The 576716-nt window shown below is 39.4% G+C and overlaps 3 protein-coding genes across 9 annotated transcripts; 2 read left to right on the top strand and 1 right to left on the bottom strand.

Moving 5' to 3' along the window:
- Positions 1-175565: 175565 nt before the first annotated feature.
- On the bottom strand, positions 175566-476421 carry DYNC2H1 (dynein cytoplasmic 2 heavy chain 1). 3 transcript variants are annotated; one of them, XM_036324416.1, is made up of 90 exons: positions 475827-476107; positions 475004-475174; positions 474505-474640; positions 473461-473579; positions 472118-472262; positions 471161-471393; positions 468711-468839; positions 468494-468607; positions 468264-468375; positions 467921-468045; positions 466696-466871; positions 458028-458223; positions 455509-455604; positions 450649-450801; positions 449931-450029; positions 448504-448643; positions 448191-448419; positions 446503-446630; positions 443942-444057; positions 443154-443281; positions 440568-440717; positions 439688-439893; positions 438590-438745; positions 438386-438500; positions 438065-438235; positions 436783-437165; positions 433752-433884; positions 433535-433652; positions 425367-425479; positions 423257-423376; positions 421391-421541; positions 419500-419705; positions 418180-418362; positions 417419-417601; positions 415844-416067; positions 414773-414888; positions 401898-402097; positions 400698-400962; positions 398529-398736; positions 397961-398090; positions 395676-395831; positions 394280-394539; positions 393064-393310; positions 391329-391480; positions 388897-389041; positions 387186-387288; positions 386467-386634; positions 380574-380704; positions 379203-379451; positions 376562-376670; positions 373975-374088; positions 372756-372898; positions 368192-368276; positions 364238-364392; positions 362716-362853; positions 358833-358946; positions 358113-358273; positions 356774-356897; positions 355859-355980; positions 353386-353472; positions 346885-347011; positions 345242-345383; positions 344557-344666; positions 339815-339835; positions 337818-337916; positions 336170-336293; positions 325318-325481; positions 323348-323467; positions 322165-322299; positions 320409-320552; positions 315315-315404; positions 306843-306908; positions 304839-304889; positions 303338-303415; positions 294977-295108; positions 293900-293972; positions 280372-280532; positions 276996-277121; positions 273900-274010; positions 271315-271470; positions 264338-264413; positions 260369-260577; positions 256415-256519; positions 248861-248977; positions 231755-231964; positions 217842-217931; positions 190558-190667; positions 189550-189631; positions 182122-182238; positions 175566-175796 (listed from the first exon to the last, which is right to left on the bottom strand). In XM_036324416.1, the coding sequence occupies exons 1-90, from the start codon at positions 476019-476021 to the stop codon at positions 175638-175640; spliced, it is 12939 nt and encodes a 4312-aa protein (XP_036180309.1). In that variant the 5' UTR covers positions 476022-476107; the 3' UTR covers positions 175566-175637. The 3 variants fall into 3 exon arrangements, with proteins under 3 accessions (XP_036180309.1, XP_036180311.1, XP_036180310.1); XM_036324418.1 differs by having other exon boundaries at positions 175638-175796; positions 386467-386613; positions 475827-476421; XM_036324417.1 differs by lacking the exon at positions 339815-339835 and having other exon boundaries at positions 175638-175796; positions 475827-476021.
- Positions 476422-495708: 19287 nt separating this feature from the next.
- ZW10 (zw10 kinetochore protein) lies at positions 495709-547023 on the top strand. Of its 5 annotated transcripts, none has more exons than XM_036324415.1 (16): positions 495709-495908; positions 499340-499474; positions 505726-505827; positions 505986-506063; positions 506969-507128; positions 508407-508559; positions 508982-509173; positions 514588-514751; positions 515341-515523; positions 518777-519015; positions 521676-521747; positions 524280-524329; positions 525299-525429; positions 525969-526100; positions 526860-527062; positions 546397-547023. In XM_036324415.1, the coding sequence occupies exons 1-16, from the start codon at positions 495804-495806 to the stop codon at positions 546635-546637; spliced, it is 2340 nt and encodes a 779-aa protein (XP_036180308.1). In that variant the 5' UTR covers positions 495709-495803; the 3' UTR covers positions 546638-547023. The 5 variants fall into 5 exon arrangements, with proteins under 5 accessions (XP_036180308.1, XP_036180304.1, XP_036180305.1 ...); XM_036324411.1 differs by having other exon boundaries at positions 524280-524449; positions 546397-547019; XM_036324412.1 differs by lacking the exon at positions 546397-547023 and adding an exon at positions 529572-529977 and having other exon boundaries at positions 495710-495908; positions 524280-524449.
- Positions 547024-547092: 69 nt separating this feature from the next.
- TMPRSS5 (transmembrane serine protease 5) lies at positions 547093-556566 on the top strand. The gene is given in 13 exon segments (XM_036323978.1): positions 547093-547109; positions 547770-547819; positions 547822-547845; positions 548078-548176; positions 548603-548635; positions 548638-548727; positions 551075-551176; positions 551179-551209; positions 551518-551628; positions 552671-552834; positions 554631-554773; positions 555027-555173; positions 556474-556566. Coding segments are annotated over 13 exon segments (1104 nt in total).
- Positions 556567-576716: the final 20150 nt, after the last annotated feature.

The following is a 576716-nucleotide window of genomic DNA, read 5'->3' as shown; positions in this document are numbered from 1 at the left end:
ATTCCAGCAACAGCTCCCTGGAGATGAATGCAAACTAGAAACAACCAATAATATAACGATGAAAATAGAATGGAGAACACTAATCCCAAAATAAAATAAAGAGAAAATAAAATGGCACTTTAAAAAATGGTAAAATGGTAGCAGTAATAATACTGGTTAAAAATAAGAAGGTAGTAATTAAAAGGGTAAAATCAGGTGATGGAAAAAGAAGAAAAAAAAGAAAAGAAAGGAAAAAAAAGAAGAAAGAAAAAAAAAGAAAGAAAATTGGTTTCTTAGTTAAAAGGTGAAAAAAGAAAAGAAAAAAAAATGCAGTAGTGAAGGTCCTTCGGTTCTTCTATTCTTCAGTGTGGCTCGCCTTAGACCTGCCAGGTATTCAGGAGAGTGTTGAGTTTCCCTGTGATACACTGTACCTCTGTGTTGTAAACCACAGTCCTTATTTTAAAGCAGGCCATATTTGTTTCCCAGACTGCCTTATTTTGTGTTTAGCAAAGAGTCAGTTTGTGGGTCAGCCTCTGGGTGGCAGTGTTCTGGGGTTGGCCTCTGAGGCTATAGGGCCTCTCTGTCCAGTGGAAGTTCACTGCCCAGAGCTGGCTGCGTAATAGTTAGTTACTGGCGCTGTGTTGTTGCTGGGATTGAAAATCCCTCTATAGGCCAGACCCTGTTAACTCCCAGGGACTGATCAGGTTATTTTAATCCTTGATCTCCTACAGGGTGGAATCTGGGTTTGGCTGTGCTCCTTGCCTGGGGGCTGGGGGGAGGAGTCTCACTCTCCGGAGAGAATGGCTGCCCCAGTCCTGGGCTCAGGGGTGTCTCAGCGCTCAATTCACTGCCACCTCTCCCGGCCCCCCTTCTCTCCTCAGTCTCTCCCCAGATTCCACTCCTCCGCACACTCTCCCTCTCTTCAGCACAGGTGAGTGTCTGTATCTGAAATGTCCCATGAACAGGATTCAGTGAAAACAAACAAACAAACGCCGGCCGTGGAAACAGGAAAGGCTTGGTTTCTGTAAGCTTCTTCTCTTACCGGGACTGCATGGTCTGGTCAGCTCTTCAGGCTGCCCCCTTTAGGCTCAGTCCTCTGTGATCACAGAACCCAGCTCTCAATTCCCCCGGCGGTGCCAGGAATCCCGCAGTTCTCCTTTCCCCTGTCAGGGGCTGTGCCTGTCTGCCACGCGGTCTCCCTCCGACTCTCTGGGCTCAGAGGTCTGGCAAACTTTCCTGCCCAAGTCCCTGTTTTTTTTTTTTTTTTACCTTTCCAGGGGAGTTCTGCTCTTACCGGCTGCAAACCTTCTCACCAGCTGAGCATTTCGCCAATTCAGGGTGGGTGTTATTAGTTTCAGCTGCTCACTCCATTTGCTCCGGGACACGACCTGGGATGCGTCTGCCTACATCGCCGCCATCTTCTGTCCTCGAAAATACATTTTTTAATGTATACATGTACACTGATAGTCTGAAAGAAAACTTTATGATATTTGCTGCTGCATCACTGATGACAGAGATTTTACATCAGGTTTATATTTTGTGACCTTCAGAGATATGCACGAGCTACTATTTTCATCCGTCAGGCTACTCTTATTATGAGACTTAACAAAATTCATCACTGAGAACAAAGATTCACAAGCGTATGTGGATGAAACCAAAACACTGGTCAGGTCTAGGAAGGCAGGGAGAGTTAAGGCAGAGGCATAGAAATTGCTCTTCCCCCTCTCTCGTCAATCCATGTCTATGGTCTTTAAGATAACTTGTTATATAAAATTATTTATTTATCTAAGATGCACCTACACTGAACTTATCTGAAAAATAAAAAAGTCTATATTAAGAAAAAAATTGTAAATGGAAGATTATAAGAGAGGGTTTCGTGTGCCAGCAAATGTTACTGGCGTGCCATGTTTGGCACGCGTGTCAGGTGTTGCCCACCCCTGTTCTAGACAGTGCTTAGACTTTTTTGTTATGATAATTTAGTGTCTCTAGTGGTAGGAGATTCAGTGGTGGTAAGCTGATAAGAAGGTGCTCTGGAGTTAGCAGGATTTATTAATGCTCCTCAAATTACATTGTGTAATAGGACATCTCTATGATTATGAGTAAAACCTGTCCAGCTCTGTATTATTGTGAGCAGTATAAAAGAAACTCTTTCTGATCCTCCCCCAGAAGCAAAATAAAGCATTCAAAATTACATTTGTAAAGTGAATGTTTGGAACTCAGAATAATATTTTCAATGAAGTTTAAAAATTAAGTGGGGCCCTGGCCAGTGTGTCTCAGTTGATTGGGCATTGTCCCATGAACTGAAGGAATCCTGGTCAGGGCACATGCCCACATTGCAGGCTTGATTTCGAATCAGAGTGCATGTGGGAGTCAGCTGATAGGTGTGTCTCTCTCTCCCTCTTCCTTCCTCTGTCTCTAAAAAATCAATAAAAACATATTTTTAAAGTTAAAATGGGAATAATATCAGGAAAAATGGTAGAATAAGGACCTTAAGAATTCTCTTCCATAAAAGAAATGAGGAAACTGATAAAAAATTTTAAGAATCTATGTTTTCATAACTCTAGAAATTAACAGAAGGCTTTCCTCAATCCACAGAGTTTTAATTGAAGAAATATAGCAAACTATTAGCAGAAAACAGCAATCTTTGTGAAGTTTTAACTTATCATATTGCATCTTTCTTTCTCCAGCTTCACAGAAGCCTTAAATGTCACCAAGAACAATACAGTAAATCAGGTGTACTTTTATAATTAGCAATGAACAACCTGAAAATGAAATCAAGAAAATAATTCCAGTTATAATAGCATCAAAAGGAATAAAATACTTAAAATAAATACAACAAAAGAAGTCTAAGAGTAGTATATTAAAGACTACAAATAATTAAAGTAGTATATACTAAAGAATGGAAAGATATCTCATGTTCATGGATTGAAAGACTTAGTATTGTTAAGATATCAAAATTACCTAAATTGATATATAAATTTGAAGTAATACTTGTTGAAATCCCAGATGACTTTTTTGCAGAAATTGACAAGCTGATCCTAGGTGGTGAAAGAGACCTAAATAGCAAAAAAATCTTGAAAAAAAAATTAGATGATACACTTTTCAATCTTAAACTTATCACAAAGTTGCAATTATAAAAATTGTGTAGCACTGGCATAAGGATAAACATATAGATCAATGGAACTGAATTAAGAGTCCAGAAATAAACCCATAAATGTAGAGACAATTGATTTTCAACAACAGTGTCAAGACAATTCAATAGGTAAAAAATGGTCTTTTAAACAGACAGTGCTGGAATAAATGGATATTCACATACAAAATAATGAAGTTGGACCGCTCACATTATCTTTAAAAATTAACTCAAAATGGATAAAATATCTAAATGTAAGAGCAAAAACAAAGAACAAAGGTACAAATCTTTGTGGCCTTAGATTAAGCAATGGTTTCTCTACCTAAAGCACAAGCCACAAAAATAATAATAATAATAATAATAATAATAATAATAATAATAAATTGAACTTCATCAAAACTAAAAATTATTTGCTTCAAAGCATAATCTCAACAAAGTAAAAATACAATCTTCAGAATGGAAGGAAATATTGTAAATCATATATCTGATAAAGGTATAGTATCCATAATATGTAAACAACTCTTACAACTTGACAATTAAAAGGCAAGTAATCCAACAATGAAAGTGGGCAAAGGATTTAAATAGACATTCTTCAAAGGTACTATGTCAAAATCATGTGCAAGAAGGTTCATTGCAGCATTGTTTGTAATAACAAAAAGCTGGAAACCAGCTAGATACCCATCAACATGAGATCCATTAAATATACCCATGTAATGGAAAAATTATATGGTTTAAAACATGAGGTTGAATGTTATATGCTGCTATGAAAAGATCTTTAAGATATGTTAAAAATGAGTACAATGCTATGATCTCATTTGTGTTAAATAGAATATAAATAGAAAAATTAATATTAAGTAATTATTAGTTTATCAGCTTGGCATACAACACACAATGAGTTTATACATTATTAGAGGTGCAGTTGAACAAAAATAATCCTGGAAACAAACAGACTTGGGGTAGAATTTTCATTATACAACTTACTAACTAAATTTAGGCAAGTTGCATAACCTTTCTGAGAATTCACTTCATCTAAAACTGGAGCTAAAACTTCACCACAGAGTCATTATGGAGATACTATGAGATATCCTATATAATAAAGAGCTAATATGCAAATAGTCATCACGCCCTTACGCCCCCTCGCCTTCGTGCCCTCGCGCTGGGGCCAGAGGACCTGAGGCCAGGCTGGGGGACCTGAGGCCACTCCCCCACCCAGCAGAGCTTGATGGGAGACCTGAGGCTGCGCCCCCCACCCTGTGGGGCTTGACAGGGGTGGGGCCAGCCGGGTCTGGGTCTCGTGCAATTTCAAGGCTCGCATGGGTGGGCGGGGACTTGACTCTGGGTCCCACAGCGCGCTCCAGACTCTGACAGGAGGGAGATTTTCATATACATTTTACTGATTTTCTTTCATCTCTGACACTTCTATTATAGAGAAAGGGCAAATAGCAATACAGTGGGGCCTTGACTTACGAGTGTCCCGACTAATGAGTTTTTTGAGATACCAGCTGTCTCTCGGCCAATTTTTTGTATTGAGTTGATAAAGTGATTTGAGTTAACAAGCTCCTTAACAAGCTCCTTAACTAGCTCGGTCTCGGAACGAATTAAACTTGTAAGTCAAGGCCCCACTGTATTAAAATATTTCCTCTAATTAATACCCTTTTCATGTGCACGAATTTTATGCACCAGGCCACTAGTGTACATATAAAAACTTTAAATCTCTTTAATAAGTAGTCATACATAACATTACTTTAATGTGAGTGAAATAGTTCTCATGGCAATTCTAAATCCAGAGACCACTCGAAAATTCTTGATTTTTAAGTGGATCAAAGATGTATCATCTGAGAAGCTCTAATGCTTGGGCCTAAATCTTCCCCCTACAGTTCCTTACTTTTCTGAACACTCATCTCCAGCACCCTCAAATTCTGAACCCTTAGATTAGGCAATGGTTTCTCTACCTAAAGCACAAGCCACTAAAAATCTGTTCAGCCCAGAGCATTGAGGAAGTTGTGAAGAGTTAGCAGCAGCAGGGAAGCTCCTGCAGAGGAGGATTCCAGCCTCAGGGAGATGAGGACATCAAAAGGCATCAGCAGCAGTGGACGGCTCTGTGTACAGAGGACCTGTGCCAGCATTGTGGTTGTGGTGGCTGAAAAGGTGGGTGAACACATCTATCAGTGCATGTTGACCTTGTGTAGTGAATGTCCAGATATCATAGCCCATCCAGACAATGAGAAGGGTTAGAGTGAATAGGTTATAGTGTCTTCTTGTACGTTGCTTTTTGGTTTTCATATTTGTTTGATTTACTTTGGATTATTTTTATTGGGATGGCCGAGTGGCATTGTAAAAAAAGAAAACAGAAAAGAAATCTGGAGACTAAGGGAACAGGGTTTAATTGTAGCTCCCTGACTCTCTAGCAGAACAAACTTAGGCAAGTCTCTTAACCCATCTGAGCCTCCATGTATTTGGCGATAATAAATACATAAGCACATGCACCATACCTCAGAGATGAAAATTCTCAATCATTACTTCTCTTCCCCTTCTCTTCCCCATCCTCTTAGTTCCTCCCTTCCTTTCTTTGTGATATTATTTGCCATTTTGGTCTTGGTTAAAGATGCTTTTTCTTCTTTGCACAAAAAACCTAATGGTGTTGGCTATGTCTGTGGATATGAACCATGTTTGCCCAACATAGTTTTTTCAGGTTTCTGAAGACATGTTTCAATGATCATGTTGCAAAGAACTTAAGTAATAGGACTCCTACAGAGCACTAGAGAGAGTGCCACTTTTATTTCTGCTTTTAAAATGTGACTTGTAAAAGCTAGAAATGGGAGGATAATGGGGAACTGTAATAACTTGCATAGGTAGTCTCCACATGAAAGTAGAAATCACTGCTGGCAGAATCTTCCCCATCTTCATCAGCACCTTGGTTCATGATGCATTTTCCAATATGGTCAGGCCTGGCTCTCCCTGTGGGGAGAAGGAGCCGAGGGGTATTTATTCGCCAGTTGACTTCACTGGGTTGAAACAAAAATTCCCCTCCCAGGATTCCTTTCTCTACGTGTTCTCAATATGCACTAAAAGGGCAAAAGGAGATTTCCTTATGGGGACTGCTTTGCAGAAATCAAATTCATTCATTTAGAGAAACATGTAAGAAATCTTAAAAATTAGAGTGACCTCAGTCTCTTTCCTTTGGAAATCAGTATCTTTGTTTTTATTCCAAAATTTACTACCAGACCTCAGCATATCTTTACTGCACCAATTTCTAAAATATGTTCATGACTAGCTTATACCTTGGTAATTTCTATGGCTTTTTGTTCCCTCATGTGTGTGGTTGTTTTTGTTTTCAACATCTAAATCCATTACATCGTTTCAGCTCAAATACACCTAATAAAGACAAGAGCTCCCTGAAATGGAGTGGTGAAAAACTGCTTTACAATTTTGATTTTCAGAGGGAGCAACATTTTGATCTCCTCAAATCATAATTGGACAAAGCGGTGTCCTCTCTTAGACGCCTCTTCACTAATTCCCTTTGTTCTTTCCTGATAGAATGGAGGGCAGACATAATGAGAGGATGGAGATAGTCCCCATAGATTTTTTCTAATCCTTTCACTCTCCAAAGTAGGGAATAGAATTTTTTTCATTATTATTTTACTCTTTCTTTTGACCTCTGGCATAATTCTGTCTGAAGAAAATATTCTCCTCAGGAGTCAAATTACAAAAGGGCAAGCTGTTTGGCTCCAAACATATGGGCTGTTTTCTTTTTTAAAAATAAAGTCTGTTAACATTTTCACGGCCTAAAAAGATCTCACTCTCTGTTCTAACCCTGTTGTTTGTGAAATAACAGCAAAGCAAAAGGAATTATATTAATCCAGCTATCTAGTTTTTTTCTACCATCTCTGGCTGTTCTACATAGCAGAAAAATATTATCAGAGTCAAAGGGAAAATAGACTTTATTTCAATAGCTTCCTCCTTTTTACAATGGTTCCAACCTTGGCTGTGCATTGAAATCACCTGAGGAGTTTTCAAATACACTAATGTCTCTGCCTGCTCCCAGATATTCAGCTTTTATTGGTCTGTCAATAATTTTAAAAGGCCAGCAATTAGAGTTTTTGAAATTGCCTGGTGACTACAATGTACAACCAAGGTTAAGAACTACAGGTAGGCAGAATTGTGGAACAAAGGCTAAGGTGCAAGGCCACAGCTCCAGGCCCCCACAACCTCCCCTTCATTATAACTTCAAACTGAGTAGCTTTGCATGTCTATGTTTTATATCTGGGGGGCCTATTTGTTGCTTTTTTTTTTTTTTAAGAAAAAAAATTTTTTCTATTCTGTTTTAGTGCAGAAGGCTAACATCTCACTTCTCTTCTCCAGGCTGGCTTCATGTCTTTGACCAAAAAAAAAAAAAAAATGGTTTTCAGTTAATTTTGTTTGTTTGTTCTATCTCTAACATATCACAAAGATAAATACATGGGTAAAAGTTGAGTGATGGTTCTCTTATTCTGATGGCCTTGGAGAAAGCAGAACTCTACTGCCCTATGCTCAATCACTGCAGAATAATTTAAGGGGGAAAAAGTCTTTGAAGAAGGAACAAAGAAGTCTGCTTAGGAATATTTAAGATTTCTTGGCCTTCTAAAAAAGCTGGATGACTACAGATGTAAATGAAGACCAATGGTTGAAGTCTTCATTAGGTAATGAAATGTATTAAGGAACCTTGAAGTCGTGTAGTTAATGGATATTACCTCTGCTGACTGCAAGTCTTCATCAAAATGAGAAATTGCAAGGGTCCAGCACAAAGCCCACTAGATATGTCACATATTAACTTAAATAGGACATTTGAAAATTACAGCGCTGGGTGCTGTTGAATAACAATGGTGACAATTTCTCTTTCACTTCCAGCTTTTTATTTTAGAATCAAAGAGTTGAGGGGTAGTAAACCACAGTACTAAAGTCCCATGGGTCTTGAGCTCACAGAGGGCATCTTTTTAAACCAGTTTTGCTTAAAGGTTAAAAAAAGTTTTGTCATAATAATTGTAGTGATTTTTGTTTTGTTTTTTTATTTGGGAAAATATTAAGTCTTTTCCTCTTTCTTTTTTTGAGCTCAAAAATTTATTTAAACCCACCATGAAAGTTATAAGGCAGAGAGAAAACAAACAGTAAAATGGCAGAAATAAGTCCTCTGTTATCAGTAATCACTTCAAATGTAAATGGATTAAACTCCCCAATAAAAAGGCAGAGATTAGAAAATGGATTTTTTTTTTAATGATCCAACTATGTGATGTCTACAAGAGACTCACTTTAGTTCTAAAGACACAAAAAGCTTAAAAGTAAAAATAAATAAATAAATAAATAAATAAGTATAAAGTATATTCCATACAAAGTCAACCTACAGAAAAAAGAGAAAGTATTTGAAAACCATGTTTTATAATGTGCTAATTTTCAGAATATATAAAGAACTCCTACAACTTAAAAAGACAAGCAGCCCAAATGAAAAATGGGTAACAAATTTAAACATACATTTCTCCAAAGAATTTATATAAATGGCCAGTAAGCACATGAAAAATGCTCAGTATCATTAGTTAAGTAAGTGTAAATCAAAACCACAATAATATACCACTTCACACCCAATGAGATGGTTATAACCTGAAAGAGAAAAGAGAAAAATAACAAAGGTTGGTGAGGATGTGGAGAAATTGGAACCTCATACAATGGGAATGCAAAGCAGTGCAGCTGCTGCGGAAAACAGTTTGGCTGTTACTAAATATAGAAGTACCCTATGACCTAGAAATTCTACTTCTAGATATATACCTAAAAGAGTTTAAAACAGGCATACAAACAAATGAATGAATAAACAAAATGTGGTATATACATACTATGGAATATTACTCAGCTATAAGGAATGTAGTTCTGATATAGGTACAACATAGATGAACTTAAAAATAGTATGCCAAGTAAAATAAGCCAGATAAAAAAGAATAAATATTGTATTTACCACTTATGTAAAAAATCTAATATAGACAAATGCATAGGGGAAAAAAGTAGATTGGAGGTTCCTAAGGGATGGAGTGAGAAGAAAATAGTAAGCTATTCATCACTCCACATAGAAACTCTGGAACTAGATTGCACAACTTTGTGAATGTAATCAATGCCATTGAATCATACATGTTAAAATGGTGAAAATTACTATATTATATTATACTAGAAGCCTGTTGCACGAAGATTCGCGCAATAGGCCTTCCTTCTCCTGAATGCTGGCACCGGTTTTCCTCCGGCACCCAGGACCCAGGCCTTTGGTCCGGCCGCAGCGGAGAAGCCAAGCCTCGAGGCTAGGCTTTTCCCCTCTGACCACAGAGAGGCTTGGCTTCTCCCCTCTGGCCACAGCGGAGAAGCCAAGCCTCTTCAGTCTTCAGTCTTCAATCTTCACTCTGGCCGGAGCCTTCAGTCTTCGCTCTGTGCCTGCATATGCAAATTAACTGCCATCTTTGTTGGGTTAATTTGCATAGTCACTCTGATTGGCGGGTGGGTGTAGCAGAGTGACACCAATTTGCATGTTTCTCTTTTATTAGTATAGATATTACCACAATAAAATAGCAGATATTATCAGTAAAGGATAGATACTGATATTCTTTTTTAATTCTCAGTTATTTGATAACTATCCCCAATTTACTTAGAAAAAAAGCAGCACAATGAAATAGTGGTTTTTAAATACATATGTTGCCTCCCAAGGGGGCTACTTGGAGGGCTCACACTCTTTTAGCTGCCCTGGTCTTCTGGAAAAAATCATCACGTCTCCATGTGCTACCCTAGTCATTCGTGGGAATGAAATGTGCAATCATGGCTGACAGTTTCTGACACACCACCACTGCCTTCCTGGAATGACAAGTGTTATTTTAAAATAGGCTCTGCTACAGGCCCCGCCACAGACACATTTTCAAGTGGATGCTTCTCTTTGGTGAGTCACTCAGCTGAATTTCCAAGTAGCTCACAAGAAATGTAAAAGTTCTTAAAAAGAAATCAACATCTTGTAGATTTGATTCCTTCACCTTTTCTTCACTTATAAACCTTGGAGAGATCCTGGACTCCGTCTCCAGTGATGTACCCCTCTCTGCCTGTTTTCACTGTCCACATGACCTCATTAGTCAGATGACCTGAAATAGCACCTATGCTTTGACTCCAGATTTCTACCTTCTATCCTGCACTGAAAACTCATATATGTGCCTATTCAATATTTTTATTTGACATATTATCACATAGTGTCTAATTTGTGCTGTGCACTATATCAGGAATCATACATGTATTAATTCACTGAATCCTCATAAGAACTTCTGATTGTGCCCTCAAACATATGAGGAAACTTAGGACAGTCAGGTAAAAAGTATACCGAGGTCACACAGCAAGGAAGTGGCAAAGCTGGAATTTGAACCAGGAAATTAGGCTCTAGAATACACTATTTTGTTCTCTGCTGTGATGAATAACAGACATTACAAACTTTATATGCAAAATTCAACACTTGCTTTATCGCAAAAAATCTCTTCCTTCTCTAACCTTCCCCCTATTAGTAAACAACATCTTTAGTCTTCTAGTTACTTAGTCCAAAAATCATTGGCTAATCCTTGAGTCTTTCCTTTCTCTTGTAGCCCACATCCAATCCATGGGCACATCCTTCTGGATATACTCAACATTTTCTCTCCACCTCCACTGCTACTTGAGCCAAACACCACTTCTCCCCGGGCCTCCTACCTGGATTTCATTCTTGCTTCTCTGCCTGTTTTCCATCTAACAGCCAGAATGAGCCTCTTAAAACATAATTCAGATCATATTTCTCCTCTGCTCAAGACTCTTTCTCTCTAAGTAAAATCCAAAGTTCATACTATGTCCCTACAAAACCCAGTGCAATCTTGCCCTTGTTGCTTTAGTGATGAGAAAAATAATCTACTCTCATTCTTCTTGGTCCTCCATTCTTGCCTCACTGACCTTGCTGCCATTCCTGGAGCACATGAAAGGCTCCTATTTTTTTTTTTTTTTTTTGCCTGTCTGCTCCTTTTTGAGAATACCCTATTACTAGCTCCCTTACTCACTTTATAAGTCTTTGCTCAAAAATGCTCTTATCGAGATACCAAGTGCTGAAGAAGATGTGGAAAAGGGGGAATCTTGGTGCACTGTGTGTAGGAATGCAAATTGGCACAACCGTTACAAAAAAATGGTATGGAGTTTTCTCAAAAATTAAAAATAGAACAATTATATAATACAGCTATCCCACTTCTGGTTATATATCCAAAGAAGATGAGATCACTATCTCTTTGAGTTAGTGATCTCATCTTCTTTGGATATATAACCAGAAGATGAGATCACTAACTCAAAGAGATAATCATACTCCCATGTTTATTGAAATTCTATTTACAACAACCAATACATGGAAACAACCAAAGTGTCCATGAATAAATAAATTAATAAGGAAATGTGAGATATATATATATATATATATACACACAGTGGAATATTATTTGGCCATAAAAATGAGGAAAATCTGACATTTGCAACATGGAAGGAACTTACTAAGAGAAATAAGCCAGACAAAGACAAATACTATACACATACTATACGATACAACTTATATGTAGAATCTAAAAAATCCAAACTAATAGAAACAGAATAGAATGGTTGATTCCAGGCTGAGAGGTGGGGCTGAGGAGGCAAATGGGGAGATGCTGGTCAAAGTATATAAACTTCCGAATAAGTTCTGCAGATTTAATGTATAGCATGGTGACTATATATATTGTATTATATACTTGCAAATTGCTAAGAGAGTGAAGTCTTAAGTGATTTCTCACTAAAAAGGGGGAATTATGTGAGGCAATTGATGTATTATTTAACCTTGTTATGGTAATCATTTTTTAATATATGTGTATAATAGCATCATGGTGTACCCCTTAAACTTACACAATATCATATGTCGATTATATCTCAAGCTGGGAAAATGCTCTTATTAGAAAGGACTTTCTGATATTTTATAGAAATTAGTACCACCCCCATCACTCCCTATCCTCTTTATCCTGCATTCTGTTTTTTAAACCCTGTATTTTCCCCATGTCATTATTGACAGTGGTATTTCTTAGTGACCCAATTCCTTGTCCCTGGAATATAAGCTCCTTAAAGGCAGGAACTTTGACTTTGTCACTACTATTTCTCTACCCCCAGGAAAGCACTTCCCATAGTGTCACTCAGTGAGTATGTGGAAATAATTCCTGGTAGTAGACCTGAGTTAGTGAAAGCCCCCTCTGTCTATATAATGTGTCTTAGATCTTCTCAGAAAGGAAATAGTGATCGTACAAGAACTCAGAGATCTATCACAGAGGGTGTGGATCCGGCTCCTAGACAGTCTTTCATTCACCTGACCCTCTAATGTTTCATGATTGCACTGATGTATGGTCATCTATGTGGGGTCGTCCCTTATTAGAAATGTGAGTAGGGAAGCAATGTGCCAGATGTGCATATTACCTAGAAATAGGTATTATTTATTGAACTATAACATAAGTACTCAATACGGTTTTCATAAAAATGTAAGTACTATACCCCTATTTTATAAATGAGCAAGTAGACACTATTAGAGATGGAAGTAAATTACTCGAGGTCACAGAGCAAGAAAAAGTCAAATTTATTAATTTTATTGACTTAGTTTGGATTCTCTCAAAATTAGACCCAGCATCAAAGTTTTGGGTGCAAATAGTTTTTTGAGATGGTGACCCCAGGAAGAACTGTAAGGAAGCCTGGAGGAGAGACTGGAAAGAAAGGAGAGTCAGAAAAGGATGCATTAGGAACGGGTCACTGCTGTGGGAAACCGAGGCTCAAGCCCCTTGAAGACTGCTGGGAAACTGTAGAGCACATCTCAGAACTTCCCACTAATCGTCCAGGAAGCAGGGTATTTCTCCAACAGCAACAACCCTCATTGGTCAAGGATTGCTCCTGAAGTTTTAACTTCCCCACACTTCTGTCCTGACCCACTTGTGGATTGAAACACTCAGCTGTCCAGAAAATGCCCCAAAGCAGAGAGACACAGGAAGTGTTTCAGCCTGAAAGGGAACTGACCGTGGGTGACCTCCAGGGTAGCCTGAGGGAATATTGACAGAAAAATAAGAATGTCTGCCACGCATATGCAGGTGTCATCAGAGAGCAAAACCCACTGCTGCCCAGATGTTATTCTACCTCTAGCCCAATTAGCTCTAATTTGAACCTCAAATTATACAGAATTCCTGGACCCACCTTTCCCCACATCCCACAATCCAGTTAGTCTTCCCCAGGGGTTTATTTTCATTTGCCCAGCTTGACTCACTCATTTCTTCAGCAAATATTTGTGAAGTCTCTTATTTGCGTCTGGTCCAGGGATAGGAACACAATGATGACTAAAGCAGTGTTGTCCTCAGGAACTCTGCTCACAGGTTTGTAGGAGAGACATGAGGAAACCAACAGTTTGGGGGAGGCTGCAATGGAAATGGGTAAAGAAGGAAGCAACTGTAAACATTTGTCAAAACCCATTGACTAACACATTAAAAATGGGAGAGTAAATTACAAAATTGTAAAAATTGATTGTAAATTATACTTCAATATAACTGACAAATACTTAAGTTACCAAAAGGTTAGGGGGGAAGATAAGGAATTAAACCTTAGCACCACTATTCTAATGTAACACTTTATACCCCAGTATACATAGAACGCTGTTATAACACTACTCTAAGGCTAAAAACAAGATGCTGAGCTAGAAAAAAGTTTCTAAAACTTTAGCATGTGTCTGCATCACTTCATGGAAGGCATGGGAAAACACAGATGGTAGAGCCTGCTCCAGAGTTTCTGATTCAGTAGGTTAGGGGTGAAGTTGAGAATTCGCATTCCTGACAGATTCCCTGAAACCTGTCAGAGTGATGCTGCTGATCACTTTGAGAACCACCACTCTCGAAAGAACATGTTGCTAAGGAAATTCATTCCAGCCACAGTATGAGATAGACTGTAGAAGGCAACATGTGCACATACATTTTAAGAGAATGCTTAATTTATTGAGAAAATAACCCTGCTGCATAAGAAGGCTGCTGGGTTGCTAGTCTGCTTCTTGATATGGGTGATGGTTACATGGATGTTCCCTCTATGAAATTTCACTGAGATACACACTTAGGATTTATGCACATTTCAGTATCTGCCAAACTGAATAAAAAATTTACTTAAAAAAAAAGAGAAAATAAGGAGTATGTGGTCCATTTTCATCCAAGCATCACCCCCTGGTTGAGGGCTTTGGGAGACATATGTTTGTACAGTTTATTTAGGGGCTCTGGTGGAAGAAGAAATCAACTTTCATGAACTTTCGCTAAAGAAGTTTAGCCCCATGTCCTTGCCTCAAACACACCTATGTGATCCAAGAAGACGTGATGTTCTTGATGCTTGGCAGTCAAAGGGGAAACAGAACATTAGCTAGCTACATTTTCTTCAGACTCTCAGAGTAGTAGGTGGAGACTGGTGTTCGCTAATGGAAAGATGCAGCCCGAAGGAACGTTCACATGCATCTCGACATTAGAAGGCAATCACAAGCAAAGCTATGTGCAGCCACAGAGCCGTTTTTGGAGACTTGCACTGAATGTCTTCCTTTCCCATTACTTTCAAGAGGATTTTGCCATCAGAGCATGTCCAAAAACCGGAGAATCGCAATGGTCACAAATACTGTTGGCCTGAAGGATTTTGGGCACTGAGTTGCCTTAGGGCAGTGATGGCGAACCTATGGCACGCGTGTCAGAGGTGACAAGCGAACTCATTTTTTTGGTTGATTTTTCTTTGTTAAATGGCATTTAAATATATAAAATAAATATCAAAAATATAAATCTTTGTTTTACTATGGTTGCAAATATCAAAAAATTTCTGTATGTGACACGGCACCAGAGTTAAGTTAGGGTTTTTCAAAATGCTGACAAGCCAAGCTCAAAAGGTTCGCCATCACTGCCCTAGGGATTAGTACATTGGAGGACACATGAGTCAGTGTGCAAGGCTGTTTGTTGCCAGGAAAGGAAAATTGGGTCCCAATGGCACCTGTAAATTCCCGGACACTGTGTGGCATCAGGCAGAACTATCCGTCTTCTGCTTGCTACGCAATTGTTATAGCCATGAGATGCCATTATTTTTCTCTCTCGGCATTGAACAGCAGTTCCACCGAGGTTATCATAATGGTACTGAGCACTTGTGCGTACACCTGTACAGTGCAGAGCATGGCAAATGCTCTTGATATGCTGTTATATTGCCCAGAATCTGAGCCCAGCTCCTCCACTGCTTCCTGTTACAGCTGTTTGGTCATTAGAGTGATGTGCTTTGATCACCCCCTGGTGTTGGGCCTGTGGAATAACAATAACCTCTGACCTTGCTGTCTCTCTAGAGAAGCACTCTGCTTTAAGCCATCCTACTATCTGAAATTGCAAACCGGCCCATTGAGTGGCATGTATAAATCCACATGGCTAAAAGCATTGACAGAATTCACAATTGCAAGTTTTAGAAATGGAATCCATTTCTTTTTCTGCGAAAAGCATCCAAATTAATAAAACCAGCTATGAACTAGCAGATAATAAACTCTGCATCGCTGATAACAAAGCCTGTTGGTTGCAAATGCAACACCCTGCTATTTTATAGCCCCTCTAATGGATAAAGTTAGTACTTTCTTTCAAACATTGTGTGCAGAGACCAATTCAGGGATTTAAGTCACTCATGCCACAAAGCTATTTTCTATTCTTACTTGCTTAAAACTGCACAAGAGAATAATTGGTGTTTCTTTCCTCTTGTGATTAAACATAACCCTGCTAGAAATTAATAAATGTGCAGATACCTCATTCATATTCAGGAGGCAGGTGCAGCAGAGCAGCTCCTGCTACCATGACCACAGTCTCAGTAAGTCAGCCTAATATCAAATATGTATCACTGGAGTGGCTTACACGAAGCATCTGGCCAGAACTGTAAACTGCTAACTAGTAGCAGTCACTGAAAAGGCAAAAAAAGACTTAAGTTTGACATTCTCAGATCAGCAAACAAAGAAACCAGGCAACGAAAGAGTGCTAAAAGATTCCAAAAGACGTTTGGTGAAGAAACTCTTCATGTTGTTTTTTTTATTATTCAAGGACAGAATAAAATTATTTGACAGTTTTACACATTCATTTACTCAACAATATTTCTTAAATACCTATAGTATGCTGAGCACAGTGCTAGGGACGGGCATGCAGAGGAACCAGTTAACACAAGGTTTCTTCCTGCCTACAAGCTATATTTAATCTGGATAAATGAGCAAAGTACATAAGAAACCTGGTTCTTTAAAAAAAAATTTATTTTCAAAGATCCTTTGGAGATTTGATTGACCCAATCATGGGGACAGACTGAGTGAGTCTGGATCCAGGAGGAGTGGATGGGGAGGTAAGAGTTGGATGAGATTATCATAATCTAGATGTGAAGGAGGGAGTAATCAAATGGGCCAAATGCTGCTGAGAGTTTCAAGGAAGACATAATTCACATTGAATTGACAACGTGCTGGTCATTCAGGGAAAGGTGAAGCCAACAGTTTTGACATGTTTGGGAACTAAAAAAAAAATACATGCAGTAATAAGTAAAGGAAAAGGTGAATAAAGTAGTATGAACAGAGAAATTAGTTTGAAGAAGAGAAATGTTGTAGTATGTTTGCATGCTGGAAAATTAACACAAAGGACAGTGGATAAATACAAAGCACTTACGGTGAGCTCTCTGTCTCCATTGACGGAAAAGGGTGAACAAGTGAGTGAATGAAGCCCACAGATTCCCCTTCTCTCTTACCAAACTTGTGAAAGAGCTGCCCATCAGTCACAGTCCTGTCCAACAAAGCTTGAACTCTGTAGCATCCTCGCCTTCTCCCACCACCAGCAGGAACTAAGCAGGAAGTGCCTGTATTTAGGACCATACCCACATTTTTCTGTGCCTGTTGCAGTGTCAGCCTCCAATCAAAGACTGATAGAGTGGGGTAGGGAAGCATCAGGGTCTCTTTAAAACCACATGAACTGCTATTGCCAGGCAATTCACACTTTCAACATGAATCCCCTTCTCTCCTCACAGACAGAAGCCCACAGAGCAACCTGGACAGACTAGTTCTCTCATTCTGACTGATTTTCCATAAGAAATCCTCATGGAGAATTTATGATAAATGAAAATCTCTACCTCATCACACATTCAATCATTCATGTATACTTCTCTCCATTCATATGATATGAGGAAAATAAAAGTTAGTTAAGAAACCAAAACAGATTTCTTTGTGAAGGAAAAGCGAACTGTCTTTGTTTAGGAAAATGCAGTAGGTGGATGGGGAAGAGAAAATAGTCCTCGATAGGGCAGGATTTAGACACAAGAAATGATGCATTGCTTTGCACAATGAAGGGCAGATTTTGATTTCTGCCTGTCATCCTCACATGGAGGAAAGAAACAATTCTGTAGTCTCCCCTTATCTGTAGTTTTGCTTTCTGCAGTTTCAGATACCCACAGTCACCATGGTCTGAAAATACTAAATTTCCTCAACCATTCACATCTGCTGCTCCTGACAGTTCAACCATCCATATTCTCATATCTTGATGATCTAGAATCACCTGTGGCAGGTGACCTTCCTTCTGACGTGTTGGCAGTCAATAGTAGTCTAACACTAGGTCATAATGGCAACATCATTCACCTCACTTCACCTCATTACGTAGGCATGTAACATCTCACATCACCACAAGAAGAAATGGTGAGTACAGTATAATAAGATATTCTCTCTCTCTCTCTCTCTCTCTCTCTCTCTCTCTCTCTCTCTCTCTCTCTCTCTCTCTCTCTCTCTCTCCTTTCCTCTTTTTGTAAGTAGCAGGTTAATAAGCAAAGAAACTTATGAGACTTGTCATGGGAAGCTGCAAGACAAGCACTTCTGCCTGGCAAATGATCAAAGTTTATGGGGAAATTCTGAGTTCAGTCACATATCCTGGAGGCCTAAAATACCCAATACAGATAGTCTCATCTTCACACTTTTATCTCAAGACTATATACCCTTGAAGCAGCTCTGAGAGCAGGGAAGGGAAGCAGAGCATTCTAAAGCACAGGGAAAGAGGGGAGGAGGAGAGGAGGGGAGGGAGGAAGGAAGAAGGGGAGGAGGGGAGAAGGGGAGGAGGGGAGGAGGGGAGGAGGGGAGGAGCCTCCTATTGCCCAGGACATAGTAATACATTTTGAAGGATATAGAAATTGCACATTCACATAAATTTTTATTGCAGTACCTATATTTTTCTATTTATTATTAGTTACTGTTGTTCATCTCTCACTGTGTCTAATTTATAAATTAAACTTTATCATAGGTATGTATAGGAAAAAAACATTGTATGTTTGGGTGTGTACTATTCATAGTTTCAGGCATCTACTAGGGGTACTGGAATGTATACCCTTGGGCCAGGTGGGAATACTGTATTTACTGGTAGAGTGCAGTAGGGAGAGCCAAAGAGTATTGTCTTAGCTCTGTGTGGAGGATACACTGGTTCAGGAATGGCCAAAACACTTTTAAGAACACCACCCCTACAAACACAGATATCCCTTCATGGTCCCAAACCTTCTATGAATCTTTCTATGCTCATAGTCTTGGGTTGGTGATATTTGGGGAAGTGGATTGACTGTGCACAAAGGAGCAAAGGCCAGACACAGGGGGTCATCAGCCTTCCCGGAGGATCAGCCTTCCTGTGCTGGATCTTCAAAGATGAAGTGCCTTAAAAACAGAGAAAGCCAGGAGGAAGGAAAAATGGTGGCCGAATAGGTAGCCATGTTGTGCACCTCATCCTGGGGGCAGACTGAAAATACAACTAAATCTGAGAAAATCCACCCAGAATTAACAAATCAACCACAGCTGAGGAGACAACTTACAACAAGGAAAGGCAGAAAACATCTGGAGTCTGGTAGGAATGGGCATGTGGGATTGTGAGGAGCAGCAGGCCAGCAGGCCGAGAGGGAGAGAAGAAAGCTGGGTTGCACCAAAGCCACATCCCTTGGTAGTAGGCATACCATCCAAGTGTGAAAACGAAAAGCCACAAGGCTGCTGGCAGCCAGGGAGTCTGGACCCAAGACCACAGGCATGAAAGTCTCTTATCTACCTACTTCATAGACATTTGGTTAAAGTATAAAATGTTTGAACCTGGCTATAAAGCAAGTAATGTTCCTGGGCTGAAGAAACTCCAAGAAGGCTAGTTGCTAGGGAGAGGAGGCCGGGTATTGCTACAGGATGTCATTACCTTGTGCCCACAGCCACTGTTTCCTGGCGGCTGCATTTTGCACAATGGGGCAGCATTGGCTGCGATTTGGTGGACTGTTGCTCCAGGGTGGAGGTGGGGCCTGTGTCCTACTTTGGGGGAAGCTGAGTGTTGCTTGGTGGGCCCCAGGTCCGCCGGTGCCATTTCTTTATAAATGGCCAGTGCATGTCATGGCAGCTCCTGCATTGTCCGTCTGCCCTCTGGTGGTCAGTGTGCATCATAGCGACCTGTAGGATGGTCGGACACTTAGCATATTAGCCTTTTATATATATACTAGAGGCCCGGTGCACAAAAATTTGTGCACTCGGGGGTAGGGGGTCCCTTAGTCTGGCCTGTGTCCTCTCGCAGTCTGGGACCCCTCAGGGGTGACCGCTTGCTGGCTTAGGCCTGCTCCCCTGGGGATTGGGCCTAAGCTGGCAATCAGACATCCCTCTGGCAGCCTGGCAGCCCTCGGGGGATGCCCACTTGCCAGCAGGGAGTAGACCTAAGCTGCAGTCAGACATCCTTAGCGCTGCTGAGGAGGCAAGAGAGGCTCCCACCACCACCACTGTACTGGCAGCCATCAGCCTGGCTTGTGGCTGAGCAGAGCTCCCTGCTGTGAGAGCGACTGACCACCAGAGGGCAGCTCCTGCATTGAGTGTCTGCCCCCTGGTGGTTAGTGTGTGTCATAGTGACCAGTCATTCCCAGTCTTTCTGCTGTTAAGGGTCAGTTTGCATATTACCCTTTTACTATATAGGATAGAGGCCTGGTGCATGGGTGGGGACTGGCTGGTTTGCCCTGAAGGGTGATCCGGATCAAGGTGGGGGTCCCGCTTGGGTGCCTAGCCAGCCTGGATGATGGGCTGATGGCTGTTTGCAGCTGGTCACACCCCCTTAAGGGTGGGGGTCCCCACTGGGGTGCCTGGCCAGTCTGGGTGAGGGGCTGAGGGCCGTTTTCAGGCTGGCGGGTGACTGAAGCTCCCAGCCTCTTTTTTTTTTTTATTCTGGGATTTATTTACCTTATATAGCTGTCACTGGAACTGAGAGCCGGCTCTAGCTCTGAGGCCATGGCTGGCTGAAAGCAGGTTTCTGGGTTTGTTTAGCTTCTATAATTGCAACATTGTTGCATCTGGAGCTCAGAGCTGGGCTGCAGCAGGTGGGGAACCTTGGCTTCCTCCGTAACTAGAGCAAGCAAGCCTCATGTTCGCTTCAGCTGCGTGGCTTCCAGCCGCCATCTTGGTTGGCAGTTAATTTGCATATCTCGCTGATTAGCCAATGGGAAGGGTAGCGAAGTTATGGTTAATTACCATGTTTCTCTATTATTAGATAGGATATAGATAATAGAAATGGGAAAATGACTATTGGTGCAAGTTCCTCAGCCAGGGACTTGATACCTCTGGTTGCAGGAAACTGGAAAAAGACATGGATAACAGCAGGTAAGTGGGACATGCTTTATTATGAACCAAGCAGCCAAAAACTGGCTGGTTGGTGTCAATTTATATATATGCTTAAACAAAAGAGGCCTCAGGCCAATTGTGATGCTGGGTCTACATTAACATGTGCTTACTCAGTATGTACAGTGCTACTGCTGAGTCATTGCCCTCAGGCACAGGTAGGGCAAAGGGGCCTTTCAACTAATAATACCGCTGTGTCCTTGCCTGCACGCATGTGCATGCGTATGGCAAGTAGGCCTTGAACCTCTGGCGTACTCTGGTCATGGCCCCCATAGTGACTATTACCTACCTTTCTATCTTTATCACCTGCCACTCTATTTACCAAACCAGAATTCTTTAAAACAGAAACAAACAAAACACAACTTATGAATATTCTCTTACAGTGGTCAGCAAACTGCAGTTAGGCAAACCGCAGCTCGCAAGCCACATGCAGCTCTTGGGCCCCTTGATTGTGGCTCTTCCACAAAATACCGACTTCTGCTCATGGGCCACGAAGTTTCAATCGCACTGTAAGTGCATGCCCACATGTGGTATTTTGTGGAAGAGCCACACTCAAGGGGCCAAAGAGCCTCATGTGGCTTGCGAGCCGCGGTTGGCCGACCACGGTCTTGGCAGAAAAAGCACTCTTCTAAGGTGGTTTTAGCAGGGTATAAATAATAAGTGCACTCCAGCTGTCCTCACTCGATTTCACCAATTTTCCTAAGCACAGCTGAGGATGAGAATGTGTTGATGAGAAAAACTTCTAAAATATAAAAACCAGGTTTTGATGTGAACTGCAGCCATCTATAGGGCCATGTAATACCATGAAGGGATTGAATGGTCACGAGTTACACAGTCTGGTTTAGCTGGAATGTGTTTCTGTGGAGAGACACTTATCAGGGGCCTCCTTACTCACACAGAAAGTGATAGGACTAGCTCTTCCTCTATGCTATTTAAGAAAAGAAATATCTATTGTTTTTCAGGTGGAATAAGGCACTGTCACTATTTATTGCACTTATTTTCTTTACTATTAGATCTAAATTTCTAGCTAATTTCTGACAATTGAAATTTTCTATTCTTATGAATCCTGATAATGTTAGAGGGTGAATTAGCATACTGTATTTACAGGTAAACACAATCAGGGGTTGAGGGGGAAGGGAGGGTCTCTCCATTTAGAAAACATCAACACCAGTTTTTAGTTGCAACTCTTTTTCTGGCTCAATAGGTCCAGAAGCTCACTGGCTCCAGCCAATCAGGGCCTCAACTCCTACCAATTCCATTCCCTCACCTTACTCCAACAGCCTGTTGGGTCTTTAAGCTGCTGTGAAGTCAGGGTTGGGCCTGATAGTTGGATAGACAATGGGAAATATCATTTCTTTTCTTTCAGGTTCTGTTTCTTTCTACTTTTCTGCTTCCATCTCCTTAAAGAGACAAGGAATTGCCTGCTTCTTGGCTGTGGGAAAGACCAGCAACATGAATAAGGCAGCTAGATGGCGACCCCTTTCCTTTCCTCTTACTGATAATCAGAAAATATACCCAAGAAATCAAAACCTGGGCAATAAACTCATCCCTTTCTTTCACTATGAAAAAGGAAACACTTCGGGCTGATGAAATGCCAGAAGCTACCCTTCAGATGAAGCTCATTTCTCCTCTCCTCCCTTCCTTTACTTGGCTTGTGGTTTCTAGGAAAATCTGGAGCTGGAGAAGCTCTCAGAGAACTTCAGCTGAGGTCCTGGGATGAGAGTATTGACCCTGAATTTGTCGGGAGAGACACTTCTATTTACTCTGTGGATTTAGTGTCCTTTAGAACGGGAGACTGCAAGAAGGGTCTTCTTGGGTTGACTCAGCTTCAGTTCTAACTTCAGCATAATCTCTTCTTAGAACTAGCCTCGCCATGCTTGACAGGAGGGGTTATGGGCTACTTTCTTCCCTATTCTGGCTGGAGAGATCCCATATCAGAAGAAAACTATTTATTGTCCTCCAGGTCCCTACACTAGGCTACCTTTGCCGGGGTCCAACCCCAGCAGGTCCAGGGGTCCCCAAAGGTGTGGATGGAGTCGGCGAAGAAGGAATGACACGGAGACGGAGTTCAGTTGATCAGCAGCCTAGCCAGGATCTCTAGCCAGGATCTCCAGCCAAGTTCTGGTCTGGATCTCCAGAGAGGTTCTGCTTAGGATCTCTAGCTAGGTTCTGTGTCCATGTTCTCTTGCTAGGTTCTCCCGGTTCTCCAGCCAGGTTCTGTAGCCATGTTCCCTCGCTAGGTTCTCCAGCCAGGTTCTGTCCAGGTTCTCCAGCCAGGTTCAGATACCAGGTTCTAGTCAGGTTCTCTTGCCAATTTCTGTAGTCAGGTTCAGTCCAGGATCTTTTGCCATGTTCTCTCCAGCGAAGTTCTTCTGTCTCTAGAGAACATTCTGTGTAGGTTCTGTGCCTAGGTTCCGTCTCTCCTCGTTCTGTCTTCTTACATCTGTATTTATACCAGTTGATTCCAATCCTATCAATCTCTATTTCAAAGGTTAGGGCGTTTCTTATCTCCATTCCAGGGAGTAAAGATTATGTAGCTTAAGCATGATTGTTCGTAGTTAAAGTGATTAATTACCCACCTGGCACTTAGTTAAGAGGTTTTATTCCCTCCCTAACTTCAGGGGAAAATCCCTACCTGGGGAAAAAACCTTTCTCAGAGACCTTGGTTAAAACACATAGTGCCAAGAAGGTGAGCAAACATATTAAGAACAGTATGCCATATATGCCAGGTCCTTTGAAACAGCAAGGATGGACCGGCTCCCGGCATACCTTCTTCCCCAAAGCCACCAAATTTCCTTTCTGGAGCGACTCCGCATGTCTCATGTATTTGTAGGGAGGACACTTTGCCTTGTCTGAAATTTATTTGTTACAAAGCAGATTTTCAGGGTACAAGGGCCAAGGTTTAAGTTAACTTTTCTGGTTTTTGTTGTTGATTTTTTTTGCATGTGTGTTGTTGTTGTTTGGTGGTTTGTTTTGTTTTGTTCTTGATATTCAACTTCTCTTTTGTGTCTTGAAATCAGGGAGACACAGTGCGTTCACTCAAGCTCTGATTCCATTTGTCTTTCTAGGATTTGAGAGGGACCCCCAAGGCTAGGGCATGATTTCACTGGAGTATTGAATATAGTATCCCCTAAGTCATCATGTCTCTGCTTTTCAGCTCTCCCTCCCTCTTCATTTACCTTTTGAGCTCACAACTTGATGGTGATTTTGTCCTCTCAGAAAAGCATGTGTTGTCCCTCTTATTATATATTTTCTGGGCTCCTGGATGTTCCAATTTTTGAGACCACACCCCCCCCAAAAAAAGAATGAGTTAATAAATGAAGTTAGCTATTTCAAATCAAAGGAACAACTTTACAATTTAGCTACACCGAAGGTCAGCTTTATGGATGAGCACCCTGTGAAGCCCCACAGTCTCTGTGGGTAGTTCAGTGCTCTGTCTTAAAATTCCTAATTTTTGAACAGGAAGCCTTCATTTTCATTTGCACTGGACCCTGCAAATTATGCAGCCAGTTCTAAATTGCTTGTCAAAACAAGAGATGTAACATTAATAACCCTGACCCCACAAGAGCCACATTGTGAACTCTTTTTTATTTGTTGTTTGATTTTTTATTTTCATTGATTTCAGAGAGGAAGGGAACTGGAGAGAGAGAGAGAAACATCAATGATGAGAATCACTGATTGGCAGCCTCCTGCATGCCCCCACTGGGGATTGAGCCTGCAACCTGGGCATGTGCCCTTGAACTGAATCGAACACAGAACCCTTCAGTCCACAGGCCAATGCTCTATTAACTGAATCAAACTGGCTAGGGCCACATTGTGGACTTTTACCTGCTGTAACAGGGTGGAATCCATTTCCAAACTGACTAGGCAAGCAACTCAGTACAAGTATTAGGTGATCACTGTGTACTAATAAGTCATATAAACGTCTGACTGCTATGCTCTACACCTGAAACTAATATATTACATGTCAACTGTAATTGAAAAATTTAAAAAAATGTTAAATGGTGGAGCACATAGGTGGGTCCTGGCTTAGGAGATGGAGGGAATATGTTAGAACGTAGACATACAAGAGTCGGGAGGAAGGGGTAGTTATCAGAGATCTTTCCTGAGTTCCTAACTTAAGTCTGTGTCTCCCAGACTAAAATATGTTGAAAGTACATCTATCCATTCGTCTGCTTTCTTTTATATAGACAGATCTACCTCTTGCCACTGCTGTGAGTGTTCCACAAACTAGAGCTATTATGGTTACCTCAGGGGGTTTGTGAAGCTGATTTAGATAATAAAATAATAGCCAAATATAAATAATAAAACCAAGATATGCTTCCACTTCTAGAGTCAGGGGGTTTGCTAAGCATTTAAATGTATCCTGCTGTTTAATCCTCACTACAACCAAAAAGTAAGCCTAATCACATGTGAATATTACTACTGAGAAAAATGAGTCTCAGCGAGGTTAATCTAGTCTATGTAAATAGATAGAGGTAGTAGACCTGAAATGCAAGCTGCGCCTCTGCCTTCAAACTCATGTTCTTAACCACTGTAATATGATGATTAACTTCAAATCACTATCATATTTATATGTAGATCTTATAGCTACTGCTGGGAGGGGACAGAAATCCTACTATGTTAATCACCCCATAGAAAAAAATGAGATTGGACTGAGCAATCAAACATGGCAGGAGCTTCTTGCAGAAAAGTGTCATTATGCTGTTGTGGAGGGTGCGGACAGACTCCCCCAGGAGGTGTCTGCACAAACAGCCCTGTAGCAGCCAGGAAAGAGGAAAGAATGGTGGCCTGGCATTCAATTAACTCTTGCCTGGGTTGCAGGCTCACAGTGCTAATCTTGTCACAACACTCCCCCAACAATGTCCATGCCTCACCTGATGGTGAGACTTTCCTTGTCAGCCATAACAATGGTGATAGCTTCAGTGTTCAAATGCCCTGTGTCCTGGGGCCTATCCTCCTGTAATCTCACTGTGACTTCAAACTACTGCCTCCCACAATCCTTCACCCTCACACCCCCTTTCAAGATCAACCAATGATATCCATCCTCATTCTTGTTCCAAGACCCCTGTTGAGCCCCACATGCACTCAGTACCTTGTTGGCTCAGTCTTTCTCTCCATCTTCTTATATAACATCAGTCTTCAACTGGATGAGCTCAGTGATACCCAAATTCCTGCTTATAAACTGTAAATGTATGAGGTGCATAAGACTCACCCAGGAAAGCTGTTAAAACTAAAAAATCTTTGATCTACCCAAAACACCCTGAAAATATCTCCTGGTATAGAAATATAAAAGGGGTTTCCCAGATAATTCTGATTCACAGACAGGTTTGGGAGCTAGTGGACTAGACTAAGGTCTTCCTGGGATGGAGCAAGACCTTACTCACCTTCCTATCTTTGAGGGCACAGCACAATTATTTGTGCAGCAGGAACTCTTCAAATTTGTATTGTATTCCGCTGAGATAAGTAAAAGAATAATGATACCAGAGGAACCGTAGGCTTACAATTCACTAGTTTTATTTTTGCCCTTCTCTCTTAAGAAACCTTGTACCATGACCATAGCCTGTATCTTTTCATCCCTTGGGAATATTCTACCTTGAAATTCTTCAATAACAAAATTCTACTTATTAGATCTTTCTCCCTCGCTCTGCTCAACAGTCATTTTTGAGGCCCTTAAACTGTAGTTGGTTTAGACTCACTCATTCCGTATCTAATCCTGATCTGTGCATGGAGTTAGCTCTGTTGTGCTGGACCCAAGATTCTGCATGCTTAAAGACAGGCCCATGGAGTTGAACATGTTTCAAAAAAAGAAACATGGCAGATCATGTGATATTTATCTTTCTCTGACTGGCTTATTTCGCTTAGCATAATGCTCTCCAGTTCCATCCATGCTGTTACAAATGGTAAGAATTCCTTCTTTTTTCTCACTTATTTGTGGAATATAATAAACAACATAAACTGATGAACAAAAATAGATCCAGAGACAGAGAAGCATCAATCAGACCATCAAGCCTCAGAGGGAAGGTAGTGGAGGGTGGGGGTAAGGGTGAGAGATCAACCAAAGGACTTGTATGCATGCATATAAGCCTAACCAATGGACACAGACACCAGGAGGGTGAGGGCATGAGTGGGGGGTGGGGGGGCAATGAGGGGATATGAACACATTTGTAATACCTTAATCAATAAAGAAAAAAAAGTAAACAGAAAAAAAAGAAACATGGCAGATATACCTGAGATCAATATAAAATAAAGTAAACTGTAATTGAAAAACTAAAATTTTAATAAAAATATACATGGCAAATACCAACCACTAATAAAGCAGGCTTTCCAATTCATATGTCCTATTTCCAATTCATGGGTCCTATTTGTATGTAATACCTGCCTCATTTTCCCCTTTTGATAAATAAAACTTGTTCTAGATCTGTGCCTACCCTTATGGGTATTTTTGCCTCATGTCCCAGAGCCAGTCTATGCCACAGATTTAGTTTATAGAAATAATAGAATTATTTCTGAAGGCAAACATAAGCCCAGTGTATAGAAATTATAAAAAATAATATTTTAATTTAGAATAGGTTAAAACTTTATAGCAACTGTATCTATTCAACCATGAAATGGAGTATAGCAAGGAACAGCATTTTTATGCACAATGGACAGTTTTAAAACTTAATAAATTGAGCCCTAAGCAGTTTTCTCAGTGGTTAGAGCATTGATCTGTGGACTACAGGGTCCCAGGTTCGATTCCTGTTAAGGGCACATAAATTGGTTGCAACCTCGGTTGCAGGCTCGATTCCCAGCCCCAGTTGGGGTACCTATGAGGTGTATCTCTCACATCCATGTTTCCCTCCCTCTGTCTCTTACCCCTCTCTTCCACTCTTTAAAAATCAATATCCTCGGGTAAGGATTAACAAACAAACAAATAAATAAATAAATCACTATTAATCAAAATTAAAGTTTTCAGCAGTATTGTTTACTATAGGAGGATTAAAAGTACATATATGCTCGTTCATGTGCATGCATATATGGTGTATGTATACCTCTTACCATTTAGATATCTATTTTGTGAATAGAAGACATAAGTGAAAAAATTAGCAATGCTTTTTAGCCATTAAATGTTAATATCTGAAGACATCTAGTTCAATTTGCTAAGCAGATCTATAATTCTCTTTCAGCTTTACAACCCAGAAATGTAATAATTAAGGAAGATGGGACCCCTAGCTCCTGGTCTTCACATCCTAACTTCATAGGATAAGTACTAAGTAGCAAACACGGATAGCCTACTCACATTGACCAGTAATTTCCTCCAGTAATTTTATGCTAGGTGACCCTGCTTAAAAACACTCTCACCTTTTATCTCAGTGGAGTTGAGTTCACTCTTTCACCTCTATTGCAACAGTCTTGATCTCTATTGCAAAAGTCTTCCTTGTCTAATTTCATCCAGTGCAAACTTTTCTTTCTGGAAAAAAAAATATATTAACTACCACCTCCTGTGGTTATGAGGTACTGGATCATAACAGGGAAATTAGTCACTGATTTAGCCTTCAGCTTCCCAGGAAAGTTTTCTTCCTGAGCCATACTGTGCTACCAGGGCTGTCTGTATTCCCGCAGGTCGCCTGCCTGTCACGTCATTGGCTCTTGCCCTCCATTGTGGAATCCAGTCTTGGCGTGGCACTCATCTGCCCATTCAAATCCTGCCTGCCTCTGAATTAAGAATTCTAGAAAGGCCCCTCTCTACATCTTAGTGATTGTCCCAGATGCTCATTTGCCTTCATCTGTGCACTTGCATGTACTGAGAGGCTGTGTTTGAAATTAGAGTTAATCATATAGCAACATTAGTATGGCTATCTCCCTTAAAGTAGAAGATGCATGTTGTAGAAGAGATTCTTTCACTACGCAGGAGGCTGGCCTAGGGTCAAGTTAGAATCATCCCCTATCTTAGGTTAGCATAGCACAATGCTTAGTGTTAGTTTTCATCATTGGAAATGGGTTATTTGACAGAAATGGAAATGTTTAAAAGATTATAGAGTTGAAGGTATGGTGTCACCATGAATACTAAGCTTATTGAGGGGGGATCACTTTTTAAGTTATATAAATGTCTAACCACTATGCTGTACACCTGAAACTAATATAATTTTGACCATCAACTATAATTTAAAAATAAATTTTCAAAAATAAAGACCTGTAATTCTCCCCTTTAAAAAAAAGAATATTTAATGGAGTTGAGATTGCTAGCTGATGGATGTTAATTAACTTGATGGGAAAATCCCTTCCCAACATAATATGTTTATCAAGTTATAACTTTATACATTTTAAATATCTGACATTTGGATTTCTCAATTATACTTGATAAAAATAAATACAAATCAAAACAACATCATGAGGAATAATATATGGCTGTATCTCCCATCTTGGGAACTCAGCCCCTTCCTCACTATCTACTCCTTTAAGTCTAGAAAATGTGTATTTGAAGTGAGAAATCTGTCAACTCTTGGCTTTTCATAACACAACCAAATGGTTTGTCTGATTTCCCCATCTTCACCCTCAAATTAAGTTGAAATGGGTTGTAGCTACAAAGTAAATTTTCCATCAATATAGTTAATAGTTGCACAAATGGTGTTCTGATGGATGTTTGGAAAGGTTTTGCCCAAATGCTCATATCAACCAGCCTATGGTATATGAAAGGCATTCTACATTGCTCTTTGAATTAATCAGATGTTCTTTGAAAGCAAGACACATTAAACTTTAGCAATGGTCATCACTGGTGCTCTTTAAAATGGGATTGTTGATTGACACAAATGAAGCTGGTCAATATGAATGGAAGAGTAATGAGAAACTTAGTGGGCCAGTTCTCAGACAGGCCTGAGTGAGGTGAACTCGGGATGGTGAAATGGGATCAAAGGTTTCATTAGAACCCAAGACTGATCAAAACACAGCCCTTGCCCTCAAGAAATTTAGCTTCCTGGAATGATATAGTTCTCACTGTAACAGTAAACTGAATGTTATGATCTCCATAAACTAAATTTATCTTTGACCCTCTCTCTAATCAACTCACTCTAAAGATCATGAAGTCTCACCTAGAGGATGTTCTAACTAGTAACACCAACACACATACCTCACCCCCTACTCCAACACACACACACACACACACACACCCTTCTGAAGTTGCCCTAGGAGGAACCTCTACTCCCTATTGCTTTGTATGCAATGATTTTACTGCAGCCATTTTTACTTTTTTTTATTGATTTCAGAGAGTAAGGGAGAAGGAGATAGAAACATCAATGATGAGAGAGAATCATTGATTGGCTGTGTCCTGCATGCCCTACACTGGGGATTGAGCCTTCAAACCTGGTATGTGCCTTGACCTGGAATTGAACCGGGACCTCTTGGTTCATAGTTCAGTGCTCAACTACTGAGCCATGACCGCCAGGCCATTTTCATTTATTTCTGGTGATATCAGGACAGCTAGAACAATGAAAGCTCCTCTTGATCATAAGGTTTTAAAAGATTGTGGCTCCCAGATTTTACCTAATCCCTTATTTTATAACAAAGACACCTGAAGCCCTGAGAAGTTACATGGCTCTCTCTTTATAGTCACACAGTTAGTTACTGTAAAAACCCGGCTTTGAACCCAGCTTCACCTACCAGGCCAGTGCTCTTTCTAATGGGTTACATTGGGGAAAAATCTGACTTGTTTTCGTCAAAGCAATGTACCCCTGCTTTCGGGAAATGGCACAGATCGACAGCTACATTACTTTCCTAATAGCCAATGCAGTTTCTCGTGAAAGTATATTCTTCTCTCTCAAAGTAAATTAAATGGCATAATATTCCCATAAGCTGGATTTAGTAACATATTCTCCATGATAAACAACATATTCTCCATGAGTCAAATCGGATTCACCTCCTCTGCAATGTGAAATTGAAGTTTATGTGCTATCTGTTGATGACGATTGACTATAAATGTAAGACCATTTAGTAAGCAAATAAACTACTCAGTTACGAGGTAACATAATACACAGCAATTTTTATAAATCTCTTTTCATCTTGCCTTTCCACTGGTTTGAAAGAATTAAAGAGGACACTGAGATGCATTAGGTAAATTGTGATATTAACACTGCCATTTATGTGATTGCCATGATTTGTAAAAATATGAAGAATAAAAACATACCTTGGGACTGAAAATATAAGTTCAAAAATGTGGTTTTCTAATAGAATTTTCTGTAGAATGAACATCTCAAGGATCAATTGTGGGAGGGCAGGAGTGGGGGAAGTCTTGCCAGCCCCCTATCCACACTGAACAGATTTATTTATAATGTCTGCATTTTATGTTTGAATTCTATAGATTTAATTTAAGGAAAGGGTTCCAAGGCAGACAGGCAGGAATGAAGGGAGGGAGAAAAGAAGGAAGGGAAAGATTGAAAAGCTGTGTCATTGCCTTTGCTTATTTTGAGTAGAACTGCATACTATTTGTCAAACCTCAGCCCAATTCCCATCTTTATTTTATTATAACATAAATATTTTTAACTGATTTGGACAAATACTACTAAAATACTACACATTTATAAAGTGACCAGCATTAAAATAATATGCACTGATAAAGTATAACTAGACACAAATTAATGAAATAGAATATAAATCAAATCAAATTAAAAGATGACTTTCATAATTTTCATGGAATTGGGGATCCTTACTGTTGCATCAGATGATTCTCCAGTAAAACAGGACCTATGTGTATATTAAATATATATAAAATATCCTATTGGTATATAAAATACCATATTGGTATATATACATATAGAAAGATAGATATAGACGCATAAAGAGATACTTATTACAAGATTTATTATAAGAAATTAGCTCACACAATTATGTAGGATAACAAGTTCCAAGATCTGCAGGTGGCAAGCTGGCAACCCAGTGACTTGAGAACTGGAAGAGCCAATGTTTTATTGAAGTTCAAAGGCAAGAAAAAACTGATGTCCCAGCTCAAAGCAGTCAGGCAGGAGGAATTCCCTTTTCTTGGAGGAAAGGTCAGTCTTTCTGTTCTACTTGGGTCTTCAACTGATTGGATGAGGCACACACACACACCAGGAAAGGCAATCAACTTTACTGTCTATCTATTTCAATGTTAAACTCATATAACAATGTCTTCACAGAAACACGCAGAATAATGTTTGACCAAATATCTGGGCACCCCCGTGGCCTCATCAAGTTGATACATAAAATTAACAGCTGTCAAAATTCCAGGTTAAAATTTTAAAGAAAACACAAAACAACTAATGTAGATGAATATTGCTCTTTCTTGGTATAGAGGAGGTCTTCTGAGTTTATGGAAAAATATAAAAGCCTATAAAAAATAAGGACATTTACTTACATAAATGTTTTACTATGGCAATAATTTGCATCTTTTGTTTTGCTTTATTTGTATTCAAACTTTTTTTAAAACCAAGGAATTGGGGAGAAGGAAGAATGACATTTAGCTTCTAGGAATTATTTCTTCAACTTTTCTATGAAGCATAAGCCAACCAATTCCAATGCCTTGTTCCTGTTTTGTTTTGTTTTGTTGTTATTGTTATTTAAAGACTGGATTGGGAAGGATTTACTTAAGGTGTCAAAAAATTATTCATACTGTTAGGTAAATAATCAACTCCTTAGTTAAGTTTATCGGAACAAAGAACAATATTGAATTTTCTAGAACTTGCCCTAAGCTATACTCATTTTTTTTTCATATTTGTTTTCTCCAGCAAATGGTATATAATTGTTTCCTATTATGCATGTAAATTTTAAGGTCATCATAAAGTCTACAATTTCCAGGAAGTTAATTTATAAACAAGGTGTTATTTAGCATGCAAATTGAGTCATAAAGTTGTAGGCAGTTGTAAAGACAGACTTCCTTTGCTTGCTCCTAATGCTGAAACATAATTTGTTTAATATTTCAAATGAGGTGACTATTTTTGCAAGCAAATGAGTGATATTTTGGACTTGATCCATAGAAATTTATTTTATTGAGCATTTATATACAGTGATATAATCTCCAATGTGCTGTAGTGGTCATTTTAGTAGCCATGTAAATTAAACTGCCATCAAGATAGGCAACAATGAAACCTAGATTTGAAGGGCATTCCTCTTCATTTTGGAAGCTATTACTTCATGAAGAAAGAAAACTTTTTTATTTCCCCACTTTGTGGTATTTGATCAAATATCACTGTTGTACATTAGGGCTGCCCCGCTGTGCAGACTGTGGCCTGAGTCACCTGGAATAAGTGGCACAGTAGCTCCGACCTGTGCAGAGCTCTGCCTTCGTAACTGATTTTGGCAAACCTCTTCATAGAGAGTAAACTGTAAAACGTGGCAGGTTTAACCCAAATCTCTCTTCAGTGCATCTGAAGTAGGAAGGGACTGCTTTGTGGGATGCTGGACCATCTTTACCTGGCTTATGAGAACTGAATGTCACAGTTCTTCCCAACTCTATATTCCATGACAACATGTTGGTAGCATGAAATAGACCATAAAGGAAATATTTACACCATAGAAATCTAAAAAATACATATCAAGGCTTAATTTTTTCCCCAGAAAGCTATTTGTTAGACACCACTGGACTCTGCAATGGAGAAGTAGACAGGCTTTCTAGTTCAAATGCTTTGTTTGGAAAGACAGGATTTAAATGCTGCTCTTACCTACTTAACAGAGGGACTCGCTAGAAAAATATGTAAGAGTCACTTTACTACCCTAAGCTTAATCAAGGGGCCAATCATAAGGAAAGGCAAAATACCTGAAGCATTCCAAAAGCCTTTATGAAAAACTGACAATCTCTGAAGGGAAGGAAACAAAATAGGTATAATCTTCTCAGTCCCTGGCATAGATACACCTTAGCTCTTTCACCAGAAAATACACTGTATTTATGAATCCCATCAATGAAATTTTAGATTTTCAATTTGCACCATATAATCCATATTGACTTTAGCTGTCCTCTATTCACCACTGTTATACTCCAGTACATGCCCCAATTTCTACCTAAGGCATTGATGTATCATGAAGTTGCAAGAAAATCATCAAATATAAGTAGAGAGCTTCAGAATTCACAAAAGTATCAAAAATAAACACTTTTCATTATATAATAAAAACTAGAAGTCTGGCGCACGTAATTCATGCACTCAGGGGGTTCCTCAGCCTGGCATGCACCCTCTCATAGTCCTGGAAGGGAGCAGGCATACGCCATTAGTCAGACATCCTTAGCACGGCCACAGAGGCGGGAGAGGCTCCTACCACCACTACTGTGCTTGCCAGCCATGAGCCCAGCTTCCAGCTGAGCAGTGCTCCCCCTATGGGAGAGCACTGACCACTAGGGGCAGCTCCTGCATTGAATGTCTGCCCCCTGGTGATCAGTTCACGTTATGGCAACTGGTTATTCTGCCATTTGGTCAATTTGCATATTAGCCTTTTGTTATATAGGATAAAGCCCTGGCTGGGTGGCTCAGTTGGTTAGAGCATCATCCTGAACACCATAAGGTTGTGGGTTTTATTCTCAGGCAGGGCACGTACCTAGGTTTTGGGTTTGATCCCTAATTGGGATGCATAAAAGAGGCAACCAATTTCTCTCTCTCTCTCTCTCTCTCTCTCTCTCTCTCTCTCTCTCTCTTTCTCTGTCCCTCTCTAAAAATCTAAAAATAAATAAACATATCCTTGGGTAAGGATAAAAACTTTTTAAAAATAGAAACACATATTGTCTGTAATATGCTTTTAGATGTTTTAGCATGAATTTAATGCTATATACATAATCTGTGTGTTTAATTTTAATCCTCACATAGAAATGAATAGTTAATATCTAAAGTATTCTAATCTGAAGTCTACACTTGACGCATGGTTAGTTAGCATTTGAAAAAACCCATCCCAATATGCAGCATTATTTATAATAGCCAAGATATTGAAGCAACCAAAGTGTCCATTGTAGAGAAATGAATAAAGGAAATATGATACATATATACAATGGAATATTACTCAACCATGAAAAGAATCAAATCTTAAGATTTGTGACATGAATGGACTTAGAGATTATTATGCTAAGTAAAATAAGTCAGAGAAAAAATACTATATGATTTTATTTATATATAGAATCTAAAAACAAAGGAACAAACCAAACAAACAAACTCATAGATACAGAGTACAAACTGATGTTTGACAGAGAGGCGGGGTGTTGGGAGGTTGGGTGAAAAGGTAAAAGGACTAAAAAGTACAAGTTGGCAGTTACAAAACAATCATGGGGATATAAATTCCAGCATAGATAATATAGTCAGTAATCTATATATATAAAAGCCTAAGTGACTATTATGACCAGACAACTGGCCAGTAGCTATGATGCGCACTGACCACCAGGAAACAGATGCTCAATGCAGGAGCTGCCCCCAGTGGTCAGTGCACTCCCACAGCCGGCCAACTCCCGTAGTCCCTACCCCCAGCTGGCCGGCCCCGATTGGCCCTGATCAGGACTGGGTGAGACAGCCCAAATCAGCCCTGATCACCAGTCAGGCCAAGTGACCCCACCCATGCACAAATTTGTGCACCAGGCCTCTAGTATTATAATAACTATGTATGGTGTTAGATGGGTACTAGATTTGTGAGGGGAATGCTTTGTAAGTTGCATGAGCATCTAACCACTGTTGTACAACTAAAACTAATATAATATTGAATGTCAAACTATAATCTACACTAATAAAAGAGAAACATGCAAATTGGTATCACTCCGCTATGCCCACCAACCAATCGGATGAGTATGCAAATTAACCCAACAAAGATGGCGGTTAATTTGCATACACAGGCACGGAGAGAAGACTGAAGGCTCCAGCTGGACTGAAGACTGAAGACTGAAGACTGAAGACTGAAGAGGCTTGGCTTCTCTGCTGTGGCTGGATCGAAGGCCTGGGTCCAGGGTGCCGGAGGAAAACTGGTACCGGCAGCCAGGGGAAGGAAGGTCTATTGCATGAATCTTCGTGCAATGGGCTTCTAGTCTATACTAATAAAAGGGCAATATGCTAATTAGACCGGATTGACTGGATGTCTTCCAGATGTCATTCCAGAGGTCCTTCCTGACAAAGCCGGGGGTATGGCTGGCCTGTAAACTGCCTGCAGCCCCTTTCCCAGGCTGGCCCCACCCCCAGTGGGGACCCCCACCCCAATAAGGGTTTAGATGGCCTTTAAACTGCCTGAGGCCCCTCGCCCAGGCCAGCCCCACCCCCAGCAGGAACCCCCATCCTGATCAGGGGTGGGGCCAGCCTGCAAACCCCACAGCCCCTTGCCCAGGCCAGCCCCAACCCCCAGAGGAGACCCCCTACCCTGATCCGGGGCCTCCTTCAGGGCAGGCCAGTTGGCCCACACCCATGCACCAGGCCTCTATCCTATATAATAAAAGGGTAATATGCAAATTGACCCTAATGGCAGAATGACCAGAATGACCACTGGACCAGTCACTATGAGGCGCATGGACCACCTCTTGATCCCTTTCCCTGGCTGGCAGGCTCTGATCACCTGATGGCCACCTGCAGGGCCCACGAGCGGTCAGGAAAAGCTCACCTCTCGGTCCCTTCCCCCGACCATCAGGCACCAATCACCCGATGGTGAATGGGGAAACAAGGGTGGGTGGTGGCAGGAGGTTGGGCCAGCTGAGGGCAGCTGGGGAAGATAGCCCTGATCATAGGCCAGGCCTCAGGACCATACCTGTGCATGAATTTCGTGTGCCAGGCCTCTAGTTAAAAATTATAAAAAGAAAATCCCAATCCACATTCTGGAAGAAGCTACTCTAAGAACTTCAAATCATCTAATCAATACTAGAGTGATTATTAATTAACATAAGGGAAGTTAAACATAATTTTCATTGGAGAAATGAATAGTGTTAAAGATATGATTGGTTGAAAAAATTATATAGGCTCCTCCATCATTTTATGAAAAAGTAAAAGACTACAAGCCCAGAAACTAATTCTTTCATGTTCATACCATAAGTCTAGAGCCCCATGTGGTCTGGTGTCTCTCACTCAAAGAGGGGACTGTGCCTCCAAATCCAAATATAAGACTAGATGAGGCTGCCATAAGAATATCCCATTCGCCTTGCGATTCTATTCCACGGGAAAACCATACTCTTTCTTCTCCTGGTCACCCAACCCACCCTACATTTACCAAACTTCTCTATAATTAGGTGAAGCCATGTCAGTTACTTCTGCCCAAAGCAATGTGGGCAGAACCACTAGGTGGGAGAAGGTTCGGTCTTTGTATGACTGCATGGAGCAAATCTACCACCTCCAGAGACCTGTGATCTGAATGAGATATAAACAATATTACATTTAGCCACAGAAGCTTGAAGATTACATTACATTACAGCAATTAGCTTACTTGCACTAATGCTGTGAGTAACTACATTATTCAATATTGAAAAAGGAAGTTTGGGGGGAAAACAACAAATGCAATTCATGTCTGCAATAAGGATACAAAGATTTTCCTACTCTAAGTGTCTAGACTCAATGCCTTAGGAAAGAAAGAGCATTTAGTATTGAATGGGGCTAAATCAAAGTTATAAAGCTCAATAATCCCTATTAAGCTGTCTGGAGGGCCCTTAGGATGCCATTTAATAGAAAGTCTAGGTATGGTAAGATAGTTTGATGTTCTTCTATCCCACAACCAACTCTTCCCTGTCCTCCTCCTAGAAAAATGCAATAGGAATTCAGCACACATTTTATAATGAGTAATATTCAGATGAAATCAAAACTAAGATGAAAATTAGTACCTGTTATTTTGAGTTCAAAAATCACAGGTACTTTTTTGGAATAACATATCATTGGTTATTTACTTTTACTGATCTCTCAAAAGATATTCTGGAAAATATCAACATGATTTATTTGATCCCTTTTATTAAAATACTGATGAAAAATAAGCAACTTTACTTAATAAAATGTCTCTCTTATGTAAAATCTGACATGCAATAGTCTTTAAACTACAATCCATAATGCTGAGGAGAAATTCCATCTCAAAGGATTACTGTTTTAGGTCTCAACACACAAGAACAAGACCAATTTAGATATATTATCCATTACTATCTGACACTTTCAATTATATTATTTTAATTGCATTTAGTATATTTCTCTATGGCTCATGCAACTATTATATTTTTTCAATTTTTTAAAAATATCAGAATAGTTTTAGATTTACAGAAAACTTGCAGAGCCAGTCAGCATGGCTCAGTGGTTGAGCAGCATGAACCTATGAACCAGGAAGCCACAGTTTGATTCCCAGTCAGGGCACGTACCTAGTTTGTGGGCTTGGTTCCCAGTGTGAGCCATGTAGGAGGCAGCTGATCAATGATTCTGTCTCATTGTTGGTGTTCCTCTCTCTCTCTTCCTCTCTGAAATCAATAAAAATATATTAAAAAATAATACTTGCAGAGTTAGTCCAAATATTCCTATATAAGTTTCCCCTATTGTTGTCCTAAACCACCATGGTCCATATATTATAACTAAAACCAAGACTGGCACATAATTGATAATGAGCTCAACAGTTTATTCAGATTTCATGAGTTTTTCCTCAATGTCATTTTCCTGTTTCAGGATCTCACTCAGGGTACAACTTTACATTATCATTATGTCTCCCTCCTCTTCTCTAGTCTGTTACAGTTTCTCAGACTTTTCTTGTCATTGATAAAATGAAATTTTTGAAGAGCTCTAGTCAGAGTTTTTGCAGAAACTCAGTTTGGTTTCATTCAATGTTTTCTCGTGTTTATACTGGAATCATGGGTTTCGGGGAGAAAGACTATAGGTATAAGGTGCCAGCTCATCATTTATATCAAGATGATATGCTATTGACATGACTTATTATGGATGATATGAGCCTTGATCACCTGAATGAGATAGTTCTTGCCAGGTCTCTCTATAATAAAGTTACCACCACTCCTTAACCCTTTCCAAACTCTACTCTTTGGAAGCAAGTTGTTAAGTGCAATGTGGCTGGCTCACATGAGGAAGGTGAGGAGGTAGGCAGGGGTGTGGGGGAGCAAGAGAAGATGAAGAGGAACTAAGCCCTACTTCTTGGAGGTGAGGCATGCCTACATAGATTACCTGAAATTCTTTTGTAAGGAAGAATAATCTCTTCCATTTATGCATTTATTCAACCATTTACTTTTATTTACTATGGACTCATGAATATTTTAGACCTTAAATTATAGTCCAACATACCTTATTGCTAAAATTATTCTAGCTTTGGCCTTTGGGACTACTCATTTTATTTTTGAAAATGTATATTTCTGTAAACATAGATTTTTGAAGGCTGAAGAAGTTTCAAAGTTTTATTTTTAGAAGTAAGAAGAGATGAAAACTTTGTTTTATAGGAAATGCAAGTTCATGGAATCAGTATGAGCAGTTGATAAAATTAGAAGGATGATTTTTTTAACTTTGTGTATTTATATTTAATAAGAAGGGACAAATAAATCCTTGAATATTTTATCTCTGGTAATTTTCCAATTGGGAGAAAGTATATTAAAACTTCTGATATTATATATCAACTGTAATTAAAAAATTACCAAATAAAAACTTCTAAGAATAAGTTGCATACTGCCACAAAAAATATTTTTTTAGAGTAAGTATATCCAAAAATGTTGGATATAGTGTTTTGTGTCATTAAGACAAGAATGCAACAAAGTTTAGGAGAGGAAAATATTTAGTACAATATTTAAATGGAAAGGCATTGTTTTTCAGTGGTTTTCACACTGCAGGTCACAACCTATTAGTTGGTTATGAAACCAATTTAGTGGGTCTCAATCAGCATTTTTTCCCCCAAAATTCAAAAAATTCTAATAGATATTAGAATAGAAAATATCAAAGTACATTTATTAGGTTTCTACAGAGAAATAGACCAATAGGAGAAACACATACCATATGTGTGCATATATATTTATATGTATACTAGAGGCCTGTTGCAGGAAGATTCCTGCAAGAATAGGGCTTCCTGAGACCACAGCGAAGACCGAGGAGGGCTTCACTCCCTTCTCCGCTGCCTAGCTCTCTCCCTTCTCCACTTAGCCCTCGGCTCCCTCCCTTCTCTGCCACCTGGGCTCTCTCCCTTCTCCGCCACTTTGCTCCCTCACCAGGTCATGGATCCAAGGCCTTGATCCCCTGGGCAGCGTCAGGCGCTGCCAGCCCCGCCTCACCGGGTCAGGAGTCCGGGTCCTGGGTCCCGAGGGCAGGGTCGCACTCTGCCAGCCCCACCTGCAGTATGCAAATCTTTGTTGGCAGTTAATTTGCATATTGCACTGATTAGGCAATGGGAGGCGTAGCGAAAGTACGGTCAGTTATCATGTTTGTCTATTATTAGATAGGATATATATGTAATGATATCAATATAGATCTATATGCATCTACTTACAGAGATGTATTTACTGTAAGGAATGGCTCTCATGACTAGAGGCTATTAAGTTCAAAACCCACAGGGTGGGCCACTGGCTGAGAGACCCATCGGTTCAAGTTGCAGTTTGAGGCCAAAGGCATTCTGCGGGCAGATTTCCCTCTTCCTCAGCAGAGGTCAGTCTTTTTTTTTTTTTTTTTTTTTTCATTAAGGTCTTCAACTTATTAGATGAGACCCACAACATTATGGATGGTAATCTGCTTTACTCAGAGTTATCAATTTAAATATTAATCTCATTCAGAAATATCAGAAGAATATTTAGGCAATTAGAAGAATATTTGTTTTTAATCCTCACCCAAGGATAACTTTTCTATTGGTTTTTAGAGATAGTGGAAGGCAGAGAGGGATGGAGAGAGAGAGAGAGAGAGAGAGAGAGAGAGAGAGAGAGCGAAACATTGATGTGAGAGAGACAAAACTTTTTCTTTCCTAAGCATGGATTGTTTTATCTTGATGTTACTAGCTTCAGTGCCTAGCCAGGTGCCTTGTACAAGTAAACATCCAATGAATATTGGTTAAACTAAATTACTTTCATTGACAGGAGTACTGTAATAAAATGAGTTATTTTGAGTGACTCTTACTGGTGACATTTTATGTACATTTTTTCATATTCTCCCAATGACTATAAAACAAAAATTATTTTATAAACCAGAAACTGATGCTTAGAAGTTACAAAACTAGCCTATGGTTATACAGTTGAGAAACTACAGAAATTTGAACTCAAGACTGTATATCTTCTAAGCAAATTTTCTTCCCTTTAAAGAAGGGGTATCAAACAGGTCCTGACTCTGTGCTTGCTTCAGGCAATTTTGTTGAGAAGTAAGCATTTCCATGAGGCCTCAGCAGAGAGAGAAGTCTTGTCAAGGGAGCAGAATAAAGTATGCACATTTGACATCTTGGCTCCCCATTATATTGTTACAAAAATGGCATGAAAGATGGAGTGAGCAATTTACTCAAGGTCAATGTTCAATCTGATAAAGAGAGAATATTAAATTCACCAATATTCAGGACTGAATATAAAATTGCATTGTTTATTTCTTTCGGGATCTCATTAGCACTTCAGGCAAGTCGTTCAGTTGGGTGTGGGCAGACAAGATTGAGAAATATAACCTTGTCTGGCAAAAAAAAAAAAAAAAAAAAGGAAAGGAAAGGGAAATAACTTTTATGATATTTGTTTGTTTTTTCCTTTAAAGCTATCACAGTGTCTTTTGCACAAACGCTGTATACATGAGAGCTTAACTCTAAGGCTCTCTTTGGAGTCTATGTTTCAAGATCAACTTACAAAAAGATTATTTTAATAGTTCAGCAGAAAAAAAATAATGCCTATACGTGAGATCTATGCCGTACTCACATTATCTCAAGTTCAATTCCACAATAAGTTACTAGATATTTCTTTCAAGCCCTAGGATATCTTTTTCCCTCTCCCTGTGTTAGACCATAAGAATTGCTATTTCATCCTGCATATATTTTCCTAATAAATGGCTTATAAATGCGAGAGAACCACTGCAGTTTCCCAGGAGAAAGATTACCTGCAGCCACATTTTATATCTTTTTCTTGCACATTTCTATTCTGTGCTATTAAAGAGTTTGTAGCCCTGGCCAGTTTGGCTCAATGGATAGAGCGTCGGCCTGCAGACCGAAGGGTGCCAGGTTCGATTCTGGTCAAAGTACATGCCCAGGTTGCAGGCTCGATCTCCAGGAGTGGGCATGCAGGAAGCAGCCGATCAATGATTCTCTCTCATCACTGATGTTTCTTTCTCTCTCTCCCTCTCCCTTCCTCTCTGAAATAAATAAAAATATATTTTAAAAAGGAGTTTGTAAGTTTCTTTTAAACTGTGAGGCTGACTTTAGGTGTGTGCATGGCAGCACTGCATGTCTTCATTGATAATCACAGAACTTTACAGGCAAACTCATTCACCTCCTTGAAATACATGAAGGTGAAATTTTCAAAATATATTAAAATCCATGTCATACATTATTATTCCTACAGTGAAAGCCAAGCAAATAATTAATTGAATTTTCCAAATATGCCCGTTAGGAGTTTATCAAATGAGGCCTCTAGTTTAACAATCCATCTCAGGTGAATGATGAGGATGGTGCTTTTATACAAAGAATAGTATTTTACTTCTCCATCAGTATTCACTTATGAGGTGAAATGTGAAAACATCATTGAAATTAATATAATTATCACTTATAAAGCTTACCTCACTATTTTCCATTTCATTTCCTTTAGGAAGTCTTACCTAAAAAAACAAATAGATTCAGTAGACAACCAAGAAAAGAGAGTTGGATGCCAGCTTAGCCAGTAAGAGTGTTGTTATTGGCACAGAACGGGCACTGCTTGCCCATGCCTGTCTGCTTACACAGGTTTCTACATAAGCTATCTGCTCATAGGACCTAGAGGTTATTGTCCTAGCTCCTGTGTGCTCTCTTTTACAAACATGTAAAAGGAAAATGGAGAACATTGTCAACTACAAAAGGTTTATTAATAAAATAAAAATATGAATAAAAGTAGTGTCCTTGCTCAGGCAGTTAATACACATCTGAGATGGCTTACACCCACAAGTGATGGAGGGATTATCATCTGAGATATTGGAAACAAGACTGGCCAGAGCTCTTGGGAAATACTTTATAATAAGGCCAAACAGGTAGAGAGGAATATATAGAGTGATTTTTTTTCTTTTGTTTATTGGTGGCTAAGACCCATTTTGTAATTCCCATTCATCCCTCCTAAATCAAGATCTGAGAAAAGTCATTCTGATAAGGAATAGCTCTTTAAAGTTATTTTTAAAAATTTAAACTAAGGAGCTGTGGGGACCTGTCTAGAATACACTGTATGCTCAAGGCCAATTAGAGTGCGATGACTTGTCCAGGGTACACCGGATGTTCAAGGCCACTCTGAGCATAGAACTCCTAATCAAAGTGTTCAAGGCTGAGATGCTATACACAGGTGCAAGGACACAGCAATCTCACAGTACACTGCCCAAGCATGCCCTTCTGTAACCCAAATGATTGATGTCACTATTTGACGGAAACCCACAGAGCACATCACAATTTATGAATAAGTAAATGAGCAGTGTGATTTAAATAAGTAATTAATTTATATTTATCACCCATTACAGGGGTCACAATAGTTCTTAAACAATACCTCTATGAAAAATGAATAAGAAAAAGCTTGTAGAAATATTGGTATTATACACAGAATACCATAAGAGCTCAATAAATCTCAGTTTGTGTGTCTTCTTAAATGGTACAAGTGTTTAAGTTCAAGGCAGGGCTCAATGTGAACTGATAAAATTGCCACTCAGAATAGAAGCCAACATGGAAAACTTGGTAGGAAGCCATGAGTTTCCTCTGATCCTTCTTTCCATCTTTATAACCTTGGAAGATGTCTGTACATCTTTTTAGCATAAATAGAAAATCAAATAAGAGACCAGACACAAGCTGTCATCTGACCTCTTGATACACTATGCCCAGATCAGTAATGAAGAGAAGTTTTAGCTCTGTAAGAATATTCAATAGTGAAAGCGAGTAAGAGGGATTTATTCCCTCTTCTGTAGAAAAAAATTACATTACTTAGTATTCATCTATGCATGGGTGGAAAGTACTTTATTAATGCTGAAAGTAAAAAATACATATATATTTATTTTTAAGTTTTAAAACCTAAGCTAGTCAGAATCCCAAGCTAATAAGAAATGAGCCTTGATGAAAATAAAATATATTCATTTTATTTTGAACTTCTATATTATTCACTGAGTTTGTTTCTATGGGACATATAAAGATATAATTGTATTAATATTAATAGCTCACATTTATTGAGTTTTTACTATGTCATTATTTCATTTGATCTTCATAATAATGCTATGAATAAGGAGACCTAGAATCCAGTGATTAAATTATTTGCTCAAGGTTACACAGTTAGAAAGTTGCAGGCTAGGATTTAAGCCGAGCTCTGTTTTATTCTAAACCTAGTATTTATTTTAATATTTTTATTTATTTCAGAGAGGAATGGAGAGGGAGAGAGAGATAGAAACATCAATGGTGAAAGAGAATCATTGATTGGCTGCCTCCTGCATGCCCCCTACTAGGGATTGAGCTGCAACCCAGGTATGTGCCCTTGACCTGAATTGAACCTGGGACCCTTCAGTCCACAGGCTGATGCTAGGACATAAACCTAGTACTTTTAATCACTACATTCTACTAGTGAAACTACCAATGAATGAATAAATAAGCAAATAAATGAATAATTCTGACAATTGATTGTTTCATTGACATTATTCTTTCTTCCCCTTTACTGATTAAGATATTACAAATGTGTCCTTATCACCCCAATGTCCTCTCATCCCCCCAATCCTGCCCTCACCCTCACCCCCTGTTGTCCACATCCATCGCTTATGCTTATATGCATGCATATAAGTCCTTTGGTTGATCTCTCCCCCTCACTCCCTGGATATCATATTTCTTATTGCAAAGGTAGCTGCATAAGGCTGTTCCTTCAATAGGATTGTGATGTAGCAGGCATGATATGGTCAGCACATCCTCAAAAACATTGACTCTAATTAAACCAGCATAGCTGGGCATAGTTTCAAGGGTCCCAAAGATTAAAGGTAAGATGCCCTTCTTATTTTTGTGCAGAAGCCAGTCATAAATACTCCTCTTGACAAAAGTACAATCATTTCAACACTCTAGGAATCCTGTTATTAATCACCTCTCCTTCAACCTAAATGCCCTTTGTATGCTAATTTAAAATTTCTATGATCTGTGCCCATAGCCCATTCTCTACGCTGCAGAGAGAAGGGTCTGTGGTCTTCTAAGGGTTGACCTTGCAACTGAGACCAATATTTCAATGGGAAAAGGTGTCAAAATGAACCTAGAGTTTGTTCACATCTTTCAGATATCCTATATTACAGAAAGAAAGAAGGGTCGGGGATTCTTTCTGCCAGTGGATCTGAAACTATTGGGATTGTGTGTGTCATTTTGCATTTGTACAAAAAACCTTTCTTGAACAAATTTAGAATACTTTTTCTCCTCTATTAAGCATATGAAAACTTTCTCTTTGTGGATGTTGATTTCCACTTCCCACTTCCTACCTCCACCTCAAATTTAGAGTAGATTTGGTCTCATCTCAGCAGAGAAAAGCGTAAGGGGTCTAGGGAGGTAGGGTGAAGATGCTGTCCCTCTTACTTTGCCAGAGCCCCGAGTGCCATGTTTGACAGCAGCTCCGGAGCATGCCATTCACATGGCACTTTGTGTGAATAATGCCCCTTGCGGATGTGCAATGTAGTTGCCCTGCCGTGAACTGTCTTAAACCAAACTGTGAAACATGAAGTTTTCCAAAGGCCCATCTTACCTCTTATTCTGTTTCCTTCTTGCAATCGGTGATGGTCTCTCTCATTCCCCATCCATCCTTAGCAGTCAGCATGTGTAGTTGGCCCTGGCTTCATTCGTTGAGCTGTGATCTTAGGTAAGTTACTTCATTTCTCTTTGCTTCAGGTCCTTGGCTGTAAACTGAGGTCAAGAATAGCATCTACCTCATAGGGTTGTTGTGAGTACTAAAATGGTAAAAGTAGTACAGCTAGTGTGGTTCAACAGTTGAGCATGGACCTATGAACCAGGGATTTACAGTTTGGGCACATACCAGATTGTGGGCTCAGTCCCCAGTAGATGGCATGCAGCAGCCAGCTGATCAGTGATTCTCTCATCATTGACATTTTTCTCTCTCTCTCCCTCTCTGAAATCAATAAAAAATATATTTTTAAACAAGGGGGGTGGGTAAGGTATGTGAAGTATCTAGTTCACTGCCTGGCCTTCAAAAGAGTCCATGAATGCTAGCTAATTTTACTGCTATTATCATGGTCATAACAACCATTCAGTTGCCCAACACCACGTACTCAAAACACAAGGAGGTCTTGGCATCCTCTAATGAAGATAAATGTGCCAGAAGCTGGTCCATCCTTGCTGCTTGACACAGTCGTTGCAGGGAAGAAACATCTGCACAGCATATGTTTCAAGGGACCTGGTGTATATGGCATACTGTTCTTAATATGTTTGCTTCCCTTCTTGGCACTATGTGTTTCAACCAAGGTCACCTCTCTGAGAAAGGTTGTTTCCCCAGGTAGGGATTTTTCCCTGAAGTTGGGGAGGGAATAAAACCTCTTAACTTAGTGCCAGGTGGGTAGTTAATCACTTTAACTATGAATAGTCACGCTTAAGCTACATAATCTTTACTCCCTGGAATGAAGATAAGAAACGCCCTAACATTTGGAATAGAAATTGATAGGATTAAAACCAACTGGTATAAATACAGATGTAACGAAACAATAAAACACAGAACCTGGCTGGAGAACCTAGTGAGAGAACTTGGCTGGGGAACCTAGACAGAACTTGGCTGGAGTTCCTGGCTAGAGATCCTGGCTAGGCTGCTGATCAACTGAACGCTGTTTCTGTGTCATTCCTTCTTCGCCGACTCCGTCCACACCTTTGGGGACCTCTGGACCTGCTGGGGTTGGACCCCAGAAGAAATGGAAAAGTTAGTCAGCTCTAAGGGTTCTAATAGATTATGCAGCCCCATCCCTTTACTTATTTTAAGTAATCTGAAGCACAGAGATGACAAGAAATGCTCTAAAATATATAGCTGGTTATAGGACTGGAGACAAGAACTGAGGTCCTCTGCCTCACAATCTAGTACATTTTTCACTGAATCAAACATTTGGTGATATTTCCATGTGGCCAGCAGGCTTCAGTTATCCAGCCTTCAATCAAGAACAATTTCAATTAGGCATATGTATTAGGCTGATTATAATCAGCTGCTAGGAAACAAAATTCTGATTGATCAACTCATTTTCATCTTCTTCTCCCTAAAATGGGATTAATGAGACACACTTTGACTTATAAATTCATAGCAGTGAAAGGCAAGGGAGGTTAGTTCTGGCCGACTCTCCCAGGTCCCTGAAATGCAGGGCTCACTCTTAGCTGTACCCCCAATTCTCCTGAAGCCAGAGAAAGGGAAACAAACCTGTTAACCTGGGGGTTGTCACATTCAGAGTTGTGTAGTAAGATTCTCTTTGTCTCAATTAATCTCACTTGCTCTTGAGAACTCAGTTTAAAATCTATTTCTTCAGAAATTTTTCTCCAACCTCTAGACTAAGTTAGTTCCCCCCTCCCCACCACTACCACTTACATTCCACAGCCTCCGGGGTAAATAAATAAGTAGTGCTATCTACACTGTTATTACTGGGAGATATTTTTGAATGGGATCATATTATCACTCATCATTTACTAGTATTATCTGGGGCTGATAATGGTGCCTAACTCATAGGGTAGTGTAGGGATTAAATGAGCCAATATGCATCCAACTTTGGTGGCATGTCTCCAAATCTTTCTGTCTTATTTTCTGACTACAGGCTTCTTTGACTTTATTTCTGTGTTGGTGGGAGCTGGAAGATGACTAGTGACAAAGAGTAGAGATGGAGAGAGATTGCACTCTAAGGCAGAAAACTCAAGAGTGAAGAATTTGGTATGCAACCTTGCCGTGAATGAATACATGAGTGAAATGAAGCAACCATCTAATAAACGCAGGTTCCAGCCAGTCCTAAGAAAAAAAAATCATCCACAGGGATGGAGACTTGGGCAGGGCTGCGTGGTTACCAGAGGAAGGGTGTGACTGAATATCCACGTTGAACACTGGGCAGGACTGAGATCCCGTGGCTGGAGGGTGTGTGGAAGAATTCCACAGTAGGCTGCAAAAAAGGTAAAGAGAATGGGTCTACATTCTCCCTGTTCCAAGAAACAAACAAAAAATGGTGGTGTCTGTGGTCAGGGATAGGACAATGAAATGCTGAGAATCCACCTCACCATTAGCTTCTCTGTGACATTCAGGTAAGTCACAAGCTCTCCCTCCCTTCCTCTTTCCTCAACCTGCTACCTTCTCCAGTCTGCCAGGCTGGTGGCCTTTATTCTTGCTGACTGAGCACTGCTCCTTCGTCTTGCTAATGATTGCTACCCTTGTATAAGGTTTTCAGCAAGCTCTCTTCCAAGACAATTTAAATTAATTTTGCAAATAAGATTTCACAGAGCATGCATAATATGCTTCGATGGGATCGAAACATATTACATTTACTCTATAGCAAATTAGCAAATTAGCTTTTGCACAGATTAGAAGTTATTATTTTACTTATGCATTTCATTACTTTTCTCTCTTTTTTTTAAACTATAAAAGCTGCCTGAATGATAGCAAGTGTCTTGAATAATACAACATCTTATCATGTTACAGCTCAGTAGAAATTTTTCAGACACATGCCACATGGGTAATACTGAACTATGCAGTTGTACAGAAGTTCATTAAAGGCAAACTTTTAGAAAAAAGGCAGAAAAGAAAATCATATTTTATGAAATAGACTTGTAGAGTTCTGGGCTCAGAGTCTAGGAAGAAAAAAAATGAATCTTAGGCTTGTAAGAGTTTTCCAGGGATCTTTAACTCGTTTTGGCATTTATGACAGCCACATAACTAAGAAAAAACTGTTTGGTGTCTTATTCTGTTTCAAATAAAATTATTTTAGTACTTGAAACTAGAATGTGAGCTACAAAGGTACACAATGATACACAACAGAGCTGGTGCTTGCTATTAGGCCTGTCAAGTTGCCCTCACCACAGCAGATACAAAACATAAGCTTCCAAGAGAAGGCAGCTTCCATTCCTGTGATGTCTGCTCCGTGTGAGCATTGGTAGAGCTCGTGAGCATGGTAAATGAGGGCAGCTATTGACTTCCGGTCGTTGTGTTGCTGTGATTTTGGTGCAGTCCTAGTTAGGTATCGCTCTAACTTGGCAAGTAGATGTGATCTATGGCCTCCAGGGAATGGCAGTAGGGTTTCTTTCTGAGTACTGGCTTTGAAGAACTCAACTGTAACCTAGAAAAAAAAGGTGGGTTATGAAAGGCAGGCGGAATGAGAAGTAATGGGTTTTTTTTAAGTTCTTTTTATTTTGGTACAGGTGTCTATTAACATTCCAAACATGGGCACAGCTGCTTCTGCTAGCACTCCCTACAGGAAAACATTTTTGTGCCTATGATCTCTTCAGGTTTTGAAAGGTGCTCATCCTCAATCTACTAATATAAGATGTCTCAAAATAACACTGGTAGCAGAACAATTTTTTCCCTAAGAAAAAATTGCTCATGAAAACTGGGAGTTGTGTGGTATTGGGTATTCAGAAAGAAAGAAATTTTACTCTACCTTTCTAGGTTCTTCTGGCTGGTGTGAGAATTAAATAGACATGAGACAGATTGTGAGAGAATAACCAAATTTAATTACTTACGTTTATACATACAGGGGTTCCATAGGATATGGGACCTAAGGGCAAGGTGGGCAGTTGATGCTTCTATGCCATCTTGAGCTTAGGAGAAGAGGGTAGTGGTTTGGGACTTGACAGGGAAGACAATTGACATGGAGATGGAAAAGCAAATGTTTGGCCACACAGAGACAATGGGTCACACAGTGGACTCCGATCTCTAGGCCTCGCCAAGTCTCCCTAACACACCTATTTCATATTATACTTTAGTTATCTGTGGTGACAGCTTCCTTCCTGGAATAAGCCCTCTATCTAAAATATTTTAGGGTCAGAGAACAGAAATAAATAAATAAATAAATAAATAAATAAATAAATAAATAAATAAAACTTTTAGGCAGTAAATGGAAGGTCAATTTCTTTCTGAGTCTTTTGTTTCTTAAAAATAAAAAAATAAAAAACTTCATGCCAGAAATACACATGATGGGGTGGCAAATTTTGCCTCCCTACAAGTGGGAACAAAGCCCCCCATACCCCATCCCTCTAACTTCTTAAAAAAAAATCTTGGATTTATTTCTTAGCTATGAGACCTTCGGCAAGTTACTTAAACTTTACGAGCCTCAGTTTCCAATCTGTAAATGGGAATAAAATAATGTGTCAACCTATGTTGTTGGCACCAATTCAATGCCCATAGGAATCCCTAATTTGGTGTGCACTGAAGAAGGAAACTTTATTTGGTACGAACAGCTCCACAGTGATACAGCCCAGCTGTGAAAACAGCACCACTATGGAACAGTTTAATTTGAGGGCTAAACCTCTCTTCAGGAGGCAGTTCTACTCTGTTCCACAATGGTCTGCTCCCATGAGACACCTTCAGCAGTTCAGGTATATACACACTGAGTGGCCAGATTATTATGACTGGCCAGATTATTATGACCACCCCATCAGTACTTCATTGACACTTCCAAAAATACTGAATATTAAAAACTTCCTAAGCAAATACTCTCAAGGTTTTATTATTATTATTATTATTTGCATAACTAATTCACTTCATTGTACTGATGGGGTGGTCATAATAATCTGGCTGGTCATAATAATCTGGCCACTCAGATTATATATACTAATATATATACATGTATATATTATATATTATAATATATATACATATGTATACATGTATATATGTATATATTATATATTATAGTATATATATATACTAATATATATACATGTATATATTATATATTAGTATATATAATCTTCATACAAGAGAATTCTGGGTGAAATTCTTGGACTCTGTCATCCTCTGGGTCCTAGGTACTCCAGAAGCACTCAGGAATGAGCCTTCCCATCCCTGCCAAGCTATAATTAATAATAATGGGAACATAAATACATCATTGTAGAATTTTTCTCTTTTAAATGTGAGAATAGGAAAAGAAAATAAAGTAAATAATTACTACCTCTCTTTTCTCTCTTTTTTGGTTTAATGTTCACATGCCTCTGTTAGAAAAATTCTAGAAATCATTAGACTCAGCATTGGTACTCTTGACTATAGGTACAGTCTACCAATGCTATCCAATATAATTTTTTGCAGTGAAGGAATGATCCAGTATTTGCTCTCCAAAATGTTAGCTATTAGCCACATGTGGCCATTGATGACTTAAAATGAGGTTAGTATAACTAAAGAATTGAATTTTGAATTTTATTTAAATTAAAGCTTAAATTTAAATAGCCACATATAGCTGGTGTCTCTTGGGCACCAGATTAGTTTTGCCTTAGTGACTGAAAACCTAAAGCAAAGAAAGACTGGCATTAGGAGGGAATCCATATATTGCTTCTACTTTGTTTAACTTTATTTTTTTAAGTATGTTTTTATTGATTTTTAGAGATAGAGGAAGGGAAAGGGATAGAAAGATAGAAACATTGATTGGCTGCCTCCTGCACGCCCCCTACAAGGGATTGAGCCTGCAACCTAGGCATGTGCCCTGACCAGGAATCGAACCAGTGACCTCTTGGTTCATGGGTCAATGCTCAACCACTAAGCACACCGGCCAGACTATTACTTCTACTTTTATCTGTTAAATTGGTCTGGCCCTCAGGATTTATAGACAAAATAAGATTATTGTTTGCTACAATTGTCACATTTCTAAGCAGTGATATTCCAAACAGGATCACATCATTGTACCATTTTTACAAGATTTGACATCAATATTTCAAAACCCAACTTATTAGAATTGCTTGATTATAGTCACTTCCATATGAGAATGTTTACCAATAGGACTAACTTATATTCGAATTATCGGGTCAAGGTACTTAATTGGAGAGATGTTTATACCGGTGTATTCTCACCCTTCCTCCTTTCCTTGACACACCAAAACTTCCATTGTCTATTCCTAAAACACAACTCACTATCTTAAAGTGTTTTTAAGCTGCTGAGACCTATGTAATACTTACTAGGTCACGCCCTATTTTAGGACAAATGTCTTGCCTACCCATCTTCACACTGTAAAAGAGAAGATACAAGAGTACACTGAGATTTGTATTGATATGTAAAACTTATTTTGCTAAAAGTGAGGAAACTTGCTATTGAGGTGACGTCTGTGAGCTGGCGCATTAGACGGTCTCATGCCATGCAGGTGTGGAGCAAAGTGTACCCTGGCAGGAATAGGGTATTAGAGATGCGGCACTGTGTCAGGCTGGCACCAAAATGGTCTATCTGAAGCATGTAAAAAGTATATACTAGAGCATGCTCACGGCAGTAAACAATTGTCCTCATTCACATGGTGCGAAAAGGCCATTCAGTGACTAGCAGGTTTACTATAGATGCTTTTGGAAGAGACACTGCTACGCTGTTGCATAGTTGTGATTATTTATGTTACTTGTATTTTATTGGAGCACTTTAATATTTTGTTCTTTTGAGCATACACACCAAAGTTCTAGAATTCAAAAATGTGTGTACAAAAAAAAGATGCAAACCATTATATATAATAGCTATATTCTCCCCCAAAGAATCATTCTCTGAACCGAATCCATTCTTTTCATCCTTTCTTACAGAAACACTCAACCTCAACTCCCTGCAATTTATTCCCAGAACTTTACCTCTCTCATCTCTCCCCGCAAAACAAGGCCTCCAACAGATGGGCCAGTAGCCAATCTCTCAGCAATCCTGAGCAAAAAAAAAAGGCATAATAGAGGCTTTCTTAGTAGAAAGTAAAAGAATTCTGTATCCCAGTCATAACTCTTACCAGAGTGTAGGCAAAACAGGATGAGCCAGTGGATCTGGGAGCACCTTTGAATACACACCATTTCCCTATGAAGATATATGGACCCAGATGCTTCAAAGGGAGTATATCATAAATATCTGTGCATATTAAGATAACTGTGTATATCACCCTGTAATAGGAGAGGGAGGAGCAAAGGTTGCAGGGTAACTGTTCCCAGAAAGACTTCCCCTTCCCCACCTCCCAGTGACCTCCTTCCCCGAATAGGAGGGGAACCTGTCCTCTCAGAACTACATAGAAAGAGTCCAAGGAGCACTTGTCAGGCATGGAATTGGGGGTTTTGAGGACAACAGAGTCCAGGGGCCACTCAATTGTATTCTCATTTTTTTATATTTATTAAATTATTGCCTCCTTTTCCTAGTTCACCCTTAAATACTTTTTTTTATGATGCTGGAGCTGGGACTCAGAACACTACATTTCTGTTTTGTCAACGGGCCCCCTATTAGACTCTGCCAGTAGGGGGCAGTAGCTGAGGAAGACTGGCCTGCAGGAAAAGGGACAAACACAGGCAGTTTTCTCTTTGCTTCCTGTGGGTTCCTGTAGCCTCCCTGTTACCAGAAGAGTCACCTCAGGAATGTTCTTCCAAGAAGCAGAGGTTCCTAGTAGCAGATGAACCCATTTGGGGATTTTCCAACATTTGCAGGAACTGCTTCATCATGCCTACCCCCTGCCTAGAGACAACAGCATCAGGCGAGCTGTGGCCTCTCCCTGGAGACCTGGGGCTCAAGTCCACAGGGCCTCTCCTTAAAGTTTCCAATAATCCCAACCCTTTATCTTTGTTCCTTCAGCCCTAGGGGTCATATCTGCCTCCTGCAGTTGCCATTCTCTGAGTTTTGTATTTACCCATTTGGTTACCTCTTTATATCTACTTAACCAATTGTTGTATTCAAGTCTCTCTGATCAAGTAACAGGAGTAGTTTCTGTCTCCTGACATTTCAATGAATTCATAGAAGCACAGATAAACTAAAAGTTAATGACTCCTTTTCTAGAGTGACAAGCTGAGTGAGTAGGCTAAGCCATGTGGTGACTGTGAGTCAGCCGCAGTGGTTGAAGAAGTCCGTGATGACATTCAGTGACATGGAGAAGTCACATGAAAGTGTCCTGAGTTATATGATACTAGAGGCCCAATGCACGAAAATTCGTGCAAGAGTAGGCCTTCCTTACCCCAGTTGCCAGCACCGGCTTCCCTCCAGCACCTGGCTTTGTCCGGAAGGACGTCCAGAATGACACCTGGAAGGACGTTCGGTCTAATTAGCATATTACCCTTTTATTATTATAGATTTGGGTTGTCTGTTTACTTGTCTGTCTTCTGAACTACAGGCTCTGCAAGGGGAGCGGTAGTATCCATCCATTGTAGGCTCTATCCCAGTGCTCTTTTATATTCGTTGAATAAATGAGTGAAAAAAATTAAACAGTGACATTTTGGGTGATAACTAATTTAACAATATAGCCAAGGATCTCCCTCTACAATAAAAGTCTGAAAATCAGGCTAAATGAAATATTAAATACTTAGTGCAATTTTAGATGACAGCATTTTAACATGTCTAAGGATCTCCCTCTAAATGAAAGTCTAGACTAAATGGAAAAGAATCACTTTAAATATTTAAAGGTGGACACTCCATGTTCCCTTTTTGTGTTTCCAGCATGTCTGCCTTCTCCGTTTCCAGGCATAGTCAGCTGTCTGGGGCCAGTCTTGTAGCATTATTAATTACCTTCCAACATCATTCAACTGTAGCAGTCTTGGCAATCTTATTATCTCAGAGGGACAAGGAGCAAAGATTAGTTGTTTTATCATTTAAGTAATGAGAATTTTACACTTCTCTAAAGAGATTTATGAGAGTAATTAGTCTAAGCAGGAGTCCCTAGCATGAGTGTTATTAGGTGTAATAATTAACCCTAGTGGGGTGAGTTGCTAACAACTTAACAATCATTGAGGATGGCATGAAATGTCAGTTTCAGGCATTTGCAAATACATATAAATGTGCCTTACTAATAATTGTTTATTAAAACACTAAATATAATTATAAAATGATCAATAAAAATGAGGGGTCAGCAAACTTTATATTTTTATATCGAATCATTCTCTTAGTTTTTCATGTTAAAATACAATTATTTGTCAAAGAAACTGGAGGATGTATTAGCTTGAGTGCTGGTCTTGAATTTAGATCCCAGCTCTGTCAATTATTGAATCTGTGACTCTGGGTAAGTCCTTCAGCCTTCTGAACCTCGCGATTCTTCGGCTGTAAAACAAGGAACTGAACTAGATATCAAAGGCCCTTTCCAGCTCTGGCCATCAGTAACTATAGACGACACAGACATTGCTTAAATCAGGCACTCGGAGTTAGTGCCTAGGCCATCCAGGTTATGAACTGAGTTCTTGACCCCTAAAGAGAAAATAAAATTAGGATTTACATGCCTGCAATCTTTATATATACATGATCTTATTTACACTCCTTCTACTAGGAATTATGTCCCTATTATATAAACAAGGACACTGAAGAAGCTTGAGGAACTTGCAGATAGGTAAAAGTTTGAGTTAAATAAAATATGTTTAAATATCAGTTCCATTACTTTGTGGATGACATCTGTGAATGGGGATAATCATGTTTTTGCCTTGAGATCCCTAAAAAAATGAGATAATGCATGTGAAGTTCTTAGAAAAATATGTCTCAGAATAAACATTCTATAAGTGTTAGCTATTATTATGATTATTTTTAAGGTTATAACTACAAAATACCAGTCAAGTTTTGAACCAATGTCATTTTGGTTACAAACCCCATTATACCATCTTGATAAACTGAGAGCTTGGAAAAGTTTTGTGTGTGTTTTTAAATTACTATGCATCTCTCTCTCCTGTTTTGAAACATAACTAATAGGTGAATAAATTAACAAGCATTGGATTTATTGTTAGTTTTAAAACACAAGCAAACATCTCCATGATACTTCATATTTCATTAAATCAGATTCTGTAGTTGATAAAAGGATAGCACTTTTAAGGGCATGTTTAAACAAATTAATCTAAATGTAAAACAACTAAAATACTAAAATTTAATTTTAGTTGTTTGGTTTAATTTAACAAGGCCCTTAGTAACACCATAGAAATTACTGGACTTAATTGGTAGGGGAGGAGTCTATTGCTTGCTTGCTGAGTAGTAGGCATCGTGTTATCACTTTTAAACAATGTACAAGTCATTTGCCTGGTCTTTCCCAATTTTGGTCTTTTTCTGAGCCACAAAATGCAGAAAATTATTGGACTGCTTATCTCTCCATCTTCCTAAAGGTGGTATGTATATAACTAGTACTTCAGCAAATTTCATTTTTGGTATTTTTTCAAAAATGGAAAATCTATTCCATCCCACATGCTGTTCTTACAATGTGATAGTGATAGTCCTCCATTGAGACATGGGATCTACATTTTCTCCTCTTGAATCCGAGCAGGTCTGTGTCTACAGCAGAAATGATGCTATGAGACTTCCAAGGCTAAGTCACAAAAGTTTTTCAACCTTCTTCATCTTGCTTCCTGGTCCTCATGGAAGCTTATCCTTGGAACTCAACCATCATGCTCTGAGCACACCAGGCAGTCATGTAAAGCTCATATATAGGTATTCTGGCAACAACCAGCTGAAATCCCAGCCAGACCTGTGAGGCTTTAAGATGACTCCAGCCTTCAACCTTTGAGACACTCCAGCTGACTCTGAGAGGAGAGGGACACGTTGTTTACACTGAGTACTGCACAAATGCAGCTTTGTGAGTGAAATATGTAACAATGATAAGAATAAGTATCATTCAAGATGCATTGTATTATATACAATTGGTACCTTAAGGCAGTACAGCTCATTTTTTACTCAAAATCAGTTGAGTAAGCATTAGACAAATGATTATTCTTCTCGAACACATTATTTTCTTCTACAGTGGTCTTATTCTTCATGTAGAAGGACAAATAATTTTTGTTCTACCCTTCTAAGTTCTTCTGGCTTGTCTAATAACCAAATTGGCATGAGACAGATTAACAGGTGAAAAATCACCAAAATGATTATGTACATATGGGTAGTCTGTAAGAATATGAAACCTGCAGGCAAATCAGGCAGTTGAGGCTTATACGCCATTTTGATCTAAGAAGAAAGGAGGGTAGTGATTTGGGGCTTTAAAGAGCAGGAAGAAAATTCACATGAATGCCGGGAGCAGGTCCATGCTTGCTGTTTCAAGGGAACTGGCATATATGGCATACTGTTCTTAATATGTTTTCTCACCTTCTTGGCACTGTGTGTTTTAACCAAGGTCTCTGAGAAAGGTTGTTTCCCCAGGTATGTATTTTCCCCTGAAGTTAGGGAGGGAATAAAACCTCTTAACTAAGTGCCAGGCGGGTAATTAATCACTTTAACTATGAACAATCATGCTTAAGCTACATAATCTTTACTTCCTGGAATGGAGATAAGAAACGCCCTAACCTTTGGAATAGAGATTGATAGGATTGGAATCAACTGGTATAAATACAGATGTAACAAGACAGAACTTAGAAGACAGAACCTACACAGAACCTAGAGACAGAAGAACTTCGCTGGAGAGAACATGGCAAAAGATCCTGGACAGAAACTGGCCACAGAACCTAGAGACAGAACCTAGCGAGAGAACCTGGCTGAAGAACCTAGAGACAGAACCTGGCTACAGAGCCTGGATAGAACATGGCAAGAGAACCTCACTAGAACCTGGTGACTGAACCTGGCTGGAGAACCTGGCTACAGAACCTGGCTGGAGAACCTAGCAAGAGAACATGGACACAGAACCTGGCAGGAGATTCTAAGCAGAACTTCGCTGGAGATCCAGACCAGAACTTGGCTGGAGATCCTGGCTAGAGATCCTGGCTAGGCTGCTGATCAACTGAACGCTGTCTCCGTGTCATTCCTTCTTCGCCGACTCCGTCCACACCTTTGGGGACCCCTGGACCTGCTGGGGTTGGACCCCAGCACATGAAGATGGAAAAGCAAATGCTGGGTAAACAAATATTTGCTGGACCATCTTTAACAATGGGATACAGAGAGGACTTTGATCAAACTGTCTTTGCTTTGTTCCTCCCTGTCAAACACTAGTTCATAGTGAACCATAGTTATTTATAACTAGAGGCCCGGTGCACAAAAATTTGTGCACTCGGGGGTGGGGGGGCGGGATGGGGAGCTCAGCCCGGCCTGTGCCCTCTCGCAGTCTGGGACCCTTCGGGGGATGTCCACCTGCTGGCTTAGGCCCGCTCCCTGGGGGATCAGGCCTAAGCGGGCAGTCAGACATCCCTCTGGCAGCCTGGGAGCCCTCAGGGGATGTCCACTCGCCAGTGAGGAGCAGGCCTAAGCTGCAGTCGGACACCCTTAGCTCTGCTAAGGAGGCAGGAGAGGCTCCTGCCACCACCACTCTGCTGGCAGCCGTCAGCCTGGCTTGTGGCTGAGCAGAGGTCCCCCTATGGGAGCACACTGACCACCAGGGGGCAGCTCTTCCATTGAGCGTCTGCCCCCTGGTGGTCAGTGTGTATCATAATGACCAGTCATTCCCAGTCATTCTGCTGTTAGGGTCAATTTGCATATTACCCTTTTATTATATAGGATGATAGCTCCCTTCCTAGAGCAAGAACACTATCAAAATTCTTTAAGGCAGTTAGGCAGAAGGTCAAAGGTTCTTTCTGGGTCTTTCATGCCTTAAAAATAACCGACTTAACATAATCAATATTTTTTTAAAAGACATATTTTGGGGTAACAAACTCTGCATCCCCTCAGTATTCATATAGCTATATATGTAAAAGATGTAAGCTAATGCTTTGACAGGAAAAGAAATTCTGAGATTGATTTTAACTTTAAAAACTTTAGAAGATATTAGATTTTTAAAAATACCAGCTTCAGCATTTTTGTGGTCTTCTAAAAAAAAAACAAAGAAATAGACTGGTATGATATGAAGTAACCCAAAAGACTTAAATGACCCTTGTAGTGGTCAGAGGCCAATGAGAAATGATCTCTGCTCCTATCTGATAATGATCTTCTTTACTAACACTGCACTATGAATTTTCAACAAACTAACCCTCGTTCAGGTAATTCCATTTATTTGTTAGTCCTGTTGATGGTTTCTTTCATTGTGCAGAGGCTTTTTATTTTGATGTTGTCTCGTTTGTTTATTTTTTCCTTAGTTTCTATTGCCCTAGGAGATGTATTGGTAAAGATATTGCTACAACAAATGCCTGTTATTTTGCTGCCTATGGCTTCTTCTAAGATTTTTATGGTTTCCCATCTTAAATTTAAGTCCTCTATCCATTTTGAGTTTACTGTTGTGTATGGTGTAATTTGGTGGTCTCGTTTCATTTTTTTTGCATGTATCTGTCCAATTTTCCCAACACCATTTATTGAAGAAACTGTCTTGACTCCACTGTATGCTCTTCCTTCCTTTGTCAAATATTAATTGAGCACAATGGCTTGGGTGGATTTCTGGGTTCTCTGTTCTATTCCATTGGTTCATATGTCTGTCCTTGTGCAGTGCCAGGCTGTTTTGAGAACAGTGCCTTTGTAATATAGCTTGATATCTTGTATTTTGATCCCTCCAACTTTATTCTTCTTTCTCAGGATTGCTGTGACTATTCATGGCTGTTTTTAATTCCATATAAATTTTTGGAGATGTGTGGAATATGCCATTGGTATTTAATGGGGATTGCATTAAATCTATAGATTGCTTTGGGTAGTATGGACATTGTAATGATGTTGATTCTACTACTCCATGAACACAGTATATTATTCCACTTGTTTATATCTTCCTCTATCTCTTTTTCAACGTCCTGTGGTTTTCTGATTACAGGTCTTATACCTCCTTAGTTGAGTATATTCCTAGGTATCTTAATTTTTTGTTGTTGTAATTGTAAATGGGATTGTTTTTTTAGTTTCTCTTTCTGTGAGTTCATTATTGGTATATTAAAAAGCCATAGATTTCTGGGTGTTAATTTTGTATCCTGTTACATTGCTGAATTTATTTAGTAAATCTAGTAGTTTTTTGATGGAGTCTTTAGGATTTTCTGTGTATATTATCATGCTATCTGTGAATAATGACAGTTTTACTTCAGAATATTGACTTTAAATGCTAAAGTCAGACAATATTAATACATAATTCCATCCATAAAATTATTGCCCAGTATCAATCAAGACCTCTTAGCTCACCATTGTGTGTGAATTTAATTTTATCAAGAAAGGGTGTTGAATTTTGTCAAATGCTTTTTCTGCATCGATCAATATTATTATGTGATTTTTGTCTCTCAATTTGTTTATGTGATGTATAACGTTTATTGATTTGCAGCTTATTGTACCAGCCTTGCATCCCAGAAATAAATCCCATTTGGTCATGGCATATGATTTTTCTAATGTAATGCTGGATCCAATTTGCTAGAATTTTGTTGAGTATTTTAGCATCTATGTTCATCAGGGATATTAGCCTGTAATTCTCTTTCTTTCTAGTGTCTTTATCTGAATTTGAAATTAGGACAATGCTGGCTTCATAAAAAGAGCTTGGAAGGGTGCCTTCCTCTTGAATTTTGTGGAGTAGTCTAAGAAGGATAGGTTTTAATTATTCTTTTAATGTTTGGTAAACTCCCCTGTGAAGATGCCTGAACTAGGGCTTTTGTTTGCTGGAAGTTTTTTGATCACTGCTTCAATATCATTGGTAGTTATCGGCCTATTCAGGTTTTTTTATTCTTCCTGATTGAGTTTTGGAAGCTTGTATTTTTCTAGGAATATGTCCATTTTGCCTAGTTGCCCAGTTTGTTCGAGTAGAGTTGTTCATAGTATTTTTATACAATCCTTTGTATGTCTGCGGGTCGGTTGTTACTTCACCTCTTTCATTTCAGATTTTGTTTATTTGGGTCTGAATTTAATTTTAATAGAGTGCCGGAAGCCGGTCCATCCTTGCTGCTTGACATGGTTGCTGAAGGGAAGAAACATCTGTACAGCATATGTCTTGATGTATTTGCTCCCCTCTTGGCGCTATGTGTTTTAGCCAAGGTCACCTCTCTGAGAAAGGTTGTTTCCCCAGGTAGGGATTTTTCCCTGAAGTTAGGGAGGGAATAAAATCCCTTAACTAAGTGCCAGGCGGGTAGTTAATCACTTTAACTACGAACAATCACGCTTAAGCTACATAATCTTTACTCCCTGGAATGGAGATGAGAAACTCCCTAACCTTTGGAATAGAAACTGACAGGATTAAAATCAACTGGTATAAATACCGATGTAACAAGACAATAAAACACAGAACCTGGCGACCGACCCTGGCTGGAGATCCTAGACCAACCATCGGCAAACTACGGCCCGCGGGCCGGATTCGTCCCGTTGGGCTGTTCTATCCGGCCCGCGGAGCCGAAAGAGCAGAGGGTTCTCTTGCTCTCCCCTCCGCTCCTTCACCAGCAGCAGTGTAACATGGCAACGTCGGGAAACACGGCCACAGCTCCTTCTTCTGAGTCCAGTTTAAGAACCCATTGTGGCCCTCGAGTCAAAAAGTTTGCCCACCCCTGTCCTAGACAGAACCTAGCTGGAGAACCTAGCAAGAGAACATGGCAAGAGAACCTAGACAGAACTTGGCTGGAGATCCTGGCTAGAGGAACCTGGCTATGACGATCACCTGAACGCTGCCTCCGAGTCCTTCCTTCTTCTCCGTCCACACCTTGGGGAACCCCTGGACCTGTTGGGGCCGGACCCCAACAATAGTCACATGGCAATGAAGGATTTGTCCTGAAGTAAAATGGCATTTGACAAAATATAAGAAAGGAGTTTGTAAAAGCAAAGGATAGTCCCTGTCTGGGTGTTTCAGTTGATTAGAGTGTCATCCGGTACATTAAAAGGCTGTGGGTTTGATTCCAGGGCAGGGCACATTCTTAGGTTGTGGGTTCATCCCTGGTCAGAATGCAACCAATCAATGTTTCTCTCTCACATCAATGTTTCTCTTTCTCTCTCTCTAAAAAAATAAAAAAATCAATAAACATACCCTCAGGCAAGTATTAAAAGCTAGACATGGCTTATAAATGTAACAAACATGTGAATAGGTCACCTTAATTTGGTTGATTTGCATGTCCATGGCAGATGACAAAGTTTCCAAGGCACTGAGTTCTTTTCCTTTCTCAGTTATCCAGATGGACAGCACCCTTCTTAGCATAGTACTCAGGCAGCCACGATCAACTGCCTAGAAAGACAAGGAAAGAAGAAACCTATTTGTCAACTCAAACAGGTAGTAACTAATAAGTCATTAGTTCGTTCTCCTGGGATGAGAACATTGTTATAGGGTTGTGCATTTTTGGTCCAAGGTCTTCTCTTTCTGTTACCCAGTTTTTAAGTGGTGATGGTTTTCCCCAGAATTCCCAGCACTCATTCCAAACTGAGTGCTACTCTTCCATATTTCTTTGCAAGTAAAACAGGTGTAACTTCTACCATATGTATCAATAGGCTGGGCTCTAACAAGTTAATACCAACCACGTGTTGCCAGAGATATTGAAGGGCAAGATTTCTCTGTCACTAGTGAGGTTCTTGGGGTACTGACTAGACAAGCATTTTCAGAAGCCCCACAGGAAAGTGAGATGTGGAAAAAGACTTTATTTGCATGGAGTTACATTTCTCAGGTTCCAAAGCCCGTATCCCTTAGTCTAGTCCTGAAAGAGGTACAGCTGGGGGTCCAGCAGGGCCAAAAGGAGGGCCAGTATCCAGAGCTTCTGTTCCATGTTGCAGCCGGGCTCAATCCAGCATTCAGGCTAATTGAAGTCCATCAGCCCATTGTGTGGGTCCCACATGGCCGTGAGCCACATGGACGGATGCAAGGGAGTGTGCCCCCTATATCAGAAGTCCCAAGAGAGCTAAAGGGCTGTGAGCTAAAAGCCAAGAGAGTAAAGTGCAATTCTTTGTCTAGGAGTTTAAATATTCATGTTTAGTGCCCTTGCAGTGGCCACACCTATTCTGGCCAACTACCTACTCCCAGGTGTGACTGACAGTCAGGTAAGCACCTTCTTTGCTTTGAAGTTTGAATTGCCTTTATCCAGTCAATTGAGCGGGGAACAAACTTGGAGAGTGTTAAATTAGCAAAGCTGTACTAAAAAGGAAAATGGGAGGGCTTGCAACCTAGTTCAGTATCTGGTTAAAACTGTCGTCTTACTTCCCCACTCTGACTGAACTTGGGAGGAGCTATAGAGTCTAACCCCAAGGCCCCACCACAGCTGACTTGGGCAGAGCTGTGGGAACCCTCAGGGGCTGCCACAGGAGGAGATATATAGGTCAGAGCCTCCCCACGAGTTCAGTTCAGGTTTTGGATCCAGAATTCCTCTGGACTAGCCTATATTATCTAATCTCCCCTTTACTTCTTTCCTGTTAAATAATAACCATACTATTACAATGGTATAAACAAGGAGCCAGTCACATACTACTTACACTTTCTTTGGTGTCTTTTATTGCTAGGTGATGATATTGTACAATATATTGCAACCAGAAAGAGGAAGAAAGTCAACTATGATATTAAAATTGGAAGGAAAAACAAAAAACATCATACATTACCAATTGTCTGAGCATTAGGTTACTTCTTTAAGGGCAAGGTGAAAAAATTTGAGTTTTAAAACCATCATATACTGTATACTAGTTGTCAACTTAAAAAAAGTTCAAACCTGTAAGAATTTTTTATGAGTTTATTTGAGCCAAATGGATGATAATTGCCAGAAAGCAAAATCTCAAGAGATTGAGAAAATGCTCCAGAAAATGGCAGTTTTACCACTTATTTTATACATCAGAATCAAAGGGGAAGACTTAAAGGGGTTGCATGAAATGCATTGGTGATAGCTTAGGGAGGCAGGAGAAAGCAAAGCAGAAAAATCTCTGGGATTGGATAAAAAGTGAAACAATAAATAGACACATACTTCTTTTACATGGATGGAGAAAGGAGAGTTAACAGTTAAAAATAAAGATGATTAGAACAACGGGGGAATTTGTGGTCTCTGAGCTGGTGCAGTGGGTATGCTTTGAGGAGCAGTGGGTGGGGAAAGGAAAGCACTTTTATGTTATCAGGTATGTTATCTTAGATGCAAAAAGACAATAGACAGGCTCTGTTAGGATGAAGATTGACTTTTGTTAGGGATAAATACCACCCTAGAACATGACTACTTACCATGAACTGCTTTTTGTTAGGAAGTTTTAATTTCAGAGCATCCTATGTGATTATTTTAAAAGGTCTCTGAATTTGTAAATAAAATGCAGGTCTTCCCTGAGCTTGTCAGGTTTAGTATGTGGCCCCTCTTTCATCCACACAGTGCTTCTCCATCAATAACAATTTCAATTTTGGAATGACACAGACAACCCAATAAAAATAGCAAAATTGTTGGTGTTTCCTTTTTAAAAAAATATTTTTATTGATTTCAAAGAGGGAGAGGGAGAGAGAGTAGAAACATCAATGATGAGAGAGATTCATTGATCGGCTTGCTCCTGCACACACCAAACTGGGGATCGAGCCAGCAACGGGGCATGTGCCCTGACTGGGAATCGAACCATGGCCCGTTTCCTAGGTTGACGCTCAACCACTGAGCCACACCAGTTGTGCATTGGTGTTTCTTTTCAATATCCTTATCTTGCTTTTTTCATTGTTTATTGATCCCCACATGCTCAGAGTTCTTCTACCACTAGTATCCATGAAACCCCAAAGCAAGGTCCTATAAAAAAATGGGGAAGGGAAGCAAAGAAGAAAAAAAATCATCATTTAATCTCTATAACTTTGTTATAATTCCATAAAATAACATTTTCATGTACATTTTTAAATTAACTTAAGAAAATATGGTTGAACCTCTGACATCTTGTTAAAACCCTGGATGATGATAGAGTACAATGATGGTTAGGGGAGTTTATTGGTGTGGAAAGGGGAAATGCTCTCTGAATCTTGATTCTGATTGTTTCTGAATAACAGTCTTACTTAAACATGTCTGAATAAGAAATATTACTATGGAGTTTTATCCCTCTCCATGACTTTATATCTGCTTGCCTTTATTTTTAATAAATTTTATTAAAAAGAATATTCTTATAAGGATTGTTGTCTAAAATGTAGTTTACAATCCCTTTTTAAAAAAAAAAAATATTTTATTGATTTTTTTACAGAGAGGAAGGGAGAGGGATAGAGAGTTAGAAACATCGATGAGAGAGAAACACCGATCAGCTGCCTCCTGCACACTCTCCACTGGGGATGTGCCCGCAACCAAGGCACATGCCCTTGACCAGAATCGAACCTGGGACCCTTGGGTCCATAGGCTGACGCTCTATCCACTGAGCCAAACAGGTTAGGGCTACAATCCCTTTTAAGAGAGCTGCTTGTCCTTAGTGACTTTCAGTAGCAAATCAGCAATCTATTTCATAGGCATGTGTGTAGCTGCTTTTAGTTTGGATGTTTTGAATCAGGTAGAATTGCCAAGCATTCATATCCCTGTGTCTGGTTAAAGTCATTCCATGGAAAAGAAAGAGAATCTGTAATGTGAACAATACCATCAGGCGTTGATCTACCATTACCTAGAGCCAGTGGGCTCTGAATGACCACACCTGGAAAACACAGTTATGACGGGTTAGAAGGGCCATTCTGAGAGTAAAATGATAAAATTTCTAAGACACCTCTTGTATGTGTTCTCATCTTAATTAGCTAGTTATTAATCCTATATAATAAAACCCTAATATGCAAATCGACCAAACAGCAGAATGACTGGTTGCTATGATGCACACTGACCACCAAGGGGCAGATGCTCAATGCAGGAGCTTCCCCCAGCCTGCAGGCTCCAGGCCAGCCAAAGCAGGTGCCAACAGGGCCCCCCTAATTGCCCCACCGGTCACCCTACTGAGGGAGGCAACCAGCTGCAACAGTGGAGGACAGGGCCGGCAAGTGGGCAGTGCCAGACTGGCCAAGGCAGGTGCCAGCGGGGGCCCCCCAATTGCCCCGCTGGTCACCCCACAGATTGGCCATGATCACTGGCCAGGACTAGGGCTCCTACCCATGCATGAATTTCATGCATCAGGCCTCTAGTCTTAATAATAGAAAGAGAGCAAAGGGGAGGCCAGACATTATAAGCATGGTTACAGCTTCATGCTCCCCAGGAACCCACCAGTCCATTCCCTGCAGATCACTAGGGGAAGGGACCAACATAGGGGAGATGGGCACATGCGCAGTGATGTCGGGGTGGCATAAGGAAGGTGCTGGCCTGTCAGCCTAGCCCGGGGGAAATATCATTGGCTAGAAGAGTGGAGCTGCTGCAAGCACATGAAATCTTGGAAGATTAAAATCCCCAGGCAGTTCCCTCTCTCTGGCTTGTTCCCTCTCATTCTCACTTGCTCCATGACCCACACTCATCCTTGCACTTGCCGCCATAGCCATTGGCCTTAAGCGGCCGCATAGCCATAAAACCCCACATGCAATGGACTGCAGCTGGGAACACAAGCTAAGCTAGCCAGATGCTGGACTGGATTGTACTTTGATATGGAGCAGAAATACTGGGCAGTGGCCTTAATTCTAGCCCTGATGAAGATACAGCTGGACTTTTTCTGGGACAGATGGAGAGGAGACCCTGGAAGGGAGCCCCCTTAATTTTACATCAATAATAAAGCTCTCCATGAAACCCCTCGTCCCTGGGGGCCGCAGGGAATTCTTTCTCTGAAAACACCCTAAGAACTCTACTCCCACAGATAAAAGATAGAAACCAGCTCCATCAATTGCAAAGTAAGCAGTTTCATCTGCTCTAATTAATTTGGGAACAAAAGGTAGACGGCACATCCCAAATGATAATAGTCAGAACAAATTCAGCAGCTGCCTTTGTTTACAGGCTGTGTACACAGAGTCAGATGGAAAGATATTTAAAAGAACAGTAAATGGCAAGCAACATGGATAATGAACTGGATTAATGTAGCAATTAAAGTTTATTAAAATGAAGTATTACCCTTAGACAGAACCTGACAGTGATATAAAAGCTGAGGATCTGCTTTTCAAAACTGAGGTTGAGCAAAGACAATTTAAATTCCCAGGAGGCTGTAAGATCCATTGTGAACATGTATGGCCATGTTGAGACAGTTTAGGTTTAAGAAGTAATCTTAGAAGAGTGAAGGATTGAGAGCAAAGATAATTAAATATTTCTCATCCGGGGAGGTAGGTGTCCCTTAGACAAAGGGTGCCAGGTGTTATGCTGATAAGAGTCTTCTGGGAGATAATGCTTTGTTCTCCTCATGAGAAAGAAACTTGTAAGTTATAAATACTTTACCTGAAATGCAAAAACCAAGGAAGTTGGAAGTGTAACAAGAAAGGTAGATGATGTATAAATTATTTAACAAATGTAAAATGAGGCATCTAGATGTTAAGAGGGACTTAAGCAAAATTAATGAACCCATTATTAGAAGGTAGTTAAAATTATCATCTATATATATAAAAGCCCAGTAACAAGAATGGCAGAACAACTGGTCTCTGTGACATGCATTGCAGCGGCCAACCGGCAGATATGGGCCCAAATCAGCCCCCCAACCTCCCGCAGCCCCTACCCCTGGCCGGCCCTGCCCCCAACCAGGCCCCCCCCCCACTGCCAGCCAATCTCCCATGGCCCTTCCACTCCCTACCCCTCACGCTGGCAAAATGGAACTTAGGCCTTGAAGTTTTTTCTATTACTCATTGTAATATTGGGGGTCAGGAGGAATTTGGTGATGGGGAGGAATTGGGTGGGGATGGGAGGAAGTTATGACAGAGAAACTAGCATATAAATTTCATCAAATTGTAGTATTACAGTTTGTCAGAGTTTTATTATGAGATCTTCCTTTCTGTTAGATGTTTTGCTATTGTACTTGGTTTGCTATCAGTGGTATACAAACATGAATCAGTTTTATTTTTCTTTAATCACTATCCCCACAAGTGCTGTGTTGACTGCCTTTCCTTGGTGTGGTAGGAGATAAAATTCCTTATGCAGAGAACCTGGACTTCCAATTTACTTTAGGTTCAGTTAAAAATTCCATGGATTCAAACCTTCCCCAACATGGCCAAACTCATGGTTTGAGGAACCTGACCTGGTAAAGACGTGTGTTCTAGATTTTGACTCCTCCTTCCTTAACCTTACCTTGAAGTGGAGAGAAGGCTTTAGTCTGCTCCTGAAACCTCTTTCATCCCCTTTCATAGGATTTTGGAAGCTCACAACTCTAGCTATTCATTAGCATCTCCAGGGACCTTTTAAAAAAACATCTATAGCAAGTTCCTCCTCATCCTCATATAAAATTTTAAAGGTAAGAGAACAAGGGAAGGTGTTTGTTATTTTAAAAGCTACTGGAATTGTCCTCTATATTAGTTTTGACTGGTTTTCCTGGTACCATTGATTGGTCATTGATATCCTGTAGGTGGCAGGAATCCAACTGGGGTGGCTGGAGAAAGACCTGTGTTGAGTCTTCAGCTGACCTCCCCATTATGTAAAAAGCAGTAGAAGATTTGGCTCCAGCCTGACCTCTCCAAAGCTCCTTAATTCCCTCTTCTGACACCACCAGAGTGCAATCATTGTCCTCTTGGTGCTGAGGTCTTCTTGCCCCAAGTCTGCCTCTCTTAAATGGTAAAAAGGCTCTTCATCACCCATATTCTATAGTGTCCAGCTGAGCCACAAGACACTCGAGAATCCTATGTACACACAAAGTGGTGAGTGGGTAAGCAGAGAGCCCCCTTCTGCCCTTTCTCCTTACTCTGCCAACTTTCTCTGAGTGCTTTTCCTCCGCTCAAGAGGGTACATTCAACATAGCCTCTGTGTAAGTAGGTGAACCAGTGATGGGATACCATGCTCTGCTTTCTGGGGTATCCCAACCTTTCCAACTGATTTGACCAATACTATCTTCCACTGGTGGAGTGGGGAGTTCATGATGTTCTGATTCCAAAGCCCAAGATCTTTCCACTAGGCAGTAATGGAGGCACAAGGAAAATCAGAGCACAGAACACAGAAGGGGGACTGTTCAACTGCATGTCAGAAGCTAATTCCAGACAAAGCCTGCCCATGATATAATCTGAGGGGTTCGGCATTTCTGTACCATTTGCCTTGAGCAATTCTATTCTCTTGGCAGTATTTCTCAAGCATAGATACAATCATTAGTTTAGTTATAACACAAAAGTAAAAACAAAAATCTACTCCCTACACAATTACAAAATACTTGAAAAAGTAAAAAAAAAAACAAAAAAACGCATAGTTCCCTTCTCAGATGTACAGGCAGTGTAATGGGCTTGTCCTTTGGGGAAATTTAAGATATATAATAATTTTTAATGCTTCACAAAGCAATTATTTATAATGTCACTGTGACAGATTTACCCAAATTTATTTTGCAATAGAAGAATATTTTAATAAGTTAATTATTAGAAGTTTGATTTACACTGACAGGAAAATTTTACCTGTGCAGCCTGGCACTAAATCCTAAAATGTGTCCAGACCTGGAAAAGACTTCCAACCAACATCTCCTCAGGTACACAGCAGTGCTTCTAACTCAGGTAGGCACCTGGAAGAACTGATGACCTATGAGAAGTGGGCAATTTCGCTGTGGGGATAGCACAGATATAAGCAATCAAAAATTTAACTTTAAGAAGTAGGTATCACACCTATAGGTAGAATCTCACAAATTATAATAATTTCTATTTTAACAATTAGTGAGGGCACTTCTGCTTTTAGTAACAGTAGGCTAGACCATTTAGACCAATTCTCCTAGAAAAAAAAAAAAACCTGGAAAACATAAAGAAAGCATTTTAAAATCATTGATACACTGGGAATAACAAAGCAGACAGAAAAGGACAGTGGCAAGGTTTAGGAAAGGGAGGAAACATGGGGGGAAGACCCCTGCAGTAGTGGCTGTCTTCCCCACAAAGGTGTCATATCATTTCTGGACGAAGTGACTGGGAGGTTGAGAAACCAATACTTGTGATGGTCAAGCAGGACTTGGGGAAAATTTGTAACATAGGTCCACCAGGCAGGAAGGACTCTGGCAAATTCCTCAGCTTTAAGTTGGGACCCAGACCGACACCACCTGAAGCCTGTTTTGAATCAAACTGTGTTAAGGTGATCCACATTCATATCTGCTCCTATTGACCACGCCAAAGCAAATGTAAATCCTATATGGAGAAAGACGACAGCAATTCTAGAATCTCAAATTATTTCTTCAAATTTTCATGGTGGAAAAACACACCAAGACACAGGTTAAAACTGCTAAAACTAAAAAATGGAAAGATAATTTTCAAAGCAGCTGTGGGAAAATATAAATTAGTATCAAAGAAGCAAACATCCCATCCTTAGGAAACTATATTAAAGATACACTGTCAGGTCCTGGCCACTGATTCTCAGTGGTTTGAGCATTAGACAACCCATGGCAGGGTCTCGGGTTCGATTCCCAGTCAAGAGCACGTACCTGGTCCTGGTTGGGTCATGTTCAGGAGGCAACCAATCAATGTATTTCTCTCACTTCAATGTTGTTCCTCTCTCTCTCTCTCTCTCTCTCTCTCTCTCTCTCTCTCTCTCTCTCTCTCTCTCTCTCTCTCTCTCTCCTCCCTCCACCTTCCTTCCACTCTCTCTAAAAATAAATGGGGAAAAAAATATATCTCCAGGAGGAGATTAACAACAACAACAACAAAATGAAGATACACTGTCAGAAAGTATATCTTATGCACAAGGTTTTTCATTGTGGCATTGTTTGTGATAGCAAATAACTGGAAAAGGAACAAATATCTACTAATGGAGGACTTGTTGAATAAAGCATGGTGCCTGCACAAAATCCTGCTCTGGGACATTCAGACACTGTGTTTCCCAATATGAAGTAACACAACGTACACTGCAGCCCTTGTGAAATATTCTTGTCAGAAACAGTTGACCCTGAATCTTATTGGGCCCTTAGAGTTGACTTCTAATTTATAGGATATATGGGACTACAGGAACAAATAAATGACACTCTAAGGAAACAGACAAATCCAGAATATGGGGAATTCTCCAGGGCAATACATTCAGTTCTTCAACAAAACAATGGTATGAAACAAAAAATGTGGTAGGAAGGAGTTTAGAACATAACAACCAAATGATGTTGTGCAACTTTTTTTTTCTAACTGAAGTAAGTCAAAGCCATTTTAAAGACAATCAAGGAAGTTCAAATAATGACTAAGCAATAGATTACATAAGGGAATTGTTGATTGTGTAGGTAAGATAATGGCATTGTGGTTAAGTAAGAAAATGATTATGTTTTTAGAGATGCATCCTAAAATATTTGAGGGCAAAATGACATGAGATCTGGGATTTGTAAGAAAACTACAAATGAGAAAAGATGAAGCAAATATGGCAAAATATTGATCTTGATAATTGTTGGATCTGCATTATGGTTATATGGGTTTCATTATACTCATTTTGTATATATTTTTAAAGTTTCACAGTAAATTTTTTAAGTGAATATGTTTTCCAGAGATAGAACCTCAGAGTGCCAAAAACATTAGCTATTTATGCAGGCATGTATTCCTACTTCAGATACTTGCATATCATACAAGCTGGCTCTAGGGTACAGTGGTCACAGGCTGGCCAGGCCCTTGACCTTACAAGTTTACAGTTTTGTGAACATGAGTGGGAAGGCAGGAGCAGGAAGTGAAGGAGTGCAATAACAGTGCACAGGATGTGTTGGGATAACACAGAGAATGCCCAGCCTGGAACTACAGTGGGCAAGGGGTCAGGATAAACTTCTCAGGGTGTTATCTATGCTGAGAAGTGAAAGATTAGTAGAAATTAGGGAGGTAAACAGTTCTACCTCATCACAGGCCAATGTTTGGCAAGAGAAACTAAGTCCAGACACAAGGGACAGAAGAAGGCTATATCTGGTCTTTGGTCACCAAGACCACTTGGAAGAACAAAAGATGGATCTTCCCTCTATTCCCTCTGCACAGCCATTTGAGTTGTTCGTGTGCAACTGAATGCCTATCATCCTGCAAAGTGGACCACTATTTGATGCCACCTATTTTCCTGTGTCTACTCTGCTTAAATATACACACAGCACCTTTCACTGTACCTCAGTTTTAGCTACTTGGAAAAGAAAACCATGCCTCCAAGGTGACCTCCTTAGGGCCCTCAATGTGAATTTTGCACAACTCATAGTTAGTACTTTGAGTATATGTTTCTGGAACATAATCCCCTTTAGTTATACTCTACCCACACAATTATGCATCATGTGGTAACAAATCAACCAGCACAAGCTTTATTTTCTTTATGCAGTTTTGATTCTAACAACAATCCCATGGTAAAAGCACTAACAGACATATTATAGAGGTGAGGAAATGATAGTTCAGGAAAATTAAGCAACTTGTCCCAAGTAATGACCTAAGACTTTTGTAAATGAAATCCTTTACCAACACCTGCAAATACATGCCCACAGCCTAGGTTCATACTTGAAAGGGCAGTTGAAGCAGAAATGTTGTTGGTAGTTTCCAATACTAGGTATGGGGCTGTGATAAGGGGCTGGTAATTCTCAGCTAGTTGGAGACTGACCTTTGCTACGAGTCTGGAGTGTTTGAATAAAATGTCATATGGTCAGGTACAGGACAGCTTCAGAGAAATCTGTTGAACAAATTAGCAACTTCTATTGAATTCATGTTTATCTTCCTCACAAAAACATGCCCTGAATTCATAATCTTACTTTTTAGGAATTGTGTATGTGAGAATGTCACCTTCCCTTCTATTTCAGTTTGGGTCAGCCCTTATGTTCATCTTGCCACTGGTCTTTGATTGGACTTGACTCTCCTGTGTGGTTCATGAATACATGGCATACTAACCTGGATAAATAGAGACACATTCAATTCCCAGAAGCAGAGAGAATGGCAACAATGACTATGTAGTTTAAATAAATATAGCGACAGTAATGCCAACATAATCTAGTCCCATGGTGAAAGTAATTTAACATCCCTGTTCAGACATCTCCTGCTCTCCATCAATTACCAGATCAGCAAGAAATCACAAATTCAACTGAGACATCTGGATAATTATAGAAGGTGTCCACGCTTGTGTAACCCAGCAATGCTGGGCAGAAGGCAGGGCTGAGAAAATTCCATTGCTGCAAAACAAACTTTCTCCTGTTTTTCTTTAGCAGCCCCATCCTGATGCAGGGAAACCTGGAATATGTGGCATTTTCATTTTATTTAACACTAGAGGCCCGGTGCACAGATTCATGCACGAGTGGGATCCCTCAGCCAATCAGGGTCATTGGGGCTGTCTTACCCAGTCAGGGGGGCAGGACTGTGGGAGGGTAGGGGCTGGTTGGCCAGGGGTAGAAAATGCAGAAGGTTGGCCAGCTGGGGGGGAGTGGGGTGGGGGTGACCACAGGAGGTTGGCTGTGGAAGTTCACTGACCACCAACGGGCAGCTCCTGCATTGATCATCTGCCCCCTGGTGGTCAGTGTGTGTCATAGTGACTGGTTGACCAGTCATTTGGTCAACCAGTTATAACAGTTGCTTAGGCTTTTATATATATACTAGAGGCCCAGTACATGAAATTCGTGCATGGGTGTGGTCCCTAGGCCTGGCTGGCGATTGAAGCATGGGCATCTGGTATGGAAGAGCAGGTGCCAGCTGACCTCTGGGCCCTGGGCAGCACCTGGGCCCTTGGACCCCACATGCCCCCCTCCACCTGAGTCATTGGGCCCCCACCCAGATCCCTCAGCTCCTGGGAGCCGGGTGGTGGCCCTACCCCCTGCTGCTGCTGCTGGCCACCATCTGTAGGGTGATCGGTGGGACAATCAGGCCCCGCTCATGCCTGCCTTGACCTGGCGCTGCCCACTCACCTGCTCCACCATCCCGCCGCAGTCCCACTCTCATCAGGGCCCATCAGGGTCAGCAGCACCTCCACTGCTGCCCGCTGCCAGTGCCACGTCACCGATGCCTGCCATGTACCGCGCCGCCCCCTGGTGGTCAGCACACACGTAGTGAGTGGTCAAACTCCCAGTTGAACTCCTGGTTGAGGGGACAATTTGCATATTGGGCTTTTATTATATAGGATAGATAGATGTAGCAGCACTCACCAAACCTGAATGCAGGTATGCTACACTAACTACAGCTTCGACTCTGGGTGACTTATCAATGAGGTAATAGTGAAAAGCTGTAAATGTATATCAAATGCTTACTGCACGTACATTATCTCAAGGCACACAGCAATCTTATTATTTCCATTTTAACAAACCAATACACTGAGGCTTAAGATGGCTCAGTAACTTCTTTAAGCTACTAGGTGGCAGAATATGGCTTCAAATTCAGGTATTTCTTTGAGTCAAGAACCTGTGCGCCAAACAAATAAGTCATGCAGGCCCTGCACACCGTATTTAAGTAGGCTTTGTCTCTCTCACTGGTCTAGGAAGCCCAATGCTGCAAGTAACAGGAAGCCCAGTAGTGGCTTAAACACCGGGCATTTATTATCTCACTAGAGGCCTGGTGCACAAAAATTTGTGCACTCGGGGGGAAGGGGGGGCCCTCAGCCTGGCCTGTGCCCTCTTGCAGTCTGGCACCCCTCGGGAGATAACGCCCTGCTGGCTTAGGCCTGCTCCCGGGTGGCAGAGAGCAGGCCCAATCCCTAGGTGCAGCCCCTGGTCGGGCTCAGAGCAGGGCCGATTGGGGAGTTGGGGCGCCGCCCCCTGTCATGCACAGAGCAGGGTGGATCGGGAGGTTGCGATGCCACTCCCAGTCATGCTCAGGGTAGGGCCAATTGGGGAGTTGGGGCACCGCCCCCTGTCACACTCAAGGCAGGGTCGATGGGGAGGTTGCAGCACCACCCCCTGTCACGCACAGAGCAGGGCCAATCCGGGGGTTGGAGCACTGCCCCCTGTCATGCACAGAGCAGGGCCCATCAGGGGGTTGAGGAGCTCCCCCCCTGTCACTCAGAGAGTAGGGCCGATAGGGGAGTTGGGGCACCACCCCCTGTCACACACAGAGCAGGGCCAATCCGGGGGTTGGGGCGAAGCCCTCTATCACCCACAGAGCAGGGCCGATCAGGGGGTTGGGCGCTGCCACTCTCACACTCAGGGCAGGGCCGATGGGGAGGTTATGGCTCTACCCTGTCACACACAGAGCCGCAGGGCGATCAGAGGTTGGGGAGCTCCCCCATATCAGGCACAGAGCAGAGCTGATCAGGAGTTTGGGGCGCCTTCCCCTGTCATGAACAGAGCAGGGTGGATAGGGAGGTTGTGGCCTCACCTCCTGTCACACACAGAGCTGCAGGGCGATCAGGGGGTTTGGGTGCTGCCCCCTATCACGCTGATCCCGGTGCCGGGAGGCCTCTCGGCTTTGCTGATCCTGGTGCTGGGAGGCATATTACCTTTTTACTATATAGGATAGAGGCCTGGTGCATGGGTGGGGCTGGCTGGTTTGCCCTGAAGGGTGTTCTGGATCAGTGTGGGGGTCCCCACTGGGGTGCCTGGCCAGCCTGTGTGAGGGGATGATGGCTGTTTGCAGCTGGTCACACACCCTTCAGGATTGGGGTCCCCACTGGGGTGCCTGGCCAGCCTGGGTGAGGGGCTGAGGGCTGTTTGCAGCTGGTCACACACCCTTCAGGGTTGGGGTCCCCACTGGGGTGCCTGGCCAGTCTGGGTGAGGGGCTGAGGGCTGTTTTCAGGCTGGCGGGTGATGGAAGCTCCCAACTGCTCCTTTTTTTTCTTTTTTTTTTTTTAATTCTGGGCCAACTTTAGCTCTGAGGCTCCAGCTCTTAGGCCTCTGCTGCTGAAAGTAGGTAATCGAAACAATGTATAACTCCAGCTCTGACTCCAGCTCTGAGATCCCAGCTCGCTGAAAGCTGGTTTCTGGGTTTTTTTTTTAGCTTCTATATTTGTTAAAATGTTTCAAACTGCAGGTTCAGAGGCCTGCAAGGCAGGCGGGAACGTTGGTTTCCTCCGTCACTGAAGCAAGCAAGCCTCATGTTAGTTTCAAGCTGCCTGGCTGCCGGCCGCCATCTTGGCTGGCAGTTAATTTGCATATCTCCCTGATTAGCCAATGGGAAGGGTAGCGGTCGTACGCCAATTACCATGTTTCTCTTTTATTAGATTCCACAAGACGTCAGATGCTGGAATAATGCAAATCTTATTCTGAGGCTCCCCAGCATCATCTCACTCACATTTCTCCCTGTCATTACGGGTGAGCAGTTCCAGCATAGCTGCCAGTGGAGCTCTCCTCCCACAGCATCTTCCAGAGGTTAGGGAGGGCTTCTCCACATGCCTCTCAGTTTTACAGGAAGGAACATCATTTCCAGAAGTCTCTCTGCAGTTATCTTGCTGTGCAATTTGCCAGGGTGTAGCCCCAGCCCACACTTAAACTAACGGGCTGCCCCTGATAACGACTTTGCCACTACTGGTTTAGTCTTACTGAAATTTATCGCCCCAACTCCAAAGGCTAGGGAGAAGCCCCATGAAACATATGCATTCCTAATACCAGAAGAAAGTGGAAATCTTTAAACAAGGCAGTCCACAGTGATAGGAGGCGGAGAGAATTGTTGAATCATCAACAATAGTTGACCACCTTCTCCAACTTCGGCTACCAATACCCATCCGTGGCATTCTTTATGCTAAAAATAATAGCCTCACACTTAACACTCATTCTTCCATTTCCTAGAGGGAGAACTTCTCCAGTCTCATCCAATTTTGCATCTGGCTCCAGGTTCTGAACATCTGGGCGATGCTCGGTTTTCTTTATTGGTTCCATATGTTCAATTCTAGGGCTAAAAGACAAGTTCTCTCCCTGCAACACAAGTGCACACTTGGAGAAATGGAAGATAACTGGCACCAAACGTACATTTGAACGGGGGCATGATGAGAGGCGATGCCGAGAGCCTGGTGCAAACATCACTGCTCATCGGGCAGGAATAGTGAGGACTCTGCCTCAGTAGCACAGTCAGCTCCCAGGACTGCCGTGTGGAGGCCTGGGTCTGCCCCCTGGGAGGACCTCCCTGTCCTCCATAAAACTGGTTCTGCTCTCTAGGAGGCTCATCCTCCTGACCACATTTGAGATGAGCCACGAGAAACAGATTTCCTGAAGGAGGCACGGATTTAGCTACTCACCTCCTGTTGGTTCAGGTTTTAGAAGCCTGCAATTTGCCTTAGAGGTTGATCCTTCAAGCTGTTCTCCATCGGTATCAGGTTTTCTTCAGAAACAACGATCTTAGCAGACACTTCCAGTCATTGACATGGGTTAGTAACCACAGGTAAAAGTTTTGATTTGATATGGTCGCTACTTTTGAAAGCTGTGTTTCCCATCCATTGTCTGTCCTTTAACCTCTGCACCCCAACCTTCTTCCTCTCTTTTGATTGCATGGCCTCTGCCTTAAAACCTCTGTCTTTGTTGGAGAAGCTTCCGCCTTTATTCGATCTTTGAAGGCAGACTTACCTCTCGCCCACTAAGAAATAATTAACAGTGTAGCATAGTTGCAAGAGGCCTGAGGCACCAACCTAATTAATTTTATCTTCTGATAAATTTCCCGTGTTCCTGCTGCTTCCTAAACTAGCTTTAGCTCGGAGGACTGGGGTGGGCAGAAACTAACACTTTTCCAACACTGCAAGACTTCAAAATAAAAGACTCCGCCTGCTCATGCCCGCCTACATGCATAAAATGTGCAAAGCCTGCTCTCTTTCTTTTTGTTTGTGAAGGGGCCACTTTCAGACAATTTGTCTTTCTTGTAGAACCTTATTGAAGGAGCAAAAAAACAAACAAACAAAAAACACAAACAGCCAAAAAATCCCCATACATTGAATTTCCTTACATTTCTTCTAAGCTACAGCCAGGTCAGAATGCAATCTGCATCCCCAGAAACAACTGGCAGTTGGGCCAAATATTTTGCAACCACATAACAAGTATTTCCAACTTCACAGACTGGCATAGTGCAGTTATCACTGTCCTCCATTCTATCTGCTTCATTTAGCAAATTCTATATTTTATGGTTTGTTCCTTACAGCTTTCTGGAACAAAATGTATAGCATACTGATGCTATAAACTTCAAATAACAGGGAGTCTAATGAAAACTAGTTGAAATTATATGAGGCTTATTATCTCAAAAAGTCATCCAGTAACAAGACATTTCAAAGGTTATTTTCATCATCAATAAGGTTATCAAGAACATTCCCTCCCTCTTTCTTCTCCACCACCTTCAGGGCGTTTGCAACTCAGCTTACACTAGAATCTGGCTTTAATAGCTCCAGGTATTATCTCCCCACAGAGTTTCATCCAGAGGCAAAAAATAAAATAAAATTAATAGCAGTGGCTCAGTGCATTTCTGCCTTCTATCAGAGTAGAAAACTTACCCCAAAGAGTCACCATTTTATCATATGGACCAGAACGATATTCTATGCCTATGCCTATGCCTGTCAAGTGAATGGAATTCTAGTTACTGGTTTGATCAAATCAATATCCATCCCTTTTAACTAGAAAAGGGCCCATAATACCCAAGAATAATTTTTGTTCCCTAGCTGGTTTGGCTTAGTGGATAGAGCATCAGCCTGCAGACTGAGGGGTCCTGGGTTCGATTTTGATCAAGGGCACGTGCCCAGGTTTTGGGCTCCATCCTCAGTGTGGGGTGTGCAGGATGTGGCCAATCAATGATTCTCTCTCATCATTGATGTTTCTATCTCTCTCTCCCTCTCCCTTCTTCTCCGAAATCAATAAAAATATATATATTTTTAAAAAGAATCTTTTTTGTTAAAAACGCAGGAGGAGCAGTTGTTGGGTAGTAACCACATTGTCTAATCACCTAAACTTTTATTTTAGAACAGTGTTTCTTAAAATCCATGGAACTAGTGTTCTGATTAATACAAACATATACCTGCGCCCCGCTCAGACTTAAAATAACAGATACTCCAGCATAAGGTGCATTTAACAAGCTCCCAGGTGATTCTTTAGCACATTAAAGATTGAGAACCACTGCAGAAATCTTTGGGATCTCATGACTCCAATTTATATCCTCAGGTCATCTATATAGAACACTGTCCTGGGTAGATGCTCACTGGAGTGTAATTACTGTCCTATCTGGAAATAGATGAACTCTCTTTTCTCTTCGTTTGCTTTACATTTTCTTTCCAGAAAATTTGTCTAATTTCTTTATTGCTTCCTATGGAACAAATTACTTTAGAAACCAAATAAATGCCATTTTAAAGGGTTATGTTAGACTTTCTTCTACTAATCTTATTCCCAAAAAAGGGGCTAAGTGAAAATATGATTTTAAAAAACTAAAAAAATAAAAATAAAAGTAAAATAATTCAGTTTTACCCTAGCCTGTTTGGCTCAGTGGATAGAGTGTAGGCCTTCAGACTGAAAGGTCCCAGGTTCAGTTCTGGTCAAGGGCACATGCCCAGGGTGCAGGCTTGATCCCCAGTAGGGATCATTATTGATGTTTCTATCTCTCCCTTTCCCTTCCTCTCTGAAATCAATAAAAATATTTTTTAATCATTTTTTATTTTATTTTTTTAGCTCCCTTTGATGAAAATGGAGGTAGAATCTAGGCTTGCAGTAAAATGGAGGTAATAACATCATTAAAGTTGATAATTTTTTTAATGTTAGTCATTTGATGGCTTCATAGAACATTCTTCTCCAAGGACAGCTTATTTCCTACTCCACTTGTCATGAAGATCTATGTAAGCTCCTCATCCATTATAAATTCCATTTCATGGGGCAGATGACTGTTTTAAGTGCTAACATAGAGCTTACCATATTCTGGGCACTGTTCAAGTGCTTTATTTATACTAATTTAATCCTCATATTAATTATTTGAGGCATGTATCCTCATTATGTCATAAGCCCCATTTTACTGACAAGAGGACAGAGGCAAAGCATGTTAATGACTTAATCATAAGGATGAGGTGGGCATTTGAACTTGAAGTCTGGCTGTAGAGACTATTCTTGCAACCATGATGCTATTAATGCCTCTCAGCTAACACCACAAACTGTTGTCCTATTAACCACTGATGGCATGTGTTGAGTTGTTAAAATTTTGTAACTAGTTTGAAGCATCTAAAAACCAATAGAATACTTCTTAAAATTATGAATTCTGGCCTTTATTGAAAAATCAGAAGATTCATGCTGACAATATTAGGCCAGGAACATCCCATGGTGACCCATAGTTTGATCTGAGTAGAAAATGTCCCCTTCAAAGGTTCCTTCTCCTGTTTGCTAGAGTTTCTCTCACCTCCTGTTACCTCCTGACACTGAGGCTGAGGACTTATGCTCTTTCTTTTATTATTGTAAAGGCAAGAAACCACAGCTCTAGGTAAGAAAAACCATGTAATATAGTGACTCATTGATTCTGGAGCCAGACCACTTGACTTAAACTCCAGATCCAACGTTTATTATTGTATGGTCCTGAGAAGCTACTTAACCTCTCTATACCTCACATTCCTCATCTGTAAAATTGGGACAATAGTAACATCCACTCAGACATTTTTATATGAGTTAACATATGTGAAGTGTGGGAAAGTGAAAGATGGACTAAGAGCACCTTTGCTTCAAGGAAATGGAAGAGAGTGTATCACTTTGGAAACCTGAAGAATCTTCTGAGGTATAGAAAATAAGGCTCTGTGGTCCATCTTTAGTGTAGTTAGCTTTCAGTAAAATACCCTAGCAGCACGCTTACCAGGCAGTTACTGAACCGCAAGGCTTACGCAGTAAGGTAATAAGGACAAAGAAATGTGTACATGACCAACAGCACGTATTCCAGGAAGACCTTCCCAACACAACTAGACAGAGAGATGGAGACAGCTAGAAAGGTCCCCAGCCCACTTTTTGAATAACCCAATAGGAAACAATAAGACCTAGGTGACGCTTGGTAAGAATGTTAACCGCATAGTACTCAACCAATGAAGAACCGGGAGAGGGACTCTCGTGCACTGGGGGTAAATTGCTTGAGGTAACCACCCCAGGTGTGCCTGTTTAGCCAGACACCCCATCTGGCTAGAAAGCCATTAGAAGTTTCACTTTCACCGCCTTGTGTCTCTGAGTCCGTTATTTGAATTCAGACAGGTGAGCATGTTTCTCACCCTAGATGATATTCAGTATGCAAACAAGTGTGTGACTTGGCAAAGGCAGATTGAGTTGCATCCCACTGAGTGATCCCAGCTCAACTACTAAAAGCAGGGAGGAGGGGGAAAGTCTCCTTCATCATTCTCCAAGAGTTCCCTGTTGAAGAAGCGTTATGTCAGCGCCACCTAACATAACCCAGGCCTACCACAGCGGAGCCAGGAACTCACAGCCAGTCACTCATGCCAAAAGCCTGGGTACCTTCCCCCAGGCCTCCCCATCTCAAATCCTACCACCACCTTGGTATTTATTATAAAATGAATTTATTGCACTTAAAATCATGTTTGAGCCACCCAGTTCACTTGTAAGTGGAAGAGCCATGTTCCTTTCTGACTCCTGGGTCCATTTTTATATCAGCAATTAAAGATTCATTGATTTGTTTGAGGGGATAAACTTTACTCTGTTTCCACATGTTATGCATTTTTTTCAACTTTATCCATAAGTTTGAAAGGTCTCTGATTGGGCCAGTTTCCAGGTGAGGATGCTATAGGCAGTGATGTCAAGGAAGGTCCCAGCTCCTCCTCCTCAGTCACAGCTTCCACACAAAATGACTACAACGGCATGTCTTTTAGTGGTTTTAGTAGTGTCCGTAATGAGCATACTTTAACTTGTTCCTTTGTCCCAAATCATCTTACTTAAAACATTATCATCCCCAGTTATTTTATTATACTGAGAAACCAATCATTAGAAGAAATGTCAGGATGTCTAATGCATCCTCATGCCATTTATATTTTCCAAGAAAAGTGTTGGATGAATAAACTCACAGAGCAAATAGCAAAGTCCTAACTTCATAGCTTGACATTTAAGACTCTCCAGAATCCAGTACCACTATATGTCACTCTAATCCTCACATACACCTCAGAGAACCTGGCAGGAGGGGTTTTCTGACCCCATCACTATTATTGCTTCTTCCAACTTATTCTCAGACATTATTGACTCTAGGGAATATTTCTGGATATTTTCTCTTCACCCTCAAAGGGTTTATCATACCCTTTTTTGTTCTAGCTTTCATTAATTACATTTAAAGTATGTAGCCATAGCCTGGCCCATGTGGCTCACAGAGGTGATGATTTGATTCCCAGTTAAGGCACATGCCTGGGTTGCAGGCTCAATCCCCAGTAGGGGGCATGCAGGAAGCAGCCAATTGATGTTTCTCTCTCATCAATGTTTCTATCTCTCTCTCCCTCTCCCTTCCCCTCTCTCTCTCTCCCTCTCTCTCTCTCTCATCAATAAAAAATATCTAAAAAATTTTTAATTAAAAAGTAAAATGTGTAGCCATAATTCTGTCCCCCCCGCCCCCCCTCCCCCCCACCAAACCAAGAGGTTCCTGATAGCAGAGACTGTATCTTAGGTTTCTGATTAAAATAGATCTTATTTAATAATTTTAGTTTTTCTTTTATAATCTATACTTATCACACAAGCATTTTTTCAAAAGGAGTCAAGAGATAGATCCCTTCAAATTCTCCTGTAAAATAATCATTGGCTTATTTCCTATTGGCCATTCTAGCTTCACTCCAAGTATGCACATAATTTCACAATGATCGGGTGCAGCATAGACACCACAATAAAAATGGTGTATATTGAATTTCAACTATGAGCCATGTGTTCTCTGATGCACGTTATATACGGTATTTTATTAATAATGAGATATGAGCCATGTATCATCATCATTCCCAGGTCAAAGATGAGAGAGCTAGAGCCAGGTAGGCTACGTAATGGCCCAAGGCAAGTGGTGGGATAAACATTCAGGCTCCACGCTCTGCTTTCTCATCCACTGCTCTATACAGCCACTCCAAACAATCTTTGTAATCTTCCCATTTTACACTTGACATTGCATCATCAATATTTGCCGTATAATTTAGCTTTTAAGGAGTACTTATATCTTAGCAATCTAAATCATCTCAGAATCCAAAAGACTGTTACAAAAAAAAAAAGGGAAAGAAAACACTAACAAGGAATGTCTTATTCATTTACTTCTTCTTAGAACCTAACACAAAACCTTGAATTGTTGAATCTGTTGATTTGATGTGATCAACTTCCTTGCATCTCTGTAGGAAAGCGTATAATTCTTGTCTAAGAAGAAGTGTTTCTCCAGGGAGACACACACTTCTTAGAAGAGCTGAAGCATGGTTAGCACAGCCTGTATTCCTCCTTTGTGCAGCCACTGCAGGGCATGACACATAACGGGTGTTTAATGTGTGTTCTCCCTCTAATTCACTTCTCTCTCACTGAATCAGTCTTGGCAAAAACCCTGAAATTTTGGACTGATCAAATAAAACTATTTTTACTGTAAACACATACATTGTACCACTCTTATAAATTCTTTGAAATCACACGTATTTGTGATGTTGGTGAAGTCTTACAAACCATCTTCCCACTGTCTCTTGCCACCTCTTCCCTCTTCCTTAAAGCCACTTGAGGTGACAAGGAGACATGCTAGGGGCCTCTGGTTTGCTGACAGTGCTTTCAGTCATGAGCGTGTTGCTAAAATCCAGCTTTATGAAGTTGCAAGTAATAAGAAATTACCATGCAGCACATCACCTGGAGTGCCATTATGCAAATTTACAGATGGCTCAGCTGCACAGTTTAGACAAATATTTATCATCGCCCTAAAGCCTGCCTTGTGAAGAGAAAACAGGCCAAGTGGTATTCTATCATTGCACATTCCCTGTTTTTCAAACCTGGAATGAACTAGGCCATGTTTATCTAGGATGCTGAAACTTTCTGCATGAAGTATCCTATTAGCCTTTCATAGAGGAAGCTAGTTTTAAGGAAACTTTGATTAACCTTAAGAAGAAAGGAAAATAAGAGAGCTGTCGTATTCTCTTGTTCTGAAAGGCACGTTGGAACACATGGGTCAGGATCAGAATTACAAAGAGACAGCTTTCAAGCCATCTAAGGTTCTAGGGGGCTTTTCCCAGAGGGGCTATTCTGGGAAAGTTGGACTTCTTTTTACTGCTTATGTACAAAATGTTGCCATACTTTAAATTTGTGGATTTTGGGGGTTGTTGTTACCAAATGAATCAAACATACAGTTGAATATGTTAATTTCAGAACTGTTACCTTGGAAGGTTATGAAGTTATTCCGAAGAGGCTGCCTCGGTCAGGAGAGTTTGAGAGCCCTCCTTGGAGAAGAGCCTTTACAACCTGTGCACTGTTCTCTCCAGAAATGTCTCTGCCATCGCAGTGCCTCAGTATTTGATTTCTGAATCAGTCAAACAGAATCCAGACCCAACTCTCTCTTATGAATAAAGTGACTAATGGAGCTGGATCACACTTTTCAAAAATCAGAAAGTCAAAATCAAAATAAGGGTGGTGCTGTCAGAGCTATTTCAGCGATTTCTAAAAGTAATTCTTGCTCAGAGGCCCCCAAAGACGCCCCTAACCCTGGAAAAAGAGGGTCAGTTCTTTATCTTAGCAGGAAAAAAATTTGGTGTGTTTTTCTCCCATGACTCAAACCAAAGATAGAACAAAAGAACACCGTGTCACATGCCAGAGATGCTCTCTGAGCTCCCAGGAGTAGAGATAGGTGGAATGTAACAACCAGACCTGGGTTCAAACCGTGGCTCTGCGACCACCAGCTGGGTTACAGGAGACATGAAATAACCTGAGTGTCTGTGTCCTCACCCATAGAATCAGCTTGATAACAAATACCTCAAAGGATGGTTCTGAGAATTTAAATGTGTAAATAAGTGATGGGCACATATTAATCTCTCAACGCACCTTAGCTGCTATAATTATTATTTCCATAATCAGTTACTTATTTTCAATGGAGTCACTGTTCTCATTGCACTTCCTCACTTAATCCATTCTGTTTTACCTAACTTTAAAATTATTTTGCATAAGTACATCTTAATCACCCTTTAATCCTCTTTAAGGGACTTTGTCACATTACATGATAGCAGTTTTATACACAATGTGAAGATTAGAAAACAACGTTGTTTTTAAAAGAGGTTCTACCACCCTCTACACACAAACTACATTCAGGTCTTCAATACTGTCACAGTGTACAAGCTAGTAAAAATTTCTAAATAAATTATTTTAAGATTTTGGACAAGATTGATTGGTTTGCTATGATCACAAGAACAAAAGTGTGGACACTGGACCAGACTGCTGGGACAAAATACTCATAATCGCCCTCTAAAACTGGTCATTAAATTGAGTATAAAATAGGACCTACCTTACAGCGCCAGTGTGAAGACGGGGTGAGTAAAAACACTTTACTTATAAGTAAAGAGCTAGTGGTTGGCCTATAGTGAGAGCTTAATGCGGGCTGGCTCTGATTACTATTGTTAGTGGTCCATGGTAGCAGAGACAATGGGATCAAATTTATGGAAAAAATAGAAAGAGAAATAGAAATAGCGAGTGAAGATATAATTTTACAAAAAATAGATCTAATTTTGGTATCAAACATAGTTTGTGAAAGTTCTCTTCCCTTGATTAACTGTGGAATACAATGCAGTTGAAACAGGAATTTTTAGGGGTGAAAAGACAGGTTTTAGGAAATTTTAGAAATCAAGGGGACCATGGAAGAAGCACAGGGCTGCAGACCAGCAGAAGGTCTATTTCCATAGAATAAGGAAGCTGAAAAGCTGCAGCAGGTACATTTCCATAGAACGAGGGAGCTGGGAACAGCAAAAAGTCTATATTTACAAAATAAAGGGAAGGAATCCCTTCATCCAGAAGAAGAAAGCCCAAAGGGAATAGGAAAACAATAAGGAGGGGGGGGGGGGGGACGGACTCACATGTCCCATGACCTTTGGGCCCAGGAGTTACTATAGTAACCAGTCTAGGGAATAGTGACCAATCAGAGGGGATATCAAGGCACTAGTATCTGTAGCCTTTATAAGCCATAGGAAAAAGGAACTCAGTGGGACCCTTTCCCCCTCCCCACATGGGAGTCTATACTTGTTCTTTAATAAACTCCACCTTTGCTATACCACTTTCTGTCTGTGAATTCATTCTTTGACTCCTGACTCTGGCGGACAAAGAATCCCGGTTCCAGTCCAAAAAATTCTGTATCACAGTGAGTGACAGGCATAATTTGGAGGGTTACACATGCTACAGACATGATGGGGCTGCCTATTGATAGACTCTCAGACTTTACAGCCAAGTCCAACATGCTCACTTTCAAAATCACTCTCAGTATTCATTAGATATCATGTTAAACATTCCCCCCAAATTACGTTTATATCTGATGCATAATAATTAAATGAATGGTTTAGCAGTAAAAAATAAAAATTAATTTGTGGATACAGAAAAAAAAAAAAAAAATATTACACATTTGTGGAAAAGGAGATGGGGAGTTCTGCATCCTGAGTGTAAGCCCCAAGTCTACTAGGAATTAGCTGTGTGGCTCTGGTTTAGTCACTTGTCTTCTGGGCCTCGTTTCCCTAGCTATTGAAAGACAAAAAAGGATGCCAGTGTGTCCCAAACTTTAGTCATCCATAAGGACTTTACAAGTATTGCCGTATTCATCCTATACAATGATATCCTTAAAACCATGGTTTTCTTGCATTATTTAAATTTTTATAATACATATTAAAGTAATTACTTATTAAATTTTTTAAAATAATTCCTTCTTATACAATCTAGAAGCATACCTGGTACAATCTAGAATGCACTCATTGGGAAACATGAGATGATCAGTGAAGTCCCTTACAAATTCACAAACTCAGCTGTGCTATACCTGGTGAAAAAAAAAAAGATAAGATAAAAAGAATAGTGTAGAAAAAATAATCTTTAGTTTTGCAATAACTGCATGAGTTTTTTTAATTTTTCAGTTAGAGGAGCTAGAACCAAGCAAATTATTTCTCTCTCTTTTAATTAAATCTTTATTATTGAAAATATTATATATGTCCCTTTTTTCCCTCATTGACCTTTTCTAACGTGTGTCTCCATACCCATCCCCCACCCCAGGCCTTCACCACCCTATTGTCTGTGTCCAGGGGTTATGCATATACCCATACCAGTTCTTTGGTTGATCTCTTTTCATCTACCCTCCCTCCCCCGCCTTCCCTCTGAGATTCCACAGCAAATTATCTCTTAATGTGGAAGTTTTCATCTAATCTCAAAGTCAATACTTTGACCAGCATATAACAGATACTGTTAGATGCAGAAAGAAAACGGAAAACCCAAACCACAAGATTGTCCAGGGAAGTGACTCACACCCCTCAGCACAAATGGAGGGTGAGATGGCATGACTCCATTTCAACCTGGAGAAGCGAGGAGGCATATGTGATAGGAAAGGGAGGTTTTCCACAGTAAGAAATGAGGAAGGAGTAAGGACAGGGGAAAACAAAATGTTTGCTCCCTGCATTCTCCCACTTCCTGTTCCTCAATTGTCATCTTTGTCATATAAAATTTACTGTCTCAAGTGAATCAGAACATCCTAGTAGGTTGTTAATGACCTTCATAAATCAGGTAAATTAGTTATTTTTTCTTACCATTTTTCTTCTTCATTAATTTTATGATTAATTTATGCTGCTTCCCATGCAAGAGCAAAAATAAGGGCCCTCCCTTTTCTACGTAAGGAAAGGCAAATGGAAACCAAATACCTGACCGCACCTGGTATCTGCTTCTATCCTTCCTGGGCCTCAAGGCTCCGTCTCTGTCCAAGTTGAGAATTGTCCACAGGACGGTGGAACTAAAACAGGAATTTTAGGGGTAAAATAGGACAGGTTTAGGAAATTAAGGGGACCATGGAAGAAGCACAGGGCTGCAGAGCAGCAGAAGGCATATTTCCATAGAATAAGGAAGCTGAAAAGCTGCAACAGGTACATTTCCATAGAATGAGGGAGCTGGGAACAGCAAAAGGTCTATATTTACAAAATAAAGAGAAGGAAGCCCTTCATCCAGAAGAAGAAGAAGAAAGCCCAAAGGGAATAGGAAAACAATAAAGAAGGAGGGGTTTTCCATGTGAGGTTTGACCTTTAAGCCTAGGAGTTACTATCGTAACCAGTCTAAGGGAATAGTGACCAGTCAGAGGATATCAAGGCACCAGGATCTGCAGCCTTTATAAGCCAGAGGGAAAAGGAACTCAGTGGGACCCTTTTCCCCCTCCCATACGTGGGAGTCTGTATTTTTTCTTCAATAAATCTTCACCTTTGCTATACTACCCTCTGTCCGTGGATTCATTCTTCGACTCTGGTGGACAAAGAATCCGGGTTCCAGTCCGGAAATTCCATTTCAGAACCAGAGGAAGAGTGGAATTTCCCCTCTGAGTCTGAGGTGGTCATTTTGTAGAAATGCAAAACTCAGCACTTTGGGATGGAGAAGAAGCAGGTGAGAGGGAGGGCTCTTTGCTGTCTTGTCTGCTGGTTTACTGAAGGGGCCTCAAGATCTCTGCTGCCTTATAGCCTGTGCCACAGAGCATTGTTGAAGAGGACCTGGGGTCCTCCATAAGTTACCTTGTTAGAGCTATGGAAATACTTAATTTACTTAACTAAGTATTTAATTTACCAAGGATGGCAAGGAGAACATGCAGAAAAAATGTCAGCCTCTACATCAGTATCGAAGAAAATCCAGCAAAAAGCTAAACCCACAGATGAACCCTAAGAAAGATTTCCCAGTTCCACTCTCTCTACTCAGCTTCCTTCTCTTCCACTGTGCCAATGTCCCTCTAGAGCAGTGGTTCTCAACCTTGGCTGCACATTAGAATCACCTGGGAATCTTTTTAAAATCCTGATTTCTGGGCCTCATCCTCCGGAAATTCTGTTTCTTTGTGATGGGGTGGGGCCACAACATTAGTAACAAAGAAACAGAATTTCTGGAGGATGAGGCCCAGAAATCAGGATTTTAAAAAGATTCCCAGGTGATTCTAATGTGCAGCCAAGGTTGAGAGCCACTGCTCTAGAGAATTGTTCTTATTTTTGAACATAAACTTTGTTCACTCTAGCTTGTGGTTCATCCATTAGAGAGACACTGAAGATATGTGGGTATATTTTTCCGATGGGTTTCTTTTCTAAAATTAGTCCCCTCCCATCCTGAGAGTACACAGAAAGGGACAAGTTACATAGTCTAGGTTTCCAAGGGATTCCAAGCATTTTCTATTTGTGGGGGTTCCCACATTTTTTGTGAGAGGTACATTTTCCTTTCCCAAAACCTTGAAGTACCCACGTGAGTGCACATTCTAAAGTGCACAGAGATGGTCAGGGCTGTGCATCTCAGAGAGGCCAAGGTGGTAACACCCAATCACCTCTCTCTGCCTTCCCCTCCCTCAGAAACATTCATGAGCCTCAGATGGGGGGGGGGGATTAATCCACTGACTGTGGACCTTTGTCATGTTTCACTCATTTATTACCTAAAGGTAGAGGTCAGTTGATGCCTTCATTTTATAAGTGGGGAAATGAGGCACAGAACAGGGATAGAATTCTTCTTCAAACTCAAACCTCGTGTGGAAGTCATTTCTTGCTCTTCATAAGCCTCAGAGCTCCCTCTGTCCTAGTGCTCACCCTGCCGTAACACCTGTGGCTATTGTTAGGGTTTAAAGGACATATCAAATCCCATATCACTCAGGAAACAAAAAGCTCCAACTGTGAAGAGAATAACATAACAAAGATGCTTGCTGTATTTACAGCAACCAAGTCATCACCATTTTCCAAGCAGCACTTGCTCCTCCAAAATTTTCCATATGCCATCTATACTGCCCAAAATGTCTTTTTCCCTCCTTTCTCTTCGCTTGTTAAGCTCCTACTTATCCTTAAAAACCCAACTCAAGTGATCCTCTTCTCAGTGAAGCTTCCATTGGCTTTGACCTGGTTTCCACCGCCCTATGTTGGTAAATTTACTGAAGTAGTTATGACAGTGAATTATAATCATCTGTTCCGATGTGTGAGAACCCCACAGTGCAGAGAGTGTTCAAATTTCATCATCATCAGAGGCACACAGCAGACCCAAGACCTTACCGAGTAAACATAATTCCATACTGACAGGCCTTTTAACTCACAATAACCTATCAGGCATAGGAAGCAGATTGTACAAACATCCCCAATTAGAAAACCAAATTAGACATCACTTGCGATTTGTTGTCAATCACTGTTTCTCTTATATGAGATGCTAATAAATGCATCCACGGCCCAGAAGTGCTGGGGGGTTATCATGTAGAATGAAGCATTGATATTAACCAGGAAAAAGCTGGTAGTGTGCAGGGATTTTACACCTGAAGTTGATTTTAGAGGCCACTTTCACCTCTTTTACAGGAAGACCTCTCCACTGCTTTGATAACTGAACACAAACAGGCACCATTTTCTACCTGTGAATACTAACGAGTCACTTCATTATGTTTTTTTCAAATCTCTGCACATAGTGGTTTGTGAAGCCCATTATCTTCTAGCCGTTGCTTTGGCTGGCGTGAGCTTACGTTAGGAAAGAGCAGGCTATCTTTCCCCCGGTGTTGCTGTGTGTGGAATCACTAAGTAGGTAAGCAGCATCCAGTAAAAGAGATAAAGGTTTTATGTGCCTTCAGAGAAGCAATGTAATGTGAGTTCAGGTAGCAGTCCTGAGTTCTGAATGGGCATAATCAATGCCACCCCTGATGGATGACTGCTCTGTGAGACCTTTAAGAAACACAGCAGGACTATGAGAAAAACCATGGAGATGGGAGCAGCAAAATGAAAGATGTAGCTTTCTCTCTCCAGCTCTCAGCATTAGGTCCTGCTGTGCCAATGCTGAGGCCATAAAACCCTGGCTCTCACCACTGTGGGGAGGATGGTTTTCAGCAGTCATCACTCATACATAGGTAATTACCTCTCCTCACCCTCCATGTCCCGCTTCTGTGCGAGCTCAGGGCGGGGGCGGGTCACTTGCTTCCAACCGTGATATACTGTGTTGTCCACTTTCCTCTCTGTGTGCTGCCAAAGGCCACCCTCACTGTTCCAGATGAAAGATCTTTCTATAATCATGGTAATTGGTGAAGCAATATGGTCATTAGCCAGCACATAATCCTAGACAAATACACTTAATGACATGCGTAGTCACAAAAATTGTGGGCTCTTTAGATCACAATAGAAGAAGCTATTGTTATGTTTCTTTGAAAGGCTTTTAAGATCATTTTCAAACAGCATGGCAAATAGTTTTCAAAAACAAGTAGGCTGCCAACATCCTTTTGGACACAACTGTGTACCCAGCATGGAATAGTGGAAAAAATGGAAAGTCGGGGATCCAAACGCAGCCCCTTATTAAGCCTGTGACTTTTAGTCATGTTATTAACAACTCAGGCCCTGGTTTCCTCAACTGTAATACAGAGCTACTAGTATTTACTTTCTAAGGCTATCATGGAGATGATATACGTATATACATAATCAGAACACAATAAATAGTACCTTTTAACATGATTAGTTATATTATGATTTTTACTTCATTTTCCCCTAAAGTTTACACCTACATCTAACAAACCATGTCCTCTTTCCCTCCATCATCACTGAGTATGTTTGTAGAAGCACTTCTGGGAACTCTAAACAACTTTTAGTTAAATCTTTAAAATAATACCAAACTTCACACACCTTGTAATTTATAATATTAAGGTACTGTCCTACTTTCCTAACAACTTAGATGGTGAGCAATAAACCTATAGGTTGTGGGTAGAAGACAGGCTCTGCCAATAGCTCACTGGAAGACATGAGACAGTTCTGCCAGCAGCATCAAGCAGACAGACCCAAGCAGGGGCTAGGAGCAAAAGCCATGCTGGAAAGCTCTTGGGCTCTTATTTGTGATGCAGTAAGTACAATAGAGACATTATATCACCAAACATTTGTGGTGCATTCTCTATGTGCCAGGTGTCATTCTAGGCACTGGGATTAAAATAACAGAATCAAGTTCGTACTCTTCTAGAACTTTCCTTCTAGTTGAGGGAAAGACAATGAATAAATACACACATAAATACACTTATCTGCGAAGATAAGTGCTACAAAGAGAAGTCAAGCAGTAAACTGGAGCAAGGAATTGCAATTGTGGGTGGGGAAGGGGATGCCATTTTAAGATAACCATTAAAATAGTTGGAAAAACCTCACTAAAAGGCAATATTTGAGCAGAAACTCAAAGGAAATGAGGAAAAATTCAGGCGGATATCTGGGGAGAGTGTGTCTTGCATAGGAAATAGCAAATGCCTTTGGAAATTTTTGAGCAGAAGAACAACCGAATATGGCATACATTTTTTTAAAAATCCTCTGGATGCTATATTGAAGGTAGATTTTATATCAACATCAGAAACAAGGAGACCAGTTATGAATTTAATCCAGTAAAGGAGATAGGCCATGCCGAAGGTAACAGTGGGAGACATGTTAAGAACTATAAAGTTTGAATGTACTTTGGATAGCCAAAAGGATTTCCCAATGAATTGGATGCAGGGCATGAGAAAGACATGGACAATGTGAACATATTATGCTGAGTAGCTGAGAGGGGGAAGGTGTTGTTTACTGAGTTGAGGAAGATTGAAAAAAGAGTAGGTGTGGGGAGAAGATAAAAGGTTCCATTTTAGACATGTCAGTTCAGAAGACCTATTGGACAACCTCAGGTGGCTATTGAACAAGCAGTTGGTTATTCAAGTCTAGAGTCTAAGGGAAAGGTCCAGGATGAAGATGTGGGTTTGGGAGCCATTAGTGTATACATGATATTTAAACCCATGGTGCAAAATGGGATCACCTAGGGAGCGAACAAAGAATGGCAACAGAAGAAATTTGAGAACTCAAACTTTGTTAAGTAGCCAAAGCAGAATAAAACAGAAGCATGATATGATTAGAATCTCCTCAAATCCTATGCAATATATAAGGGGTTCCAGAATTTCTGCATGCTCTGTGATAGACAAGGAGAGGAGTTGGTAATGCTGGATGGTGAACCTGTAAGAAAAGGTGTCTGTACTGAAGGGTGTCCCAAAATTCACGCAAGAAGTAATTTTGATAGAAAACACAAGTTTATAATTGAAAATTGAAAATTTTTTATTGATTAATAAATTATATAGGATAGGGTTATGTATGGAATAGCATGTCGGGTAAATGGCCTCCACAGCTTTGCTGGCACATATTGCCTGAACAGCCGCATTTTTGAAGAATGGTCCGATGATGCTTCCAGCCCAAAATCCGCACCAAACGGTGACATGTTGTGGATGCATTTGTTTCTCAACAATCACTCATGGATTTTCTGAACCCCAAGTGTGACAATTTTGTCAATTAACCAAGCCATCAAGATGAAAATGAGCCTCATCGAAATTCAGCCACATTTATGCAAAACGGTCATGGAAAATTTCAACAAAAGAGTGCGTATGTGCCAGCAAAGCCATGGATGACATTTACCTGATATGCATTCCCTACATAACCCTATACTGTATAATTTATGAATCAATAAAAAATTTACAATTTTTAATTATAAACCTGTGTTTCCTGTCAAAATTACTTCTTGCGTGAATTTTGGGACACCCTTTAGGAACAAGCAGTCCCCAGGTGAGAGCAACAACAAGATACTAGTACTAGGGAGACACTCAGCCCCAACCAGCACCAGGTGGGGGACTGAATCCTTAGGCTATGACTCCAGCAGGACCTGACTCAACCAAGAAGGAAAATCTCGCGAATTCATGAGCCACAAATTTAACCATGAGATGCCGGCCGGACACCACTGACCAGAGGAAAGGTGGTACTGTCTGGGCCTAGAAGATGCTCTGAGGGCCTAAGCGCTTAGCTCTGGGACAGCACTTCCCCTCCCCCATGTAGTCACAGAAGCCTCTCTCCATAATCCCAGATCCATATTGAAGAGAAGCAGAAATGGGGAAAGCATAAACACAGATTTATCTAAAAGACTGAATTACATATCAGGTACTATTTAAATTAGCAACTGAGTTTAATGAATTACACTACATTTAGTATCCCTCCTGCCTGCTACCCAATAAAGGAGGGCTTCTTAACATGATTAGATGAATTATGAAAAATACAGGAGCTGTACTTTCTTTGCATATTTAAAGGTGGTATGTAAATTTACAATCAAAGAAATTTATAAAAGCGTCTTGTCAGCTGTGAAGTATTGAGTCTGAGAGGGTAGGAGTGTGAAAAGCCCTGAAGTGTCATCAGTTTGGGACCCAGAAAACATATTTGGAAGTTAGCATAAGCCTGTGGTTAGTTAGGTAAAACTACTAACAGATGAATTAAACTTCAGTACCTGGGAAGATAACAGAATTGAAGAGGAAATAGTAAATAACTCAGGGAATTAAGAGTCACATCAAATATTATGTTACTAGAGGCCCAGTGCACGAGATTCTTGTGGGGAGGAGGGGGGGGTCCCTCAGCCCTGCCTGCAATGAGGCCAGCATCCCTCACCCCAGCCACTATGGGCACTGCCATATTAGTTGCAGAATGACAGTTAATTTACATATTACTCTTTTATTAGATAGGATATGATGTGGTTAGGGCTTTAAAAGGCAACCATTGTTATTTTCCATGTCTGTAATCAAATTCAAACCAGTCAATGCCTAATAAGCCACATTAGCAGAAAAGCCAAGGTTTATCCAGTCTTAGGAATTACCCATGAACCATGGGAACTTAGTCAAAGGAGTGGTACACCCTGCCTGTCACCCAATCTGCAGACAGCAGCTCAGAAGACCTAGATGTCAGAATACCTGACCAGGCATCTCAGGTGCATGGCAGAGGTAACTGGATCCCATTCCAAAGGTGTGTGTTCCACAGGTGGGGCCGAATGCTCCTCTTCTCAGCTGAACACCTGATGTTCAAGTCCAACTAATGTCGTACAATCAGCAACACTCAGAGCCTTTTCGAGTTTCTCTAAAGTGAGATTTATAATGGTAAACTGGTTGACAGAATGTGTAACCTAGATCTCCTCCTTCTGGACCAAAGGCACTGATTTCTCCAGCCACCCAGAGGGTTGCCCACTGATGGCTCACAACAGAGTCCCTGCCCAGGAAGAGTTTCCTCTGTCTAGTGTATGCACCTTTCTCGGAGGTGCCTCACACTCAAGGACTGACTAGGGTGGGACATAGAGACCCAGCCCCCTGGTCTAAATTTGGGTGACCTCTGAGGAGCATCTCAGCTTCGGAGCTGCTCACAGTGAACTACATCCCAGTTCACCTGATCCCCTGGCCAGTCCTGCTGGGCCTGCTCCTTTACATGTGTTGTTCCTGAGAGTTCTCCCAGGAACCAACCTGAACACAAATCTCCATCTCAGTCTGTTTCCTGGAAAAACCATCCCTGACAGGTGGTTGGAGAACTTTTTATTTTAAAAGTCTTACCCAGTTTTTTCCTCAACTGCATCTTCCATTGTCCAGATTCTGTGTTGGATTAGGCTCCCTCTTCAGAAATAAAACCGTTTCCATTCAGTGCTTAATTTTTGGTCTCTTGATCTTCATCAGGAGGCTGTTCTATCTCCCAGTGCTTCAGGGATATAGAATAAAGAATCTAATAAGCCCTGATCAGTTTTTCTCACTGGTTAGAGCATCATTTGGAAGACTGAGGGTCTCAAGCTTGATCCCTGGCCCTGGTTGGTTGTCTCTCTCACATTAATGTCTCTCTCTCTCTCTCTCTCTCTCTCTCTCTCTCTCTCTCTCTCTCTCTTTCTCTCTCTCTCTCTCTCCCTCCCCCCATCCCCTTCTCCCCTTCCCTCCCCCTCTCCCCTTCCTTCTCCCCTTCCCTCTCACTCTCTCTAAAAAATCAATGGAAAAAATATCCTTGGGTGAGGATTTTTTTTTTAAAAAAAGAAGAATCTAACCAGTTTGCTAATTACAGGTGATTTTACTTCTGCCACTTTCATATCTTGTCTCTGTTCAAACCAAATTATTGAACCTTTAGTAATTCCACTGTGGGACTGAGGCATTTGATGGTTCTCCATTTCAGCTTTTTAAGTTACTCTTACAGATTCAGATAAGCTCATAAAGGGAGCCTCAGAGCTGGAGCCCAAAGAGCTTTCCAGTACAGACACCAATCGCCAAAAACAAGCCCCCTCAGGTTACAATCCCAGCCCAGACACTGAGGCCAAGACTGCCCCACTTGCCAGGGGAGTTCTCTCTTCGGTTTTTTTCTTTCTTTCTTTCAACCTCATTAGGAGCCAGGAGCTTCTAAAACAACAGAGAGTTTTTTATAACATTCATTTCAAACATTTCCCAAGTAAAGGATTTGAAAATCTTAAATGCGTGTCTCCCAGGAGGTTTCAAGGATTAAATCAATTTGCTTATTCCCTACCCAGAACTTAGAAGAGTATTATTATTCTAGGGGGAGAAGAGCCTATTTGTCGTCTCTGCCCTGCCCATGACTCGAGAAACAGTGCCCAGAAGGTGAGACCACCAGCAACTTTTGAATGAAAGCTTCTTTACTTAAAAATAATTAAGTCCTTCAAATTAAGGGGCCCAGTAAATTACTAAATATCGAATTCTGGCTGATAACCAACCTTTAAATGGCAAATCATAAATCCCTTAATCTACTGCTTATGCTTAATTTCAATTTTAATTTGTTTAAGTTATTCTGCAAGTTTTCTTAGGGAATTTCAGTAGAAAATATGGGCTGAACTTCTTTCCTGTGGGGAAAAATTAAAGATTTACAGAATACAAACACAATTTAACTGAATAAATTATTATGAGGTTTCACAATGGTAATTAAAACTAATGGCATAAAATAAACTCATAATCTTTCTGCTAATAATTACCTTGATTGTTTGACTTGTAAATAGCAGTTCATGAATGTTTATTATTGTTCCCTGCAGTGAATACTAACCTACCCTTGGACTTTGCCTGAGTTGTCCATTTTAGCTCACTAAATAGAAACATAGAAAACACTAAATAAATAAGTAGGGAGGGAAGAAATATATGGTAATATATGATTTTTGTTGCAGTTTCCCTTAGGAAGCAAGAGACTGAATTTCATAGCCTACCCCAATCCCATAAATGTGAACTTTCTTGCTTTCTCCACCTTGGTAAACAGCACCATTTATCCCAAGCAAGAGATGCAGAGATTGTCCCAGCCGTCTCTCCCACACACCAAATCTTCCACCAGCCCAGCATATGCCACTTTCTATAGAGCTCTTCATCCTTGCCCTCCTCCCAAGTCCCACTTTATTTCCTTCCTCAGGCCCTCTCTCTTCCGGAGTCTCTTACATTCTCACAATTATTTCCAAACTGGCCTCCTGGCTGCTAATATAATCCACTTCTAATTGATCTTTCTAAAATGCAAGCTTGATCAAATCACCTCTTCCCTTCCCTCTGTACAATCTTTCAGAGGTTCCACATTGACCGGAATAAAATCCTCTCCTTCTCTATACTGTCCTCACCTGGTACTTACATCTCTGGTGTCGACTCTTGAAAATGTACTTGAAAATGTACGTGTGATGCTCGCCCCACTGAGCTCCTTATGGTTCTCTGAATACCCTGCCCCCTCTTTCACTCAGTGTCTGTGACACTCCTCCACCCCTGATTGAATGTTTAAGCACTGTCCCCTTTATAGTGACCTGCAATCTCTAACCCTGTGGTACAAATACTCTACTTCTGTGTATTACCAAAGTATCCTATTATACGCCTTTGGCTACATTAGCTACATTACACAGCTATTAGCTAGTTGTACTTCCGTCTGTGTCTTTAGGTTCTAAATCCTTAAAGATAGGGGCAAAGGCTTTGATCCACAGTGATTTGACAGGACCTGGTACTTAACAATTTCTCAGTAAAATTCTGTAGAATGAATGAATAAATGCAACAGGATATAATAAGTGGTAGCAAAGGTTTATATTACTCATTGCCATCTGATATAATTGCCATTTCATTCAGCAGAAAACTTAGCACAAAAGTGAAAAAGGTGTTGCTATAAAATGTTTCACCAGGAAGGTATCCTATCTAATAAAACAGAAACATAGTAATTAGCCGTACATCCGCTACCATTCCCATTGGCTAATCAGGGCGATATACAAATTAATTGCCAGCCAAGATGACGGCCGGCAGCCAGGCAGCTTGAAGCTAACATGAGGCTTGCTTGCTTCAGTGACGGAGGAAACCAACGTTCCCCGCATGCCTTGCCGGCCTCTGAGCTTGCAGTTTGAAACATTGTTACAAATATAGAAGCTAACCAAAACCCCAGGAACCTGCTTTCAGCCAGCCAGGATCTCAGAGCTGGAGTTGAAACAGTGTTTCCATTATAGAACCCAAACAAACCAGATACCTGTTTTCAGCAGCAGAGGCCTCAGAGCTGCAGTCAGAGCTAAAGCTGGCCCAGAATAAAAAAAAAAAAAATTAAAAAAGAAAAAAAGGAGCGCTTGGGAGCTTAAGTCACCGCCAGCCTGAAAACAGCCCTTAGCCCCTCACCCAGACTGGCCAGGCATCCCAGTGGGGACCCCCACCCTGAAGGGTGTGTGACTAGCTGCAAACAGCCATCATCCCCTCACCCAGGTTTGCCTGGCATCCCAGTAGGGACCCCCACCCTGATCCAGGACACACTTCAGGGCAAACCAGCTGGCCCCCACCCGTGCACCAGGCCTCTATCCTATATAGTAAAAGGGTAATATGCCTCCCAGCACAGGGGTCAGCGGAGCTGTGAGACCTCCCGGCACCGGGATCAGCGTGACAGGGGGCAGCGCCCAAACCCCCTGATCGCCCTGCGGCTCTGTGTGTGACAGGGTGCGGAGCCCCAACACCCCACCCCCACCCCCACGGGCCCTGCCCTGTGTGTGACGGGGTAGAGCCATAACCTCCCCATTGGCCCTGCCCTGAGTGTGACAGTGGCGGTGCCCCAACCCCCTGATGGTCCCTGCTCTGTGCATGACAGGGGGCAGCGCCCCAACCCCCTGATTGGCCCTGCTCTGTGCGTGACAGGGGGCGGTGCTCCAACTCCCCAATCAGCCCTGTCCTGAGCCCGACCAGCGGCTGCACTTAGGGATTGGGCCTGCCCTCTGCCACCCGGGAGCAGGCCTAAGCCAGCAGGTCGTTATCTCCCAAGGGGTCCCAGACTGTGAGAGGGCACAGGCTGGGCTGAGTGACCCCCCCTCCCCCCTGAGTGCACAAATTTTTGTGCACCGGGCCTCTAGTCTATATATATAAAAGCCTAAGCCACCAGCTGACTGGCCAGTAGCTATGACATACACTGACCAACAGGAGGCAGATGCTCAATTCAGGAGCTGCCAAGCTTCAGTCATTTGGCAGCGGTAGTTCTTGGCTGATGCACCTGGAACCAGAAAGGAGGGAGCCCAATTCAGGGGTGCATCACCAGAGAACTGCCCTCTCTCAATCCAAGACGCCTCAGGGATGTCAGAGAGCCGGTTTCAGTCCAATCCCCAAAGGCCAGGCCGAGGGACTCCACCAGTGCACGAATCTGTGCACTGGGCCTCTAGTACATATATAAACCCATCTACAATAAACTCCCAACTGGAAAACATAAGTTAAACAGGCTATCAGAGGTCTAACTTCTCTTACTTTCTGCTCCCTCATGCATGACTTCCAGTCGCCACTTCTGCCCATGAATGAGACAACAGCTAGAGCTGCATCCATTGCATCCACATTGTAGGCAGCAGAAGTTAGTTTGCCTCCTTCTTTTAAAAACATCTTCCCAAATATCTCACTCAACATTTCAACTATCTATAATAATAAAACCATAATATGCTAATTAGACCAGACATCCTTCCAGACGACCTTCCGGATGAAGCCAGGGCTGAGAGGGAAGCCTGGGTTCTGGGTGCCTGCCAGTGGCCAAAGGCAGCCCGGGTCCTGGGTGCCAAAGGGAAGCTCTGGCAGCTGGGTGAAGGAAGGCCTACTCTTGCACAAATTTCATGCATCGGGCCTCTAGTCATCTCATAACAACATCTCATAACAACATAACTCTATTTGGTTACAAGGAAAGAGGGAAAACGTAGTTTGTCATTTAGATATTTTGTCCTGGGTATCTATCCTGGGTCACTTTTAGTAGGAAATCTTCATTAATTTAATTCATTAATTTACTTATATTACCCATTTAATACTCACAGCAATCTTATGAGATAGTCTCTGATTACCTCCATTTTCATAGATGAGCTTAGATACAGAAAGTGAAATAATTTTCCAGGTCACACAGCTGACATGTGGAGGTGGGTGTGTACCTAGAAAAGGCATATAAGAAATGTTAGTCCATTGGCTTTAGGGATCCTTATTTCTTATTTAAAGACTGTGATTATTAATTGAATAAATATTTACTGAGCATTTACTATTTTCCAGATAATATGTTAAGTTCTGGGGAATATATCAGTGAACAAGAAAGATAAGCCCCCATGTACACATAGAGGTTACATTTTAAGAGCAGAGAACAAAGATTAAATAAACACATAAAGAGATGATAGATTATGAACAGTACTATAAATAATTTAAATGATTTGATGTGAAGTGTATCAGTCAGGATAGGCTAGGAGAGTAAGCTACAGTAACAAACTACCTTTACTTGCACAATGAGGGTCAGCAGGAGACCTCTGCTCAGCCGGAGGCAGGCTGAGAGAGGCACTATCTCCACATGCTACAGTCACCTAGGCAAGAGAGGAATGTTGCATGTTTCGCAATGATAATTAAAACTTCCTACCAGAGATTTGAACATGGCAGCCAACCAGGATGGCAGGGAGGGAGACAGTGTGACAAAGTAAAGGAGTAAGAGGGGAGTGTGTGGACATGTATGGTGTATGTGTGGGTGAGTGAGGGAAAGATACATATCTCAGGAGTCCTGGGGACTGGCAGATCGAACTCTCCTAGACAGGGAGCCCCTGTTACTGCTACAGGCACCCATAGGCTGGCGTGGCTTTGGTGCAGAACACACACCATCTTGTAGAGGGGGAGCAATGGGGGCCAGGAATGCAGCCACACCAGCATCCAGACTGACCTCAGACATCACCCCTGGACCTGTGCAGGAAGCTGCTTGCCAGCCATAACCCATGTGGAACCATAGCTGTGCCATGGCAGTGAGCAGCAGAGTACCACACCGTGGGTCCAAGACATCTGCAGTGAGTGTGAGCCAGAGAGACCTCCCAAGCTGCACCTCCTCGCTGGAGCCCAAACCCAGTGTCCCAGGATTCTGTGCTTCAGGACCATGAGCTATGAGTGCAGCCAGGGTTACCCCACACCCTGCTTCATCCCTGGTCCCAAATCAGAGCTGCAGCCTGGTGCACGCTACACTCCTGCCCAAACAGAGTCCTAACCTGGTGCACACCACCCCCGGCACAGACAGAGCCATAGCCCAATGCACTCCTCCCTGGCACAGACAGAGCTATTGCCCAGTGTGCCCTACCACCATCCCAGGACAATGCAGCCAGAGCAACCTGGTGTACCCAGCCACAGGTCAAGGAGCACACTGCAAATGCGCTGCCAGAGAGACCTAGGGTGCCATCCTGCCTTGGGTGCTGGGGCTGCCCGGTAAATTGAATGCCAGAGGGCTCTGCGTCCTTATAGGGAGTCATACATCAGAGAAACTGTGCATGCACCCCACTGACCCCTAGAATAAGAAGTAGACAACTGAGGGACAAGAGCTATGGGGGAAGGGGGTACGACTCAGAGCAGAGAAAATAAAGGTGTGAATCTCAAGGCAGACCCAGCCTGTGGGCTAGAGAGTCCCAGATCATTGGACCACTAGGGGCTTTAACCACTCAGACTCCAAGCAGGGAGCCCAAGGCCAAGAAGAGACAGCAAAAATGGGAGAAAAAGAAACAACCCCAAGGAAAGAAAAGGAGGAAGCACCAGAAAAGTAACTAAATGAAATGGAGACAAACAATATGTGAGAGAAAGAATTTAGACTAAGGATCATAGAGTTCCTAAACCTGGATGAAAAAAAATCAACAACAGCCCTAACCAGTTTGGCTCAGTGGATAGAGTGTCAGCCTGCGGACTGAAGGGTCCCAGGTTCAATTTCAGTCAAGGCATGTACCTTGGTTGCGGGCACATCCCCAGTAAGGGGTGTGCAGGAGGCAGCTGATCGATGTTTCTAACTCTCTATCCCTCTCCCTTCCTCTTTGTAAAAAATCAATAAAATATATTTTTAAATAAATAAATAAATCAACAACATTTGTAAGAATAAATAGGAAATGAAGAATGATATAGCTGAAATAAAGAGCACAATGAAAGGTTTGAACAGTAGACTAAAAGAAGCAGAGGACTGAATCAGCAAGTTAGAAGACAGGGTAGAAAAACACACCCAATCTGAACAGCAATTGCAGAAAAATATTAGAAAGCAGGAGGGGAGCTTAAGGGAGCTTTGGGAAAACGTAAAATGAAGCAACATTCATACAATAGGGGTGCCAGAAGGACAGGAAGAGGAGCAAAGATAATAAAACCTATTTGAAGAAATAATGACAGAAAACTTCCCTGATTAGGGGAAGAAAAATCACACAAGCACAGAGAGTCCCAAACATGATGAACCCAAAAAGATCCACACCAAGACACGTTATAATTACAATGGCAAATGTTAACGACAAAGAGAGAATCTTAAGGACTGCAAAAGAGAGACAGAAAGTTAGCTACAATGGATCTCCCATTAGATTATAGATTATCAAATGATTTCTTAACAGAAACACATCAGGCCAGAGGAGAATGGAATGAAGTCTACGAAGTGATGCAAAGCAAGAGACTGAATCCAAGAATACTCTATCCAATTAGGCTACATTCAAAATTCAAGGGGAAATTAGGAGCTTCTCAGATTAAAAAAAAAAAAAAAAAAGACTAAGGGATTTTATTACCACCAAGCCAGCAATGCAAGAAATGCTAAAGGGACTGTTGTAAAAAGAAGAAATAAAAAGGGAAGAAGTAACAAAGGCATAAAGAATAAAAATGGCTACAAACAAGTATTATTTTCAATAATAATCTTAAATGTAAATGGATTAAATGCTCCAATCAAAAGACATTGGGTGGCTGAATGGATAAGAAAACATGACCCATATATATGATGTCTACAAGAGACCCACCTCAGAATAAGGGACTCACACAGACTGAAAGTGAAGGGATAGAAAAAATTTTTCAGGCAAACAGAAATAAAAAAAAAGCTGTGGTAGCAATACTTATATTTGATAAAATAGACCTCAAAGTGAAGGCTATAACAAGAGATAAGGAAGGCCACTTCATAATACTGAAGGGATCGATACAATGAGAGGATATAACTCTGGTAAACATATATGCACCCAACGCAGGAGCATCCAAATACATAAGAAAACTTCTGGGAGCTATCAAGAAGTTTGAGACAATACAATCATAGTAGGGCTTTAATAACCCATTTACATCACTGGATAAAACTTCTAGACAAAAAATCAACAAAGAAACAGGAATTCTAAATGACTTACTATATCAGATGGAACTAATTGGCATCTTCAGAACATTTCACCCCAAAGCTACCGAATGTACATTCTTCTCAAGTGCACATGGGACATTTTCAAAGACCACATATTAGGACACAGGCCAAATCTCTTCAAATTCAAGATGATTGGAATCATATCAAGCATTTTCTCAGATCACAATGGCATAAAATTAGAAAACAACTACAGTAAAAATAAATTTTAAAAAATCAAGCACTTGGAGACTAAATAGCATGCTATTCAAAAAAATGATAGGGTTGTCAAAGATATAAAAAAAGAAATAAAAATATTCTGGAAACAAATTAAAATGAAAACACAACAATCCAAAATCTATGGGACACAGTGAAAGCAGTCCTGAGATGAAAGTTCATAGCACTACAGGCCTACCTCAAAAAACAAGAAAAATGGGTAATAAATTATCTAACCCTACAACTTAAATAATTAGAAAGAGAGAAACAAGAAAATCCCAGAGTAAACAGAAGGAATGAAATAATAAAGATCAGAGCAGAGAAAACAAAAAGATCAGAGTAAAAAAAAATGACATAGAGACCAAAAACACAATACAAAAGATCAAAAGAAACAAGAGCTGGTTCTTTGAAAGGATAAACAAGATTGATGAACCTCTAGCCAGGCTCACAAAGAAGAAAAGAGAGAGGACCCAAATAAACAAAATCAGAAATGAAAGGGGTGAAGTAATAACTGACCCACCAGAAATACAAAGGATTGTAAAGATAATACTATGAACAACTCTAGTCCAACAAACTGGACAACCTAGATGAAATGGACATATTTCTAGAAAAATACAAGCTCCCAAAACTCAACCAGGAAGAATCAAAAAACCTAAATAGGCTGACAACTATGGAAGAAATTGAAGCAGTGATTTAAAAAACTTCCAGTAAACAAAACTCTGAGCCAGATGGCTTCACAGGGGAGTTTTACTGAGCATTCAAAGAAGAACTAAAACCTACCCCTTCTCAGACTATTCTAATAAATTCAAGAGGAAGGAACACTTCCAAGCTCATTCTATGAAGCCAGCATTACCCTAATACCAAAACCAGATAAAGACAACACAATGAAAGAGAATTACAGGCCAATATCCCTCATGAACATAGATGCCAAAATCCTCAACAAAATCTTAGCAAATCGGATCCAGCATTACATCAGAAAGATTATACACCATGACCAAGTAGGATTTATCCCAGGGATGCAAGGATGGTACAATATCCGCAAATCAATAAACGTGATACATCACATAAACAAAATGAGAGACAAAAATCACATAATCATATCAACTGATGCAGAAAAAGCATTCAATAAAATCCAACACCCTTTCTTGATAAAAACTCTTAGCAAAGTGCGATTAGAGGGATCATACATCAACATAATAAAAGCCTTACAAACCTACAGCTAAGACAGGGATGCCCACTTTCACTACTCCTGTTCGACATAGTACTGGAAGTGCTAGCCATAGTGATCAGACAAGAAGAATAAAAGGCATCTGAATTAGAAAAGAAGATGTAAAACTGTCATTATTAGCTGATGACATGATATTATACATAGAAAACCCTAAAGACTCCATCAAAAAATTAATTGATCTAATAAATGAATTTGGCAATGTAGCAGGATACAAAGTTAACACCCAGAAATTTATGGCATTTTTATACATGAACAATGAACTCACAGAAAGAGAAACTAAAAAACAATCCCATTTACCATTGCAACAAAAATATTAAGATACCTAGAAATAAACTTAACCAAGTAGGTAACAGACCTGTACTCCCAAAACTACAGGACATTGAAAAAAGAGATAGAGGAAAATATAAACAAGTGGAAGAATATACTGTGTTCATGGATTGGTATAATCAACATCATTACAATGCCCATACTACCTAAGACATCTATAGACTCAACACAATTTTCATTAAAATACCAACAGCATATTTCATAGTCCTAGAACAAACTCTCCTAAAACCTATATGGAATAAATAAATAAATAAATAAAAAATCCTGAATAGCTGCAGCAATCTTGAGAAAAAAGAACAAAGTTGGAGGGATCACAATACCAGACATCAAGTTATATTACAAAGCCACTCCTCTCAAAACAGCATGGTACTGGCATAAGAACAGACACATAGACCAATGGATCAGAACAGAGAACCCAGAAATTGACCCAAACTAGTATGCTCAATTAATATTTGACCAAGGAGGGAAGAGCATACAATGGAGTCAAGACAGCCTCATCAATAAATGGTGCTGAGGAAATTGGACAGATACATGCAAAAAAAAATGAAACTTAACCACCAACTTACATCATACACAAACATAAACTCAAAATGGATAAAAGACTTAAACATAAGACAGGAAACCATAAAAATCCTAGAAGAGTGCATAGGCAGCAAAATATTAGATATAGCTAGTAGAAATATGTTTACTGGCACATCTCCTAGGACAGGGGAAACTAAGGAGAAAATAAACAAATGGGACTACATCAAAATAAAAAGCTTCTGCACAGCAAAGAAACCACCAACAAAACAACAAGAGAGCCCACTGCATGGGTGAACGTATTTGTCAATGTTATATCCGATAAGGGTTTAATCTCCCAAATTGATTAGGAACTCATACAACTTAACAAAAGTAAGATAAACAATCCAAACTAAAAATGGGCAAAGGACCTAAATAGACACTTTTTGAAAGTGGACATGCAGAAGTCCAAGAGACATATGAAAACATGCTCTAAGTCACTAATCATCCAAGAGACGCAAATCCAAACAACAATGAGGTACTATCTCACACCTGTGAGAATGGTTATCATCAACAAATCAACAAATGACAAGTGCAGGCGAGGGTTTGGAGAAAAAGTAACCCTGGTACACTGCTGGTGGGAATGCAGACTGGTGCAGCCACTGTGGAAGACAGTATGGAGGCTCCTCAAAAAATTAGAAATGGAACTCCCATTTGACCCAGTAATCACACTCTAAGAATATATTCCTAAAATTGGAAACACCATTCAGAAACAACATATGCATCCCTATGTTCCTAGCAGCACAATTTACAATAGCTAAGATCTGGAAACAGCCTAAGTGCCAATCAGCAGATGAGTGGATTAAAAACCTGTGGTACATCTACACAATGGAATATTTTGCTGCTGTAAAAAAGAATGAGCTTTTACTATTTGCAACAGCATGGATGGACATGGAGAGCATTATGCTAAGTGAAATAAGCCAGAGAAAGATAAGTATCACATGACCCCACTCATTTGTGGAATATAATGAACATAAACTGGTGAGCAAAAACAGATTCAATGACACAGAATCATTAACCATCAAACTTCAGAGGGAAGGCAGGGGAGAGGGGTGAAGGAACCAGGAAGAGATAAGAGATCAACCAAAGAACTTGGGGGCGAGGGCAGGCTGGGAGAGAACAATGGGGAGGATAAGGGAACCTATGTAATACTTTGAATAATTAAGAATTAATTAAAAAAAAACTTCCTACCAGAAAGAATAGATGGACCCGTGTCACTTCTGCTGACATTTGAAGTTAGTGAGTCACATGTTGAGAGGACCCTGTCCATGCACAGGGGACAGAGTAGGAGAACGAAGACCTGAAGAGGCAGAAGTGCATCCTCTTCTGCAGCTGGAGAGACTGGCAGCTTCACCTTCCAGGGCACTTCCCTGAAGATACTCTTTGTCCCCCAGTTGTATCCCCTACTTAGGGTTTTGTTGGGATATTTTCCTATAAACACAGAAAGAGGCGATCATGCCTCGAGTTCCATCTGGTGTACACTCTTCTCTTTACCGTGAGGGGCTTTGATTATACCCTATGAATCTGTCAATACTATCACCATAATCTCGGCACCACTGGTCACTTCTTCCCCTAAAGCTACCCACGAAACTCCAAAAAAAGCAACTTGTCATTGTCAAACACTTTTCCTAAAAGTCCGGCGATTGTCTGCCATCACAGTGACTTTAATGTTTCCTAACACTATAATGTCAAGAAAGGTTGTTTCATGGTATGAAACTTTAATCAGGCTCAGCACTCCACTCTGGAGAATGTTTTATAACCACCAATCCATGTTTTTACTGGCAGAAAGTGTCTATGTTCCTTCTGCTTTCTTTGGGTTCAGTAAGAATGAATTGATCATCTCATTTCTTATGGGGCATAATTGGTCTATATCACTAATTTCACTAAATGGTTTCACTACCTGTGTATTACTGTAATTTTTTTGGAAACTGATAAAATTTGTGGAGCCATTAATCTTCTCATGGAATCTTTCTGCTCTTTGAGTCTCTAATGGCTTTCATTATTTTTTTCTTGTGGTATACTTCTCTAATTTTTCTTTATTGCTCTGTGGTTGCTGGTGCATTGCTGTTTTTGTAAATAACTTTTGAATCTTGGTATACCCTACAGGTTTTGTCCTGATTTATATTCATATTTATGAAATGTTACTAAACAGAATTAATTTAAAGTTGCCCAATTTGAAATATTCTAAGACCTACTTTTTAAAACTGGAATTGTGCCAAGCACTTTATGTCAAACAACAGGAAAAAGAAAACAATAATCTCCATGTTTCGTTAATAAAGTGCCAATGCATCAATTTTGTCCTAAAAAGAACTATTTTAGTATTCAGTGTTTGCACTTTGAGATACTTGAGCTGATGTTCTTTTTTTTTTATATTTTATTGATTTTTTACAGAGAGGAAGGGAGAAGGATAGAGTGTTAGAAACATCAATGAGAGAGAAACATCGATGAGCTGCCTCCTGCACACCCCCTACTGGGGATGTGCCTGCAACCAAGATACATGCCCTTGACCGGAATCAAACCTGGGACCCTTCAGTCCGCAGGCCGACGCTCTATCCACTGAGCCAAACTGGTTAGAGCTCAGCTGATGTTCTTGGCTCAGTGACGTGATTCAGCCTGAATTAAATATTTGTACTGCACACTAGTATTTGCTCATCCAATAGCTATTCTCCCTCTCCTTTTTGTTTTCTATAAGCATAACAATGTTTATATATTTAAGGAATCTTAACCTATTCAAATGCACTAGAAGTATTTTTTGTTGAATGTATTGGGGTGGCACTGGTTCACAAAACCATGCAGGTTTCAAGTGTACAACTCAATAAAACATCATCTGCCACTGCATCATGTGCCATTTCCCAAATAAGTCTCTTTCTGTCCCCATTTTCTCCCCTTTGCCCACTTCCACCTACACCCATCCCCGTTCTGTCTGGCTAACACCACATTGTTGTATGTGTCTCTGTCATATATATATATATAAAAAAATTTTTTCTTAATCCCTTCTCCTTCTTTCATCCAGCCCACCAACCCTCCTCCCTTCCGACAGCTGTCAGTCTGTATCCAGACTGTATCCATGCCTCTGTCTCTATTTTGTTTGTCAGTGATGCACTTGCACAGTGGAATACTACGCTGCTGTAGAAAAGAAGGAAATCTTACTTTTTGCAAAAGCATGGATGGACCTGGAGATTATTATGCTAAGTCAGAGAAATAAGCCAGTCAGAGAAAGACAAGTCCTGTATGATTTCACTTGAATGTGGAATCTATTCTCCCTTTTCTTCATAACAGAATGCAGTTAGATTCTGGTGAGCAACGTACCTTTCTAAGAACTACATTTCCCAGCTTCCTTTGTTGCTAGAATAGCCGTATAACCCAATTTTGGGCCAATGGGGAATAAACAGGAGTCATTGGACAAGGCTTCTAGGTAAGCTACTTAAAGAATAGGCTGACTTAGATGCCTTGCTTACACATTTGCCCTTGATCTTTCCCCTCTTCTTTTATGGGTTGCAAACATAAAACAGTTGTCTTGGGTTCATAAAATTATGTCAAACACTAAATTTTCTTAAAGGCAAAGATGTGACAATGTGTATATGTGTGTTAAATTTCCAATATTTCTCTAGTTTTTCCTTTTTATAAAGTTCTATAACAATTTTATGATGAAATATCCTGTTGCAATCTTCTAGGTAGAATTTTTAACTTTTCTTACCTGCATTAACTTTGTTTCCTTGGGGTTTTTGTCTTTTAGTTAATCCATTTGTCGTCTGTTATTCATACTGAGCACTGCTGTCTCTTCCAGTGGCGTTAATACTAGTACCTCACTCTATCCTCAAGGAAAAGATCTTGCTCTGCACTTACACATTCTTCCCAGAGCACGGCAATAGCTACATATGATTTATTCTGAAAGCCTTAGTACAAGGACTGATCAGACTATCACTGAAGAGTTCCTTGCGTAGGTCGATATTCATGTGGCAAAGAACAGTTATCCAGCAACTTCCGGGATCTCTGGGCATCTCCATTTCTCCCAAGTATAAGTACAATTAGGAGATAAAAGTTTTAAAACTGCATAATTGAAAGGAAGCAAGGTGGTAAGTAATTTCCAGAATAAATGAAATAGTCCATCTTCAGAAGCAGAAATTCTTATACCATTTTAAAAGCTTTTATAGCTTCAAAAAATACTTTGATTAAATCAATTTTGGGTATGATATCATATGTTTGTGACCCATTTTTTAATGGAATGTTTTGGGGGTATTTCATGAAACTAGTATTCTGTGAAATACCTTTTGAAAAAAGATACATGCAATATGTAGATACTATATTAATGGTATAAAGAATATTACCAACCAATAAACTAGTACTCTTATTCTCAAAGCTAACAAACTATTCACCTCAAAAAGAAAAGAAAAAAGACTGTGGTTTGAGGGAAAAAAATGTGTACTACAATAATATTAAAATTGACTTGCAGTTATGAATTCAAATGTAAACTTTAGGCATAAAAGAATTAGGCCATCTTGAGTATTAATTTCTCTATGAAGACAAGAAAGCAATTTATACGTTTCCATGACAAAGGTATATTCTGAAGATGCCTAGTAAAATGACTAACAACTAGGATGTTTCCTAGTCAATGATTTAAATTATTCCTTCATGCTTGTTTCATTATTCCAGAATTCCAGGGGGAAATAAAACTCAATTTCAAAAATAAACTTTGCAGTTTAAAATGAAAGCAGGCGAGCTTTTCCCTTGTGTAGAAAGGGCTGTTTCTAAGCGGCAGTGAAATTACTCAGCCTGTCAAAAGGAAGCATTAACAGTCAATGCAGGGCGTTTGCTGAACAAATATCTATAGAAGCCTCTTCTCAAGCATCTAGTGAACTTACTGGAAAGTTGCAAGAAAAAAAAAATCAAAGTGGTGGTAAATGCCTTATGAACCAGAGGAGTTCGGGGTAGATAGCAAGAGCATTTAACTGGAATGAGTAGGAAGATCTTCCTCGCACAGAAGATTGGAACTGGACTTCGAATCATGGCATCAAAGAAGCAGAGACTCTTAGGTTTGGGGATCCAGAGGTGGTAAACTCAGACTTCAGCTGGTAGAATACACAAAGGAAGTGAGCTGAAGCCAGAGCAGCTGGGAGTCTGGGAACTGTGGATAAGTATAAAGTGTTTGCTCTGTCTCAGGAAAGCAACCTGCTCTTCGCAAACCAGTTGTTGCCCAGTGGGAATGCTGAACCGCTGTCACATATTTTCTGAGTCCCCTCCCCCACCTCCCCCAGAAATCTAAAATTTCAAATTTTTATGTGAACCTGGACATTAATCTTGAATCTTAAATACTGACAAATAAATCCATCTGCTTTGCAGCCTGATGTAGGCCAGATTTAGCTGTGAGCAACTACTGATTTGCTATGTCCACTTTAAGGTTATCAGGTCCAACACTTGCTCACTTCAGAATCCTTGGTTCTCCTTTGGGCTTTTCCACCAAGTGGGCCTCCTCCCTCCGACATAATCCCTTCTGCAATGGGAATCTCCATGCCTGGCAAGGCTAATTGACTCCCAGAACTTTCTTCCTTACATTTGTCCCCAGCATTGTCCTGCTTGTACCTATGTGCTGCAGAGTTCTTCTACACAGGTGCTTACAGGAGTTGAGACAGTCATTATGTTCTTTATAAATAGTGTCTGGTGCCTTCAACTTCTATTCACCTGGCCTGGTTTCAAATTTCTACCACTGTAGATACCTTCATCTGGGTGGATTCAGTGATCTGATTTCCTCACTACATAGCACCCAGAACTAAATGAAGTGGTCTATATGAAGAAAGAATGCTATCACCCATGCTTTTGGTTTTATAGGTTACATCAGTCACATATCAGTGCATGGAACTAAAACACCTCAAATATTTTAACAGAAAGGGGTTTACATAATACAAAATCATTACATTTGTTGAAGGAGACCACCAGCTTCACTAGTGGGAGGAAACGCCAGAGGAACACCAGCGGCTTCACTGGTGGGAGGAAATGCCAAACTTTCCAAAGCAACGGCACCATTTGACATGATGGCCTCACATGACAATGAATGAGGTCTCCGGTTTCTGCACATCCTCAACAACACTTGACACAGTCCATCTTGAGTTTCAAATGCTATGTGTTTAAAAATATTGAAATATGCTTCATGTACATTATACCATAGGAAGAGAGATGAATACCACTGTTTCTCTACTAATATGTCCTTATTGAATTGATGACTTCATTGTTATTACAAAACAAAATAACAGTAATTTTTTTCCCTTTCAACCTCAGGGAGCTACCTCATCTGCGGTTTTGTCCCATCCAAGTCCCATCCATAAACTGAATTATCCACAGGTATCAGGTTTAGCCCCCTTCACTTAATTTGGTACAATCTGTTGTCACCCAACAATGGTGCTCCCCATGTATAGGATGACACTGAAGGTTAGCTCTTGCTCAGCCCAATTAGGTTCTAATTCCTCAGGGATGTATCTCCTGAGAGTACTCACTCATAAACCTGCACAAGATTTTACATCCTGGAGTTTGTCTTCAAGAACCATAAGACAAGAGTTAGCTTCTCTGGATCTGAGTCCCATGATCCTTTAAAATGAGGATAATATGACTTTCCTTCCAGAATCACACTGAGTGGATATTTGACATTCACCTGAACCTTTGTTTCTGGGTTTAATGAATTGGTAGGAAATAAAAACTGTCTCCTCAGGTAAAGAGCCAAACAATGCGAGGTAGCTTATTTTTCTAAATATCTTTGATGTCAGCTCTCCGAAGTCTTTCCATTTTCTCAAGGACTGGCAATGCAACAATAGCAGCTGCAGCTAAGGTGTTATAAAGCAGAAATGGCCCCAACTTTAATGGTGCAAGCATCTGCTGTAAAGTTAATTTCTAGCATAGAAGTCGATAATGATCAAAATCTAGTTTTTGATAGCAGAGCTGTGGGTTTTTCTCTTCAGAAGTTATGTGGGATGAGTACTGTTCCAGGTAGCTTAGTGTTGAGCCTGTTTCTCCTGCCCTCCAAATGGCTCTGTTGTATTAAAAAGGCAGACCCTATCTGTAAAACTTTCAACAATAAAGCTTTAAGAAAAAAAAGTAGCCCTCTTTAACAATATCCTTTTTCTATTAAGTCAACCAGAGTTAGCATCTGTTGTTTGCAATTAAATATGATTGAGGATTAAATGGGGTAATCTGTGTAAAACATGCGGCATCATGGTAGCTGCTGAGTACACGTTAGGAATTATGATTTTATGGCCCTTCTACTGTCTGTATGGTTTTCAAATCTTGGCTTTGGCCACTAGGAGGAGTACTTGAGTTAGTAAGTAGAAAGCATCTAGAACTGTGGCCTATCCTTAATAATCATTCAGTATATGTTGCCCTTTAATCATAGGACCATCCCTATGGTTCAGTCCAAGCCACAAACTCCCAGAGCCAACCTGAGTGAACAATGCTAAATTGCTCACTCAGATTGGCTCTGGGAGTTTGGGGCTTGGACTGAACCAAGAGGCCTTTGTCTTGCCAGGTATAGGTATTGATATGGGATCTGAACCCAGCTCTCCTTAGGGAGACCTGATTCCCAAATGTGCAGTGTTCTCTGGTTAACGCGCATTCTGGTGCCAAGTCCTGCCATCAGTCTCTGCCCCAGGCATCGGAAGCTGAATGCTTCATAAATAAGAAAATCGATTTCTCTGTTTACTCTCCTGTCACATCTGCATTTGAGTTGGAAATTTTAACATTATTTATCACAAGGAAACATTTAAAAACTTTACTACAACTAGTAAAGTTTGTAAATCAAAGATTTGGAAGTTGTCTGACGGCTGATTTCCCAGATTTCATTAGGCAAAACCTTTGTTTCCTAAAAAGCCGGACATGTTTATCTTCACTTCATTGAGACCAATGCAAGCTTTTCCAAGATCAGGGCAACAATCTCTGATGTGGGTCTTCATTGAAGACACGATTCATCCATCTTTACTTTCAATTATGTGAACAGGAAAAATATCCTCTATTAAACTGGAGAAAGAGAATCTCTCCAAGTTTAATCTGCTTGTTTTTCACTCTCAAGCAGAGGGTATACAGAAAGAAGTGACTCTGAGGGTGTTTACCCTGTTTAGAAGTGGAGATTTTAATAGTCAGATGTGTTTCAGAAAGTAAAATTTTCAATTACACTTTTAAGTGTAAGTGTTGCATATGCTTTGAGTAAGGTCTGATTTTCTCCAAGTAAATTAATTTTTGAAATTACAAAATATTATAGTGGGACATTCTGCTCTGCTTCCTCTTTTTGTGAAGTGACTTATACTCCCTCCCACCACCTTCCCCCACCTCCTGGGGCAATGACCTGGGCTTGTCCAGTGAATGGTAGTAAGGCTGTTTGATCTATGTCCATTACTATGAAACTCATGATAGTCTCTCATCAAAGACACATTAAGCATCACTATAGATGTGAAAGCTGAAAGTTGTCTCCATTTGTCCTATCCCCAAGTATATATTAATTAAAAACTCAAGGAGTAGCCCTGGCCAGTGTTACTAAGTGATTAGATCAGGCAGGGGTCCTCAAACTTTTTAAACAGGGGGCCAGTTCACTGTCCCTCAGACCGTTGGAGGGCCAGACTATAGTTTAAAAAAAAAAAACTATGAACAAATTCCTATGCACACTACACATATCTTATTTTGAAGTAAAAAAAACAAAACAGGAACAAATACAATATTTGTATTTGCATGTGGCCTGCAGGCCATAGTTTGAGGACCCCTGGATTAGAGCATTGGCCCAAGCACCAAAGGATTGAGGGTTTGACTCCCAGTTAAGGGCATGTACCTTGGTTGCAGGTTCCATCCCCAGCCTGGCCTGGGTGGGTGTGAGAGGCAACCAATCAATGTGTCTCTCTCACATTGATGTTTCGCTCTCTTCCTTCTTTCTCCCTCTCCTTACCTCCCTCCCTTTTACTCTCTCTTAAAAAAAAAATCAACAGAAAAATATCCTCAAGTGAGGATTAACAACATGAACAACAACAACAACAAAAAAAACCTGACAGTGTAATTTTTGTTTTGGCAACAAACCCCAACACCAAGGTCCCTGATGACATCATTGAACTTATGAATTAATCAGCCTTAGGTTTATCCCACCTCTGGACTCTGTCATGTGAGAATAGTAAGTTCTGCACTTGAAGCTAAAAGAAATGAACTGATCCACATAGCATTTTTCTCCACCTCCTTTCAACCCTTCCTCACTGTCCTGGTTTTAAATACCCAACACAGACTTCTACCTTTCCTACTTTGTTTATCCATTTAAATATTTATTGAGCATTTTGTCTGTTTCAGGCATTCTGCCTTCCATGGGCAGCCATTGCATCAGTAATGCTGTCTTTCTTCTTTATCTTCAGCCTTTCCTTCTCCATTTTTTCCTTACCTTCAAGTCTTACCCTGCCCAACCCCTCAAAACAATTAAAGTCTAAATTATACTATAGCTAATAACTACCTCTCCCTTTTTCTTTAAACTCAGACTTATTTTAAGAGCTACATATGGCTCACTAGATACATTCTGACTTTTCATTTGTTCATCAATGTATTACATCTGAAAAGACCTCAATATGCTCCAATGTTTACTCTTTCAAAGTCACCAATGGCTCTAAAGTTGAAAAAAATTATTATTTCTTCTTCCCCCTGTCAGCATTTGGCCGCATTGACCCCGGTGTGTGCAAAGCCTCTCCTGATATGCCACATGGCCACTGGCTGATGGCTCTTCTCCCACCCCATGAACTTCCCCTTCAGTCACCCTCACAGGATCCTCCTCTCATCCTCTAAATGTTAGCTTTACCTCTTTTCCATTCTCCAAGTTTGCTCACTCTGCAGGCCTCCCCCTTTTCATTTCCATTCAGATGGAATTTTTTAAATCACCCAATTTCCTTTGTCATATTAAAAAAGTAATGGTTTTGAAAGTGCTTTCAAATAAGAAAAGTTCTTTATAGCTTATCCTGTAAACAACCAAGGATCTTCATCCATGTAGAGGTTCTTTTTTTTAATATTTATATAATATATATATATTTTATTTCAGAGAGGAAGGGAGAGGGAGAGAGAGATAGAAACATCAATGATGAGAGAGAATCATTGATCAGCTGCCTCCAGCAAGCCGCAACCTGGGCATGTGCCCTGACCAGGAATTGAACCATGACCTCCTGGTTCATAGGATGATGCTCAACCACTGAGCCACCCGGCTGGGCCACATGCAGGTTCTTTAGGTTATGTTTTCCCAGCTGACAAGTGGGAGCACATTTTTGAAAGGAGTGTCTATGGAGTGACTCCTTAAGTAAAGGCATGTAGAGAATACAGGTGGTCATCAAACTCACTTTGAATTTTTCAGTATCGAAGGATTATATCATCAGAGGACATTTGGGACCATTTGGGAAGCTACAATAATGTTCAAACATGTAATAATTCTGAATAAAATATAATTCCCTGCCTAATTAAATATAGTACTGAGGTCAAAATCAAGAAAGGGAAGTTTCCAGATACCAGAAATGAAGATAAAACAGAAAGCCCGAGACGTAAGTGGTATCAAAACTGAGATAATAATGGGATTTAAGCCTGAACTATAATGCCCATCCGAGCCGGGGCATGCGTCTCTTGCTCGCTGGCACCATGAAAGTGAGCTACCTGTGTAAACTCAGCGGTCCTGTCAGGCTGGTCTGTGTGTAAATTGGATTCTAGAAGATTTCTGTTTGCCACCCAAGAAGAGAACTTGCACATTCTCTATCAAATCAGGGCCCTGATTTTTAAAAATAACCCTGAGATATTGTAAGATACATGTCTTAAAAAGTAAGCTTACTAATTTAAGTTTTCTGCTAAGGCCTGACCTTTACAGCATCAGTACTCATGGATAAATCTTTAGCTTCTGGTACAAAATTACATAAAGCCTGGTGCAGGCCAGGGGCTGTTCATAGGCCCCAGGCTGAGCAAACACAAAACATTTTGTGAGCGCACTCCCACGAATCTCCAACTCCAGAGAAGATAATTAACTGGAACTGGAGATGACATTTAATAAAAAGTTACAAAGCACAAAAATAAATGAACTATCATGACAGGAGATTTTGTGTCCTTAGACCTGAAGAATAAAATTATATAAAGGGTTTTTAAAATAAGCATGCTGAAATGTTCAAAGAGACAAAGGAAAAAATAAAAATCCTATGAAAGGACAGAACAGGAAGGAAAACAGAACAGGCAGTTTGGGAAATAACAAAATATAAATTTTATAAGTAAAAATTCAAAATAAGACTCAAATGGTGATTACAGTAATACAATTTAGGAGAGTCAATGAATTGAAAGGAAAATATGAAATAGAGATAAAACTATGAAAAAGCAGTGAACAAATTGAGAAAATGTAATGAAAAGTTAAAGGTGTGTGCGTGTGTGCGTGCGCATACTTGTACCAGGACATACACACATGTGTATTGAAGTTCCTGAAGAAGTAAATAGAGAAAATGCAAGAGAGGTAATATTCAAAGAGATAATTAAACTAAGAAATTTCCAAGACTTATGGGAAACATGAATCCCTAGGTTGAAGGCTATGCTAAGATTTAAACAGAAAAAAACCCCCAAAAAACGCACACTTGGATACATAGTGATAAAACAGGAAACACTCAAAATAATGAAATAAACTTTCAAATGCTGATTTTTATTGCTCAAGAAAACAATGCAAGCCACTGGATTATTAAAAAATCCTTCTTCATAGGTGGGAGTTATATCTAGAATTACATTATACTAGAGGCCCAGTGCACGGATCCATGCACCAGGCCTCTAGTATGCATATAAGGATATGCATTAAACTTTGGTTAATCTCTTCCCGCCCTCCCCTCTCCCCACTTCCCTCTGAGATTCATCAGTCTGTTCCATGTTTCAATGCCTGTGCATTGAGCATCTGTCCCCTGGTGGTCAGTGTGCATCATAGCTACCGGTCAAATGGTCAAACAGTCAGACTGTCACTTAGGCTTTTATAAATATACTAGAGGCCTGGTGCACAAAAATTTGTGCACTCGGGGGGGAGCGGGAGTCCCTCAGCCTGGCCTGTGCCCTCTCGCAGTCTGGGACCCCTCGAGAGATAATGACCACTGGCTTAGGCCTGATCCCGGGTGGCAGAGGACAGGCCCAATCCCTAGGTGCAGCCCCTGGTCGGGCTCAGAGCAGGGCTGATTGGGGAGTTGGGGCACCGCCCCCTGTCATGCACAGAGCAGGGCGGATTGGGAGGTTGTGATGCCACCCCGTCACACACAGAGCAGGGCCAATCAGGGGGTTGGGGCGCTGCCCCCTGTCACTCACAGAGCAGGTCTGATCAGGGGGTTGGGGAGCTCTCCCCTGTCACGCACAGAGCAGGGCCCAACAGGGGGTTGGGGAGCTCCCCCCTGTCACGCACAGAGCAGGGCCAATCAGGGGGTTGAGGAGCTCCCCCCTGTTACTCACAGAATAGGGCCGATAGGGGAGTTGGGGCACCGCCCCCTGTCACACACAGAGCAAGGCGGATCAGGGGGTTGGGGCGCTGCACCCTGTCACACTCAGGGCAGGGCCGATGGGGAGGTTATGGCTCTACCCCATCACACACAGAGAAGGGCCCATGGGGGACGGTTGGGATGCCACACCCTGTCACACACAGAGCAGGGCCGATCAGGGGGGTGGGGCGCCGCACCCTGTCACACACAGAGCCGCAGGGCGATCAGGGGGTTGGGGAGCTCCCCCCTATCAGGCACAGAGCAGGGCTGATCAGGGGGTTGGGGCGCTGCCCCCTGTCACTCACAGAGCAGGTCTGATCAGGGGGTTGGGGAGCTCTCCCCTGTCACACACAGAGCAGGGCCCATCAGGGGGTTGGGGAGCTCCCCCCTATCAGGCACAGAGCAGGGCCAATCAGGGGGTTGGGGCGCTGCCCCCTGTCACTCACAGAGCAGGTCTGATCAGGGGGTTGGGGAGCTCTCCCCTGTCACACACAGAGCAGGGCCCATCAGGGGGTTGGGGAGCTCCCCCCTGTCACGCACAGAGCAGGGCCCATCAGGGGGTTGGGGAGCTCCCCCCTGTCACGCACAGAGCAGGGCCCATCAGGGGGTTGGGGAGCTCTCCCCTGTCACACACAGAGCAGGGCCCATCAGGGGGTTGGGGAGCTCCCCCCTGTCACGCACAGAGCAGGGCCCATCAGGGGGTTGGGGGGCTCCCCCCTGTCACGCACAGAGCAGGGCCAATCAGGGGGTTGAGGAGCTCCCCCCTGTTACTCACAGAATAGGGCCGATAGGGGAGTTGGGGCACTGCCCCCTGTCACACACAGAGCAAGGCGGATCAGGGGGTTGGGGCGCCGCACGCTGTCACACTCAGGGCAGGGCCGATGGGGAGGTTATGGCTCTATCCCATCACACACAGAGAAGGGCCCATGGGGGACGGTTGGGATGCCACACCCTGTCACGAACAGAGCCGCAGGGCGATCAGGGGGTTGGGGAGCTCCCCCCTGTCAGGCACAGAGCAGGACTGATCAGGGGTTGGGGCGCCTTCCCCTGTCACGAACAGAGCAGGGCGGATAGGGAGGTTGTGGCCCCGCTCCCTGTCACACACAGAGCCGCAGGGCGATCAGGGGGTTTGGGCGCTGCCCCCTGTCATGCTGATTCTGTTGCCGGGAGGCCTCGTGGCTCCGCTGATCCCAGTGCTGGCAATATATAGCCTATATATATTACGCTTTTACTATATAGGATAGAGGCCTGGTGCACGGGTGGGGGCCGGCTGGTTTGCCATGAAGGGTGTCCTGGATCAGGGTGGGGGTCCCGCTTGGGTGCCTGGCCAGCCTGGGTGAGGGGCTGATGGCTGTTTGCAGCTGGTCACACACCCTTCAGGGTGGGGGTCCCCACTGGGGTGCCTGGCCAGTCTGGGTGAGGGGCTGAGGACTGTTTTCAGGCTGGCGGGTGACTGAAGCTCCCAACCACCCCTTTTTTTCTTTTTTTTTTTTATTCTGGGCCAGCTTTAGCTCTGAGGCTTGGCTCCAGCTCTTAGGCCTTGGCTGCTGAAAGCAGGTATCTGGTTTGTTTGGGTTCTATAATTGAAACACTGTTTCAACTCCAGCTCTGAGATCCCGCCTGGCTGAAAGCAGGTTTCTGGGGTTTGTTTAGATTCTATATTTGTAACAATGTTTCAAACTGCAAGCTCAGAGGCTGGCAGCAGCAGGTGGGGAACGTTAGCTTCCTCCGTCACTGAAGCAAGCAAGGCTCATGTTCGCTTCAAGCTGTCTGGCTGCTGGCCGCCATCTTGGCTGGCAGTTAATTTGCATATAGCCCTGATCAGCCAATGGGAAGGGTAGCGGAGGTATGGCTAATTACGATGTTTTTCTTTTATTAGATAGGACATTATTTCTAATAAATGGGGAATTTAAAGTAACTGAAGTTTTACCATGGGTTTACTAATTTGTAACCAGATTTTAGTTTAGTTGCCACATCATGACTCACTATTTAATGAAGCTCTCTTTGGCCCTGAAACCCATGCTGCCCTGTGGCTTTATATACAAGTCATCTTTAAGCCATGTTACCTGTAGCTGTCCCAGTCTCAACTTATTTGAACTTTGACTAAAAGCTTTTTGAGGGAGGGTGAGTCAATTCCCTAATTGTATTTACAAAAAGGGATATTAAAATTTCCTTTAAGGACCAACACTTGTGCATTTTAGGATCCAACACCCTACACAAGACTCTACCTGCTTTGCTCTCAATGGGCCTCTCCTTAATATTTAGCACAAAGGATCACTCTCTCCCTTGGTTCCTTTCTCTTTCCAACTGCTGTTTCTTTCTCTTTCCCTTCAGAGACTCCACCTGTGACCATATTACTTTAGTGGCATAGTAATGGGACATCAGAAAGTATTTGTGGAAGAAAAGATAGATGTGAAGGTGAAAAGAAAGATTTTATCTACATTCCAAATTTCTCAGCATAGCATATGTGATTCTGCCTCATCTTAAATCTCATTTCCTAGCTACCGTCTTCCTCCATGAAGGTCAAAATTATTGTTTCCCCCTAAATTAATGATGCTGGCACAAAATAAATGTTGGTTGAATGAAGTTTGTTAAATAAATAGCTGCCTGAAACACTATACTCTTGCAACAAAAATTTTTTATATAAAAGATGTCCCATAGAAAGTCTTCCCACGGGCTGACCTGGCTCACCCCTTAGCACTGTGGGTCCTGCTCTGTGGTGCCAGGGGAATAGGCGAGCCTCACACCAGCACAATGCAATTATGTGTTGACTGTGGTAGGAAGTTGAGAAATTCAACTTCATTTTTTAGAGAGATGATTATACTTAGAGGAACTGTGGTTCCTAAATTCTGATTGGGCTTTTGTGTAGCGATGTTGGGGGAGACTGTGATATTTTCCATCCAGGAGCTAGAAACAAACAAACAAAAGCTGGTTTTCCTCTTTTCCTCTTCTTTCCTTTCCCCTCCCTCCCTCCCTCCCTCCCTCCCTCCCTCCCTCCCTCCCTCCCTCCCTCCCTCCTTTTCTTCCCTCTTCTAAGCTCTTATTTTGGGGTTGGCAGGTTAGAGTTCATCATTTCTGAACCCCCAGATGTTTCTGAAGAACACTGCATAGGTTATAAATCCCTGGACATGCCAATGCTTCGTTCTCCTTTTGCATGTTGCTCCTTGGTCATTAGTACTCCAAACAGATGTTCTGTAATTTTATATTCTTGGCCATAGCCAATCCCCGTGCCCACCCCACACCTGCCCCCATTGGTACATAAAATGCAGAGAGGAAAGCCATGCAATTATGTTCTCGTTTGAAAACAAAAGAGCACTGATTTGGGGACTGACTTTTATGTTATCCTATAACACTGCTATAAGACAAACTAGAAATGACCAGACTGGGATGAACCCCATTACCTCAGCAGGGATCCAGAAGGCTGGAGGTGGCTGTCCCAGGGCAGAAACAGGCTGCAGGCCAAGAGCCCTTTCTCTGTCCTAAGTTACCATGAATCAGACAGTTTCTAACCTGTTTTCTTTCTAACCCGTGACCTTTTTCTAAGAAAAACAGAGTCACCTTCTTTCCATGAGCCTGACCAACATGCCCTGAATCTTGGATCACACAGGGAAGAGGGGGTGTGCTCTTCACCTCTCCTCCACCCTCACCTCTCAAGTCTCTTGTCACCAAAGACTCAGAGAAAGAGGACAAGTCAGCTGTCCCTGATGGCATGGACCTGCAGCAGATGTCCTGTGATCTCTGGGGGCTGACTCTATATTCTTAAGGTGGCTTATTTCTAACAACCACTCCCCACCACCACCACCACACACCCTTCCCAACCTAGTCTCCGCTGCTTTCTGCTTCCCTGGTATCTTCCTCCTGGTTTTTCATTAGAAGGCTTCCTCTCAACTTTAGAAAGTGTTACCTTGATTTTGTAATCAAGGCCTTCTTCTTATGGTTGAGGTTTAAGGAGAAAGAGGAGGAGGGAATGGTTTAGACACAGTTTTCTGGGTAACTTCAAGAATCTGCAAATTGTGTTTAACATACGGAATATAAGATTCTTGTCAGAGGAATATTGAAGAACAGGAGGCTTAATGCTTCCCAATATGGACTTCTTTGTGGCAGAGTTGTGTTTGGAGAAATGTGTTATTTAAATGGCTTCTCAGAAAGATTTGCTGAAACCCCAAGATTTCCTGGCACAACTGATAATCTGCTATAATCAGTGAGAACAGAGTGGAGGCCAGATGAGAGCAGAAGCAAGAAACATACTAATGAAATTGCTTTTCGGAACAATACCACCTAAGTGAAAACCCTTATCTTTTGCAGTAATGCTTCTGCCTCCAGACCCCATAAATATAGCCAGATTCTCTGCTGATGCAGAAATGTGTGACTTCCTCCCAACAGCTCGGCGGGCACTCGGCTGTCGCTGCCAGCGCCTGGAAACCTGTTTTGACATTGCAGTTCCTGCTTTACAGTCTACGAGCTGTTCTTTTCAGCTGGGAGGGAATCGTGCTCCAAATGCAATCTCGTTCTTTCATGGAAACACAGTGTTAAAGCCTTTTTTGCCTCCTGAGAAAGGAGGGGAAAACCTCCCATAGTAAGGACACCCGGTGGAAGATGCAACTGCGAGGTGTATGCTTCAGGGAAATACAAAGGAAGAAAGAGAGTCCGGGCTGTCTTCCTAAAGAAGTTGTAGCTCCAACCAGGGTACCTGGAACTGGCAGTGAGCAGGCATTGTCCACCCCCAAACGCTGAAAGGCCTCACCCAGCACCCCCACTTCCTCAGCCACCAGACTCCTCTGCAACCCAGATGGGTTTTGTTTTAACCTCTATTATGACTGTATCCTTGCCTCCCCACTTTTCCTCTTTTACCTAATTTATCCTCATCAGTGCTGCTCATTTGACTCTGAAACAAATTGTTTTATTATTTTGGCATTCCGTTTTTTCCCCAGTAAGTAATAGTCATCCCAAAGCTGGACCATAATGTTTCCAAAGGCTGGACTGTTTTGTGTTGCTTCCCTGTAGGTCCTCAGCCAATAGTTAGGCTGACCTAGGGCAGTGTGTGGTGGGAAACTCATTCTCTGGAGAGAAAACATTTGGTGAAGCTGCCTGTGTGAAGTCACTGAATGCAGAACAGGGTAACACTAGCTGGCTGGAGCACGCCCTGTCTCACCCATACCCCACTTACAGTGAGCTGAGATTAAATTACTGTATTGTAGAAATGTAAACTCAAATTTTAGGTGTTTTCCCAAACTTAATTAAACAATTCCGCCCTTGCTTCATCCAAACCCTCTTTGAGTGGAATGGAAAGTAGTCCAACATGAAGTCCAGCTGATTTTATTTTGCTGATTTTTTTTTCTATTAGGAATACACTTTCTTGGGGTAGATCTGAATCTATAGAGTGATGGAGTACCCTTCCCTCACTCCCCTACCCTGCCCCCACTAATCCTATCTCACTTTCCTATTTTAAACTCCAATGAGATCAACTGTGGCATACTAAAGATAGCCATGAGTTTGCAACATTCCTACCACTGAGAGATAAGATCTTTGTCCCTCTTCCACTGTCACTGCTTAACCATCTATAATAATAAAAGCATAATATGCTAATTAGACAGGACATCCTTCCCACATGTCCTTCTGGGATGAAGCTGGGGCTGCAGCTGCTGGATTGAGGCAGCCGCCACGGCTGTGAGGGAGGGATCTAGGCAGCCGCCTATGGCTGAGATGGAGTGATTCAAGCAGTTGCCCACAGCTGCAAGGGAGGATTGAGGCAGCCATGGCTTCAAAGGCCTACTCTAGCATGAATTTCGTGCATTGGGCCTCTAGTAGGTTATGGTAGAATTGGCGCTGTGTCAGTCTGAGTCTGAGCCTCAGGAGAATGGCAGCTACCATTTCCTGGTTCTTGGAAATGCTTGCTTTTAAACCCACCTGCCATGCCATGAGGAGACCCAAGCAGCCCCGTGGTTAGATTTGTGTGAGTGAACCAAGGGCCCTGCCTAGCTGATAGCCTCTATTGACTGAACTCCCATGTGGTAGCCAGTGCCTCCTTGCTAGCAGGTAAGTGAATCCTCTTGGAAGCAGATTCTCCAGCCCCGGTTGAACTGCTCCAGCTAATGCACATGAAGTGGAGATGCGCTAGCCCCAACACATCTTGACCAGTTTGAACATTTATGAGCAAAGTGAATGATCACTGTTGTTTTGAGTCACTAAATGGTAGGATGGATAATCAGAATATTGATCAACTTACCTCTCTCCCACCCCTTTACCACAATTAGCACATAGAATATTATCCGTCTGGAAGGAACCTCTTCCCCTTCCCACTCTTCCTCTTCTTTCCCAGCCCTCCCCTCCCGTCCCCCAACCCCACTCCATCTGGGTTAAGGGTCCCTCTTCTCTGTTCTGTAACACTGTGTGAATCACTTACCATGTCGTTCAGATCTATACATCTTATCTGAAAACTTTGGGAGTAGATGTGTCTTGAAACTTACAATTTTTCATACTTTAGAAAGGTAATGTGGTACATGTAATGGATCTTCTATAAAGTTTGCAGTTGGGTTTACAGCAGCACCTTATAATTCAAAACAGTAATAGGCCCAGGCTGGTGTGGCTCAGTTGGTTGTGCATTATTCCTAGAGGGTGTGCAGGAGGCAGCTGATTGATGTTTGTCTCTCTACGTCTCCCTTCCTCTCTCTCTAAGAATCAAAAGAAAAAATTAAAAAAAAAACAATAATAGTTCATTAGTGAAATATAAAAAGGTTCATATTAAGTGGACTAAATAAAAAATATAAATAGAAAAAATAAATAGGCTTTAGGAATTTCAGATAAGACATTGTGGACCAGTATTCTAGATTCCAGGTCAATTATCTCTCTCTGGGCATTAAATCATTCAAAGACAGGATATGTGCCGGGGTCCAACCCCAGCAGGTCCAGGGGTTCCCAAAGGTGTAGATGGAGTCAGCGAAGAAGGAATGACACGGAGACAGCGTTCAGTTGATCAGCAGCCTACCAGGATCTCCAGCCAGGATCTCCAGCCAAGTTCTGGTCTGGATCTCCAGAGAGGTTCTGCTGTTTATTGTCTTGTTACATCCGTATTTATACCAGTTGATTTTAATCCTGTCAATTTCTATTACAAAGGTTAGGGCGTTTCTTATCTCCATTCCAGGAAGTAAAAGATTATGTAGCTTAAGCATGATTGTTTGTAGTTAAAGTGATTAACTACCCGCCTGGCACTTAGTTAAGGAGTTTCATCCCCTCCCTAACTTCAGGGAAAAATCCCTACCTGGGGAAACAACCTTTCTCGGAGAGGTGACCTTGGTTAAAACACACAGCGCTAAGGGGAGCAAACATATTAAGAACAGTATGCTATATACGCCAGGTCCCTTGAAACATATGCTGTGCAGATGTTTCTATCCTGCAGCGACTGTGTCAAGCAGCAAGGATGGACTGGCTTCCGGCAGATATGCTGCCTATAAATAGCTCCTCTGCCTGACACATTATAAGGTTCCCAAAAGAAACATGCTGAATTCAACACACACACACACCACCACCACCACCACCACCTCTACCACTACCACCACTGCCACCACCATCTCCCCTCCATCACCACCACCACCTCCACTTACACTACCACCACCACCACTACCACCACCACCTCCACCTTCACCTCCACCTCCACCTCCACTTCCACCACCATCACCACTACCTCCACCTCCACCTCCACCTCCACTTCTACCACCACCACCGCCACCACCACGTCCACCAACACCAACATCACCTCCATCACCATCATTACCACCACCTCCACCTCCACCACCACCACCACTTCTACCTCCACCTCCACCTCCACCTCCACCTCCACCTCCACCTCCACCTCCACCATCACCTCCACTACCACCTCCACCACTACCTCCAGGGTTATTGACACAGCCTGTAGTTTTGGAGGCATGTTTATTTCTGGAAAGGCTGCTAACCAGAAAACACCTCGTACCTCTTGTTTTGGACTTATTTGGATCAATTTTCTGACCTAAAAGTTCTCTGGTTAATTTTAATATTTGGTGATGGGTTTGATTGAGAAGGAAAATGAGGTTATCATAAACAATAAGATGAAAATATAACCCACTAGAAAATGAAAACCATGATATATCTATAGGACAGAATTTTACAACTGGTGTGCCCCAGAATGTTTAAAACATGCAATACCTGACTACTTAGGAGCAATGACTTCTCTTCCCTTAAATTGTCAAATAAAACAAATAACAACAGCCAACACAACAATAGTCATCATCTTGTGTGAATGAATCCAAATTATACCTATTTTTTTGTCAGATCAGCCAAAAATATATTTTTGGTGTGCCACAGAATTTTAGTAATTAGTTTATGTGTGCCATGAGATAAAAGGTTGCAAATTAGTGCTATAATATATAGTAGTTGTTTCATGTCCTGTATGCTACTTAAACTTCATTTAGTATTCATGGATTAGACAATTTTTTTTTCAAATCAAAAACTATATTTCACTTACTAGGTAAACAAACTCTCAGTGGTAAGGCATTGGATAATTCTCTCAAAAGAAATGATTTCATTACCCATCTCTAGCTCCTTCGCTCAGGTTAATATGCATTATCTCAGTGTTTAATTGAAGATAATGAATTTTTACCACCTGAGAATGAAACACTCACATCCTGGAATTTGCAACGTCATCAAACGCTTAAATATTAGCCTATTAATTCATCTACGAGGATTCCATTTCCATATGATTGATATTTGAATTGTTTAGTGACAAAACCAAAGCTGTGTCAAACTTTTAATTAAATTCATTTTTTAATCATCTGAAGTACAAACAAGAGATGAAAGAAAAGAAATGAAGAATTTATAGAGCTTGAGCCTTTCCAAATTCCATTCATGTCTGAGTAAATTTGAGGAATTAAATGGGAGAGGGGCGGTGCACACAGCCATGATTGAAATGGGCTCCATTTGAGTTTCTTTTGACCTAGGGAAGATCACAGAGTTAGGATTCTTTTGCTATCTTTATGAAAATTGGCAAAGAAAATCACTTACCAACCATTCCTGGCTTGCAAAATCAGGTTAATTAATCAGCATCCTTTAGACATTGCTAGTTTCATATGCTAATATATTAAATTTGGGTGCTCAGTAGAGCTTTGGACTTCATTACAATCACATAAACCTGCAGTGGCTTTTTTATGATTTAGGAACAACTTTCTAATTTATATCAAACAGCTATTTGTAACAGGCTCATTTTTTTCTACACCAGTTGAATATTCCATTTTTTAGTTGAGCTCACCACACACACACACACACACACCCACACACACACACACACACATTGGTCCTGGAAATGGTTTCTATGAACTCATGAGCACCAAATATCAGGCCTACATGAGTGAAATGAGAACAGGATCTGTATAAAACAGCACAGGCAATGAGAGTGCATAGTGAATGCCTGCCCCACTCTGTACTAGATGCTGTACCAGACATAACAGGTGATTTCTATCACTAGCAACCTTTGTGTTTGAATACCATTTCTTCCCTTTTCTTTTTCATTTCATTTTACATATAGATTTCTATGTGTAGAATTTCAGGAAACCCTTTGAAAGAGAGGTAATGGGAAACCACAGAATCAGAGTTGGTTATTATCCAAGAAGCTGCAATCTGAAGCTGTTAGTTTTCCTACTTAAATTATTCTAGAATGAGGAACTGACTGTGTGACTGGATATAGCCAGTTACTAGCTCAGCCCCTGTTATTTACCTCCCACACACAGATCATGTCTTGGGCCTCACCATTTTAACCTCAGGATCTACTTGTCTACATTTTAAAATCCTTTAGCCACCATTATTTATTATAGAGTCAAATGGAATAAAAGGATATGTGAGGTTGTCATTTAGAAGAAAAATAAATCAATAGAACTGCTAACTATTGAAATCAGTTAATGAGAGTGGTGAATAAAAAATGAAACTGTCTCAAAATTAAGCTTAATAAACCTTTATTGTGAGAGGTATGTATCTGGCTGACATAAAAAGCTGGAGAAAACAGTTTTATATCTACAAATGTATCTGTCACATGTTCTTTCACAAAAGTCACACAAAATGCATAACTTATGTGGCTAGAAAGAATAGACATAAGGGTCAATACATTTGAAAAATGTGAACTTAATACTTAGAATCTTAAAATTTGATGTGTTCAAGCTTCTTCCTTGAAAATTACACTGTCTAAATGGAATACTATGCTTCTTTAAAAAAGAAAGAACTCTTACCATTTGCAATAGCACGGGTAGACCTGGAGAGCATTATGTTAAGTGAAATAAGCCAGTCTGAGAAAGATAAGTATCACATGATCTCACTCATTTGTGGATTATAATAAACAACATAAACTGATGAACAAAAATAGATCCAGAGACACAGAAGCATCGAACAGACCATCAAACCTCAGAGGGAAGGCGGGGGGTGGAGGGTGGGGGGAGAGGAGAGTAAGAGATCAACCACAGAACTTGTATGCATGCATAACCAATGGACACAGACAGTATGGGGGTGAGGGCCTGTGCTGGGAGGGGGTGGGAGTGGGCGGGGAGAGGTCAATGGGGCAAAAAGGAGACATATGTAATACTTTCAACAATAAAGAATTTTTTTAACAAAAGAAAATTCCACTTGTCTACATGTATCTCTCTCACATAGTGCCAACATCTTTTTCTGGTAAATGAATACATTAATGTTACCTGACAGATTGCAAGTGTAGGGAGATCCCAATAGAAGGTGGATTTCCTGATCACTCCCAGGGTAGCACCAACCTAGAGCCCAGAAAATCTATTTATCAAGACAAAGAATGTGGCTTTCTGATTTAAAGATAAAGTGAATGAATTCAGCTACACTTGTGGGTTTCTTACATTAATTACATTGCTCTTTGACATCACAGTAAAAGTGTGGCATTTCTCCACACATAGAAGGCTCATGGGTTATTTTTGTGTGGTCAAAAACAAGTTTGTAGCCATGCCCAGAGCAGTGGCTGCAATAGCAGGGAAAACGAGTCATATACTTTAGAAAAGATTTTTAATGTAAATAAAAAGATTGTCATCATTTTCAAGTTCCAGATTTGTGGTTAGTTTCTGAGCATACAATGTTTCTATCCTATATAATAAAACCCTAATATGCAAATAAACTGAACAGCGGAACGACCGGTCACTATGACGCACACTGACCACCAGGGGGCAGATGCTCAATGCAGGAGCTGCCCCTTGGTGATCAGTGTGCTCCCACAGGGGGAGCGCTGCTCAGACAGAAGCCAGGCTCACAGCTGGTGAGCACAGCGGCAGTGGTGGAAGCCTCTCCCGCCTCTGCTGCAGGCGGGCAATAAGGAGCAAGGGGTCCCGGACTGTGAGAGGGATGTCCGACTGATGGCTTAGGGGAGCAGGCCTAAGCGGGCAGGCAGACATCCCCCAAGGGGTTCTGGACTGTGAGAGGGTGCAGGCTGGGCGCAGGACCATCCCCCCCCCACACACACAAGTGCACAAAATTTCTTGCACCAAGGCTCTAGTTTGTTAATATTAGTATATCATAGCTCTCCAGAGAAATAGAACTAGTAGGATGTACACTATACAGAGATTAGTTATAAGGAGTTGAATGATGGTGCCCAAGTGGTTCCAACAGCTTCAGGCACCACGTTGGAGGCTTAGGAGAGCCAACGTTGTGGTCTTAGTCTGAAGGCCAACAAGCTAGAGACCCAAGAAGAGCCAAGGTTTTAGTACCAGTCAAAGGCAGGAGAAAACTGATGACCCTGCTCAAGGCAGGCAGACAGGAGGAAATTACCTCTTATTTGAGGGAGAGTCAGCCTTTTGTTCTTTTCAGACCTTGAACAGATTGGATAAGGCCCACCACATTAGGGAGGGCAATCTGTTTTACTCAACCTACTGAGTTAAAATGTTAAACTCATTGACAAACTCCCTCATAGAAACATCCAAAATAATGTTTGACCAGATATGTGGGCATCCCATGGTCCAATCAAGATAACACATAAAATTAACCATCACTATTAGTATAATCTTCCTCTTATAATGCCTTCTGGAAATTGGAAACATGATTAGAGTTGGTGAAGTCAAGTATCCATTTCAATGTTGTAAATAGGAAGAGCTAAGAACCCAGGACTTGAAGAACATGCAGGAGTCCATGGTAATGGAGAGAAAGTCAGGAGAAGGAGTGTCTAGGATTCCAGAAAAAGAGGAAGTCATTGTAGCCTTACCAACCCCTCACATAGCAAATTTATGCAAAGGGAAGAGAAACATTTCAAGTTCACAATTACATTTACAGAGACTAGCTTAAAAATAACAAATCCTTGTACTATAGAATTGACTTGAAATATGCTTATCAGGTAAAGATCCAAACACAAGTCTATCTTAGCATCCTTCTACTGCCTTTATTAAGCATTTACCAAATATAATAATTATATTGTGACTTTGAGGAGATTTATAACATAAATCATAGTTTCATTCCCAAAAGTTTCTTCTCTTCAAATCAATAGGACCAATATCACTGCATATAAATTGCTAAATATATTGAATATCACTTTTGGCTAACTATATTGAATATCATCTATTTATTTATAATGCATCATGCAAATGATGCCATATACCAAGTATACAAATTAGGTTGTAGCTTCTTAGACCCTCTTTTAGAGAGTAAGATATACAAGCAATTCTCATCTTTGTTATGTAATGTGTTCTTAAAATGTATTTTAAAAGTGACATATTCAAAGTCAAAGAGAAGAACTTTGTGCATTTGTGTGTTGGTTATTTCAACAAAAATAAAACATTATAAAAGTCTTGATAATACCTTGCATTTTAGAAACAATGTTCAACACATATTTCCAACATTTCACTTATTTCTAATTTTTAATTTTGTTCCATTTCTTCATAATTAATGTAGTCAGCTTAATTCACTAAGCATCTAATGAGGCTAAAAAGTCACTGCTTCAGCTTATCTAATGATAATCTCAATTAGGTTGAGTTTATAAGTACTGTGCTGTTTAATGCTGGTGTAAACATTTTCATTTCTCCCATTATACACTTATTTTAATGAAATAATAAGGGCAAAAAGCATTGAAATATCCAGATAACTGGACAAATAATACTAAACAAAGACTGCTAACTATGCAATAGCTCAAAATGCTTATCAGCTAAGGGCAAAAGTTTGCGTTTTGACGAAAGGCAGCTGGGTATTAATGTGCAATGTGTGAAAGGGCAGGTTTCAAAGCCTATCATATGGAGGGCCCAGGGAGCCATTCCTTAACCACACCATAAATTCAGCAGATAGTCCACAAGGTATTTACATCTACTCTTGAGGGAGGTGTTTAGGGGACATTGGGTATTTTTATTTCAATAGGATAAACCTCCAGCCATGATTATTCTGAATGGTAAGCACATGCTTTAAAACAAAGATCACAGCTGCACATGTCCAGAATATAAGTTTTAACAAAGTAATATTTATTAAGACAGCAAAGAATAAATATAAAGATTTTACATAGCATGGAGTACTAAATAATAAATTGTAGAAAGCACACCTGTCACAGGATGTCTCCCTTAACCCACTGAATCTCAAGTCAGGAGCTGCTGTGCTGGCTGGGAGTGAGCATCGGACACCCACTTAGAGCAACATACCCAAAACACAAGGATGCAGTTTGAGAAGCATGTTCTAAAGTTGGCTTAGCTTTACTCTGTTTTTAGTGGACAGTATCTAATTGATTTTTAAACTTCAAATAATATGAGTCGGGGGTTTTATGTTTGTTGAAAGAGATTAAATGTTAAGAACTACTGAGAAATATTGCACTATTATCAAACAATTAGAGGCCCGGTGCACAAATTTGTGCATGGGTAAGGTCCCTCGGCCTGGCTGGTGATCAAGGCCTATCTGGGGGCCGGCTGGCTGGGGGTAGGGACCCCAGGAGGTTGGCCAGCCAGCCCCCGCCGCCCCCACCCCCCCGATCCGGGCTTATCAGGAGGGCTAGCTGGCACAGGGGAGGGGCCACAGGAGGTTGGCTGGCTGGTTAGCGGGGCCGGCTGGCCAGGGGGAGAGGCCGCAGGAGATTGGCCAGCTGGGGGGAGGGGCCACGGGAGGTTGTCAGACTGCGGGAGGTTGGCTGTGGGAGCACACTGACCACCAGGGGGCAGCTCCTGGTTGAGCGTCTGTCCCCTGGTCATCAGTGCACATTATAGCGAATGGTCAACTGGTCCTTCTGGTCATTTGGTCGTAATGATTGCTTAGGCTTTTATATACAGATGACACTTCAGGAGCATTTCTAAGTTGCCAAAAAATTGATATAGGCAGATTTTATGTAGCATATTGTATAAAGGCAAGAGTAACATACAATTTGTCAAAGAATCTACCGGGAATCTTGCCCAGGCCTTGGCACGAGACTAAAATGCAGTATTTTAGTGAAATTTATTTTTTTTCTAATTTATTGCTTAAAGTATTACAAAGGGTATTACATATGTGTCCATTTTATCCCCCTGCCCTAGACAGTCCCCTAGCCTCCCCTATCCCCCAGTGTCTTATGTCCATTGGTTATGCTTATATGCATGCATACAAGTCCTTTAGTTGATCTCTTACCCCCCTACCTCCTGCCCCCCAACCCTCCCCGGCCTTCCCGCTGCAGTTTGACAATCTGTTTGAGGCAGCTCTGCCTCTGTATCTATTATTGTTCAAAAGTTTATAATGGTCTCTATTATCCATGAATGAGTGAGATCATGTGGTATTTTTCCTTCATTGACTGGCTTATTTCACTTAGCATAATGCTCTCCAGTTCCATCCATGACGTTGCAAATGGTAAGAGTTCCTTCCTTTTTAGAGCAGCAAAGTATTCCATCGTGTAGATGTACCACAGTTTTCTAATCCATTCATCTACTGATGGGCACTTAGGCTGTTTCCAGATCTTAGCTATGGTGAATTGTGCTGCTATGAACATAGGGGTGCATATATCCTTTCTGATTGGTGTTTCTGGTTTCCTGGGATATATTCCTAGAAGTGGGATCACAGGGTCAAATGGGAGTTCCATTTTCAGTTTTTTAAGGAAACTCCATACTGTCTTCCATAGTGGCTGCACCAGTCTGCATTCCCACCAGCAGTGCACAAGTGTTCCTTTTTCTCCACATCCTCTCCAGCACTTGTCGTTTGTTGATTTGTTGATGATAGCCAGTCTGACAGGTGTGAGATGGTACCTCATTGTTGTTTTGATTTGCATCTCTCGGATGATTAGTGACTTTGAGCATGTTTTCATATGTCTCTTGGCTTTCTGAATGTCCTCTTTTGAAAGGTGTCTATTTAGGTCCTTTGCCCATTTTTTGATTGGATTGTTTATCTTCCTTTTGTTAAGTTGTATGAGTTCCTTATAAATTTTGGAGATTAGGCCCTTTTCAGATATGACATTGGCAAATATGTTTTCCCACACAGTGGGTTTTCTCGTTGTTTTGTTTATGGTTTCTTTTGCTGTGCAGAAGCTTTTTCTTTTGATGTAGTCCCATTTGTTCATTTTCTCTTTAGTTTCAAGTGCCCTAGGAGCTGTATCAGTGAAGAAATTGCTTCGGCATATGTCTGAGATTTTGTTGCCTTTGGATTCTTCTAGAATTTTTATGGTTTCCTGTCGTACATTTAAGTCCTTTATCCATATTGAGTTTATTTTTGTGTATGGTGTAAGTTGGTGGTCTAGTTTCATTTTCTTGCATATATCTGTCCAATTTTCCCAACACCATTTATTGAAGAGACTATCTTGGCTCCATTGTATGTTCTTGCCTCCTTTGTCAAATATTAATTGAGCATATTGGTTCGGGCCGATTTCTGGGCTCTCTATTCTATTCCATTGATCTATATGCCTATTCTTGTGCCAGTACCAGGCAGTTTTGAGAACAGTGGCTTTGTAATACAACTTGATATCTGGTATTGAGATCCCACCTACTTTGGTCTTTTTCAGGATTGCTGCAGCTATTCGGGGTCTTTTTTTATTCCAGATGAATTTTTGGAGAGTTCGTTCTAGATCTCTGAAGTATGCCGTTGGTATTTTAATGGGAAGTGCGTTGAATTTATAGATTGCTTTGGGTAGTATGGACATTTTAATGATGTTGATTCTACCAATCCATGAACACGGTATGTTCTTCCATCTGTTTATGTCTTCCTCTATATCTTTTTTCAACGTCCTGTAGTTTTCTGAGTAGAGGTCTTTTACCTCTTTAGTTAAGTTTATTCCTAGGTAGCTTAATTTTTTTGGTGCGATGGTAAACGGGATTGTTTTTATAATCTCTCTTTCTGAAAGTTCACTATTGGTGTATAGAAATGCCTCGGATTTCTTGGGGTTAATTTTGTATCCTGCTACATTGCCAAATTCATGTATTAAGTCTAGTAGCTTTTTGATGGAGTCTCTAGGGTTTTGTATGTATAATATCATGTCGTCTGCAAATAAGGACAGTTTTACTTCCTCTTTTCCAATTTGGATGCCTTTTATTTCTTCTTCTTGCCGAATTGCAATGGCTAACACTTCCAGTACTATGTTGAACAGGAGTGGTGAAAGGGGACATCCCTGTCTTGTTCCTGTTCTTAGGGGAAATGGTGTTAGATTTTGTCCATTGAGTATGATGTTGGCTGTGGGTCTGTCATATATGGCTTTTATTATGTTGAGGTATGATCCTTCTACTCCCACCTTGCTGAGAGCTTTTATCAAAAATGGGTGTTTAATTTTGTCAAATGCTTTTTCTGCATCAATTGATATGACCATGTGGTTTTTTTCTTTCAATTTGTTTATGTGATGTATCACGTTTATTGATTTGCGGATATTGTACCATCCTTGCATCCCTGGGATAAATCCTACTTGGTCATGGTGTATGATCTTTCTGATGTACTGCTGGATCCGATTTGCTAAGATTTTGTTGAGGATTTTGGCATCTATGTTCATGAGGGATATTGGCCTGTAATTCTTTCATTGTGTTGTCTTTCCCTGGTTTTGGTATTAGGGTGATGCTGGCTTCATAGAATGAGCTTGGAAGTGTTCCTTCCTCTTGAATTTTTTGTAGTAGTCTGAGGAGGATAGGTTTTAGTTCTTCCTTGAATGTTTGGTAAAACTCCCCTGTGAAGCCGTCTGGTCCTGGGCTTTTGTTTGCTGGAAGCTTTTTGATGACTGCTTCAATTTCTTCCATAGTTATTGTCCTGTTGAGATTATTAGATTCTTCCTGATTGAGTTTTGGAATGTTGAATTTTTCTAGGAATTTGTCCATTTTCTCCAGGTTGTCTAGTTTGTTGGAGTAGAGCTGTCCATAGTATTTTTTAACAATCATTTGTATTTCTGTGGGGTCTGTTGTTATTTCGCCCCTATCGTTTCTGATTTTGTTTATTTGGGTCCTCTCTCTTTGCTTCTTGGTGAGCATGGATAGAGGTTTGTCAATCTTGTTTATCCTTTCGAAGAACCAGCTCTTGGTTTCATTGATTTTCTGTATTATTTTTTTGGTCTCTATGTCATTTATTTCTGCTTTAATCTTTATTATCTCCTTCCTTCTGCTCACTCTGGGGTTTCTTTGTTGCTCTCTTTCTAATTCTTTGAGTTGTAGAGTTAGATGATTTACTACCATTTTTTCTTGTTTTTTGAGATAGGCCTGTAGAGCTATAAACTTCCCTCTCAGGACTGCTTTCATTGTGTCCCATAGGTTTTGGATTGTTGTGTTTTCATTGTCATTAGTTTCCAGGATGTTTTTAATTTCTTCTTTGATCTCATTGGTAACCCAATCAATATTTAATAACATGCTTTTCAGCTTCCAAGTGTTTGAGTATTTTGGGTTGTTTTTATTGTAGTTTATTTCTAATATTATGCCATCGTGGTCTGAGAAGATGCTTGGTATGATTTCAATCTTCTTGAATTTGGGGAGACTTTGTTTGTGACCCAATATGTGGTCTATTTTTGAATCTGTCCTATGAGCACTTGAGAAGAATGTATATTCTGTGGCTGTGGGGTGAAGTGTTCTGAAGATGTCAATTAAGTCCATCTGATCTAGTGAGTCATTTAGGATTGCTGTTTCTTTGCTGATTGTTTGTCTAGAGGATTTATCCAGTGATGACAGTGGTGTATTAAAGTCCCCTACTATGATTGTATTGTTGTCGATCTCTCCTTTGATATCTTCCAGGAGATTTTTTATGTATTTGGGTGCTCCTGCATTGGGTGCATATATGTTTATCAGGGTTATATCTTCTTGTTGTATTGATCCCTTTAGTATTATGAAGTGACCTTCCGTATCTCTTGTTATGGCCTTCACTTTGAGGTCTATTTTGTCTGATATAAGTATTGCTACCCCAGGTTTCTTTTCCTTTCCATTTGCCTGAAAGATATTTTTCCATCCTTTCACTTTCAGTCTGTGTGAGTCCCTTCTAATGAGGTGGGTTTCTTGTAGACAGCAGATGTATGGGTCATGTTTTTTTATCCATTCAGCCACTCGATGTCTTTTGTTTGGAGCATTTAGTCCGTTTACGTTTAAAGTTATTATTGAAAGGTACTTGTTTGTAGCCATTTCTGTTTTTGTGTGGCTGTTTCTTTCTGAGCTTTTTATTTCTTATTTTTATACCAGTCCCTTTAGCATTCCTTGCATTGCTGGCTTGGTGGTGATAAACTCCCTTAGCCTATTTTTGTCTGTGAAGCTTCTTATTTCCCCTTCAAGTTTGAATGATAGCCTTGCTGGATAGAGTATTCTTGGATTCAGTCCTTTGCTTTGCATCACTTTGTAAATTTCTGTCCATTCTTTTCTGGCCTGATGTGTTTCTGTTGAGAAATCATTTGACAATCTAATGGGAGATCCCTTGTATGTAACTTTCCGTCTCTCTCTTGCTGCCTGTAAGATTCTCTCTTTGTCCTGAACATTTGCCATGGTAATTATGATGTGTCTTGGTGTGGGTCTTTTCGGGTTCACCTTGTTTGGGACTCTCTGGGCTTGTGTGACTTTTTTCTTCCCCACCTCTGGGAAGTTTTCTGATATTATTTCTTCTAATAGGTTTTCTAATCCTTGTTCATCCTTCTGTTGTTCTGGTACCCCTATTATTCGTATGTTGTTTCGTTTCATGTTGTCCCAAAGCTCCCTTAGGCTCTCCTCCTGTCTTTTCATTTTTTTCTCCAATTGCAGTACATTTTGGGTGTGTTTTGCTTCCTTGTCTTCTAATTCACTAATTCGGTCCTCCGCTTCTCCTAGTCTACTGTTGATACTTTCAATGGAGTTTTTCATTGCAGCTATATCACTCTTCATTTCTTCTTGGGTCTTACTTAAGTTGTTGATTTTTTCATCTGTTTCTTCTTGCTTCTTGCAGAGGTTGTCGATTTTTTCCTCCATCCGGTTTATGCACTCTAGGACCCTTATTCTGAATTCTTTTTCTGTCATGTTGCATGCCTCTGTATTACTTAGCTGCTGTTCTGGAGAGTCCTCCTTCTTTCCTTTGGGGGTTTCTTTGTCTACCCATGTTTGATCTCACTGACATATCTAGACGTTGAGTCGTTCAGTGGTTGCTCCATTGGTGGCAGTGACTCCTTGGTCTGTGGTTGCTCTTCGGGCGGTTGTGGTAGCAGCTGCTCTTCAGTTGGCAGCAGCTCCTCTGGTGGGTGCTGTTCACAGCTGTGGTGGCTCTTCTGGCTGGTGGGGCGAGGTTTCACGTACAGCTGCTGTTCCTCAGCAGAGGGTGTGGTGCTCAGGAGGTTGCTGTTGCTTGGATCTGCTGCGTTGATTTAAAGGCACAAAATACAACACAACAAGGCACCACGTACCAGGCACTATACACAAATATATTCACGATATTAATAACCCCAAATAAAGGTGACCACCTGAATTAAGAGAATTAGGGGATAAGGAAGAAGGAAGAGAAAAAGATAAAAGAGAATAAAGAAAAGAAAAGTAGGGACCAAAAAAAGGAGTGCAAAAATGAAATTGGGAAAAAGGAGGGGGGAAAATAAAAGCGAGAAAAGAAAAGAAAAGGAAAAAAAAAGAGCGAAAAGAGAGAATGAAGTGGAAGAGGGGAAGAGACTTTTTTATATGAGGAGAATACTCCTATAGAACAGCCATTAATCCCAACAAATTCCAGCAACAGCTCCCTGGAGATGAATGCAAACTAGAAACAACCAATAATATAACGATGAAAATAGAATGGAGAACACTAATCCCAAAATAAAATAAAGAGAAAATAAAATGGCACTTTAAAAAAAATGGTAAAATGGTAGCAGTAATAATACTGGTTAAAAATAAGAAGGTAGTAATTAAAAGGGTAAAATCAGGTGATGGAAAAAGAAGGAAAAAAAAGAAAAATAAAAAAAAGAAGAAAAAAAAAGAAAAAAAAATTGGTTTCTTAGTTAAAAGGTGAAAAAAGAGAAAAAAAGGAATTGCAGTAGTGAAGGTCCTTCAGTTCTTCTATTCTTCAGTGTGGCTCGCCTTAGACCTGCCAGGTGTTCAGGAGAGTGTTGAGTTTCCCTGCGATACATTGTTCCTCTCTGTTGTAAACCACAGTCTTTATTTTAAAGCAAGCCGCATTTGTTTCCCAGACTGCCTTATTTTGTGTTTAGCAAAGAGTCAGTTTGTGGGTCAGCCTCTGGGTGGCAGTGTTCTGGGGTTGGCCTCTGAGGCTATAGGGCCTCTCTGTCCAGTGGAAGTTCACTGCCCAGAGCTGGCTGCGTAACAGTTAGTTACTGGCCTTGTGTTGTTACTGGGATTGAAAATCCCTCTATAGGCCAGGCTCTGTTAACTCCCCAGGACTGATAAGGTTATTTTAATCCTTGATCTCCTACAGGGTGGAATCTGGGTGTGGCTGTGCTCCTTGCCTGGGGGCTGGGGGGAGGAGTCTCACTCTCCGGAGAGAATGGCTGCCCCAGTCCTGGGCTCAGGGGTGTCTCAGCACTCAATTCGCTGCCACCTCTCCCGGCCCCCCTTCTCTCCTCAGTCTCTCCCCAGATTCCACTCCCCCGCACACTCTCCCTTTCTTCAGCACAGGTGAGTGTCTGTATCCGAAATGTCCCATGAACAGGATTCAGTGAAAACAAACAAACAAATGCCGGCCGCGGAAACAGGAAAGGCTTGGTTTCTGTAAGCTTCTTCTCTTACCGGGACTGCATGGTCTGGTCAGCTCTTCAGGCTGCCCCCTTTAGGCTCAGTCCTCTGTGATCACAGAACCCAGCTCTCAATTCCCCCGGCGGCGCCAGGAATCCCGAGGTTCTCCTTTCCCCCGTCAGGGGCTGTGCCTGTCCCAAGGGACGGGGCTGTCCGCCACGGGGTCTCCCTCCAACTCTCTGGGCTCAGAGGTCTGGCAAACTTTCCTGCCCAAATCCCTGGTCTTTTTACCTTTCCAGGGGAGTTCTGCTCTTCCCGGCTGCAAACCATCTCACCAGCTGAGCAATTTCGCCAATTCAGGGTGGATGTTACTAGTTTCAGCTGCTCACTCCATTTGCTCCAGGACAGGACCTGGGACGCGTCTGCCTATACCGCCGCCATCTTCTGTCTCTTCAGTATTTTAGTGAAATTTAAACAAAGCTATTCTGCATGAACTGGGAGTAGGTTGGGGGTAGAAGAAACTCCATTGCATAAATGCTGAAATATTACCCCAGATTCATAAATATTTGTCTCTGTCTTCCTATTTTTCTATCAGTCCATCTTTATTTGTCTTATTTTCAAAGTTCCCTTTTCCCACTTGTGAAACCATCAGAGACCTAGAGAGACATAAATGGAGCCTCTTATCTCCTTTTTTTCTGACATATTTTAGCAGAGATGTTTCCTCCACGCTCAGGGTCCTAGCCGTGGCCCCCAACTGTTCAGCTAGCTGGAGGCTGCACACAGAAGTCACAGACTGAACAAAACAGCCCTGACCCTACCCTCATTATGCACCTCTCTTGAGGCTGCACGATGGGAAACAGATGGTCTGGCTGCAAAGCCACAGATGCCAATCAGCTACACCTTCGGCAAACATGTTCTCTCGTCAGGCCTTTCAAATGGCATCTGCTTCTCCCTCCCTGTGGGCATAGGTACTAATTCAAAACCTCCTGTACATTTCCTGTTGCACGTGGGGTTTAACAACATGCTCCCAGAATACAATTTCCAGTCTAAAATAGGCCAGCTTACCCAGGCCAAGACAGAAAGGCAAGCCATCGGACTTAGAGACTAGTGAAGGGCACGTGTATATTTGGCGTGTGTGTGTGTGTGTGTGTGTGTGTGTGTGTGTGTGTGTGTGTATGTGTGGCTGCAGTTTGAAAGGAGATGCAGTGAAGATGAAAGGGGCAGTGACAGGGCTTGTTGCTTCTAGTGTTACAGAGGCTGGCCCACCAGCTGAAGGGGAAAATATATAACACTGCTAGACTAGAAGGTTATGGAAGAGAATATACCCATTCATAGGATGTCTAAGAACAGGCAAAACTAGTTTCATGTCATTACACATTACTTTACCTTTTCTAGAATTTTACTTAAATGGAATTATACAGATAAAGCATGCATCTTTTTTGGTTTGATTTTTTTTCAATGAGCATAATTATTTTCATTCAATTTTTTTTAATTTTTTAATTTATTGTCTAAAGTTTTACATATATCTTCTTTTTCCCCAATTGACCCTCCCCCCGACCCCAGCCATTCCCACCCTGGGCAAGCCCCCACTGCCCTTCATTCATATTGTTGATATCAACAGCTCATTTCTGTTTATTGCTGAGAATTATTGTGTTGTGTGAATATACCACAGTTCATTCTCCCTTTCACCATATGATGGACACTTTGGTTATGTTCAGCTTGTGCTTATTACAAATAAACCTATCATAAAGATTTGAATACAAGTCTATATGTGGACATATGCTTTCATTGCCCTTGGGTAAATACCTAGGAGTGGAATGGCTGGTAATTGAGTAGGTTTATGTTGAATTTCCTAGAAAAAATGTCAAAATGTTCCAATTCACTTAATAAGCAAGATGTTGACCATCTTTCCATGTGCTTATTTTCCATCTGTATATCTTATTCAGTGAAGTGTCTGTTCAGTTTTTTTAATCTGTTTTCGTATTGGGTAATTTGTTTTGTTGTTAAGATGTAAGAGTTCCGTATGTATTTTTTAAAGTCCTTTGTCAGGTTTATGTTTTCCAAGTATTTTATCTTAGGTCAATATTTGTCTTTTCATTTTCACAAGAGTGTCTTATGAAGAGAAAATATTTTAAATTTTTATGAAGTCCAATTTAAGAATTTTTCTTTTACATTTCAAGCTTTTTGTGTCCTTTAACAAAAGCTTCACCACACTCAAGACTACTAAGAATATCTCATGTTTTCTTATGTAATTTTATAGTTTTAGCATTTACATTTAAATCTATGGCCAATTTCTACTTAATTTCTGTACCCTAAAGATAAGTAAGGTCAGGCTCATCTTTTTTTTTTTCCTGCATAGCTGTCCAATTGTCCCACACCTTTCATTAAAAATTTCTTTCCTCATTGAATTGCCTTGATGACTTTTTAAAAAAAAATATAAACTGTATAATTGCATCTATTTCTGGATCAGTAGTCTATTTCCATTATTTATATATCTATTTTATTCCATAACAATATTGTTTTGATAATTATAGCTTTATAATAAATCTTAAAACAAAGTAATGAGTTCCAACATTAGTGCTTTTAAAAAATTTGTTGAAACTATTCTAAGGCCTTTGATTTTCTGTACAAATTTTAGAATAAATTCTTAACATTTCTACAAAAAAAAGTCCTGCTAGTATTTTAAGGACTGCACTATATCAGTTTGGGGAGAATTAGCATCTTAACAATATAAAGTTTTCTGATCTATAAACATTGCTCCATTTATTTGGGTCTCATTCCATTTCTCTAGAAAATATTTCTTAGTACTTGTGGACATGTCTTGCTCATATTATGACAACTAAACTGTTAAGTGGGGATCATAAAAGCCCACATCCCTTAAGGTTATGGATTACTTAAGAGAATGTATGAAGAGTGCATCATAAGCACGCAGTAACCCCACCACCAGCACCACCTGTCAGACAATGAAAAGAAAAAATATTAAAGATCAGATATTTATTGTAAGTGATATTTAACCAAATAATGATTTGGTAAATCTAGTCTGATTCCAAACTTGCTTTCTTAACCACTATGCTTTCTGTTTCCTAATCAAAACCAGTGATGCTCAGCCTTATAGTATGCAGGTAGGGTTGTTTGTTAATGGTATTTTTTTCAAGGGTTAACTTTAAAACCTTTCTGAACATAAGTAGAAATACGTTTATTGGCTTCTCCAATCTCTCACTTCAGAACTCCACCAATGCACATCCCTTCATCTTCTCTGCTCCCTCCATCACACACCACATTGCAGCCATTTAAATTAAACTCTGTGGTTCTTTATACAGTTACTCTTTCATTCAAAGCAATTCTTTCCAAATGGAATTGCTAGCATATAACACCTTGTTGGACCTTCTTTAAGGGACTAGAATGGAATGCCTTCATTTTTTAAAAATGAAAAGGTTAGAAGAAGATCTGTAGTGCATTTTGTGTGATGAATTTCTAACACTACTCCCATAACTTAAATTACTAGTACTTACTATATCCTATAGCTAAATTGGGCTCAGTTTGAATAATCTATTTAATGCTCTTGATGCCATTACATGAAAAGGGCACATTCTATTCTTTCATGTGGTATAAATTTCCTCCTTTCTGTGGATTCCCCAGGGTTGAGTACAACAATGGTTTGTAGGCACATTTCAAAGGCGTGGCTCAAATGCATGTTTCCCATTTAGAACCTTTAAAAAATTTTTGTCACTGTGTATGTTATGTAGGGTATTTATCTTGAATATTTCTAATGAAACAGAAAATGACTCGTCCATTCCTGGCAGCTTTGTGTATTGTTAATGTGAAATCAATTTCTGCTTTAGCTATTCTACAAAGAAAAGTAATTGTCTTCTCTTTCTTGATATCTCTCTCTGCTTTCTCAAGATTACTTTGCCAGTTTCAGGCCTCATGACAGATGGGAAAAGAAGGGAGGGGCCCTCAGCGGTACAACTTTCATCCTCTCTTGGATGAGAAGTTCAGCAAGTTCACAAGGACATATAGTGCTCCCAGAGTCCTCTGGCTTGCTGAGAGCAAGGCCTGGAAAGAAGGTGTGTGGGACATGTAGTGACAATACAGGTCAGCACAGGGATGCAGCAAAAATAATCTTTCTCCAGAGGATTCAAACTTGACTTCTTGACCATATAATACTCACAGGCTAAGAAAAATTTGGTAAGTTAAGTCTCATGTAAGTTTCCGCAGATTTCTCCCTCAAATACCAAAATGTCATCCCAATTGCACACGGCCAGGGTAAAGACTGAGTTATAATATCCTTAATCCCTTCTCTCACATCTCCTGAAGTTTTCCAGAACTCTGAATCCACTCATTCTACCTAACTCTATTTTCACTGGGCCATTCAGTCAGTTTATTTTACTATGTACTAGGGATTTCAAAACAAGAAAGTCAATGTCTTCCACTCAGGCATCCATAGCCTAGTTAGAGAGTCAGACTGTGGTCAAACAATTCAGACTTTGAAATCACAGTCTGTCTTTAAATTTTTGCTTCAAGAACCAAGATGGCGGCATAGGTTAACACCGGAGTTTGCTGCTTTGAACAACTACTTCAAAAGTGAAACTAAAAGACGGAAGGGACATCACCCAGAACCACAGGAACGCTGGCTGAGTGGAAGTCCTACAACTAGGAGGAAAGAGAAACGCATACGGACACTCAGAGGAGGCGCAGTGCTGAAGTCAAATTCTGAGGTGCGGAGTGCGCGGAGGCTGGCGGCGGAGGGCGCAGTTGGCGTTTTCAATCGGGAGGGAGTCACAGACTCTGACCTCCAGATCCGGGCGAGTCTCTAGGGACCCAGACTCAAACGGGAGAAGCGGGACTGTCTGGCTTCAGTCAGAGCGAGTGCAGCTTTCTCTCTGAGCTTTGCAGCGGGTGCTGGGACTCAGAGAGGCAGAGCCCCTGGGGACAGGACTGAGAGCCGCCATAACTGCTCTCTCCGGCCCACCCTGTTGATCCTGTGCGACCCGCCCCGCCCAAGCCCTGCACAAAGGCATTTGCCGGACAGCCTCAGGCAAAGGCCAGATTAGCACCTCCCTAGAGGACAGAAGTTCTCTCACTGCTGACACAGCTGATTCTCATAGCCACTTGGCCTGGAGGTCAAACCCTCCCTGGAATTAGCTACAACAATCAAGATTTAACTATAAAACTGCGAACAAAGACCACTAGGGGGTGCACCAAGGAAGCATAACAAAATGCGGAGACAAAGAAACAGGACAAAATTGTCAATGGAAGATACAGAGTTCAGAACCACACTTTTAAAGTCTCTCAAGAACTGTTTAGAAGCCGCCGATAAACTTAATGAGATCTACAAGAAAACTAATGAGACCCTCGATCTTATATTGGGGAACCAACTAGAAGTTAAGCATACACGGACTGAAATAACAAATATTATACAGACTCCCGACAGCAGACCAGAGGAGCGCAAGAATCAAGTCAATGATTTGAAATGCGAGGAAGCAAAAAACACCCAACCGGAGGGGCGGAATGAAAAAAGAATCCAAAAATGCGAGGATAGTGTAAGGAGCCTCTGGGACAGCTTCAAGCGTACCAACATCAGAATTATAGGGGTGCCAGAAGATGAGAGAGAGCAAGATATTGAAAACCTATTTGAAGAAATAATGACAGAAAACTTCCCCCACCTGGCGCAAGAAATGGACTTACAGGTCCAAGAAGTGCGGAGAACCCCAAACAAAAGGAATCCAAAGAGGACCACACCAAGACACATCATCATTAAAATGCCAAGAGCAAAAGATAAAGAGAGAATCTTAAAAACAGCAAGAGAAAGAAACTCAGTTACCTACAAGGGAATACCCATACGACTGTCAGCTGATTTCTCAACAGAAACTTTGCAGGCCAGAAGGGAGTGGCAAGAAATATTCAAAGTGATGAATACCAAGAACCTACAACCAAGATTACTTTATCCAGCAAAGCTATCATTCAGAATTGAAGGTCAGATAAAGAGCTTCACAGATAAGGAAAAGCTAAAGGAGTTCATCACCACCAAACCAGGATTATATGAAATGCTGAAAGGTATCCTTTAAGAAGAGGAAGAGGAAGAAAAAGGTAAAGATACAAATTATGAACAACAAATATGCATCTATCAACAAGTGAATCTAAGAATCAAGTGAATAAATAATTTGATGAACAGAATGAACTGTTGATTATAATAGAATCAGGGACATAGAAAGGGAATGGACTGACTATTCCTGGGGGGGAAAGGGGTGTGGGAGATGCGGGAAGAGACTGGACAAAAATCGTGCACCTATGGATGAGGACAGTGGGTGGGGAGTGAGGGCGGAGGGTGGGGCGGGAACTGGGAGGAGGGGAGTTATGGGGGGGGAAAAAAAGAGGAACAAATGTAATAATCTGAACAATAAAGATTTAAAAAAAAAAAATTTTTGCTTCATTACTCATAGCTTTGTGACCTTGGATAAGTTACTGGTCCAAAAGCCAAGGTGAGAACTCACAGTGAGAGGAGACTGTTTTGGGACATATCTCTAGATCATATATGGCCAATAGGTCTTCAAGCTTCAGCTTCCTCACTTGTAATATGGAGATAATAAGTCACCTACCTCGTGGACTTGTAGTAAGGATTAAAGGAGGTAATACAAGTGAACACACCGTACTGCTACTTACTATTACCTACACCACAGAGGGTAAGGAGGCCTAGATAGCTGGTTGAAGATACATGCCTGAGATTCAAGGTAGCAACTGAACTGCAACCACAAAATTTCTACAGGTAAAGCAGAAGAGAAGGAGGAAACAGATTTGGCAGGATAGTCTTTCTTTTGGAATCCAGCAAAGGAAATAAAAGAGCGGACAGTTTGACAAGTCAATACAGGAAGGGGAGTCAGACACCAGACTGAGGAGAACTCCCCAATGACACAAGAAGAGTCTATATACTCAATTCATTAGGCAGTGGGAAGCCATTAAGGGTTTCTAAGTGGGAAAGGATATGACAATGGAAAGTTGAGGCAGGTGACCATTTTCAGGGGTGGGGAACCTGTTTTCTGCCAAGGGCCATTTGGATAGTTATAACATCATTCATGGGCCATACAAAATTATCAACTTAACAGTTAGCCTGCTATATTTGGTCAAACATTTAATTAACTCACCCCTGATGCCTTGGCAGGGCCAGACCAAATGATTTCATGGGCCTTATATGGTCCATGGGGCAGATGTTCCCCACCCCTGGCTTAGGGGGTTATTACAAGAAGCTAGTAAGGTAGGAGAGAGGCCTGAACGAGCAACTAGGTGACAGAACAGGACAATAATGCTCTGGGGCAGTGGGTGAAATCAGGGCTGCTTGAGGGCAAGGATCCTGCTGACTCATCTGAAGCTGCTGATGGCTGGCAAATACTAATAATTTAACAAATATGTGTTGAATGAAGAGAAGAAGGAAAATAATAAATGAAAAATTAATGAAGATCTAGAGGTAATAAGAGGGATAGTGAACCATAGCGTGAAATAATTCAAAATTAGGATGAATATTTTCTTACATCACTATGGAAGAAAAGGTATTTTTCATTCAATTTCCTGCAACAGTCAGGGTTTAAAAAGTATATAAGTATATCTGTGTGTGTGCAGGCATGCACTGTGTGCTAGCAGATCATGATTTATAACAGCTGGAGAGTGAAGTCTTGTAAATGGTCATTTATTTATTTATTTATTTTATTATTTTTTTTTTCAAGGCAAATATATTAACTTCTGCAGAAAGGTGCACACACACATGGTCTGGGAGCACATGCACACTGAGGGGGTGGTCTGCTCAGGCTTTTATTCCTGACTCACGTGATCTGTCCCTCACTCTTGATTAGAAGAGCTTAGGCTCCCAGTCTGGCGATTGGCTAATTTAAAGGAAGGGGTTGACCTTTGCCATTTCAAAATGGCAGCCTCAAGGGGAACTGCAAGTCACATGAGCCAAGTTGGCAGCTGCCTAAACTCCCTTCTTTGACCGAAAAGATTACTTGTTTATTCTCACAAGTAATTTTGTCATTTAATTCTTTTGTCATTTAACTCTTTTCTTCAAACTCAGCTAACATTCATTGACTTTCATGCTCTGCAGTGTCTAAGAGATTATTTTGATGTTTGGTCAATGTGGTTTCAAACAACCTTTAGATAAGACCTCTCATACATGGGATAATATGACATCCCTTCCATTCTCCGAACCATTGCTAAATCGGAGAAAGGACCCTCAATTCCAGGATTCTCATCTCACTCATCAGCTAGAGTACCAACCCCTGCAGGGCCTTAGTGATGGTTTAGTCTGGAGCTGTGTTGTCAGGGATAAATGTAAAACACTGGCCCCCCAACATTACACAAACTCCTCTTTTTCTGCCAGAATCACAGCCAAGGCCAACCTGTTCTCCCAGGTCATCCTGTTGGTGGCATCTAGTTGTTCAGCTATACCTTTTGCTGTGTCTCGAGTATAGTTAACAATCCTTTGCTGGTTATGGTAAATATAATTAATCCAGTCCACATTCTTGTTCACAGTGGACTACCAGAACAAGACAGATTCAAACCCTGCGGCAATCTGATTTCTAGCCTTAAACTCGTTTGGCACTCCTCCTGGAACCCCAATGGGATCTGTGTAAATATGGGGATCAAAGGAGCCCCCTGGACTCTCTCTCTCTTCTTCCTAGTCTGTCTGTCTGTTGAAAAGGTTTACAATATGCCAAAATGAAAGGGATAACCAGTGTATCAGAGCGCAAGTTCCACTCCAACTGCTGGGCAAGGCCCCAAGTAATGGTCCCTCACAACACCACGAGGCATCAGCATGGGGTATTGACAGTGCAGAATGATTGGCTTCTGAGGTTCCTCAGCCATTTACACATCCAGATGAATTTCCCATAAACTCCCAGTACTGTTGCCCCGATACCTTGAGAGGCAGGAGGTATAGTTTACATCAGAAGATGGGGGCCGGATGGTTTTGTGGAATCCCTGCTCTTTACCTCTGTTGGATGGGAACAACAGGGAGAGAGTCTTACAGGGAGCATTTCCCCAGGCGGTTTCCTCCTGATACAGGGCAAGCACACATTCCATCCCGTTACTGTCTGAAGTCCGTCCAAATGAAAATGGGACCTCTTGGGCCTCTAGCCTTCTTGCTGCACAAGTGTAACAATTGCTTTTATTTAGGGCACATACAGAATATTTAATCTATTCCACCCAGGCATCAATTCCCTTATAACCTATTTCTATTTGCATGGTGGTGACAGTGGCCTAGGGGATCTTGTCCTGTGACATCTATTCCTAAATCTAGTCCTAGCTGAACTTTTGGCCTAAAGGCTGAAATATCCAAGTCATTCAAGTTATCTATAACCAATAACTTAACTGGGTAAGCATGATCCAGATTGTACACATTGTAAGCCCCTGCAATTTTCCAGAGCTCTAAAGCAAATAGAACTCAGTACATGATGATTATTAAGACAGCTCACAGTTTTTAGCATTAATTTCAAGGGGCTATGTCCTGGTATAGCCATCCAAGTTGAGGTGTATCCACCCCGAGAAGCTGGTGTTCTGCCCTTAACCCATGTGTGATGATGGGTCCAACCTCATTCTGCAGTCCAAATAGCAGCCTTACTGGTAAGCAAGACAAGGTAGGGTCCTTCCTAGGAGGGTCCCAACTTGTTTCCCTTCCAACTCTTGATTAGAATGAAGGTAGTCTCCTGGTCAATGGTGATGAACTGGGAACTCAAGAGGAGGGTTTTGAGCCAGGAGGCCTTCTAACCTATGCGACATTAAAGAAGAAGAGATACCAAGTACATAGTCTTAAGAAATTAGTCCCTAATCTCCATTGTAGGAAGATCTTGAGGCATTCTAGGGCCTATTGCAATCACCTAAGGCCAAATCTAGGTCAAGAAAAAAAAGTTTAACTCCATTTGTCCTTAGGTGTGGTCAGCAAATGACACTAATTGGATTTCTGCTATCTGTCTCCCTGAGTACGTTGATATAAACCAGTGATGGCGAACCTTTTGAGCTCAGCATGTCAGCATTTTGAAAAACCCTAACTTAACTCTGGTGCCATGTCACATATAGAAATTTTTTGATATTTGCAACCATAGTAAAACAAAGACTTATATTTTTGATATTTATTTTATATATTTAAATGCCATTTAAAAAAGAAAAATCGACCAAAAAAATGAGTTCGCGTGTCACCTCTGACACGCGTGTCACCTCTGACATGCGTGTCATAGGTTCGCCATCACTGAAGGTTATTTGCCCTCTGGTTAGGGAGGCAACATGCAAATCATTTACTCTTAAGTGTCCTTGGTTTAGGGAACATGGGATTTACTAGATAGCTCCAAATTGCTGTTTAACCACCTCAGTTTCCCTATTCTACTTATCCTGGATTACTGGCATATGTCATTTATATAACTTCCTTTCATCATTTCTCTTTACAAATGTTACCCTTCCTCACAAAACTTACAACTTTCAGAACCCACTTTTTTCCTTCAAAATGACACCAAAACCATAATTTCTTTCCAATTAGAATTATTAACCCTTAGAAACCTTAATATTTAAGTGACATGAAAGTAATTAACATTCCTCAGATTAGCAATGTATTCACATTTTAAAAGATTTAGAAAGAATAAGATTCAGCCCTAAATGGTTTGGTTCAGTGGCTAGCAGGGGTGGGCAAACTTTTTGACTCGAGGGCCACAATGGGTTCTTAAACTGGACCGGAGGGCCGGAACAAAAGCATGGATGGAGTGTTTGTGTGAACTAATATAAATTCAAAGTAAACATCATTACATAAAAGGGTACGGTCTTTTTTTTTTTTTTTTTTTAGTTTTATTCATTTCAAATGGGCCGGATCCGGCCCGCGGGCCGTAGTTTGCCCACGGCTGGGCTAGAGTGTCGGCCTGCAGACTGAAGGGTCTCAGGTTCGATTCCAGTCAAGGGCATGTACCTTGGTTGTGGGCACATCCCCAATAGGTGGTGTGCAGGAGGCAGCTGATCGATGTTTCTCTCTCATTGATGTTTCTAATTCTCTATCCCTCTCCCTTCCTCTTGTAAAAAAAAAAAATCAATAAAAGTCTTTTTAAATTTTTTAAAAAATAAAATACAAGACTTATTCATTAACAGATTCAAATCCATCCTCTGGTTTCTCCATATGAGGCAAATTCAGATTAATATTTCAGTATCCTATTATTTCAAAATACCTTGATATTTAATAATTTTTACCATTTAACCCAGCAAATTCTATGTTTAGGGGGATATATATATATATATATATATATATATATATATATATCTCACTGAAAAGCTTTATCATAAACCCTTTATTTTAGTTACATCAATTTATTATGTTTTAATAATTTTGAGATTTTTAGAGCCGATTATTATTACCCAAGGCATTTTCTTAACAAATTTTGTAACAGGGATTACTCACGGGATTATTCTTTATAAAATGGGAGTGCCCCCCCCCCCCCTCCGCCCCCGTTACTTTACAGCCTGCTGGAGGATACTTCTGCAAATCTGCTTCTCCCAGTGTTAGGAGCAAAAATCTCAGAATTGTACACTCCCTGGGGACCTGGGAGTCAAACTTGGATTCTCATTCAAGAACTGCCCACCATCGTGGAAACATTAACCTTGTTGCCTAAACAATGAAGTTCCACCCTAGCCCGAATTGCTCACTTCCTCAAGCCTGTAATCCCTACTTCCCCAGGTCAAACTAAGTCCCCCAAAATATAGAAAGCAAGCAAAGTAAATCGTAACCAAACTTGCATTACAGACACACAGACAGAAATCTCACTAGCTAGGAGTTTCTGGCAACTGACGCCCTGAGAGGGAAAGCAGGAAGGGTCCCCAAGATTAAGAACTCTTGGCAGCTGCTGAGATATTCCTGCCATCTCTGCCACGTGTTCAGCCTCGCCACAGTAGCTGGGTTCCCCCAACGCGGGACATGCTCCACCTTTAAATAATTTAAACCAAACAAAAAAGAGACACAAAACATCAAAGAAACACTCTTATATAGGCATGCATGACCCACAGACAGCACAGAATGCCCTGCATAAAAACAGTACTGAAGCAGAACACTATTTCCTGTCCATGGTTCTGGGACTACCCTTCCCCAGAACCTCAGCATTCTCCCAATGGACTATTTGTGGAATGTATTCCCTAGACCTAGAATTTTTGTTTCCTATCCTCAGAAATTCCCTTGTGACTATGTGCTCAACCTCCCATAATGGAGATTCCTCGCACTCCCGAGATCTACTTTGTCCCTCTCTCACCACTTCCCTCATGGGAGAACAGAACCACAGATCAGAACTCCACACTCATTTTATGTCCAAGACACATACCAATCACATATACCCAACCTCTGAGGATACTCAATCACCAAAGTAGTACTCAGTTCATTTTCCCTGCCTTGGATCATGCATGAGGTTACTGTGGTTCTTGCTTATTGGGTCCTTCCCATGTTGCTGGCTGACTCTCTATCCTGAGCTCGCAGTCAGCCGATGGGTTAATGTCTGCCCCTCATCACTAAGGCTACCACAACTTGGGAGCAGGGTGCAACTCTTCAGGAGAGGGGTCCAATTGCCCCCGTAGTGACAAATGGAATCCTGGACAAGCCCCCAAATTATTAGAAATAAGCCAAGCCCCCACAATCAGGGGTCCTGGTAGAACACAAAGGATACTCGGGAGTCAGATAGCAAGGCAAATGTCTTTACTCCTGCAGGAGGGGGAGCACGCACAGGTCTGGGAGCACACGCACATTTGTCAATTGTCATTTAAACCTCCCTTATAAATGAGACATTGACCTCTTCTGCATTTCTCAAAGACTATAGCAGAGCCACCTGCTAACTAATCCCTTGCCTTTGCTCTAAATATACTTGACGGCAGTACAATATCCACCAATTTTACACCCTATCCACAAAATTCCACCAAAACCAAACCCCAGGAGGTAAAGGAGAGTTGTTTCTCTCTGGTTTCTTACTAGCCAGGGCCACTCAGATTGCAGCATCATCTAGTGGTTAGACCCTGGGTGTTCTGCCACATTGGAAAGACCTAGAACTGCCCTGCCTGGGTAACTCAGTTGGTTAGAGCGTCATCCTGATACCCCAAGGTTGCAGGTTCAGTCTCCGGTCAGGGCACATGCAAGAACCAACCAGTGAATACATAAACATGTGGAACAACAAACTGATGTTTCTCTCTCTCCTTCCCTCCTTCTCTCTGTCGTCCCCCCTCTCTAAAAATCAATAAACAATAAAAAGGCCTGGAATTTCAACACTGATGCTTTTTAATTTTGAAAGCATGAATAAATCACTCATCTTCCCACCCCCCTCCACTGTAAGATGGAGATAACATTGCCTGCCTTGACAAGTTCTTGTGGGAACAGAGCAGGATGACAATGACTGAGACGTCTAAACTCCAGGCCCAGTTCTGTGTGTTCTCCAAATCCTAACTCGTGTGATCCTGACGCAGGTGCTGCTATTTCCCCACATAGATACAGTGAAAAATAAATATTCAAGTAGTGACTCCAATCATTTTTTATGCATTTGATCCCACAGGATGGGGCACCTTTTAGTCTCGCTGCTGTTTATCATGTCACCACAGCCTGTCACTCTCCGAATACAGTGTAGAATCGAGCAGACAACATATTTTACAATTGCTTTAGTACAGGGCCTAAATAACTAAATAAGATAAAACAAAATAAAACATTTATCCTAAGAGCACCCTATTTTTCTTCCTTCGATGACTCACCTAGAGTCCATTGCCCTGACTCTGTGTTGTGTTTTGATGTAACACACTGAGAATATATCACTCCTTAGAGCTGGAGGGCCTGGGGAAGGCAGAACAGCTGGGAGCGACCTGTCCTCACAAGAGAAGCCCCTGGAGCTCAGACACTAGATTATTCTCCCCAGGGTGCCTCCAGGAAAGCAGCGTGGGCACCGGCCTTAGTAAGGGGGACAGGGGTGGGCTTAGCTACAAGTAATAGAGAAGGTGGCTGGAAGCTGTGCACCCACACAAATCCACAGTGACACTGCCTGGAAATATAAAAGCTGTGACCCAACACAGTTCCAGGGGTGACAGGAGAAGGCAGTTCCAAGTCTGGAGAGAGTAGGGCAGGCACAGAGCAGGGCGGCCAGAGGGCCCCTGAGCCCATGAACGAGAACAACCCTTGTTCAGTCTCCGTGACTCGAGTGATCTGGGGATGATGTGCTCCTGGAACTTAAACCCCAGAGATGTAACATTTAAATCTCGTGTTAAATCTTGGGTTTGTGCCTTTGGTTCAGGAGAGCCCAGGTGCTCAGTGCTGCATACGTGTGCTTTCCGTAACAAGGACCTCAGCCCTTTGCACAGGTCACGGTTCCCAAAGGGTCCCAGACAGAGGAGAAAGGGAAGAGAGTAACATGCTGAAAATGGCGAGTGGTCCCCAGGGATCTGTGCTGGCTACCTCAGCTTCCCATCCCACATCCTCTCTTCTGTTTCCTTGTGGGTCTGATGACCAGCTTTCTTACCCGATGACTGTGCCACCTTCATTCCATGAGGCAAGTCCTACCCACTGAGGCAACACAGAGTGCAAGGAGCACACAGTCCTGCCTTCCACAGGTTTCTGATTGCCATCCGCTAGTAGAGTGGTGGGAAGAGCACTTGACGAGGAGTCAGAGACCCAGACTCTGGTCCTGATGCCAACACTTTCTAGAAATGAGCTTTGAAACATTTATTAGACTTATTAAGAGGATCAAATAATACTAACAGCAAGCATGTACATAAAACATAATCCATGCCAGGCATTGTTCTAAGTGATTTTTATATGTCACTTGACTCATAAACAACCCTATCACATATGTACTAATATTACCCCATTTTATAGATAAGAATCTAAGGTACATGAGGATGAGTAACTTGTGCATAGTGACAAAGCTGATAGGGAACAGAGGTGGGATTTGTTTTTTTGTTTGTTTGTTTGTTTTTTTTATTGCTTAAAGTATTACAAAGGGTATTACATATGTGTCCATTTTATCCCCCCGCCCTAGACAGTCCCCTAGCCTCCCCTACCCCCCAATGTCTTATGTCCACTGGTTATGCTTATATGCATGGATACAAGTCCTTTAGTTGATCTCTTACCCCCCTACCTTCTGCCCCGCAACCCTCCCCGGCCTTCCCGCTGCAGTTTGACAATCTGTTTGAGGCAGCTCTGCCTCTGTATCTATTATTGTTCAAAAGTTTATAATGGTCTCTATTATCCATGAATGAGTGAGATCATGTGGTATTTTTCCTTCATTGACTGGCTTATTTCACTTAGCATAATGCTCTCCAGTTCCATCCATGACGTTGCAAATGGTAAGAGTTCCTTCCTTTTTAGAGCAGCATAGTATTCCATCGTGTAGATGTACCACAGTTTTCTGATCCATTCATCTACTGATGGGCACTTAGGCTGTTTCCAGATCTTAGCTATGGTGAATTGTGCTGCTATGAACATAGGGGTGCATATATCCTTTCTGATTGGTGTTTCTGGTTTCTTGGGATATATTCCTAGAAGCGGGATCACAGGGTCAAATGGGAGTTCCATTTTCAGTTTTTTAAGGAAACTCCATACTGTCTTCCATAGTGGCTGCACCAGTCTGCATTCCCACCAGCAGTGCACAAGTGTTCCTTTTTCTCCACATCCTCTCCAGCACTTGTCGTTTGTTGATTTGTTGATGATAGCCAGTCTGACAGGTGTGAGATGGTACCTCATTGTTGTTTTGATTTGCATCTCTCGGATGATTAGTGACTTTGAGCATGTTTTCATATGTCTCTTGGCTTTCTGAATGTCCTCCTTTGAAAGGTGTCTATTTAGGTCCTTTGCCCATTTTTTGATTGGATTGTTTATCTTCCTTTTGTTAAGTTGTATGAGTTCCCTATAAATTTTGGAGATTAGGCCCTTATCAGATATGACATTGGCAAATATGTTTTCCCACACAGTGGGTTTTCTCGTTGTTTTGTTGATGGTTTCTTTTGCTGTGCAGAAGCTTTTTATTTTGATGTAGTCCCATTTGTTCATTCTCTCTTTCGTTTCAAGTGCCCTAGGAGCTGTATCAGTGAAGAAATTGCTTCGGCATATGTCTGAGATTTTGTTGCCTTTGGATTCTTCTAGAATTTTTATGGTTTCCTGTCGTACATTTAAGTCCTTTATCCATTTTGAGTTTATTTTTGTGTATGGTGTAAGTTGGTGGTCTAGTTTCATTTTCTTGCATATATCTGTCCAATTTTCCCAACACCATTTATTGAAGAGACTATCTTGGCTCCATTGTATGTTCTTGCCTCCTTTGTCAAATATTAATTGAGCATATTGGATCGAGCCGATTTCTGGGCTCTCTATTCTATTCCATTGATCTATATGCCTATTCTTGTGCCAGTACCAGGCAGTTTTGAGAACAGTGGCTTTGTAATACAACTTGATATCTGGTATTGAGATCCCACCTACTTTGGTCTTTTTCAGGATTGCTGCAGCTATTCGGGGTCTTTTTTTATTCCAGATGAATTTTTGGAGAGTTCGTTCTAGATCTCTGAAGTATGCCGTTGGTATTTTAATGGGAAGTGCGTTGAATTTATAGATTGCTTTGGGTAGTATGGACATTTTAATGATGTTGATTCTACCAATCCATGAACACGGTATGTTCTTCCATCTGTTTATGTCTTCCTCTATATCTTTTTTCAACGTCCTGTAGTTTTCTGAGTAGAGGTCTTTTACCTCTTTAGTTAAGTTTATTCCTAGGTAGCTTAATTTTTTTGGTGCGATGGTAAACGGGATTGTTTTTATAATCTCTCTTTCTGAAAGTTCACTATTGGTGTATAGAAATGCCTCGGATTTCTTGGGGTTAATTTTGTATCCTGCTACATTGCCAAATTCATGTATTAAGTCCAGTAGCTTTTTGATGGAGTCTCTAGGGTTTTGTATGTATAATATCATGTCGTCTGCAAATAAGGACAGTTTTACTTCCTCTTTTCCAATTTGGATGCCTTTTATTTCTTCTTCTTGCCGAATTGCAATGGCTAACACTTCCAGTACTATGTTGAACAGGAGTGGTGAGAGGGGGCATCCCTGTCTTGTTCCTGTTCTTAGGGGAAATGGTGTTAGTTTTTGTCCATTGAGTATGATGTTGGCTGTGGGCCTGTCATATATGGCTTTTATTATGTTGAGGTATGATCCTTCTACTCCCACCTTGCTGAGAGCTTTTATCAAAAATGGGTGTTGAATTTTGTCGAATGCTTTTTCTGCATCAATTGATATGACCATGTGGTTTTTTTCTTTCAATTTGTTTATGTGATGTATCACGTTTATTGATTTGCGGATATTGTACCATCCTTGCATCCCTGGGATAAATCCTACTTGGTCATGGTGTATGATCTTTCTGATGTACTGCTGGATCCGATTTGCTAAGATTTTGTTGAGGATTTTGGCATCTATGTTCATGAGGGATATTGGCCTGTAATTCTCTTTCATTGTGTTGTCTTTACCTGGTTTTGGTATTAGGGTGATGCTGGCTTCATAGAATGAGCTTGGAAGTGTTCCTTCCTCTTGAATTTTTTGTAGTAGTCTGAGGAGGATAGGTTTTAGTTCTTCCTTGAATGTTTGGTAAAACTCCCCTGTGAAGCCGTCTGGTCCTGGGCTTTTGTTTGATGGAAGCTTTTTGATGACTGCTTCAATTTCTTCCATAGTTATTGGCCTGTTGAGATTTTAGATTCTTCCTGATTGAGTTTTGGAATGTTGTATTTTTCTAGGAATTTGTCCATTTCCTCCAGGTTGTCTAGTTTGTTGGAGTAGAGCTGTCCATAGTATTTTTTAACAATCATTTGTATTTCTGTGGGGTCTGTTGTTATTTCACCTCTATCGTTTCTGATTTTGTTTATTTGGGTCCTCTCTCTTTGCTTCTTGGTGAGTCTGGCTAGAGGTTTGTCAATCTTGTTTATCCTTTCAAAGAACCAGCTCTTGGTTTCATTGATTTTCTGTATTGTTTTTTTGGTCTCTATGTCATTTATTTCTGCTCTAATCTTTATTATCTCCTTCCTTCTGCTCACTCTGGGGTTTTCTTGTTGCTCTCTTTCTAATTCTTTGAGTTGTAGAGTTAGATGATTTAGTACCATTTTTTCTTGTTTGTTGAGATAGGCCTGTAGAGCTATAAACTTCCCTCTCAGGACTGCTTTCATTGTGTCCCATAGGTTTTGGATTGTTGTGTTTTCATTGTCATTAGTTTCCAGGATGTTTCGAATTTCTTCTTTGATTTCATTGGTAACCCAATCAATATTTAATAGCATGCTCTTCAGCTTCCAGGTGTTTGAGTATTTTGGGTTGTTTTTATTGTAGTTTATTTCTAATATTATGCCATCGTGGTCTGCGAAGACGCTTTTTATGATTTCAATTTTCTTGAATTTGGGGATACTTTGCTTGTGACCCAATATATGGTCTATTTTTGAATATGTCCCATGAGCACTTGAGAAGAACATATATTCCCTGGCTTTGGGGTGAAGTGTTCTGAAGATGTCTATTAAGTCCATCTGATCTAGTGAGTCATTTAGGATTGCTGTATCTTTGCTGATTGTTTGTCTAGAGGACTTATCCAGTGCTGTTAGTGGTGTATTAAAGTCCCCTACTATGATTGTATTGTTGTCGATCTCTCCTTTGATATCTTCCAGGAGTTTTTTTATGAATTTGGGTGCTCCTGCATTGGGTGCATATATGTTTACCAGGGTTATATCTTCTTGTTGTATTGATCCCTTTAGTATTATGAAGTGGCCTTCCTTATCTCTTGTTATGGCCTTCACTTTGAGGTCTATTTTGTCCGATATAAGTATTGCTACCCCAGCTTTCTTTTCCTTTCCATTTGCCTGAAAGATATTTTTCCATCCTTTCACTTTCAGTCTGTGTGAGTCCCTTCTAATGAGGTGGGTTTCTTGTAGACAGCAGATGTATGGGTCATGTTTTTTTATCCATTCAGCCACTCGATGTCTTTTGTTTGGAGCATTTAGTCCGTTTACGTTTAAAGTTATTATTGAAAGGTACTTGTTTGTAGGCATTTCTGTTTTTGTGTGGCTGTTTTCTTTCTGAGCTTTTTATGTCTTATTTTTATACCAGTCCCTTTAGCATTCCTTGCATTGCTGGCTTGGTGGTGATAAACTCCCTTAGCCTTTTTTTGTCTGTGAAGCTTCTTATTTCCCCTTCAAGTTTGAATGATAGCCTTGCTGGATAGAGTATTCTTGGATTTAGTCCTTTGCTTTGCATCACTTTGTAAATTTCCGTCCATTCTTTTCTGGCCTGATGTGTTTCTGTTGAGAAATCATTTGACAATCTAATGGGAGATCCCTTGTATGTAACTTTCCGTCTCTCTCTTGCAGCCTGTAAGATTCTCTCTTTGTCCTGAACATTTGCCATGGTAATTATGATGTGTCTTGGTGTGGGTCTTTTTGGGTTCAACTTGTTTGGGACTCTCTGGGCTTCTGTGACTTTTTTCTTCCCCACCTCAGGGAAGTTTTCTGATATTATTTCTTCTAATAGGTTTTCTAATCCTTGTTCATCCTTCTGTTGTTCTGGTACCCCTATTATTCGTATGTTGTTTCGTTTCATGTTGTCCCAAAGCTCCCTTAGGCTCTCCTCCTGTCTTTTCATTTTTTTCTCCAATTGCAGTACGTTTTGGGTGTGTTTTGCTTCCTTGTCTTCTAAATCACTAATTCGGTCCTCCGCTTCTCCTAGTCTACTGTTGATACTTTCAATGGAGTTTTTCATTGCAGCTATATCACTCTTCATTTCTTCTTGGGTCTTACTTAAGTTGTTGATTTTTTCATCTGTTTCTTCTAGCTTCTTGCAGAGGTTGTCGATTTTTTCCTCCATCCGGTTTATGCAGTCTAGGACCCTTATTCTGAATTCTTTTTCTGTCATGTTGCATGCCTCTGTATTACTTAGCTGCTTTTCTGGAGAGTCCTCCTTCTCTTTTCTTTGGGGGTTTCTTTGTCTACCCATGTTTGATCTCGCTGACATATCTAGACGTTGAGTCGTTCAGTGGCTGCTCCCTTGGTGGCAGTGACTCCTTGGTCTGTGGTTGCTCTTCGGGTGGTTGCGGTAGCAGCTGCTCTTCAGTTGGCAGCAGCTCCTCTGGTGGGTGCTGTTCACAGCTGTGGTGGCTCTTCTGGCTAGTGGGGCAAGGTTTCACGTACAGCTGCTGTTCCTCAGCAGAGGGTGTGGTGCTCAGGAGGTTGCTGTTGCTTGGATCTGCTGCGTTGATTTAAAGGCACAAAATACAACACAACAAGGCACCACGTACCAGGCACTATACACAAATATATTCACGATATGAATAACCCCAAATAAAGGTGACCACCTGAATTAAGAGAATTAGGGGATAAGGAAGAAGGAAGAGAAAAAGAGAAAAGAGAAAAAAGAAAAGAAAATTAGGGACCAAAAAAAGGAGTGCAAAAATGAAATTGGGAAAAAGGAGGGGGGAAAATAAAAGCGAGAAAAGAAAAGAAAAGAAAAAAAAAAAAGAGCGAAAAGAGAGAATGAAGTGGAAGAGGGGAAGAGACTTTTTTATATGAGGAGAATACTCCTATAGAACAGCCATTAATCCCAACAAATTCCAGCAACAGCTCCCTGGAGATGAATGCAAACTAGAAACAACCAATAATATAACGATGAAAATAGAATGGAGAACACTAATCCCAAAATAAAATAAAGAGAAAATAAAATGGCACTTTAAAAAAAAATGGTAAAATGGTAGCAGTAATAATACTGGTTAAAAATAAGAAGGTAGTAATTAAAAGGGTAAAATCAGGTGATGGAAAAAAGAAGAAAAAAAAAAAGAAAAAAAAAAGCAGAAGAAAAGAAAAAAAAGAAAAAAAAATTGGTTTCTTAGTTAAAAGGTGAAAAAAGAAAAAAAAATATTGCAGTAGTGAAGGTCCTTCGGTTCTTCTATTCTTCAGTGTGGCTCACTTTAGACCTGCCAGGTATTCAGGAGAGTGTTGAGTTTCCCTGCGATACACTGTTCCTCTGTGTTGTAAACCACAGTCCTTATTTTAAAGCAAGCCGCATTTGTTTCCCAGACTGCCTTATTTTGTGTTTAGCAAAGAGTCAGTTTGTGGGTCAGCCTCTGGGTGGCAGTGTTCTGGGGTTGGCCTCTGAGGCTATAGGGCCTCTCTGTCCAGTGGAAGTTCACTGCCCAGAGCTGGCTGCGTAAGAGTTACCAGTGCTGTGTTGTTGCTGGGATTGAAAATCCCTCTGTAGGCCAGACCCTGTTAACTCCCAGGGACTGATCAGGTTATTTTAATCCTTGATCTCCTACAGGGTGGAATCTGGGTGTGGCTGTGCTCCTTGCCTGGGGGCTGGGGGGAGGAGTCTCACTCTCCGGAGAGAATGGCTGCCTCAGCCCTGGGCTCAGGGGTGTCTCAGCACTCAATTCGCTGCCACCTCTCCCTGCCCCCCTTCTCTCCTCAGTCTCTCCCCAGATTCCACTCCTCCGCACACTCTCCCTCTCTTCAGCACAGGTGAGTGTCTGTATCCGAAATGTCCCATGAACAGGGTTCAGTGAAAACAAACAAACAAACGCCGGCCGCGGAACGGGGAAGGCTTGGTTTCTGTAAGCTTCTTCTCTTACCGGGACTGCATGGTCTGGTCAGCTCTTCAGGCTGCCCCCTTTAGGCTCAGTAGAGGTGGGATTTGAATTCAGATTGTCTGCCTCAAATTGGGTCCAACCACTGAAAACTATAAAATGTCATTGAAATGAGGCATCACTTTCTACAAATTGGGATGCAGAGAGTGGAGGGACATTGAAGAACTGACCATGGCCCTGGATGGTGTTACTCAGTAGTTAGAGCGTGGGCTTGTGCACCAAAGGGTCTGGGTTCAATTCTGGTCAAGGGCACATACCTGAGTTGCAGGCTCAATCCCCAGCCCTGGTTGGGGCCCATGTGAGAGGCAACCAATCAATGTGTATCTCTCACATTGATGTTTCTCTCTCTCTGTCTCTCCCCTCCCTCCCTCCCTTTCACTCTCTCTAAAAATCAATGGGACAAATATCCTCAGGTGAGAATTAACAACAACAACAAAAAGAACTGAACGTGAACCAAGCAGCACAGATTCACCAGCACTCGCAGCGCAGTGCTCACAGCCTGGAGCAGTGGTTCTCAACCTGTGGGTCGCGACCCCTTTGGGGGTCAAATGACCCTTTCACAGGGGTCGCCTAAGACCATCAGAAAACATATATAATTACATATTGTTTTTGTGATTAATCACTATGCTTTAATTATGTTCAATTTGTAACAATGAAAATACATCCTGCATATCAGATATTTACATGACGATTCATAACAGTAGCAAAATTACAGTTATGAAGTAGCAACGAAAATAATGTTATGGTTGGGGGTCACCACAACATGAGGAACTGTATTAAAGGGTCGTGGCATTAGGAAGGTTGAGAACCACTGGCCTGGAGGGATGCTGCACAAATTTTCACAAGGGCTTCCAGCTCCTGGCATTTCCTCGTAAAAGCAGTGGAGGCGTTTTGAGAGCACTTGCCTTTGCATCGCTGTCCTTGGCAACACAGGCGCAGGTGCCTTACTTAATATGTGCCACACTGGCTTTTTCTCACACAGACTTCCTGCCCTGGGAACAGGGTTTGGAAGTGGTGATTTCATGTCTGTTATCCAAGTAGAAAGAGCATGTCCATTTATGTGTTCTTCAGCGGTTGGCAAGCTCCTTGCCCACATGGGTACTCGGAAATCAATCTACAGTGAGGCAGACGAGAAGGCCCTCCCTCACAGCCCAGCAGTCGGAAACAGACAAAGCTTGGCTAGTTGACTGTCAGCCGAGACACACAGGACTTGTTCGCAAGTGGGCCACACAGCAAGGCTAACACAGATTCTGGGAAAACTAACTGCACTGAATTTGCACGTGTTTCATTTAAATCTTACGTTCAACTCAAAGTAAAACATGGTGGGGCTATGTTGAAAGAATTGAAAAATTATTGCGAAGATGTACAACTTGCATATGGTTACGGAGTAATGCACATTCGCTTTTTGGAGGAGGTGCATTTGCAGGTGTTGGGCAATTGTATCAGGAATACACCAGTGTTGCTGTTTTGGTAGGGAGAGTTTCACTCAGGGCAGATGTAGATTTAATCAGACCAGGAACAAACAGATTCTTATTTTCCCAAATGCAACACACACTCTCTATGAATAAGTGTTAGGGAGTTGGGCCGGAGTTGGGCAGTGAAGTAGACTCACTCTCTCTCCTGACACGTTTGAAACAAATATTTCTCCCCGACCCCATGTGACCCAATGCCCTCAGTGGCAGCCCTGCCAGTGCTGATGGAACGAGAGGCCTGACACTTGATGGCCCAGATTTGCTTGTCACCTCCAGCATCATTCATCCTGGCCCAGTGCCTGGGCTGCACTGATCTCCTTGGAGTGGCAAGCAAGGCAGAGCTGCAGTCTTGACGCATCTGAGACCTCTCTGCTGGCCCTGAGGCACGGGGTTGGGATGAACTGTGCCTGTGTGGACCCACTCCAGCTTCACTGAGATGCGGGTTGTCAGTCAGCGGTCTCCTGGGTGCTGAATTCTCACTTAAGCTTTTGTATTTAACGGGAAACTCAGAATTCTCTCACACTCTGGGCTTTCAAATAAAGTTCAAATCAGATGTAATTTACGATTTTATAAAGGCTATGCAATATTGTCCATCTCTGTAAGTAGCTCAGAAACAGAATTGCCTTTAATGATAATAACTTCTCATTCTCACATTTGCATTAATGTGTGCCCCTAACAAGATAAAAACATTTCTCTCCCGAGCACATCCATGCGGGGGTTATGCTCATGCATCTCAGTGTCCCCAGGGATCAAGCTGCCTTGACTTAACTTCTGTTGTTTTAAGGGCAATTTGAATGCATGGGACTCATCGAAACACAGATGTATTCTGCCTATCCTTCCAAAAAACCAGCAGTTAGATTACAACAGGCCCTGATTAATGTGGGGCCTGCGAGGAGATGCAAGCCAACGTGTGCCTAATTGTTTAGCAACAAACACAGGCCCCATCCAAAGCTCTGGAAGTTAGCATTCAAATGTTGCATCAGAACACAGGCACCCAACAGTCCACATATCCTACTGTGTCCCTGTAAGATCACAAGGCTGCTTCTTATAAAATGATTGTTAGTGGAGGTCTGTGGGTTTTTACCAAGGTCTTTACAAATTTCCAGTGTTGCTAGTTTTATACATACATTGGAATTTGATGTCAGTACCACTTAATCAAGCATAAAATCCACATCCGGTCGAACAATTTCCATAGGAAAGATGTGCTAACACAATACTAAAACCTGTACTAGGTGAGTGCGAGAGTCTTTGCATCCTATTTTAAAAACTGTACTCCAATAAATTCAATTAAAAAAATCCTTTAAACATGTGTCAGTATGTAAATTTCTGACTTCAATGTGTTGACCTATTATTGAAAAACAACTGGACTTTCCTAGTAGCCCCTAAAACACCCCAACACCGCCACCTTAATGGGGCTAGGGAGGCCGGAGGGGGTTGTCCCTGTTTATACAACTGCTGATCTGAGAGGTCAAATAAACATATGAACATGAAAATTTTAAGGAGGATCAGTCAGGCGCCACTCAAGCAAAAAGAAACCACCCCAATTCTTGAAGCAGACATACTTTAAGGGAGGGAATTGTTTAAACAGACAAAGGAAACAGACACAGGAGCTGCCTTGGGCCAGGGGAGCTAAGGGAGAGGCTGGGCTATGAGAGCCTGTAAGCTTGAACCAGGCAGCCGCACAGCAGCTGGGCTCAGAAGGGCTTGGTCCAATGCTCTGCTGTCGTCGTCTCATAATTCTTAACACAGGCTCCTCATTTTCATTTTGCATTGGGCTCCACAAATAATGCAACCGCTCCTGGTATGAATTGTAGAAAATAGCTCTCTTCTTAGATCAAAATGTTCCAATACCAGCAATTTCATATGATTCAACAACATAAAGGCTGTGGAAATGGGACTCAAAACACCGGGAGGAAAGCATTATCTAACTGGCGCTGGAGTCTCTGAGGGTCCATGAGACTGATTCCGGGAGGGAATAAAACAGATCTGAAAACACTGCCCCCACCAGGAACAAGCCCCATTGCTGGGGAGGACACTGACAGGAACAGCAAGCACAGGAATTAGTGTGTCCCTTTCCCAACTCTAATCTCCCTCTCATGTCCACTGTTGGCAAACTGAATGAGGAGACACCTGGCTCAGGCCCAACTTAGAAAGGGCCCTGACCAGTATGGCTCAGTTGGTTGAGCATCATCCCATGCACCAAGAGGTCACTGGTTCGATTCCTGGTGAGGACACATGTCGAGGTTACAGTCTGGATCCCTAGTAGGGGCTGTGCAGGTAGCAGCCAGTCGATGGTTCTGAGTCGGGGGCGTTTTCCTGAGCAGGATGCAAGGGTGGTTTCTTTTCCGGGTTCTTGTCCAGGTGGATTGGAAGAATGAAGCCACGGACAAAAGGTGGCAGATTTATTGGAAGCAAGTACAGCCCCCTATGTGGGGAGGGGGTCCCAAGGGGAGTAACCCACTAAGCCCCTTTTCCCTAAGGTTTAGAAAGACGGCAGTTCTTTGTTTCTTGATGCTCCTTCCAATTGGTAGAATATTAATTAGCTTCAAAGCTCAAACCCCACATGGTGGTCCCCTCCTTCTCCCCCCCTTCAGTGGTACAATTCTCCTGTCTCCTGTGAAAACCCGTTTTCCTCTTTCTCCCATTTGTCAGCATTTCTCTATCCCCTGTGAAAGTTTGTCTCCTCTTTCTCCCCACACCCTGTGGCTTCTCCCTATCTTCGGTGAATGGATGTCTTCCTCTCCCCTTATCCTGTGGCAACTCTTTTTTCTCTGTGAATGTATGCCTTCGGGTGGCTCCACACCCCCAACCAACTATGCCAGTGGTTCTCAACCTTCTGGCCCTTTAAATACAGTTCCTCATGTTGTGACCCAACCATAAAATTATTTTCGTTGCTACTTCATAACTGTAATGTTGCTACTGTTATGAATCGTCATGTAAATATCTGATATGCAGGATGGTCTTAGGCGACCCCTGTGAAAGGGTAGTTCGACTGCCAAAGGGGTCGCGACCCACAGGTTGAGAACTGCTGAACTATGCCTTCCTCCCCCATAGGACCCCTAATTCTTAAAACTCCCTAAACCTGCCTATTTTGCCCCTAAAAACTTCTCTCAGTTCTCTATCATCGATGTTTCTCTCTCTCTTTCCTTTTCTCTCTCTCTCAAGAAAGGACATATTAAAAAAACAATAGAAGGGTGGGCTCAGAGCCCAGAGACAATAGCTGCCTTAGACAATACCTAACCAACACTCCTCAAAACAAGGAAAGAACAAGAGTCAAGTCCAGAGCAACCTGAGACATGGAGACTAAATGTAACGTGTTATCTTGGATCAGATCCTGGAATGGAAAAGGACATTAGTGAGAAAACTAGTGGAAGCCACATAAAGTCAGTACTTTAGTTAATAATAACATACCAATGTTAGTTTTTTTATGTTGTTGTGACAAAGCACCACAGTAATATATTCGCAGTAGGAGAATCCAGGTGTGGTGTGGTTTGTATTTTCTATAAATCTAAAATTATCCAAAATAAAAAGTTTATCTTGAGAAAACATATTAGAACCAATAAAAGAAACAGTTAAGAATAGCATCCAAATCACAAGTTACACGAATATTAGCAATAAAATAAAAATTAAATGTACATACAACAGTACAACTACTAAAATTTTCAGGAAAAAATATAAAATCTATAAAACTAGTGAGACCTGAATATATTGAGTGTGGTGGCATATCCTTGTAAAGGAAGATTTAATATTTTTTAAAAATTACTAAATCTTTCCCAATTAATATATAAATTTAACTCAATTCCAAAAGTACATTTTTATATAACTGTACAGAATGATAATAAAGATCATATTTAATAACTAATTTGAAAATACTGACAAGAAAATTTTGAAGAACAGTCAAAGGAGACTTACCATGCCAAATATTAGAACTTATCTGTAATTTCTAGTAATAAAAAAATATGACTCAGGAATAGAAATAGGTCAGTGCAACAGGTCAGAATGTCCAGGAACAGATCTAGGTCACTTAACGGATGAAAAAGATGACATTTTGGTTAATTAATTCATATTCAAGCCAACGATTTTCTAATTAAATCAATCCAACAAATATTTGAGAAGTGCATAGTAAGCATCAGATACTAACATACAATAAAGAACAAGATAAGCTAAGTCAGTCTTCAAGGAATATTCATTCTAGTAGGTGAGAAAGACAATATGCAAATATGTAAACAGATATACAAAATATTACCAGGTAGTGCTATGAAGAAAAATAGAGCCTGTTAAAACTGAGAATAACAGAGGAGCCAGGATGCCCTCTTTGATGGGGTGACATATAACAGAGATCTGAGCAAAGGAAATAGTTACTTCTTAAAAACATTTGAGCAAAAGGTATTTTTTGAAATAGAATAAAGCAAGTACCATGACCCAAAGGTGGGTGAACCTTGTCACGCTCCAGGAGCAGAGAAGTAAGAAGAGGCAAGAATCACAGAAGAGAAGTTTGGAAATGTTGCTCAGTGTGAAATGTCCTGCTTTGCTGGCTTTTACTCTGACTGAAACAGGAAGGTGCTGGAGGCTGTTTGAGTAGAGGAGACTTGACTTGTTTTGTGAAAGAATCACTATGACAGTTTTATGGTAACAGACCATAGGAAGTCAAGAATGAAAATGAGGAGCCCAGGTAGGGATCTATTGCGACATTCTAGAAGGAAAAGGTATCATGGTGGCTCGGACTAACTGTTAGAGATGGTAAGAAGTTGGATTCTCAATATGTCTTGAAAGGCAGAGCCAGCTGGACATGTTTATACAATAGATTTAGGATTTGGTAGACAGAGGGAAATCAGGACTGATTCCAAAGATTTGGGGCTGAGCTACTGGCTGAATGATACATTTACCTAAGACGGAGAGATTACGAGTGGAACAGTGTGTGTTTGTTTTAAACTGCTGGGGAGCAGTTGGTGAGTTCAAGTTAAAAGTTTGATTACTTTCTAACATTCAAGATAGATGTTGAGAAAACATTAAATATGAATCTAGAATTCCTAAGAAAGGAGTAAATTTGGGGCTCATCAGTTAGAGAGGAATTCAGACAACTAAGTCTAGCACACCTCCATTTAGAGGTTGAGTGGAGAAGCTTCATTTATCAAAAGAGACTAGGAAAGAGGGACCGGTGAGGTGGGACAAAAGGCCAAGTGAACAAAGAAAAAAGGAAGGATCAATGTGTTAAATTCAGCTGAAAGACTGAACAAGATGGAGACTGGGGCTCAATCTTTGGATTTAGCGATATTGAATGAGTTTCCTTAAAATATGAATAGTACAACCTGATAATGAGACAAAACTGAGTTTATTGCTTTCTGAGTAAAGGAGAGCACCATCTGAATAAATTAAAAATTAGTCGCCCAGATGGTGTTGCTCAGTGGTTAAGCACTGACCTATGAACCAGTTTGATTCCTAGTCAGGGCATATAACCGGGTTGTGGTCTAGATCTCCAGTGTGGGGCGTGCAGGAGGCATCCAATAAATGATTCTCATCATTGATGTTTCTCTCTCTCTCTCTCCCTCTTCCTTCCTCTCTGAAATTAGTAAAAATATTTTTAAAAAATTATTCATGTGCTCACATCATATACAAATATTTGGATTATCTATTGTGATAAATTAAACCAAAATACACTATAACTTTTTGATTAATATAATCTTGAGGTTGTTGTGAAGAGAGAGAGTTCTTAACTGAGATAGGAAACCCAGAAACTATAAAGGAAATAGACAGATTTTATCTCAAACACTGAAAATTTTTATATGGCAATAGACCTCTGAACAAAGCCGAAAATGAAATTTTAAAAAGAGAGGGAGAGAATGGAAAAATATAGTTAGAAAACATATGGTAAGCAAAGAGTTAATAGTACAACTGTATCAGAAAGCCCTTCATATTAGTAAAACAGATACAGAAAGAAATCTAGTACAGAAAACCTGGCAACATACTAGAATAGAAAATGTATGAAAGAGAAATGGCAGATATTGAGTAAATATACAAAAATGTGCTTAATCACACTAATAGTTCTTTTTTAAAAATGTTTTTATTGATTTTAGAGAGAGGGAAAGGGAGAGGGATAGATAGAAACAACTGTGAAAGAGAAACGTCCTTGGCTGCCTCCTGCACACCCCCTACTGGGAATCGAGCCCACAACCTGGGCATGTGCCCTGATCAGGCATTGAACTGTGACCTCTTGGTTCATGGGCCAATGCTCAACCACTGAGCACACAGGCTGGGCACACTAAAAGTCTTTTAAAGCAAATTAAAACAATAATGACCCATTGTTACTACCAATTTGAAACAGTTAAAAAGACTATGATCACATGCAGTACTGATGAGGGTGTAAGAAAATGAACCATCTCATTTACTGTTGGTATAAGGGTGAATGGCTATTTTCTTTTTGTAAATTAATGTGGCAGTATCTATTAAAATTTAATAGGTACATGCAATTTGATTCTACAATTTGTTATGGTTATCTAACTTAGAGAAGTAAAAATATATACCTATAGTAATATTTATTAAAGCATTGTTTTAACAGAAAAAATAGAAAAAAAAACATGAATTCCATTAACATAAGACTAATAAAATAAATTATACTAAGTAGATTTAGTTATTTTGCAACTATGTATAAGTAATGACCAGTGAAATGTCTATGATACATTTTCAACAGGTTTATCTATACTAATAAAAGGGTAATATGCTAATTAGGGCAGATGTCTTCCAGACAAAGCCACAGCAGCTGCAAGGCCCACGGCTCAGGTAGCCGTGCGCTCAGGCAGCCATGGGCTCAGGCAGCTGCAAGGCCTGGGGCCACACTCAGGCCTCACAGCCACTGCGGCGGGCAGTGGCAGCAGCAGTGGGGTGATGGGGCGGTGCCTTCCCATGATCAGCCCAGTTGCTTCCCACAGGGGGAGGCCAGACTGTGGGTTAGGCCTCCTAAGCAGTCAGTAGGACATCCCCTGAGGGCTCCTGGACTGTGGGAGGGAGCAGGCCAGGCTGAGGGATCCTCTCCCCTCGCCCCCAGTGCACAAATTTTCATGCACTGGGCCTCTAGTTGATGCATAATCCACAAACTACAAAACTCACCCATTTAAAGTATACAGTTCAGTGGGTTTAGTATATTCACAGATTTGTGCACCATCACCACTAATTCCTTTCTATTACCTTAAAAAGCAGCACTGTATTCATCAGCAGTCAATCTTCATTGTCCTACTCTCTTACCACCACCAAATCCAGGCAACCACTCAGCAACTTTCCATCATGGTGCTATGATCTGAATGTCTGTGTCCCCACAAACTTCATATGTTGAAACCTTAATGCCCAAACGCAATGGTATTAAGAGGTCAGGCCTCTGGGAGATGCTTAGGTTAGGAGGGTGGCATCCTCATGAATGGAATTAGTGTTTTTATGAAGAACAGTCAATGTTATTTTAAAATGCTCCTTGAGCTCAAGTTTTGGTATGTCTAAAATGTGGAGTTTGTCTTCTATGAAAGAGAGACAGACAATAAAAAAGAAGTAAACAATAACTTTGAAGGATGTTGATAAGTGTTGGGGGGAGAGGGGGCGTGAAAGCATGGTGAGGAATAAAAAGTGTCAGAGTTGTAACGTTAAATAGTTACCAGGGAAATTCTCACTGAGAAGGTGACCTTTTGAATATATTCTCATATAACTAAATATTGACAATATTACTGAATTCTTATATTGCATGCAATTTAAATAATGTTAATGAAACAAATGTTAATGTAACCATCATTCAGATGAAGAAATTAAACGTTGACAATCAAAACTAATAAATAAAATAAAATGCTCCTTGAATTTCTTAAAACAGATGGCCATAGTGAAAAATGGAGTATGCCTCAAAGTAGCTTCTAATTTAAAATCTGCCAGGAAGCACTTGATTGACAATTGAGGAGCTGAAGTTGTTGGAAGTGAATGGTTCTTTGCCATTATTCCTGGTCATTGATCTGCTACACAGCTAGCAGGAAAGCTCAGCCTCGAATGTGTAATTGACTAAAAACCAATTACTAGGATGACATCTTAAAGCAGTTTTCCGTGTGGACAACAAGAGCCATTGCTAGCACTGCGAGAATCAGAACATTTGTGACAATTAGGAAGAAGCGCTTCTCGGGGACTGCAGCTCTACCCTGGAGGGCTCAGATGGGCAAGCCAGCTGCAAGTTGGATTTTAGGACCCCCAACCCTCAGCAAGCACAGACGGCACAATCAGAGGCAACGGCCCTGGCCAAGCCATCAAGGCTACCAAAGTAAACTAGAGGAAGGAAAAGCAATCTGACTCTTCTGAGAATGCTGAAGAAACAGGAGACAGCAGACACAAATTGGCGTTTCAACCAGTTCTAATCCATCATGTAGGTTTTCGCATGAGACAGAAGAATGAAATAGCTAATCTGATGAGAATACCTGTCATCTATTTTCAGGAAGATAGATCACAGCGACATCATGAAACAAGAAGAGAGCAGGACAAATTTCTTGATTAAAAAAATGCTCATTGGAATCACAAGTAGTAGGATTCATGTTTCAAAACCAGATTAATGGAAAAGAAAATACACTCTGTAAACATGTACAAACCTCAAAAGAAATAACAAAAATGACAAGTCAAGAGTGGATGGCAATGTTACAGAAGATAGGACACGACGAAGCAACCCAAAATTAATTGAATTTACCAAAGGATAATACAGAACAAATGGGAAAAATTTATCAAGAGTATATTTGAAGAAAACTTTCCAGAACTTAAAATTACTCTCAAACTTAAAAACTTGAAATCGATATCTAGGTTCCAGAAGGAAAATAATAAGCATCAGAACAAATGTTAGTGACATTCTTAATCTTTAAGAAAAAGAAATTCTTATCTTTGAACTAAAATTAAGAAAAAAATTATTTGCAAAAGTGATTTTTTTAAAAGTTACTTTAATATGTCAGCATGACTAGAAGAAACAGGTTTGACATTTCTTAGGAGAGATGTGATATACAGTGCTATAGAAATAAAAATAATGAAATTTCTAAGAAAGCAGAAATGTATTGATTGTAAATCAAAAAATTTTACCTTCTATTTTTTTAATTCAAAAAAGGGAGTTGCAATCTATAAAGTAATGTAGCATTTGCCTTCACTATTTTGTAAAATTTGTTCCTAAGGACCACAATAATTAACTAATTGCAGAATCCAGTAGGCAGTTTTCACTCCAGATTTTTCTATGAAATTTGACTTTTCTAAAGAATTTGAAAATACTACCCACTTCTTCCTTGAAAAACCTGTCTGCCTCAGATTCTATAACCTCTTTCTACAACAGTGACTGTCAAAACCTGAGAAGTTCATGAGGGGGTAGGAGCAGGGAGGAGGGAATTAATGGGGGAGGGAGAGACATCTATCTACACTTTCAACAATAAAGATAAATTTAAAAAAATAGATTCCCAGGTTTCACTCCCAAGTGATTCTGATTCTGAAGCTCTGATCTGGGCCCAGGAATCTTATCTTTTAAATAAGCACCCCACGTACATTTGAGCCTGCAGACAACTTTGAGAAATGTGCTCTTAGTTCTCTTCCATCCCACTGTTGATTCTCACTCTCTCTTTAGTTCCTCTGACACCAGCCTCCTGAAAACAGCTGGTCTTTAGGGTTTACCCTGCTGACGCTCCCCATTCTCTGGTGGGACTTCACCCACTGCCATGCTATCAATTGTCACTGGTTTGTCAATGACGTCTAAGATCTTTCCTGGGCCTTAGGTTTACATTTCCATTTGTGTTTTGGACATTTACACACAAATATTCTGCTGCCACCTTAAAATCAAGATGTTCAAAGCCCGATTCATTAATCTTACATCCTTGAACCTGCTCCTCTTCTAACATCACCTGGAACCCAAGTAAGACACATCAGCTTCCTCCACACCCCACAAAACAGTCATCAAATAAATTATTATTTGCCATTACAAATACTACGTATAAGGAATGTAAGACTGAGGAGCTATCAGAAGATGTTCCACAAAGAGACAATGAGTATGACTTTCCAGCCTCTCATTTTGCAGATATCAGAAGGGCTATATGCCAGGATGCCCTGCAGTACCTTACAGCCCCCCACACACCACCCCATCCACATGGCAGACTTTTAAGCTCAAATGTCACCTCATCAGTGATGTACTTCATGCCTAACATGGACAGCCTGTCACTCCCTACGTTTGGACTCTTCTTTCTTGCTCTCCTTGGCAGATTGCCACTTTGGTGTCTGTCTACATCCTTGTAAGGAAAAGAAAAAAGGTCTCTCTCTCTCTCTCTCTCTCTCTCTCTCTCTCTCTCTCTCTCTCTCTCTTTGCTGTGGCCTTCCACAATTTATGAGAAGCACCTGGTAATTAAATCCAAAGATTTTTAGCTCCTCTGATTCAAACAGCCCCTCTGTTCAAACCTGCAAGACAAGATAAGTGACTCTCAGGGCTACAGTTTTGCATCCACCTCCTCCCTGCTGTTTTTACAACACAGGGATAATTGCGCCAAGGAGTCTCTAATTGGTAGAAAGTTCCCTTCTCCGCTCCCCTTCAAGCAAGCCTCTTTTGAACTCCTCATAATGTTTACTCTAAGCATGTTTTACAGGCTTGAAGAAAATACTGATAACTTCCTAGGACATCTGCCAGACTGTCTTCTGAAAAACAAACTATTTTCAAGACAGCCCCTGATGTCTGCTCAACTTCAGCCCCAAATCCTCCCCCTTTCCTTGTTGCTTAGCAACAACCAGGGCTTAAAAGGGGAAGCTGCTTTTTGTTTCTTGCCCTATTTTAATTAGCAATGCACAAGCCCTTTGTGGAAAGTAAAATAAACTCCCTCTGCATCTCTTCTTTTAGTTGTGAATTCTTCCTCAGCCTGCGTCACTGGCCAAACCCTAACATTTTGGTGGCCCTTATGGGAGCTGAAATATCCCTGCTCATTCCTGTGAGTGTGCTCGGTTCCAAACAGACGTGTCAGAGAACTCAGCTGTGCTGGTCTCTTCTTTCCTCCAAGGCAAGAGGGCTGGACGGGTGAGTTTTCTCCTGTGGCATTTGACCAGTTTATCAGCTGAGCCAGTCACTTAACCAGTGTTTCATTTTTCTCATTAGTAAAATGAACATTAATAATGAATCTGATATCTGTGTATCTAGGTATGTATCTATGTGCCTGTCTGCCTATCTACCTACCAATCTATTTATTTATTTACCTACCTACTTGTCAATCAACCATTTGGAGCAGTGCCTAGCATGATGTAGTCAGTGCTATCTAAGCTTAATTATTATTGTAATTATATACTAGAGGCCCAGTGCTTGCACCCTCTCGCAGTCCAGGAGCCCTGTGGGGAGGAGGGGTGTCCGATTGCCATGGACATGGGAGAGGCTCCCTTCACCACCTCTTCACTTGCCAGCCATGAGTCCAGCTTTTGGCTCAGTGGCGCTCCCCCTGTGGGAGCGCATTGACAACCAGGGGGCAACTCCTGCATTGAGCATCTGCCCCCTGGTGGTCAGTGTGCATCATAGCAACCAGTCATTCCGCCATTGGGTATATTTGCATATTAGCCTTTTATTATATAAGATTGATCAGATACAATCTATTAGTTTTGAACAAAATTCTATAAAGGACAGCTATTTGATTAAACTGGTTTGTCTTGTGAAAACAAAATGGACTTTTAACACTTTAAATATAGAAAAGTGTGAGATTATATTTTATAAAATAACTAGAGGCCGATGCATGAAATTCGGACACGGGAAGGGTGGAGGGTGGTGTCCCTCAGCCCAGTCTGCACCCTCTCCAATCTGGGACCCCTCAAGGGATGTCTGACTGCCTGTTTAGGCATCGGACATTGGGCCTACACAGGCAGTCAGACATCCCTCTCATAATCCAGGACTGCTGGCTCCCAAACACTCGCCTGCCTGCCTGCCTGATTGCCTGTAATCGCTTCTGCCTGACAGTCTGATTGACGCCTAACCACTCCCTTCCGGCCCGATCACCCCCAACTGCCCTCCCTGCCAGCCCGGTCACCCCCAACTGCCCTCCCCTGCAGGCCTGGTCGCCCCTAACTGCCCTCCCCTGCTGGCCATCTTGTGTCCACATGGGGGCGACCATCTTGTGTGTTGGAGTGATGGTCAATTTGCATATTACCTTTTAATTATATAGGACTAGAGGCCCGGTGCACAAAAATTTGTGCACTCAGGGGGTGGGGGGTTGGGAGGGACCCTCAGCCCGGCCTGTGCCCTCTTGCAGTCTGGGACCCCTCAGGGGATGACCACCTGCTGGCTTAGGCCTGCTTCCCAGGGGATTGGGCCTAAGATGGCAATCAGACATCCCTCTGGCAGCCCGGCAGCCCTCGGGGGATGTCCACTTGCCAGCAGGGAGCAGGCCTAAACTGCAGTCGGACATCCTTAGTGCTGCTGAGGAGGCAGGAGAGGTTCCCGCCACCACCGCTGTGCTGGCAGCCATCAGCCTGGCTTGTGGCTGAGCAGAGCTCCCCCTGTGGGAGCTCACTGACCACCAGGGGGCAGCTCCTGCATTGAGCATCTGCCCCCTGGTGGTCAGTGTGTGTCATAGTGATCAGTCATTCCCAGTCCTTCTGCTATTAGGGTCAGTTTGCATATTACCCTTTTACTATATAGGATAGAGGCCTGGTGCATGGGTAGGGGCCGGCTGGTTTGCCCTGAAGGGTGTCCTGGATCAGGGTGGGGGTCCTGCTTGGGTGCCTGGCCAGCCTGGATGATGGGATGATGGCTGTTTGCAGCTGGTCACACCCCCTTCAGGGTGGGGGTCCTGCTTGGGTGCCTGGCCAGCCTGGATGAAGGGATGATGGCTGTTTGCAGCTGGTCACACACCCTTCAGGGTGGGGGTCCCCACTGGGGTGCCTGGCCAGTCTGGGTGAGGGGCTGAGGGCTATTTTCAGGCTGGTGGGCGAATGAAGCTCCCAGCCTCTTCTTTTTTCTTTTTCTTTTTTTATTCTGGGATTAATTTACCTTCAATAGCTGTCACTGGAGCTGAGAGCAGGCTCCAGCTCTGAGGCCATTGCCAGCTGAAAGCAGGTACCTGGGTTTGTTTAGATTCTATAATTGAAACTCTGTTGCCATCACTGGCTGCTCTAAGCTCTGAGGCCGCGCTGGCTGAAAGCAGGTTTCTGGGGTTTGTTTAGGTTCTATAACTGCAACATTGTTTCATCCGGAGTTCAGAGCTGGGCCGCGGCAGGCGGGGAACATTGACTTCCTCCATCACTGGAGTAAGCAAGCCTCATGTTCATGTTCGCTTCAGCTGCCTGGCTGCTGGCCGCCATCTTGGCTGGCAGTTAATTTGCATATCTCGCTGATTAGCCAATGGGAAGGGTAGCGAAGTTATGGCTAATTACCATGTTTCTCTATTATTAGATAGGATTATGATGCAAATGTAATAGACATCATTTATTACTGATTCCTTATATATACTATTTTAAACATCTTTCCTAAAACATTAAATTATTGTGCTATTATTACCCATAAAAATAAAAACCAAATGAGATCAACAACATAGGGTAACTATACGCTCATATTTTGAACTAACAATAAATTCACCATGTATTTTATTTAAATTTTAAATAATGTTTCTTTTTGCTAAGACAGCTTTTATCGCCATTAGATTTTATTGATTTTTTAGAAATAGAGCTGCTCCACACTGAATCCACTGGTCTTGGTTGCCTCCACATGGAATATCCACGTTGGTTACCACACGATCCCTTTCAGCACTTGTGTAAACAGGCAAAGATATGCAATCATCAGGGGAATATGGGCCGTACACACCCTGTTTAAAAAAAATTAATTTTATTTTTAAAATATAGCAACATACTGTTTGGAAGATGATCATTAGATAACCAAAGAGACAAACACAAAATCCTCCAAATAAGTTTTATTTAAAATTTTATTATGAAGTGTTTTAAAATAAAAATTACTATAATAAACCCCCATCATCCAGCTGTAACACAGAACATTTTATCTATAAATATATACATATGTCTAGAAATAAAACAAAAATATCACAATACTATTATAATATTTGAAAATATCAATTATCACATATCTATTATTTCATTATCCCATAAATTTATTTTTATTAAAGCCACAATTCAAATAAAGCTCATACTAGCACTTTGTTGATATGACTTCTGAATTTATAGGTTTTTCCTTCCTTGAAATTTGCTGAAGAAACTATACCAAAGATTTCACACATTCTGACTTTTATTGGCTACATTCCCATGGTATCATGTTCACCTGTTCCCTGTACTCTTGTAAACTCGATCTGAGCGTAAGCTCATATTCAGATTCAGTTTTTGGCAAAACACTGCATAGGTGGTACTGTATACATGCATCAAGAAGCATATATGTCTGGTTGTCTTCCTTTTTAGATATTAGGAGCCATGGTGATCATTATTACATTCAAGATTACAAAATGATAATTTCACTCTATTATTCCTTCTTCATTTCCAGGCAGGAGTATAGCTATAGATAGGAACTTTTACTTACCGATTTTTTTTTATTACCAAGGGACAATTCATAAAGTTTGGATAAATGCTACCTAATTTCCCTTTATTTATTTGTTTTTAAAACAATGTATTCATTTCATAGTGTACTCTAAGGGTGGTATCTGATTCCCTCCCCTCTCCTTTTTTAAAACATCATTGTGAACTAGTAGATTTGATGCAGCTACTGCTGAGCTTAAATGCAGTGATTATCTTATTGATGTTTAAATTGTCAATCTTTGTGCAGCAGGAACTCTTAAGTTGTCCCTGGGTTTTTTATGTCCTGTCATCTTTAATAGCTTCCTTGCTTTCCAGTATGTCAATATGATGCAAGCTCGTCTTTTATATTTCCTGTCCCAGAACCCAGTTGTTCATACTCTGAAGATCTTTGGTTCTTTTAATGAGAAATAGTATTAGAGATCATAATCTGGGTTCTGAGCTAGAAATGGTCTATCATTCTTCTAGGATTTTTCAGTGACTGGAGATTAGAAATATGAATTTTAAAAAATCACAAGTTCATAATAGTGTTTCTAATTTTAATCTAGGATTAATGTTTTTACTGAACTTATATAATTGTTTTCATCTAATGGAATATTACTTATTTTTTTAGAGTTGGAGCGAAACTTCAAAGTTAAACTCATTTAAAAATTTTAAAAGTGACAAATCAGAAAGCCATAGAGAATTCACCATGGCAACCTAGTTAGGAAGCAGCAAAATTGTCATAGATAGTGCAGTTGAAAAAAAGTTTTGGCATATGAATATTAGCACCTAAATACTCTGTTATTCTGTTGCTTTTCAGAATGGAAGACAATAGCATTTGTGGAAAGAACTCATTTTCGGGCTCTTGAGGACTTGTCTAGGAGCTCCTGGCCTAAGCAGGCTATGATGAAAGAGAGATTACAACACTCGCCCACCTAATGGAATGCTGAAAGAATTGATAATGTATCTAACAGCTCAATATAAAGTAATATTTATCCACATATCTCTAATTCTTTAGACTGCATATACATGCCTTTTCCTTATTCCCTACTAATTTTCAAATCACTAGAAAAAAAATCCCAGCATTTTAGGATCTACTACATGTCACAGATAGCACTAGAATAAAGAGAAATGAAAATCGATTATTTTAAATATTTTCATCAAGAAAAAATATTTTTTTATGTCTAAGTGGGCACTATATGAAATTTCTATTACCTTTTCCAATCCTTTCTCCCTCTCCCTTTCTCTCTTTCAAGTACTGTCTGACTTTTCTGGTTCTTGATATATCAAATTACTTAAGTCCTTTTGAAAACTCATTTATTCCTAACATTCCTAAATCTTAATCTGATTTGCATATAATAAAATTCATTCTTTATGAAGAATCATTGCCCAAATAGATAAAACACCATCTACCCTGAATCTGTCTAATTTCTCTTGGTTTGTATTAAAGATTCTGTCAGTTATTCATGCATTCATTTAACAGTATTTTATGTGAAAAATGCTGTGTCTAGAATTATACAGGCTAAGCATTTCATGTATATTCAGATAGAGAAAATAATAACCTTCTTTGAAGCTTAAAATTTAGCTTAGGAAACAATATATACATGAAATGTATAGTATATAATTTTTGGAAAAATAATTACCTCAGAAAACAAAATACTACTCTGGGATATGTTAATCTAACAAGATTTAATAGAGAGAATCCTGGTTGGGCCTCAGAAAAAAATGTAGGATATGAAGTAAAGGGACTGTTCAACCATTATTAGCTACTGCCTAATCTCTTCCCTCTTCTCCAATTCTGCTTAAAGGGCAAAGCTTTAGGACTCAGAGTTTTCTGTAATTTTTGTAACACCTTAGCCATTCCTGAAGTTAATATCCTAGTGCAGGGTTTCTTTTGAAGTGCTGCTTTTAAATTCTTTAGCAAATAGCAGACAAACATTATATATTTGTTGGACCGAAACTATCTGAATCTATGAGTGACTATTTAAATGCCCAGGAAAAGTCTTAAATTATCTTTTTCTACCACCGGATATTTGCTCTGCTTCCCATAGCTTCCAGGGTCGAAAGTGAAAACAGAAGCATCACATTGAAATGTTCACAGTGCTCTCCCTTTCTCCTCAGGAGACTGTCTCTGTCTCTCTCCATTTTAATGCCAGGCCACTTTCCCTTTAAGTCAGGAACTTAACAGAAATGCAAAGTTGTTTCTTTGTGTATTCACTATCAATTTACTGGTTCAGTGTATACTTCCAAATCTTTTTAAACCTGCTTTGGGTTGTAGGTGTTTCTGTTTGTTTAAAGTGAGGGTAAAAAAATATTTACATCAAAACCTACAGTATTTTAAAAGTAAAACACCGCAATTATTTCTTAAGATTTAGCTTATCACTTCTCAAAATCTCTTAAACGTTATAATCTTCTGTAAAAAAAAGTTGAATAGCCTTGCTCTTAGGTCACCAATTAATAAATTATCACAGTAGTGGAGCTAGTACATGGGCATTCTCACTGTTAGCACAATACCTGTGTTGCTGGAAGTTTCATGAATGTTAACTAAATTACATTCTTATGACACAGAACCTTCTTTAATATGTTTATTAAAGATACTAGGGGCCCAGTGCACGAAATTCGTGCACTGGGTGTGTGTGGGGAGGGAGTGTCCCTCAGCCCAGCCTGCCCCCTCTCACATACTGGGAGCCCTCAGGTATTGACCCCGTCACCTTCCAATCGCAGGATCAGCCCCTTGCCCAGGCCTGGCGCCTCTAACAGAGGCGTCAGGCCTGGGCAAGGGACCCTCATTTCCCCCCATCACCGGTTCTGCCCCCAGCCCAGGCCTGATGCCTCTGGCCCAGGCGTCAGGCCTGGGCAGGGGACTCCCAGACCCCTCCGATTGCTGGCTCTGCCCCTTGCCCAGGCCTGATGCCTCGGCCAGAGGCGTAGACCCCCATCGCCCTCCGATTGCCTGATCAGCCCCTTGCCCAGGCCTGACGCCTCCGCCAGAGGTGTCAGGCTTGGACAGGGGACCCCCATCTCCCCCCGATCACTGGCTCTGGCCCCCGCCCAGGCCTGAGGCCTCTGGCCCAGGAATCATGCCTCTGATCGCTTGCTCCACCCCCCCGCCCAAGCCTGACGCCTCTGACCCAGGCTTCAGGCCTGGGCAAGGGGACCATCATATGGCCCCAATCCCCGGCTCCGCCCCCCACCCAGGCCTGATGCTTCGGCCAGAGGAGTTGACCCTCATCACCCTCCGATCACCAATCACCGCATCAGCCCCTTGACCATCCTGAGGCCTCTGGCAGAGGTGTCAGGCCTGGGCAGGGGACCCCCAGCTCCCCGTGGTTGCAGGCTCCGCCCCTGCCCCTGCAGGACGCCTCTGGCTGAGGCGTCCGGCTCGGGCAGCGGGGACCTGCAGCTGCAGCGATCGTGGGCTTCGCTTTAGGCCCAGGCAAGGGACCCCTAGCTCCTGGGACTGCCAGCTTCGACGGTGCCCAGCTCCCATCACTGGCTCCACCCCTACTTCCTGCTATCACTGGCCAGGGCGGAAAAGGCACCTGATTCTCCGATCATGGCTGGGGGGCAGGGCAAAGGCGGCCCCAGGGCCGCCTTTGCCCTGCCCCCCAGCTCTTAGCCCCCCCCTGGGTTTCCGATCACTGTCAGTGGCAGGGGGCTTCTTCCTGCTTTCCCTTTCGCCTCCCTGCATTGTGCCTACATATGCAAATTAACCGCCATCTTGTTGGCAGTTAATTTGCATATAGCCCTGATTAGCCAATGAAAAGGGTAGCGTCGTACGCCAATTACCATTTTTCTCTTTTATTAGTGTAGATTACAGACAAAACATAAGGCCCCACTAGGCTGAAATATTTGGATGAAACTAAAAATTTTTATTAATGACTATTAACAAATATATTAAATGCTCAATTAATGCTAAATAGCAGATATACTAGGAAGACTTCAAATAATTCATCTTATAGAACATGTAAACAAGTTAGTTTGATGTAAATAAATTTTAACAATTAAAATCTACATATTCTACTTTATTAAAACAGAAAGTGGCCCAGTTAGCTCAGTCAATAATGAGGCTAACATTTGAAATTTCATACTCTTGCCCATGGGAAAGTAACTTAAAAGTGCATACGTACTACAAATACCAGGCAATAGGCTACTATTTGAAAGAAGACAATGCACTGACAAAGGCACGTGGTGATATTAGGTATCATTTAGCCAACAAATCAAAGAAAATAACAAAATAAAACAAAAGCCAAACAAAAAAATCCCCCAAAAAGAAAACAAAATTACCTAGTTTAATTATGTTAACTATTTTACCAATTTCAACTCAATTTTCCAACAATGAGTATTTTGAGAATTTGTTCTGTCAAGAATGTCATAACAATTTCTTTATTACATTATTTTTTAAAGTGTATTTTGGTAGAGAAATACTTCCCTCATATTTTTCAATAACACGAGTCTAACAACATTGTCTTCATAAATCCTTAAAGAAAAAAATACTACGATGTAGAAAAGACAGTAATTAAAATATTCATTTTTTAAAAATCAGAGTGCACAAAAGGCAGCATATATCTTCTAATATACATGCTGATAATACTAGTATATTAATATATATAAAAGTAATGTATATAGCCCAACTGGCATGACTCAATGGTTAAGTGTCTTCCTATAAACCAGGAGGTCACAGTTCTATTCCCGGTCAGGGTACGTGCCGGGTAGAGGACTCGATCCCCAGTATGGGGCATGCAGGAGGCACCCGATCTATGATTCTCTCTCATGACTGATATTTCTCTCTCTCTCTCTCTCTCTCCCTCTCCCTTCCTCTCTGAAATCAATAAAAATATATTTAAAAAAATAAAAGTAATGTATAGGTTGCTTATGTGAGTGGCTTATGGAATCAATTTATGGTAGTATTTTCCCGGAAATGAAATTTTTTTCTGGAGTTGAACTGTCAATTTTGTGTCTGTTGCATCCAATATTGTGTCTGTTGGGTCCAATATGGTTCAGGCTGGCTGAGGACTCCTATGTTACTCTGGGGCTGCTGAACCCTAATAGCATCCTTTACTGGAAAGATAGAACACAGGCAAACTGACATCCTGTGGAATGTCAAACCAGGGCATCATCCCAGACTGTTCTATAAGATCAGCAGTGTTTCCCTAACTGTAATATGTGGACCAGGAGCTCCAGATGAAGGGTGGGATGTAGGTGCAAAAAAAAAGTGTGTTAGGTAATTTTTGGCACTCTTCGGAGTATTTCATAGTCTCAAACACATCATGAATTTCCAAGGGCAGGAAATACTGTAGTTATTACATTTGTTTAATAACTTAGTGAACAATTTTTCACAAAGAACCATTATGAAATAATGTCATCTAGAATAATTTTTGGGATATATTTTGGAGAAAGTCAATGCCCTTTATGGACAAAACCCCCTAGGGAAACCTTAATTTAGACCTATATTAATTTAACCACTAGCATTGAACTGAAATTAGAACAACTTTAGAATCTATTTCATGAACAAATGATATATAAATAAGTAAGTGTGAGTATAGGTTATATTATCTTAATGAAAATAGAAAAAAAAATCCAAGAATGAATTGATTAACTTAAAACTTGTACCTACTAAAAATATATTACCTGTGGAATCCAGCCCATAAAACAAGGGAGAACTGATGATACACTTGGAGAATCATGCTGATTTTCAGAAAGTCGATTCCCATCAAAACTGCATCCTTCCAGGCACAAGCCACTAACCTGCCATGGAAACACATAAAACATTAAAGTCTGGAGGAAAAAATGGTGGCTGAATAGGCAGACATGTCGCGTACCTCGTCCTGTGGCCAGACTGGAAAGACAAGTAAATCGGAGAACATCCTCCCGGAATTAACAAATTAGACACAGCTGAGGAGACAATTGACAACAAGGAAGGGCAGAGGATGCCTGGAGAACGGTGGGAACAGAGATGTGGACTTGAGAGAGGCAGCCGGCCAGCGGCCCAGGAGGGTGAGGAGGAAGCTGCTTTGCGCCAAAGCTGTGCCCCTTAGCGACAGGTGTAACACTGAATTGTGGAAAGGGAAGGCCACAGGGCTCCCGGCAGCCAAGGAATCAAGCCCACAGCTGTGAAAGGCTGAGCTCGAGGCCTGGAGCAGCACGATGCTGGGGGGAGGGAAACCTGCAGTTTCATTGTTGTTTTGGTTTGGTTTTGTCTTGGCTTTTTAATCTCTAAACCCAACACAGGAATTTTCAATTGCAAACACTCGCCCAAGGCTTGGGCACAGGGAGAAAGACACAGACTTGAGGTTCCTGAGGTGGGGACTAACAACAACAACAAAAAGATTAGCAAATCGCATCCAGTAATATATTAAAAAGATCATACACCATGATCAAGTGTGATTTATTCTGGGGATGCAAGGTTAGTACAATATCCTCAAATCAATAAACATAATACATCACATAAACAAACTGAAAGGCAAAACCACATGATCATATCAATTTATGCAGAAAAAGCATTTGATAAAATCCAATACCTTTTGTGGATAAAAATGCTCAGCAAAGTGGGAATAGAGGGATCATACCTCAACATAATAAAAGCCTTATATGACAAACCTACAGCCAATATCATACTCAATAGGCAAAAACTAAAACCATTTCCCCTAAGAACAGCAACAAGATAAGGATGCCCACTTTCATTACTGTTTGCTACAGTATTGGAAGAGTTAGCCATAGCAATCAGACAAGAAGAAGATATAAAAGGCATCCAAATTGAAAAAAAAAAGAAGTATAATTGTCATTATTTGCAGATGACATAATTTTGTACATAGAAAACCCTAAAGTCTACATAAAAAAAACTACTAGATTTAATAAATGAACTCAGCAACGTAGCAGAATACAAAATGAATACCCAGAAATCTATGGTATTTTTATATACCCATAATGAACTCACAGAGAGAGAAACTAAAAAGCAAACAAACCAAAAACAAAACAAAACAAAACAATCTCATTTACCATTGCAACAAAAAATTAAGACACCTGGGAATAAACTTAACTAAGGAGGTAAAAGACCTGTACTCCCAAAACTACAGGACATTGAAAAAAGATCTAGAGAAAGATATAAAGTGTTCATGGATTGATAGAATCAACATCATTAAAATGTCCATACTACCCAAAGCAATCTATAGATTCAATGCAATCCCATTAAAATACCAACAGTATATTTCAAAGACCTAGACCAAACTCTGCAAAATTTATATGGAATTAAAAAATACATGGAATAGCTGCAGCAATCCAGAGAAAGAACAAAGTTGGAGGGATCACAATACCAGATATCAAGCTATACTACAAAGCCACTGTTCTCAAAGCTGCCTGGTACTGGAACAAGAACAGACATATAGACCAATTGAGCTTCACAGAGAACCCAGAAATTGACCCAAGCCATTATGCTCAATAAATATTTGACAAAGGAGGCAAGAGCATACAATGGAATCAAGACAGTCTCTTCAATAAATGGTGCTGGGAAAATTGGACAGATACATGCAAAAAAAAAAAAAAAAGAGAAACTAGACCACCAACTTTAAAAACACAGAAAAATTAACTCAAAATTGATAAAAGACTAAAACATAAGATGACAAACCATAAAAATCTTAGAAGAATCCATAAGCAGAAAAATATCAAACATATCTCGTAGCAGTATTTTTATGACTACATCTCCCAGGACAATGGAAACAAAGGAGAAAATAAATGGAAGTACATCAAAATGAAAAGCTTCTGCACAGCAAAAGAAACCATCAACAAAACAACAAGAGAGCCCACTGCATGGGCGAACATATTTGCCAATGTTATCTCCAATAAGGGTTTAATATCCAAAATTTATCGGGAACTAATACAACTTAAAAAAAGGAAGACAAACAATCCAACCAAAAAATGGGCAAAGGACCTAAATAGACCCTTTTCAAATGTGGACATATGGAAGGCCATGAGGCATATGAAAAAATGTTCAAAGTCACTAATCATCCAAGAGACAATGAGGTACCACCTCATACCAATCAGAATGGCTATCATCAACAAAGGATAAGTGCTGGCAAAGATGTGGAGAAAAGGGAACCCTTATGCACTGCTGGTGGGAATGCAGACTCGTGCAGCCACTGTAGAAAATATTATGGAGTTTCCTCAAAAAATTAAAAATGAAACTCCCATTTGACCCAGTAATCCCATTCCTAGAAATATATCCCAAGAAATCAGAAACACCAATCACAAAGAATGTATGCATCCCTATGTTCATAGCAGCACAATTATAATAGCTAAGATTTGGAAATAGCCTAAGTGCCCATCAGTAGATGGGTAGATTAAAAGACAGTGATACATCTGCACAATGGAATACTATGCTGCTGTAAAAAAGAAAGAACTCTTATCATTTGCAACAGCATGCATGGACCTGGAGAGCATTATGCTAAGTGAAATAAGCCAGTCTGAGAAAGATAAGGATCACATGATCTTATTCATTTGTGGAATATAATGAACAACATATATTGATGAACAAAAACAGATCCAGAGACATAGAAGCATCGAACAGACCATCAAACCTCAGAGGGAAAAGAGAGGGTGAGAAGGGAGCATAAGAGATCAACCAAATGACTTGTACGCATGCATATAAACATATCCAATGGACACAGACAATAGCGGGGGGTGAAGGCCTGTGCAGGGCGGCAGGGGCGGGCTGGGAGAAGTCAATGGGGGAAAAAGGAGACATATGTAATATTTTTAATAACATTAACGAACTTAAAAAAAGAATACCAAGTAAAGTAAGAATAAAAAGAAATAATAAAAACATAAAAATAAATAAAATAAAATTCTGAGGCATACACAAAAAATATTTTTTGTCAATCTGACCAAAAATATAAAAAAAGAAAAGAAAAAGTCTGAAATGTCAGAAGTGAATGTATTATATCTTAAAGAAAGGTAACACTTTACATTGTAACTACACATTCCAAATAATATAATAACAAATATTGTAGTATTTTGTATGAGAATTCAGAAGACGAAGACCTGGACCAGTGCTTACTGTGAACTTGCTTTAGACTGAATTCTCAATTTTGGTAAAAGTTTTAGGAAAAAATACAAGTTCCATCAGTTATATAAATGCAGAAATATAATGGTAAAAGCCAAAAAATTATTCTTTCTCCAGGAGGGGAAAGAAAAGCATAATTACAGAACAAGAACATGTGTTCCCTGATTGGAATTTTTTTTAAAGAACAGAAAAAAAATTCAGATAATTTGATGCAAATAATTCTTGATATGTCATGCAAAGCTGAAAGAATTAAAAAGGAGAAAAAGTTAATCTTTTTTCAAATTAATCTTAATATAAATTTAAGAAGTTATGAAAACAAAAATATAATAATTTTGGTGATTCCATTTCATATTTGTTTGTGTTCATTCTTTCAGTTTCTGCTGTATTAATCTACCCTGAGTTTATCTAAAAGCAACAAATGTAAAGTCAGTATTTTTTATTCAGAAACAATCTGTTCTCATAAACTTGATAGAAAATATAAACAAATCTTACAAATATTACATAGTACCTAAGTTTTAACATACTAAATGAAAGTATCATAAAATTTAGAGTCACAGTTAACATGTAAAGTTAGTAGAGTTAAAATCATTTTCCGCTATATTACAGTTTGAGAATGGTTTAGGAACAAGGAGGTACTAGGAGAATCTGCCTTGACAGTTTTGAATAGCAAATTTTACAGTTGGATTGCTGTACCATGGAAAAGATAAGCAATTGTTTCTTAGTGAAAGAGCTGGGATAAGAATATAATTGGTTAATCCTTAAATTCAATATTCTTCCTACTATAGCATTGATGTGATGCTATACAGGCCACTTCAAGAGTTTCTCAAGTCATGTTGCTCTTGAAAAAATGTAAATTTAGTGAGTGCCTAGTAATTTCAGTGCAAGAAACTCCCTAGGTAAGATAGTTCTTCTAGAAATTTTATTAAGTTTTAACTCAATTATTTCAGTAAAGCAATTTATAAAAGCAGTCCCTATTGGTAGTGCCACAACTTGACTATGACCTATGCATATTCTAAGATAGAAACTCCTTTCCTGACCAGGAGGTGGAAGGGTTTCTGGAGACTATTTCAATAATTGGCACCACTGTCCATGCATTTGCTTAATCAGACACCTGGGAAACATTCTTGGCGCCTTCTCCTAAACTTCACACATGCCACCAACTACCACTTCCTGCCACATCTAACATTTTCCAATAAATCTGCTCTTTTCTCTCTATATCCTCTATCACTAACCTATTTGAAAATTGCAGTAATTTGCAGATTTAAAGACATTCTTATTGCTGAAAATGCGATGAAAACATATACGAAACTGGTACTATATCAGGAGTGGGAGTGGTATCAACAAACTATATCCTCATTGCTACTGGAATTCTGCATTAAAAGAAGAAATAAAAGCAGATAAACCCCAGATATTACTTTTAATACTGAAAAAAATCATTTAGAGCAGCGGTTCTCAACCTGTGGGTCAAGACCCTTGGGGTCGAACGACCCTTTCACAGGGGTCACCTAAGACCATCAGAAAACACATATATACTTACATATTGTTTTTGTGATTAATCACTATGCTTTAATTATGTTCAATTTGTAACAATGAAAATACATCCTGCATATCAGATACTTACATTACGATTCATAACAGTAGCAAAATTACAGTTATGAAGTAGCAACGAAAATAATTTTATGGTTGGGGGTCACCACAACATGAGGAACTGTATTAAAGGGTCATGGCATTAGGAAGGTTGAGAACCACTGGTTTAGAGGCTATAACACTCCAGGCAAATGGACTTTCTAATATCAAACTCAAGAATTTGGCCAGCTTAACTTCTAGCTGCAACAGGACGAAGCTAAGGAGCCAGCTGTACTAAGTGCAGAAAGGACCCTAAAGGAACAGAGCAGAATGTGAACACCCAAGAGAAAAGCATAAGGAAGTGGGGTATTCAGCCTGGGTTCCTGGCTCAGACTCATAACCAGATAAAGTGACTTCTTCCCAGAAAGGGAGGAGGAAGGGAGAAAGCAGAGGAGCCTAAGAGCATCCACATTAGTAAATCTCTCTCCACACAGAAGAAACAGTGAGAGTGGGAAATAAGAACTCCCCTCTAACAATATATTTAAAATACCTGGAAAACTGCCTGATACATAGTAAATGCTCAAAAGTATTAGCTATTATTGTTCATTAATCTAATCCATCTCCTAATTTCTAGACATTTATAATTACTTTATATAGTGTATCCACTTACGTGAGGCAAAATAAAGGTTTGAGTGGACATTATCTGAAAAATTCTGGTCAAAGAAACTTTTGCCTATAATATTCAATTTGCAAAGTATTTTCCAAAATTACATTAGATCACCAATTTTCAACCAGTGTGCTGCAAGAATTTTAAAACATCTGTACAAATGTACTATTTGGGTCAGATGCAAATCATTAAGTGAAAGGCATCTAAATGTGCATCTCTTGTCATAATATAATTTCCTCTAATTATTTTTGTTTTGCTTAGCTTTCAATTTAACAAAACAGAAACAGAATAAAATCATTAAACAAAACAAAAAATCTATACTCAAATAATGTTAGTCATACTTGAACCTCTGATTAAAACACCTGAAGATTTAAAATAAAGTTTGGTTTTCTTTACAGTTTCAAAACATTTTAAAAGGATAGTGGGGATTAGGTCGGCCACAATTACATAAGTATATTCCAAATAACTGATTACCATAACCTAATCTACTTTGAAAGGGCTGTTCATACATATAAGGTCTTATTCAACTCTTCTCACCTCTAAAGGGGTTAGCAACAGTAATAGTAGTAACTTTGCTCACTAAAAACATAATTAAGCCATTAACTTATTTCATATATGATGTTGCATTTCCTGCATACTTCCGATTTCAAGTTGAATTTAACTTGGATTTAACAGTGAATTTCATGATAAACTCAGTTTTATTTTGATAAGTTATTATATGGCTTTATTTGCCAGAACCCTCCTTTTAAAAATTAAAAAATATGTCAAACACACATAAAATCATAAAAATATTTTAACTATATATTTACTGCTCATTTTTATTAGACTTTAATATGCTTATTCCATATTCCCAAGCAAATAAACCATAATGAATACAGCTGAAGTCCTCTGATATATCTTATCTTTCCTGTTCCTCTTCTGCTCTCAACTGACCCAGTCATTACCCTGAATTTAGTTTTTCATGATTCTTTAATATACATGTATCCATAAACAATAAATAGTATTTTTTTCATTTTTCCAAACTGTATGCAAATGGTAACGTAATTCATTATACTATTTTGTAACCTGCTTATTTCCTTAAGCGAGACTGGTAAGAAGGGCAGAGGCGTGAAAAGGTTGGTCCCACTGTCATGGGTGGTGGCTGAGATTACGGCTATCTCAGCTGCAAAGGCCCTCCCCGCCCCCCCCCCCCCCCCCGAGGAGTATGGGGTCTCACAGCCCTGAGCAGCAGAGCAAGGAAGATGTGCCCACATAACATCTGGTTGTAAGACTGAAGTTCAACAGTCTTCAGTTGGTCATTCAGGTAGATTGTTTTACATTTTAGTTGTAATTCCAGTTTGTTCCTGGGAGTAGGTGAATGTAACTTCCAACTACTCCACTGCCATCTTGTATCTCCTGGTCTATTTTTATATGTTACATTTATATATTCTTTATTATATAGCAAATATTAATTGAATTTTAGAAAAGATAATCAAACATAATTTCAAGATTTGTATCATTTTTTTTACCAAAAGCTTTATTTTCAAATATATTGTATCCCTAAGATTCTTATTTTTGCATTAGAAAAGATTATATTGTGTACAAGTTGTTTCATGCTAAATCTTAATTATGCTGATTTTTCACATAGGTAATACAATCTAATCTATCTCTGTGGGTCTTACACTACAAAGACAGGTGACTTTGAAATTGGAGTTATAGAATCTTTTCATCACAGCTGGCCAAAATATACATTTTAGACTTATAAAAACATTTAAAATTAGTTTACTACCTTAATCTGCAGCTTGGCCTCTTGCAGTCGACCTTTCCATGAAGCTACAAATTTAAGGCTATCCACAGAACAACCCATTGCCCTATAAAAGTAAAGCATCAATTCAGAAAGAAATAATATTCAGGAAGTAGGATATGAAGATAAATACATTTCTATTTATTTAAAATTTTATAATGTACAAATAATAAAATATCTTAAGTCAGACTTCACACTAAGTTCTTAAAGTTAACAGGCTGTGCAAATTCCTTGAGGACAGGGCCTTTATCATTTTTATTTTTATATCCTCCATTTTGACTATCAGCCTCAAATTCAGGCATATGATGGGTGTTGAATAAATGTTATTAGCTGAATGGAAATGTTTATAATGATCCTGAGGCATTATAAATTAAGATCCCCCTGAATAACTAAACAACAACTAAATTTTATCCAATATATTTTTGGAAGTGTTTCTTTTTCCCCTCATTCTATCTTATTAAAAATTATAGTCTACATACAAGATGATAATCCACATGTTATAAAAAAATAATGATCTTAATCATCAAATACTGTTCCATATCAAGAAGCCTAGTTAGCACTGTCCAACAGAATTTTCTGGAAAGATAAAAACATTTTCAAGCAGTCCAAAATGGTAGCTACTAGCTACATGTGGCCATTTCAGCACTTCAAATATGGGTAATATGACTGAGAAGTTACATTTAAAATAATATTTAATTTTGATTCATTTTATTTTAATTAGCTCCATTTGATTTCTGCCTACCATATTGTACACCAAAGATCTAGATAAATAATCAAAAATTTAAAAAAGTTAAATTTTACCTTTTTTAATTCTAATAAACAAAAGTTATGCCTTTTAACGAGTGGTAAACTGAATTACTAAAATTAAGTATTAGGAAATAATACAACTATCTGGATTTAACAATTACTTTATTCACAAGGGAATGCGATCAAAAGTGAATAAAGGAAAGTATAATTACCCTCATGGACAAACAACTATTTCATTTTAATTACCTTGCAGTTTCTTGGCGAAGAGCATTGAGGAATGTGTCTGGGTGGAAGAGTTCTGATAGGTCAAGCGTATCAGAGAGAAGAGCCTGTTTTTCAGCTCTCTCTACCCAGCTCTAAAAATGAAAAAAATACATAAGCATACATTTTAAAACTGTAAATTTGAAAGATAAAGAAATCTATTAATGAATTATTATGCAGAAGTCATTTTCATCTTAAACCTAATGCAGTTTCCAAATGATCTGAAATGATGGGGGGACGGGGAGAGAAAGAATTCCACTGCACATTATGAGCTGTCACAGTTCTGACATAATATCCATTCATCACAACAAAGCTTCCTTACATAACTTTTTCTTGGTACAAATCTACTCAAAATAAAGCCAAAAAATGAAAATTAATCTAAGATACAGGGTTGCAGTTTGGTTGGCAGGTCTCCCATGACGACTCACCTCTCGAATGTGCACAACTGGGTCTAACTCCAGAGTCCCCAGGGTCCCCAAGTCTTGGCAATGCAAACTGAGCTAGGATTCCAGATCTAGATCGGACAGTCAATTTTCCACTTTACTAAATCAAGTATTAAAGTGGAGGGTAACATCCAGGAAGAAGTAGTTTTTTGTTAAATGGTGTTTTTAAGTAGTATTTTCTACTTATCTGCCATTTTGTAAATCAAATTACATTCTGTTTGGAGACATATACATAAAGTATGTTTAATTAGTATAATAAAAATTGTCATTTGGAACAAATAAGAAAAACAACAGGGAATTTTGTGCAACATTTATTATATGCTTTTCATGTAATAACCCAATTTTATGCTTGCTACAACCCTGAAAATTAGTATTAATAAACCATTTCACAATGAGGAAATAGAGCTATGGTGAGCTTAAAGTCGGGCCCAAGGTCATATAGTGAGTAAATGCTGGAGCCAGTTATAAACTCAGGCAGCATTATGTGATTTGCTTTTCTGTAATATTTTCTGGAGGTGCTAATGTGCCCTAAGAGGTAGGTAGCTTACTGGTGATTGCTGAATCAGTCTGTTTTTCAGTTGATGTACAGAGATGATACCGTAAAAACCATGCAGAATTCTCATTTGCTAAGTAACTCATTATGCATGCTTTATACACAGTCTGGGGTGGGGGAATTGTGTTAATTTATCACAGTGTAGAAAGTCTGTGTTTCATGTATTGTAACATCCTGTTATAATACATGTATTTACATCTGTCAGCCAGGTCTAGAATGGGAGAAATTAAAATCACCAAAGCTACAGTATTTGTCTTTTATCTTAATGCATTTGACTAGGTCTCCTACATTGTAGCAAAAATGTTCCTATGTCCTTCCAACCAGTTAAAAATAAGATTTTGAGACTATATAACAGACTTTAGAAAGAGATCTGTTTAACAAAGTATAATTATTTCTTTGTGGATGTTATCCTTTATGATAATAACAGTTCATAAGTATCTATTTTTTGTTTGTTTTAATCCTCACCCAAGGATATTTTTCCATTGATCTTTTAGAAAGAGTGGAAGAGAGAGGGAAAGACAGAGAGAAACATTGATGTGAGTGAGATAAACACATCGATTGGTTGCCTCCTGCAAGCACCCTGACCAGGGCCCTGGCCAGGGAGGAACCTGCAACCAAGCAAGGTACGTGCCCCCGAACGTAGTCAAACCCGGGACCCTTTGGTCTACAGGCTGACGCTCTATCCACTGAGCCAAACCAGCTAGGCCCTAAGTATCTATTTTCAATTAAAGAATTTAAAATTATTTATAGCAAATATTGTTATTCCCTATCAAATAATTTCATTATATTATCTGTCTTCTATTTTAATTACCTAAACATATTCAACAAATATGCTTGCATGACCTATTTTGATTGTATGTAATATTTCTTCCTGTTATTTTAAAACAGTTGTTTTAAAAAATATTTACTCTATGAATATTTCAAATTACACTATTATTTCACTTAAGTCTTTAAAATTAATTTTGAATTCAAAAACTCCAAGAGAGTTTTTGCCAGGAATGGGTGTTCAAATTAATTAAAAATTAGAGCGTGGCTGATAATCAGATTTTTACTTCATTAAAGTTTTAATAATATAATTATTTTCCACAAATAAGAGAATGAATTGAAAATATTAACACAGTGATAGATTGTTTATATGCTTATTGAAACATGTCAGATGGGATCATCCTTAATAGTTATGCAAATTTAAAAACTAAAATATAGTTTTAAAGAAAAGCAAAATGATGCATGATAATGCTCAAATGTTAGTTGCCAGATGAAGAAAATCTTAGTAGGAATGTATAATTAATATATATATATCTAATAGGCAAATTGTCCCCATGGGAGTTTGACCAGGAGACCGATCGCTCGCTATGATGTGCGCTGACCCTCAGGGGGTGGTGTGGAATGAAGGAAGGCCCCAGCTGGGAGCTGGCAGCCAGGGAAGAAAGGCCCCGATCGGCCCTGATCGCTGGCCAGGCCTAGGAACAAGTTTTGTGCATGAATTTCGTGCACCGGGCCTCTAGTATTTCCATAAAGCAATTTGATGAACTGTGCCAAAGCTTTAAAAATAGTCAAGCCATTTTACTCAGTAATTCTTTTTCTTGAAATGTAAATTAAGGGCATAATTAAGAGATTATCACACATGGTTTGCTCATTTAAAATTATTAATAATAGTATGAATTAGAATAATGAGACATCTATATCTATACTAATAAAAGAGTAATATGCTAATTAGACTAGGAGACCTTCCAGGAGACCTTTCAGATGTTCTTCTGGACAAAGGCATGGTGTCGGGGCCGAGGTAGAGGTGGTTAGAGGCCAAGAGGGGAGGGCAGTTGTGGGTGATCAGGCTGGTCGGGGGCGGGGCTGTTGGGGGTAAGCAGACCAGCAGGGGGACAGCTGTGGATGAGCAGGCCAGTGGGGAGGGGAGGTAGGGGCGAGCAGATCAGCAGGGGGGGCCAGTTTGGGGTGATCAGGCTGGCGGGGGGGCATCTGGGGGCAAGCAGGCTGGCAGCGGTGGGGGGGGGGCAGTTGGGGGTGAGCAGGCCGGTAGGCAGAGTGGTTAGAGGCAATCAGGCAGGCAGGCAGGCAGGTGAGCAGTTAGGAGCCAGCAGTCCCGGATTGCGAGAGGGATGTCCAACTGCTGGTTTAGGCCCGATCCCTGTAAACTGGCAGTAGGACATCCTTTGAGGGGTCCCAAATTGGAGAGGGTGTAGGCCAGGCTGAGGAACACACCCTCCCCTGTGCACGAATTTCGTGCACCGGGCCACTAGTATATATATAAAAGCCTAAGCGACCATTACAACCAAATGACCAGAAGGACAGGTAGACCAGTCGCTATGATGTGCACTGACCACCAGGGGGCAGACGCTCAATGCAGGAGCTGCCCCCTGGTGGTTACTGCACTCACACAGCCAACCTCCCATGGCCAGCCAACCTCTCCTGGTCACTCCCTCTGGCTGGCAAACCTCCTGAGGTCCCTCCTCCCACCCTTCCAGCCCTGTCCGGCAGCTGGCAGGCCCCATCCACAGGCCCCCAGGTCCCTGGCTGGCAGCTGGCAAACCCCAGCCAGCCCTAGCCAGCCCGGCCCTGATCAGGACTAGGCGAGATGGCTCTGATGGGCCCTGCTCACTGGCCAGGCCTAGGGCCCCCACCCATGCACGAATTTTGTGCACTGGGCCTCTAGTTATAGAATAATATATTGTAGAAAAGAGAAATTAGCTAATAACAAATATTAGCTAGTTAAATTATGGTACATAAATATAATAAAAATTGCATAACAATAAAAATTCATATTTGAAGAATATTTAATGACACTGTAAAATGCTCATGACCCAATGTATTTACCAGCATGTAAAAATGCATACATAGTATGAATCTAATTATGTAAAAACATTTGAATATGTAGAACTAATATTGAAGAAAGTGTATCAAAATACAGTGGGGCCTTGACTTATGAGTTTAATTCGTTCCGTGACGGAGCTCGTAACTCAAATTACTAGTATGTCAAATCAAAAAGTGAACGAGTGAGACATGTGATGCTGGGCTGATGTTGTGGCGTTCACTGTGACGTTCGCTGCACCAACCAGCGGTGGGGTATCTGAAGCTGGCTTGTAACCCAAATTTTAGCTTGCAACTCAAAGCAAAAAATCGGCCGAGAGACGGCTCGTATCTCGAAAAACTCATTAGTCGGGACACTCCTAAGTCAAGGCCCCACTGTAAATCATTTCAGCTGGGTCTGGCCTACAGCCTATTAATGACGATCTTTACTCACTTATATAATAGCAATTATCCTATATAATAAAAGGCTAATATGCAATTTGTCCCCTCGGGAGTTCAACTGACTGGGAGTTTGACCGCTCGCTATGACATGTGCCGACCACCAGGGGGAGGCGCAGAACAAAGGAAGGCCCCAGCTGGCAGCTGGCAGTGGGGGAAGGAAGGCCCTGATTGGCCCTGATCGCCAGCCATGTCTAGGGACCCTACCTGAGCACGAATTTCGTGCAGTGGGCCTCTAGTTTAGTATAAAAATAAAATGCATTAGTAAACTGATTCTGTCTTACTTTGTTTTAATGCTCTGTGTTCCTTTGGAGAAAAAGTGTTTAAGACAAATAACAAGTAATTTAGATAATTATTGTTCTCAATGTCTTTTATATTCCTGCAACGTTTCTACAGAATTTATTTAGTATAAATTTAGGGGCTTAAGAATCTGGGAATAAATTCATCAAGAATTAAAATCTAATTTATCCAAAATAAAAATAATACAGTTAGTCATTGTTTTGACTGCAGTAAACAATACATTAAAAGTTATTAGAATGTTAATAACTCAAGGTATAACAAGCTTTTCAATTCACTGCATGAATAGATGGCAATAAACTGTAGCTCATCAGCAAGGTAAATTATCAGGAATTATACTGGAATTGAAACCTCAGAATCATTAAACAAATAAAATATTTCTTACTGAAGTTTGTTGTACTAACTTCAAGAAATAGTTGGTATACTACGATAGATCTGCCATTCCTCGAGTTTCATTTTTTCCTAACCTCAAACCTGGTTTATATTATTATTATTTACATCTGTGCATTAATTAGTTTTACTAATTATATTATCTAAACAAAAGAGAAAAAGTAAGTGATCTTTTCCCCCAAAGTTTAGTCTTTTGAGTTTCAATCTTAAGTCATCTTTGAGTAGACTTCTGAGATGAATGAAAAAATCTGTCTGGAGTTCAAAAGACCAAGATGGTGTTGAAATAGTTTCCTGAAGCTCTAATCATTTTGATTATATGGTCCTTAAAAAATAATTTCTTGCCTCATGTACTCCATTAATAAGGTGACCTTGTCTACCAATTTTAGAGAACTGTTTTAAAACATGTCTTGAATACATTGTAGTTAAGATTCTATCCATTAATGGTTGGCTATCCATTTACATTGACTTTAATTCCTCATAGCATTGCTCAATTTTGACTTGTTTTGTGGTTTGACTTTTATATAGCTAAATTAATATCAAATTTTCATTTTGATATATTCTTTGACCCAAGAGTTACTTAAAAGTAGGTATTTAATTTCCAAATGTTTGAAGATTTTCTATAACTTGTTATTTATTTCTATCAGAGAGCATATTTTCTGTGGTTTACATACATTTACGGTAAATTATTCCAGACTAGTTTGATCTATGTGTAGATCTACTGTGGTAAATTTCTGTGTACTTAAAAAGAATGTGTATTCTGCTGTCATTGGTTGTAATCTATAATAATAAAAGGGTAATATGCTAATTAGACTGGACGTCCTTTAGGACAAAGCCAGGGCCGGAGGGAAGCCAGCCCAAGTCCCGATGCCAGAGGGAAGCCGGGGCCGGCAGCCAGGGGAAGGAAGGCCTACTCATGCACAAATTTCGTGCATCGCATCTCTAGTGTTCTATAAATACCAATTAAATTAGCTAATAATGTCTCCAGACCCATCCATACTGTCTCAACGGGTAAGAGATCCTTCCTTTTGCAGCTGTATAGTATTCCATTGTGTAAATGTACCTCAGGTGTTTTTTTTAATCAGTTCATCCACTGATGGGCATGTAGGCTATTTCCAAATCTTAGCTATTGCAAATCAGCTATAAACATAGGGATGAGTATATTCTCTCTGATTGGTGTTTTGGAATTTTTAGAATATACTCCTAGAAGTGGAATCACTAGGTCAAATGGAAGTTCCATTTTTAATTTTTTGAGGAAACTCAATAATGTTTTTCATAGTAGTTGAACCAGTCTGCATTCCCACCAGCAGTGTACTAGGGTTCCCAGTTTATCCACATCCTCACCAGCTCTTGTTCTTTGTTGATTTATTGATGATAGCAATTGTGACAGGTGTGAAGTGATATCTCACTATGGTTTTAATTTGCATTTATCTAACAATTAGTGACTTTAAGCATTTTTTCATATGTCTTCTGGGCATTTGTATGTCCTCTTTGGAGAAGTGTCTATTCCGGTCCTTTGACTATTTTTCAAATGAATTGTTTGTCTTCCTTTTGTTGACTTGTATGAGTACTTTATATATTTTGGATATCAACCCCTTTTTAGATGTATCACTGCCAAATATGTTCTCCAATATAGTGAGTTTCCTTTTCATTTTGATGGTGGTTTCTTTTGCTATTCAGAAGCTTTTTATTTTGATGTAGTTTCATTTGTTTATTTTCTCCTTTGTCTCTCTTGCCCTAGGAGATGTATCTGTGAATATTTTGCTACACAAGACATCTGAAATTTTACTGCCTATGTTGTCTTCCAGGATTTTTATGTTTTCATGGCTTATAGTTAAGTATTTTACCCATTTTGAGTTTATTCTTGTGTATGGTGTAAGTTGGTGGTCTAGTTTCATTTTTTGCATGTGTCTGTCCAGTTTTCCCCACACCATTTATTGAAGACATTGACTTTACTCCATTGTATTTATTGCCCCCTTGATCAAATATTAATTGAGCGTAATGGCTTGGGTTAACTTCCGGGGTCTCTGTTCTGTTCCATTGGTTCATATATTTATTTTTGTGCTACTACTAGGCTGTTTTCATTACAGTGGTTTGCAGTACTTTGATATCTGGTATTGTGATCCCTCCAACTTTGTTTTTCTTTCTCAATATTGCTCCACTATTTGGGGTCTTTTTTGGATCAATGTCGATTTTTGGAGTATATGTTCTAGTTCTGTGAAGTATGCGTTTGGTATTTTAATAGTGATTGTGTTGAATCTTTAGATTGCTTTGGGTAGTATGGACATTTTAATGATGGTAATTCTTCCGATCCTTGTTTATATCTCCCTCTATTTCTTTTTCCAATGTCCTATAGTTGTCCAAGTACAGGTCTTTTACCTCCTTGGTTAAGTTTATTCCTAGGTATTTTTTTTTTCTTGCAATGGTAAATGGAATTGTTTTTTCAGTTTCTCTTTCTGAGAGTTCATTATTGGTGTATAAAAATGCAATCAATTTCTGAATGTTGATTTTGTATCCTGCTACTTTGCATAATTCATTTATTAAGTCTAGTAGTTTCCTGGTGGAGTCTTTACAGTCTTCTATGTGTAGTATCATGTCATTTGTGAATAATGATAATTTTACTTCTTCCTTTCCAATTTGAATGATTTTTCTTTCTTGTCTGATCACTGTGGCTAGGACTTACAGTACTATGTTGAATAAGAATGGTGAAGGTGGACATCCTTGTCTAGATCCTGTTCTTAAGTTTTTTCCCATTGAGTATGAGGTTAGCTATAGGTTTGTCATATATGACCTTTATTATTTTGAGGTATAATCCCTCTATTCCCACTTTGCTGAGAGTTTTTATCAAAAAAGTGTGTTGTCTTCCAATTTGTATATATGCACCCCTATGTTCATAGCAGCTCAATTTACGATAGCTAAGATTTGGAAACAGACCAAGTGCCGACCAGCAGATGAGTGGATAAAAAAAGCTGTTACATTTACACAGTGGAATTACTATGTAACTGTAAAAAAGAAGGAACTCTTACCATTTGCAACAACATGGATGGACCTGGAGAGTACTGTGCTAAGTGAAATAAGCCAGTCAGAGAAAGATAAGTATCACATGATCTCACTCATATGTGGAATCTAATGAACAAAATAAACTGATGAACAAAATAGATCCAGAGACATAGAACCATGGAACAGACTGATGAATTTCAGAGGGAAGGAGGGAATGGGGTTGAGATGGGGGGAAAAGGAGAATTAACCAGGGAACTTATAAGTATATATGTATAGGCCATGGACACAGACAATAGTGTGGCAAAGGCTTGGGAGGGGTGGGTAAGGGGAGGAGCGGGTCAATGGGAAAACAACAACAACAAATAGAACAAAGTGGACATCTGTAATACTTTCAACAATAAAGATAATTTTTTTTTAAAAGGGTGCTGGATTTTGTCGATGCTTTTCCTGTGTCTACTGATATGATCATGTCCTGAAATAAGCCAAGCATAGAAAGACAATTTTTACTTTTTGTATTTGAAACTTTGTTATTAGATGTGTAAAAGTTTAGTATTAAACTCTCTTGAGGACTTGATTACTTTATTACTACAAAATAACCCTCATCTTTGAAAATCATTTTCCTTGATATAGTTGCACAAGCTTTCTTTTAATTAGTGTTATCATTGTATATCTTTTTCCATCTTTTTACTTTTAATTTATTTGTGTCTTTATATTTAAAATGCAATGCCCAGTACTGGCAGGTGTGGCTCAATTGATTGATCAATATCCCATGCACAGAAAGGTTGCAGAATCAATTCTGGTCAAGGCACATGCCCAGATTGCAGGCTTGATCCCTGGTAGGAGGGCATGCAGGAGATAGCCAATCAACAACATCTTGCAATTATATGATGTCTCTCTCTCTCTCTCTCTCTCTCTCTCTCTCTCTCTCTCTCCCCCCTCCCTCCCTCCCTCCCTCCCCTTTTCTATCTCTCTAAAAATCAATAATTTTTAAAAATCTTTAAAGTGCAATGCCCTGATGCCTAATAGCCATAACAGTTAGATTTCATTTTATCAAATCTGACAATTTTTGCCTTTTAGTTGGTAGCTTTGAAAATTAATTCAATGAGTAAAGTTATGGCTTTAATAGTAATATTATCACATTAGTAACATAACATAATTACATAATAGTTATCACAGTAGAAGCCCATGTTCTTACAATAGCACACAAGGCCTTCATTGCCTGCCGCTACCCCAATTTCCACATCCCTCTACCAAATTATAATCTTCTAACCTTTGACTTCTCTGACCATCTTTTCTTTGTTTAGATTCCTTCAGTCACAATGGCCCCCTTTCTCAAAGAACTCTCTGCCTCAGGGTACTTATTCCCTCAGCTTGAAACTTTCTCCTAGCAGGTGCAATTCCCTTACCTCTTCAAGTCTGTTCAAATACCACCCTATCAAAGATGTCTTCCCCAATTCTACCATTTTAACAAAACTAATTTTTTTAATATGTTTTAACTTTACATATAAAACTCTGTATGCTATTAGTGGGAATGAAGGAAAAGAAATCTGTGGTCAAGTTAAGTCAACACCTATTTTTATCACTGATTGGTTTAAGTTTTCATGAAGACTTGTTTGGTGTTGCTTTGGCTTTTGAGAGAGGCTTCAACATTATATGCTTCTAAATACATTCTGATGTTCTTGGCCAGTGGTCGGCAAACTCATTAGTCAACAGAGCCAAATATCAACAGTACAACGAATGAAATTTCTTTTGAGAGCCAAATTTTTTAAACTTAAACTATATAGGTAGGTACATTGTTATTAACTTAATTAGGGTACTCCTAAGGCTTAGGAAGAGCCACACTCAAGGGGCCAAAGAACCACATGTGGCTCACAAGCTGCAGTTTGCCGACCACGGTTCTTGGCCATTCTCATCTCCATCAGATGTAGAGATACTCTGAAAGCTGCCTTAACCAAAGAAATCTCTCTTTGCTCTACCCCACTCCCAGTGTGGACCTAGCAGGCTGGATAAGATTTTGTATTAATCTACATTTGCCCTCCTAAGGCATAGAAATCATATTTGGAAATGAAAACTTGTTTTTATGGTGATTTAACCTTTATTTGTTTTAAACTCTCCATACGGTACTAACCATTTTATGGAATGTGAATGCCAGAATTATCAGAGTAGAACTCCAGCCATAGGAAAATGAGATGATATTTTCTTGTAAGACATATTTTTAGAAATAGTATTAAATAGACTAGGAAATTTCCCTACACACTGATTTATAAACAGAACTTGATATTGCTAAATGGTATTGTAGAAAAATATGTGCACAACATGAACACCGGTATTTATTTCAGTGGAAAAAACTATAGATACCACAGTAATCCCCTCCCTTTGCTTATTATTTCTTTAAACTTTATGTCCTAATTTTTCTACACAATATTAGTATTTTCTTCCTGTTTTAACCCTTGGTATAGTGAGTACAGAACCTGCCTCCACAGGGGTGGGAAAGAACATTTTTGATGGATTTGCAAACTCTAGCATTTGTTAGGCATTCTTTATAGCTGCCACTGGTATCTCAAAAGACTAAGATTTATTCTCTATTTATCAGGCAATTGCAAATAATATAAAAAAGAAAAACAATTAATTCTCAGTATTTTGGGTCCTACTTTATTGGTTATTATCTGGATTGTCAAAAATTTGTGGCAAAAATATTTATCAAAAATGTCAAAATAGCAGAAAAAAACCCAATCCAAATTTTTAACAATATAGGTAAGGAACAAACCAAAAAAACCTCACCCAAATTAATGAGATAATGAAAGCAAATGAAGCATAAATAGTAAACCTAGGTACTTATGAAATTGAAAGCATGTTATATATTTCTCATTGCTTAAAAAAAAAAAAAGTAGCTATGATAAACCTTTTAAGAAGAACAAAGTCTGACCATGTAGTTTAGTAATGAATACAAATTCAGGGACAAATTAACGTCTAATATGAATTTGGTAAGAGCATGATGGATACCTAGAAGGCTTACTTCTTTTAACTCTATAAAGTCCATTGGTCTAATTTTAAAAATCAGAACCACTCTCTGATTGGGTTCTGTTAATGGTCCCTCACACTGTGTAGCTGACTAAAAACAAACAAAAAAACAAAACTGAGAGAGGCTAGTAAGCCCGGCAAGCGGAATGGAGAAACTGAGACACAGTTTGCAGACATCTAGTAAACCCCATCTTCCCTAAACCAAGGACACTTAAGAACAAATGGTTTGCACTTCTCATCCCCAGCCAGAGGGTAATTAGCTTAAATCACCCAACTCAGGGAGACATATAACAGAAATCCAACTAGTGCCATCTGTGCCAACCACACCACGGACAGATGAGGTTAAGGGAATAAATATCATTCTGGTACATCAGCATAAAGCTAATGAGCATTCTATTCAGATTCTCCCCTAAGACCTCCCATAGATGCCCAGCCTTTACACAAGTTCAAAAGTAAAGTCCTAGCCCCTCTTTCCCACCCAGAAGCATGCTCAGCACCTTTCCCTTTCCCCTCTGCTTCCCCATGGACGTGCCTCTCCTAAACTCTAACGGACCCCACGAGGCTTGTAACCAGGGAGCAACCGTCAGCAGCAGATCATCCTGGGCTAAGCCCCTGAACCTGTGCCAAAGGTCCGCTTTTCTCTGACTCCTTACTGAGCCAAAGCAGCCCAGCCTAGGCCCATGTCCCCACCTCGTCCCTCCCCTGTTGCTTCTTGTATCCTAGGCCCTTCCTTATGTCACTGTCTACAGCTTTAATAAACATTCTTTAAATATCACCTGGACTTGTGTTGTGAAATCTTTCCTGCAAAAAGTCAAGAACCGACACGATACCAGATGGCCTTAGGCAGACCCTCTCAGGGCCAGCTCCGCTTTCTGGTAACAAAACCTCAAGCTGTACAAAGGAGCTGAGGGAAACTTCAATATCTAGAACTGTTCTGGAATGAAATAGTTTTTGCTACCTTGTGTATTAACTTAATAGACATGGTCTTAACTGATGAGAAACAAAATATACATTTATCTTACCTTTAAAGAAGAAAATCTTTACTCTTCTTCTACCATTAATATATGCACCTATTAGAATACTGGAAAGTCTAGCTAGCAAGATATTTTTAATTTGAAAATAAAAATCAAGACCATAAATCTGGGTTTCTAGACTCAATGTTTGACTCAAGGAAGTGTTATTTTTCAATAGAATCTTGTGATTTTCTTTCATCACCTTGTAGAGAAAACCTTGGGGAAAAAATTAGATTACCTTTATTGTTTTATTGACTTTTCCAAAGACAGGAATGAGTTAAGTTGCATGGGTTAAACCCAAACAGGGTTCATGAACACCCTGAACTACCATGAGAAACATGGTTACTAAGAATGGCCTTTTGCAGAGTACTTAATTTTTAGTGTGACAAACCAAGGATCTATGCAGTTCACCCTATTTGCATGTCTCTTCCTAATGATTAATTATAATTCATAATTTATGGTTAGTCCAAGTTCCTATTTAAAGCCAATCCTTTTTTTTTTTTTAATCCTCACCAGAGAATATTTTTCCATTGATTTTTACAGAGTGAAAGACAGAGGGAAAGACAAGACAGAGAGAAATATCAATGTGTGAAAAACACATCAATTGGTTGCCTACTGCATATGCCCTGACCAGGGCCTGGGTGGGGAGGAGCCTGCAACCAAGGTATGTGCCTTTGACAGGAATTGAACCAGGGACCCTTCAGTCAGCAGGCCTATGCTCTATCCACTGAATCAAACCGGCTAGGGCTAAGGACCTTTTTTCTTTTTCTTTCTTTCTAAGAATTCTAAATGATTCTAAATGATTTCATTTTTTTTCTTGTATTGTTAATTTTTCTAAAATGATTTCATATTTTTTCTTGTATTGTTAATTTTTCCATCTTTATTGGATACAGATATGGTGAAATAGCCCCCATATTAAAAATCAGACATAACCAAAACTAAATAAAAAACACTCTCTTGGTCCTTTACCCCATCTGCTACCATCTTATCTATCTGTGCCACCCATAACAAAACTTAAAAAACTGTCTAATCTCACCTATGGTGTTTGACACAGTTGATGACTTTGACTCTTAAAACACTCATCTTTCACTTCTTTCTTTAAAATATATTTTTACTGATTTTTTACAGACAGTAAGGAGAGGGATAGAGTTAGAAACATCGATCAGCTGCCTCCTGCACACTCTCTACTGGGTATGTACATGCCCTGACCAGAATCGAACCTGGGGCCCTTCAGTCCGCAGGCCGGTGCTCTATCCACAGAGCCAAACCAGTTAGGGCTCTTCTTTCACTTCCTGATCACCTCAGTTTCCAAGTCTCCTGTCTTCCTAACTGGCACTACTTGATCTTCATTACTGACTCCTCATCATTACCTGGATTTCTCATGTTGGAGTGTACCAGGGCCCACTATTTGGTCAGTGTTTTGGTTTTAAAGACTACCTTTATATGCTAGTGACTCCCAATTTTAAATCTCTTACTCCAACTTCTATACCCTCCATCTAATTCTATGACATTTTCCCCATAATGTCAAAAATTTATCTAAGCTTAACATACTCAAATCGGAACTCTTAATTTGTAAAAGCATCTTCTTCTTCCCTAAGAAACCTGCTCTATCACCTTCAACTCAGTGGGGGGAAAAAATCAACCAATTGCTCAGGCCAAAACTTGGAAATCATTCTTCACATCTCTTTCTGATGCCCCACAGGCCTAATATAAAAACTTACCATTTCTTCCTCTCCCCCCCCCCCCAATTTTTTAAAATCCTCACCTGACGATATAGTTTATTGATTTTTAGAGAGAGAGAGGAAGGGGAGAGAGAAACATCAACGTGATAGAGAAACATCAACCAGTTTCCCCCTGTATATAGCCCAACTGAGGATTGAACCTGCAAACGAAGTATGCACCCTGACTAGAAATTGAACCTGCCACTGTTTGGTGTATGAGACAAAGTTCCAACCAACTGAGTCACCCGACCAGGGCAAAATTTACCATAATTTACCAAAATTTACCTTCACATCCATCACCCTAATCCAAAACACGATCATAACCTCACTTGGATTAATGTATTCTCCACGCACCAACAGAATAAGTGTTTAATCCTCTAATCGCAACCATCCACTGATTTCCCATTCACCCAGACTAAATTTAAAGTCTCTTACCAAAGCCTCCAGGAACCTATGGCATGGTCCCTGGCAATCCAGTTATCCTCATTTCCAGTAGCACTTTTCTTTATGTATATGTTGTAGCCACCCTGGCTTCCTTTTTATTCCTTAAGCAAGGAAAGCACATTCTTTTCTCAAAATTTTGCATTTGCCAGTCCCTCTGCCTAGATTTATTTCCACCTAGATATGTTCATGGTTTGCTTTGTTATTTTATTTAAGTCTCTGTTTAGATATTGCCCATTAAGAGCGGCCTTATTACCTGACAACTCAAACTAAAGTGCTACCCCCTCCTACCCACTCACTTTCCAGCTCCGTTAATCTATATTTTTCATTACAGATTAAATGAAAAACTTAATGATAACCTAATGATAATGATGATGATAAATATCAGGCAACATCTGATATTTATTAGAAATAAAGTCCAAGTTTGCTTCAATATTTGAACAACATCTATTATTTGCTTCACTTTCTGGTTGGCTCAATAAATAAATGCTACTTTAAAAATGTTCTGACATTCTATAAATCAGCGGTTCTCAACCTGTGGGTCGTGACCCCTTTGGGGGTCGAACGACCCTTTCACAGGGGTCGCCTAAGACCATCAGAAAACACATATATAATTACATATTGTTTTTGTGATTAATCACTATGCTTTAATTATGTTCAATTTGTAACAATAAAAATACATCCTGCATATCAGATATTTACATTACGATTCATAACAGTAGCAAAATTACAGTTATGAAGTAGCAACGAAAATAATTTTATGGTTGGGTCACCACAACATGAGGAACTGTATTAAAGGGTCACGGCATTAGGAAGGTTGAGAACCACTGCTATAAATAAATAATATAAATATTTGTATAAGCACAAATGTTACTACCCTATCTAATAAGTGTAATAAAGTTACTAATGTCAATAAGGCATGACATTTAGATTTATTTAAAATATTAGATTCTTTACTATCATATTTAGATAGGCAGTTTTATATGCCACTTAGAGTAAAAATAACACCTTATGTGCTTACAGGTTAAACTATTTTAGTCTAAATTATAGTTATGTATTTATTATTGGAAGAGTAAAATTTTAAAAATAATGATTATAAAAATTTAACTTTATGTTAAAAAAATTAAGAACTCTATAGAGTTCAACAGAGAAAGAGATTAATAATAATACAAATATTAAAAGAGAATGCAGCCCTGCCAGTTTGGCTCAGTGGCTAGAGCACTGGTCTACAGACTGAAAGGTGCCAGGTTTGATTCCGGTCAAGGGCAAATGCCCAGGTTGCAGGCTCAATCCCTAGTAAAAAGCATGAAGAAGGCAGCAGACAAATGATTCTCTGTCATCGTTGATGTTTCCATTTCTCTCTCCCTTTCCCTTCCTCTCCGAAATCAATAAACATTTTTTAAAAGAGAATGCAGTAAGTAGATAAGAGTAAGGAATAACATTAGAAGTATGTTAGTCAAGAAATGGTGATAAAGGAACCAAGATGGCGGCATAGGTTAACGCCGGAGTTTGCTGCTTTGAACAACTACTTCAAAAGTGAAACCAAAAAACGGAAGGGACATCACCCAGAACCACAGGAACGCCGGCTGAGTGGAAGTCCTACAACTAGGAGGAAAGAGAAACGCATACGGACACTCAGAGGAGGCGCAGTGCTGAAGTCAAATTCTGAGGTGCGGAGTGCGCAGAGCGGGCTGGCGGCAGAGGGCGCAGTTGGCGTTTTCAATCGGGAGGGAGTCGCAGACTCTGAGCTCCAGATCCGGGCGAGTCTTTAGGGACCCAGACTCAAACGGGAGAAGCGGGACTGTCTGGCTTCGGTCAGAGCAAGTGCAGCTTTCTCTCTGAGCTTTGCAGCGGGTGCTGGGACTCAGAGAGGCAGAGCCCCTGGGGACAGGACTGAGAGCCGCCATAACTGCTCTCTCCGGCCCACCCTGTTGATCCTGTGCGACCCGCCCCGCCCAAGCCCGGCACACAGGCATTTGCCGGATAGCCTCAGGCAAAGGCTAGATTAGCACCTCCCTAGAGGACAGAAGTTCTCTCACTGCTGACACAGCTGACTCTCATAGCCACTTGGCCTGGAGGTCAAACCCTCCCTGGAATTAGCTACAACAATCAAGATTTAACTATAAGACTGCGCACAAAGACCACTAGGGGGTGCACCAAGGAAGCATAACAAAATGCGGAGACAAAGAAACAGGACAAAATTGTCAATGGAAGATATAGAGTTCAGAACCACACTTTTAAGGTCTCTCAAGAACTGTTTAGAAGCCGCTGATAAACTTAATGAGATCTACAAGAAAACTAATGAGACCCTCGATCTTATATTGGGGAACCAACTAGAAATTAAGCATACACGGACTAAAATAACGAATATTATACAGACTCCCGACAGCAGACCAGAGGAGCGCAAGAATCAAGTCAATGATTTGAAATGCGAGGAAGCAAAAAACACCCAACCAGAAAAGCAAAATGAAAAAAGAATCCAAAAATGCGAGGATAGTGTAAGGAGCCTCTGGGACAGCTTCAAGCGTACCAACATCAGAATTATAGGGGTGCCAGAAGATGAGAGAGAGCAAGATATTGAAAACCTATTTGAAGAAATAATGACAGAAAACTTCCCCCACCTGGTGAAAGAAATGGACTTACAGGTCCAAGAAGCGCGGAGAACCCCAAACAAAAGGAATCCAAAGAGGACCACACCAAGACACATCATAATTAAAATGCCAAGAGCAAAAGATAAAGAGAGAATCTTAAAAACAGCAAGAGAAAGAAACTCAGTTACCTACAAGGGAATACCCATACGACTGTCAGCTGATTTCTCAACAGAAACTTTGCAGGCCAGAAGGGAGTGGCAAGAAATATTCAAAGTGATGAATACCAAGAACCTACAACCAAGATTACTTTATCCAGCAAAGCTATCATTCAGAATTGAAGGTCAGATAAAGAGCTTCACAGATAAGGAAAAGCTAAAGGAGTTCATCACCACCAAACCAGGATTATATGAAATGCTGAAAGGTATCCTTTAAGAAGAGGAAGAGGAAGAAAAAGGTAAAGATACAAATTATGAACAACAAATATGCATCTATCAACAAGTGAATCTAAGAATCAAGTGAATAAATAATCTGATGAACAGAATGAACTGTTGATTATAATAGAATCAGGGACATAGAAAGGGAATGGACTGACTATTCCTGGGGGAGAAAGGGGTGTGGGAGATTCGGGAAGAGACTGGACAAAAATTGTGCACCTATGGATGAGGACAGTGGGTGGGGAGTGAGGGCGGAGGGTGGGGCGGGAACTGGGAGGAGGGGAGTTATGGGGGGGGAAAAAAAGAGGAACAAATGTAATAATCTGAACAATAAAGATTTAATTAAAAAAAAAAAAGAAATGGTGATAAAAATTTAACTAACACAAAGTATAATAAAAAATATTTGGCTATGCTGAAATCTAGATTTTTGTAAAACTGACATATTTATGTTGCCAACATTAGATAAAATTACTTTTAAGAACAAAATTTATTGTCGGTTATTTAGTTCTACATAACTATGAATACCTCAAGGGGAAGCCCTATCTTGTGAGGATGAAATAAAAATGAAATATCTCAAAAGGAATATCCTGCCATCTCAAAATTTCTCAAAGAGGAAAAATATTCTGTGGATATTATCCACAAAAATATTCAGTATAAACAACCTTCAATCCAGATATATAAACAAAAAGAAAAAAAACTGGGTACATCAAATATTTATTTTCTCACTTATAAAATATCAAAACAAGACATTAAAAAGAATACTCATTTAGGAACAATTTTTAAATTGAAATTTTGCATCCATGAAGGTTTTAAAAAAACCTTGACAAAATCATTGATATAGATTAAAACCATTTTCAGGACACAAAATACAAAGAATTTTGAGATTTGTTGAAGCTGTGGATCCTATATTCAAGGTTCTTTCTAGCAAACATATTATTGAAATATTTTCCTAAACTATTGTACCATATACAAATAGCTATCAACAGTTGCAAATAGCTATCAACAAAGTGAATGTGAACAGGATGCAACCTGTCCATGTTTCTCTCTCACATCGATGTTTCTCTCTCCTTTCCTCTATCTAAAATCAATAAATCATCCTAAGGTAAGGATTAAAAAAATATGGCTGCACGAACCAAGGAAAGCCTTGAAGCACTATTTTTAAAATAAGGGCAACACCATAGCAGATATTACTAACAGAATCACTCTTTACTTGAAAATTAGTTAGAAACATCGATCTAACTAAATCTTTTACAAGATTACAAGAAAGTAATCTTGCTAGAACCTGCTGATTCTTTAAGGAACCAAACTTGTCATAAGAGTTTAAGTATTCTCTGCATGTTTTCTGCTGTAAAGACCCACTTATTATGCTAGCCCAGGAGAAGGATGAAATTGCTATGCAAGTGATGAAAGCTGAGATGCAGATAAAAATTCAGGGAAGATTTTGTTATGTTGAAAGCCAATTATGTTGCTGTACTGTCACATTTCTAGAACCAAGATTTATCTTCTGCGAACAGAACAAATAGCATGGTTTATGGGATTGCTTCTATAACACTGAGATCATCATAGACCATAGACTACTGTTTAATATTCTAAACGTGCAAGGTAGTTGGCCATAGGCAGAATTTATTAGCTCACAGTGTTTTGAGAAATTACTGTTCCTATATAAAATTTGATGCCAAAAATTTTGTGATACTACTGCTATAGTAATATCTATATTTTACTGGATAAAATTTCAGATATATACGGCAAATTCATTTTATGATGATAATAATCCAGTTTAAAGTTTGGCTGTATATTAATCTTAAATCTCAGGTTTTGGGCCATGATGTATTTTTCTATGCAATTCCAATATTAATATACTTATCTGTTTATAGTATCTATCACCTTCACTAAATATAGAGATTCCTGTTGGCAAGAATCTCATGTTTTCTTCTCTGCTGTGAATTTCCAGCACTTTGAGAGGTGGGTGACACATAATAAAAGCTTAATAAATATTCACTGAATGAATAAATTAATTAATATATAAAGAACATACATCTACAGATCTTCTAGCTGAATATAGTATGTAAAAATAGGATGATGGGAGTTTTAGAACAGATACAGACTGCTTTTCCAATTTTGTTGTAAGTCTTTTTATGAATGATTTTATTATCTACTATGTGTAAATACTGTTCTGAGGACTGTGAGAGTTACTAAGATAAGTTGGGAAAATAAAGAGTTTTCTTTTTCAAGAATGTAAACTACTGCAGAACCTTCAAAAACAGAGTAAGGCACCTCAAAAAATAAATAAAAAACAAACTGTAATTTAAATAAGATTACTCTTAAAATTTTGAATCTTAAGACAAAATAAAAATCTTCAAATGTTAGATTGCAGAGTAGGGTATAAACCAGAATTTTCATTGGATAGATTTAGATAGAAACTAAAATCTCAGAAATATATCATGGGTACTATAGATACATCTTGGGAGGTTAAATCATGATGATTGGGAAACATGAAATAGATTTATGTCAGTTTGTTTGAGAATAACCCAAAGATTGACTGAATCATTCATTTATTCAACAGAAATCTACTGAAAAACCTTCTGTGCAAGCCAGTGTTCTACACTTTTGGATAGAACAGTGAATGAACAAAAATGTCTGCCCTTATGAAGCTTCCATTTTAGTGGAAGAATACAGAAAAAAATAAATAAAGTAAAATGTAAAGAATAATAGAAATTTAGGCTATGAAGAAAAGTAAAGGAAAGAGGATAAAAGTACCAAAGAAGGGGCAGGTTGCAATTTGGAATAGGATGATCAAAGAAGGCATCACTGAGAAGGCGATGTGTGAGCCAAGACCTGCAGGAGGTAAGAAAACTTTCTGGCAGATTTCTGGGGAAGTGCAGTCCAGGTAGAGGAAACAGCAAGGCTAAAGTTCTTGAGAGGGCGTGTGCCAGGTTGTTCACTGAATAGCAAGGACACAGCAAATGAGTGAGCAAAAAGGAGGAGAGGAAATTAAGAGGGGCAATGAGCCGAGTCTTAACTTGTAAGTTGTAAAATTTTTGTTAAATGAATGTGCTGAGAAGTCAGGGGGACATTCTCTAAAGGGGTGACATAATCTGACCTATGCCTTAACCAGAACATTTAGGCTGCTCGGTTGAGAACTAATCAGAAAGGGGACAAGGGTGAAAGCAAGGACCAGTTAGGCAGCAGCGGCATTAATAATGACTCCAATCAAGGGAGTAGCAGTGAAAGTGGTGAGAGATATCGCTGAATATATTTTGAACATAGAGGCAAGATTATTTTTTTCTGGTAGAATGGATGCAGAATATGCAGAAGAGTTTACAATGGTTCCAAGACTTCTGGCCCATGCCACAGAAAGGATGGAGCTGTCATTTACTTCTCTGGGTATAACTGTGGGTAGTACAAGTCTTTTGGTAAAGGGTGGAGTTCAGTTTGGAATATGTTCAGTTTGAGATGTTTATTACACATCCAAGTGAAAATACTGAGTATGCACCAGAGTTAGGAAAGAGCTATAAATCTAAGGATAATCAAAGTTAGATGGGATTCAAGATCGTGCAATCACTGGATGGAGTATAGATAGAAAGAATCAGAGGACTGTGCTCCAAAAAATCCAGCATTAGAGATGATGTCGAAGACAAGCCAGTGAAGCAGACAGATAAGAAGAAAATAGAAGAGTATGGTGACCAGGAGGCCAACTTATAAAAAGGATTCGGGGGCAGAAGGTGAATGCTAAAGTTTGATAAAAACTCCAGCATTTCATCATGAAAGGGCACTTCAGTATGAATACTCTCATTTTCCATATAATTTTCATACACTATTTAACTACTCTTGAATGTGATGTTTTATTTTTACCATCTTTAAAACTAGAAATAATATCCACCTCGTTACAAATATTACTACATTTAATGTAAAGTGCAATGACATCCAAAATGTGGTGTTCTTACGAATGTTCATTTTTCTCCTTCTATACTTCATTTGATCACTTAAAATTTTTGAATATATGTTTGAAGTGGTGTATTGAAATAAAAGAAAATTACGTGAAGCTCAAATTTAAGTAACTACTATATTTTACTGCTAGGGAAGTAAGAAGAGCTATAAATATGGACCCAAAAAGGGCATAATGGGACACAGTGCTGATTTAGAAATGCTAGTCTGGCTCCTTAGATTATCAGGGTTCAAGAGGAAGAAGTAAGAGCTAGAGGCTCACATATTTTTTACCTTCAGTCTCTTTGAAGTGGGCAACGAAAGTAAAATGCAATGTAAAAAGCGTTTAAAAAGCAATATATGTGGCTAAGGTAACAATAAAAATCTTAGTAGACATTCTAGAAACTGTGAGACTGAATATTAATTTGAACAAAAGACAAAATGCAGCATCTAAAAAGAGCCTTAGGAAAACACGAGTGAAGGAGGTGTAGGGGCTGATACCTACACTTGGGAAAAACCTGCTTCCCAGCATTGCAGAGGGGGAGGGATTTGAAGGAAGCTGCACAACAGCACCATCTGGTACACAGTGCCCTAAATTTAGGCCTAATGCAGACGTAACTCAGGCCATTGCAGGGACCAATCTGGGGGTAATGGATGTAAGGAGACAACCTACGTGATTCTAGGTTGCAGTACTACTGCTATTACTCCTATAGTACTGTACTTTCTCCAGCATTTTAATTGTTGTTACTTATTCCGTTATCTTTCTTCCCTGATAAATTGTTAGGATAGTTCATGTGTCATACTGAATGGCATTTATTAATAACAACAACAACTAACTCTATTTATTACTTCAATCTCCCCAGACTTCAAGGTCCCTAATGGTTGATATAAACAATAAGATCCCATCATAAGAAGGACGGATGGCAGGATTTGGTACTATGTAAATGGACCAACCACTGGCTGGCTTGAGTTGGGCCAAAAGAATTGAGTAGACTTGAAGAAGTCACTATAAATTTTGAAATGAAAAACATGGAACCTAAGCAGTAACCCAATAAAAAAACATGAGCATGAAAGCTTGCCATTGATACATGGTACTCCAAGTCGGGTTAGCAAAGGTAAAAAGGGGAGATATTTAGGAGTCCACTAAATATGTCTAGAATACTGGGTCTGTTTAGCATATTCAACTCTGTGTAACGGTACAGGGTATTAAAAAAACCTCACATTTAATTAACTAACTAACCAAGAGTTAAAAATAAGATATACTAACAAAACGTATAGTCTCAAATATTAATAGTTTCATATTTAAGCATGTTACAGGCAACAGCAGCTTCATTTCCCCTTTTTGCCAGCTTCAATCATAGGATTGTAGCAGATGCTGATGGCTAGCCAGGCCTGCAACTTCCTGTCCCCAGATATTAGCAATAAAACCTACACAGAGAAAAAAATGCTAGATGCTCACACACACAAGAGAGAACACCAAAACCACCCAACATCTGGAACATGAAACTACAAGTTGCCAGAATTCTTTAGTTCCCTGCTTCCCACAACCTCCCTATAAAGAAACCCTTTGCTTACCCTGAAATATTAAGATAGGCTTTGGGACAAGAGTCCCCCCATCTTCTCAGGTGACTGGCATTTGAATAAATCTTTTTTTTTTTTTCACCAGAATCTGTCTCACAAGTTTGGCTTTGGTGGCAGCACGCAGTCAAACCTTAGTTTCAGTTACAACTGGGTACTGGAGATGAAGGTCTATGGATCCTAGCTTAGAATCAATTCATGAGCTAGGTTGGAACAAAAACTGGAGATGTAGAATCAAGGAATCCAACTGTGAAAATCTGAGAATACGAAGACAGAGAAAACAATAGCAAATGCAGGCACCATAAGATTTATGAACTGGGTACAGGACATGCTGAAATTTAAAATGATCAACACAGAAGAATCAGCATATACTGGGGAAATGGGTTATAGGAGCTATTCTGCAGCCCAACAGAAAAACAGAGAGAGGAAATCAGGAACCAAAGAAACTTTCCTAAGATGTTATTTCTGAAGAATAGGCAGAAAATTTGAAGCTGGGAAAATAATTCCAGGGTTACAATAGGAAATAACTTATCTAGTTGATTTATTTGTTCATTCCTTAGTTCATTCATCTATTAGCAGACAGTATACTGGGTACTGGAAATACAGTGAAAAAAAAAAGATCTTGCTCTAAGATCTTACGGAGTGGAGAATATAGAATACAAGACTCTCTTTGGCTGAGATTCTTTGAGTACCTAAGGGTTATCTGGCTTTCTCTAAATTACCAGCATTCAGAGGAGAGTCTTAAACCTTATTCCAACTAAGATTCTATCCATATTGGGAAATGATCCCTCTAAAGCAGCGGTTCTCAACCTGTGTGTCACGGCCCCTTTGGGGGTCAAATGACCCTTTCACAGGGATCGCCTAAGACCATCGGAAAACACATATATAATTACATATTGTTTTTGTGATTAATCACTATGCTTTAATTATGTTCAATTTGTAACAATGAAATTGGGGGTCACCACAACATGAGGAACTGTATTAAAGGGTCGCGGCATTAGGAAGGTTGAGAACCTTTTCACCTTAGAATCAAATATAATTCCTTAATATATTATCATGGCTTAGCCCTTCCTGCCCCTCCAGCTTACTCTTTGAATCTCCCCCCACCCCCCAACCCCCCACCCCCACCCCTTCTCACTCTCTATGCTCTCCTTTTAGTTACTTGAAAGCACAAGACTTATTCTTGACTCTGGCCTTTCTCTTGTTTGGCACATTCTTCCCTCTCTTCCTCACTCGGTCTATTTCTACTCAGTTCTCCACTTAAGAATCCCTTCCCTGATCCCATGTAGGTTAGGTGCTCCTGTTATTTGCTCCCACAAACTTCCTTTTCCAGGAAGTTTATTTTTATTCAGTTGTTTATCTCTTCTGATAAACTCTAAGAATAGCTCCTTGGGACATGATATATATTTATTTTTTTAAATATATTTTATTCTTTTTTTTTTACAGAGAGGAAGGGAGAGGGATAGAGAGTTAGAAACATCGATGAAAGAGGAACATCGATCAGCTGCCTCCTGCACACTTCCTACTGGGGATGTGTCCACAACCAAGGTACATGCCCTTGACAGGAATTGAACCTGAGACCCTGCAGTCTGCAGGCCGACGCTCTATCCACTGAGCCAAACCAGTTAGGGCAGATATATATTTATTTTATTTATCATTCTACATTCAGTCACCTCAGCACAGTGTTTGACACCAAGATAGGAACTATGGTAAATCAATTTACTAACCACTCCATCTCCAGTACTTTATTCAGAGCATAGCATAAAATAGCTGTTTACAACATTTTTGACTCAATGAATAAATAAATGAATGCCACCTGTAATCCCAGTCTCACCTTATTTTCACAAAACCTCTGTAATGAACAGGCACTATGCATGACACTCTCAGTAGCTTGCTCTGTTTCCCTATATATTATGCCTTAAAATGAAAGGCTCTGGGATTTTAAACTTCATCTGGAACTGGGCTCAAGCTGCTGTATACTTGTTTGGATTCAGTCTGATCCTTATCCTATATAATAAAGAGCTAATATGCTAATTAGGCTGGATGGTGGAATGACCTTCCGGAACAACCAGTGGGCGGGGGGGGGGGGGGCGGAGGGGGGGGCCCAGAGCTGTGAGGCAGCCGGGGCCGTGAGGCAGCCTAGCACGAATTTCATGCATCGGGCCTCTAGTACTTTCATAAGAACCCCAAAGCAGGCATTTTCCTTTAGTAATAGGACTTCTAATTTTCCCTGTCTACCATGCTCTCATTCCTTTCTTTCACACCTAAGTAGCTACATTGCTCCTCTAAACATCACCAGCTGCTCTGATATGTTTCTATGAAACAGAGAAAGCACATATGAAAACAAAGCTCCTAGCAGACCCTGAAACGGATGGCAAGTGAGCCCCAAACTTTAAAGCTTAACCTTAGGGAAGTAGATATCTTTGTACATTTATAATTGAAAAAATATTAAGGTCTGAAAACAAAACAATAAAAAGAAACCCTAAGTGGTGATAGAAATAATGAATATTACATATTTCCTGTTTGGAAAGATAGAAAATAAGCTATGATTAAGCCTGAAAGTTATTTGAGGGTTAGGAGGGCATGTCACATTACAATAAAGGCTAAATGGCTAGAAAGCTTTTAAGAAAATTACACTATAGAATATTTTTCAGTTTTGATGACCAGTATTCAATACATTCAATATGAATAATCATGTCAGAAAAACATAAAAATGTATGTAAAATTCTTTTCAATATTAATTTCAGTATCAACAATATGTCACTATGTACACATAGTATAAATATTAAATGAACTTAAAACACATGGTGTAATATAGGATACTAGTTGCAGCAAATATAGTTTTTGCTCTTTATAAAAATAATCTAAAAAAAGCAAACAATACTGACATATATATATATATATATGAAGTTATAAATTATCATAGCTGTGCAATTATAACATACAAGACCTTCAGAGAATTTCTATATTCTTCTAAGAACACCCATCAGCTATTTGCCCTTCCTCTCTGCCTTCTCCATTCTCCTTCCCTTCTTTCCCTCCAATTTTTCAGCATTTACTGAAAGATGATGTCCAGGCATATACACAGCAGGCATATACACAGCTAATTTTAATCTCATTTTCATGTCCAGTAACTTTTCCTCCAATAATACAACAACTTAGAGACTGGTTTTACTAGAGGCCTAACAAACATTCAGATGAGTCCCGGCCCCAACAGAGGATCCCATTTGTAGGCTGGCAGGATAGAGTATGAAGAGAGGAAAACAACAAAACACCGCCTGGTGGAGGTGTCTAGACAGATGAGAACAGATGGAATCAAGCTCTGAGGATGAGCCTTCAGTGGCAGAAGGTCAACTTGCTTTGTATTAGAAGAGAAGTGAGGAGGGTGGGTTCAACTTAGGTGGGAAGAAGTGCAGGAATTTTCAGGTGGTCATAGTGCATAGCTTGCATTTTCTCTGTAAAGGGAAGGTGTTCTGCTTAGGAAAAGGGGAAGCAGCATGGGGGTCTTCAGAAAAGTAATGAAGGTTTGGAACCTTCGTTGTGGAAAACAGCAGCAATGCTCAGGGTACTCCCAATGCTGAACCCTTCATATCTGAAGTTTCACTAGTAGAGCTCGGCAGCTGGTGCACTGACAGAGACCGATCCAAGTTGAATGGTTTTCAGGAAAGATAAAGCATGGAGGAAAGTCAGTTAGGGTCCTGGGGAGAGACTGGTTTAAGTATGGGCTGTGGTTCCATGCTGACCTGGGCAGGATCAGGAAAGAAAGAGACAGACTGGGAGAACACTGAGCAGGAAGGGTCTGGAAAGTCTAAGGCAGCGAGAAAGTAAGAGGGAAATGTGCTTGTGGTAAAGGAGGGATGTGTACCTTCTAGGGTTCAGTGATGCAGCACAATGAGTGATGACAAGGTTAAAGATGCTGACAGGAGTGCGCACACCTAACAAAAGCATGGGTGAAGACTGCTGCACCTGGAAGGACACTAATCAAGTTACTCATATGATATTAGAAGTTGATGTGATTAAAAAAAGGCTGTTTGTGAAACAGGTGCCACAGCAGAGGATGAAGTACTCAGACATCAATGCAAAGCCTCAGGCAAGGGGGATACACTGCATGCACCAACCAACGTGCACCATTTGTTATTATTAAAATAAAATCACTCTTCTTCCCTCTATATCATCCCTGTTCTATTGAATTTTCCTGCAGTTACCTAATGGGATCACTCTGAAAAATAATTGATCAATTTGAGGGGAAAAAAAAGAAAAAGCAGCTCTCTATTGGGGAGTGGGAGGGGTTGGAGAGAGAGGAATAACATTCCCTAAAGGAAATCAGTCACAGCTGAGTCAGTTTCAGTTATTCTCTGTATAATCCATCTGTATTGTAGACTTTTCTCTAAATTCTCCAAAATTATGAAAAGACACAAAAAGCAGAAAAAATATACTTAAAATGGTATATAAAATAACAGATGAGAAAATAAAAATTAAATGGTTGTTTATGAACAAAATCATAATATTCTCACTAGTTGCTAGCAAAAAACTTATCTCAATGTGTGTGTATAATACAACAATTGCACAGTCATGCAGTGGAGTTACTAAGTGATTTAGTCTTACCTGTATTGCAAGGGCACGAGAGACAAGCCCTCGGAGGTACTGTAAAGGGTCTTCTGGGCCTTCCCACTTGCTCTGCCACGTGAGAGGACACTGCAATTTAAAAAGGGTCCAAATTAAGCTTATATACACAATATTATATATTTTCAATAGCCAAGATATGGAAGCAACCTAGGTGTCTTCAGACAGATGAATGGATAAGGAAGCTGAAAGTCAGCCATAAAAAAGAATGAAATCTTGTCATTTTCGACAACATGGATAATCCTAGAGAGCATTATGCTAAGTGATAAAAGTCAGACATGGAACAGCAAATACCATGTATATGGTATTAACTTATATGGGGAACCTAAAAAAAAATACAAACAAACTCATATCTACACTAATAAAAGACAAAGATGCAAATTGACCATACCTTCACTATGCCTTAAGCCATGCCCACCAGCCAATCAGAGCGACTATATGCAAATTAACCCAACCAAGATGGCAGCCGGCAGCCACAGAGCTGGAGCAGGCAGGAGGCTTGGTTGCTCCAGTGATGCAGGAAGCCAAGCTTCCTGCCTGCTGCGGCTGGCTCTGAGCTCCACTCAAGGCAACAAAGTTTCAATTATAGAAGATAGGTAAACCCCAGATACCTCCTTTCAGCCAGCCGTGGGCATGGAGCTGGAGTGAGCAGGAGGTTTGGGTTGCCCCTGGAGATGGAGAAAGCCAAGCTTCCCGCCAGCCCTGGCCGGCTTTGAGCTCCACTCAAGGCTACAAAGTTTCAATTATAGAAGGTAAATAAATCCCAGAATGAAAAAAAAAGAAAAGAAAAAAAGGAGAGGCTGGGAGCTTCTGTCGCTGAGGCGCTTGGCCAGCCTGAAAATGTCCCTCAACCCTCACCCAGGCTGGCCAGGCACCCCAGTGGGGACCCCCACACTGAAGGGGGCGTGACCAGCCTGCAAACACCCATCAGTCCCTTACCCAGGCTGGCCAGGCACTCCAGTGGGGACCCCCACCCTGAAGGGGGTGTGACCAGCTGCAAACAGCCATCAGCCTGCCATCCAGGCTGGCCAGGCACCCAAGCGGGACCCCAACCCTGATCCAGGACACCCTTCAGGGCAAACCAGCTGGCCCCCACCTATGCACCAGGCCTCTATCCTATATAATAAAAAGGTAATATGCAAATTGACCCTAACAGCAGAAAGACTGGGAATGACTGGTCACTATGACACACACTGACCACCAGGGGACAGATGCTCAATGCAGGAGCTGTCCCCTGGTGGTCAGTGCACTCCCACAAGGGGAGCTCTGCTCAGCCACAAGCCAGGCTGATGGCTGCCAGAACAACAGTGGTGGCAGGAGCCTCTCCCACCTCTTCAGCAGCACGAAGGATGTCTGACTGCAGCTTAGGTCTGCTCCCTGCTGGTAAGTGGACATCCCCTGAGGGCTGCCGGGCTGCCAGAGGGATGTCTGACTGCCAGCTTGGGCCCGATCCCCCAGGGAGCGGGCGTAAGCCAGCAGGTGGACATCCTCTGAGTGGTCCCAGACTGCGAGAGGGCATAGGCTGGGTTGAGGGACCTCCCCGAGTGCACAAATTTTTGTGCACCGTGCCTCTAGTGTGTGTGTGTGTGTGTGTGTGTGTGTGTGTGTAGATATATATATATATATATATATATATATATATTTGTTAAAATATCTGAGGATATTTTTCCATTGATTTTTAGAGAGAGTAGAAGGGAGTGAGGATGGGGAAAGAGTGGGAACAAAACACAAAACATTGATTTGAGACACACAGTTTTTTAAATCCAAAACACTTTTTAATATTAAAACTAGAGGCCCGGTCCACAAAAAATCTGTGCACTCGGTGGGGGGTCCCTCAGCCCGGCCTGTGCCCTCTTGCAGTCTGGGACTCCTCGGGGGATGATGACCTGCTGGCTTAGGCCTAAGCTGGCAGTCAGACATCCCTCTGGCAACCCAGGAGCCCTCGGGGAATGTCCACTTGCAGGTGGGGAGCAGGCCTAAGCTGCAGTTGGACATCCTTATCGCTGTTAAGGAGGCAAGAGAGGCTCCCACCACCACCGCTGTACTGGCAGCCGTCAGTCTGGCTTGTGGCTGAGCAGAGCTCCCCTGTGGGAGCAAACTGACCACCAGGGGGCAGCTCCTGCATTGAGCATCTGCCCCCTGGTGGTCAGTGTGTGTCATAGTGACCAGTCATTCCCAGTCGTTCTGCTGTTAGGGTCAATTTGCATATTACCCTTTTATTATATAGAAGTGCCTGGCCAGCCTGGGTGAGGGGCTGTTTGCAGGCTGGCCACAGCCCCTTCAGGGTGGGGGTCCCCCCCTGGGGTACCTGGCCAGCATAGGTGAGGGGCTGAGGGTCATTTGCAGGCAGGCCCCAGCCCCTTCAGGGTGGGGGGTCCTGCTGGGGTGCCTGGCCAGTCTGGCTGAGGGGCTGAGGGCCATTTTCAGGCTGGCTAAGCCCCCCAGTGGGGACCCTCACCCCATGAGGGTGTGGCCAGGCTGGGTGAGGGGCTGATGGCTGTTTGCAGGCTGGCCACGGCCCCCAGCCACCCAAGCTCCCAGTGGAGGCTGGCTGGAAGCAGGTATCTGGGATTTATTTGTCTTCTATAATTGAAACTTTGTTGCCATGAGCGGAGACCTCAGCCAGCTCAGGGCTGGCAGGAAGCTTGGCTTCCTCCATCACCCGGGCAAACAAGCCTCCTGCTTGCTCCAGCTCTGTGGCTGCCGGCCGCCATCTTGATTGGGTTAATTTGAATATAGTCGCTTTGATTGGCTGTTGGCCATGGCTTAGGGTGTAGCGAAGGTACAGTCAATTTGCATCTTTGTCTTTTGTTAGGGTAGATTGAAATCAAAGTAAACTGTACATAAATTTAGGAAAGATTAATAGGCCCTGGCCAGTGTGGATCAGTGGATAGAACATTGGGCCTGTGCACCGAAGGGTCATGTGTTTGATTTCCAGTCAAGCGCAGGTACCTGGGTTGCAGGTGTCATCCCTGGCCTGGTAGGGGAGAATGCTGAAGGCAACCAATCAGCATGTCTGAGAGACACACACTGATTGACTGCCTTCTGTGTCCTGACTAGGGCCAGGAACAGAACCTACAACCCAGGTTCTGACCCTCAACTTGGAATCGAACCTGTGACCCTTAGGTTCATGGGTCAATGTTCTAACCATTTAGCAACACCAGCCAGGGCAACAGACTCATATTTTCTGAGAATAAACTGATGGTTGCCAGAGGGGGGATGCGTAAAAAAGTACAAACTTCTTTGCCGAAACCGGTTTGGCTCAGTGGATAGAGCGTCAGCCTGCGGACTGAGAGGTCCCAGGTTCGATTCCGGTCAAGGGCATGTACCTGGGTTGCGGGCACATCCCCAGTGGGGGATGTGCAGGAGGCAGCTGATCGATGTTTCTCTCTCATCGATGTTTCTAACTCTCTATCTCTCTCCTTTCCTCTCTGTAAAAAATCAATAAAATATATTTAAAAAAAAAAAAAAAAAAGTACAAACTTCCAGTTATAAAATAAATGTCACAAAGATATAATGTACAGGCCAGGGAACATCCTATCTAATAATAGACAAACATGGTAATTAACCATACCTCCGCTACGCTTCCCATTGGCTAATCAGCAGGATACGCAAATTAACTGCTAACAAAGATGGTGGCCGGCAGCCACACAGCTGAAGCGAACATGAGGTTTGCTTGCTCCAGTGATGGAGGAAGCCAAGGTTCCCCGCCTGCCGCGGCCCAGCTCTGAGCTCCAGAAGCAACAATGTTTCAATTATAGAAGCTAAACAAACCCAGATACCTGCTTTCAGCCGGCCACGGCCTCAGAGCTGGAGCTGGGCCTCAGAGCTGGAGCTGGCTCTCAGCTCCAGTGACAGCTATAGAAAGTAAATAAATTCCAGAATAAAAATAAATAAATAAAAGGAGGCTGGGAACTTCAGTCACCCACCAGCCTAAAAACAGCCTTCAGCCCCTCACGCAGACTGGCCAGGCACCCCAGTGGGAACCCCTACTCTTAAGGGGATGTGACCAGCTGCAAACAGCCATCAGCCCGCCATCCATGCTGGCCAGGCACCCAAGCGGGACCCCTACCCTGATCCGGGACACCCTTCAGGGCAAACCAGCCTGCCCCCACCTGTGCACCAGACCGCTATCCTATATAGTAAAAGGGTAATATGCAAACTGACCCTAACAGCAGAAAGACTGGGAATGACTGGTCACTATGACACACACTGACCACCAGGGGGCAGACGCTCAATGCAGGAGCTGCCCTCTGGTGGTCAGTGCGCTCTCACAGGGGGGAGCTCTGCTCAGCCACAAGCCAGGCTGATGGCTGCCAGTACAGCAGTGGTGGTGGGAGCCTCTCCTGCCTCCTCAGCAGCGATAAGGATGTCCGACTGCAGCTTAGGTCTGCTCCCCGCTGGCAAGTGGACATCCCCCGAGGGCTTCCGGACTGCCAGAGGGATGTCTGACTGCCAGCTTAGGCCCGATCCCCCGGGGAGCAGGCCTAAGCCAGCAAGTGGTCACCCCCGAGGGGTCCCAGACTGCGAGAGGGCACAGGCCGGGCTGAGGGACCCCCTACCCCCGAGTGCACAAATTTTTGTGCACCGGGCCTCTAGTAGTCAATAATATTGTAATAACTTTTTACAATGACAGATGGGTACTAGACATATAGTAATGATCACATCATAAGGTATATAAGTGTTAAATCACTACGTTGTACACCTGAAACTAATATAATATTGTATGTCAACTGTATGTTAATAAAAATAAATTTTTTTTTAAAGTGATAAGATGCCACTTCTGAGATTAGGTTACAAAGTACTGTGATTCCTGCCTAGCTCACTCTTACTCTCCCCCTTCCTCACTCTAAGTGAAAAGTTACCAAATTGTGAGTGCCTCATAAAGATGTCCATAGAGCAAAGAACTGATGTGTTCAGTCCACAATCAGAGAGGGCCTGAGGCCTGCCAACAGCCATCTCACAGATGCTCTTAGAAGCTGTGAGATCTGCAGCACTGACTGACCCTGATTGTAGACTTGACGGAGACCACGAGACACTCCCAGCTAAGCCTCACCCAGATTTTTGTCCCACAGAAGCTGTGCCATAATTTTTTGTTGTTTTGTGCCACTACGTTTCAGGGCAATTTATTATGTAGGAGTAGATAACTAAGAGAATTAATGGTATCAGTCTCAGGTGTAATACATTAATTCTACCACTGGTAAGTCCTTATTCAGCCATTCAGCATTACTTACTGAGTGCCTACAATGTAAAGGCATTATGAGACCCTTAATGTTATAGAGCTTATAATTTACTGGGGGATAAAGAAAAATGTATTATTCAATATAGGAAGAATATTACATAGTGTTGAATTCTATGTAGAGACATACAATATGATAAGTGATATAAGTAATATGACATGATAGTGATATGATAGAAGACTATGGGAATAAAAGAAAAAATGTAGTCTTTAAATAGCAACAGTAGAAAGGTAGAAAGGACCAATAAAGGAGATATACCACTAAAATCCCTTGTGGTGCTTTACTAATGCGTTATAGATCATGTCTGCAGTTCTTAGGATAAAATAATTTAATCAAAGAATTCTTAAAAGAGGTAGCTGAAAAGCTCTGAAAGTAGTATTGGATTTTGACTAAAGGTAGAAAGAACTGGAGGGAACTTTTATAAGCTAACATTTATTGAGTGCTTACTCTGTGTTAGCAACTGTGCTGAATGCTTGATGGGCACCATCTCATATAGTTCTTACAATAATCCTCAGAAGCAGGTGGTATTGTGACTTCCATTTGACAGAGAGAAAACAAAACACAAAGAAACAGTCGGCCCCAATTCACAGGCAGGTAAACGGCAAGTCCAGATGTGCACCCAGGCAACTTGGCTCTAAAGCCGGTTTGCCAGCATCAATACTGCCTTCAACATATTTTCCATTTTTATATTGCTCCACCTATACCACACCATTTGAAATTAAACATAAGTGATAATAAATATTATTTGTTACAAATCTACTCAAAATGAGAATTAAAAGTATAATCATGGGCAAACTAAGGGTTAGAATAGGTTTGTTTAACTAAACTTGAAGTTTTTTAACAAATACATGGGAAACTTGAACACAGGTCTAACCCTAAATGTAACATATTTTTGGTATTCCATGTTTTTCATGAAAGATATCATAGAAGCTGAACAGGATATGAGCAGGTTATTCATTTGTTCATTCACTATTTCAAGTTTCCATTAATTGTTTATTCAGCAGGCATCTGTTAAATAGCTGCTATTTGGAAATCTTTTGTTAGATGCTAGGGATACAAAGTTATAAAACAACTAAAGGCCTGGTGCATGAAATTCTTGCACTGGGGTGGGGGCGTTTAGGAGGGAGGGTGATCCCTCAGCCCAGATTGTGAGAAGGTGCAGGCCAGGCCAAGGGATCCCAGTGGTGCATGATCGTGGCCTGGGAGGGATGCGGGAGGTTGGCCAGCCAGGAAGGGACCACAGGAGGGCTCCAGGGCATATCCAGCCCCACTCACTCAGTCCCGATCGGCCGGACCCCAGCAGCAAGCTAACCTACCAATCAGAGCAGCTTCCCCTGGTGGTCAGTGCACGTCACAGCAAGTGGTTGAGCAGCCTTTGCATATCATTAGCATACTATGCTTTGATTAGTTGAATGGCTGACCAGATGACTGGACACTTAGCATATTAGGCTTTTATTATATAGGATTCCTGTCCATAAAAGGTTGTGCTAAAGGGGGAAATAGAGAACAAAAGAGACAGCTACAGACGATACTGTAAGTTTTCTGATCATGACAAGCACTGTTCTACAAAACACAAAGGTGTACCCACCAAATCCACACTGCGTATAAGGGCAAGAGTCAGGAAAAGCTTTCCGGGAGAGATCATGCTTGAGGTGAGTCTCAAAAGATAAAGAACTTATAGTCAAGTAAAGAAAGACAGCAGGAAAAGGAAGGCACACAAGTAAAGAAAACACAAGGGACCTGGAACAATGATTTAAGGAGGAGACCAAGAAGTGTTTGAATGTTGTTTTAAGGAGTTTAAACTGGAAAGCAATGCTAACCTAAATTAAGCTTTACCCAGCAAAGTGACATAATCAGACTTGGGTTTTAAAACGATTACCCTAGTGAACTAGGGAGAGCAGGCTTAGGGGAGTGAAACTGCAGTCAGGGAAGTCTGGAAGCTGCTGTAATATACTAGTAGGCATGGACCAATGCGGACCTGCACGAGAAGGATAACAATAGCAAGCACTTCTGCAGCGCTTACAGGGGCAGGCACTGTTCTAAGCATTTACTTATTGTTAGGTCTGATCAAATAATTGAATCAATACCTGCTCCCCTAGGAACTGGCCTCTAGACCACTTCACAACTGATTCCATTTCTCTGAGCCACATTCCACTTGCTAAGACCACATTCCACTTGCTAAGACCATTATCCTTCCCCTCCCGACCTTCCCAGGATCCAGATCTTCCCAGAGAATTCTTCACCCAGCAAAGACTGGCTGGAGTCCTTTAAAACTTCTGACTCCCTGTCCCTGAATGCTGGCATCATTTTGGGGCCCAGCCCATCTGGTATCCAGATGACCTAACAAATTTGTAATTCTTTACCCTTTGGGCCTTATGTGTTCCTCCTTCAGCAACCCTAACATTTGGTGCCGAAACCCGAGAGGGTTCCATGGGAAAGGGGAGCCATTGCCCCGGCTTTGGTCACCCTGCTAGGCAATGGCAGCTCATCCTGGACTTACCTCCAAATCCTACCCAGGGTGACACGATCGCAGGCCTCAATTAGTCTCCCTCCCTTGTGGGCCCTCCCGAACCAGCCAAGGACGGTGCCAGATCAGGAGCCTCTCCTTTGTCATTGCTGGCCCTCCATCCCACACAGGCCAATTTTCCACAGTCTCCAGTCTTCTGGTCTTCTGCCCACTCACTCTCACTGACTTCTCAAAAGTCCTCTCGTCTCAAAAGTCCTAGCACTAGGCCAGAAGAGCCCTCAGCCATTCGACTTTGGATCCTTCTGGACTGGGGATGCCCGTCTGGAGGGTCACCCCTCATTTCTCATGGTGATCTGTTTAGCGGTGGGGATGCCTGCCCTAAACAGTCCCCTTTGGATTTGTGGCCTGTCACTCATCCTCCCTCTCTCGTGGACCACACTACACTCCCACTGCACACTCATGGGGGAGATCAGGCCCAAGCACCTCATTTCCTTTTGTGACACTGTTTGGCCACAACATAAACTAGATAATACGTCTCAATGGCCTGAAAACGGCACTTTCAATTTTAACACATTGCGCAATTTATTTACTATTGTTTTTTTAAAATCCTCACCTGAGGATATTTTCCCTTTGGTTTTCAGAGAGAGTACAAGGGAGAGAGACAGAGAAAGAAACATTGATGTGAGAGAGACACATTAATTGGTTGCTTTCACATACGCCCCAGCCAGGGCTGGGGATCAAGCCTGCAACCTATGTACATGCGCTTGACTGCAATTTAACCTGGGACCCTTCAGTCCCCAGGCAGATGCTCTTTCGGCTAAGCCAAATCGGCTAGGGCCACATGGCACAATTTAGAGAACTGCTGTCACCGCATTGGAAAATGGTCAGAGAGTCCTTACATCCAGGCCTTTTTCACCCTTCAGTCCCCACCCTCTCTGTCAGTCCTGCTCTACCCATCAGATTCTTTTCCTTAACACAAAACATCGTACCCCTAACATTTCTGATATGAATCTACTTTTGACCCAGCAGACCACAGACCTTCACCCCCTTACATGTCCCCTCCCTTACCTGATGTAGATTCCGAAAACCCAGACCCTCCTAACTAGCAACCACCTCTCCCCAGGCTCCTGAGAGCCCAAATTCTGAGAACAAGAGCTCCAATACAGACTTTTCCCCACCTAACACTCAATCTCGGGCACCCAAAGACTGGCTTCCTCAACAGCCACTTCTATTCCCACTCCCATTCTACCCCTGAGGGAAGAAGCAGGAATTGAGGGTACTGTCTGGGAATACATCCCATTTTCCATGTCCAACCTTGCACAGACGGTGAGGCATCTTGGGTCTTTATCCATCAACCTGACCACCTTTCCCAAGGAATTTGAGTACCTGACCCAGTCCTATGACCTGACCTGGCAAGACATCTATGACATCCTATCCTCCTCTCTCACCCCAGAAGAGAAAGAACACATTGGGCTAGTAGCTCGGGACTATGCCCATGGCCTCCATAGACAGGACAAGGTGGCCAACCCAGTTGATGCTGAAGCGGTACCCCAAATTGACCTGAGATGGGACTATTAGGATAATTCTCCAGGGCACCAGCTCTGTAGCCATATAATCACCTGTGTCATTGCCGGACTCAAAAAGGCTGCTCATACTTGTAAGATGGTCAACTATGAAAAACTGGTTTGCAACCCCCCCTCAAAAGGCCTGGTTAACCTAGCCTTTAGTCTTTAATAATAGAGATGAGGAGACCCAAATCAAAAACGAAAGCGAGATCAGGCTAAAGCTGAGGCCCAGAAGGAGGCCTTTCAGCTCATAGCCACTGCTCTCATGAACCCCAAACGAAGTGCCGGTCCTCCTACCGAGGGTAAGTCAGGGGCTAAACCTCCTTCGGGCCGATGCTTCAAATGCAACAAGGAAGGACACTGAGCCAAGACATGCCCAAACCTGAGACCCCCACCTAGTCCCTGGCCAAGGTGCGGAAGGGAAAGCCACTGGAAATCAGACTAGTCTGGCCCTCCAGGACAGAACTCAGCCAGTCCAGCAAGGCCACCCTCTGGATCCGGTTTGGAGCTTCCAGACCTCCGGGGACTGGCCACTGTAGACTGAAGCTGGCCAGTCCCTGATAAGGCCCCACAGACATACATCATCAGGACAGAGCCTCAGGTAGTGGTTATGCTGGCAGGTAAGCCAACCTCTTTTTCTTTTTAAAAATAATTCGTTATTGTTGAAAGTATTATGTCCCCTTTTGTCCCAATTCCCCTCTCCATCTGCCCCCACCACCTGCCCCAGGCCTTCACCACCCTATTGTCTGTGTCCATGGGTTATGCATATATGCATACAAGATCTTTGGCTGATCACCTTCCACCCACTCACCTTCCCCCACCTTCCTTCCGAGATTCTGCACTCTGTTCCATGCTGCTGTGTCTCTGGATTCACTCAGTTCATCAGTTTATTTTGTTACTTAGATTCCACATATGAGTGAGATCATGTGATACTTGTCTTTCTATGACTGACTTATTTCACTTAGCATGATACTCTCCAGGTCTCTCCATGCTGTCTCCTAGGGTAAGAGATTCTTCTTTTTTACTGCTGCATAGTCTTCCATGGTATAAATGTACCACACTTTTTTATCCACTTATCTACTGATGGGCACCTGGGCTGTTCCCAAATCTTAGCTATTGCAAATTGTGGTTCTATGAACATAGGAGTGCATACATTCTTTCTGATTGGTGTTTCAGGTTTCTTAGTATATAGCCCTAGAAGTGGGATCACTGGGTTAAATGGCAGTTCCATATTTAATTTTTTGAGGAAACTCCATAATGTTTTCATTAATGGCTGCACCAGTCTGCATTCCCATCAGCAGTGTACAGGGGTTCTCTTTTCTCCACATATGTCAGACACAGTAAAGAAAATATCAAGTACTGAACTACTTCCTAAATTACATTAATTCATATCAGAAAATATTGAACTTGTCACATTCAAATTTAACAAAACATTAAATTTTTATCGTAAAATAAATGCGACAGCACTGGATTCAGTTTTTGGTAAAACTCATTAGAAAGTGAAATGTCAGAAACTAATTTACTGATATTGTCTTAGTTAAAGTCAGCCTAATCTCATTTGAGTTTCCCCAAACACCCTGAAATATTTCCAAAGACACTATCTATGATATAATTAAAATGTGCTTTGCAAAACACATTTTTTATCTTTTGAAAGAAATTTAACAAATTCATTTTCATGCAAATTATAAAAATGTTTAAAAAATAATATTTCAGAGGCTGCATTTTTTACTTCAAAGTGTAATGTACAATACATAATTTAATAAATTTATAATGATATTGTCTACATCTTACATAAACACATTTTAATTAAGAAATAAGTCAATTGATCCTATCGCTATGCAAAATATGTAAATACTTAACAGATCTTAAAGGGTCAAGGGAAGAGGAAGAAATGTTATAAGGAATTAAACATCAATGACCTCTCTCTAAAATATACTTTGGCTTAATCAAGAAAAGTATTTCTTATAACAAAGCCCATTTAGTTTTTTGGTATCTTTCAATATGATTTAATGTAAGACACACTGTATTACAATCATAGAAAATAATTTAAATTATTCATTTTTTCAAATGCTGTGTTAAAGGTCACCCAGAATGATTGACAGTAGAAGTGAAACAAACAAAAAAAGGGTTTGCCAATTACCTTTTATATTCTTCATTAATATCTTACAGAACCCTCTCGAACTACTCTATTCCATGCCCTAACCACCTGTTGAGATGAACAGAATAACCTATATGATGTTCCTACATCTATAAAATCATTTTGCACAATACCACCAGATGAATACTCTAAGAGCTATTCTTTACACAATAAAATTCCCCAATGTAACAATAACAAAAACAGCTAACAGTTGTAGGGTGCTGGCCATCTGCCAGCACCTTACTCATAATTTAATTTAAGTCTCACAACTGTCCCATGAGGTGGGTACCTTTACTATTCTAATTTACAAATGAAAAAAGTAAAGTTAGAGAGGTTTAAGGGACCTGCACAAAGTCACACAGCCACCAAGTGATAGAACAGGATTCAAACAGCAGACCTATTTTCCAGGCCACATTCATAGTCATTTTGCTACATTATTTCTACATAAAAACATTCTTATTGCCTACAGCATTTAATTCACTCTTTTCTTTGGCATTAAAGACCTCAAAATCTAATTTAACTTGAATTTTACTATACTTCACTGTATAACATATTCTTATAGTTATTCTCCTAAATTATTCCATACCAAACAATTTACCCTTATAAAGCATTAGTTCATTTTAAAGAAACAGACTCTCGTGAGTATTTTCCTTTGGTATAAATTTAAGTAATTTACATTTATTATGGTAACAGACCTGCCTTGGTTCAAATCCTGACTCTGCAACCATTCTTTGTGTGAGTCTGGCCATGTTGTTTAACACCCTTCTGCTTCAGGTTTCTCACAATAAAATTGGGATAATAGTAATACCATCTAGTAGTTTTATTGTGGTGATTAAATAGGTAAAGTTCCTCAAAGTCTCAGAATGCTTTCCCACTGGTTTCTTCAGTATATCAAAGAGCTTTCATGACTGATATTATGCCTACTTTCAAATCAAAAACAGATTAGTCATAATTTGTAGTATAATACAATACAACAATAGTTTGATAACCACAGTTGATTAATAGCAATAGTAATCTATAGACAAAGGAAAAACTAATAATGCAAAGCTGATTTTATTTCAAGGTAAAGGAAAAGGAACATAAGGTTGTTAGAGCAGGTCTTTTTGTATATATGGAAAATAATTGGGTCTTGTGAGGGACTGACAGTTTCTATACCTCAAAATTCATATGCTGAAGTCCCAATCCCAGATATGCTATTTGGAAATGAGGTTTTTCAAAGGTAATTAGGTCATAGGGTGGAACGCTCCTGATGGGATTAGTGTGTTCACAAGAAGAGGCAGCAGAGAGCTTGTTCCTCTTTCCCTTCTGCTCACAGAGGGCACAGCAAGAAGACGGCCATCAGCAAACCAGGAGGCGGGCCCCACCAGGCACTAGATGTGCTGGCAGCTTGATCTTGGATTTCCCAGCCTCCAGAACCATGAGCAATAAACTTCTGTTGTTTAAGCCACCCAATCCATGGTTATAGCAGTCCAAACTAAGAAAGAAAACTTTTTCATATTGATGAGAAAGTATAGGAAGTTCTACAAAGGCTATCTTTTGTATTTAAACAGAGAAGGTCTCTCAGGTGGACTATCAGAGGTTTCTCTATATTGAAGTAAACAGCAGGAGAAAATACACAACCGTTTTCTTTCTAGATTCCTATAGAGCCCTAGTGAAATCTTCTCTAGATGCCAAATTCTGTGAAGTTTATATTCTCCAAATAGCTAAAGTCGATCTACTACAAAGATTTTGCTTCTATCCAACAAATCTGAAACAAGTGGATTTTACATTAAAAATGGCCCAATTATTCAGCAAGAGACATGGTGATTTCTTTTTTTTTTTTTTCCTGCTAAAAGTAGCCTGATTTTCTAAAAGTAGCCCGATTTTCTACTGGGTAACCATCCTTCCCTTTCTTGCAGTGTATGTGTTACAGATGAAGCTGAATCCATCCTCAGCTCCTGGGAGAGGCATTTGGCTGAAGCCCTAGCCAATGGGATCTGTGCACACTCTGCCCCCCGAATCAGTATGGGAATAGACATAAAACATAAGGCATGCAGTTTGGATCAAAGCCAACATTTTTGTTTGAGTTATGAGGAAACAGATGTTCTTTTTGTTCACATGGAGCTCAGAAGACGTAAGACTCAGGCTGTTAGAATCCATCCTGTATAGAGGACCTGCCCCAAAGTGAAATCACACGCGCGCGCATGCACACAGGTGCGCACCCCCCCTCCCCCCCAACACACACACAATGACTGGATAGGTAGATATACCAGTATAATACAAGCTGAGATCCTAATGACAATTTTAAGTTCCTTCATTACGATGACTTAATGACAGTTATCTTGGATTCTTCAGTTACATAAGCCAATTAATTCCAACATGGTTTAAGCTAGTTTAACTTGGGTATGCTGTTTCTATTAACTATAAGACATCTGATGAATATGCACATAATTGAAAGGTGATTTATAAAATAATGAAGTAAAAACACATACTTAGTACTGGCTTACCTTTTGGTTTAATAACGCACTTGCCAATTTCTGTACTTCTGAACTCAGTAAGGTTGTTCCTCTGATGACTTTGCTGAGAGCAGCAAGAGACTGGTGAACACTTTGTACTAAGCGAATGGCATTAAACTGTTCGAGAACGATGAATGATAATATTGGAGATCCTTGTCGGTCATTAGGAGGAGACACTTTCTGATGAATCAGGTTTGAATTCTAAAAGAATAACATATTTATTGAAAAGTAACATAAATCATTGATATATTAAAATATGTAAAGCATTATTAAAACCTTTTGTTCTTCTAACCTGTTTTGAAATACTAGTACTCTTATTTTATGAATGGCCACATTTATGAAATCTGTAAATACACAGAAAGGGAATTCTGAAGTTCACCAATGTTTAAGTGGTAAGGGAGTGGGAACTGAGATAGGGGGTGGGAATTTAGAAAGAAGAACTATATTGAGAAGCAGTAGTCAATACAGTAGAAAAAGTGAAAATAATGGCATCCTATAAGCCAACGAAAAGAGAGCAAAATAGTTACACTCCCACTCCACTAGTATAAAGAGAGCAGAATAATGGCTTTAAAATAAAATGTAAATGGACATTTAATTTGAAAATTATCAGTATACTGGGTGGGCAAAAGTAGGCTTACAGTTGTGAGTATGCAAACAGTTGATTTTAGTATTATTATATTATTTATATTACAACTATAAGCCTACTTTTGCCCTATCCTGTACATATTGGAAAACCACACTAAAGATCTTGTACTCAAGATATATATATACACACACACACACACACATATAGATATATAGATAGATAGATATAGATATATAGATATAGATATGGATATGTATTTATTGTTATATCTACACATTAACAGAAGCTCTGATACATGGAATGCCTGGGCCTCTCAAAAAAAAACAAAACTCAAAGAATCCAATGAGACCTGTGCACATCCTGCCCCCAGAATCAGTTATTAACAAACAGTGGTTACGAGGGGAAATAATTACCTTCTTTCAGTTTTCTAAAACTGACAAGAGATAAAATTGGGAAGTCCTGTTCTCTCACTTGCTATCCATTACCCTAATTTTCCCTACAGACTGCTTACAATCCTAGCTTAAGAATCCCTTCTCTTTGTTCTAATAGTTGTCACATTCATATTTTCTGTGAGAGCACTGTATCTTTTTATTTATTTTCTTAACAATTCAAACGTGTGTTTTTTAAATATATTTTATTGATTTTTTTTTTTAAAAGAGAGGAAGAGAGAAGGACAGAGAGTTAGAAACATCGATGAGAGAGAAACATTGATCAGCTAGCTGCCTCTTGCACACCCCCTACTGGGGATGTGCCCGCAACCAAGGTACATGCCCTTGACGGGAATCGAAACTGGGACCTTTCAGTCCACAGGCCGACACAATATCCACTGAGTCAAACCAGTTAGGGCCAGCACTGTATCTTTTTAGCATGATAAATAATTTAATAATACTGTATGATGATCTATTATGGCAACTACCATTAAATAAATCATCATTAAATAAACTTTATTAGTATAAGATCATTTGTAAAGGCAGAGTTTTAGGCTATGAGCTCGAATTTAGGCATTTTTATTTCTATTATTGCTATATTTAAAAAATTAATGCTGCTAAAATAATTTTTGAGACACACATAAATATACATAAATGTACACATTAAAGTAAATGGCAGTAAACTTAAAACTGAATTTAAAAGAAAATAAAAGTATATTATCAAAATTAATTAGATTACCCTTTAGGTCAAAATTGAATTATCTATTTGAATCAGAGCATGCAATAAATAATACTTAACACATCTCCAAACTAAATCAACTAAGTAATAAAAATGACATAAAATTTGTCCATAATCCCTGAAATTAAAACAACATCTCTGGAAGTGAATATGTGGTGTTTAAATATTTATTAATCTTGGGCTAAGCAAGATTAGCAAATAATAATTTAGTTTATCTAAAAGATTTTGTGCATTTTTATCCATTATATTAGGCTGATGTGACTAATTTGCACTGTCTGCACTGTTATTTTATAGAACAAGAACACCCAAACTTAAATGATTTATGCAAGATTCTATTTATCTGCAATCCAAAAAAGTACTAAACTTTCTAAGAAGTTTATTTAGGAGAGTAATGATCAACATGATGAATGAAAATAGACCCAGAAACATAAAAACATAGACTGTCAAACCTCAGAGGGAAGGCAGGGGAGGCTCGAGGGGGGAGGGAAGAGATCAACTGATGAACTGACATGCATATGCATAACCCATAGACACAGACAGTAGGGTGGTGAAGGCTTGGCGGGGAGGGAGATGGGAGAGGGCAATGGGGGGAAAAAGGGACATATGTAATACTTTCAACAATATTTATTAAAAAAATTAAAAACTAGAGAATACTTAAAATTCAAATAAGAGTTCAAGTAAGCCCCAATGGTCTAGGATGTGTAGTAAGTGTCAAATAGAAGCTGGATTTCAAAGACTTAAGAAAAAAGGGAGTAAAATATCAAACTAATATTTTATATTCATTACATGCCGAAATGCTAATATTCAGGATATATCAGGTTAAATAAAATGTATTAAAATTAACTCAACTCTTCCTTTGAACTTATTTCAATGTAGCTATTAGAACACTGAAGATGACATATGGGGCTACCTTTTGCATTTCCCATCATATTTCTACTGCACAGTGGTCTGGAGACTATCAAGTAAAGGACTGTAAGTTCAGCAATAACAAATAAACAGAGTAAAAACACCATTCAGCTGAGTCTCAAAAAGTGAATGACATATGAAAGATGACAAAAAAATGTAAAGAAAAAATGAAAAATTAGGCAAGCTGTAGTATAACCTGCGATAAATTTATAAGTGGGAAAAATATAACACAGAAGACAGCAAAATATATTACAATATTTTAAAAACATAATCCACTTCCTAAAGACCTTTACAAAATTTTAATAAAAAATAATGTAAAATACCCCAAATATTAAAATAAATGTAGGTATTTTACATATTCTAAAAGGATGAAGTATAGAGAAGATTCATAGCAGTAGTAACATGTTAGTGTTACATAATTTTAAGACAAAATATCAAAGTAAATATTATTTATAATTCAAATATAGCTAAAAGCACCATGAGTAAATTACAACATCTAAACTGCATGATTTTTGGTGGAACTACTGAGGCGGAACAGTCATATCTTTAGTCAATTGACTATTTTAAGAAAAGCTTTTTTTTTTTAATGAGTAAATACAATCGACTGAATCATGTATTTTTTTAAAATATATTTTTATTGATGTCAGAGAGGAAGGGAGAGGGAGAGAGAGATAGAAACATCAATGATGAGAATCACTGATCGGCTGCTTCCTGCACTCCCTTTAATGGGGATCGAGCCCGCAACCCAGGCATGTGCTGGAATTGAGCCCAGGACCCTTCAGTCCGAAGGCCGGTTCTCTATCCACTGAGCCAAAATAGCTAGGACTGAAGCATGTACTTTTGAAGGATGGCTTTAACATTTTAAAGTTCATCTTGTCATTAAAAAGCTAAGAATAGTCAGAGAAAATCTTATCTATGAAGCTGCTGGAGGAAAAGGTTATAGGATATTTTAAAACTTAACTTTTATGCAAAGAATATCTTTTAGAATTAAAAAAAACAGTCTAATTTGGTGTAATTTAGGTGTGAATCCAGAATTTCTGTGTTTTACTGAAATAGTTTTCTAAGTGGGATGTTATTTTAGACAAGTAAAATGGGTGACACACGGAAGTAGTTATATTTATATATATAATTAGATCTTTTAGAAAATGGTTCTCAGAAAGAATTTTTCTCATGAAAGGAAATTCAAGCAACAACGAGATGAGGGGTTAGCAAATTTTTCAGTAAAGTTGCAGACAGTAAATATGTCAGGCTTTGTGTGCCATAGGTCTCCGGCATAACTACTCAACTCTGCTGCTATAGCGCAATCTCTTTCCTAATAAGTCTCTGGAGTGGAAACAGCCTTTCCTAATTCTAAGTCCATAAAGTTCAGGTGGAATTGACTCAACTGAACTCCAGAAATTAGTGTGCAACTTAAAGCATTCCATTTTCCTGACCACAGAGATTGACTCAAGGAAGGGTATGTGGCCAAACAAAATGCAATAGAATTTTGCAGTCATTTTGATAATAAAGACAGGATCTCTATGAAAAATAGTGCCAACAGATAGAAGAGCAGGGCATATGTGTGTATACATATATGTATACATATGTGCACAAGTATGTATATACACACATGTAGTATATATATATCAGTTTCAGTAAAGCAGCTCTTTCAGAATACTTATAATAATTATATGTATTACACATATAATATATATGTAACTTGGTCCTGATTACATCCTTTCAAGTTCCTTGGGACAAGCTGTGACTAAAACAGCCGTGGGTAAACTACGGCCCGTTTGAAATGAATAAAACTATTGAAAAAAAAGACCGTACCCTTTTATGTAATGATGTTTACTTTGAATTTATATTAGTTCACACAAACACTCCATCCATGCTTTTGTTCCGGCCCTCCGGTCTAGTTTAAGAACCCATTACGGCCCTCGAGTCAAAAAGGTTGCCCACCCCTGGACTAAAACCAATTTAACACTTTTTCAGTTATGTGAGACATAAAGTGCCCTTTTTAGGCCTATGCCAGTCTGAACTAGGTTTTCCATCACTTGGAATCTAAAGAGTCCTGATTAATTTAAGTTTAACTAACTCTTGTCCCAAGTATTCATAATCAGAACAGTAAAAATTTTGACATATTTGCATTAAATTATGTCTATCCAGAAGTGGATTTCTGAGACAACTGTGGAAAAAAGAGGGTAGGAAAGGGAATTGAAAAAGTAAAGAAAATACTACGAGTTTGGTGAGTTCAAAGAGTTGAAAAATCTATATAGAATTTCTGGAAGCCCATTCCCCAGGACTGGCTGCTTTATTGTTTTGTTTTATTGTCCCAAAACCAGTTATTAGCAAACAAACAGAACTTAGATCTAAACCTGGTAATAACTATTCCTTTTCATACCAAATTATCAGGTGGATCAAAGGAAACCAAAGCATCATGTTTTAATACTCATTTTATTTAGTTTAGTTCCAATTAAAGGTATTGTATTTAAAGCAGAGGTCAACCAGGACAAGTGTGTGCTAATTACCCAACAAACTGTTTAAGTCAGAAATGCTGAAGACCTAAAATAGAAGGCAAAATAGCTGGTGACTAGTAGACAAAGGAAAGCCAAGGCTGTGAAAGACTGAGGAGGGGAGTATGCTGAGTTGATGTACGAAAAATGATATTGGAAGCTATTATTACATCTTTCTAAAAGAAAAACGAGAGCCCTAACCAGTTTGGCTCAGTGGATAGAGCGTCAGCCTGCGGACTGAAGGATCCCAGGTTCGATTCCGGTCAAGGGCATGTACCTTGGTTGCGGGCACATCCCCAGTAGGGGGTGTGCAGGGGGCAGCTGATCGATGTGTCTCTCTCATTGATGTTTCTAACTCTCTATCCCTCTCCCTTCCTCCCTGTAAAAAATCAATAAAGTATATTTAAAAAAAAAAAGAAAAAGAAAAACTGAAAGAAGCTAGCAAGTGAATAAAAAGAAGCTTTTAAAATGTATATTATTGGTTATTGTTATATGCCTTGAGAATTTCATAGCTTTTATTTAATATGCTGTAATACTGATTAACACCAAACCCAGCAGTTACCCATAGAGAGAGAGGTATACGACTCGCAGACATCACTGTCAAGAGGACTTTAAGCTTTGTCTGTATCCCGTTTCTTTGAGAGAAAGTCATTATTCATTATAACTTGGGTATGTGAAACAAAATGGCAACTTTTTTTGAAAACTAGATTATATTAAAATGGCATATTACTAAGACTACATTTATTTCTAGGTAAGTATATTTTACAGGCTATCTGCTCCGAAAGGTGGCCAGAGGAATGCTGCTGCTGTTCTGTGAGGCTACCATAAAAGAGGTAATTTAGTAAAAGACTAGATTACAACACAATCTCATATTAAAAGATCTAATGCTGTCCGTAATATTTACAATGCTTAATTTTGTTATGTGAATTTCACCTCATTTAAAATAAAAGTCATGAGTAAAATAATGAATGTAGGGGTTGACAAACAGAAAAAATATAAGAAGAAATTCATCATACAGCACTGGAGATTGCTAGGATGCCAATTCATTACTCTAGAAATTGGTTTTTAAAATTAAGCATTTATCCTGACTTTCTGCTATGAATTTTACTTCATGGTAAATTCATAGTCCTAGTGAAGGTAGGATAGCTCTTCTAAATAAAACTTGAGCAAATAATTTCAGAAGAAATTGGAGAATTAGAAGCTTTGACACCTTATTTTAAAAAATCAATTAAAACTATCAGGTGGAAGATTGATAGGGAAATTTATATTGAGAAGGTGACTGTCACCATTAGAAATCACTGATCAATTAGCATCATGCTAAGTGAGATGAACAGTCATATGTGCCTCTTTTTTAAATATATTTTTATTGATTTCAGAGAGGAAGAGAGAGGGAGAAATAGAAACATCATTGATCTGCTGCCCCTGGATGCCCCCTACCGGGGATCAAACCCACAACCCAGGTATGTGCCCTTGACCGGAATCGAATCTGGGACCCTTCAGTCCGCAGGCTAATGCTCTATCTACTGAGTTAGGACATATGTGACTCCGTGATATAATATAGTATAAAGAATTCAGCTTCACCTATGAAGTACTCATGTAACAATCTTAACATACTCAGCCTTCAAAATTAATTTCAAACCTGTCGCAATTTGAGAGGCAGGAGAGCAAGTAACACAACAGCCAATGAAGCAATTCAGCTAAAATCAGAATATCTGGCATTACAGCAAAGACATATGACATGATTTCTTCAACTAGCCAGCATGTGATTTAAAATCCATGATATAAGGAAGGGAAGGGAATTCTAGATTTCGAGAGATATAACATTCATACACAGTATGTAGCAGGTGTTTGGATCTGAGTTCAACTGAACTATTAAAATATAGTTGGAGACAGAACATTTGTACATGGACTTGTATTAAATTAAGGAATTATTGTTTCTTTAGTAGGGTGTGTTAATAACATGGTAGTTATAGAAGATGAAAATTCTTTATTAGGATGCATACTGAAGTATCTAGGAGTGAAAGCACATGGTATATGCAATTTGCTTTGAAATGCAATGAAAATTAAAGCTGTGCTGAGTATTATCCTTTCCACCTCGTTTCCTCTGGGTCTTCTCTGCTTAGCTCTCTGACCAGAGGCTGAGCTTGTTGTTTTGTAATAAAGGACCCTTTTCCCCTAGATTCCTTCAGTTCAGCCAGAGGCAAGGGGGCATTTATTATTCTGAGCTACTTGCTTCTGGGCTCCCTCCCTGCTGGGCTACAGGATGGCACTGTCCCTCTGCTACTCCACAACCCCAACTGCAGCAGCCCTTGCCAGGCAGCCCCTCCAACAGAGGCAGTCACAGCTCTTGTTTGATTAACTGCCCTCCCTGCCAGCTCAGGCGCAGAAGTCTTAGATGTTCACTGCTACTGCTAATCATAAAATGCTTTACTGTCCCTTGTTAACTTCCTTCACCCTCTCCATTCCTGTGTAAACTGTCCCTGCATTAAATCCTCTCCCATGACAAACACCAAAATATTAAAGAAGACAGTCACAATGAAATTTTTAGTAACTTGGCAATACTAAAAACATACATATACAAATTTGTGAGATATAGTTAAAAATGTTAATATGGCTTTCAGTGCTTACAGGAAAAAGAGGGGGTGGGGGAATTACTGAATCAAACAAATCAAGAGACAGAACATTACAAAAAGAAAAAATAGAATAAAAACCAAAGGAAGTACAAATGAAAAGGCACACCCTATTCTTGGAGAGGAGATAATATGCCTCAGCTCCAATCAACCCAGCTTTCTATCCTTTTTGTGTGTCTAGTTCTCCTTTTCCTGCTGATGTCCTGTGGGTTCCGCCAAATAGGATTTCTAGAGAACAGAAAGCAGGAGCAGGAACAAAGGAACTATGTCCTTCTGTGGGAACCCTGTTCAAAGTACGCCGGATGTTCAAGGCCAAGTTGCCAAGGCCAACTTACCATAAGCAGGTCCAAAAGCAAGGACACAGCGATTGTATTGTACACACTGTGCAGGTGTGCCTGTCTATAGCCCCAGTGTTGATGTCACTATTTTGGCAAGAAGCCTCTTTTGTCTAAGTTGGTATAAAGTGTGTTATTGGCCAGCCAGTGCACACCTACTTGGCTGGGCTACTTCGTGTAGCCCCTATGTTGGAGGCTGCTGACTTTATACAGGGCTGTGTGTTTGTAATGGCTCCTATGTTTGCTGTAACTACTTTGTGGGTGCCTGCTTTATGGACTGCTTTGTATGATGGCTCCTTGTTAGCAATGGCTACTTGGGCTACAATAATGACTCTCAACTTCTTGTACCTTCTCCGTCTCATACCCAGTGTCCGAGGAGGTCCAGTTCCTGGCAGAGAAGGACCTGTTGGCATAGTCAAGCAGGATCAAGGAGTAAGTACTCCCACAATTGGCGCAGTGAGCAGGGTATCTTCCCAGCTACAGCTTAACCCCTGGCAGCAGGTGGTTCCATCTCTTAATAAATCTAGCACCTCTATCATAGTGCCTAGCATACAGCAGGCGCACATCAATAGATATTTGATGAATGAATGAGTAAATGAACAAATAAAAGAATGCCGACTCCTTTTTTACCCAAGGGGAAGCTAAGAAAAAGTTAGTAAGTCATTCAGCTAAGATCCTTTATTTACTTAACGGGAAGTTTTTAGAACCTAGATGACTATTATATACTTTTCATAAAAAATTTCTTTTCAGCCCTAACCGGTTTGGCTCAGTGGATGGAGCGTCGGCCTGCAGACTGAAGGGTCCCAGGTTCGATTCCAGTCAAGGGCATGTACCTTAGTTGCGGGCACATCCTCAGTAGGGAGTGTACAGGAGGCAGCTGATCGATGTTTCTCTCTCATCAATGTTTCTAACTCTCTATCCCTCTCCCTTCCTCTCTGTAAAAAATCAATAAAATATATTTAAAAATTTCTTTTCATTGCTTAAGTGTAATTATTCTTTTAAGTTTACCTAATAATTAATCATAACCTGATAATAATGATTTAAAAAACAGGAATGTGGCATTAAGTTGTTTCATTTGAAACATTTACATGCATAAATTTCAATACTCTCCAAAGTAAGAGAATTCCTATATCTAATTACCATATATTAACTTGCCTAGCTTAAAATGTAACTCTTATGGAAATTATTATGCAAGTTATAAATTAGTACTATAGAAACATGGAGAGAAAAGTGAGTAACAGCTGAAAAGGCTTCTATAAGATGCTGGCACTTTATTTGGCCAATATTAGTTTAGCAGATCTAGGAAATTCCAGAAGGAAATAGCACCTGGAAGTCCTCATAGACAGAAACCACAGTGGTCTGTTTATATAACACTGAGATCTGCCTCACTATGGAAAAGGCTTAGAAATAGGTTCTATATGGATCCATGCTGTGAGAAAAAAATACTTTCTTCAGGAAAATTAATGTGATAATGATATGAAATATGATTTGGACCAAGTTTACAGGGTGTCCCCAAATATACAGAGTGTCCCCAAAAATGTATATACTTTGAATGATTATAAAGTCAGTGTTTATGAACATACAGTTCACTTTTAAAATTTTAAAGTATCTACAGAAATGAATAATTGTTTTTGTCAATGCCAGTTTTCAAATAGATGACCAGGCACTGCTGATAACTGAAGCAATGGAATCACAAACATCAAGAATCACTGTTCAGTATTTGCGTGTCCTCAATTCATAGACTGTTGCCAGTTTTATACTGTAAACTTTATCTTTTATATATCCCCATAAAAAAAGGCTAGTAGCACTTTAGGATAAATTTTCTTTGTTCAAAGCTTAATCTGGCTTCATCCGTTATTTCAAATCAGTTAAACCTGAAAAGGAGTGAAAATTAAGTGAATTATCAGCTGTTAAAGTGTGTATACATGTTTCGGGGACATCCTATATGTTAGAAGGAAAGTCAAATTCAGAATTTTCTTCAATAATCCACATGAGAAAGAATTAAAACCTAAATTATGACAATAGCTTCAGGAAAGAGAAGATAGGTAATAGACAAAATATTATAATGATGAAATGTAACACACTTGATAGATTAATTTGGCTATTATAAATTTAATATAATAACTTTGAAAAGAATCTATATTTACCATGCAAATGAGTCTCCCACTTCAGAATTCTGTCTGACAAGAAGACATGGAACCCAGAAAAAGGCACAAGAAGAATGGGAAACGCCTGGGAGACACAGGTGCTTGGGGACTTATTGAGTGGGAGGATATAATAACCTACCGCTGAAGAGGATTGAGTGACATGGTTGCAAAGAGTTTTTCGGTGAAAAACTATTCTTTTCACATTACCTTGATTGGATCACTGTCCACCATATTACCACCTCAGAGCTATAAAAAGCAATATCAAGCACCAGCCATAGACAGCAGTGTCCTTGATGTTACACAGCACACACCCCGCGCCCGTGGGGCCCAGGCTAAAACAGGTGGAAGTGAATAGGTCAGCTTTTGAAATTGTAATTTCTCAGAGAATCAAAACTGAATACATGGCAAAAAAATAAAATAAAATCCACATATATACTATGGTGAAAATTAAGGAGATCAGAGATAGAGTATTCTAGACCAAAAATCAGTTATTAAAAGGGAATCATATCAACAGAAAATTCTTCAATAAAAAGACAACTGAGTAATGTTTTCTAAGAGTTCAAAGAAAAGAATTAGGAAGCTAAAAATGGATCTGTAGCTATACTCCCACTCTATCAGTTAAATGTGAATATGAAATAAAGATATCCTCAGATGTAAAAACCCTTAGAAACGTTACTACAGGAAGAACAACATTTTAAAATAATGTTTTGGAAATAAGAGGTTACTCCCTCTGAGCCAGATACCACTGAATCTTTTCATTTCAATGAGAAGCAAATTTTGGAACACTGAGAAAAGTGTTAATGGATTCACATGCTGTTTATTTCTTCATTAAAAGCAATGCTTACATTATATTCAGCCCTCTGCTTAAAAGTAAAACTCTGAAGTATGTAAGCCAGCAGTTCTCAACCTGTGGGTCGCGACCCCTTTGGCGGTGGAACGACCCTTTCACAGGGGTCGCCTAAGACCATCCTGCATATCAGATATTTACATTACCATTCATAACAGTAGCAACATTACAGTTATGAAGTAGCAACGAAAATAATTTTATGGTTGGGTCACAACATGAGGAACTGTATTTAAAGGGCCAGAGGTTGAGAACCACTGATAGCCATCACAGTGGCCTGAGAATCTCTCTCTACCTAGTCTCCCAAGGACTTGACTTCATTAGCTTACTGAATAAGTAAAAATTGTTCTCTTTAAACAACAGGAAAGCTCTCTCCTTAATTAGAGAAAGATGAAGAAGCCAGTCCCAGAGGGAAAAACTTACAGCAGGGAACTTCATACATATTATTCATTCTCACCAGGAAAATTTAAAAAGTAAAATGACTTCTGGCATACCTTACATTAAGGAATGATGATAATAAATCTATCAATATATGTATTCTATTGTTTATATAAAATGAAGGGATTTGGTGGGGAGCAGGTTGAGGTGGGGTTGGAGACAAAGAATGCTTAGGGTTACTGAAATTGACCATTGTAAATATGTGAGTCATAAAAATTAAAAGACAAAGAAGTTTGTGTTAAGTTTTCATGAAGTTAGAACTTTCTGAACTACATGTGCCCATCTCTGTAAGAAAAGAACAGGGAACAATCACCCCATCCTATGAAAATATAAAAGTAAGCTCACATGTTATTGAAGCAACTGTTCCCCCAAGATATGAAGAAGAAAAAATTCATTATTTGTACGTTGTATATTGGTGTTAAATGCTGTGTGTAAGAATGTAAAATAATTAGTTTTATTTTTATATTTTATACTTTTTAAACTGGAATTATATAACATTACTTTTTCCTCTAATATCAGTGAGTATAATCAAAAGAATAAAAATAATGTACTTATTCAGTAAAAATATTATTAAAATTAAGTTAATATTATATGTTAGTCTAATCTCTGTTATACTTTACTGAAGATAACACAATAAATCTCTAGATTTAGAAGTTTTAGAGATAGTATAAAAAAACAGTATAACAACTATAATAAAGTTAGCATTTATTAACTATTAAGTATCAGGCACTATCATAATAATGTATTTAATGCTAATGACAATGTTAAAAGGTAGTAGTTTTCAACCCTAGCCAGTTTTCTTGGTGGTCAGAGTGTCAGCCCAAAGTCTGAGGGGTCTCGGTTTCAATTCTGGTCAAGGGCACTTACCTCAGTGGCAGGCTCAGTCCCTGCCCCAGGTGGAGTGAGTCTGGGAGGCAACAAATCAATGTGTCTCACATCGATGTTTCTTTCTCTCTCTCTCCCTTCCACTCTCTCTACAAAAATCAAAGGAAAAAATATCTTCGGGGGAGAATTAACAACAATAAAAAGCAGTAGTATTCATAAGCCACAGATTTTGCTATTAGGTTTTATACTTTTATAGTCATAATAAAAAATTGAAAAATAATTTACTAGTTAGTGAAATGACACTTTTCATTCAACATTTTCCTTTGACAAAGGCAACAACAACAAAAAAAAACTAAACAAAAAAAAAACCTGTATCCATCTTATAAATACTTAAGTGACCTGATAAAAAAATGTGATTAGATTTCCTAGATTTCTAACTTTCAAAGATGATTTAAAAAAGAACTTTTCAGAATGATGGAGAAAAAAAGTGGTCTAAGGTTTCCTTTCAGAATCCATTGATTTAGTGGATAAATAATGAAATTAATGAGTATTCTAACAATAAGGTGTAGGAATCATGAAACTCTAAAAATCTCGTGTGATGAAGCAGTATGCACACATCCACATTCAGACACATATAAGTGTATATGGAATAGTGTACATTTGAAACACAAAACAAAAACACTAGAATTCACATTTAATCATTCATAAAAATACTCATCATCATTATGCTAGAAAAGTAATTAATTTAAAACAATCTGATCAGTACTTGATTGAAAACCCTTTGCAAGTACAATCTGCCTATGATTCTAAGTGACATCCTTCTAAAGACCTGTTCTTTTATCTAATTAGCACAGGCTTCTTAGGTAATTATATCTTTAAGATAAATATTAGAAAGCATATGCTTTTCTTCTAGACTCTTTGTGTAGTTATCATAGGGATATCAGGTTTCCAAAATATAAAAACCTTAGAGCAATTTCAACCTAATATTATTTTTTAAATCTGCCTAATAACAGCTAATATTTATGGAGCACTTAACACAGGCTAGGCACACTTCTAAATACTCAGTATGACCAATCTACTAATTATAGCAGTCTATTACCCCATTTTACCGAGCAGGCAACTAGGCAAGGAGAGATGAGACAACATGTGCAGTCATATCTAGAAGAGGCAGAGGCAGAATTTTAAACCAGACAGTGGAATTCGATAGTCCATGCTTTACTACGTCATACTGCTTTAAGAAAAAAATGGTCAAATATCTAATTTCTGTCAAAATTTAATAAAACTTTATATCACCTTGAAATGTGGTTTATAATAAACAACAGTAAAACTATATTACACTAAAATTTCAAACTATATGAAACTAAACAAACACTCCCCCGCCTAAGAACTGGAATTTGCTATTCTAAATGGCACACTGATTCTGCCTTCATTATGAAAATGATCCTTATATTCAATCCAAACATATATTAGGAATATTTCATTTTAATCATTTCATTTTCATTATTTCCTCCAAATCCACCTGTTTTGTGTTACCACCTGAGAAGACACTGACTACTTGCTCCCAGTGCCATGACTACATTTTACCCAAAAGGAAACTGAAACATGCTTAGTTCCTACAAGTTGTAAGTACTCCTCCCTCCCAAGCTGTGAGCCCTGGCACCCTATTCCCACAGCTACTGTCTTGCACTCAAGACAACTTCACAAAACTGTAGTGGTCTGTCTTAACTGTTTCTATTCAAGATTACGATAAAACAAGTTCATGATTCATAATAGCTGCACTTTAACTTCCCTTCTTTAATTTCAACCAATTTGAACAGAGGTTAAACACATAAAACCAACTATTTTAAAAAGTACACAATACAAATTCTTTGCAAGATCAAACTTTCTGAAGGAGAAAAAGGGTAAAATGTTCCCTATATGCACGGGCAAGGAACCTCTTTTCTACCAAGGGCCTTTTGGATATTTATAACATCATTCGTGGGCCATTCCAAATTATCCGCTTAAAAATTAGCCTGCTGTATTTGGTGAAATATTTAATTAACTCACCCCTAATGCCTTTGCAGGGCCAAACCAAAAGATTACAGATTTCGAGGGCCTTATACAGGCCTTGGGATGGATGTTCCCCACCCCTGCAGTAAAGGATTATGCCACTAAATCTACTTAGTGCGCCACCTCAAATCCCCTTCCTTGGATTTATAAACAAGGTGAAAGGCTAAAAACCAATAGTCCAAATTTGAGTGATAACTTAAACTCACTACCACCCTTTTCTAGTTTCAATTTGAACAACAAATGTACTTATGGTCCTTATCTGAAAACATAGTACTTATGGGTTCCTAATTTGTTCAGCTAATATGAATAAAGAGTTAAAATTTCTGGGTTTTAAGTATTTTTAGGAATCTTCAATAATCTCCAATTATTAATTTAACTAAACTTTAAATGGTCCATACATATTTTTAGCTTACCAATCTAAAACATGCTATAAATGAGAGAGAGAGAGAGAGAGAGAGAGAGAGAGAGAGAGAGAGAGAGACACCAACCCAGCAATTAGTGTGGAAACAATCATGAATCATCCCTGTCCTGAGGAGGCAGTATCTCAGGTGGAGACCCTGGGCAGGGCAGTGCTCTGACTTCTACCCCTCCCTGAAGTAAGAAACTGATTCTCGCCTGCAGGGCCTATGGATGGGACTCTTCAGGTCTCCACTTTCTTATGAAGGCTCCTAATTCACATAAAACTTATCTAAATATATAAAACCCTAATATGCAAATAGACCGAATGGCAGAACAACCGAACAACTGTTTGCTATGACCTGTGCTGAACACCAGGGGGCGCACGCAGACCATGGCAGGCATTGGCTGTGGTGGGATGGTGGAGCAGGTGAGCAGGGGCACCAGACCAGGGCAGGGCACCAGTTGCTGTCATCGGGGCGAGCCTCTGGTGGTTACTGAAAATTCCTTATTCCCCCACGCCATGGTCCCGCCCAGTGCTTACACCTTCTGCCGATGCTGGCCCGGCTCGCAACCGCTGCCAGCACCCGGCACTGGTCCCGATTGCTCAGCGCCATCAGTGGGTGCCGGCCCAATCGCCCCTGAGGGCTTCTCCTCCCACTGCTCCTGAGGAGCAATCGAGGCAGCAGCTGCCGCTCACACCTGCTGCCGGCACTGGCCCCAATTGCTCTGTGCCTTCAGCGGGTGCGAGCAGGGCCCGCGCTGTCAGTGCAAGGGAGCTTCGGGCAGCAGCAGTGGTGAGAGCAGCCGGGCTGCCAGGGGATCAGGGACTATGGTGGGAGGGGCCAAGCGGGGGCGGGGAGGATGAGTCAAGACCCACCCCTGTGCCCACCACAGCTTCATGGCCCACAGTTCCTTTCAAGATGCACAAATTCGTGCACTGGGCCCCTCGTATTAAATAAATTTGTATGCTTTTCCCTTGTTAATCTGTCTTTTGAAACAGGGACCCAGCCGAGAATCTAAAAATGTAGAAAAAAAGACATTTTTTTCCTCTCCCACATTACGTTGGTATGACTGGATTTTCTATGAAATATACAGACAGAAGTTGCACCTTAAAGCCAGATCTAATATGAGAGAAAAACATGACCAATGAAAATTCAGACATAGAGACAGAAAAAAATTGTAAGAGTTAAGGTGACAAAATCGTGGAGTAGACTTCACTCTTTCTCGAACTTGGAAACTGGGTCAAACAAGTTTACTTATAATTCGGAGGAAAGGAAAGGTTCTGACAGATACCTGGACTGTGACTCTAAAATGTCAGATGAGATCTTTGTAATGATTAGGGTTACTTATACATTAGGTTTTGCTATTTAGTAAGGGATAGACTTAGTCAATTATTCAAATCATTCAATTTCTATCTTATTCTCTAAATGAAAACTGAAAAATTTAAATTATTCTCAGAATAAATTACTCTATTGTATAATATAATAAATATACATATGAATACATATGTTTGTATGTGTGAACACATTTTAAGAATTCCATGGAAAATCATCAGAAAATTAAAAATAGCCTGTCAGTTTTTTAAAGTTGCTGAGAAGAAGCTGAGTCTTGACAAGGGGAATATTATCCAAACATCAAGATAAGAGAATAAATTGCTCAAGGAGAAGAATGAACATTTGTGTAAATGTGGTTATTAATTTAAAGATAAGCAAAGGTTGGTTTAAAAAAGAGAGGGTAAATAATAGCAACTTTAATACAAATTGGTATGAAGAATGGAAATCAGGGTCATGACTTCATAGTCATGATAGATAGGCATTTTTATAATATTACTAAATGTTCAATTTACAATATTATATTGTTTAATCCCAGAGAATAAATCCTTATTCAATAGCATTAGCAATTATAATACCCTAAGGCTTTGCCTAGTGAGCAAATATTCTATAATTTTTAATATAACATACTCTACATTATAAAAACAAACTGAATCCAGTTGATGTTATTTTTCCTTAGCACTTTGACTCCACTGAAACACTTCCCCTTTAAAAATAGTCAGTGACTTTAAAGAAAGAGGACAGAGAAGACAAGGTGTGACCAAAAATATAGTAGGTATAGAAGATGACATGTCAGATGACCAGAAAAAGACAAATTACACTGGTGACACTGCTTCCTTGGCTGATCAACTTCTATTGCTATTATTTCCCCCATCTAGTTCCAGGACAACATGGACAATTTGTAGATAAAACAGAAAAAAATCAGAAGGATATTCCACTACTAACCTGGTTTAGTTTCTTCCAGAGATTGAGGACAGGAGAAAGTTCATTAGACCAGATTTCTCTATCAAATTTGCAACCAGCTGTTACTGCTCTGCCCAAGATCCTCAACTGTGAAATAACCTGAAAGAACAAAATAAATAAATAGCAATAAATGAAAATTACTTCAGTCAAACAGAAATAGCATAGGTACAAAAGTGATACTTACTTTATAAAAGTTGAGACAAATATAAATAAGTTTTAATCCCGTTATCTTTGTTCAATTGACTTAGTATTTTACTGACTTATTTAAGTAGACAAAAAACAGCCCTAACCAGTTTGGCTCAGTGGATAGAACGTTGGCCTGCAGACTCAAGGGTCCCAAGTTCGATTCTGGTCAAGGGCATGTACCTTTGTTGCGGGCACATCCCCAGTAGGGAGTGTGCAGGAGGCAGCTGATAGATGTTTCTCTCTCATCGATGTTTCTGACTTTCTATCCCTCTCCCTTCCTCTCTGTAAAAAACCAATAAAATATATTTTAAAAAAAAGAATCTAAAAATAGTACGGAGGATTCTAAAAATATTAAGAATAGAGTTACCATATGACCTAGCAACCCTTCTTCTGGGTATCTAGCCCAAAAATTTAAAGACATGTATTCACAAACATATGTGAATATGTTCACTGCAGCATTTTTCACAGTGGTCAAGACATGGAAACAACCTTAATGTCCTTTTACAGATTACTGGATAAATAATATGTGATACATATATATACAATGGTATACTACTTGGCTAGAAGAAAAGTTGAAAGAACTAAATAAATTGATTAACAAAATAGATCCAGAGTCATAGAAGCATGGAACAGACTGTTGAATCTGAGAGAAGGCAGGGTGGGTGGGTGAAAGAGATTAACCAAATAACTTACATGCATATATGCATAACTCATGGACACAGACAATAGTGTGGTGAAGCCCTGGGGTGGGGGTGGGGGCAGGAGCTAGCTAGAAGGGATCAATGTGGATAAAAGGGGACAACTGTAATAATTTCAACAATGAAGATAAATTTTTAAAAAAGGAAAGATGAAATAGTGCCATTGACAACAACATGGATGGCTCTTAAGATTGTCATGCTAAGCGAAATAAGTCAGAAAAAGTCAGCCGAAACCGGTTTGGCTCAGTGGATAGAGCGTCGGCCTGCGGACTGAGAGGTCCCAGGTTCGATTCCGGTCAAGGGCATGTACCTGGGTTGCAGGCATATCCCCAGTAGGAGATGTGCAGGAGGCAGCTGATCGATGATTCTCTCTCATCGATGTTTCTAACTCTCTATCTCTCTCCCTTCATCTCTGTAAAAAATTAATAAAATATATTTAAAAAAAAAAAAGAAAAGAAAAAGTCAAGAATCATATGATTAATTTGCATGTGAGATATAAAACTGAAAGCAACAAAAGAACAAGTAAGAACAACAAAGAGAAACTCACAGACACTGACAACAGTGTGGTGGTTACCAGAGGGAAGAGGAGTAGGAGGGTGGTAAAGGGTAAGGGTGTCAAATATATGGATGGAGACAGGAGACTATCTGACTTTGAGTGGTAGACAGATATACAGATGATGTATCACCGAATTGTATACTTAAAACCTACGTAATTTTATTAATCAATGTTGCCGTAATAAATTTAAATAAAAACAAAATGACAGATTATAATGTCTCTTTTTTGAAAAGCTGCTTCTTTAGCCAGAAATCTCTAATTATCCATTATTAATAACCTCTGATCGTTTCTATCTGCTCATTTCTGAAATTCAAATATTTCTTAGTTTGATTGGTTAAATTTCATAATTTCAAAATGCTGATAAATTAAAGATAGTTTTTTTGAAAAGATGAAATGATAAGAAAGATAGCAAATATCATAGCAAACTGTATAAAATAGTGAAACAATTTTAAATAATTACTTGTTGGTAAAAATAATCAAAAACAGTTTTAAGGCTCTGTATTCATTTGGTGTTATCATCTTAATGTTTCTTCTACTCTTAAGACTCGAAAGAAGTATAGGTCAGGTAGTTAAAGCAAGGTAAACAAGTGTTCCCTATTTAGGGCTTTCACTCCTGCAACATCCTTGTTATCAGGTTTTTATCATTATAACCAAAATCAATTCACTCACATTTTCTTTTCTAAAATAGTGTTTAATGACTTCCATTTCAATAACAGAATAAAATGACTTCCATTTCAATTCTAGAATAAAATTCTAGAATAATCTAGAATTTTACCAAGTATGCTAAGTATTATAGATATTGGGGTATGTGTATAAAAATCAGTGAAGTACCCATATTTCTTTGTAAATATGTCAGCTAAATATTAAAACTGCTTATTTAACATAAACAAAATAAATCCCAAAACACAGGCATATGTTTTCCTAAGCTAGTATTTTAAACATCAATATTTGCAGCATGTTGACTACTTTTCTGTTTCACTTTTTGAGAGATGTTGGTTGTTCTTCCTTATTAAGAGTTTGGACTATATTTCATATTTTGTTGAGTTTTTGTATTACTAAAGTTTGTAATAAAATATGAGCCATAAATCTTCAAAATGAATGCACTACTTAATTGTGAAAAATCCACAATCATGCTGGTAAACTCAAGTTTCTTCTAGAGATTTTGATTGATTCTCTAGTCTTGAAAAAACTGTGGTGATTCAGTGTTTCATTTTCTTTGTTTTTCTGATAAATTATTTTCATTTGCTCTAGCTGAACTCTACAACAGCACCTAATTTATCAGCTTTGCTAGACTGCAAAACATCACTAGTTGGTAGTCAGAAGAAGTGCTATTTTAACACTGGAAACATTTTCTATCACTTATTTGTGTTTTAAATTTGTCAATTATGACAGGAAACAAATAAGAATGCAAAGAGATGTCTGAAAGGAAAAGGGTTCAAATATTTCTTACATGTAATGTTAGAACTATTATAAGAATAAAATGTTTGCCAGACTAAAAATGGTCATGTTTTCTGCATTAGAAATATAACAGGTGAGGTTGCTTTTCTTAATCACAGTATCACATTATATTGTAAACTTTAATGAACAGAGTATAAAAAGGGAGTTCAAATAAATAATAAAATATTTTTATAATGAAGATAGGACTATAATTTATAACAATGTACTGGCCATCTTTTGTTTTTAAAAAACTTACATATTTGTCTCTTTTATAAAGCACAGAAAATAAATGTCTTTTCATTATTCACATTTTTAAGCAATTAAAGTACTTTATTCAATATTATCATGCACACTGCTTAACAACAAGGATATGTTCTGAGAAATTAATCATTGGGGAATGTGTCCTGGTATGAACATCAGAGTACTTACATAAACCTAAATGGCATAGACTACACTCCTACTATGTGTATATACAAACCTAAAAGGTATAGTCTATTCCTCCTGGACTATAAGCACAAGGGAAAATGATGCCATCAAAAGAGGGAGTAAACATGAGATGAATGATGCTGTTGCCAGCATAACATGGCATCAGGGAGACAATTTTATTAGTAGAAATAATACACTCTAAAATAATAATAAAAAGTACAGTATAGCAAATAATAAGTCCAGTAACAGTCATTTATTAGTCTTATCAAACATTATTTACTGTGTGGGCTATGCTTTCATAAGACTGGAAGCACAGTAGGTTTGTAAATACTGGCAACAATCACCACAAACACATGAGTAATGTGTTGTGATATGATGGCTACAATGTCACTAGCCAGTGGTCGGCAAATTCATTAGTCAGCAGAGCCAAATATCAACAGTACAACGATTGAAATTTCTTTTGAGAGCCAAAATTTTTAAACTTAAACTATATAGGTAGGTACATTGTTATTAACTTAATTAGGGTACTCCTAAGGCTTAGGAAGAGCCACACTGAAGGGGCCAAAGAGCTGCATGTGGCTCACGAGCTGCAGTTTGCCGACCACGGCACTAGGCAATAGAAATTTTTCAGCTCCAATATAATCTTATGGAACCACCAGAGTACATGTGGGCCGTTGTGGACCTAAACTTCATTATGCAGTGCAAGATTATACTATTCTTTTAAAATTTTATCAAAAGGGATAAAATTTCCTATGAACAACATATTTGCATCACTTCTTCCATGTTCTATTCAGCCTGAACATGGTGTATTATGCCTTGGTATGTTTCGGGATATCTATAAGGTTGTAGAGAAGATGTCACTCCTATTCCACCTGTCCTATTCCAAAGAACAATGGAGACATTTCAGGAATACCTCTGTTTTTCCTGAACAATAGGTATGTTTTCAGACACTAAGCCATATATACAATTGTAATTTCCTTTTTAATTTGGATATTATAAAGCATACAGAGAAAATTTTGATCTAACATAGAACTTAGAGCGTGGGTTTTGTTTTCTTTTGGTACAAACTGTTTCCCTAGTTTTATATTCTTTTCCTTTCCTAATATTCTTTTTAACTAATTTCCACAACTATTGATTTTACACTAGTAAGTTGTTTATATTTTTGTAAGTCACCTCCATTATAATTCTTCTGGGAGTGAGAAACAATATAGATTTCTGAAATAAACATATCCCCAATCTACATGAGAAAGTGGATTGTGAAAGAAATTAAGTAAATTACAGTTTTGTCTCAGGGATTATGGCAGACTCGATGTCTAAACAAAATTTTGTAACAATATGTTTAAAAATTATTAATAAACAGTAATATCATCAAAAAAAACTGTTAAAATTTATGACTCAAGTGCCAGAGATATTAAGGGAAATCTTAAAATGTTAAAGCCAAAGAGGCAAAACTAATCTAAGGGGCCATAGGTTGTTTTGCTTGTTTGTTTACTTCATATTTTAAACTACTTTTAGACTTACAGAAAAATGGCAAAAATTGTACAGAAAATTCCCATCATATATTTCACACAGCTTCTCCTAATGTTAGAGCCTTACATTATCACAACACAATGATCAAAATGAGGAAATTAACACTGGTACAATACTATTAACGAAACTACTATAGGTGAATTTTCCCAGAAATGTCCTTTTCCTGTTTCATGAGAATGTCACATTATATTTAGTAGTTATATAACCATAGTCTCGCCCCAAACTGTGACAGTCTTTCCTTGTCTTTTATGAACTTGGCCAGTTACTTTGTAAAATGTCCCTCATTTAAAGTATAAGGTCCACATTTCCAAAGACAGGAAATAGAAACCCAGACCTTGAAAGAGCAGCACCCAATACAGTAATTAGGAAACATGCCCCACAGAGGGAGCACTAGGGGAACTTGATTCCTTCTGCCTTGGCTCTGGATGATAAAGTAGTGTGTTTGAAATACTATGATTATGAACATTCACCACCCAAAAATGTCCACATATCAAAACTTATGGAACGACAATGAATAAAAATCTGGAGGATAATTATAACAGTAAATGTTTATGTTGGAAAAAAAAGCAGTGCTGAAAACTGAACAAATTAAACAAATTATGAAGTTGAGAATGTATATGAAAGCAAATAAGAGCAAAAAACTTTTAATAAAATAAAAAATACACACTAGATCAGATAAAAAAGTCGTTTACTAAAAAAGACTAATAAAATTATGAAACTTCTGACTAAACTGAGTGATATCTAGACAACAGATTAAATAAGGGAAGGAACATTTTACTTTAAAATTATACTATTAAAAGGAATAATAGGGTTAAAAATGGCAGCAGAGTACAGTATATGGATGCTGCACGGACATGCTCCCAGGAACACACTGGAAATACAACTAAAATACAGAAAAACTTCCTGAGTAGTCAACAGAAACCTCGCAGGAGAGAACCCTGACACCCAAGGACCGAAAGTGGAGACGGCATAGAGACTGGTAGGAGGGGCGGAGGTGCAAAAGAGCTGGCCTGGTGCCCACAGACAGCAACTTAAGTCCTGGAGAGATACCTCAGCTGTGGGGGGTTGCCACTGAGAACTCTGGGGTCTAATCTCCAACAGAGAGCACCAAACTGAGGAGGGACCCACATAACATCTGGCTCTGAAAAGCAGCGGGGTGCTGTCTGCCAGGGAGAGAGAGCTGAAAATTCAGGCACCCTCTTACACGGCCAATGCACAAAATTCCCTGTGGAGCCACCCACCTTTGCTCTGGCAGAGGGAGGGTGGAGTGGACTGGAGCTGTGAGAGCAGAACCCAGGACTGGAGACTCAGGGGATAGAGCTCAGAAGGCCGACACCCCAAGTTTCCTGGACTGAGTCATTCCCTCACACAGTGGAGGACATCTTTCCCACATATACATTTGCCTTGCCTGGGGGGGGGGGGGGGGGGGTAGAAGACAGTTGACACACCCTATTGGAAAACACCTTGTCCTGAGACTATTTAAGAGATTAAAAATAACAATTATCCTGCGCTAAGGATGTCCAACTGATGGCTGAGCCGGTTTAGGCCCCAGGCTCCGGGACTACAAAAGGCACTGGGCCTCTAGTGAAATATAATTCACAAGAGAACAGTAAGATAGATGCCTCAATCTTTCCCTTTAATTGCCATTTTTCAAATGAAAAAACATTTTTATTTCTTACTAAATGATAAACCACGAAACTAAAAAGTCAAGTTCATAATATTTGTAAGTTGTAAATATAAAATCATTGTGTACATTACAAAATTAAATAGGCTTATAATGTTTTCCAATCCACTTGCTTTATAGAACTCAAAATGTGACAAGTGTTCAAACATAGATTTTACTATAGTTAGAACTCAGAATGTAATACCCTGTGTAAAAAGTTCATACTATATTACCTCTTTTGGTTGATGGTGTTATTTGCAAAGTTGTAGTTAATAAACATGGTCTTGAAATATGAGTTAATATGTTTAAACAGAGGACTAACTCAGAGAAAAGAGCATTGTAAGCTGCCTGATATCAAAAACTGATTTTTCTGGGAATGTCTGACTTCTCTAATAACTGGAAAATCATTTGAGTCAGGATAACTGCAGGTGCTGAGCATGAGGTACCACATCTGCTGAGTTCATGAAGGCCGTTCAGTGCAATGTTACTAAGAATATTACACCTGGAATTAATCCTCAGATGTTGGCAATAAAAAAAAATGATTACATTTTAAGAATAAATATAACACATTTTAAAATTTTTGCTTTTAAATTACTGTGGAGTCCATGAAAAATTTCTAGGATGTCAAAATATGCTTAGGAAAAAAAGAATATGTAGCTAGCGCTTAAAAAAAATATGTAGCTCTTATAGAAAAATCAATGTTACTGTTATAAAACGCCCTTTTATAAAAGAATTAATTATATAATTAATTGCATGAATTACATTTAAAGTAACTTGAAATCACAGGAATAAAACAAACATATTTTGGATGAAACTGATAATGTTCAATGATATTTTACTAATTTTAACAAATGTATTAAGATAGAACTATTTGGTTCATTTAAAAATTTATTCAAGGTAAGAGTGGAATATATTGCATTAAATAAAATAACATTTTAAAATAAAAATTTGTGGGATCTATAGTTTTAAATAAATTAATGTTATTTCTTTTAGGCTCAGTAGGAACGTTTTTTCTAAAAGCTCATCTTTTCTTAGGTTACCTGAGAACTGATCATGCGTTGAGAAGAGCGAGCGATATTGGCAGGCAGGCCGAAGAAACTAGGTTTGTCATCCTCTGGGAGCTTTTCAATGACAGCACGATAGTCCTAAATATAAAAAAGGAAAAACAATTTTTCAAAAAAGATTGAACTAAAATCTATTGAAATCCCAGACAATGCTGTGAAGTATTAAATTATTACTTATTAACATACATTTCTAGATAAATCTCGCTTTCAGTTTGTATCATCTGTAAGTAATATTCTTTTTACAGCATAGGTGGACTTGGAGAGTATTAGATAAATGAAATAAGCCAGTCAGAGAAAGACAAAGATCACATGATCTCACTTATAGGTGGAATTTAATTAATAGACTGATGAACAAAATGGAACCAGAAGCATAAATACATGGAATAGACTGGCCGGTGCCCAAGTTAGGGGTGACTGGGTAAAGAAGATGAAGGGATTTGCTAAAGAACATATATGCATAACCTATGGGCATGGACAATAGTTTGGTGAAGGCCAAGGGAGGGGAGAGGGGAGTGGGTGGATGTGGCAAAGGCAGGGGAAAAGGGGGACACCTACAATTATGTCAACATTAAACATTTTTATTTTTTATTTCTTTTTAAGTATATTTTTATTGATTTCAGAGAGGAAGGGAGAGGGAGAGAGAGATGGAAGCATCAATGATGAGAGAGAATCATTGATCAGCTACCTCCTGCACGCTCCCTACTGGGGATTGAGTCCGAAACCCAGGCATATGCCCTTGACAAGAATCAAACCCGCGACCCTTCAGTCCGCAGGCTGACGCTCTATCCACTGAGCCAAGCCAGCTAGGGCAACATTAAAATTTTTTAATTAACAGAAAAAGAAATATAGCCCAGCCGGTGTGGCTCAGTGGTTGAGCATCAACCCATGAACCAGGAGGTCACAGTTCAATTCCCAGTCAGGGCACATGCCCGGGTTGCCAGCTCAATCCCCAGTAGGGGGCATGAAGGAGGCAACCGATCTATGATTCTCTCTCATCATTGATGTTTCTGTCTCTCCCTCTCCCTTCCTCTCTCTGAAATCAATTTTAAAAAAAGAAATATTCTTTGTCATTACTACCTCCTCATATTTAAATTATTTGATACTATATTTTTTTATCCTAACTTTCCACATTCAAAGGAACCCTGAATTGATTAAAACAAACATATTTAAGTGGCTACCCTTAGTATGTGTAAGATATTGTGTAGAATGTTTTCAGGAAAGCCCTGTAATTATTTTCGTTGTGATCTACAAGAGTATAGTTCTGCTTATATCAGAAATAAATATTCTAGCAATCTTTTTCTTTTAATTTATAGAAACCCCAGAAGTCTATATACAAATACTCTGGCATGCAAGCACTGCTTTGTAAATCACTTTATCATAAAGCATTTCCTCAGTTTTCAGTTAGCTGATGAAATGCACTGATAAATCTATCATTTAATCCCAAGAATTACCATGAACATTGCAGACATGATTTGGCAAGTATGCATCTAGATGGGCAAGTAAGAGTATATATCGACAGGATTTATTCAGTTTGGCCCAAAGATGGAAATTGTTTTATTTTTATGAAGAGACAAGTCATTTTAAGGCAGGTATTGTATATGCATATAAACTGTTCTTGCTAAAGCAACGATTCTTGGTGAAGACACTCATCTTCCGCTCCCTGCACACCATCATCTTTTTCCTATTCTTGGCAGCTGCCCCTGAAGTATTTCCAAGGAAACAATCAGATTCCAGGAAGCCCAAGACCTAGAAATATGTCCTATTTTGGAAAGACATGCTATGCTGTTCTTTGAAATTATTCCTTTCCTATAGTTCAACATCTGTAATCCTCCACAAGGACTCCAAGCACAATGTGTAAACATATGCATGCATATGAGTGTAACCTTGTATACACGCATGCATTTGTAAATGTGTATGTGCAGGAGTGTGTGCGCTTGTGTTCCCCTATCCCTGGGAAGCTTTTGGATTCCTCCTCCTACCTAGGTCAATTAGAAGGCCAAACACTGATTCTCATAAATCATCCTATAAATATAAAACTATTATTTTATTTGTGTTTATATACTTTGTTCATTTCAAAATAGCTGTGAAATTGTCTCATCTAGACTGACTAGAGCAGCCGTGGGCAAACTACGGCCCGCGGGCTGGATCCGGCCCGTTTGAAATGAATAAAACTAAAAAAAAAAAAAAAAGACCGTACCCTTTTATGTAATGATGTTTACTTTGAATTTATATTAGTTCACACAAACACTCCATCCATGCTTTTGTTCCGGCCTCCGGTCCAGTTTAAGAACCCATTGTGGCCCTCGAGTCAAATTTGCCCACCCCTGGACTAGAGTCTTCTCTTACTTAGGACTCTACACAGACATGTTTCCTAAATAACAGGCAACATCCAGGCTGATTTATCCCCACTTGAACACAAAAGTATATATAACAAATGATAGCATTCATATAAAGCAAAACTAATGTAGGCTGTTAGAAGGAAGCCTAAGGAGGAATTATGGGGAGGTGATAAAGATGTTTCTTTATCCCAGTGCGGGTTACACTCATGTGTTCAATGTATAAAAATGAATTGCAATCCCATGTATGATGTATACTTTTCTGTATGAATTTTGTTTTTCAATGTAAACCTCGAACAATAGAGATGGAAGACTTTTCAGGGTACATTTTCTGAAGTAGATAAATGGTAAATAAGCATGTGATATATCTATTTGCTCATTCACTCTAAGGTTCTCCCACGAGAAAGTGAACTCTGCAGATGCATCAGAATCCACAATGTCTGGAACAGGGCTACCACTGGGCAAATGTTCAAAGTATATTACTGAATAATAAAAAAAACAGATGGGATATTTAGTAATATAACATATAAGATATAAGAGTAATATCTTTAATATAGGTTTTCAAGCTTTTATTTTTTGATAATTATATTACTGAAACAGAAATTTTTCTTGAAAAAATGACAGAAAAAGGCACAACAATAGTAGGAGAAAAACTATATAATTGTGTGCATACATATTTATATCTTTGTAATTAATGAACATAGATATAATTATAATACTCTAATAAAAATACTATTTGGGCATTTATACAAATATAGTTTTGAGGTAAAATAAACTAGAATTGAAGTATTTGGACTATATTTAGTACTATTTTCTGGAAAAGGGCGCTGCATTCTAGGAGGTTTTCATAGAATGACTCAAAGCAAAAAGCTAAACCTGGTTAAAATAAATATACATACACAAAAGTGTTGCTATGAAAGCCAGATAATATCTTATATTTTTAGAGCTGCTTTAAATTTATAAACCAGTATATGAAAATAGACATTTGTTAAATATTTTTTTTTAATTTCGTTAATATTATTAAACATATCAGAGCCCTCATGCCTACTAGGAAGTAGCATATTCCCCCACTCCAGATCTTCAGAGAAGTTCTACATTTAAAAATTTTCCTTTGCTGCCGAAACCGGTTTGGCTCAGTGGATAGAGCGTCGGCCTGCGGACTGAAGGGTCCCAGGATCGATTCCGGTCGGGGGCATGTGCCTGGGTTGCGGGCACATCCCCAGTAGATGTGCAGGAGGCGGCTGATCGATGTTCCTCTCTCATCGATGTTTCTGGCTCTCTATCTCTCTCCCTTCCTCTCTGTAAAAAATCAATAAAATATATTTAAAAAAAAATTTTTTTTCCTTTACTACTTCCTTCAAGATTTACCTACACAGTATATGCTATGATCATCAGTCAATCTTCAGTAAGTATCCAAAAGCGAAGGGACACCTAGAGTTTAGAGAATCAGGCTGCATATTGGTATAACAAATAACCCACATTTGTGAATGATAATTACTTGTGCATTTAGAAAGAAACAACATATATTTAACAATATAAGAAATAACACAAGTATATATCTGGTAATAGATTGACAAGGATTAATTTTACTTACCAAAATGCTGCAGGATTTTGGCAGAGATAAGGTATATGGGAAAATGCTTTTCTTGTTCATTTCGTTTAATACATCAATTACTGAAGAATTAAAAAACTGTTTCAGGTATGATTGAAGAACTCTAAGGTCAAAATAGTTATCTATACGTCCTCCATAAATAGCATTTTCAAGTAAACCATGAACAAATTCCCACTGCACATCTTTGGTACCTATAATTTAAAAATACTTTTATTAGCTTCATTTCTCAGATATTAGAAAATTCTTTTAAATATTCTAAAATATCAACTAAATTCCAGACTCCAATTATATGGAAATATAGACTATAACAATATATTTAATTCAGCTAAGTCATTTCTTAAAATGCTCAGTAATATTAATATGTCCATTAATAAATATTATTATTAATAATTAATATTCAATAATCACACAATGGCTAATATTTTTGAGAGATTATTAAATAAAATAAAAATTTCCAAGTGTTTTACATAAATAGATTCACTTAAGAATCATAACAAACAGAACTGTTACTATTATCCAATTATACAGATGGAGAAATTGAGATACAGGGAGGTTAAGTCACCAAAATCAGAAAATCCCATAGATCTGGAGCAGGGGTGGGCAAACTTTTTGACTCAAGGGCCACAATGGGCTCTTAAACTGGACCGGAGGGCCGGAACAAAAGCATGGATGGAGTGTTTGTGTGAACTAATATAAATTCAAAGTAAACATCATTACATAAAAGGGTACGGTCTTTTTTTTTTTTAGTTTTATTCATTTCAAACAGGCCTGATCCAGCCCACGGGCCATAGATTGCCCACGGCTGATCTGGACTGAAATGAGGTACTTTGAAACCAGAGCCATATCCTTATCTGCCACACAATACTGTTCCTTAAACTGGAAATTCCTTAGAAGAACATATTCAAAACATAATTTTATACAATGATGAACTTAGTTCATAAAGTAATGCAATTAATAGGGAAACTACTAAACACCTTCACACATTATAGTCTCCTCAAAGTCATGATTTTTATAGTCAACTGTCCATTTTCTATTCTAATAGAAAAGTAATGTAGTATAAAAAAAACCACAGGGGACTTTTCTATAAGCTTCCATTTTGCAACAGAGATATCCTCTTAAAAAAATTTTGTTTTCAAGGAGTGAGGATATTTTTTCATTGATTTTTAGAGAGACAGACACCTCGATTGGTTGCCTCCCACAAGTGCCCCGACCAAGGAGGAGGGGAGGGTTCAGACCGGCAACCCCAGGTTCTTGCCCTTGACTGGAAATCGAACCCCTGACCCTCTCGTCCACAGATCAATACTCTGAAAGAATAAAAGAATGTTACAAAATGCACAGGCCCAGCTGCCAGGCCTAATTGCCTGTTTTAGCTCAACTCCCCAGGCTCCCCCCCCCCACTAGAGATAGGAACAGAGGGAAAGACGCCCTCCCTGAGGAGGTTCCAGGAGATAGCCCCAACAAAGGGCAGGCTTCAATCAACCATTGAGATAAACAGGTTGTAAAAACACCAAGCGGGAGTGCCTTATCCCTATCAAGACACAAACCAGACCCCTTTGGAATTCCTTTGTTCTCCTCTTACCCTCCTGCATGCCACCCCTCCCTGATGTGTGATTTTTGCATATAAAAAGATGAAAAACCCCTGACTGGGCGCCCATCTCCTCTGCTCCTGCGTGAGTATGAGCTGAGCCCCAGCGCGCTGGAATAAAACCTCTTGCAGTTTGCATCAAGGGACGTCTCCTGCGGTTGATTGGGGTCGCCGTCGGTCGGTGGGACGGAGTGGGTTCCCTCTCCGGGGTTCTCACAACTCTAACCACTGAGCAATACTTGGCCAGCGTCAGAGATATCCTCTTAATCACATTTCAGTGGTAATGTTAAAATGTGAGAATTATATCTTAGGTATGAGTAAATATAGGAAACACAATTATATTTAAACTAGCTAGTTAACATCACTGCTAGCCTTACTAGTTCAATTTCATTAAAATTTTATAATTCAGAGATTACAAAGGTTGATGCCAGTGTTACTATAGCCTTGGGGCATAGGTGATTTAGGCTGCCTCCTGCAGATCTAGGGCCCCTCTAGGGTAGAGGACTAATTAAAGTTGTTTTCCACCTATATCTTATTATGAATAATGGCTAAGTAGCTACAAGGGACTTCAGCAGGACTTGCCAAGTAAGTTCTGATGTTCAGTAAATAATACACTAGTAATGCATATGTCATTCACTCATTCATTCATTCATAAGTAAGTCATACAAGACATACAGAAACATTAATATACCTTTCAACTTAAAAATACAAACAGCCGTCACAGAAAATATTTTATAGAATTTTTATTAAAAATAAAAATACCCATTATTCTCAAGACACATTTTATTTTGTTTAGGATATGAGAAAATAAATAGAACATAAATTATAACATAGCAATAGTAATAAGTCAATCATTACTGATGGCTTACTCAATACATTAAATGTACTAAATGTTAAATACTTTATCTAGTATTTCTCATTTAAACTTCTCACAAGTTGAATCAATTGAAGTAGTACCTACTATTATTCTTATTTTACAGATCAGGAAACTCATACTTAAAGGTCAAGAAACTTGTTGAGATCTCATAGCTACATAATCTCTACATAAACTGCCCTCTATAATTAGAACTTTTTCTCGTTTTTGTATTTAATTCTACATTTGTGGAATTCTCTTAATATCAGGAAATTTTGTAAATATAAAATCATACAGTTAGATTTTTACCATGACATTTAATATTATTTTAAAGTATCTGCCTCTTATTCACAACAACTCAATGATGTGGTAGACATAAAAATCATGTGATGCTATTAATTCCATAACAACCTTGAAATATACTGATGAACAAATCATTCAAACTCTGTTCTCTAGTTTCCTCATCCTAAAAGGGTACTAATAATATTTGCCTTATAGTGGTATTATAAAAATCAAATAAATTTTCAAAAGCATTTTGGAAAATTACCAATCTCTGTGCAAGGTAAAGTATTAGTACATATCCTCCAGAAAACTCTCTGTCAAATTAAAACAATAGCTCATGGAAGTCAGGAAAGTGGTTCCCCTTGACACAGCATGGGAAAATGTTGAGTAATGTGTGACAAGAATAGGGGAGGTGCTTTGGGAATGTTGGTAATGCTGTTCATTGGTTTTGGATTAGTTAAAATTTATAAATATTTATTGAGTTGAACATTTGTATGTACTTTTCTGATGTACAATTTTAAAAGATGGTTAAATAAACAAAAAACTCAGGATACTATTTGGCATTAACTAATAGTTATTGCTTGATGACGTGGGAAGAAGTAAATAGAACCATCATGTGATTTGGACATGAAAGGAACAGAAATTTTCAAAGCACTGGATAATTGAGGATGAGAAAAATAAAAGAATCCATGGTGACTCATAGGCTTTGAACTAAAACAATTACATGAATGGTGGTGCCATTTACTAAAATGGGGCTGACGCAGGGAACAATGGTTTGGCAAGTTTGCAGGTTGGGATGGGGGAAAAGGGATCAAGAGTTCTGTTCAGGACATTTTTAAACTTGAGATTCCTATCAACATAATCTTTTTAATCCATCATTGTCTAAACTCTAGTGTCTCCTTGCCTGGGCCCTACATAATAAACTTCCAGGGCTGTTTCTGTCTTCATGAGGCAGAGAACTGGTGGCCTCAGGGGATTGGATTATGTGATCTTGTTTGCTTTTTGCTTCCTAAAGGCTACAGAGCAATTAGATCTCTTAAGCGTTATATCAAAAACGGTGACCACACTAGATAAGAACTCTCAGAACACAAGCATGGTGGCCAGGACATAAATCACAAAATAAAAAGCAAGTTTTATGAAAGAAAGTTAAGTCATTTTTGAAGAAACCATGATGTTAATGTCAATTTTTTTTCATTAACAACAGATAAAAATTTTCATCACTAGAACCTACCATCAAAGAGCCTGTCAATAATGTTGTAACCAGCCCGAAGATCTGATAAAGAAAACTCATAAAATTTGGTCCAACCCTATATAAAGAAAATTTAAAAGTATTAAAGAACTATAAGCAGTGTTCAAAGATACACACACACACACACACACACACACACACACACACATCATAGTCCTTACATAACTTAAAAACAATGTTCAATACATGCTAAAAATCCAATTCTAACAATTTTTAATAAAATAAACAATGAAGCTAAAGTAATAGTCATATTTTAAAACAAAAGTATTTATCTCCATAGCATGGAAAATACTTTATAATACCATAAAGCTGTTATCATTGAAATATGTGGCAATAGAGTTATAGAGAGAGAACAAATTGGCATAGTAAATTTTGAGTCTACATACTTGGTACACATTTAGTTCCCATAATTTTAAAACTATTGTTGAAAGTATTTCATGTCCCCTTTTTTCTCCCACTGACACTATTGATCTCCCCACTCCAGGCCTCCACCACCCTATTATCTGTGTCCAAAGGTTATGCATATGTGCATACAAGTTCTTTGGTTGATCTCTTCCTACACATCCACCCACCACCAGCTTCCCTCTGAGATTGCACAGACTGTTCCATGCTTCTATGTCTCCAGATCTATTTTGTTCATCAGTTTATTTTGTCCATTAGATTACCATATGAGTGAGATTATGTGATACTTTTCTTTCTCTGACTGGCTTATTTTATTTAGCATAATACTCTCCAGGTCCCCCTCTGCTGTCTCAAAGGGTAAGAGAGCCTTCTTTTATATGGCTGCATAGTATTCCATGGTATAAATGTAACACAGCTTTTTAATCCACTTATGTACTGATGGGCACTTGGGCTGTTTCCAGATCTTAGCTATTGTAAATTGTGCTACTATGATCATAGGGGTGCATACATTCTTTCTGATTGATGTTTCGGGTTTCTTAGGGTATATTCCTAGAAGTGGGATCACTGGGCCAAATGGTATTTCCACATTTAATTTTTTGAGGAAACTCCATACTGTTTTCCACAGTGGCTGCACCAGTCTGCATTCCCACCAGCAGTGTACTAGGGTTCCCTTTTCTCCACATCCTCACCAAAACTTGCTGTTTGTAGATTTTTTTTATGGTAGCCATTCTGACTAGTGTGAGGTGGAACTTCATTGTCGTTTTAATTTACATCTCACTGATGATTCTGACTGAGCATTTTTTGCATACGTCTCTTGTCCATCTGTATGTCTGCTTTGGAGAATACATGCTAAAAAATCCACTTAGGCCCTTTGCCCATTTTTAAATTGTCTTACTTTTGTTAAGTTGTATGAGTTCCTTATATATTTTAGATATTAATCCTTTATTAGATGTGTCATTGCAAATACGTTCTCCCATCCAGTGGGCTCCCTTTTCGTTTTGTTGATGATTTATTTTGATGCAGTCCTATTTGTTTATTTTCTGCTTAGTTTCCCAAAATCTGTGCTCTTGAGAAGGTACTTGGACTCAGAATATGTGGGATTTTCAGTAGTTTTTAGACCTCCAACTGGATAGGTCAAATAAATATTTGGCTGTATAAGCTGAGAACTTAGAGAATTAGTATGAGTTGGATGTATAAATTTGGGGATCACTATTTGGATATTGTGAAAACAAAAGAGACTTAAATTACACTCACTAAGTTATATCCTATCTATATATTTAAAAGGCTAATATGCAAAGTGTCCCCTCGGGAGTTCAACAGGGAGACTGGGAGTTCGATTGCTCGCTATGATGTGATGTGTGCTGACCACCAGGGGGTGGTGCGGAACATAGTGGGCAACCAGTGGTGGCAGCGGGGCACTGAGGGAGTGAGGGAAGAAGGAGGCAGGGAGGTGGGAAGGCAGGGAACCTGATTGGCCCTGATCGCTGGCCAGGCCTAGGGACCCTACCTGTGCACAAATTTCATGCACCAGGCCTCTAGTAACATGCATAAAATAAAAGAAGTTAATTCTGCAAACCAAATATAACCCTGTAATAAGTAATCAATAAATAATCTTAGCAAAAAATAATCTTTTACTAACATGAGAAATAAAACCTGAGTTGAATTAATAGTGGATCTTTACTAATGAAAGTTGGCATTTAAGAAAAAAAAAAAAAGCAAAACCAAATGAGGAAAATAAGCAAAATAGAGAAGTTATAGAAATACATATCTGTATGACCTGGTCTCTATTAATTAATGGTATTCTCTTTATTATTTGCTTTAACTCCAATTTTATGATTTTCATGAGATCAAACTTAGAGTGTTAAAAATATGCCATTTTCAATTTGTGTATATGAAAGTGAATTGCTATATTATCTATTAGGGGCATTTGGTATTTATAATATTTATGAATTTTAAAAAATACACATATATTTTGACCCAAACATTTCACATTTAGAAATTGGCCATCAAAAACAAATGCCAAAAGAGGCAAGTATAGGCAAGTATTTTGTAATAGCAAAGGTAGAAAAGAATACACATGCTCAATCAGCAATATAAAACTGCTCGAAAATACATTATTGACATAATGAACATAAATATTTTTAAATTAAATATATATATATAGGCACTAACACTTAAAAATCTCTAAAATGCATTGGTTATTAAAACAAGCTACAGAACTATATTTGTAATGTGCTACCATTTGAGTAAAAAAAGAACATGAATTTATATAAATACATAAAATATGTTTGCATATTAATTTAATACTTCTTAGGGACACCCCAAAAATAGTGAAGAGTTGATGCCCTGGGAATAGATACAAGATAGCAGGAAGACAGAATGGGGAAGTCTACAGTTTTTTAAATATTTTTATTGATTTCAGAGAGGAAGGGAGAGGGAGAGAGAAACATCAATGATGAGAGAGAACCTTGATCGGCTGCCTCCTGCATGCCCACTACTGGGGATCGAGCCCAGAGCCCACAACCCAGGCATGTGCCCTTGACCAGAAACGAACCCGAGACCTTTTAGTCTGCAGGCTGACACACTATCCAATGAGCCAAACCAGCTAGGGCAGGAAGTCTAAATTTTAATAGCAAACTTTTTCGTAGGTTTTTAATTTGTAGTATATCATTTAATAAAAAATAAAATCTAATTTCATTTTTAAAATACAATTTTTCTTTTTTTAAAAATATATATTTTATTGATTTTTTACAGAGAGAGGGAGGGAGAGGGATAGAGAGTTAGAAACATCGATGAGAGAGAAACATCGATCAGCTGCCTCCTACGCACCTCCTACTGGGGATGTGCCCACAACCAAGGTACATGCCCTTGTCCAGAATCGAACCTGGGACCATTCAGTCCGCAGGCCGATGCTCTGTCCACTGAACCAAACCGGTTAGGGTGAATTTTTCTTTTCTTAATAACAGTGCATCATTATCACTATACTTCATTTGTCCATCAGGATTAACTGATCCATTAGTGCAAGGGAAAATGTCAGAAAAATTAGGGGTAAAGGCTTTAGGCAGCGGTTCTCAACCTGTGGGTCGCGACCCCTTTGGCAGTCAAACGACCCTTTCACAGGGCTTGCCTAAGACCATCCTGCATATCAGATATTTACATTATGATTCATAACAGTAGCAACATTACAGTTATGAAATAGCAACGAAAATAATTTTATGGTTGGGTCACAACATGAGGAACTGTATTTAAAGGGCCAGAAGGTTGAGAACCACTGCTTTAGAGAAAGGTGGGCCTGGCCATTTCCAACCTCTGTATTTTTTTAGGTGTAATTCCTTCAGCAAGCTAATTATCATTGAGATCCATTGTCTTATTTTGTAAAATGAGAAAATTAAGCATACTCTCCCCATAAATGTAGTATGTAAATTATATGAATTAACACACTCCTGTTATTATTTGCTACTTCATGAGTTTGACAAATTTCTGACAGACTATGTGTTAAGCACTTTTGAACATACACTATTTCATTTAATCCTCACAATAAATATAAGCATAATTATTATTCCCAACCCAAGTCTGTAACTTCATAACCTATGCCCTGATATTGACATGTACCTGAAACAGCGAGAGGGAATAAAAAAGAGGCAGGTAGAGAGGGAAATTTGAGGAAAGATTATTTGAACAGAAGTAGACAAAGTTGAAAAAGGGCGGGAAAATTTTAAAGATGAAAGAATGATGCAATTGGTGGCTAAGATAGGCATTTGACAAGCAGGACAAATCATTGGTACCAGCTAGGGCTGCCATGGCAATGTGGTCTGCATGTGGTAACAGGAACAGGTAGGGCCTATGTGAGAAAGAGCTTGATGAATTCAAAGACCATAAGAAGTCGTGTGTGCCTGAGGTGGAAAGAACAAGTGGGAACAGGGGCCTGAGAGAAGGTTGAAGACATGGGAAAATTTTTCCTTTTGGACCATGGTAAGAAATGTACATATTTTCCTCCAAATACAATAGAAAGATATTTGGTGGGTTTAAGAACAGCAACAAAATAATCAATTTTATATATTAAAAAATTCTGGCTGCTAAATGTAAAAAGTTAGAAGAGTTGGAAGGCTATCTTAGAAAATAGTACAGGTGAGAGGAGATAAGGCTTAGAAAAATGGGAAGGAAATATGATGAACTTTTAGAAAGTACTAGTAGAATCAATAGGACCTGATAATGAACTGGATAGGGAGACTAAGAAAACAACGTCAAGAACAATCCTAGGTTACTTTGGAAAATTGGACAGATACATGCAAAAAAAGGAAACTAGACCACCAACTTACATCATATACAAGAATAAACTCAAGATGGATAAAAGACTTAAATGTAAGTCGGGAAACCATAAAAATCCTAGAAGAAACCTTAGGCAGCAAAATCTCAAACTTCTCTCATAGCAATATGTTTATCGATACATCTCCTAGGCCAAAGGAAACCAAGGAGAAAATAAACAAATGGGACTACATCAAAATGGAAAACTTCTGCACTGCAAAATAAACCATCAAGAAAATGAAAAGGGAGCCCACTGTATGGGAGAACATTTTGGCAATGATACATCTGATAAGGGTTTAATTTCCAAAATATATAAGGAACTCATACAACTTAACAAAAGGCAGGCAAACAATCCAATAAAAAAGTGGACAAAGGACCTAAATAGACACTTCTCCAAAGGAGGACACAGATAGCCTAGAGACAAAATAAAAACCTTCTGCACAGCAGAAAAAACAATCAACAAAATGAAAAGAGCACAGTGTATGAAAGAACATATTTGGCAATGATACATCTGATAAAGGGTTAATATCCAAAATCTATAAGGAACTCATACAACTTAACAAAAGGAAGACAAACAACCCAATTAAAAAATGGGCAAATAACCTAAATAGACACTTCTCCAAAGTGGACATACAGATGGCCAAGATACACATGAAAAAATGCTTAAAGTCACTGATCAGAGAGATGCAAATGAAAACGACAATGAGATATCACCTCACACCTGTCAGAATGGCTACCATCAACAAATCAACAAACGACAAGTGCTGGCGAGGATGTGGAGAAAAAGGAACCCTCGTGCACTGCTGGTGGGAATGCAGACTGGTGCTGCCTCTGTGGAAAACAGTATGGAGTTTCCTCAAAAAATTAAAAATGGAACTGCTATTTGACCCAGTGATCCCACTACTAGGTATATATCTTAAGAAAGCAGAAACAGCCCTGACAGGTTTGGCTCATTGGATGGAGCGTCAGCCTGTGGACTGGAAGGTCCCAGGTTTGATTCCAGTCAAGGGCATGTACCTTGGTTGCGGGCACATCCCAGTAGGGGGTGTGCAGGAGGCAGCTGATCAGTGGTTCTCTCATCGATGTTTCTAACTCTCTATCCTTCTCCCTTCCTCTCTGTAAAAAATCAATAAAATATATTAAAAAAAAAAAGAAAGCAGAAACACCAATCAGAAAGAATATATGCGCCGCTTTGTTCACAGCAGCACAATTTATAATAGCTAAGAGATTTGGAAACAGCCCAAGTGCCATCAGCAGATAAGTGGATAAAAAAGCTGTGGCACATCTACACAATAGAATACTAAATGGCTGTAAAAAAGAAGGAACTCTTTTTTTTTTTTTTTTAAATATATTTTATTGATTTTTTACAGAGAGGAAGGGAGAGAGATAGAGAGCTAGAAACATCGATCAGCTGCCTCCTACACATCCCCCACTGGGGAAGTGCCCACAACCCAGGTACATGCCCTTGACCGGAATCGAACCTGGGACCTTTCAGTCCACAGGCCGATGCTCTATCCACTGAGCCAAACCGGTTTCGGCAAAAAGAAGGAACTCTTAACATTGGCAACTGTATGGAGGGACCTGGAGATTATTTTGCTACGCGAAATAAGCCAGAGAAAGACAAGTGTCAGATGGTCTCACTTATAATATGGAATCTAATAAACAAAATAAACTGATGAACAAAATAGATCCTGAGACATGGAAATATGGAACAGACTGACAAATATGAGAGGGAAGGGGAATGGGAGGGAAGGAAGAGATTAACCAAAGAAATTATATGCATATATGAACCCATTCATACAGACAATAGTGAGGTGAAGGCCTCGGGGAGGGGGGCAGGCAGGAGTAGGGTGAAGGGGGGTCAATCAGAGTAAAAAGGAGACATCTGTAATACTTTCAATAATAAAGATAAATTTTTTTAAAAGTAAATGAATATCAATGCCTTTTATCAAGCGGGATATGCTAAAGAAAAGGCAGGTATGGGGAATTCAGTAGTTGATCTTTGAGATACCTGTTAGACATAAAACTATAAAAATTATGCCTAACAATCACTGAAGGCTTATGATGGTTAATTCATTGTCCTAAACATTTTAATTCAAAGAAATATGAACTAGACTACTATATACAATTCAGGAGATTAACATAATAGATTATGAATCAAGAGCCACATTATGAAGTAATCCCAGCCATTTATACTAAACTAAAAAAATATATATACAACTTATAATATATCCAAGACTAATCCTACTTACCTGTGGAATATAATTTCTTCTCTCTTGACATGCAGCATGAAACCATGCAAAACTGAAGAGAGCATTAGCTCTATGTAGATTACCATTTTTGCTAATTTGCTCAGGAGTCCAAGATTCATAAGTACGCATTAAATTCTTCTTTAAACCTGGAGGTGACTAAAGAAAGGACAATAGACATCATATTATTTAAAAATAAAGTAAAACAAAATAGTATTTAACACATTTGAGAACATATTGTAATGAAAAAAACTTTACAGCATTACCAACTTGACTTAAATTATTTTATTACTGTGTTATTTCAAAATGTACAAATATAAAACTCCTTACACCTAATAGTTCATCTCTAGTATAAATCCAAAATAATTTTTGCAATTAAAAAACCCTATAAACCAACAATATTCAAAATAACCAATTAAGTTTTATATGATCATTAAGGTATTTGACCGAAATGATTTCCAACATAAAAATACATACAAATAATTCAACTAATTACTTAAAGAATGTCTGCTACAAAGAACAGTCATTCCTTTTGCAATCCTTTTCATTGTTTTTTTTTTCTTAAATAAAAAATTGTATTTAAAAGTAAAAGAAAAATACTATTGATTTACTAAGTATATATGCAAATTTTCACTTTTAAAATGAAAATGTTGTCCTGGTTGGTGTAGCTCAGTTGGTTGAGCATTGTCCCATGCACCCAGAGTTTGCCAGTTCAGGACACATGCCCCAGTTGTGGGCTCCAATCAATGTTTCTCTCTCTTTCTTCCCCTCACCCCTCCTCTATCTCTAAAAATCAATAAAAACAGATTTAAAATAAATAAATTGAAAATATCTGTTTATGATACATTTATAAAATATTATCATAGAATAGGCAAATTTTTCTGAGAACTATTCAGTAAAACAAGAGATTAGCCTGGCTAGTGTGGTTCAAAGGTTGAGTGTCAACCCTTGAACCAAGAGGTTACTGGTTCGATTCCTGGTCAGGGCATATGCCTGGTTTCCGGCGCAACCCCAGAGGGGGACATGCAGGAGGCAGCCGATTGATGGTGTTTTTCATTGGTATTTCTATCTCTCTATCCCTCTCTCTAAAAAAAAATCAATAAAACATATTTTTTTAAAAATAAATAAATAAAACAAGAGATGAATAGGAAACTGAACCACCACTTGGAGTTTTTAAAGATACTATTCTAAAGATTAGGCAAAATGGATAAGTTATATATAATTTTTAAAAATCATACACAAATACAGACTATTTGAAAAATAACAAAGTGAAAACATTAATATGTCAAATTATGTGTTAAGAACAAGGATATACTCCACTACAATGTCAGAAACTTAAACTAATTTCAATATTAATGCAAGTAAATATAAAGCAATTAAGCATTCAACATAAGAAATCAGCAAAGACAAATACAAATCTAAGGAAAGCATTAAGAAGTAAAAACAAAGAAAAAAGTAGCAAATTCAGTGAACAGAAAAGACAAGTATGACAATGGTTATTTGAAATAAATTTTTAAAAACACAACTAATCAAAAAAGAAAAGAAATGTAACAATTTTTAAAAATTATAATTATGTGTGCATATATATCGCAATAATTTTGAACATAATGCACTATGATATTTCCTAGCATAAAATTATCTACATTGATACAAGAAATAGCAAACTCACAAGTGCTTAAATAAAACGGAAAATTTTTAAGAAAATGTAATGAAATTACCTCCAAAATAGGATCTTGGATAAGGCTGAACTTTAAAACATTCAAGGAACATTTTTCCTAATATATTAACTCTTCATTAATTGAAATATTTACTGTATTCTTCCTACATTCCAGGTATTATATGATAAGGACAAAAAAAGAAAAAAAATAGATCCCACCCTTATGGCTCATGCAACCCAGTTCTAGAATGTAGTTTAGTAGCAGAGTATAAGGGGAGAGTGGCTGGAGAAGATTCTGCTGTATCCTACACTAAAAAATGGTTAAAATGACAAATTTCATGTTATATGTCTTTTATTATGATAAAACAACAAAAAATATAAAGTAAAATTGGAAGAAAAATTTAAATGTATTTTTATAAATGCCATCATATGATATTACATATTTATGTACTAGAGGCCCAGTGCACGGATTCGTGGGTCCCTTGGCATGGCCTGCGGGGATTGGGCCACCGGCAGTCCAACTGCCCAGGCTCCTGCCTGCTGCTCCTGCTCACCCCAGTCCTGCTGCGCCTGCTACCACCACTGCTCGGTAGGCTCACTGCCACTTCATTGCAGTCTCCGGCTGTGGTGACCAGCCGTGAGCCCTGCGTCTGGCACCTGTTGGTCAGCTGAGTGGCACTCCCGCTGTGGGAACACACTGACCACCAGGGGGCAGATCCTGCATTAAGCGTCTGCCCCATGGTGGTCAGTGCACATCATAGCAATCGGTCAAACAGTCAAATGGTTGCTTAGGCTTTTATATATAGAGATATTATACCTCACCTAAAGGTAAAGGGAAGTTATGCATAACAGACAGTTGTTTACAGAGCTTTGGAAGGCATGTAGAGATTGCTGCACTTAGACAACTAGTGGTTCAAGTTTTAAATCTTACCTCATAGGTTATTTTCAAACTTGACTGTAATAAAATAGGAGTAAAGTTGGGGTGAACTTCTGCAGTGAGCCAAAGACGAAAGGTATCTTTTGGTTGAAGAGTATTCAACTCCTTGTTTATAAAACAACAACAATAAAAATCTACTTAAATACATACGCAAATTTCCATTTTATAAATATACTATTACTAAGTAATTTTTTTACTAAAATCTTTCTGTGATATCCTGATATATTTCTTCATGTTCTGATTATATTTATTTTAAATATACATCTTCTCTATTATTAGCTTGGATAAGGTAAGAATTTGGACCTAAACCTAGGCCATCAGGCTTGAACTCCAAATTCTGTCACCACTTGTTATTTGACCTTGGGTTCTATGAGTTACACCATCGATAAGCAAGGATACTAGTAGTACCTACCTCATACTATTAAGAAAAACACTTAAGCCCTAACCGGTTTGGCTCAGTGGATAGAGCGTCGGCCTGCGGACTGAAAGGTCCCAGGTTCGATTCCAGTCAAGCGCACATACCTTGGTTGCGGGCACATCCCCAATAGGGGGTGTGCAAGAGGCAGCTGATTGCTGTTTCTCTCTCATCGATCTTTGTAACTCTCTATCCCTCTCCCTTCCTCTCTGTAAGAAATCAATAAAAAAAAAAAAGTATTTAAAAAAAAAAGAAAAAGAAAAACACTTAAAACTGTCTAATACCTAGTAAGTGCAAAGTAAGTATTAGCTATAATTGCTGTGCCTAAGTTGATAGTCATCTTTTAGGCCTTCAGATTCTCATTGCTTTAGTTCATGCTTCCAGGAAAGTTGTATAGTGATTAAAATGTATCAATTAGTGTATCATATTGCATATGATAGAAATTGAAAACTTAACCAAACAAATTCATCTGTCCATGCTGCATGCTTTACACTATTCAATTTTTTATGCCTATGTCTTTACTCAACATGTGCTTTCTGCCTGTTATTCTCTTTATAACCTGATGAATTCTTACCCATTTGTCAAAATATTATTTAAACATAATATCTTAGGGGAATATCTTCTTTAACTCTTCACTTGAACAATCCTAAGCAGAATTAATGAATTAATTTTACATTCTGTAAATTATCTTCTATAGTATGAATCACACTACATATTAATTACTAATGTGTTCTCTCTCTTCTAAACTAAGTTCTTAGAGAAAAGGTACAAATTTTTATGTAACCAGTACCTAGGACATTTCTTGGCTTTTTTCTGTACTCAGCAAGTGTTTATAGAATGAATTAATGAATATTGATAAATACTGATAACTCTAAAAAATATTGATAAATACTGGTAGCTCTAAAAAAGAATGAAGTCTAAAATTATTTTAATAAATACATGTGTAAATACTAACATTCATTAGTAATGTGAAATTTTATAATTAAGATGACCAAAAAATGGCAAAAAAAGTGACCATAAAAAATATTGTTCTTGCTTAAAATCCTATGAAATAAAATGTGCCTATACCTAATAACGATTTAAAAATGTAAAGTTTTAAAATGTAAGTTTTATAATGTCAAACTATAAAGCTTTGCCTTGGGTTAGCATGTTTTGTAAAAAAATTAATAGAAACAATGTATTTGTGACATAGTTGGATAAATAAATTTGTAAATTTATATCCAAATAATTCATACAAACTTCCCAAAAGAAGAGTAAATTTTTACAATTTTTTAAACTTTTGTAATATAATCTACCCTATATACTTCAAAAATTCTAATTAAGTAATCAGTTTAATTATATTTTATATAAATTAATAGCTATCAATATACTGTTTAGAACAGAAAGCAAGATTCTAGTATTCACAAGTCTTCTTTACACATTTTAAAACATCATTCATCAGACATAAAATTTATCTTTCCATACATTAGTAATTTTTACAGAATATTGTATTAGTAATGAATATTTAAATATTGATATAAACAGCAGTTTCAAAATCTATACGTTTTGTTGATTATAAGTGAAGAATCATCATGTCCATCGATTCATTTACTCAGTCATTAACTCGTTCCTCAAAGATTTATTGATTACCTATGTTGCGTAAGGTGCTACAGCTGCTATCTTATTAGGACTATACACATTTTTAACACATCACACAACTCTGCTAGGGCCTCCCTCAAGCCACTCTATTCTGTTTGATTCTGTTCCAAATAATACTTCTCTCAGATTAATTAAATTAATTAATTATTAATTCCTCTGCTAAGGACCTCCTTTGACTATGTCCAAGGACAAAAGTTCCAAGCTCTTTGCAAGGTTCTCAGGGTATTCCGGAACCTAGCCCTTTCCTAGACATCTAACTCCATTGCCCCACACTCCCCTACCAAGCCCGTCTAGTATATTCAAGGACAGCTTCTTTCCTTGTACTGGGCATGAACATAATAGTCGTCGAGGTTGATCTGGGTTTGCATTTAAAACTACCCAGCAATTTGTTTCATCTTAAGATAATTTTCATGTTGGGGCCCCTGAGTTAAGGGAAATGGTTATTTCGGATTACATCATGGTTGTCTTAGCAACTAGGCTGTTTGTTCTACAGGTCCCTCTAAATGTGTCTACATCTTTTCTCCCCATACAGGCACAACAAAACAACAGCGTAAAGAAAAAGTTATGTTATATATTACATAGATATACAGTCCTTAAAGCACTTCCTTATTTTTCTTCTGAAAAAAATTCTCTAAGTCTCCCTTCAGTCATGATTAATAATTTCCTGGCTTTCCTTAAATGCCTTTAAAAACACATTTTTATTGACTTCCTACTAAAAGATCCATCTTGGTCTGTACACATGTACATATTTTAAAAGAAAATACTTAACAGATTTCAAATTTCTCAAATACTAATTTTTAAAATATCATAAATGATGCATGATATATTTTAATGCTGTTGTCCCTTGAATATTACTGAATTGTGTATATTAGATGTACAGGGTATGCCCCCCAAAACGTATATACACTTTAACAGCTGATAAATCAATTTTGAAACTGAAATGTATTTTAATAAACACTGCCTTTGTAATTATTCAAAGTTTGTATATACATTTTTGGGGAGACATCCTATATTATTTGTACATCTATTGAATCTACCTTTTCCAGAACGGGCAGCCAAGATACCACAAGATGTAAGTTTTTCAAACAGAGCCAATCTCCATTCTGAGCACATTCTTTTAGCATTTGAATTGCTAAATCAGCTTGACCTTGACCCATGGCAATCTGCAGAAACAAAACAAAACAAAAAACTAAAAAACAAATCTCATAACATGTTGTAACATGCAATCAGGGTTCTCAGTTTTTAATAGAATATATCAGACTCCATAGTTTTCTATTTACTAAAATATATTATTATTATTATTACAGGTTTGCAAGCTATAAAACAGTATAAAATAATTGAATAATCTTTTGTTCCTTATCCCACCATTTCCTGTAATTTTTACCCTCTCAAAAGAAAGGCCTTAAATTTTATTTTTAATGTAACTATAGTCTCATCGAATACTTTGAAATTTACTTCTCTGAATTTCTCCAACATTGCATATATGTGACTCTCAACCTACTGGTCTAGCTATTTAACTGTCTCATTCACTGGCTGGCCTTTCATCATCTAGCAAATCCTAACATGTCAGTGAGCCTCAAGACTACACTCAGCCCTCTGGTCCTCTATTGTTTCTCAGAGAGAGGAGATAGGAGGAGAGAGGAAATGAGAAAAGAGGAGGGGAGAAATTAAAGGAAGAGAGGGAATGAGAATCCTGACCTCACCGGAATTCCATTCCAATTTTTTCAATCCCTTTAGTCCATCTGCACTTAGAACATTCATGTAGCAGAAGAGGCCACCTTATACAATAGAAACTTCATAGAATTAAAAGTATTCGAGCAGAAGCGGTTTGACTCCAGATTGTATTCAGGACTTAAGATTTCTCTATTATTAAAAGGCTTGGACAAGGTGACTACTTCAGTCTAAGGTTCTTTAAAATGTAGTCAAGAATCTAATATGGCTACATGCCTCTTACTATATCAAGTCTAAAATACTCCATGTTTTTTAAGGACAATTAATATAATACTTGTATATTAATATAGCTATATCTGTGTACATATGTATATACTTTATAAGTATACATATATTGGGAATCCTGGCTCTAATACTTTACTAGGTACATAGTCAAAACATTTATATAAATGGCAAACTATTTTAGAGAGAGAAGGAGGGAGGGAGAAAGAGAAAATTTTGTTTTTCAATTAGACTATAAAGTCTTTGAGAGTGGGAACAATGTCTAATTCATTGCAAACTAAAGCATACAATAAAACAGGTAATAAATACTCATTTGTTTTTTTAAAATATTTTTATTGGTTTTAGAGAGAAAGGGAAAGAGAGATAGAAACATCAATGATGAGAGAGAATCATTGATTGGCTGCCTCCTGCACGCCTCCCAATGAGGATCAAGGCAGCAACTTGGGCATATGCCTTGACTGGGAATCAAACCGTGACCTCCTCGTTCATAGGTCCATGCTCAACAACTGAGTCACAACCAATCGGGCTTCTTTCTTTTTTAATTTCTTTTTTTTTATTTTCAAGGTCTACTAGTAACCTGGAACTAGCAAATAGGAGGGATGTGAAACAAATACTGGTTGAACTGTTTCAATGCACATACTAGTTTGCCATTTATTTAGTTTTTTGTTTTTATTAATCCTCACCCCAGGATATTTTTTCCTTTGATTTTTAGAAATAGTGGAAAGGAGGGATGGAGAAGAGAAAGTGGGAGAGAGTGGGGGAGAGAGAGAGAGAGAGAGAGAGAGAGAGAGAGAGAGAGAGAGAGAGAGAGAGAGAGAGAGAAACACTGATGTGAGAGAGATACATCGATCGTTTGCTTCCTACACATGTCCTTTACCGGGAATCAAACCCAGACCCTTCAGTCCACGGGCCAGTGCTCTATCCACTGAGCCAAATCAATGATGGTTAGTTTGTCATTTTAAATGAAATGAAGGAATGTACAACATAATCAGAGTAAAAGGACATTTTGCTGAACTGAAATGGTAACTCAAAATAGAAAATTCAAAAGTTTCCATAAGTCATAAGTTATGTGAAAACACCTTAAAGGTTCATGAATCCTTAGGAGATATTGTAAGAAAATAAGTTTTAAAGCACAGCAGGAAAATGAAAAGCACACCAAAAGAGAAAAACACACCAGTTTCTTAAATAAAAAAATAATTTGCACTAATATGTTATTAGACTTAACATATATATTCAGCATAGTAACAAAATTTTTAAATAACAGAAGTATAAATAATATACATATTTAAAGGTTCTCCTACATTAAACAATTTTGCAAGCTCAGTACACAAAACTCAAGAAGTTTAAATACTCAAACCTACTGTGAATGCAAATAGTTTTATCTTTCTACTAACAATGCAACCTATAGAAACAGGCTCCCCTTCCTCAAGACACCTTATTGATAATTGAATACTATTCTAATAAGTATGTTAACATAATAAGGACTAAATAAAATTTCTAAAAGTTAGACTGTGCAAAATGTGCACAACTGAGCCTAACTGATATTTTGCCATCATCTATTTATGTTCCTCAAAACACTCTCTTCATTTTTGGTTGCTGTGAAATATTTGCTTTTTAAATCATTATTATTTTCCCAATGAAAAAGGTTTACTTATTTATTTGTTAAAAATTGAGGGTAAATCGATTTTCAAACTTGCATGCAAACTGAACTGAAAAAAGTAGGTAATCTGAACAAATTAAATCTTCTAAATATACCTCAGAAAAAAATGATATTATATTAGATAATTTATTTTAAATTTATATACTTCTTTTATTTCAGTTTTTGTAGGTAAATATTGTTGTGATTTGTTGTAATAGTATCCTAGTAAAATTTTAAAAATTATTCAAATGTAGTCAAATATATTAGTTCCAATTACTGCTATAACAAATTACTACAATTTAAAGCCTTAAAACGAGACAAATTTATTATCTTACCAGACTTCTGAAGGCCAGAAGTCCCACTGGTCTAAAATCAAAGTGTTTGGTTTGAAAATGAAATTAGTACTAAAAGGGCTCTTCTCTTCCCAGAGCTTCTAGGAGAGAATCTTCCCTGCCTTTTCCAGCTTCTACAAGACCCCTAGATGTGTTTGCTCTTGGCCCTCTCCTCCTCCTTCACAGCAGCAGCATAAAATGGCATTTCTCTGACCTTTGCTTCTATCATCTCATCTCTGACCTTCACTTGACCTCTTCTGCTTCCCTCTTATAAGAACCCTTGTGAATATATTGGGCCCACCTGGATGACCCAGGATAACCTCTCCAAAATTAACTTAATTACATCTGCAAAATTCCTATCACCATGTAAGGCAAGAAATCAGGAAGTGGACACGTTGGGAAAACTTTATTTGGTTTATTAAAACAAAACATGTCTGTTTCACTAATAGGATCAAGAATGTGTAAAATCAGCAGGGTAAATGCACTCACCTGGTGATAACACTCTCCGCTTCTCTCAGCATTAGCAAGTTCTTGAAGTTCCTGAGAAGGATCAGCACCGGGAGAAATAATGATCAAGATGGGTTCAATTTCTAGTGTCTCCTTGTACAAACGTTTGAGATTTAGAGGAAGTGGGGACAACTCTTTCAGACCTAAAAGACATATTAAAGAAATTTAAAAATAAAATGGTCAGAGAACTATCTATTAAAACTAATTACATAATATATAACAGAGAGTAATTACATGAATTATAATCCCATACATATTAAAGTTTCACCCTCTAAAATCATTCACACACTAGTAATAACTAAGATTAATTGAATACTTAAAGTGCCAGGCATTTTACTAAATGCTTTAGATCCTTATCATCTAATCTTTACTACACTACAAGGTATCTCAGTGACCATATTTAACAGATGGAGAAGCACAGAATCAGCATTGTGGTCTTAATATACATTTTCTCCCTACAGGAGATGACCCAGCCATCCATCCACACAGCTTTCCCTTCCTGTATGTGATAACAGAGCACCTACTCTGTGCAATGCCTATGGGGAATCAGATTTCTACATGGTCTGGTAAACAAGTTCACTGTTATGATATAGGATAAAGTTACTTCTAATGTACATGCATTAAGAGAAGAAAAAGTGGCATAGAATGAAAAGAATGTCTAGTTTGCCCGACCGGAATGGCTCAGCATTGACCTATGAACCAGGTGGTCAAGGTTTGCTTCCCAGTCAGGGCATATGCTCGGGTTTCGGGCTCTATCCGTGCAGGAGCCAACCCATCATTGATTCTTATCATTGATGTTTCTGTCTCTCTCTCCCTCTCTCTTCCTCTCTGATATCAATAAAAATATGGTTGTTTTTTTTAAAAAAAAAGAATGACTAGTTTACAGATAGAAATATATAGCTCTCAGTGTACGTTTGCTAGCCGAGTGCAAATCACTAAAACATAGTCTTGGTTTTCTTAACTATACTTGTGGCAATGTAATAAGAGGTATTTTCATTCATTCAAACATTCATTTATATAGGCACAAAATCAATACACATTCAAGACCAATTAAATGCACTGCCTGATAAAATATATCAAAGTCTTATAACTGTGCCTGGCCTTTGATTAATTTAAATGACAATAACCAATGTAATAAATAATTTAGGATATGAATGCAGAAGCATGTACAAGGACTTTCATTTTGGCTGCTGATATTAAAAACTGGGGGAAAGACATCAAGGAGTCTAACTGAGTAATTTCTGGTAGCCTTATAATGCAATTAAAGTTACAAAAATGGAGATTTACTGAAAAGGAGATTACTCAACAGAGCAGACAACATGATTCCATATTGGAATGTATACACATCTATGGGCCTAAAAAGAATAGAAAAATATATGTAAAAATATTAACCATGATTATCTCAAACTGATGGAATAACAGATCTTTATCTTTTGTTCTATATCTTCTCATAGACCTCTAATTAGATGTATTGTGTGATAAAAATGTCAAAATATATATAAATATATTTCTCATAAAATAACTATGAACTAAAATGTGTTTTATTTGGAAAATATATGCCAATATATTTAAAATTTTAAATGTGGATTACCATATCATTTCTTTTTTAAAAAATATATTTTATTGATTTTTTACAGAGAGGAAGGGAGAGGGATAGAGAGTTAGAAACATTGATGAGAGAGAAACATCGATCAGCTGCCTCTTGCATACCCCTGACTGGGGATGTGCCCGCAACCAAGGTACATGCCCTTGGCCAGAATCAAACCCGGGACCCTTCAGTCCGCAGGCCAACGCTCTATCCACTGAGCCAAACCAGTCAGGGAACCATATCATTTCTTAATTTAACAAATGTAAACTGTAAACTCCATTAAGGCAGGAATCATATCTACTTTGTTCATCATTTTCTATCCAGAGCCTACTATAAATTCAATTATTACTTCTCTGGTCAAAATTCCAGAGAAGAGAAATACAGGAGCAAAAGTATACTTACAGTTGTTCATATGGAAAATAATACAATAATTAATAAATAACAATACAAGAATAAACTCTGTTTCACGTTCTCACAATGGAATTTGCCCCACCCTGTATATGTTCAGTTCATTTTATACAACATTTGAAAGTACTGAAACACTTTGGATTAGAGAAAAAAATCATGAAAAATATCACACCATTTAAGATAACACAGGTGATACATTCATGTTACTTGGAATTCTCTGTTAGCCATTCATCCCACAAAACTCCAATAAAATCTCCACTGCATTTTAAGTGAACTGATTCTGTATATAATTAACAAAACCGTTGGTTTTATTAACTCAAGTAATTTTGACTCATGATACCATTATAATTGCAGTGTGAATCATTCAAAACTATTTAATAAAATTAAAGAGCCCAAAATCTTCATTGCACTGTGAATTATCATGGTATAGAACTACTTGTAAATCACTGATATTATAATCTGACCATTCCTCTGTAAAGTAAATCATTTATTTTGAAAGAAAAATAAAAAACTAAAAATAGTTAAAGAAATAATGTAAACCTTTAACATATCTTACTTAGGTAAAATATTGAGATAGTAAAAAAGAAATAATTTGCAGTTTAAAAAGAAGAGACTATAAATCCTGCACTTTTCAAGTACCTAAATAAGTAGAACATTAATATAAAACTATTACAGGTGGTAGGTATGAGATTCATGCTTCCTCATTCATCTCATCTTCTTTAACAAAGAGACTAACAAGCATCAGATGTACAAAATTACTCTTCCTTTATTAGAGAGAAAAGACAACTCTAAAAATGTACCACTAACATCAATAAAAAGAAAGACAATCAGCAATCAATATCTAACTGAATATGTATTAACCAAGTGGGAAAATACTCTTTAAAAAAGAAATAATACTCAATCCTAAAAAATAAACAAACCAACAAACAAACAAAAAACATTTATGGTAGGTAGAATTCTAAAGATATCCCTTCAAGATTCCTATCCCTTGGTTGTTCAATCAAACACTAATCTAGGTACTGCTGTGAAGGGACATTGCAGATGTAAGTGGAGCAATTTAATCACTTGGGATCTTAAAAACAGAAAATATTTCCTCCAGCTAAAGTCAAAGTGATGAAGCAGAAGAAAGAAGCAGGAAAGGTGAGCCAGACGAAGAGATCAGAGATGTGAAGCATGAGAAGAAATCAATCTGCCAAGTCTGGCTTTAAAGATGGTGGGAGAGGATGACAAACAAAAGAATGTGACTGTCCTCAAATAACAGAAGTGGGAATGGGAACCCCAATCCTACAACTGCATGCTGCTGAATTCTGTGAGGAGCCTGAATGAGTTTGGAAAAGGATTCTTCCCAGAGCCTCCCAATAGCCAATACCTGGATTTAGCCTTGGGTGACTTGGAGCAAAGGAACCAGGTGAGCCCACCAGCCTTCTGACCTACAGAACTGTGAGAAAATAAACGGGTGTTGGTTTAAGCTATTTTATGATCATTTATTACAGATGCCATAGAAAATGAATGTCCTTCCTTTCCTCTTATACACAGACCTCACGAGACAGGTTGAGCTATGGAAGCAAGGTACCTGGGACTGGGATGGGTTGCAAGCATGAATAAGAGATTGTAAAACTAGGAAAATTGCAAGGCTCAAAAAGGCTTTTTGGAGAACTGTTAAGAAGTTTCTGATTCCTATAGATACTGCAGCACCTTCCAAGAACATGTCTTGTAATACTTAAATACACAAAGCATAATATTTTGCTCGTTAATAACAAATCAAAATTAAATCAGAATTTAAAAAGGCATAATCATTGCATTTGGTAACAACTATTTTCAAAAAACTAATGTTGCAGATTTGGCTAGCACATAAGGCTTGATTTATAGGAGTAAAGTGGCATGCCTAAAACATTTGAGGAATGCTCTAATAACTTAAATCTGTAAATCAAAACTACTTTCATTAACATATTTTTAAAATAACTATTTTAAAATTTATAGATTATAAAAAAGGATTGCTAAAACTTAATAAAAATCTTTCCATGTAAGTGATTTTTTTTCTTTATTAAGGTATTACATATGTGTCCTTATCCCCCTATTGCCCCCCCAAGTCCCCCCCACTCATGCCCTCACCCCTTTGGTGTCTGTGTCCCTTGGTTGGGCTCATATGCATGCATACAAGTCCTTTGGTTGATCTCTCCTCCTTACCCCCACCCTCCCCTACCTACCCTCTGAGGTTTGACAGTCTGAGCGATGCTTCTCTGTCTCTGTTTTTGTTCATCAGTTTATGTTGTTCATTATATTCCACAAATGAGGAGATCATGTGATATTTATCTTTCTCTGACTGGTTTATTTCACTTAGCATAATGCTCTCCAGTTCCATCCATGCTGTTTGCAAATGGTAAGAATTCCTTTTTTTTTTCAGGAGCACAGTATTCCATTGTGTAGATGTACCACTGTTTTCTAATCCATTCATCTGCTGATGGGCACTTAGGCTGTTTCCAAATCTTAGCTACGGTGAATTGTGCTGCTATGAACATAGGGGGGCATATATCCTTTCTGATTGGTGTTTCTAGTTTCTTGAGATATATTCCTAGAAGTGGGATCACTGGGTCAAATGGAAGTTCTATTTTTAGTTTTTTGAGGAAACTCCATACTGTTCTCCACAGTGGCCGCACCAGTCTGCATTCCCACCAGCAGTCCACCAGGGCTCCTTTTTCTCCACATCCTCCCAAGTACTTGTCATTTGTTGCTCTGTTGATGATAGCCATTCTGACAGGTGTGAGATGGTACTGCATTGTCGTTTTGATTTGCATCTCTCAGGTGATTTGTGACTTTGAGCATGTTTTCATATGTCTCTTGGCCTTATGTCCTTTTTCAAAAGGTATGTATTTAGGTCTGTTGCTCATTTTTTGATTGAGTTGTTTATCTTCCTTTTGTTAAGTTGTATGAGCTCCCTGTAAATGTTGGAGATTACACCCTTATCAGTGATAACATTGGCAAATATGTTCTCCCATTCAGTGGGCTTTCTTATTGTTTTGTTGATGGTTTCTTTTGCTGTGCAGAAGCTTTTTATTTTGATGTAGTCCCATTTGTTTATTTTCTCTTTAGTTTCCATTGCCCTAGGAGCTGTATCAGTGAAGATATTGCTACGACATATGTCTGAGATATTGCTGCCTCCACATAAAAATCCTCTAAGATTTTTATGGTTTCCCGTGTTACATTTAAGTTTATTTTTGTGTATGGTATAAGTTGGTGGTCTAGTTTCATTTTTTTGCATGTATCTGTCCAATTTTTCCAACACCATTTATTGAAGAGGCTGTCTTGACTCCATTGTATGTTCTTGCCTCCTTTGTCAAATATTAATTGAGCTTAGTGGTTTGGGTCGATTTCTGGGTTCTCTATTCTATTCCATTGATCTATATGTCTGTTCCTGTGCCAGTACCAGGCAGTTTTGAGAACAGTGGCTTTGTAATACAGCTTGATATCTGATATTGAGGTCCCTCCTACTTTGTTCTTCTTTCTCAGGATTGCTACAGCTATTCGGGGTCTTTTTTTATTCCAGATGAATTTTTGGAGAGTTTGTTCTAGGTCTGTGAAATATGCCATTGGTATTTTAATGGGAAGTGCATTGAATCTATAGTTTGCTTTGGGTGGTATGGACATTTTAATGATGTTGATTCTACCAATCCATGAACACAGTATGTTCTTCCATCTGTTTATGTCTTCCTCTACCTCTTTTTTCAGTGTCCTATAGTTTTCCGAGTACAAGTCTTTTACCTCCTTAGTTAAGTTTATTCCTAGGTATCTTAATTCTGCATATCAATTGATGTAGAAGTAGCATTTGACAAAATCCAACACCCTTTCTTTTAAAAACCCTCAGCAAAATAGGAATAGATGGATCATACCTCAACATAATAAAATCCTTATATGACAAACCTTCAGCCACCATCATACTCAACGGGCAAAAACTAAAACCATTTTACCCAAGAACAGGAATGAGACAGGGATGCCCACTTTCACCACTCCTGATCGACATAGTACTGGAAGTGCTAACCATACCAATTAGACAGGAAGAAGAAATAAAAGGTATCCAAATTGGAAAGGAAGACATAAAACTGTCATTATTCGCAAATGACATGATGCTGTACATAGAAAACCCTAAAGACTTCATCAAAAAATTATTAGACCTTATAAATGAATTTGTCAAGGTAACAGTATACAAAATTAATGCCAAGAAATATATGGCATTTTTATACACCAATAGTGAACTTACAGAAAGAGAGATTTAAAAAACATGAGTGATTTTCAAGAAATTATATTTGAAATCAAATCTCTAAAATTTGGTTTAAATGATATAGTGTTTGTCATTCTCCAGCAAGCTAAAATTTTAAAACTTATTCATACAATAAAAACTGTAATTTTATATAAAACTACATTAATAAAATCACTTGACCAAATAAAGTCATCCAACCATACACCATTTTGATTGGGGGGACTTATAATCTGATAGAGCACCTGAATTAATCTGAAAAATAATCATATTATTTTAAATCAGAACAAATATACTTATGTGAATAGGGGTTAAGTTTCTTATATGTGAAGGGGGAGGTTTTAAGTTTTTCTTAGGTTTCCTTTTCAAGGCCTGTGTGAAGGTATTGGGGAGGTGACTCAGCTGTGAATCCAGCAAGCAGAACCGATAAGCAGGGTCAGACCAACCCACCAAGAGTCAATACATCATCATCTCATCATCATCATCTCATTGCCTGATGACTAAGGACTATAGCTGAAGTCCATTCCCATACTCACCATAGCCCCTTCCCCTATATAATCCTGTCCCTGCACCTTGCTGGAAGACAGGATTTGAATGCTTGTAAGTGCTCTATCTTCATGATTGGCTAGGCTTTTCAATAAACGCCTTATATGATTCAACCCTGCCTTCGTTATTGGACACAGCGACAGGCAGCCTGAGTCCAACCCTGGGTTTCCTGGTAACAGTTTTGAAAATATATTAAACTTTGAAAGGATTTGAATATGTGACTCTCATGAGGTTTTTGCTTAATGCTGTTAAACCATAAATGTCATTTAACCTGGAAATTACATAGTGCCATAACAGAAATATTCCAAAGAGTTAGTAGAGATTCAAAATACAAAGTCAATAAAATAAGTCATGTGTGGTATGCAACGAAGAGCATATATTTAAAGACTAAATGGGTGATAAAAAAAATAGATTCTTTAAAAACTCTCTGAAAATGTCCTTGATTTACTTAAACTTGCATCAAGTCACATAAACAGACAATAAATATATAGATAAGCCAGAAATACATCAGATAGTGTTACTATGTAGAGAATTAGTGTTGGTACAGATTAGGTGGCCCAGAAAGACCTTTGAAAATGCAATGTTTTAAATTAATACCTGAATATACAGAGGAGCCATCCGAAGAAGAAGAAGAAGAAGAAGGAGAAGAAGAAGGAGAAGAAGAAGAAGGAGAAGAAGGAGGAGGAGGAGGAGGAGGAGGGGGAGGAGGAGGGGGAGGGGGAGGGGGAGGAGGAGGAGGGGGAGGGGGAGGGGGAGAGGAAACAGAGCAAACAGAGCGAATGCACAGGGGGCAAGCAAAAGGGGTCTGGAATGAGGTCAGAGAAGCAAGCAGGGCCAGCCTGTGGGGGGCCTTTTAAGCTTGTACACAAAATCTGGATTTTATTCTCAGTGTTTGAAGAAAAATTTGGAAATTTTATGTAAAAAACAAGTATGATTTAGTTTAAGTTTTTGTTTGTTTGTTTGTTTTAAGATCACACGGCTTTCTAGAGAGAATAGATTGGGAGGGAAGCAAGAAATGAAGTAGGAAGACAAACTAGGGAGTCATTGATTTAACAAACATTTATAGTGCCTCTATGTTCCTTCCAGTGCTGTTTAAGGCATTGGGGGCACAACTGTGAACAAAACAAAATTTGTTCCCTCATGTGACTTATGTTCTAGTTGGGGGACAAACAATTAAAAAAATGTATAATATGTCAGGTCCTGACAACTGTTATAGAAAATAAACAGAGTAAGGGGGATATAGAGAGCCAGGAAAGAATAGGTAATTTTTACATCGTGTGTTCAGGAAAATCTTCACTGAAAAAGATGACATTTGAGCAGAGAAGTGAGGGAGATAACTGGGGGTACAGCTCTCTTAGAAGAAGGAACAGCCAATGCTAAGGTCTTGAGATACAGAAACACACTTGAGGCACTAGAACAGGTGTGGGGAACGGTGGGCCCGCAGGGTGTGTAAGGCCAGAGAAATCATTTGGTCTGGCCCTGCCAAGGCAACTGCAGGCTGGACTCAAAATTCAATAAATCTAGGAGCTTTTTTCATAGCAACATGAATTTATATTAAGTGAATTATATTAAGTAAATGATGTCATAAATATTCAAATGGCCCTTGGCAGAAAATAGGTTCCCCATCCCTGCACCAGAACAGGAAAAAGGCCACGATGCTTGGAAAAGACTGAGCAGGAGTGAGAGTGGTAAGATTAGATACGAGGGGAAGCAAAAAGAAAAACAACAGGGAGGTAAGAGCCTGTAAGGACTCAGAAAGAGGAGACACCATCAGAAGAGGTTGAGCAGAGTAATATGATCTAACATACTTCAAAAGGCACTTTGGCTGCTGTGTTGAGAATAAACTGAAAGTGGGGAAGAAAAGAGGTCTGAATGGCAATAATCTTGCTCATATGATAGTGGCTTGAACAAAGTGATAGGTGGTAGTGAAGGTGTGAGAAGTGATGGGATTCTGGATACCTATATTCTGAATATAGAACAGCCAAACATAGCCAAAGCTAGGACAGTAATTAAGGTGAGAGATGATGGTAGTCTGCATTAGGGTTAAAGTAATGACAAAAAAGGAAATGAATCAGAGTAAATTTCAGAGTGAGAATTAAAAGGACTTGCTGGTAGATTGTGTATTTAAAGTAAGAAAAAAGAGAAAGGATTACTTTCAGGTTTTTGGTTTCAGCAACTGAATGGATGCTAGCATAGACACATGAAAAGTTCTGTACTGGTCATGTTAAATTGATGATATGACATTCACATGCAAACATCGAATAAGCATTTGGATATCTGAGTCTATAGAATTCTAGGAAGATGTCAGGGCTAGAAATAACAGATAAAAGAGTTAGTAATTCATGGATGACATTTATAGCCAGGGACTAGGTGAGGTTACCTAGAGAGAAAATATGTAACAGTGAAAGGGAAAACAAACTAAGACTGTAGTGGAAGGAAGACCCTCCAATATTTAGAAGACAGGCAGAGAAGCAACCAGGAAAGGAAAGTGAAAAATTTCCCTAAAACTGTTGAGGTATGAAAGGAGAAATATAATGGTCAAGAGTTGAGTAAATGGGTTACTGCAGTCTCTGATTACGGACACACTTTCAACATGTTTTATAGCAAAAGGAAGTAAAGAACTAGGATGGTAGCTACAGAGGGAACAGGGTCATGGGAGGTACTTTTAAGACAGGTGATACTAAAATCTGTTTGTTTGCTAATGAAATGATCCCGTTAAGGAGGTGAAATTGATAATGCAGGAGAAGAGAATAATGGTAAGAATACAAAAAACAACTTAAACAAATGGGCTGGCCTTTAGTTGGAACAAGGGCATTCATTCATAGTAACAGCAGTGAAAGAATGAATATGAGTACCAAAGCAGGTAGTATATAGATTTGTTGGTGAGAAATAAAGAATTTCTATCTTATTGCTTTTATTTTCTCAAAAAGGCTACTTCAATTAGCTAACTTAAGTAGTAAATATAGGGATAGTTGATTTTCATATTTATTATACACCTACTAGTATGCAAGTATTATTCAATTCTTGTTTATATCTGGTAACATATTACATTCTTCAGTTACAAGATAAAGTATGCTTATCAACATTTTTAACATGGACACTAATATCTTTGTTCAACTACTTTATTCTTCAGAATCAAAAAAGTTACATATTTGTAGCTCTTAAAGGACTTTATGGTTTTACTATCAAACTACTTAAATATGAAAATTTTTTTAAACAGATAATATGTAAGCTTATTATAATGGCTATCTATTGTTTTGTACCAGCAGTTCTTCTTGGAACTGGTAACAGCCCCTTCCATGACTTCTTTTGGAGAAACTGCTTTTCCATATATGAAGTTTGGAGGGAAAGTTCTCTTTAATCACAAGCTTTAAAGTCTATCCCAGGCAATCAGCAGCCCTATCCCCCAGAATATATATGAACCCAGAGGCTAAGGTCGACATACAGGTAAGAATTAAACAAAAGTCTAGAAGGAACGTGAGAGACAGAGAAAGGTAAAGACATAGAAAGAGAGTAAAACAAAGGGGTGGTGGCAGAAAGAAAAAAGGACCAGCAAGGGTGAGGCAAAGAAAGGAAGTCTCCCCATGTTGTTTTGAGCCCATGAAACCAAGTAGCCCAGAGGCCAGCCCTACCTCTACCTTTCTGGTTATACTTTCTCCCTTTTTTAACTTACGTGAGTTTGAGATGGGTATCTGTCATCTGCAACGAAGAGTTAGATGGATAAACACTATGACCAATGTGAGTAAAAATTACCTAGTGAATAAAGAGCCTATAACAAATGAATAAACAGGGGCTTTCCTCTCCATGCTTAAGGGAAGAAAAGCACAGAGTATGTCCAGACCCATTTCCATATATACATTGCCAGCCAACCCAATGATCCATCTAAAGGGAGCCTCAAAATATTTGTGTGTATCCGCGTGTATCTGCATATTCCAGTGGAGGGTGAAGTGGAAGACAGTGACTACGTGAAAAGTTGGGTTGGTAGATCTTACGCATTGAACTGTTTTTCCCATAAAAATAAGTGTTGAAGTACTAAACCCAATACCTCGGAATGTGATCTTTTAAGGAAATAGGGTCATTACAGATATAATTAGTTAACTTCAGATGAGGTCATACTGAAGTAGGGTGAGTCCCTAATCCCCTATGACAGGTGACCTTACAAGAAGACAGCCATGTGAACATGGAGACACACAAGGAAAATGTCATGTGACAATGAATGCAGGGATTTGTTAAGTATCAACAAGCCACGGAAGACCAAAGATTTCCAGCAAACCACCAGACAAGGTAGAGGCAAGGAAGAAGTCTCCTACAAATTTCAGAGGGTGCATAGCTTTGACAAAAGGTTGATTTTGGACTTCTGGAGTCCAAAACTATAAGAATAAATTTCTGTTGCTTGAAGCCACCTAGTGTATGGTACACTCAGGAAAACCCTAGGAAACTAATACAGTAAGTTAGAACAGAGATGGCTATGTGCACGGAATAACTTTAAGGTTTAACAAGACTGTTTTATATTAGTACCCACCAGCAACAATCCTCTACACTGAGAATAAATATTACTCATTCGTATTTAATAAGAACACAGGCTTTGGAGCTGGGTTTGAGTACTGTCATTTATTAGCTATGTGATCTTGTATCCTCATCTTTAAATGGATATAAAAAGAGCCCCTTCTAGGATTGCTGTGAGGATTAAAATAGCTGACACATGTATAGCACTTAGACTAGTACCTGGCATATAGTAAGAGCTATTTAAGTTTAACTGTGATTATAATCATTATGAACAACATTCATGTTTAAATGAAAGTGTGTGGTCACTAGAGTAAAATTGATCATCTGAAGATAAGAGACAATTTCTCAAAATAATATCCAGATATAATCAATTATACCAGCTTTATTAACTAACAAAAATGATTACTCAATACTGTAAAGTTTTACAATGATAAGCCTAGAAAGACCAGTATATTTTTTTAATTTCAGAAAACTCTGCACTAAACTTTTTTTAAATATATATATATATATTTTTTTTTATTATTATTATTATTAGTTAAGGTATTACAAATGTGTCCTCATCCCCCCCATTAACCCCCAACCTCCCCCCCACACACACTCATGCTACCATCCCCCTGTTGTCCATGTCCATTGGTATGGCTTATATACATGTATACAAGTCCTTCGGTTGATCTCTTCCCCTTACCCCCGCCCTCCCCTACTTTCCTTCTGGGGATTGATAGCCTGATTGCTGTTTCTCAGTCTTTGAGTCTGTCCCTTTTCATCAGTCTATGTTGTTCTCTATAATCCACAAATGAGTGAGATCATGTGGTATTTATCTTTCTCTGACTGGCTTATTTCACTTAGCATAATGCTCTCCAGTTCCATCCATGTTGTTGCAAAAGGCAAGAGTTCCTTTTTTTTTTTTACAGCAGCATAGTATTCCATTGTGTATATGTACCACAGTTTTCTAATCCACTCATCTGCTGATGGGCACTTAGGCTGTTTCCAAATCTTAGCTATGGTGAATTGTGCTGCTATGAACATAGGGGTGCATATATCCTTTCTGATTGGCGTTTCTGGTTTCTTGGGATATATTCCTAGTAGTGGGATCACTGGGTCAAATGGGAGTTCCATTTTTAGTCTTCTGAGGTAGCTCCATACTTTTAAATATATTTTTATTGATTTCAGAGAGAGGAAGGGAGAGGGAGAGAGATGGAAACATCGATGATGAGAGAGAATCATTGATTGGCTGCCTCCTGCACGCCCCCTACTGGGGATCGAGCCTGCAACCTGGGCATGTGCCCTGACTGGGAGTCAAACCTGTGACCCCTCAGTCCGCAGGCCAACGCTCCACTGAGCCAAACCGACCAAGGCGAAACTTCTTTATATGAGAAAACCAAATATATATATATAATCTCAAATGTTAGGCTTACTTGATTGGAATATATTTATAAAATAGTTTCTATCTAAAATTTCATATACGTATATACAAAATTAAATTGAAATGAAAGATCTAGAAAAATTATCAGCACACTATTTTAACTGTGCCAGACTTTTCATTTCTAACATAGTTCTACAACCTCCGCAGTTTAGAATAATAAAAATCCATTATTCTTGGATGACTCTACACTTCAATTAAAATACTTTTCATAATCTTTTCTTAACATAGTTTTTCCAAAATTTATTGCATAAATGGAAACATGATATAGTTTATTATTTCCAAATGAGTAACCACTTTTAATTCTACAGGTAAGATGATCTGAAAGACTTTAAAAATGTATTGAACATTTTGTTTATAATCTGAAAGATACATAAATTTTCATTTTTTGTTTTTTAAACAGAATTAAAATAACTCATTTAGAAGGCTTCTTTTCCTAAGCCGATGGTATCTATATGTTTTACTTTGTCTAAAATCAAACATTTGATTCCCTGCTTTAAATTACCAATCTTGGACATATGTCTAAATGTCTACTCTGCTTTCATAAGAAAACAATTTTAAAAACTTAACTACATATAGGATGTCAATTATGCATTAAACCTGATACACATTAAATATGGTCAGATCCAACACAGAAATTATTTTTTAAGCCAGGTGGAGATTGTAAAATAAGTAGAATGAAGAAAATAATGCCGGTAATCTGCTAAACTAAGGTCAGCAGGAAATAACCTGTAGGTTAAACACAAAAGACTTGGTCAGTGGTCTAATTCTGGGAAAGCAAAACCCTTACCCAGAGTCCTGCATACGAACAGAGCCATGGCACTCTGCAGCCTGTCGGGCCTGAGGGCCTGCACCACCAGGACCTGAAAGCAAAGGTCAGGGCATTTTAAGTAATAAAGTTCCTAAAATGGCTTTCCTAACTAAACAACAGTGAGGTCAATTAATTCAACAAATGTTAACTAAAATATGTGAATACTTATCACTGTTGTATATTATTTACTACCCCTCAAACTGTCACAATAGGTTTATACTAAGGCCCATCGTTATAGGCAAAATATTACAAAAATCCATTATTTTCTCAAACCTGTCACCAGAAGTAAACATCAGCAAGTAATGATCATAGGGTTATCTGCTTCTTCGGGATCTAATAACAAAAAGCCAAATGCCAGGTGAAAATAGGGTACTCTAGGTAAGGTACTTCTGATGACAGCAGAACAGAGCCCAAAAATCTTGCCTAAAGTTTTTAATCACCATTTTTATGCTGAATCATATATACATTTTCTAATAAAGGTGTTTTTTTTTTCTTTTTGTATTTTTAAACATGTTTGGTAAAATAGAATTCACCAAGGGGATACAAAAGGGACAGAACCACTTCGAGGAACTGAAAGGGTCACTTCCAGAGTATCAGCTCCTAAAGAGCTTTCCAATTCTTAGCCTTTACTTCCCCAAAACACTGAGTGGGACCTAGCAGCAGGTTACATCATTCTATTTTAAAATACGTGAAAAAAAATTACCATATTCCTCGCCATGAGATATTTTCCCTAGAACGTGCACAGTGAGTAGAGAGCCTATGAAGACTACACCTTAATTTCTTTCTGTAAGTGATTTTCTCTGTTGCAAAATCACCCTTGGGTCAGAGTCAGAGGGAGTAAGAAAAGCTACTGTGGGAAACACCACATTCAGAAATATTGCCAGTGATTTCATTATCCGGATAAGATGGCAAAAGCAGAAAGGCCTCTCCCACATGTGCCATGTTAGGGTGATGTGGCAGACAAAGGCAGAGCTTTCACTTATTTATTTATTTTCATTGAATTTGGCTTCTGAACAAGAGTAATGTTAAATACTTTTATGCATTTAGATAACTTACCTGCTGAAATAAGGAAACTTTCTTTGCAAGAACAGATGGAAACTCTTGCTCACACATTGAATGATGATAATACGTACGCCACAGATCTGCATCTTCAAAGCAGAGGGTCTGGTAAAGACCAGGGAGAGCAATCTGAAAAATAAGAATAACCACAGAGTGAGCTACAAGTGAACATAAGTACGTATGTATGTGAATTACTAAAAAAATAAATGGAAAGTAATTATTGATGGATATTTATTACCTGTTTTCTACTTTATGTCGGTTTATCTAATCATTTCTAGGTCAGAAATAATATGGTAGACTTATGCAACCGATAATTAAATTACAGAAAATAATTCCAAAAGAGTACTACATCAATACTTGTAAGTTAATAAAATCTTTATTTTTTTCAGTAAAAACATTTGTACCTATCCATCTTTACTTTGTGGAGAAAAGAATGCTTTACTTTAAAAAAAAGTGCAGCCCTCACCAGTTTGGCTCAGTGGATAGAGCATCAGCCTGTGGACCAAAGGGTCCAGGGTTCGATTCCAGTCAAAGGCACTTACCTTGGTTGCAGGCTACTCCCTGGTCCAGGCCCTGGTCAGGGTGCACGCAGGAGGCAACCAATCAATGTGTTTCTCTCACATTGATGTTTCTCTCGGTATTTCCCTCTCTCTTCCACTCTCTCTAAAATTCAATGGAAAAATATCCACAGGTGAGGATTAAATAAAAATGAATAAATAAATAAATACAAGTTAAAATTTTTTTTAATTATTCTTTAAAATATATATATATATATATATATATATATATATATATATATATATATATACAGAATTTGGCTTCAGAAAGGAAGGGAGAGGGGGAGAGAAAGATAGAAACGTAAGAGAGGAAGGGAGAGGGGGAGAGAGAGATAGAAACATCAATGATGAGAGAGAATCATTGATCGGATGACTCCTGCACGTCCCCTACTGGTGATCAAGCCCGCAAGCTGGGCATGTGCCCTTGGCCAGAATCGAACCTGGCACCCTTCATTCCACAGCCCGACGCTCTATCCACTGAGCCAAACTGGCTAGGGCAAGTTAAAAACTTTTTAAAACTTTTCTAACAAGTGCAGATTTTTAAATTGAGATATACTGTAATTGACATATACAAGTGCAAATTTTAAGCATTGCCACAAGTATAAAAGTATGTCAAATTTCATTTCAATATAAAAATCCTTAACAAAGCAATTTTTTTTTTTACTTTTTTTTTTTAATTAAATCTTTATTGTTCAGATTATTACATTTGTTCCTTTTTTTTTCCCCCCATAACTCCCCTCCTCCCAGTTCCCACCCCACCCTCCGCCCTCACTCCCCACCCACTGTCCTCATCCATAGGTGCACGATTTTTGTCCAGTCTCTTCCCGCATCTCCCACACCCCTTTCCCCCCCAGGAATAGTCAGTCCATTCCCTTTCTATGTCCCTGATTCTATTATAATCAACAGTTCATTCTGTTCATCAGATTATTTATTCACTTGATTCTTAGATTCACTTGTTGATAGATGCATATTTGTTGTTCATAATTTGTATCTTTACCTTTTTCTTCCTCTTCCTCTTCTTAAAGGATACCTTTCAGCATTTCATATAATCCTGGTTTGGTGGTGATGAACTCCTTTAGCTTTTCCTTATCTGTGAAGCTCTTTATCTGACCTTCAATTCTGAATGATAGCTTTGCTGGATAAAGTAATCTTGGTTGTAGGTTCTTGGTAATCATCACTTTGAATATTTCTTGCCACTCCCTTCTGGCCTGCAAAGTTTCTGTTGAGAAATCAGCTGACAGTCGTATGGGTATTCCCTTGTAGGTAACTGAGTTTCTTTCTCTTGCTGTTTTTAAGATTCTCTCTTTATCTTTTGCTCTTGGCATTTTAATTATGATGTGTCTTGGTGTGGTCCTCTTTGGATTCCTTTTGTTTGGGGTTCTCCGCGCTTCTTGGACCTGTAAGTCCATTTCTTTCACCAGGTGGGGGAAGTTTTCTGTCATTATTTCTTCAAATAGGTTTTCAATATCTTGCTCTCTCTCATCTTCTGGCACCCCTATAATTCTGATGTTGGTACGCTTGAAGCTGTCCCAGAGGCTCCTTACACTATCCTCGCATTTTTGGATTCTTTTTTCATTTTGCTTTTCTGGTTGGGTGTTTTTTGCTTCCTCGCATTTCAAATCATTGACTTGATTCTTGCGCTCCTCTGGTCTGCTGTCGGGAGTCTGTATAATATTCGTTATTTCAGTCCGTGTATGCTTAATTTCTAGTTGGTTCCCCAATATAACATCGAGGGTCTCATTAGTTTTCTTGTAGATCTCATTAAGTTTATCGGCGGCTTCTAAACAGTTCTTGAGAGACCTTAAAAGTGTGGTTCTGAACTCTATATCTTCCATTGACAATTCTGTCCTGTTTCTTTGTCTCCGCATTTTGTTATGCTTCCTTGGTGCACCCCCTAGTGGTCTTTGTGCGCAGTCTTATAGTTAAATCTTGATTGTTGTAGCTAATTCCAGGGAGGGTTTGACCTCCAGGCCAAGTGGCTATGAGAATCAGCTGTGTCAGCAGTGAGAGAACTTCTGTCCTCTAGGGAGGTGCTAATCTAGCCTTTCCCTGAGGCTATCCGGCAAATGCCTGTGTGCAGGGCTTGGGTGGGGCGGGTCGAACAGGATCAACAGGGTGGGCCGGAGAGAGCAGTTATGGCGGCTCTCAGTCCTGTCCCCAGGGGCTCTGCCTCTCTGAGTCCCAGCACCCGCTGCAAAGCTCAGAGAGAAAGCTGCACTCGCTCTGACCGAAGCCAGACAGTCCCGCTTCTCCCGTTTGAGTCTGGGTCCCTAAAGACTCGCCCGGATCTGGAGCTCAGAGTCTGCGACTCCCTCCCGATTGAAAACGCCAACCGCGCCCTCCGCCGCCAGCCCGCTCCGTGCACTCCGCACCTCAGAATTTGACTTCAGCACTGTGCCTCCTCTGAGTGTCCGTATGCGTTTCTCTTTCCTCCTAGTTGTAGGACTTCCACTCAGCCAGCGTTCCTGTGGTTCTGGGTGATGTCCCTTCCGTTTTTTGGTTTCACTTTTGAAGTAGTTGTTCAAAGCAGCAAACTCCGGCGTTAACCTATGCCGCCATCTTAGTTCTCCACAAAGCAAATTTTTTAAACTATATTCATTTCTGCCCCTATTCATGAACATGTTGCTTCCTTTGCCTCTAAATGTTCTAAATTTCTACTCAGCATTCAAAATTCAGCTTAAACAATATCATCTATCAGAGATTTCTCAACATATTTATTTCCTCTACCTCAAACAGTATTCTCTCTTCCAAACTTTTTCAACAGTGATTTACAAGGTTAGAAATATAAATGTGTACAGATGGAGAATTTCTTTAAATGGTGAATTTGGAAGATTTATATTAAAATTTCATGTAATATAAACATAAATCAAGCATTTAAAAATGCTTTATCCAAATATCTTTATTCATTTCTAAATAATCAGTTATATTGCCTAAACTTCATTATTGTAACTTAATAAAAATAAACTTACACAGCAGAAAATTAACTAAGCATACTTTAATTTTTTCAATAAATGATTTAAGCCTATTAGGATAGAACTTGATGGCTGTCTATTAACTTTAATGGCAATTACTGTATAAGGCCCCACCACCAATTTATGTGTGCTACATGTATAACCATCATGTATTTGGTTAGAGAACTGAGATAGATTATACACAGTTAGCAAGCTCTCAGCTGCATGTTAGACCCCGGGTCTAATTACCAGGGATACAGGCCTACTATGGCATCAACCACATCACAAGGTAATTATTTGTTTTATTTTCTACAGTGTAACTTCATTCAATGTAGAGTCTTTTTATATTACAAAATATTTATTTGTCATTCCACCAGCACTCTGTTAAATAGTAGCAGGTACCAAATAAATGATTAATGAAGAAAACAACCAATGATATAATACAGAATCCATTTATTTTATTCAACAAATATTTACGAAATAAAGGCGGTAAGAAATAGTGGTAGAACCCAGGCCAGGTGGCTCAGTTGATTGGAGCATCATCCCATACACCAAAAGGTGATGGGTTCCATTCTCAGTCAGGGCACATACCTAGGTTGCAGGTTCAACCCTGGGCCCTAGTTGGAGCATGTACGTGAAGCAACCAACAGATATTTCTCTCTCACATTGATGATTATTCTCTCTCTCTCTCTCTCTCTCTCTCTCTCTCTCTCTCTCTCTCTCATCAATGAACATGTCCTGGGTTGAGGATTTAAAAAAAAAAAGTAGTTAAAAGCTCAGACTCTGCAGCAAAAAGCTCAATTTCAAAAACTGAATCTACCTTCTAAATGACCATACGCAAGTGACTATATCACTTTGTGCCTTGGTGTCCTTATCTGTCTAATGAGGACAATATAGTGTGGCTATCTCATTATATTATGGAATATATTAAATGAGATGATAATCTATTTTCAAATTCTGCAAAATGCCTTGAACATAATCACCCATAAATGCTAGCTATTCTTATTGTATTTGCTATGTGCTGCTGTACTCTTATAATAATTGTGAAGAACATTAGGGGAAGGAAAGCAAGAATGGGAACATATATATAGATTTTGAGAGAAATGTGTTTTTCATTACCCACAAAAACAACACCTTGGCTTGTAAAGAACACAGATGGAACTGATGGGAGTTGGGCTTTGGAACTTTTTCCTCCCCATGCTGATCCTCACCATCCAAATACACTGAACACTGGGAGGAGGGGAAAGAGATGAGGAGGGAAGGGAAGGAAGCAGAGAGAGAGAACACTGTATTTGGAAAACCTAGATATTAAAGGCAAGGACTTTGGTGTCAGAATGCCTGAATTAAAATAATTAGCTCCAACACTTCCCAGCTATTTAACTTCCCTGCAGCTTAGTTTCCTCTTTCCTAAAACAGACATAATTATGACCGCCTCATTAGGTTATTGTGATGGTAAAATAAGATAAAGCATCTACAGTATTTAACATGATGCTTAGCACATAATAGGTCCTCAAAAATATGTATGAACTTTAAAATAAACCTTAGTTTCATTCATTTAGCACCTTACTACTGCTGGTGCTCATCTCTCATCTGTAAAAAGAGTTAATAACCACCTTTTAGGGGTTTTGTGATAATTAAATGAGGTAATTCATTTGAAAATGTTTTGTAAACTGAAATGACAACAAGAAAACACTAATGTATACTATAAACCTTTTCTTTTTCTTTTTTTTCTTTTTTCTTTTTGCTGCCTCTCTCAAATCTCGATGTCATGTTTTCGTTCTCATTTGCTCCTGTTACTTTTCGATCTTCTATTTCTTCTTTCACCCAGTCTTTGTTTAGCACCATGTTGTTTAATCTCCACATATTTGTGGTACTTTTCCGCTTCCTTTTTGTAGTTGATTTTTCCATTTCAAAGCATTGTGGTTGGAAAATATCCTTGGTATGATCTCAATCTTCTTAGGTATGTGAGCCTACTTTTGTGTGTGTTGAGAATGTTCCGTGTGCACTAGAGAAGAATGTATATCTTCCCTTCTGTTCTGGAATGAAACACTTGGTAAATATCGATTATGTCCATTTGGTCTAATGCATTATTTAAGGCTAATATTTCCTTATTGATTTTCTATTTGGATGATCTGTCCATCACTGTCAATGAGGTATTCAGGTTCCCTACTATAAATTTATTTTTGTCAGTTTCTCCCTTTAGTTCTGTTAGTGATTGCTTTATGTATTTTGGTGCTCTCTGGTGGGGTGCATATATATTAATAAGTGTTATGTCTTCATGATGTATTGTCCCCTTTATCACTATGAAATATCCATCTGTGTCTCTTGTTATCTTTTATATCTTGAAATCTATTTTGTCTGATATAAATACAGTTATACCTGTTTTTCTCTGAATGCCATTTTCCACCCCTTTGAGTCTGTCTTTGCAGCTAAGATGTGTCTTCTGAAGGCAGTTTATCCTTGTTTTGTTTGCTGATCCATTCCATTACTCCTCTGTGCCTTTTAATTGATGAGTTAAATCCATTTATATATATATATATATATATATATATATATATTTTAATTGATTTTAGAGAGGAAGGAAGGAAAGATAGAAACATCAATGATGAGAATCATGGATTGGCTGCCTCCTGCACGCCCCCTACTGGGGATCAAGCCTGCAACCCAGGCACATGCCCTTGACTGGAATGGAACCCGGGACCCTTCAGTCTGCAGGCCCACGCTCTATCCACTGAGCCACACCAGCCAGGGCAGCCCATGTATATTTAGAGTGAATATTGATATATGAAGATTTCCTATAGCCTATAGATTTACCTTTTTTATTTTATTGTTGTCACACAGATGTTCCCATTTCCCCACCCCCATCCCTTGGCCTACCTCTGCCAAGCCCCCTCCCTTCCCTGTGACCATCAGCCTATCTATGAACCTTTTCTGAATGTAGAGCTCCCTTTCCTAAATGGTTTGCATTTCTTTACTTAAATTGTAACATTTACTTAACTTGTAATCTTTACCAAGTGTAACCTCTCAGTAGATCAACTGTTCAAGCAATAATTACCTGTACCCTGTTGATTATTATTACTTTTGCCATTACGAGTACATGAGCTAGTTCAAGGTCCTGTCCAAAAATCCAGAATTCCCTTCAAATTCTCACTATTTTTTATTTTTTCCATTTTCTCATAATTGTTTAAAAAAATGTTTCCTACAGTAGGTGATAAACTCCTACAAAGTAGGAACTAAAACTTTTATGCATCTGTACTCTTCATCCTCAAAGAGCATATTATAAATAGTTAATACATATTTTAATCCTATGGAATACATGAACAATGCAAAATTACCTTATCCATGCACCATTAGCTTGTCTACTCATAATCTTAATATGTCCAATCTAAAAAGTATTTTAAAAAATTTAACCATGCATCTGGTATTTAGTCAGTATCCACTAAATAAACAAAAGAATAAATGACTTGGGTTTTGCACTAAAGTCAGGGAAATAAAGTTTAATAAGGCAAGGATCCTAATCTCAAAGATCCTAGGAGAAAGGCAGACATGACAAATCATTTTATATCATTATGGTAGGTGCTATGATATGGGAATGTTCAAGATACCATACCAGTATATGTCAATAGAAAAGATACAATGGAGAAATCAGGTAAAAGTCACAGAGGAAGTAATGCTTTGGGTAAGTTCTAAAAAATAAATAGACATTTCACAGTAAAAACAGCCAATGGGCATTTCAGGGAGAGGGAATAATAAAACTAGCAAATATAAGAAACACTGAAGATATGGACTGGAAGTAAAACTGAAGAGGCAAGTAAAGATTAGATTGTGTATCATCTTATATGTTATCCAAGAAAACTATGGGTTTTATCCTATGAGTGATAAGAGACCATTAGAGGGTTTTAAATAGGGCACTAACCATACCATAAATAAACTAAAACACAAAGGACAGACTAAAATGGAGAGGTCTGAGATTAGAAGTAGGGTCTAATTGCTAAATCAAGTTGAATAATGACAGCCAAAATTAAATATGACTGCAAGCATGGAGAAGAAGTGAGGATGAGAGATATATAAAAGATGAATAGAAGTGGCCCAGTGCATGAATTCATGCACAGGTGGGGCCCTCAGCCTGACCGGCAATTGGGGCCAATAGGGGACGTCTCGCTCAGTCTTGATCAGGGTAGTCAGGCCTGGGAGAGGAGCCACAGGAGGTTGGCCAGCTGTGGGGAGGGACCGCGGGAGGTTGGCCGGCTGCAGGAGGTTGGCTGTGGGAGCGGACTGACCACCGGGGGAAGCTCCTGCATTGAGTATCTGTCCCCTTGTTGTCAGTGCACATCACAGCGACTGGTCCACCAGTCGACCAGTCGTTCAGTCATAATGGTCGCTTAGGCCCATGGTTGGCACACCACGGCTCACGAGCCACATGCGGCTCTTTGGCCCCTTCAGTGTGGCCACAAAGTTTCAATCGCACTGTACGTGCACACCTGCACGTGGTATTTTGTGGAAGAGCCACACTCAAGGGACCGCAGTTTGCCAACCACTGGCTTAGGCTTTTACCTAGCATATTAGAGAACCTTATATTTATTTATCCTTATATTCTCTATGGGTATACAGCATAGAACCTTGTGCAATGTAAAGACTCAAGATGTATATGTTGAATGAAAAATGAAAATTAATTGTTTAATAATGGGTTAAAGAATTAGAATAATTCTTTGATATTCTTTTACCCAGAGATTTTTGTCATATTCACAGAAATATCAATATTGACTATGAATAAGTAGCAAATAAAATATACACAGAAATAACTCCAATATAAAAAAATTTAAATATTCCACATAATAGAAAATAAATACCTTCAATGTTGCCACTGCCCAGCTTCTTTCCTGATCTACCCAAGATGGAAGCTGATCACGTATTCTTTGTTGAGAGTCCTTTAATAAGAGTAATTATTTTCCTTGGTATATTAGATAAAATTCAGACAAAAAATTTCAACAACTAACTTAAGTTTATAAACACAGTTTTTTAACAGTTCATTCTATATATTATTTCTTTATTTTACATATTTTACAAGTCAATATTGTAAAATTCTATACTAGGTATAGATAACCATTTAAACAAATGTGTCAATGTAAGAACGGCCCAAACCTATAAGATTTTTTATGATTGTATTTAAGCCAAACTGATGACAACAGCCTGGATGCAAAATCTCAACGAACTGAGAAAATGCTCCAGAGAATGGCAGTTTGCAGTTTATTTTACACATTATAATCAAAGGAGGAAACCTAGGGGGAGTTACATGACATTCACTGGTGATAGACTAGGGAGGTGGGAGAAAGCAAAGCAGGGCAATCTCTGAGATCGGATAAAGAGTACACAGAGACACACACACTTCCTTCACATCGGCAGGCACAGGGCCGCTAGCAGCTAACATTTACAGCACAGAGAGGAGCTCTGTGGTCTCTCCCTGCTCTGGTGGGAGAGCGTGCCCTGAGGGGTCAGGAAAAAGGGGGATTACTCTGACAAGAGTTATCTTAGATGCAAAAAGACAATAGACAGGCTCAGTTAAGGTAAAAATTGACTTTTGTAAAGGAAGATACTGGCCTAGGACAGGACGACCGACCATGACTTGCTTTTAGTTAGGAAGTTTTAATTTCAGAGCATCCTACGTGGTTACTTTAGGTCTCTGAGTTTGTAAGGCCAGCCATTCAGTTTGGCTTAAATAAAATCATAAAACTCTGAGCTCGTCAGGTTTAGTAAGTGGTCCCTTTTTTATCCACAGTTGCATTCACTTTCTTGTGCTTAAAACTTTAGAAAAAACTCAAAAGTAATAAGAAACTGGCATAATGTGTTACTTTTATTACATCTTACATTTCAGATATAAGCTAGGTTTTGCATTACGGTTTAGGTATGTTCCTTTGAAAATAATATTATCCATTACATGTTCAAACAGAAAATTACTAGTCAAAAATCTGAATTTGAATAAAGTTAACAAAAGTTTTTAAAAGTAATTTTTAAACTTTAGTTATATATAAAAATTTTTCTAGTCATAATGCAAGATTTGATTTTCTTTGGATTATATAAATAGTCTTGGAATAAAACATATGTACTGAAAAAAAGAAACTACATTGATTTCTTAGTATTTAATTAATATTATTCTAAAAACATTTGTCTTCAAGGACAAAAAAATATATTTAGATCCATCTATAGAAGCATAATAGAGACAAGGACATAATCCTCTAATTAAAGTAATTACAACAGTAACTTAAAACTGCTCTGAAGCAGATTATATTTCATGAAGTCTAAGCCAGAACAATTTTCCCTAACAGTAGAATAATTTTATTATTTTTTACTTACAGCTTTCCGCAACATGTCTCCAACAACCACACCTGTAAACGTATCCCATTCCTGTTGAATAAAAATATGAGGAACACAAAAAACATAAAAATGCTAACCAATTAACAAAATTTTCTTAATAACCCTGTAAGATGGCTTACAATGCAGCTAAGGACATGTAAAACAAAAGCAAAAGCAAACAAAAAAAACCCTTTCACATCTTCACATTTCTAGTACAATACTAACATTATGAATATTGACATATTAATATGAAATCTAGAAATAATATAATTAAAACAAAAAACTATATTATATGAGTCTCAATATCTAAAAATGTAAATCTCATGTTCAATGAGCATTTGTCACTACCTATTAAGTTTTGCTATTATAGGCCATTTCTCACTAATAAGTCAGCTATAAGGTGCACCAAAAGTTTAAATATTGTGTATGTTGGGTAAAAATAGAAAAAAGTTCTTCTGTTAAATTATCTTTTCCAACAGATAGGGAGAAGACTGTCATATTCCTTTTTTTTTTTTTAATCCTCATAATCAAAACTGATCAGCTGTTAAGAAATCAAGTGCTCTAAGAAAATCTGTCTTCACCCTGGGTTCCCCCAATCAGATAATAATGGGGCACTACCGTATTTCTTGCACATTGGTCAGTAAATAAGGCCAAAACATATTAAAATTTGAAAGCAATATGGAAACACTACCAAACTAAGATTCTCCCTGCCTTCACCCAGCCGGCTCACTCTTCTTCCTAACATTTTGCAATATGAGTCAAAGAAAAATGTTCTCCTTCCCCAAAGATAATTTACTCACATTGCAGAAGAAAAAAATAGGTAATTTAAGTCTTACAAAGTGTGGAACATATTGATCACAGTGAAAAACATTAACAGCAGGAGATTAAGGCATCAGAGTTACTAGTAGAAATAAAAGGAGTCAAGTTAATAAATTCAAGAGAAATATGTAAGTCAGAGCATGTGGAGGTAGAGAGAAACAAAGATCAAACATAGGCCTGCAACTTTTAACTACTTTAATGAGGGAAATGCAGAACATAATTAAAATCTGGTCAAGTAGAATTAAAGGTTATTAGGTCAAGGTTGCCTTCTCCCTCCCTAACTAATGGACTCTCACTTTATGATTATGGCATAATGAAAAAATGCAAAATTTTTTAAATATTAGAAGCACACAGGGTAGATTAGTTAGCTCTAGCTTGAAGGAGGTTCTTTTCAAGTTTGAGAGGGGATTATATGGCAGTCCAGAAATGAAGTCATAGACAAAGAAAATAAATTATACATTAAAAGATTAACATAAACCTGCAGGCGCAAGGGAGCTGCCCATCCTTTGATTCCCACCTGTGTCTCTGAGCAAGTCAGTAAAGATCTACACTAATAAAAGAGAAACATGCAAATTGGTGTCACTCTGCTATGCCCACCAGCCAATCAGGATGAGTATGCAAATTAACCCAACAAAGATGGTGGTTAATTTGCATATGCAGACCCAACGACAACTGAAGACTGAATACAACTGAAGACTGAAGAGGCTTGGCTTCTCCACTGCAGCCAGAGTGAAGGCCTGGGTCCCGGGTGCCGGAGGAAAACCGGTGCCAGCAGCCAGGGGAAGGAAGGCCTATTGCACAAATCTCTTCGTGCAACGGGCCTCTAGGAATAAATAATGTAGTATACCCATATCCTTTTGTTTTTTATATTTATCAGTTCCACTGCTTAGACCAGGAATATAAGAAGGCTAATTCTTCTGGTGTCCTGAGTAAGTGGATGTGGGTTCAGAAAAATCTATACAGTGTGGGTAAGTTACTTACATTTCTTTTTCTGCCTTATCATCACTTCAGAATATTGGGCCCCCTCAGAGGGGAGTAGAACTTTCAGCACCTTACACTAAATTTCTAACTTAGTAAAAAAATTAATAGGTTGATATATAATTTCTACCCTAAAGTAATTTCTATTCTATCTGTACATTACCAAACTTCTATGTAACTATATTTCCTCCTTCACCATTCACTTACATTTTCTTGAAAATGTTCAGGATGCATGCCCCGGACAAAATGCAACGCGAACATCAACTGATCAGCCTGAAAGGAATAACAGATGTTATCTTGCTTTTTCTAAATTAGTGGTTTTGGAAAAGCACAGTCCTAAAATTTTGGTTCCAAAATATGTATTCTGTCTTCAAAATATTTTTATCAATATAAGAATAACATTTACATAGAACAACACTTCCAAGTTGGGGGTGGAGAGGATAGAGAAAGTGTGAAAATTTTTAAAGTGCTAAGGATTAATCATCATTTACATCTCATTAAAAATAAAACAGATCAAACAGACTGTCAAACTACAGCAGGAAGGCTGGGGAGGGTTGGGGGGCAGGAGGGTGGGAGGATAAGAGATCAACCGAAAGACTTGTATGCATGCATATAAGCATAACCAATGGACATAAGACACTGGGGGGTAGGGGAGGCCAGAGGATTGTCAATTGTATGTAATACTCTTTGTAATACTTTAATCAATAAAACAATTTAAAAAAAGAAAAGAAAAGAAAAAGGAAAAAATAAATAAAACAGATTTATTTAGCTAGTAGAAATCCAGTTGTGATGTCTGAATTAGTCTTTATTAACCAGATCATTTGTAAACCTCTCATTCTTGCATTAGTAACCTTCAATCTGTGATTGTGCATGTTTAAATGCTCCTGAATAATCTATATACTGCTAAATCAAGATATTTTATTCCTAGAAATGCACGCAAAGGGATCATGAAAGTACTCCTAGGTAAGCAATAAGAATATTCACTGCAGCCTAGCCAGTGTTGCTCAGTGGTTGGGCATTTACCTATGAGTCAGAAGGTTATGGTTCAATTCCCAGTCAGGGCACATGCCTGGGTTGCAGGCTCCATTCCCAGTAGTGGGTGTGTGGGAGGCAACTGATCAATGATTCTCTTTCATCATTGATGTTTCTATCTCTCTTTCTCTCTCCCTTCCTCTTTGAAATCAATAAAAATATATTTTTATAAAAAAGAATATTCATTGCAAGATTGTTTACAGTGGAGGAAGAACTGAAACAACCTAAATGTTCAAAAGTCTATCATGAAAATATTCAAATCAAAATAGCATAACCCATATTGTGGAAGGAGGGGGAGTTTGTTAATGAACATAAATGGATATACTAGAGGCCCGGTGCACAAGATTTGGGGGTCCTTCAGCCCAGCCTGCACCCTCTCACCCTCTCAATCCAGGATCCCTCTCACAATCTGGGACTGCTGGCTCCTAACCGCTGGCCTGCATGCCCAATTGCCCCTAAACACTCGCCTGCCTGCCTGATCACCCCTAACCACTCTGCCTGCCTGATCACCCCTAATGCTCACCTGCCTGCCTACCTGATCGCCCCTAATCACTCATCTGCCTGCCTGCCTGATCGCCCCTAACCCCTCTGTCTGCCTGATCGCTCCTAACTGCTCACCTGCCTGCCTACCTGATCACCCCTAACTGCTGGCCTGCCTGCCTGATTGCCCCAACCACTCACCTGCCTGCTTGATCGCCCCTAACCCCTCTGCCTGCATGCCTGATCACCCTAACTGCTAGCCTGCTTGCCTTATCACCCCTAACTACTCTGCCTGCCTGCCTCATCACCCCTAACTGTTCACCTGCATGCCTGATTTCCCCTAACCACTCTGCCTTCCTGCTTGATCACCCCTAACCACTCGCCTGCCTGATCATCCCTAACTGCTGGCCTGCCTGCCTGATCGCCCCTAACCACTCTTCCTGCCTCATCACCCCTAACTGTTCACCTGTCTGCCTGATCACCCCCTAACCACTCTGCCTGCCTGCCTGATCGCCCCTAACTGCTTGCCTGCCAGCCTGATCACCCCTAACTGCCTCTGCCTCGGCCCTGCTGCTCCAGCTTCGTCCAAAAGGACATCCGGAAGGTCATTCGGCTGTCCGGTCTAATTAGCATATCATGCTTTTATTATTATAGATATCTGCAAAAATTTTGGAAAAATAGGTATCAAATTTTTATCACCGATTTATTTTTGAGATTATAGCCTATTTTTATTTTCTTCTCTTTTCTTAGGTGTTTATACTTTTAAACTTCCTAAAATAAGCTTATATCATTTCTGTAAAAAAAAACAAAAACACACACACAAAAAAACAGGAAATATTTGTTTTAAAAAAAAACATCTATTGAAGCACCATCTTTCAAAGGTTTAATCTAAACATTTTATTTGGCCTTTCCCATACTGTAAATAATACTTTATATCTAATATATGTTTATGATTATAAATACAGATATAGATCAATATAAAAGTATTAAGTGTTCATGGATTGGTAGAAACAACATCATCAAAATGTCCATACTACCCAAAGCAATCTATAAATTCAATGCAATCCCCATTAAATTACCAACGGCATATTTCACAAATCTAGAACGAACATTCCAAAAATTCATCTGGAAAAAAAAAAGACCCCGAATAGCTGCAGCAATCCTGAGAAAGAACAAAGTAGGTGGGATCTCAATACCAGATATCAAACTGTATTACAAAGCCACTGTTCTTAAAACAGCTTGGTACTGGCACAAGAACAGACATATAGATCAATGGAATAGAATAGAGACCCCAGAAATCGACCCAAACCACTATGCCCAATTAATATTCGACAAAGGAGGCAAGAGCATACAATGGAGTCAAGACAGTCTTTTCAATAAATGGTGTTGGGAAAATTGGACAGATACATGCAAAAGGATGAAACTAGATCACCAACTCACACCATACACAAAAATAAACTCAAAATGGATAAAAGACTTAAACGTAAGACGGGAAACCATAAAAATACTAGAGGAATCCACAGGCAGCGAAATCGCAAACATATGCCGAAGAAATTTCTTCTCTGATAATGCTCCTAGGGCAATGGGAACTAAAGAGAAAATAAACAAATGGGACTACATCAAAATAAAAAGCTTTTGCACAGCAAAGGAAACCATCAACAAAACAACAAGAAGACCCACTACATGGGAGAACATATTTGCCAATGATACCACCAATAAGGGTTTAATTTCCAACATTTACAGGGATCTCATGAAACTTAACAAAAGGAAGATAAACAATCCAATAAAAAAATGGGCAACGGACCTAGATAGACACTTTTCGAAAGAGGACATACAGAAGGCCGAGAGACATATGAAAACCTGCTCAAAGTCACTAATTATACGAGAGATGCAAATCAAAACGACAATGCGTTATCATCTCACACCTGTCAGAATGGCTATCATCAACAAATCAACAAACGACAAGTGTTGGAGAGGATGTGGAGAAAAAGGAACCCTTCTGCACTGCTGGTGGGAATGCAGACTGGTGCAGCCACTGTGGAGAACAGTATGGAGCTACCTCAGAAGACTAAAAATGGAACTCCCATTTGACCCAGTGATCCCACTACTAGAAATATATCCCAAGAAACCAGAAACGCCAATCAGAAAGGATATATGCACCCCTATGTTCATAGCAGCACAATTCACCATAGCTAAGATTTGGAAACAGCCTAAGTGCCCATCAGCAGATGAGTGGATTAGAAAACTGTGGTACATATACACAATGGAATACTATGCTGCGGTAAAAAAAAAGGAACTCTTGCCTTTTGCAACAGCATGGATGGAACTGGAGAGCATTATGCTAAGTGAAATAAGCCAGTCAGAGAAAGATAAATACCACATGATCTCACTCATTTGTGGATTATAGAGAACAACATAGACTGCTGAAAAGGGACAGACCCAAAGACTGAGAAACAGCGATCAGGCTATCAATCCCCAGAAGGAAAGTAGGGGAGGGCGGGGGTAAGGGGAAGAGATCAACCGAAGGACTTGTATACATGTATATAAACCAAACCAATGGACATGGACAACAGGGGGATGGGAGCATGAGTTTGTGTGTGGGGGGGAGGTTGGGGATTAATGGGGGGGATGAGGACATATTTGTAATACCTTAACTAATAAAAAAAAAAATAAAAAAATAAAAAAAAAAAAAAAAAAAAAAAAAAAAAAAAATTTTAAAAAAAAAAAAATAAAAATATATATATATATATATATATATATATATATATATATAAGTATTAAGATACAGTATATACAAAAAAAGACCCTCCTGTAAATACTGCCAGTAAGTGATCTCCTTGCCTGCATGAAAATCACCCCTCTGAAGGGGAGTTATGGGGGGAAAAAAGAGGAACAAATGTAATAATCTGAACAATAAAGATTTAATTAAAAAATAAAAAATAAAGAAAATTAAAAAAAAGAAAATCACCCCTCTGTAGAAAAGATAGAATGTCTTGAATAATACAATACAAAAGAATTATTTTATAGAAGTATATGTTGTATATGCTTGTATATACATAGCAATACTCACTAGACATCTATTAATCAAGTAAATGAAAAACAAACATATTTACAATAGTGAGTCAGTGAGTAAAAAATATCCTCAAAATATAAAAACTGGAAGCAGATGGCCATCAGTCAGGTGTGCAAGAAAAAAAAAATTACAACCAACTACCATCTGCATGAAGTAGCTACCATTTGACATAAAATATTATAAAAAACCAAGGGAGATGGATAGTGTTCTTAGATATTAGCAGATCAATGATTAGCTGGATAAGCCATATGATGCTTATTTTATAAATTAATGGATACTTAAAATGATTATAATAGCACCCTTTATCTAAAGTAAAAAAATAATGATTAAGATAATATATATTACTTTGAAGCCTTTATCACTTAATAATATAGTTAATTCTTTACTATATTCATATATATGTATATATAAATATATATATAAATACATATATATATATATATATATATACAAATTCATACACAGTATAAGAGGACAATGAATTAGCCCTTTCTTCCTTTGAACTGAGGAAAAATAATGTAGTCTCTAGTGTTAATGGAAAGAAGGCAAGGCTCTGGCACTCGGTGATTCTCTGATTATCTACCAGAGCTGGTGAGCTAATTGTTGATGATTACTGAGGCCAAACTCCAAAATGCTGTCAAAAATAAGCATGTAATATGTAGTCAATAAATAGGTAATGGTGGTTACCCTTCTCTTTGATTTTTGGTCACAGAAGACACCTGACCTCAGGGGGGAAAACTTCTATTAATATCTCACCAAACATTTTTTGTATACCATTTCAGATCTTAGATAACACTTCCATGAGGAAAGGGAAATAGTAAGAATATATGCTTTACCCACCTTCCTTCTGACCTTTTTGTATTCTAGCCCAATATAGTTGTAAATTATCTAACATTCCAACAACTTCTATGATAAATCTGGATGAAGAAATGTTAAAGGTACTAACTCATAAACAGTTTTATTATAATCATAAATTTTGTGAAACTAAATATGTTACTTATCCTATAATCGTCTAAAATATTTAGATTACTAAAATTAACACTTTTTATCTCTTTAAGAAAAAGTAAGTCATAGCCAAAAATCTAAACTGAAATTGCTAGACAGCTTTCCATATTTGGTTTACTTTATTAAAGTCTACAATTTCTGCTACAAAACAAGTCAATCATTTTCCATTCCACACAAGCTGCTTTCACTTCAGTGTGATGTGAATACTAATAACCAGCCTCTCTCCAGTTCGGAGTCACTGCTGCCATACTGCTGTCACCAACACAGCAGCAAAATCAGCACGGAGGAAATTCCGGCAGCCAGTTTAACGTGCTGCTGAGGGCTAAAACCCAAACAGCTTTCACTAAACTATGAGATCAGTTCTATCCTAAGTAATATTATACTGTTAAGTCTTAGAAATATACCTTATTGCTTTACAATTACTGTGCTTTCTGATTTTTTATTCTCCACTGAAACTCTATAGACTGCTCAATTCATGTTTAATAAGTTTCATGTTGCTCATAATAAAAATGTGAGTTTTATAAAACATTCCATCATCAATTAAAAACATGTCTTAAGAATTATAAACCATAGCTTTTTTAAAAAGTGGTTTTAGCTGTTCACAATAGAGAAGTATTAATATAGGCAATGAAAAATTCCAATTAAGTACTAAAAATGTTAAGAATGTTAAACCTTACAAACTCACTCCAATTGCATCAAAATGTTGAGTTTATCCTAACAAACATATTTTTAAAAGTTAAAGTAACTTCAAAGAAATAACCCCCAGTACACTTCATTAGTATCGTAAAATTCAGGGGTGGGGAACGTCTGGCCCATGGGCCATATAAGGCCTGCAAAATCATTTGGTCTAGCCCTGCCAGGCATTAGGGGTGAGTAAATTAAATGTTTGACCAAATATATGAGGATGATTTTTAAGTTGATAATTTTGTGTGACTCATGAATAATGTTATAAATATCCAAATGGCCCTTGGTAGAAAAAAAGTTCCTCACCCCTGTGTCTTAAATCATTTCGATATTGAATGCTTATTATATCCAGAATACTTATATTATTAAAAATAAAATAAGAATATATAAACCGATATAGAAATACATAGATTAGAAACAAACAAGAAACTCCTAATAAGTTACTAAAATTTTTATTTAACTGGGGTCCAAAACTATGTTATTAATAAAGAATTACGAAACATCTTTCAAAAAAAAGCTACTAATTTTTGGAATAAATAAAAATATTATATTATCTTTTGGCTTAAAAATTTTCAAAAATAATATTTATTTATAACATATCTACTTTCAAAACATATTTGGGGGCACCTTAAGATAATCGTAGCTCCATAATATTTTCATAAATCACAGCCTATCTCAGTGCAGAGGTCTTAAAAAGCATTAAATATATTATTAGGAGAGTGACCAAAATGAAACTTTGCAGTCTTAATATGTTCACTAAAAAATAAAAAAGATTAAAGCCACACTAAAAAACTATCATACAATTCAATAATATAGAAATGAAAAAAATAAATCCAATGATTAAAAAATAAATTATAAAAACAATAATTACAACAAAGTAGACTTGTTCTATAAAGCAAAGCTTATTCTTCAAAATGCCAGGATAAAAGACAAATATGGCAAACAGACAAAAATGGCAAATTATAGAGAATTTTAAATATAAGATATTTATAAGACAAAAATGGCAAATAATAGAGAATTTCAAATTTATTTATAAATTGCACTTGGTAAAAATTAAAAAGATGGTTAATATGCAGGATTGATTAGGACACAGGGAAGGAGAGAGCCCCCTTACTCTGTGGAGGAGAGAATTAACTGGTAAACTTTTAGAAGGCAATTTGATAACATTCAACAAAATTTCAAGAGTGTTTATCCTTGGACCAGAAATTATACTTTCATCGAGAAATCTACTGAACAGAAATACCAGCTTACACATGTATATAAAGATGAATATACTGCACAGGATTTCACTGTCATTCATAATTTCAAAAAATAAGTAATCTAATATCCACCAATAAAGCATTAGTTACATGAAATAGCATATAACCATATTTGGAAATATCACAGAGTCACTAAATATATTGAGGTTAACATATTTATGCTTATGGGAAGATCTTCAGGACCTACTGCAACAAAAGATGCACTACAACAGAATATATAGTAAAGAAAATAAAAAAAACTTTATCTATGTATTTGCACTTTGAAGGATTTATTCTGTCTCACATAAAGATCCTCAACAATATCATTCTAATCATTAAAATTAATATCCCTTTCCAAAGAATATATTAACTATATATTTTTCCAGATTTTCTAAGAAGCCTATATAATTGGCCCAAAATAACTCTATTTCTCACTTAGCTGTCCTTACAAAGTTCTTCTTCAACATATCTTAAGCTATATGCAAAGACTGATATTTTTTTAAATTTCTAAATAAAAAGCCCTTGTGTTTTTTATAATATTCAAAATATCTAAAATGTTTAATGTATAATCCTCTGGGGACCTTATAATATGAAGACTTCTGTGACAAATTTCTCTCAACTCAGAATCAAGCATTAGTTTACTTCCTAATACCAGGAATAGGAGACAATTTTGTCCCTAGCCCAAAAGACATTTGGCAATGTTCAGAAATATTTATTATAACAATAGAAGGTAAGGAAGTGCTACTGGCATGAGTTGGTAGAGGCCGGAGAATGCTGCTAAATATCCTAAAGTGCACAAAACAGTCCCCAACAAACAATACTGTGGCTCAAAATGTCAATATTGTTGAGTCTGAGAAACCCCAGCTAGAAACTGACCTACATAATCCATCCTACTTTCCTCCTTCAGTGGCTACTGGAATTCCGGGAACTAAGTCCGCTAACCAGTGTTTGCTCTGCCTTCTTCACTTGTCACTTTTCTCCCTACTTATCCCAAAAGGCTGCAAGACATTCTAGTCTAGATAGTAATGAATATTATTCTGGGAAAATGTCGGAAATGCCAATCACATAACCTTCCTTGTAGGCAAACAGTTATATAATTTAACTGTAATACTCTATTAAATCAAGGGTCAGTAGTATTTTATAAGTGAAAAATATAACATTTCTTACCTTAAATAGACAACGGCACACATATTCATATACCATCTGTTTTAATGAGCTGACCAGAGATTGGATTCGCTGTTCTGTGTTTTCAGAATCCTGTAGATTAAAATTTGAAAACTGAAAGTTTTTGAAAATTTATGAAGATTTAAAAGGTAGCCCCATAATTTAATCACACTTATAAATTATCCCTCCAGAGTCAGAGCTGATTCTGGAACAACAATTAACTTTGGCAATCACACTTAAAGCACTAAACAACTAAGTGCATTAAACTTGAATACTAATACAATAAAAATTGATATCTTTTTCTTCAATGTATAGAAACCAGATCCAAAATGGTGTCACTTATGCTAAAACCTATGACACCAGGTCTTGATTTAATACCCGACCTAATTGCAGTTATGACCTTTACCAGAAATGTAATCTTAAACAACCAGGGTACAGTTTTCTTTTGGTCAAACACGAGCAAGGTAATCTGTCACGCAGGCATAATTTCTTCCATGCCCCACAGAGGAAGAAGAGGCGATCTGCACGTAAAAGCCCTGCCATGTCCTGGACTAAAAGATCTTTTCTTTTCTTTTCCTAATAGAGTCCTTGCCCCACCCGTCTTCCTATAAAACCTTTCCATTTTGTACACCCCATCAGAGTGCCCTTCTACTTGCTAGATTGGATGCTTCCAATTCATGAATCACTTACTAAAGCCACTTAGATCTTCAAATTTACACAGTTGAATTTTTTTGACAGTTAAAACTTCTAATAAATGAAAATTACAATCAGTCATCAATAATACAATATGAATTAATTTTGACCATGCCACTTTGATACTGGAATTAAAAATACTACATCAGTCTGTGTTAAAACCATCTCATTATTTATATTATCATTTACCAATCCAGCTCCAACACAGTATGACCAGAACCACCCTATAAAGAGTTTTCTCATCCTATATAATAAAAGGCCAGCCACCATAAGCATAATAACTGGAATGACCAGAGACCAGAACCACCACGCCCCCTCGCAGGCTGGCCCCGCCCCCAAGCAAGCGGTTAGAGCAATCAGGCAGGCAGGCAGAGTGGTTAGGGGTGACCAGCTAAGCAAGTCAGTGGTTAGGGGCAATCAGGTAGACAGACAGCACCTCGCAGGGCTGGCCCCACCCCCCAGCAAAGAAAGAGGGAGGCCCAGGCCACCTGGCGGCAACTCTGTGGCAGGTGTGTGGCTGGCCAGCAATCGCCCTGCAGAGGGAGGCCCAGGCCAACCAAGCCATTCCAACCCATGCCTGTTGCCTGCAGAGGGAGGCCACCGGTGGTGGGGGGGTAGGGGGGAAGTGCTGCACAGATGGCAAGCAGTGGCAGTGGCGGGGGTGGGGCCAGCTGCCTGCAGCCAGGGTAAGGAAAGCCCCAATAGTCCCTGATCTCAGGCCAGGCATAGGGACCCTACCCGAGGGGTCCTGGATTATGAGAGAGTGCAGGCCGGGCTGACGGACGCCCCCCTCCCCCTCCAAGTGCATGAATTTTCATGTAGCAGGCCTCTAGTCCTCAATATAAGAACCTAAACTATCTAAATCCTTTCCCTCCATATTGAATAGAATGAGCAATAACTTTGATATTGGTGCTGCAAAAATTCATACACACCTTTAGCGCAGTGGTTCTCAACCTTCTGGCCCTTTAAATACAGTCCTCATGTTGTGACCCAACCATAAAATTATTTTCATTGCTACTTAATAACTGTAATGTTGCTACTGTTATGAATTGTAATGTAAATATCTGATATGCAGAATGTATTTTCATTGTTCACGACCCACAGGTTGAGAACTGCTGGTCTAGAGGATGCATCCAGTGGTGTCAATGGGGTATGAAATTCCACCACTATAACTGTATTGCTGTCATTCTCACCCTTGATATCTTCCAGAAGTTTTCTTACGTGTTTGGGTGCTCCTGTACTGGGTGTATATATGTTTACCAGAGTTATATCCTTTAATTGTATCGATCCTTCTATTATGAAGTGGCCTTCCTTATCTCTTTTTATGGCCTTCACTTTGAGGTATATTTTATCAGATATAAGTATTGCTACCCCAGCTTTTTTTTTTTTTTTTCATATCCGTTTGCCTGCAAAACTTTTTTCCATCCCTTCACTTTCAGTCTCTGTGAGTCCTTTGTTCTGAGGTGTGTCTCTTGTAGACAGCATGTATATGGGTCATGATTCCTTATCCATTCAGCCACCCAGTGTATTTTGATTGGAGCTTTTAATCTATTTATATTTAAGGTTATTATTGATAGCTCTTGTTTGTTGCCATTTTTCTTCTTTATTCCTGTGTTCCTTCTTCCTTTTCTATTTCTTCTTTTTACAACAGTCCTTTTAGCATTTCTTGCATTGCTGGCTTAGTGGTAAACTCCCTTAGCCTTTTTTTTTTTCTAAGAAGATCCTGATTTCACCTTCAATTTTGATAGCTTTACTGCATAGAGTATTTTTGGATTCAGTACCTTGCTTTGCATCACTTTGTAGACTTCATTCTATTCCCTTCTGGCCTGATGTGTTTCTGTTGAGAAATTATTTGGTAATCTAATGGGAGATCCCTTATAAGTAACTTTCTGCCTCTCTCTTGCAGCCCTTAAGATTCTTTCTTTGTCATTAACATTTGCAATTGTAATTACAACATGTCCTGGTGTGGGTCTTTTTGGCTCTTCTTGTTTAGGACTCTCTGTGCTTGTGTGATTTTTTTCTTCCCTAAGTCAGGGAAGTTTTCTGTCATTATTTCTTCAAATAGGCTTTCTATTCCTTACTCCTCTTTTTGACCTTCTGGCAACCCTATTATGCACGTGTTTCTTTGTTTCATGTTGTCCCAAAGCTCCCTTAAGCTCTCTTCCTGCTTTTTAATTTTTTTCCAATTGCTGTTCAGATTGGGTGATTTTTCTACGCTGTCTTCTAACTTGCTTTTTGGTCCTCCACTTCTTCTAGTCTACTGTTGAAACCTTCCATTGTGTTTTTTATTGTTGCTATATTCTTCATTTCTCTTGATTCTTACATATGTTGGTGAATTTCTCATCCAGATGGTTGAGCATCTTTATAACAATTACTCTGAATTCGTTCTGACATATTGCTTGCCTCCATTCCATTTAGCCCCTCCTCCATTTGTGGCGATTCCTACTTTTCTTTCCTTCTTTGTCTTCCCATTTTTGCTGTCTCTTTATGGCCCTGGGCACCTTGCTTGGAGTTTAAGAGTTGAAGTCCCTATCAGTCCAATGGTCCAGAAATCATTATCCCAGAGGCTGGCTCTGCCTTGAATCTCACACATTTATTGTCTCTGCTCTGAGGTGTACCCCCATCTCCCACAGATCTGGTCCCTCAGTTGCCCACTTCAGGTGCTCGGGGTGGTGGGGGCGCATACACAGTTCCTCTGGTGTGCAAATCCCTGTGAGGACCCAGAGCCCTTTGGCATGCAATTTGTCTTGCAGGTCTGCCACCCATAGCAGGGTGGCACCTTGGGTCCCTCTGGCTGTGCACTTGCAGCACAGTCCTGTGGCCCCTAGCTTGGCACACCGGGTTGCTCTGTGTTGCCCTGGAAGTGCTCTCCTGTGGCCCAGAGAGGGGTGCATGCTGGATTGCTCTGGGTAGCCCCAGCAGGCCTGTTCCAGGGTTTGGGGTGGAGCCTATGATGGTTGCTCTGGGTCACAAAATCAGAGCTCTCCTGTGGCCTGGATTAGGTTGCACACTGCATTACTCCAGGTTCCCCTGGGAGCAAGTCCCTGTGCCTGGGGTGGAGCAGGAGCAGGTTGCTCTGGGTTACACCGTCAGCACTCTCCTGTGTCCCAGACTGAGGCACGTGCTGGGTTACTCCAGGTCACCTCTCCCAGGGCCCAGTGTGGAGCTGAGGCCAGTTGCTCTGGGTCACACAATCCAAACTCTCCTGTGATCCGGGATGAGGCGTGTGCTGGGTTACTCCAGGTAGCCCCAGGAGGACTGTTCCAGGGGTCATGGTGGAGTGGCCGCAGGTTGCTGTGGGTCGCACAGTCAGATCTCTCCTGTGGCCTGAGTGAGGCACGCACTGGGTTGTATGGGTTTTTTTAATGTTTGTCTTTAGTTTTTGTTTTATACTAAGAACATAAATCATTAACATAAATCATTATGTCAGTCTATATATATAAAAGTCTAAGCAACCGTCCAACTGGCCGGTAGGTATGACGCACACTGACCACCAGGGGGCAGACGCTCAACGCAGGAGCTTCCGAGCTTGGCAGCAGCGGTTCTTGGGTGACACAACCTGGAACCAGAGATTAGGGAGCCCGGTTCCTCACAGGGCCCTGCGATTCCAACTTCAGCTGTGGATTATGTTGTTGCTAGGCCGTGCGATTCCACCTTCAGCCGTGGGTTATGTTGTTGCTGGGGCATTGTCGTCCCCTAATTTGGTTTAGTGCCAAGCTGCAGTGACTTGGCAGTGGCAGTTCTCAGGTAACAAACCCCGGAACCAGAGAGGAGGGAGCCTGATTCCTTGTGGGGTTGCGCGATTCCACCTGCGGCCATGGTTTATGTTGTTGCTGGGGCACTGCTGGCTCCGAATCTGGTTTACTGCACACTTGGGTTTGCATTCCACACACTGTATGACAGCAACTTTGCAGAGTGCCCTCTCATACTCAAGGGCCCCTTGGAGGGTGTTGGAGAACTGGTTTTGGCCCAATCCCTGCAGGCCAGGCCGAAAGACCCCACCTGCCAGAGGGACCCCACTCACTCTGCAGATGGCCTTTGAGCCATGGCGCCACCCCAGGTGCAGCTGGCCAGAGAGGCAATGTGGGAGGTTGGCTCCAGGGCATGTCAGCCCATCTCACCCAGTCCCGCCCCACAGACCACCTTCTAATTAATTGCCTTTCAATGTGCACGAATCCATGCACTGGGTCACTAGTATTAACATAAAAGCAGAAGACTGTTACATTGGGACAGTTTGTTAAGAACATAAAAAGGAGGTACTTTCTTCTAAATATAGTTTAAAATTGTTACATGTGGTCTTTTGAAATATAATTCCAAACAAGTTTGCTCAGAAAATTATAAATTAATCACCAGTAAAATAGTCTGTCTTATTCAGTCTCAGCTATAAGGTAACCAATAGCATACCTGTTTGTTTTGCAGAGCTCTCTGGAAAAGTCGAAGAAATGCAGCCAAACTAAAACGGTACATGTTATTAATTTTGGACAAGTCAGAGATAATGAAGTACATCCTGCTGGCACTCTCAGCCAGAGGAAGATAGGCATCCCGCTCCTGTGAATCATTGGTTGGGAGAGAAAAAAAAACAAAAATACAAAACACCTGAGTAATAGTGTTTTACTGCCACCTACAGACCACTATGCATATATCCAGCCACAGCTTTACTATTTCTACATACATCCAATGAATGAAGATGACAAATCATAGAATGTTATAACAAAAAGGACTAGCAAGATCTGGTTTTTATTTTTATGAAATTGAGGGAAATATATTTTAAATACGTATCTACCCCACATATTACAAAGCTGGAAGTGGTTCATGGGTTGATATTAATGAGGACATTGAGCACTCGTATTAGGGGAAGAGAGTAAGATGGAATGGTAAACCATTGTGATCACAAAATAAACAATGCAATTTCACATTTCAAAAGGGAACCAGTTTAGATAATTCAAGAGGGCAGGACAGTAGTACTAGGCTATCCCTGTAGAAAAAAAAAAAAAAAAAGACCTATGAATGTAGTGTGTGGGACTAGTTCCAGCAAGATTACTGATGGAACTAGAGAGAAGACTATAACAGGTGGCCACATTAAGATAATAAAGCATCTAGCATTGTTCAACATAAGTATAGAAAGAGTTAATAACCACTGTTGCTTTGATTCTGACTGAAGGTAAAGGATTATAAAAAATGAGAATCATAGGATTAAATAGCCTCAAGTTTCTGAGTGGAACTCTGAGAAGGATCTCCATCAAAGCCCCAGGTTTACAAATATGATGCTGGGAAAATTATGTGTGTGACTCAGCAATGCCTGTTAAGAAAAAGAAAGCAAAGAAAGTTTAAATTCCTTTAGGTATAGAATGACAATCATGACATCTGCCAAGTTTAGAGAAGGTGGGGAAACAAGATTGGAATCGAGCTGTAAGTTTGCTCTTATTCTAGTTTCTATAGAGCTCTTGCCAAGATGAAAAAGGTAATAATATATAATTATAAAATTTGAGCAATAGATGAAAAATACTGAACTAAAAATTTGAAAACGTTATTGAATTAAATGGAATAGAATGAAAGAAGGTCAGTTAGCAGCCTGCGATACATAACATTAATCTGCTTGGTTGTCTTATTTTCTTCAAGCAAAGCTCAGTCAATAGAATGCAGAAGAGGAAAAAATGTATTATACTGAAAGGAGGTTGGAATTTTACAAAAGGGAATGTCAAAAAACGTTTAAAAGATTCTAACCATTTGTAAGAAAACAGTGCAGACCCTCATAATCACATAGTCCAGGATACACAGGTAAAAAAAATTTTTAGTAGAAAAAAAAGCTTGGAACTCTTTTCACTAATGGATTTCACTTGCCTCACCTTCTGTTTCAGGTGTGCAAAGATGCTTTAATAGTCATGTTCAATATGCTCATTTTAAACTCTAGAACTGCAGATAACAGTATGCCTAACACGAGTAGAACCCAACAGGGTATACTGACCAGCGGTCTTACCCTCAAGGCCAAGATCTCATCACCCTCTCTGTAATACTAAGAATCAGATCCAAGGCTCTGGTTTTATTAATAGCTTTCTTTTTTTGCAATCACCCTTACCCTAAAGTCCTTATTGTACATTTTTAAAATTAACATAAAAGCTTATAAAAACAGGCTATAAGATCAATAAGAGGGAATAATTACTTGATCAAGAAAAATTTGAAGTTTGTAAGATTCTTTAAGTGACTCTTGAATAAGTGCACTGCTTGCTTTTGTCTGGTTCAAAGATTCAATCAAATCCTTATTTTCCAAAATATTGCCTTGAGATGTGGCAAGTGTCTGTAGAAAAATTAACAAAGTAATATTAATGTTATCATACATATTAAAGTAATCAATTAACTAAAATTAACTTGATGATGTTTATGAGAACCTATGTTATTTTAAAACAATTTCAACATTTTATAGCCTCCAAGAATGATACAGTGGGGCCTTGACTTACGAGTTTAATTCGTTCCATGACGGAGCTCGTAACTCAAATTACTCGTATGCCAAATCAAAAAGTGAACGAGTGAGACACGTGATGCTGGGCTGATATTATGGCGTTCACTGTGACGTTCGCTGAGCCAACTAGTGGTGGGGTATCTGAAGCTGGCTCGTAACCCGAATTTTAGCTCGCAACTCAAAGCAAAAAATCGGCCGAGAGACGGCTCTTATCTTGAAAAACTTATTATTCGGGACACTCGTAAGTCAAGGCCCCACTGTATAGGAAATTTTTATACTATATTATCAAAGCATTGCATATACATTAATTTATCAATCTAATAAAAAATACTTAATGTTACAAGTTAAATTATAATCTCATGCTACCTTTTAATGCTTCTTGAAATTCTGAGCATGTAAACAGATAATTAGTGAAATAATCCAATATAAAGACAGTGTTTATTAAAAATTGCTTGTCTTAAACATTATTTTCTTAAAATTTTTTCACCACCATTTATCCCCCTTATACCTTCTTCCACCTCCACTAAACCCCCTATTCTCCTCCCCACAATCACCATACTGTTGTCCAGGTCCATGAGTTGGTTCTTTTTTTCTTTTCTTTTTTGCTAAACATTATTTCTTAAAATTTTATACTCCAAAATATCTAGTTTTTTTGTTTGAATTTTGGTTTTAAGATATATATTGATATGTCTTTGACACAACCAAAAACATGCTGAAGGTACTATTAATTTTAAAAAAAACTTACTAGTATATTTACTAGTATATTTATTTACTTGCTAGTATATTTACTTACATACTAGTATATTTATTAAATATATTTACTTACCAGTATATTTATTAAAGAAAACAGGTAATATAATAAATATCTTGAGTAATGAAATTTTACCTCTAAGAGAGATTCCTCAAGCTTGGCTAACTGTATTTTCTTATCTTCTTCCTGTTGTAATAGTTTTGTTTTCTGTTCCTCTAAATCAGGTTTTTCATGCTGAATAGTTAGAGCCAAAAGCTTAAAACAAATTTTAATATCAAGGTTATTCTAGTGATATAGTTTAAAGAAAACATAATAAAATAAAAACTTCCCACAAGCAGGCCTTAAGTTTGACCAAATCCTACAAGTATTATGATACTTTGTACCTCACATGATTCTTTCTGGTTATATATATATATGAGACACCTTCACAATTATTTCTGACAAAAAATAGTTAATCTGATGGATAAAATGTTAAATATTACAGGATGGTAGAGGAAAATGCATTATTTAACATATCCATGTGGAATATTTAATTCTAAAATTAGATTACATATATAAAAAGTATAGAAGCTACTATTTTTAATGGTTAAGTATTCACATAAAGAAGTGTAAGATATCTTACTTAAAACACTATATCATCAATTACCTAGTATGGCTACAATTAAAAAATAAATAATAACAAATGTTGGTTAGAATGTGGAGAAAGTGGAACACTCATATGTTTTTGGTGAGAAAGAAAAACAGCTCAGCAACTTTGGAAAAGTTTGTTCTTCAAAATGTTGTTACCATAAGAAAAAGCACTCGACTAAAAATCAATGAATTGTACCCTTTAAATTGGTGAACTAACTGTATAGCATGTGAATTAAATCTTAATAAAGCTGTTCTTTTTTAAATGCTGTGTCAAATTCTTAATTTTGGAAATTCAAATTAGGGAATGACACTGGTATGTCATAAATCATATAATCAAAATAAACTATATAAGCATTGTCTCTTAGTTTTTGTTAAATATCTAAAGAGCGACTTTCAGCAATTACTATGGAGAGCTTTTATTATTTACTTTTTAAAAATACTTTTAAAATTGATTGCAGAGAAGAAGTGAGAGGAAGAGAGAGATAGAAACATCAATGATGAGAGAGAATCATTGATGGACTCCCTCCTACAAGCCTCACACTGGGGGCTAAGCCCACAACCCAGGCATGTGCCCCCACCAGGAATCAAACCATGACCTCCTGGTTCATAGGTAGATGCTCAAACACTGAGCCATGACAGCTGTGCACTATGGACAGCTTTTAGGCAAAAGGAGCAATTTTGTCAATTAATTCTGCCAAGTTTTGAATAATTGCCCATTGTTTTATTTATAAGATCATCATCAAGTAAATCCAAAAATAATGTTCATAGAAATATATGTGGTGAGTCACATAATATGGTAAGAAAAATATTTTATAATGAAGGTTTTAAAATTACAATAAAGTGAAAATTATAGCAAATAGACATGCTATCATATAAATCAAAAATCTAAGATTGTTAGATAAATAAAAAATAGGACGATATTCAAAAAATCAACAGGTATATGTTTAAAGTGAAAAAATAAGTGAGATAGTATATAAATAAATGTCTGGACATTAAACTTTATTTTGAAATCCATGCATTAATAAACCATACCCAGAAAAAGTGAATTCAAAGGTGTGTATGCTCCGATGAAGGAAAAAAATTGAGTGGGAATCAAAGACCCTCAACTAGCTAAGTATGTCAATTAAATGAAATTTTCACATTTAAACTTCATCTTTTACAATTAAAAAAATAAAGTAGCTGATCGTAATCTCTATGATTCTTCCCTCTCTCGAATTCTACCATATATGATGGAAACGAAACAGACTTAAAATTAAAATTATACTGAAAGAATCAACAATTTGACTTTAGCAACAAATGCACATTTCTAACACAAATAATACATGAAATAAAACCAAATGATTTACGATAACTTGAAAGTAATTTTCAGAAAATTAAATGCTAAACAGTTTAACAAAGTAGCTTCCCATTGAAAAAGTCTAATGAGTATATAAAACTACAAAAGATCTCCAAGGTAAATTATGATAGATGGATACCTGTCCTCGTAATCCACTTCTTGTAGTAGTAAAGTTAACCTCAGTAACAATGGAAGCTGCATCCGGTGGAATGAAGGGATTTGGGTTTCTCGTTGACAAAAAAAGGCGGAATTCTTCATTGTAATCAATAATTTTGTCACCTATTTGTACCACATAACGAGGTCCTATTTTTTTAAAAATGACACAATTAGTTGGCCTTAATATCCTGTGTTTTGCTGTATGACATTAAAAATAAAATTTCCCAGTAATTCTAAATAGTTTGTATTACAGACTTTTCAAGAGTTCAAAAGAGCAACAGTTAGACTACCCAAAACACTATTAACCAGATGCTTTATTAGCTGACACTTATGTAAGCAATAGTAAGTCATACTCATTAAGATGACCCCAAGATATTGAAGCACCAAGAGTATCTACTTATATTCAAGATGGTTTTGGTGTTAACTATATGTTTCATATTCCAAATTTTTCTGAAATTGATTACAGATTATAAAAAATTAAAAACTCTCTATTATATATTATTCTCTATTGCTAAATTCATCAGTTATAACGTGTTTATTATAACTAGTATTGAGCATGTGATGCTTGGAGATAAAATGAACTGGTATAAGCCTAGGATTATCAACCCATGAGTAATTACAAAGTTACCATTAATAACATAAAAAATGATTTATTCAGATTGCCATACACAGGAAATTCATGACAAGAAGTTAAACTAAGAAAAGTAAAGTTCTGCCTTAAAAAGGAGTGCATTCTATACAATAAAGAGCTAATATGCAAATGGTTGTCATGCCCTCACACGGTCATGCTGTAGCGGCTCAGACACTCAACACTTGAGAGAGAGCAATGGGGACCAGCCAGGCACAAATGAGCTCATGAGAGAGGAATGGGGACCATCCAGTCTGCGTCCCAGGAGAGGGACAAGCCGCCTGCCCTGCAGTCCCGGGCGCCTGCAGCTGCAGCCTGGGGGAAGCCTCCTGCCCAAGGTCACCTGTGGCTGAGGACAGCCCAGGTAAAGCTGGCCCAGATCCTGGGTGCCTGTGCCAGCCAGAGGGAGGGAAGCCTGGGTCCCGGATGCCTGAAACCAGCTGGAGGAGGGAATTCTGGGTCCCAGATACAGGGCAAGGCAGAGGCAGTTAGGGCTGACCAGGCCAGCAGGGGAGCATTAGGGGCGGTCAGGCAGCCAGGCAGAGGTAGTTAGGGGCGATCAGGCAGGCAAGAAGAGGGGTTGGGGTAATCAGGCAGGCAGGCAGGCGAGCGGTTAGGAGCCAGTGGTCCCAGACTGCGAGAGGCAGTTGGACATCCCCCAAGGGGGTCCCACATTGGAGAGGGTGCAGCCGGGCTGAGTGACCGCCCCCCCCCCCGCCCCCGTGCATGAATTTCATGTACTGGGCCTCTAGTTCTAAAATAGAAAACAATAATATTCATTATATAACAGATACAGAGATATTAATCAACAATTATATCCATAACTTATTATTTTAAATTGACAACAAATAATTGGTTTTTTAATCCTCACTGAGGATATTTTTCCCATTAATTTCTAGAGAGAGTAGAATGGAGTGGGAGGAGAGACAGAGAAACAGTGATGTTAGAGAAGCACATTGATTGGTTGTCTCCAGCAACTGAGGCTGGGGAACCTGCAACCAAGGTATATACTCTTAATGGCGAATCGAGCCTGCAACACTTCAGTCCACAGGCCAGTGCTCTAACCACTGATCAAACTGGCCAGGGCATGATATTTTTTAAGTAAAAAAAAACATATCTTCACAGATTATTTTCAAAGGTTAAGAAAAACATTATAAAAAATTTTTGAGACCAGAATAAATTTTATGGGCCCAGCACGCTTCTGCTGCACCACTCTGCTCTGAGACCAGAATAAATTTTAAAATTTTACTTAAAAACTTTAAGTTAATGTGAAAATAATTCAAAAAGCAGTTTGTGATAGAGGAAAAAACAAAATCAAAATAACACTGTGCTTTAATCATTATTAGAGAAATACAAATTTAAAAGCCCAATATAATACCTTTACAATAACTGAAATGATTCAAGAAAACCTAAGCAGAATAAATGCAAAGAAAACAAACCCTAATGCCAGCAGAGTCAAACCACAGGAGACAAATAAACATTTTGAATGAAAAATAAACATTTCAGGGCATCCAGAGAAAAATGAAACCACTTACAAGGGAGCAACAATAAAACCAGCAGGCTATTTCTTAACAGTAATGACTTCGTAAGACAATGGAATAAAAACTTTAAAGTGCTAAAGAAAATAACTGTTAACCCAGCATTCTGTAACAGACAGAAATAAAATACTTCAAAAATGAAAGAAAAAGAAATTTATTTCTAGTGGGCCTTCACTAAATTAAATATAAAAGTAGCCAAAACCGGTTTGGCTCAGTGGATAGAGCGCCGGCCTGCGGACTGAAAGGTCCCAGGTTCGATTCCGGTCAACGGCATGTACCTGGGTTGTGGGCACATCCCCAGTAGGAGATGTGCAGGAGGCAGCTGATCGATGTTTCTCTCTCATCGATGTTTCTAACTCTCTACCTCTCTCCCTTCCTCTCTGTAAAAAATCAGTAAAATATATTAAATAAATAAATAAATAAATAAATAAATAAATAAATAAATAAATAAATATAAAAGTAAATCCTCCCCATAAAAGAAGGCGAATCCAGATAGAAATGAGGAGATAAATGGAAAAAATGCTGAGAGAATTTAAGAACACTAGAAAGGGTTAATACATATAAATATAGATTTTAAACACAATTATAACATCATGTGGAACATGAAAACGTATCACAACAAAAATGAAAAGGCAGGCAGAGGGTATGTGGAGTTAAAATGCAGTCCTGGCGAAGTGGGAAAGTACTTACTTGTATGAAAATAGTAAGTCAAAGATGTGTATTGCTACATGTTGTAGAGTAACCATTAAGAAATCATTAAAAAATTTGACCCAAAAATCAGGTTTATTAGAAAACTACACCAGTTATTGCATGAATTGGTTAACTATGTTAAATTGCATTACAAATATTAAGACTGCATGATTAATGAAAATGCAAGTCAAATGCTATATACCACTGATGAGAGGCATACTTTATAAATAAGACCAACAAATAATTGAAAGTAAAAGAATGGAAAAGATTTATCATGCAAACACTAGCCACCCAATATTATTGTAACCATTCTAATGTCAGGTTCAAAAACATGAGACATTCCTAGAAATAAAGGACATTTAATAATTATATAGGAAATAGAAGAAATCACCTTTCCAAATATGAATGTATCTAAAACATAGCTCTAAAATATTAAGAGCTAAAATTGACAGAACTAAAAGCAAAATGGACAAATTCAAAATCAAGGAGACGCTAAGATATTCTCTCCATAGAAAAAAACATAAGAAAAACAGTACAGAAGTGGAAGGTACATTTACCATTGCAACAAAAAGATTAAGATACCTAGGAAAAAATACAACCAAGGAGGCAAAGGACATGAAAATTACAGGATGCTGAAAAAAAAGAGAGAGGAAGACATAAACAAATGGAAGAATATACCATGTTCATGGATTGGTAGAATCAACAACAATTAAAATGCCCATACTACCCAAAACAATCTATATATTCAATGCAATCCCCATTAAAATACCAATGGCATACTTCAAAGACCTAGAACAAACTCTCCAAAAATTCATCTGGAATAAAAAAAGACCCCAAATAGCTGCAGCAATCTTGAGAAAAAAGGACAAATTTGGAGGGATCACAATATCAGACATCAAGTTTTACTACAAAGCCACTGTTCTCAAAACTGCCTGGTACTGGCACAAGAATAGACATATAGACAAATGGAACAAAACAGAGAACCCAGAGATTGACCCAATTAATATTTGACAAAGGAGTCAAGAGCATACAGTGAAGTCAAGACAGTCTCTTCAATAAATGGTGTTGGGAAAATTGGACAGATAACATGCAAAAAAAATGAAACCAGACCACCAAATTATACCATACACAAAAATCAACTCAAAATGGATAAAGGACTTAAACGTAAGATGGAAAAACCATAAAAATCCTAGAAGAAGCCATAGGCAGAAAAATAGCAGACATTTGTTGTAGCAATATCTTTACCGATACATCTCCCTGGACAATGGAAACTAAGGAGAAAATAAACAAATGGGACAACATCAAAATAAAAAACTTCTGCACAGCAAAAGAAACCATCAACAAAACAAGAGAGCCCACTGCATGGGAGAACATATTTGCCAATGTTATCTCTAATAAGGGTTTAATCTCCAAAATTTATAGGGAATTCATACAACTTAACAAAAAGAAGATAAACAATCCAATCAAAAATGGGCAAAAAACCTAAATAGACACTTTTCAAAAGAAGACATACAGAAGGCCATGAGACATATGAAAACATGCTCAAAGTCACTTATCATCCAAGAGATGCAAATCAAAACAATGAGGTACCATCTCACACCTGTCAGAACGGCTATCATCAACAAATCCACAAACGACAAGTGCTGGAGAGGATGTGGAGAAAAAGGAACACTTGTGCACTGCTGGTGGGAATGCAGTCTGGTGCAGCCACTATGGAAGACAGTATGGAGTTTCCTCAAAAAACTAAAAATGGAACTCCCATTTGACCCTGTGATCCCACTTCTAGGAATATATCCCAAGAAAACAGAAACACCAATCAGAAAGGGTATATGCACCCCTATGTTCATAGCAGCACAATTTACCATAGCTAAGATTTGGAAACAGCCTAAGTGCCCATCAGCAGATGAGTGGATTAGAAAATTGTGGTACATCTACACAATGGAATACTATGCTGTTGTAAAAAAAAAAAAAAAAAGAAGGAATTCTTACCATTTGCAACAGCATGGATGGACCTGGAGAGCATTATGCTAAGCGAAATAAGCCAGTGAGAGAAAGATAAATATCACATGATCTGACTCATTTGTGGAATATAATGAACAACATAAACTGATAAACAAAAATAGAACCAGAGTCATAGAAGCATCGAACAGACTGTCCAACTTAAGAGGGAAGGCGGGGGTGAGGGGATAAGAGATCAACCAAAGAACTTGTATGCATGCATATGAGCATACCAATGGACACAGACAGGGATGGGGGGGGTAACGGCATATGCTCAGGGGGGGGGGGTGCGCCCGGGGGTGGTCAATGGGGGAAAAAGAAGACTTATGTAATCGTTTAAACAATAAAGAATTTAAATTTTTAAAAAAGACATAGAAGATAATACAATTAACAAACTTGACTTAATGGACTTTAGAGAAAATTAAAGCAACCATTAGCAAAATTCACATAATTTTCAAGAGTACATAGAACATTTATGAAAATAATCAATGTCAGAGCAAGAGGTTCAACAGAATTCAAAAACAAACAAACACTTCAGAATAAGTTTTCTGACCACAATAAACTTAAGCTAAAAATCAATAACAAAAAAGGTAACTAGAGAACTTCCAACTCCTTGGAAATTAAACACCACCAAAAAATTGCTAATTAATTTATAAGTCAAAGAAAAAAAATCAAAACTTGTAGTATGAAGCTAAAGAAGGACTTAGAGGAAAATTTATAGACATAAATGCGTATATTGGGGGGGGAAGACTGAACACCAATATTTTTAATTTCCATCTCAAGAATACAGAAAAAATGAACATACAAAATCTAAGGAAAATAATAGAAATAAAATAATAAAGAGTAAAAAATCAGTTTAAAAATACAACAGTCATGGAATGGAATGGACAGCATAGGGAATATAGTCAATAATATCAGATAGTCAATGTATCTTTGTACAATGATGAAAGGTTATTAGACTTGTCATGATCACTTTGTAAGATATAGAGATGTTAATTCACCACTGACCACCTGAAACTAATACAATATTGTACGTCAACTACACTTTAATTTTTAAAAAATTATATGAATATATTATTTCAAGCATAAGCAATTATATATTTTTCATGACTGTTAATGAAAATATTCTATCAAATTAAATGAGACATGTATATGTGAAAAAAATAAAATACAATAAAGAAAATCATTGGGGAAAAAGGAGACATGTAAAACTTTAGACAAAAAACAAAGAAAATCAACAGTTAAAAGTTGATATTTTTAAAAAATTAGTAAAAAGTTAGTAAACCTTATCAAGATTGATCAAGGAACAAAGAAAAAATTACCATTATCAAGGAAAAGGATACATCATTACAAAACCAAGAGAAATTAAAAAGATATGACATTATTACATATATTTGACAATATATATAATATATACATAGATTTGACAATTTGGACGAATGGACAAATACCTAAAAAATAACTTAGCCAAAGCTGAGACATGCACAAAATATACACTATAAACAAAACAAAATAAAACCAATGCTGAAAGAGCATCCGCTCAGGTTTACTGGCATTTGCAGTTAAAGACAGATCATCATGGGAAACTGCACTGCCTTAGTAAGAAGGCACTGAGGCACTAGTTATAGGATTTAGTAGACTTAGATGATTTGGGAATGGTTCAAAGAAAGTGTATTTTGCTGGGGAATGAGTGCCATCAGAAAGAGCAAACAATCTATGAATGGTATCAATAATTTTCATCTAGAAGAGGAGAGAAATAGAGTAAGACTGTTATAATTGGTAACAAAGCAGAAGACACTCAAATTAGCTGGGAGAGAAAGACGTTTGGTTATTTTTGTGATGTGGAAAGTATTCTTGTTTTCGTGCTCAGGCTTGATTATGGTTGATTATGGGCATTGAGTGACATGTCTAATGTTAGAAATGTGAAATGCTTTACGTCCAATAGAACACCATGGCCAAGCTATTAGAGCCAGGCCAGTTCCCAGCCCTCAGTTACCAGGTGCTGCTCTTTTTTTTCCTTCTCATTTATGCAATGTTCATATACAAGCAGAACCTATCTATGCTATTTAGTCAGGACTGTGGTTATCCTTGTCGGGGAGAGTGGTAAGTAAGAGCTCTTCTGGAGTGCTGATAAAGCTCTGTATCTTAATCTGGGTGCTTAAATATATACTAGAGGCCCGATGCACAAAATTCGTGCAAGGAGCTCGGCCCTCATAGCCCTCCACTGCCTAGGTCCTCGCAGCCCCCAGCTTTGTCCGGAAGGTTGTCCGGATGGTCGTCCGGAAGGTCATCCGGATGGTCATTCTGCTGTTTAGTCTAATTAGCATATTAACTCTTTTTTATATAGGATACACATTAATTTATATTTCAACAAAATATTAAAATTGAAAAGTAACTGGTTTTCTCTAGTTAGTGGGACTAATAACAAGGAGGGGAAGGACAAAACACCATTGCCATTATGTACTATACAATTATGTAAGCATGTATTATTTGGATATAACATTTTAAAAATTCAAAGTAAATGGCTTATTGTCTAAAAAAGACCCTTGTTTATAAGCCCCATATCCTACTCTTAGAAAATATGAGATGTAAAACTATAAATCCAACACATTCTTAACTGTAGAAAGTCTTCATTTACATTGGAGTTAACCTATTCTGGAGTTAATTTCAACCAATTTTTTCATCAGACACAAAACCTTTACTGTAGTTTAGAGAACTATGAAGACAGAATGATTGGGTACAAATATAAGATTTGGTCTCCTGTCCTTTTTCCAGAGGCAGTCTTAACTTACATGTCTATTATCTTAGTTTCTGAATCAGGTTTGAGTATATTTTGTTTTGTTTGGTCAACTTGTATAATAGATGTGGACATTTGGGGTGATTGTATATAAGGATATATTCATGCCATGCTGAGACTAACTAAAATATATCAGTACAGCCCGGCTGGTGTGGCTCATTGGTTGTGTGTGGACTCAGGAACCAAGAGGTCACTGGTTTGATTCCCAGTCAGGGTACATGCACAGGTTGTGGGCTCGATACCCAGTAGGGGGTGTGCAGGAGGAGGTAGCCGATTGATGATGCTTTTCTTTCATTATATTTCTATCTCTCTATCCCTGTCCCTTCATTCTTTCTCTAAAAAATCAATAAAAACATATTTAAAATATATATCATATCAGTACAGAGATTGTTGGGTCACAACCAGTGAGCTAGTTTAGGGTTTCTCAACCTCAACACTATTGACAATTTGTGCTGGAAAATGATTTGTTGTGAGATGCCCTGAGCATTTTAAGATGTCCCTGGCATAGAACTCTTGTATTGTGACAATCAAAAATGTCTTCACATGTTGCCAAATGTAACCTGGAAGGCTGGTCTGGCTGTGTTTATAGAAGTGGCCTCCCAGATCCAATTGGTCTAACAAAGACATACCCACATGGAGAGCCACCCTCTAGAAACAGATATAACAATTAATCACAAACTTAATTCAAATACATATGCCCATATGAAGCAACCATGACTAAAGTTAAGCATCTGGACTAAAAAAGCCAACGATGAAGTTCAGCTATCATTTGTACTATAACTCCTGGATCCATACACAAACCCCACATGGAAATGAAATAAATGTAATGAACTGGAATGATAATGAAAAATACTTTTGACATATATTGTTAGTAAAACTTGAACTATTTGCCAACTATACCAGCCTCTTTCTTAACAACTTCTACATGTCTAGCTGATCCACTGGTCTTCAATTAATTACCAATTGCAAATTGCCATATCTACCTTCTGCAAGGGCTGAACAATTAGGCACACAAATCATAAAGTAAAAAACAATGAGAAATTGAGGAGGAACTGCACCTTACTCATTTTTATTAACAATATACTAGAGGCCTGATGCACAAAATTCCTGCAAGGAGCTCAGCCCTCGCAGCCCCAGCTTCATCTGAAAGGTCGTCCGGAAGGACATTCGGAAGGTCGTTTGGCTGTCCAGTCTAATTAGCATATTATGCTTTTATTATCAATATATATTTGAAGGATTTTTGAATAGAATAAATTTGAAGAGGAAAAGCATTTTCTATTCCCATTATGGGTACCTGCTTTGATCTCAGTATGCAGAAAGGCAGTTCATATTGCATAGATTAAGGACACTGTTATGTAAATGAAACTGGACACAGACTTTGTTTATGTGGTTCTGAGACAGCCATCCACTGTCCCCAAAGGAAATGTATGATGACAAAATGGCAATTCATGAAGAGCTCAACACTATGGAAAAGGACAGTCTGAAGTATACTCAGGGGAATAACAGACCTCAAAGAATGCGATATGAATGCATCCAACCATGAGAGAAAGGCAAAAAAAGTAAGGTAGGTACCAAGATTAACTAATAAACAAATTGATTCGAATAGTCCTGCACAACTATCTGGAACAGTGGTTCCTAATGTGACCCAATCATGATGCGGAATATGTCACTTTTCACCAGATCCAGCTTCGCAGACCTTGTTAACACCCTTTCTCAGATACTGCTAAAACCTGTCACCAATCAGGGGGTTTATATTTAATGAGCCCTCGAGGGCCAGAACATAGACTAAAAAGAGTCATATCCAGATGGCATAAAAGGGTCATTTACACACACACACACACACACACACACACTCATCCTTAAATATAGCATAGCAAGAACTAGCTCAGCAAATCTGAGTTAATGCAATAAAAACAGACTGAGACCAGAGACTGAACTGTGAAAGTAACTCCACGTTACAAAGGCAAAAGACCCACTACTAGAGTTCATTTCACAACATATCAATGACTGCCAGGCCAAACATACTGATTTGGGGGATAATAGGTGATCAGCAAACAGTGCATGCTTTGCTATTTCATTGCTTTGCCCTATTTTCTCCAATTTTATATTTAAACCTTGTAGTGCTACCAATGTGTGTGGTATAAGTATGTGTATGTATATATGTATAAGTACAGATCCGTGTACGTATGTGTATTCATTTTGCATGACATACTTTACATTACTTTCTAGTTGACAAAGTCTGGGTTAGGTACCTATGCAGAAAAGAGGTAATACAACAGTAGTGAGACTGCTAGTCTTAGAAAGGCCTGCTTACAAGGTAGGCCCATAACCAGAATCTGGGAATTTGGATTTTGTGAGGGTTCTCACTAATCCCAGATCACCTAAGAGTGACTCGCTGTACTTAAACTGCTTATGTAAAAAATGTGGTTTATGATGAACACCTACTTTCCTTTAGGGCAGCGGTTCTCAACCTGTGGGTCGCAACCATCGGGAAACACATATAGCATATCAGATATTTACATTACAATTCATAACAGTAGCAAAATTAGTTATGATGTAGCAACGAAAATAATTTTATGGTTGGGGGTCACCACGACATGAGGATCTGTATTAAAGGGTCGCGGCATTAGGAAGGTTGAGAACCACTGCCTAGGGAGTCTGGAACTTTGCCATGCACCAGGAAGAATGTAGCCTCCAATAAAAATCAGCTTCCAATAAAAACTCTGGGCACTAAGTCACAATTCAGCTGTCACAACTCAGTGCAGGGGGATTAGCATGTCCTGAGTGACTCCAATGGAAGAAGACTCTTGGAAGCTTGCACCAGACTTCACCCTTCACCCTATGTGGCTGTTTTCTTTGCTGATTTTGCTTTGTATCCTTTCCCTGCAGTAAGTTTTAGCTATGAATGAAACTATGCTGGGTCCTGTGAGTCTTCCTAATAAAACACTGTACCCAGGAATAGTCTGGGTCTGGGAGATGCGCAACACAGTGACTCTTCAATAAAGGCACTTTAAGAATTTCTCTACTTGCTGTTACTATTAGACTCTAATGACATTACAATCAACCTCCACAGAAACTTTCTATTTCCTCAGATTCAGTGGCAAGAAAAAAAAGTCAGTCAGTTATAAAGTTAATTACTTTGAAAATTTAAAAAATTACTATCTGGAAACTGTCAAATATTTACCTTGAGCAACCAGATCCCGTCTCAATAATGGATAAAGAACAGGTTCTACACTGTCCATCTCTTGTATAATAAGAGTTTTCCCAAAACGTACTGCCAACTCAAGAGCTGTGATAAAGTTGCTATCCTAAGAGAAAAAAAGTATACATATTAATTCCTTCATTTCCTTAATATTTATAAAAATCCTTACAGATAATAAATGAATATATTAACAGGAATATTATGAATATTTTAAAATGTAATATGCATGTTAACAATTCAAATTATTTATGATTGCTTTTCTAATTATAAGTACTTAGGAATGAACCATTTTAGTTGAATAAATTATCAAATAAATTTCATAAATAATTAAAATAGACATAAGAAAAATAAAGATTTTTACCTTAACAATAAAAAAGCTTTTTTCAGCCTTCCATCACAAATTTCAAATTGATGCAGAAACAACTTTTCAAATTCTATGTGCAATAAGTTATTCATCCCATACTTAATAAGAACTACTTTGGTTAAATTCTAGTAAACTTTTCTTTGTGTAGTATGCCTAATCATGGTGAAAAGAATTTTTAGACAAGATTCTATAACCATGCAAGAACTTTAAGGCTTCCTGGCTAGGAAAAGAGCAGTTTCCAACATCACTCCAGACCTCCAACTGTGGTTAAAATAAATTAAATATTTGAAATAATAACTATTAAGATCTACTGCAAACCACAGTGACATTAAAGTATTTTGTGTATTACCTAATTTACAATTATTCTCAACACACAAATAAGGTCAATATCCCCATTTTATAAATGAAGTATGTTTTAAATTTTTCAATCACCTAAAAAATATCTATTAAAATTAATCATACAACTAGCCCTTCTTCAAAATGAAAAAAAAACCTGGCCAAAAATTATTTTCTTCACAAGATAAATATGACAGTGAGAAGTGATAACCTGAAAGAATATGATTAAATTTCATTGAACATGTGTCAAATCTTAGGACACATCAAAGATATTCTTGGTCAGTTATAAGAACAATAAATTATAAGAGACACTGAGAGAAACTACAAGTATATTAAAAGTCCAGGAAGTTTTTCTCCAAGCTCAATTAGTAACTAATTTGTATAAGATCTTATACTCGTGTCTTTAAACATAATTTAGTGTAAGTGCTTATTGCTTGTCTCTCTAGCCCAGGACTGGGGAACATCCGACCTGAGGGACGTATAAGGCCCAGGAAATTATTTGATCTGGCCCTGAGTTAAATGTTTGACCAAATAGAGCAGGCTAATTTTTAAGTTGATAATTTTTTATGGCCCATGAATGATGTTATAAATAGCCAAATGGCCCTTGGCAGAAGAAAGGTTCCCCACCCCTGCCTCTAACCTATTAGACTGTCATGTCCATGAGTGCAGGAAGTGTGACTACTTTACTCACCATTAAATTTCCAGGACTTAGATCAGTGTCCTGCACTTAAAAGAAATCAAACAAATATTCTTATCCCTTTCTTACAAATTAAAAATCTGAAGCTAACAGAGTTACATTCTTTTCCCAGGTCCCACACCAGGTAAGTTAATAGGACTCAGCTTTGATCTATGTTTTCTGATTATAGACACAGAGTGCTTTTCACCATAAAATGTCATTACTAGTTGGTATCTAAATTATGTTATACACACCTGCTGGTTAATAACTTCCAAATGTGAGTCTTTCAAATGTGTTTTTAACCATTCTGTAGCTTGGGAAGAAGGGTCTATAAGAAATGGGCACACTCGACTCTAGTTCAAAAGAAAAATTAGAAGTTTTTATTAAATGGAAATAATTTCCTAAAAATTATGAATCAATTACTGAGTTAGTTTTTCTCTTAGTCTTTGGAGAATATAAATATACAACCATGAGGAAGAATTAAAGGTACAGTTCTTAGCTGTACCAGAGGCCACATTAATAAATTTTAGAGTTATCAGTAATTAATAATAGATAATAAAATTAAAATCACAGTAAAGTAAATATAGTCTCATTTACCACTAAGTAACAGACAATGTAAATTAACAACATAGTAAGCAAGAGCTCTAGACAACCAAGTTACTGCTTAACTTTATATATTCTTTGGTTGAATAAACAATAAAGGCCTTAAAAGAGAAGTATGAACTAATTACAAAAGTATTACTGAAATAATTATCAATATAATGGCTTATCTTTAAAACATTCATTCTTATAAAGTGTTACATAGTTAATATTACAATAGAAGTGCCCTAGAAGAAAAAATTACGTTATAATTTAAGATCTAATGCAGTGGTTCTCAACCTTCCGAATGCCGCAACCCTTTAATACAGTTCCTCATGTTGTGGTGGGTGACCCCCAACCATAAAATAAAATAATTTATGCTACTTCATAACTGTCATTTTGCTACTGTTATGAATCGTAATGTAAATATCTGATATGCAGGATGTATTTTCATTGTTACAAATTGAGCATAATTAAAGCATAGTGATTAATCACAAAAACAATATGTGATTATATATGTGTTTTCCGATGGTCTTAAATGACCCCTGTGAAAAGGTCGTTTGACCCCAAAGGGGTCACGACCCACAGGTTGAGAACCGCTGATCTAATGAATTAGGAACTAAATTCATTACAGAATACACATCACTAATTAAACTCTGAAACAAAAGGAAAGTTAAAAACCAGTGAACATGCCCTATACACAAAGCCACTTAGCAGATGAAAAGAAGCCATATATATATATATATATATATATATATATATATATATGAAAAATTTAAATATATGTAAATTTAAGTCATCTAATAATCATTGTTACCTAGTCAATCAGAGTTAAATAATAATGACTGATTTAGTTTTTCTTAAATTTTCATTTATCTGAAAACTGTAAGCAGTTGTGTGCTATAGGGAGAAGATACAGGAAATCAAAGTGAAACAAAGACTTAGAACTGAGGTATGTCTAATACTAAGAACAAGATGTTCTTTCAGTGACATACCAAGAAGGAGGCGGGTAGTGGGGAACATATGCCCCAGGGATGAAGAGCATTTTATCAGCAACATTGTTTAAAACTGCCAGCATATGGTGATAATAAAGAGCTGACTGAGTTTATAACAGTTTTATTAGGGCTTTAAAGTTCTTTCCAGACAATGCACACATCCTTTTTTTAAAAATTTTATTGATGTCACAGAGGAAGGGAGAGGGAGAGAGAGAAACATCAATGATGAGACAGAATCACTGGTTGGCTGCCTCCTGTACGCCTCCTACTGGGAATTGAGCCCACAACCCGGGCATGTGCCCTGACAGGGAATGGAACTGAGACCTCCTAGTTTATAGGTCAATGCTCAGTCACTGAGCCACACCAACTGGGCAATGCACCCCTTTTTGCTTGCCCCCAGAATGGCCTGCTCTCACCACAGTTCCCTCTGTGTCACTGCTTATGACCTTCACCCAAACTCTATTTCTGAAAGTTTCACTTACTGCTCCATCATGTAAATCTGCTATTCCCAGAAAAATGAGATGGTTAGTAAAGATCCTATTAAGTATTACCAACCTACTACACCTAGGTTTTAGATCTTACTTTATGTTAGCATTCAATAGCAAACATTTCTCAAGTCTACTAAGTTTTGACTAACCATGAACATGATTATTTTAAATGTCTTAAAAAGGTCTTACCCATGACTTCAAACCAATTATCTGATGCAAAATAAGAAAAAAGAAGACAAAGTTTCAAAAAATTATGTTTTTAGAACAAAAAACATTTTTAAGAATTTCAAAGAGTATTTATAGGTTTACATTCATTTATTTATACTTCTCTGGAGAGATTTAAATAAAATCTCTAGGGTATATTTTAGGTCTGTGTTGATTAAAAGTAGTTAAAATCTACATTTAACAAATCATAATAGATCCAAAAATATTGACTTTTATTCATTCATGTATTCATTTACCTACCAGACGCTGCATAACCACCATGGTAAGACAATGTGAGTGATAAAGAAATGAATTACATATATTCTTACCCTTAATGACTTCACATCTAATAAAGCAGCCAAAAATAAAAATTCTATAATGGAAGACTACACAATATTCTGTAAGATCGCAGGTGGAGTTAGGGGAAGCTGCTGGGAAGCAATTCAAGTTAAACTAAGAAAAATAAATTGGACTTATTTGGCAAGGAGATGAAAAAGCATTTCAGGGATAGACAGGAGCATGAAGGAGAGAGGAATAAAAAGCCTGGGTACATTTGCGAAACTATCAGTAGTTTGGCACCATAAGAGTAAAAAGTGTAGGCATAGATGCTGCATACAAAATGGCAGGAGTAATTTCAGTCTTTCTGATCATGAACTTTTCATGGAATGTTTAAGAATAATGAAATTTTTATACTTCAGGAAACTGAAAGTCACTCAAATATATTAATTTTGGAACTGTCATGATGAGATTAACATTTTAGAAATATCACTAGAAAGCAGTAAAGGAAGTGATATTGGGGGCAAGGGACCAACTAGTATAATAATGTATTTAACCAGGTATAAAATGATGAAGGCCTTAAATGAAGCCATTGGTGGTGGATGTAGTTAGAACAGAATAAAATCATTATACACTTGAGAAATAGATTTCACAAGACTTGTTGGATAAGTAACTAAATGTAAAATTAAAGTGAGGACGACTTGCAGATTTGCAACTTTTATTACTGGGCCAAGATTGTGTAATTTCCACTGGTAGGAAATAAATGAGAAGCACTTTATAAGCAGTGGGGGAGGAAGAAAAAAAGTATTAGAGTGGATAGCTATCTTTATCTACTTTTCATGTGCCACTCAATGTATTTCAGTTGGGATTATCAATCTAGCACTGCACTCAAGGGGCGAGCAAGTGACCCAAGCTAACAATCAGAATCATTTTGGGGTGCTGACATAAATGAATTGGGGTGAGAGGGGAGGACAGAAAGGTGAAGACATATCTTTAGTCTGGAAACATATACTCTGATAGTGGTAAGTCTATAGTCACTAAGAGCCATTCTTAATACCGGGTAGAGAGAATCTGAGAATGAATCCATCTCTTAAGAGGAGAGAGAGCAATGTCCTGGTAAGTCATTTGAATTCTAAAGCCACACCCAATCTTTTGAACCTCTCAGTTATTTAAAAGCATGTGTTACTTTTCTTTTTTTTCTTTTTTTTGTAAATGAACTGTACTTGGCCACTGAAAGATTCTTCACTAAACTAATAATATTAATAATAATGATTAATAAAGAGACAGAGCTTGAGCTAGCAAGGAAGGGAGCTCTAGATAATATCTAACCTTAGGAGCTAGAACTAGAGGTCAGGAGCTCAGAACAGAGGGCAAATGCGGGAGATACATAATATCTATTTATATATATTAATTCTTCTCTCCCTGGGGAGGGGGAGGACAGGAATGGGCAGTGGATATTTTTGGTAGAGATTATTTTAAAATATCTAGGATACTCTATTTTATTTTTATTACCTATAAGCAAGATAAGAATAGAAGCATTTTTATAAGTAAAACTGAGATTAGCTAAGAATTACATGAACAGGAATAATAGAATACTAATAAGTTAAACATATACAGAAACACACACATGTACAGGTATGAGAGGCAGTTCTGCAGCACAGACTGGTTTGATAGCAGAGTTTGAATCTTGGCTCTACCATTTGACAGCTGTGTGACCTTGGACAAACAACTTGCTTCCATGTCCATATCTACACGATAGGGTTGGTTTGAAAATTCAAAAAAGTAAGTACTTAAGTGCTTTACCTATATAAATTGTAAAATAGTAATATAGACACAACACAGAATGTACTATACAAATGTTGATGATTATTAATTTGAAAAAAATTCCATATGTGATTTAACTTTATAATTTTGTATTCTTTAGACTAATAGTAAATTAGTTTGCATTTCCTTATCATACTTTGGCAGGAAGGAGAAATAATCTCAGAAATTCTAAGTGGTTCAAAGAAAATTAATTTGAAACTGAACTGTATGTACAGTAAAAATCAAATATTTAATATATCTCTACACAAAAAAATGGTTAATACTGTAAGATTTAAATAAAAAATTATAATACTATGGCATTTAAATTAATCATCTTTCCATCTTCTTTTTGGAAGCTTATTACTCATACTTCTCTACTTTCTAAAAGCCTTATACTCTTCATTATCCTATTCTAAAAAATCATAAAATTTATCACCCAAACCAACACGCTTTTGGGAGTAAAAGGAAAACTATTAAGATAATATCAGGACAAAAGGCATAAATCATGGCAATCCAGGATATACAATCATCATGACCATGTTCTTCTCCTGCCCCCAAGGACATGGGTCATATAAGCTTTCAGTTATTCTAATAAAACTAATTCTCATTACAAGGCCAATGATGGATAAGTATTTGACTATTTCATCTCCCAGACAATACATGCACTTCAATACTTAACACAAATATGAGAAATTCAAGCATCTTTGAAAGACATACAGTGGAATAATTGTTGACAATGAGTGGCTACAGCCTTAAATGTGGGAAAGCCTCCACTGAGAGGGAGAGTCTCAGAGAAGCGCAGGTATAGTTGGTGAGGAGATGTGATACCTGATTCAAAAATTCATCTCATTCATTATGCCTGGCCATTCTTCTCAGGGAAGACTTCCCAGAAATCCAGTTTGCGTGTATTTACAGATCTAATTTCACATATATCACATGGTGATGTTAATGAGATGTTATAGACATGTGTTATCTGATCACACCCTTAATTGTAGCAGCTTATTCTAAATCTAGTATACTTTACAACTGAGACAGAGTATTGACCATAATGGCAAATTCATTTCAACAAAATAATTAATTGCCATAATAAATTTTTCCAAATGGTTTTATTGTCATATGAATGCATATAAGTATCTATAAGAAACTTGGAAATATTAAATGTAAAATAAATCTACATAAGCTTATTCTTGCAATTATTTTCAAAAACAATTTCTCCTGTACTTATTATAAAAGATAATTCAGAATACAAAAGTATTTTCATCAATAAAATTAAATTATCAATAAAAAATAAAAATTGTGATAAATATATCTTATCTAAAGGCTCATCTACCCCTGATTTCTTATAGAATGAAAAAAGGAGAATGCTTAAAATGTGTTTTTCAAATCTGCAAATGATTGCTTTCTTAGATTACTAAAAAGAAAGAAGAACTGATTATAAAACCTTAGAGAAGGAATAACTAAAATAAAAATCACATAGTTTGCAATAATATAATGAATTTATTGACATACACAATTAGAGTTTCAAATCTGTAATTCTAGTGTGAAAAATAATAATGAAAGATGTTCCAAAATAAATTAAACAAGCCAAATCAAATTAAAAGAAGACAAAACTGTTTAATCTTTGATCAGCAACTTCTCTCCTGGTAAGATGCCAATGTATATCAGCTGATTAATAGGCTTAATCAAAATAAATTATCCAAGAATGAATAGAGCCCACAATAAAGATCTAATAATACTTAGCCTATGTTACCTAAAGAGGAGCATTTAGTGTTTTCTTTGAGACTCTGGAGTTATGGAATAAGGAAATGGTCTGTGGGCAGAGAGAGGGGCCACAAAGTGGAAAGAGAAAACTGTAGTATGTAGTATAAACTATTAAGATAGAAAGAATAGGGGGGGAAACATCACATAATCAAGGGGTGGAAATCATCTTCCAAGTTCTATAACAGAAAGGTAAACCAAGTTAATGGTAAAAATCAAAAGTCATTTAATGAAATGATCTGTTTGTATATTTGATTTGGAATTTGTTTTCACATTCATTGCTAATCCTATATAATAAAAGGCTAATATGCAAATCGACTGAACAGCGGAATGACCACCAGGGGTGCTAGCGATGGTGGCGGGAGCCTCTCCTGCCTCCTCAGCAGTGCTAAGGAGCAGCGAGCAGGCAGGTGATAAGGAGCAAAGGGTCCCAGACTACAAGAAGGCGCAAATCGGGCTGAGGGACCCCCACCCCCTGCCAAGTGCATGAATTTTGTGCACTGGGCCTCTAGTAAGGTTATAATAGTTTCAAGTTTAAATGACTTTTGGGGAACACACACTGTGAGACAATTTTCCAAAAAATGCATATGATCATCTCTAACTTATAACCCCAAAAATTTTAAATAAAAATATAAAAAAATCGTGTACACTAGGTGAAGGAACCATACAACCAAATGAATCAGGTATTCCAAAAGTATTTCTATTACTAACTGGGAGTTCAATGTAGAATATTTAGCCACCAAAATAATGACACTTTATAAACTTTTAAGATAAAAAATAAGTTATACTAAAAATTATAGAATCACCAAGCAAAATACTCCACTTCTGTGTAACTAGGAAAGCATTCAAAAGAAAAACATCTGATAAGAAAATTAAAATTGATTTATTACCTGTAGGATAACAATAGCATTTTCTATGGAAAGATCATCTGATGGTAGGCCTTCACTTTTCCAGATTAACTGCTCACTTTCAGTACAAAGAAATCTCCGCAGATCAAATTCTGAAAAGTTAAAGATATCAATAATACTTCACTATAACAAGCTTGTATTTGACAAGTGGGAGCGGATACAACTATTTAAAATACACTCAGAAAAATCTCACAATTATCTTTAATATTAAATCTATTCTTCCCCATTTAACAGCAGACACTAAGGGGAAAATAGTACAAAGAAACGGAATTCAGTTAATTTATATTTTATCTATTAAATGAATGTTTCACAACTATAATAATTTGTGAAGAGCAAAAAATTCATAAGGAATTTTTCAGTACTTGCATCTCATCTTAAGATATGAAATTACTGTAATAATTAAACTAATAAAATGTTTAACTGTACTCATGCATATACCAAAAAAAATTCAGTGGTCTCAGTGTCATAGAGTGATTTTAGGAATAGAAGAATCATCATAACAAAACAATTCTCAGGACATTTGTAGAATTCAGCAAATCTAAAGTAGCTACTATATGTTTTAACTTACAGATACTTTTTTCTCATTTAAAAAAGTAAAATGACAGAAACCAAAAGATGCATATTTAGTATACTAAAATTTCAAATTCATGAATAACTAAATACAAACTTTCAAGACAAGCTGACTTGGTCCATTCTTCCAAAAAGGTTTTTCTCAAACCCTCAGGAGCAGCAGAAAGATATGTCATAAATGCAGCAGCTAGTTGAGCTCTTTTTGGAAGAGTATCTAATTCCTCCGTTATCTCTGCAACCTAGAAAAAAAGAGAGTGATGTATGGATATGTTTTAACTTGGAAAAAATGGCAGCTTCAAAAGTTAGAGTTTTAACTATAGAGGGGAAAAAATCATTTATGGGTTAAAGGTAATAACCCCTGTCTTGAATAAATTGACAAAATGTAAAAATATCAACAAAGCTTTCAATTCTGCTGATCTTAAACAAATGTGTGAAATCCCAATATATTTGTAAAGATTAACATATTTTATCATTGAATTTTCCTAATAATTTTAACAAAAGCAGAACTTTTATTCCAAGTATAGTTAAATATGTACTGTCTGAATTAGCATCATTTTGTAAAATACAATTAAGATACAGAGAGTATGACAAAGGCACAAAGCAAAGATAAATCTTTGAGACTCATTACTTAAAAGCATGGCTGGCTAAAGCATAAGTTTGACCAGAAAATGTAGCAAAACAGAAGTAATGGAAAAAGAGAGGCAGTGATTGGAGGGAACAACATTGTGGAAGGTTTCCCATGCCATGCGAAGGAGCTTCTATTTAATGTGTGGTTATTATGAGCCATTGAAAGTGTTTAAACTGGGCTGTGAGTGATGGTATGGATTGGGTTTTAGAAAAATAATTAAACTGACAAATGAAGAATGAACCAATTAAAGGGTCAGATAGGAGCGAGACAAGTTGGGAGAATTCAGGATAAAAAAAAAAAGAATTGGCATTAAGGAAAGAAGACAAATGTAAGATATATTTGCAAATAGATTATGGCAAGTAAATACGGAAGAGGAAGAGTCTAAGATAACTACATGTTTTTAGTTTTAATGCCTAGAAGAAAGATGCCTATGAGATATAGAAAATCACAGAGACTTGGATAGAAAAATAAAATAAATCTAAACATATGAGTTCCTGAGACAGTTAAATGCAAATATCTAAAGTACAGTTAGAAATATGAATTTAAAACTAAGCAGTCTAGAAATATAGCTCTGGTCAGCATCATTATATAGGTGATACTCTTCTGGATGAAATAACCCAGAATAGTTGCAAAGAAGCTAAGTGATAGGATACTAGGGCCAAACATTTCTGAATGAGCAGATGGTGAGAATGTGGTGAGAGAGGGAATCTACAAAACAAACAAAAACAAGAGACAACCTTTACCGGAGTACTTCAAGAAAAAATAAATGGCTAATAGTGTAAAATCCTAAGATCACTGTACTGGTAAAGGTAAGTTCCAAAAAAAGAGTACTCCATTTTCCATCAACTCTTTTTCATCCCTGCCCCTCCCTTCAATAATATAGATAACAAAGAGAAATAGGTTGCTTTGTCTAAAATCCATTCATATAAAGATACTATGCTTAAAGATTAATTCACATAACAGCCATTAACATCTAGATCATTTTTTCTTAAGCCAGCCGAAAGTTAATGGATATTTCTCTACTTTTTATGTTTTTAACAAATAGATTACATTATAGATCTCCTGTATTTTCAAGGAAGCGCTTATTTTTGACGTTTCTTTCTCACACAAACCTGTGCAGTCCATCTCTTGTGTTCTCTATCAAGCTGATTAATTAAGACTTCCGCAGCTTTAATTGTTTCTTGTGCTTTGCTTACTTCAGCTTCAAGTTTGGCAGCCTCTGAAGTCCTGCTCTGAAATCTGTGAAAACATTAAAGGCAAAGAAATGTAAGAGAGAGTTGATTAAATTAACCTTAGACAGTAAAGTGAACTTTTATATAAGAATTTAATTAATGATAATACTAATAGTATTTGTGTTCAAAATATCATTCATCAAATAGACACATATCCATATATACATACATATATATACATATACATACATATATATACATATATATATATATATATATATATATATAAAACGTGTATAATTCATAAAGGGCATTAATTCACTGTACTACTCCTCCATATGACATTCAAGACCCAGTTATAAGATTGATCAAATTTATCTTTTCAGTGTTATTTTATTCTGTTCTAGTCCAACAAAACTATAGGTAAATATCTGAGTATTTATTCTCAGAAAATGCTCTATCCTTCATCTGCTATGCCCTTCTTCAGGATGTTCCATTTTCCTAGAACACCTTCCATCCCTTCCTTATCCCTTTCTCACTCCTCACTCTAATTTCCTTAAATATCTAGCTATCAAACATATAAATAAAATTCACCTCAAATAGCCAATCCAATATATATTCTCTTCCTACATGCCCGTTCACCCAAATTTATAACTTAAAATTTTTTCCTTAAAAAATACCTACACGATTTATAGTTTTATTAAATAAAATAGTAATATTCCACATGAATACTCAGTCCTTCAACAAATACATAATTGCTGATGAAATGCCAGGACATGGAAATTTATTTCCAAACAGATTATTACACAGGACTCACCTGGATGTGTCTATCTGATATTAAGTTCCTTGAACTTTACAGTACACTGTATTGCCTCTTTAAGTACTTTTTCCTTCTTCCCTTAAACAAGACTCTAGAACTCATATGTCCAATATGGTAGCCACTAGCAACAGGTGACTACTTAAATTTAAATGAATGAAAATTAAATAAAATTTGAAGTTCAATCCCTCAGTCATATTATCCACATTCAAAGTTCTCAATAGTAGCCACGCATCTCTAACGGCTACCATAGTGGATAGCCAAGATTCCAGGTCAGGGCACATACATGGGTTGCAGGTTTGATCCCCTGTTGAGAGCATACAGAAGACAATGTTTTCCTCTTCCTCCTCCTCCTCCTCCCCTCCCCCTTCTCCTCTCCCTTCTCCTCTCCCCCTTCCCCTTCCCCCTCCCCCTCCCCCTTCCCCCCTCCCCCCCTCCCCCTCCCCCTCCTCCTCCCCCTTCCCCTCCTCTCCTCTCCTCTCTCTTTCTCTCTCTCTCTCTCAGCATGTCCTCAGGTAATGATTAAAAACAAAACAAACAAAAACATTGCTACCTTATGCTAACTACTCAATAAATACTGGACAATTACCTGAATGTTAAGTACTGATTCTGAGCATATGATACACACTATTTTTCTCATACTTCTTTAATTATACCTGGAAGAACATGATGTGATTTCTTTCCTGTATTTATAACATATAAAATATTCAGGAATATTGAAAATACTGGATTTATGGATTTGAGGTTTTCTTTTTGGTCTGTTTTATTTTCTATAACTAAATATGTAAATACTAGAGGCCCAGTGCACAAAAATTTGTGCACTTGAGGGGGATGGGGGGTCCCTCAGGCCGAACTGTGCCCTCTCGCAGTCTGGGACCCCTCAGGGGATGACCACCTGCTGGCTTAGGCCCGCTCCCCAGGGGATTGGGCCTAGGATGGCAATCAGACATCCCTCTGGCAGCCCGGCAGCCCTCGGAGGATGTCCACTTGCCAGCGGGGAGCAGGCCTAAACTGCAGTCGGACATCCTTAGCACTGCTGAATAGGCAGGAGAGGCTCTGTACTGGCAGCCAACAGCCTGGCTTGTGGCTGAGCAGAGCTCCTTGCATGTGAGAGCGCCCTGACCACCAGAGGGCAGCTTCTGCATTGAGCGTCTGCCCCCTGGTGGTCAGTGTGTGTCTTGGTGATCAGTCATTCCCAGTCCTTCTGCTGTTAGGGTCAGTTTCCATATTACCCGTTTACTATATAGGATAGAGGCCTGGTGCACGGGTGGGGACTAGCTGGTTTGCCCTGAAGGGTGTCCTGGATCAGGGTGGGGTCCTGCTTGGGTGCCTGGACAGCCTGGATGATGGGATGATGGCTGTTTGCAGCTGGTCACACCCCCTTCAGGGTGGCGGTCCATACTGGGGTGCCTGGCCAGCCTGGATGATGGGATGATGGCTGTTTGCAGCTGGTCACACCCCCTTCAGGGTGGCGGTCCATACTGGGGTGCCTGGCCAGCCTGGATGATGGGATGATGGCTGTTTGCAGCTGGTCACACACCCTTCAGGGTGGGGGTCCCCACTGGGGTGCCTGGCCAGTCTAGGTGAGGGGCTGAGGGCTGTTTTCAGGCTGGTGGGCGACTGAAGCTCCCAGCCTCTCTTTTTTTCTTTTTCTTTTTTATTCTGGGATTAATTTACCTTCTATAGCTGTCACTGGAGCTGAGAGCCGGCTCCAGCTCTGAAGCCGTTGCCGGCTGAAAGCAGGTACCTGCATTTGTTTAGATTCTATAATTGAAACTCTGCTGCCATCACTAGCGGCTCTAAGCTCTGAGCCCGCTGCTGGCTGAAAGCAGGTTTCTGGGGTTTGTTTAGGTTCTATAATTGCAACATTGTTTCATCCGGAGCTCAGAGCTGAGATGCGGCAGGCGGGGAACGTTGACTTCCTCCATCACTGGAGTAAGCAAGCCTCATGTTCATGTTCGCTTCAGCTGCCTAGCTGCAGGCCGCCATCTTGGCTGGCAGTTAATTTGCATATCTTGCTGATTAGCCAATGGGAAGGGTAGTGAAGTTATGGTTAATTACCATGTTTCCCTATTATTAGATAGGATAGCGATAATTATTTCCAGACTACATAGAGAAAAACAGTCATAGTTTTAGTCTGATGAATTTCTTTCTTGGTACAATAATTTCTATTTCTTCCTTAAGAAAAAAGTAAACATAACACATCACTTGAAAACAATGTGATCACATATAAAGTGTTAGTTTCATAAAACTGAAAGCAAACAATAACATCCTATCTAATAATAGACAAACATGGTAATTAACCGTACCTCCGACATGCTTCCCATTGGCTAATCCGGGTGATATGCAATTTAACTGCCAACCAAGATGGCGGCTGGCAGCCACGCAGCTGAAGCGAACAGGAAGCTTGCTTGCTCCAGTGATGGAGGAAGCCAAGGTTCCCCGCCTGGCGTGGCCCAGCTCTGAGCTCCGGATGCAACAATGTTGCAATTATAGAAGCTAAACAAATCCCAGAAACCTGCTTTCAGCCAGCAGCGGTCTCAGAGCTTAGAGCGCCAGTGATGGTAACAGAGTTTCAATTATAGAAGCTAAACAAACCCCAGATAACTGCTTTCAGCCAGCCACGGCCTCAGAGCTGGAGCCGGCTCTCAGCTCCAGTGACAGCTATAGAAGGTAAATAAATCCCAGAATAAAAAAAAAAAAAAGAAAGAAAGAAAAAGAAAAAAAAGAGGCTGGGAGTTTCAGTCACCTGCCAGCCTGAAAACGGCCCTCAGCCCCTCACCCAGATTGGCCAGGCACCCCAGTGGGGACCCCCACCCTGAAGGGGTTGTGACCAGCTGCAAACAGCCATCAGCCCCTCATCCAGGCTGGCCAGGCACCCAAGCAGGACCCCCACCCTGATCCGGGACACCCTTCAGAGAAAACCAGCTGGCCCCCACCCGTGCACCAGGCCTCTATCCTATATATTAAAAGGGTAATATGCAAACTGACCCTAACAGCAGAAAGACTGGGAATGATTGGTCACTATGACACACATTGACCACCAGGGGGCAGACGCTCAATGCAGGAGCTGCCCTCTGGTGGTCAGTGTGCTCCCACACAGGGGAGCTCTGCTCAGCCACAAGCCAGGCTGACAGCTGCCAGTACAGCGGTGGTGGTGGGAGCCTCTCCTGCCTCCTCAGCAGCACTAAGGATGTCCGACTGCAGTTTAAGTCTGCTCCTCGCTGGCAAGTGGACATCCCCCGAGGGCTGCCGGGCTGCCAGAGGGATGTCTGACTGCCATCTAGGCCCAATCCACTGGGGAGCAGGCCTAAGCCAGCAAGTGGTCACCCCCGAGGGGTCCCAGACTGCGAAAGGGCACAGGCCGGACTGAGGGCCCCCCCTATCGCAGAGTGCACAAATTTTTGTGCACCAGGCCTCTAGTATATTATATTTCCTCACATACTGTAGTCCCCCTCCTTCCCCCCGGCCCCGGGGTTTTTCTTTCTACGGATTCAGTTACCTGTGGCCAATCACCATCCAGAAATATTAAATAGAAAATTCCAGAAATAAATAATTCATAGTTTTTCAATTGTGGGCCATTCTGAGTAGTATGATGATGTCTCTTACCATCCAGCTCTGTCATACCCGGGAAATTAATCAGTCCTTTGTCCAGTGTATCCATGCTACACATACTACTCACCCTTAGTCTTTTAGTAGCCATCTGAGTTATCAGATCGACTGTTACAGTATCACAGGGCTGTGTTCAAGTAACACGTATTTTACTTAATAATGGCTCTAAAGCAGAAGAGTAGTGATGGTGGCAGTTCGGATATAACAAAGAAAAGCTGCAAAGTGCTCCATTTAAGTGAAAATGTGAAAGTTCTCAACTTAGAAAAGACAAAAAGCTGTATGCTGAGTTGTTAAGATCTAAAGTAAGAATGAACCTTCTACCCATGAAGTTGTGAAAAAGGAAAAGGTAATCCATGCTAGTTTTGCTGTTGCATCTCAAACTACAAAATGTATGGCAACAGTGCATGATAAGTGCTTAGTTAAGATGAAAAGGCACTAAATTAGTGAGTAGAAGACATGAACAGAAAACGTGTTCTGATTGATGGCAACAAGTTATACCAGAAAGCAATGTATATATATAAGAAGACTCCAACAAGGGACCCCCTGAAACTAGTGACCAGATTCACACAAGTTTTATTATTGTACTAGAGACCAGGTGCATGAAAATTCATGCACTGGGGGGGAAGAGGGGATCCCCTCAGCCCAGCCTATGACCTCTTGCAGTCTGGGACTCCTTCGGGGATGTCCAACTGATGGCTTAGGCCTGCTCCCCGGGGATCAGGTCTACACTGGCAGTCAGACATCCCTCTGGCAGCCCTGGAGCCCTCAGGGTATGTCCACCTGCTGGCTTAGGCCCACTGCCTGCACAGAACAGGCCTAAGCCGTTAGTCGGGCATCCTTAGCACTGCCACGGAGGTGGAAGAGGCTCCCGCCACTGCCGCTGCACTGGCCAGACATGAGCTGGCTTCTGGCTGAGCAGCGCTCCCCCTGTGGAAGCACACTGACCACTGGGGGCAGCTCCCGCATTGAGCGTCTGCCCCCTGGTGGTCATGGTGCTTCATAGTGACCAGTCATTCCCGGTCATTCTACCATTCAGGTCACAGTCATTCCCGGTCATTCTACCATTCAGGTCACAGTCATTCCCGGTCATTCCACCATTCAGGTCAATTTCATATTACCCTTTTATTATATAGGATTATTATATAGGATATTGTTATAAGTGTTCTATTTTATTATTTGTAATTGTTAATACTTATTTTGCCTAATCATAAATTAAACTTTATCACAGGTATGTATGTATATGAAAAAACACAGTATAAATAGGCTTCAGTGCTATCCACAGTGTCAGGCATCAATGGGGCATATTGGAACATATCTCGCACTGATATGTTCCATTTCCCAATCTTCACAATTATTTTAAGTAAAATGTTCCCACATTTATAATAATTGCCATACTAATATTTTCTATCAGACACTAAATAGCAATCACAGGAGCCCAGAGGTACATGAAAGATTTTAAGATTAATAATATTCATAAATGGTCCTTAAATTTGAGTATAATATTGCACAGGGAATATCTTTTCAACACCAAAAAGCACAAAGTTAAAAGAATAGACTTTTTAAATGTCATCATAGACTCTCATGGAAGATTATAGAATAGCATCATCTAAAATAAAGGAGTCTAAAACTTTAAAGTCAAAACAATAAGGAAACGGGAATACCAAATGTAAACACTCTCAGTATTAACTTATTACATTTGATTTATCTTGCTCAATTTTCCAATGCTTGGGAGTAAATATATATAATAAATAAATATATATATATATATATATATGTAAATATACATATAGTGATAACTATATCAATGGAGACTTAAATATTTTTGTTCTTATCATAAAAACTTTTTTTAAAAAAAGGAATACCTTCTATATTATTTTATACCTTTCCCATTTTTAGAGTGATAAATAACAAAAAAAGGTGAAAATAGTAATTATAACTAAGATTTTCAAAAATAAAAAAATAGTTGAAGTATATTTTCAAATATCCAAAATGCATTTTAAAATTTAACTTACTTCTCTTTAAGTTCTGATACTTTTTGACCAACAGAATTAAGAAGCTCCTCTAGTTTCCTTTTTCTGTCTTCAGTTTTCTTCAAATTTCTAAAATATAATTGAATTTTATAAAAGTTATTCTATTTTAGATACCAACAAAATGCAGCACTAGCACCTTAAAATGTAACTTTGAAGTAAATAAATGACAATGAAAACTATTAATAATCCAGTAGTCATAATACCTTTACTTAGAATTTGATATGAAAAGCAAAGCTAAAATTAAAAATGTATCTTCTGACTTAGCCATACCACTTACAGAAGCCTATCTTTAAAAATACTTGTATATGTAGATCTCGGGATAAAAATGGTAAACATAGTCAATTATCTACTATCTCTTCTAAAACTCTATGGAATGAAACCAAGGGAATAAAGATATACATGTACAAGAAGAAAGATAATGAAGGAGAAAAGTAATTCAATAAAATTTTGAAAGGTGATAACATACCAGAAATGCCACACAAGTTAAATGGCTTCAGGAAGAGAAGCTGAAAGAATTCTAAAATGCAGACAACAGGTACCTCTAAAACGCTCAGGAAATGCAGACAACAGAGGATTAACAGTCATTATTACAAAGTGTTTGACCTCAGATTGCCTCCCCCACTGAAAGCGTACTATCTTCTTAACACAATCCTGGAAGTCAAGCTTACACCCCTCACCCACCCCCATCCATCCTACCCACACCCTAGGCAGAAGCAATGAGGGTTCTTCTACAGAAATGACTGGCCTCTTTCCCCCAAAATACCCACAAACATTGAGAGTTGCTATCAAATGGCCAGGCCACACTGTTGCATGCTGCTGGGCATTTGTGCATTGCACAATCTCCTGGAGTTATCAAAACACAGACTGATATCCTGGCTGATGTGGCTCAGTTGGTTAGGCATCATCCATGCACCAAAGGGTTGCCGGTTCCATTCCAGTCAGGACACATGCCCAGGTTGTGGGCTCATCTCCAGTAAGGGGCGTGCAGGAGGCAGCCGATCAACATTTCGCTCTCACATCATTGTTTCTCTCTTTTTCCCCCTCCTTTCCTCTCTCTCTGAAAATCAATAAAAATTATTTTAAAAAAAAAACCATGAAATGAAAGGCCTCACTCTGCACCCCACATGTTGTATCTAATTCAGTAAGTCTGACTGAAGCTCAAAAATGTGTACTTTTAACAAGTTCCCAGGTGACACTGCTGCTTAAGGAACCACACTTGGAGAACCACCACAATAGAACAAGGCCTTCAAAATTGTGAGATCAAATTTTTTCTAGCCCAGTGTTCTAAACCCAGCCTAATTATTGATCACATATAATAGTATAATATAGATAATGTTAGACATTGAAAGATCTCAAAACATTTTTCATCCTATTTACCTTTGATTGGGAAGCTAATGTGAAGGAGGTGCTCTAGAAAAATGGACTAAACTAGGAAAGAGAAAGGCAAGGGCATTAATAAAAGAATGCAATCAGAAAAGAGACAAAGGTAATTCCCAGAAAAATGGTGAAGTGAAATCTCAAGATAATAGCTGTAAGCACCAGGCCTAGGGAAGAACTAATTCACATTGAAACACAAGGGAAAAGGCTCCAGAATGGGTAATGCTAAGAAAAAAGTAAGTAGAACATATAGATTCTGAATATGTTTTAGGGTCTGACAGGAAAACTGCGAATGAATATGTGTATGTACACAGAAAAAATAACCAACTGAATAATCTGAGCTAATTGTTAAGAACAACAAAGAGGTGTCCAAGAAAGGAAATATAAAACATGTCTCAGCTGTGGAAAACATACAGTCAAAATAATGTATAAATGTAACACAAATACTTCACAAAGTTACATTCAGAAAATTATAAAGTTTAGGGGGCTAAAAAAAATCTCCTTATCTAGAATAAGAATAATGTCAAAAACTGAACAATCAAGAATATAACATACCCCTTAGTCTGCATAAGAACAAAGGAAATACAATACAATGCTGACCTAGTAACAGCAAATTGATATTTTTAAACCCAAAAAATAAATGGTTAAATTTTCCCCCTGCCTTCCCAGAGAATGTTTTAGAAAATACACGCTAAACATTTCCTAGAACTTCGAAGGTAAAAACAAATATAAAAGCCCACTATTTCCAAAACCTACTTTTTTGTACTTTAATATTATCCCTCCATAAAACTTTAGATCTTTCTAAAAGAACTTCTACCAACTTATCCTTCCAACAGCATAATAATGGTAGGGAAAGTTATTGGTTCTTCTTTCCATCTCCTTCCAATTGGTTTTCCTCTTCTTGGTCTGATTAACGTTGAATTTGTAATTAGTTGACTCCTTTCATATGATTTAATGTTTTTAGCTTCCTTTTTAGATAAAGACAAGAAATCCTAAATAAGTCTTAATAAGATAACTAAATCATCAAATCGATGAAAATAAATCAAGGTTAGAACTGTTGGTATTTCCTGTCACTTACGACTCTAATCGTGCCTGCTCCGTTTCCAAAGGCTGGATTCGCTCCAGGACGTGGGAGTACTGCACGTTGGCTTTGACCCAGGCAGCCAAGGGAGCTGCGGCAGTGCTGGCACGCTTGGCATTCTGAAAAACCCATCAGTTAACCAGCTTCTTAACTTATTTTCAAGTAATAACAGAATTAATTCTAGCATATTTTACTTAAGCATTTATTTCACAAATGAAGGTTTTGGTGTAGCTAAAATAAAAAGAAAGTGAGTTGCTATTTGATTAAGTATGTCTCACTTCTTGCTTAAAAATCTTTCTGAATCTCATACAATCTTTAATATAATGATGTTTTATCAACATATTTAAGTATTCTATTAGTCAAATTTGTAATGACAAAGTCTGTCCGCAATAATGTTTAAGCATCAATTCTTTCTCTTCTCTACATGGAATGCATCTTTATTAAATAAAAGCAATTTCAAAACATGGCTTTTCATGTTAAAGAAGATGTATAAAACATTTTTAATAAGGGATCTAAAAAACATACCAGAATCATGGAGTTTAAACTATTCACTAAAATTAGATACAAGTATCCTAACACAGACATCTATTATTATCTGACAAGTACACAGGAAGAAAAAAAAACATACCAGGCAAGCTGGACCTGATATGGTAGACTGGGACCTTACCACTGACAGACCAGAGTAAGATTTAAAAATCACTTATGCTAATAAATATGCACCACGCCCCAACTTGGATTCTAGTCTACCTAATTCTGACAGTAAATGCTTACTACCTATAATATGTACAGCTTATTTTTAAAAACTTTTAGTTATTAGACAATCTAAGCAATTGATAATGTCATCACTTTTTAATTTGCAGGATATTATAAAGCACTGAAAAGGAATTTATGGCATAACTTTAAAAAAATTACCTTTGGATCAAAAGATCCTTTATTTTTATGAAGAAGTTCTTCAACACTGTCTCTTATTTCCTTTGGAATATTTCGTGCATCAAAAGTTGCTATGTCTTCTCTCACACCTCTTTTTGCGAGGAAGCTAAAATTAAAGCATATTATTTTAAATGAGGTTAAATAAAATTTGCTAGTTCTTACAAAAATATCAATTTAACAAAATAGCGTATGTAATAATTGTAATCTATTAGCTAACAAAAAATAGGGGACTGAAGTATGTAAGCTTTAAATGGACTATCCACATTTTTTATAAACAAGGAGGAACTACAAAAAGCTGCACAACAAATTTCCTAATATTCTGTGAATAACCTGTAGCAATGAAATAAGAAATTACAATCCTGTTATTCTACCTACATCCCTTTATGTGAACTACTTGGTACTCATATGTTCTAGGATATGCAAGAAATTTTTCTGCTTTCTAAGATATTTAAAGTGTTCTCTGAACCTAAATCTCCTCTCCCAACTCCAGATAGAAAAGGACTTTACTACCAATCTAAATCCTAAAATGTAACTGAATACCATAACAACACTGCTATAGTATAAAACCTGAAGCTGCATTGTTGCCTATTTAGTTAAGACTCAGTCTTTCCTAGTAGCTTGGACAGCGTGGCTCAGTGGTTGTGTCAACCTATGAACCAGGAGGTCACGGTTCAATTCCCAGTCAGGGCACATGCCCAGGTTGTGGGCTCAATTCCCAGTATGGGCATACAAGAGGCAGCCGACTGGTGATTCCATTCATTGATGTTTCTCTCTCTCTCTCTCTCTCTCTCTCTCTCTCTCTCTCTCTCTCTCTCTCTCTCTCCCTCCCTCCCTCCCACCCTCCCTCCCTCCCTCTCTCTTTCTCTCTGAAATCAATAAAAATATTTTTTTAAAAAACAAAAAGACTCAAGTCTTTCCTAGTATACATTTTTCTTGTGTTATTTATGGAGCTTTCACTCTCTCTGACTACACCAAGAGTGCCAAACTCTCTGGGCTAGTGACTATATTTTCTTCATCAGTAAATGTCAGTAAACACGATGTGAGTACCAAATAAATGATCATATCTTTTGAGACATTCTTAAAAGATTTTAAGGCTTTCCTGTTCTCCTCTTTTGACACTTTTAACAACTACTTATGGAGAAAGAAAAACGTAGATCTTGATATATTGTTACATAGAGTATCTTGAGATATCAGAGCAAAGTGTGAAACCAGATAATTAGATGAAGTTCAGTGTGAGAAACAAAATAACAAATATTTTAAAATATAAAGGAATGTGTAATTCATTGATGAAATAACATTTTTCACAAATTCAAAAACTTACCTTTTCATGCTTACCCAAGATGTATCAAAGATACCCATCAACCTTAAAACTCCTTCAAGAATGTCTCTGATGACATCAGGGGGCATACGCAGTGAGCGAATTTCTGAAAGAGATTCTGGCTTAATGTTTCCAACTGCTAGTTTCGCTTCATACACTAGAGGCTAAAAGACATAAAGGGCATTTTCAACTTCAAAACATATACATAAAAAAACTGTTAGCTCATTACAAATCATTGCATATTTGTCATTTCAATAAAATGACTCTAGTTAAACATGCTTTCTCTTCCAATATCAAAATGCTTTAAAACATAAAGTACAAAATGTTCAAGTCAAGAAAGTAAGAGTCCTTGCCATAACAGCATCACTCTCATCTGAAAGATCTAATTTGTTTTGAGACAAGTTGCCAGTTTCAAAGCTCTTTATATTCTAAGACTATTTAGTTAATTTAGTCAAATCTCCAGAAAAGGAGCCTAAGAGTTTGTCTTAATTTACCTACAACACAGTTTTTTCCTCCACAGTCAAAACAACATGATTCACAGGAAACAGATTATTTTTTTTATTACCATCAATTAATTTTCTTAATTCTCCTGGGAGAATTCCCTTCCTGCTTCTTTTACAAATAATATTCGAGTTACAGCCACATTTGATGCTATTAGAAAATAACTTCAGCAAATAATGTTTAAACTCCTATATACAATTGATAGTCAAAAATTAGTCTTACCTGTACCTCTTTTAATTCATCATCAATTTTGTTTTTTCTTTCTTCAATTTTAACAACTTCCTCTGCTATTCTGTGCTTCAGTTTTTCAAGTTCTGTCTTTTGCTCACTTGCATCCTACAGAAATATTTAAATGGAATCCCCACAAATTTTAATGCACTCGAAATTTAAAAGCATGATACCTAAAATATAAGTTTTTTCAAAATGACATTTTCTATTAAATGATTTTCTAATTTGACATCAGAATTTCTAAAGAGCCTGGAAAACCAATGATACAATATACTCTATTTACTATCAGGAAGTTCCTATGCTTTATATGTTTTAATTTTTTTGGACAGCAAAGCACTAAATGCTTATTATATATAAACCAAACAAGGCAGAAATACATGAATTAGAAAATGATTATAATACACATTTAACACTTGCAAAAAAAAAAAAAACCACCCAGAGAGGTTAGTACTATTATGCTAATTTCATAAATGAGGAACTAAAAATGAAGTCTTCTATAATTCTAACAGTAGAGACTAATAATTCTTAAAGACTACAGTATATTAGAAGTTTCTATACTTTATTTTAGAGAAAAATTAATTGAAATCATGACAATAATTTGATGACAAATATATGAACAAAATTAGTAAAAATTCAAAGGACACTAAATTTTATATATATATATGGCTAATATGCTAAGTTTCCAACCGTTCGAGCAGTAGCTCTGACGCGCATGATCACCAGGGGGCAGATGCACACTGCACAGGCATGGAAACATGGAACACACTGATGAATCTCAGAGAAAGAGCGGAGGAGGGAGTGCGGGAAGAGATTAACCACAGATCTTATATGCATACTAGAGGCCCTCTCAGCCTGGCCTGTGCCCTCTCACAATCCGGGACCCCTCAGGGGATGTCGGACTGCCACTTTCGGCTGATCCCCGCAGGCCAGGCCTAGGGACCCCACCACTCCATGAATCCAAGCACCAGGCCTCTAGTATATAAATAAGACACGAATTATTTGCTTGCTCCTGAAAGCAAAATCAAGGGTCCTACATACATAAAAATGCTTGAATACTATGAATGTTTGTATTTGTTTTTTTTATAATAATAGAAAAACCAAAGAGGAAATTAATCAAGAAACCTATCAAAAGTCCTTACAACAGTGGTTCTCAAACATATTATAATCATTCAGGGAGCTTAAAAATTAATGCCTGGTGTCCTATTGCCAAGTATGTTGATTTACTTATTCTGGATGCAGCTAGGCCACAGATATTTTTAAAGGCTTCCAAGGTGGTTCCAATCTCTAATCAAAATTGAGAATCACTGAACCAACCAACTTTTCCTATATCCCACTCTTTTCTTCAGGTACCTTACACATCATCAGCTCAATCGAATTTTCTACTTTCCACAAGCACCTCTCCCTTTGTATCTGCTACCATTCCTAAACAGGAAAAGTATTTTCTTTATCTCCACAATCAAAATCTTCTTTAAAGGCCCAGCTGATGTGTTCCTTCTTTTATTAAATTTCTCTTCCAAATGGAAGTTACCCTTACTCTGAGTTCCTATAATATTTAATTTGTACATGCCTCATGCCACCAACTTTAGAAGTTGCACAGTTTGGTATTTAAGCTGTCTCTCTTTTTTAAAAAAAAATAAAATAATAAACAGAAATGTCTGCTATTTACAATTAAGCAAAATTATTTAACTTATAATATGACATACACACTTATTCTTCTGTCAGCCAATACAACTAGCAACAGTCTTAGAAAAACCTCTTTTTAGAGTATCCCAGAGAAAAGAGTATTACAGCAGTCAATGTATATCACTCTTGTTCACTAGTCTGAGAGAACACAGACACCATAGTGTTGAATATTTTCATTTTATAAATACACAATTACTATTATCCTTACTTAGCCTTTACTTTTTCCATATTTCAAATCACTCTTTGAAGTTAAGAGGTATTTGACAGATGTTTTTCATAATCAAAATTGTCTGCTGCTTTAAATAAATATTTATATTAATTTGGTCCTAAACTGCCTTCAGAAAAAAGTTTTACAATATGAAAATTACATTTGATTTTCTGATACATCACTTACCAGGTCAGGGACTCAAAATTATCTTGGAAACACTGAATATGTACATAACCATCAATTATCTGGAAATGTTAAAAATTTCCCATATGCCAATGAATCTATTTTGACCTATCAGGTGAACTATCCCTTTCATTATGTCATTCGAATCAGTCCAGACAACCCTCTTTTAGAACTCACAATATGTAAGTCCCCTTCCCATATTCAGATTTCCAATGAAGATGACCAGACAAAAAGGAAGCCCCTTTTGTGAATAGTGAGAAGACAAAATAAAATATACTATATTTGAGAAAAAGGAAATATCATAAAATATCCTCTGAGAGCTAAGTTAGAGATACTGCTACACTGAAACAAACAAAAAAAAAAGAACACTCCCAAAAGGGAACATTAAGAGATTTAAAAAAAAAATTCCTGAAAAATAATATGACAGCAGAAATGAAAAATTCAGTAGGAGAATTAGAAAATAAAGTTGAGGAAATTAAAGCAAAACTATAGAGAAGAAAATAGGTTAGAAAACAAGAAAATTACAGAGCTAGACCAGGAAGCTCCAAGACAAAATAATAAATATTCTAAAAAGCAAGAACAGAGAAATGAAGGAAAAGGAATTATCACGAAAATAATTTAAGGAAATTACCCATACATTTCCAGGTGGATAGAACCCACATGGTATCTGATACATTGAATGAAAATAAACCTAAACCAAGGCAGAGTCATAACTTTCAGAGCAAGGAAAACAAAGATCTAAAAGATTTCAAGGGAGAGAAAAAACAGTTCACTTCAAAGGATCAAGAGTTAAAATAGCTTTGAGTGTGCCCTGGCTAGTGGGTCAGTTGGTTGAAGTGTCATCCTGTACACCAAAATGTTGCAGCTCAATTACCACTCAGAGCACGTACCTAGGTTGCGGGTTCAATCCCAGGTCGGGGTACATAAGGAAGGAAGGAAGGCAACCAATCAGTGTGTTTCTTTCTTTCTCTTTCTCTCTCTCTCTCTCTCTCTCTCTCTCTCTCTCTCTCTCTCTCTCTCTCTCTCTCTCCCTCTCTCTCAGTAAAAATCAATATGCCCTCAGGTGAGGATTGAAAAGAAAGGAGGAACCAAAAAGGTAATGTACGAGAGCATCATGAGAGGATATGAAGACATAAAAGAATACCTGGACAAAAAAAGAAATATTTGTGTAGATGGTTGTAAAGGAATGAAAAAAAAAAGTAAAAGAAATATTTGAAAGGGTTTAACAAAGAAAGGCAATGACAAAAGGGAATACAATTAAAATATTAAAAGATCATGAAAATATAAATAGAATGAATAAAGACTTATTTTATAAATACTGAGAATATAAAGACAGGGAAAACCCATGAAGCCTAACGAAGATAGCTTTTTTAAAAAAATACTCACCTAAGGATATGTTCATTGATGAGAGAGAGAGAGAGAGAGAGAGAGAGAGAGAGAGAGAGAGAAAGAGAAAACAATTTTTGTAAAAATAAAATATCAACTTAACTAGCAGAGGGTAAACAAATAAAATTGCTCATAGGCAAATCTATACAAATTTAAAATGTTTATATTTTTACATTTATGGGTTATAGATAAATTATTATATGATGAATTGAGGAGAAAATAGTTAACATTTAAAACAATGTGAAAATACCATGTTCTTTTACAAAAGCTCAAGTACACAATAATAGTAGTCAGACTCAGCATAGACAAGCAGTGTTTTCAAGTCACTTAAGTAAAAAGGTTATTTCTCACACTGATGAACAATCAGGTATGAATTGGCTCTCTATTGCTTGCATCCCTCTGCTCTCTGGACATCACCTGCATTGATACTGTGATCTCCTGAAGGGCAGCATCCGCCTCATCTTGCTTAGTTTTAAGTAACACACTTTGTTCTCCAGCTTTTCTGTTCAGTTCATCCACAAGAGCTTTAGCTTCATTTAGTTTAGATACACCAGCCTATATTAATAAAATATTGATTGGCAATATTTTTTAAAAGAAATTTCAGACACACACAGCCTATAATCTCAAGCAAAAATGCAAATGTGCACATATAAAACATTCACAAGTAAACTTAATTTTTTTTAAATGGCAAATTATACTGATTTATTCAATTGTATAACCATTAAGATATAGTAAAAGACTCCAAAGAGGCTTAAAAAACAGATTCTTAAAGCATCACAATAAAGCTAAACAGATCAACACATATTTGATAGTTTAAGCACGAGGTTTTTATCTACTGTAGTAGATGAGAAAGAAAATAGAAAGCAAGAAAAAATTCAGCAAATCTTTCCCATTTTCAGTCTCATAGATGGTGGTAAAAGAATTCATGGGCCATTTTTTGTATACTGAACATTTGGACTTGTCTGTCTAATACCTATATTTTTTATAAGACATTGCCTCACATGTGGTTCTGGTGGGTTATTCTTCAAAATCCTTGCCAATTCTTTGGGTGATCATTTGACTCTGGCCTGGCAATTATGGTATCCTACTGCCCATGAACAATCCAAGGAATAGACATGAAAAATATTACCTCTTTTCTATTACTTGGGTGTTTGTCAGAAAATTTAGGCAGATAGTAATGGCAAAAAAGGAATGTAACCAATATTTATTAATCCCCAATATAGAGGACAGTCATTGTACTGGTTCTTTAAATATATCCTTTATCTAATACACACACACACAACAACCACTGACCCAACTAAGCTGCAACTCAGCAAGCTTAAGTGATTTATCCACAGAAGTCTAGAGAACTAAATCAAGAAATTAACCCTCTCAAAGCATGTACAGTTAGTGGCTTAAAATAAATAAAAATTAATCATTAGAAAAATGGATAAAGATACTATAAATTAAGATAAATTCTAGTTTATTACACTAACAAAGAGAAGCTAAAACTTTAAAAAGAAAATGCTGACAACTTCTGAAGCTGGCATTTTAATGCCACATTTTGCTTAAACTCTAAAATTATAAAAGAGGAAAATATTCAGGAAGCACTGAGTGACATGGCTAGAATGTTTTATATAAAATATAACTTGAATGTTTATTATAAAGCATAATCATGGCTATGTTTTAATCAATAATAGGTACTTCAGAATTTTTTAAAATGCTTTCATGTGATAGGGACTTTTAATGACAGCAACATAAGCTATAATACCACAAAAATACCATATAGTTAAGAAGAGGAATAATTATTGAATCAAAAAATATAAAAACATTACTACAATTTAGTGGGCAATACAAACAAGGCATTTAATATAGTAAAATGTTTACTTATATTAAATATATACCACAGAAAACAAGGATTGTTGTTCTTATAGATAATTCAAGATTACCAATATTATACCTGTAAATGACTTTGCCTTTTTAATAATTCCTTTTTCTTGCTGCTACTAATGGCAGAATATACATGTAAGAAGGTCATATATCGGCTTGGTGTAGCACCATATGCTTTACAAGATTCGTGGATTAATAAAAATGATTTTAAAAAATCAGGATCAACTAGAAAGAGATAGAAAACAAAAATTACTTAATATATGCATGATCCATTAAGAATTAGAGAAAACAGGCTGCATGGACATGCTCCCAGGAATAGACTGAAATTAAAACTAAAATACAGAAAAACTTCATGAATAATCAACTGAAGACTCGCAGAAGAGAATCCTGATACCCAAGAACCAAAAATAGAGACTGCATAGAGACTGGTAGGAGTGGCAGAAGGGTGAAAGGGCTGGTTGGGCACCCATAGACAACAGCTGAAGTTCTGGAGAGATATTTCAGCTGTGGAGGATGCCACTGAGAACTCTGGGATCTAATCACCAAGCTGGGCCCCCCAGCAGAGAGCACTAAAATTGAGAAGGGTACCCACATAACATCTGGCTGTGAAAAGCAGTGGGGCTGCTGCCTGCCAGGGAGCAACAACTGAAAATTCAGGCACCCTCTTAAAACGCACAAAATTCCCTGTGGAGCCACTCACCTTGTGCTTAGGCAGAGGGAGGGCAGGGTGGACTGGAGCTATGAGAGCAGACACCACAATTGGGGACTCACAGGTTAGAGCTCAGAAGGCAGAGATGACCAGTTTCCTGTACTGAGTCATCACCTCATGGAACAGAGAACACCTTTCCCACACAAACATTTGCCCTGCTGGTGGGGGCGGGGAGGGGAGACACTTGACCTCACCCTATTGGAAAACACCTTGCCCTGAGGCCACTAAAGAGACTGAAAATAACAATTAGCCTCCAGGAAGAAGCAACTGCTCCATCCTGTTGAAGAAAAACTCTCACCACTGAGGACAATTACCTGGGGGCAATTCAAATCAAAATCCTATCAGTCTGTAGGCAGAGCCGGTCTCTGGAGGCTTTGAGTCTTTGCCTGATCGAATTAGCCAGAAACAGCATTTGACACTGTCCTGAACTAGAGATTGAGAGGTATAGAGGATCTACCTAATAAATAGTCACAAACCCAAACAGACAGCCAAAATGAGGTGACAAAGAAACAACCCCCAAATGAAAGAACAAGAGAATTCTCCTGAAGAGATAAATGAATCAGAGATAAGAAATTTATTTGAAACATTACCAGCGGTTCTCAACCTGTGGGTCGCGACCCCTTTGGCAGTCGAACGACCCTCTCACAGGGGTCACCTAAGACCATGCTGCATATCAGATATTTACATTACAATTCATAACAGTAGCAACATTACAGTTATGAAGTAGCAACAAAAATAATTTTATGGTTGGGGTCACAATATGAGGAACTGTATTTAAAGGGCCAGAAGGTTGCAAACCATTGCATTAGAGTCCTTATTCACAGATGACATGATATTGTACACTGAAAACCCTAAAGACTCCATCAAAAAATTATTAGACTTAATAAATGAATTCGGCAATGTAGCAGGATACAAAATTAACACCAAGAAATCTACGGCATTTCTATACACCAATAGTGAACTTACAGAAAGAGAGACTAAAAAAGTAATCCCATTTACCACTGCACCAAAAAAATTAAGATACCTAGGAATAAACCTAACTAAGGAGGTAAAAGACCTATACGCAGAAAACTACAGGACACTGAAAAAAAGAGATAGAGGAAGACATAAACAGATGGAAGAACATACCATGTTCATGGATTGGTAGAATCAACATCATCAAAATGTCCATACTACCCAAAGCAATCTATAGATTCAACGCACTCCCCATTAAAATACCAACGGCATATTTCACAGACCTAGAACAAACTTTCCAAAAATTCATCTGGAATAAAAAAATGACCCCGAATAGCTGCAACAATCCTGAGAAAGAAGAACAAAGTAGGTGGGATCTCAATACCAGATATCAAGCTGTATTACAAAGCCACTGTTCTCAAAACAGCCTGTCACAAGAACAGACATATAGATCAATGGAATAGAATAGAGAACCCAGAAATCGACCGAAACCACTATGCTCAATTAATATTTGACAAAGGAGGCATGAACATACAATGGAGTCAAGACAGTCACCTCAATAAATGGTGTTGGGAAAATTGGACAGATACATGCAAAAAAAATGAAACTAGTCCACCAACTTACACCATACACAAAAACAAACTCAAAATGGATAAAGGATTTAAACATAAAACGGGAAACCATAAAAATACTAGAGGAATCCACAGGCAGCAAAATCTCAGACATATGCCAAAGCAAATTCTTCACTGATACTGCTCCTAGGGGAAGGGAACTCATACAACTTAACAAAAGGAAGATAAACAACCCAATCAAAAAATGGGCAATGGATCTAAATAGATACTTTTCGAAAGATGACAGAAGAAAGCCCTAGCTGGTTTGGCTCACTGGATAGAGCGTCGGCCTGGGGACTGACGGGTCCCAGGTTCGATTCCAGTCAAGGGCATGTACCTTGGTTGCAGGCACATCCCCAGTAGGGGGTGTGCAGGAGGCAGCTGATAGGTGGTTCTCTCTCATCGATGTTTCTAACTCTCTATCCTTCTCCCTTCCTCTCTGTAAAAAATCAATAAAATATATTTTTTAAAAAAAGAAGACAGAAGAAAGGCCAAGAGACATATGAAAACATGCTCAAAGCCACTAATCATCCAAGAGATGCAAATCAAAACGACTAATGTTGTGGCCCCACCCCATAACAAAGAAACAGAATTTCCGGAGGATGAGGCCCAGAAATCAGGATTTTAAAAAGATTCCCAGGTGATTCTAATGTGCAGCCAAGGTTGAGAACCACTGGTTTAGATTGTTTTTGGAAATAATCTAAGTGCCCATCAGCAGCTGAATGGATGATTAAAAGGCTGTGATATATCTATACAATGGAATACTACACAGCTGTAAAAAAGAAAGAACTCTTATCATTTGCAACAGTATGGGTGGAACTGAAGAGCATCATACTAAGTGAAATAAGCCAGTCAGAGAAAGATAAATATCACATGATCTCACTCATATGTGGAATATAATGAACAACATAAACTGATGGACAAAAATAGACCCAGAGACATAGTAACATCTAAAAGATTGTCAAACCTCATAGGGAATGCAGGGGTGGGTGGAGGAGTGGGAGAGATCAACCAATAAACTCATATGCATATATGCATAACCCATAGACACAGATAATAGGATGGTGAAGGCTTGGTGGGGAGGGGATTGGAAGGGGCAACAGGGAGAAAAAAGAGACATATATAATACTTTCAACAATAAAGATTTACTGAAAAAAAGTTTAGGCTTCTAACGAAATACTCTAAGCAATAAGAAGGTGTTCAGATCACTGGAGTCAAATATCTATATATATATAAGTCTAAATGACTGTTACGACCAGTTGACCAGTCACTATGATGTGCACTGACCACCAGGGGCAGACGCTCAATGCAGCAGTTGCCCCCTGGTGGTCAGTGCGCTCCCACAGCCAACCTCCTGCAGCCCCTCCCCACACCCCAACCCCCCAGCCCCTGGCTAGGCAACCTCCTGGGGTCCCTCCCCCCAGGGCCGGCTGGCCCCCCAATAGGCTTCTATCACCGGCCAGGCCTAGGGACCCCACCCATGCATGAATTCATGCACTGGGCCTCTAGTATAATTATAAGTTTCTTAAATTCAAACAACAGATATTCTGTTAGGTCCTACATGAAATTACAAAAATATTTATTTAAAAACAAACAGGGCTTTAAAGTTTAGTTTTGATCAAAAGAGATATAACCTTGTTAGCTTAGTATCATTCAAATTCATAATCATTGTGAATCTTTAATGGATCTGTAACATTAGATGGCCATTTAAGAAATATAAATGATTTAAAATCAATTTCATTAAAAGTACCTGAATATTTTTTCTTATCTTCTTTTCTTTTTTTTTCACCATATTTTTCTTCACTACCTGTTTCATTGAATAACATTTCAGGTATCTAAAAATTGAAGAGCATTTCTGTAAACCTCAATTCAGTATGAAAAAATTTTAATAAATGCAATTATCAGAGGTTAAAAACCTTCAACACAGATACACACACATGCACATACACACATACACAATGCACACACAAACAGCAGTATCAATTGCACTTTTCTTCTAGGATTTTTTCCAGACTAAAAGAAAAAAATCAAAATATATACATCTTTAGAAGACATGATTTCCTAGACAAGATTTCACACATATCAACCATTAATTGATTGAAAAAAATGACACTTAAGAAAAGCTCCAATATCTCACTTCAAAGACAATTAGACTGAAATGAAGAAAATCACAATTTAGATTAAATTAGAAAATAATCACAAATGCCATTTTAAATCGCATAATAATTAAAATATGTGGCATAAAAATAACAAAATGCCTTCATGGCATAAAGCGATCCTAAGGGTCCTTTTTCTTTCTTGAATAAGAAATAACTAAAAGTATATGAAAACAATTTAATAAGTGATAATGCTAAAAACTATTGCCTAGTTATAACTAGGTTTATACTACTATCACAAATAAGAAAATAAAAACCTCATAAACAGATCATTATTACTACATAAAGTATGGTAATCTTATGTGGGAAACTGTTTATTGCCTTCACTATCTGATAAGCATAGACAGAGCACTCCCCGAAACCCCCCCCCGAAGGCTGGGTGCCTTTGAAGCCCGAGCTAGACGCCACCTCTGTTTGTCCAGACAGTGGTAGCTGAAACTACTCCCCCATTTATTATTATGTAAATCCTTGCTGATGGGCTAGTCTGCCTGTTGCAGGGGGTCACCTGCCTAGGGCTATGCTATGGGTGCATCCCAGATGAATAAAAGCTTGGTGAGGCCTGAGTACAGGGAGAAGTCCTTCGGGACTTGCCGCCTGGTCCCCCAATATTGCAAAATTATCTCGTGTCTTTTTCTCTCATTTGCTGTGCGGCTCCTCTTTCAGATACCGAACCCTACTCCACGTGAGTCGTGGAAGGAAACACTCAACAATCTTATAACATTATTACTATTTTAAAATATATAAAAACTCTTAGTTTCCTGGAAAAAAATAAAGCAATAGAACTATGAAGTTTTAAAATTAGGCCAAAAAGCTTCAACTTCTTTTGCCTAATTGTTAACATTGATACCAAGAGAAAACATAAGTAATTCACGTAACTAGGTCAAAAATCATTTTCTGAATTTCTCGGGCTGAATAAAATGTAAGCCAAAAGATTCCTGAACTAATGGAGGGCTTAAAAGGGCCATGACTCCCAAGCCAGAGAATTATTTTCTCAAACAGCTTCACTGATTCTGACAAAACGCTTAAACCTCTGTGAGAATATTTTAAATTTACACTTTTAAACAAATGAAAATGTTTCTTTGAAACTTGCTTTCTTTAAATAAATCTATTCCTTATGTTAGTTTGTGGCAAACATTTCACAACACACACATATATCAAAGCATCATGTTGTACACCTTAAATATATACAGTTTTTATTTGTCAACTAGAGGCCCGGTGCACGAAATTCATGCATGAAGTGGGGGGGTTCCCTCAGCTCAGCCTGCACCCTCTCTAATTGCGGACCCCTTGGGGGATGTCCGACTGCCGGTTCAGGCCCGATCCCACATGATGTCCTAAACCGGCAGTCAGACATCTCTCTCACAATCTGGGACCACTGGCTCCTAACTGCTCATCTGCCTGCCTGCCTGATCGCCCCTAACTGCCCTCCCCTGCCGGCCTGGTTGGCCCTAACTGCCTCTGCCTGCCTGCCTGATTGCCCCCAACTGCCCTCCTCTGCTGGCCTATTTGGTTCTGATTGGTCAGTTTCTATGCCAATCAGTGTCAAAAGCTCCTCCTCCTAGGCAGGCATTGGCTCTCTACAGCACCCAGATTTGGTTCTGATTAGTCGGTTTCAATGCCAGTCAGCGTCAAAAGTTCTGTCTCCTAGGCAGCCATTGGCTCCCCACAGCACCCAGATTTGGTTCTGATTGGTCGTGTCCTATACCAGTCAGCATCAAAAGCTCCACCTCGTAGACAGCCATTGGTTCTTCACAGAACCCACAATTGGTTCTAATTGGTCGGTTCCTATGCCAGTCAGCATCTCCAGGCCTATCACTGGGCTTGATCAGAGAGGTGGGGCTGAACAGCAGCCCCTGCCAGAGGCTGGGAGAGAAAGAAAGGCCTGGCCTCTGGCAAAGCCCAGAAAGAAAGAGGGAGAGAAAGAGTGAGGCAAGTATTGATCAACAGTTGCCACTGAGGCTGCGGATCAGACCTTGCCTCTCTCTCTGGGTCTCAGCCCCCTGGACAGTCAGTGCTAGGTCACCAGGCTGCAGCAGGGCAGTCAGTGCTGGGTTGCCATAGCAACCCAGCACTTACTGAAGGATTTCCAGGTTGGTCAGCCTTCGGTCGTGATCAGTCGTTACAACCCTGGGCTTTAATATATTAGAATTATATCTGAATAAAAGCCAAGGGGAAAAAATGGTCTATTCATGAACAGTATCCTACATTAGCAAAGTTGTTCTGCCCAAATTCTCCTATATTCCCTTTTGCCTCCACTTTTCCTCCTGGAGATAACAATAGCACTTTCTAAAAATTGAATGGGTTATTAACCCTACGATCTCCTATTAACACCCTCACCTCTTAATTCCTTGAACTGCTCTCTGTTTTCTTATCCACTATCTTGTTCTCAGCCCATCACCTGCACCCCAAATGGTCATATCAAGACCTTGTCATTAAAAATAACCAAAATCATTCCACAATCTCACTTTCAAACGTCCCACTCTTCCTCCACTACACTCTTATCTTCCCAGCTCATTCCCTTCACAATGTCAATAATCCTTAGACCCCATGGACTCCTCCAATCCATTAATTTGACCATCTTTATACTGTCATTCACTATCTTCTCATTATAATTTCTCAAATCCCTTGGCCTTCACTTGCTTTGTTATACACAAGTAGCAAAGCCCCAATCCTGGTTAAATGATAGTCACACCTTATTGGAGGTCTGCACTTATGAGTGCTCATGTGACTAGAGAAAAACACACAACAATGCTGATTGGCCTCAGTTGATCTCCATGATCACTAACCTCTAGAGAACCCTTAGTGCTACCTACATATTATCCTAAACCTTTCACTTTTTTACTCTTCTGAACTGCTATTTTATTTATCCTCGAACATAACTTCAAGACTCCAGAATCTGTTCCTTCAACTTTTCTCTCAACTAATAATCATTCTTCCTATTTCACTGAGAAAATAAAAACAATCAAAAGAGCGTCCAAAACTTCCCCAAACTGCACCTACCCTTGGACCTTTGCCCTTGTACTCTGCTTTCTTTCCTGTTATTATGGATGACATTTTCATTCTCCAAGCAAAGACCAATCCTTAATCTTTTCATCTGTGCCCTGGACTCATATGCTGTCCACTATCAATGACATTGCTCTAGCAAATTTTTCCTGTCTTTCCTGTAACATAATTTTTGCATATAAACAGGCTATATAATTTGTACCATCTTAAAACAAAACAAAAAAAAACCCCCACTTCCTCCAGTTACTGATCCATTTCTCTCTATACAACATAATTGGTTAAAAGAAATAACCATATTCAGTGTCTCTAATCCTCTCTTCTTATTCTTTCTGAAATGTATTCCAATATGGCTTTTTCTACTACTAATTAAAACTGCTTTATCAAAATCATCAATGACCTCCATGTTATTACACCCAATTTTCAGGCCTCATCTATTTTCATGAGTCATAGTTAATCCTTTCTTACTCCTTTGAAATGTTATCTTCACTTGGCTTCCAGGCTTCGATTGTCTTCACACTCTCCTGGTTTTCCACGTATTCTCTAGTAGCTCCTTCTCAGTTTCCTTGGCTGGTTCCTCCTCATCATATCAACTTCTTAATGTTTAAGTACCCCAGGGTTCAGTCCTTGGACTATTTCCTCTTTTGTGAACATTCAGTCCTTGGGTGACATCATTCAATCTCATAGCTTTAGATACCACCTATATCTGATAATTCCCCAATTTTTATCTGTATGCCTGACCTTTCCCCTGAACTCTAGATTCATATATCCAGCCTTATTAACCTTGCATTTTGGGTGTTTGACATTTCATATTAAACGCAAATAGCATAGCAATGATAGATTTTTTTTCAAAAAATTATTTTATTTAAAAATTGCTAATATCATTACTATGATGTTTTTATTATAAGCTAGTCTATGATAGGCTAGTAAAATTTTTTAAAGTACAACAGACATCCGTGTGGTCTTTAAGAATATAATCTTCAACCCAAAATTTTAGACTCAACTGAACTATCATATGAAGAAAATAGTGTTATCTTCAGACATACAAGAGATGTTCAGGGCTACAATTAAGGAAACCAAAGGAAAGTTGTGAAAATCAGTAACTTAAAAAAAATAGGCTTATATTTTTTTATATCCATATTTAAATGTTAAACTTACTTTCTTCATGCTGCTATCTGACCAACCTTCCATCCACAATACCTGGCATTTCTTATGCAATGCTGGATTACTCTCACAGTTTATTGTGAAGTTTAAATTTGCAGAATCCATTATCAAGACAATATGCAAGTTTTGCTGAATTCCTAAAAAATATATAAGAAAATTATAATTATGGAATATTACAGCAACAATAATTGGGGAAACCAACATATGGTCTGGTTTTACGAATTTAACATTTCTGAAATAGAATACTAGGAGCTATTTATTTAAAAAGCACAAGCTATGAAACAGCATTAGAGTATGATTTTTATTTTGGTTAAGAAATACTTGTGTGTGTGTGTATGTGTGTGTGCATACTAACAAAAAATATCCAGAAGGATATTCATGAAGAAGATACTATATTGCTGTTTTGTATGTTATTTATCAAATGTGATACTGGATTCTATTTTATAATTTTTCTATCAGACATTTTTGTTTCAATATTCACTAGCAAAATTGATATCTGGTTTTATTTTAAAATACATATTTTCCCTGTTTCAATATCAATGTTATTTTCCTTTCAAAAAAGAAATTTGGATACTTTCCTAAATTTTCTATGTGCTGAAACAGTTTAAAATAGCACTGGGATGATGTTTCTTAAAGATGTGGTAGAACTGCCTTCTAAACTTGAAGGAGAGGGAAAGAAGGGTAGCTCTTGAACAACTTTTCCTATTTCATCAATATTAAAGGTTCTTTTAGAAAAATAAAGAAGGCAAATATAATAGTAATATGTGGGTGGTATTATTACCTTTATTTTTACGTATTCAATTTTAGATATATATAGTACACATAAACCTATTCCTTGTAATAATAGCAGGTTATTAAGTTTAAAAAATCTATAGAGTCTGGCACAAACGAAATACTTCATTAATTCTCTAAGATAGGAAGTACAAGCACTAATTTTACCACATGAAAATAAAGGCAGCAATGTACATTACCAAACTTTCATTCTTTCCTTTTGCTAAAATTGTGCTAAAATATTTTTATTATAGGTTAGCCTTTAAGCTATATTAATTGTTTTTTTCTAAAAGCTCCACAAAAAAAGAAAAAAGTATAAATTACTAACTGGACCCAATATTTAAGAGACCTTTGTAATCTATAGAAAATAAAGTAGATTAAATGAATATTTATTTCACATGAACCAGAGTTTGAATTGATTAATCATTTAGATGTCACTTACTATATGTGAAGTAATTGAAGGTTGGTCCAAAAAATCCATCCTGTGAAGCCTGATCTTTAAGAGGCAACAGCAAGGGCTCTAACTCTTCAAGGGTATAGAGTCCGGGAACTTCACCTACAACAGACAATTACATTTCTTTTGAATTTTAGTTGCATTACACTAAATCAAGAATACATTTTCCATACACAATGCTTTTTCTAATTTTGTATTAAATAATCTGCCCCTATTCAATCTTTGTTTCCAAAAATACACAAACCTTATCATTTCAATATTACTCACAAATCTACATCTGCTGCCTTCATTTGATAAAATTCAAATTCCTAAGCAAACCATTCAAGACAGTTCATGATCAATCCATGTATCTGGCTTTCTAGGTTCTTTTTCAACACTCCTCCACAGGACCTTGTGTTCCAGCCTCAATAAACTTCTTCGTGGCCCATAAATATAATGAAATGCTCCCTCTTTCTGGAATATAAACCTACAGTTTTCCTCTGCTCCCTATCTTCCCCCAAAATTAGTGTTTATCTTTCAAGATATTACTTTGTCAACTGCTATTCCCACGAACCTTTCCTTACAAACCCTATGCTAAGTAAAGGACTCTTTTCTCTTTCACATAATATCCAAACATATCACTGGTTAGCATTTATCACACCCTTTAATAATAAACAAATTACTTCCCTACCCTGCCAATTAGATCCTGAATTCCCAGAGGACAAATATTTGATCACATTCAATATTAACGGTAGGGCACTCTTAGCAAAGTATTAGGAACACAAATATTTGTTAGGTAAATAAATAAATAAGTGAATGGATGGATAAATAAACTTGTACTCAGTATCAGAAGAACTAATCCACAAACTGCTACTAGCCAAAAGATTGATGAATGGCAAATGAAAGTTAAGACTACAAGCATTTGATAGAGGGCCTGAACCAGGTCTCCTATTAATGCAGTATTTAGCACTGGGTCTGGCACATAATGGGTGTTTAATAAATATTTGTTAAACTAATATACTTATAGTTCACAAGAACCTATAAAATTAAGTAAAAATTCTTTTGCTATACATCCAAAGCACTGCATTCATGTAGGGCTCATCATGGTTTGATTTCTACTTTTCTTTAGGCTCAACTCAGAGGTACCAGACCACTCACCATTCTGCAAGCTTGCACATATTCAAACTCATGCATACATGTACCTATTTCATGTCTTTCTCTAAACTGCAGCCATACAAAAATACTTTTGATTCCTTAAGTTTAGCAAAAAAAAGCTGGCTCTGCTTATATATTATACACAATGGGGAATAAGAATTTGAAATAAAAAGAGAGACAAAGGCCTAATGAGTACTCTCTCTGGAAGTAGTTTTCAAATACATTTTTTGCCAAAAATGTTGGCAAAATAATTACTGAATTAATGTTTATCTGGATGTTTGCTTTCACAAAGAAAAAGAAAAAAGTAAGGCTGGTCTACTATTTCATCTCAGACAAAATGAACAAGGTCTCCATCTAGTGACGACTTAAGCAATATGTAAGAATAAGAATATGCACCTTAAAAATAAAGAGGCTATTCTATAAAAAGACCACAAACATTCAAACCTACCACTTCCACTGTGCCATTACCCCTCAATTCTTTTAACAGAAATTGAACTACCGCTTGTCTAACTAGCTTCCTGGTCTATCCTTCTCATTTGGACACTAAAGTATACTAGCAGATACTTCATATTATAAATTAAAGGTATTTTCTTTCAATCAAATCTGTTAAATTCTAAAGAAAAAACTACATTATTCAAAGCCTACCTCGCATGATATAAAACAAGTATTTATTAATAACTGAGTGAAACATGAGCACCATTTAACTTTGTCCTTGGGTCCCCATAATGGAAGAACCTATGCAGTTGAAACTCTTGGTCCAAGTTTAAAACTAAGCTACCACATACCAATGCTGTGAACATAATTATTCATTATAAAGAGATTCTGAAAAATAAAAAATGTGAGAAATTGCATGTATCCTTCCCAAGAAACTATCAAAAAGATCAGGTGGTTCCAGAGAACACAGGAGTATACCATGATTTGAGAAAAATTAGATCCCATATTATCTGTATTCACATGTCCATATTAAGGCCATACCATATCCACTAAAGATGGACAGTGAGGTTCTACAAATATTTTACTGTAAATTATATTACATATTTCCTTACATACTAGTTATTTTATTTTTGTAGATTAAATTTCTACAGATAAAAAAAATTGCTATATCAAAGGTATGGTACATTTTTTAAATAAGTCAGTACTGGTTCATAAATTTCTCAAGGGGTTATAATAGATCACAGACCAACCAAAAGTGAGTAAGAGGGCCAATTTTTCAGCATATTCACCAATATTCAATGTTAAGAATCATGTTTATATAATTCTTCAATCTTTTGGTTTTACAGAAATTTCTCAATTCTGCTTTGAACATGTTTAACCCCATGTCATCTTAATAAAAGCTATGCCAAAAATTCTCTGAAACATAATTTTGCACAAGATAATTTTACTGGCATATTTTTTACATTATTATAACTTTATTTTCTATGAATAGAAACCACCCACTTACCTGAAGACAAAAGGCTATTGATCATCTCCAAAAATGCAGGATGCACGAATTGGTGATCCTCAAGAAGTAAAACCACCTGTTGTGCTTCAACGCCTGCGAGATTCAGCACCTGCTCAAAAGAAAATGTTTTGGGACAATTAAATATTTTTGGAATACTTAAAAACTTTAATTCTGTCTTTAAACTTAGTCACATTATTTCTTTCTTTATTTGTATATCCGTAAACAAAATTAAAAATCAAATGTTAGCTATACAGTTAGGAAAGTAAATCTAGCGCATGAACAAATACTATTTGGGGAAAATTTTAATTTTTTTTTTACTTTTATGTAATACTAGTGCCCCGGTGAACAGATTCATGCACATTGAAAGGAAGTTAATTAGAAGGTGGCCGGCAGGGCGGAACTGGGTGAGAAGGGCCGGACACGCCCTGGAGCCAACCTCCTACAGTCCCTCCCCAGCCGGCCACACCTGGGGCAACAACGCAGCTCAAAGGTGGTCTGCAGAGTGAGCGGGGTCCTTCCAGCAGGTGGGGGTCCCTCGGCCTGGCCTGCAGGGATTGGGCCAAAACCAGCAGGCCAACATCCTCCAAGGGGTCCCAGAGTGAGAGAGGACACTCTACAAAGTTGCTGTCGCTTCGGCAGCTCTTGCGTTGAGCATCTGCCGCCTTGTGGTCAATGAACATCATACCTACCGGCCAGTCAGCCAGTTGCTTAGACTTTTACATATATATTAGAGGCCAGTGCACAGGTGGGGACCCTAGGCCTGGGTGGCGATCAGGGCCTATTGGGGCCATCTCACCCAGTCCTGATTGGGGCCAGGCCAGCTGGGGCCTGCCAGCTGCCGGACAGGCCCTTCCCACTGCTGGACAGGGCCAGAGGGCTTGCTGGCTGCCGGACAGTGCCTGCCGAAAGGGGGGAGGGACAGGGGGAGGGATCATGGGAGAAATGCAGGCTGTGGGGAGGGACTGAGGGAGGTTGGCTGGCCATGGGAGGTTGGCTGTGGAAGCACACTGACCACCAAGGGGCAGCTCTTGCATTGAGCATCTGCCCCCTGGTGGTCAATGTGTGTCATGGCGACTGGTCGACCGGTCATTCTGGTCGTTCGGTCATAACGGTTGCTTAGGCTTTTGTATCTACAGACATATCTATATGTCTATAGATATAAATTATTGTTGATAGTATTACAGATGTCTCCTATTTTCCTCCCTTTGCCCCCCCCTCCTCCCAGTTGCAACCCACCCCCAGGTCTTCACCACTCTATTGCCTGTGTCTGTGGGCTATGCATATCCTAGATAATAAAAGGGTAATATGCAAATCGACCGAACTGTGGAACAACCGGTCACTATGATATGCACTGACCACCAGGGGGCAGATGGTCAATGCAGGAGCTGCCCCCTAGTGGTCAGTGCGCTCCCAGTGGGGAGCGCCGCTCAATCACAAGCTGGGCTGACGGCTGGCAAGCGCAGTGAAGGTGGTGGGAGCCTCTCCCGCCTCTGCGGCAGCACTAAGGATGTCCAACTGTGACAAGGATGTCCAACTGCAACATTAGTCAGTCGGATATCCCTCGAGGGCTCCCAGACTGCTAAAGGGCACAGGCCAGCCTGAGGGATTTCCCCACTGCCGCCGAGTGCACAAATGTTGTGCACCGGGCCTCTAGTAAGTATATAAGTTCTTTTGTTTATCTCTTCTCATCTCCTCAACCCCACATCAAAGTCAGTCTGTTCCATACTTCCAGGCTTTGGGTCTTATTTTGTTATTCAACTCATTTTGTGCATTATATTCCACAAATAAGTGAGATCATGTGATATTTGTCTTTCTCAAATTAGCTTATTCCACTTAGTATAATATTCTCCAAGTCCAGGTCTTTTACTTCCTTGGTTAAGTTTATTCCTAGGTATCTTATTTTTTTGTTGCAATGGTAAATGAGGTTGTTTTTTTAGTTTCCCTTTCAGAGAGTTCATTATTGGTGTATCAAAATGTCATCAAGCCCTAAACGGTTTGGCTCAGTGGATAGAGCGTCGGCCTGCAGACTCAAGGGTCCCAGGTTCGATTCTGGTCAAGGGCTGTACCTTGGTTGCGGGCAAATCCCCAGTAAGGAGTGTGCAGGAGGCAGCTGATCGATGTTTCTCTCTCATCGATGTTTCTAACTCTCTATCCCTCTCCTCTCCTCTCTGTAAAAAAATCAATAAAATATATTTTTTTAAAATGTCATCAATTTGTGGATGTTGATTTTGTATCTTGCTACCTTGCCAAGTTCATTACCTAAGTCTAGTAGTTTCCTGGTGTTGGCTTTAGGTTTAAGTACAATATCATGTGAACTGCAAATAATGTCAGTTTTACTTTCTCTTTTCTGAGTTGGATGCCTTTTATTTTTTCTTCTTGTCTGATTGCTGTGGGTAGGACTTCCAGTACTATGTTGAACAAGAGTGGTGAAAGTGGACAAAAGATAGAAAGTCATTCTTACATGTACCCACATACAGCCCATATAAATTCCTCCTTTTATTTCTTTTATGTCAATCTAACGTTCCATTCTGGGGTACCTGAGGGTTTGAAATTCTAATAGGAAATATTTTTCCTATCTGTCCATAATATGATTTTCTAATAAACATGGGAAAATCAAATAAAGCAAAAGATTGTAACTCACATGTTTGAGATCATTTTTGAACTGTTTGAGTTCATATCCTCTGGAAATCTTTGGGGAGAACAGCACTGCTCCATGCATATGACTGACTAAAGATGTGATGGTCCGACGGCCTACACCACTGCGTCCTGCTAACAGAAGTGAACCTCCGGGAAAGCTCAGCACTCTGTCTATCCGAGACATATACTCCAGGACTTCTTGGAAAAGTAAAATATCTAAATTCTGGTTATCGCGTCCATAATGAATAAGACCCTTTTAAAAAATCACAAAGAAAAATTTATAATTACTATAAGTCCCAACTGCATAATAAAAATATTAATATCTAGCTTAAGATGTTAACTTTTAAGGCACTCCAGAAAAGGAGTTAAGTGACTATATGTATTCTCACACTCTACATTTTATTTATGCAATAATCCAGCTTTACGGCACTTTCTAAGGAAAAACTTATATGTCACACAAGTTCAAGGGTCCACAGTAACCACCTCCTCTTGGACACAATTGCTATAATTAGTAAAAAGCAGTGTGAGCTGTCAGGTTCATTATAAAAACTTCAAAAGACCTTAAATTTACCAGTTGTTACAAATCAAATCAAATCAGTGTGCAAGATCAGGTATAATAATCCTAAAACTCCAGAAACTAAGTGCCTAAAAAATACTATGTGAACTCTTGTTCTTCAAGATGAGTCAAAATCCCACACACAGGAAGGATGCACTGCCAGGAGCTATGTGACACAGTGAAGAGAGAGAGAGAGGACAACTAGACCTCACATACTTAACTGTAAACATTTTCAACTTTGCAACATCCTTTCCAGGCAAAGCAATCAATTCACCAGACCATTGAAAACTTTTCTTGATATACAATCCGGGCTAATTTCCAATATAAATATTATTTTTTAAAGCTATCATATGTAATACTGTTTCTTCTTCTTTATTGTAATTAAACGTAAAACAAAACTGCCAAGGACAGTGCCATTCAAAGGTTCGGTGACCCAGCAGCATCAACATCACCTGCGAGCCTGTTAGAAATTCAGATTCTTTGGGCCCCTCCTACTGAATCAGGCTTCCTTGAGATGGGGCCCGGGAGTCAGTATATTTTCTAGTTCTTATGCTCACTAAAGTCTGACACCACTGCTCTAGGACGATATACCAATTAATATAAGTCCTTATTCATATTTCCAACACCATGTGTCTTAGCGATTTTATATGTTATCTGTGTAAGCACATGCGCGTGTAGTTAGACCTGCCACAACGAACCATTTTCCAAAATAACCAGCTTTGTATATTTTATAATCTTGTACTCCAAAATCTTTCAATAAATATTTTTTTAAATTGACTACAATAATAACCAAATTCAAGTTCATAACTGATATTATACCTTTTTAATAACATCCTTGAGTTCTGCAGAATTTAGAATTCCAAGTGGTTTTCCATGTGGAGGCAATGGTTGTCCTGGTGGAGCCCTTGTTACTGAATCATGTCGGGCTCCCCATGTAACATAGAAACTATCTGTAGAAATAAAGGATATTGTTTTAGGCTTGTTATTTGAAATGGACGCATCAGTAAAGTACATTGCTCATTAAATTATTTTTAAGTTAATTAGTTCAAATAAGATCATATGCAAAAAGGCAGAGATACATTATTTTGAAGTGTGCCTTGGAAGACCAATGAGATAGTAAGATAAAAGGTCTTAAACTGCTAGGTCACTCTACCTGAAAACTAACTGATGGGATCCCTATTTTATCTTTGCATCCCTCTTCTCTTACCCCCCAAAATGGCTCCCTCCCAACTCTCCCTATTATTCCCCTTCTACTCTGCCCCATTTTCCTTCTCTTTCTCCAGAATCTCCACGTGAAATTTATAGAATAACAATAATATAAAATTCGCAATAAAATAAAATAATCTCAAAACTCTCCTTGAAAAAGAACATAGATCAATACTGCTAATAGCTCTAACTTCTAAAATGAATTTTTAAAATTAACCAAATTTTAATTAGAAAACAAAAATCCCACAGACTTCCCGGAAATTTGTCTATAGCACTGTCCCTGTTACCATTCAAGAAAAATCTGTTCACCACTCTATCGAACATTTCCCCTCCCAATTCCTCTGGGAACTGTTCATCAAGGCAAACAAGGTAGCCTCCTTGTCACATGCCCAACTCAACCACAGCTTAATCTTTCCTAGACCCAAGGTACTTCGTGTTCCTCTCCTTCACAATCACATTTCTTACATTACCGTATTATTTTTCTTACATCATCTTCTACCTTCAGAAACCACTAAACTAAAACTCTTATCTGGGAACAATAATACCATCCTAATCACCAAGTCCAAATCTTTTATTGTGGTCATTTTTTTGTGCAGCTTTTTTCTGAGCCATTCTTATTGAATGTACTTATCAAGTCAAAATCACTACTTTTTTTTTTTTAATCCTCAGCCAAGGATATTGTTTCCATTTTTAGAGAGACTGAAAGGGAGGGTGGGGAAGGGGAGAAACAGAGAGAGATCCATGTGAAAGAGACACATCCACTGGCTGCCTCCCACATGCACCCTGTCGGGGCGGGGGGGGGGGGGGGGGGGGGAAGCGAACCCACAACCAAGGTATGTGTCCTTGACAGAATCGAACCCTCAACCCTCCAGTCTGCCAGCCAACTCTCTAACCACTGAGCAAAACCAGGCAGGGCCAAAATCACAACTTCTTTTCCGTTTTCTGTTTATCCCTTATATGTTTATTTTCCCTCAGATCTAATTCAGACTGTTATCCTTTAATTCTAAACATTCCTATTGAATAATTTAAGCCTATTCTGTTGCTTAAATTATCAATTACTTACATACCCAAAACCCATCCACTATCTCTAGGCAAGTCTCCCCAGCTTCAGTTTAGTCCCATGTTTCTAATTGCTTAACAGACATATAATTCATGCATTCATTAATAAACACTCACCACACACCTGTATATAAACACTGTGTTTTGTTAGAGATAAGTACTAAGACAAACATGATCCCTACCTTTATAGAGCTATAAAATTTATGGTAATTCCCAAAAGACACTCAAAAAGCTTGCAAACATTCAAACACACATCTAAAGTTAAACTCCTTATTTTTACTCTTCCTCATTTCTCCCCTAGACTCTGGTAGTAGCATCCTTCCCTTGTATCCCTGTCATAGGTCTCTGCCCCCTCAACTATATCCTCACTGCTACTAAAATAACACACACAAAACAAAATCTGATTGGTCCATAACACTCCAATATCACAGATTCCCACAAAACAAACACGATTCTGCTAATCAAGGCCTTCTGCAATCTGGTTGCACTGACTGCTTGAATCAGGGGTCCTCAAACTATGGCCCGCGGGCCACATGCAAATACAAATATTGTATTTGTTCCCATTTTGTTTTTTTACTTCAAAATAAGATATGTGCAGTGTGCACAGGAATTTGTTTATAGGTGTGTTTTTTTAAAACTATAGTCCGGCCCTCCAACGGTCTGAGGGACAGTGAACTGGCCCCCTGTTTAAAGAGTTTGAGGACCCCTGGTTGAATCTTCTGTCTCCCTCTCTGCCCCATTATATACTCCAGCTTTCTCAAGCCTTGGGTTCTTTACATATTCTGTTTCCTGTCTGGGATGCCCTTCTCCTCTTCTTCACTTAATATAGTCAACTTTTGCCCTGGCCAGATGGCTCAGTTGGGTGGAGCGTCATCCCAACTGATGCTCTATCCAGTGAGCCAAACTAGCCACAGCTAGCTACAGCAATTTTGAAAATGAATAAAGCAGGAGAAGTCGGTCTAACCAATTTAAGACTTATGTTACTACAGCAATCAAGACAGTGTGGTACTGGCAGAAGGACACACATACACATCAATGGAACAGAACAGAGAACCCAGAAATACACCAACACAACTAATTTTTTACAAAGGCACAAAAGGAATTCAAGGCAGAAAAGTAGCCTTTTCAACAAATGGCGCTGGAACAAGTGGACATCCATAAGCAAAGAAGTAAACTTTGACCTAAATCTCATTCTTTTTTTTTCTTTTTTAATCCTCACCCAAGGATATTTTCCCATTGATTTTTAGAAAGAGTGGAACAGAGAGGTAAAGACAGAGAGAAATATCGATGTGAAAGAAACACATCAATTGGTTGCCTCCTGCATGAGCCCCGACCAGGGCCCAGACTGGAGAGGAGCCTGCAACTGAGGTATGTGCCCTTGTATCCTTGACCAGAATCAAACGTGGGACCCTTTGGTCCGCAGGCCATCGCTCTATCCACTGAGCCAAACTGGCTAGGGCTAAATCTCATTCTTTATACAAAAATTAACTCAAAGTAGACCATTGACTTAAAACATAAAACTATAGGGGGAAATCTTCAGAAACTAGAACTAGACAGAGTTATTACCAGACACCAAAGAGCCTTTAAAAAAAATTAATTCATTGGGGTTCACAAAATGAAAACCTTTTTACCTGTGAAGGAACCTGTTAAGAGGATAAAAAGACAAGCTCTAGAGTGAGAGAAAATATCTGCAAACCACAATTTGACAAAGGACTGGTACCTAGAATAATTGTAACTCTCAAACTCAACAGTAAAAGACAAAATAAACACTCTAATTAGAAAATGGGCAAAAGGCATGAAGAGACATTTCACTGAAGAGGCTATACAGATGGCAAATGAGCCCATGAAAAGATGTTCAACTAAATTAGCTGTCAGCAAAATGCCTATTAAAACCACAAGGACATGAATACACACTTACCAGAATGGTTAAAATTAAAAAGTGACAATACCAAATGCTGGCAAGGATGCAAAGCAATTCTATCACTGATATATCACTGATGGGAATGTAAAATGATAGAGCCACTACAAAACACCATGGCAGTTTAAAGAACATAAGCATACAAGTACCATACAAGCCTACAACTGTACTTGTTAGCATTTATCCCAGAGAAACAAAACTGTATATTTACACAAAAACTTGTATATGTGTTTATCACAGCTTTCTTCCTAATAGCAAAAAACTTAAAACAACCCAATGCCCTTCAACAAAATGATTAAAGAACTGTTAGTTCATCTAAATACCTACTTGGCAGTAAAAAGGAACAAACTAATGAAATATGCAACAGCCTGCATATGTATATCTCCAGAGAATTATCCTGAGTGCAAATAAGATTATTGAAATGGCAATATTAAAGACAGAACAAACTGGTAGTTTCCATGGGGTGAACTACAAAAGGGTAACATGACAGATCCTATGGTGATGTTCTGTATCTTAAGTGCATCAATATCAATATCCTGGTTGTGAAGTTGTACTATAAGTTTGTCAGATGCTACCACTGGGGAGACCCAAGTAAAAGACACATGTGCTCTCTCAGTATTAATACTCACAACTGTATGTGAATCCATAATTATTTCAAATTAAAAATTAGTTTTAAAAGTTTCAAGGTAGCTTCCTCAAAAAAATTATTATTATATACCTCTTATCAAGCATTTATCCCAAATTATTCAGAAAAGTTGTACTGATTGTAAAACAATGCTTGCTGTATTGTAATTATCAGTTTAACAATCTACTTACACCAATCTTTGTGGCATCTGAACACATTAGCAATAGTTATAATTGCAAGCAATGACTTTCATATCTGTATCTGCAATCAAATTACAAGTTTTTTTTGGCACAAGAATATGTCTGGTTTATTTTTTTAAGTCCCAATATTAAGTTTTATTAGTAAATTGATATTTCTCTATATGAAAATCTTATTTTCCTAGATCTAACATGTATGAACCCTTCATTGAAAAGTAAATTATTGAGGACCAGCTGGTTTGGCTCAGTGGATAGAGCGTTGGCCTGTGGACTGAAGGGTCCTGGGTTCGATTCCAGTCAAGGACACATGCCCGGGTTGCAGGCTCGATCCCCAGTAGGGGGCTTGCAGGAGGCAGCTGATCAATGATTCTCTCTCATCCCTGATGTTTCTATCTCTCTATCCCATCCCTTCCTCTCTTAAATCAATAAAAATATTTTTTTTAAAAGAAAAGTAAAATACTGAGAAAAAAAACCATATAATATTTTTGTCCTACATAGGAGACTCTGAAATATACCAAATTCTAGAGAATTCAGATACCTAATAAGACACTGATATCATCTAATTCCCAAAAGATATGCCAGTTTCTTTATAAAAAGAAATTTTCAGACTAAGAAAAAAATGCACCATTTAAGAACCAAAGCCTTTTCACACTAAGCCATGACACTACAGGCCACAAGGGCATAAACCCTCACTGAAAATCAAGCCAACCAGGCTTCTCTCAGCATTTCAACCTACCTCAGGTTCTCCTGAACTTATTTTCTGATTTCAAAACTCAAGAAGCACCTAGAAAATTACTCCTAGCATCTCAACATCCTTCTCATCTTCATAATTTCGGCTTATGTAACATGACCCTGTGACCAATATTGAATCCAGAAATGTACAAGGTGGGGCAAAAGTAGGTTTACAGTTGTGAGTACACAAAATAGTTTATTCTTACATTATTATTTATTAATTATTGTATTATTTGCCATACAAACTATAAGCCTTACCTGTGCCCCAGGCCCTGTATAGAATGTATTATATAAAATATTTTTGAAGCCTCGCTTTACAATCTGATAGAACAGAAACTCATTTTGTAGCTTAAAAGTAGTTATATTAAGAAATATTTCCACAATACGGTCCTTTTTTATCAAAAGTCTTTTCACCATGATGATTTTGATCACATGCATTATTCCTATAGCAATTTTCAAAATGCAAATTTGTTATTAAGCAGTAATAATTGCAAATGCAACATAGCTGCTTTGACTATGTGATGTTATGCTTTGTTTACCATAACAATGAGTGAAGCTATTAACAAAAATAAGTAGTTCTGTGCTGACATTATGAACAGTGACAGGAATGAGAATGGCCATTACTTTCAAGCTAAAGTTCTCTATAATCAAATATGGATTTTCACAATAATTTTTAAGTTTCATACATATATAACTATTAAAAACTTCATTAGTAAAACTCCTTCAGGGAATACAATTTTGAATTGCAAATATAAAATGCTATGGCCAGGTCCCTTTCTTCCCCCAGAAAAACAATTATTGTCATCATAGTTTGTGTGGAATATAATTACTGACATCTAGCAAAAGATAACAGAGCAACCCCTGATGATTAAAATTATCCGAAATTTTTATTTGTTGACATACATAATCATGCTACTAGTAAACTGAAGTTCTCATAACATTTATATATTTACACAAACTCAGTAACTATATTACCTGCCATATTGTCTAATACATCTGACCCCCAATCTCCTTGAAACACTGATGTTAAAATGTTGTCAAATAAATGAAGTTCCTTTGCACCAACAATTTTGTCACGAAATAAGCGCCGTGCTTCATATGCTACAATTTCTAATACATAATCTAGTGGATGGTTTGATGATCCTAAAAAAGGCAAAATTTTCTTTAATTGTAATAAAATTGAAATGACTTAAAAGTGGTCAGTTTCAGCATATTATTAGAAATAGTGAAAATCTACATACCATCATTTTGGCACCAGACAAATAGAAAAAAAGAGAAAAAGAAATTTAAATTCATTGGGTTAATGAGTTGGTAAATTTTTCTATTATTTAAAGTTAGGCACTATTATCTCTAGTTGTTCAATAAAAATATCAATCCCAAAAAGCATATGAAATATGATTTGGTTACAAAGAATAATAATTTAATTTTTCCCAAAACCATGTTTTAATCATGGTAATCATAAATAGTTTATATGAGAAAACATATAAAATATTATAATTTTATTTTTAATGTTCATTTAAATTACATTAATATTATTTCACTTACAGTTTTTTTAAATACCATAAATAGTTACAATATTCATTTAACGTAGCTATTACAAACAATAGATAGTGTAAAGATACACACAGACACACAAACACTCTATGGCATTCTAAGAAAGATAAGTGATTTGAAATCATGAAAGCAAAACTTACCTCCTTCTAAGTCATATCTGAATAAGCCAAGAACCCACTGGGTAAGAATGCAAGGAGTAAAAATATAGTGACTATAATCGTCAACTGTAAATTTGGCCCGCACCTGTAAAAGAAAATACAGTAAATCATCTGACTACTTTTCAGTTATGTAGACTCACAGAAATGCCAGTTTCTACCAATGGGTGGGACTGTATTTCAATGTAATTGACTTCCTTAGTTATCTTGTATATTATATTTTATGAAGTTAAAAACATTACATAAGAAGTGTTGTTCATAGGCTTTGACAAACTGCCAAAAAATAAAATACTAATAAAATAAAATGTTAAAAAGTGCTTCTAAAGAAAGAAATTCAAACCTAAGCTTTATGAAATGGTGATTGTAATTCCAAGGCACTCACAGATCCAGGTAAGACCCATTTTCTAATTGCAGGAACCACAGAGCTAGTTAACTTATGTTCAAGAAGCCATTGAACTTTTAACACATCAAAGTTTCACTCTCTAATAGATAACCAGTAAAGAGCCTGTCCCTTCCTCCCTATGGACAGAGCCACTGCTCTTATTCTGGCCTTGATCATTGAACATTTGAATTAAATTTTTAAAACAAAGGAATTTATTGCTTTCTAACTTATCTTTCCCTACTTCTACTTCAATACTATGAAAAGCAACTTCCACAAACACTTTCCTAACTTTCACATACTATTCGCTTTACCCAGGAAAACCTTTCATCTCCAGCCACTTTGCAAATTTCTATTCATTTTTCAAAATTCAAATCACATTTCACCTCCCCTTAACTACCACACACAACAAAGTCATATATTCCTTCTCTACACTTTCTCTGTACCTTGTGCATACTGTTGTCATACTTGTGACACTGTCTTAATAGTGTATTTGTATGACTAGGTCCCTCATTAGACTGTGAGACTCAAAAGAACAGAGACTCAGTCATCTTTGCATCCCTACGATTAGTGCGGAAAGAGACTGTACTCAGTAAACGTCTTCTGCCATTCTTTTTTTTTTTAAATATATTTCACTGATTTTTTTACAGAGAGGAAGGGAGAGGGATAGAGAGTTAGAAACATCAATGAGAGAGAAACATCGATCAGCCGCCTCCTGCACACCCCCCACTGGGGATGTGCCCCCAACCAAGGTACATGCCCTTGACCGGAATCGAACCTGGGACCTTTCAGTCCACAGGCCGACGCTCTATCCACTGAGCCAAACCGGTTAGGGCGTCTTCTGCCATTCTTAATGCCTGTTTTCAAGCATCATCCCACTCCATCAAAGAAGGATACTACAGACATTTCCTCACAGGTAACAAGGAAAACAAAAAACAAAACAAAACAAAAAAACATCAAACACTACCCTTGGGTTTGAAGCTGGGAGATAGCAACTAACAGAACTCAAGAGAAAGATCTGGTTTTGGAAAAAAGGTGAACTCCATTTTCAATTTGAGCTGATAGAAGAATAGCCATCCATCCACTAATTCATTCAGTCAATATTTACTGGGTGTCTGCTTGAAACTGCCAGGGAATACAATAGTGAATAAAGCACAAAGAGCATCTGCCCTCACAGAGCTTACCCTCTAGTTAAAAGGTCTAACAAACAACAGGAAGAGAAAGTCTGAACATCAACAAAGGGCAAGATTAAAAATAGTCCTTTGAAGTGATACAAACAGACATGAAAAACACGATATACTATAGATAAACATATACCTGCTCATACACTTGTACCATAGATCCTGCTAAGAGAGAAATTTTCGATGAAGAACCCCAAATAGAATGATTCTTCAAATTTTTATGTAAAACTGGTTCCAAATATGCCCCATAAATTGTCTGTAATTGCTCTCTTTCTGGGTAACTGAAAAAGAAAGTTAAAATAAATATTTTTTTTAAAAAGCTGAAATAAATCATTAATCTAAATTATTATTTTAATGTTAGGTTACAGCGGTGGTTTTCAAACTGTGCTGCTTTGAGACCTAGTTGCCTCCAAAATTTACTCAGGAGCTAAGGCCAAGCTCAAAGTCCCTATTCTCATGTCAACCAAATTAGATCCCTAATTATCTGTTGTAAAATACTGAGGGTCCTACTTGAGGATTCCAACAAAATTACTTAACAAATATAACTGATTAATCACTGATCTTTAGAAAATGGTAAAAGGAAAATTTTCCCTAAGATAAGGCACTTTGAGTTATGAAGAACCTGTACATAGAGCAGTAATCCACCTCAGAACTAAAAGTAGAACTAATACAACAAATAAAACCAAACTCCCCCAAACTAAAATCTCATTTTTTAAAATATATTTCTTTATTGATTTCAGAGAGGAAGGGAGAAGGAGACAGAGCTAGAAACATCAATGATGATAGAGAATCATTGATCGGCTGCCTCCTGCACATCCCTTACTGGGGATTAAGCCCACAACCCAGGCATGTGCCCTTGGCTGGAATCGAACCTGGGACCCTTCAGTCCACAGGCTGACGCTCTATCCACTGAGCCAAGCTAAAATCTATCTTAATACAGCTTAATCAGTGGCTGTAACATTTTTGAAAGAAGAATGTTAATATATGGTTACAATTAGCATGAAAACATAAAACCTAGATTTTATAAGGCAAAATATATCAGAGAATGTAGTGCCATAAGCATAAAATTGCAAATTCCTGTAACAGTTATGGACCATGGAGACGGGTAGATGTATTATTAGAGTAATGCCATCAGTCACAAACATAACCTAACTTTACTTTCTTCAGATTTAAATTATCTGTTTATGCCCTTAGCTGGTTTGGCTCAATAGAGAGTGCATCAGGCTGCCAAATGAAGGGTCCTTGGGCTCGATTCTGGTCAAGGGCACATGCCCAGGTTGCAGGCTCAATTCCCAGTAGGGAGGGTGCAGGAGACAGCCAAACATCACTGATGTTTCTATCTCTCTCTCCCTGCCTCTTCCTCTCTGAAATGAATAAAAATATCCTATATAATAAAAGTGTAGTATGCAAATTATCCCCTTGACCCGGAGTTCGTACAGGAGTTCAACCAGGGGGCTGGGCCAGCAGGGGGAAGAGAGGGAGGCCCCAGCTGGTGGCAGCAGGAGGCCCCAGCTGGCAGCGGCAGTGGCAGGTGGCCGGGGGGAGGAGGGAGGCCCCAGCCAGTGGCAGTGGTGGTGGCAGCAGGCGGCCAGGGGAAGAGAGGAAGTATCCAGCCGGCAGCCAGCAGCTTGCTAGGGACCCTACTACTGGGCCTCTAGTCTATCTTCTATATTAATAAAAGGGTAATATGCGAAATTAGACCAGAAATCTTCCAGATGTCCTTCCAGACAAAGCCACAGTGGCAGGGGCTGAAGCAGAAGCGGTTAGGGATGATCAGGCCAGCCAGGGGGAGCAGTTAGGGGGTGATCTGGCTGGCAGGGGAGCAATTAGGGGCCTCAGGTCAGCAGGCAGAGATGGTTAGGGGCAATAGGCAGGCAAGCGAGGAGTTAGGAGCCAGAGGTTCCAGATTGCGAGAGGGATCCTGGATTGGAGAGGGTGCAGGCTGGGCTGAGGGGGTGCACAATTTCATGCACCAGGCCTCTAGTATATATATATATAAAAGCCTAAGCAATGGCCAACCAGTCAACAGATCACTATGACACACATTGACCACCAGTGAGCTGACACTCAATGCAGGAGCTGCCCCCTGGTGATCAGTGCGCTCCCACAGCCAACCTCCCATGGTCCCTCCCTCTGGCAAGATGGCCCCAATCGGCCCCAATCACCAGCCAGGCCGAGGGACCCCACCCGTGCACGAATGCGTGCACAGGGCCTCTAGTATTTTAAATAAATAATCTATTTAGTTATCTTTATAAAATTTAATAGTGTTTTTGTTTTATAAAATCATAAAACATTTAAATCTAAAATGTACCATTTTGATTCCTGATATTGCTATTTTAGAACAAAGAAAATACACAATAGTTCTATTTTATTTCTAATATATAAGAAGTGTTGATTAAAAAAGCCTTTATCCTAAATTATTGCCTATAGTTTGAGAAGGGCAGGAGCTTAAGTTTAGACTATTTGTATATGCTACATTTTAAAGAAATATCACTAATGATACCTTTAATAAAATGCAAATATGTCTCCCCAAGTTAAAAAATAAATTTAAAACACTAAGATACATACTCTATAGCACAAAGACGAACAATAGAAGTAAATCTGGTAGTAAGTTTATGTCTTCCCAGTCTTCCTCCAGCTGACATAGATGCCACAATTTGAATATTTTCTAAACCAACCCATTCCAAATTTTCATCATAAAATCCTTGATATGTCAATACCTATTTGAAAGAAAATTTAAAAATAAGTTTAATGCTTAAGATTTTCTAATTATGATATATTTTTGCATAAAATTCAATTATTTCCAAATGTAATCATCATCCTCTACCTATCTCAAGAATTAAAAATTGAAATATACTTTAAATTCTTATATCATTGAAAGATAACACTGTTCAAGACTGTGTTCAGACTGTCAAACCTCCGTGGGAAGGCAGGGGAGAGGTGGAGGGGGAGGGTAAGAGATCAACCAATGGACTTTATGCATGCATATAAGCATAACCAAAGGACACAGACACTAGGGGGGTGAGGGCATGTGCCAGGGGGGCAGGGAGGTAGAAGAGGGTTGGTCGGGGGAGGTCAATGGTGGGAAAAGGAGACATATGTAATACTATATGTAATACTTTAAACAATAACATAAAACTTTAAAAAAAGAAAAAAAGACTGTGTTCAATGAATGTTAGCTGAATTACTATCTTTTCAAATGCTTTCTCTCTAATAAACAGTAAAATCCAGATGATAGTATAAATCCACCTGCAATTATTTTTTTAAAAGTGAAAGAAATCAGAAAAAAGTATAAGGAAAAAATTTTGGGTTTGTTTTATAAGTATTTTATTCTTTTTGCAGTAATATAGTAAATGTAGACTTGCAGATATATAAGCATATAAGTTCTAATTTAGAATTTAGGGTTTCTAATGTGATGTAAATCAGATAAAGAAATAAAATCTTCCACACTGACTGAGAATGTATGGTCTCCAAAACCTACACAGGGAGAGAGGGAGACTAATGAACTAAAGCAGCCAGAAGGGGCATGCCTGAGGAAGTCTAACTGCTCTCAGAATGCAAACCTAAAAAACTGAAAACTTCCCCAACTCCAGCACCATCCTCAGCTTCTGCTTTCCTCCTTTTAGGAATGAAGGATATGTAATAGGTATAGAGCAGTGGTTCTCAACCTTCCTAATGCCGCGACCCTTTAATACAGTTCCTCATGTTGTGGTAACCCCCAACCATAAAATTATTTTCGTTGCTACTTCATAACTGTAATTTTGCTACTGTTATGAATCGTCATGTAAATATCTGATATGCAGGATGTATTTTCATTGTTACAAATTAAACATAATTAAAGCATAGTGATTAATCACAAAAACAATATGTAATTATATATGTGTTTTCCGATGGTCTTAGGCGACCCCAGAGAAAGGGTCATTCGACCCCCAAAGGGGTCGCGACCCACAGGTTGAGAACTGCTGGTATAGAGTAAAGGCTGCTTTTACTCTTCTTGTCATATATCAACTCAATGTAATACTAACTTCCACACGGAGGACGATCAAAGAAAGTAGACCTGGAACAAAACTGAGATGCCTCAAGAGTTTAATTTCCCATGACACATGCTAGATAAAACTGACTCTAAGGAAGAAAGCAGAAATTTTTCTAGAGTGAAGGAAGGGCAGGGACTGGATGGATGTGAGCAAAGGTGGGGAAAATGGGGATATCTGTAATACTGTCAACAATAAAAATAAAGTTAAAAAATTAATGAAACTAAGTTGGTTTACAATTATATCAAAACACTTCAAGTGATAAGGCTTACCTGTTGTAGAAAAGCTACCAAAGTACTGGTGCCCCATTTGTCAAGTTTGGGTAGGTTGATATCTTTTAAGTACAAAACAAGTCTTTCACAGTCTTTGGGTCTGTATACTCGACCAGTATTAGTACTGATTACCATGCAAGTCTGGCTCAGTTTCTGCAGGAGATGTCGAGACGTAGTTTGTGCACTACAGTGAACCGTAGCAATCTGAGTGGACCGGAGTTGGGAAAAGGCATACCTCAGCAGCATCCTATGGAAGGTGTATGACATTTGACTTTGAAAATACAACCAATAAGATACTTTTTATATTCAATATAAAAGTTCTCTTTTATAAATATTTCATTTTCTAAAATATGTATGATGATGTTTAAGGAGAAATGGTAAAATGGATATGGTAACTTTCTAATTTTTAGACTGGAAAAAATATATTCATATTTTAAGGCAATCCTGGGATTCTTTCAACAACAACAAAGTTTTCAGAAATAACTTCATTTCATAAAGTATATATTAAAGATACCAACTGTTTCTCCACAGTTGAAGAGAATATTTTAAGATATTAAGATCTCCAAGTTAGGAAAAATTACTATGAGTTGATAGAATTTTTTAATTACTACTAGAAATGTGAAACTAATAATCCTTGTCTCATTTATCTCCAGAAACTATACTCACAAACACTAAAAATGGGCTGGATTCCACTGAATAAAAAGCTATTTTCAAATAGAGATCTAATGTCAAAATTCACTTTTTATAAAATAAAGCAAATGCTAATTTGTAAGTACATCGAAGGTATTCATTTTTTGTTGTGATTTTATGAACAGATTCTTTTATAAGTATCTTCTAGATTATTCTCTCTCCATTAGAAAATATATAACCTGGCAGAGAAAAAATATTATTCTCCATAGTCATATTATTTTTACAAGTAGTGGCAATGAAAGAGTCCTTCATGAAAATAGAAGTGCTAGTTTAACATAAATAAATAAATAAATAAATAAATAAATAAATAAATAAATAAATAGAAAGAAAGAAAGAAAGAAAGAAAGAAAGAAAGAAAGAAAGAAAGAAAGGAAAGAAAGAAAGAAAGAAAGAAAGAAAGAAAGAAAGAAAGAAAGAAAGAAAGAAAGAAAGAAAGAAAGAAAGAAAGAAAGAAAAGCTATTAAATCATTTTAAAAGAGAAGCACAATTCACAATGTACACCTCCATCAACATTTTTTGCTCTTACCCTTTGCCACATCCTTCTGGTCCTACAAGAATAAATGGCTGTTTAGTGTCAGAACTTAACCAGGGTTTGAAATAATCTAGACCTCGCTGCATGTCAGGAGTCTGGATGACTGGAAGTGTTTGGACATTGCTGAAATCATCAGCAGTCAAATTTTCCGGCTTCTTCGACACATATGATGCTAATCGACCTTGACTCGGGTCATAGTAGGTGTCCATTGGTTTGTGAGCATCTGGAGGAGATTCTCGTGCCCAGTTAAAAACCTTAAGAGGAAAATTTGTGACAGAGTATGTGAAATTTTAATTCTTAAAAGTAAATGTCCCAAAGAGAAACATCTTAGTTCAAACAAGTTCACATACTATAAACCTACTAAATATCTTTTATCATTAAAGTAACATTTTATCTCAAATATTCCCTAAACAATCGTTTAAGCAAATAAATAAATGTCAGTACTTTACATATACACCAAGGTATACAAATATTCATTTTTAAGTGAGTTCTTATGAACACTAAATTATAAATTACACAATGTAGTAATCCTAGACCCTTCATTTCCACCATGTTCAATCGCAATGTTACCACCATTGTTCATTGCTCTCTACCTGTTATTCCTCTTTCTCACTTTAAAAACTGTCATTTTCCAAGATACAAAGCAGAGTTAGCTCCTAATGGTACTTTTCAACGTCTTTATTATGAGCTTTGGCAAGAGAATATCTGCCTAAATGCAATATATCTTATGGCATTCAGTAGTAACAATGAGAAATAGTTGGCAACAGAATGACCATGGAAAGGGAAACAATAGAGAAAGTAATAAATGATGATATCGAAAAAGAAACAAAATGATAAAAATTAAGAAACATAATGTTGGAGTCAACTCAAAGGAACTTATGTTCAATTATTTCAACTAAGGCCAATAGAAAGAAATCCCTTACCATGTAGAAATCAGTTTTATAAACAGCTTAGGTAAACTATATCTTTACATTTATTTAAATATTTATAATGATTAATACATCTTAGCAATCCTAATGCTAAAACTGTTCTGATTAAACAAATGGTTTTAAAAATTTATTATTCTAAGATTAAAAAGAAATAATTATATTTATTCACATAGCAAAGTAGGTTCAAAATGTCTAACAAAAAAGATTTGTTGCCAATTTTATTCTATTAGAATGTAATTATATAAAATTCTAATAATATAAAATACAAACTAGTTCAAAACAGAAATATAAGTATACATGCGTAAGTATGTACATGTATTTAAGTGCATTATTATTCTAGTGAATGCATAATTTCAAAATTAAAAGTTCTGTACCTTATAGTTACAGGTAATTTTGGCAATTAAGAGTCAATGAAAAAAATTTTTTAATGTGCACTGAATATAGGCTTTAAACTGTATTACCTCTCTGGTGAATTCCAGTCGTGATTTCATATTCAGATTTCCACCAAGTCCCCTTATGAGATTTATAATAAATTGATCATGATCTTTGCATCCATGTAGATGTGACAAACCATTCATCACAGTACCAACCAAACTTGTTTCTACCACATAGTCATTCTGTTATTTAAAATCCATGGTATAGACAAAAGGCAATTAATTAGTCAACTCAGAACATACAGATTGGCATTCACATATCTTTTCTAAGAATCATCTTTAAATGTATCCCTCTTTTCAACTTGTAGAAAGTTTAGATTTCATTCAATTTATGTATAAAACACAAACTTTGAAAATAAAAAGTAATCATAAAACCTTTTTTTTTTTTTTAAAACCCTTTTTTTTTTTTTTTTAAATATAAAAAAAACTTGTGTATTTCATTTTTAAAGGTAATTCCAAATTCATATTTGTATGGTGAAAGTGAGGAGTCCAAATAAAATCTAAAAAATAAAAATAAAAATATATTTAAGGCAAGCAGAGACCAAATGTTATTTGAAATGTTTTATGGTACATTTACTAATAGAAAAAAAGATTGCATTCAGTTGCATGACGATTTTATTAACTTAGGAAATGAAAGAAAAACATGTATACATTTCTGCCATTGAGAACAAGCACTATTTCTTCCCAGAGAGTCCCATGATTTTAAGTTATCTGGATAAATACACACATGAAGAATAAATTTAGCATCATAATTTCTTATTAGAAAAACTTAGGTAATGTCTGCAGCATTGAGTAGCAGGAAGTTATCACCATCAGATTGCATTAAGTTATATACAAGGTCAGAAAACAATGATGATGAAAACTATATATTTCTAGCTGTAACTATTAGAATCCTCAAATAGATACATAGTTTGTTTACTTCCTAAACAAAATATAAAGGAAAGGTAAATTAATGAGCATTGGTATAAAAAGAATAGCTTCTTATTTCCTCTTACTACTAAAAAAAGAAGCTATAGGCAAGGGCTAGATTGATGGTACTGGACAAGAAAGCTAGTAAAAAGTAAGCTTAAATGAAAAAGCATTTGGAACTTTCTCCCTAGCAGAATTTTTTTTTAATATATTTTATTGATTTTTTACAGAGAGAAAGGGAGAGAGATAGAGAGTTAGAAACATCGATGAGAGAGAAACATCGATCAGCTGCCTCCTGCACATCTCCTACCGGGGATGTGCCCGCAACCCAGGTACATGCCCTTGACCGGAATCGAACCTGGGACCCTTCAGTCCGCAGGCCGACGCTCTATCCACTGAGCCAAACAGGTTTCGGCCCTAGCAGAATTTTAAAATGAAACTTTTGGACTGAGGTCGTATAGGTGATTTTGATCTGTGGTCCTCTAGGGCCCCTGTGTAACTGCCAGGGAGTTAGGACAAGAAAGGGTTCTCATTAATCTAAAAGTATTTACTAAGAACCAACTATGCACAGAAACTGCATGTAGTGCTAGGTATTTTTTTAAGAGTGATCTAAACGGAGTACTTTTATCATAGAACTCAAGTCTAGCAGAGGAAGTGTTTAGCAAGTTGTGGTAAGAGCTATAGAGTAGCAGAACGGTGTTTTGAGAAAGGGTAAGTCAGATTGAGGGTTCAAGGCCTCTTTGAAAAAGGTGAGTGAGATTGATATTAACATCTCAAAAGTGAGATCAGGCCATGCAACATATGCCAAGGTAAACCATTGATATAGTTAAGGAATTAAAAGAAGTCTGAGTAAGCAAAGGAAAAGTGGTTTAACCTAGAGAGGCAGGCAAGGGCTCAATGGTTGAGCAATGACCTATGAACCAGGAGGTCATGATTCGATTCCTGGTCAGGGCACATGCCCAAGTTGCCGGCTCAATACCCAATAGGGGACATGCAGGAGGCAGCCCATCAATGATTCTCTACCACTGAGGTTTTTCTCTCTCTCTCCCTCTCCCTTCCTCTCTGAAATCAATAAAAATATATTTAAAATAAAATAAAATAAAATAAAATAAATAAAATAAAATAAAATAAAATAAAATTAGAGAGATATCCCAATACACTGTATTCAAGATTTTTAGGTAAGCAGTGCAAGATATTTAGGATGGGAGAATTAAAGTGTTTTAAGACTAACATAATAAAGCATTACGCCAAGAGATATAGGACAGCAATGAAGACACCTACCTGTTACTCCACCCCCATATTCTGACAGAGCTCTACTAAAAGGCAACTATACGTAAACCACACTCTTAATCATTATACTTCTCACCTACATGATTAATTGTGAAATATGATAGTTAGCTTACCTGTTTTAGAACCCACTGTAAAGCTTTTTCAAAATAATCTCCAATCCAGTTTTCAAGATTATTCCTATGTTTAGGAGGCTGATTCCTCAACCAAGATTTTATCAGCGAATTAATATCTGTCTCTTCATCACTAAAACAGGTGAACAAACATGTAAGAAATTATTTAAGAAGAAATTGTCAATTTATTTTCAAAATAAATTTCTGGTCCAATAAACTAACCACTCCGTATGTATCTGCTAGTGTACAAGAGTTGATTTCATGTACATATGTTAGTTACTTCTCTATATTCCCATACATGAAGGTATCATTTTCATAAATAAAGCAAATAAATTTCATCTGTATTACTATAAATATAAATTAAAGAATTACATTATTTGCAACATAGCAAAAAAAAGTAGACTAAACCCATCCTACTCAAAGTATGGTCTGCTTGTTGGAAACACAGAATCCCAAATCCCATCCCAGACCCACTAAAGCAAAATATTCACTTTAACAAGTGGCTCAAATGCACATTAAAGTTCATGGAAATCTATCTCATCATCTTAACACAGTTGCTTTTATGGTTTACCTAAGAAAGATCATTCCCATTCTAGATATTGTGGCTGGCGAGGCACAACTTAAATCATGAGTTTCAAATACAAAGTTAACATTTGGGCCAAACTGAATCCTTTCCCCACTGGGCATAGTGAGCAGTCGATTGTCATCCAGAACCGAATTCAGAGATTCTATCCATTCAGGATCAATATCACCATCACAGATTATCCATGAGTTGACATCTATTTTCAAACCATAAAAGTAAAGATAGGATAAAAATATATGCAATGATAATAATTAAAAATAAGGAATAAATAATTCTCTTATTCTTTAGAAGTGATTTCCATAAAGTATTACTTTATATTACTGAAGCTAAATATAAAGAACAAAACATCAAACAAGTTGAAATTTTTTACATAAGTGTGCACTACAGATGTGCTGGAGAACCCATGGATTATCCTGGCTCAGCTGGCCAATCACCTTATATAGCATGTGATAATATTCTATTATCTATGAACATACGGAAATGAAATCTCTCTGAAAGAAAGCATGGTGTGCAAGAATTAAGTATTTCTATTTCCTTAACTATGTCTTCCACCATGTCATAATAATATATGAATGCTTGCTATGTAATATCTCTTTCAGAAAATATTGAGAACCCACTCTTTAGAGAAATTTTAAAAATTCATTACTGTCTAAGTTTTTTATATATAAAAAGGTGACTTTAAGGGGAGAAGTAGTGGACAAGTATATATATATGTCTTTCCACAGGAGAAATCTTTTTTATCCATTCCTCTTAAAATGAGAATGATTTCAAGTTGTATTTGGACCTTTAAAACAAGTCAAAGAGAAAAGTACCAACAACAAAAGTGTGAGAAAGCCCTGGCCAGGTTAGTCAATTGGGCACATACCTAGGTAACAGGTTTGATCCCCGGTCAGGGCAGGTATGGGAGGCAACCAGTCGATGTTTCTCCCTCACATGGATGTTTCCCTCTCTCTTTCTCCCTTCCTCTCTCTCCAAAATCAATAAAAACATATCCTTGGGTGAGGATTTTTTAAAAGTGTGAGAAAGAGTATAGGTAATATCTGGTTTCTAGTTAGTGTAATATTATTGACTACATTGAAAATGAAAAGACTATATTGAAAATCCCTTTCAATGTGTTAGATTTCTAAACTTTTCACTCACTGGCTTAGAAAAACAACTATAATTAAATTATGAACTAACAAAAAGTAGGGAAGTCTTCACTTGATTCTGGCCAAAAACTCTCTTAACCACCAAGCCAAAAAATTTAGACCTTGAAGTCTACTATTTTACAACTTAAATTTTCAAAATTATTTAAAACACTGTATTCAAACTGATGAGTTAAAAGTATCTGTAAAGATGCCAATTTTAATCCTCAATAAAAATTTGTCATCTTGCTTATTTATGAGGCATTATGGTATCAATTCAGCAATCAAAAAGTGTGTATTTATTCAGTAAATTAATCTAGTTGTGAATTTCAACTCACCCAGATTACTTTGAGTTCCTATTATAATAAAAGTTGCTACAGAGTATAGGTCAAAATTATAGTATGTCTTGGGCCCCTCCAAAGTAAAATACCAATATGCATCATTGAAAGGCAGTTCACGGCCCTTACTGGTGTGGCTCAGTGGTAGAGCATTGGCCTTTGCATCGAAAGGTTGTGGATTCGATTCCCAGTCAAGGGCACTTACCTGGGTTGCAAGCCTGATCCCTGCCACTGGTCTGGTTGCTCGTGGGAGGCAATCAATGTGACTCTCACATCAATGTTTTTCTCTTCTCTCTCTCTGTTTCTCTTCTCTCTCTCTCTCTCTCTCCCCCTCCCCCTTTGAGGATTAAAAAAAAAAAGCAGTTCGTGATCATGTATAAGACTTGATAAGAACAGCATTATACACAAGATCTATTATCCACTAAAATTAAGTACAGCACCGAAACCAGTTTGGCTCAGTGGATAGAGCGTCGGCCTGCGGACTCAAGAGTCCCAGGTTCGATTCCGGTCAAGGGCATGTACCTGGGTTACGGGCACATCCCCAGTGGGAGATGTGCAGGAGGCAGCTGATCGATATTTCTCTCTCATCGATGTTTCTATCTCTCTCTCTCTCTCCCTTCCTCTCTGTAAAAAATCAATAAAATATATTTTTAAAAAAATTAAGTACAGCAATGATTCACACAACAAAGACCAACCTTGAGGTTCTCGAACTACTTGGCGAGCACTATTTGTCAAAACACCATCAGACCATTCCCTTGTATCCATGTCAATATGGCCTAATAATTGATGTCTAGGCATAGCTTTAGGATTCATGGTATATTGCTTTACCACTTTGCCAATTTTAAAAAGTGCTGCCCTTAGCATTCTCCATAGAGTTGATTTTCCAGCACCACTTGGGCCAACAATAACAACTCCCATCCTCTGGCATAATTGTTCATACAATTCTAAAGCTTTCTTGACCTAGTAGAAAAGAGCATGGTAAAAAATGACTTACAGTACACAATATACACATCTCTGCACTCATTCTATAACAGTTATTATATGTAAATTAAGCCTTTGATTTCTTCAGTGGAAGATAAAGCCTCAAATAAAAAAAAAAATATTCCTAAGTAAATCTGAACATATATACAATGTGATCTTTAAATCCAGTATTTCCTTAAAAAAACATTTTCTAAGTTATTTGACAATACATGTTTATTTATTCTTCTCTCACTCATTCATCAATATACTATATTTATTACTTTATTCACTTGTTCATTCATTTATATCCTGTGTCCCTCAGAAAAAAAGAGAAACAGAGTGTTCATTTTAAACATGTACTTGTGCTACATAAAAAGACCTACTAAAAAGTACTGCTAGGAAATTGACAACACTAAAATAAGTGATGAAGGTGAACATCACCATTTTACATATAACATTCATACAAAATGGATCTGTTATATGCCAGGCTCTGTAAATGGCACTAGGAATAAAATGGTGAGCAAAAATAGACATGAATCCTGCCTTTCATGGAGACTACTAGCTGATGAGGGAGAATCAGTATTAATCAAATACAAAATGAAACCCTAAACAGATATATATATAGGGTATCCCAAAAAAAAGCACATACACACTTTGGATAATTATAAAACCAGAGTTTATTCAAATAAATTTCATTTTTAAAACTGCGCTGTTAAAGTATGTTTATATTTTTTAGGGACACCCTGTATAACAAGGGTAATGAAAGCAGGTCACAAGGTGAACTAATCTGGACCTAAAGATCAGGAAAGGCTTCCCTGAGCAAATAAGATTTAAGTGGAAAGACAAAGGTAAGTTGAAAGATAAAGAAAATATAGGTAATAAGGAATTAACTAGTAAAAAGGGTCAATATAGTATAAAATATTCTTGACAGTTACCTGATTGGGTATGATTTCATAATTGGCCTCCTCAAAGACTTGCTGTAATGCAGCACTCAGTTCATCATATTCTACTTCTTTAAAGTCAATTCCAGGAAACACATCTTTGATCAGTGCATCAAACCGAGTGCAATCAGCAAATGTAAACTTTGACATAGTGTTAAGCCTCAATGCTTGTACCACAATATGACTTTCATTAACTAAAGAAAAAGTTTCATTTTAAAATTATTAGTTATGAAGTTAATGATGATAAAAATAGTGTTTAAGTGCCTTAATATACACTGTTAGTAATTAAATGATACACTAGAATTTAGTAACATTTAAAGACCTAAGTTATGTGATTTGATAAGTCTACCTTATTATCTTTTGACTGATGAAAAATAAGTATCAATAGGTAGAATCATGAACCCTTTTCCATAGAATTTAAATCCCAGGCATTCTCAGACATTAATTAATATTAAAAATTATTATCATTTACATTGGCATAGTACTTTACTATTATGATATAAACCTTGTAACAACTGTGTAAAGTAAGGAAGTATTACTAGTATTAGTCTAATTTTACACATGACAACATTAAATCTCCAAGGGTTTAATGACTTACCGGAAAATGCACAGCAGTATTATTTTATACAGCTGGAATTTAAACCCAAACCAACTAATTCCAGATTCAGATATCCCTCCAAATATACCAATATTGCCTCCAGATATTTTATGTACTATGACTAAAAACTAACAAAGCAAAAATATTTTATCAGCCTTGCTCAAAACTGACTCATAAACCTACTCTTAAACCCAATGTAAATATTAAATGATTGCAAGCTTCTTATTTTTTCAAGGATATCAGCTGCTGATTGATAAGAAGTATACAAAAAGGAACGATTTTTAGCCTGGTATTTCTATAAATTGTTTAACGTTTCTATGTTTAAGTATATACAAAGAGGTTTGGCTGCACTAGAGATTATTTCAAGCACTGAACTCACAAATAAGTCATCTTTATTTACTGCAAGTATAGTTTCAATCTTTCTTAAAAATCATCAGAAATAGGCAACTGAAAAATGCTAATAGAATCACTTGACCTGGCATATGCTCACCTAATAATATAGCTAAAGTACCTTCCTTTTTAAGATGTACATTTTAATCATTTAGAGTCCAAATAGGTAACTTCATGTAATCTTTTTTCCTATGCTGCCTTACCTTCTTCAGTGTTTTAACTTTTCAAATTTTTTATTTTTCAATTTCAGACACACAATATTACAGTAGTTTCAGGTGTGCAACCAAGTGATTAGACATTGACGTATATAACTTTCTAAGTGATCACCCAATAAATCTGACATCATTCATAGTTATTACAATATTACTGACTATATTCAGTATGCCATACTTTACTTCCCCATAACTATTCTGTAACTACCATACGTACTTCTTTACCCTGTCACCTTTTCCACCCATTCTCACCCCACTCCCGTCTGGCCTGGCAACTGTCAAAATGTTCTCTGGGGGGAGAAAAAAGGCAGCTAAAGAGGCAAACATGTCATGCACCTCGTCCCAGAGCCAGACTGGAAAGGCAACTAAATCAGAGAACAACCACCCGGAATTAGCAAATTGGACACAAGTGAGGAGATAATTCACAACAAGGAGGAGCAGAACACGCCTGGTAGGAAGGGAGATCTGGGTTGGAGAGGGACACAAGACCACGGGGCCAGAGGGTGAGGAGGAAGCTACACTGCACAAGAGCCGCATCCCTTGGCAACCGGCGTAAAACCCACCTGTGAAGAGGAAAAGACAAAGGGCTACCGGTGGCTGGCGAGTCCAGGTATAAGACCACAGCTGCGAGGGCTGCACCCGGAAAACAGCCCAAACAGTGCAGTGCCGGGGGCAGGGGAGAGACACCCACAGTTTTGTGGTTGTTTTGCCTTTCTTTTGTCTTTGCTTTTATTCCCTAAGCCCAGTACACAGGCCTCTTCAACTGCAAACACACCCGCGGATGTGGTGCAGATTTGTAGCATCTGAGGAGAGGCTGTGGAGGGAAGCAGGGCAGGGAGAGGAGACTAGAAATCCAACATTAGGACATTCATAACCTTGCAAACCTAAAGGGCCTTTTCCTCCCAGAAGAGCTAGTCCCTCCCAGTGGCCTCAAGGTAGGGAATACAGCTTGTCACACCCTGCCTGCATTCTGAGCTACACAAAGGGAACACAGGCTCTGAATAGCCCCCAAAGAGCCCTCAGTGCCTGGGTTGGAAGAGGGGCCTGTCAGGCCCTCTATTCTGGGAACCAGACTGATAAAAACTTCAGGTTGCCAGCCAATCCCACTGGTCTCCATACAAGGATCTCTGACCCACCAAGGCCAGAGTAATACTTTGGGACACTCGCAGAGGAGTAGCTCTGGGTGAGGGGAAAAACATCAATCTACTAGTAATCCCCAGAAAGCAAAACAGCACCACGCCCACCTAAAGCCCAGTCAGACACTTGAGTGACTAAGATTGAGAGCTGGCAGACAGGTAAAGAGGGCAGATTGGTCCCACCTGCATGCAGCCAAGGCCTGTGGAGACAGACACAAACATAGGAACAGTGGATCACTTGGAGATTCAACACAGTGCTGAACGCCAAAGACAATGCCTGACAGTGGTCAGCACCTAACTGCCTAACAGGAAGACCAGAATTGTCAGACAAACAGAAGAGTAGGGTCCTAAACCAGCCCCCCTGTGGCATTAAAACTAGGCTGACGCAAATGACACTTCACTTTTTTCTTTTTTCTTTTTTTCTTTATTCTATTTTTATTTTTTTGTTATGTCTTATCTTCTTTTATTCATCTTTTTCTTCCTCACTTCTCCCTTTTCATTCTGTTTTTCTTCTCCCATCTGTTTAGTTTTTCTCTTTCCATTCTTTTCACGCCTTGTTAAAAATTATCTCCTTCATTGATATGTTGTTGTTATTGTAGACTTTACCACCTTCATTGATATGTTGTTGTTATTGTAGACTCTGTTGGCTTATGAATATATCTACTTTCCTCTTCCCTGCTCCTACTCCACGTGACCTTCTCTTTTCTCTTTCTTCACTAGTCATTTTTTTCCCCTCACCTATCTTGCTCTTTTCTTCTCCTAATTTTTAAATTATTTTCACTTCCTAAATTCAGGCCTATCTGCTCTCTCCTCTATTCTCCTTTTCAAAGAAAGAAAAATAAATAAACATTTTATTTTATTGTTTTCTTCTTATCCACTCATCCTCTTTCTCCCTCCTCTATACTAAACCATGGTCTTCCCCTATTCATCCAATTCCTTAACCTTATTTTCTGTATATATAAGCTATACCTCTACAGATTCTGCCCCCCTTTTTTCCAGGTATTTTTTGTTTGTGCTTGTTGGATTATCAGTTCTGTGGTGTTTTCTCCCCATATTTTTTTTCTTTTTCTTCTTCTTTCCTTTTTCTCTTTTCTCAATATCATTTTTGGTCTCTTTTCTCTCACCTAATTCTCTTTTCTCTGGTGGTCACTTTTATTGGGGTTATAGGTGTCTTGTGTACAATCATATTCTGTTACTTTTGTATCGTGTCTTGTCATGTTGTATTTTGTGCAGTTCGGTCAGCACCTCCACAACGGTTGGCATGATGTAATAGAGAGTGAACCATATAACCAGATACCCTGAGAGGAGACCCCATCCACGAATGGAACAATAACATTCAAGACCCAACTCTATCAACAAAACCCAAATATGTCAATTAGGCGGCATCCCGAGAATACCCAGCCCATAAGACCTGAGGGACTGCACCACCAGGTGCAGCATCTACTACATATCATAAATTCAAAAAATATGGGTGGCATAGCAGTTTGATCTAATACACAGAAACAAACACAAAGAAACAGCAAAAATGGGAAGGCAAAGAACCAACCCCATGTGAAAGAAAAAGAGGGGTTACAAGAAAAGGAAATAAATGAAATGGAGGCAAGCAATTTGTCAGAGAAAAAATTCAGAGTAATGAGAATAAGAATGCTCAAAAGGCTGGATGAGAAATTCACCAACATGTGTAAGAATCAAGAGGAAATGAAGAATGACAGAGCTGCAATAGAGAATACAATGGAAGGTTTCAACCAGTACACTAGAAGAACCTGAGAGCTGAATCGGTGAGATAGAACACAAGGTAGAAAACACACCCAAACAGAGCAGCAAATGGAAAGAAAAAAAAACTTAAAAAGCAGGAGAAGTCTAGGGGAGCTTTAGGACCACATGAAACAAAACAAAATCCGCATAATAGGGGTTCCAGGAGAGGAAACTGAACAAGAAATAGAAAACCATTTGAAGAACTAATGACAGAAAACTTCCCTGACTTTGGGAAGAAAAAATCACACAAGTCCAAGAAGCACACAGAGTCCCAAACGAGAAGAACCTAAAAAGAACAACACCAAGACACACCATAATTAAATTGGCAAACATCAATGACAAAGTAAGAATCTTAAAGGCTGCCAGAGAGAGAAAGTAAGTTATCTACAAGGATCTCCCATTAGACTATCAACTGATTTCTCAACAGAAACACATTAGGCCAGAAGGGAATGGAATGAAGTATACCAAGTGATGCAAAGCAAGGGAATAAAACCAAGAATACTCTATCCAACAAGGCTATCATTCAAAATTGAAGGTGAAATCAGGAGATTCACAGACAAAAAAAAAACTAAGGGAATATATTACCATCAAGCAAGCAATGCATGAAATGCTAAAGGTACTGTTGTAAAAAGAAGAAATAGAAAGGGAACAAGCAACATAGGCATAAGAAATAAAAATGGCAACAAACAAGTGCCTATCAGTAATAACCTTAAATGTAAATGGATTAAGTGCTCCAATCAAAAGCATAGGGTAGCTGAATGGATAAGAAAACATTATATATATATATATATATATATATATATATATATATATATATATATATATATATACTGTCTATAAGAGACCCACCTCAGAATGAAGGACTCACACAGAAATTAAAGTGGAGAGATGGAAAAAAAATTTCCAGGCAAATGGAAATGAAAAAAAGCTGGGGTAGCAACAGTTATATCTGACAAAACTGAGCTCAAAGTGAAGGCCATAAGAACAGATAAGGAAGGCCACATCATAATAGTAAAAGGATCAATTCAACAAGAGGATATAACTCTGGTAAAGAGATATGCACCCAAAATAGGAGCACACAAATACACTAAGAAAAAACTTATGGAAGAAATCAAGGGAAGGATCAACAGCAATACAATCATAGTAGGGGACTTTACTACCCCATTGACACCACTGGATAAAGATGCTAGACAAAAAAATCAACAAAGAAACAGCAATCCTAAACAACTCACTAGATCTGATGGAATTAATTGACATCTTCAGATATTTCACCCCAGAGCTATGGAATAAACATTCTTCTGAAATGCACCTGGGACATTTTCAAAGATACAGCACATATTAGGGCACAGGTTAAATCTCTACAAATTCAAGAAGACTGAAATCACATCAAGCATCTTCTCAGATCACAATGGCATAAAATTAAAAATCAAGTACAATAAAAAACAATCAAACACATGGAGGCTAAATAGCATGCTATTAACACGTTAAGCGCCCAATCAGTCACTGGTGACTGGCACTATACTTTCCATCCGAAAAACAAAACAGGTTGGGCGCTTTAAACAATGAATGGGTTACCAAAGAGATCAAATAAGAAATAATAAAAAAAACATTCTGGAAACAAATGACAATGAAAACACAACAATCCAAAATCTATGGGGCACAATGAAAGCAGTCCTGAGAGGGAAGTTCATAGCACTACAAGACTACCTCAAAAAGACAAGAAAAATAGTAGTAAGTTTTCTAACCCTACAACTTAAAGAACTATAAAGAGAGCAACAAGAAAAGCCCAGAGTAAGTAGAAGGAAGAAAATAATAAAAAATCAGAGCAGAAATACTAGTAAATGACATAGACACAAAACAAAAACAAAACAAAAAAAACACAACAATACAAAAGATCAATAGAACCAAGAGCTCATTCATTGAAAGGATAAACATGATTGATGAACTTCTAGCCAGCTCATCAAGAAACAAAGAGAGAGGACTCAAACAAAATCAGAAATGAAAGAGTTGAAGTAACAACTGACCACACAGAAATACAAAGGATTGTGAAAAAGGACTATAACTCCACTACAACAACTAAACAACCTAGACCAGTGGTTCCCAACCCTTTTTGACCATGCCCCACTTACACATCTCTAAAATCCCCCCTGTGATATATAATTTTTATTATTCAAAAAGTGAACTCCTATTCACATGGAGGAAGAATAAAAGGCCATAAACTTGGTCTAAACAACCTTCCAACGAACATGGCATCCATGGAAGAGAAAAATAAAATAAAAGGAAAGTTGAAGTACTGAGGAAGAAATAACTAAAAAATTGTTAAAAGAAATAATAATATACTGTGATATGGAAAAATAGCAAATCAAGTCTCAACATATATAATGCAGAACTGAAATGCACATGTCACAATATATATTTATATACTGTACATGAAGCCCCTAGAACAACAGTTCTCAACCTGTGGGTTGCGACCCCTTTGGCGGTCGAAAGACCCTTTCACAGGGGTCGCCTAAGACCATCTTGCATATCAGATATTTATATTACGATTCATAATAGTAGCAACATTACAGTTATGAAGTAGCAACAAAAATAATTTTATGGTTGGGTCACAACATGAGGAACTGTATTTAAAGGGCCAGAAGGTTGAGAACCACTGCCCTAGAACCATAAGAAATTCAAAAAATTTGCTGTTAATAACTCATTCTTAAACCCCTTAAAAATCAAATTACCCCCTTACAAATCAAATTGCCCCCCTGCGGGGGGTGTGCCCCACATTTGGAACCACTGACCTAGACAAAATGGACATATTCCTAGGAAAATACAATTTTCCATAACTCAATCAGGAAGAATAAAAAAAAACTGAATAGGCTGATAACTACTGAGGAAATTGGAGCAGTAATCAAAAAACTTCCAGCAAACAAAAGATATGGTCCGGATGGCTTCACAGAGGAGTTTTACCAAACATTCAAAGAACTAACATTGATCCTCCTCAAACTTATCCAAAAAATTCAAGAGAAAGGAACACTTTCAAGTTCTTACTAAGAAGCCAGCATTACCCTAATCCCAAAACCAGATAAAGACATTACAAAGAAAGAGAATTACACGCCAATATCCCTGATGAACATAGATGCTAAAAGCCTCAACAAAATATTAGTAAATCGCACCTAGCAATATATCCAAAAGATCATACAACATGACCATATGGGATTTATTCCGGGGATGCAAGGCTGGTACAATATTAGCAAATCAAAAAACATAATACATCACATAAAAAAACTGAAAGATAAAAACCACATGATCATATCAATTGATGCAGAAAAAGCATTTGACAAAATTCAACACCCTTTTTTAATAAAATCTCTCAGCAAAGTGGGAATAAGGGATCATACCTCAACATGATAAAAGCGTTATATGACAAACCTATAGCCAACATCATGCTCAATGGCAAAAACTAAAACCATTTCCCCTAAGAACAGAAACAACACAGGAATGCCCACTTTCACCACTCCTGTTCGACATAGTATTGGAAGTGCTAGCCATAGAGATCAGAAGAAGAAATAAAAGGTATCCAAATTGGAAAAGAAGAAATAAAACTGTCATTATTCACAGATGACATGATATTGTACACAGAAAACCCTAAAGACTCCATCGAAAAACTACTAGATTTAGTAAATGAATTCAGCAATGTAGCCTGATACAAAATTAACACCCAGAAATCTGGCATTTTTATACATCAATAATGAACTCACAGAAAGAGAAACTAAAAAGAAAACCCATTTACCATTGCAACAAAAAAATTAAGATATCTAGGAATAAACTTAACAAAGGAGGTTAAAAGACCTATACTCAAAAAACTATAGGACATTGAAAAAAAGAGATAGAGGAAGATATAAACAAGTGGAAGAATAGACTATGTTCATGAATTGGTAGAATCAACATCATTGAAATGTCCATACTAGCCAAAGCAATTTATAGATTCAATGGAATCCCCATTAAAATACCAACAGCATAGTTCACAGATCTAGAACAAACTTTCCAAAAATTCACATGGAATTTAAAAAAAAAAAAATGAATGTCTGCAGCAATCTTGAGAAAGAACAAAGTTGGAGGGATCACAATACCAGATATCAAGCTATATTACAGAGCTATTCTCAAAACTGCCTGGTACTGGGCACAAGAAGAGACATATAGACCAATGAAACAAAACGAGAACCCAGAAATCGACCCAAACGATTATGCTGAATTAATATTTGACAAAGGAGGCAAGAGCATACAGTGGAGTCAAGACAGTCTATTCAACACATTTTTTTTTGGAAAATTGGACAGATACATACCAAAAAAAATGAAACTAGACCACCAACTTATACCATACATAAAAATAAACTCAAGCCCTAGCTGGTTTGGCTCAGTGGATAGAGCGTCGGCCTGCGGACCAGAGGGTCCCAGGTTCGATTCTGGTCAAGGGCACATGCCTGGGTTGCGGGCTCAATCCCCAGTGGGGGGTGTGCAGGAGGCAGCCAATCGATGATTCTCTCTCATCGTTTATGTTTCTATCTCTCTCTCTCCCTCTCCCTTCCTGTCTGAAAGCAATAAAAATATATTTTAAAATAAAAAATAAAAAAATAAACTCAAAATGAATAAAAGACTTAACTATAAAATGGGAAACCATAAAAATCTTAGAAGAATCTATAGGCAGCAAAATATCACACATATTTCGTAGCAGTATCTTTACTGATACATCTCCTAGGACAATAGAAATTATGGAGAAAATAAACAAATAGGACTACATCTAAATAAAAAGAAACCATCAACAAAACAGGAGATCTCACTGCATGGGAGAACATATTTATCAATGTTACATCCAATAAGGGTTTAATGTCTAAAATTTATAGGAACTCAAAGAACTTAACAAAAAGGAAGATACCAATCCAATCAAAAAAATGGGCAAAGGACCTAAATAGACACTTTTCGAAAGTGGACATACAGAAAGCCAAGAGACATATGAAAACATGCTCAAAGTTACTAATCATCCAACAGAGGCAAATCAAAGCGTCATTCTCAAACCTGTCAGAATGACTATCATCAACAAATCAACAAATGACAAGTATTGGTGAGGATTTGGAGAAAAAAGAACCCTTGTACACTGCTGGTGGGGATGCAAACTGGTCCAGCCACAGTATGGAGTTTTCTCAAAAAATTAAAAATGGAAATTCTACTTGGCCCAGTAATCCATTTCTAGAAATATATCCCAAGAAATCAGAAACATCAATCAGAAAGTATATATGCACCCCTATGCTCACAGCAGTACAACTTACAATAGCTAAGATCTGGAAACAGCCTAAGGGTCCATCAGCAGATGAGTGGATTAAAAAACTGTGATACATCTACATAATGAAATATGACACTTCTGTAAAAAAAGAAAGAACTAGAAAGGATGAAATAGGAAAATGATGACTGTACTTTTTGACTCTAAAAGAGACTAAATCTTCAAAGAAACTAATAAATATAAATATGGGTATCAACTCACTGATAAAATGACTTATGTGACCCTACGACTCAAAACAATACCGTTGTAATTAGCTAGTTTATATATCCTATATAATAAAAGCCTAATATGCTAAGTGTCCGGTTGTCCAGTTGGCCATTCAAGCAATCAAAGCATAATATGCTAATGATATGCTAAGACCACTCAACTGTTCGCTATGACGTGCACTGACCACCAGGGGGCAGACAGTCAACTGGTTAACCAGTCGCTGTGACGCACACTGACCACCAGGGGACAGACACTCAATGCAGAAGCTGACCCCTGGTGGTCAGTGCACTCCCACAGGGGGAGCGCCGCTCAGCTAGAAGCCGGGCTCACGTCTGCTGAGAGCAGCTGCAGTGGTGGAAGCCTCTCCCGCCTCCAACGCAGCACTACTGGGCAGCAGCGTCAGCCTCAACGGGGCTGGGATGAGAGCAGCAGCAAAGCTGCGCTCAGCCCTGGCTGGGGTTCCTCCTTGGCCACCTGCCACTTTGGTACTACTACATCCCCTGAGGGGTCCCGGATTGCAAGAGGGCACAGGCCAGGCAGAGGAACCCTACCCGTGCACGAATCCATGCACCGGGCCTGTAGTTATTAATAATAGGAAGGGGCAAAAGGAAGGTCAGACATTATAAGCATGGCAATTTGGACAGCTTCACCAGGAAACTGCAGTTTTACACTCTCCGGGAAACTATTGACCCATTTCCTGCAGTTTGCAGGCAAGAGAGGTCAAAGGGGAGACAGACAGATAGATGCATGAGTAATAAAGTTGGAATGACATAGGAAAGATGCCTGTCAGTCAAAACTGGGAACAGAGATCACTGGCCATAGTGGGCAGGGATAATGTAAGCCTGTGAAAATTTGGGAAAATACAACTCCCTGGACAAAGGAGCTTGCTCATTTGGGAGCCCTCTCTCTTGGCTCTGTGGCTCCTTTGGCTTTGCTCCTGCCCATGTTCCCTCCATAGCTATGTTGCCCTGTGGACCCCAGATTCAAAGAACAGATGAACCGCAGCAGGGAACATGACGTAAGTTAGTCTGATGCCAGATTGAACTCTGGCCCAATCTGAAGAGAAAGCTCTGGGCAATAGCTTTGATCCTAGCTCTGCTGAAGCCACAGCTACACTTCTTCTATAGCGGGACAGAGGGAAATGGGACCTTAGAAACTCAGGGATTTAATTCCATGCAAATAAAAATTACTTGTTCTCCTGAAAAAAAAAAATGTTCTCTTTATTAATGAGTCTTTTTCTGTTCTGTCTGTTTGTTTTGTCTTTGTTAGATTCCACATTTTAAATCATATGGCATTTGTCTTTCTCTGTCTGACTTATTCACTTAACACAATACCCTCTAGGTCCATCCATGCTGTTGTGGTAATTTCATGTAGTTCTTTTTTCTATGCTGTCTTATTTTTATAGTGTTTTAGCTTGGTTTTCAATAGCAACCTTTCATGAAGTTACTCTTCCCATGGGTGGGAAGAATCGTTTATTTTATATAAATGGATAAAAAGGTGGTAAAGTACAATAAAATATATATGAATGTATACTAATCTAAATAAATGATTTAATAAATACATAAATGGGGAAGAGGAGTTTCAAATATTCCCCTGCCAAGAGGTGGAGCTATTCTTAGCCTCTCCACTTTGAAAGTAAGCTAGACTTAGTAACTATTTTCCAAAGCATGGAGTAAGAAAGGGGGAAATACTAACCTCAGGGTAGAAAAACCTGACCAACACTAAGGTAAGTGATGAAGGTGAACATCACTAGTGATATCATGTAGTTAGTATATACCCACAGATGTGATGTGATATGATGAGAAGGGCACTTTATCTCTTGGTATTCTTCCCAAATATTAATAACTCAGTCTAATCATGAGAAAAACATCAGGAAAAAAAAAACAGAATGAGGAAGAGTCTACATATATATACTTTGACTAGGCCTCTTGAAGACAGTCAACGTCATGAAAACAAAAACAGACTGAGAAACTGTCTTAAGCAGAGGGGACTAAGGAGACCTAACAACTAAATACAATGTGGGACCCTAGATTCAACGATTCAATCCTGGAACAGAAAAAGGATCATAATAGCAAAACATCAAGTGAAGTCCAAGTTTAGTTAATAGTAAGGTAACTATGTCAGCTTCTTCATTTTGACAAATGTACTGTAGTAAATAATACGAAACAATGGGAGTGATATCTTAGCAAATTTACTGTACATCTAAAATTATTATAAGTTAGAAGGTATTTTTTTATATTTTTATATTTTTGAGTTTTTTAAAAGGTTACTTTGTTTGGTATATTATCTCTTTGGAAAAGAAAATATCCATGTGTTTCTAAGATTTCTGTTCTTATTTAAAGACTAGAAAAATTCTTAGCCTCTACTCCAGACCTACTAAATCAGGAACTTTGATTTGAAGGTAAGCTAGACTTAGTCTAGTCCAGTGATGGCGAACCTATGACACGCGTGTCAGAGGTGACACACAAACTCATTTTTTTGGTTGATTTTTCTTTGTTAAATGGCATTTAAATATATAAAATAAATATCAAAACTATAAGTCTTCGTTTTACTATGGTTGCAAATATCAAAAAATTTCGATATGTGACACAGCACCAGAGTTAAGTTAGGGTTTTTCAAAATGCTGACATGCCGAGCTCAAAAGGTTCGCCATCACTAGTTCAATGATCTGTTTTAACAAGCCTCTAGGGCAGTGGTTCTCAACCTGTGGGTCGCAATCCCTTTGGCGGTCGAACGACCCTTTCACAGGGGTCGCCTAAGACCATCCTACATATCAGATATTTACATTACGATTAATAACAGTAGCAACATTACAGTTATGAAGTAGCAACGAAAATAGTTTTATGGTTGGGTCATATGAGGAACTATAGTTAAAGGGCCAGAAGGTTGAGAACCACTGTTCTAGGGGATTCTAAGAACATTAAAGATTGAGAACAAGTGGACTAGACTATTCCTCTATATATCACAACTATTTAATATTTAATGCACATTTTAAAACTTTAGGCAAAAAACTAGGGAAAATCCTAGTAAAGTAAGTAGTTCAATTGAAAAATAATATATCAATATTTCTTTATTAGTTTTGATAAATGTACAATATTAACAACAGAAGAAACTAGGAATGGCTTATTCAAAAACCCTATATACTCCAAACTAAAGTATTTATAACTTTTCTATAAATCTAAAACTATTCTAAACTAAAGCTTATTTAAAAAAAATAAGATTATATTTAGAATAATGAATCAGACCTTCTTGTTTAATGCCAGTTTTCTTCAGTTGTCTGAGAAGATTTCCACTTCCTCTCAGAACTGTCTTCAAAGCTCTCAAACCCCAGTCATAATGTTGTTGAGGTGTCAAAAGTTCCCTTAAGTAAAAACATGAAAATCATAAAGCATCAAACAGCTATCAGGAATTCCTTTTATCATCATATCCAAAGAAATACAGAATGTAACTAATGACAAATAAAAATGAGTACTGATATCTCATACATTTATATAAAAGACCCAATCACAAAATTATCACTCAAGTAAAATGTTGAAGATGAATGGTTCATAAACTGGCTATCTCCCCCCAACACACACACACTTTTTTTAATTTAAATTTTATTTTTCAATTAAAGATTACATTCAATATTATTTTGTATTAGTTGTATTAGGTGTAAAGCATAGTGGTTAGACATTCACATACTTTACAATGTCCTTTCCCCCCAATATTTTTAGTACCGACCTGGTACCATACATAGTTAATACAATAATATTGACTATATTCCCTATACTGTACTTTACATCCCAATGACTATTTTGTAATTACCAATTTGTACTATAAACTGGCTAGAATCTTAATGATTATACAATTACCTGTTTCCTTTATTCCTAAAGTTTTTAATCAATCTATCTAGCTCTCAATCTCTGAAATTCTAGTTGTCACTACCTTTTAAATGATATGGACTAGAATTCTCAATTACCCAAAGAAGCTAAAAGCCAGTCTCTATTACCAAAAATAAGACATAAGACTCCCTCCAAAGAATAAGTTTTCAGTGGTCAAATGGTAAATAAGATCAATAAGTGTCATTTAGCTGGAGCACTCCAAAAATTTTTTTTCCTAATAAAGTGAGATTAGATCTCTAGTATTTACGAAAAACAAGTAGTTTAGGTCCAGATGGTTTAATTACTTAAAGTAGAATCTTTCCTGTCACACATTAAGTACAATCACCAATATGAAAATCATTGAATAAATTGGACAAATGAGAAAAACAGTCACTAATAAACATAATCAATCATTGGAACCACAAAATATAAAAATAAAACATAAAAACTCACCTAGATAGATTGAAAATAGCTACCAATTTCCTGCCCAATACTTGAGCATCTTTAAAGCCTTCTGAATAGAGAATAACTTCTGCAATGAGCTCATTGTCTGGACGAGACATGGCTACTGGCCGGAAAAGCTGTTTAAGATTATCAGGCAGTTTTTGCCTTCCTCCATATCCTTTTCCAGCAGGATTCATAGTGATAAAAATGCCAGAATTCGAATTTATTTCTACCTGAAAAATTAATTCAAAATACAGGGATCAAATATCTGAAACTATAAATATAAAACATTACCAACAGAGATTTGTGACATATTTCTACACATAAATACCTTAGCAAAAAACCTAACAACTAATGTGCTAACCGTCTCCTTATTCAACATATAATAAACTCCTTAGGAATCATACTGCTTTATAGAGGTTCTTTATAATCAGTTTTTTGAGGCTAAAAGTTTAGATGATAACTAGTTTGCATGCCTATTCATTCATGCAACACATGTTTACTGAAAGCTTTCCTTGTGTTATAATTTGCTAAGTACACACAGACAACACAACTCTGAACTGAAGTCAATAATAGTTTATTCCCTTCTAACAAAGAAGCAATCATAGTGTAATAAATGCTTTGACAGGGAAGAGCAGAATATCAGAAGAGTACCTAGTAGGGGCATTTCAACACAGCTCAAAGAATAGAGGCTAAATTAGAACGTGTAAACTATGAATGGGCAATTAGGAAGTAGAAATATCTAGAGTAGAAAAACCTGGCTATCAAGGAAAGAAAAGAGAAAGAGCAGTGATTGGAACAAAAGATGGATTACATTTGCTTATGTTTTAGTTATATAACATTATTATGTATAATATATTCAGAAGGAAACGATTTGATTATGTTTAAAAGCCAATGAGGAATGGGTCCAGGAAGGAAGGCAGAGGGGATAACCCCAAGCGGATCCCTGAGAAGCCGATTCCAAAGCACAGGTGGGAAGGTAAGCACTGGCTGAGAGAAAGGACCACTCTTTCTCAGTAAGAAGAAAGGAAAAGGAAATATGGAAGAAAATAAATTTTGATGATAAAGAGCTAAAAACTTAATACTTTCTCAAGAGTTTAAACATCATGTAAATAACATGTGAATAATTTACAACTGGTCTTACTTTTGTGCCCTACCCAGAAAAACTTGTATTGTGAATATATTATTATAGATAAGAGGATAAATGTACAGTTCTTTTAACTTTCAGTGTGTTCAACATTACTGTAATAGAACCTACTTCAAAGGATGTGGTGAGTATGAAATGAAACAATGCATTAAAACACTAAGCACAGTACTAGCACAGACTGATGCTCAATAAATGTTAGCAAATATTATAACTCAATTATTCTAAATAGTTTGAAAGTTAATTAATGATAGAATGAGACCCAAAAAAGGGGGAGAAACCTCAGAGACAACTCACAGGCAAAAAATGTTTAACACATCGGTCACAGATTAGAAACAGGGGTGCCAGGAGAAATAAAGATAGAATACTGCCTGAATACGAGTGATGGCAAAGTCTTATAAAATGTTTTAATTCTTTAAATTACAAACATATTTTTATACCTCTTTGCCAAGAAGCTCACACACACTTCTATGATTCTTCAAAGCATCTTGAATTGTCTGGATCTGCATAGAAACTGCTGATAGTACAGCTTCTTCCAGTCTGTTGAATTCATCAAAACAACCCCAGGCCCCACACTTGACCAAACCAACAAATATTCGTCCCATTGACTTTACATCGATGCCCTTAAAAATAACAATAAAAATTATATTCACTAAAAAGCAACTGAAATCGCTAATAATAATTTAATAGTTTATTTCATTTACTCATAAGGTAATCATTTCACATATCTCTGCCTCTTTTGCTCTAAAAAATAGAGATTAAATAGCTACTCTTTCAAACTCAGAGTGGTTTCAAGGAGTAAACAAAATAATTCAGGTGAAAGTATCCTGAAAAGTACACAAAACTAAACAAATACTATTTTTGCTTTGGTTATTCTTTAAGTCAAAATACAAATCCTACACAAAATATTTTTTAAATGAATTTAAAATTTTCCTTTTCTATTTACTATTCTCCTTACTAAAATCTTTTTCTAAACTCTAACATAAAACTGTTTCTTTATAATAATTCTCTTTAGAAAAGTTTTGGGACTATACTACATGCAACCTTTCTCCATTTTACTTTTCAAATAAAACAAATTCTATTTTCAAGCGATTTAAAAGTAGAGTGATTTTAAATACAACTTTGATATATAAGTACATGAAAACTAATCCAACCATCTAACTAGTTCACTATTACTTAGCTGGATATTTATTTATTCTACCTCATCACAATTAAAAACTAAAACTTGTCTTCCAAGAAGTCCACCCAACGCTTTGACTGATTCAGTTTTTCCAGTTCCAGCTGGTCCGTAAGGATTTCCTCCAAGTCCCATCTTCATGGCTTGAGTGAGAGTTAAGTAGCACTTGTCAGTCAGTGGAGTATACACCAGCTTGGGAGCATTACCCTACACAAGGGAAATATAAGGTTTTTATATGCATGTTCTAATTACCATTTACAAATATTTACACAGTGTGAAATTCTTCTTAAAAAGATAAAGAGGCAACAAAAAGATTAACGTTTTTAACATAGAACAGTATCCAAAATATTTTTAATGAAAGAAGCTTTCGAAAATGCAAACTGGAATTAAACTTAATTATTTTCAAGCATGTATTTTTATTCTTTCCTCAATTAATGTAATGTTAGGTTTTCCAAACAGTCTCTTGAGTTTTCTATAATAGTACAAAAACATACTTCTAAGGCAAACAAATCCAAAAATATATAATAATCAAGTATAAAAAGGCATTTTGTTTTGTATTTTAAATTCATGTAAATTATTTCCTTAAATTTTATAACCTTCACATATCAGAATTATTTGGAGACCTCAAAGTGTAATTAATTTGAACAGTTTCTTATGAAACAATTTTAACATCATATAATTTTCAAATTCTCTACTAAATTTTAGGGAAAACAGATTCCAATTCCAGCTGCAGTTTATGTTTTTCTTTAGTTTAGGTAGACAGATTGGGTCTCAAAATGCATTTCCTTTTTGAAAGAGCCAATTGGCAACTCTCTGACATATGCTTACTTACATAATTGCCAAATTTTTCTGATGATTGATTATGATAAAAATAAGGCAGAAAGGATTCAGATGCACTTATTTTTAGAAAAGGCTATATGAGTTAGGTTATTTTTTCAGAAGTTGTTTTACCTTGAAAAACAAAAACGTTTAGTAAACCTATTTTAACATATTTAAAATTGCACAACATTGTCCTTGTATAAGGAGGCACAAACCAAATCACTTCCATTGGGGTTGCCTATATTCAATTCTTCTTCAATTGAAGATATATCTCAAATTCTATATAAATGCTACTCTAAGAAAAGATACATTTAGAGAATTCAGTACAATGCTGCCATTATTTTAACTTTTTGATAAAGAGAATGATTTTTTCCAATATAACATTTTTTAATTATGATGAAACAGAAAGAAAACATTCTCGAAAGTTATAACTAAAATAAAAATAAATCTTTCATCCAAAAGAAAATTTCCTCAAAGTAAGTAATTTCTAACAGAAAAATAAAACATTTCTGCTACAAGTCATACCTGATACTCATAAGTATACTGAAGTTCAGTATCCACCATTTGAACATAACATATATCATCACTTTTCATATAGAATCTAACTTGTTTTTTCCAAGCCCAGTCTTCAATTGTATGAACTTGAACTTGGTTCAACTGTTTCACCACATCAATATTATGAATAATGTCAAGGATTAATGCTTTAAGTTTAAGCTCCATAATGCCAGATTCTATATACAAATAAATATAATTGGAGAAAATGTTAGCCTGTGACTTACATACATTATGATATCTTTATACAGGGGATTTCTTAATTAATGTAAATGGTAAATTCATGATATATTTGAGTGGCACAGTAATATAGAGCATAATATATATATATCTCAAATCCACCATCTGTAAGAAATAATAATTTTGTATGTGAAACATCGACATTCACTAGGAAATGAGTTCTGGTTCCTTATGAAGGAGTAAGCACACCCTGCCTTCCTTCCCTCTGAATGCAGGAGTAAAAAACATGGGCAACATGCACTGAACTGCTACTTAGGACCCTGAAAAGTCAAAAGGATTAGGCAATTGAGGAAGGTCAGAATTAGAAGTGCTATCAAACACGCAGAGAATTTACCTTTTGCTTGTTTCCTCTCTGTATCCCTAGGCCTGACCAGTGCAGCCTGAAACCCAGATTGCTCTAGACAGGGAGTCTCCGGGAGCAGGAGTCTCCAGCAGGAAGCTACAGTGCTGGCAGTTAAGACCCAGAAGTGCCTAAAACTCTCAGGGAAGGGAGCACTCCTCTGAAATCAGAGAAGCTATGATCCTGAAAGAGTAGGACAAACCGCTGCTGCTCTTTTTCTCTCTGTGTTCTCCCATCAATTGGCCCACATTGTGAGTGTGGTCATTGATAGTGTGCAGGAAAGTATAAAGTATATGAAACCTCAGCTTTCTGGCCAGAGGACCAAAAAGGGGGGCCCAATGGAACCAGAAACTACTGGGAAGACCATGGAGAGAAAAGAGATTAGAAAAACAACCCTATAAACTTGCTTATGAATTCAGGCTCATCTCCAAACTGTGCAGGTCTCATCCTCAACATCAAACCAAAGACTCTGAGACCTGGCCACTACATCTAGATGGTTCACACGTGCAGATCTATACTAGCACAGTAGATTTGGAAAACAGAACCGACAATGGAACCACACCCACAGAAGGTTTGCTGGAACTTGTGGCCTGAACCAATATGATCAATTGCTAAATGAAAAATATCAACATTGATATTTTAATATTACATTAATCCAGGGGATTTAAACAAAATCCAGACTCTATAACACAATTTTCAAAATGTCCAGGATACAATCCAAAATCATTCAACATGCAAAGAACAAAAAAAATCAAATCACATAAGAAAGATGGAAGGAATAAAGACATTCTCAGATGAAGGAAATCTATGAGAATTCATAGACAACAAACAATCCTGCTCTAAAAGAATCACTAAAGGAAGTTCTTCAAACAGAAGGGAAAAGGTACAAGAAGGAAACTTGGAGCATCAAGATGAAGGAAGGGCAACGGAAATGGTAAGCATCTAGGTAAATATAATAGACTATTTTTCTCTTGAGTCCTTTAAAAATGTTTGATGGTTAAAGGCAAAAAAATACAATATAATCTCATGGAGTTTTCAATGTATGTAGATGTAACATTAAGTCAACACCAAGATAAAAAGTGGGATATAAAGAAAACTATATTATAGTAAGGTTTCTGCATTTTAAGTACAATTTAAAAGTTAAGTGTATATATATATATATATAGTAACTTCTAAAGTAACGTCCAAACTAGATAGCCAGAAACAATAAATGAATTAAGATAGAATACCAAAAAATGTTCAAATAACTGAAAAGTAGGCAGAAAATAGAACATTTTCCCATACCAGTATTGCCCGAATCTTCAGAACTTGTGTCGATGTCAGTATAGTGCTCTAACTTATTTACCAGTTGTGCTTCAATCTGATGAAGGCTGTGATCTTGGATAGCATTTTCTACATCTTCAGTAAATTTAATCTGCTCCGCCAAGCATAATATCTATTAAATTAAGAGAAAACATATTTTTAAGAGGTGATTTTACTTAGGAATATTTTATCAACTTAAGAGAAGAAACCCTTTTCCCCAAAATTTCTATTGTATTGAATCTCTGTACCTGAATGTCCTTTTGGTACCTCAAATATTAACAGAGAATGCAGCCCAAGCTTACTTCTCAGAACTCATACTATCTCCCATAGGCCTATTTGGTGGGTCCTAAACTCACCAAGCTTATGGTAAGAGAAGGGACTTGATACTTTCTTCCCCTGACTCTCCTCATAAATGAATCACTCAGAGAGTGATTCAAAAGAATCACTCAGAGAATAACTGGAAAAGGCAGGATTTGAACCCAAGGCTGTCAGATTCTTTCCACTTACCCTGCTACTTCCTTCCCAGACCAGAAAGTGAATTCTCAGATCCTTACAAAAATACCTTTAAAGAACTGAATTAACAGTATATAATAACCTGTACCAGACATTCATGTGATGACTTACATCATTCTATCCCCTCATGGAAATGCTCTTGACATAATTTTTCTTAGCATACCACTAATAAACTAGAATTCGTTGTTTTGATAGATTAATGAGCTATAGTGGACCCTTGAACAAGATGGGTTTGAACTGCATCAGTTCACTTATACACACGTTTTCAAAAAATATGGGGTGGGGCAAAAGTAGGTTTACAATTGTTCACATGGAAAATAATACAACAATTAATAAATAATAATACAAGAATAAAATCTGTTTCATGTACTCACAACTGTAAACCTACTTGCCCCACCCTGCATAGAGTCAGTACTTCATATCCCTGCGTTTAGCATGAATCCCCTGATTCAACCAACTGTGGATCAAAATACTGTTTGGTGCCATTTTATATAAAGGACTTGAACATCCTTAGATTTTGATATTTGCAGTCGGGGGCAGAGGGCTGGTGAGAGGGTGGGATGGGGAGGTGTTCTGGAGCCAATCCTTTACAGGTAACCAAGGGACCACTGCAGATAATTTTTGGGGGAGTCAAAAGTTACACACAGCTCTGGCCAGGTGGGTCAGTTCGTTGGAGCGTCATCCATACACCAAAAGGTTGCAGGTTTGATTTCTGGTCAGGGCACATACTTAGGTTGCAGGTTCGGTTACAAGTTCAATCATGGGGGGCTGGGAGGGATGTATGGGAGGCAACTAATATATTTCTCTTTCTTTCTTTCTCTCTTTCTCTTTCTCTCTCTCTCTCTCTCCCCCACCCTCTCAAAATCAATAAAATCCCTGTGAAAGGGTCATTCGACCCCCAAAGGGGTCGCAACCCACAGGTTGAGAACCGCTGTCTTAGATGAGTCCATGGGAGCGGGGGGGACAGTGTTATCTATCCTGTGCCCTTCCATCAATGATGGACTAACATCAGGAAGGAGGGAGCTACTACATGACTGATTCTCCCTCCACATTCTATTCCCCACCGGCCTGGCTGCTTATATCTCAGCATGCTTTCTCTTGAAAGAATCGAATTATAGCAAATTAATGGAGATAGAAGAGAACTTCACTATCATGCAGTTCTTCCCTCACATTTTACAGTTGAGGAAACTCAGACGCAGAAATTAAGCAATTTGTCAATGATAACTGTTAGATAAAAGGAGCACAGAGATGTCAGTTGTTTGAGCCCTGGGACTCTACTCTAGGTCAGGGAGCATCCCAGGATGCCATGTTCTCTCCAGACATAAGCCTCCTTACCTGTGATGGGAACAAGGATGAGTCAATTGCACCTTGAGAACTTCGTCCAGCAGTAACACATTCTGTCAATAACTGTTTCAAAGTTTGCTTCATTTCCAAGGCCAAAGCATTTAACCAATTCTAAAAATAAAGTTAGAAAATAATATATGCATATCATAAAACAGATATATAATCTATCTTTTTAACTTTCACATTTCATCTTTTTTTATTTTTTGTAATCTTTATTGCTGAAAATATTACATATGTCCCCTTTTTTCTCCCATTGACCCCTTCTAGCCTTCCCCCACACCCCCGACCCAGGCCTTCACCAACCTATTGTCTGTGTCCATGGGTAATGCATATATGCATACAAGTTCTTTAGTTAATCTTTTCCCACCACCCACCCTCCTCCGCCTTCCCTCTGAGGTTCCAAAGTCTATTCCATGATTATATGTCTCTGGATCTATTTTGTTCGTCAGTTTATTTTGTTCATTAGATTCTACATCTGAGTGAGGTGTCATGTAATACTTATATTTTTCTGACTGGCTTTATTTGCTATTGCAAATGGTAAGAGTTCTTTCTTTTTTACTGCTGCATAGTATTCCATTGTGTAAATGTACCACAGCTTTTTTATCCACTCATCTGCTAAAGGACACTGATCTACTTCTAAATCTTACCTATTACAAATTACACTGCTATAAACATGGGGGTGCATGATTAATAAAAGTATAATAAATAAATATTTATGAATCACTACTTACTTAACTTTAAAAGACTATCATTTGCAATAAAATCTAAGAGTAAAAGCTGCAATCTTAAATAGCTTTTCATTACTTACTTTAACTCTATGTTCTAGTTTTTCTATTTATCTTTAGAGCTCTTTCCAATATTAAAAACAATATGATACTTTACTCAGCTCCAAAGCCACTGAAGCAAAAGAGTGAAGAGCTTTGTCTATGCAAAGCTCATCATCACAGACACTTCCAGACTTCAGTTTTCCTCTGCTGGAAAATTTGCTCTAGTCCAGCTCTAAAACTTAAGCTCTTCCTCTCTCTGTTCATCTAGTCTCAATAAAACTACAGGAAGGAAAACAACAGCAGAAAGCAACAAAACGCTTTACCAACCATGGGCGCTATTTTAAAATACTTCTGTGCTTTCAATCACCTGATAAAATGTTGAGGCCCAATCAGGAACAGTCCTTTGGCTAAACTGTATAGATACATGCATGATAAGACATGGCCTTTGACTTCAGTTGGAAAATAATTCTGGAACCTAAAAATTATAATTTAATGTGATGCAATCTACTGCTATTTGGTTTTAGCTATATACCTGTAATAGGCCTTTGAGAATTCAATTTCAGTCCTAAAGAACCAATTAACTATAGCTATTCTGCAAATGCACTAGCTGCAAGCTTACTAATTCACCTTAATCATCTTATACAACTCATTTTTATTAATCCTCACCAAGGATATTTTTTCCATTGATTTTCAGAGTAAGTGAATGGGAGGGGGAGGAGGAAGAGAAACAGAGAGAGGAAAGAGACAGAGAAAAACATCAATGTGAGAGACTCAACAATTGGTTGCCTCACACACACGCCTCAAATGGGGCCGGGGATTGAACCTGCAACCCCGGTATGTGCTCTTTACCAGGAATCAAACCCAAGCCTTTAGTACAGGAGCTAACCACTGAGGGTGCCATCCAGGGCCATACAACTCATTTATAAAAGAAAAGAGAACTAAGACTTATGGAGTACTTATGTTCCAAACACTACATAATATGCTTAAAGCCAGTTATCTCATTTAATTTTCAAAAGAAAGCCTTTACAACAAATAATGAGATTCCCATTTTACAGATAAGAAAACAGATTCTAAGTCACATAGCTAATAAGTTTTGTAGCTAAGATTATTATCCAAGTCTTTTTTACTCCAAGCAAAGGCTCTTTCCATAATTATATACTGCCTTCCAAAGATTAAAAATCCGTATTCCCTTTAATATCAAATCATTCTGAATAAAACAAAAAAACAATTTTCTAAATTAACCAACTTTACCCTACAAATTGACTAAATAATTTTTATATAAAGTTCATACACTTAATTCTTTTAATTTTCATACATGAAAAAGAATTACTTACCTCTACATTATTTGATAGAAGAACTTTATTTTTTAAAGGTACAACTTCGCCCTCCAAAGATTTCATTGCAATTATATGTCTTGACTCATTATCAAAACATACACTATTAATACCTACATTATAAAAGCAACAATTTAAATAAAAAGTGATTATTAGAAATCATATATGGTTATCACATAATATATACTTCATAAAAAATATGACAATGCAATAGAATTATGTTAATTTTAGCATATAATGTAATACAATAGCTTTTAATAACCGACAAGAGGAAACACCCCAAACCCATCAACAGGTAAATGAATAAACTCTGATATATTCAAACAATGAAATGTTATTCAGTAATTTAAAACAATAAAATATAAGGTTGGTATCTCAAAACATTGTGAGAAAAAAAAGTCAGACACAAATTAGTGCATAAGAATACAGACTGATGATTCAACTGATTTCAGGCAAAAAGATGAGAGAAAGGGGGAGGGCAAATAAGACTGCCCTTCCCCAAAATTTGAATATTTGTTTAATATTTAACAACAACAAAAAGCCTAAATACATTAACTAATTTTGATCCCAGAAAACCCTATAAGTTATTATTTTCAAATTTTCAGAGAGGTAACAATTAATTAAAACTGACTAATAAATAGTACAGGTAGAGCTTGATTGCAAGCCTTCTGATTCCAAGAGCTCTTTCCACTACCGCCCACAGCCCACAGTTATAAACATCATAAAACTTCATATAGACAGTGGTTAATAAATACTTCTGCAAAGCACCAGAGTAAATATTTTCGGTTTCTACAAGCCATGATTCTCTGTATCAACTAACCAAATCTGTGCTAGTAGCATAAAAGCAGCTATAGACAATAGTGTGACAGTGTTATGAGTATGACAGTGTTCCAACAAAATTTTCTTCTAAAAACACTGGCAGTGAGAGATTAAAAATGGCAGCAGAGTAAGTGGATGCTGCACAAACACGTTCCCAGGAACACACTGGAATTACAACTAAAATACAAAAAAACTTCCTGAATAATCAACAGAAGACTCACTAGAGAGAACTTGATATGCGAGGACCTAAAGTGGAGACTGCATAGAGACTGGGAGGAGGGGTGGAGACATGAAAGGGCTGGCTTGGCACCCACTGACAGCAACTAAAGTTCCAGACAGATATCTCAGCTGTCGGGAGTTGCCACTGAGAACTCTAGAATCTAATCCCCAAGCTGGGCCCCCAAGCAGAGAGCACCACAACTAAGAAGGGTACCCATATAACATCTGGCTATGAAAAGGAGTAGGGTTGCTGTCTGCTAGGGAGCTACAGCTAGAAATTCAGGGAGCCTCTTAAAGGGCCAACATACAAAATTCCATGTGGAGCCAGCCACCTAGTGCTTAGGCAGAAGAAGAGCAGGGTGGACTGTAGCTGAGTGAGAAGAAGCAGGATTGGGGACTAAGAAGTTAGAGCTCAGAAGGCAGACACCGCCAGTTTCCTGTGCTGAGTCATTCCCTCATGCAGCAGAGGACATCTTTCCTAGATAAATATTTGCCCTGCCTGGGGGGAACACAGTTGACTCATCCTATTGGAAAACACCTTCCCCTGAGGTCACTGAAGAGACTGAAAATAACAATTAGCCTCCAGGCAGAAGCAACTGCCCCACCTTGTTGAAAAAAAACTCTCACCACACCTGAGGACAATTGCCTGGGGGCAATCCAAATCAGAATCCTATCAGGCTATAGGCAGAGGCGGTCTCCAGAGGCTTTGAGTCTTTGCCTGATCTAATTAGTTAGAAACAGCATTTGACACTGTCCTGCACTAGAGATTGAGAAGCATATAAGATCTACCTAATACACAGTTAACACCCAGACAGCCAAAATGAAGGGACAAAGAAACAACCCCCTAATGAAAGAACAAGAAAATTCTCCAGAAGAAGAGATAAATGAAACAGAGATAAGAAATTTATCTGATGGTAAAGATGCTCAACAGCATGAGAAAAGATATAGTAACTATGAAAAAAGAACAGTCAGAAATAAAGAATGACAAAACACAAATAAAGAACACATTGGAAGGCATACACAGCAGATTAGGGGAAGCTCAGGATCAAATTAGTAAATTAGAAAACAGCATTGAAAAAAATCAGTCAGAGAACCAAAAAGAAAAAAACAATTAAAATACATGAGGAGAGCTTAAGGGAGTTGTGGGACAATGTGAATCATAACAATATTCGAATAGCTGGTGTAACAGAAGAGGCAGAAAGGGAGAAAGGGAGAAAGGGATAGAGAATGTGTTTGAAGAAATATTGGCAGAAAACTTCCCTAACCTGGTAAAGGAAAAAGGTCACACAGGTTCAGGGGGCACAGAGAACCCCAAGCAAGAAGAACCCAAACAGGCCCACGCCCAGACACATCATAATGAAAATGCCAAAAATTAGAGACAAAGAGAGAATCTTAAAGACAGCAAGAGAAAAGAAAACTGTTACCTACAAAGGAGCTCTGATAAGGCTGACACTTGATTTCTCATCAGAAACTCTACAGACCAGAAGAGAATGGCATGAAGTACTCAAGGTAATAGAAACAAGAATCTGAAACCAAGATTACTATATCTAGCAAGGCCATCATTCAAAATAGACGGTCAAATAAAGAGCTTCAATGACAAAAATAAAGGAGTACATCGCCACCAAACCAGCATTACAAGAAATGATAAAAGGGACTGCTGTAATGAGAAGAAACAGAGAGAAAAACCTAGATATACATATTTAAAATGGAAGCAAATAAGTAACTATCAATAAAAACCCTAAATGTAAATGGATTAAATGCTCTAATAAAAAGGCATTGGGTAGCTAAATGGATACAAAAACATGACCCAACTATATGCTGTCTACAAGAGACCCACATCAAAACAAAAGACACACAGGATAAGAGTGAAGGGATGGAAAAAAATTGTCCATACAAATGGAAAAGAAAAATAAGCTGGAATAGCAATACTCATATCTGACAAAATAGACTTTGGAATGAAGGCCACCACAAGAGACAACAAAGGTCACTACATAATACTAAAGGGATCAATCCAACAATAGGATATAACACTGGTAAACATTATACACCCAATATAGGAGCAACTAAATATATTTAAAAAAACTTTTAGACGACTTTAACGGAGAGATCAGCAACAATACAGTCATAGTAGGGGACTTTAACAACCTTCTGACTTCACTGGATAGATCTTCCAGACAAAAACTTAACAAAAAAACATTGACTCTAAAGGACACACTGGATCAGATGGATTTAATTGACGTTTATAGAACATTTCACCCCAAAGCAGCAGAATATACATTCTTCTCAATTACACATGGATCACTCACAAAGATAGACCACATGTTAGGACACAAAACAAGTCTTTACAAGTTTAAGAAGACTAAAATCACATCAAACAGCTTCTCAGATCACAGTGGAATGAAATTAGAAAGCAACTACAGTAAAAACACCCCAAAACACTCAAACACATGGAGGCTAAGTAGAATCTCTGAGACACAACAAAAGCAGTCCTGAGAGGGAAGTTTATATATGTCAAACCTAAAGCCAACATCATACTTAATGGGCAAAAACTAAAAACATTTCATCTAAGAACAGGAATAAGACAGGGATGCCCACTTTCACCATTCTTATTCAACACTAGAGGCCCAGTGCACAAATTCGTGCATTGGTGGAGTCCCTCGGCCTGGCCAGCAATTAGAGCTCAACAGCATGAGAAAATATATAGTAACTATGAACTATTGAGGCCGTCTTGCCCAGTCCCAATCAGGGCCAACTGGTGCTGGCCAGCCAGGGGGAGGGACTGTGGGAGGTTGGCCGGCCATGGGAGGTTGGCTGTGTGAGTGCACTGACCACCAGGTGGTAGCTCCTGTGTTGAGCGTCTGCCCTCTGGTGGTCAGTGGGCATCATAGCAACCGGTCAACTGGTCATTCGGTCAACAAGTCGTAACAGCCACTTAGGCTCTTATATATAGACTAGGGGCCCAGTGCACGAAATTCATGCACTGGGTGTGGGGGGGGCGGGGGAGTGTCCCTCAGCCCAGCCTGCCCCCTCTCACATACTGGGAGCCCTCAGGCATTGACCCCATCACCCTCCAATCACAGGATTGGCCCCTTGCCCAGGCCTGACGCCTCTGACAGAGGTGTCAGGCCTGGGCAGGGGACCCTCATTTCCCCCCATCACTGGTTCTGCCCCCAGCCCAGGCCTGATGCCTCTGGCCCAGGCGTCAGGCCTGGGCAGGGGACCCCCAGACCCCTCCGATTGCTAGCTCTGCCCCTTGCCCAGGCCTGATGCCTCAGCCAGAGACGTAGACCCCAATCACCCTCCGATTGCCTGATCGGCCCCTTGCCCAGGCCTGACGCCTCTGCCAGAGGTGTCAGGCTTGGACAGGGGACCCCCATCTCCCCCCGATCACTGGCTCTGACCCCCGCCCAGGCCTGAGGCCTCTGGCCCAGGAATCATGCCTGGGCAGGGGACCCCCATCTCCCTCTGATCGCTTGCTCCACCCCCCACCCAAGCCTGACACCTCTGACCCAGGCTTCAGGCCTAGGCAAGGGGACCATCATATCACTCCAATCCCCGGCTCCACCCCCCACCCAGGCCTGATGCCTCGGCCAGAGGAATTGACCCTCATCACCCTCCGATCACCAATCACTGGATCAGCCCCTTGACCAGGCCTGAGGACTCCAGCAGAGGTGTCAGGCCTGGGCAGGGGATCCCCAGCTCCCCGCGGTTGCAGGCTCCGCCCCTGCCCAGGCCTAACGCCTCTGGCCTAGGCGTCTGGCCCGGGCAGCAGGGGGCGCCACAATCGCGCGGGCTCCGCCCCTGCCCCTGCAGGACGTCTCTGGCTGAGGCGTCCGGCTCCGGCAGCGGGGACCCGCAGCTGCAGCAGCCCTGCGATCGTGGGCTCCGCTTTAGGCCCAGGCAAGGGACCCCTAGCTCCCGGGACTGCCAGTTTCGACCGTGCCCAGCTCCCATCACTGGCTCCACCCCTACTTCCTGCTGTCACTGGCCAGGGCGGCAAAGGTGCCTGATTCTCCGATCATGGCTGGGGGGCAGGGCAAAGGCGGCCCTGGGGCAGGGCAAAGGCGACTTCTTAGCTCCCCCCTGGGTTTCCGATCACTGTCAGTGGCAGGGGGCTTCTTCCTGCTTTCCCTTTCGCCTCCCTGCATTGTGCCTACATATGCAAATTAGCCGCCATCTTTGTTGGCAGTTAACTGCCATCTCAGTTGGCAGTTAATTTGCATATAGCCCTGATTAGCCAATGAAAAGGGTAGCGCAGTACGCCAATTACCACTTTTCTCTTTTATTAGTGTAGATATTACTGGAAGTGCTAGCCATAGCGATCAGACAAGAAGAATAAATAAAAGGTATCCAAATTGGAAAAGAAGAAATAAAACTGTCATTATTTGCAGATGACATGATATTGTACATAGAAAACCCTAAAGAATCCACCAAAAAAACTACTGTTTTTAATAAATGAACTTGGCAATGTAGCAGTATACAAAATCAACACCCAAAAATTGATGGCTTTTGTACACACTAATAATGAACTCACAGAAAGAGAAACTTAAAAAACAATCCTATTTACCACTGCAAAAAAAAAAAAAAATTTTATGGTTCTTAGGAATAAACTTAATCAAGGAGGCCAAACACCTATACTCAGAAAACTACAGGACATTGAAAAAGGAGATAGAAGATATAAACAACTGCAAGGATATAGTGTGTTCATGAATTGGTAGAATCAACATCATTAAAATGTCCATACTACCCAAGGTAATCTACAGATTCAATGCAATCCATATTAAAATACCAACAGCATATTTCACAGACCTAGAACAAATACTCCAAAAATTTATATGTAATCAAATAGACCCCAAATAGCTGCAGCAATCCTGAGAAAGAAGAACAAAGTTGGAAGAATCACAATACCAGATTTCAAGTTATACTACAAAGCCAAAACAGTCTGGTACTGGCATAAGAACGGGCATGTAGATCAATGGGACAGACAGAGAACCCAGAAATCAACCCCAGTCATTATACTCAGTTAATATTTGACAAAGGAGGCAAGAGTATACAATGGAGTCAAGACAGTCTCTTCAATAAATGGTGTTGAGAAAATTGGACAGATACATGCAAAAATAGAAACTAGACCACCAACTTAAACCATACACAAGAATAAACTCAAAATGGATAAAAGACTTAAATGTAACTTGTGAAACCATAAAAATCCTAGAAGAAACCATAGACAGCAAAATCCTAGACATCTCTCATAGCAATATGTTTATGGATACCTCTCCTAGGGCAAAGGAAACTGAGGAGAAAATAAACAAATAGGACTACATCAAAATAAAAAGCTCTTCACAGCAAAAAATACCATCCATAAAACAAGAGAGCCCACTGTATGAGAGAACACATTCAGCAATGACACATATGATAAAGGATTAATACCCAAAATATATAAGGAACTCATTCAACCTAAAAGAAGGAAAACAAATAATCCAATTAAAAAATTGGCAAAGGACCTAAATAGACACCTTTCCAAAGAGGACATACAGATGGTCAAAATGCATATGAAAAATGTTCAAAGTCACTGATCATCAGAGAGATGAAAATTAAAACAACAATGAGGTATCACCTCACACCTGTCAGAATGGCTACCATCAACAAATTAACAAATGACAAGTGCTGGCAAGGATGTGGAGAAAAGGGAACCCTAGTACACTGCTGATGGGAATGCAGACTGTGCAACTGTTATGGAAAACATTATGGAACGTCCTCAAATAATTAAATATGGAACTGCCATTTGACCCAATGAACCCTCTTATAGGAATATATCCTAAGAAACCCGAAGCACCACTATGTTCATAGCAGCACAATTGACAATAGCTAAGATCTGGAAACAGCACAAGTGCTCATCAGTAGAGGAGTGGATAAAAGAGCTGTGGTACATTTATACCATGGAATACTATGCAGCTGTAAAAAAGAAGACTCTCTTAACCTTTGAGACAGCATAAGGGACCTAGAGAGTATCATGCTAAATGAAACAAATTAGTAAGAGAAAGACAAGTATCACATGATAGCACTCATATGTGGAATCTAAGTAACAAAATAAGCTGGTGAACAAAGTGGATTCAGAGACAAGGAAGCATGGAACAGTGCAGAATCTCAGAAGGAAGGCGGGGGAGGGTGGATGGGTGGGAGGTAATCAACCAAATACCTTGTATGCATATATGCATAACCCATGGACACAGACAATAGGGTGCTGAAGGCTTGGGCCTAGGGGTGGGGGTGGCCTGCAGGGGGTCAATGGGAGTAAAAAGGGAACATATGTAATACTTTCAACAATAAAGAATAAAAAAAAAGTTATAACTTAAAAAGAAACTGGCAGTGAGCCAGATTTGGCCTGTGGGTCTATAATTTGCTGATCCCTAATTATAGGTAAAGATGAAGAAAAATTTTTATTTCTTAAAGTTAATTTGAAAAATATGACTCTTTTCTTAAAAAATGAAATATTTTAAGAAAAAAATAATCATCATTATTTTTGCAGCAAAGCAATTCCATTTGCAATTACCCAGCAAAACTGATTCAACAATGTCAAAGAATATGGCACTATTACTCTACACTTTTTTTCAAGTAATCTTACCTATTTCCATAGAGTGGTTATTGTCTATATACAAATAATTCCTAAGTTTACATCTCCATCCCAGGTATCTTTGCTGACAATAATTGCCTATTAAATATCTCCACTTGGATATCATTCAGGAGATCTTGAACTCAGTAATGAAGGGACATGTTCTCCTTCACTTCCAAGCCTCTGCAGAACCTATTCCCTCTGCCTCCCCATCTTTCTTCTAGCTAACACCTACTAGTATACATTCTTCAGTCTCATGTTAGAAGTCACCTTCTTTATGATGTCCCAAAACTGACCTAAATGCCTTCATAGATGCAGATATAATGCCATTTATTTATATTGACCATGGGAACTGTCATACTGTATTTATCAACTTACTAATTTAGCTCCCCTACTAAACTATAAGTTCTATGTGTGTATGAGCTGTATTTTGTTCAATAGTCTACCTAAGAGTCTAACATTATGTCTGGCAGATAGTTGAAACTCAATAAATATCGGTTGAATAAATGTTGAATCTTACCAGCAAACAGCTTCTTAAGGTGAGACTGAATTACTGAAGGATTGGTAGACTGGCCCAATATTTCTAACAAGTCATCATCACCAATAAAATAAAATCTTGGAAATGCTGAGCGTTTTTCCTAATAAAAGTAAAACAAAAAAAAATAACCTTTTCTTTTCAAAAAAGTACTGTTAAATAGTTTACATTTTATTACATAAATATTTTTAAAAAAACATGCCTCCAAAAATTCATTTAATGATTTCTGACATCTTTGTAGCTGATCAAGTATTTTCAGTAGACAATTTCTGATTCCTGCATGAGTAGTTAACGTCGTAACTCTGTTGTCTTTCTTGATGTCAGTCATTATTGATCTAAGCAAAGAAAATAACAGTCATTTTCACATCTATTTTAACAGTTTTTTGGCTGACATATATTGAGATTTTATTAACCTGCTTAAAACAAACACAAACTAGAGATAACCCTATACAACACCAACACATAATTATGCTGCTAATAAATAATGCTAAAATTAATAATACCCCATTACCATTTTTAACTTCCCATACTGCAAATTCTTTCATTTCATTTATTCGCTAAACAAACATTAAGCCCCACATCATGGAGCAATTAGGCTAGTGACAGAGAAAAACGTTAAATAATTTCTCATAACATTTCAATAAGGTTATAATAACTGCTAAAAAGGAAATTACAAAGTACTAGTAAAGTGGCTAATAGGCCAACTCTATAGCTTCTCGGAGGAAGTAATTTAAGCTGAGATGATGAATAAAAAGAGAAGTCGGTGATGACGAGGGAAACCGTTTCTGGCAAAGATCCTGGAAAGCAGCTTGGAATGCCTGAGAAGCGATAGGCTCAAGGCACGAATGCGGAAAGGAGAACAGCACGAGAAAAGGTAGAGAAATGGACAGGGGGCAGATCATTTTTCATCCTTAGAGCAAAAGGAAACCATTTTAAAGTTTACTTAAAGCAACAAAGGAAAGAAATGATGAAACTTCACTTTTTAAAAAATTATTCTGGCTGTTGTATGAAAAACTTGTTAAGCAATGACAAGAATAAGTCAGAAGGTTAGGCAGTACTCAAAGTTAGTGACAACAAAAGTGCTTTAGAATAAAATTTTAAAAGTAGAAATATAAAGGGCATATTAAACTATAGTAAGTGAATTAATTGGGTTAAATTTGCTAATTTAATAGATTTGAAAAAGGCATGAGTTATCAAAGATGTCCATTCTATTTCTGCTTTGAGCCTTTAGGTGGTACCATTTATTGACACAGAATCTAAAAGAGAAAATATCTGTGGGAAAGGGATAAACTCATCATTTTAATTCTGATATTTCTCAGAAAAGAAATATGGGCTTAATATAGAGGTTGAGAAGACATCAGGAAATAAAAGGAGAAAATAGAGTGAGAAAAGAACCTAAGGCTGAAAGCTGGAGATGTCTACATCTCAATGTTTTGAGAGGGCTCAGCACTAGGAACTAGGAGCAGAACCAGAGAGACAGGCGGAAACAGGAAAGGACAGCGTCACAGAAGCCAAGGGAAGAAACTCTATAAGAAAAAAAAAAAAATTGCTTAACTCTATTAAATACTAGTCAGAGATAAGAAAAATGCCCAATAAATTTACAATAGCAAAGTTGTGACTTGGTGACTCAAGGAAATATTATATATATATATATATATATAGAGAGAGAGAGAGAGAGAGAGAGAGAGAGAGAGAGAGAGAGAGAAAACAGAAACGAGTTCAAAACAGTCCAGGAAGCACATGGCTGAATGAGAGAAAATAGCTGCTCAGAAATCTACACTAATAAAAGATAAACATGGTAATTGGCGTATGACCGCTACCCTTTTCATTGGCTAATCAGCGAGATATGCAAATTAACTGTCAGCCAAGATGGCGGCTGCCAGCCAGGCAGCTTGAAACTACCATGAGGCTTGGTTGCCTCAGTGACGGAGGATTGTTGGAGGAAACCAACGTTCCCGCCTGCAGCTGCAGGCCTCTGAGCGGGCAGTTTAAGAAACATTGTAACAAATACCACCGGACTTCAGCCAGCAGATTTGCAACACTGTAAGCAAAGGCCAGAAACCTACTTTCAGCCACGGAGGCCTAAGAGCTGGAGCCGAGCCTCAAGGTAAAGCTGGCCCAGAATAAAAAAAAAGAAAAAAAGGAGCGGTTGGGAACTTCAGTCACTCCTCAGCCCCTCACCCAGACTGGCCAGGCACCCCAGTGGGGACCTCCACCCTGAAGGGTGTGTGACCAGCTGCAAACAGCCATCATCCCCTCACCCAGGCTGGCCAGGCACCCCAGTGGGGACCCCCACCCTGATCCAGGACACCCTTCAGGGCAAACCAGCCAGCCCCACCCATGCACCAGGCCTCTACCCTATATAGTAAAAGGGTAATATGCCTCCCGGCACCGGGATCAGTGTGACAGGGGGCAGTGCCCAAACCCCCTGATCGCCCTGAGGCTCTGTGTGTGACAGGGGGCGGGGCCCCAACCCCCTGAGCAGCGCTGCTCTGTGCCTGATAGGGGGGAGCTCCCCAACCTCCCCCCCCCCCCACGGGCCCTGCTCTGTGTGTGATGGGGTAGAGCCATAACCTCCCCATCGGCCCTGCCCTGAGTGTGAGAGTGGCGGCGCCCCAACCCCCTGATCGGCCCTGCTCTGTGGGTGATAGAGGGCGGTGCCCCAACCCCCTGATGGGCCCTGCTCTGTGTGTGACGGGGGCAGCGCCCCAACCCCCTGATTGGCCCTGCTCTGTGCATACCAGGGGGTGGCGCCGCAACCTCCCCATCGACCCTGCCTTGAGTGTGACAGGGGACGGTGTCCCAACCCCCCAATTGGCCCTACCCTGAGCGTGACTGAGGGTGGCATCACAACCTACCAATCAGCCCTGCTCTGTGCATGACAGGGGAAGGCGCCCCAACTCCCCAATCGGCCCTGCTCTGAGCCCGACCAGGGGCTGCACCTAGGGATTGGGCCTGCCCTCTGCCACCCGGGAGCAGGCCTAAGCCAGCAGGTCGTTATCTTCCGAGGAGTCCCAGACTGCAAGAGGGCACAGGCTGGGCTGAGGGACCCCCTCTCCCCCCCGAGTGCACAAATTTTTGTGCACCGGGCCTCTAGTAGCTATATAACCATAGAGAAAGAATTGGAATACACAGATGATTCTAATAATGAAAAAGTAATTACTTGCATTAAACACCTTATAATATGAATAAAAACTGCCATATGTGTCTATGTCTTAGGTAGTTGTACTGACCTAAAATCTTCATCCACTCTATTGAAGCGTGCCTGTTCTTTTGGCAATGCTCCACGGCCAAAAATGGGCTCCAAATACACCCACTTTCTCTGAATATGGTTTAAATTCTGCAGGTACTCATCTAACTGTGCAAGTTTTCTTTCCCAAATTGACACTTTATCTTCAAATCCTTTATAATAAGGAGAATCCTTTAAGGACTGAAGAAGGCATCTATTATCTCCAACTTGATTTACTATATCTTTCCAGTCTTTAATCAGCTTGATGGTTCGTTTTTGGCTGTCTTCATAATCAGTCAATGTAAACACTGCTCCAACTCCCCAAAGATCAAGTTCACGTAAAGCTTCTCTGATTGTAACTTCACCATGTGCCCGACTATTTAAATCCTATTTAACACAAAATATCCATGTTTATTACTTCAACATTAATTATCACATAAATAAATTGTAAGAAGTCTAATTTATAAGATGATATATTTTTCAGTGGATATATTTTAGAGGGTAAAAGAGAATTACTGGCTAATGTATCCATGAATATCAGATACAAAGTACCCAGGTTCACATGGTTAAAGTCCTGCACCTTATGTTTTCCACTTCTAAACAAGAAAAACAGAAAATTCAAGCATTGCCCTAACTGGTTTGGCTCAGTGGGTAGAGCATCGGCCTGCAAACTGAAGGGTCCCAGGTTCAATTCCAGTCAAGGGCACATGCCCAGGTTGCAGGCTCCACCCCAATAGGCAGGAGGCAGCCAATCCATGATTCTCTCTCATCACTGATGTTTCTATCTCTCTCCCCCTCTCCCTACCTCTATGAAATCAATAAAAAAAATTTTTTTAAAGAAAATTCAAGCATCCATCACAAAATACAAAACAATCAGATTTAAAGTTTTTCATGCCTCAGACATTGTATGTAACTTAAGTGTAAGTTCTGATACATCTAAAGTGATTAGCAACCATCCTGATTTATCTTCTACAGCAGTCGCATTTATAACCTCACGAATATCTAAATATGTTCCAGGGTTATCAACAAACATACATTTTAGGTAGGAAATAGATCAATTTTCTCTCAAATAAGAGGTTTATATTGTTGTTTCTGTACTCTCATATACAGTGCTAGATATAATCAGATGTACTGCTACTGAAAGAATGATGGAATAATGGAACATTGTCACTACTTAAAGGGAAGAAAAAAATTTAACTTGCTTTTTTATTAAATAACCAAATATAAAGCAAAATCACATGCTAAAAAGGTCGGATATGTAAGATATTTATGTAAGTGATTCTTACTTTAAGGTCTGAAGCTTTGGCAACAATTGTATCAGCTAATCTGAGAAGATCACCAAACAGTAATTTCTCTAGACTAGTCCCCCTAGGAAGGCCAAGTAGACGAAAAAGGTCAAGCCAATGGTCTGGAGAAAGATGTTCCCCTCGCACATATTTCAAGATAGGAATTACCATCTGTTAAAAAAGGGGGGAAAAAATGCATGTATACATATATGAGCAAAATGCAAATTTGTATTTACTATTAGGTATAAAAATTTAATTATTCATCTTGTTACTACATAATAAAAAGATAATTTTTAAATAGAATGAGTAAAACTATCTTACTTTATATTTGTCGACTTCTGATTGTAATTTCACGGTCATTACTGAATGTTCTTCAGCTTTTCTTAATTTGTCATGCCAAGTCATCAAAAATTCCTCAAACAGATACGTCTTAGTCCTATAAAATACCAGAAACACACCTTAAAACTTACATCCCAAAAAGCACTACCAAATCATAAAAATCTAAATATTATTTATGAATCAAACCGAAAAGTAATCCAATCTTCATTGGCCATTTCCTGAAATCCTTGCTGAAACTCCTCATAAAGAGCCCAAATTTGTGCACAGCTCTCAATGTCTTTAGAAATGCTGTATGCCAAAGAGAAGTTAGGCTCTTCTAGTCCAAAATGCTGGCAATCATCACTATTAAAAAATAATGAAATATCATTAAATTTTAAAAGAAGGAAAATTGTTAAATATCATTATTTAACTGTATCCCCTATGTGTGTGTGTGTGTGTGTGTGTGTGTGTATAAGCTTGTGTGTTTGATAGTGGAGGTACACAGTGGGAGACTATGCCAACTTTACCTGAGAATTAAAGTTGGCATGAGCTTTTACTTAGGCATGATCTTTTCTAAATTCATTAATATGCATTTTTACAAGGGAGTCAAAGCAAAGTTGGTAACATATATAAATATATTTTATGTGCATTATATGTTATGTAATATGTAATTTACATTCATAATTGTATATATTTATGGATTAATATGAGAATATTCTCAATTGAAAGGGTTAGCTTTTAGAATATAAGATATCCTTCATTTAATTGGTGTAAAACCATTTAATAAATGTGATACTAAAACTTCTACTCATCTATGAAAGCAATTAGTTTATGGCTACATTTGCCTAAATAATCAAAAATAAAACAATGCTCAAATGTAATACTTTGTATCATTATAACATAACACAATAAATTTTTAATTTGAGGTCTCTTTTTATTATTTTACTAGGTTCATTTTTTTCCTCTGAGCCCTGAAAGTAATTTTATATATTCATTTTATATATTCCTTTAAAAAAAATGAGATCACAGAAAGTAAGTATTCCAACTCCCTACTTTAACTTTTCAATAAATTTAATTTTCTGTTCTATTTTTAGACCTAACCAGAATTTGCTTTTCTTTTAGTATCCTTTTATAATCTAACCACAACTCCTAGGAAAGCAGTAGCATGATCACTTATTATTTGTATCTTAAACTATTGAAATTTATAAGGAAAGACAAAGATAACAGATATAAGAAAATTACTAACTTAATATATAAGATTTTTTTCAAATGAGTACTATCAATTTTAAAGAAAAAAAAACATACACCAGCTTTTTTCTTATGACTTCAAGATCATCAAACTCAACTTTCTTCTCTTTTATTAACTTTGCACTTTCATCGAGGGTATTTTGCTGGCCAGTGTCAATAACATCATCGCCGGGCTTTAGTTGGTCCCAACGAGCTTTAAATTTTTCCAATTCTTGATAATAGATCTGAAGACGTGATTTCACATTTCCTTTCATCACTTCAATCTATAAGCCAACAGAGTTTATATAATTTAATTCAGAGTAAAATCTCACTTTATTTTCACATTTTTATTTCTATTTTCTATTTAAGTGAAAAATATCAATACTAACATTTCAAATGATTTTTAATTAATTCAAGTGTAAAAAAATAATTCAGATGCATAAAATTAGACCACAAATTTAATTTAAGAGATAGTTCACAAATATCAACATTAGGAAATCATTCATGTGATTAACAGCACCCACTAGCAAAAAGCTAATGTGATTAAAAAAAAAAAAAAAAAAAAAAGTTGTTTAATGAGTGCCAGTTGTTCTACCTGAGGGCCTTTCCCAATCTCCCATACAGCTAAAGGGCAAAAGATTAAATTCTGGTCAATGGGATATGAGTGCAATAGATATGTGCAACGTCCAGGTTGTACCCTTAACAGATACCATACACAGCAGTAAACAAATTAATTCATAAGAAAGTATAAAAATAACATTACATGTATTCTTGAATGGCAGTAAGTGAAGATAAACTACGTGAAAAGATCATCATAAAGTGTTTCATTATATAGAAATACTGAGGGAGTCAATTTAATCAGCAATATAAAATTCTTATAAACTTGAACTACAATCCAAGAAATCTTGTGAGAAAAAATTAAGTTTCCATTTTAACAAAATGACTAAAAGGATCTTACCTGATCTTTAATCATAAGTTGGTGGCTTTCCATCATCAACTCAAATTTATCCCACTTAGCCTTCAGATTGCTAATTGTTTCTAAACCTCCGCCTGCCACAGTTCGTAAAAGTCTGTTTTTATCTTCAGCTTCTTGAAATAAAGGCAAAATCTAAAGGTCAAAGAAATGAAAAAAACATCACTTTTTTAATTCCATTCATTTTAATTTTTATTTCATGATTTGCTTTTTAAAAATCAAGATTTGCTTTTAAATAATTTGTTAAATTCCTGGATATAAAGTTTATAATGTTTATTTATTTATTATTATTATTATATACAAACTGAACCAAGACAGCCTGACGTTAGAAATTTAAAAAGTAGACTAAAAGTGGTAACATGAGGCTGAATAAAACTGTAAATCCATAAAGATAATACAATAGCTATTCAAAGTAAAGTTGTTATTATAAATGTTGTATACATAAGAAAATGCTAAAAAGGTTTCTAAAATAACTAAAATTAGTGATTACCTAAGAATATAAGTTAATTAAATGTCCTACTTAATAAGGAAAGAAAAGCCCTGAAAAGGGGTACTTAAGAAACTGACAACTGAAGAAGTAAAATCAAGCTCCTGCATTCTGTTTCTACTCGAAATGTCCTGAGTCATGTAGTTAGCAACTTGTTCAATGGTCCAGGTATAGGAATAGGTGCTAAACTGCTTGAAGTGCTTAAGTCTTTTAAAGCACTATAAAACAAGTGTCCTATAAATTAATACTGTACTTTTACTAATGAACAAAGCAGTAATATCCATAGGAAGATTTTTTAATCACTGTGCTTACATAATAGACAATATTTGCTTAGAATGATCTGCCTCAAAATCTCAGCCTGGTTTGTTTGCTGCTTATCTTCCAGGTCTCAGTTCAAATGTCATCTGTCTGAGAAGGTCTCTCAGGACCACCTACCCAGTTGAGCTATGCTTGCTCTTTCACTTCTCTTGCTCCTTCTCCCCATTTTCTCCTCTCCCTCTTCTTCTCCTCCCTTTCCCTCTCCCCTCTCTTCCCCCACACATGAATGTGCATTCCATGAGAACAGAGCATGTTCACAGCTGCAATCCCTACTCCTAGCACAAAGCCTGGAATACATCTAGCGACCCATACATATCTGTCAAATAAGCAAATGAGTGAGTGCCTCTGTGCTTTCACTAACTGCCACTCCTCATAATTCCATTCCTTCTTTAGGTAATTCCTTCTACTAGACAAATACATTGTTTTATTTGCCTTTAAACCCTCATTTATACCATTAAGCCTTATATATCATAAAAAATGTTGTAATTCCTCCCACCATGAAGATATATTACTTTACTCACCCTTAAACTCTCAATTTTAAGTCTAACACATAGTAGGGACACATAAAATTTGTATTCTGATTTGAATTATTTCTCCTCCTTCCTCTAAACATAACTAAAATCATCCATAATAAGTTTTATAAAACTTTGGCTTGCCTCTTCTGGACTCTACCTTTCTGGATATGTTGTTATAAATCTTTACCACTCTGTTATCTTTGTCTCTAATTATGAGCTCCTCCATTGTGTGTGTGTGTGTGTGTGTGTGTGTGTGTGTATGTGTGTGTTTCTCATTCAGCTCTAACTTTACACTTTACCATGCTAAAATTACAACCCTTGAAGTAGCAGCATGAATTATTTAAATTTAGTCTTATTCTAATAATCCACATCATAAAATACACTGCAAATTTTTCTGAAGCCAATAATAAGCATTTTTTCATTGTTGACAGTATTACATATGTCCCCCATTTTCCCGCTTTACCCAGCCCCTGCCCCATCCCAGGCCTTTAGCACACTGTTGTCTGTGTCCAAGGTCTATGCATATCTACACTAATAAAAGAGAAACATGCAAATTGGTGTCACTCTGCTACGCCCACCAGCCAATCAGGATGAGTATGCAAATTAGCCCAACAAAGATGGCGGTTAATTTGAATATGCAGGCACGGAGCAAAGACTGAAGATGACTGAAGACTGAAGAGGCTTGGCTTCTCCGCTGCGGCCAGAGAGAAGGCCTGGGTCCCGGGTGCCAGAGGAAAACCGGTGCCAGCAGCCAGAGGAAAGAAGGCCTATTGCACGAATCTCTTCATGCAACAGGCCTCTAGTATGCATATAAGTTATTTCATTAATCTCTTCCAGCCCCCTATCACGCTCCCCTCTGAGATCTGTCAGTCTGTTTCATGCATCCATGCCTCCGGACCTATTTTGTTTATCAGTTTATTTTGTTCATTAGATTCCACATGTAAGTCCGATCATGTGATATTTGTCTTTGTCTGGATTATTTACGTAGCTTGGCATAATAATCCCCAGGTTCATACATGATGTCACAAACAGTAAGAGATCATTCCTTTTTAACACTGGCATTATTGTTACTGTTTCATTATACCAACATAATATCACGTGTCTAATCATGAACTAACCATTTGGACTAGATTATATGGACGTCATTATAATATTGAAATTATATGCTATTTCTAAATCGCCACAAAAAATACCTAATTTAAACATCTCCAATAAATAAGATCAATTTTAAACTTTCTTTGTAATTCTCACCTGTGGCTTCTGTTCTTGTAGTTTACTATACTGCACATTTGCATTACCTATCTCTTCCACAGACTGGGGCATAATTGATAAGACTTCCATAGCTTCACTGACAAATGCATCAATTTCATGTAAATGAGCTGAATAGGTAACATTAAAATATAAGAAATGTTATTATCAACAAAAATATTCATTTACATAATTTCTAAATCAAGAAGGATTAGAAATACTCTAATAATATACATTAAATCCTAAATTATAATTTGCTTTCATAAAACTTAATTTCAAAATGTAGAATAAGCAAGGAAATTTCTTTTCATGAAAGTTGATTTACATTGTACTCTAAAATTTTGAGTAAAAAGTTAAAATATACTCATTCTTAGTAAATTTTACTCAAAATTAGGAAATTTTTCAGTCTTTTAAATAATATGCAAAAATATCTCAGTTTAAAGAAAACAAGAAACAGTGTAATATATTGTAAAATAGTAGTCTTTTGAAGAAGAAGAAGAAGAAACACATTATAGCAGAATTATCTACCTTTCTCAGTAACATATGTAACAAACTGATACTAGCTCAGACTCAAATAATAAAAATGCCTTCAATTTTTAGATCTCTTAGGAGTTGAACATGGATTTTACTGCTGTCTTAAAGTTATCATTTTAAGCACATTTCATAATACTTTCTATATCAGTTTTTATTTTAATTTTCACTGAGATTCATACTTCATAACTATTAAAGTATATGTATTAAAGTACATGCCTCTATATTATAAAATTATGTAAAAATAAAAATGTCTTTACCCTGGACAGACTTCTTCAAAGAAAGCACAAGCACATCAAATAACTTCTGGATGAGGTCATCAATCACAGTCTTCACAGGGCTACAATTAATATTTAAGCAGTCTACCTTGACAGCACTGGAAAATGCCAATGGACACATTTTAACATGAAAAAAAAAAATTAGAGAAAAAGACTAACATTATAATATCATTTCTGTACATTTCTGTTACATTTGAAAATGTATTTCTGCAATACATTTTCAAATGTAACTCAAAAGTATTAGTATGATCTTTAAGCACATTTACATTTCATTTAGAAAAAATGCCATATACTTACTATTATGAGTTTTCATTTATTTTGTTATAATATTACAGGTTTGGGGGTTTTTAAAAATATTTTTATTGATTTCAGAGAGGAAGTGAGAGGGAGGGAGATGGAAACATCAATGATGTCTACTGGGTATGGAGCCCACAACCCAGGCATGTGCCCTTGACCAGAATCAAACCCAGGACCCTTCAATCTGCAGGCTGATGTTCTATCCACTGAGCCAAACCAGCTAGAGCTATAATATTACAGTTTTGATCATCCATCATGTTTATAAAAAAGGCAGCAATTACAAATTACTAATGTATGAACATGAATATATTTAAATATTCATAAGATATAATTGTCACAGCATGTAACATACATTTTTAAAATACTTATAAAATATATTCACTATTCTACAAAGTATAAACAATAATGATAAGGGAAAGAAAATAAGGGTAGAAAGTGAATATAGATTATTAAACAAAAAAATAACATTTATACCTACCAAAATAACAAAAATATAATGAATTGTTAATTCATGTGTTCAATTGTGTCGGCGAACAGAGCTCTCAGATTTATTGGCAATAGTTTTTAAAAAATGCAACTTTTTCCCGGCCAGTGTGGCTCAGTGGTTGAGCATCAACCTATGAACCAGGAGGTCACAGTTCGATTCCTAATTGGGGCACATGCCAGAGTTGCAGGATCGACCCCCAGTGTGGGATGTGCAGGAGGCAGCCAATCAATGATGCTTTCTAATCATTGATGTTTCTATCTCTCTCTCCCTTCCTCTCTGAAATCAATAAAAAACATATATTTTTAAAAATGCAACTTTTGTGTAGAGCAAATGAGCAATATGTATCAAATACTTTTAAAACAGGCATCATGCTCTTTGTCTTAATAACTTCACCTTCAGAATTTATCCTAAGGAAATTTTCAGGGCAGACTCCAAGATTATATACAAATATTAATTATAATAGTGAAAAATTAGAAATAAGCCAAATGTAGGAGTGACTAAATTATTATATATTCACACAATTAAAAACCACATTTTTGAGAACTAGGTAATAACATGGAAAAATACTATTGAAATAGTGTTAAGTAAAAATAGCAAAATATAGTATGATCCAAATTTTCTAAGTACATATACTAATATGACAAAGTGGGTGGGAAAGGTACTTTATTTTCAGTGCTTTAAAGTTGATAGTTACAGAACAGTCAAGGGGGTGTAAAGTTCAGCATAGGTAAAATAGTCAAAAATACTATAATTACTATGTATGGTGTCAGTAGGTACTAGTTTTATCAGGGTGATCACTTTGTAAGTTATATAAATGTCTAATCACTGGGTTGTACACCTGAAATTAATACAATCTTGTATATCAACAGTAATCAAAAATTTTAAAACTATTTTTAAAAAATTATAAAACAAATGCAGTATTTTAATAATCAGGAAAAATGGCATGTGTTTTTAAGAACACTAATTCTTTGCACGGTACTCTCAATGCAAATTTTAATGTTCTAAACAAACAGAGGTTGAATCAGACTTGTTCACCTGAGGAAAATCTCATATAAGGGCTAAATTATACAAAGTTAACAAAAAAAGTCTGTCTTCTTCATCTTTGTACTCCCATAGGACAAAATTCTACATGTTATAAATGCTCACTAAATATTTATAGAAAGAATAAAAAATGAATTAATAAAAATGGTATTTTCCTTTATAGATACTATATGCACAATTGAACAAGGCCTTTCATAGAGCTTATTATAAAGTGGTTCCAGTTATATGAATTTCAGATAGTGAGGGGGATATATTCTCAAGTAACTGGTTTATGAGGTGCCCCTCTGAGGGCTTCCTCCACATTTAGGGCAATACAAGGTGCAGCACTATACTGTGTGCCTCCCAGGGCATCTGGAAGGAAACAGAGCAGCACTAAAGCAGAGTCGAATGTCATTAGTTTTCTACCCTTTGCTGTGCTCTCAGCAGTAGCTTCTTAGCATTCTTAGACAGTGCCTATGCGTATCAAATATTAGATCCTCATGCCAAATCCGTATAGAATCCTCCTCCCCAATCTAGTCTACCCAAATATGTTCCACCAACAGAGTCTCAGAAGAGAACCTTCTCAGTGTCAGCAAGCTCTACTCAGATGCTACTCAAGTGTCACAGCTGAGCTGGAGGAGGTGTGAAACTGACTTGACTTCTTGCCACTAAGTGAAGAGTACTGTCCCATGGCAAAGCTGATCTGGTACAAAAGAACTATCACTTTAACTTCTAATACCTTGGAAGTCGTTCTACTTCTTTTCCTTTTATTTTCAGCGCTTTAAAATTTTTTTCCCAATCATGAACAGTAGAAAGATGCTTTTCCACGAGAGCTTCCATATCAACTTGCCCAATTATAATCCATTCCTAAGAATGAAAAATATCATTAAAGAAATAGTACTAATAAATTAACATTCTAAAGTTTATGGTCCAACTATTAATATACATTAGGGTCGAACCAATAAAAAGGGACAAGTGTAATTGTAAGTAAATTTCAACTTAAGTATATAAATACAATCATTACTACACATCTAAAGAATGAACAGGGGAAACATCTATATATATAAAAGCCTAAGCGACCAAACTACCGAACGACATTTAACCAGTCGCTATGATGCGCACTGACCACCAGGGGGTAGACGCTCAATGCAGGAGACGCCCCCTGGTGGTCAGTGTGATCCCACAGTAGGAATGCCACTCAGCTAACTGACGGGCACCAGACTCCAGGCTCACAGCTGGTGAGCGCAGCTGCACAAGCCTCTCGTGGCTCCACGGCAGTGCACTACTGAGCAGCAGCAGCAGGCGCAGCGGGACTGGAATGAGCAGGAGCCGCATGCAGCCCAGCCCAGGTGCTCAGGCTCCTCCCCAGCTCCCTGCCACTTCGCGTACTACTACATCCTTCGGGGGATGTTGGATTGCGAGAGGGCGCAGACCAGGCTGAGGGACCCCACTGGTGCACGAATCTGTGCACCTGGCCTCTAATGACAATATAAAAATAGAGTGATCAGCCCTAACCGGTTTGGCTCAGTGGATAGAGTGTCAGCCTGCAGACTGAAAGGTCCCAGGTTCGATTCCAGTCAAGGGCATGTACCTTGGTTGTGGGCACATCCCCAGTGGGAGGTGTGCAGGAGGCAGCTGATCGATGTTTCTCTCTCATCGATGTTTCTAACTCTCTATCCCTCTCCCTTCCTCTCTGTAAAAAATCAATAAAATATATTTTAAAAATAAAATAAAATAAAAAATTTCTTAAAAAAAAAAGAGTGATCATAAAATTTTGTTGAAGAGACCTAAAAAACCCTTACTTTATATTCTCTTATCAAATTTGATATATACTAAGATAGACTCACTACTTTTAAGCCAAGAGCCACTCCAAGCTTCAAATCTGAAAATATTCATATTCAATTTATTCTAGAAATTTAAAAAGCAGAAGCATTGCAGTGGCAGTTAAAATTGTGGCAGTGGTTGAATTCCTAGTCATAGTCTTAGAATCAATATCAATGAGCAATGAATGCAATTAGGGTTTATCTTTAGAGTTAGTGGTAATAATACACTTAAACAAAAGCAAAATGTTTAATCACATCATCTCAATTTCATTCACTTCAAAGGCTTCCCTCCATGGATTGCTCTTGTTCCAAAGAATGAAGAAAATGATATATTTCCCTAAAAGAAATTAAAATTGGCACAACATTCCAAGTTGACAGAACAATCTTTTAAAAAGCTACTTTCTCAATCTTCAAATAGTCAAAGAAATAAATCATCTGTCACAAAAACCTACCCTGTATAAGAATCCTTAATCCCAGCTTTCTGGTTTGCGATATTTTTATTTTATATCACACAATGCAAATTATTGGTTTGTATATGTAATACTAATTTAACCAACCAGGTGAAATATTATAACAGAAAGATGAAAAATTACATGTTCCATACCTTATGTTGGTGTAAAACAGCCGACAATCTCCTAAATAAATCTTCTGCTTTTCTGAAAATAGTCAGAAATCCACTTGCATTTCTATCAATCATAATAGAAAAAATAGATTCATCTCCTGCCTCACCCACTCCCTTAAACTGATTAGGAATGCCGATAAATCTCTTCATTTCTCTGTAATATTTAGCACGGATTTCTTCAAAAGGAGGCCTGAACTGTAAACGTCCTTGTCTGCAAGTAAATAAGTAACTTTAAGATGTAAGTTATTAGAAAATTTTAGAATGAAAAATAAACTGGATTTCAAAAAAATCTTACTTGTATAGTAAGTCTATATTAATTTCGGGAAGGTTCTCATTAAGTGCTTCTAAGCCCATCTGATACTGATGCTCCAGAGCTTTGTACAGCTGATGATTCCAGTGCAGCTTCCACGCATGCATGTCACTTGCCTGGAAGCCCTAATATGTTATACATACATTTTTTATTTAAAAATCAGGTAGTAGAATAAGGATTAATGCTTTCATATCATATAGAGTAAAATTATAAGCAATCAAAAACTTATTTTTAAATATCTTAAAACAAGCAACTCCTTAATTACTACTTGTAGTATGAGAGGTTATATAAAGTCAAACAAGAAAATCGCTAATCTTCATGTTTATAAATGGAATACAAAAATCAGTAAAATTTTTAAAATTAAGTTATAAATATAGATTTTATAATCAGACTTTATATTTACAGTAAAAAGAACAACAGTGTTTTTGTGAACTTTTTAGTCCTTTTTCAAAAGTCCCCATCGAGTATAGCTCTTTCCTTCCCTTCTCACGCCCTAAATAAAACTTCCACATTTTAAAGCATGTTAAGTTTAAACATTAAAATGCTCAGGATAGCTTATGTAATCTTTTGCTTCCATATAACCATAAATATATCAATTCTAACACTTTAATGTTTGGGGTTTTTTCTTAAAGTTCTAAGAACTAAAAAATATATGCAGCCCAGCCGCGCATAGGTCAGTGGTTGAGCGTCCAACTATGAACCAGGAGGTCAGGGTTCGATTCCTGGTCAGGGTACATGTCCGGATTGTGGGCTCGATCCCCAGTAATGGGGATCAGCTGCAGGAGGCAGCTGATCAATGATTCTCATCATTGATGTTTCTATCTCTCTCTCCCTCTCCCTTCCTCTCTAAAATCAATAAAAATATATTTTTAAAAATATATATATATGCAAATGTGTAAGACACCTAACTAATATTCAATCAAGATCCCACATACTGTATGTGGCAGACGCTGTGCTAACTGCTTTTCCTTACATCATTTCCTATATAAAAATGTGAATGGAACTGGAATTTTGCCCAAAAAAGGAAAAAGTTCTAATACAGAGTTATTTCAATCATTAGGCTTCTATCTAAACTTAACTTTGTGTTCTACAGATGTCACAAGTACCTAAAAGAAAACTAATGAATGATAAATAGTTAAGCACCTCTTCAGAAAAACTATGAACTCTGAGTTGAGAGATTTGGTATTCCATAAGACAAATAGAAATTTCTTATATTTTTAAATGTAATGCATTGTTATTTTATGGTCTTTATGTACAATTCAATCAAATTCTAAATTTATCAGTAATTCATTAGTAAAGGTTTATAAATAAGCTTGATAAACTTTTCAGCAATTCATATATTAAATTCATATATTCTCTGAAACAGCCATATTTCAAAGTGTAGACATATTTCAAAGTAAAACATACTCTACCTGTGCTTCTACACTTGCTAAGCCAGTTCTCAATTCCTGTAATCCATCTTTCCAACGCTGTTGTTGCCGAAGCAGGTCAATATTCATAAGAATTACCACCTGTTAAAAATTAGAACAGTCTCAAAGTATCACCTGAAATGGTAACTTTTTTTTTTCAGTGGAAAAACTGGACAGACATGACTTTAAGTGATCCAGGTTAATTCAGCCTAAAGTATGACATACCAATACCTGATCAATGCACTAAGAAAGGCGAAACAGCACTTCGGTGACATTCCAGCCCAAATGGCATAACGCTAACTTAATCATGAGAAAATACCATATAACCCAAATCTAGAGATATTCTACAAGATCAGTGACAAGTACTCATCAAAAGTTTCAAGGTCATGAAAAACAAGCAAAGACTGAGGAGGAGGAGACTCCAGAGACTCAGCAACTAAATGCAAGAAGGGATCCTGGATTGGATCCTTGATAAAGAAAAAGGAATAGTGGAGAAACTGCAAAATTCAAAAGCAGCTTATTTCCTAGTTTTGTTAACTCTAACATGGTTATATAAGTTCTTAACAGGGGACGCTGGACAAAAAGCATAGTATAAATGAACTCTGTTCTATTTTTACAACTTTAAGTCTCAAATTATTCCCAAGTAAGAAGTTATTTTAAATTATATTCTAATTACTTTAAACAATACTATTCATAGCTCATTCAATTTTATAAAGTATACCTTTTCACAAAACGTAGTGTGCCATTTTCTCAGCTTCCTATTTTCAGTGGCAAGGCGGTCAGCAGCACTTTGGAGCTTTTGGATGTAGCCTTCTAACTCACCGGGATTATCCCAAGTAATCTGTGACTTTCCCCCACTTCCAGCTTTTGAATTCTAAGGTACAACAAATGGCATTTAGTATTTAAATGCATTACTTTTTTCCCCAAAAATTCCATATTCTACATCCTAAGTCCAATAATTCCTAACACCGACCTGCAATAAAAAGAGCATAATATTCCCATTTTATAAATGATAAGGCAAACTGATCAACATTGAGTAGCCTCCTTCCTTCCAGGTTCTCCCTCTTACAAGTAAAAAACCCTGTACCTAACATAACAAACAATCATAGGAAAAGTGAAAGGCAGAAATAAGAAATAGGCATTGAACAAATCTTGCAAATTAAGGAAAAGATACCTTTCCCTACTGTCTCCATATCTCCAGGAAAGGGCACTGGAGAGGCCTCCAACCTAGAGGGTCAGACAAATAAAGCTCCAGAAAACGCCTATTTCTTCTCACCAAAGGCCTAGGAAAACAGTAGTCTACCAGAAAACCCTTTTAGCAATACCCACCCTGCTCAAGCCAACACCAATAAAAAACACCTCTGATATTTCAGTGAGACCAAGTAGAGAGTTGATCTTCCATCCCCTGCTTAGCAAAAGCAGGCAGCACTCAAACTCCCCTGCCAAGGTAATGTCGATGGGCTGAACTATGCTACCTCTCATGAGTTTCCTAAATCATATTAGATTATTGAAATGAAAATTTTATAACAACATCTGATGTTGTGCTCTGCATATGTAGAGGGAATACTTAAGACAAATATGTAAGAGGGGAGAGGATAGAGAGACATAATAGAAGGTTTCGATACCAATTGAAATAGTAAGGTATAGCAAGTTTCTGGAATACAGAAGAGCCTCAATAAATAGATGATGAGTACATGAAATTAAAATATCCTATATAATAAAAGCCTAATATGCAAATTGTCCACTCAGGCAGTCGTTCAACCAGGAGTTTGACCACTCACTATGATATGCGCTGACTACCAGGGGGCGGCGCAGAACATGGCAGGTGTTGGCAACACAGCACTGGCAGCGGGCAGCAGTGGAGGCACTGCTGGCCCTGATGGACCCTGATGAGAGCGGGACCGCAGCGGGATGGTGGAACAGGTGAGCAAGCAGTGCCAGGCCAAGGCGGGTGCAAGTGGGGGCCTGATAGACCCGCAGATCGTCTGCAGACAGTGACCAGCAGTGGCAGAGGGGGGCAGGGCCGCCACCCAGCTCCCAGGCGCTAAGGGAGCCGGGTAGGGGGCCCAGTCCCGATTGATCGCTCCACAGACAGGACGGTGGAGCAGGTGAGGGGGCGGTGCCAGGTCAAGGTGGGATGCCAGATAGGGCTATAGGGCTGTGAGGCTGTGGCCACAAGCTGGGGCCGCAAGGCTGGGGGCACAAGCTGGGGCCCGATCTCCATGGGGGGAGGTCTCCCAAGGGACCCCACCCATGCACAAATTCATGCACTGGGCCTCTAGTTATATAATAAATTCAATAAAATACTCTGTGAATCAGTTCTAAAGCATTTATTGATAACTAGAAGCCCAGTGCACGAATTTGTGCACCAGTGGGGTCCCTCAGCCTGGTCTGCAGGATCAGGCCGAAACCAGCTCTCTGACATCCCCAGAGGGGTTCTGGGTTGCGAGAGGGCACAGACCAGGCCGAGGGACCCCACCGGTGCACGACCGGGGCCAGGGAGGGACACGAGAGGTTGGCCAGCTGGGGAGGGACCGCAGGAGGGCTCTAGGGCATGTCTAGCCCATCTCCCTCAGTCCTGATTGGCTGGACCCCAGCAGCAAGCTAATGTACCAGTTGGAGTGTCTGCCCCCTGATGGTCAGTGCATGTCATAGTGAGCAGTTGAGTGGCCTTAGCATATCATTAACATATTATGCTTTGATGGTTGAACAGCCGACCGGATGACCAGACACTTAGCACATTAGGCTTTTATTATATAGGATTATTACATGGAATTTAACATTGTATTCCTTAAGAATATGAAAATAGAATCCTTCCAGTATACTACAAGATAGTGAGTGGTCAGAGAATTATTATTATTTTTGTTATTGTTAATCCTCACCTGAGGATATTTTTCTAATTGATTTTTTTTTTTTAAGGAAGTGGAACAAATGGGTAGAGACAGAGAGAGAAACCGGGGCCAGGGATTGAGCCTGCAACCGAGGTACATGCACTTGACCATAATTGAAACCACATCCCTTCAGCCCAAAGGCCAACACTCTAACTACTGAGCCAAACTGGGTATGGCATGGCCAAAGAATTACTAAGAACCTCAGTGTTCTCTCTCCTCCTATCTCAGTGTTTTATCCACCACTATGTCTCATTTAACATGTTACATATAAGTATTTAGTCTCACAACCCAATTTCTTAATATGAGTTTTCTCTTCAGAAATATGAAGATATTTTTTTGTTGTTGTTGTTGTTAATCCTCATCCGGGGATACTTTTTCCATTGATTTTTAGAGAGAGTGGAAGGGAGGGAGAGATACAAAGAAAGAGAAATATCAATGTGAGAGAGACACATCAATTGGTTGCCTTCCACACACACCCCAACCAGTGATGGGGTTCAAGCATGCAACCAAGGTATGCACACATGACAGGAATCTAATTCACAACCCTCAGTCCATAGGCCGATGCTCTAACCACTGACCCAAACCAGCAAGGGCTCAAGGTATTATTTTGAATACATTTATTAGAAAAGAAAAAGCTCTAAGGGCTTATAATTGAAATAACTAATGGACACAGACACTAGGGCGGGGAGGGCATGTGTTGGGGGGTGGGAGTGGCCAGGGAGAGGTCAATGGGGGGGGAAAGAGACATATGTAATATTTTAATCAATAAGAATTAAAATATATATATATTCTATATGTTAGGTGAAAAGATCAAAGTAATAAAATACGATCCCAAGTCCAAAAAGTACACTTTTAAATATACATAGAAAGCAAAGTTTAAAAGGCTCTACATCAGACTATTGAGAATAGCCATCTCTTGGTGGTAAGATTAGAAGACCATTTTGTTTTGTTTTGTTTTTCTTTCTGTTTACCTAAATTTTTTAATTTTTTCCATTATAAACTTGTATTGAGCTTTGGCAACAGGAAAAATGGTTTTTATAGTAATATCTGTAAATTTTTTATAGGTTTTATATCAGTTTGTGTATAGATTTCATGTAGATTTATATAACTTCTAGTTCATTTTAAGCCTGAGTACTAGTGTGCAGAAAAGAGTTAACGTAGCAAGTCTGATTATCATCCCTGAAAAAGCCTACGTAAGAGATCAGCCCTTAACAGGCCGCTGGGAACCTGGCGTTTGGGAGGGTTCCCACCACGCTAATTTTAGGAGTGGCTCGCGGTACCTAAACTATACGGTTTATGCTGAACGCTTGATTTTCTTCAGGGGACCTGGAATTTTGGTACATACTGGGCTGAAGAATCCTACATGACCAGCCCCTAATTAAAACCTGGGCACTAAGTTGCTAATGATCTTCCCAGTAAGACAACAGTGCACTGTGTTACAACTTGTTGCTGGGAGAATTAGCCCTGTGTGACTCCACTGGGAGGACTCTTAAAAGCTCCCACCTGGTTGCCCCAGGTCTTCACCCCACGCACACTGCTTTTCACTGATTTTGCTTTGCAACCTCTCACTGTAAGAAATTACTGCCGTGGATCCTGTGAGTCCTCCTAACAAATCACAGAACCTGGGCGTAGTCTTCAGGACCATGACACAACTAGTTATCTACTTTCAAGTAATACTTTCAACAATAAAGATTTTAAATTTTTTTAAAAAAAGAATAAAAGGGTAAAAAGAGAAAAGAAAAAAAGAATAAAAGGGTATATTCTTCTTCTACATAATTTTTCAAATACATCATGTTTAAGAACACTAAAAATGTAGATTTCAAAAGGCTAACAATCACATAGTAACATCTACATTTAAAATTGTTGTGGGTGTTTCTAATTTCATATGTGTGAATATTTCAATAAGCACAAAGAGCAAATAAATCTTAAATTTGTGTCTTTGTTACTGGTTCATAAAAGCTCATTCATGATTAAAGATATTAACCATTTGTCATGCATTCCAAATTCAATACCATGTTTTTGTTACTGTTTTACTGTGGAGTTTTAATTTTTAGTTGTACAGAAGTTGTGTATTGAAATATAATCATGTTATTTATTTCAAGTAAATAAATAAGTAAAACCAGTTGTTGATGGAAAAGCACTAGTCTGTATATAAGGATCATGTCATACTTCAGTGAATAAGTAAATATAATAGCATACGAATTATATGTTATATATGTTAATTCTAAATCAACACAAAAATATGTGAAACATAACCATTTAAATCTACCGTTGGAAAAATTGTTACTTGTTAAAAGTGAAGGAAATCATTGGAGAGCAAAATAAAGCCTTAGATCACCCTACTTGGTTTGACTTAGTGGATAGAGCGTTGGCCTGCAGACTGAAGTGGCCAGGTTCAATTATGGTCAAGGGCATGTACCTCAATGCAGGTTCCATCCTGACTGGGGCAAGTGCAGGAGGCAACGAATTGATGTGTCTCTCTCACATTGATGTTTCTCTTCCTCTGTCTCTTCCTCTCCCTTCAACTTTCTCTAAAAATCAATGGAAAAGTATCCTCAGGTGAGGATTATAAAAATACAAAGCCTTAGATCAATGGCTATATTGAGCTGAAGGATATACTAAAAAATCTAAGAAATAAGAAATACTTCACATGTAAAAACTAATTATAAAAACATAAAAAGTCCATTTACCTTAATTATCTGTTCAAATGCTAAGGCAGATTGTAACATCATTGGTCTCTGACTCTGAATCATCTGCTGATCAATAGAATTATAAAAATGTGCCACCTACAAAGCAAAAGTCCAATTAGCAAAAGTCAGTAATAAATAGTGTACTTAATTTTTAATTTTTCTTCATTTTTCATTGTCTGAATGGAAATAATTTTTCTCAATTCTAGGATTTAAAAATAGACTTTTTTCATCTCCATTATTGTATTTATGCATGTATTATTATACACAACAAGCAAATATGTGTTGGCCTCCTATAATTTGCCAAGGCATGTCCTGGGGGCTAATTAAACAAAGATTATAAAACCTAGTTCCTGGACTCAAAAAGTACATTCTCACAGAGAACACAGAGGAAACCAGAAAAGCATGGTAAGTGCTAAAAAAAAAAACAAAAAACAAAAAACAAACAAAAAAAACCCTGAACTCTTAATCCTTGCAACTCTCCAAACCTGCTCATTCCTTTTCTAGTATATAACACAATGATTTATACATTTCTTAGACCAAAAAACATATATATTTGCATTTTCCTTACTCTTCTCTCACATCCCACATTAGTGAAGTCTATTGACTATATACTTTGATAATTTATATTGAATCCAACTTCTTCACCCCCTTCCATCAATCCCATCCCACTCCAAGCACCCTCATCTCTTGGCAAGACCAGTGAAGCAGTCTCCTAACTGGTCTATTTCCCAGTAGGGCCTCCTATTGTCTATGCAAAGTCTCCAAATCAACCAGAGTGGTCCTTTCTTAAACATAAATCATACACCTTTTGCAAACTCAAAACCTTCCAATGACTTCCCAATACATCTGAGAAAAAGTCCCAAATCAGGAAAACTGGAAGCAACAGAACATATACTATTACAACAACCTGGAAATTCTATTATCTATCCAACATCCTACTACTCTACTCTAGCTAACTGTCTACTCATAAGTAAAGGTATATATAAACAGATTTTCCCAGTTGTTCTTCCAGGGGTAAATACAAATACTATATAATCATTCATTCATCTTTTGAGCTCCTATTGTGTTAAGCTAAATACTCAGGATACAAAAGTGAGCAAGACTCTATGCTTTTGAATATGTAGTCCCTCTCTGAAATGATCACCCACCTCAACCCCTTGTGCTCTTAATAAAACATATACTATATACTCTTCCAGACTCACATCAAACACCATTCATTCCTCTGTAAAAATTTATCTGATACTATCTCTACCTCTACCCAGGAAAATAATTGAAAACTACTACCTCTCTGCTCTCACCGGACTTTGTGAACATCTATAATATAGTACTCATAATATATTAAATACTGTATTGATATGTTCACATATCTGCCGTCACTCTATGAACTGTACTGCAATACATATGGGCTTTGGAGTCAGAGAGACTTGGTATCAAATCCCAGCTTCATAACTTGTTAGCTGTGTGGCACTGGAAAACCTGTTACAAATCTGGTCCCAATTAGACCAGTCAGGAGATTAATATAAATAAGGCATCTACCAGAAGGTTAGTATTTAATGACAACTCAATGTTTAGTTTGCTCTCTCCCACTAGACCAGTGCTTCTCAACCATATTTGATTTGCACCTAAGGCTGCATTTGGCAATGTATATGACAGTAATACGTTCATTCTTTTATCCTCACTGCAGTGTGACTTGGGGTACGGGTGCTCAATTAATATTTGTTGAAGAAAAGAATAAATGAGAGACCAAATACACAAGATACTGTCCCTGGCTTCTAAATCCTAATAATCAAGTGAGAGAGAAATTTTTTTAAAAAACAAAAAGTGATTTGCACACTGCACAAAGAATAAGGAACAATCAACTAAAAGAAGACACAACAAAGAGAGTGAGTTTTTAGTTGAGGATTAAGGGAAGACTTTGAGTTTTCTAATCAGAAAATACAGATATCAGTACATGGAGCCACGTTCAAGTTTCATATAATCATGAACCAGTGCAATATGAGGGGAAAGTATAGTAGTGAAGGTCACAACCAAGAAGGTTAGTACATAATTAAGAAGGGCCTTGTATACTGTGCCAAGGACATAGTCAATAAGGTGATAATAGTTGGTTTTAAACTGGTACATGATATGACGGTAATGAGCTGAACAGGTAGACTGAGGAAATAACCAAGAACAGAGACCAGTACATCAGCCTGGTAATTCTCTAAGAACCTGCCCCTTGAAAGCAGGCAGAGGGCCTCCTTTAATTAGAAGGTCCTTTAAGACCCATGCAAGTAACATGACAGAAAGATGAACAACAGAGAATATAATATTCTACTTTTCTGAAAGCTTATAAAATGAAAAGCAACAATACCTTAAATTATTAAAGGCCTATAGCATTTACAAAGCAAATTGTATAGCAAATCAATTTCACAAGAGCTAATGGTGTCATTCTACTAGCCTAAAAAAATAAAAAGTAGAAAACAAATATCCAAATATAATGAACTCAGAATAGCCGTGTTTTCAAATACATAATTTCATACTTGTTTAAGAATAATTGCTTGCTTGCAGAATTTCTGTGCAATGTTTGCAACTTGCTGTATTTTGGCAGGAATAACAAAGCCAAGTGCAGAAAGCTGACGAACTTCTCTCAGAAGAATCACCAACCGATCTGAATAATGCACTTTTAATGATCCATCATTAGAATCCAATTCCATAATTCTACTGTTAGCCTCAATACTACAACACAAAATGAATGACTTTTTAAGTTTCATGTTATCACTCTTCTGATTGATATAATAAAGTTAATTCAAGGTAAAAAAAAATTTTAATTATAGTTTTAACTTTCTTTTTTCACATAGTATCTCACAATTCAGATCTTGATAATAAACTGTAATAACTAAAATATAACAATATTTCAACCAAACACTTCTGAATTCAGAAAAATCAATCTCTCAACTTTCAACTAAGATTCAAAACTGACGTATATACCATAAAGAAAAAAGGTTTTGATTCATTTTCTAAAGTTTTTTTTTTTTTACTCCTCTTACTTTGTTCTTTAATACTTTTTATTATTATTATTACAGAGAGAGAGAGGGAGAGAGAGATAGAAACATCAATGATGAGAGAGAATCATTGATTGACTGCCTCCTGCATGCCCCACACTGGGGATCGAGCCAGCAACCCAGGCATGTGCTGTGACAGGGAACTGAACCGTGACATCCTGGTTCATAGGTCGACATTCAACCACTGAGCCATGCCAGCCAGGCAGTTCTTTAATACTTTTATTAAAGGATCAATTAGGAGTAGAGATAACCCAATGTTTCACTTCTCTACTCTTGGTTTTACTATCTAAGGACTGTCCTTTCTTTATGTTTCTCGTAAAGGATATAATTGCAAATTTTAGACTGGGACACTCAAATCAGCAACAGTTGTAAAAAGTAAGCAGAGCTAAATTAAGCATAAAGTATTATATTTTCATGACCTTTCTTTCAGGATCAGGTTTATATAATGCTCATTTTAAGTCACTTCCACAATTAAGAGATCTTTCCGGATTAAGAAAGGAAGCTACTAAAAAGCAAAGAACAAATCTAGTCAGCCTATTTAATAACACATAAGACAGGGCATACTTGAAAATGAATTGAAATTATTTAGCCAAAACTTTTCTATGTGAACATAGAGCCTGTAAGAAAATTATTATGGTGGTCCTTTTTGCTTTTATCATCTAATCTTCAAAATTAGGTTCCACATACCAGGATATCCTAAAATATGTTCCAAAACACACTGACTCTCTGGGATAATAATGAGTTTTACAAAAAAAAAAAGTGGAAGTCAGGGTATTTCATTGTCAAATGGGAAACAAATACTGGGTTGAACAAAGTTACACAGGCTCTTCCCAGCAGGTGTCGGTCCTTTGGTATAGGATGGATCTCCACCAGAGCCATAGTGAAAAAAGTGTGCATATATTCCAAAATTAGCTAACTGAAGAAATCTTCCTTCGTTTTTTGGCCTGGAACATCTCTCCTATTTTAGGTTCAGGATAGAAAGGAGAAAAGTTAAATGACGTGAAGTTATAATCATTTTGCCCTAGCACCTTTTGGTTCTTCTATTCTTCCTCCAACACCAAAATACAAGATAAAAGGGAAAAAATTATTTATTCAGTTTAAGAAGCTATCACTTATGGCCTAGTTGTCCTTCTTTGCAATATAGGGAAAATAAATGGAGTTTCATATTATAAAGTTACTTTTAGAAAGTAAGAAGTTTCTAAAAATTAAAATATGACAAGTTTCTAAAAACACAATTATATTCTTGGAAAGTATACCAGGACAAAGAAACAATGGTTTTTCTAGACCATCCCTTTTTTTTTCATTTTTAAATGTATTTTTTACTATTGATAGTATTACAGATATCTCTTATTTTCCCCCACTTTCCCCCCTCCTCCCAGCGACCACCCACCTCCCCAGGTCTTTATTACCTATTGCCCATACCCATGAGCTATGCATATAACTATATAAGTTCTTTGGTTTATGTCTTCTTGTCCCCCGAACCCCACATCGAAGTATGTCAGTCTGTTCCATGCCTCCATGTTTCGGATCTCATTTTGTTGGTCAGTTCATTTTGTTCCACAGATAAGTGAGATCATGTGATGTTTGTCTTTCTCAGTTTGGCTTATTCCACTTAGTATAATATTCTTCAAATGCATCCATGCTGTCCCAAAGGGAAAGAGATCTCTCTTTTTTACAGCTACATAGTATTCCATAGTGTAAATGTCCCACAATTTTTTTATCCATTCATCTACTGATGGGCACTTGGGCTGTTTCCAAATCGTGGTTATCTATCTATAATAATAAAAGCGTAATATGCTAATTAGACCAGACAGCCAAACAACCTTCCAGACATCCTTCCGAAGACCTTCCAGACGACCATCCCATGACCACCCTGCAGAGGGAGGCCCAGGCCACCGGCCAGCAGGGCGATCAATTGAGGGGCTCCACAATCGCCACAAAGAGGGAGGACCAGGTCACCAACTGGCATGCTGCAGCGGCTGGGCAGGGCCTCCCTCTGCGGGGGCGATCCATCGCAGAGTCCCAGTCCAGTGGTCAAGGCCTACTTCTTTGGGGTGATCAATCTCAGGTCTCCCAGACTATGAGAGGGCACAGGCTGGGCTGAGGTACACCCCTCCAGTGCACAAATTTTGTGCACCAGGCCTCTAATTATAAATAAAGCGGCTATGAACACCGGGGTGCATATATTCTTTCCCATTGGTATTTTGGGGTTTTTAGGATTTTTTCCAGAAGTGGGATGAATGGGTCAAATAGGAGGTCCATTTTTAATTTTTTGAGGAAACTCCATACTGTTTTCCATAGTGGCTTGCACAAATCAGCATTCCCACCAGCAATGAACTACAGTTGGGCCTTGACTTAAGAGTTTAATTTGTTCCGTGACGGAGCTCGTAACTCAAATTACTCGTATGTCAAATCAAAAGTGAATGAGTGAGACACGTGATGCTGGGCTGATGTGGCGTTCACTGTGACGTTCGCTGCGCCAACTAGCGGTGGGGTATCTGAAGCTGGCTCAAAACCTGAATTTTAGCTCGCAGCTCAAAGCAAAAAATCGGCTGAGAGACGGCTCGTATCTCGAAAAAACTCATTAGTCGGGACACTCATAAGTCAAGGCCCCACTGTAGTTAGTGTTCCCTTTTCTCCACATTCTTGCCAGCACTTGTTGTTTGTTGATTTTTTTATGACAGCCATTCTGACAGGTGTGAGGTGATATCTCATTGTGGTTTTAATTTGCATTTCTCTGATGATTAGTGACTTTGAGCAGTTTTTCATGTGTCTCCTAGCTATATGTATGTCCTCTTTGGAAAAATGTCTATTCAGGTCTTCTGTCCATTTCTTAATTGGATTGTCTTCTTTTTGTTGAGTTGTATGAGTACTTTATATATTTTGAATATTAACCTCTTATCAGATATATCATTGGTAAACATGCAGTGGAATTCCTTTTCAATTTGATGGTGGTTTCTTTTACTGGGAAGCTTTTTATTTTGATGTAGTCCTGTTTGTTTATTTTCTACTGTTTACTTTGCCCTAGGACAGTGATGGTGAACCTTTTGAGCTCAGCGTGTCAGCTTTTTGAAAAACCCTAACTTAACTCTGGTGCCGTGTCATATATAGAAATTTTTTGATATTTGCAACCACAGTAAAACAAAGATTTATATTTTTGATATTTATTTTATATATTTAAATGCCATTTAACAAAGAAAAACCAACCAAAAAAGGAGTTCACATGTCACCTCTGACACTCGTGTCATAGGTTCGCCATCACTGCCCTAGATGTATCCATAAACATACTACTATGTAAAGATGTCTGATATTTTACTGCCTATGTTTTCTTTTATTATTTCTATGGTTTCATGACTTCCATTTAAGTCTTTTATCCACCTTGAGTTTATTCTTGTGTATAGTGTAAGTTGGTGGTTTAGTTTTGTCTATTTGCATGTGTCTGTCAGGTTTTCCCATCACCATTTGTTGAAGACATTGTCTTTACTCCATTGTATGTTCTTGCCTCCTTTGTCAAATATTAATTGACTATAATGATGTAAGTCAATTTCTGGGATCTCTGTTCTGATCCATCGGTCTCTATGCCTGTTCTTATGTCAGTACCAGGCTGTTTTGGTTAGAATGCCTTTGTAGTATAGCTTGGTATCTGGTATTGTGATCTCTCCTACTTCATTCTTCTTTCTCAAGATTACTGCAGCTATTCAGGTCTTTGATGGTTCCAAATAAATTTCTAGAGTATTTGTTCTAACTCTGTGAAGTATGCCATTGGAATTCTAATAGGGATTATGAATATTGCACCAGCCTTGCATCCCTGGAATGCCACTTGATGATGATGTATGATCTTTTTAGCATATTACTGGATCCAATTTGGTGAGGATTTTGGCATCTGTGTTCATCAGGGATATTGGCCTGTAATTTTCTTTCTTTTTTGTGTCTTTATTTGGTTTTAGAATTAGGATAATGCTGTCTTCATAAAAAAAGCTTGGAAGTGTTCCTTCCTCTTGAATTTTTTGGAATAGTTTGAGGAAGATATGTGTTAGTTCTTATTTGAATGTTTGGTAGAATTCCCCCTTAAATCCATCCAGTCCAGGGCTTTTGTTTGCTAGAAGTGTTTAAATTACTGCTTCAATTTCATCAGTTGTTACTTGCCTACTCAGGTTTTCTGATTCTACCTGATTGAGTTTTGGAAGATTGTATATTTCAAGGAATTTGTCCATTTTACCCAGGTTTGCCAGTTTGTTGGCATATAGTTGTTCATAATATTTGCTTGCAATCCTTTGTATTTCTGTGGTGTCTACTGTTATATCACCTCTTTCATCTCTGACTTATTTGAGTCCTCTCTGTTTTTTGTAGAGTCTGGCTAGGGTTTTGGCTCTTGGATTTATTGACCTTTTATACTATTTTTTTTAGTCTCTATGTCATTTATTTCCACTCTGATCTTTATTATTTCCTTCCTTCTACCTCCTCTGGATTTTCTTGTTCTCTTTCTAATTCCTTTAGTTTTTGGGTAAGATAGTTTATTAGTCCTTTTTCTTATTTCTTGAGGTAGGCCTATAGAGCTATGCACTTTCTTGTTTCTTGAAGTAGGCCTATAGAGCTATGCACTTCCCTCTCACAACTGCTTTCACCGTGTCCCATAGGTTTTGGTTGGTTATGTGTTCATTTTCATTTGTTTCCAGGAAGTATTTAATTTCTTGCTTGATCTCATTGATAACCATATTCATTGTTTAATAACATGCTATTAGCTTCCATGTATTTGAGTGTTTTTGAGTATTTTATTGTACTTCATTTCTAACTTCATGCCATTGTGATCTGAGAAGATGCTTGGTATTATATCAATCTTCTTGAATTTGTATAGACTTGTTTTGTGCCCTAGCATGTAGCCTATCTTTGAGAATGTTCCATGTACACTTGAATATACACTGTTGCTTTGGGGTGAAATGTTCCATAAATATCAGTTAGATCCATCTGATCTAGTGTGTCACCTATGGCCTCTGTTTCCTTGTTAATTTTTGTCTGAAAGATCAATCCCATAATCTCAGTAGGGTATTAAAGTCCCACACTACAACTGTATTGCTGTCAATCTCTCCCTTAAGGTCTATCAAGAGTTTTTAATGTTCTTGGGTGCTCTTATATTGGGTGCATATATGTTTACAAGGGTTATATTTTCTTTTTGAATCAATCCCTTTACTATTATGAAGTGGCCTTCTTTGTCTCTTGTTATGGCCTTCATTTTGAAATCTTTTTTTGTCTAATATGAGTATTGCTACTCGATGTGGGTTTTTTTTTTCCTTTCCATTTGCATGGAATATATTTTTCCATTCCTTCACTCTCAGTCTTGTGTATCTTTTTTTCTGAGGTGCATCTCTTGTAGACACCATATATATGGGTCATGTTTCTTATCCAGTCACCCTATGTCTTTTGACTGGATCATTTAGTCCATTTACATTTAAAATTATTATAGATAGGTATTTGTTTATTGCCATTTTTATTTTCTTTATGCCTATGATCCTCTCTCTCCTTTTCTTCTTCTTAAAACAGTCCCTTTGACATTTCTTGCATTGCTGGTTTAGTGGTATTGTACTCCTTTAACCTCTTTTTGTCTGAAAAGCTTTTTATTTCACCTTCAATTTTAAATGACAGCCTCGATACAGTAGTCTTGGATTCAGGACCTTGCTTTTCATTACTTCTAGTACTTCATGCTACTCCCTTCTGGCCTGGCCTGAAGTGTTTCTCTAGGGAAGTTAGTTGACATTTTAATGGGAACCCCTTTGTATGAATTTTCTCTCTCTCTCTCTCTCTCTCTCTCTCTCTCTCTCTCTCTCTCTCGGCCTTTAAGATTCTTTCTTTGTCTTTAACATTTGCTATTTTAATTGTGATATGTCTAGATGTGGGTCTCTTTGGGTTCATCTTGATTGGAATGCTTTGTGCCTCCTGAACTTGTGTGGCATTTTCCTTCACCAGGTTGGGGAAGTTTTCTGTCATTATTTCTTTAAACAGGTTCTCTGTTCCTTTCTCATCCTCTGCCTTTTCTAGTACTCCTATAATGTGAATGTTGTTATGTTTCATGTTGTCCCAGAGCTCCCTTAAGCTATCTTCCTGCTTTTTAATCCTTTTTTTCTATTTGCTGCTCTAATTGTGTATTTATTTCTACCTTGTCTTCCAAGTCACTAATTCGGTCCTCTGCTTCATCCAATCTACTTTTAATCCCTTCCAGTGTGTTCATGTCAGACATAACATTCTTCATTTCTGTCTGATTATTGTTAATGACCTTTATATCCTTTCCATGCTGTTATAATTTGCACTAAATTCCTTTAGCACCTTTATAACCATTATTTTGAATTCTAATAGGTTGCTTACCTCCATCTTACTTAATTCTTTTTCTGCACATTATTTCTCTCACTTGGAGGTTGTTTCTATGTCTCCCCTTATTGGCTATCTCTTTATATTTGCTTCTATGTTTCAGATAGAAATGCTACGCCTCCCAGTCATTGTGGGATGGCCTTATGTAGAAGGTGTCTTGAAGTGTCCAGTGGTGTAGACTCTGTTCACCTGAGCTGGATGCTCTAGGAATGCCCCTTGTGTGCACGGTTGGGTTCTCCTGTTGTAATTGAGGCCTGACTGTTGATGTCTCATTATGGGAGTGATCTCCCCTCTCATTTGCTGCCAGTGAGGTTCAACCCCAATGTCTTCGTGCCACCTGTCTAGTGGTCAGGGACTCCTCAGCCCAGAGGCTGGGTTTGCCTTGAGTCTTACACCTTGATTGACCCTATTCTGGGTTGTACTTCCTTTCCCCCACAGAGCTGATCCCACAGGTGTCAGCTGCAAGCACTTGGGGCTCTGCTGGCTTTTGCCTTGCTGAGCAGTCTGGGATGGTATCTGTGGGGTAACCCAAACTGCTGTTTCTAATTAGAACAGGCAAAGACTCAAAGCCTCCAGAGAACCACCTCTGCCTGCAGTCTGATTGGATTCAGTCTGAGTATCCTCAAGCAATGGTCCACAGGTGGGGTAAGAGGTTTTCCAACAGGGTGGGACAATTGCTTCTGCCAGGAGGCTAATTCCTATTCTAGGTCTCTTTATAGGCCTCAGAAACTCCATAGGGTGGGGCAGAGGATTATACATAGTGTGGGTCAACTGCCTTTCCCCCAGGCAAAAACATCAGGATGGTACAGGTTTACCTGAGAAAGATGACCTCTGCAGCGTGAGGGAATGACTCAGCACAGGAAACCTGGGTGTCTGCCTTCCAAGCCCTATCCCCAGACCCCCCAACCCTGGCTTATATTTATGCAGCTCCAGTCCACTCTGCCCACCCTTTGCCAAAACACAAGGAGAGTGGCTGCAGACAGAATTTTGTGTGTTGGCTTTTTAAGAGGGTGCCTGCATTTCCATCTCTCTATCCCTGGCAGAAAGCAACCCAGCTGTTTTTCACAGCCAGATGTTACATGGACACCTTTCTGAGTTCTGGTCCTCTATGCTGGGAGGGCCCAGCTTGAGGATTAAACCCCAGAGTTCTCAGTGCCAAACCCCAACAGCTGAGATATCTCTCCGTACTTCAACTGCTATCTGTGGGAGCCCATCCAGCCCTTTTGTACCTGTGCCCTTCCTACCAGGCTCTATGAGGTCTCTGCTTTCTCTCTATGGTTACCAGGGTTCTCTCCAGGTAGTCCTCAGTTCATTTTTCAAGATGGTTCTTCTGTATTTTTGCTGTATTTCCAGTTTGGTACTGGGAGCATGTCTGTGAGCTTCCACTTACTCTGCCACCATTTTTAATCCCTTTAGGCCATCCATTTTAAACTCCCATTAGAAAAATTAGGTTGACCAATTAAATTACATTCAAAACATATATAAATACCATTAAAACAAACAATTTTAGAAGAAGGAAAGCCTAATTCCAAAAATGGAATCTGAACTTCTGGGGACTGAACCTGAGAAACAAGGGGGAGGCAGTCAACTAACTACATCATAAAATTGCCAGCCCTAATGACTGAAAGGTTGATAAACAAAACCTAACCAAAAAACGTAAAGGAGTAGCAGCAAGTGAGAAGAAAAAAGAGAGTAGAGATGATTAATTCCATCTTGCCACTGGACTAATAACATAAGAAAAAAAGATTCTTGTGCAGATTTCACTGTTTAGTATATTTAAACTTACCACAAACCCGATCTAGAATCAGACAAACCAGACTGAATATCCCTGGACCAATCATCAAATTGTTCTTGTTCATACAGTTTAAACTGCTCTAAGAGATCTTCAGCACTTCGATGGAAAGATCGATATCCTGATGAATCAGACAAAACAGCCTCTGCTATCTTGATGGTATCATCCACCTTAATAAGCCAAATTACAAGAATATTATTTAAAATCTAACAAAATTAGCATAAAATAAGCCCCATTCTCTGATCTTAGAAATTATTTTCCCATTCATCTATAAATAGTATAATAGAAGATTTTCCAGTGAATATAAAAATATCAACCCCTAGTTTGCTTCTAAATTATACAACCTCAGGACAGCAAAACACAGAGGAAAATGCATACAAGGCATAATCTGAAGGTTAAAATAAGGGAAATTCAGGTGAAACTCCAAGAATTTTGCAACACTCCTAAATATATTAAACATCAGTTTGGACCCTTTGCTAAATGCTCTGGTTAATATCTCAAACAATGATTAGTGCAATTTGAATGGCAATTTAAAGAAGAGACATTCCTTTCCTTCATAACTGTACAAAGGACAATGTAGCACCTCAGAAAGCTGACAGAAAATTAAGCAGCATCAAAGTAAAACATCAAAAATACAAGCTTGAATAAGTAAAAATCTTGAACATGTTAGCCTTAATAGTACCCTATAGCCGTGCTCTTCTCTTGAATATTTTTTACAAAGACGCTTACCTGGAAAACTGCAATTTGAATGACAAATGGTTTGATAATTATCTCTATACAAGGAATGAGAAGAACCATTACAAACTCCTCAGCACACTTTTTTCAGAATTCTACTTTTCACATAAAAATTTAATGGATATACAAAGAAAAATAGAAAATGTCTTTTAATGTTTTCACTACAATTCTAGAGTGGTTTCTATATTAATTTAGCAGATTTTACAATTATTGTTCTTCAACTTTTATTAAAATAAATACCTTCATGCCCTGACTGGTTTGGCTCAGTGGATAGAGCGTCGGCCTGCGGACTGAAGGGTCCCAGGTTCGATTCCAGTCAAGGGCATGTACCTTGGTTGCAGGCACATCCCCAGTAGGGAGTGTGCAGGAGGCAGCTGATCGATGTTTCTCTCTCATCGATGTTTCTAACTCTCTATCCCTATCCCTTCCTCTCTGTAAAAAAATCAATAAAATATATTTAAAAAAATAAATTTAAAAAAAATACCTTCAGTTCCAACTGGCGAACCCAAACTATATTATTGACAACCTCTGAAAGGTTTTTGCCAGAAAGTGGTCCAGATGCATCACCAGGAATTCCTCGGCTCCGGTTCTCAAAATCTAATCGAAAATCTATAAAATTTAAATCAAATAAATGATTACACACATTTAGCAAAGATTTCCTAAAGGCTTTTGATGTTCCACGAACTATGTCAAATACTGTAGACAGAAAAATAATAAGAGTTGGTCCCTTAATGTAGTCTTAATCCTAAATGGTATACAACATAGAAAAAAGTGAGCTACAAAAATATTTTCTCCAGCAAACACTATATTTTCTGATAAACTTTTACCTTTAACTGAGTCCACAAGCCTTGCCAGTAAAGTTTCTCGTTCTAACATCAATTCTTTGCTTATAATTGGACGCTTCACCAACTCTTTGTATTTCAGAAATGCTTGAAGAAGCTAATATAAAATAAAATAAGTATATGTTTATCCCAAGTGCATTAACTTGGTATATACATATATATCTCCTAAAATAGCTTAAAGAAAGTATTAAATTTTAAATGTTTCAGTATTTTACCTGTTGTGGACTATCTTGAATTTCTGAAATATAATTTTTCAATTTTCCTGCTATTTTTCGTTCCACAGGTATAATAATTTTTTCATATTGAGACACTGCAGCTTTCCACAAAGGCTAAACAAATTGTCAATATTGTTAGACTTTAATATCTAAAAAACCTGCCTTTAAAAAGAACAACACAAACAGGAAATTATATTTAGAAACATATATATTCAACCTCAGTATATGGATTATATTGCACTGGATTCAGGCCAGTAAAAGGTTCAAATACTCGAGCCAGGATTTTCTCTTCACTAGCAGGTAAAAAATAGAGAAGCTTCTCATGAATTGTTCTAACATCCAAGACCTAAAACAAATATTAAAAAAACAAATTTATTTAAATAAGTAAATCTGCACAAATAGGTCGAAAACTTAAAGATACTGAGCAAGAATTTTTTACCTAGGTCCTCTGAAATGAAAACTGAAACTATAATTTTGAGAATTACTCCTCATCAATATTCAAAGTGATGCACAAAGACATACTGTATCAACACATCAATCAGTGTGCTCAAATCTAGTGAAAAATATAACATCTAAATATTTAAAAATGTACTTAAAGCTCATTTATATTATAGCTCCTCTCCTCCTTATCATAGTACTTCTGACAGTATTAATTCTGCATTAAATTGCAATTTTGATAATGAAACAATATTAACAATTCTATTATGTACCATTTACAAACTACAGGAAAACAAATTATTATATTTTGTATCTAAAATGTTCCCAATAATCAAAAGGTAATCAAAAAGGTTAAGTAAAAACACTATAATCTTCCATTTGAGTAGGAAATATCTGTACAAACTCATGATTTATTTTTATCCTGCTAAACACAAAACACCAATTTAACAAGCCTTCCAACAGAAAAGGCCTAAAAGCATTGATAACTAAGTAAAATTTAACACTTCCTCAACCAGAGTTTTGTTGCTCAATACCATTTTTTACTAAAAAGAGCCAGGCTCTTGGGAAAAATTACTAATTCCAGGTATGAGACAGAAAACATAAAAGATGGGCTGGTACATTTTGGGGGGCTTGAAAGTAAGGAAATTGTCAAAGAAACACTGGATTCATGAAAAAATGACACAAGAGCCAACTTACAGGGAGCACTCACTGCCCACACATAAAACAATGTAAATAAAATAATAATAACTATAATGAATGAAAACATAAAATATAACAACTCATGGGTTCATAATAATTCTTCAAAAAAACATTTCATTGATTACCAATGGAACTTACTATGATACTAACTTATTTATTCATTGTTTTTAAAAAGTGATAAAAGAAGTAATTGTCTACAGCTATTCCTACACACACTTTATTTCAGAGTAACTAATAAACTAATGAGGAAAAAGTTCTTCCACCATCACTAACAAATGTAGAAAAAACAACAGAATTAGAAAGTCCCCATTTTATATTTCCTCGTAATCATTAATGGCTGCTAAAATCATTAAGAAAAGAATGGAGAGCATTATAACAGATGGGTCAGACTAAACATACCTGAACCCACATATCAAACTAAAAGTTGGAAAGTACCTGTAAAGCAGCTGAGACAATCAGAAAAATTGAACACTGGTTAGATATAAAATAATGTTAGGAAATCATTATAATTTTGGTGGATGTGATAGTGGTATTGTGATAGTGGTATTAAGGATGAAAGTATATGATTTCTTGAAATGGCTTTAAAAATACTCTAGAAAAAAATAAAAGGAAGGCAGGGTAGACAAAGATGGAATAAGAACTAAATAATGTCAAAGACTATTGAAATTGAGCACTGGATACATTGGTATTCATTATACTATTTTACTTTTAAGTATGTTTTAAGTTTTTCATGGTGAAAAAGATTTTTAAAAATCCCCAAAGAACTATGGTTCCCATAAGCAGAAAAGAAAAAAGTCAGCTTTGCAATCTTTTCATATTCTCATTTTGCCTATCCCTTCAAGCTAAATATATGTCCTATGCTGAAATTCAAAAGTAATGAAAATTAAGCAGCTATTTCAAATATTTCCACTGAGTAACCCCCTAAAAAAGCTGTACTGCTTACAAACAATTTCAATAGCCAAGGGAATATCTGATAGCTTACATATATGGACAAGTGGGCTGGTTATCTTTTTTATAACAAAGAACAACAACAACAAAAAGACAACAGAAGTTCACAATTTACAAGTTGAACACACACCAAAGAAAAAGAAAGGCGGTGGAAACCAGCACTATCACACCAGATGACTGTCATAAACTATTTCACATGACCTTTAACCCTATTCTCTCCCAAAAATATAAAGAGTTTCTATCAGATGTAGTGCTTATAAGTTATAAAATACATTCAAAAACACGTGAGGACCTACTTCACACTTAAAGAAAGAAGCCAAGCCCTGGCTGGTGTGCTCAGTGGTTAGAGTGCCAGCCTGGGAACAGAAGAGTCTCAGATTTCATTCCCAGTCAAAGGCAAGGACCTGGGTTACAGGCTCAATATTGGCGGGAGGAACCAATGGAGGTGTCTCTCTCACATCGATGTTTCTCTCTCTCTCTCCCCGCCTCCTTCCACTTTCTCTGAAAATCAATGGAAAAAAAATATCCTCGGTGAGAATTAACAACAACAAAAAAGACAAGAGCCAAATAATCAAATGATACCTCTTCAAGGCGTTTGCCAAGTTTGTCAAGTGTTTCAGGGAAATATTTTTCATTTTTCCATGGATGAGGAACATAGCGCTGCCACACCTGACCTGTTAGATGATTACAGGCGATCACCCACTGTTCACAAATTGAAATACCAGCTTTCAGATTTTCTTTCACAAGATAATAAGGATCTTCCCATAGATTCAAAGTTCCCAACTTTCTCTGAACAAATCTTCCAAATGAACCACCTAATAAAACATAAAGCAAGCTTCTTAATGGAAATGTCTTTTTACAAAATAATTATAGAATACATAACTACAACAAAATTAACATACAAATTAGTAAACTAAGGTTCTATGAAATACCACAATGCACACCCTTAGACTAGCACTGTCAATAACAAATATTAAAAAAAAAAACAAGTATTTTTGCATCCTGCAATATATCATGTAAATCTTTAAAATGTAGAAATATATATACATTTTTTTAAAGGCTGCAGAGCCTACCATATGGATATAGCATGATGTAACTAATTCTCAATTGCTATTTGTTACAAACAATGCTACAATAAATATCCTTATGTACTTGTCTAATATTTTCTCAGGATAATAATGAGAAGGACATTTTCTGAGTCAAATGTATTTGCACTTTTAATATTGAGAGATAAGCCAATGTAATATTAAAGAACTTTTTAGTTCATTACAAAATAAGTTCTAAATTAATACATGCATAGGGACTAAAAATATATGTAAATTTAGTTATATTAATGGTCAAAGAATTTGACCATAATTTAAGTTAACCAACTATACACAAATAACTATTTAAATAATTATGTATCATTTGCTTTCAGAGTTACTTGAAGCAACAATTATTACTTTAAGAAGCACTTTTAGTAAGAACTTAAAGAAAAAGAAACAGAAAACAAAATAAAACAGGCTTCCAAAATTTCAAAAGTTTATTCTTTGCTGGTACCTATGATCTCTAAGAGATGTAACATTCGTGACTCAGGATACTGCTCATGCTCTGTTTGTCTCCACACATCATCAACAACATCCCGAGTAGTCTCCACCAAGTCAACGACTTCCAATAAGGACAGGCTGTCCAAGTTATAAAACTCCTAAAACCAAAATGCATTCATTTTTAAATATAACCATTTCTTTACCTTGGGCAATATAGTCAAAATGTTCTGACTTTTTCAACTGCTACAACTCTAACATTTGCCATATTATTTTCTCCTTTTTCTATCAGATGATATACTATTATACAAATACATAAATTTCTTCACAAACATAAATTTCATGAAAGCCAGAAAAAAAAATAAGAACTGCAAAAAAAATCTATTCATTTAATTGTAACTTTGGCCTAATTTTCTTTAACTTTGGATGCATTTATTTTATTTACCCAAATAAAAGTAGCCATAATGCCATATATACAATACCCAATGTAGTTGGCATATCTCCATTCATTTACTGCATTGTATGTTACCAATAATACAAGGTTGATTATTCTATATTTCATCACTGTTATAAAAAGAGTTTGAAATTATTTCAAATACTTCATTAAAATATTTTTGAAATAATACTGGAAACAAATAGAAAATTACTTTATTTTTTAAAGAATAGATTTTTTATAATCATAATTAAAATGGTCACTTATTTGATCTCTCTGTAGATACATCAAGGGATAATCAATCAAATAAGTAAAAAACTAAGGCTTTTTAAATTATAAGTTATTTCAAAATGCTAATCGGAATAAAGTGAACATTCTTTCAAAAGAACATATATTACCTCCATATAGATAAACCTCTATTAGTGTTTTAGGTTTTTGTTTTGCCCTATCTATCTGCAGAAAAGTAATTACGTTTGAGAAAAATATTTACTAGAGATTACAATCTAACTTTTAAAACTTTTATATTTTTTTAATGCTTTTATTGATTTCAGAGAGAGGAAGGGAGAGAGACAGACAGACAGAAACAGCAATATTGAGAGAGAATCATAGATCAGCTGCTTCCTGCATGCCCACTACCAGGGATCTAGTCCATGACCCAGGCAAATGCCCTGATCTGGAATAGAACCTGATCTCCTTGTTCGTGGGTCAATGCACAACCACTGAGCCACACCAACTGGGCAAAATGCTTAGATTTTTAACTTGTACTCATATTAAATACACATCTTAAATAAACCTTGTTATTTATGAAGGATATATTTTGTTTGTAACCATTAAGTAATGATTTTAAAACAGATAAATTTATTAAACGTACAATTCTAAAGTACTTTTATCAAAAACCTAACATATAATATATATGAATTACATACTCTTGAAATTGTTTCAAATAATTCTTTAAAATAACTGGCTCTTTCTTTACTAGTCTGTTTATTTCCACGATGAGTTTGTTCTATCCAAAACTGGAACTCATCATTTGGTGTAAGAATACCTGAAAAAATGAAAAGGAAAAAATATGTCAATTGAAAATGAAAAGCCAGAAAGTAATTTGGTTTATTCACAGATTTTAAATATTTCCTATATTCTTGAGGATGCATTGAAAAAAATATTTTGTAATTTCTATCAACAGAAAGTTCTTACTTGAATCCACCAGAAATAATAACAGCACCAAATTTATACTTCACATCAAGTTTATTGCTCAGAATGATTCCTGCATGCTTTTGTAAGCCAATCAGACCTATACTGTCAGTCTACTTACATCTATGAATTTGCTTCTCAAACACAAGGCTTTCCTAAATCTAATTCCAAAATCATTCTTGCTACTGCATATTACCAAACTGGAGATGATTATGATTTAATCAATCTTTGCAATTTAATTTCAAAATACAAGCAAATTAAAATAGTTTTACTTTTAAATGTGCTTTTAAATTTTCCAATGAACTAGACGATCTCTACTTGCCTAATCACATGCTGGAAATAAACGCACTATTCTTTCTGAGTCTGTGAAATTAAAAAAGCATTTAACTTACTAATTAAGCAATAAATACATTTTTCCAATATTTTAAAATAATGACTTATGTATGTCATATAAGTAATAATTTATCTATAGGCATAAAATTATAATTAGTTTCAGATAAAATACGTTTTAAAATAAAAGTCAATGCCTATTATCTTTACAAAGTATACAATTAGGGTCAATCCTCATTATTCAAGAATCAATTATATTTTCTATTTCTATGAATTGCACATTGTTAAAGATTACATTTTTGTCTTTTCCAAATCCATATAAATCTATTCACATAACAGAAGCTCAGGCTCAGCGAAGACCCAAACTTGTGGAAATAAATCTCTGAAGAAATATATTAATTTACTTATAAGATAATTGTTTTTTCTTTGATTAAGCTATCATTATATACCTCGTGTGTCATCTTCCTTAAATTTCATTTTTGATAAATTAGTGTCTGATCTTCGTAGAACTATACCCAATCCATCTTCTAGTTCACTCAAAAGATTCTGAAGTTTGGGATCAAAGTCTCTACTCCATTCCTGATCCTAATAAAAACAGACAAGAGCAAACACTGATCAAAAGCTTGCCAATCAAATTGACTTCCTAAAACACTACCAAAGAACTAAGCCCACACATGCTTATTTCACTCAAAGCTTGACACCACCTCTGTCTCATTAAGGGAAAAAAAAAAGTCATAATGGCAACGTAAGAGCAGTTTATGCATTTTTCCAATTTTCATCAAAGCTTACTTTAAAACTTTTTTAATTAAAAGAATATGCACTTTAATTAAAAAATTAAAATACTGATGATATTAACAGCATATAAAGTAATACATTTCTATGTATGAAAATTTTTATCAAAATCATCTAAGGTAAAAAAAAAAACGACTATACAGCTACTTTACTCACCTTTAACAACATTGGTGCAAACACCTGCCGTACTGCTTGATAAAGGGAATTTATAGGTGATTCTAACATAGATGAAACAAGAATGTTGTTATGTAGGTTCTGATCAGTAATCACTTCCGGTCTCAGCTTGAAAAACACCAGCACTTTATCCTTGGTGTCAGCAGAATCAATCTAAAGTGATAAATAAATGATTTTTAATGTTATCTTCATAAAAGTTAATTTTTAAAAGAAATGCTCCCTAAAATATTGTGTCCCTGTAATGTTATCCCTTGGGAAAAGAGTTAATATAAAAATAATTATATAGCATATGACAACCAATCTATCTCCGCTCCTTAAGAATAAATAAGACCTGGGCTCTGCCCTGACCGGTGTGCTCAGTGGTTAAAGCCTCAGCCTGCATACTGAAGGATCTCGGGTTCGATTCCGATCAAAGGCACGTACCTGGGTTCCAGGTTCAACTCCAGCCCCAGTTGAGGTGCATGCGGGAGGCAACCCATCAATGTGTCTCTCTCTGTGTGTATCTCCCCCTCCCTTCCAGTCTCACTATTAGACTCGGTGGCGGAGTGTCCTCAGGAGAGGATTAACAACAGAAAATGGAAACTTGGCAAATTGGATATCCATTCACTAACTTAAAAAACAAAAAAAAGAATATAATTGTTCTGTTCGGGAAACCTCCTTTGGTCAGGTGGGATGCAAGCCGCTGGGATGCCAGCGTGGAGACCGCCTTTGGCTCCTGGAGACCAGGAAGGCTGGAGCGGGACCGGCGTCGCTGCGGGTCAGATGGGGGCATGCAGGGCTCAGGGCAGGGTGCAGGGAGCCGTACCGCGTTAGAAAAGGACATGCCGGCGTCGGAGCGCTGCACCCGGAGGAGCATCTGGTTCCCGTCGTCCAAGAAGTTGTTGATTTCAGGACTGTGGTGCAGCAGCGGCTGGTCCCAGGGCTCCGAGTCCACTCCAAAGTAATTCTGGGTGGTAGTGAGGATGAAAAGCTTCCGGACGTCCTCGGCCCCGCCCGCCATCACTTGGCAGAAGGGGAGAGGGAAGGGCGCACAGGAAAGAGAAGGAAGAAGAAACCTGCGCGAGGGAATGGGGAGCCAGGCTCTGCTCAAAGCCGGAGCCCGCGAGGGCCTGCAACGCTCCGCGGAGCCCGAGCAGTCGCTATGGCGACGGAGCGCTGCGCGCCGCCGCGGGCGCGCAGGGACGTCCCCTCGGGCGCGCGCACGCCAGGCTCCTGGAGCCCATCGACCACTTCTGCGCGCCTCAGCTGCTCACCGCAGGCATCGATCGGGAGGGACTCCAGCAAGTTTGTGGCAGCTGGCAAAACCCGCCTTTGGTTCTTTCTCCCGGTTTCCCCTAACGCATTGTTAGGAAAGACACCTCTAGCGGCCAGGTGCTGCAGCGGGGCCTGGCTTTGGGAGGGCTGGGTTCCAGGGCTGGGTTCCTCTCCGCCCGCACCCTGAACAAACCGCTCTCGGAGTCCGGTTGCACAACTATAAAGTGGAACATACTGATGCAGAATTTTTGGACTGGAACCCGGATTCTTTGGCCGCCGAAGTCGAAGAATGAATCCACGGACAGAAGATGGTATGGCAAAGGTGGAAATTTATTAAAGAACAAGTACAGATTCCCACCTTGAAGCATCCATCTTATATAAAAACTGCTGTTTGAAATTTTAACCCTGCTATTTCTGGCTTCTGTAAATGCCTGCTGGCTTAAATAATAAAGAAAATAAGGCTACTCCCATTTCGGAGGGGCCATTAAACCTTCTCCAGATGAAGTTATCAGTGCTGGCACCAGGCCAAGCCTTTGGTCCAGGTCTCAAAGCGCCAGCACATAGGGCCCTTTAAGAACTTGCAAAGGGAACCAGAAAAACCCCATATTGGGGAGACAAAGAGGGTAAGATAGTATAAATACAGGAAACTTCCTGTGTGATTTCACCCAGAATTTGAGAGACATTTTCCTCTGGGCCCGCACATAATAAATGCAACTCCATCTCTCTAAGCATTGCTTGGTTCTTCTCCGGTTTTTCTGTAACAACCTAGGGAATGGGAAAGAATTTCACAGTACAGACTCCCCCGTGCGGAGGGGGAAAGGGTCCCACTGAGTTCCTTTCCCCTGGGGTTTACTAGTATAAAGGCTGCAGATCTTTGTGCCTTGATATTCCCTCTGATTGGTCCCTATTCCCTTGGACTGGTTACTATGGTAACTTTTGAGCATCTATCCTCTTACCACTGAACACCACTAGCCAGGGCCAGTAGAGATAGAAACATCAAGACCTACTGGCTGCCTCCTGCAGCCACCTGCTGGGGATCGAGCCCTCAACCTGGACATGTGCCCTGACCAGGAACGGAAACAGTGATCTCCTGGTGCAGGGGTCTACACTCAACCACTGACCCATACCAGGAGGGCCAGAATTTATTTTTCTTGTCAATGGTTTGCACTCATCCAACTCCTTTATCCTGGAGTTTTGTAGATCCCAGGGCTGGGGATCTTGCTCAGCTGCCTCTGCTGGCCTCATCTGTTTATCGGTGAAGCCTGGTGCCAGATATAGACAGTGGAAGCTAGGTGGACATTGTGAGGAAGGGACCCTTCCCTACGGTATGGGTGGCTATGAATAGAAGCCTCCTTTTTTTTTTTGCCTGAATGGGGCACCTGGAGCTAAAACCGTAAAATTGGGGTGTATACAGAGCTGCCATGTGAAGATTCTTTTCAATGCCTCCTATGTGGTGTTTCAACACTTTGAATGCTTCTCGGATAATACTGAGTAAGCACTGATCATAACTTTTTAAAGTTCCAAACTGACTTTCCTTGTGGTAAAGCAACGAATAAACTCCAGATTATTGAACTTCAAGGAAGACTTCCAAATCCATTTCTAGGAACAGTTATTGAGGTAGAGTTGGCCAGGAGGGAATGGTAAGCCACCTTTAAAGATTCCCTTCAAATAGTAACAGAACTTCTAAAGGTTCGCATGATTGGAGGAGAAAGGAGAAATTGACCTAAGGAATGTTAAAAATTATATGAATAGATGCATTGGATTATAGACTTTTTTGGGTCTTCAATCATTTTCTTCTCATAGAATTTTAAAATATATACTTGGGTTCAAAGGACTTGTGTGCATGCATAGAAGCATAAGCAATGGACACAGACACCAGGGGGGTGAGGGCCTGAGCGGGGGGCTGGGGGAAGCAATGGGGGGGGGACACATATATAATACCTTATCAATAAAGAAAGAAAAATAAAATATATACATGGGTTCTTTAGTTGTTAGGAAGAATGGTAGAACTTTAGACTTGTCAAGTCAATTATGCAAATGAGAAAATTACCCAAAACCACCCCTGAAATAAAACATGACATTCATACCAATAGATAGAGAAAATGAAGTAAAACAAAGACAGAAACATTCATCAATCTAGTAGACGCCAGGAAAGGAGTAAAGAAAAGGGCAAATGAAAAGTATGATAAAGCAAAACAAAACGTGATACACATAAAAACAAACTCAATATTTACAACAAATTGATTAACCTTACCAATTATATCATTTAAGGAATTTGAGTATGTTCTGGTCATTCTTAGGGAAAGGCAGGAAGTGTTCATGCCTGGATGTCTGACTTAAGTTATTTGTGACCTTTTCACATGTGCCAATACTATATTTTTGCCTCCAGGCATCAATGCATAAGCTTTTAAGTCTAAATGCCTTAGGAGTTATTACTTGTATCATTGATTTCACTGTCCTTTTTTAATTTGCTCAATAGCTAGCCATCCTTTCAAATATAAAGGAAATTCTCTGTAGAATAGATTTCTGTAAATTAATGTCACTTCAGATACTAGTTTGCTACATTCTTTTTCTTTTAAAATAAGCAGATTAAAAAATAATAAAATAAAATAAAATAAGCAGATTACATGCATGTTCTATAATTCCAACTATGATGTTCTTTTTATTGTGAGTAAGTCTGTGAAAGATGTTACTGTCAATCCTCCCACTCATGTATGTCATCCAGGACACAGTTCACTTGGGCCCAGGCACAGTACAGTGTCTAAATTACAGACTATGTCACGTATATTATAATTTCCCAGTAAGCATTTTTTATGCCAATTTTCTTTCAGGTCTTTAAAATTGTTCAAAATTGAATCTTTACTTTTGTAGCCTTTGAATTGATACCTATGAAAATTTAAATTTAGAGAAAGTAAATTTTTATAATTTGTTCTTCATTCTACTAAAGGGAGTCATCTGAGTTCCTACTCCTTGTCACTATGGCTTACCTTGTGGGCCAGAGTATTCCCCAAGAACCAGATCATTTCTTGTCAAACTATCTCTTTTACCTTTGACCCACACCTTGTGGGATGTTGAAAACCACAGTTTGTAATTTTTTTTCCTTTTGAAGCTGTGCATCTAAAATATTTTCCTAGATACATAATTTTAAATTCTGGTCATTGTTAATTGGACACAGAGGAGATTCAGAGTGATAAATGCTATTTTCAATACCAACGCTGACTTAACATGACACTTCTATTTTTTCAGACAGGAGAACTAACAGTGAGGATTTTGTCTTGCAATTTACCTTTCAAATATGTTGCAATATTTTTATGATTAAATGTGCCCAAACACTTTGCACTCCTAGCAATGTTACTTTGCTAATTCTAAAGGCTGTGGTTTAGTTATATGGTGAATACATCTATAAACAGGCAAATTATATTTGGAAAGTGATTTCTACTTTATTTTTGAAACATTTTAATTTTAAAGAATAGCAGAGACAAAAAGTAACAAAATTAAGTGGGGATGTGTATCCAGTATTTTATACGAAAGAAATAACCTGTATACTTGAAGTACTGTTTATTCCCACTCCACAGGGGTGGGAGTTTGAATTTGTGGTAGAGTTGTAATAAGGAGAGCCTTGCCCGCCAGTGTGGCTCTGTGGTTGAGCATTGACCTATGAACCAGGAGATCAAGGTTTGATTCCTAGTCAGGGCACATGGCCAGGTTGTGGGCTCAAACCCCAGTGTGGGGCTTGCAGGAGGCAGCTGATCAATGATTCTCTCTCATCATTGATGTTTCTCTCTCTCTCTCTCTCTCTCTCTCTCTCTCTCTCTCTCTCTCTCTCCCTCCCTTCATCTCTGAAATCAATAAAAATATATTTTTAAAAAAATATAAATTAAATAAGGAAAGCCTTGTGATTTAAAAGTTAGCAGTTTGCCCTGTCTGGGCAGCTCAGTTAGTTATAGCATCGTCCTGATACGCCAAGGTTGTGTGTTTGAACTCCAGTCAGGCCACATACAAGAAGCAACCAATGAACGCATAAATATGTGGAACAACAACCCCACCTCCCCCTCCCTCTCTCAAAATCAGTTAAAAATAAATAACAAAATTTCTCAGTTTAAGAACACTTTTCACAAAAGAGGGGAAATTAAGAGCTCTAGTAGCATTTCTGTTTAATTCATTCTCCTGTGCATGTTACAAGTGTTATGTTAATTGTGTTAGCTGCACCACAGTCAGAAGAGAGTCTTGAATGAGTTGTTCAGTGAAGCTTTTATATTATGCCTGAAAGTAGACACATTTTTTTCTTTGCACTTAAAAGTATCTTTAAATAAACTCAGGAACTAATGGGGAGTGGGGGAGAATTGAAGAAAGCAGATTAGCTTCAAATATACCAGAAAGGGTATGTTTAAAAACAATATAATTACTTTGATTATAAGTCAAGCCATTTAGGTTTACAATTTAAACCAGTCTTATCTATATATCTAAAAGCCTAAGCGACCATTCGACCATTTGACCAGTAGCTATGACACACACTGACCACCAGGGAGCAGACGCTCAATGCACAGGCATGGAAGCATGGAACAGACTGATGAATCGCAGAGGGGAGGGGGAGAGGGGAGGGTGGGAAGAGATTAATCAAAGATCTTATATGCACACTAGAGGCCCGGTGCACAGATTCATGCACTGGTAGGGTCCCTTGGCCTGGCCTGTGGGGATCAGGCTGAAACTGGCTCTCCAACATCCCCCAAGAGGTCCAGGATTGCGAGAGGGTGCAGGCCAAGCCGAGGGATTTGTGTACTGGGCCTCTAGCAATAAATAAAATTAAAACAAAAGTTACTTAAAAATATGTTGTAATCCAGGTAACATCCTACCTAGCCAATAATGATAAATATAGTGCAGGACATGGGTCCATAATTAAAAGCAAGTTAAGGCAACATGTTCTTTCCCAAAGCTAGAATTTGATGCATGATACATTTCTAGAGAACTACAAAAATAATTTGGAGGGAACAAATTCAAGGTAGTTATTAAAAACTTTATGAATGCTTCCTCTAATTCAATACAAACATCATTTATTCATCATTTCTAGATTTCTCGATTTAAAATTCAATAAAGGCATGCATGTTAAAATCATTGAATATGGGTCTCATTATTTTTTAAATATGTACTGACCTTAGGCTTCTTAATCTATTCATTAGAAAAAAATTGCTTTTCTCAGATAAATGGAAATACTGTGAGTAAGGTACTCTCTGATTTTATTAGCCTACCAGCACTTTATAAATTCGGTATAAGAAGCTGGGTATTTAATATTTCTAGGAGTAAGCCTTACTGTCTGAAAGGCTTAGAGATAAAATTGCTATAATGTATCACAGTGCCTAAGTTTAATATTACTGAGTGTTAGGGCTGTGAAAGAATTCACAACTAAAAGAAGAGATGTAGAGAGGAAGTTTATTTCACTTTCTCAGAAGGGAAAGAGCCAGTGCATTGCTAATCAATACAAGGTCAGGTAATAATCAGTGGCCTGCTCTTTCAAAGGGTAATAGCTGCTGTTGCTAGGTGACAAGGAAGGGAGGGGGGTTGGGGGCTGAGACATTTGGGCAGATATCCTCAGGAGGTGTCTTATCAGTATTTTTTTTCAAGCCTGTAAAACATGCTTAGAGTAAAAGTTATGAAGACTTCAAAAGAGGCTTGTTTGAAGACAAAGGGGTAAAGGAACTTTCTACTAACTAAAGACTTCTTGGTGCAAATTATCCCTGAGTTGTAAAAATAGCAGGGAGGATGGGTATGCAAGAATGTAGCCTTGAAAGTAACTTATCTTGTCTTGCAGTTTGAACAGAAGGGCTATTTCGATTAGAGGAGCTAGCAATCTTGGGGTTTAATTACCAGGTACCTCTCATAAGTTGTGGAAGGTTACAGTAAGGAAAAAAAGGCCTTTTTCTTGTCCTCACACTCACACTGATTAGGTGTTGGGGGGATTACTTAAAGGTGTTTTAGGAATAAATTTGGCCTACGTAGTAATATAATATATAACCTAAGAAAAATGAACTATCTGATTCTTAATGAATAAATAATATATATCAAACATATATATACATATGTGTATATATATGTATATATATGTACATATATATGCATATATATGTATATATATATATATATCAAACCTGCCATTGAGTATATCTCAGAAAGCTGAACAAAATAATCTATAATAATAAAAGGGTAATATGCTAATTAGACTGGACATCATTCCAGACGTCCTTCCTGACGAAGCCAGGGCTGGAGGGAAGCCAGCCCAGGTCCCGGGTGCCTGCTGGCAGCTGGAAGAGGGAAGCCAGGGTTCCAGGTGCCAGAGGGAAGCCAGTGCCAGCAGCTGGGGGAAGGAAGGCCTACTCTTGCACGAATTTTCATGCATCGGGCCTCTAGTGAAAAATAATGTTGAGCCCTGGCCAGTGCAGCTCAGTTGGTTGGAGTGTTATCTGGTACATGGTAATGTCTCGAGTTCCATTCCTGGTCAGGGCAAATAGCTAGGTTTTAGGTTTTTTCCCCAGTTGGGGCACAAGTGAGAGGCAACTGATCAATGTATCTCTCTCATGTCGATGCTTCCTATTAGGACAAGACAAAGGCCTCTTTTTCCTTGCTATAACCTTCCATAAGCTATGAAAAGCATAGCTTAATTAAACCCCAAGATTGTTAGCTCCTCTGTTCAAACTGAGGAACAAGATATGCTACTCTCAAGGCTGCATTCTTGCATACACTTCCTCCCTTACTGTTTTCACAACCCCGGGATAATTAGTAGAAAGTTCCCTACTGTCCTCCCAGGATGCTGGGGTCCAGCCCCAGCAGGTCCAGGGGTCCCCAAAGGTGTGGACGGAGTCGGCGAAGAAGGAATGACATGGAGACAGCGTTCAGTTGATCAGCAGCCTAGCCAGGATCTCTAGCCAAGTTCTGGTCAGGATCTCCAGCGAAGTTCTGGTTAGGATCTCCAGCCAGGTTCTGTGTCCATGTTCTCTTGCTAGGTTCACCAGCCAGGTTCAGTCGCCAGGTTCTGTAGCCGGGTTCTTTAGCCAGGTTCAGTCACCAGGTTCTAGCCAGGTTCTCTTGCCATGTTCTATCCAGGCTCTGTAGCCAGGTTCTGTCTCTAGGTTCTGTGGCCAGTTTCTGTCCAGGATCTTTTGCCATGTTCTCTCCAGCGAAGTTCTTCTGTCTCTAGGTTCTGTGTAGGTTCTGTGTCTAGGGTCTGTGTCCTGTTGTCTTGTTACATCTGTATTTATACCAGTTGATTCCAATCCTATCAATCTCTATTCCAAAGGTTAGGGTGTTTCTTATCTCCATTCCAGGGAGTAAAGATTATGTAGCTTAAGCATGATTGTTCATAGTTAAAGTGATTAATTACCCACCTGGCACTTAGTTAAGGGGTTTTATTCCCTCCCCAACTTCAGGGGAAAATCCCTACCTGGGGAAAGAACCTTTCTCAGAGAGGTGACCTTGGTTAAAACACATAGTGCCAAGAAGGTGAGCAAACATATTAAGAACAGTATGCCATATATGCCAGGTCCCTTGAAACAGCAAGGATGGACCGGCTCCTGGAAAATTCCCCCTTTTTTATTTTTTAAAAGCAGGCATTAAAAAGAAAAACCCCAAATGCTCTCTTATATCCATTTTAAGAGTAGGATTGGCGCTTTCCGCTATTACCTGAGTCCTGATCTATCACCCCAGGGAGAGCTTGCCAATCCTGCACTTTCCCGGGGTGGAAAGGCTGCAGTGGGGTTAAGGATAAGGCTCCTTGGGCCTACCTCCTCCCATGCCTTTACATTTACCTTTCCTTCCTCAGAAAAGCATGTACATACTTCTTGTATAAAACGTTCTGTCTGACTGGGAGTAACCTTAATTCCTCTGCTAGCAAGCATATGTGTTAAAAGATCAATACAGAGTCTTATTTCTTTAGACTCAGTATGGAACATCTTTTTTTTTTTTAATATATTTTATTGATTTTTTACAGAGAGGAAGGGAGAGAGATAGAGAGCCAGAAACATCGATGAGAGAGAAACATCGACCAGCTGCCTCCTGCACACCCCCCACTGGAGATGTGCCCGCAACCCAGGCACATGCCTCTGACCGGAATCAAACCCAGGACCCCCCAGTCCGCAGGACGACGCTCTATCCACTGAGCCAAACCGGCTTCGGCGGCACATCTTCTTAATCTAAAGATCAATACAGAGTCTTCTTTCTTTGGACTCACTATGGCACATCTTCTCAATCTAAGTTCTGTACTATCAACCTTCTTACCCTACTTATCCTCTATAGGGGGGTCTGTAGCACCCTGGTGGAGTCCTATCCATCCCGAGTGTGGGGGTTCTCAATGGGGGGGGGGGGGCTTACCTAGGGGAATCCTGTTCCAGGGCTTCCCAAAGGTGTGGATGGAGTCGGCGAAGACTATCCACCCTCTTCCTACGGTGGAGTCCTATCTGTCCCGAGTGCGGGGCGCTTACCTAGGGGTCCCTGTTCGGGCGCCAGATGTTGGGGTCCAACCCCAACAGGTCCAGGGGTCCCCAAAGGTGTGGACGGAGTCGGCAAAGAAGGAATGACACGGAGACAGCATTCAGTTGATCAGCAGCCTAGCCAGGATCTCTAGCCAAGTTCTGGTCAGGATCTCCAGCGAAGTTCTGGTTAGGATCTCCAGCCAGGTTCTGTGTCCATGTTCTCTTGCTAGGTTCTCCAGCCAGGTTCAGTCACCAAGTTCTAGTCAGGTTCTCTTGCCAATTTCTGTAGTCAGGTTCAGTCCAGGATCTTTCGCCATGTTCTCTCGCTAGGTTCTGTCTCTAGGTTCTGTGGCCAGTTTCTGTCCAGGATCTTTTGCCATGTTCTCTCGCTAGGTTCTGTCTCTAGGTTCTGTGGCCAGTTTCTGTCCAGGATCTTTTGCCATGTTCTCTCGCTAGGTTCTGTCTCTGGGTTCTGTCTCTAGGTTCTGTGTAGGTTCTGTGTGTAGGTTCTGTGTGTAGGTTCTGTGTGTAGGTTCTGTGTCTAGGTTCTGTGTCCTGTTGTCTTGTTACATCTGTATTTATACCAGTTGATTCCAATCCTATCAATCTCTATTCCAAAGGTTAGGGTGTTTCTTATCTCCATTCCAGGGAGTAAAGATTATGTAGCTTAAGCATGATTGTTCACAGTTAAAGTGATTAATTACCCCCCTGGCACTTAGTTAAGGGGTTTTATTCCCTCCCTAACTTCAGGGGAAAATCCTTACCTGGGGAAACAACCTTTCTTGGAGAGGTGACCTTGGTTAAAACACATAGCGCTAAGGGGAGCAAACATATTAAGAACAGTATGCTATATACGCCAGGTCCCTTGAAACATATGCTGTGCAGATGTTTCTTTCCTGCAGCGACTGTGTCAAGCAGCAAGGATGGACCGGCTTCCGGCACCAGGCCTCTTATGAACTCTTCATAACTTTTGCTCTAAGCATGTTTTACAGGCTTAGGAAAAATACTGATAAGTGGTGCCCTGACTGAGTGGCTCAGTTGGTTGGAGTGTCGCCCCATCTACCAAAAAGGTTGGATGTTCAATTCCTGGTCAGGGCACTTACCCAGGTTGCAGGTTCAATCCCAATCTGGGAGGTATGGGAGGCAACCAATCACTGTTTCTCTTCCACATCAATGTTTGTTTCTCTCTCTCCATCTTTATAAAATCAGTGGTTACTAGGGTTAGTTAGGAGAGTGGGATGAATAAGTGAAGCACAGAGGATTTTTAGGGCAGAAACTATGTTCTGTATGATCCCATAATAATGGATACATGTCATTACACATTTGTCCAAACCTATGGAATGTACAACACCAAAAGTGACCCTAATGTAACCTATGGCCTCAGGATGATTTTGATGTGTTCTTGTAGGGTTCATCCATTGTATCAAATGTACTGTCCGGTAGGAGGTGTTAATAATGGGGAGGCTGTGTATTTGTGGATAGAGGGGGTATATGGGACCTGTATCTTCTTCTCAATTTTATTGTAAATCTAGAACTACTCTAAAAAGGTAGTCATTAAAAAAATAAAAAAAGGGCTTAGCCTAGACAGGTGGTCGGCAAACTGCGGCTCGCGAGCCACATGTGGCTCTTTGGCCCCTTGAGTGTGGCTCTTCCACAAAATACCACGTGCAGGCGCGCACGTACAGTGTGATTGAAACTTCGTGGCCCATGTGCAGAAGGTGGTATTTTGTGGAAGAGCCACACTCAAGGGGCCAAAGAGCCGCATGTGGCTCGTGAGCCATGGTTTGCCGAGCCGCAGTTTGTTGACCACTGGCTTAGACAATGGCTATTGGAGATTAATAGCTTAAAAATGAATTTTGTTTTTAAATCCTTTGAGCTTCATTAACTCATTTTCAGAAAATGGCATACTTAGATGATCTTACTCTTTCCCCCTCCCCAACATAAAACTCTTTAGACTTCATAGCACACGTGTAGATTTTGTTTATAAAGACCCATGGCTCACCTTTGTGCTTCTGGGCAGTTCACCATGGAGTGAGCTGTTGCAGACCTAGTTGTCCAGACCTGGGTGGGCCAGATGCTCGCTTGGGGTGGGCCCTCAGGAACTGTGGCTCTCTGTCCAACTCTCCCCATCCTCTAGTCCACATCCTTGAATAACTTCCCAGGAAGGGGAGGAGAAAATCAGAAGCAAACTCTGTGTGCAAGCAGATTTGAGAATGATTATGTTCTACCCCTACTTGGTTGGTAATGTGGCAGGTTTCAGAATTTAGGTTCAACATAATTTCCCCCCAGAACGTTGAAGGTCTTGCTCCATTATTTTCTAGCGTCTCATGTTGTTTGTGAAAAATCAGATGCCAATCTGGCTCTTGTCACTTCCTGTTTGGAAGAGATGTGGGCCTTTTTCATTTATTGTGCTGACTTTTTTTTCTTTTTTTGCTATTTTCACTGTGATTTAATTAATACTGATACAAAAACATTACCTGTTAATTAAAAAATATATTTATACACTTTTCCTAAGAAATTTCTAGGATGATATCCTGTGAAATACTGGCACATCCTGCAAACACTCACACACACACACACACACACACACACACACACACACACACACAGGGGTGCTGGTGCTAGCATGCTTGAATAGTGAAAAAAATATATATGTTTTTAAAAGGAAACAAATATTCACCATTTGCATATTGGTTACATAAATGATGCCCATAAAGCCCTTGAGAAGTGTGAGGGATCTAGAAGCAGCAAGGCTCAGAGGTTAAGGAGCTCAAATCACCTGGGGGGCTGTGACAGGCAGATCCTGACTCGGCGTCTGGGGGAGCTGCTGCAGGACCAGACTACCAAGTGGGAAGAGCCCTCAGCCCCACGACCCAGAGCAAGAGGGAAACTGCACACAGTGGACCCCATTTTGGTAAAAAGTAACAGTGAGGTGGTTAATGTCTGCATTACATATTCCCAGGCTTTTTGTATTTGTGGAAGGAAGAGCTTATGGAGGGCTTCTTTCTACATTACCTAGATAACTATAGTACTTCCATTTTTATGGTAAGCAGAATTATTTTTGTCTAAGAAAAAAATGTTTAATAATCAATAAATTGATTCATTGAAACAAAAATAAAATTGTAAATCCAAGTGTTATGGGCTGAATGCTTGTGTCCCCAAAATCATATGTTGAATCCTAATCCTCAAGGTGATGGTGTCAGGAGGTGGGGACTTGGAAAGTGACTAGGTCATGGGGATGGAGCCATCATGAATGAGGTTAGTGCCCACGTAGCAAGGGACCCCAGAAAGCTCTCTTTCCCTTTCCACCATGTGAGGATGCAGCGAGAAGATGCTGTCTATGAACTAGGAGGAGGGTCCTCTACAGACAGGGAATCGAGGCTGGGGCCGTGATCTCAGATTTCAGCCTCTAGACAGTGAGACGTGAATGGCCACTGTTTAAGCCACACAGTTTGTGATGTCTGTTACAGCAGCCAGAATGGACTAAGGCACTGAGTTAAAGGTTACACTTTACATTGTATACTATATTACTCTTATTAGGATATTCATGCTATCATTTTTAAAGAGTCGTCAGGCAAAGCCCCAACCAACAGTTTTTTTCCAGGCTGGAGGACAAGTGCCTAATACAACAGCCTTCGTTCTGTCTGTCAATTCTGACACCTTGGTCAGTCCTGCACACAGCACGGTGATCTTTTCCAAATGAAGATCCATTTAGGCCACTGCCCCCCGCCTCGCACCCCTCTCCCCCACGCTTGTCAACTTAAAACACTTTGAGGTTCCCAGTGCTCCCAGAATAAACACAAAACCTAGCAAGAGTCACCAGACCTTTCGTGTCTGAACCTGCCTACCTCTCCAGCCCATTTCTTACATGCACAGACACACGTAGGAACGAACACACACACACACACACACACACACACACACAGACACACACACACACAAACACACACAAACACACGCTTATGCAGGCATACCAGCCGTCTGGCCTTACCACTTGCCTTGCGGCACACACATCAGCATGTGTCATTAATGGACTGTTTTATGTTTGCAACCAGCCCTTCACCAGGACCAGAGAAACAAAGCTTCCTGTCCACCAACTGCCCTGAATGCCTGGGGAGGGGACTTGAGAAGGGCACTGACATTCATTTACTGGGCAGCTGCAATGTGCCAGACCCCTTCTAAGCCCTCTGTGGGAATAAATGGATTTAATTCATTTTGTTCTGTTAAATGAGGTGGCAGAAAGGGCGATTGACTCCCTCTTCCAAATTAGCACCAGAGAAACCATTGAATGAGCGAGAGACCTGGGCTCCAGGGTGTAATAACAGAAGGAAGACCCTGCAGAGACTTGGGTGGTGGGTGGCGAGGGTGCTGAGTGTATGCAGCCCTGGAGGAGGTGGGCACAGATGAAAGACAAGCTTTGTATGTCTGCTCTTTCCTCTCCTTGCACAGCCCTGCACACTGGTCCCCAGGCCCTCTGGGCAGAAATCAGCCATGGCCCCATAGTCAGGGATGGGAGGTACCTAGGGATGCAGGGGTAGGCCAGTGCACCTGGCACCCCCTCCTCATGCGCCTCATACCCCCAGACTGGGAGCTTCAGCTGGGAGTCCCTTCTCCCTACCCCCTGGTGCTTCTCTCCAGGAGCTTAGGAGATTGTGGTCCAGGCAGGTGGGCAGCGATCAGAGCTCTCCACACTGAAGCTCGTTAAGCCAACAGGGCTCCCACCTCAGCCTGTGAAATACTTATTCCCAGAAAGGTGTGGGCAGGGTGGGTTCCTTCTGGGGCTGCAAGAGAAAATCAATCCAGGTCTCTCCCAGCTTCTGGTGGCGGCCAGCTATCCTTGGTTCCTTGGCTTGGAGACCCATCCCCCCACCCATCACTGAGTCTCAGTCACATGGCCAGTGAAGGAGTCCAAATTCCCTCTTACAAGAACACCTGTCATTGCAGGTAGGGCCCACCCAACCCAAGACCTCCTCTGAACTTGATTACATCCGCAAAGGCCCTATTCCCAAATAAGGTCACAGTCACTATTTCCCATAGGCATGGGTTTGGGGACACTGATTCACCAGAGGAATAAATCAAAGACCACCACCCCAGGAGAAGTATCACATAGCACATTGAGGCCCGAGATTGAGTGGAAACACAAGTCTCAGAGGAGCAAGCTGGGTATGAAATTCCCCATAAATATGGTAAATACACACAAAAACAACTCAACACATTTTCCGATGGGTACGCTGGCACCCAGGTAAATGCAGCCACTGTGAAAAGGTTCATGCAGGGTTCCTTCTGTGGCAGGTTGTGAAGAGGCCTCTTGTCCGTAACCTGTAGGGATCTCCTGTATGATGTGAGAACATATGTCTGCACTCACCACCAAGTCAGGGGACCACGTGTTCTGAGAGTAGACACATTGCAGCTACATCTTTCTGACACTGCCACCACACCCCTCACTGCTCTCAGCTCTCCGCCTGGAAGTATCACCCCTGCCGGAAGTCAGCGTAGGTGCATCTGGGAGATGGCCTGTTCAGAGGTGAGAGAGATTCGGGCTGGTGGCTGCTGAAGGTACAAGGCACTTGGCCTCTGGAAGTGTGGAAGTGTGTGCAGGCCTTGGGGATATGGGCAGGGCCTTGAAGCAGCTAAGCCCGCAGTGAGGAGTTCGTGCAGGCGACCTCTGAGGAACTAAGTGCTCACTGCAGGTAGTCAGTCATCTTGTTTGGAACTCTGTTTGCTTCTTGGACTTGTGTGAGTTTTTTCTTCCCAAAATCAGGGAAGTTTTCTGTCTCTATTTCTTTAAATAGGTTTTCTATTCCTTGCTCAGTTTCCTCTCCTCCTGGGACTTCTATTATCAGATATTGTTTAGTTTTGTATTGTTTGAAAGCTCCCTTAGACCAGGGGTCCTCAAACTACGGCCCGTGGGCCACATGCAAATACAAATATTGTATTTGTTCCTGTTTTGTTTTTTTTACTTCAAAATAAGATATGTGCAGTGTGCATAGGAATTCGTTCATAGTTTTTTTTTTTTAAACTATAGTCCGGCCCTCCAACAGTCTGAGGGACAGTGAACTGGCCCCCTGTTTAAAAAGTTTGAGGACCCCTGCCTTAGACTCTCCTCCTGCTTTTTAAGTGTCCCACCCTTCCCCCCCCACCCCCCCCAGTTGCTGCTCTGCTTGGGTTTTTCTCTACCTTGTCTTCTAGCCCACTGATGTGGTCCTCAGCTTCTTCTATTCTACTGTTGATACTTTCCATTGTGTTCTTTATTGCTGCTATGTCATTCTTCATTTCCTCTTGGTTCTTCAATTCCTCTTGATTCTTACACATGTTGTTGAATTTGTTTTCATTCTTTTCAGTGTCATTATAACCATTGCTCTGAATTCTTTCTCTGACATATTGCTTGCCTCCATTTCATTTATTTCCTGTCTCGTGATTCCGCCTTTTCTTTCGTATTGGCGTTGTTTATCTATCTCCCCATTTTTCTGTTCCTTTGTGGTTGTTTCTATGTATTAGATCAAACTTCTATGTCACCCAGTTGTTGTTTTTTTAGTTTATCTTATATAGTAGATGTTTTGTGAGACCCAGGGGTGCAATCTCTGAGGTCTTCTGGGCTGGGTATTCTAGGGATTTTCCCTACTCGGGATATTTAGGTTCTCTTGGGGTAGTTGGGTCTTGAGTGTTATTGTCCCATTTGTGGATGGAGTCTCCTCTCTAGGTGTCTGGTTATGTGGCTCATGCTTTACCACGTTGACCGAACAGCACAAAATACAACCTGACAAAACACGAAAATCGGCAGAAAATGTGAATGCACTCACAACACTGGTAATCCAAATAAAAGTGACCACCAGAGAATAGAGAATTAGGAGAGAGAAAACAGAGCAAAAATGATATTGAGAAAAGGAAAAAAGGTAACAGAGAAAAGAAAAAAGAAGGGGGGAAGTGTTTTGTGGTGTCACAGCATGTGAGTGAGGGTTAATCTTTATGGCAAAACACAGAAGAAGATAGGGATTGATTTACTAAAGACATGAATGTTGACCAATGTATTCCCCTATTCATATTTAGCAGAGGTGCGGGACAGCCAGCAAGGAGAAACCAGTATCCTGATTGATTTGCATGATGTCTCAACACCTAAACAGTCTGATTAGATCATCAGTGATGTGGTGGTGGAAGGAGGAGAGCAAAAGCATCTGGAATATTCTTTTTTATTTTAGGTTTTATTATAGGAAAATTTCAAACATATACAAAAGCAGAGCAAATGGAAATCTCATGTCCTATCATCTATTTCAAAAATTATCCACTTAAAAAATTATTCATTTAAACTGGAGAGCATTATGCTAAGTGAAATAAGCCAGTCAATGAAGGAAAAATACCACATGATCTCACTCATTTCTGGATAATAAAGACCATTATAAACTTATGAACAAAAATAGATACAGAGGCAGAGCTGCCTCGAACAGACTGTCAAACTACAGCAGGAAGGCCGGGGAGGGTGGGAGGGCAGGAGGGGGGTGGGTAAGAAATCAACCAAAGGACTTGTATGCATGCATATAAGCATAACCAATGGACATAAGACACTGGGGGGTAGGGGAGGCCAGGGGATTGTCAAGGGCGGGGGGAAAAAAAAAGGAGACATATGTAATACTTTTTGTAATACTTTAAGCAATAAAAAAAAAATTATCCATTTATACCACTGTTGTTTCATCCTTACTTGCACCCACTCCCCCTTCCTTCATACTATTTTGAAGCAAAGGGGACACGCTTTCAAAATGTAGGCTCCTTCTGCTGCTCTTGTAACAACCACATGTCCTAATCAAGATGATGGCAAACTATAGATCCCTGGAAACACTGTCTGCTTGTATTATATATCATCCAGATTTGTGTTTGATACTTTCTTCTTGAAAACAGGCATGCCACATGTGTGTGAGCCATGACCGCAGTGGGATGGTGGAGCAGGTGAGTGGGCAGAGCCAGGCTAAGGCGGGGTGCCAGGCAGGGCTACGGGGCTGCAAGAAGGAATCCTTTCAGACATTGCTCCTTATTTCCTTGCCTTTTCTTCAGAGCCCTTTATTGATGATTTGTGAAAATCTGTGAACTGGGAGATATATAAACCAAGATAAATATGAACCACGAAGGAGGTCAGGTTAGAGAGGGGAAACAGTATCTATTTATTTATTCATTTCTTTTTATTTATTCAAGTATTCATTCAGACCTGCAAGCATCAACTGTTTACGTGTAGTAATCCCACTCCATTCCTGATGCCCTTTCTTCTCCATCCTTAGCCTAACTCTGGCTCTTCCCTGCCTTCTCCTGGAACCCTGAGGAACAGTTTATCCAGTGGCCTCTTTGCCCCAGGATTGGAGGAGTTTCTGTCATGCTTGTGGGTACCCATAGATCTGTTTCCTAGAAAAAGATACCAGAACCTCAACCTCAAAGTGACACCTCCATCCCGTCTCAGTTCAGATTCCTTCCTACCGCGAAGCCTCCCTGATTTAGTCAGAGACTGAGTGCTCCCCCTCCTCTGCCCTTTGTACCTTTCTCAGAGGTGGATTATATTCTTTTCCTTAAAGAGTCCTTACCTCCCATAAAACTGTATAAGATTTAGGACCCACAAAATTTGGATCCATCTCTCATCTACCTTCAAAATAGCAATAATCATATTTTCCTGGGATTATTGACTCACATATTTTGGATTCCCAGCCTAGCCCAGTATCTGCCATATAGTAGTTGCTCAATCCTATACAATAAAAGCCTAATATGCAAATTGTCCCCTTGGGTGAGGGTTCGACCAACCCGGAATTTGACTGCTCGTTATGATGTGCACTGACCACCAGGGGGCGGTGCAAAACATGGCAGGTGTCAATGACGCAGTGCTGGCAGTGGGCAGCAGTGGAGATGTTGCTGGCCCCTATGGGCCCCGATGAAAGCAGGACCGCGGTGGGATGGTGGAGCAGGTGAGTGGGAAGTGCCAGGCTAAGGCGGGGTGCCAGGCAGGGCTACGGGGCTGCAAGGCTGGGGGCATGAACTAGGGCCCAGTCACCGCAGGCCACCCTGAGGGACCCCATCCGTGCATGAATTTCGTGCACTGGGCCTCTTGGAAATATATAATACATGTTTTCAGGAATTTTGTCTGCAGGTCCTTCTTTCACTGGGCATTTATTATTATCAGTATTTATAATTTAAAGTGAGGCTGACATGTCTACCAAACAGAAGTTAATTTGTTTTTCAGGAGCGGAACCTCCTAGGATGTCATGACTGTGCTTTTTGCCTCCTGTATCAATCCCAGTTTCATCTCATTTGCTCATGTCACAGGAAGCTGCCCTTGCCTCACTAGGTTAAACAGATTGCCTCACAGACACTTAAAATTGGCAAGGGCCTTCCCTGCCTGCATTGCTCAGTGGTTGAGCACGACCTATGAACCAGGAGGTCACGGTTTGATTCCCAGTCAGGACACATGCCTGGGTTGTGGGCTTGATCCCCAGTGTGGGGCATGCAGGAGGCAGCCATCAGTGATTCTCATCATTGATGTTTCTATCTCTTCCTCTCCCTTCCTCTGAAATCAATAAAAACATATATATATATATATATATATATATATATATATATATATATATATATATATATATATATTAGAGGCCCAGTGCACAAAAATTTGTGCACTTGGGGGGGGGTCCCTCAGCCCAGCCTGTGCCCTCTCACAGTCTGGGACCCCTTGGGGGATGTCCACCTGCTGGCTTAGGCCTGCTCCCCTGGGGATCGGGCCTAAGCTGGCGGTCAGACATCCCTCTGGCAGCCCGGGAGCCCTTGGGGGATGTCCACTTGCCAGCAGGGAGCAGGCCTAAGCTGCAGTCGGACATCCTTAGTGCTGCTGAGGAGGTGGGAGAGGCTCCTGCCACCACTGCTGTGCTGGCAGCCGTCAGCCTGGCCTGTGGCTGAGCAGAGCTCCCCCTGTAGGAGCGCAATGACCACCAGGGGGCATCTCCTGCATTGAGCATCTGCCCCCTGGTGGTCAGTGTGTGTCATAGTGACCAGTCATTCCTGGTTGCTCTGCTATTAGGGTCAGTTTGCATATTACCCTTTTATTATATAGGATTGACAAGGACCTTAGTATCAACATCTACTTGGGGTCAACTCTCAAAGAGAAATTTTTTTAAAAATTAAAGATAACATTTTAATTAAAGCAGGGCATGTTTTTTGCAGTAAAACAGATAAACAAGGAAAGAGAATAAATACCATAAGTCCACCACTCAGAGAGAATAATTTGGTATACATCCTTTACCTCTACGTATGTATCTATGCCTATTTATTTTTACAAAAAGGAATCATACTGTACGTATATTATGAACTTCTCTCAGTATGTGACATAGTTAAATAATGAAATAACTTTTAAAAGCTTTTTATAAAATTGACTTGTATTATCTGATAGAATGTGCTGAGTATCTTGTTCTACTCTGCACAGTCCTAGGTAATATAAATACTATACACAGGTAATGTGTTATGTAGATGTAATATATGTATATGTACAAAGATGTAATATACATGTATATGTGTGTATAGATGTAATATAAACGACAAGACTATGCAATTATAGGCGGACTTTTATTTAAAGGACACGACGCGGCTTCTTTGCACAACTCTAGAGGGCACCATTCATTTAGACTCTGATGGTCAGTGAATATTTAACGAAAAAAGTTCAAGATGGGCTTGTCGGGTCTTCTGGCTAGGTAAATTTCATAAGTAAGCGTTTTGAAATGGAGTAAAGTTCAGTTAGGAGCGGTTAGTAAAAAAAACATTTTATTTATTTCTTCTAGTGAAAAACCGTGGGAAAAAACGCAAGCTTTGAAAAGTACAGAAAAAAAACCGCGTCTCCTAAGTTTGCCACCTACGAGACGCCGTGGACATTTCCACTCTAGGAGAGTTGCGGTGCCTCCTGGGAGTTGTAGTGCTCCTGCCGTCTTCCTTGCAGCAGTCAGGACCCCGCGAGACTTCATTTCCCAGTAGGCTGCGCACCCCGGCTGCTGGCGGGACCGGCGCTGCCGCGCTGGCTGCGGAGAGTGACTTTGTGAGCGTCTGTCCCGGTCGCGGGGATGGCTTCGTTCGTGACGGAAGTTCTGGCACACTCGGGGAGTCTGGAGAAGGAGGATCTGGGCACACGGATCAGCCACCTGACCCGGCGGGTGGAGGAGATCAAGGTGCCGGCGGGGAAGCCGTTGGCTGACTAAAAAGGGACGCGGGATCCTTGTGTGACGGGACGGAGAGGAGCGGGGCTGAGGGCGGACAGCGTGGGTGCGGCCGAGTCCGGTGAGGGGCCGGGTGGGAAGAATGAGGGGCAGGAAGGCTGGACGTCCGTGGGTTGGGAGGAGTTTGGAGGGGAGCCCAGGTGAGGGTGGGGGCCGAGGCGGCCTGGGTCGGAGGAGAGGCAGCGGCGATGCGGGGGAACGTCGGTGAGGAGTTAGGTTGCGGAGCCGGTGAGGGACGGCGGCGACCGGGAGTCGGGGTCGGCGGCCGCCGGGGTCCGCGGAGGAGCGTGTGGGAGGGAGAGACGCGGTGAGGACTCCTCTCCGCCCCGGAGCGCCCGGTTCCTGCACCCCCTCTTCGTACGGGCTGTGGGTGAGGAGAACAGCTTTGTAGGACCGCGCCCTCCTCCTGGCCGAAACTTTCCTTGGTGACAGCTCTCCCCCTGTTTACCTCCTCCCCGTCCCTGCTAACACCTATCCTCCTGTTTACCTCCTCCCCGTCCCCGGGCCGAGGCCGTGCCGAGGGTTAAAAGCGCGCGGATGGCTCTCTGGGGCCCTGTGTCTGGAGACGGAGACGGACCGGAAGGCGCGCAGGTGCCGCCGGGGGTGCGGGCCCCCCTCGGCCGCTGGCACTTACACCCCTGAGCGCCGCGCACCTCGGGGTTAGGGCGGCAGGTGTGGCGTGGACCAGGAAGGCGCAGACATGACTTAGAAAGGGGTTCCTAGAGTTAACCCTGTCTCCGGCATCTCTTCCTTGCGAAGGTGGTGGACCTTTTCCGCACGTTCATCTGCCGGAACGAGGACGGGGCTCCTGTCCGTGCGCTCGGCCCGGCTCCCCCTGCCTCTCCCTCTCGGGGTGTCTTTCCCCACCTGGACCTTCAGCCCGTGGGGAAGTACCGTCTGTTCTCCAAACAGGCCCGCCTTGCCCCCTCCTAGCTCTTCGATTTTGCGTATGTTGCCCTTGCTCCGCCTTTTACGTGTCGTTTGACCCATTTTTCCATCTCAGATGTGTTTTTCTGCGTGAGAAGGATCCCCTGGGGGACTAGAAGCAGATGCTGAAGACATCCAACTGGTACTCCGAGTATCAGTGTGGTTTCTCTCATCTGGACCCAGTGCGCCTGCAGGGCTCCAACTCCCTCGCTGCATTGCACTCTCTGTTCCGGTTGCTTTAGGGTGTCCTGTCTGTACCACCAAACGGAACCTACATGTGGGCAAGCATGATTTATTCTGTGTCTGCCAAAGCCTTGACTGACTCAGTGCAAAAAGCATTCAGGATGTTGTTTATCATTTGAATGAAAAGAGATGATGGAAGTGCAAAAAGCATTCAGGATGTTGTTTATCATTTGAATGAAAAGAGATGATGGGACGCATCCACTAAGGGTTAAACGAGGCCTTCAATTTTATAAGTGAGAAGCTAGAAAGTCATAGATTGGTTGCGATATAGATTATGGATTTAATTTTTCCATTTACTCTCTTTCCAGCTAGATGTCTGCTTAAAATCGGTGGCTATCACCTGAGCTGATAATAGCTCACCATGAGCACTTCCGGCCCTGCCTTTCTCCACATGCGGCTCTTTGGCCCCTTGAATGTGGCTCTTCCTAAGCCTTAGGAGTACCCTAATTAAGTTAATAACAGTGTACCTACCTATATGGTTTAAGTTTAAAAAATTTGGCTCTCAAAAGAAATTTCAGTCTTTGTACTGTTGATATTTGGCTCTGTTGACTGATGAGTTTGCCGACCACTGCTCTAGTCTATTGTTGGATCTCTGTATATTATTCTTTTATTTTTAAATACATATTTATTGATTTCAGGGAGGAAGGGAGAGGGAGAGAGAGATAGAAACATCAATGATAAAAGAGAATCATTGACTGGCTGCCTCCTGCATGCCCTATCCTGGGGATTGAACCCGCAACCCACGCATGTGCCCTGGACTGGAATCAAACCTGGAACCTTTCAGTCCACAGGCTGACGCTCTATCCACTGAGCCAAACCAGCTAGGGCTGTATACTATTCTTTATTTCTGTCAGTGTATGCTTAATTTCTGACTGGTCCTTTCTATTTTTTTGGTATTCTCACTAAGATCCTTGAAGGTCTCACTAAGTTCCTTGGAGGTGTTTACAAGATTCTTGAGTAACCTTATAACTGTGGTTTTGAACTCTCTATCCAGTAGTTTGCTTTCTTCAGTTTCTTTCATTTGTGACATGATTTTTTGTCTCTGCATTTTGGCTGCTTCCCTGTTTGTTTCTATGTATTGGGTAGAGCTGCTATGTCTCCTGGAATTGGTAGAGTGGCCTTGTGTAGTCGGTGTCCTATAGGGCCCAGGGCTCAGCCTTGCAGTCATCTGAGGTGGACACTCTTGGTGCACCCCTTTGTGGGCTGTGTGCACAGTCTTATTGTAGTTGAGCCTTGATTGCTGTTGGCATCACTGGGAGGAATTGACCTCCAGGCCAGTTGACTGTGTCTACCATGGAAGAGTTGCTGTGCAGGAGACACCCTTATGGGGCAGGACTTTCTTCAGTGGGGCTTTGGTGCTCACTGAGTCTGCCCCTTGAGTGTGTCACTTATGGATCTGAGGAGTTGTAATCTGGTATGGTCTCACACTGACCACTGGGTACACTTGCTTTTGGATCTCCAAGGAGGTGCAAAGTCAGCCACTGCCTGGGCCACCCAGCAGGAGCTACAGAGAGATCTGCAGATTCCTCCTCTTTGTATGGGGTTTGGAAGTGCCCAGATGAGGCCCAGCTGTGAAGCAAGGCAGGCTGCTGCTGGTGCTGGCCTTGTGCCTTCTTTTGATAGCTTTGGGGCTCCCTAACCCAGTTGCAGCTTTTTTGACAGGTTTTAGGCTGAGAAAGGACAGGCCATTCATATGTCACTGTGCACAGCTTGAGTGGGGTTATAAATTGGGTGGGGCAGGGCCTCAGGGAAAGTCCAGGGTGGAGCAACAGCAATGGCTGCCAGTCAGCCCTGCACTGGGGAGGCCCCAGCACAGGAACAGTGGCCATCCCGAGCACCTCCGTCTGGGAGAAACCCACCCCCGCATTCCTGCCCCAATTCCAGACAGTCCAGTTTCTCCCCATATGCAAGTGGGAGCTTGTATCTCCCTCCTGATTAAAAAAGTGGCACACCCGGGTGCCAGCCCATTCCGCGCCTCCGCACCTCCTATCAGTCTCAATGCGCTTTCTTCTTAACCTCTCTAGTTGTAGTACTTCCACTCAGCCAGCTTTCCCGCGGTTCTCGATGATAGTTAAGTATTTTAGTTGTAATTTTGATGTGGTTGTGGGAGGCAGCAAGTACAGGTGTTTACCTATGTCGCCATCTTGGTTCTCCACATTTTTATTTTTAACAGAGTTCCCTACTCATCATATTGGAATGTTTCTGTCTTATAGGGTGAAGTATGCAGTATGATTAGCAAGAAGTACAGTGAATTCCTGCCCAGCATGCAGAGTGCACAGGACCTGATTACCCAGGTGGATAAGCTGTCTGATGATATTGACCTGCTGAAATCCAGAATAGAGAGTGAGGTAAGAAAAGTTTGTTATATTGAGTAGGTTTGTAGGGAGGCAGTTCAGCTTCCTGATTCCTGAGACAATTCAGTTCTGTACAACTTTTCGAAGCCTCACTTTCCTTGGTGGTAGATGGAAGTTAAATTAGATTATTTTATTTATGTATTTATTTATTTTTTAATCTTTACCCAAGGATATTTTTTCCATTGATCTTTAGAGAGAGAGTGGAGGGGGGGGGCAGGGGAGGGAGAGAAACACAGATGTGAAAAAGACACATTAATTGGTTGCCTGCTGCATTCACCTTGACCAAGGATTGAACCTGCAACCCAGGTACGTGCCCTTGACCAGGAATCAAACCTGTGACACTTCTGTGAGTGGCCCCATGCTCTAATCACTGAGTGACACGTCCAGGGCCAAATACTTAAATCTCTGATGGCCAACAATCTCTTATACCTGCAGCTGGCCTTAACACATTCAAGCTTCAGCACTATCTTTGTCTCTTGGCCTTCTGGCAGGTTGGCCTGGTTTGCCAGTCGCCACTCTGCTTTGTGTGGAAAGCCACTTTCGCTGGACACACAGAATACTTGCCCATCTAGTACTGTGTCACTTTGGGACTAGTGCTTGCTAAAGTTCTTATCGGAAGTCTGGCAGGTTTTAAGAATGTTTAGTATGTTAGCCAGAGTGATGTCATCGCAATGAGAAGCAAGCCATTCTGGAAACAGAAATATCTGCTTTATAATTTGAAAATACATTTTCCCTTTACATTATCTCACCAATATTTTTCCTATTCAGTTTCCTTGTAGGAAAAAGGCAGTTGAAAGAAATCAAACTGATACTCAAAATATCAGTTTGATGTCTTCAGCATCTATTTCTAAATTATTATTCAGTTCTCATTGGTATCCAAAATCAGGATGTTGAGGTATTCTAAAGGTCTTTAAGAAAGACACCAAATCTCTTCTCTTTGTGAAAGTCATTAAAGAACGAAAGTGAACAGATGTGTTTTCAAAATTCTCTATAAAACTTGCATCACAAGTGGGGAAACTACTAGTTACCTGGAAAAATCTGTTTAATAGCTAGTATACCACTCATTCTCATTGAAGTTTTAATAAAAATAAATCTGTTACTCTACAACTTTGGCACAGTTCAACTAATATTTTCCATGTGTATTTGTTTGATCAATGAAGTCAATAGTGCAATATTGGACTGTACTTTCAGAAATGAAGTGTCTGAAACAGGAGATTAAAGGGCTCTGTATCTTTTGCTGGCCAGATTATGGCTGGTGAAATTTACTCAGTTCTGGTTGTTTTATTTTGAAAGATGGCTGCTCTAAATGAGAAGGTCCAGGCCTGAGCACCATACCATCTGAAGAGCAGTGAAAGAAGCTGAGGAGTTTTAGCTTTAGTAAGAAACTTTCAAGATTTGTAGCCCTATCGTACAGGAGAAAGATTCAAGTGTATGGCTAGAGAAGAGGAATTACTTTGAATAGGTAGATATTATAAAGGGGTTTATCCAGTCATTTGGTATATTTGTTTAACATCTATAATGTGCCAGGACACTGATAGTTGCAGTGCTAGAGAGATTTTATTTTAAAATGTGAATCTTAGCCTGCTATAGATGAGTAAAATAGCATGATATATACTAAATTGTAATAATGCAGTTAGAGAGAGGAGATGTAGCTAAGAATGGCTTTCTCCAGGATATAGTGTCCAAACCAAAATCTGAAGTGATAGATAATTAGGCAGAAGAGTTAGGAAGAGTGTTTTAGTTTGACAGAGGGGGCATTCCAGAAGCATGGGAGTAATGGAGAGATGTCACTTTGGAGAGTTGCAAATATTCCATATGACTGTTTAGAGGGTTTGGTGGGAGGGACATGAGTTGAAATTAGAAAGGTAAGCAAGGACCTTGTATATCAGTGTAGGTCAGGGGTGGGGAACCTTTTTTCTGCCAAGAGCCATTTGGATATTTATAACATCATTCACAGGCCATACAAAATTACCAACTTAAAAACTATCCTGCTATATTTGGTCAGACATTTAATTAACTTACTCCTAATGCCTTGGCAGGACGAGACCAAATGATTTTGCGGGTCTTATACAGCCTGCAGACCAGACATTCCCCACCCCTGGTGTAGGTAGTGTGGATGTTGTCTCAATGGGACTGTGGAAGCAATGGAGGATTTTAAGCAAGGGTGACATCAGATTTGAATTTTAGGAGTCCCATTTTGCTTGCAGTTTGACGAAAGGACACCAGGAATTTGAGAGAGGGAAATCAGAAGGCAGTTAAAGTAATCAGGCAAGAAAACAGTATGATGTTTCCTCAAAAAATTAAAAATGCATCTCCCATTTGACTCAGTAATCCCACTTCTAGGAATATATCCCAAGAAATCAGAAACACCAATCAGAAAGAATATATGCATCCCTATGTTCATAGCAGCACAATTTACAGTAACTAAGATTTGGAAACAGCCTAAGTGCCCATCAGCAGATGAGTGGATTAAAAATCTATGGCACATCTACACAATGGAATACTATGCTGCTGTAAAAAAGAAAGAACTCTTACCATTGGCAACAGCATGGATGGACCTGGAGAGCATTATGCTAAGCAAAATAAGCCAGTCAGAGAAAGATAAATATCACATGATCTGACTCATTTGTGGAATATAATGATCGACATAATCTAATGAACAAAAATAGATCTAATTCTAGAGACATAGAAGCATTGAACAGACTGTCAAACTGTAGGGGGAAGACAGGGGAGGGTGGGAGGCAGTGGTAAGGGATCAAAGGAGTTGTATGCATGCATATTAGCATAACCAATGGATACAGTAGGGGGGCGGCAAGGGCAAGTGCTGGGGAGTGGGAGCTGGCGGGGAGAGATCCATGGGGGAAAAGGAGACATATATAATACTTTCAACAATAAAGAATTTAAATAAAAAAACAAAGCTGGGAAATATGAGAAAAATAAATAAATAAAGTAATCAGGCAAGACAGGCTGGTGACCTGCTCTGAAGTCACTGGCAGTGGGGATGGAGAAAAGTGGACCAATCCTATTGACATTTAAGAGAATTGGATCTTTTGGACTTGTTGATGTGGGGAGTGAAAGATGGAGGAATCTAGGATAACTGGGGAACTTGGTTATTGATGCCATTCATTACAATAGAGAATCTAGAGAAGGGATAGGTTTTTTTAGGGGAAATGAGTTTAAATATAGGGTCTCTAAGGGGTATCCAAATGGAGTTGCACAGTTGAATTGTATTAAGATAAAGGGTAGACTATTGTAAAGAAAGAGAGGAGGAGAGAGAGACAGTGTGAGAAAGTGGGTGAGTAAACTTGAAATGCAATGGCTCGAACAAGATACATATTTTTAAATTGTAGTAATCTAGGCTAGCAGTCTGATTCTACAACCTAGTGCCTAGCTACTCTAGTAGTCTGTGTCAAGGACTGTGGAAGAGATCTGAGATTTTAACTGTTTGCAAGTCAGTGTTAGCCTGCCACTGTTTCATGAATGCTATTAGAATACATGAGTCTCCTTGGGTGTGAGATGAAGGATGATAGTTTATTATTCACAACAGTAGCCACAGTTTGAGCATTTTTGCAGTGTCCCAAGCCCCAGTTCCTAAAGGGTAGTGTGCAGTGGATTTATTATAGAAGAGAACTGAGTTTAGGGAACCTGGGTAGTAAGCATGCCTGCTTTTTGCTTTGGGGGAAAAAACCATCTCTTATTTTCTAAGTTGCTTAATACACAAACATCCTTAAAAAAATAGTCTAGGGCTAAAGACTAGTTATTGCTTCATTTACAAGATAGTGTAGAACTGTGAGAGAACCCTAAATAATTGTTTTCCAGCTGTGTGTAGAGAAGCAGAATTGGCAGCTTTTAGTGGCTTGTTGGAAACTGAGGCACTCAGGCCCAACCCTGACCTACTGAATTAGAATCTGCACTTTAATACAATTCACCAAGTGTTATGTATATTCTTTATCGTTTGAGAGCATGACTAGGATTTTGTTGTTGCTTGAATGGTTGAAGTTGGTCTTTTCCCCATGTGCAGATTATAGCTGGAGGTTAAGGGCAAAGAGAATGCATAGAGAAGGCACACCTATTTTCTTAAGATTCAGACTTGGAAATGGTGCACATCATTTCAGCTTATATTCTATTTGAGGCTTGGTGCATGAAATTTGTGCACGGGTAGGGTCCCTAGGCCTGGCCAGCGATCTGTGGGGCGAATGGAGGGACAATTGACGGGATGATTGTGGGGGGAGGTGCTGGCACCCACCTTGGCCGGCCTGGTGCTGCTTGCTTGCCGCCCCTGCCCCCCTGCTGGTCCCCTCCCTCTGTGGGGTGACTGACGGGGCCCCCACTGGCATCCTCCTTGGCTGGCCTGCGGGCTGGGGGCAGCTCCTGCATTGAACGTCTGCCCCCCTGGTGGTCAGTGCGTGTCATAGTGACCAGTCATCCCACCAGTGGTTCCACTGTTCAATCGATTTGCATTTAAGTCTTTTATTATAAAGGACTAGAGGCCCATTGATGAAGAGATTCGTGCAATAGGCCTTCCCTTCCCCTGGCTGCCGCACTGGTTTTCCTCCGGCACCCGGGACCCAGGCTTTTGCTCTGTCTGGAGCCTTCAGTCTTTGCGGCCCCGGCCAGAGCCTTCAGTCTTCGTGGCCCCGGTCAGAGCCTTCAGTCTTCACTTCGTGCCTATGTATGCAAATTAACCGCCATCTTTGTTGGGTTAATTTGCATACTCTCCTGTTTGGCTGGTGAGTGTAGCAGAGGGGCGGTCAATTTACACGTTTGTCTATTATTAGCTAAGATTGGTAAGCTCTTAGAGCCATGGTCACAGCCAATTGTGAGGGACACTAGAACATTTAGTCTAGTTGGGTAGTCATGTGTTGCTACTGTGGGAGAGTGGGAAAATGGATTTTAACATGTTAAGTGCCCAGACTGTTTTGTCTTCTGGTCGGAAAGTGTAGTGTCAGTCACCAGTGACTGACATGGGGCTTAACGTGTTAATGAACAGCTTGCACATCACCCCATCCAGGTACATGTTAGGGTTAGGAAAATGATGTGGACTTGAGATAACAGCACTTAGAAATATGAAGTCATGGGAATGGATGAGGTTGCCCAGAGAGAGTATATAGCGTAGTGTTTCTCAACACAGGCACTATTGATACTTGGGGCTGGATAATTCTTTGTTGTGGGAGCTATCCTGTACATTGTAAGATGTTTAGCAGTATCCCTGATCTCTACTCTCTAAATGCCAGAACTCCTTCAGTTGTGACAAGCCAAAATGTCTCCAGTCATTGCTAAATGACCCTGGATAGAAATAAGGGAAAAAAAGTTTATATTTTGGGAACCACTGGTTCAGAGTAGGAAGTGGCCAGAGGGGGAATGAAGCTCCCAAAAGAAAATGAGAAGGAATGGCTAAAGAAAAGGAGGAAAATCAGGGAATGGTGGCTCAGAACTAAGGGAAGGAAAGTAACTGTACTGATAAATGTGTAGCTAAAATTGATGACACATGCTTTGGATTTAGCACCAAGGAGTTGATTGGCACCAATTGTTTTGGAATAATTTTGGGGGAATGGTGGGTGTAGAAACCAGATCAATGTATTATAGAGTGAATGAGAGGTGAGAAAGTAAGGACAGTGAATATGGGTCACTCTTGCAAGAAACTTGTTTGTGACAGGATGGAAAGAAATAAGGTAGCTACTAAGCAATAGCATGATTGCTGAAGTGGAGGAAATTTTTTCTTAAAAATGGGAGAGATTTTTAACACATAAGTCTGATGGGAGGAGCCATGCATTAGTAGGGTATTTCATGAATGAGGGGTGAAATAGTGAGAGAGAAAGATATAACAAGGAAAGAAAATAATTGATATTGCAAAGTTCCTGAAAAGGTGGGACAGAATGGGAGGTGGATTCTGACTCAACAAAAGAAAATCTTTCGAAGAGCTGTCCTCCTGTAGAATGAATTGGCAGTGGGGATACCTTTCTAGTAATCTAGGTGAGTGAGCTCAGATGAGATAACGGCTTAAACTAAGAACAGATGTTGACACAGGAAACTCTGTTCATGGGGATGGGCATTCCTGAAGAGGATAAGGGTTTGGACTAAGTGGACCACTTAAGGTCTCTTCCTACTACATCCCAATCTTAATTAGCATTTAAATTTCAACATGAATTATATTCACTTAATAAGGCTTATTGATTAGCTATGGATGCTTTATTTATTAGATATAGTATAGCTTTAAATATACTTGTCTTTGATGTGTGTATTAGGTCCGCCGGGATCTTCACGTATCAACTGCTGAATTTACAGACTTGAAGCAACAGTTGGAAAAAGACTCAGTAGTCCTAAGTTTGCTTAAACAGCTACAAGAGGTCAGTAACTTCAAATTGAGCTTTAGTGTTTTGGTGGGGAGAAAGTAATTTTTTTTTCTTGGTCTCATTAAATGTGTATCTCTTGACTATATGGTATTTTTCATAATTTAAAAACAAGCAGCCAGACTTAAAATACCTAATAACTACTTTATTTTCAGTTTTCTACAGCTATTGAAGAATATAATAGTGCATTAGCAGAGAAGAAGTATGTGACTGCTGCTTTGCGTCTAGAAGAGGTATCAAATACTTTCTCTAAAGCAGTGGTTCTCAACCTTCCTAATGCTGCGACCCTTTAATACAGTTCCTCATGTTGTGGTGACCCCAATTTCATTGTTACAAATTGAACATAATTAAAGCATAGTGATTAATCACAAAAACAATATGTAATTATATGTGTTTTCCGATGGTCTTAGGCGACCCCTGTGAAAGAGTCGTTTGACCCCCAAAGGGGTCGTGATCCACAGGTTGAGAACCGCTGCTCTAAAGCATGAACAGCCCTAGCTGGTTTGACTCAGTGGATAGAGCGTTGGCCTGTGGACTGAAGGGTCCCAGGTTTGATTTCAGTCGGGGACACATGCCCGGTTGCGGGCTTGATCCCCAGTGGGGGGCGTGCGGGAAGCAGTGGATCAATGATTGTCTTATTATTGATGTTTCTATCTCTCCCTCTCCCTTTCTGAAATCAGTAAAAATATTTAAATAATAAAAATAAAGCATGAACAATTAGTACTATCCCAGTTTTTAGCCCATGTTCGTTCCATATATTTCTTATCATTATATAAATACCAGAGGCCCTGTGCATGGATTCGTGCCCCAGTGGGGTCCCTCAGCCTGGCCTGCGGTGATGGGGCCGAAACCAGCTCTCCGACATCCCCCGAGGGGTCCTGGATTGTGAGAGGGACAGGCCAGTCTGAGGGACCCCACCGGTGCACAGTCCGGGCCAGGGAGGGATCTCAGGAGGTCTCCAGGGCGTGTCTGGCCCGTCTCTCCCAGTCCCAATAGCTGGGCCCCAGCAGCAAGCTAACCTATTGGTCAGAGCGTTTGCCCCTGGTGGTCAGTGCATATTAGGCTTTTATTATATAGGATATTCTAATTGCCCTGAATCCAGATGGAATGTTTAATAATGATTCCATTTCACTACCAGGCACAGAAATGCTTGAAGTTACTAAAATCCAGAAAATGCTTTGATTTAAAAATGTTGAAATCTCTCAGCATGGAGCTCACCATACAGAAACAGAACATACTCTATCATCTTGGCGAAGAGTGGCAGAAGCTGATTGTGTGGAAGTTCCCACCATCAAAAGGTGCTGCTGACCTCAGGTGGACTGCTTTGCTTAATCTGCCTGGACCTGTTCAGCCTCTGAATATATGCTAAATATTTGTATTGGTAGAAGAGAAATCTATTAGTCTTGCAAGTTTATATTGAGTTCTCATATTAGTCCAAGTGTTTGTTAGGATTAATTCATCTGGGTCTCTGAAGTGTCCTCACTTGATTTCCTTTACACCTCTCTGTCTGTCCCTTTCAGTAGGAAGGAGCAGAGAAGAGAGAAGATTATTGGGTGGGTGGGGTCCATGTGGTGAAGGTATGTAAGGCCACACAGAGCTTCCACTGCATAGTAGGATGATCTCATTCCCCACAAGCCCTAATCCCAACCATCTCTCTTGGCTAGAAAGCTTAAAGAAGCTGTTCTGCCATTCTCTCTTGCTGAAGAAAGAAGATGGATTAATGAGACAGGGATTTGACTCAATTTTTCTCTGTCTTTGAGGGAAAATAGTGACAAAATCATGAGATGGGGGTGCTTTGCAAGATGAAGAAATAGTATAACTCTGGCCCTGGCATTTATTTATATAACTATTCTCAGTCCCTCTGCCCACCTCTGGATGTGAGACCCATTCAGTTTGTCTTGTTTACACAAAAGTGAAACCTCTGAGGGTATACTAGTATGTAAAGGACATGGCATTAAACCTGGTATATTTTCCAACACTGAATCTTGAAATTTAGTCTGTTTCAGGGGATACCTCACAGTCTCTTCTTGTTTCCTTTTCCACATTCACTTTGGCCTACACAACACACACACACAACACACACACGTATTTTAGTTACCTATTTTAAAAGAAAGAATCTGGAAATTTTTAGATTCTATTTCTAAGCAGACTGTAAAATTATGAGAAGATAGCAGATGTATTTTTCTATAACACACCGTTCCTGTTAAACTTGTTTGACAGGCTATTCTCTTTACTTGGTAATAAAGAACAAAAAAGAGGAGGTCTTATGTGAAAGTAGGGTCTCGCTTTCGCTCCTTGCCTTCTTTCGGTCATTCAATACATATTTAATAGCATTTATTATACGCACATCATCTGCTTTTGCACTTAGTTTGATTATTTGAACATACTAAAAGTGCAGTTTTCTGTTTTAAAATGATGTCAAGGACATACATGTAATAATTAACGTTTGGTTGCATTGGAAGTGTATTGTAGTACAACACATATTTAGGAACTGAGTAGAGAATGGGCCCTGAGGAATAGAAGTAGGAATATCTTGCATTGCTGAGACAGCTGATATTTTTTTCCCTTTTTCTTAGATACCAGCAACTTGGAATCTTGCTTACAAACACAACTTCACTTATGCACTGAACAGTCTCAAAATGAAGAGAAGCCCCCTATGCCACCAACCAGCTCTGTCCTCTTGGCATTTTCTATTCTTGGAGAGCTACATACCAAGCTTAAATCATTTGGTAAGGGACACTACGTTGTTTCATTTACATGAAATCTCAGAAGGTCCATTATTAAAGGAATGACAGAAAATATTATAAAATATTCTCTGGATAACATTGATGATAGATCGTCGGGTTTGGCCTCATAATTCATCAAATGGAATTGTCATAAGCATTTGCCTTTTTCTTAAGGGCTTAGTTACTTTTCTTTGTTTTATTTTTTAAACTAGCTGCTGCTGTTTATCTGTTTTTTTAATAATTTAAATAAAAATCTATAGATAATCTGGGAAACTTCAGTGGGAAAACCTTCAGTGTATAATATATGGTGTGTAATGTTATATAAGTATTTTTGTTGTTAGACTCAAAGATCTTTCTTTTTTTTACATAGTTTTATATAAAAGTTTATTCTAGTGATTTTTATGAGTGTTCATATAATTTTTCAGGGCAAATGCTGCTGAAGTATATCCTTAGGCCTCTGGCATCTTGCCCCTCCCTTTTTGCTGTGGTAGAAAGCCAGCCTAACATCATCATCATTCGTTTTGAATCTGTGATGACTGACTTTGAGCATCCGTCACCATCTGAAGTTTTTGCAAAGGTCAGACTGGTACTGGAAGTGCTCCAGAAACATCTTCTAGGTATGTATCTCCAAGGGCTTTTTGTATTTTGGAAAAGTCATGGTTTTTGAAAGTAAATATTATTTGAAAGTAGATAAAATGACCGCAATCTTAGTGGAGCATTAGAGGTGAGTAGGTTATGCCATGGGAACAAAGTAGTTACCTTCTTATATCTTGCTCTACTTTGTATTTCTTCTCTGCCCTATGTTGACAGGTAGGGTTATCAGTGTTACCCCAGATTCTATATTTGTAATTCTTAGTTGAATTCTAGGATGCCTTCTCTCACTTGACTTCTAGTAACCTCACATTTTGGAACTCCTGCTTTTATTATAGGAGAAACAGAAATGAACCAAGTGCTGGTTTACATATTTTAGGGGGAAAATCCCTTCATGTGACATAAACAAACTAGGGATAACATAGGAAATGAATGACATCCAACTGAAACTATTGTTTAGGTCTTTATATATTCACATATGAAATAACCAGTTTCTGTATTGCTTAAATCATTTTTTGGTTGTCATACTAATAAAAGTAAAATTTCTTCTGGTGTTTTATTTTAATACTTCTTTGTGTTTGTTTTTTGTTTAGTCTGTTTGACATACCTTTTTGCTTTTCTCAGTTGTCTTATTGAATAGTTAAATCAAGCATTCTTCCTGTGGAGAGAATAAAACAGAAATTCTAGTATAGTTTATATGCCTTCTTGGCAGTTATATACTAGTACATAGGGAATAAATATGCTAGGAATTTTTTCTAATTTTGATGGTAGAGAATAAAAAATCTCAAGGCTTGTATAAATTACCAAAATCCCAGGTAGTTTTCTTGTTCCTTCACTTACGGAGATAATTCACTTTTATTTTTATTAGATATAAGCAGTGTTTTAAACAAAATATCCAAGGATTGAAAGAAAACAAAAAAGTGATTCAATCCAAATATCTCCTCTATAACACCCACATCAATTTTCCATAAAACCAAGCTGAGCACCTTTAGTGAGAGGATCATTTCCTCTTGAGGCATTTTATTCTACTTTTGGGCAACTCTGAGTACTATGAAGTTTTTCTTTATTTTTCTAAAAATCATATCTCCTTTCTATATTAAATACTATTACCCAAAACATGCATATTGTACATTAAATCTTTAGTGTAGTGGTTTAAAAAATGTATTTGAAATATACTGCCTTGTAATGTCTGCTTTATTGATGCTGTTTCTATTATATGGAGCTGTGTAGAACAAGTCTAATTCTTATGATACATGATGAACTTTAAAATTCTTTACAGGAGCTGTTATTTCCCCTACATCTTATCACCAATATAAACATCCTTAAGGTTTTTTTTGAATGACATAGTTTTAAGTTTCCCTTTATCTTTAATGATAACGTGAATATATTCCATTTCTTCAGTAGTCCTCTTGCTAAGGTATAGTGTTCAAAACAATGAGTATTCTAGGTGTAGTCTTAGCCAATTCAGAATACTAGGGGAGCATTTATGCTCTCCTTCTCAGTTCCATGGTTTTTACAGTATAGCCAGACTGTTATTACACAGTTAACTCATTGAGCTTAAGGTAAATGTAAGTCCAATGTCATACTCAATGTAAATTGCTACTTTTTTTATCTAACACTTGTACTTGATTTTTAAAAAATTCACCTTAATCTTCGTTAACTTTTTCTTGATACAGTGTTATAGTGTTTACTATTCCTACTTTATCTGAGTGCATAATTGTTAGTCATGTTTTCTTATAGTTCAGTCTAAGTCAGTAATGATACTGTTGCCTGAAATAGGCCCAGAGGGGGTGGGTGTTGTGGGGAATTACAGTAGAAATCACTTGACAGTTTGACCCTGTTCCATTAAATTAATTAGTACTCAACCTGGTTTTTTTTGTTTGTTTGTTTTTTTATTGAATTCAGAGAGGAAGGGAGAGGGAGAGAGAGAGAAACATCAGTGATGAGGGAATCATTGACTGCCTCCTGTACACCCCCTCCTGGGGATTGAGCCTGCAATCCAGGCATGTGCCCTTGACTGAAAACAAACCCCGGACCTTTTAAATCCATAGGCTGATGCTCTATCCACTGAGCTAAACCGACTAGGGCCTGTTTTTTTTATTTGTAAGTTTTCTTAGTACCTAGGATATGTAGAGCAGAAGACAACTTAGTATTGGCAGGTGCTTTTCTAATATCATTATGCATTTTAGGCTTTAGTTTCTCCTTTACCATTTATTCTTTCCCTTCTGGCTCAGAGAGCATCAAATCATATTTAGATTCCTTAGTTCTTTTTGGAATCCTCTACTTTCTTTGTGTTTTACTTATTCTGAAACTTCATAAAGGCTTTGCCCATTCTTTTATATTTGAATATGTATTTTTTTCTTTCATATTTTCTTTATTATTATGCATGATATACCAACAACAAAGAAGCTTTTAAAAGAGGAGAATGAAAAATTTTTTGGAAAGAATTTGGCAAATGGATAAAAAGCCTTAAGATGTTTTATCCTTTAAAGTAGGATTTCAACTTCTAGGATTCGGCCCTAAAGAAATAATCAGTCCAAATCAAATTGTGTGTGTGTGTGTGTGTGTACGTGTGTACGTGTATACGTGTACACATGCACATATTTCACAAATTCATATTTATATTTATTTTTGTATGAGTCTGAGGGAGGAAGAATACCAACCAAACTTAAAATTTGTCACAGGCAAGGAGAGAAGAAAGATAATCTTATGGGTGTGGAGAGGGTAAATTTGGGGTTTTTCTTTATAAACCTTAGTAGTGTTAGTCTTGTGACAGCAAGCATATTTTGCTTTTGCCATGATTTTCTAGAAACTAAATTACTAAAATTTAGGAAGAAGCAGAAACTCTGAGCATACAAATAATTATAGAAGAAATTTGAAAGGTTGTTAAAGACTTGGCACTAAAAAGGTCACCATTAGGCACCGAAGGTTTATGGCTAAATTCTGTGTGTTCTTCAAATTACAGATAATCCCTTTTTAAAGTAAGCTCTTTGGCCAATAGAAAAAGAGGAGAAATGCCCTACTTAATTTTTAAAAAACCAGCCTAGCCCAGCTGGCGTGGTTCAGTGGTTGAGTGTCGACCTATGTATAGGAGGTCACTGTTAGATTCCCGGTCGGGGCATATGCCCAGGTTGCAGGCTTGATCCCCATTGTGAGGTGTGCAGGAGGCAGCTGATCAATGATTCTCTCTCATCAATGATGTTTCTGTCTCTCTCTCTCCCTTCCTCTCTGAAATCAATAAGTATATATTTTAAAAAAACAGCATACATTTAATACCAAAATGTAATAATGGTTGCTTACTCACAAATTAATCACTATAGAATGATTTTACCTTTGATTTATAAATTCAAACATTAAGAAAAATTAGCCCTGGCCGGCTTGGCTCAGTGGATAGAGCGTCAGCCAGCAGACTGGGGGGTCCCAGGTTCGATTCCGGCCGAGGGCACATCCTGGGTTGCGGGCTCGTTCCGCAGTGGTGGGTGTGCAGGAGGCAGCCAATCAATGATTCTCTCTCATCATTGATGTTTCTATCTCTCTCTCCTTCTCCCTTCCTCTCTGAAATCAATAAAGAAATATATTTAAAAAAAAAATTAAATAAATCCAATAGTGCCTTTAAAAAGGACACATTCTGACCAAGGGTTTATTTTAGGAGTCCAAAAGATGGTTCAGCATAAGAAAGCTGTCAAACAGTTCATTATGTCAGCATGTCATTGCATCATTAGATATGGAAAATATGCCAAAATTTAGTGACATTTGCCAATAAAAAACTAAGCAAAATAGGAACATCATTATTTTTAATAGTTTGGTGAATGTTTATGATGATCTGAAGGCGGGGCAAAGGTGCAAAATGGTTTATATGGTGTGAGCCAAACTTTCTTCTCTGGTATGTTTGCATATATCCATTCAACAAATATTTATAGAGGAAGGCAGTGTACTAGCTGCTTATATCACTTGGTAAATGCATTTAGAGCTGCGGTCTAGGTCAGCATTGTCTATAGAAATAAAATGCAAGCTACATAATGTAATTTAAAATTTCCAGTGGCCACATAAAAAAGTTAAATGGAACATGAACTTCCAATTTAATAATATATTTTATTCCAATATATCCAAAATATCATTTCAATATATAATCAATATAAAAATTATTAATAAGCTATTTTATATTTTTATATGAACTTTTCTAGATCTGGTGAGTATTTTATACTTAAGTGCATCTCAAATTGGATGTAAATTTTCCCTAGAAATACTTGGTCTGTATTTAGATGTCATAAAATTTACAGTTGAAAAAGTAAGTTCCATGTCCAAGTTGTTCCAAACATACTGAAAATTTAGTTGAAAAAGTAGGTTCTATATACAAGTTGTTCCAGATATACTGTAAAATTTCCAGTAGCTGTGTTGAGTACCAAAATAATCATTTTCCTATAATATTTTCACCTACACCAACAAATTTAGTTCATCCCTTTTAAATGAACTGATTTGACTTTAAAGCAAAAGTATATCAGTTTCAAAACTGGCTGAGTTAAGGAAATTCACTAACCATGAACCAACTTACTATTCTTAACATAGAATTCAAGGCAGTTTTGCATAAAATTTTAAAAAGTTCTAAATTTATCAATATCAGAAAAGCATTCTTTGAATTCTTTTGTTGGTATTTTTGACAGCCAGTTTACAATTAAAATCTTCTGCATTTTGAGTTTTGTTAGAAAAATGATATCATTATTGATCTGTACTATGAAAAGGTTTAATTGCAATATCAATTCTTATGAGGTCACAAATAAGTTTTCTTTCCGTGGAACTTCACATTTAGTTTGTTCGTATGCAGTGTGATCTACATGGAAAACATTGCCATTTTTTTATCTCTGATTATTAAATATTTGGCCAGCATTTTGTTCCAAGAATATCTTGAAGATAAGTATTTCTTAATAGAATAGTGTATTCTAATTATAATTCCCTCAAGATATACTATAGAAAAGGTATTGAAGTATTCTGTTTACTAGACTAAATATACAATAATGTAATGTGTTTATTGGTACTAGGATAAAAACTCTGTTCCTTTGCAGAGATGAAAAAAGTATTATTAAAGAATGGGGATTTTATTCTAAACTAGTTTCAACTTTATATGCAGAATTTCTGAGTACTTTTCATAGAATCAAATCAGTACATTAGCAGTAGATGATTATAATGTAGATGGCTTAATACCTTATTGTTATAGAATACAGGCAGAAATACAGTGCAGATGATTCATTTGAGCAGTGAAAGATAAAATAATGATTGTATGTCATGCTTTACCCCCATGCAATCAGTTGAGATAGTTATAAAATTATCTGTGCCATTTTCTTCCCCATCATCTTACAACTAAAGAATTCTAGAACACTAAGGAACTTGAGAATAATCTAGACTGTGAATGGTTTCTTATTTAAACTTTTTCTTTTGAATTCAGATTTGCCTCTTGATACTGATCAAGAAAATGAAAAAACATCTAAGATCATATTGGCTGAGATGCTTGGTGACATGATCTGGGAGGACTTGTCTGAGTGCCTCATTAAAAACTGTTTGGTTTATTCTATCCCAACAAATAGCAGCAAGTTACAGCAATATGAGGAGGTAAGAGCAGAGATATCACAGGAGATTTAAGAGATTAGCTTCTTATTGGTGTCAGGGATTTTGTTGCTGTTTGTTTGTTTGTTTGTTTTTTTAGATCTTTAGTTCTTTAGTGACATCTTTAAAAAAATTATTAATAAGGAATAGAAGCAAATTCCTCATAACTTCCTTTTTCTCCTGGCTTCCTACCATTTGATTGGGAAGCACCTTCTTACTAAGTGTATTTTCTTTAGTAAGATACTTTTGAAAAACAATTATTCTTGTATTTGTACTTGTATCAGTTATAGTAGTTACTATGTGGCACTGCTTTCTCGTTTCTTTTTACTCTTTCCTTGAACACTAAAATAAGTATATTTATTTTAAAGGTCTTTGTACCTTAATCAAATAGAATCAGAAATTTCTATTGAAGATACTCTTCCTAATTAATTTAAGGCAGGAAGAAAAATGTCTCATAGTTTTATTCCTAGTAATTGATGATTTGTTCTAAAACTTAAATAACCAGGTGGTCCTGTTCTTTTCATTGGATTTGAAATTTTAATATTGAAATGGAATATATGTATATAATTATTGTTTTTTTTCTTGTATTTGTCAGATCATACAATCCACTGAAGAATTTGAAAATGCCTTAAAGGAGATGAGGTTTTTAAAAGGAGATACTACTGATTTGCTAAAATATGCCCGTAACATCAATTCTCATTTTGCTAATAAGAAGTGTCAGGATGTGATTGTGGCGGCTAGAAACCTAATGACCTCTGAAATTCACAACACTGTGAAGGTATTGGGGTTATGGTATATTACAGTGTTCAGGAAGCAGCTCCTTTTTGAGATGAATATGTTAGACTGGAAGAGGGCATGACAGTTGCTGAGCTCATTGTGGGAGTTATTAATCTTCTGAATGTTCGTTTTCTTACCTTTAAAGTGGTCCTACTATTTACCTCTTTCATAGGGTATTGTGAAGTCCAGATAAAGTAATGCACATGAAAGCATTATATAAATTGAAAAAGTCTACATAAATGTAATGCACTACTATTGTTGAAATTAGGTAATATGCCAACCTATATGTTTTTCTCAACTTCATTACTTAATTTTTAGTACACAATTTTGGGACAGGTAGGCTTTATTTATGTCCAGAGATTACATTCTATTGTGAAAATGTTGACTTCATCTTTTAGGCACTAGTTTTGAAGTTAAAATAATAAAAAAATGTGAACTATGTAAAGTATAAACAAATTATCTGCAAAGTTAATGGACTGCTTAATTTGCATTGAGGGTAAGTTACTCCTTTGATCTTAGATATTTCTGTGTGTTCACTTCTGTTTTATTTTATCTTCTTACCTTACAAATATAAAGTAATATTTGGTAAATGTAAGGAATTACTAGTTTAAAACAACACATTGACTAAGGTATTCTCTTAATAGAAAATTGCTCAGCTATTTTTCTTCTATCACTGCAGGTACTCTACTCTTTTTCCTTCTATCCCTTCGGCCATATTCCATCGTCCTTGGGAGTAACCTGTTACTGTGCCCACTTTAGCTAGCCATTTGAGGGCATAGATAGTAGTAACACATTTTGAGGTAATTTTGGATTGTTAAGGGAGTTGAAATCTACTGATTACCAGGAATTGTGCTGTGGGTTTTTCTAACATAAATATCACTTGATTATGTAACTCTTCTGCACAAAACCAGTGGCTTCCCATCTTCCAATCTTATGTAAAGTAGCTATAAGACCTTACATGATCTGTGCTCCTGTTGCCTCTAATTCCAGGTGCTATTGTATTGGGCTTCTAATATTGCTGTTCCCTGAATTTGCTAAGACCACTGGTTGCAGAACCTTTGAGTCTCTTGTTCCCTTTGTTAGGAACATTTTTACCACAAGTCATGCTACATGACTTGCTCCCTTTCCTGACCATGCTTTAATATTGTGACCTCTACCCTGGCCAGTGTGGCTCAGTTAGTTAAAGCATTGTCCCGTGCACCAAAGGGTCATGGGTTCAATTCCCGGTCAGGGCACATACCCAGGTTCAGGTCCAATCTCCAGTCTGGGTGGGTGTGGGAGGCAACAGTCAATGTTTCTTTCTCACATTGATGTTCCTCTCTCCCTCTCCTTTCCTCTCCAAAATCAATAAAAACATATCCTTGGGTAAGGATTAAAAAAATAATCCTCCTACTCTAGAAAATAAGCTCCATAAGGGAAGGGTTTTTTCCTTACTGTGTATCTCCAGCACCAAGAAAATACCTGGTGCACACCACTATGTACCCAGTATTCAGTAAGGATTTGGTAAATGAATTAATATATATCTCACTTGCCTCTGTCATAACTCTTTGATGTAAATAGGATTGTTACTGTGTTGCTCTGTGACTCTGAGCTAAAATATTTCAACCTTGTTGGACCTCATTTCTCTTTTCAGTAACATGACAAAATTGAACTAGATAATTTCTAAGCTTCTTGTTCAACTAATTCTGACTTTCTATAAAACTATTATTTTTTCCTGAGTGCCCAAATCCTAATACGTAGCTTCTTCTAGATCAGGGTTTCTCAACATGGCACTGTTGATAGTTGGGACCAGATAATTCTTTGCTGTTGGAGGGTTGGCCTGTAGGAAGTTTAGTGGCACCCCTAATCTCTGTTCACAGATGCCACGAGCAACTTTCCTGCTGTGTTAACCAAAAATGTCTCCAGACATTGCCAGATGCTCCCTTAGTTAAGAACATCTGCTGTAGGTTCTAACCTGGTTCTTTTTCTTGGCATGAAGGCCCTGGAATTAGATACTTTAAACTGCCCAGCTTTGGAAAGCTCATCTTCCTTTTTTCATAAATCATTTTAATTTAATTTGCCTTTCATAGTCTTCATCTAAATTTTCTCTAAAACAATTCCCTATGTGTACCCACTATTTTCATAAAACATCTAAAGTTGTTTTTGTTGTTTGGTTTTTACATTTTAACCTTACAGGTGTCATATTGGATCTTATATTCTTCCATCTTGAGGTTCCCTCACCCTCCTCATGAAGTCACTGTTTTGAGTCGTGTATTCTGGGTCCACTAGTTTTCAGACAAACATTGGCATTTTCCTAAACATCTCTATAATTATACTTTTTCTTCTGTATTCTGATGTTAGCCATAATTTTGACTAATAGGTCCCTGACATTCGTATTCTTATATAAACTTCATAACAGCATTATGAAGTAGATACTATTATACTCTTTTACAGATTTGGAAGGCAAGTCTGATGACTTAAACATTTTTATCATACTAAACTTTTTCTGTCATACATTTTCTGTAGAGGTCCAGTATATGAAGAGCAGAGTTGCTCTTCTTGCAGTGGGATTAGGGAACCTGCTGCTTCTACATGCTTAATCTCTCCTTTTTTTGACCCCTAGGGATCTTTAAGCAGCAAGGTTTGAAAATCATATTTCAGTACAGTTTTTCTTTCTTGTACAATGAGAAAATTGAAGTCCAGAGAGGTTAAATGACTTTGTCTAAGTTAGCGTAAAAAATATCACGGATGTTTCCAAATTAACAGCCTAGTATTCTTCCCTTTAGTCTTGACTAAGTCTGGGAATTTTCATTCATGTAAGTGTTAGAGAAGCTTTATTGATTTTGTATTTTCACCAAATTAGTGCACAGAAGAATTGGAAGAATTATAGTAAAAAGAATTGCTTATTTCTGGGGACATGCTCTCAACCTAAGATTGAGCAGTCATTAAAATACTGCCATGTAGAGGAAGGGAGAGAAGAGAGAGTGAGAAACAAAGATGTGAGAGAGAAACATCAATCAGTTGCCTCCTGCACATGCCCTGACTGGGTATCAAACCCGAAACCTAGGTATATGCCCTGATCAGGAATTGAACCCGCAACCTTTTGGTGCATGGGACAACATTCAACCAACTGAACCACTTGGCCGGGGCTGTACTCAAATCTTTCTATTACCCTATAGAGCCATAGCTTTATCATCATATCTTATTCTTCACTGTATGCTTGCATTTGAATTATTCTGAGGATAGTGCTTTTTCGTTTCTATGTTGAATCTTAGATTATTCCTGACTCTAAGATAAGTGTGCCTGACTTACCCACCTCTGATGAGGATAACAAGCTACAAATACAGAAAATGTCCACAACTCAGTACAATGAAATGGTGAATTTACAGCCTGAAAATACATTGGACCAACATTCCTTTTCTTTGCCCACTTGTCGTGTTAGTGAATCTGTGAAGAAATTAATGGAACTTGCTTACCAGACTTTACTAGAGGCAACAACCAGTAGTGATCAATGGTAAGAGTTCTGAGTTGTGTGAACATGGCAGTGACTTTGTTAAATATTTATCTAAACTGATATTTATTAAGAGAATTAGCTTGAATCTTTTGAGTTGTTTTTTTGTTTTTTTTTAATCCTCAGCTGAGGATATTTTTTCCATTGACTTTTTTTTTTTTTTAGACAGAGTGGAAGGTAGGAATTAAGGGGGAGAGAGAGAGAGAAACATTGATTGGTCGCCTCATGAATGCATCCCAACCCAGCAGGGGGTTGAACCTGCAACTGAGGTATGTGAACCCATGATCCCTTCTGTCCACAAACCGACTGAACAAAACCAACCAGGGCTCTTTTGAGTTTTCTTATCCCATTAGTTAATTAATATATTTTTTTCTGAAAAATAGTGCAGCACACAAATGTATGTTAACAATTGTCTTTTCAATAACATCTTATAGCAAGGTGTAAGAATAGAAACATGTATGGATCACCTAATGGGTTTCCTTGATGTTAAAAATTGTTAATTTTTTAAAAAAAATATATTTTATTGATTTATTTTACAGAGAGGAAGGGAGAGGGAGAGGGATAGCGAGTTAGAAACATCGATGAGAGAGAAACATCGATTCAGCTGCCTCTTGCACGTCCCCCCCACTGGGGATGTGCCCGCAACCCAGGTACATGCCTTGGACTGGAATCGAACCTGGGACCTTTGAGTCCGCAGGCCTATGCTCTATCCGCTGAGCCAAACCAGCTAGGGCAAAAAATTATTAATTATTTTTAATAGAAAGCTATTTAATTTTAATTTTTTATTTGAATTAAATGATATTACATCAGAAAGCATGTGTAAGGAATTTAGAATGCTACCTGGAAAATGATTAATACTCAAATGTTTATTATTGGTAGGAGTGGTAATAGTGATAGTTGTATCATCTACTCCAGCCTGCTCTAGCCCCTTAGCTTAACATTTATGTTACCTTTTGAAATCTAGGCCCTAATTAATTTACATTTTAAACATTTATTTTCTAAAGTGATAATAGTTTGTTGGGTACCCAAAGAAAGAAAAGAATGGAATGTATCAAAAATCACCCTTTCAGGATGATTTCTAATGTGCATTGTATACAGGGTACCCCAAACTCTATTTCGCATATATTGAATTTCTTTTTGTAAGCTTTTTCCTATTCCTAGACAAAATTGAAGAGAAAATGATAGGCCATAGCCTATCATTGCAGAACAGAATGACAAAAGCCTCTTCAGTTTGTATCTATACGTAGCAGTTTTTTACTTCTTGTCCTCATAGCAGAAAACACCTTTATTAGTTAGGGCTGGACTTAATCATACTGCATCTTCAGATTGGCTTCCAGAGTTTCAGTTTTTACCTCCACATTCACACAAAACCCTTTATTCTATTCTGCTCTAGAAAGAACACGTTTACCAAATACTTCCATGACTTTAATGAATCATTATATTCACAAGTCCTTCCAGTTTTAAATATAAGTAGGAAGAAAAATACATGTAAAAGGAAGTATATTTTCCTTTGGCAAAATAAATATGTGAGAATACAGAATACCCATCATATATATATATATATATATATATATATATATATATATTTTTTTTTTTTTTTTTTTTTTTTTTTGATTTCAGAGAAGAGGGAGAGGGAGAGAGATAGAAACATCAATGATGAGAATCATTGATCAGCTGCCTCCTGCATGCCCCCTACTGGGGATCGAGCCTGCAACTTGGGTATGAGCCCTTGACAGGAATCGAACCCAGGCTGATGCTCTAGCCACTGAACCAAACTAGCTAGGGCGACCCAACAATATTTTTGTATACTGAATGTCTATGGCCATTCTTTCACTAAAATAGTTTTTAACAGGACAAATAAAATCACAACTACACTGCAATAACTCCTCTATTATTAAACCTCAAAGAATATATGCAGCAAAAATAAAATAATCAGGTATTATAGTAATCAAGTAGCAACAGTATTTGGGGGTATAATAACCATAACTTATTTTTCTAAATATTTGTGGCATTCTTATGACTTATTCCAGGTACATAGTTTTAAGATACTCTTACATAGAAGTAAGTGCAGAAACCTTATATTTGCCCTTTCTGAGTGCATTTTAATAATAATCTTTAGGTATTCTAAGACCAGATATAAAGGGCAAAAAAACCCAAACCTTGAGGTTAGATTCTATTCTAGAAATGTTGATTCATCTCCTTGCATTGGGGTAAGAAGGAGAAAAGGTGAAAGCTGAAAGTCAGACTGATTCTAAAAGAACCAAGTGAATGCCTTATTGATGTCTTGCCCTTTGCGGAGTGCGTCAGTGAGTAGGTAACATTTGCTTGAGGCTTAGCTCCATTTGTTACTGAAGGGATACTCTGGGTCCTGGCAGAAAACAAACAAACGGGTAAATGGAAAAAGGCTTTGTGTTGAATGCTGCAATTCTTAAAATTATTAAGAGATCCAGGTTTTTAGGACTGCAGTCTAGTTAGCAAATACTGACTGAGAGTATATTTCCATCTAGATGAGTGGTGTTTTCAGCAGTGACCAAGGCAGGTATTCGCTCAAATTGTCGTTTTAGCTGATGACTCTCACTTAGTTTAAGGTACACTTAGTTTAAGTTTTTTTTCTATTTCCAATATATCCTTATGCATTTCTATTGAAATTGTTTTCCTCTTAGTGCTGTTCAACTTTTCTACTCAGTGAGGAATATCTTCCATTTGTTTCATGATGTTGTACCAACATATCACAAGTAAGTACCACTGTATCTCATTTCTGTAAGATTGTATGTCTGGAATGTGTGTAAGTCATTAAAACCAGTGATCTTATTTCCCACCAAAGATATTTTGGGTACCAAAATTTTTACAGTGAAATGCAGTAAACCATTTAAAATACATGTTTAAAGGACACAGGTCATTTATTAATAAGTTAATAAGGGTACTGTAATCTTGCAATATAATGGGTGATGCAAATTTAAAAACTTGAAAAAAACTTTACCCTGTTTTTATTTATTTATTTTTATATTTTATTGATTTTTTTACAGAGAGGAAGGGAGAGACATAGAGAGTTAGAAACATCGATGAGAGAGAAACATCGATCAGCTGCCTCCTACACACTCCCTACTGGGGATGTGCCCGCAGACAAGGTACATGCCCTCTACCGGAATCGAACCTGGGACCCTTGAGTCCGCAGGCCGACGCTCTATCCACTGAGCCAAACCGGTTAGGGCTACCCTGTTTTTGATGGTAGATGAGAACTGCCTCACTTTACTTGGTTACAAAACAAAAGGCCATCACTCCACATTGCTATCTAGTAAACATACTACATTTTCTCTTGGCTTTGTAGACTTAATACCACAAGGGATTGCCATTTAACTGTCAGATATGATCAGCTACTCTTTCTAGTTATTTTAGGCTATATTTACTTAATGTCGTGGATTTTTGAAGTTTCTTTTAATATTAATCTGAAAAGTTATTCATAACTTTAAGCCTCCAAGAGCTCTCTCTATTATCCACATTAAGTGTTTTGGATATATTTTATGAAAGTTTTAAATATTACGTCAGCACAGTTATTCATTAGTTTAGGACTCCTGGTTTCAAAAAAACAAAATTAGTTTACTATTTGTTGTATTTTTAGTTCAGATTTTTGAATATTGAGATGTTTTTAAGTAGGTACACCTGTTGTTTTTGTTATAAAAGAAAACACTTATTGTGAACCTTATTATTTTTAGTTATATTTTCTTTGCTGTTTTAAAATTTTTATTTCACTGTCTACTTAGTCAAGTAAAGGAGAAGAGAAAACATCTCTGGGTCAGCTGATAGCTATGTTTTTTGAGTTTCAGAGATAGTTGGTTTAGGAGTCCATGCTTAGAAACATTTTTTATTCTACTGTGAAGTTAGATTTACTTCTGTATGATCTTGGAACTCTGTGCTGGACCTATGGTTTACAAATTTGCGTGTGCATCAGAATTACCAAGAAGACTCGTTATAATATAGATTTCTGGATCCCATGCCCGAGATTTCTTGATTCAGTAGGACTGAAATCAGGGCTGGAATTTTAAATGAATTTCCACATCATGCTGATGTTGCTTGTCAGGGGACCACAGTTTGAGAACCACTGTTTTAGATGAGAGTTCTCAGCTTTGGCAGTATTTTAGAATCACTTATGAAACATTAAGAATATGTATATTTGCCTAGGTCCTATCCCAAGAGATCTTGATTCATAGGTCTGGTTTAAGACCTACACATCTGTGATTTTTTAAAGCCCTATAAATTTTTCTGATGTGTAGCCCAAAATGAGGACAACTGTCTTAGATTGTTAGTTTCTGACTTTGTATAGTTAGCCTGACATTAATAAAATCAGCAAACTAGGAAGTATTAGTTGAGAGACTGCTGAAGAGGATATATAGCAGAAATACAAGACAAGATCTCTTCCCAGGCTAGGTAGGGAGACTAATATGTGTGGAAGATTTAGAGCAGTGGTTTTTGATTTTGTATGAAAATTAAGATTACCTGGGAAGGTTTAAAACATAAATGCCCTAGCTTCATTCAGAGATTGTAATTTAATTTGTATGGGATTGAAGTCTAAATATATATTTATATGCTTAGAAACATTTTAAATATATTTTTATTGATTTCAGAGAGGAAGGGAGGAGAGATAGAAACATCAATGATGAGAGAGAATCATTGATCAGCTGCCTCTTGCATACCCCACACTGGGGATCGAGCCCACAACCTGGGCGTGTGCCCTGACCAGGAATTGAACCGTGATCTGGTTCATAGGTCAGCGCTCAACCACTGAGCCATGCCGGCCAGGTTAAATATCTATATATTTTAAATTTCCCAGGTGACTAATCTCTAGCCAGTTTTGAAAACTAGTGAATTAGAAAATAGTTGAGTGCTTCAGTATATAAATAAAATAGGAATTTGGAGAAAGAGGAAGTAAGTCTATTTCCACAGACTGATCAGTGTTAAATTTCAAGGGATTTATTATGTATATCTATGCTAGGTTTCCAATACAAAAAGTTGACACAGGGAAACATCTTAATTCCCCTACTCTTTCTTGTTTGTTACTCACTGGGATAGTTTTGTAGGATAAGGTCACACTCAGGCAGAACAACTTCTCTCTGATTGTAAGTTGGATGATGAGATTATATCTTGTGTTCAGCATTTATACAGCAGACAATGATTAAAACCTAGAAAGAGTTAAAAGAGTAGTAACTTCATCAACCCCAACTTCAATAAGAGGTGATTTCTTTCTTTTTCTACCCTCTCTCTTTAACTAGGGAGAACCTTCAAAAACTTCCCCAATTGGCTGCCATTCATCATAACAACTGTATGTATATTGCTCATCACTTGCTGACCCTCGGGCATCAGTTCAGATTACGTCTTGCCCCCATTCTTTGTGATGGCACTACTACTTTTGTGGATCTTGTACCTGGCTTCAGGAGACTTGGTAACTGATATCTTAAATTCAGTAAAGCACATTGATTATGCAGCTTCTCAGCCTGGTATCTTTGTAATTTATGAATGAGGCAGTTAGAAATTAGGTGGTGGTCCTGAGCTCTGTTGGAAAGTAGGAGGGCATTTAATTTGCAAGTATTCCTAGTTATTTAATTTTATAAAGTGAATGTACCCTTTGTGGAAGCATTACTTTTTCTTGACATGATTTCATGATACATTAGAGTTCCAAAGTGCATTGCTAATGTGCAGTGAATTCACCAAATCTGAGTTATGTCAGTAGAATGACAAATAATAAGATTTGTATTGTGACAGTTCCATTAGCGTTGTTGGTAAGAGTTCGCTGATGTCAGTGCTTGTTATTTTGCAAAACCTCAAGATAGCTCCCTCTTCTTCTACTTCTCTTAGCTTTACTTGGGATTATTAAAAAAATCAAAAGACATGAAATGTGGGATAAATCAATAATTTTGCTATAATGATAGCCTAAGAAAAGCAGAGACTCTATAATTCACTTAGCTTTTCAATTCTGACATTCCTTCGGTGGTATAGATCTTTCAGAAAATAAGTAGCTGCTTCTATCTAAGTTATTTTTCTCATCTGACTCTGGACAAGCTATTGGGAAAGACTTATTATCCTGAGGATGGGTTTGGAGGAGCTGGCTAATGTATTAGAAATGACTGTCTCTAGTAACCTTAGGGCAGCTTTATGCTTGTTTGCTAGATAACAAGCGTTTTCAAGTAAGCAGAACAGATACATAGTGTGTGCTTCTCTCCTCTTCCACACTAGTTTTGCAGTGTGTAATTGAACAACTGTTAGAATTCTTTATTCTCATTTCTCATTATAGGGACAGAATGTTTTTTGGCCCAAATGCGGGCACAGAAAGGAGAACTTCTGGAAAGATTATCAAGTGCTAGGAACTTTTCAAGCATGGATGATGAAGAGAACTATTTTGCAGCAAGTAAAGCAATCCGTCAGGTGGGAGGCTGTTGTTAGCTCTGGAATTTGTTTTCTATCTTTAGATATCCCCCTTGTTTTTAAACACCAAAAACTATGTAACAGACAGCTCAGTTTATTCCACACAACCCTCATTGGACAATCTGGATACCTTTTACAGTCATATTTATGATCGTTCCCCTGCTGCCCCCCTCCCCAAGTCAACAGGAAGCTACCTTCCCATCAAGTCATCGTGTGACAAGTTTTAAGTCTGTCATAGCAAATATTTAACCCATGAACTTGGGTTTGGGAAATTTGAAATATTAGCTTTCATCTTAATGCCCCTCTTTCCTATGTGATTTATTTTTTTAGTGTCATTTCCCTGTCCTCAGGATAAATTTGTTTTTCATCTAGCAGGCATATCACTAAGGTTTAATATTCAAGAAGCACATATTCTTGGTTACTTTACCTCACCTTTATATGCTGCCTCTTCTCTCATAAACACACAAATGATAAATGTAAATCTGGAAAGAAGTTGCAGCAATCTCTCTTTTATGTAAATAGCTGTATTCTTCTCACAGGTCCTGCACCAACTGAAGAGACTTGGAATTGTGTGGCAGGATGTCCTGCCAGTGAACATATATTGCAAGGCTATGGGGACTTTACTCAATACAGCAATTTCTGAGATTATTGGAAGAATCACTGCCCTGGAGGTAAGAGCTGTTAGATGGCTCACCAGACTTGATATGCAATGCTTGTCCTAGATTGTCACTTTACTAGGAATGTGTTGTTGAAGTCTCTTTTTTAGTCAACACAGATGGTAGAAGAAATTGTTCATGTTTTATGTCTAATTCATAGTTTGTATTTTTTTAGTTTTGTCTTAATTCTTTCTTGCTCTAGAGACTTGCTAATGTCTCGCTTTTATAGCCATATACGAAGATAGGATTACACTACTTTTCCATCTAGCATCTGCATAAATTATGAATGAGAAGGTTGGAAACAGTAGTCCCAAGATGGACTGTAAAGTATGAAGTCATGTATATTTAATTTGCAAATAAATTAAATTAATTTAGTAAAGTGAGATGCAGTTGGGATTATATATGTGACCCTACAATAGTTGCCTGGACTCTGCTATCTCATGCCTCTAAAGCATACATTGGCTCAAACCTTGTTTGTAATAACATCCCTTGCTTTGCAGCAAGCTGTGCTACATTCTACAGGAGAAATGGGCTTTTTCATGCAGGCAAACTAAATTACTAACAATCTGTTGAAACATATTTTGTGTCACTCTGGCTGTAGGAGTATTGTCAGAGAGCTGATGAAATCTAGTGTGCAGTAAGAGGTGCTAAATTGGTTGGAAAACATATTGCTGTTAGCTGACTGTCTGGACAACATGCACCAAAGATCGGCCCTTTCCTTACTACTAAGCTGGCCCAATTCTATTTTGTTGTGTTCCATTTGTGCAAAACCAGGACATCTCTACTGAAGATGGTGATAGATTGTATTCCTTATGCAAAACAGTGATGGATGAAGGACCCCAAGTATTTGCACCTCTCTCTGAAGAAAGCAAGAACAAGAAATATCAAGAAGAGGTTCCAGTCTATGTGCCAAAATGGATGCCATTCAAAGAACTGATGATGATGTTACAGGCCAGCTTGCAAGAAATTGGGGATCGGTGGGTAGAATGATCTTTTCACAGTTTTGAGGAGTATTAGTGCCATTGAGAGCAGTGCTTCCTTTCCTTCCCTCCCTCCCCCCCCCCCCCCTTTCTTTCTTTCTTTGCATGGGGAGATTATTTTATGTATTTAATTTTTTTATTTTTTTAATTTCTGTTGACATACAATATTATATTAGTTTCAGGTGTACAACATAGTAATTAGATATTTGTGTAAGTTACAAAGTGATCTTCCCAATAAGTCTAGTGACCATCTGATACCATATATAGTTATTACAATACTAGAGGCCTGGTGCACGAAATTCATGCTCTGGGGTGTGTGTGTGGGGGGTGTCCCTCAGCCTGGCCTCTCACAGTCTGGGACCCCTTGCTCCTTACTGCTCGCTGTTCCTTGGCGCTGCTGCAGAGGCAGGAGAGGCTCCCGCCACCACTGCTGTGCTCGCTAGCCGTGAGCCAGCTTCTGGCTGAGCAGTGCTCTCCCTGTGGGAGCACACTGACCACCAGGGGGCAGCTCCTGCATTGAGTGTGTGTTCCCTGATGGTCAGTGCGTGTCATAGTGACCAATCATTCCACCAGTCATTCTGCTGTTTGGTTGATTTGCATATTAGGCTTTTATTATATAGGATTATTCTCTATTTTTTAATGTTACCCAGGAAAGAACTTCCTATTGAGTAGCAGTAGTTGGGACCTTTGCATTATCTATCATAGTGTAGATCTCATTACCACTTTTTCATATTTGTTAACATAAAGACTTCTTGTTTCATATAATATAATAGATGATGTTTCCTCTCACCACCATCAGTTAACATTGCTGTCCCAGTGTTTGTATGCTGTCTATATCATATCACACTGAATGTGCGGTGGGCATCGATACTGCAAAAAACAGAATAGGTTTAGGTTAGTTACACATCCATGGATGCTTTTATTATTGACTTGGTAGATTATTAACCAGTATGCATACCTTGCACAGGGAGCTCCCTGAATAGGCCTTAAAAGTCCATCTCCATCCCCATAGCTACTTGTTTGTCTGTTTTAGCTTTATTTCAGATCCCCAATTATATTAGACCTAGATGGGTCTAAATTGTTCTCAGCAAATATTGTCCTTTGTAAAACACTATAAATGAGATTTCTATTTGTAAAAAAATCATATCAAAATACTTATAACTTATATTTAATACAAAATTTGTTTTATTTATTTGTTATTTACAAGTCCTTAGTGGGTAGTAAATATGTTTAGGTAAGACTCCAGAAGTCAGCATGTAAGAATTTTTCTTTTGCTGTTCAAGGGCCCTCTTACAGCCTAAGAATGATCATTAATTCCTTGTTCTGAAAAAAATAATACTTTCACATCATAGCTTCCTTTTCTTTCTGCCTAGGAAGATTTCAGTAAATATATAAATAATATCTAATTGAGAATATTTTTACCTTCTGTTGTATAGTTTAAACATTTTAAAATTATAAAATATACATATGAAAGAGCATAGTATATATAACATATACTCATAGTTTAAAGAAAAGGAGTAAAGTAAGTGTTCACGTACCTATTACCCAACTTAAGGAAAATATTACCAGTGCCTTTGAAGACCCCTGTGTTCCTTCCCAAGTGCTCCCCACCAGAGGTAACCACTATCTTGAATTCTGTGTAATTTCCTGGCCTTTCTTTATAGTTTTACCACATTTGCACATATCCCTAAACAATATATAGTTTTCCACATTTGCACATATTCCTAAACAATGTGAAGTTTAGAACTTTCTATAAGTGGAATCTCCTATAACTTGCTTCTTTTTAGTTTTTAAATTTATCCACAATGGTGTGCATAGCTGCAGTTCATTTTCACTGCTGTATCATATTCCATTATACAGATATTTTGTAATTTATTTTCTTACTTCACATTTACACCAGTATTTGGTATTATCAGACTTTAAAAATTTTTTCTAATTGGTGTGAATTTTGCTCATTGTCATTGTAATTTACATTTCCTTAAATTCTAATGATGTTGAGCATCTTTTTATTGATCCTTCATGTTTTTCCTATTGTAAAATGCCTGTTCATATTTTTTGCCCTTTATTCTAATGGGTTGTTTGTGGTTACATTATTGACTTATGGGAGTTCTCTATGTATTTTTTTATACCAATTCTTTCTAAGTTGAAATTTGTTGCCTATGATTCAGTTTTTAAAGTAGTTACAGATCCTAATACTCTATATAAACATATGAGGATGTGGTCATGATTGTCAAGTTCCAACAGGGCTTAGTGTGTATAGAATAAGGGAGAATAGTCTTATCTTCCTAACGTCGTCTCTTTATCTCTCTGTGCTGATACTCAAATGCAGCCAGAAAGCCAAAGAGGTCAAAGAGATTGAGTGGTAGATCCATTAAGAAGGGGAAGGATGCCAGGTTTTGTTTTATTTCTATTAAGACAAGCATTTGGGATCACATAAGCATTTTTTAAGTCTTGCTTGTACTTCAGAGACATAATAGGAAAAAGAATTTTATCTTTTATTTTGCAGGTGGGCAGATGGAAAAGGACCCTTGGCAGCTGCATTCTCTTCCAGTGAAGTAAAAGCTTTAATCCGTGCCTTGTTCCAGAATACAGAAAGAAGAGCAGCTGCTCTTGCTAAGATTAAATAAGCACCATTCCTAAGAAAGCCATGTCTTGACTATGTGGATTCCTCTCTTGACATAATTACTTCTTTAAAGACTTCGTGGAATCACCCATTGGTTTTGGTGAACCAATATGTAATGGAAGAACCTGGCCTCTGATCAGGGAATCCAGGAGATTCCAAGGGTCAGGGTACAGAATTTGTGAGCAAATGGGAGATGAATTTTGGGAGGTAGGGGAACATATTTGGCCTTGTAGAAATTAAGAAGACTTCCTTTAACATTTCTTTCCAATAAATAATGCTTTGAAAGGGAGTGTCTTTAATAACATGGAACTTTGACAAAAGAGACCAAATTTTCTTATCTTTTCTGCTATTCTTTTACTGACATTTATGATCCTCACAGAGGGCTCACTGACTTTTTATCTTCTTCATAACACTATCTGATAATTTCTCAGAATCCCTAGGACTCCTAGGACTTTTAGTATAAATTTTTGCTATTTTAACAATTCTATTTTAAAGATATTTTTTATTTGACAATTATAGTTGACATACAATATTATATTAGCTTTAGGAGTACAACATAGTAATTAGACATTTACATATCTTACAAAGTAATCTTCCCTATAAGTTTAGTACCCATCTGACCCTTTACATCGTTATTGACAATATTTTCCCTATGCTGTACTTTACATCTTCTTGACTCATTTTATAACTGGCACTTCTTACTTCTGAATCCCTTCAACTTTTAACCCATCTCCCCAACCTCCCTCTCATCTGGCAATCATCAATTAGTTCTCTGTATATATTGTTTTTTTTCTGTTTTGTTGATACATTTATTGTGTGTTTTTAGATTCCACATGTAAGTGAATTATATTGTATTTCTATTTCTGACTTATGTCACTTAGCATAATACCCTCTAGGTCTATCCATGATGTAAATGGCAAGATTTAATTCTTCTTTATGGTTGAGTAATGTTCCATTGTATAAATATACTACAGCTTCTTTATTCTCCTGTGAATGGATACTTAAGGTGCTTCCCTGACTTGGCAAATGTAAATATGCTGCAGTGATCATGGTGCATATGCCTTTTCAAATGAATTAATGTTTTGAGTTTCTTTGGATAAATACTCAGAAGTAGAATTTCTGGGTCATATGGTAGTTCTGTTTTTAATTTTTTTGAATCTCCGTACTGCTTCATAGTGGCTGCACCAACCTCCAATCCCACCAGCAGTGCGTGAGGCTTCCCTTTTCTCCACATTCTTATCAGCATTTGTTTGTTGATTTATTGATGATAGCCATTCTGATAGGTGTGAGGTGATATCTCATTGTGGCTATAATACGCATTTTTCTGTTGATTAGTATGTTGAGCATCTTTTTATGTCTGAATCCTTTTTGAAGAAATGTCTATTCAGGTCCACTGTCCATTTTTAATTGGAGTGTTTGTGTTAAGTTGTATGAGTTCCTTATATGTTTTGGATATTAACCACTTATCAGGTATGTCGTTGGCAAATATCTTTTCCAATTCAGTAGGTTAATCTTTTCATTTTGATGGTTTTCTTTACTGTGCAAAAACTTTTTAGTTTGACGTAGTCCCGTTTATTTTTTTCTTTTGTTTCCAAAGTCCAAGGAGACATATCCAAAAACATATTACTAAGCGTTATGTCAAAGAACTTACTGCCTATGTTTTCCTCTAGGAGCTTTATGGTTTCAGGTCTTACATTTCAGACTTTAAACCATGTTGAGTTATTGTATATGGTGTAAGAAAGTGATCTAATTTCATTGTTTTGCATGTGTCTGTCCAGTTTTTCTAACACCATTTATTGAAAAGACTGTCTTTACCCCATGGTATATTCTTGCCTTTATTGCCATAGATTCATTGACCATATAGGTATAGGTTTATTTCTAGGCTCTGTATTCTGTTCCATTGGTCTATGTGTATGTGTTTATGCCAATATTATGCTGTTTTGATTACTACAGCCTTGTAGTATAGTTTGATATCAGGTAATGTGAGGCCTCCTATTTTATTATTCTTTCTCAAGATTGCTTTGGCTATTTGGGGTCTTTTATGATTCTATATAAATTTTATGATCATTTGCTCTATTTCTGAGAAAAATGCCATTGGTGTTTTGATAGGGATTGCATTAAATTTATAGAGTGCTTTGGGTAACATGGACATTTTAATGGTGTTAATTTTTTCACGAGCATGGTATACCCTTTTATTTATTTGTATATTCTTCATTTTCTTTCTTCAATGTCTTACAGTTTCCCAAGTACAGGTCTTTTCCCTCCATGGTTAAATTTATTTCTAGGTGTTTTTTCAATGCAATTGTAAATGGGATTGTTTTCTTAATTTCTCTTTCTGATAGTTCATTATTGGTGTATAAAATACAATTAATTTCTGAATATAAATTTTTTATCCTGCTACTTTACTGAATTCATTACTGTTGATCTCGCCTGTTATGTCTGTCATTATTTGCTTTATATATTTAGGTTTGCCTGTATTGGGTGCATCCATGTTTACAAGGGTTATTTCTTCCTGTTGTATTGATTTCTTTATCATTAAGAAATGTCATTTTTTGTGTCTGATTATAGCTTTTGTTTTAAAGTCTATTTTGTCTGGCAAATCTATTGCTACTTGGGCTTTTTTGGTTTCCATTTGCATGAAATATCCTTTTCTTTACTTTTACTTTCAGTATGTGTCTTTCTTTCAATCTAATGTGTGTCTCTTGTAGACAGCATTTTTTTTTTATGGGTCTTGTTATTTATTCAGCTATCCTATGTCTTTGAATTGGAGCATTGAATTTATTTACATTTAAAGCGGTTATTGATAGGGACCTAGTTACTGCCATTTTATTATTCATATTTATCCCTTTCTTCTTAAAGAAGCCCCATTAACATTTCTTGTATTGCTGCTTTGATGGTAATGAACTCCTATAGCTTTTTCTTGTCTCTCTGATTTTAAATTATAGCCTTGCTGGGTAATCTTGGTTGTATGTCCTTGCCTTTCATGACTTTGAATATTTTTGTGCCAATTTCTTCCGGGGTGATCATGGTGGCACAAAGTTTCTCTTAAGAAGCTAACTGACTGTCTCATGGCAGCTTCCTTGTAGATAACTACCTGCTTTTCTCTTGCTGCTTTTAAGATTCTCTGGTTCTGGCTGGATGTTTCAGTTGGTTGGAGTGTCGTCCCATACACCAAAAGGTTGCATATTCAATCCCTGGTCAGAACACTTACAGGAGGCACCAGTGGCACCAGTCGATGTTTCTCTCTGCCTTCCTCTCTAACTAAAAAAAAAAACAACCAAAAAAACATATTCTCGGGTGAGACTACAAAAAGATTTTCTCTCTCTGTCTTTAACCTGTCATGTTAATTATATTGGAATGGGACTGTTTGGGTTAATCTTTTGGGGGACTTTGTGTGCTTCCTGGACTTATATGTCTATTTCTTTTCCAGGTTAGTGAAGTTTTCTATCATTATTTCTTCAAATAAGTGTTCAGTTCCTTGCTCTCTTCTTTATCCCTATGATGTGAATGTTGGTATGTTCAATGTCATCCCAGAGGTTGCTTAAACTATCCTCATTTTTAAAATTCATTTTCCTTTTTTGATTGGATTTTTTTGCTACCTTGTCTTCCAAATCGCTGATTCAATTTTCTGCTTATCTAATCTGTTGATTCCCTCTAATGTATTCTTCATTTCAATTACTGTATTCATTTCTGACTGATTCTTTTTTATGGTTTCTCTCTCCATTTTTATGTTTCCTATCTCTGTTAAAGTTTTCACTGAGTTAATCTACTCTTCTAAGTTTGTTAAGCACCTTTATAACCAGTGTTTTGAACACTATATGGTAGATTGGTTGTCTCCATTTCATTTAGCTCTTTTTCTCACTTTTTTTCCTGTTCTTTCATTTGGGATATGTTTCTTTGTCTCCTCACTTAGGCTGACTCCTTATGTTTGTTTCTGTGTAGTAAGTAGATCTGCTCCATCTCCTGATCTTGGTAGAGTGCCCTTAAGTGTCCTCTGGGGCCCAGTGGCACAGTCTCCCTGGTCACCTGAGCTGGGTGCTCCAGCAGTGTCCCTGTGTAGGTTGTGTGTGCCCTCCTGTTGTAGTTGAGCCTTGATTGCTGTTGGCATGTCTGTGCGAGGGATTGACCCTCAGACTGACTGGCTCTGAGGGATGGTGGTGATTATAGTTGACAAACTTGTGCAGGGAGTGACCTCAGGGACGTTTTCCTTCAGCAGGGCTCTGGTGCTTGCTTTCCATTGGGTGTTTCATTTCTGGAGGTGCTTGTGTGGTGGTCTTGTGTGGCCTTGAGCTGGCCAAGGGGCATGTTGGCTCTGGAGCCTCTTGTGATGGGAGCAGATGGGTTATCTGCTCCCTGTGCCCGGCCTGGAGCCACCTGGTAGTAGCTACAATGTGATCTGCAGATGATTGCCATCTCTGTTGAGCTTGAAGGCTCCAGGGAAAGACTAAGCTGAAATTCTAGGCTAGCTGCCACTGTTGCCAGGCTTGTGGCCACCTAGCCAGAGGTACTGGGCATGCGGAGGTCATACACTTCTTGTTTGGAGTTTGTGAATCTTTGAGAGATTTTAGAAAGTCTCTCAAAGAGACAGGCCATTTGTGTAGAAACTCTGCTGGAAGAAGTTTGGGCCAGGTGCTCGACTTGGCATCCCAGAGGATCCCCAGGGTGCCAGGATGAGCAGTGTTAGTCAGGTTGATGGAGACTCAGATTTGGTGCCCACTTTCACCTGCCAGCTGGTTTGGGGGAGGGCTTAACAAAGGAACAGCGGCATCTGCCAGCACTTCTGTCCTGAGTGAGATGCCCTGACGCCTGCCCCTCCGGCCCTCACCCTGATGCTAGTCAGTTCAGTTCTCTCCTATGTCTCAGCACTTTTCAAGCTGCTGCCCCAGGGCTGCAGCCAAGGGTGAGTGAGTCTGCAAGCAAATATGTCTGTGCCCAGACCCTTGAAGAGGAACACCTGGGACTTCAGCAGCCCTCTTTCTTATTCAGCAGCCCTCCCTACTGGCTCTCACAGCTAGAAGTTATGGGGACGTCTTGACATTGGAGTCCTGGGCTGGGGAACCCATTGTGGGGCTCCTCAGGGGAACCTCCGTAGCCAAGATATCCCTCCTGTTTCTTAACTGCCACGTTGTAGGTGTGGGGCCTGCCCATTCTCATCTCCATTCCCCTACCAGTTTCTTCATGGCTTCTTTATATAATCTCTTTATGGCTTCTTTATTCTCCTTAGTTATAGGACTTCTGTCCAGCTAGATTTCAGGTGGTTCTGAATGATGGTCTGTAATTTTGATGTGGTTGTGGAAGAAAATGAGCACAGCATTTACCTACTTTGCCTTTTGTTATTATTAATCCTCAAGGATATTTTTCCATTGATTTTTAGAGAGTGGAAGGGAGGGGGAGAGACAGAGAGGGAGAAACATGATGTGAGAGAGACACATCGATTGGTTGCCTCCCGCATGCGCTTCAACCGGGGCCAGGGATTGAACCTGCAACTGAGGTACATGCCCTAGACCAGAATCAAACCCATGACCCTTTAGTCCAAAGGCCTATGCTCTATCCACTGAGATAAATCGGCTAGGAACCTACTTTGCCATTTTGAAACTTCTATAAATTCTGTTTTCTTGGTTGGGTTTTTTTTGTTTTTGTTTTGCCTTCTCTAGCTCCACTGTTACGGTACATTATCAAATGGCAAAGATATTTTTTAAATTGATTTTAGAAAGCTGGTGATAGAGAAAGAGAAACAAACATCAATTTGTTCTTCCACTTAGTTATGCATTCATTGGTTGATTCTTGTATGTGCCTGACTGGGGATCAAACCTGCAACCTTGGCATATCAGGACAATGCTCTAACCCCGTGGTCGGCAAACCGCAGCTCGCGAGGCACATGCGGCTCTTTGGCCCCTTGAGTGTGGCTCTTCCACAAAATACCACGTGCGGGCGCACATGTACAGTGTGATTGAAACTTCGTGGCTCATGCGCAGAAGTCGGTATTTTGTGGAAGAGCTGGTATTTTGTGGAAGAGCCACACTCGAGGGGCCAAAGAGCTACATGTGGCTCGCGAGCCACGGTTTGCTGAGCCGCAGTTTGCCGAGCCGCAGTTTGCCGACCACTGCTCTAACCAACTGAACTACCTGGCCAGGGCAAATGGCAAAGGTTTAAACTTGCCAGTGTTCTTTCAGCATGTTTGTGCCATGAGACACTAACTCTGGGCTCTGTAGCCCAGAGTTTTACTTGGTGGGCATAGGTCATCTGTCAACTTACTATGTGTTTAACTCTTTGCAGCCGTTGGGGGTATATATTACTTTTAAGTTGTCCTGGATCTCTGTAGTGTTCTAGGTGTGTCTTTTCCTACTGAAATATGGTTTCTTCCTGCGAAAAGAGGTGAGGGTGTGCTCTTCATGTGCTTTTGAGGAAGATGCTGTCTGGAGGAAGTTTTCAATACAGTGAGCATGGTTCCTTAGGCCCAATGGCTGACCCTGGGCACACATAGCAAATGGTTTATCCTCCTGCAAGTGTTCTGCCTTTGCCCTTTCATTCTTGGTTGTGGCTCAGCCTGTAGTCATTGTGGTTGCTTAGTTTTTCTTTTACCTATTTAGGGGCCGTAGAACAAACAAGAAGGGGACGATTGGTTTTCTTTGTATAGCAGAACTCGGCTGTGGTTAATGACAAGCTATTTGTCTATACTCAGCATGTCCTGTGAGGACTCACTGAAAAAATTTCCTGAAGCAACTTTAGATTTTTGAGAACAAAAGCTCTTTCTTGAGAGAGGAGGAATGGGCCATTTTTACAGGTAAAGAAAATAATTGTTTTTGAAAAATCACACAATTTCAGGTAGCATTCTTTTCTCAGCAACTGAGAGAATAGGGAACTAAGGATAGAACTGAAATGCATCACAAGACTATCAAACAGAATGGCAGATTTCTTTTGTTCATAGAAGCTATTCTTGTTGCTTGACAGGTATAGCAATTTGGGCTTGGGATGTCTTATAATTGAAAAGCTCACTCCTCACTCCTTCTCTCCTAACAGTAGCACAGAAAACTGCATTACAGTTTTTTTGAGACTGGTAGAATCTGTCCCCCGGGACACTTCCCCTAATGAACAGTTTGAATGCTGTGGCAGACAGAATGGGGACACTCCATCCTCTTCTCTGCCAAAGCAATGGCGATGATTAAGTGGATGCTCATCCTGAGTAGGGATGAACCACCTGATGGAGCACGTGGAAGCTGGGTCTGGCAGCTCTTATAGGGACTTTGAAGGTACCTATTCTGATTAGAACTTGAGTTGAAATGGAAGTAGAACCACATCCCCATAGAAAGAGCTTATAGGTTATGGGAGAAAGGGAACTTTAAGACACTCTACTCATTTAGTGGATCTTTGGGCCAATGGAGAAATCTCTTTCCAAACAACAATCAGAACTACACAAATGACTGAGAAATGAAGTTCAAGAAAGGTTCCCCAAGATTAAATACATAAGGTGACTTGAAAGTGGCTCCTGCTATTATGGGGATACTGAATATGGTTGGTGACAAGTTTCATGGTTGTCTTGCACAGGGTTTCTCTCTAAAACGGAGGTCCTCCAGATGGCACCCTTTCCTCAGGCCTGGAAGCAGCACTAGACATGAAGGCCTATCTGTGGAAGTGGAAGCCAGGGAGTGTGGCCATTTTATCCTGGCCTTCTGATCTGGCCTTGATCGTCCCAGGAAGGTCATTTATTCTCTGAACAGCATCTGTACTACATGCTGCAGTGTTGCTGAACAGGCACTAGTGAATAGGTCAAAAGGTTAACATTGTTAAAGGAGTTGTGGATATTCCCTCCCCCATGCTTGCAAATACCTAGGTTATCCTTAAGGCAGTAATTCCCAGCTTTTTGTGGGATTTTATTCTATCGTTTATCTGATTTCCCAAGATTATGTCTGTCTTCTAAAGTTCTGAACAGTGTACATATGCATGCGCGCACACACACACACACACACACACACACCCTATGATATTTTTGTCATAAGAAAACTAGGCCCAAAAATGGTTTGTTTGTCCAAGCCCCACTGCTAGTTTGTGTTTTGGATAAATGAAGTGTATAAGAGTAACTTCTTAGTGGAGCGAGGTAGCTACAAATGCAGGGAGGGGTAAGGCTATTAGAAATTGCTTTACATACAAAAAAGTCTTGACAAGAAGTAGTCTTTTTAAATTGGGTTTTGATGCTCACATTCTTCCTAATTATAGACATGATTTTGAACATTTGTGATAACTTCCTCCTAAAAATAAGCATTTTGCTGAAGCTTAAAATTTCTCGAAAGCTCCAATTATGAGAAGTTTGTCAATTATGTGGTTTAGACCAGTGGTTTCCAATGTGGGGCCCTACAGGGGGGCAATTTGATTTTAAAAGGGGGGGGAGGAATTCGAGAATGAATTATTGACAGTGAATTTTCTGCATTTCTTATGGTGCTAGGGGCTTCATAGACAGTATATTAATATATATTGTGACATTTATGCATTTCAGTTCTCTATTATATGTTTTGAAACTTTATTTGCTATTTTTTCATATCACTTCATATTATTATATTTTTTAACAATTTCTTAGTGATTTCTTCCTCAGTATTCTTCCATGTGAATAGGAGTTCACTTTTTGAGTAATAATTATATGTCACGGGGGCAGGGGGTGGGGGGTGAGGCAGGGCGTCAGGATTTTGGAGATGCTTAGGTGGGACATGGCCGAAAAAAGGTTGGGAACCACTGGTTTAGACAGAAATTTCTCACTTTGTCATGAGGAGTTTGGTTAAAATTTTGTGAGGTCACATGATATAACAAGATAGCCTTAGATGTTTCAAAACCAAGTTTTTAAACCTCTGTTTAGAGGTTGGGGAGGAGGGCCATAATTCTGAAGAGCTATATATAAGTTCTTTACTCCTCAGAAATCAGGCACCCTGGATTTCTTATGTAGTGCAAGAGAGTGGGATGGGAGTCACTGGGTCTTAGCTCCTGCAGCTACTGAAGAAGATACTAGCACCAAGCCCAAACATGCCTACTCCCTCCCCTGTCTCCGCCTTGTAAGCAGTTAAAACTTCCTACACTCATTCCACTTAACATTTACTGGGTGCCAGGTAAGGCACTAGTCACTGAACAGCTCCACCCAAACAAAAATTCCCTATCCCTATGGTGATTTAAATTGTAGTGACAAAGACAGGTAATAAAATAGATACTGTGGGTGAACATTTTAAGTGTTATGGAAAAAACGTAAATGTAGAGTGGTAAATGTGAACCCTACTGGAGTCCCAGGAGTGGGGGAAAGGAGTGAGCTGCCATTCTGCATAGGGCTTAGAGCACACCCGGAGAAGGCGAGTAAGCCATGTGGGTATCTGAGCCAAGACCTTGTAGCGCCCTCAGGTGGGAGGAGTGTGCCCGATGAGCTCACAGAATAGCCGAGAGTAGGAGGAAGGAGGCTAGCAAAGTAACGAGAGGAGGGGGAACGGTTGTATAGAGCCTTATAAGGATTTAAAAAAACAACAGACTAATGGGAAACCTTCAGTAGGTTAAAAAAAAAAACTTTAAAAAATGGAAACATAAAAGTAAAATAATAAGGTGAACGCATCACATGGGTACTCATCACCCAATTTTTGTTTCATCTGTACCCTCCTTCCCTGCCCACCCTTGCTCTGGCAAACACACACTAGAATGTTGAAGTCAGTGCCAGACAGCGTATCATTTCAAATTCGGGCTCAGTTTCTTTTGAAGCTTTTTCCTTTTGCATCCTTCTTTCAGCTCTTGTCATTCCCTCTCTCCTCTGCCCACCAGAGTTGTCCTCTAGCTGCTGGACTCCCTTTTTCCTCACCTTCAGTGCTCACGCTGGAACCACTCTGCCCCCATTCCCTGAGCACGGTTCCCACATAGCAAACACTTCAGATGCAGTTGGCAGCTGACTCATGCCACCACGCCCCTTTGAGTGCCCCTTCCCTTGCCCCTGCCATTTGCTTCAGCTAACTCACCCACCCCTAGTTCTGGGTGGTCAGAAGGTGCCCAGGAAAGACTTTCCTTTTGCTGATTGTTTCAGTAGAGCGGATATCTGCCCTCTTACAACCAGATTCTGGTTCCTTTCATGGAGAATCCAGCAAACATGGTAACTTGGCTCCAGCTATTACGTCCTAAGCCTGGCTGTTGGCTGGAGTCTGGACTGGTGTGGTTTAAGGGAAGGCAACCCCCTTTCCTAAGGACTGGTGGAGTGGAGCAGCCCCTTGCTGTCTTCTGTCTTCCACATTCTCTGACTTTAGAGATGCTGCTTTAAAAGAGTATTAATTGTTTCAGTTGCATGAAGGGCTCCATTTATGCTTGATTACCATACAGTATGATAAAAATTGAGCATAACATGAAATGTCAGCTTAACTTTGTTAGAAAGTCCATTTCATTTCAGTACTAAGCTCTGTTCCTCAATCCATAGTATTAATAATTTGCAATGTCTGTATCTTCATTATTATTAAACATAAAAAATTTAGGACTTCTTGATCACCATTCACCTGGTTAGTAATCTGTTCTAGTAAAAGTAACCTAAATTAACTGGTCTGAAATAGCATTAGATCTTTTATCCCTTTTTGAAAATTGGGATGTTTTCTCATCTCAAGGACTGGAACATGATTTGTGATTACATCTGCAGTTTCTTTTCTTTTTTTAAAATATATTTTATTGATTTTTCACAGAGAGGAAGGGAGAGAGATAGAGAGAGTTAGAAACATCGATGAGAGAGAAACATCGATCAGCTGCCTCTTGCACATCCTGTGCCCACAACCCAGGTACATGCCCTTGACCGGACTCGAACCCGGGACCTCTCAGTCCGCAGGCTGACGCTCTATCCACTGAGCCAAACTGGTTTCGGCGCAGTTTCTTTTATTTTAAGTCCCAGCAATATCATTCATCTTAGTCTAGGATGGTGAACTCTTTTCAGACATAGGTTTTCTCTTTCTATCTTTTCACCTATCTTGGGCTTAATTTCCCTCTCAAGCATGTTTAGTCCTTTCCAGGGTGAAGATAATTCTCCTGATAGGGAACGTGGAAGCAAAAGTGTGATAACATCACATTATCAACTCCAAGTATAGCTGAACTCTTTTCTTTCACTTTTATTTCCCTCCCTGCCCCCCAAATCCTTTGAAATGTTTTCATAAATGTCAACATATTCTGTACTTTGACCTTCCTGATATTATTTTTCTGTCCAGCCCATTCTTACATTTTTGTCTATGAAGGACCTGTTTGTTTTTGTTTTGTAAAACTCATTACTGATTTCCATTTGCACCTTCACTCCTGTTTTTCATTGTCTTATATGGTCAGATTTTCCACTTTGAACAGTTCCTCCACCTCCATTTTCACTCATAGAATGATGTCCCCCCTTTTTTTAAATTATAAAAAACATTTGTTTGAGCAAAAAGGAGCTGTAGCCTGGGAGACACAGATTCAGGTAGCAGCCTAAATTGTGTTCTTTGATGTCTTTCAAAGTCTATGGATGTGAGGTGATTTTTGGCCTTTTTCTATGCTCTTTGAAATATGCTTCCCCAAAGCCAGGGCCTGTGCTTAGGCCATACCATTTCTTCTTGGCCTCTTGTGCAACTGGCAGTTGCTCTCTACTGATGTTTTGGGAAAAGAGTTCCCTTCTTTGACTTTCTAAAAAGTAATTATTTATCAAGACAATTAAAAAGCACATTGGACATTCTGGATTTTAGCAGAGTGGGAACTCCAGCAGACTTACGGAGAGCTGAAACCCCGTCTAGCTGTGTCAATTTCTTGTTTGGAAAAATATCAGCTACCTCTTCCACCTGGTGGGCAGTGCTGTGCTGCATACATGTGGCAGTATTTCTAATTTTCTTTCTGTTCCTCTTTACCCCAAGTGCCTGGTTGTTTAACATTTACTTTGTCTTGTCAACCTATAAGAATGTAACTTGGGATCTCTGAGAACTCAGTAGAATCTTGATTTACTGCTAACAAAGCAGTAAAAAGGAAAGAATAGGTCAGTTAGAAGAGAAGCTGACCTATATGACAACTTTTTTTTATAAAGACAAAGTCAGTTTCATTTAAGAAAGGGGTCATATTCTTCCATGAAGTACAGATAGTAAACACCTTTTCCGATTTGCACTGAAGTATATTTGTGGGTACAGGGAACAGGGACGTGACAGGTTGGAGGGAGAAGTGCCGGGGTTGGGCTGGATTCACACTGACTTGGTTGCATACTCAAGCCTACATTTAGCTCTGTGACCTGGGATGTTATTCATTCTCAGACTCAGAATCTTCGTTTGTAAAACGGGGATAATCTGACTGACCTCATGGGGCTGCTGAGAAGATGAAATAGACAATCTCTGGAAAACACAGCACAGCGTCTGGCACAGACATATTAACTCTAGTGTTAGCACTTCTCAGTACACACAGTTGGGAGTTTAATTATATAGGTAGTTCTCCAACGACATGAATTCTGAGGGCAGGGATGGTGTCTCATGCTTTCCTTCATATGGAGCTGGACAGGATAAGCTAAATAAATAATGGGTTAATTTGAGGTCAGCCCCACATAATGTGTGGCAACATGGCCTAAATAAAGAGAACAGGGGGCACCTGTGTAGCAGAGCTGGAGTGTCCTTGTAAATCACCCGTGAGCCCTCTCACATGGGGAGGATTTCATTTTGGGCCCAAGAGAGCTTCTTTCCTTGGCTGTGTGGATCTTTGAATTTATGTATATGTATAGTAAAGCCTGGAATTTATACCACCTGGAGGCACAAATTACCTTTAGTTCTTGCTATCAGAACTCTTTAGAACCAACTGAAGCCAGGATAGTATCCCTCAAACAGCCCAATTCTGCAAAGCTTCCGAACCAGAAAGATCAAAGCACCCCAGTGCACTTGTAATTTAGCATATTTGATTTGAAAAGTTAGTTTGTGTCAAATATCAAATGAAACACACGTATAAACAATAGTGGCCTTTTCCTTCTGCAGTGTAGGATGTAGTCAGTCATTTGGCAATTTGATTTTGGCACACTATGAACTATTTATTTGTTAAGCCCCATACTCTGAGCTGCAAAAGCTTGGAGAGGATTTTTTTTTTCTTTTACAGGAAACTATTAAATTTACAGGATCTGATGTTTATTTCACAAACTTGTACTACTGTATTGATAAATATTTAATGTACTGAGCTCAATGGCTATTGCCTTGTACATTTCATTTAAATGATGTTTTGTTACTCTAAAAGTGTGAGTGGTCCATTGAAGAAAGAAAAGAAGGGAGGAAAACCTTTGCAAACAGATGACATGGAACTCAATTTCAATTTAGAGCAAAGAGAGGAAGAAGAAAAACAACCAACCAAATATTTTTTTAGGTCCTGACAGATTATAGGCTAACAAAGTTTCCATTCAGAAAAAAACATCTGGAAGACTCTATGAAAAATTTCAGAATTGTTTAAGTTGAAAGCCCTTTAAAATGCCACAAATTCATAATTATTTTGAAAGAGAAATCTAGATAGGTGATAATGTAAATTGTGACGTTTTTACAAATGATTTTGCCTTAGTTTATTCAGTGGGGGATGGGTGGGAATAAGAGGAAGAAGGGGATGTGAAATGAGAAGCAACTTCAGTAATCGAGAAAGTGAGCATTTGAGTAAATAAATAAAATGAAATAGCAATCACTGAATGAAAAAATAAAGAAAAAGAAAAGTTAGTTTGCTTTTCAGGAAGACAGTCCAGCAGATGTCATAGTGAGGTGTCTTATCAGTATTTTCCCCAAGCCTATAAGGCATACTTAGAGCAAAAGTTACGATGAATTCAAAAGAGGCTTGTTTGAAGGAGAGTGGGAAGAGAACTTTTTACTGACTATAGACTCCTTGGTTCGAATTATCCCTGAATTGTAAAAATAGCAGGGAGGATGGGTATACAAAAATAGAGCCTTGAGAGTAGCTTATCTTGTCTTTCAGTTTGAACAGAGGGGTTGTTTGAATCAGAGGAGCTAACAGTCTTGGGTTTAATGGCCAGGTACTTCTCATAAATTGTGGAAGGCCACAGCAAAGAAAAAGAAAGGCCCTTTTTTCTGTCCTACAGCTCCTTTGCAAAGTGACTCATTGTCATCAGCATTTGGTAGCTGGTCAGAATTTACATTGCAACTACCCCTAGTTGCTGAGGGGCCATATGCAACCTGGATCTGAACAAATCAAAGCTGTATGTTTTCACAGTTAATCCTAAGAACACGCCTGTGAGGAGGATATTATTGTCCCTATCTGACAGATGAGGAATCAAGGCTGCGAGAGGCTAAGTGTCTTGCCCAAGGACACAATGGGTAATACAAAGTCAGGGCCCCAACTCAGGTTTGTTTGAGTCCAGGGGTTGTTCTGCCTCTATGTCTCAGATGTGTTCGTTGGCCAGGGCTACAATAGCAGAGTGCCAGACACTGGGTGGCTTAGAGACCAGGTGCATCACCTCCTAGTCCAGAGGCTAGACATCCAAAGTCAAGGTGTTGGCAGGATTGGTGCCATACGAGGGAAGGATCTGTTCCCTGGCTTATAGGTGGCCATCTTCTCTGTCTCTCTAGGTCATCTTCCCTCTGTGTGTGTATCTCTGTCCAAGTTCCCCCTTTTTAAAGGATACCAGTCATCTTGAATTAGGGCCCATCCTAATGAGCTTCTTTTAACTTGATTACTTCTGCAATGACCCTTCCTCCAAATATGGTCACACCCTGAGGCACTGGGGTTAGGACTTTAACATATAAATTGGGAGGGGATGGGGCACAGTTCAGCCTATAACATCAGATAAATCTAAGGTCACACACAGCAGCTGTGCTGTAGACACTTGGTTTACAGTGACAGGACTTTTCCTGTTGTCCCTCATAGCCTTTGTCCATTTTATTTAATCTGTTAACAGCCATGAACACAGCCACCTTCCAAGGGGCCTGCTCATTGGAGGAGCTTCAGGTCAATAAAGCATTCAGTGGGCTCTAGTTTAATTAATCAGTTACTGCCACAGCTTCATGGTAACCTGGTACCTGGCTGGCAGAGCTGAGAGGGGCCTTATCTCCTCCATGACTATCCCCTCCTCGACACAAGAAATAGTCTCCTTTCTCGGGCTCACTAGGTGCTCTTGCCTCTGAGTTCCCAACTTCAGTTTTCTCACAAAGCTCCTCTATTACATGACATGGTGAAGGACTCCTCACTGAGCCTTTAGATCCCAAGGCCAGCATTCTCACCCCTTTAATGCTCTGAAAACTGCTCTGACCTCAGTGCCTCTCACACACACATCCTTTTCCCAAAGAACAACTTTCTTTACTGCAAAACTACAAGTGCTTACTTAACAGTCCAGCTACTATCAGAAGCTGAACTCATTATCACCCAAACCTTAGCATGTTATCTCTAGGTGAAAATGTAGCAGTTTTAAACCCAAGCAGCTAGAGGCTTAGGAACAGGCTGCTGGGCCTACTTCCTCCTCCTCCCCTGCCTTTTCTCCAGCCTCATATGCCTATACATAATTTTCCAAAGTCTTTTGCAATTTAAAAACTTTGGAACATTGCTGGATTAAATAAACAACTAAGTATTTCAAGTTTCAAGTTCACCTAATTTTAGCTTTTATTATAGAAAATCTATAAAGTAAATTTAGAACTGTTAATATAATGTCTTGTGCTTTTTTAAAGATATATTTTCTAAAAGTGAGAATGTTCATAAATGTCAATCTAAGAAATGCTGGCTGTTTACTTTTTGATTATTATTGGAATGTTAAGGTTTAGAAATTATATGGTTTTAATAATAGAGGACATAAGGCATGGACATACATTTTTAAAGGAAAAAGAAAGTGAGAAAGTTGTAAGAATGTTTATGAAAGTTGTAATAAGATTTGTGAAAGTTATAGAAGGTTTGTAGAGGGAACTATTAAAAGGAAATTATATAAATAACACAGGCCAGTAAGCCAGAACAAGCAGAATAGGGAAACTGAGATAGTAAAACAGCAGTCCACAGCAATCTAGTAAATCCTATCTTCCCTAAACCAAGGACACTTAGGAATAAATAGAGAATAAACCTCATTTTGGTAAAATAGACTACAACCCTCCAAACTAATGTTTCTTTCCTTCCATTAGACCATTTGTCATAACTCATATTATTCTAGCTTTTACCCCAGTAATACTAAAATGTATAAAACAGTTTGTCTCCACCAGGTTACAAGCCCTATTTTTACTCAGGAAATACCACCCCTAGATACCATCACTACTTCCTTTTGTGCCCAGGCCTCATCGTCCCCCTGACCCCCAGAGCAAGGACAATAGGCCAAGTACAGATGTAAAAACTCACCAAAAAAGAAAGCTCCAGAAGCCTAGCAAGGGACAAAACTGGAGAAAACAGGAACCTCACCCCAGGGTAACCTACCTTTCCATTAGCCTTCCCGGAGAAGAAATAGCCCCTCTCGAATATCCGCCAAATGACTAATAAGTTATATACCCAGGCTTCCACTTTCCTGCAGATTGTTAGTGCCAACATTCCCCTGCCTGGCACAGACTCTCCCGTCCAAACAGTGCAAGATACTTTCAAACTCATTACAGACCTCTGGCTCCAGGGTGATTTACAGGATTTCTCTCCAGATCACATCTCTCTGTTTACCTGCATAGTGCTTCTGAACCTCACAGATCTCTTATATCCCTAAAATAGTCCCCCTACTAGCCCTTTAGCCAAAGAGGGAGGGGTTTAATTGCTAACTCCTCCTATTGTTTTTATCTAAACTCTACAGGTCAAATAAAGGAAAAAACACAACGCATTCTACAGAATACTCAATGGCTCAAAGAGGTCAGTCAGGACAGCATAGAGCATCCCATATGGTCCAGCCTACAAGCAGCTCTGCCCAAATTAACCTGGGTTTAACCCCTTTTGGGCCCCCTGAAACTATTTCTCCTCCTCCTCCTCCTCTTCAGGCCCTGCATTTTCAGGATAGTTACCAAATTTGTACAAACAAGATTATAAGTCCTAGTTAACCAGACAGTAGGACAGTTTGTCCTTACCCAGGTAAAGGGACCCTACCAGCCTATACCCCAGGTAATAATGTGAATTTACTCCTTAGGCATCCACGATATCCCCTCTCATGCAGGCAGTAATAAAGGAGAAATGGCGACCCCATCCCTCTTCTTTTCCTTTATATGTACCTTTTAAGACGGGAATGAAAGGGTTAAAGAGAATAAAATGGGGAAGAGAAAAACTTGCTGTGCTTAGCAGATATCTTGCAGAAAGCTTGCAGTCTTGAACACCGCATAGCTCAGATAACCAGAAGAAACCTGGCATTGGGAGGAACCAAGGACATCAGCAGAACGGCTTATAGCCAGCAAGGATTAATAAAAGTCTGCCTCCTCCTTCAGTCTCTGCTGACTCCTTTTTGTTGGACTCAGCCCACCTGCACCCAGGTGCCTGAAATTAAAATCTCTTTTGATACATTATGGCCTCATGTCATAGGTACGTGACCCCGGCCCACTCCAAACCTTTCCCTTACCTTGTGCTGTGTTTCCATGACTCATCTTCAGGACTCACATGCTGATTCCTTTAGGCGGTGGTGCTGGAGGCCCACCTTAATTCATCTTGAATTCCTTGCAGCATCCCCCACCATGGCCTGTTCACTTGGGCTAATGTTGTTTCCTGAATGAAGGGGTGGATGGTGCACTGCTTCCTCTGAGATAGGAGGGAACAAAGAAGGGTGGGATCGTGAGGCCCGAGGAGGGATGTTGAAGGATTCAGCAGATGTCCTTGCTTGTGGGAGACAAGGTTTGGGGTGAAGAGCTTAAGCTTTGGAATCAGCCCAACCTGGGTCAGACCTCTGCTCTGAGACTACTGGCTGTGAGAGTGAGCTGGGTGGGCTTAGGGGCTCAGGGAGAGCAGAGGCCTGGAGAGCACCCGGGGGAACACATGGGAAGTCCCCAAGGTGGAGCAGGGCTTGCCAGCAGCAGTGAGGACACAACTGATGTGCAAGTGGCACTGTAGTAGGCTGTGGGGGTCTTGAGAGCCTGATGCTGGGCAGCCAGACCCCCACGGAGGAGGGCCCCGACCTAGGATCTTCAGAGCAAAGCCAGGAGACGCACTGCAGAGGCCTGAGGCCCAGTAGGCCAGACTGGGCTGTAGGGGAATAATAGGGTCAGAGAGCCCCCTGATTCTCCCCTCCCCTGACCCACCTTAGGTCAGCCCCAAATTCTTGATGGCAAAAGGCCATCTGGCTATTCACCTTAGATCTGACGTTGCTCTTGATTTCCCATTTTTGGGAGTGAGTGGGCTCTGTGGGCTTCGGGGGAGAGGAGGAAGGGAGAGGTGTCAGGAGCAGTGGGACAAACTCAAGCTGCCGCTCAGTGACTGCCTGGCCCCGTGGTGGTGACTCGGGGTGAGGCCGGCAGGCAGGAGCAGGGCACCCAGTCCCTGCTCTGCCTCCCCCACAGTCTCCTGGGCAGGGCGCTGGTGTTCCAGGCAGTGTGGCTGTGCAGTGCTGGGAGCCCGGGGACTGCTGGCTGGTGCGAGTGTGGGCTCGTGGCTTCTAGGTCAGCGCTGGGCCCTCCAGTGTCTGGGGAGGGTCAGGGCACAAGCTGTAAGGGATGCTGGGAGGAGGAGTAGACGTGAGCAGGGGCGAAGGCAGGTAGATGAGTGAGCGCCTTTCTTGTCTGCTCTGGGTGCACAAGGGGAGACGGGGAACTGCAGCAGGAGGGTCTGCATTCCAGTCCGACAGGGAGAGGTGCAAGGTACTGGGGTGAGTGATCCTGGGAGGCCCTGCTCAAACATCAAGACAAGACAGCAAGCGCTGCACCTCTCCTCAGCGTGCTGGGTGGGGGACCTGCCTCAGGCAGGGGGCCGATGAGGAGGCCCCAGGCAGCTGCTTTTGCCTCCCTCTGCCACCTCGGCCTTTTTGTGGGAATCTCTTCCTCCTCCAGCCCCTCTCTGTGACCTTTCCTTGTCCTTGTGCTCCGAAGTGCTGTGTCTGTGGCCAGTGGCCTCGCAGCCCATCCCGGGACCTTGCAAGATGAGGAGATGACTTTGAGCTGCTCGGAGGCCAAGGGTGAGGAAGCCCTGCCCTCCTCGCTTCCCAGCACAGGGGGCCACCCAAGGCCTGGGGACCCCTATCCCACCCTTCTCAACTCTGAGACCCCCTTCTGGCTGGGGGCAAGCACACCAAAATGAAGGGCCATGACTCCCCTGCCACCCATCTGCATCTCCTCCTCTGGTGGGAGGGTGGTGACACCGGCCAGTGTGCGGAGCTGCTCTCTGATGGGGCTGTCAGCACTCCCAGGGTCTGTCTTGGTCTCGAGCTGGGGCAGGGCCAGGAGCCCAGGCTGCTGAAGGGGTGGCAGCTTGCTGTTTGGGGCAGAGTGAGCCAGCAGTGGAGGGGAAGAGGAGCCCGGTGTGTGGGAGACAGCGTGCCACGGGCAGGGGTCTCTGCCCAGTGGCCCCCTTGCGGGCTGGGAACATCACTATGCATTGTCTCCCCCTCCCCCCAACACTGGCCTCTCCTCTCTAGGTAAGGGCTGAGGTCAGAAGGTTTGATGCTGCTGGGGCTTGGTTAGAATCAGTTACAGAAGTTAGAACTAGCTTGGAGCCTGCCTTTTGGGAGCCGAGTGACTGTGGGCATGTTGCTTCTTGGAGCTTCCAGTTCCTTCTCTGTGAAATAGAGATAAACCTATTTACTGCATGAAGTTGTGAGGATAACCGAGCTCACATATGAGAGGCTAGCACAGAGCCTGGAAGAACAGATGCTCAGTAAGTGGTGACCCTCACTAGTATTGCCACAAGACTCGAAACCAGAAGACAAGGACTTGGTCCTGGATCGTCAAGGGCAGGTTATGTGACCTTGGGCAGGTTGCTTAACCTCCACGCCTTAGTTTTCCCTCTCGGAATGGGAGGATGGTGACACCCCAAAGGCTGCATGATGCCGAGTGAAGGAACACATTTAAAAGCCCTTGGTTAAAACACACAGCTGAAATGCTGCACAAATAGGGTTATTTTGTTCTCAGAACGGACCTTATGTCCTGGGAGCAGGGAGCCTGACACTGAGTGACCCAGACACTATCCTTAAGGTCTCTTCAGATCTATAATGGCCAGGCCCAGCTGACCCTGCCCACCTCATTCCTCTCCCCCACGGCACACACCTCTCCCCATGGCACACACCTCTCCCCATGGCGCACTCCTCTCCCCCAAGGCACACACCTCTCCCCATGGCACACACCTCTCACCGACGGCACACACCTCTCCCCCACGGCACACACCTCTCCCCATGGCAGAGACCTCTCCCCATGGCGCACACCTCTCCCCATGGCACACACCTCTCCCCATAGCACACTCCTCTCCCCATGGCACACACCTCTCCCCATAGCACAGACCTCTCCCCATGGCGCACACCTCTCCCCCACGGCACACACCTCTCCCCGACGGCACACACCTCTCCCCCACGGCACACACCTCTCCCCCACGGCACACACCTCTCCCCATGGCGCACACCTCTCCCCCACGGCACACACCTCTCCCCATGGCACACTCCTCTCCCCCACGGCACACACCTCTCCCCATGGCACACACCTCTCCCCCACGGCACACACCTCTCCCCATGGCACAATCCTCTCCCCCACGGCACACACCTCTCCCCCACGGTGTACACCTCTCCCCCACAGCGCACACTTCTCCCCATGGCACATACCTCTCCCCCACAGTGTACACCTCTCCCCATGGCACACACCTCTCCCCATGGCACACACCTCTCCCCATGGCACACACCTCTCCCCCACAGCGCACACTTCTCCCCATGGCACATACCTCTCCCCCACAGTGTACACCTCTCCCCATGGCACACACCTCTCCCCATGGCGCACACCTCTCCCCATGGCACACACCTCTCCCCATGGCAGAGACCTCTCCCCATGGCAGAGACACCTCTCCCCATGGCACACACCTCTCCCCATGGCGCACACCTCTCCCCATGGCACACACCTCTCCCCATGGCACACACCTTTCCCCATGGCACACACCTCTCCCCATGGCAGAGACCTCTCCCCATGGCACACACCTCTCCCCATGGCACACACCTCTCCCCATGGCACACACCTCTCCCCCACAGCGCACACTTCTCCCCATGGCACATACCTCTCCCCCACAGTGTACACCTCTCCCCATGGCACACACCTCTCCCCATGGCGCACACCTCTCCCCATGGCGCACACCTCTCCCCATGGCGCACACCTTTCCCCATGGCACACACCTCTTCCCATGGCAGAGACCTCTCCCCATGGCACACACCTCTCCCTATGGCGCACACCTCTCCCCATGGCGCACACCTCTCCCCATGGCGCACACCTCTCCCCATGGCACACACCTTTCCCCATGGCATATGCTTCCTCTAGGCACATGCCTTTCCCCCATGGCCGGTGGGACATGACTGTCATGCCCCGTTTCAGTATCTTTCAGAATAAACACGGAGGACTTCCTGCTAGAAGTGCAGGTGGGAGCCTGACCAGGCTGGCTCCTGGTCTGCTGCCAGGGCTGGAGCCCTGCCCTGGGGTGCGGATCTGCCAGAGCCTTGGACACCTCAGGTGACTGGGGCCCGATCTGGGCCTGGGGAGAGGGGGAGCTGGCAGGCAGTGGGCCCTCTGTCTGTCTTGGTGGTCAGCCTGCTCAGGGAATGGCAGGCGGTCCTTCTGTGCCTCTCCTGGCCTCTGGGCACTGTGTCTCTCCCCTGAGGACCTCTGCTTTTGAACAAGCCTAAATCCCAGAAGCGATCATGGTCACAGCCTTGCTCCAGCACCATCCTGGAGTATCTCGTGCACGGTCTAGTTACTGACCCCACCACGCATGCTGCAGTTTAAGCTGTTTCCTCTGTTCTCTCCTCTTCTTCTGCCAAGATTCACCACCACAAGGGAGTTCATGTGCCTGACGTCAAGCTCAGCTGCTGGCAGTTTTCTCAGCTCTCCCCTGGCCTAGGAGGCCTCCCGGGGGAGGTGTGACCGCCCAGGTAGGGCTTCTGAGGAGGTTGAGTGGGGTCCCTTACTTCCCGGGGGGAAGTCCAGCAACAGTCTTTCTGTCCTGGGAGCCTGGGGGTGATGATGTTGGCTGTGGAAGGGGACAAAGAGGAACATTTCCCGACCAGAAACTGTGCACTCAGATCCGCGAGCCTGCCCATCCGAGGGTCAGACCTTACCCTACTTGCCCCTCACAAGAACTGCAGGATAGGTTGTTCTTGTCCCAGGATGTCACACGGTACTCTTATTCCCACTTTACAGGTGGGGAAACGGAGGCTTGATGAGGTAAAGGGTCTTGTCCAAGGTCACACAACTAATAAGCGTCCAAACCAAGTGTTGAAACCAGGCTCCCATCTCCAATCTGAGTGCCACCTTTTATTTGGATAATTCTGATGTCTAAGGAAAGAGGTCTGGCACTGGCTAAGAACTGCTCGGAGCCTGGAGACACTCCAGAGAAGAGGGCTCTGGAGTCGAGGGGACTCCTTCCCAAATCAAGGGTGTGGGCAGGGGCTGAGAGGTCTCCACTTTGCCTGGACTTCCTCCAGCTGCGGGCTGAGCATCCCCCAGCGCTCTAGAGCCTCACACCTTTGCACCACCTTCTCCGATGTCTCCTCATCTTAGCCACCTGAACAGGCACAGGGACTAGGGGTGGGACCGACTCTGCCAGGAGAGCCGGGAGGCTGAGGGTTTGGGAAACCAGAAGAGACTAAGGATCCGGCTTAGTCAGAATATCACGCAAGGCCCTTCGACGTTTGTTGTGAAAAGTGGAGAGAGCTATGCAGGAGCGAGGCGGTGGTAACTGCAGATGACTCACAGTGTCTCCCTTCTCTATCCATCGGGAGTAGAGCACTTATTAAGCACCGGCTGCATGCCCAGTGTCTTGCCAGCTGCGAGGGGAGACTAAGAAGCATGGGTTCTGGGAGCTTGCAATCTGTGGTGGGGGTCCCCGCTCTGGCCGGCTCCTCCACCTGCCACCTCACTCACGTCAACTTTTTCTGTCCTTGCTTCCCCGGTCAGCGTGGCTCCTGAGTGCAGTTTCAGGCTGGCCCGCCTGTCCAGCTGGCGGGTCCATGCGGGGCTGGTCAGCCACAGTGTGGTCAGGCCCCATGAGGACCTGTGGTGGAGAGGGTCATCCCCCACCCTCTACAGTGCCCAGAATTACAACTACGATGTTGCTCTCCTGCGGCTCAGTTTCTCAGGTGAGTTGCTGGCCCTGGGCGGCAGGTGCAGGCTGCGGTGAGAGAGAGGCACACGCTGGGAGGGCCGGCAGCGGGGCTGACTTCTGAGGGTCCCTCCTAGCGCTGTAAACGGTAAAGCATTCAGTGCATTTGGTGACCATGGTGAACTTCAGCATCAACCTGACCTGATGTTGCACCAACTCTCCCACCTGCTCTTGTGGGGACAGAGGGCTGGCCCTTTTCATGCTGGGCTGCGGCGGGATTTGCCTGGAGGTCCCTTGAAGAGCTTTGCGGTTGTTTCATCTACCAACAGCCGCTCCACCCTGTCTGCAGGCGGGTGCCAGGTCCCAGCCACCTGTGGCATGTTACAATTAATAAGATTTCTTCTATTTTTCCAAATATTCTTCCACTCATTCCTCATAACAGTCCTGTCAGGTAGATGAGGCAGGTGTAGACAGATAGGACACCAAGTTTAGTGAGGGAAGTGACTCTCAAGTCCATGTGACTCCAGGGCCAGGGCTCCTCAGCACACACGTACACATGCACACTCCCCTATAAACACATACACTCACACAGTACGTGCTCACGCACACTGACTTCCATGCACACGTGCATTCCCACGCACACATGCTCACACCACAGACACTCACAATACTCCATACACACTCATGCACACTCCCCTGCACACACACTCACACCGAACACACTCACTCCTGTGCACACACTCACACTATACACATTCATGTGCCCACACCGGCAAACACTCAGCACTCCTCCATCCCACTGCTACCTGTACCCTGGGGTTTCCCGAAAAGAAGTTGTTGCTGCATTTCTTTCATGTTATTATATGTGGGTACTCTCTGAGCAGTTGTTCAAGAGTGACTGTTTGTAAATTGACTTAAATATACTTGAGAGGAGAGTTTTAAGTTCTTACCTGACTGGAGAGCCGAAGTTACTTCCAGTGAATAGATCACCACAAAGCACACACAGGGCAACAGAACAGTGTTCTGGCTCCCGCCAGGGGCTGCCAGCAGAACTGCTCAGCCGGGCCTGCTCTCTGTGTTTCAGTGCAGGGTGACAGGCACTGAGAGAGGCACAGAGGGGCACCGGATGGAGTCTTTCTCCTGGACGTGGTTGGGAGGACTGAACGAGAAGGGAAAGGGAGCTACTCTCTCCCCAGGTGCCTGTGTTTAGTTAACGCATGCCTGCATTCTACCTGAGAACATGTGTGGGCTTCACCTGTCGGGCATTTTGGGAACAATGCCCCAAGAAGCCAAAACACCCTGGGGAAAACCCCAAATGAGTTCACAGTAGGACAAGCTGGGTACAAACACCCAGGAGAATTTGCACTTTTCCTCAGTGCCCGGGTGGAAGGTGTGCAGCCTGTACTCAGCTCTAGAGGGCGCCATACCACTGCACTCTACACATCGTCCTCTGTGTGAGTGGGACCCTCGAGGTGGTACAGGGCACAACCCACACAGACCCCTGGAGGCCTGGCTGGTGGAGACCAAGAACCAGGACTGTTTGAGAAGGGAGGAGGACCTGCCAGCCCTGGCAGTCTCCCCTGTGTGGGTCTCTCTGAGAGAATAACCCCTGAGTTTGCCCTAAACTCAGGCCCTGTACTTTTGCTCTCCTTGTTCCAGCAGTGCCCAGGCCTCAGCATTCGGGGTGCATGTGTGAGTGAGGTCTACTCCTCTTTACTCCCAGCCCCCAAGTCTTGGGGACACTGTGCTCCAAGGCCTCCGTGTTCCTGGGCCTTGCTTTACACCCTGCGGCCTTGCTCTGTGCCCCTTCATCTTCACGTCTGCCTCCCGCAGCCCATGGCTGGGAGACGCTGAAGGACACGGTAGTGCTGCTGCTCAGCACCCAGCTCTGCAACAGCTCCTGCGTGTATAATGGGGGTGCCCCCCCCCCCATGCTGTGTGTCAGCTACCTGGACAGGAGGGCTGATGCCTGCCAGGTGTGGCAGCAAGGGGGCCAAGGAGGAAGGTGGGGGTGAGGTCTTGCTGGGGCTGGGTCCCTGGTCTGAGCAGCCTGTCTAGGAGGCTGAGGCAACACGGGATCTATGCTGGAAGCAGGAGGGGCCAGAATGGAGGGTCTGCTCCCCGGGAAGGCCTGGTGCCCCTTCACCTGGAAGGACTGCCTGCCTGTTTCTCTGGTCTCTGTGCTTGGACCCTTCAGGGGGATAGCGGGGGTGGGGGGGAGGGTTGGAGGGAAGGGGGGACCTGGTGTGCCCAGATGGGGGCACGTGACGCCTTGGGGGGGTGGTCAGCTGGTGCCGAGGCTGTGCAGAGCCCAAGCACCCTGGGGTCTATGCCAGGGTTGCTGAGCTTTTGGACTGGATCCATGACATGGTGCGGGTGAGTGTGGGGCCAGGGCGGGGAGGGGGGGGGGTTGTAAAGGACCTGCCCCTCAGAAACTGTGGCCCTTACCCCTTAGGCCTGGGCCTGGCTGGGGTGGGGGAGGGGCAGAGGAACGCTCCCCAGAGTAAGAGGAAAAGGAAATGATGCAGAGAACACTGAATCCACTGGATTTCTGCCCACATCAGCCCTGCCGGGGGGAAAGCAGACCTGAGTGTGTGCGATAGCCCCGACCTGCCACTGACCGGGTGACCTTTGGCAAGTTCCTAACTTGGTAACCCTCCGTTGCCGGGTAATAGCCATCGTGGCGCCCTTGCATGCTAGCTAGCGTGAGGATCAAATATGGCAAGAGCTGTACACGGCCTGCGGAGTCCTAGGTTGGAGCGAGGGAGCCCGGGCTTCTCTATGGACGTACTGATGACCACCACTCGCCCCTGGTTTCTAAGGCAGCTACGAGTGCCTGCATTCCCCTCGCTGGGGGCAGAGCTCAGCGTTTAGCAGTTTGGGTTTGGCAACTCATTCTTGTGTGACACTGGGCAAGTCACTCACCTCCATCTGTTCCGAGGGAGGGCCTAGTGAGATAATGTGTATAGAAACACGTTATTTGTATCCAGTACGGTACAAAGGCAGGGCGTGGCGAGGGAAAACTCTGCAGATCGGGCACGGGGTGGGTGGCGGAACACAAGCTTGATGGATTACGGGGGACACGTGCCTCCAACTCCTCACTCAAACCTTACAAAAAGCCCAGAGAAGCGAGTATTGTTAGCCCACTTGATAGAAGTAGAAATGCAGGTTCCGAATGGTTAAGTGATTTATTAAAATAAAAGTTACTCCGCTAGTGGGGGGATCCAGCTCCCTTCTCTGTCAGCTCAGGACTCCCTCCCCCAGCCCTGCCCTTTCCTCCTCCTCACTGCAGAGCAGCCTCCTGTTTTGGGGTCTCTGGCAGGTCCACAGATGGAGGAGAAGCGGACCCTGATGCAGAAGATATGGATACATGTATCCTATTACCGCACATGACACAGTGGCCACCCACTGGCCAGCCTCTGGGGGTAGGGCCTCTCCCCTTGGGCCCTGATTTCTAGACCCTCTATCTCACCAGAGAGCCCCAGTGACAAGAGGAAGGATGGTCAAGGTTGGGACCATGGGGGAGCCGATGGACATGGGGGAGGAGCTGGAGAGGAATAGGCTGCTGGAAGCAGCTGGAAGCTGCCTTCTGCCCTCTCCCCTCCCAGCCTCTGTGCCCATCACTTGGGAGGATGCCCAGGGATACCCGGGGCCTGCCTCCTCCCTGTGCTCTCAGGTGGGTGGTGGTGAGAGCAGTGCCTCCTTAGAAGAGCCCCTGGCCCTGGAGGCTCCTGGGAAGATGGGGTCAAGGCTGGACAGTCCAGATTAAGCCCATGGAGTCAGGATCCTCCCCACTCTCCACGGTTGGTCTCACCTACTTCCTGTTCTTACCTGGCTCTGACTGGCCCTGCTGGGGCAGGGGTAGGAGTGGGGACACTGGAAGGACACTCTGGTTGGTGTTGGAATAGGGAGTTGGTTTTAAATGACAGTTCTGTGAACTGGTCCAAGGAGTTCTTTTATTAAAGGAACTTTAATAAAAGGGTTGTATGGTCACCGTTCAGTCTCTCTCTCTCTCTCTCTCTCTAATGGGTAGAATTACAATTTCCCTTTCATACATGTTTCTTAAAGCTCTGGAACTGACTCCTCATCTCTCTAGACTTTTGGCATGTACTTATTTAATTCTTTTTTTAAAAAATTCTTTATTAGTTAAGGTATTACAAATGTGTCCTCATCCCCCCCATTAAATCCCCATGCCCCCCCCCCCCTCATGCTCTCATCCCCCTGTTGTCCATGTCCATTGGTTTGGCTTATATGCATGCATACAAGTCCTTTAGTTGATCTCTTCCCCTTGCCCCCTCCCTCCCCTACTTTCCCTCTGGGGATTAATAGTTTGGTTGCTGTTTTTCTGTCTTTGGATCTGTCCCTGTTCATCAGTCTATGTTGTTCTCTATATTCCACAAATGAGTGAAATCATGAGGTATTTATCTTTAATTCTTTACATTTGTTAAATCTGCGTGTAGGATGCTGCCCAGCCTCCTTGGTGCTGAGATGATGCAAGTCTGAGAAACACGTAAGTCTGCTGTCTCAGGGAGTTCTGGCTTCCCCACAAGACCAATCTCTCCTTAGCTCTTAGCTCCTGTTCCAGAACCCAGCCTTGGGGCTTGGGGAGCTTTCCTTCTGCGGTGATGCTCAGCACTTTCCTGGTTAAGCTTCTCCGGGCCCCTCTCTTGAGCAATTGAAATGCAATTGGCATCTTGTTTCTAAAAACTGCAATGGATTTTTTATGGTGCTTACCCAAGGAAGTGCAATTAGCCTGTAGCAATAGCACAGTGTTTCCATGAGTTTATCAGCACGTTTAAAGGAGTGGTAGAAATGAATATTCATTCCTGGAGGGTCTGCTTCTGTGTCCTGAACCAGGGCCTCCTGCATTATCTCTGGATCCGGGAGGGGCTGCAGGTCTGCTGGGAGCAGTCACCAGGAGGGTTGGTAAACGCTAAGCAAGTTCCAAGCGCCTCTTGTTGAGTAAGTCGGGGCCTCTCTGTGTGCGGGAGGCCTGTGGTCTCCTCCCGAGGACTCAGCATCTCACCGGCCTGGGCACACTGCCAGCCTCTGAGGCTGTCCCTGGATGGCTCCTGGCTGCCCTGTCCGGGGAGAGCCCTTCTCTCTTCCATTGCTCGGTCCTGCTTTTCCTAGAAGGGCTGCTGCGAACAGGGGAAGCCCTGTCATCCCTCAGAACGTTCCTCAGGCTCTTTCCTGCATTTTGTTTTTGCAAGTGCTGGGCTCCCCCACAGTAGGACAAAACAGAAGACGGTTTCCCTCAGTCTTCCCATTGTTTTTCTCTCGCTTCTGCCCTTTCAAAAGAGAACCCACCTGCACCTCCCCCCACTCTCCCGCCTCCCTCAGCATCCTGGGTCCCTCCCGACCTCCCCACTCAGGCAGCCCAGAATACATCTGCATTATCCGCACCCTCGGCCCTTGCTTCCTTGGCCCCTGCTTCCTGCTAAACTGATTGCAGCCCCTGCGACTCTGTAAACTGCACCTCGACTCCCCCACCTCTGGGAAGGTAGCCTCCTACTCCTGAGGGTGAGGCTGGCTTTCTTACACATGCCAAGGCTGGGAGAGGGAGAGGCGGCACAGCTGGCACAGTGCCCGGAGGCCCCGGGAGAGCAGTCTGGGACCTGCTGAATGGTTTCACGTGAGTTGGTGCTGGAGAGACCGAGCTGGAGGCTCACAGGATGGAGAGCGGAGTCCTGGCTCCGGAGGGCGCAGGGGGCCCCCAGACGGCAGGGGCTTAACAGGCTGGGCCCAGGTTCCTCAGCTTCCCCTGCCAAGGTCCCTCTGGCTGTGGCACCCGGTGGTGGAGAGTCTGGGGCTCTAACCACCCGCAAATGTGCTGCCCTGAGCTACTGACTCAGCCTCCCTGGAGTTTGGTCTTGTACCTGTCAAATGAGGGGTCTGGGTCAGGTGACCTCCACAGGACCTGCCTTGTCAGGCCAATGTAACTCAAACCTCTGGTGCCTCTGAGACCTTGGCCGGCCCATAGCTTCCAGCTAGGACCCCTGGGGAGCAGAGCCTGTCCCCTGGGACAGGTCTGAAGGATCAGGTGTGCTCCAGTTCAGGCCACACAGGATAACACTCCAGCTCTCCCCTCCAGGTCTGCCCTCCGGGTCCCTGGGAGCAGGAGTTCCACGCAACAGATGTTAAAGCCATTTGCCCCTGTGCCCTTCTGCCCAGTGTTTGTGCCCTGGCAAGGGTTTGAGTACAAGTCAAACCCTTGATCTGGCACGGCTCTCAACTGCTCCCTGGCTCCTTCCCCACCCCAGGCTCTGTGTGGGGCTCCTGAGCCTCAGCCTCTTTAAACCAATGAGGGAATTTCCTCCTCCCTCCTCAGAGACCAGGGCACTTTCATTCTGAGCCTTTTCCCTGGATAGTTCCCAGCTGGCCACAGAGCCCTCTCCCCACCAGCACTTCCCCACACATGAGGCGGAGCAGTGAGGGAAGTTTCGGCTCGCAGAACTTCGCAGGCTTGGGTCCATGCCTCCTCTGTCCCAAGCCATGTGCCAGGCCTAGGGATGGAGGATCCTTCCCCACATCCCCTCAGTGCCTGCACCTTCTCCATTTGATCAGGACTGTGCTGGTTTTAACACAGAAGGCCTAACAGGGTGTGCTGCAAATGGGACTCCCAGAAGAAAGGACGTTGGGTTGGGCTGTCTGTCACTCATGGTCCTGACAATGGGAACCATGGAGAAATAGTTTTTATCATGGCAACGCCTGGGATGGGCTAGGTGGGCCTGGGCTGGGGTTCGGACTTGGAAACTTTGAGCTGAAATGGACTTTGGCAGGGTCCAGTGCTAACTGTGCATGCATGCCCAAGGCTATACAAGCCATTTCTTGCTGCTATTTGTTCATATAAAAACATTTAAACCTGTAAAGAATTTTTTTGAGTTTATTTGAGCCAAACTGTCAACAATTGTTGGGAAACAGAATCTCAATAGATTGGGATAAAGCTCCAGAGAATGGCAGTTTTTTACTTTGTTTTATACATTACAATCAAAAGAGGAGATAAGTGGGTTACATGAAATCCATTGGTGATAGGTTAGGAAGGCAGGAGAAAGCAAAGTGGAGAAACCTCTGGGATTGGATAAAAAGTAAAATGATAGACTATATATTAGGTAGATCTGTTATGCCTCTCAATCTCTAGTGCAGGACAGTGTCAAACATTTTCTGACTAATTAGGTCAGGCAAAGACTCAAAGCCACCAGAGACCACCTCTGACTATCATGTGAGAGGAATCCATCTTGTATTGCCCTTAGGCAATTGTATTCACATGTGGCAAAAGTTTTGTTTTTCATCAGGGTGGGGCATTTGCTTCTGCCTAGAGGCTAATTATTCTCAGTCTCTTAATAGGCCTCAGCATCTCCTCACCTTAGGGCAAATTGTTTTCCAATAGGGTGGGTCAACTGTCTTCCCCCCAGGCAAGGCTGCCGGTATAGCAAATGTCTATGTGAGAAAGATGATTTCTGCAGTGTGAGGGAATGACTCAGCACATGAAACCGGGGTGTCTGCCTTCTGAGCTCTAACCCCAGGATCCCCAATCCTGGCTTCTGCTTACACAGCTCCAGTCCACTCTGCCCTCCCTCTGCTGGAGCACAAGGTGGGTGGCCTACTGGGAATTTTGTGCATTGGCCCTTTAGGAGGAGGGTGCCTGAATTTCCAACTGTCTCTCCCTGGCAGACAGCAACCCTGCTGCTTTTCACAGGCAGATGTTTTGTGGGTCCCTTCTCAGTTTTGGTGCTCTCTGCTGTGGGGCCCATCTTGGAGATTAGACCCCAGAGTTCTCAGTGGCAACCCCTGTCAGCTGAGATATCTCTCTAGAACTTCAGTTGCTATCTGTGGGAGCCTGGCCAGCACTTCTGTGCCTCCGCCTCTCCTACCAGTCTCTCTGCAGTCTCCACTTTTGGTCCTGGTTATATGGGTTCTCTCCATCGAGTCTTCCATTGATTATTCATGAAGTTTTTCTTTATTTCAGTTGTAATTTTAGTTTGTTCCTGGGAGCATGTCTGTGCAGCATCCACTTACTCTGCCGCCATTTTTAATCTTGACATATACCATCTTTTACTTAGGTGAGTATAAGATAGTTAACAGTCAACTATGAGCAGGATAACAATAACAATGGAGGAATTTATGGTCTCCTTCCTGGCATCCAGGCGCATTTGGTTGTGCCCTGAGGGGTCTGGAAAAAGGGAAGTTACAAATTACCCTGACATTTCACAGGTATGTTATCTTAGATGCAAAAACACAATAGGATCACTGAAGGTAAAGATTGACCTTTGTCAGGAAAGATACTGGCCTATGACATGATTACCTGCTATAAATTGCTTTTTGTTAAAGTTTTAATTTCAGACCATCCTTTATGGTTACTTTAGATCTTTGACTTTGCAAGACTGCCAGGCAGGCCTTACCTGAGCTTGTCAGGTTAGCATGTGGCCCCCTCTTTGTCCACACATTATACTGTTCTTGGGGCCATGCAAAGATTGGCCACTCCGTGTACAATTAATCCTAATAGGTCAAAACTGGTGGTGGAAGGTAGTAGAAGACAGGAAACCCCAGCCCTCAAGAGGGCCCCAGGCATTGATATGATCTGTGTGTGTATGTGTGTGTGTGTGTATCTGTGTATGTGTGTGTATCTGTTTGGGTTGGTATGTGTTTCATGTGCATGTCTGTGTGATTTGTGTGTACAGGTGTGTCTTATGGGGGACTTGAAGGGCCTGGGGAAGGAGGAGGATGTGAGGGTCTGGGGAAGGTTCTACAGAATTTCTTCCCTAACCCTGAAGGCAGAGTTAGTGGAGATTCTGGCCAGTTTCCATATACAGGGTCCCACCACCTTTACTAGTAGCTGCCCCCTTCAGGGCCAATGTCAGGGAAATTCTCACACAGAGTACCATACTTCTTTCTCATCAAAAATGTCCTCATCTTTTGAGGCTGCCACACTAATTATACCCCTCTACACACACATACTCACATGCTCACACACTGGCTCAATGCTTTATCCTGGTAGGCATGGTCATAAATTACTAGAAAGAATTAATCAGGCAGCCATATATTAGAAATACAGACCTATAGTAGAGTGTGTGTGTGTGTGTGTGTGTGTGTGTGTGTGTGTGTGTGGTCATTGTCCACACAGGCTTCTGAAGCTGAAGTCATCCTTTCAGGACTGCTTCCACAGGCCCTCTTTAACATTGTGGGTCTTGGGGCACAAGTGTGGGTGGAAGGCACATGCCCTATGTGTAAACAGTTAGAAGTAAGACACCCAACTAGCAAACGATTCAATTAAAAATGCCCTCTCCTCTTGCCATGACAAACATTCCCTGTTAAGGATGTGGAAGTCCAGGTCCAAATTTAGAATCCTTGAATCCCTGGACTCTGTCCGGACTCATGCAGGATGGGGAGAGCCAGCTGTGGCTCCCTTCTCTCCCACTCCCTGGTCCATCCCCTGCTATACCTGGCCTGTGGCAGCCATGTGGACACTCCCCTCCTTAGGGTAGGCCCAGCAGTGGGGTGAGTCTGCCCTCAGGGACAGAGGCTGTGCAGTCTCAAGGCCTCTTGAATTCAGGGCCTAGAAGGGAGCTTGTGGGCCCATGTGGTGGGCACATTATTTCAGCTCCGTGAGCTTCTCCCCTTAGGGAGGGTCTGGTCAAAAGGGCCAGGACAGCAAGGCTGGGACTAGGGTGAGGCAAGTGGGGTGTCACTGTCAGGGTCACACAAGGGTAAGTTGGCTCCTGCCTCACCCCAATCTTGGCCTGCAGGACAGGGTCCTCTAGGGTGGGCTGCTCAGGGCAGGCTGACTCCTGTTGTCTGGTCTCATAGGAGCTGAAATTTACTTCTGCCCATCAAGTCAGACAGAGGTAAGGTGACAGAAGTGGACTCTCTCTCCTGTTCACCCCACTCCTCCAGAGTCCCGTCAAGCACCTCAGCCACAGTTCAGGGAGCTCCACTTCCAGGTCAGCCCAGCACTATGGTGCCCCCTGGGCTCCCACTCAGTGAAAAATACCCAGGATGATTCATGATGATCCCCACTCAGGTGCCTCTCAGAAATGAACCAAAATAAACATGAGGAAAAATTCCAGTGTACCAACAAATCAGAACAATCTCACAGAGCAGAGTTCAGTAAAAACTAAGGTGAGTCCAAGCTAATTAGAAATATGGAAGTATTGGGGCAGGGAAAGGCTGAGGGAGAGGAGCTGGAAATGAATCCATGTGCCTTTTGGAGAGGCCTGGACTAAATTCGGAATGAATTGTATTCTGCCGCTCCCTCACCCCCACCCCCAAAGTGCTTGTGTTGAAGCCCCAATCCCCAGTGTGACAGTATGTGGAGGAGGTAGGGCCTTTAGGAAGGTAATTGTGGTTAAAGGAGGCCATAAGGGTGGGGCCCTGAACCCATAGGACTGGTGTCCCTATAAGAAGAGGAACCAATATCAGAGCTCTCTCCTTATGCACACAGAGAAGAGGCCACGTGAGGACACAGCAAGAAGTTACCATCTGCAAGCCAGAGGGGAATCCACCCCAGAAACCGACCAACCCAGATGGCACCTTGATCTTGGACTATGAGGCTCTATTGTTTGAGCCCCGCAGTCTATGGTATTCTGTTATGACAGCCCTAGCAGACTAATAGGAAACTAAATCAGCGAAGGAGTGCTCTTAAACAGAACACATCCAAGAGCAAGCACAGGGTGTGCTCATAGAGCCTGTCACTCAGTCAGGTATTCGTGGGAGGCATTTAGGAGAGCCTGGGAGGGGAGAAGAGAAAGGCGCTGGGCAGGAGCCCACAGCCTGAGCTCTAACCTGGCCTCCATCATGAGTTAATGAACCCCACTCTCACTGGAACCCCGCTAAGTTTGTATTTTCTCCTCTACGTAATGGAACTGATGATATATGTCCTGCTTAATTTGCAGAGCAGGTGGGAAGACCAAGTAAAATCAAACAATGAGAAGGCTGTGAAGGTTGCCTAGAGCGAGGCAGATGCAAAGGTTGTTTCTCACCAGCGTTGTCCAATCTGCCAGTTCATGTTCACCCAGTCAAAGCGGGTTTGCTCCGTTCTCCCATGCCCATCCAAGCCTTGAGCCCCCAGGACTGAGTACAATATTTCTGCCTCTAAGGTATGCATGATCTAGATGGAGGCAGACACTAAAGACCAGCTATCTCTTTTATTTGACAAAAGAGGAAAGATGTGGAAGACTTTGGGGAGTTTGCTATCATTACTTTACAACCATTTACAGATAGATGTTTGTTGCCAAGAAGGAACTGATGTGGTGGATGTAGACATTCCCTACCTACTATCATTGTTTTAAGAAAACCAGTGGAGGCAAATGATGTTTTGATCGTAACCTCAGCAGTGTGGTTTCCATACCAACCTATTTGTGCAGAATAAAAAGGCCGACGAAAGAAAAGCTGCCTCTGATTCACAAGGTGGCTAGCCGTGGTTGAATGGTGGTTTAGAGAAAACACCGAGGCCCGCCCCCACAGTGCCCAGCCAAAGCGTGTGCGGGCCCACACACAGGCACACAGCACAGAAAGGTAAGTCACCTGGTGCCCTCCAAGCCGTCAGATCAGGCTCTCTCTGGAACCTTGGGCTCTAACCCTGGCCTGTTACTTCATGTCTCTGGGTCTCAGTCCCTCATCTGTACAATAGAAGTCACACTGCCTCATATGTTTTATTGTCAGGAAACTGAATTGAGATCAAAGGTATAATTATCTCAAAAGAGCAAGAGCAGAATAGTCGCACAGGCAGTCCAGAACATGGCTTCGTGTGGGGGCTTCTTCCATGCTCCCAGAGGGTGGCAGGCCTGGCATGAGAGGCTGCGTCTAGTTTTGTGCCCACCTTGTCAGAACAGTCACCTTAAAGGATCCAGCCTGTCAGATCTGTCCTGCTGGCCTCGGACCACCCCTTCTTCCCTCCCTCCCCACTCCCTTCTCACCTCCTGCCTTTCCTTCTTACCTCTACCTCTCCAGCCTCCTTTCCTTCTGTGGAATTGCACACCACGTGTGGCAGATGTAAAGATAGATTTGATCACAGTAGAAGCTCACAGTCCAATGGAATTTAGAGACACCACCTTTCAGTACAGGGGCGGGAGTAAGGCCAGACTGGTTAAGGACAGTCTGCTTAGTTGGGCCTTGACTGATGAATGTCAGAACTGAGCTGGGGCAGTGGAGGGGTTGGGGCTGGGAGGGGAACAGAGAACAAGGGCATTTTGGCCAAGGGAACAGCATGAAATGCCTAACTTTCCTGGGAAATAGCAAGTAGTTTTGTGTAGGTAGTTCTATGATTGTTGACCCGGAGCAGGGTCTGACCCAGGGAATGTATGGAGCCAAACAAGAGTCTGTACTTTGTCTCATGGGAAATAGGGAGGAGCCACTGGAAGCATCAAGCAGGAGAGAGTCACTGTCATGTTTAATGAGAGTATCTGAATGTGTGACTGAGAGGTTACTCTGAGAGAGGTGTTCAGGGCCCGGGGACACTGGCATACCTTAGAGTAGGGTCTCAAACTCCTCCTAAAGATAAGATCTTTATTTGAAACTCATAAATACACAAGATAAAAGGCAATGTTTTATTAGTATGCATTTATTTTATAATTTCAGATTGGTGATGCCTACTTGGTATAAAGTCAATGTGCATGATGATGTCGTTCTGATGAGCAGGGAAGGTTGAAGTCAGGGCTATGCATCAAATTCCAGAGTGACAGCAGCTGCAAGACCCAGTTTCTTTCCAGATTTTGGTTTTGGATGCATAGTGTTAAGAAATCTGACATATTTGGTTAAGCAGTTGCTAATAGCAATGGTTTCTCACAGCTTGACTTCTAGTTTCAGGACACTCTTTAATTAAAGAGGGAAAACGCCATTCAGAGGCCTGCGCAAGGATGAGTTCATTTCCTAGTCTAAGTGTATGGCTTGGTGGGCTCCATGCACCAACAACGGGTAAATACCCATTTTCATCATGATTTACATGGTTAAGATGTGTCTTGCTCAGCCACCATAACCAAATACTGTAGATGAGGTGCTTAAACAACAGGACATGGCTTTCTCACAGTTCTGGAAGCTGGAAAGTCCCAAGATCAAGGTCTGGCAGGTTTGGTTACAGGTGAGACCTCCCTGCCTGGCTGGGTCCTCACCCGGAGAGAGAGAGTTCTGGTCTCTTTTCCTCTTCTCATCAGGAACACCCTCATCTAAACCTATTTATGTTCCAAAGGCTTCATTTCCAAATAACATCACATTGGGGGTTAGGGCTTCAATACATGAATTTTGGGGGAACATAACTATTCAGTTCACAACAGTTGCAGAGCACCAAGAAATCCTGACTTTTACAGTTTAGTTGAAAATAGTAATACATTTTTAGAGCTTGACTTTAGTCTCAGGATGCTCTCTAATTAACAAGGAAAAACGAGATTTAGGGGCCTTCATAAAATGTCATTTTGGCATCCCAAAGGAGATGCGCGGTAGTCTCTATGGACCCAACTTAAGAATATAACTCATTCTCCTTATGGTGTAGGGCTGGGGAACGTCCAGCCCATGGGCCTAATTAGGCCTATGAAATCATTTGGTCTGGCCCTGCCAAGGCATTCGGGGTGAGTTAATGAAATGTTTGACCAAATATAGCAGGCTAATTTTTAAGCTGAAAATTTATTATGGCCCATGAATGGTGTTATAAATATCCAAATGGCCCTTGGCAGAAGAAAAAGGTTCCCCACCACTGGTAGAAGATTAAAATATATTTTAAACAAAAATTTATAAAAGGTTGAGAAGCCCCAAGCCACATATGGAAACAGAAGATATACGAGATTATTGCTAACCTGAAAGTGAGGGGTAGTATGTAATGTATTTGTGTTGGTCATTCAGTGGGGACAGCAGGTGGCCCTCGCCATGGCCGACGAGGGCTCATTAGTACTCACTTTCTCAGTGTGGGTCCTGAGAGCTGCTTCTATCCAAACCACCAGGAGTGGGGCTGGGCTGGCTACTTTGGGCTCACCTTTCCTACAGACACCACATAGCATTTGTCTGACCTTGGTACCTGTCTTACCTATGATTTGTGGTCATTGTGGGAGAGCCCAAGCCAAATGCGAGGACACTGAGAGAACTCCCATCCATCTGGAAGCTCCTTCCTGCATATGCTCATGTGGTTTCCACCAAGTACAAAAGCCACCAAAGTGAAACTGTTTAACAGCGTCTTTTACTGAGCACCTACGATGCGCTGGGCACTGTTTTACATACTTTATATATACCAGCACCTTTTTATCTGTGCAGCAACTCTAGGACATGGTTGCTATTATTATTTCCATTTTAATGATGAGGAAATTGAGGCACAAAGAGGTTAAGCAACTTGCCCAAAATCACACAGCTAGGGAGCTGCAGAGCTGAAATTGACTTCTGACTGCAGTCTGACTTTCACTTCAAGATGTGCATGCCTGATCACTATGCTCTCTTGTGCCTCATCAAGGTGAGAATTCATATTAAACCCCTGGAATCAGACATATTTTAATTGGGAATGAATGTTGCATTTGTCCCTTTATAATAACGCCCTCAGGGCTAGTCATGGAGTGTGTGTTCTGCTGATGCTCAGAATGGGGTTTCAGGGACAGTTGTGCAATATGCTGTGCAGGTGTGGATGGGGACTTCACATATATGTGCACTTGTTTGAAATGTACTCTTTGGAGCTGGGCTGGAGCCATCCATGGTCTGGATTCATGATGCTATCAGGTGTCCTGAAGGCAGTAAATTCTCCAAGGGGGCCTGTGAGACAGGAAGTACAAAGAGGGTGGGACAGACCTGTGCAGAAAGGGTGGTGGGATGCTGAGGCTGGTGCGGTGTTACCCTGGCTCCTGAATCCTCCTCAGACCCCACTGCTTTCTGGCATTGGTCCTTCCAAGCACAGGGAAGCGGCTCATTAAGCCTCCACGGAAGTTAGGAAGTTGAAATGTGGAGGAGGAGACTGGGATGAAAGTGAATTGGCAACACGGCTAAAATGATAGCAAGGAGCAGGGAGGGGACCGTCACTGCGAACCAGTCTATTAACAGAAGGTCCCAAGAGGCCAGGTGGGATTTTCCTAAGAACCAGATGCTGAGCCCAGCCCCTCGAGTAATGCCGATGCCTCAGTTCAGGCAGGAGCAGCGCTCTCTAGAGTCAGGTCATGGTTGAGGTGGCAGCTGACCTGTTTGCTGGGTCTCTGAGTGGCCACACCCCACCTCCCACCCCTTTACATTGGAAAGAGTTTATTTCAGTATTAACAGAAGGAATCTCCTGCTGGGAGCAATTTTATGGAGCTTAGTTTTGGTGTTCATAGCAGAGAATGAAAATATCATCAAGGAGGCGTGCAAGGAGTTCTTGGAGAGGGAAGAGCAAAAGGGGAGTCGGGAGGTGCGGAGAAGCTGCCTGTTCCCATGGAATCACCACTGTGAGGCTCAGCAGCCTCCCGGGCCCTTGGTCACCCAAGTGACCCTCCAGGCTTTCTGCTCCGGTTCCACATGCTCCGCTCATGCCCTGTGCGTTATGCATCATGCCCTGTGAGTTACGCATCATGCCCTGTGCGTTACGCATCATGCCCCGTGCGTTATGCATCATGCCCCGTGCGTTATGCATCATGCACAGTGCGTTACGCATCATGCCCCGAGACCTGGAACCCCTTCCTTACAGCTCAGAAACCTCAAACCACCAGCTACCGGGACCTTGCCCAGTTCAGGTCCATCCACAAGCAAGCAGTTGTCCCGACCTGACCAGGGGCCTGGGGATGGGTGTTGGATGGGGACTTCACATGTCATCCCTACTAAATGGACCAGGGAGGGAACCAGTGCCTGCAGACACCTCCTTTGTATCAGGCACTGAGCCATGGGTATTAGCCATGTTAGTTCCCTGAATCTTTACAAAAACCCTGCAAGGAAGTAGCCTGTTTTCCGTTGTCTACATGGGAAAACTGAGGCTCAGAGAGGTTAAGTAATATGCCAAGTTCACACAACTAGTGAGGGGCAGAGACAGCATTCAGATACACAGGTTCCACAACCTGTGCTCTCTGCACTCCCTCTGCCTCCTGAGCAGAAAGAAGGTTTAGCTCTTTCCCTGATCCAAGGAGCAGGTGCCAGTGTCTCCCAGGAGGACCCAGGCCCAAATGTCCCCCCCACCTCCGCCCCATCCAGAGTTCTTGCCCTGACCTCAGGCAAACTGTGTGACCTTTCTGAGTCTCAGTTTCCTGCCTGGATAGAGTGGGGCCAGTGCACTCTCCTTCCCCTGTCAGGGCTATGAATGTGAGGTGAAAGCTGGTGTCAGAAGCTCTTGGTTTTTGAGAACAACCAGCACTCCCCTACCAGCGAGTTCACTCCTCCGCCCATGTGTACCCAGGGCATTTCTGGGAGAATATTGATCCCCAAACATTCTGGGCTTGAACTGATCAAGATCTCACTAGCCAGCCAAGAGGGAAGTCATTTACAATTCCTTTCAGAGTCTGGTCGCTGTGGGAAGGATGGGGGAAAATGTTTGGCCTCTTAGACTGATTTTTTCCCCCAGGCCATTACTTAAAAAATTACTTACAAAATTTTTTTAAAAAAATAAAATTACTTCCAAGAAAGATAGAAAGTAATTTTATTAAAAAAATTTTTTTTTGTAAGTAATTTTTTGATTCATGGCCTGGGCAACCAGCCAGGCTCCAGGGAAGGATAGAAGGTGTGCCCAGGCTCTAGGAAGGACAGGCATGAGTCAGTTACCCAGAATCCAGGCCTTTCAAGTCATTTCACATCATTTCAGAATGGGAAAGCGGGGAGGGTAGTGTTGGGAAGCATGGGAGGACACGATGGGTCTGTGTAGGGCCCTGGGAAGGCGCCACCAAGCGGTTCAGCTCGGCACTGCAGCCGAGGAGGCCCCTGGCATTGGCCTCTCCAGGTTCCCCAGCTGTCCCATCTCTCTCCTGAGCGGGGAAGGGTCAGGCTGATATGACCTCTTTCTTAAAACAGTTCCTGCTCTGAGATCCTCCCTTCCTCTTCGGCCCGGCCTTTTCTGATTTCTTGCCCTTAGGCCTGTTCCCTGACCGTCAGGGGGAGAAGATGATCTGAACATCTCCCGCCTGGGACCCTCAGAGCCCTAGCCTTCTCCACCACCTGCTGTGGCCAGGCCGGTGCTGCAGGCAGGAGGAGGGCACTTGCTTTAATCAGGCCTTTTTATTTTCTGATGTTTTGACATCTGACCTTGCTGACCCAATAGTTAAAGGCTTTTCTGATTGGTGATGCTAGTAATGACTGTGGCTTTAAAATTATTGAATAATAAAATACATTATTTGAAAAATCTACATTATTCAGTAAACCAATGTTTTCCCAGTGACACAGACTTGATGTTACATAATCATACATGGATAAAAGATCCAGTTAAAGTACTGATAGACTGAGAGTGTTGGCCCATGGACCAAAGGGTTGTGGGTTCAATTCCCTATCAAGGCCACTTATCTGGGTTGCAGATTTGATTCCCAGCCCCAGCCTGGAGCACGTGTTGGTGACAACCAATCGATGTGTCTTCCTCATGTGGATGTCTCTCTCTCTCTCTCTCTCTCTCTCTCTCTCTCTCTCTCTCTCTCTCTTTCTTTCCCCCTCCCTCTCTCCTTTCCACTCTCTGTAAGCATCAGTGGAAAAAAATATCCTCAGGTGAGAATTAACCAGAAAAAATTCTGTCTTCTTGAGTTTTGATGAAGTATCAAAAAAGAGTATCCACAATTATCTGAAAGACTAGTCATACACTCCCATCTTTTCCCACCATGTAGTTGTGTGAGGCTGGGTTTTCTGCATCTATATCAACCCAAACGATGTATGGCAGCAGGTTCGCACAGCAGCAGACCTGAGAATCTGTCTTCTGGTAAGTTGGGGGAGATTTGCAAAACTGTAAGACAGTGCCATTCTCACAAATTTTTTTTTTATTGAAAATTGTTTTTCATAAAGATCGTTATTTACATTAGGTTTTACTATTGTTATTTTCAAGTGAAGTAATATTTTTAGAATTAAAAAAATCTAATAAATATTAATAGCTGTAAGCCACATAAGAAAAGTTTTCTGTGGCCTGGGTAATTTTTAACCATGCAGAGGTGTCCCGAGGCTGGTAGTTTGAGCAGCTCTGCTCTGCATGCCGGCTCTGTCAGGTGCCAATTACCATTCGATCAGCTGAGGCGGGAGAGGACAGTCTGGGTGAAGTCACGGTCACGAGGACCCATTCGGCAGGTCGTGAGCGGGCAGCTGGCCCTCTGAAGGAGTAATAGGAACAGCAGGTACCATGACCAAATAAGCAGCATCTTGATTGATCTCTTTTATTTTTTTAAAATATATTTTTATTGATTTCAGAGAGAGTGGGGGAGAGAGATAGAAACATCAATGATGAGAGCGAATCATTGACTGGTTGCCTTCTACTAGTACATGGCACCCACTGGGCATCAAGCCTACAACCCTGACATGTGCCCTAACCGGGAAGCGAACCTCAACCTCCTGGTTCATAGGTTGACACTCAGTCGCTGAGCCCTGCTGGCCGGGCCTGACCGACCTCCTTCAGATGCCAACTGCCTCTGTGAGGCTGGAGCTCTCTGTGCTAACCCTTTCCTGTCCCTGCCACCTGTCAAACCTCAAAGCTGGGATGCCTTAGAGCTGCGCTTCGAACATGGCTGTGTCCTCACCATGAGAGTGCGAGTTCCTCGGGGGCAGAGACTTGTTCATATTTGTGCCCCAAGTAGGAATCAAAGGACAAAGGAACACACACGGCCACTGCCCTCACGGAGTTGACAGTCCGGCGAGGAAACTGAAGCGTAGTGTTGCACACAGAATGGTGTAATTGCGAGCTGTGAAGAAAAGGCACAGGGTAACATGAGGGACCAAAACAAATAATCAAATCTGGATTAGAGTCAGGGAGGCCTCTGACGATGTGAATTCTTTCAGCTAAGACCTGAGGGACAGTCAGTTAGCCAGGCCAGGCATGTGCTTGCACACCTGGCTCAGAGTCCTCTTGTAGGCACAAGGGGCAGCATAGGCCGGAGGACTGGGGATGCTGGGCTGATGGGTGAGGAGGAATGACAGGGCAATGTGGCCTGGGAGGGGGTCTGAGGTGGCTGGGGGTCAGAACATGACAGGTCTTAGGGGACTTGTAAGGGATTGGGACATTTGTTCTTTTTCTTGGTGCGAGTGGAACTTTTTAAGCAGGGAAAGATGTGAGCAGGTTTGGTTTTGGATTGTTCATTCTAGTTCCTGGGGGGGAGAAGGGGCTAGGCTGCAAGGGGACACGTGTGGGAGCTGAGACTAGACTGAGTCCACTCGAGAGATGATAGTTTTGCTTGAACTATCAGGAATCAAAGGGACAGAAGATCTCTCTGTTATTGCCATGAACCTGCGTTTATAAATGGATTGAGATATAGTTTGGCGACAGACTATTCTGGGCTTGGTGAAATAATGGATGGGGGCAGGGAGGGGGGGTGGGAATGAGGGAGAAGAAGGTACCCAAGACATACCCTGGGCCTCTAGCTTGAATAGCTGGAGAATGGGAATGTCATTCTTAAGACAGAAAGATGGTGGGGAGAGCAGATTGAGGGGAGCGCAAGTGTTCTGATTTGGACCTACTTGGCACGAGGTGCCAGCAAGCAGCCCCAGAGCAGGGGCTGGAAGTCCGACTCTGGGAGTTTGAACACCTAAGGCTGAATGACCTGGAATGGGGTGGGCGCCGCTTGCGTGGACACCGGTGGTCTATCCCATTGTGGGACTATGTGACTGCCTCGTCGTGGACTCAGAGTTTCTCCAGGAGCAACTCCAGAGCTACAGTGGGGAAGGCTTCGGGGAGGGGCTGCCAGTTGAGGCTGGTCTCACCTCCCTCCCTCTAGTCTAGGCTGACCACATGCCTCTTAGAGGCTCTGGGTGTCCTGGAGGATGACCTCTGAGGCCCAGAGGGGAGAAAGTTTAGACCCACTAAACCACACCACAACAACGCTGAAGATACTGTAAATGGCTCAGCATCCCCAGGTCTGCTTAGAAATGAGGAGACACCTCCATCTTCTGTGGCATATCAGCTTCTATGTTCTCAGAATCCCAGCTGAAGCCTCAGTGTTGCTGCCCACAGACCTCCAGCCGGAAGCACGGGGAGGCAGGTAAGTCTGCTGCTTGGGCCGAGTGGCTGAGACCAACAGGACAAGAGGGAGCTGGCCAAACAGCCAAGTAAAGCTAGTTTTCTTCTGAGACCCTGGGCCTAGTTCCAAGTACAGTGATCAAGTACCCGGAGGAGCAAAGAATTTGTCCTGGGCCAGGGTTGTGATGAAAAGTCCCCACTGGTGGGGGCACTGCAACACTTTCTACATGTTTCTGCCTCTGGGTGAGGGGTGCATAGCTCAGGCTGGTGGTTACAACCCCAAACCCACACCAGCCCCAAAGAGAAGGCAATGCCACGTGTGTGTGTGTGTGTGTGTGTGTGTGTGTGCGTGTGTGTTCATGTGTGTGTGTGTTGGGGTTCTGAGGAGGCTTGGAGTGTAGCATGGAGGAATTTTAGCTGAAACAGAGATGGTGGTCTGGGGCACTTTGAAGTCTTTAATGGAAATCTTTCATGTGTAAATGGTCCATATTTATGTCTACAGACCCAGCCTGGTGCTAGCAATTGGTAAACATCTGTGCCATTGTACTGTGCACTGCTTTGTGTGGAGAAGGTAGAGGAGCTCACAGGGTCCCTGGAGAATTAATAGTCCCTGCTCTACCTGGCCCAGGCGGGGAGGAGGAGGAGGCCTCATGGGGCCAGCAGCAGAGGAGGCTGGAATTTCCCCGGGGGCTTGTTGAGGAAGAGGGCCATCCAAGAAGTAAAAGGGAGAGGAGGAGTGGACAGAATGGGGGATAAGGGCTGACAAAGGAGAGCAGAGAGAGAGGGATGAAAGATCCCTGATGGACATCGAAAGGCAGGGGCAGATGGGTGCTCTGGCCAGCAGCAAGGGGGACAGACATAGCAGTTCCACGCGTAGGCTCCTTCCCTGCCAGGTCCTTGGAGGGCGGCATGGGAGCTGGAATGGAGACTCCTCTCTGAGCTGGTGATTTCGCTGACAAGGCCACTCAGCAAACCATGGTTGTATAGACCCTTCTTAGCAAACATACCCAAATATCTCTGATGTCATGTCATTTCTCAAACCAATATTTGTATCTTTAAGTCTCACCTTCATTCATTCATCCACCCATTTATGTACTCATTAACTAATTAAAATACCACATATTGAGTGCATTCAATATGCCAGGCACATACTAGGTACATGGGTTAAAGCAATGCAGTCATTCTCAAAGTGTGATCCCAGGACCAGCTAAGTCAGCATCACCTGGCCTGTTAATGATCTCCGACTGCCTAACAAGTCTCCTTAAAACTTAATGGCCTAAAACAACAACCATTTAGGATCCCTCATATTTTCTATAGACTCTAAACCGGGTGGGCAACCTTTTTGTGAGCGCGTGCCAAAACCAGCAAAATCTCTGACTCAAAATTCTTCTGCGTGCCAACCCTAATATTTTTGAGAACATGTTATGCCTACTTGATATCTGTTAAGGTGTACATATGTGAAGAACCTTGAAGAAATAATAAAATTCAGTCGAGCGACAAAAACACAGTCTATGATGAAAAATACATTTATTTTTTAATGTATACATGTACACTGATAGTCTGACAGAAAACTTTATGACTCCGTTTGATATTATCAGTGGGACTTTTGCTGCTGCATCACTGATGACAGAGATTTTACATCAGGTTTATATTTCGTGACCTGCAGAGATATGCACGAGCTACTACTTTCATCCGTCAGGCTACTCCTATTACGAGACTTAACAAAGTTCATCACTGAGAACAAAGATTCACAATTATAAATGGAAGATTATAAGAGAGGGTTTCGCGTGCCAGCAAAAGTTACTGGTGTTTGACACGCATGCCAGGGGTTGCCCACCCCTGATCTAGACTAAAGTCTCTCATGAAATAGCAGTCAGAATCCTGGCTGAGGCTGCAGTCATCTGAAGTCCTGAGTAGGACCGCAGGGTCTGTTTCCGAGGCAGCCCGGTCACCTGCTGGCAGGTTGCTACTGGTTGTGGTGGGAGGCTTCAGCGCCAACCATGAGCATCTCTCCACACGGCTGCTTGACTGTTCTCACCACATGGTGCCGTCTTCCCTCTGAGCGAGCCACCCAGACAATAAGTGCCAAACTGCTATTTCCTTTATAACCTAGTCTTGGATGCCACACACCATCACTTCCACAATACCCCGTTGGTCACGCAGGCCAACTCTATTTAATGTGGGAGGAAACCCCACTAGGAGTTTAGCAAGAGGCAAGAATCACAAGGGCCGTTTGTGAGATTGGGAACTTATTAGAAATGCCAAGTCTCAGCTCCAACCCAAGACTTACTGAGTTAGACGGTCTGGGAGGGGTGCCCTGCAGGGGGTGATTTAATAGCCCTCCCAGTGATTCTGATGCACAAAGTCTGGGACCATGGTGGTGATGTATGCAATAGTCCCTGCTCTCAAGTTACTCATGGCCCAGCCTAAACGAAGAAGCAACCCTGAGACACTGCTGTAGGAAACACATGGGAGAGGTCGGCACCGTTTCCTAGCCTGGTGTTTAAGGTCTGCCTTACCTGCGTTGTTCTGACCCTCTCTCTCATTTCTTATTCATGTATCTCCCACCAGGGCCTCTGTGGTAGTCTGGTCTCTTTCCTGTCCCCATTTCCCCACATTGTGCTCATTCTCTCTTCTACGGAATGAGCTGTTCTGGATGTGACAGCATCTGCGTGGTGCCTGACACATAATGGTTGCTCAGTAAATGTGTCCTTGATTCCATTTCCCTTGTTCTGGATTTCACACTCGAAAGAGTCAGAGCCTATGCCCTTCATCTTGCCAAAGTCTAACCTTTCTTCAGGGCCCAATGAAGGGACCCATGTTCCTGAAGCATCTCAGACTTCATCTCCCCTAGTTTCTCCAGAACCTTTGAGCACTGGCTCATATAGCCTACCCTGATTCCACTGGTGCATTTTGCCCTGTGTTTTCCCAAGAGTCTCCATTTGTAACTGTCTTTCAGCTCTTATCATGATCTGAAATTGCCTCATTTACTAGTGTTTTCTTGCCACTTTCTATCACCAGCACCTAAGGTCTAGCCCTTACCTCCACCAATCACCACACTTCCCACCCAGGGCCCCTGTGACAGACAGCTTTCAAGGTCAAATACATCTAAGTTGGTGTCTTGGCTACGAGTTCCTACAATGTGCATGGTACCACAGTAGGTCCTGGAGAATGGGAGAGAGTTCCCTTTTCAATGCTGGTACCTGTGGAGCCTTTCCAGCTCAGGGGGGACACATCATGCAGCCAGATTCCTGGCATGGCCAGCACGCAGCCGGGTAACCATGGACAAGCCCTCTTCACTGAGTTGAGCTTCAGTTTCCTCATCTGTGAAAAGGTGTTCATAGCCACCCATATCTGAAGTGCCATAAATACCTATGTAAAAATGGATATGGCAGAACTAAACCATGAAGTTTTCAAGAAGGTGAATGCTAACGCTTAAGAGTTGTTAGTTATTTTACACTTATTTATTAAATACTTACTACACATTAGGGTTTGGTCCCTGAATATAAAATGATGAAAGAAGTTCCTTAACTACCACTTTACATTTTGCAAGGCTATCAGGAAGAACAAGGCAGGGCAGACAGCCCCCTCTGAGGAAGGGGCACAGACTGTGTGAGGGCGGAGAGGTGGGCGGGCAGATATTAGATCCCAGTGGGCCAGTGCACAGGTAGCTCCTTAAGTCCTTCAGTTTCCATTCCCCGAAGGACCCCTGCGCAGTCCTCAGCTTCGGGGAAGCCCATTGCTGACCAGTGTGTCCCTGTGGGCCGGGGCCAGGAAGAGAGGGCAGTGGTGGGTGGGGTCTCCGTGGATTCCTCTGAGTCTGGTTTCATGGAGAAAGGGCCTCTTGGAGAGCCTTGCCTCAG

The sequence above is a fragment of the Myotis myotis genome, unplaced genomic scaffold, assembly GCF_014108235.1.
Source record: "Myotis myotis isolate mMyoMyo1 unplaced genomic scaffold, mMyoMyo1.p scaffold_m19_p_10, whole genome shotgun sequence".
Lineage (NCBI taxonomy): Eukaryota > Metazoa > Chordata > Mammalia > Chiroptera > Vespertilionidae > Myotis > Myotis myotis.
The sequence above is the reverse complement of the archived record's forward strand: the minus strand, read 5'-3'. Positions and strand labels throughout refer to the sequence as shown.

Bases quoted from the DNA above. Each gene is read 5' to 3' on its own strand.
- DYNC2H1 (XM_036324416.1), bottom strand. From the start codon at position 476,021: ATGGCGGGCGGGGCCGAGGACGTCCGGAAGCTTTTCATCCTCACTACC. The intron at 402,098-414,772 runs GTCTGATTCATT...CTTTTTCTTTAG, and splicing joins AACTGGCATTAAACAAGAAG to TTAATGAAAGTCATATTGTG. The intron at 379,452-380,573 runs GTATAATATCAG...ATTTTTTAAAAG, and splicing joins TCAAGGATGTTATTAAAAAG to GGTCTTATTCATTATGGACG.
- ZW10 (XM_036324411.1), top strand. From the start codon at position 495,804: ATGGCTTCGTTCGTGACGGAAGTTCTGGCACACTCGGGGAGTCTGGAG. The intron at 499,475-505,725 runs GTAAGAAAAGTT...TGTGTGTATTAG, and splicing joins AATCCAGAATAGAGAGTGAG to GTCCGCCGGGATCTTCACGT. The intron at 507,129-508,406 runs GTGCTGCTGACC...CCTTTTTCTTAG, and splicing joins GAAGTTCCCACCATCAAAAG to ATACCAGCAACTTGGAATCT.